The sequence below is a fragment of the Python bivittatus genome, unplaced genomic scaffold, assembly GCF_059951505.1.
Source record: "Python bivittatus isolate LINGU-HERP-01145 unplaced genomic scaffold, Pbiv_v1 ctg000330_np1212, whole genome shotgun sequence".
Classification (NCBI taxonomy): domain Eukaryota; kingdom Metazoa; phylum Chordata; class Lepidosauria; order Squamata; family Pythonidae; genus Python; species Python bivittatus.
Window position 1 is genome coordinate 12686236 of NW_028277058.1, and position 487587 is coordinate 13173822.

General features: G+C 37.2%; 8 protein-coding genes and 1 long non-coding RNA gene across 17 annotated transcripts; 4 read left to right on the forward strand and 5 right to left on the reverse strand.

The window, feature by feature from the left end:
• The first annotated feature begins 4117 nt into the window (after positions 1-4117).
• GPR85 (G protein-coupled receptor 85) lies at positions 4118-8966 on the forward strand. The gene is made up of 2 exons (XM_088141717.1): positions 4118-5920; positions 6081-8966. Exon 2 carries the CDS (start codon positions 6261-6263, stop codon positions 7371-7373), a length of 1113 nt encoding a protein of 370 aa, XP_087997843.1. The 5' UTR covers positions 4118-5920; positions 6081-6260; the 3' UTR covers positions 7374-8966.
• A 39622-nt stretch (positions 8967-48588) lies between these two features.
• Positions 48589-74864, reverse strand: LOC112540885 (uncharacterized). Of its 2 annotated transcripts, none has more exons than XR_003084927.2 (5): positions 74698-74864; positions 68845-68940; positions 65855-65977; positions 52028-52141; positions 48589-51768 (listed from the first exon to the last, which is right to left on the reverse strand). It is a non-coding gene; the product is annotated as an uncharacterized LOC112540885 (long non-coding RNA). The 2 variants fall into 2 exon arrangements; XR_015796380.1 differs by lacking the exon at positions 74698-74864 and adding an exon at positions 74484-74615.
• Positions 74572-90919, forward strand: SAMTOR (S-adenosylmethionine sensor upstream of mTORC1). Of its 3 annotated transcripts, none has more exons than XM_007430297.4 (5): positions 74572-74704; positions 83865-84006; positions 85382-85546; positions 86308-86422; positions 87273-90919. In XM_007430297.4, exons 1-5 carry the CDS (start codon positions 74572-74574, stop codon positions 87900-87902), a joined length of 1185 nt encoding a protein of 394 aa, XP_007430359.1. In that variant the 3' UTR covers positions 87903-90919. The 3 variants fall into 3 exon arrangements, with proteins under 3 accessions (XP_007430359.1, XP_025023745.1, XP_025023744.1); XM_025167977.2 differs by having other exon boundaries at positions 74579-74712; XM_025167976.2 differs by lacking the exon at positions 74572-74704 and adding an exon at positions 80802-83662.
• Positions 90920-92477: 1558 nt separating this feature from the next.
• On the forward strand, positions 92478-112218 carry TMEM168 (transmembrane protein 168). Of its 4 annotated transcripts, none has more exons than XM_025167972.2 (5): positions 92478-92641; positions 95725-96989; positions 98379-98521; positions 99520-99794; positions 109333-112218. In XM_025167972.2, the coding sequence occupies exons 2-5, from the start codon at positions 95853-95855 to the stop codon at positions 109878-109880; spliced, it is 2103 nt and encodes a 700-aa protein (XP_025023740.1). In that variant the 5' UTR covers positions 92478-92641; positions 95725-95852; the 3' UTR covers positions 109881-112218. The 4 variants fall into 4 exon arrangements, with proteins under 4 accessions (XP_025023740.1, XP_087997846.1, XP_007430360.1 ...); XM_088141720.1 differs by lacking the exon at positions 92478-92641 and adding an exon at positions 92687-92954; XM_007430298.4 differs by lacking the exon at positions 92478-92641 and adding an exon at positions 92687-92935.
• Positions 112219-117350: 5132 nt separating this feature from the next.
• On the reverse strand, positions 117351-142937 carry LOC112542615 (uncharacterized). The gene is made up of 12 exons (XM_088141502.1): positions 142619-142937; positions 141284-141417; positions 139941-140048; positions 134323-134407; positions 132780-132841; positions 127326-127505; positions 125136-125218; positions 123923-123999; positions 121402-121434; positions 119358-119402; positions 117991-118029; positions 117351-117588 (listed from the first exon to the last, which is right to left on the reverse strand). The coding sequence occupies exons 1-12, from the start codon at positions 142935-142937 to the stop codon at positions 117503-117505; spliced, it is 1251 nt and encodes a 416-aa protein (XP_087997628.1). The 3' UTR covers positions 117351-117502.
• Positions 142938-144629: 1692 nt separating this feature from the next.
• Positions 144630-162938, reverse strand: LSMEM1 (leucine rich single-pass membrane protein 1). Its single transcript, XM_025175938.2, has 4 exons — positions 160664-162938; positions 159365-159487; positions 153852-153992; positions 144630-149787 (listed from the first exon to the last, which is right to left on the reverse strand). The coding sequence occupies exons 1-4, from the start codon at positions 160821-160823 to the stop codon at positions 149600-149602; spliced, it is 612 nt and encodes a 203-aa protein (XP_025031706.1). The 5' UTR covers positions 160824-162938; the 3' UTR covers positions 144630-149599.
• Positions 162939-163056: 118 nt separating this feature from the next.
• Positions 163057-177818, reverse strand: IFRD1 (interferon related developmental regulator 1). Its single transcript, XM_007442632.4, has 12 exons — positions 177458-177818; positions 173164-173268; positions 171695-171776; positions 170935-171059; positions 170673-170830; positions 170027-170077; positions 169762-169940; positions 168588-168696; positions 166925-167059; positions 165425-165553; positions 165051-165146; positions 163057-163760 (listed from the first exon to the last, which is right to left on the reverse strand). The coding sequence occupies exons 1-12, from the start codon at positions 177504-177506 to the stop codon at positions 163671-163673; spliced, it is 1308 nt and encodes a 435-aa protein (XP_007442694.1). The 5' UTR covers positions 177507-177818; the 3' UTR covers positions 163057-163670.
• A 40540-nt stretch (positions 177819-218358) lies between these two features.
• ZNF277 (zinc finger protein 277) lies at positions 218359-256427 on the reverse strand. The gene is made up of 12 exons (XM_007426683.4): positions 256310-256427; positions 246658-246859; positions 241439-241527; positions 236734-236816; positions 233223-233314; positions 229777-229887; positions 228243-228375; positions 224195-224262; positions 221984-222080; positions 220806-220848; positions 220104-220278; positions 218359-218764 (listed from the first exon to the last, which is right to left on the reverse strand). Exons 1-12 carry the CDS (start codon positions 256347-256349, stop codon positions 218572-218574), a joined length of 1326 nt encoding a protein of 441 aa, XP_007426745.1. The 5' UTR covers positions 256350-256427; the 3' UTR covers positions 218359-218571.
• Positions 256428-256620: 193 nt separating this feature from the next.
• Positions 256621-477366, forward strand: DOCK4 (dedicator of cytokinesis 4). 3 transcript variants are annotated; one of them, XM_088141722.1, is made up of 53 exons: positions 256621-256932; positions 336195-336278; positions 337924-337964; positions 339261-339316; positions 339783-339879; positions 341815-341963; positions 344184-344268; positions 345680-345831; positions 362917-362998; positions 363952-364012; positions 365799-365931; positions 367949-368037; positions 372590-372715; positions 383291-383415; positions 386264-386426; positions 387909-388015; positions 389493-389649; positions 390697-390794; positions 390894-390977; positions 391061-391161; positions 392940-393021; positions 394442-394612; positions 395166-395358; positions 396259-396386; positions 398263-398397; positions 407321-407419; positions 411402-411496; positions 414733-414808; positions 416488-416588; positions 417365-417423; positions 422171-422319; positions 431723-431808; positions 437984-438079; positions 440594-440654; positions 443840-443933; positions 446251-446399; positions 448747-448833; positions 450594-450698; positions 455991-456132; positions 457110-457276; positions 458389-458475; positions 461574-461750; positions 463226-463309; positions 465059-465178; positions 465481-465602; positions 466064-466184; positions 467715-467796; positions 468004-468113; positions 469186-469353; positions 471106-471178; positions 471436-471543; positions 473515-473576; positions 474589-477366. In XM_088141722.1, exons 1-53 carry the CDS (start codon positions 256896-256898, stop codon positions 475012-475014), a joined length of 6042 nt encoding a protein of 2013 aa, XP_087997848.1. In that variant the 5' UTR covers positions 256621-256895; the 3' UTR covers positions 475015-477366. The 3 variants fall into 3 exon arrangements, with proteins under 3 accessions (XP_087997848.1, XP_087997847.1, XP_007426746.2); XM_088141721.1 differs by lacking the exon at positions 469186-469353 and having other exon boundaries at positions 256622-256932; positions 473560-473576; XM_007426684.4 differs by lacking the exon at positions 469186-469353 and having other exon boundaries at positions 256623-256932.
• Positions 477367-487587: the final 10221 nt, after the last annotated feature.

Here is a 487587-nt window from a genome sequence, read left to right on the forward strand (position 1 = left end):
GACAAGGCTGCATTGTAATACGCACTGTAAATTTGATACCATTTGCAACGTGCTTTTAACTAACTGAAGATGTTTAATCATTTTCAGCTTGAGTCGGCAATGCACCGAGTATCCTTCCTTCATGAAGAAGACAATTATTTACTAAATTTTGATGTGTTATTCCTGTTCATCTGCTTAAGTGCTTTGCTGGATTAGGCTGGAATATTGAGCACCTACATATGCACGCCAATCCATATACTTCCATGGGAATGAATTATATTACAACCAGACAGTGTGCCTTAACAGAATTGGACAGGGCTGCAAATAGAACACTTTGTGTTTAAATTATACAGGCTAAGTAGAAGTTGAAGCTGGACTCTAAAATGAATGTTAAACTGTGTTAAGTCTATAGGAACAAAGGAAGTTTATTTATTTATTTATTTGCTTGCTTATTTATTTGGTTTCTATCTTGCCTCAGTCTACCCAGGTCTTGGTAGCTTATAATATGGAACAAGACAAAAACCAAAATGGCAAAATCACAATGACCAAGCAAAACACCAAGCAAAAAATACACTACCAGTCCCTTGGGCATCACAACCCAAATGCCCTCCAGAAGAGCTGAGTCTTCAGTTTCTCCCAAAAAGTGGCCAGATGAGAACCTGATCTAACCTCAAGCATCAGCCCCCAGGCCTCCCACAAATGGGGAATGGTCGACTGCTTTACCCAGCACAAATGCAATCCTCAGAGTGATTTCAGTAAGCCTCTTTCAAAGCCACTGGCATTGTCCCCTCCCTCAGCAAGGCATTAACAACCTCTCAGATCCCAGGAACTACTCCACCTCTCCAGCTAACCCCCTCTGGCTTCAAACAGAGTCCAACTTCTGGTGCATCTAGTCCAATTTCACAAATAGCAGGTGCCTTGTTTCCTTCAGATTTGTTGAACCAACTTCCATCAGCCTTAGCCAACAGAGTCACTGACAGGAAATTGTGGTAGTCCAAAAGATCAGGAGGGTATTTGATTGCCAACTCCTGGTCAACACTCTCCAGTTGCTCTCCAGATTTTTGGGCTGACGTTTCTTCAGCCATCAGTGAGAGAACTTGGACCTTCTATAAACAAAATGTATGCCTGCTTACTGAACTATACTCTCTCCCAGTGATCTAGGAATTATAAATTAGGCCAGTATCACATTAATGGTTCACATGTTTATAAGCATCACTGGATGGTTGCAGTATTAATATTTGTCTTGCTCTTGTCAATAGAGTGCTTTAGTTGTAACACAGAAAGGAGTATTATATCTTTTCAAAACACCTATTGAGTACTATCTGTTCATATATTCAGTGACCAATCACTGGGGGCATATTTATTAACTTTTTACAATTACAGACCAAGCCACTGGCTTGCAGTATAATTTTAGCCCTTCATGTTGCAGTCTTATAGGACAATCTTTAAAAAAAAAAACTGAATTCTGGAATCTACCACAAAGGACTACTTGATTGTCCTATCATCCACTGAGAATGAATGTTTAAAAATAAAGAAAAATATATTATCTGCTGGGTCCTAGCTTTGAGAGACCTTTCCCTTAGGTTTCATCAAGGTTTTGGCCTGAGTATCTTCCAAAAACAATGGAAAACTTTCTAAACCATCATTTGGTGATACAGTTGAATTTGGGGTTGATTTTGATGCAGTGAGAGTGGGGATATAGCGAACATCTATTTTTTTTATATATCTTATTCTATTTTTTATTCTCCAAAGCTCAGGATTTAAGGTATAGGAGGACAGATATTAATTGCTCATGAGGAGAATTTCTTACTTGTAAGACACTGGAACCAATTAATAATAGCAGTGGAAGGTTGTTCTCGTTGAACATCTACAGTGGACATCTACTACATGGACTCTTTTCTATGTCAACAAGATTTGTCTGGCCATACTACATGAAATCTCTCTCAACAAACAACATTCCTTAGCATTAAAACTACTGTAAACCGAAAACAATGAGGAAGTAGCTTTTAACAGTTCTGAACTTTACCTGCTTAGCTTTGTGAAAAAGACAACAGTAATTATGGTTCATACAGGATTTTGAGAGGTCATGATTCATTTATAGAGCAGTAACATGGAGGGGTAGCCAGCATATAGAAAAATATAAAGCATTTCCATAGCTTCTCTTGCCACATCTATTAAAGAATCTTGCAGAGGTTAGGCTTAAACACACATCTTGGTATGTTCCATATCACCACCTCCCTTCACTGACAAACATGCACACCCACAAAGTAGTATTTATCTTGAGAGGAGTTCAATTCCAAATGACTACATGGATATATCCATGTAGGGGTTTTTGGCAACAATAGAGAAACAGTTTGCCATTATTCTCTTTCACAATGACTTTTTAATTTCCCAATCTACACTACCTTGGAATTTTATGGTGGCCTCCAATCTAGTACTAGCCAGGTCCAATTCTGCTTAACTTTTTCAAGTTGCCACCCACTGGGACACATACTCATATTCTTTTCAAAATGTACTTAGGAATCAGTAATTTAGACAAGATCATGAAGGACAAGGCCATTTCAATGACAACAAATATCAGAATTGTAAAAGCAATTATCTTTCCAGTGTCCTTTTGGGAAAGTTGGTCACTAAGAAAGAGAGAAAATAGATGTCTTTAACTTAGGGATTTGGAGGAGCGTACCCTAGGCTGCAAGAAGAATCAATTAATTTGTGACCGAATAAAGGCTGACTGCTCCCTTGAGGCAGGGATCAGCAAGCAGAAACTCATATACTTTGAATATGTGATACAAGTAGAAGATGAATTAGAAAAAGTGATTATGCTTGAGGGAAGTAAAAGAAGGATAAGGCAGCAGATAAGATAGATGAATGGGATCAAAAAGATTACTGAAATGTCCTTGAAATAGCTACAAGCTATTACCGAAGATTGGTGAAGAAGGTGGGAGTGTTTGTCCATGCAGCCGTCAGGAGGTGAATCTGACTCAGTGGCACCTCAGTAATTAACTGGTTATCAGTACAAAGTCTTTTGGCTTCCTAAATGATTCTCTTTAGTATTCCTACTTTTGGCAGCTGCCAGCAAGATGGAAACAACTGCTTTCAAAGCCGACCCCCTTGCTACCGCTGCTGGCCATATAGAATAGGTTGTAAAATGTTAGATAGTTAAGATAAATGTTGTAAAATGTTAAGTTGTAAAATGTTAGAATGTTGTACTACGTGAGCCACCCAGAGTCCCCCATTAGGGGAGGTGGGTAGAGATAAATCTAATAAAATAATAATAATAATAATAATAATGATGATGATGATGATGATGATGCACCCAAGAAGAAAAGGAAAAGAGGCAAGCAGCCAGCCACGCAAACCTACACTGCCAGTCAGCCAGGTCACTACAACCCGTGACATTGCTTGCACTTTTCGCTAACAAATTACAACTGAATCATGAACTATATTGATTATTTATTTTACGTGTGGCTGTGTTCCTGGACATGCTTCATTACTAACTTCTTCAAAATCAGAGGAAGAGGGTTGGAGAAAGTATGTTTGGGGGTACAAGCATGAACATAAACTCAATCATAATTCCATGGGCCAAAACTCCCCACTTCTGGAGAAATGGACTTAGCTTTTCTGCCTGTCCTCACCTCCCACAGATCCTCTCCCAGTCTACCACTGGAAACTAGAATCCTTCCAACTCCACAGCTCCATTTGTAGTTCTCACTTCAGCTGGAGCCACAACCGATGTCCAGATAAATAAATCCCCATCCCCCAAATGAGACAAATCATGACATCCTAGAAACTTAGGTATAACAGGTAATGGGCCCCAACTGGTCTCTTTTCTGAATCTCCCCTCCTAATTTCTGCAGTCCTCTGCCATTAAAAAAAAAAAAAAATCAAGTACCATGTTGTTGCAAATAATAGTATGGAAGATTCCTCACTTCCTTGCCAAAAGGGGAATCGGAGGAATTCAGTTCAGAAGCAGGAGGGAGCATCCCCGTCTTGTCCCTCCTCCCACCACGGTTCTGCCAAGTGCAATAACAATGCAGTCATCATCAGGAGAAAGAGATGGGGGCGGCGGGGGGGTGGGGGAGATGGCGGGCGGGGGGAGGGGGAGGGAGAGGGAGAGAGAGAGAGAGAGAGGGAGCTTCTCCTGGACTGAAAACGGGCGAGTTCAGAAGCAAGCCTTGGAGCGTTTCCTTCCAGACCTGCTCCCGGGCCAGCAGCACTCCGAGCCAAGCGTTGCGGCGGCGCTGGCAGAGGCAGCCTGCCGGCCGCCCGGCCGGCCTCCTGCCTGGCTACTCCCCGGCTCCTGGGGCCGCGCGCCCTCCTCGTGCCGACGGCGACGGCGACGGGGCACCGGCTGCTGCCGCGTTAGTGGGAGCGATTGTGCCGCTGCGACGGGGAAGACGAGGCTAGGCGCTCAAGGAGGCTCACTGAGCATGCGCCGGCTGAGCCCACTGACTCCTGAGCCTGAGCAGCCGAGGAGCCCAGGAAATAAAGAAATAAATCGAGGCATGAAAATACCAGCAAATAGAAAAAAGAAGACCTGGTGAGGGGGGGAGGGGGCTTCTCTCTATCTCCCCCTTTCTCCAGCACCTACAGGTATAGGGGGAGAGCCGCGCGCGTGTATGTGTGTGACCCGAGATCGCTAGAGAGAGATCGAAGTATCAATGCATCTGTCTGAGGAGGGGAGATGAGATGCGAGGCGGCAGTTGGAGCGGGGCTGGAGGGACACCCCACCTCCATCCTTTAGGCTGCTTGGGTGTTATGGTGATTCCGGGGGGGGGGGTCATTTTAGAATCAGCTGATGAAGGGAAGAGCAGTCGGCGCCGGAGAGCCGATGCCCCCAGCGCGTGAAGCCGCGGGCTCCGAAGCAGACCCCCTGCGTCTGCTTGCCTCTCGACGCCGTGTGGATGTACATGGAAGAGGGGGCTGGGGGGGAAGCACATTCCGCGGGGTCGGTCGGCCGGTCTGTGCAGTTGATGGTTGCTGTGTGTTGGTGTGTCTGTTTGGAACAAAGCTGTCGTGATCCGATCGGGCTCTTGTTTACCGAGCAGCAGCAGCAGCAGCAGCAGCAGCAGCAGCAGCCAGGCGATTCCTGGATGGTGGAATGGTGGAAGGGCTTTTCCTTGGATCCATTGTCAAGATGCGATGTTGTAAGCCCGAGAAGCGAGGGCGGAGGAAGAGCACTCCATGGGAAGAGGCGAGCGGGCAGCCGTGCTTGCTGGTGCCTTGAATGGCGCTCCTACCCCCAAATCCCAGGAAGCAGCTGGGGGTTTTATGTTCTGGGTCCAGGAACTGTTTCTGGCGAGAGAGCATCGAGATAAATCCCGAAGTTTAATAGTCTAAATACGAATCCTTGCATTTTGTGGTAGCCTTGGTGGGAAATGTCTGAATGAGATGATGTTATTCCTGGGGTGTATTTCCTAAACACACATGACTGTACGGGTATATTCAGTACTGCTCTGCTTTTCCCCACCCCCATATCGTTAGAAAAGGACACAAAAGCCCATAAAACACTGGGCTGTCAACTCTTTAGCATAGACCCTTATTTACAAGTCTGAGGAGAGGATGAACCCAGTTCCCTGGGAAAATTGTGTTTCTGTTATCTGCTTTCAGGGTGGATGAACTAGCAGGGCGTGATTATATGCTTTGGTAAGTTGGGTTAGAAAACATACATTCTGCAGGGTGCCTTTTGGAGGTATTCCATATCAGCCCAGCATCTGCCTCTGAAGCCCTTCATATAAACAGAAAAGGTGGACATGACAGAGCTATTCAACAGTCTTCCTTACCATTTTATTTTTAAAAGAGACCAGTGTCACCAGTGCTTGGAATTATCTCGTATGAATCCAGCTGTTTGGAAGCAGTGAAAATACAGGTCTCTCATCTTGTCTGGAGATTGGATTGTAAACAATCTGAGGAATTGTGAATAAACCTAAAGCATTGCATAGTAAGTGTGCAGTTCTCACTGAATTTCCCTCAAACAAATAATAGTACTCCAACTCGCAACTTCCTTTGGCTCTCCATAAATTAACATATTGGTTAGCACGTCCTGGCATTATTTGTATGTTAACTTAAGGCCTGATGGCTTGATTTTTTTTTTCTTTCAGATATTTTGATGGCATGACGAATCGGGAGGAAGAAAAGAGAATGTACTATGTAACTAAACCCCAGATCAGACCTGCTTTTGGAATACATTCACAGTAAGATGTATGGATCTATTTTTTCCTTATTCATATATATAGATCATGAGACTTGACTGAGGCAACCTTCTTATCATCCATCCATCTATGGCGAACTACAGCCATGCAGCTGACAACATTTTGCAAAATCTTTCCCCTTTAACAGCATTTTTGAAATTGACTTCTCTGGGATTCATCATAGGAGTCAGTGTGGTAGGGAACCTCCTGATCTCCATTTTGCTAGTTAAAGACAAGTCCTTGCATAGAGCTCCTTATTACTTCCTCTTGGATCTTTGCTGCTCAGATATCCTCAGATCTGCAATTTGTTTCCCATTTGTTTTTACTTCCGTGAAAAACGGTTCATCTTGGACGTATGGGACCCTCACTTGCAAAGTGATTGCCTTCTTGGGTGTCCTGTCCTGTTTCCACACTGCTTTCATGCTGTTCTGCATAAGCGTCACCAGATACTTAGCTATTGCCCACCACCGCTTTTATACAAAAAGACTGTCCTTTTGGACTTGTTTGGCAGTGATCTGTATGGTGTGGACCCTCTCCGTAGCTATGGCATTCCCTCCAGTACTGGATGTGGGCACCTATTCATTTATTAGGGAGGAAGACCAGTGCACCTTTCAGCATCGCTCCTTCAGAGCCAATGATTCTCTGGGATTTATGCTGCTTCTTGCTCTCATCCTTCTAGCCACACAGCTTGTCTACCTCAAGCTGATCTTTTTTGTTCATGATCGCAGGAAAATGAAGCCAGTTCAGTTTGTTGCTGCGGTGAGCCAGAACTGGACATTTCATGGCCCTGGTGCCAGTGGTCAAGCGGCTGCAAATTGGCTGGCTGGATTTGGAAGGGGTCCCACACCGCCTACCTTGTTGGGGATCAGGCAAAATGCCAACACCACAAGCAGGAGAAGGCTACTTGTCTTGGATGAGTTCAAAATGGAAAAACGAATCAGTAGAATGTTCTATATAATGACATTCCTCTTTCTCACCTTGTGGGGACCCTATCTGGTCGCCTGCTACTGGAGAGTTTTTGCAAGAGGCCCTGTGGTTCCTGGGGGATTTCTAACAGCTGCTGTTTGGATGAGTTTTGCCCAAGCTGGAATCAATCCTTTTGTCTGCATTTTCTCCAACAGAGAGCTGAGGCGCTGTTTCAGCACAACCCTTCTTTACTGCAGAAAATCCAGGTTACCAAGGGAACCTTACTGTGTTATATGAGGGAGCATCTGTAAAATCTTTAGTCTTGTGAAAACACTACCCTTCTCTGCTAAGCAATTGTGGGTTACTGTTGCCATGTCTTGAGGAGAAGAAGAAGAGGAGAAGGAAGAGGACAGCATTAAAAGGGGGATGTCAGCAATTGTAAGGATTTGGGCAACAATATTCTGCCATTTTTGCAATAGCTCATCACTAAATCCTATTTTGAAATCTAAACTTATTCCTGCTGACCATTCGGGAAGGTTTGTAATTAAGGATAAAGGACTGAGCCACTGCCCTGAAATGCTTTGATGGGGTTGAAATCTAGGTAATGATTCAGAGAGTAGCAGGTGCTAAATATATCAGCACTAAATGCTGTATATATACCATGACGTAAAGTAAGACCATCACAAAGGTTAGCATTGGACATCTGAATCAATTAAGTTTGACATGAGGTTAATGTGTTGATAAAACTAATTTTAGGCACTGGATGACCTTTCAGCCATTTCATACCGTTATTATTTTTTGAAGACTAAAATCTGGGGACTGACTTCAGTCCTATAGTTGATGGGAAACTGTGTGCCATGTACTGCTGAATTTTCATTCTTTGTTTGCCTTGAGTGTTTAGGAGAACATTCCAAAGCAGTTGTTTTCTGGGTTTTTCTTTTCTTTCCTCTTTTGTTTAAATTAGACTTTTAATGTTCTCTGAGTACCTTCTTTTTGTTTAAAATGCTTTAATTTTGGATGGAATATTACATGCATATAATTGTATTCTTTGTGAGTTTGTTTCCTTTTTTGAGTCTTTTTTAAAATTCTGATTTGATTTAGTATTGATTGGACCCATTTTATATTTTCAAAATCTAGATATCGGTCAGTTAGGCAACATTAATGAGATTATCCAACTGTAACGTCAAGGAGTAATCATACATGGAATATACCACATGTTGCCTTAAGGGATTATCTAGTATCTTCCATTTTGTTCAGCATTTTTTGCAGATAAGTAAAGAAAAATGAATTGGTCACTCTAGTCTGTCATTTGGGAATGCATGAAAGATCACTTAATCCCATTTTTATTCCCATGATTCCCCCAGATCAGTATGCCTATTGCTAGGATGATATAATTTTCCCCCCTCTAAGTGTGTTGCCCATTCTAGTTTGTTCTGAGAAACACAGGCAGTCTATGTGTGTTTATATTTTTAAGACAGCTGTCATGGGAAGACCGCAGCCTTAGTAAGATATCTTGCACAATGTGTAAAGCATTTATTCTACTGAAGGCACAGTCTTGTTGATACTTTCTGCACATTTTTGGTGTATTAGTTGTTTCAAATTATTTCAATTTTAACTTGTGAAAGCATATAATATGATTTCTAGTACCTTAGAAAGACATTTGAGTCTGTGAGTCTTTCCTTCTTTAAGATACAGATGTGTGGATTTCAATATAAAGTTGCATTTGCCAAAATTTATCTGTGTAGCCTGTTAATTTTCCTTGGAATAAATTTTTACATTTTTCCACTTATACAACCAACCTTTCATTATGATTATTAGTAATTTTATTTAATGAGCATGAATTATTAAGAATGTAGCCATTATGGATTATTATTCTTTGAAGTTACTGTATTCCCAACCTGTAAAATGCATGAATGATGGGGACCACAGGATTGATAAATGATATTCTCGACAATAGCACTCTTGTGTAGTTTATCATAATTATCCTGTTATCCATTTGAATATGTCAGTTCTACTTAGAGGCACTACATAGTATTTGAAATCTAATACAGAGGACAATTTTTAATGCAGTAACTTAGTAAAGCAAAAATGTGGACAAAAAGATTGAACTTCTATGAACAAGGACACGATCCAATGAATATTGCTGGGCTCTATATTTCACTGTAGTCCTAGAGCTGGCAATCAGTTATCTCAAAATATTTTGGACCATGCTAATATTTGAATTGCAATATATACATAACTACATAGCCCAGGCATAATGTTCTTTTTTTCACATATAACCAAATAATACAGTTACAGATTAGGGACTAAACAGTGAATGCATAAATGCTCATAGCTAGCTTCTTTACATGACCTCATTTGTACTTCATGCTCATGTTGATGGGTTCAAAGGCTAAATTTAGCATGTAGTGTTAAAACACTGCAATACTCAATCTTCATGAATGCAAAAAAATTTCAGGTCATAATCCCCAAACAATTATGTGCAGGAAGTTTCAGAGTACCGCCTTGTTGCCTGAACCTCATAATATATAGTTCAATTGGAGTACTGAGACACAAGTCTGATCAAGTCCAACTTCAATAGTATTATCATAATTCCTAAACATATTGTGCCTCTTTTCTGCATTTTTTGCTACACAGGTATAGGAAAATTTTGGCTTTATCCATTCAAATAACCACATGTAAAGATTATGGATGTGTCCATTGTACCTTGTATACTTATATAATTAAATACATGTGCAAATGTTTTGCGCATTTCCCCTCATAATAGTACAAGTGATGTTGTCTATGGTGGTTCTGCACATGCATGGGAAGAAAACTTTTATGAATGATTATCTGTAGTGGTTCATAGGACAGTTTTCAAAATGTCTGTCTCAAAATAAGGGTAATTCTCAAGCAGAAATGTCTTGAGGAGCTAGCAGTATGAGAATAAAGAGAGTTTCCCCTTCATGTAATAAGGATACATGAAGCTATTCTGTTTAAGGCTGGCTGCTATGATGGATTAGGTGCTAAGTTTTATCCAGTAATTACCTCCATAAGTTATATCGTTCTCACATTTTAATGATTTAATAAAAGTGCAGTTCTTATTGTAAATGCATACAGATGCAGACATCTTAAAGGCCAGAAATTTCTAAACTTTCTCTTATTCAGCAAGCATCACAGGCAATGGGAAACTTAAAATGTTGATTGTATCATTTGGAACTGTTAAGAGGGTGCTGGTTCCCATTTATTGGTTTATGTTTAGCAAGCAAATTTACAGTGCTGAAGAATTAACAGCTCTATCTTATACATGTCTATTCAAACATGTCAGCTGAGTTCCTTAGGACCAACTCTGAGTAACTGTGGAATTGGATTGCAACCTAAAACATTTTTTTTCCCCTGTTACTTGTTCCAATGTTTTGCTTTTGTTTTGGTCCCAAAAGATGCATAGAGGTGTGCCAAATAAAATTAAAAAGCAAAACACGGTATTTTAATACTTCATTATTACTTTATTAATAAAATGCACTGTAACACAAAGTTAGTCAAGCAAGCATTATAGTGCATCTTCTAAAAGGGTGATACGCTTACATGCATTTAAGTGCACATGTAGATAGCTATTATAATTCTTCAGTGCACAAACAGAAGCAAAGAAGAAAAAATTAAGCCTGCTTTGTTGTGAATGTGGCTTTTTGCACTGCAAGATCTTTATTTTTTTTCTGAATAGGATGTATGCCATTGAAGTTACCCCTTTTATTCCAGTCTGGCATTAATGTTAGATTTTGAATGTTAGCATCTTTGCCCTCTGCCCCCATGCCAGACACAGAGTGGGAATGTAAGATCATAATTGTATGAATGAAACTGCAGAAGAAGAAGATAAACATATCCGTTTAGACTCTGGGCCTAGTTATGCACAGAATGCAATGTTTGTCTCCAGAGGAGGCAATCTGAAGGAATCTTCCATTTAGTCACAAGTGTCACATGATGCAGCTCTCCCTGAAAAAGATCACTTTGGAATGATGTGGGGTTGTTAGGTGCTTGAAACATTTCCTTGTGTAGAAACGCCCTTGCTTGCAGGAATTAACTATCCTTGTTATGTAGAATTTCTGAATGAATAGTTCAGTTTAGGAACTCCAGTACTTGGCCAGAGTAGTACATTTCCATAAATAGCTAGTACACTTTATCTTCTGAGAGTGCAGGAAGGTAGAAGATCATCTACTTGATTGTCTTCACTACTCTCACATAAACAAACAAACAAATAAAAATCTCTTAGACAATGAAAATTTAAGGTAAGCCTGTTGAAATAAAATATGGTTTCTCATTCTGCTTTCCTGCTCTTTATGATTTTCCTTTCTAAGAAAGGTTCTTCAGCTCATCATGTTCAGCTAATAATTTCCCTTCATGTAATCTAACCCTCTTTTAACAGTTCAGACACTTGCTTCTAACACATTCCTCTAGGACAGACTTATACAGCCCTGTCTGCCACATGTACCAGACAGTAGCACCTCTAACTCCCTAGCTTACAGATCTAACTCATCTAACTCATCTAAAGGGCACTAGGTTGGAGAATGTTGCTCTGATAGCTCCTAAGAGATGGGTTTGCAGTTTTGAAAAACCTTAGAATGAATGATGCTTCTGCTTATTTTACTTATTTTATGACAGTAGACCTACAGAGCATGTCCCTGCCCATTTTCCAGTTAAATATAACCAGTCAACTCATACAGAGGGCTTGGTATATGTTTTTTTGTTGTTGTTTCAATTCAGTTAACTTGGCTTTTAACCAATTAAATAATCAATGAGCTTGGACAGATTTCTTGAGAGTCTGGACCTGGACATTCTCTCCCATGCTCACCTGTTATTTGGCTGAAATAACATAAATTGACAAAAGAGTACTGTTGATAGAGATTTTAAACTATATTTTCATAATATAAGAACACTCAAGACTTTTCCTTTTGCATTAACAAATCTGTAACTAGAATCCAAAAAACAGGCCCAACATTTATCTATCAAATAATGATGTGATTTGAGAACTATCAGTTTCATTGCTTGTGATTCATACTGATAGCAGAAAAAGCATTAAGATGTTTAATCTTGACAGGTATATTTTCTGCTACCTTTGAGTGGAATCAAAAACCATGGAGTCAAAAACCATCTTTGAGTTTCCTGTTCATTAAATTTGGAGCACGTGAGAACAACTCTTTGACTTACATAGTTGTGAACAAAGATGCTAAGACCTAGTGATTAATAGTGGAAAATTTTAATTGGTATTACAGTTGTGGTTGATTAATCAATTAAGCCTGTTTTCGTAGTTCATCTAGAATTTTACGACTTCTTCCTACAAATATTTATGGTTGGCTGATCACAGAGCACAGTTATGTTCAGAGTATGGCAATGCAGTCCCATGTGCAAACAGATATGAAGTTTGTCCAGTCTTATGTTATGCTACATTTATAAAGTTGGGGTCTAGGCTCTGGGAAACCCTAGTATAATACTAGGATGTTATGGTATGAGAGCACTCCACAAGGAGTGTTTTCAAAAGGGACCTGCAAAGAGATGGCTTTTCACTAGAATTCCAATGAGTTGTTTATTCATGAAGATAGAAACATGCAGCCTGTGTGCTTTCTAGTTGCACTGTAGAAACGTGCTTTTGGACCCAGAAATACAACGACATGGGAGATGGTTCACAAGCAAAGGAAGCAATCAAGTTGATCTTTAATTCCTGCTCCTGCCATTGTTTGTACTGAGCATTGGAGAAAAAGGGGGTTAGAAGGGGTTTCTGAATGTTTTTCCTTCAGTTAGATATGGCTACATTATTTGCAAGGCTTGGCATTGATTTTTCTGACTTGGGAGTAAATTGGGTACATGACATTTATTTTTCTAGTTTGACAGCAGCTTACTGGGCATTTGGCATGTCTATTCTTTTTTCTTTTCTTTTCTTGTTTTGGCTTAGGAATAAATTAGTGGGACTTTGGCAGGGGTGCATATTTTATTATAATAAATAATTTAAAACTTGATACATTAATTGTTCATAGGCATTTTGCTATTTTATAGCTCTTCCCGATTTGCCAAAGGTCAATCATAATCAACCCTCTCCTGGGCTTCATGGTTAGCAGCTGAGCAGGCAACTAAACATACATAGGGTTTGTTTGTTTGTTTGTTTAATAAAATAGAACAAGATAAAAAATACCAAAAGAAAAAAGGGAGACAGACAGAGGCTTCTCATATATACATGTATGTAAGAATTACAATGGAAATAAGTAGGGCTTTATTCTAGATTTTGATAACAGATTTCATTCTTCCATTTTCTATACTGTTGGCAGCAATGAAAGTATCTAAAAGATACCCAAAACAAACCCAAAACAAACCCACACATGCAAAGTCCTAGCAAAGGAACAAAGGTATTTGTTCCATTACTAGTAACACATGAAATTAAATGAGGATTCAGACCTTACCCCATTACCTCCCCTTAACCAGTGGTACTTCCTTCAGGCTGGCTTATGATTGTGCATGATTGTGCTAATTGCCCTGAATTCTTTTTTTTTTTTTTTAGAAGTGTAAATTAGTGAATCTCTCCTGGCCTCCCGTAGATTTGTGCTGCGGTGTGAACAAGTGAAGATCCTTTTTGGCACTTAGTAAATGAAAGCAAAATATCCCATAGAGCTACAAAATCTTTTAACAAAAGAGCTTTAGTCCTTAAGGGCATAGATATCAACCATGTGTTGATTTTATAAACCCTTTTATAAACAGCAGTGGCTGAATTGTACTTTCTCTCCTCTACTTTCCATGTGTGAAGACATTTAATTTTATTAATACTACAAAATAATTCCTAGAATAGCCTCCTATTATGATACATGAGTAAAAGCAGCCTGATTTTTTTTATAAAAAAAGAAGTTAATTTGAAGTTATACTATACAGTTCACTTAATTTTAGAAAATCTTATTTAATTGTATCAATGGGTTACCAGTTCATGCCTAGATATATAATATTTTGTGTGACTTCAAGGAACTAATTCATATTTGACTTATTCCCTCCCACACACACACAAAAGAACGGAGATTATATAAAGTAATGGTGCGTAATAATATCATTTAAAAGATACAAAAAAGTGAAGAACTATAATAATTCAGTACAGCTTTGCCATCAAGGGTACAGTCATTTTTATCTTAGATTTGCTTTTCTCCTTCTAACACATGATGTTTGAAAGAGGTATAGATAGGAAAGAGGCAGATAAAAGGCAATGGAGAAAGGGGTACACTGTTTGGGAAGTTTCTAGTTTAGGAAAAAGGTGAGTGAGAAGAGCCAGGTCGAACAGCATAAAATTAAGCATGTGGAGAATACTGATTTTAAAAGCCAGGAGTATCCAATGAAGCTAAAGGATGGGAAAGTCATGACAAATAGCAGGAACTCCCCCCCCCCCCCCGAGAGTGCATACTAAACTGTAATATTCGCTACCACAAATGTATTAGTGGTACATCATTTTTACACTTTTAAAGAAGATTTAATGCCTACATGGAGGATAAGACTATGAATGAATGCAAGGTATGATAACTATATATTATGTACAATATCAGAGGTAATTCTATCAATCTTTCAATTGAGAAACATAAGGTATACTACTGATATCCTGTTGTGGCCATTATAGGAACAGAAGGCTGGACTAGATAGGCCTTTGGTCTAATACATCTTGTCTCTTTTTAGTTGGCTGGTTTTTATTGACTTGTGATGTCTGTCTCTCTCTGGTGGTATCATTAACTAGAAATGTCTACGGGGGTGTGGGGGGGAGACAAAATGTTCTGACTAGTATGACTTCAGAAATAGTTGCTGTAACATGGATGGCCTTTCTCTCTTTGGCTTTTGCGTCTGCAGTCATGCACAACATGCTCAGCTATGATATAATGTTTTTTGATTGGATGTGAGGGCAATCTGTCTATGCCATCTGTCACCCCATTGATCACCACGGTTGGCTTGACTAATACGGCTGGCTAGGTGGATGTCCCTTGTGTCCCTTCCCTGTGCACTCAATGGGAAGAGGATGGCCATCCCAGATAGGACCGTACCATTGTTCAATTAAGGATTTTGATTTCTTCGTGTTTCCTCACTTGGTATCTCAAAGCATGATGTCAGGGCATTATTTAAACAATATTTCTTTTGTTGATCCAAATTTACTTTTGATATTCATTTTTACATTGTTTATTCTGAGGTTCCTTTTTCACAATCCACCCACAACACAAATAGCAACTTAATTCATAGAAAAAGCAACTGATGGAAGTTCAGGCGTTCCAGAAGAGCCTTTGAAAAATGTGATTATCTTTAGAGAGTATGAGGAATTGATGTTTTATCTGTTTTAACAATAATCTAATATATCTGTCTATCTGTCTATCTGTCTATCTGTCTATCTGTCTATCTATCTATCTATCTATCTATCTATCTATCTATCTATCTATCTATGTATATGTATATGTATATGTATATGTATATGTATATGTATATGTATATGTATATGTATATACACACACACACAGAGTATATATATATCCAATTATTATAAGCAAGTTTCCATTTCAGATACTTAAAAGAATTCACTTTTCCCCTTCTCTTTTCAATCTTCCATTTCAGAGAAAATGAGATGGCCAACAGGGACATTCTGCCAAATATTGACACCTCCTGATCCTCACCATCTAAAGATAGATACCAAGTACTAAATATTTTATTAGCTTAAAGCTCAAAGGAAGCTATTATTTGTAAGTCCACTTAACTACAATAGAAATAAAACTAATCCTCTATCATCTTCAGTACATTGAACTTTGATCTTGGTAGACTGGATGGTAGCTTTTATGGACTTTTTCCAAAAAAGAAATAACAGCAGATCTATGGAAAATGTGTACAGAAATATCCCAGATTACTTCTAAGCGGGTTTACTTTTTTAATAATGGATTTAAAAATCATGTTTTAAGCCCACTCACTCTTCCCCACACACCAGCCTGGTTTCCCTACACTATTCAGAACAAACCACTTGCTTTGACAGGGATTAAGAGTATATGTGTTGAGGTATATTGACTTCCAATTTGTTTTGGCAGAAACAGGGTCACTGGAAATACTGCAGTAGGAAGCTTTCAAGGGCAACCTAACTGAAAGGAAATAGGGAACCGTAACATACAGAGGAAATCTTCTGTATCGACTTTCAGATGTATCCCTGCCATACCACACAATGCTGGCAGCAAGCTTATAGTGGTGCCTTGTAAAGGGGGAAAGAGTGTACGGTTTTAGCCTCCCAAAGAAACAAGCATTTCTTTCTTCATTCATTCAGGGCCATATGGAACACAGTTTCTGAGATCAGTGTTGTTTTGTGTGACTTTGCCATCATTTTCTACTTAGCAAAATTATTTCTCATATTTTCAGCAGGCGAGCTGCTTAAAGGTAGAGTGCCTTAAATTTTTCTACGCATATGATCCTGCCCCCAAATTCCTCAATAGAAACTTTTTTATCATGTTAACACCAGCATTTCTGAACATGTGATTTAGTTCAGTGGCAGCTCTGAAGATGGAAGAAATACAGACCTAGCCTTGTTAAATCCTACATCCCATTCTTTTTGATGCTATAATATACACAGTTCATTTTCTTTAATTGCAATTCCATGCCCCATTTCTGATGCTTTTGCATATTACATCTTCAAATAGAAACTATATTTTAGGCAGACATTTATTTGGAAGGTACTATGAGAGGAACAGGAAAATTTTTCAAATAATTATTCTCTTTCCCACTTCATTCTCTTTCCATTCCTTTTGCATTCCCTCCCCACCAAGAGATTAAATGAGATAATTTAATCTCCTGGTCTTGCATTCATTTGTCATTTCATTGGTGGATACCAGCTTTTCTAGATATTAGCATCTGCTGAAAGTTAGATACAAATCTAAAGCTATATTAAGTATGACAACTGCCTCAGTTATTATCAAGAACAGCATCTGTGTGGGGGTTTTGTTCTTCATTGTTCCTTATGAAACCTTTCCCCCTACTTTGTCAGGTCTTATCACAGTTGCTGTCAGGGCTTTTAAGATTGCTTGCATGTTGGCAGCACTTTCCAGAGAATTTACTTGCCAGGGAATGAAGACTGGCTCTAAGTCTGCCTAAATCTCAGGAATGGAGATCTCCAATTTCAATGTCCCATCATGCCCAAAGTGACTCCATGTGGAGCACTCAAGGCATAGTAAGGATAGGTTCTTGTTTATGTTAGCTAGAAACAGGTTGGTGTACAGGTAAGGTAACTGTTTTCCTGGTCCTAGTAACTGGCCAAAGATACTGGGTGCTACTGCTGACCCCATATGAATTCCCAGGAAATCTGTCACAGAATCTAAATATAGTACATTGCAAAGGATTCTAGGGCATATACAATTATATGAGACCTCCTGAGTCTGCCTCTTATTGATCATATTCCTAGGGCTAAAGATTGCAAGAGGAGGCTGAACAAATGATTTCTCAAATAAGCTTGTCAGACATCATAGAATTTCACAGAGAGGAATCCTTAAGGAGTTTCCTTGGAAACCACTGGACTGTTTATTCTGAGATAGCTAGAGTTTTCTATTGACATTTAGGGATGTTGGTTAGGTCCTACCTTCTCCCATAACTCTTCACCTTCTCAATTTTCTGGCAGAAGATTGGGAAATGTGTGTTTTAAAAGTATGTAGTTGTGATGGATAAATTGTATTTTTTTAAAAAATGTCTTTGCCCTTTCTCTCATTGTTGATGCTGCCCAGAGTCCATTGGAACTGGGCGGCTAATAAATTCAAATAAATAAATAAATAAATATGTTCATCCAGCTATCAATATAGCTTCTCATACAATGAAAATAAGGAAATAATCTTCACAGTTCTCTTATGACCCAAGGAAACAGTAAATCCATGCCATCTGCAATAGCCCTAAGAGTTTGAGAGGGGATAGTTGTTTTTGTTCTTTCTTGTATGGCCATTGTGGTTCAGTTTCATCATCCCATCGAGTTTCATCCAACTGAAATACTGTAAAATTAAATAAACCAAATATACCATGGAATTATTGTCAGTATGGAACATCTACAGTCTTTAAACGCTACCCTGCAGAAAAAGGCAATTTTCAGGCACTTTGAATTGCCATTGGCAATGATATGAGTAATGTCATCTACCAGTGACAGTTCACTGGATCAATCATTCAGTCAGTCAATCAAATTTTATTGCTTTAACCACAGGTTAGGACAGAAGGAGGGGAAAAAAAGTCATAGTTGCAAAAGAGATTACATGATATAAAGCATTCATAATACTATAGTTCTGAGCAGTGGTGTCCATTGGTGAGGGAGGGGGTCAAAATCTGAAACCTGGAGGTGCAGCACCACAATCCAGGCACGGACATAAAAATGGGATGGGGCCCCAACCACCATCTTGCAGATTTTGACACACAGATTTTCCCCCCACTGCACCTCTGTGGATGCTGCTAGTTCTGGCTTGCTTATTTATTTATGTATTTATTTATTAAATTTATCTCCGCCCATCTCCCCCTAATGGGGGACTCTGGGTGGCTCACAAGACATATGTAATAAATACATATAAAATTACAAAAGACATAAAACTGCTGGTTTATTAAACTGCTGGTTAGAAATTTAGCTTAGGCTTTAAAAGTTAAGAGCTAAAACCTGCTATTGATGATAAGAATCACTCTGTAGTGAAAAGCTAAAAGAAAATAACTTCTCTGTGTATCCAATCAGTTAGCATTTCTTTGAAGAGCTAAATCCAAAAACTTGGATTGAGTGTCAGAAAAAAAAAGAAGAGTAATATATTATATCTCCCATGAAGCCACTACCATATCACAGAGAGAGAAGTCATACATTGTTTTCTTATAACAAACTTCCAAAACTTCTGTTGGCATCTGTTGAATCCTTAGCTGAATTAAGAAGGCTTGTGAATAGGTCAGGGCAAAATGTAAGATAGCATTCATATTCCAATGTGTGCTTGATCTTTGTGGATTGAGAGGCAAGCTGGTTATTTACAATAGCACTTCATTGACCCTGAATGGAGACACCATGGACCAAATCTCTACCGACTTTGTTTGGCAAAAAAAGAACTCCGGGAAGAAAAGAAATTCTGGGGAAAAGTCATAGAGCTGGATTTAATGCATTAGGTTTTGAAGTGATGTTTCACTTTTCCTCTGAAAGACAAAACTGAGTTAACTCCATGTCTGGCAGAGAAAGCAGCCTGAGCCACTAATTAATATAAGAATGATTGTTATAATGAATATAATATTAGCTTCTAGCATGTAACAATGGAGTAGGTGTCCAAAGAGATATTCAGGCTTCAGATAGGGAAAATTCTGCAAAAAAAGTTGGTTTCAAAAGATAAAAAATGGACTATTTTTGATCCTGTTCTGGAATGTCAAAAGCTTAGCATTCTGTTTCATTGTTAGTCAGCCTAGAAATTGTCAGACAGTCTAGAAATACAGTGACCAGTCCAGGTGCCTAACAAATAAAATAGAAACAGATTTTTTAAAAAAGAATCACAGTTGATTTTGCTGTAATATGTACATGTTAGATCAAATACAGTGTTTTTTTTGTAGGACATTTACCTGATAATACACCAATAACAAGTTTTGTTCTTGTTCCATTTCTTTTTTGTCAATGACACTGCTGAAGGTTAATAAACAAACACACACATTTAATTCAAGCATGTTCAGGATTAGAACATTAAAAGAGGCATTCTAGTAGTTTCCATTGGAATATCTGCTACTGCTTACAGTTCAAGCCTCATTTGAAACAGAAATTGAACTCCAAATCCCAGAATTAAGAAACTACCTTGTTCCTTAGATGAAGCATTTGCTATGCTTACTGTAAGAAAACCAATAGTGTACTCAACGATACTTATATTATAAATAAGTCATCTCTTACTTAACACTTGGAAAAACCTTCCCTTTCATTTTTCAGTCCTTTTTAGAACATCGCAAAGTTTTGCCAAATGTTGAGGACAGCTCCTCCCCCATAAGCGTCTGAAAGCCGGGCTTTTATCTGTTACCAGGGCCATCCTTGTAGTTCTAGCAATCTGGATGTGCGGAGATAACACTCAGGGCGAGACGCCAAGGGATTCAAGGAAAAGGCACACACAAAGCCAAGGCTACTCTCTCATTTTATCCATGTTCTAAACAGGGAATACCAGGAAAATCCCTTGATCTGAAGTGTTGAGTTGAACGGCAGAGCACGATGAGAAACACAAGACAAAAATAAAAAAGAAGCAAAATCTCCAGTGCAACTGCACACAAAATATAAAAGGATTCCTTTGAGCCACATATATCAACAACATTTCCTTTGAACGGAACAGCAGAGTGAAACTGCAAATGTTTAGCAGGGCAGAGGAAAAAATCAGCAGTTAAAATTTCTCCCCTTGGGGGAATGTTGACCGATGTGAAAAGAAATTAAAATCTAATCAGCAAAAGCATCTTAGTTAGCTCAATTATATTGACTTGGTTATCTGTTCTTTATAAGACATTTGCATCATTCCAAAGTTAATGAGTTTGATGCAGATTTATGTGTTATTAGAACAGAGCCCCTGAAATCAATGGGACTTAAGCACTCCTATAACTAAATCTTGATTCAGCCAAATAGCTAAAGCAGGATTTTTGAAAACATGATTGGTTGAACACAGTAGTCTTGATACTACTCTGCTACGGAGTAATGTAATGCTAGGGAATAATGGAAAGGTTCAATATCACACAAACAAAAAAGCAGCCCACCACATTATGAATTAGCATGAACAGATAACAACAACTCCTTTGAATAGAGCTCAACTTTTGGTGACTAAAAGGATTCATGCATGTAATTTTATTAATGACAATACAGAAGTGGTTTGCAAAAGCTGTCGTCCAATATGTTTGTTTGTTTTTTTCCAATTCTCAATCTAGCCTAATCGCCCTAACGATCACTCATCCAAATACTAATCAGATCTGACTTTGCTCTAGGGTTCTGTTGTTATTGTCATTTTAAGATCAGCCTAGGTCAGCTGGGCGCTGCTATCTAAGTTGGGCATTATGGGTTAACCAGATCAGTTTTTCTACAGTCTGAAGAGCTTTCTTAAGTAAAACTCTTATAACATGTCATGTTTTTTTGAAATGTAATACTTCAGTTTTGTTCTGGGACTGGACATTCCATCTGTTTCCAGAGTTGTCCTTCATTATTCTTACCTTGCTTGCTAGCTGCTGATTCACTTCAAGGAAAGCAAGTGCTATTGTCCTTAGAGGCAATACCACGATGAAGGTAGGCTGCAAGTTTCACATTTGAATACTCCCACAATATTAAAAGAAGCCTGCATGTATGAAATTGAAGACAGTACAATTTTTTTCTAGACTCAGGATTTTAGTTTCCAGCTATATGTACAGTATATGTGCAGTTTACTTACATGCTCGCAGTTTTATAGAGTTCCAAGGTAGAATTGGATTCAGTTTTTGTAAACCAAAGTGTTTGTTTCTTCTGATTCTGCTTAGATGTCTTTCAGTGCTGGTACATTAGTTTGATATCTGTTTGCTGTTTTATTGTACTAATAGAATATTTTATTTTTACAGATTTCTTATAGCCTTAAAGGATTTAAAAATCCAGTTAACTGCAGCACATACTCCAGAAATATAACCTTGTTCATTGGCAAGAAGCATTTTGCAATGAAATCCTATTCATTATTTACCATAGTAGTAGTAGTAGTAGTAGTAGTAGTAGTAGAAGAAGAAGAAGAAGAAGAAGAAGAAGAAGAAGAAGAAGAAGAAGAAGAAGAAGTCTCAAATCTTAGAAGACCCTAAACTATATAGTAATTATAGTAATTTCCTGACCCATTTGTCTATTAAGATTGTACATGCATAAATGTCAAAGGGTTCCATGACTTTTGATGAAACTCTGATCTGAATCAGTGTTGAAACTGAGTAACTGACAGTAAAATCTAAGGTTGATTGAAAGGCCATCGAAGCACTAATAGTAACTGTCTAAGCAAATGTGCAATTTATTTAAAGCAATGCAGCAGTGATTGTAGTTACAGAAAGTGATGGTTCACGTAAGTGGAAATTACTTTTCAGATCTGACAATTGTTTAAGTCTACCTGCAGCCCTATTATTAAGTATTTGTATGATGTGAGTGCTGCACTTGTACAGTAATCAATGTGTCCCTGCATCTCTGAGACAGGATGGTTGCCAGCTTCACCCTTCACCTACCCATTTGTTCTATATTTCTAAGTCAGATATACTGCTACAGTTGTGTGATTTACAACACAACTTCAGCTTGAACACATGGAAATCCAGGCCTAATAGTCGCATCTTTAGAAGAGAAGACCCTTCTCCAAAACTCTTCTTTCTTTTTCTTAAGAACCTGGTAAACATGAACACCCTGCAGTCTGTTCTATGAGTTAAAGTGCTCCCCAGTCTAGGCAAAAAGTCTACAGTAGATCATTTCTAATTTCTAATTCCCAACTCTGTAACTTATTACAGAAAGCAGCCAAAAAGAATCAGAAATTGACAGCTGCAATTTAAAAACCAAGCAAAGCATAGACTTTTCACAATTAGCTATCTTAATTTATCAGGAATCTTAATTTTTCACTATACTTATTCTCAGGGATAGCACAGCACAGTGTGACTTTCTGCCAGCCTTATGAAGAAAAGCAGCTCATCCAATAGGGAGGGTTGGAATAAATTCTAAGGAAGAAAATCCAAGCTGACCAATCAATGCCTTGGATGGCCTGGTCAGGTGTTTTTCAGCACCTGTTTATAGTACCTGGCTATTTAGCATAAGGCTCAATCATAGGAAGATTAACCTGGGATGTGAGTGCTTCTGGTTTGATTCTGAGCATACTTGAACAAGTTTGCTCTAATTTGGAGGAATGGTCTATTAAACAGAAAGAAATGACTATATCTGTCAGTCCTGTGTAAATAGTTCTCCATATTCCTAGCAGAGCCAGGGCATTCCTGGAAGGGTATCCCCCTCCCCCATTCCAAAGTAGGGCTAGAAAAGATTCTGACAATGCTTCTCATGAGAGGGGAGAACTCTCTTCTCCTGCCTTCTTCAGGACAGCATGCACATCCATGAACTTTAGCTGCCGTTCTTGTGGCCACAACTATCTCAGTCATTGATCTTGGCCTTCTTGAACTTCTCCAGGTTTTTCTTCACTTTTGTTTTGCCTTTTGGCTTACCTGCAGAAATGGTCAGCCAGTTAATGGACCACAGTGTGCTGGCCAGGGGATAATTTGGAGGACCTTTCTGATAGGGGTTTGGAATTGCACAGCAATAGACATCCTCATCTCTTTGCCATGTCCCCCCACAAGGATATGATAAATGCTACAGGTCTTTTTTTTAAAAGGGGGGATTTATTTAAACAGAACAGGAAAAGCAAAGAAAAATAAACATTATTATATGCACCAGAGCTTTACATATAGGTGTGTGTGTGTCTGTGTGTGTGTCTGTGTATGGGTGTAGGTGTATATGTGTGTATGTGTGTGTGTGTAGTTTTATTCAACAGTTTCAGGAACATATGACCATATGACATTGTAATCATACATTGTAGTTATTCATATAAAACACGCATCTTCTTACAGACTTCTCCATAAGTTGCAAGTAACACCAGGTTTGCACTGAGTAACTGGATCCATGAATTTACCTTTCTAACATCGATAGACAAATCTCTTAGCAATAAGAAGGGTACAGAGAATCCATTTCTATTGTCAACCCATCAATTTCCATATATGTAGCTTAAAAGAACATGGATGTCCAAAAATATTAATCCTTGTCAAAGTATAATTATGTAGTGACTTCTCCCCCAAATATAACAATTTTAGGACCCTGCAGAATATGTTTTAATGAAGCATTCTTCTCATTGTATCTCCAACAACAGGATGATTTATTAGTTCTTCTTCTATACAAACACAAAGACTGAATTTTTTTTCTTGAATATGTCATAGTTTAAGATCTATTGAAATGTTTGATATAGACATTAATACATTTTCCCGTTGTTTAGACAAAATGTGGATCCCCAATTCCTTGTTCTATTCAGCCTTTACAATTGGCATATCAAATTAATTTACTGATAACAAGTATTTCTAAAAACTAATTGTGGGCTTTTTTGTTTCTTAAGATTTAGTGATCCTTTCCAATAATTGAGGTGTCTGTAAACCTGAAAATACTGCTGATGGGGGAGAGATTTCATTCAATCATTCATTCATTCAAAGAGCTTAAATGAGATCTTGATCATGAAAGTTGCAGTTCCTTAGCTGCTGGCCACAAGCTGAATATCTGTCATACTCACTGGAGGCTCCTTGCCACTATCCTTCAGCAATGGAATGGCAGCATTCAAGCTATTAAACTGGCTCTGCCAGGAATATTCCCTTATGAAGGCCCAGTAACTTCATCCCCCCAAGACCCACAGCACAGTTCATGACATACTTAGTCAGGCCTGCACCTACCCCAGGGAGTACAAGAAGAATGAGTAGTCCCATTTATAAGCCACAATGGGAAAACAAAGAGGAGGAAGGAGAAAAGTAGCTCCTGTTCCCATCTCCCTTTGTTGTCCTTCTCTTCCTACCTGTCCTCTCCTGACTTCTGCTGCAGAAAGTGAGAATTAGGCTACCTTTGCAGAGAGAAAGGGCAAGTCACCTGGAAAGGAGAACTTATACATACTTATAGCATGCCTACTAGGATGTTTTTTTCCTTTTTGGTTATTGTGAGTCGCCCACAGTCACCCGTTGGGGGAGATGGGCGGCATACAAGTTTAACAATAAATAAATAAAAATAAATAAATGTCTCCCTTCAGACCTAATCAGGGAACAAGGACAGGGAGCTGCCTTTAGATGACTGAGATGAACATCAGCCCATTCTTGAGTCCATCAAATGTTCTAAAAAAGTAGACTTTCCACAACTATTCAGGAAAGTCTGCAAGACTCTAGGCCTAAAAAAAACCCCCACCCATTCCTTATGGGCCATCCACCAGATCTGCTGATAAGAGAGATATTTGCTGTGTCTAATAGCTCCCTCCAGTTCCCTCTTTCACAAATCATTGTACAAGCTCCTTAAGGTAGAGTGGAAGGGTGCCTGTGGACAATGAGGGGTAGCTTCTCCCTGGCTGCCAAACTCTGTATCTTTCCTCAGACAGTCCTGGACCTACTCCAACTTGTTAGCAGATGCCTTCATTGCAGCACTGGTTTCAGGGGTCCTAAGTAAATGAAGATGGGAAAGATACTTCCAAAGATCCAGAGGACAGTAAAATGTAAATTCTGCAGGACTGTAATGGTATGTGGGAGTGACCTTGGGAGACTGGGCTCAGAGACACTGCCTAGGGAATGGTCAGATAAGAGACAGCATAGCCTGCAGCTGGATAGTGGGTGGGGCAAGAAGCTCAGAAGGGGCCCTTCCTAATTTCCCATAGTGTGAAGGAGATGGGGAGAGAATTGTACTTTCAGAGTTGCAAGATTCTGTTAATGTAGCCTTACAGTAAAGTAGAAATAGCTCATCTGGTCGTGTTTCCTGTCTGATCTACCTGATAAGGCTAACAAGGACCGACCACATGAGCCACAGCCACAAGAGTAACCCTAGCTACCTCAATCTTTGCCAGGGCTTCCATCCTCTGGATCAAAGCTAGCTCATCTTATTCCTCCTCAGAATAAAGAGTTCACATAGGCTATGAGCAAACTAGTAAAGATAGCTCCTTTCATGGTAGAGGCTAGTCTGGATACAACTATGGCTGAAGAACAAGAACACAGAGGACACTGAATCCAATTCTCTCCTCATTTCTGGAGGCCTGTTCAAATGGAGCAAGATATTCAGAGAAGACTTAGATGATATCCTAATCAAGATAAAAGACAAGTAGAAAATCCTGCCCCTAATCAACAACAAATTAAAGGCAAGGGCAGCAGAATGTTAAGCTTCACCTCCAATTCCTTTCATCCTTATTGCACCCAAAATAGAACTACAAAACACACTACAAATCTCACAGACCAGACTGGGCTGGCAGTCAGAGTCCCCAAAACAGAATACATCAGTCTGAACCCCAGCCCTGGGAACAAAAGGGAGGGGACACACACACAAAAAAATGATCATCCCAGTCTTCCTGTGGGCAAGAGGTTACCAGAATTCATCTACTTATGGACCCACAGAATATCTGATGCATGGGTCCTGAAAAAGGCCTCCTGTTCTTGCACCACCACCATCATCATCATCATCATCATCATCATCATCATCATCATCATCATCAAATTCATCAGCTAACCCAACCTCAATTCACACCCTTCCTCAAGTCAAACAAGGTGACCAAACATCAGCTGGCCCTGAATTCCACAAATCTCTTCAGAGCAGGGCAAGGAATAGGACCTACAAGGTGAGAAATGTTCTGGCTCATACTTCATACACATCATCATTTCCAAGAATAACAAAGAATGGCATACCATCCTAGATCTCAACTGAGTGAACTGCCACATCCAATACCACAAGTTTTTTTTTTAGATTTTTTAAAATCCTGCCTTTATTATTTTTGAATAATAAATTTGAAGTAGAAATAATAAATTGTAAGTTCTCAAAAATGTCATAATTTCTGTGAAAGAGTATCAGAAATAGGTGCACTTTCACCCCAAACTGACAGATGACCTTCCCCAATGGTTTCATATAGATGTTAAATAACCTGAGGGAGAGGACCAAGGCCCAAGGAACACCACACTGAAGTTCCCAAAGGCTCGATCACCTACCTCATGACTACTGATTGAAACTACCTACTTAGGTAGGAGCAGAACCACCACAGAATGGTGTCCCCAATTCCTAGTAAGAAGGATACCTGGTCAATGGCATCAAATGCACCAAGAGTTCCAATATGACTAAGAGGGGCATATTCCCCTATCTACGTTCAAATGAAGGTCTACCAGAGTGACCAATGCTATTTCTGAACCATGCCTGGGCATGAAATGGAACCACATAATCTGTTTCCTCTAGGATCCTCTGTAGTGGATTCACCAAAACCTTCTCAACAACCTTCCCTAAAAACAGAAGGTAGGAGATTGGGCAAAAGTTATCAAACATGACCTGATTGAATGGAGGCTTCTTCAAGGTAAGTGGTAACACATCCTCTCCAAGAATTACTCTGTCAGATACAAAGAATTACAAATGAAAGTTGAATTTAGCATACTTTTGATTCTAATAAGTCTAGGATTTCATGACTATTAAAAATAACTTTGTATATGTGATTTGGGAATTGCAAGTAAATAAAATGGCCTTGATCTAAAGATGCCAATGTATTGGAGAAAGAAGATATCAACTGGAGAAGACCCACACTGGCATTATATTCCATCATTGCCTCTCTCATAGGATACATAACACATGGTCCAATTTGTCCTTCTGACACGATTTTTCTAGAAAAAAAATTGTTTTGTTTTTTGTTTTTTCTGAAAGTTCTGCCTTCTATATACTGCTTAGTACAAAATTACGTTACTCTCAATATTATTTAAGAGATGCTGATAAATAAAATCAGAAAATATACAAGCAGATAAAATCAAGCCAAGGAGTAATTTATAGGCTTTTAAAACTTATTAGAAGGGATAATGAAATGGGCTAGATCATGTTCTGTGGTCAGATTCTGAGAAATTAATTAGATAACAGGTAAAAGTGCCAAGGGAGTAATAGGAGAAGGTTTATCACCAGTCTTTACTTCTTAAGGGATTGGTTGCAGGAACTGACCATCAGTTACAAAAGAGCAAAGAACTTATAGGCTGAAATTATGCATTTTTGCAAACCGAAAACCAGATTTAAAAAAAAGAAAAGAAAAGACAACACTGTAGCAAATGTAGTCCGCAATGTTATTGGTCACCCATAAGAAGCAGTCCTCTTGCTTTTCCCACAGTTATGAGGTGTCCCTCATTCTTACAGTTTAAACACATCAAATATTGCACTTTTAATCTTGTACTTAATGAACAGCTATTTAATTTTGGAAGCTACCACCATCACCACAATGTCTCACACCCAGGAGGGATTCTTCCCTTGGGCATTTCCCCATTACCACCACTTCGCTATCTGAAGCCTCAGGCATGGTATAAAACAGGGTTCCTCAACCTTGGCAACTTTAAGATGGGTGGACTTCCTTGCTGGCTGGGGAATTCTGGGAGTTGAAGTCCACCCGTCTTAAAGTTGCCAAGGTTGAGGAACCCTGGTATAAAAGTTAGCCCTGATCACCTCCACTCCTGCCAAGTTGAAATGTTGAGATCCCAAGCTGGGGTGCACACTGCAAGAACAAAAATCTCTTTACCTCCTCTGCACACAAAAAAGAAACACTCAGTAGCTTGTCTGATGCAGAGAAGATGAAAACAGAAAACTCTTTGTTAGCTTCACCCTTCTCATTTGGTCTGGGCTGTTGACGGGTTGCTGCAGAGATGTACAACTAACATTTCCTCCTTAGCAGTGTTTCTCAACCTTGGCAACTTTAAGATATGTAGACTTCAGCTCCCAGAATTCTCCAGCCAGCATGCTGATTGGGGATTCTGAGAGTTGAGGTCTACACATCTTAAAGTTGCTGAGGTTGAGAAACATTGCTTTAGGGAAGGGTTCCTCAACCTCAGCAACTTTAAGATGGGTGGACTTCAACTCCCAGAATTCCCCAGCCAGCATGCTGGGAGTTGGTCCACGAATGCTGGCTGGGGAATTCTGGGGGTTGAAGTCCACCCATCTTAAAGTTGCTGAGGTTGAGGAACCCTGCTCTAGAGGACCTGGAACTCAGAAGCCAGGAGGAGGGGTAAGGCAAGAGTTCTCTCCAGCTGGAAAAAAGTGTTTAAACAAAAACCAAACCAAACCAGACGAAACAAAACGTACCTTTGCTGCTATTTTAACAACACCTCAGCCAAGTTAGAAACACATCAAATCAGCTCTCTGACATAGCTGATATTGTGAGTATACAGAGCCTGAAAACTGCTTTCCAGCTGGTACACAATTCTCATGTAGAAGCATCTTAGATACTTTCTAAAATTGTTTCTTGGGGGGGAGGTTAAAAAAATATGTTTGCGGAGGGCGGAGCTGGCGTCGCGGCGATACGGCGGGCGATCCTGGGCTCCCAGGATGGCAGCCGATATCTCCTCTCCCGGACGGTCCCGATGGACCTAAGCCGTCCCGTAGAGATGGCGAACGCAAAGGGCGCGTCCCGCGGATCTCAGGGACGCCGCAAGTCCCAGATCGATCCGGGGAGAAGCTCTTGAAGCCGGCGGAGGAGAGGCAGCCAAAAATGGCTGCGAAAGCCGGGACAGCTCCAAAGGAAGATGGAAGAGAAGGGTGTCAACTGGGTGAGATGGACTTTTACTATTCAACTATTCTTAGAGAACACCTTAAGTAACTTAAAGAGATTTTTAAAAGTGAAGAAAAGTGGATTAAGCGGCGAGATTGAACCCTATTAAAAAAAAAGAAGGGGGAGAAAATTTTTCTTTTCAACTTTCCCTTTTTAGTGGAATTGACAAGATGTTTTTCTTTTAAAAAAAATATATTTTTAACTGGATTGGCTTTCTCTTTTTAATACTCAATAACTCTTTATTTTAAGCCTTTTTTTTTTACTAAGATTTCTTTATTGTTATAAGAAATTTATATCTTTTAGACTTTGAAATGGGGAAAGTGGAGTTAAGAGAAAGTAAATGAAAGAAAGTTGCACTGCCATTTAGAGGCGCGACTTAGTGCTTTTTTTTTTTCATTGTGACGCACGCTCAAAGACCCTGTGCTTTCTAAAAAGATAGTGGGATGTGCATGTTTATACAGGTGCCATCCGTAACTATAAACAAGAAAGTGGAGTTGAAAGCGACTTTGAAAACATTAAGATGGAAAGTTTGAGCCAGTCACAAGAGCCTTGATTAGTGGCAGTAGCTCTTTTTCTGCTATAAGCTCTGCTTTGCTCTCTATTCCCCCCCCCAGATGGATTTTTTTTTTTAAAGAGGCTTAGCCTTTTCCTTCTTTTCCTTTTCTTTTTATTTTTACTTCTTTTTTTCTCTCCTTTTGCTTCTTTTTTCTCTTATTTTTGGCAAGAACAAAGATAAAGGATCCTTTGATTCAATGAAGGTTTATCAAGATAATAGACTATACGAGAAACACAATGCAGAAAAAGATCTTTAAACTATTGAGGATGACTATAAAAAATTGGAAGAAGAGCTGCAGAAATTCTCAAAAAAAAAAAAAGAAAAAAAGAAAAAGAAAAAAGATATTAAAGCTAAAATGGACTTAATTAAACATAAAACGGGATCATTGGAAAAGGAAGAAATAGTACAAGAAATTAGAAACATTAAACGGAATTATTGTGAGGCCTATAAACTGAGAATTAAAAGGGTTAATCAACTGATAAATGAAGAGAGACAGATTTGTTCTTGGCACTGAGGGTGAGAAAAAGATTATACAAGATTATAATGGAAAATCGTACTAAGAGAATGTACAAAAAGAAGAAGTAAAACAATATTGAAAGAAACTATTGCAGATGTTTAAAGAGAAAATCAGGGGAATACAACAATGATGGAACTGACAGAAGCTTCCAAAAGCAGAATGTTCAAAAGGACACTTATTATTGCTTTCTCTTATCCAATAATATAGAAAAAAGGAATGAACAGCCAGATATTTTGGGATATTGAATGAAAAGGGTGAACTCAAAATTATGCAAGCGCTGGAATAAAGTATAAATCTGAGATATATAGTTAAAAATTGTATAACATGTAGTGAAATCTGGTTAGAACTGTAACTTGGTTAGAATTGTAATTGATACTGTAACTGATATTGGTTAGAATTGTAACTCTTAAGAATTGGAAAAATTAAAAAGTACTTATGCAGGAGGAAGTTATTCAAAATTATGGAATGTGCAGAGATGAGTTAAATTGAGATTTGAAATTAGAGTAAGAAGATAAGCAATTTTATATGACACGGGATTTGTTTTTATTAATGATTAGATGAGAAAATATAGTAATGTAATAGATTAGGAAATTTTATAATAGAAATTTGATATTAATTATTATATATATACACATAAAATAGATAGATGGAGATGTATTACTAATCCTATTGAAAGTTAAAATTTTTTGTAATATATGATTTTATAGATTAGCTATGAATGATTAATAATTGTTAATTGATAAGTATACAAGTATACTTTTGAATAGATGATATGAGAATTTAAGATTATGAAAGGGGCACCAACGAGTTTAACTGGTGGACACACGGTATAAAATGGAAGATGCTTTTTTATGCCTTTTTATGTTTTTGTTTGTTCATGTTTGTTTTGTGTTTGTTGTGAAAATAAAAAAAACATTATAAAAAAAAAAAAAAAAAATATGTTTGCCAATGCAGTTGGTACCATGAGATACAGGCAGGAACAGCTGTGAAAAGCAGATTAAAAAGATCATAGAAAAATAATAGTTTCAAGAAATGGTTCAATTATTAAACTATAGTACCTGTTGCCATTTTGATGGAAAGCAGCACACCAGTACATGCCAATCATGGTACTTCTTCTAGACAAGAATGAATGAGTACAAAGATCTCAGTACTAATATTGTGGCTTTAGGTTGACTGGCCCTCTAGCAAATTAACTAGATTTGGATGCATCTGTATTGAAACTACCTTTATTTCCAAGACAATAATATGGCAGTATTTCTTTCACAGGCAATTGTTTCTCTCAGTGGTTTCACATTTCCACCATCTACCTTGCCATCTACTGTGTTTATAACACCAATGTGATTATTATAATGATGGAAGAATCAGGAGGAGTTTTATGACATGTGTCTTACTATATTCATAGCTTTATTTATATACCCATTTATATATCGTTATAACCTTCCTTTTATACAAGGTGTAAGGATGGCGCTACAACTGCAGGACACTTGGAAGGTCACAAAGGCCATTGCAGCAAAAGGATGTAGAGCTGCTTAGGGCTTATTTTTTTAAAGAATGCCTGATTTACACTTAAGGACCTCTGTAGCTAAGCCTGAAAATCAGACTTTAAAAACTTGCCTATTAATGACTTTCTTTTATACTGAGTCTAAGTGCCAGCTAGGTGAGGTGAGGGGAGTAAAATATAGACAAACCCTGTAGTACTAAAAAAACTTCATGCAGGCTGGTCTCTTGTAGTGCATAACATACATAGATACATATGTACATACATGGTATTAGATGCCATACTGCAGTGAAAGTCAAAGACTTTTACTGCTCTCACACTACAACATTGTTTACTCCTACTGTATTCCTATTTAGCAGAACTTAAGATGTGTATGTATTAAATATTTGTGCAAGTAACCTGCGATTGCCTATTGGGGAAATGGATTATTTAAATATTTAATGTGCAGCTGCAATGAAGACAAACACATCTTGCTTTAAGTACTTGCAGCTGGGAAATTAAAAACAAGGAACCTACCACCACCGCATGCTTCTGAAGAGAAACAGATTATGTCAGTAATAACTAGCCTGGGGAATCTGAGTTTTCAATGCACTGTTTGCATTTATCAATTTCACAAACAATCATTTTATATGAATCTTCTCATAATTTGTTATCCAGCAAATTAATGGCAAGCTTGAAAATGCTCTTGCTAAGACAGAGATCTAGAACGACACATGCTTAGTAGATAGAATAATACTAGTCTAGCAACAACAGTGCAGACAGAGAAACCAAAGCTTGATGGATGTAAATAATTGCATACTTGTCTAATCAAGTTATGACAAAAATTATCAAAGAGGCTAATCGGCTCTTATATGGCCTCAGAAAATAATTACAATAGAAATGAGTTATAAATTGAAAGCAAGCCATGAAACCAAAAATTAGATGGCAAAGTGGGAAATTAGACTGAAAAATAAAATAAATCAATTTCAAAAAAATCTTAGCAACTCACAACATTTAAGGCAACAAAAACTGAGAAATGAGAAAATAAAAACAAGTTTGAAAAAGCAGTGCAATCCAGATAGAAAACAACTGCAGTAGTCATGGAAGTATTAAAACAAAGGGTGGTGGCAACTTTGAAGAAAATTGAACCCCATGAAAGTAGGATCAAGCACTTCTAACATATTAGGCAATTCCAAACAAATCGACTTCAGGGTTTTTTTTCCTTCAAAGTAAATTGAAAACATAAAATCAACCAAATCCCCTAAAAATAAGGAAGAAATATTGTAGTTCTGAAAACCATCTGGGATAACTAAATAAAACACAAGGAACTGCCCACATTGATATTTGATATAAAAAAACAAACAAACCTGAACAAATGGAAATAGTGTAGTAACAACAAAAATGGTAAAAGAATGAACTAAGAAGGTAAAAAAATTGAGTGCATCAGGAAAAGATAAGCTTCATGGGTTTGGACTCAAGCAACTAGCCATTTTATATTTTCATCTTGCAATCAAATGTTGCAGGAAGAATTAATGGATGACTGGCTCACTACAGGCCAAACATTTCTGATCATGAAAGACAAACTAAAAGAAGCACCACTCAACAATTTATATTCACCACCCAACTTGTCTGTGTACAACATTCAAGTTGTTAACAAGAATCATTGCCAGTAACATCTACAAATACATGATCTAAATTCATGGTAACCTGTAGCACAAAAAGGAAATATCAAAAACTCTAGTAGTACAAAAGACCAACTTTTGATTGCTAAAACAATGTTAAAAATCCTAAAGAATACAAAACAAACCTTTATATGGTTTGGATTGATTACAAAAAAGGCATTTGACTCACTACCCTGTAATTGGATTAATGATGTTTGGAAATTTTTGGAAAAGTATAAAAATTATAGGGTTTTTCAGCAATACAATGAAAAGCCAGAAAGCGGCATTGATGGCAAATACAGGAGAACTTGGAGAAGTTAAAATCAGAAGAGGAATTTTTCAAGAAGACTCATTGACTTAATTCCTTTTTAATATGGTTCTGATTTCACCAACAATTTTGAATAATCCAAGGAAGGTGCATACGTTTTATATTTGCTCTACATGTATAATTTGAAACTACATGCAAAATTATCTAGAGATATACAGTCACTTGTACATACAGTTCAAATCTTTAGTGATGACATATAAATGGAATTTGGATTGGATACTATAAGTGTGCAACACTGGCAATTATTGAATAGTTGGATGGAACTAAACTATAGAATGGTACTAAAACTATGTCAAAAAGGAGGAAAGTTATAAATATTTGAATGTTTCAGAAGCAAATATTTGCATGTCCAAATGAAAAAAGAAAACCAGCACTGAATATGTAAAATAAGTTAGAAAAGTTTTGAAATCGAAGCTGAATCGTGTAATACAATCAAAGCTGTTAATACTTGGCTGTCCCTGTAATACAATACAGAGCAGGTGTTGTTGACTAGACACAAGCAGAACTAGATGCTTTAGACTGCAAGACTCCAAAACATACAACAATACTTCATGCACTATACCCCAGGATAGATTGTGTTCACAAAGAAAAATTGGTGGCTATGGTTTGTTGCAAGTGAAGCAGACAGTGGAAGGTTAAATCAGAGGTCTAAATGATTATGCAAAGGCAAGCAAAGAGAGGATGTTAATAAATGTCTGCAAGGAAAGCATTATGAATGTGACAGGATCAAACGTGGCATACAAAACTGAACAGTTACAGCAGTAAATAAAAAATTGGAAAGATAACCCCCTACATGGCCAGTACCTGAGAGAAATTGAAGGCAAGGTAAATAGTAACACAACTTGGCAATGGTGACATTACAAGGAGTCAAGGTCCATTCAAAGAAGACTTTGCTTTCTCTATATCGAAATATTTCCTTGAAGAAATACTACTTCAGTTGGCATATTATAGATGGGGAAGAATGGAATCTCAGTGGCAGAGAACATGCTCTGCCTTCTCTAATTTTCCCAGTCTTAGTTCTGGCCCTTGGAGAAAAGCATGTCAACAGGTTACTGCTGGTCTGTGTAAAACAGCTCTCCCCAACCTGGATCCCCACTAGTTGTGAGGGTTATTTCTCACATTGATAAGTAATCTAGCAGCAGTTACCAAAACCTTTAACAGACATATACTACCCTGTCTTTATAAAAACACAGGTTTCCAGTCCCTCTATTCATCAGAATGTGAGAAAACAGACAAAGATTTTAATGCCATAAGTTGCTATATATAAGAACCTCATTTGAAAATAAAGTACTTACTGGAATTCTTGTGTTATAAGCTTAACCTTCTTTGTTATAAATATTACTAATCAGAGCTCTTTAGGGACATGTTCCTTGCCAAGGTTGCTGGAAGGAAGTCTGATACTACTGTCTTAACAGCATCACCCAGCCAGTGTGGAGGACAATGTAAACTCCATCCTCGATGCTGTTATTTTGACAAAGTGATGGTTCAGTAAGATGCTATCAATCAATAATAAGGTTCCTTCCTTCGATCTTGTAATGTTTATGCAGCCTAGAAAATGTCTCATGGTAGTTAAGAGAACAACCATGAAAAATATCTGTATCCTTTCTAAAATTAAGGGCAGCTCCTCATTAATTGAGTTGGTATGTATTAATGATAGTGAGTGAGCAATGAAGGAAACTGAAGGAGAAGATGGCTGACAGTTCTCGAAATGCCAGTCAAAAATTCATCAGGTGTGCCTAGAATGGGTAGACAGACTGGATAAAGGTAGAAGGAGAGGGCATTACTTTGAAAAAAGATAATAGGACTGGGAGAAGGGGTTGACTGGGCAGGCATGAATGACATCCACCTGTGTAATACATCAGGACAGCAAACTATTTAATGATCATTTAATGGCTAGCACTTAAGAGACAGCCTCCTTTCCTGCCCCCACTCCCAGTTTTTAGTTAATATATTTTCTGTAGCTTGACAACATTATAAAATAAATCTACTGTTAAAATAGCCCAGCTGCTAGATCACATCAAGAATGGCATATAGAGAACATCTTTTGTTGAAGCCTCTCTGGCTAGGGAAATATGGGCAGAAACATGTGTCTGCATAAGCTTGGCCTCATTGAATTGGGTCATTTTTATACAATCTAATGTTATGAGAATTGTGCATTTCACTGCATTGCATAGTAGACAGTTGGGACTTGAAACATGCCAAATTGAGTGTGCTTAGTTAAGTTATGTACCACTAGAAGATATATGCTAAAACCTAGGAAAGCCAAATGTCATTGCTGAATTTCCTGACAATGTTATTGCATTTAAAGTTTAGAGCTTTCCTCCCTAGTTACCCTAAGAAGAACCAACCCATGTGGAGTAATAAAAAGAGTTGTCGACATCTGATGCCTTGTCTTGATTCAGTTTCCTACTCTATGAATTTTGTGGCTTTTCTGTGTGTGTGTTTCTCTGTGTATAGTGGTGGTGATGGTCTGAAAGCCAGATAGTTACAAAATCATACCATGTCAAAATAGAACATACAGAGATCCAAATTTAGAATCGATTCTGAGATTTGAGATCAAAAAGAACTGAACTTAGACAGAGGTGTCTGCAGAGAATGGTCAAAAAAGTCAAGATGGCAACAATGATAGTGCAGTTGAAGCTCCATCCATTTTTATGTGAGTTGTACACGTGAGGCACATAAAAAACAGGTGGCGCTTCAGTCACACTGTTGTGGCCACCATCCTGACTTTTTGTTAGCCATACCCTATGGAAACCCCTGAATTTAGAAGCCAGCACCCTATGTAGATGCTCCTGCAGATACTGATGCCTGTGAGCCCCACTCTTGTCACCCCACACCTCTCCTTGTATTAGCTGGAGGCAGAATTGTATTAATATTATGCTTATGTGAGTATGTTTTAAAAATCTTTCACACACAGCTTGAAGGTGTGAAAAATTCAGGAAGCATTTATGAAGGGAACAGTGCAAGTTTGAATTGTTTATAAAAATGACATAAGAATAATTATTTACTATGTTTTAGGTTAGACCAGTGTTGTCCAAACTTGGCCATTTGAAGATGAGTGGACTTTAACTCCCAGAATTTCCCAGCCAGTCATGCTGGCTGGGGAATTCTGGGAGTTGAAGTCCATTCATCTTAAAGTGGCCAAGTTTGGACAACACTGGGTTAGACTATTTACAGCAGTTTGGTGTTCAGCTCTAGAATGTAGAGATCATGGAAGCTGGCTTTTTCCCCTTCCCTTCCCTTCCCTTCCCTTCCCTTCCCTTCCCTTCCCTTCCCTTCCCTTCCCTTCCCTTCCCTTCCCTTCCCCCTGAAGCTAGACAACCGAAGATATGGCAGTTCCAATAAATGAAGACAGGTGCTCTGAAACTCTTTGGTTTCCCTGAAGTATCTGAGATGGTCATATTGCAAATCATAAAAGAACAGAAAAGAGACAGCACTTACCTTCAATAGGCAAACCTCAAAATATGCTTAAAAATAAGCTGCTTCTACTGGTAAATAGAACTCGTTCTTGTCAACAAATCATTTTTCCTAGCAACTCCTGTTTGACTACTTCTGTCTACTTGGTCTAAAGCATTTTATAAGCCTAGGGTCTTTCTGATTATGAATTGCATGCATTTTCCCTCATGATTACAGAATATTGTGAAATGATGCACCCATATGTACTTTGTATGCAGAAAATCTTAGGAATACTGTAGTCCCTGATGTCCTCCCTCAATAACAGCAGTTTATATTTTTATATTATTTTAGATAGATAAAGCATCACACTACAAACTTCACTTATGAAAATGAATAATAGTGCTTTGTTTTTCAGCTCTAAGCATTTTAGATTTGGCAACATATGAAAAGCTGTTGCAGATAGCATCCTTCTTCCATTTGTTTCTGCAAAATCATACTTCATACAAAGATACAAAAGATTATGAACCCTATTTAAACAAAACAAACTATTTCAGCTCCGTGTTAATGTAAAATCCATGAACTGTGACCACTGGTTATTCTGAATTTGGGCCTTCTTCTGGATCACTCTTTGCCTTAGGAGATTTTAGAATAGCATCTGTCATTGGTTCATCTGAATGCCTTAATTTATAGTCCCTGGCAGTCAATTCTATTCCTGGCACTCCAGTGTAAAAGGAGCATAAGGATAGTACTGTAATCTCAGATGGTAGGATCTGCTTTATCTCCTTTTCATCAACAGCCATGCAATGCAGTTCGTCTCTGTTCATCTCTGTTCATGAACAATTCAATCCCAATTTGTGAGATCAAGAATTCATGAAGTGTACCTGTTTTTAACTGTTCCCTTAATAATGTAAGAAATGACATACTAAGTATGCTGATTGCAACCACGGAGAGGCTGTTGACAAACAGAGACATATACTTTATGAGGAGGGGCCTTCTCTCAAAGTTGTCATTTACTAATAATATATTAGTATTATTTTACAGGAAAATCCTATATATAACTAAGCCAAACCCTTTCAGTTCCATGAACCTTATATCCAGAGGAAGATGTATGATTATGAACTTCCACAATTGCCATGTTCATTCTACAACAAGTTATTGATATCTTTCCAAATTTGTTCTGTTCTTTTGGCTGGGACTGCAACAGCAATAGTAAAAGTATAAATTGCTCGCCAAAGAGATGGATTCCTTTGATGAGGAGAATAAAGTAAAAGAAAGATAGTGCCTGGTCCCCACTGATATTTTGCTATATTAGAAAAGTAGTAATAGCACATCTTCTTGGAATGTATTGGTTTTCTGAGATCAATGTGTTAATTTTTAATTTTAACATGACCCCTCAATTTCACAGCACAATATCAATCTGTTCCTCTCTGTTGAAAAGAAAAGTAAAAGTAAAAATAACCATTATGGGTTATTGGCAGAATAAAGATGGTGCCCTCTCTCCTAGAGTTCCAGAAAGTGTTGAAAACCTGGCTTTGCTCTCAGGCCTGGGGTTGATGATGTTTATGATTTGTTTAAGGCCCCTATTTTGTTTTGTCGATTTTGTTGTTTATCAGTTAATTTAATCTGGGCTGTCTGATTTTATGTTTTTAGAAGTTTTTATGCTTTTTCTAGTTTTGTACACCTTTCAGAGTCCACTGGAGTTGGGCAGCCAATAAATTTAAATAAATAACTAAATAACTATATTGTGGCCCCCTTACTCAGCCCAGTTTTCTGCTCCAGGCCAAGATATCAGGGACTGAAAGGTGGGAGAAACTACTGTAATCTTCAGTGACCATCAGTATAAGCCTGTATATAGTAATGTGGTTAAGCACAACACTGGCACCTCTGCTGTCCCATATCACTGTCTCTAAGTTGAAGAACCTAATTTTGCAATAAAGCTCATGAATTAAATAAGAAAAATGATTCCCATCCAGTAATAGCATCATCCCAACAGCAGGGGACGTTACCTGCTTTTATGTTGCAACAACACCCTCATCTAGAAGGGCTCCTTAATATATAACCATCAAAACCCTGTGTAGCTGAATTGGCACAACTGCACTCCCACACATTTTTTTTAAAAAAAATCTTTGATCTGTTATCTATTATTCTGTAATTTTAATGATTTTACTCTCTCTCTCTCTCTCTCTCCACATACTACACACATATACATACCTACATACATGCACACAGACATACCAACAAAACATAACCATAACATTAAAATCAAATTAAAAAGTAAACTCAATTAAAATATCATTAAAATAACGTTGATCACTGTGGAATGGATACTGGTGTTAGCCCCACCAGAAAGTACAAAATTATATTATACCAACGCTGGTTGCAACGCTGAGTGCCAGCATTGGCTTCTCCCAGATATATTCTCTAATGCCACCATCAAAGCTCAGCATTCCATTTCCTGCAGAAACAAGTTGTCCCCAACACCAGGGATACACTTCAAGAATTGACCTGTATACTGTGGGCAAACAAACCAGTTCTGCCTCAATCTACGTGACGGCCTCCACAACTCCAAAGAGCTGTCAGATGTCATGCAATTGCATCCCTGTGGCAAACTAAGATTCTCAACTTATGTGCTCTTAGAAGGTCAGGTCTTTAAATCTGTTGCCTTTTAATTCCATCAGTTGGGAAAACCCTTCTTCATCCAGAGAGAGGGAGGGGGAGAGGGAGAGCAATTATTGTAGGGTGCATTTGATAAAAAAAAAACTGCAGGTTTTTTTTTTAGTACTCAACCTTCCTCCCCAAGGAACTGTTACTTGGCAGGCAGAAACTCTGCATACAAGTGTTATCTCCTCTTCAAAGGCTCCTTCCTTCCTTCCTTCCTTCCTTCCTTCCTTCCTTCCTTCCTTCCTTCCTTCCTTCCTTCCTTCCTTCCTTCCTTCCTTCCTTCCTTCCTTCCTTCCACTAGACTGGTGGGTAATTTTCCAAAAAGATTAGGAGGAAGCAGCTGTAACAATAAATGTTACTTAAAACAATAGGAGAAGAATTAAGCAAACAAACCTATCACAATATATCCAGGCACCCTATTTTTGTAGGATTTGGTTTTATTGAAAGGAATCTTTCTGTTTGTACAAGTAACAAATCATCAGCTTTTCAAATCATAAAAGCACAATAGCTTCATTCTTCTCCGTGTCTTCTGAGTGTGTGAGCTTCATTTTCCTACAAATGAGTTCCTTGTAAAACTGCCACATCACAGTGTTGTTGCTCCAAGGCTATTTAATATTTCTGTTTTTTTCCAACCTGAGAGATGGATTCCTTCCCTCACATCTAAAATTGCTTTAATCGCCCTCACCTAAGCACACAGCTTCTCAAATTATGCTGCTTACTCAGTGCTAAGAATGAGAAACCAAATCATAAAAATTATGACCTGGGTGAATGAAGAAACATATTTCATCCATAAAACATACAGGAACTGAGCCATTGTACTTCTCTACTTCCAGAAACCACCAATCCATTTTAGTGCAGATATCTACAAAGTGTCAAGTCCATTGGCTTTGGTGTTTTTTTTTTTTTACTGTTTTGATTTCAAAATGTTTTTGCTATTGTAAACTGCTTTGTTATAGGTGGTATATAAAATGGCATCATCATCATCATCATCACCATCACCATTTAGTAAATGTGACCTTTTTCATCTAGGACACTCAATCGCCACTGAATAGCTGCAAAGTGGTGGTGGGCAAGAGGGGGAGGTTCATCTGCAATAGACACATTATAGACAGGGAAACGGTATGGAGAATTTCCCCTTGCCTTCTGTTTTTGCTCTGCAGCACAACCATTACCCTCCATCAGTGCTTTCCCCCTCCTCCAGAAGAGTGCCAAATATATCAGATGGGATGCAGGAGGGCTTTACAGTTGTCATCAGAGAACAGTTGAGTATCACTTCAACTTTCCACTTCAGTGTTCCAAACCAGACTCTCTATAGTTGCCTAGCAGCTATTCAGGAGGGGCCTGAGCTTATCAACTATCATCTACCTAGCATGGCCCAGTTTGGAGGTGGGTGATCTAGTGTCCTTTGGATGCTTCAGAGTACAAGTCCAACAATTTTTTGCCATTGTGCATGCTGGCTGGAAGTGATGGGAATCATTATACAAAACAACTGGAGACTATCAATTTGCTCACCCTTGGCTCAAACACTAGAAGAATATTTTTGTGTGTGCGCAAAAGGTTCAATTCCAGCATCTTTAGGTAGGGCTAGAAAAAGTCCTGTCTGAAAACCTGGAGAGGTGTAACCAATCAGAGTTCACATTTAGAGTCTCAAGAAGATCAGTGGACTCACTTGTTGCGGCAACTTCCTATATTCACAGAAATTCTGGTTTATACATTCATTCTGGGAGCCAGCTAAAGGATGTAGGCCACATTGCCTAAATTATTTGTCTTGATACTATTGGGGATTTATGGAACCACAGTCTGAATGCATAATAAAATGTTTTCTTGTTAACATCGGAAATGATTATGAGGTGCCTACAATGAGGTCCCTAACCCTGAGGTTTGATTCCCCATGGTCATGTCAAGCAAAATGATCTAGATAGCCATGAAACTATTTCTGCATTTTTATGTTTCCTGCAATAGGTCAATGCAATCAGCCAGAAGGTCTCTTATCAGTAACGGTCCTTATTTAGAAGCTGTATGCTTCTAAATTTAAAAAAAAAACACATCATCTCATAATCATAATTATATACTAATTTTGGATAATAAAGGTTTCCTATGATTTATGTCCTATGTTCAGTTTTGCAAAATTAGTCTCAATCATAATAAAAATAGGAAAGAAACAATGTCAGTGATTCAGTGCAGACCTTTTCATTCTAAGACCATTGTATGCATAAGATTAATAACTGTGTCCCCAACATTTAGAAACAATATTCACTCAGAAAAAAGGTATATAGACTAAAATTTTCAGCTCTGCCACAATGATGCAGCCAGACCTGCAGATCTGTCCCTACCAGAAGTAATGCACTTGCATGAAAGACCTGCCTAGGTGAGTGGTTATATAGTCACTCACAAACAACTTGGGAATATTCCATCCACGTTTCCATACCAGGATGTTGGAAGAGAAGATTACCTTAATTTTTATAGAGGTGTACAACACTTTGATGGAGTGTTTCACTTTGAAGAAGGTTGAGTGGAGCACCCCCTTGAACTCTTTCAAGAAATGATGTGAGAGCAAAGCAAAACAACCACATCACTCTTAACCTTGACAATCACATTGCCCCCACAATACAGATAACTTCTTTGAAGCAAAAGAAAGCTATTTTGCACAGATCATTTTTTTTATATCATTGTCTCATGTTATAAGCCCAGTAACACCTATGAAGACAATAGCCACTTCCAGATCATTGCAAAACATAGTTTCTGATTGGTGTGTGTATGTGTTTGTGTGTGTATGTCACTAGAAGCTGAGTTTACTTGAAGGAGTTTTGCATTTACTTTTCATATTCTAAGCAATTTTAGAGTTTTTACTACAAAAGCACCTATCAAAGCAGATCCTAAAGTTATTAAACTACTAAAAAGCAGAGTCTTAGTTTTCCTACAATGCACCACAGATGGAAAATAATAAAATATGATAAAGATGCCACCTGTGCCCTCTGACTCCTGAATGCCTGCTGTGTTTGGTGCTCCTGGCACTAGAAAGTGTTGTTGGAAGAAAGAAACTCCAATCTTTTTGGGCTTGCACTAATACCATTGGGAATGGAGGAAAAGATGATGGATCTAGTATCACCCAGGGCTTCACTCTTCTCAGTGTGAAGCTGAGGGTAGAAAGGAAGTTGGTAGAGGAGGCTGCCAGCTTCTTCTTGCCTATGTGAATCTTAGAATGTTATGTTGAGATGCCAGATTGATCTGTTCTTATTGGAACTATTGAAAAGAAGGGCAAGGTGTTAGGTTGGAGGCCCCTGATTAATATTGGTATCCAGAGCCCTGGCTGTTGAAACCTGAAGCCGCTTTGGAATAGTTTTGAGGCTCCTAATGACATGGAAGTCCCTTCAGGAATTTTCATCAATGGCATTCCAGAGGATTGTAGGGTTGCCAGCAGGACCAGTAGTGAGACTGAACTGGAACAGTCCCACTACTGTATGAGAGACAAAACAGCCTGAGCTGGGCCCTCACTTTTAATGAGAGGATAGTGGGAGGGTGTGTCATACCAGTTGTACCCCCAGAATGGTTTTAAGAGGGTTACAATAAATTGCAGAAGGACAATAGGGCAAGTTGCCTTTTTGGATGTGTGCGTTGCCAGTGGGAGTAGCATGGCCCTAGTACAGGCAACCTGTTCCTTAGGGGTGTGGAAGCAGTAGTGTGGCTGAGTTTACTGGTGAGAGCTTGGAGTCTGTTGGTTGGGATGCAGCTGTGTGGGCTGAAGATGATGTATTGGGAGGTACTAGGCTTGCAGTTTAGGAAAAGAAAGACTGACAGCCTGGTGGCAGTCCCTACTTCTGGCCTGGAAACCTCACTCCTGAGTCCTGGTGAAAGGATCACAGGTAGCCTTAGGCTTTTGATGGTAAATGCCCAATCGGTTTGTAATAACTCCTCTTTCATCCAGTCAGCAGTGGATAGTTGCAGACCTGGCATGTATTATCAAAATGTAGTCAATCAAGAGTAGTTGTTGCCCTCTCAGGTTTGGGTCCTTCATTAGCCTCAATGCCACTTCCTTGACAGTACAGTACTAATGATGATGTGGTCAGGTGTTTGAATCTGCCCAGCTTCCATTTTAGCTTAGGCTGCAGGACGTATTGGGCCCCTAGCTTCTACAAAGATAGCTTCCAAACTGCTGTCATTATTCAGGTTGGCAGGAGAAGTAGTGCTAATTGTTAACACGGATCTTAGGGGCATTGCCTGCTTCATCAGACAGAGCTGTACACAGCTCAGGACCAGGTTTTGACAGATGTTCTAGTTGAAGAGCAATTGGTGGATGTTTTCTCACCTGCCACTGAAACCAGGGGAACCCAGCAATTGTTTTGCTTAAGTTACCACGCGTGAAATCTGTGAGGAGAGCACCAGTTGCTGTGGCAAAACTGATATCTTCAAAGAAGGTAGCACAAAATATGCTGGCATCTTTTTGCGCCACTCACAAACCGGAGCCCTATGTCTCTCTCTTTTTTTTTTTAGTCAAAAGTAAACGTGAGGGGACTTAAACCAGCTATAAGATCCCACAACTGAGTTTGGAATACTGCATAATCTTTATTATTTTTATTGGTTATGTTTATTAATGCAAATGTAAATGGTTAAATTTATTAATAAATGTCTTTATTACATTTATTTGTTATGTTTTCTTCAGGAGATTAAGGCAGCTCCCTACATTTCATACAGACCATGACAACCCTATGAAGTAGGCTAAAGTGACCTGCCCAATGTCTGATAATGAACTTGATTCTGGGTCTCTCCTAGTCCTATACCTTAACCTTAACATCACCCTGACATATATAACCCACATTGCCAAAAAATGTGATGCACTGAAATATAGTCTCCACTTAGCTTTGCTGTGACTCTGTTTTGTATTCATTGCTTTTTCAGCATTTAAACTAGACTTTCCCATTCTGGTCACCTCTTGATATATTAGGACTACAACTCCCAGTATTCCCAAATGTAGTTAGAAGGACCTCACATGGGGAAAACAGTTTAAATTTTCATAATCTTCTCTCTCACTTCTATTTAGATAACAAGAATAGCTGTTATAAAACCAAAATGAATTTTGTCATAATTCCCAGTATAAAATTGAGATAATTAGGGGGAAATTAGAAAACAAGCATTTGAGCAGATAAGAGTTCTGAAACATTTTGTAACGAATGAAGAGTCAGTCATGAAATTATTCTTCACTTGATCTTGCACTATATACATGAAGATGGTAATATATGCATAATGTAACATATTATGTACTACAATACAAAAATAAAATCATTATCATGTTTTTCTTTATGAGAAGGGTTGTGTTCCGATGTAAGTCAGTCTTGGTTTAAGCATGTAGCACAACCCTTTTTGGACCATGGATCTCACTTAACTGTATCAGTGGCATACCAGAAACCACTTCTAAAAGTTTGCAGAGTGAGTGTGAAGAGGTATGATGGGCCAGGACAAAAAAGAAAAAAAAATCTCATTTAATTTTTGGAATTATTACCCATTTATTTAATCATTTCCCTCTTCTGACATAATGATAAGGTCTAGGGTTTATATGAATGAAATAGTCTGGGTTGCGCAAAATTCTGCTCATCATTGTAAAACCATTATAGTAAAAAAACCCACCCACATTCCACTGATATCCCTTCAGAATAATTGCCATCTATATTCTGGTTTCCAGGCATGTTTATGCCATTTTCCTAATGGCATTTGAAACAACGGTGGGTGGGTGTGTATGCGTGCGCACAGCAAAAGACCGGGTGGATCACTACCTAAATCTTTCATTTATGTTATCTACCAAAAAGATCAAAATTTTTGCTTTGTCTCAGTAGGATTCTAGTTTATAAACACGCTTAAGGATATATTTTCGTTTCAGCACTGATGGATGATGAGACAAAAAAATAAAGCCACCACTCTGAACCCAGATTCAGCTGTCCTAAATGGTATAAATGTTTGTTTTTATGCTAGCATTGGAGCATTTATATTGCATTCATGGGACTCCCTCTGGTGGTTAACTGAACATTTTTAAAATACAAGAATCTGAGATGGTAGTGGTGGTGGGACAACGTTCATTTAGTTTCTTCAATCTATATAGTTCACCGATATCTTTTTGAAATGCATTTTAGCAAAGTCTTACACTATATAATATTGTATACAATAAATATCAGTGAAGTGAAAAGCAGCCTTAAATTATTAATCGTACATGGATGTGGAAAAATAAGGACAGTTTTCAAGGATAGAATGGTTTGGAGAGATGCAACAAAGGGCATGGGGCAAATGAGGTGGATTTCCTTGCCTTTTCTCTTACTTCTTGCCTTTAATTTCTTTTGTTTACTACATCTTATTCTTTTTCTACACTTTGCATAATGGTAGCTTATCCCAAAAGGGAATAGCATAATGGATGATGTATATACTGTATGTATGCATAGGTGTCTGTGGGAAGGGTAAGGAACAAAATATGCAACATGATGCAAACCCACAAATTACACACTTGCATCCAACATAGGAGCAAATGTCTGTAAAGATGAGGTTTGCATTATTCTGTCATTATATGTCAATATATGTATGTGTATATACAGTACATGTAAATCATCTACTCAGTTTTGCATAAAGGCTTTCTGTACTTTTTGATACTGTACTCTGTAAGGGATATGACTTTAAAAGTACAGAGAGAATAACTCCATTTTTTTTCTTCACTGAATTTGCTATTCAGGTGAATGTTGATCTTGTGCAGCATAACATGGGCAGTTCAAACAGGGCCCCAGTGAAATAGGATGAACGTTTTGATGGCTAGTAAATCATTTATAGTTTAATTCCATGCATATTTATGGAGAAATCGGCTTCATGTTGTTCAAATGGACTTTCTCCCAATTTAGCAAGTAGTCAATTTTGCAGCTCAAAAATGTCATATTGAAATGGATACTATTAGTTGTACAGTTATATATGGCAACAGTACCCCACTGAGATTCTGTATAAATTTAATTAGGAAATTGGCTTAAAAACAGCCAAGAAGATTTATATTTTCCCTTGAAAATACTTTTCCTGAATACTTTTCCAGAGTCAGAATAGGCCGTATAACTTCAACAGATAGCCTTTAAAAAAAAAAAAAAACACTTTATCTGACCAAGTCATACCATGCTATAGGTCTATATTTCTCTTTTTTATTCTCCCAAAGTGTTACTCCCCATACCTGCAAAGAATACTGTATGAGATATTATCTGAATGTATCTACACTAATATATTTCTGTCTCAGAATGCCTTTTTCCCAGTTTCTGTATGATTTAATGTAATTTCTTTGATGCACTGGCAAATCCTAGCTGGAAACATATTTCCTTTGAAGTATTGCTTTAGGTGGTGTTCGACAGATAATTATTTGTATATGCCAGTATAATGGTTGCTTTTGATAAGGGCATCTTACATTTTGTCATGGTAGACTGCAAACGACGTTAGTCACCTTTAGCATCATGCTGCTTAACACTTCAAAGCAGTGTTTGCCAGGTTTGCCAGCAAAAAAATAAATAAATAAATAAAAAGCAGACCTTACAGACACAAATGTTTGTATGTTAGCTTCTGCGTGTTTTCATATCCCAGTGTAATTTCTCTAAATATTTAGCTACATATTGGCTCTGTTCCCACAATAAGTTTAATGGGGAGAGGAGCGATTAATGTGCTTCAGGAAAACACATAAAAAAGAGGTCAGTTAACCCAATCAACTAATCCCCTAGACAAAAGGATCCCACCGAATATTTCAAATGCAATACACATAGAACTGTTTCCTAGAGCATAAAGCATTCACTTTTAGATAATAAGCAAATGGCTTGCATTAGCCATTGTTCGCTGCTGGGGCCAGGTCCTAAATAGTTATAATGGACCTCTTGCAACACAAAATACTTAGGAGATGCTTCCTAAGAAGGCAGTCCATTAATGTATCAAGCTCAATATTTTCTACTCTGATTGGCATCAGAACTTCATGTTCTCAGTCAAGGTCTATTGTGTCACCTACAACCTTTTCTTTTTACCTGGAGATACCTGGGACAGAAATGGCACTTTCTGATGACAAAACATATACCCTACTACCACATATGGTGGTCCAGGCCAAAGGCAAAAGCAAAGATTGAAAATCACTTAAATTGTATGCTCACAAATATGCACACAATAAACTGTGTATATATCTGTGCTCTTCCAGCAATAAATATATTTGGCTGGGTTTGCACAAGATACTAAGCCCTAAAGGTTCGTTTGTTTTTTAACCACACTGGTTGGACTGTAAACTCTGGTCCATAACTGAAGACCTTTAAACAATAAGTGTACAAAACTGAATAAATCCATTCTCCTGATATACTGAGACCATTTACAAAAGTCTTTCACCAGAAACCATATAAATATACACACCAATGCATTTTTATTTTTGACCTTTTTATACAAAGAATCACCACGACACTGGAAATGGAGTTGATATTTAAATATACTGAAGAGCTGCTCTTTTTTCTTCAGTGCTTTAAGAAGCCCTGAGGACAGAGGCGAATTAATCAGAAACAGAGGATGATGAAAATAGGTGACAAGGGACTGCCTCTTCCTGCTATGAGAAGAAGCAATTAATGTGCATGTAATGCCTATTAATTGGAGCAGATTTTTTATTGCTGGAAGAGTACAGATATACACACCAACCCAACCTCTGTACCAGAGCGGCTATTTATTATTATTGTAATGAAAATAGTACAGTTGATTATAGGAAATTGAACAGCAAGGCAGGGAGATTAATATAACATCTTCATAGCATTATCCATCCATTGCTGAAGTGATAACAACCTGTCCACATTACTGCTATCTTGACACAATGATAGTTGCGTGCCTCTAGAAGACAGTATAAATTGCTAGCACGGAAATGAGCTAAGAGTTTGTCATCAATTGGGCTAATAAATCATGGGGGGGGAGGAGGAGGAGGAGGAGGAGGAGGAGGAGGAGGAGAAGAAGAAGAAGAAGAAGAAGAAGAAGAAGAAGAAGAAGAAGAAGAAGAAGAAGAAGAAGAAGAAGAAGAAGAAGAAGAAGAAGAAGAAGAACCACCATTACTGTGATTCTTGCTTTTCATTTTCAAAGATTTCCTTGTTCTAAAAGTAAAAGATTATGATGTTAACACTTCTCACAATTCTTTAATGTTCCCACTGGTGGTATTTTCAACATGTCTAGATACAACCTCATTCAAGGAAGTTAGTGTTTTGTTTGTTTTTAAAAACAAAATGATAAATTTCTGTACCAGAAATTAGTGATGGATGTAATATAAACAACCCAGCTTGGAAGAAATGAAGGCAACAAGATCTTGGGAAAGTTTTACATCCTTGAATGAGAGTAGGAGACAACCCCACATTATTGCTCAAAAAGCCTTCCTTGAACCAAAATGTTTTTTAAGAAATCCATTCCAGTGCCTGTTTCTTCCTTTCTTAGCAAAATGTTTGAATGGTGGCTTGCTTGACCCCAGTTATTTGTGGTTGGAGCCAATGCTCAAAACCCAGTTGGAGTTCCAGACATATGATTGTACAATTAAGTTATAATCACTTCTTCAATTGTTAGGGTATGAATTTAGTAGCATATATTAGGTTTTTATATAAGATGAACACAGTGCTGATCATTAGAATATATATAGTTCAGGCAATGCTTCTCAGTGCAACCAGTCAGTTACTTCTGAGATTTTATGGAGCTAGCTCAGCTGACTGCTAGAATGGAAAAGACAGCCTGAGATAAGTGGGGTCAGTCTTTGTAAAAATACCTTGGGGCTAGACTATGCTCATAGCCACACATGTCAGGCATGGACCAAGACCAGAAAACAAACTATCAAGGGACAAATCCAGAGGAGAGGCAAGAGACAAGGGGAAGTAAATCCAGGGTCCAAGATATTGCAGAGCAATATACATACAGGTCAGAACTGTAGGTCTGCTATAAAGTCCAAGGAAACTGCATCCCAAGACCCTATGGGGCAAAGAGGGGAGGAGATGTAACATACCAGAAGGTTTCCTGATCTGAGGATAGCATCAGGCCAGATTCTTGACATCTGGCTTAATGCAAGGCCACCATAAGTCTTAATGCAAGGCCACCATAAGTCATAAAGAATTTGATGGATAGTTTTAAATAGTCCAAAATGCCCAGCTGGCCAGTTGTGACAGAGCTGCAATACTCGTTCCTCAAGAAAGGAGGAGCATAACCAATCATTATGGTGCATGTGTCCCCATCCCCAGGAAAAGGAGCAAAAAAGCAAAAAGATCACCTGAAGGTCATCTATCTGAATATATACCAACAAGAATCTTTGCCTTGTTGAGCATAAATTTATATGGTTAAGGAAGGAGTCTCCTTTCCAGCTCCCACAGTCTCACAGGACAGGCTAGGGGTAGGGGCAGGTTTTCAAGGCAGAGAGATTGCGGGAGGATTGTAAAGTAAGAAATATTGTGGCTTACATGATAAAGCACAGCCTGCTTGTTTGATCAGCTTGGAATGTAAGAGATTCAAAAGTTACACCAAGAAAAAAAAGAAAGAAAAAAATATGCCCATCTACCCTGGCACTGTGTAACTTTGTGAGTGTGTGTAAATACTTCAGATTGGGGGGTGGAGGCTGTCCAGTTTCCACAGAATATTGAGCATCTTTGAGGAGATGGTGCCAGTGCTGAAGGGCTTCCCTGATGGCCCAAACTTCCATTTTAGAAACATCATAGTTTCTCTAGGCTGGCAGCAATTGCTGAAAAAGAAATGCATAGACTCCAAGGTTTATCTTCTCAGCCTTTTGACTAAGATGAAGTGTAGTTATCATCTGTGTGATATCAACAAACAGATTCAGGTCATTGGTTTATTACTTTTCACAAGAGTGCCAACAAGTAGAAAGACTATATTTTAATAATATGTAAATTATACAACATCGTTGCAGAACGTAACTGATATATAGCAGCATACAATCCTATATAACAGCATAAAATCCTATATAAACCAAAGTGAATACTATGAATATTATGTCAATTTATCAGTCAATACAATCCCTGCTCATCACAGACAGAATGGTTGGAGAAGTTATAATTGTTAATTTATATTAAAATTGAAATAAACCGTCATGGTCTTTGATGTGATCACCACATGTGATCAAAGATCAGGGCAATAAACAACAATAAAAATGTCTAAATTCCACTAACTGCAATAATAATAATCATCTAACAACTTTAAAGGGTAATAAAAAGACAGTGGGGCAGACTTATCAATTTAAGATACCTGGAAAAATATGCCTGAAAAGTAATACATCTTTTAGAACAATAAAGTCTAGTGTCATTGGAAGCACTAACAAATTTATTATGGTATAAGCTTTCATAAAATAATTATCCTGAATTATAGTGGTATAGATACATAAACACTTATATATACTGCATTTGATAAGCTGAATATTTATGTTGTTAATAGTGGCCATTCCCAAATATATGATTAGTAACAACACATAGTCATACTAAGATGATACCATTACTTTAGTACTGGTAAGCTAATCAACCATGTGCATGTTCATGTGTTAAAAAACCCCAAGCCATCTGCAGAACAACTGAACTAAACAGTTGACTTAGTTTTGACTTCACTTTTTTCAACCCCTCTCTTCCCTCCTGTCATTATTTTTGTGTGTGTGTATAGCTCACAGTCAGTTTGGAATCAGGTGGCGCCAAAATTGAATCAAATAAAGAAATAACACACATACACATAGACAGACAGCAGTCCAAAATGTTTAAGCTATCTTCAAATGCTAACAATAAATTTGCTATTATCTCATTTTCTTCTGTCCTGGGCATATATCCTATTGCACTTCATGTTCAATACTTCCAAGTGGAGACCTGCATGGAGCATACACAGATAATTTTCTTGGTATATTTTTATGGATCTGCCAGATGATTGCTATGCAGCTTTATCCCATTGGGCTCAGAACAAAGGAAAATACAGGAATTATTACAAAACCCTCAAGGCTATATTTTAAAACTTCATCTTCTCTAAAATTACAAAGATATTAATATGTGAAAATTATACCTTCAAATAAGAGGCAAATATGTCATAGGAAAAACTATTAAACTATTAAACTATTAAAATAGTTTTTACCTGTAGCATCATGAACCTAATATTTTCACTCTAACCTCCATTCCTCTTCAGCTTCAACTTTTTGCATGCAAACAGAAGACTGCACCTTCTATTCCTTACACGTTGTATTAATACCTGGAACAAAAAACAAATCAAAAATAAATTCAACCCAAACTTATATTTCACAAAGATAAGGCTATTTCAACTTAGGGGGAAGATTCACTGCAAAAAATAAGATACATTCCAGAACTAATGATAGTGAAATGTTTTCAGCAAGAATACTCTCATGCTTACCTAAGCAATTAGGTAAACATTTGAGGGCAAAGGAAAATCGCATGATTTAGCTCCAAGGCCTAACAAAATAGGTTAAGTTGGCATCATAGTACAGGTAGGTCTTGACTTGGGACCGATATGTGAGATCTCACAGCTTAGACTACCCCCAAAATTAGTTGTTGAGAAAGTGGCAAGTAATGGAATGACAGCCCAACACCAACACCTTGGTTGGCAGGGCATGCCAGGGCCCATCATTTTACAATTTCCTTTCTTTCTTTTCTAAGAAGTTGGGAGCACCCAGGTAGGAACATAATTGTTAATTAGATGACATCCAACTGAGTGAGTCTCCTTTCTTCTCCATATGAACAAATGTTTATCATCTTGGCCTGACTTATATTTTAATGATTTTTATTTTTAAAATGTTATTATCCTCTATATTCTTACTGTCATTAAGAAAATAGTTTCTTCTAAAGCAAAGAATAGAAGAAAATGCCATTTTATTCTTGTACTCATGATAATGCTATGATTTAAGCAAGTCTGACCTTCTTACAGTCAAAATGTGTATGTGTGTATGTGTGTGTGTGTTCATAGCTAAAATAATGCACACAGCCACTTACAGTCCCCTACTCTTTATGATGATTACATTTAAACCACCTGGCTGCACCATAATTATAATAACTGTGCTCATCTTTAATGCGCCACAAGGTAATGTAGAAATATTTTAATTTTCTGTTTTAATCAGTAAGCTTAAAAGCACTGTGTTCTGTGTAAATTCAATTACATCCCTGAATCTCGCCTGCTGAAACCAAGAAAATGTACAAGGTTTCATCTCAGGCCTTCCCCACAGCTGAGTTAAAATGTTATCCATCCATCTACCCCTGAGTCACCAGAAAACTACACCAGCATGAATTCTGTTTTCACTACCCATCCCTATCCTACCTCAAGTGCTGTCTTGAGTTTTGTGTGCAGTGGGTGATAAGCAGACTGAGTCTTCAGACTCAGTAGTCTTCCCTGTTCTGCCCTTCAGAGCTGGCAAGAATCATGGTGGGGCAGATCTGGCTGTAGAAGTTCTGTCACCTCTAAATTCCTTCCTGTGCCCATTCTTCTATACCCAATTTGGTCATCATCTGAACTGAATAAATCTTTTCTTTTTAAAATACAATCACAAAGGGAGTTGAGTCACAAACAGCACTTTCATGTAAAATTTTGACCTTTCCTTTTTTAGATATATAGACAACAAATGCTGATTTTCAAATTTCCCCATGCTCTGTTCAGGAGGCAGTGGGGCAGTTGATCCCATCACTCCACCATTTCAACTGTGTGCCAGATGGGTAAGGGCCACAGAGTTAAAGCATTTACAGCACAGTAGAAGAACAAACCAGCACCATTGTTCAATTCTGATAGACCACTGCAACACAGCACTTTCAGGGGGCAATAGCAGAATGACCTGGGTTCAAAGTCATTCTAGGCTGGGGCCACTATCCCCTCCCTCACCTTGCTATGTTTCAGGCTAAAAGATAAAAGATAAAGATTCAAAATTCTTTTGAATCAAGCTTGAGTCCTGGAATCTACATGGATGGCTACATAGTTTTCTTGTAAGCAACACAGATGTGATTTGTCACCACATTCTTCTGGATTTTTTTTTTAATTTCCCAATCTATCCCACAGCTCTGAGACTTCCTGACAATCTCCCATCCAAGCAGGTCCAACCCTGCTTAGCTTTTGGGGGATCAGCTAAATGCTGCCAGCTACTATGACCATGTTTAGACTATATGTGATTATTCTTCCAAACCCCTCATTTATCAGTCCTGTTTATTTCGAGTGAGAGTAGCTATCAAATAATACCAGAATTATCAACCGAGATTATGACAGCAGGAGCCTTCATTGGGTGCAGTTCTGTCAAAATTGTCAGAGGCACAGTGGAAAAGCATAAATGCTGATATTACAGCATGTGTTATACAGAATTGCAGCCTAAGGCTTACTGAGCTCAGTGGGACTTACTATTGATTAGTGATGCGTGCGCTATTTGACATAAAGCTCTAATTAGTAATCAGAGTTACATCTCTTCATTTCTTTTTTTACCAGAATGCTCTACACACTGCATAGAATTACTTTACTTCGTTCACTGCACCATAATTTACTTTCTGCACCATTATTAGCTTATTTGGGAAGATTTTTATACTATACCTACATTGCATATGAGTCAAAGCAATTTTCAGTTTAATCTGCAAGTGCCATAGGATGACGGGCAAGCGTTCCCTTATATTTCCAACATAAATGATGAGCTAAAGTACACACTGAGGCTATACAATTATGTTGCTCGGCTGGTTTCATAAGGTTGTTCAGGAGTCATTTTTCACTATCTCCTGTGCAATATATAAAAACTGACTAGGATTATGTATTGTCTAACGCAGACAGAATAACAGTTCCACTCCAATGAGGTTTCAGATATCTTACCTCCAAAGTAATAAACAATGGAACAATTCTCAGGATAGGTATATAAAGCTGAGAGTGACAATGCATCCTTGAAATCCTGTTTAGCCACTCAGGCTTGTATATAGTGTCTTTCCTCATGTCCCTAAGCATGGCATCAACAAGCCTCAGCAACCTTTTTGTTCTGCCGTCCTTATGACTTTGTCTTCATCAAGTTCCTAGCCCATATAGGAAGCAGTCTTAAATCGTCTGTAGTTGTTTCCAGTATGAAAGTAGCATTTTCCCTTAACCGGACATCATTTTTCCATGGGTTCCCTCTTTGTCACCCATTCTGGTTCAGGCATGTCCCTTCCCCTCCAGGCTATGGGCACTGGCCTCCAGGAGAGGAATTAAGAGATGGCTTTTAGCTGGCTGGTGACTTTTTCCCTTAACATGACCTGTACAAACTAAATCAAGGGAACACAGCAATCCTATTTAAGCAGTGGGGTCATCAGAGTTTATGCTGATATATTTTTCTACCAAGGTAGATGAAGAACACTTGTCAGATTTCTTCATTTGTCAAATCAAAGTTTTCAAGGTTCCAGAAGCAAGAGTTCAGAAGCTTCTGAATCCAGAAGCAAGAGTTCTCAGGTTCGTTCCTGTTTCAATAGATCATGGTTTTACTAGGAACACAGTCTGGATTCACATATTGTTCCAAACCATTGTTGCTGGGCTGGTATATTGCACTAAGCTCCAGCTTATTGAATAACCCACAATGAACCACAATTGACTGAGTTTGCACAACTTGGTAAACTATAAATCATAGTTTATAAACCATAGTGGCTAGGTTTCTACAACATCCTAAATCAAAACTAAGCAAACCACATCATGACTTAGTATGTTGCATGAGCTTAGTCTGTATAATTTGTTTCCTTTTGGCTTAGCATATTGTATGACTCAGCCCATTGCAGTTTGTAAATCATGGATTACACTTTAGCATTCTATGCAAATTATAGTGATATCTACACAAACATAGGCCTGATAAAATCTTAGCATTTAAGGCCTAATATCTACATAGGCCTGATAAAATCTTAGTACTTAAGATTAAATATACATCAACAATATTCATTTATAATATTTTAAGGAAAATGTTGGCCTCTGATCTATCTTAGTCATACCTAAAATGTGCTTGGACTAGCTATGCAAGTATATGGGTGGAGCTGGGCATCCTGCTGAAAACAACAGAGTGTGAGTAGACAATATCCAGATTCAAAGTCATCTTTGCCTGCCTGCTTATGCACTGAGATCTTCTTCAAAAGATTTCAACAAATCAGAATGAAGATGTTATAATTTCTCCATTCAGCAGTTTTGCCATTATATACACAAGTAAAAATTTTATTCAGAGTTTTAAACAGTCATAATATCGAGACTTTCAGAGAAACTTCTGACTAGAATGATGTTCTTGTTTCAGACAGTACCTGTTTGGACAACTGATGTACCATTTAAACAATGTCAAAAAGATATATCTAAGTTTGTATGGCAAGAGATAAAGCCATGAGTTAAATAAAAGGTGCTACAAGATGCAAAGGAAAGAGGAGGATTGGGTTTACCTAATCTGAAATTGTATTTTGCAGCTTGCTGTTTGGTTTGGATGAAAGAATGAGTGTTATTGAAAAATAACAGACTTTTAGTGTTAGAAAAACATGACCTAAGATTTAGGTGGCATGGATACTTGTGATACAATAAACTCAAGGTTAATGTAGATTTTAAAAATCATTATCTTAGATGTGCCATATTGAGAATATGAAATAGATACAAACCCAGATTGTGCCCAAAAGCACCTTTATGGCTCTCAGCACAAGAAGCATTTTATAGACGAGAAATAATAGGCAAAGATAAATGGTTAACGTGTCATGAGATACTAGAATTTTATCAAGGGGAATATAAAATAAAATCAGGAGAACAACTGATGACAGAGGGACATAGTGGTCAATGGTTTTCTTAATTTACAGTTATCAGAAAGATTTAAAGTAGACAAAAGAATTCTTGAACAATATAAGACAAAATTTGAAACAGAATTGTGTACAAATGATGAACATGTAATTGCTAAAATGTATAAACGTTCACTGAAATTTGAAACAGGAGAAGAACAGGTCAAAGAATGCATAATAAAGTGGGCTACAGACTTTGGTTATAATATACAAATGGAACAATGGGAAAATATGTGTTTGAAAGGATTGAAATTTACATTATAATCTTAAGGAGAATTTTTATAAAATGATCTACCATTGGTATATGACACCAGAAAAATTATCCAGAATGTATAAAGGTACTTCAAATTTATGTTGGAAATGTGAACAACAGGAAGGGTCATTTTATCATGCTTGGTGGACGTGCAAAAAAGCTAGAAAATTTTGGGTTCAACTACATACAGTGATTCAGAGGATTTTAAAGATTAATATTCAACTGAAACTAGAACTTTTCCTCCTGGGACTGATGGATAAACAGTTAGAAAAGAGCCACAGAATACTGTTTTTATATATGATAAATGCAGCGAGATTATTGTATGCCCAAAATGGAAAGATTTTGCATTACCTACAATGGAGGAATGGTTGGTGAAGAAGACAGAACTTGCTGAGATGGCTAAACTGGCTCCTTTGATCAGAGAAAAGACAATATCTACATTTATTGGTGACTGGAAACCCCTTATGGACTTTTTGCATAAAAAAAAAAAGAAATTACGATTTATGATTTTGATGATTAGACTGGATAAATTATAGAAAGAAGAGAGCCATGATGTAACTTTAGAGTGAGAGGTTAAAATACAATTGTACCTATGCTGTGAAGAAGATTGGAAGCCACTTCTTTGTATCTTGCTTTATATCTTTCTCCTTCTTTCTACTTTTTTCTACTTTTCTTTCTGCACTTTTAGCTTTTTCTTTACTTTTCTCCCTTTCTCTTCTTTTTCATTCTATTTTAGCTTGTATTAGTTCTTCTTATTGTTGTTAAAACCTTCAATAAAAACTATATATAAAAAAGAGACTTTCAGAGAAACTGTTTTCCTAAACTTCCATTGATTTGAGGCAATGTTATATACTATTTTGCTTATAGAATTTTGGGAGATTTAAAGAAAAGCTGCAATTAACATGATCTTCAAGCACGGATAAAAAGCGTAAGAATAGTTTGAATAGCATTAGTTGGCACCCACCGTTCTTCAGTTAAACGATTCCTCTCTTTTCAAAAACACTTGTACTTAAGGCAATGACTATCAGGATTCAGTATGACATCAGCTATACAAGCAGCTGCAAGACAAACTGGATTCCCTTCCCCAGTGTAATGTAGCAGCAAGAGAGCCAGGTTTAGCTTTACTTATTTTTAATTTCCTCATAAGTAGTTGCAGTCTGCATTTCAAAATCGCTTGCTCTGAAAATTACTTTTATTTCTACAAACTGCAGCATTGCATGGGTTAGAAATATAGCTCAGGGATTGCAGAAGTATGATTATGTATGGTAGCATGGACTTTTTGATCCATGTTTGGGGATCCTATCTATGATACATATCTAATACAATGCAGATAATATTATCTGGTGGCATAAAGAAGAATGACAACGCTTTATAACTATTTTGGCCCCATAATTCAAGGGCATGGAATGAATTGGTCTCATTTTGACTGATAAAATGATAGCTCCTATCAGCTCTCCAAACACAGATCAGTTTTACACCATAGAGTTCTTCAAAGAAGCCATCAATGTCTAAAAGGTCAATCCTTCAAGGAGGCTAGCTGTCTGAGTGAAAGAGATTTTGATTTTGTCAAGGGTTTGGATGTCAAGGAAGCCTCAGAGGAGGGCAGAGTGATTTCTTATGGCCAGGTACACAAAGCTAACTGGATTTTCCTTGCATGGAAATTTCTAGGAAAGCATTGTTTATTCAGGGTTGTCCTTGTAGTAATTCTCAAGCAAGTTTTTTTTTCCTCCTCTTTGAAATCTTCAGAGTCTTCCCGTAATCAGAGAAGGTCATGCCGGCCCAACAGATTAAGTATAGATGCAGAGCTTGCAAAGCTTTTTAGCTAGCGAAGACATCTACAACTTTTCCCCTTAAACCTAATCAGTGCTACAGTGGAGACCCCACACTATGGCAGAAGTAGAAGGGAGGTGCCCTTAATGGACACCTAGATTTCATAAATAAATACAGCTAATTGGTTCAATTGTCCTAGTGGTTTCTATACTCACTAAAGTCTGCTTGACAGGCTGTAGTCTTGTGGAAAAAAATATTAATTATGTTTTCCCCTTTGGCAAATGTTTTGGCTACTACACAAGGTTTTTAAGGCTGCTAGCCGTGATCCTGTCTTTTTTCAAGTTCCATTTAATTTTTTTTAGATGCAGATTTTAAAAACATGGAACCTTTTATTATTAGCTTATTTGTCAATGCAATGTTGCCTATAGCATAACACTTAAAAACTATTTACTTTTCTTTCATCTGGTTACAGCTGTTTATACTATATTTACATCTATTTCCGCTGCCTTCTCATTTTGATATCAGAAATGTATCTTGCAGTACTATATGGATGGATTACACGTTATATCAAACTTTGGCTTGTTTAACCAAGGTTTGTTGAAGCCACTACTGGATCACATTAAACCATAAACCATTGTTAACAAACCACAATGGCTGGATTCACACATTACATTTAGCCAAAAGTAAATGTAGAATCACTTAGTGCAATGTGTGACCCCAGTCACTGTTAAACTTTAGTTAGGCTAAAGAAAATTAGAATACCACAATTTCTGCAGGAATTTTATCAAACTGGCAATCTACTGCAGTCCAAAAATGTCTGGTGAGAAGTATGCATTTGAAATAATGATCACATCTATTTTGAGTTTTACTTTTTTATGCAAAAATTAAATTGGTGATCTTCTCAGGGAGGACTTGGCTTGTAGAATTTAGCAGGTACAGTATAATTGCTAGTGGAGAAAAATATTGGAATATTTGCTCACTAGCAATAAAAGGAACTAACAATGAAAACAAAATGCCGAATTCACAAACCAGGAAAGGTTACTTTTTTTTACTTGTAGCCTAAAATAGAGGTAATGGCACCAGTTGACATCTGTCACATGTATCACTGGTGAAACAATTAGAAGTTGCAAAAACAAGAGTCAGCCATGGCCACCTAGGTATTTCCTCAATAGAAATGGTCAGTAATGGAACATTTTTGACATTCAGAAGAGCCATGATGACAAATTAGCATTAGCAGGAGGTATAAACCAAGCCGGTGATGTATAGTTTAATGGTTGTACATTATATTAACAAATTCCACAAGGAACCCGGTCTGAGTGAGCCAAATTGGTTGTCTGTGGATGATATACTGGTGTCCTTCCTTTGTTATTTACTGATAAAGCTTAGAACCTGATATAAACAAAATTGCAAAAAATACATTTCAAAAGCTGTAATTGCTATGCAATGAAATGGTGAGTACCGTATGAGAAAGAAATATGCATCTATGTTAGTATTAACAATAAAGCAGCAAGTCTGCAAATAATTACATGCTGGTATATCTTATCAATCCAGAAAATTAAACTATTTTATTTCCATTTACTGATGAATACAAAATTGCAACCCCAATATATTATGTTTTGTTCTGCTGCCTTGCCTTGTCACCATTCCAGGCCACTCCTCTGAAAACTTTCCATTTATATAAGAGAGAATTTAACATCTGAAGAAAGTATAACATCTAGATTAAAGGCTTCTGTGACAATTCAGGGAGAGGCAAAGGGTGCTATGGAGATAAATCCTTTTAAAATACAGGGACATTTATTTACAATAGAGTTTTGGAATCATTTCCTAACAGGGATGCTTAACTGCTGAATATATTTTATATGTTTTTGCTTACTTTAGAAGAAAAAATATTTATAATAATTATAACTATTATCTCTTCTGCAAAAGAATTTAAAATAGTAAAAAAAAGATAAAGAATGACTTAGAAGCAGTACTTTGGACCTTATACAAGAACAATACCTCTCTGCTATTCATTCAAGCAGAGTGACAGCTTCTTTGAAATCCATATTTAATGACTGAGTTCTTTCATTTTTTTTCAGACTTGCTAGGAAGCCTCACAAAAATCAGGCTGCTTTATTAGGTAGCAGAGAGGTTATTATTATTAATATTATTATTATTATTATTATTATTATTATTATTATTAATTTGATTTCTATAGCCACCCATCTCAACAAGTGACTCTGGGTGGCGTACAATCATAAAAACATAAAACAATTAAAACAATACAAATAAATATATTTGGCAGGCACATAACCAGGTCTTCATAGACTTATGAAAAGCCAATGGGGTCAGGGTCATACTAATCTCTGAAGGGAGAATGTTCCAGAGGGCAGGGGCTATGGCAGAGAAGGCATGTCTCCTAGTCCCTGCCAGCTGACAATCTTTGGCTGACAGGACCTGTAACATGCTCAGCCTGCCAGACCGAGTTGGATGGGGAGAAACAACTGGGAGAAGATGGTCCCTTAGGTAACACGGTCCCAAGCCATGAGGGCTTTAAAGGTGACAACCAGCACTTTGAATTGCACCTGGAAGCACACTGGCAACCAATGCAGCTCACATAGCAGTAGTGTTACATGTGTCGAATATCTGACACCATTTACTATCTGTGAAGCCACATTCTGTACCAGGTGAAGCTTCTGAATGCTCTTCAAGGGCAACTCCATGTGAAGTACATTGCAGTAATCCAGATGAGAGGTCACAAGGGCATGATTGACTGTGAGCAAAGCCTCCCAGTCCAGCAATTGGCGCACAACCCAAAGGTGTGCAAAGGCCCTCCTAGCCACTGCTGCCACCTGCTCTTCTAGCAGGAGCCGTAAGTCCAAGAGAACCCCCAGATTGCGCACTGGGTACATCTGGGGCAGTGCCACCCCATCAAGGACCAATGATGGAAAAACCTTGTCACCGGAAGGCCCAAATACCCAAAACCACTCAGTCTTGCTTGGGTTGAATTGAAGCCCATTGCACCCCATCCAAACCCTTACAGCCTCCAGGCACTGGGACAGGACACCCACAGCATCACTCAGGCAGCCTGGGGTGGAGATATAAAAATCATCAGCATATTGATGATACCTCACCCCAAACCATCGGGTCACCAATATGCCCAGTGGCCTCATGTAGATGTTAAATAGGAGAGGAAAGAGAACTGAGCCCTGGAGCACCACACAAAGTAGGAGATGCGGCCTGGATCTCTTCCCCCCCACCATCAAAACTGACTGGATCTGACCCCAGAGGAAGGAGGAGAACCAGCACAACACAGTGCTGCCCACCCCCAACTCCCAAAGCTAGTCCAGAAGGATACCATGATTGAGGGTATCGAAGGCTGCTGAGAGGTCAAGAAAAGCAAGGATGGCCACACTGCCCCCATCCTGCTCCTGCCAAAGGTCATCTAAGAGCATGATCAGTGTTGTCTCAGTCCTGTAACCCAGCCTGAATCCTGACTGAAAAGGGTCCAGATAATTCACTTCATCCAGGGTCCTCTGTGGCTGCCACGTGACCACTTTCTCTACAACCTTCCCTAAAAAGGGGAGGTTGGAGACTGGACAAAAACTGTCCAGACTGACTGAGTGAAGCAATGGCCCATTGAGAGGGCACGCCACCTCCTCCTTAAGAGCCAACCGAATCACCGCCTCTCTCAAGGAATTAACCACTGTCCAAACCAATCATGCCTCCCCTCCTAGGCAGCCTTAACCAGCCAGGAGGGACACAGATCTAACACAGAAGTGGCCAAGCTAACAGCTGCCAGAGCCCTGTCCACTTCCTCAGGTGCAATGGGATCGAACTCCCCCCAGATAATCATGCAAGACTTAACCCCCACAGCCTCCACTGGTGCTGCCCTAAAGCTGGAGTCCAATGTAGAGCAGATGCGAGTGACTTTATGTGCTAGATGTGCAGCATATTCCTCACATCAACCCTGTAGGTGAAACCCAATATTACTCCCTCCAAGGAGGGACTGGATCACCTGAAATAGGGCCACCAGGTGACTATCTGCAGATACAACGAGGGCAGAGAAATAATCACATTTCGCTGCTCTTACCACCACAAGGTAGGCTCTAAATAGTGGGTCTAGCTCATGTTCAATTATCTTTGTTCCCCATCTTCCACCAGTGGTGCTCTAGGTATCTCTTAGCCCTTTTAGTTCCTTCAGCTTTTCTGTATGCCATGGAGAGACAGGGAACCGTGGACAGAGTGGGCACTCAGGCACAATCTGGTCCAAAACCACAGCTGCTCTCTCATTCCATGCAGCCACCGAGGCTGCGGTCGGACCATGTAGCAGATTTCCTGGAACAACCCCAAGCTCCCTCTAAAAACCAATCAAGTCCATTAGGCCCCTGGGGGGGGCCAATCTAATAGGCCCAGCCTTCCTGTGAAGTGGGGTGGCGCCAGAGAATTGGAGGCTCACCAGGAAGTGGTCTGACCATGACAGGGGAGAAACCAATATCTCCCCCAATTTCAGAACGCCCTGCCACTGCTCTGACAGAAAAACCAGGTCGGGCGTATGACCACTATTATGTATCAGGCTATGGATGACTTGGGACAGGCCCATGGCTGTCATGGTGGCCATGAACTCCTGTGCTACAGTACCTCACACCCCATGCCCAGAAAAGACAAGTTGAAGTCCCCCAAGACCATGAGCCTGGGTAACTCCTCTGCCAACCTGGCCATGGAGTCAAGAAGCTCAGACAGGGAGGTTGCTACACAGCAGGGAAGCAATAGCAACAGTCCCAATTGATCCCTCTTAGTGCCCAACTTAATAAATAGTGCCTCACGCCCGACAGTCTAAGGAGCAGTGCCCCTGGATGCTTCCCAAGTATCTCGGATGACCATTGCCACCCCATTGCCCCTACCCTGGGATCTTGGCTGGTGCCACACCTAGAACCCAGCTGGGCATATGTCAGAGAGAGGAACATCTCACCCCCTCCTGTCCCAGCCAGGTCTCAGTAATGCATGCCTGGTCAGCCTTTTCACTAACAACCAGGTCATGAATAAGAGTAGCCTTGTTACAGACCGACCTGGCATTCAGCAGCAGCAGCCAACAACAGCAGGGACTTGAAAATCTACCACCCAGGGCCTGGGAGCAAGTTCAAGGTGTTGGAACATGCCACAGAAACAATATACAGTACCTGTGGCACATTCCCTGTGAGCAGCTCACCCCGCATCTCCCATCATAACTCCCCCTAACCCTCACTACTGAGATGAAACAACCTGCCCTCATCCCTTCAGAGCCGTCCCCACTCCCCTGTCCATAAAGGTCCATGCTCAGGTTCACACACCCCACCCCACTCACACAGTCTACAATCAAACCAGTAAGGGGCTCCCTAATACCTGAGGCACTTCTGTAGTATTCAGCACTCAGTGCCTCCAACTAATCAGGGATCACCTCACCTCATCCCCCATCTACCAACCGTACCATGCCGTCAGTTAGTCCCCTCTCACCAGACTGCTTAAGCCCCGATTGCACATTCCTGATGATTCAAAGAAACCCCCTCCCCTGGCTCTCACCAGTGGGAAGGTGGACAGAATCACAAACCACAACCTAAAACTTTCCAACTTGATGACTAGTCCCATTCCAATTTAATCCTTTCAATCAAGTCCTCTTGGGTCATGATGACTACTGATTAAAACAGACCACGCAGATGGCTGTTACCAATGCTTTCTGGCTCTCCATCACAAGGAAGGCAAAATGGCTACCCAATCATGTGGGGGAAGGAACTGCAGCCACAGGGCCCTGGAAGCTACAACCAGCCTGGTCCAGCCTTGCCTCTGCCACAGCAAAACCCCTCATCTCCTCGCAACCACAAGGGAAGAAAGAAAAGATAGCCCTCATCTACACTCCAGCACCACCGTCCTCCTCATCTTCCCTGCTTCCCAGCACAGTCCCTTCTGCAGGCCAATAGGCACTTCCTCCATCATCGGTGCTGTCCTCCTTCCCACCGCTGCATCACCAATCATTGCAAAACGTATGGAGCGATTCCCGTGAGAAACAGCCAATCCGAGCACCTGGTGGTCCAACAATCCAGCCACCACTGCCAGGCCAGTTCTCCAAGCCATGATCCAAGTAAGGGAAAGAGCCCCAGGCACCACACGTGATCCCATTCCAGGCCATCAAACAGCCCAGCAAGAATTATAAGCTGTATGGGCCAGATACAAATACCCAGAAAATAGTTTGTTTACATGCTGCTTCTTGCACTGTTCGTTGAAATTTGCCCTTAGTTTCAGGTAAATGTTTTACAGGTAGGCATCAATTTATAACCATTCATTTAGTGACCATTCAAAGTTACGACTTCACTGAAAAAAGTGACTTACAACTGGTCCTTGTATTTGCAACCGTCACAGTGTCCCCATGGTCACGTGATCAAAATTCAGGTGCTTGGCAACCATCACGTCTTTACGACTGTTGCAGCATCCCAGGGTCATGGGATCACCATTTGTGACTTTCCCAGCCAGCTTCCAACTAGCAAAATCAGTGGGGAACCACATGGTTCACTTAACAATCGCAGCAATTCATTTAATGACCGCTGCTAAAAATGTCATAAAACTAGGTGTGGTCACATGAGGCCTCACTTAACGATGAATTTTCCAGTCCCTCTTGTGGTTGTAAGTCGAGGACTACCTGTAAATGCAAAAGTGTCAACCTTATCATGTTGGCCTTCAAAAACACATCCCACCATTCTATCACTTCTTAACATCAGTGACCTCTCTCAGCATATTGTACTTAAACTGAACAGTAAGCAAAATTAAACACAGTAAATGCTGACAAAATCAGGAATTCATGCAAAAGAAACACAGATTTGAGCAGCATCACAACAGAAAAGCCAGCTAGACCAGCTCCATCTGGGCATTTTTTTATTTACAGTTATTTATATACCAGTCTATTCCATAAGACACCAGGTAATTAAAAACAAATAAAACAAGCAAAACCACATAATGATTAAACAATTAAAACCCCATTCCTTCCAAAACCAATAAAATAAAAAGAGAAGGATGCAACAGAAAATAACTAGCTTCCAGCACTTATCCATCAATGGTGACCACTTCTTATTCTCCAAAGGCTTTCAGTAATAAAACTGTTTTACTGCATTACTGAAAAAGACAGGGTAAGGGAGATCAAACCTCTGAGGGAAGGCTATTCCAAACAGTCAGGTCATGACTAAGGATTGCCACATTCTGCCTCAGCTGTAGTTTCTGGAAAGTCTTCAAAGGCATCTCAGGTGTAGTGGTTTGTAGTAGTTCAACCTGGCAGGGATGAAGGCATGAATTATTGTTGCCAGTGCCTTAGTTTCATTATCCTGGACTTGCAAAATGTTAAAACCCAATTCCCCATAATCCAAGAAGCCTATTTACCCAGTCATGGCAACCACCCCTTCATGTATTATTTCTCCCTTGCCACTCTTAGGGATTGAGGAAAAGTTTAGCGTGCATATGTTTGTACAACATGCTAACCCTGAGGGCCTGGTTAACAAGTCCAAGTGTACCATCATTTTTATTACTCACTCACTTCAGGCAGAGCCAGGGGCTCATTGTGTTTGCTGAATCTGGAGTGGTCACCACTTGGAGTTATGGAAATTGGAATTTAAACCTATGAAAAGCCTTGTTTGCAAATTCTAGTTTCTGTCAACTTAAAGTTGTGACCTAAGCCAAAAACTCAGATTAAGGAGTCATACAATGTGTGAAAGAAGTAAAATAGTGACTTTTGAATCTCACTGACATCTTGGCTGGCTTAACATTTCTTACAAGGACAGACTTCACATTTGCCTCCTTTGAATCTTTAGGGATTACCTTCATCTCTTGGAGATATTGCAGAATCCCTTATATCTGAACAGCTGTCCTGTATTGGCAGATTTAACCAGCAAGGATTATTACATGTGGCAGCTGTTCAGCTATCAAGCTATCAAGCAGGAATTATATCAATGAAGTCTTCTACTATGTTGGCTGGTGTGGGTCTTCCGGGCTGTGTGGCCGTGTTCTTGAAGTTCTGTTTCCTAACGTTTTGGCAGCACCTGTGACCGGCATCTTCAGAGCGCAGGAGCACAGACAGGAGCAGTTCTCTCTGTGCCCAGGGTGATGTGACCCTTTTGTGGGTATTTATAGAGATCTGAGGGGGGGGGAAGGGGGGATTGGGGGTGTGTGGGGGGGTTGGGTTACTGAGTGGCTGCTTGTTTTGGTGTCAGAATCGGTGTGTATCTTCCTGGGGGTTAGGCAGGGTTTTTTCTTCTATTGAATTGTTAACGAGGGGCTGCTGGGGGTGATTAGCAAGTTCATTGTGTGAACTGTTCACATGTCCTGGTGGTTGAGCTGAGTTCGTTGACCTTGTGCAGGCTGTATTTTTCAGGATTGGTAGCCAGGTTTTGTTGATTTTTAGACTCTCCTCTTTTTTATTGAAACTGTGCTGGTGTTTGTGAATCTCAATGGCTTCCCGGTATAGCCTGGTATAGTGGCTGTTGGTGTTGTCCAGTATCTCTGTGTTTTCAAATAGGATTTTGTGTCCAGTGTGCTTGAGAGCATGTTCAGCTACTGCCGATTTTTCTGGTTGCTGTAGTCTGCAGTGCCTTTCGTGTTCTTTTATCCTGGTATGGATGCTGGGTTTTGTGTTCCTGATGTATACTTGCCCGCAACTGCATGGTATGCGGTATACTCCTGCGGCAGTGAGGGGATCCCTTTTGTCTTTTGCTGATTTTAGCACTTCTTGTACTTTTCTGGTGGGTCTGAAGATTGTTTGGAAATTGTGTTTTTCCATCAGTTTTCCCATGCGGTCTGTGACCCCTTTGATATAGGGCAGAAATACTTTGTTGGTGGGTGGCTGTTTTTCTTCTTCAGTTGCATGTTGCTTTCTTGGTTTGATGGCTCTTTTTATTTCATTCTTGGAGTAGCCATTCGCTGTAGGACCCAATTAAGGTGGTTAAGCTCAGAGTTTAGGAATTGGGTTTCGCAGATCCGATTGGCACGATCCATGAGGGTTTTGATAATGCCTCTTTTCTGACGTGGGTGGTGGTTGGAGTTTTTGTGTAGGTACCGGTCTGTGTGGGTGGGTTTTCTGTAGACTTTGTGTCCTAATTTGAGGTCTGGTTTGCATATGACCAACATGTCTAGAAATGGAAGTTGGCCGTCCACTTCTTTTTCCATGGTGAATTGTATATTGGGGTGGACACTGTTTAGGTGGTTCAGGAACTTCTCTAGGTCTTCTTCATCCTGACTTCAAATTGCAAAGGTGTCATCCACAAATTGGAACCAGACTGTTGGGGTAACGGGTGCGGTTTCTAAAGCCCGTTTTTCAAAATGTTCCATGTAGAAATTTGCTACGTCTGGGCTCAGGGGGCTTCCCATGTTGACACCGTCCATCTGTTCGTAGTACTCATTATCCCATAGGAAGTAACTGGTTGTTAGGCAGTGCTGAAATAAGGCTGTGATGTCTTCTGGGAAGATCTGTTTGATGAGTGCCAGGGTGTCCCTCACTGGTACCTTGGTGAACAGGGAGACCACGTCAAAGCTGACCAGTTTGTCCGTGGGGTTGAGTTTCAGGGTGCTGATTTTGTCGATGAAATGTCCTGAGTCTCTGATGTGGGCTGGAGTCTGTCCAACGTGGGTCTGTAGAAGGGTGGCCAGATGTTTGGATAATTCATATGTCGGGAAGCCAATGGCGCTTACGATGGGTCTGAGTGGGATCGAGTCTTTGTGGATTTTGGGGAGTCCATATAGTTCACACAATGAACTTGCTAATCACCCCCAGCAGCCCCTCGTTAACAATTCAATAGAAGAAAAAACCCTGCCTAATCCCCAGGAAGATACACACAGATGCTGACACCAAAACAAGCAGCCACTCAGTAACCCAACCCCCCATACACCCCCAATCCCCCCTTCCCCCCCCCAGATCTCTATAAATACCCACAAAAGGGTCACATCACCCTGGGCACAGAGAGAACTGCTCCTGCCTGTGCTCCTGCGCTCTGAAGATGCCGGTCACAGGTGCTGGCGAAACGTTAGGAAACAGAACTTCAAGAACACGGCCACACAGCCCGGAAGACCCACACCAGCCATCGTATGCCAGCCGTGAAAGCCTTCGACAATACATCTTCTACTATGTCTTCAGCAAACTCTGAACTCACAATTTTTCAGGCCTATTTTTTTTCTGGGCATCTTCACATGACATTTCTCCCAAAGGATTACCACTTTGAGGTGATCGGAGGACCTGGCGGGGTCACCTGTCAAAGTAAGGACAAAAAGCAAAGGGACGAAGTGATCAATAATCCACAATTTTGGTGAGAGCACATGGGATTCTGCAGGGATGAAGGAAGACAAATGTCATCCCTTCAGGGTAGGCCAGACTAAGAAACCAAGATCATGAACGCTAATACTATTTGTATTATTAGGTTGCAGTACAGAATCTTACAAGTCTGAATGCGCTTCCCCCCTCCATTTAACTTCATGAGAACTAGTGAGGGTCTTGTCTGAGATCCTTAGTCAGATTACGCTTTTGCACCAGACTCAGATTTTTTAATCTGCTCACTGTCTTGGTAGTGGCTCTTCCTCCTGTTCCTCAAGGTTTTTCCTTCCGCCCATTACAACAACTCATCTAGGCAATGATACTCAAAAAGGGCCCTGCTAAGTATATGGTTGCCTATCTCAATAAATTACAGGATAATATCAAAAGTAGTGATTATCCAGTGAACACAAATATTAAACAAATGCATACCTGTACTATAGATGCAATAGTGGAAGATATGCCGAAAGTTTATAGCAAACTGAAAGAGTTGCTAAACACTCCTACGACTACTAAAACCACTAATGAGTGATTGGAATACAAAGGTTGAAGAACTGAAAATATAATTTCAACATAGTAAACACAGTAAAGCAGGAAATGGGTTATTGGCATAACCTGCTTCAAGCAATACAGATACAGATACAGATATAACACACAAGCAGCAACAGATGCACAATAAAAGAATAAAGATAACTGACCAGATCACAAGAAATAGAGGATGGAGAAGAGTGATCTAATTAGTCAGGACACTTCTAGCTGCAGACTGTGCAAAAAACCCATAAATTACTAGTTTCAAACTTACAAAATGAAAGAAAATTTTGATTTGGAGGACATGTAGTTGAAAAATAAGTGTAAAGAACAGCTTCAGTTCATTTAATTTATATGAAAGAGAATCTAGGGAACTACAGGAAGACATAAAGACGGTGCAAAAACCAAGGAGACTTTTTTCCCCAAAATTTCAAAGAGGAAAATGTCCAAATGGCTTTTAGAACAAGCTACATGATAGTTAGAAACAGATTGAGGACAAAAGCCTTAGGGAACAAGAATGATATATCATAACTGAAGATAGACTTTCAATATCAAGCAAGGAAAGATAAGGGAGTTTTGGTCAAAAATGTAAATTGCTGGTAAAAAAATAGAAAAGAAAAAAGAGATTTCTTTTTTAAGGAGATCAGAGAAATCAGAAGAAAATCCACAGTTAAGGAAGCAATAGTCAAGAGTAAGATCTAATAAAAGCAAATGAGGTTAAAGGAAGACAGAAAGACTTACTGAAACTCTTTACAAACAAGATTATGGCTTGACAGAAACAACCGCAGAGAAAAAATATGTTCAGGAACCAAGTTCAAACTGTATTGTATGAAAGGCAATGGATCTGATGTCAAACAGAAGAGCAAAAACACCAGGTGCTGATGAAATACTCCTCAAACTGTCTAAAGTTGCTGGAAAAGAGGCGGTTAAAGTGCTATCAGCAATATTGTCTACAAATATGGAACAAGACTGTGTGGCCTAAAATTGGAAAAGATCAAAATATATACCTATACCAAAGAAGGAAATGCAAGAAAACATGCAAGTTACCAGACCACTGTGCTAATTCCTCACACAAGCAAAGTTTTGGTTCAAGATCATAAAAATATTCAAGCCATAGATGGAGAAAGAAATGCCAAACAAACAGAAAACAGATTGCTAACCTGAGATGAATAATGGAAAGAGAGAAAAAGAATGTATGAAAAAAAAAACTTGTTTTAATGATCACAGCATGATCTTTGCTATAACATGGAACATACAGTATTAAACAGATGTACCAGACTATCTGATTATTCTTCTAAGGAATCTTTACAGTGAATAAGCAACTGCTGTAAAAACTTAAATCTGGAAAAACAGAATGATTCAGAATAGGGTGAAGAGTGAGGCAAGTATACACATCTGCACATCTGAAATGTATACAAGAAATATAAGCATAGCAGGATTTGAAGGGATGACAGCTGGAATCAAAATAGGAGGCTGAAACACTTGTGATTTGAGATATGATATCACTTCGTTGGTTAAAAGTAAAAAAGACACTGAAGAGCTCATTATGAAAGTAATCTCTTTGTGTGAGATGGGTGGCTATATAAATATAAATAAATAAATAAATAAATAGTTAATGAGTTAATGTTAAATATTAAAAAGACAAAGATAATGTTAACCAGCATGTTTAATGAACTCACAGTTGATGGCAAAGAACTGAAGATGAAGATAAATTGTTTATTTTCTTAGGCTTGCAAAAATAAATTCATAATAAATTATTATGTATCATGTATAGGTAAAAGTTGGCAATGGGGAAGTAAAGCTAAGCAGGAAAGCACTGGCAAACTGAGACAAAATTATGAAGGATACTCCCATGGCACTAAAAATCAGAACAGTTGAAGTAATGTTTATTCCACTGATAATGTACAGCTGTGAAAACTGAACATTGAGAGAAAAAAATGATACTTTCAAATTATAGAATTGTAAGAATAACATGGACTTTATGAAGTACCAGTCAATCACTACTAGATCATATCATGGCTGCCTGCTTCCTTAAGGCAACGATCTGCAAGCAGAAACTCACATATTTTAGGCATATTACACAAGCAGAGATTGATTAGAAAAAAAAAGTATGCTTAGGAAAGTATGGGGAAGAAAGAGGAAGACAAGAAATATGGTAGATAGAATAAACAAATTATAGGGCTATCCTTGGAAGAACTATGACTTGTTACAGGAGAAAAGTTGAAGTGACAAGCATATGTCTATGCAGTTAACAGGAGTTATACTTGATTTGCTGTTTGATTTTTCTGGGTTATATTTGCATGGCATGTGGAGTCTTATATGCTGCTACTTATTATGCTTAGCCATAGATTATTATATTTTTATTCTATATATATATATATATATATATATATATATATATATACACACACATACATACATACATACATACATAACACACACACACACACACACACACACATACTGTATATATACAGTATATAGTCAACTCAAGGTGGAGAACATACCTAATACTCCTGCCAAACTTAATATTGTATGCTGCCTAGAATCATTACAGAGTTGGCCAGACTTCTAAGTTTGAAAATAAACAAATAAACAAGAGCATAGTCTAGAATGCAGTGACTGATGGTCCCTCAAACCAGGGCCAGCTATGGTTTCCTAGACCACCACTTCCTTTATAGTGACTACCTGACCACACTTCCTTGTTTGAGTGAGTATGTATGAGTGAGACAAGAAAGAACTTGAAATGATACTGAATTAAAAAGAAGTATGTGACTGGCCACATTCACCCTGACAACTGTGTTGTGATAGCCCTCATGACACCTTCTCAACAAATCAAATTTGCCACTGGGTAGAGATAATTTATCTCCTCTTGAAAATGAGTCAATCTAAGTCTTGTCTTTCAGATATAAGTAAAAGTAACACAGATTAAGGGTAATAAAGGTATGAAACAGAAAAGGTTAAATGTAGCAATAAAATTACTTGTAGAAGGTTTTTTTTTTTAAGTAGAGTATTTGCATATCAGTTATCAGCTTTTCCCACCCACTTAAAAGACTAGTATATCATCTAAATAGTTGCTTTCAGGACCAGCCCACCAAATGGATAAATAGGTCATTTTGGCTCAGTGGTCATACTTAAGAGGGTTGTTGCATAACTAAGTGTACTTAGCATTAATTGGCTAGAAAGAAGGTATGCTGTGCTTTACCAGTTCAACAGAATGACAAGGCCAGACAATCGAGATAGCAGCAATAGTATGTATGAACATACTTCTTTTTACCTATTCTTTTTTGTTTTCATAGTGGTTTATGCTAACAAGAAAAAAAGCAATTCTTTGTGTAACTGTTGTCATGGAGAAAAGTCAACATTATAGAAACATAACAGAAAATATTTGGCTTGCTGGACAGAATTCCAATTTCTTTCTTACTCCTAGGGAGAATAATATCCTCACTTTGGCCACCAATGCTTTGTGCTGAATTGATTAGGAATGCAAGATATGCACATGCCTAACTTAGCCATGAGTTACTCTGTTAATTTAAATATCCTGTATTTGTGTGATACACTGAAGTATGAGCTAACCCAATGTACTGGGTTTGCAGAACTACTTAAAAGTAGTTGATGCTCAGCGTGTTCTGCAGTGGCTGCTGCTTGCCTGCTAGGAAAGCAAATCTGATCCGTACTATCCCACCTCCAGCTTAAGAAGCAGAGCTCAGGTAAGTTGGCGGTAACTGATTGCTCTTTCTGTAATCAACTTTCTGTATTGCACTGGCAGAGGAAAACGGGGAGGGAGCAAACAGGTATGGCTTGCATTTGTAGGCAAGCATGTGGACCTACTCTTAGTATCTGTAATACCCAGAATGTGCAAAAAAAAAAAGTCTCAAGGAAAGGGGCTTTAGAAGCCATCTATAATTTGCAGGCTTCCTGTCCATTTTCAGAAATAAAAGGGTCACATATGTGAATCCTTCCAGTCTGGAGAAACCCTTCCACTTTATTGAATAACTTCTACTGAAGGAGCAAAGAAGGAAGATCATTTTCAGGTAGTCTTTCTATCATCACATGAATGGGCTTCTTCGATTCAAATAAACACCTGATATTAAAGCTTCCTTCTTCATAAACGTCTTCCCATTAGAGCCGTATTAGTCTAGGGTAGCCAAAAATCAGTCTAACAGCACCTTTTAAGATCTGCAAATTGTATTAAAAGGCCTAAGCTTTTGTGAGTGGCTTCTATTTTAAGTACAGTGACCATATTTTCTTGGAAAAAGTAAAGAACAAACCTGAAAAAGGGGCAAATCTGAAAGAGACCCATAAGGGTAAAAACAAAGACGTTTATGGCTGGTGTGGGTCTTCCGGGCTGTGTGGCCGTGTTCTTGAAGTTTTGTTTCCTAATGTTTCGCCAGCACCTGTGACCAGCATCTTCAGAGTGCAGGAGCACAGACAGGAGCAGTTCTCTCTGTGCCCAGGGTGATGTGACCCTTCTGTGGGTGCTGGCGAAACGTTAGGAAACAAAACTTCAAGAACACGGCCACACAGCCCGGAAGACCCACACCAGCCATCGTATGCCAGCCGTGAAAGCCTTCGACAGTACAAAGAAGTTTATGTTTATAACTCTGCTTTACAAAGGAAAGTTCAAGAGCAAAACCATGAAAATAAATAATTAAATCCAAAGGACAGCTTTCCGAAATAAAGGACGTAAGGTCACTGTAATTATAAGGCACATGCTTCCATAATCTGATGAAGTGAGCTGCAGCTCACGAAGCTTATGCCTTACAGTGAAAGATGTTAATCTTAAAAGGTGCTATGAACCCTTTCTGACTCTTCCCATTGGGTACAGCTGGTCCGCTCTGAGACTTAGACTCAAAAGAACAGCAGCAGCAAGAGGCCTTCGGGCGTGAAGACTACATTTCCCAACAGGCTCCGGGGATGCAGTGGTCACATGACCCTTCCCATTCGCAAACCTACCCTGTCCGCCGTGCCATAGAGACCGCGGCCGCCGCCCCCTTCTGGGGAAACGGAAGGAGGGAGGTCGCGGAGCGCTCGTGCTACCACCATGGAGGTTGAGCCCGGGACCCCTACCCTGCCTCTGCCTCAGCCCCGAGAACAAGAGCGGAAACTGCAGCAGGAGAAGCTCTCCGGGGTGGTAAAGAGCGTCCACCGGCGCCTGCGCAAGAAATACCGGGAAGGTAATAAGGTTCGGGTCTTCTTCGCTCCTTTCTCCCCGCAGGGAAGGGGGTCTTCACCGCGGGACGAGGAGGAACGGAAAAGCAGCAGGCCCTAGCTCGCCTTCCCGTCTCTTTTTTCCCCGACGCTTTGGAAGGGATTTGGGCCTGGGCACCGCCCCCTTTCTTCTCTCAGTCCTGGGACTGGAGGCCAGGGAAAGGAGGAGGGCTGTGGGGCCCTCAGCCTGTGCGAGCGGAAAGGGCCCGCGCCCTCCTCTCGTGTAAAAGTGAGAAGCGGTAGAGGAAAAACAGAAAACTCCGTTTGTGTTGGAGGTGGGGAGGACGTTATAGTTGAGAATTTCCGGAAGATCGATCACTGGATTTGGGTCGGTCAGAATTTGTCAAGGAGGCTGGGCTTCACATTTCGAGGCCATGTCAAAACCACTGATTCTCCTCCCTGTAAAGTGCCTTATTCTAAAGCACGCATTTCTTTCTCTCTGTCTTTCTCTCTCTCTCTCTCTCTTAAGAGTGGCATTAACAGTTGGTGAATCTTTCAAAAAGAACTATCTGGCTAATTTTAGTAGGAGTTTCTTTTATAGGTTGCAAAATCAGAGTGCTGGTACTCCTTCTGAGAAGAGGTAATGAGTCAAAGATCTGGAAAGGGAACTGCAGGGAGTATAAAAACTTGATTCAAGAGCACGGACAAATATACATGTATGTAAAGTTATTGGGCTTGAATACAGGAGTTCAGATTTCATTCTGGCAATCCTGTTTGATTAATCCTAGCTGTCAGTAGAACTGAGAGTGTAACACTTATCCCATAAAAGTTTGACCAATATTTGTTTTAAAGATAGACATTTATCCCAGAATTTTGTGGAGTTGTGGAACAAACCCTTTTGTGTAGTTCAGTTTTATTCTCTATTTGAGGGTATTTCAGCCTGGCCACTTGAAAAAAATCTTAGTGATTTAACTGACAAATTAGGAAGATAGTCTTGAAAGCAGAACAAAAGAATAGTGTAATGTCTATTCTTCCCTTGAACAAATATGAAAATGAGGAAGTTTCTCTTAGTTTCTGAAGCAGTCTTTCACAAGACTGTTCACCATGGCAGTAAAATGGCCAGCCATCTCTTCAGCTTTGAAGCTTCAAAAATTAGCTAGAAATGTATGAGGGCAAAAGAGAAAAAAGGACTAGTGTATACAGTATAAGACCAACTCTGTTGATTCCAGATCCTTATTGTTTTGTTCCCATACTGGAAGTCATTCTTCTCAGCATTAATGTTAAAAGGCATTAATGAATGGCAAGGAGGGGGGCATATCTACTTTGGTAGATGTATTCGATTTTTGGAAAAAAGAGTATTGGTAACCTCAAGGTTAAACTACTGCATTTGCAATGCACTGTTCATGAGACAGCCCTTGAAAACATTCTGCAAACTGTCACTGCCTCAGAATGTGATGGGATGAGTGGGGAGTGGAATTTCAACAATTGCACTGGTTAGCAGTTGCTTTCTGGACCCAATTTAAGGAACAGCCTTTGGTTCCTACCACAGATTCTAACTTTTCCATGACAGGGTCTATATTATGGATTAATTTGTCATTGAAGTTGAGGCTGGCCTTTTTAAAGTTTAGGAGCCAACTTAAAACTGATACTTTAGTCAGGTTTTGAGGAATTTTTATATTGATGGTTTACACTGTTTTAATTAATTGAATAGTTTTAATTGTAAATGCTTAAGAGTTACTGGGATTGGCAGCATATACATGATATACATCAAATAAATGTCACTCAATTTTTTATGAAACCTCTAGCAACAACTTATTCATAAACAGTGTATTTGTAGTGATAGGACTCTGTCGGGATGAAGGTCAGCTAGATAATCTTTTATGCTACCTGATAAACTAATTATTAGGTAACATGTTTATTTTAACTGATTTCCTAGATGAGGTTTGTTCAGTTGTATCTGAAAAATAGTCCCACAATTTAAAATATATTGGCCTTCTGTCATTGTCTTATATTCTATTTGCTTCTTCGTGATATGTTTTGAAAGAGAAAAGATAACAAGCAGGATGGGGTGGGCAGGATTTGTACTTGTGAATAGTTTATAACAGTAGTTGTAAATCTTCTAGATTCATTACTAATGTACGGTCTTTTACATGGTTACTCAAAAATAAGTCTCATTTAATTCAGTAGGCATAATCCAGAGTGAGTTTAAAATTATATCCTTGATACATTTATAGCTACATATAATACATGTTTAAACTTAAATTATATGTAATCACTAATACCTGTAGAGGAGATACATGTATATAAACTCTTGATTAGTGTTTGCATGTAATTTAACATGTAATATAGTTTTTTACTTTGCTAACAAATGAGTAAATATTAAAAACACATGCAATAGCTTTGTTAACAAAGCAGACCTATAAGGGGAAATTATTATATGACGGCTTCAGAGCATTTTAACAATTCTGCTACTGTTACCCTTATTATATAGGGCAAGTATTAACCCTAATAGGAGCCCTAGTTCTGAAATTTCATATTGAAATAAGATGCTGTTTCTTTTTTTCCCATGTTAGGGGCAGAAATCTAAATTTTAAAGATGGCTTTTGATGACTTGTTGAACTAAAATATTCAGAACTTATTTCTATTTATGGATTAAATGAAGGCTCTAAAATATAATCAGAGTTGTTCCACAACTAAATAAATCTTTGGGTGGTATAAATATCACCTATTACTTTTTCCTTTCTGTATGTCTTTTTCTCCGTGGAAGTCCACCAAATGGAGTGCTATAGCCTTCTTGTGTCCACTGGCCAGAATCCTCCCACTGCCCCAAACTATCTCCCTTTCTTCACTGATAGTCAATGACAAGCTGACTGTCAGTGTATGTGGGGAGGCAGGGCTTAGGCAGTGAGTGGGTTCTGGTCACTTGACTTCTGCTACATGCAGAGAGGCAGGTCTGAAGTGGTGAGCAGACTCTGGCCAGCTGAGTGCTGGTACACTTGAGATTTCTGACAGCCTGCTTGGCACCTCAGCCCCTCCTACCTATATACATTAATGGTTAGCTTGCCAGAACAGAGGCTGGTTGCCACCTCAGCATCTGCCTTAAATGGTAATTATATATTTAATTTTGTATTATATGTTTTGGTGCAAAATTTGCATACACAATTATTATTTTACTCATTGAAAAACATGAACTCCTCTGCTCTTAAAGATGAAAACATAGAGAGAGGGTGTTTGTTTAATTGGATGTTCCCCATGCTTTCTGAACATTTTCAGAAAGTTTGACAAACATTGCTATAAATTATCATGTATACTGATAAATATAATACAGTCTAAATTAGCAATAACTACTACTTAAAGAAACTATAAAACATTTCCTTAGAAGTAATTAGTGCCCCATATACATTGCAAGATTCTTCTATGGACTCTGATAGGGTTTCCCAGCAACTGGTGTTCATGGTAAAAGCTCCTTGCCATTTCTATCCACTAATTTCTGCAACTATGTAAATTCAGGATAGGCTTATTTTAGTGCCATATCTTTGGAAGCTGAAATAAGTGATTATATGATTTCATAGAATTTTTTTTCTCACAGATATTTGCTATAAGTAGTAGGTACTTAAAATCAACCCAGTCATTGTCTTCTATAAGCTTCTCTGATATTTATTACTGATCCTGAGATTCTAATGCAGGGCTGCAGAAACAGTTTGTTTTCTGTATCTATTTGTTGTCATCTAGCAGTCGTCTGGAATTTTTGCAGCCCAGATCTGATAGCCCTATGCTAATGTGGAAAAACTTAAACCAAAAAGAGAAGTTCTCATCTTGTGTTTTGACAATACTTTTAGCTTTGCAAGCCTGAGGCAGAGCTGAGAATGGAAAATTTCTGTTTATTATATAGTTCCGTAACTCATTGGTGATCTGATCTTTTTAAGCAAGAGGAGGTGAGTATAGCTGCTTAACTGCAAACATATGAGTCTTCCATTGGGTGTATTAGGTCATTAAGTTAATCAACTGAAGTAACTTTTTCCAAATAATGTAACTATGAAGATGGCAAAGGAATGCAGTACATTTATTGCCTTTGAAAAGAAGTAGTAAAAATAAATAATGGCAGTCTTGAATCCTAACAAGCACATGCAACAGGTATTTTCTGAAGTTGTCATTATTACAGGGACACTGTAGCAGTGTTTTTGTAAGATTTTCTTGTCTGGTATTGCTTGCTTTGGGTTGGGTTGCTAGATTTATTTTTTTACACATAAATCAGTAGTATTTAGAATCTTACTGATTTGAGTTATTTGCTGGTAGAAATGTTGCAGATTCTTTCAGTGCTGAATCTGTATTTTTATTGAAACTATGTAATAGTTAAAGTGGAAGTAGTAGTTGCCACTTTATAATGTAAATTGTATATTAATGAGGGGTTTTTGTCACTCAACAAATTTGACTTCTGGCTTTTTATAAGTTTCATCTGGTGATAGTCTGTCTTTCCATTTTCTCTATATACTTCTACACTGTCTTTATGGAAACTTGTTGCTACAAATGAGTTTATTAAGTTGCCTAACAAATAGCATTACTCCTAAGATTATAGTGTATACAAAGATATAATTTGCATATAAACCATGTTTACACTTGATAGCTTCTTTCTGTTAAATACATTGAAGTGAATAGGTTCAGAGATTTGATATTAATGGTAACGTGAACTTTCTGAAAAGTTTTTGGTAATTTTCCACTTCCTGAAATGATGGAAAACTTGATGTTTGTTTCACTCCATGGAAATAAACAAAACTAAAATGTCATGCTAACTTTTGGTGTTACAGTTATTTGCCAAAAGCAGATGAAGAAAAATACTTCATTCATAGGAGAAAAACACGTTGTTTAAATGTTCCGTTCAAACCAGTTCAGTTCTTGGAATTTATCTGAATATATACAAATATCTTTACATATAAATCAATAGCATACACTTCTCTGAAAGTTGACATTTTAAGGTAGAAAATTAGCTACTGAAAAATCTTCTCATTTTAACTTATCAAAAGCTGCATAAACACTTAATTCGTTTTAACTAGTATTCTAACTTTATTTTTCTTGTGGTCATTCTTTCGATTACTAATCAGTTTTATAAAACAGGACATTTTAAAGTGGAAAATATTGCTCCACATAACTGAATATTCATACTGGCCTACTTACTTTTCTGGAAATTTAAATTTGATAATATTTTAAACTAGATATACAATTACACACAAATAATCAGAGCTGAAGATAGTAGTTTAGAGAACATGTAGTTCGCTTATCCTTCACAAGGGTCTTGTCCTGACACTGTCCTTTATGAAGTGGCTGTGCATGCCCTCTCAGGGCCAGGGACAATTTTTGAAGCAGTTGCCCAAGCCTTGCAAAAGATTCAGCTGCTTTAATGATTGGGGTTATTATTAAGAACTGGGGTTCTTTGGCCTTTGAGTAGTTGAGAGAACAACACCTCCCTGACATCAAAGACAAATTTGTAGAACACAAGGTTATCAATGGCTACTAGTTATGATAATTTAATGGTACCATTAGAATCAGAGGTGGAATGACTCTAAAACAGGGTTGTTCAAAGTGTTCAAAAGAGATACTTCACAAGGTACAACAGATAAATGAAACAACTCTCTTTGAACTACTCAAAGGCCAAAGAACCCCAGTTTCTGACAGAGAGTGGCTGTAGAAAAATTCACTTGAAGTGAGAGTCCAAATGGGAAAAAATGTGCCAACCCCCTTGGAACTTCTTAGTAAAAGGAAGTACCACTAGGGAAAAGGAGTATGAAAGTGACAGAGCAGGATTTTAAAAAGAGTGGGTTATTATTACAGAGTCTTTGTTAACATGTCTTTTCTGCATAAATGTTCTGGCTTTATATTTTATTGCCTGTACAGTAAATTTCTACAGGTCAAACCAAATGTGCCATTCTCTTTTACAGGTCTTTGGGGAAATGTATATATGTTAAATGAAAGGGGTTAAGTGGGATCTTGATAGAGTCCAAAATGCTGTCATCAGCAAGGTTTTAGGGAATAGGGTAGAGAAGGAATTAGTTTATCACTAGAGTAAAGCTATAAGGTAACTAATTTGACCAGCCTGGCTCCCTGCCAACAAATCTTGTATTGGCATGCTGACATCCCCTTTTTGTGGTCCTGTTAGCACAGAATGGATAAAAGAATTCATTCATGATATGATCATGGATGAAAGAGGTTACCTGGTTTACATAACTGAGAACAGGCTAGTAGACGCAGTCTTGACCCAGTTCTGCCAGGCCACGTACTTAATATAGGACCAGCGTATGCCAGAAGGAAGGGGAACAGGATTGCATTTATTTGTCAGAATCTCTCTCTCTCATCTGTCTGAGGTTTGGAACTTTGCTGCCCATCTTTCCTGTCAAAGGCAGTTGTCAAAATGGTCTTGGAGAAACTTAGTACAGTTTTTCTGGAAACTTCCATATCAACATTAAGGCTGACAACTAATTCAATTGTGCCATGACAACCATGGATTATTGGGGCAGGGGGAAAAGGAACAGATTAGAAGTGAATGGCTAATTCATAGTATGATCATTACTCCATTTGGATGAAAAGATCATTACTGGTGAAATTTTAACTATCAGGGGACCAGTTAAGATTTACCCTTGGAGACGTATGAAATCTGAGGACTTAATTAACATTCTCAGATAATACGTTGGTAGTTCACAGCACTGGACCTACAGTGGTACAGTGAGCAGACAATGGATGTTGATGCTATTGTTCCTGAGTACCTCTCCAATTACAGGTTGCCTAGAATGCTCTTTTGGTTTACTGAAGAACTGTGTGCAGTATAGCAAAAATCATTAGATTGCTAGAACAAAGCTTGTAATGAATATGACTAACCACAAGTCAGAACACTTCCGTCTATAATGTTGCAGTGATAGCAACCAAAAGTGTTTATTTCTCTGCCATCATTACATCTTCAGAAAGCAACCCAGCAAAACCTCCTTGGGTGGTAGATTACTGCTCAAAGTTAGTCCTGAGGCAGCATATCATTTAGCAGTCTACTGCAATATATTTGTGAAGCATTTTGAAGATTAAAATCATCCACATCTGCTCTAAATTGGCCCACAAAATTACTGCACATAAGTTCATGTGAGCATTAACTAATTAACTTGTTATTGTGGCCGGATTGTTATTGGGAAGGATAAGCAAACTACCTTTTCTCTAATAATTTGCTCAGTATGACTGTTAAGATCTAGTAGGGAGGGTCTAACATGGCTGTGTTTTTTTAAACTGTAGGGTCACCGCCAAGAGTGACAGTCATTGATTTCTGTTGGGCTTCATTGTGCTTAATTAGTGACAGTCCCATAGGTTTCTTTTTTCTTCTTCCAGTATCTACATGAAGCACTTGGGCGTGGTAGTTCAGATATTTGATATCACTATGCTTATGGTATCTCCTCTTTCCATCTCAGTTAGGAGAAGTTGTGCAGGTACTGTACTTAACAGTTGCCTGAAGACTGAGAAAGTGGGTGCAATCAGGAAACTGAAGCTGAATTCATATGGAAATACTATAAATAGGTAGTTCTGAGGCCTGGGAATTAAAAAGGTGGCCTGTTTTGGACAATATAGCATATTCCTTTTGAAGGAATTAATGCAGAGCGAGGGGTTCTCCTTACCTGCAGTCTCTGACTTGATGCATTAGGGACTTCAGAGACAAGGAGGGCCTGTACCTACACTTAGCTAGTTTGCCAGATAAGACCTTATTTGGATTGCGATAGCCTAGCCTCAGTTTTCCATGTCCCTAAAACTTCAGAACTGGATTACTGCAATATACTCTACACGGGATTATCCTTGAAGATTATCTGGAAGCGACAACTGATGTCATGCAGCATCTGAATTGTTAAGCTGGGCAACTAACATGGAACCACTGGAAAAACACTGCCCTTACTTGTTTATGGAATATCAGGCCCAGTTTAAGAAACTAACTTTCATCTATAACACTCTAAATGTTTGAAGAATCAAATATTTTTTTAAAAATTGTTCTCCCAATACCACCCAACTCCTGCATTGAAATCAGGTGGGGCCCAGTTTGTCTTTTTACTAAAGGGTTCAATTCACAGTGTGATGATAAGGAGTAGGGCCTTCAAGATGGCAGTCCCAATTATGAAACTTGTTCCTGTGTCTCCACACTCTGTTCTTTTAATCAACAGCTGAAGGCATTCAGTTGGCTATAGTGAACAATTGTTTCTGCTTCTTAGATTTGTTAATGAACTTTGTTTTATTTTTCATACTTACTTTGTAAAGAATATTTTATTTGTTTTGTTAAAATTTTTTCTATTTTTTTACTGCTATGTGGGCCTCACTGGGGGAAATAGATAAAAATCTAAATAATACTTTCTTTTAAGTGGGTGGCCCCATCTGTACACATACACAGACATGTGTGTGTGTGTGTAGGATGATTCTCTCACACACATGCAGAGAGAGACACGCTGTTCAATGAAACCTATTGCTTCATGGTGCTCCTACTTTGTTGAGTCCGCCAGTTTTGGTTGGTTGTAGGTGAAGGCCAAAATGAGCTGTGGCAGTCTGCCATGTCAAGTTACTTGTGAGTGCCCTGAAGTAACTGCTCCTGATCACAGGCCTGAGAAATAGTGCCTTAGCTGAATCTGAGATTCTGCTTCCTTACTATGCAGTCATCAGTGTCAATTGCACCAGTGCGATGAAAAGTTTTATGACATGGTGGTTAGAAAGTAATAGTTTGTTGTATTAATAATTTGGTATGTGCAGTTTGCCTGCTAAGTCAGCAAAACAAGTAGAAATTTTTGATTAGGGAATTACATATCTTTTACCAGGCATGGGAGAGAAGTGTGAAGGAATGACATCTATTTTTCAAATTTCTTCACTTCAGAAATCATGGCACAAGATGTTTCAGGCATGAACAATCGGAAAGGGAAGCACTATCACAGGGAAAGTCCTTTTTAGAGCTGATGTCCTGATGGATATATTCTTATCCTCAAGTAAGCCAGGGAAGGGGTAGAATTCTATGGATCAGTTGTTTTATAACATCACATTACATAGTGAGTTTTGTTAAGTAGGAAATGTATAGGGATATACTGTATCCTATCTCATTGTGGTTTCTTTCACAGTGAAGTTTTAATAGCTGCTCCCATATGATGTGTGTATGTGTTTTGTTTTTTTGTTTTTGTTTTGTTTTTTTAGTGGGTGACTTTGATAAAATATGGCGAGAACATTGTGAGGATGAAGAAACTCTCTATGAATATGCTGAGGCAATGAAAAACCTGGCGGATAATCACTGGGCTAAAACTTGTGAAGGAGAAGGTCGCATTGAATGGTGCTGCAGGTAAATCTTTACATAGTCTAATGAAAGGAGATGCTATATATTATTGAAAATGTTTCTCTCACAGGCTTTTTGGAAGATACTGGGAGTGCTATAAATTTCCAGTTTGGTGGGATGCATTTTGCAGCCTGAGAATATGGAAAAGATGCTTGAAGAGGTCCAACCATCCACCTATATTCTTAACCCATGCCTGTCTTAATTGTTTTTAATCAAGCTGAAAGGGATGGACTGAATGGGTCCAGAAGGTCATCAGTACCTGATAGACAAAAGTCTATCTGTAATGAAGTAGAAATTTGTGAGACACTCTTGAGGAAAGCCTCACTGGACCTAAACGTTAATAACAACTATCAATCAACTGTGAATTTTCTGTTTTTAGCCTTATATCAAGAGAATGATAATAATCCAGTTCTAAGCATTCTTGAATAAAATAGATTATTTTTACCAGACATAAATTGTAAAAAAAAATATGATACCCTCTGAACCTTTTTTTTACTATATTGTCCCACTTCTTGGCTTTTGGTTTTACTTGCTTGAGTGTTGAAATTCTAAATATATAGGGAGTATCAGATTGCCTACTCCTGATCAAAACTCAATACAGTATGTATTAGGCTTAGGTTCAGCACAAAACAAACTTAGTAGAGATATCTTTATTTGGAGAGAGATTGGGATACTGTGATAATGTTGATTTTCTGTAAACTTTTGGCAGCTTTCAGTACCAATGACTATTAATCCAGTTCTGTGGGCTAGGATTGAAAGCCATGAGGATTCAGTTTTACTTGCAAAGTTGGTTTCAAAAGTAATTTGGAACTTGTGCTTTATCTTGTGGCACTGGATATGTGATGTCCCACAGGATCCCATACAATATTGTCCTCCATGTTTTCTAATATGTATTCAAAGCCATTAGCAAAACTATGAACTCTTTGGCATAGGCATAGGAATTCTGTGGTCTTCACCTTGCAATCATATGAAAGAGTCTTCATTTCGGAACTGACAGTTTGATCATTGTTTTTAATTCCTAGATGAAATAGGAAACATAAGTGTTTTCTAGATAGAATAACTTGCCATAGAAAATAGTGCTGAAGATGCAGGATGCAGGAAAGAAAAATAATGAAGGATGAAGTGGAACAGAGGGGAAATGGTGAGGTACATGCAATTCTACAGGTCTGCATGGATCATTGGAAGAATTGCACACTCCTGAACAGTTTCTGCAGTTATTTTAACATTTAGCTTAAATCCATTTAATTTTATATGCTTTCCGATGAAGTGTAATTAGTTTAAATTATACTATCTTAATATGGAATAATTATTGTGTTTTAAATCCCATATACCATAGAAACATGTTTTTTTAAAAAAGCTGTCTTTGCCTTTCTGCCTTAAGTGTATCCAGGGAATATTTTCAAAATGGTGGAAAACGGAAGGCACTGGAAAAAGATGAGAAAAGAGCAGCTCTTGCTACTAAAAGCATTCAAACTGCAAGTGTTCATCCAAGTTCAAAAATGGAGGTTTCTACTGATAATTCAAGCCTTAGTTCTGTATTGGATGAGTAAGTGTCTAATGTGATTATGAGTAGGTAGTTAATTTTTGTATAATATTTTGAATTTATTAATTTGGATAAATAATAGGACTCTTAAGTATTACTGTGCTTGATACATTGGTTAATTGTGTGATGTAGCTTTCCTGTTTAAAACCAGTGTGATTTAAATGCAACTGACTTATACAACCAGTTACTCTTTCTTGTTAGGAGCAGGTTGTATAGCTCTCTAACAACAATAAAAATATTGCCACTATCAAACTAAATTTTTCAGAGTTCATTGGGGAAAACCATGACAGTTAAAACTGGTATAAATTAGGATAGATACATCTTTCATAAACTATGGCTACATAGTAATGTATTGTACAGAATTAAAATATCCCAAATTAAGCAGTCAAGTTAGATGAAAAATATAAAATAGGCTTTTTTGTTAGTACTCATTGTATAGGCATAATATGTATTTTAATTGCTGTATACATTAGAACTTGGAAAATACAGATTTTCTTGTTACATACACAGCAGCTAGATCTGGTGCCATATTGCCAAATGTGTATCTCGTGAGCCAGAAGTTCACTGAATGTTCCATATCTTTCAAAATTTGACATGTTGTATAATCTATTGTTTAAATAAAAACTCAGTTCAAACATTACCTCACTGAGTACCTACAAGATCAAAAAGGTTCAATTATTTCTATGCAGATCTTACTCATGAATTTCCATGATTAAGGTTGTGGGGTTTTGGAGATAGATTTCATTTTTTTTTCTTCCGTTTAGATTGCTACATCCTTCAGGAAAGATAAGATTACTTGATGTTGGCAGCTGTTTTAATCCATTTTTGAAGTTTGAAGAGTTTTTGACTGTTGGTATTGATATTGTCCCAGCTGTTGAGGTATGAAATAATAACAGTGCAACTTGTCCAAAAAGTAGATAATAAAATCATAAAATGTATTATTTATATAATGGTTGTTTCTTTTATTAGGAAAAAAACTAAAATAATAATGTATGTATCTCTTACAATTGCCTTTTGATTAATATCTTCCAGAGTGCTTTTTATGTAGAGAGAAAGTGCATATATTAATAAATAGTTAAGTGTAAAGTATGGACAACTTCAGCTTTACTATAGTATATCTAAGCTCATTGCTTGGGGTATAGTATGGTTAAAGCTCGAGTATTCACTTATGTGCCATATACTTTGGATTCAATTACTGGATTTAGCTATATATTCTGGATTATTATTTTCAGTTTCGTAGTTCATTGTTTCTCATATTTCATAAAGTATAGTATTTTGGAGGGAGGGCCAAGGTCCATAATTAACAAATTGGTCTGCTTACAGAACAAGACTTTCTGTTTTACTCTTCCCCTTCCAGGTCCCTCTCCTCCCCCCACAAATCTCTACTCTGTAGAATCTCAGAGGCTCCAGAGCAGATTTTGAAAGTATAGCAGGGTTGAGGAAGAAATTGCTCCCCTCTCAGTTCTGTTCACAAACAACAGTAACCAAAATCCATTCATAAAATATGTATTTTATTACATATCCCTTTTTCTTCATATAGACAAAAACACACATACGTTACCTAAAACCAATGCATGCTGCTTGCTTAACTTGAAAAATAGTATACCCAGATAAAAATGTAATCGATCAACTAAAAGTTCTATTATTGATTTTAAGAATTCTTTAACTGAGTCATCATCTTACTTACTCGTACACCCATATATCACTGCATTTGTATTTCTTCCCCCAGAGTGTCTACAAATGTGACTTTTTAAACCTTCAGATTCATCAGCCTCTTCAGCTTGCCCAAGATGCCATTGATGCTTTTTTGAAACAGTTGAAGAATCCTATTGATTCCCTGCCTGGAGAACTGTTTCATGTTGTGGTCTTTTCCCTCCTCCTTTCTTATTTCCCTTCACCCTATCAACGATGGATATGTTGCAAAAAGGCCCATGAACTACTTGTATTAAATGGATTGCTTCTTATTATCACTCCTGACTCTTCCCATCAGAATCGCCACGCTATGATGATGAAAAGTTGGAAAATTGCTATAGAATCTTTAGGTTTTAAACGTTTCAAATACTCAAAGTTTTCTCATATGCATTTGATGGCCTTTAGGAAAATCTCACTGAAAACAACAAGTGACTTGGTGAGCAGGAACTATCCAGGGATGCTATACATTCCCCAGGATTTCAACACTGTGGAAGAGGAAGAATTTTCTAATAATTCCTGCTATATCCGATCAGATGTTGAAGATGAACAACTGGCCTGTAGCTTCATGGAGCTTCCAGATGCTCCTTATGACTCAGATTCTGGGGAAAGCCAGGCTAGCTCTATACCCTTCTATGAACTAGAAGATCCTATATTGCTTTTAAGTTAATGTAACAATTAAAATCTGCTTCAGAGTCCAAATTCCTTTTCCTGTAAAACTAATTTTGCTAAATCGACATCTGCTCTGCACATGAAGCATTTACAAAAAAGGAAATGCTAAAGGTTTTGAAAACTATTACTATTTTTTTGTACTTACAAATTTTAAAATGTATTCTTGTATTGAAAAATTAACGTGTTTTATGCAGAATGGCTCATGCCATAGCATGAACAGGGTTTACTTAGTAATATTCTAGAAAGGTACCATCCCCTTCCAGTGCTGTGAACTGTGATTCTGCATTCTATGCTGATGTGCCCTGGTTTGATACTTTTAATCCTTTTGGTTGGGATTCGTGATAGCATTTCTCAAAGGTTTGCACAAAAAGAGATGATATGCACTGTTAAATGTCTAAGAAATATGTTTAGAAAGCTTTGTTAGCCTTGAACTTGAACAAAAAAAAGTTTTGCTTGAGTTAATGTTGATCTGGTGAATGGAAATAACTGCAAAATGACTTCACTTAAGTTGTATTTGCAACTGGAGCACTTTCACAAAATACAGATCCTATTACCCTTACGATTCCTGGAATGAAATATAATACACATGAGCATAAACAGGTTTTTTAAATTACCTCACAACTAGTGTTCTTGCCATTGTTTTGATTACACCGCTTTACCAAACTTTCTGAATCAAACTACTTAAGTAGGAAAACTAGATAACATTGCTGATGTTTTATAACTTGATAGTTAAAGCAATGAGAATATATGGAATTGGGTCTGATCCTAAGCATATATAAACATTTTTAGGGAATGGGAGAAAATAGAAGATTGTTGCCTACTTCTATGTCTAGATGCCAGACTAGATAGCTAATCTGCATTAGAATATGAAGTTCAAAAGTTAATATTAATTTCATTCATTCTAGTTAAAAATGAAGTATAATAGATTTTGTTTTAAGAACAACCCCAGCATTTCTGTTCTTAACTGCCCCAGAATAGTTACATTCAAATAGCTAAGGATCACTTCCTGACTTCATAACTGACTAAATGCATTTATGTTTGCTATCTGAATGAGGATGCAGCCAATATATTTTGGGATATATAAATCAACAGCTAAAAGAAAAAATAGTTTTACAGTTTCAGAAATGGTAGTATTAATATTGACCAGCCATTTCAGGAATGTCACTGCACAGTTTGAAAGAAAAGTGTTTATGGAGGGTTTTTTAAAAAAATTACAATGCTTTACCACTAATTTTTTGCACTGAAGTTTCACAACTGACTTTTTACCTTGTGATTTGCTTTTTACCTTGTGTGTTGAGTAATCCATGGTATAGTATTGCTTTGCATATAATGTATTTTTAAAAGTTCATAAATATTCAAATTGCAGTACTGATAGTAACCATACTAAATTTATCCTAGTGTGTATAAATTGTATAATGTGAAATAAATCAGTTTCGTGGGACAGAGATAGACACAGTAGTATCTTAGGCAAGACAGGTAAGGCTAGGTTACCAAATCTGCCCCTTCTAATGTCACCTATTTTAAAAAATAATATGTCTTTTGGCCTTAGCCTTAGGCAGTTAACTTGGAAATATTCTCTCCAATTCCCCCCAAAATCTTTTTATATACCATTCCCAGGCTCAAGTATTATTCTCACAGCAACACTGAAAGTAACTGCTATTAAATGGTAGAAATGCTAGCATTGCTAGAAACCAATCTTGGTGCAGAAAATTAGTGTACTTCCCCTTACACCAGTATTACAAATCCAGCTTTTCATCCTATCTTCTATAAGTTTGTGATAAAAAAATCACACTTTTGAATTTTGTTAATCCTTATCTAAATGCATTCACTAGTGAAACATGAACTAAATAAATAAAGGACAGTGATTTCCAGCTCCTAAGTCAGATTGGCAAACCACTTACCCCACAGATAAAGCAAAAGTGGGGTATGGATGAGCTACATTTGTGAAAATGGTGCTAGAAAGCTTGCAGCCGATATTCCACATCTAAGCAACTTTTCAAATGGCCTTTGAACAAAACTATTTACCGGTCAGGCAAAAGTTGCCTTCTAGTTAAAGATTCCTTTTAACTAGAATTAAAAAGCTTTCTCCTTTTAGTATTGTTGGAATAGTTTAAAAATATGTTAGCTTTATCCCTCTTCCCATAATAATATTGTTTCCTGTTTACGTATCCAGAATATGCATGATGTACTGTTTAATTAGCAAAAAGGTCTCAAAACTCCATAGTATGATGCATTTATGTTGTGTGTATGTATGTGGTAATGTCATTGTTTTCCAACTCATTCTGATGCCTAATCCAGGTCAAGATATACGTAGATGAAATAGCTTCATGTTTGAAGGGTAGATATTGGCCAGTAATACCTGGTGGCTTGGTGAAAAGTATGTTGTTTTTCCTGAATGTTTGTAGGTATGGTGATATTTTAAATTACTTACTATGTTTTACTGGATATATTTTGACTGGATATACAAATTTCAAGACAGCTGTGTAGATTTGTCAGACTTTCCAAAATCCTAGGGTTAACAAGGAAGATACCCTTTCCAAGTATACCACAAAATGTCGCTTTTTTTCTTTAAGTTCTCAGAGAGAGCACATCAGGAGAAATGTATCATATCAACAGTTTAACTGAGTAGTGTTGATATACACTATTTCATTCAGTTTGCCTTGAATGATCAAGAAAGCAAAACTGCCATTATTACATTAGTAATAGAGAATTAGAGAATATAAAATAATATTTTATAACAAAAGCCATAATAGTGCTTGGTTATATTTATACACAATCTTGAGAGCAACTGTTTATATAGATCAGTAATAACATAATGCCAAAAAAGGGATTTCTCCCATATCAACCAAATAATACCTTGCTCTGGAAGACACTGAGTTAACACATTCTGTGGCTTGCTTTGTTGGTTGTACCCTGGTTTTTGGTTTTTAAATCTGTTTACAGTTTAATGTAATGTTGGAATCGAGCCAATTGTAGCTTATTCAACAACTGAGATTAAACTGGCTTGTTACACTATGTGGTACCTCTTTGGAAACATGATTAACCTTTAATTGTTCTTTAGGATTTTCATATTTCTATGTTTGAGAAGTATTGATACCAAGCATCAATCACAATTCATTCAATCTTGTGTATTTGCTCTTCATTAAAACATTGAACTCTTATATACTTCCAGCATCTATGAACAAGCTTGCCTTTTGTCACTGGACTAGTTTCTACTGCTTTTGTTAAATTGTTATAAATTTTCAAGGAGAGAAATGACACTGAGTTGTCATGTTTAAACAATTTGCAAAGTGACACAATGAAAAAATTGATTTGTAAAAAGCGTTCAATGCAGCAATCTATTTCTCATTTTAAAAGTAGCTTTCAGTTCTTCTGTTACTGCCAGCGGATACTGTCGAAGGATGGGTTGCTAGCATCACAACAGCTGCTCCTTTTCTTTCAGTAGAGGTGCTGATTTAAAGTCATCCAGATTGACATACATTTGGTTGTCCAGCTCATTAAGATAATTCATCTTCTGAAGCTTCCATAACAGATTGTGCTGAACAGTGCTGTGCTCACTGCTGAGTAGATAGGTGTGAATATGAGAACTGGGCTGCAAGGAGCAACTAGCCGTGTTCATTTAAATATCTTCACATATTGGTATTAAAAGGAGCAAGGAAAAAACCCAGTTCTAGAGGTCATATATTGAAAAAGAATTGCAATATTGACCAGTGATTAAAAGGAAAGGGGTATGACCATGTTCTGGATACATCTATGCTTCTTGCAACATCCAGAAGCAGATGATCTAGCTGCCCCAAAGGCTACAAGGTAGTATATGTTTTTCGTTGTTGCTGTACTGAGAGTGTCAGTTTATGTAAAAAAACTGTTTTCAATCAGGTGCACCGAGACAACCAAAGTTTAGTTAAATACTAAGCTAGAAATTAAGGTCACAGTTTTTGGAGCATACTGTTGTGGATTTAAAGTGCAAGTAGATACGGCCCTCTGTGCAAGAGACAATGAAAAAAACACCTTTGGATCAGACTGAACCCTCAGTGACTATGTTGGAGTCATTTATTGCCTGCTTTTGAAATATGTGAGTTTGCAGCCTGACCTACAGCCCTGGTGATCTCCCATGTCCCATTAAGGTACCAAATAGATGTGATCCAATCTGGGTTTCAAACCAAGTTCCGATACATGAAGTAAGCCATTTTTAATCCACAGCAGCTCTGCCAGGCATAGACTCTGCATCACCACAATTAGGTTTGTAAGGCATCTCCATTCCTACCACAACAAACTCTGCAGTTGGGTGTTAAAGGCAGCCTACTCCATCCACTTGCATTGGGGAATAAAAAGAGCCTTCACCTTCACTAGCAGCGACTGAGCCCATTCTGCTGAATCAGTGTTTTTCATCCTTGGCAACCTTAAGATGTCTGGACTTCAACGCCCAGAATTCCCTGGCTGGGGGATTCTGGGAGTTGAAGTCCACACATCTTAAAGCTGCCAAGGTTGAAAAACACTGTTAAATCATAACGCGATTTGTTTGGTTTCGTTTAAGAGTCTTAGGAGAACTTTGCCTCCTCGCCGGGAATGATTTATCCTATAAACCCTGGATAAGTAAACAGGCTGAGCGCAACGAGATGCCATCCGACGCTCTTGCGACGGGACGCAGCATGATCGAAAAGGATTCAAGAACCCCGCTTTGGAGGAATAATTGTTCGCCTCCCAGAGTCACTTGTTTGAAATGGGCGGTTATAGTAAGTAAGTAAATAAATAAAGAAGGAAGGAAGGAAGGAAGGGATGGCGTCTCTTTGCGCGGCTACCAGCTCTTAACTCTCGAAGGAAAAAACGCCCGTTAAAGAGCCGCGCCTTCGAGTTGCCGCTTTCGCCCTCCCGTTCAGCCTTCCCGGTCTGGGTCAGGGGAGTTCTCACGCGCTCAGGGAGCAGCGCGTTGCGCGATTTGAACCTTCGCTCTCCCCGTACCCACCCGGAACACTCAGGAGGAAGCGCTAAAATGGCGGCAGGAGGGGAAGTTTTGGGAGGAAGTGGCGGACGGTGAGTTGCGAGGGAAGAGGTAACCCGGGATGCTAATCACGCGGGACGCCACGGCTTGATCTTCGGTTAGGACAGAGGCGGGAGGTGAAAGCCGAGGCTTCCGAGGGTCTTCGGCCGTTGCCTCTTCCGGCTACCATACCTTTACTGTGCCTCGGATATGATGGGGGGCGGTTGCCCCGCTTGACGTTGGAAAGAAGGCCGTCGGTCTGTCTCCCCAGCCTTCTTCCTCAGCTAGCGGTTGCGTGCCCGCTGCTCTGCCAGGCTCTTAGTTTGCCAGCAGCAAGCAGTCGCTCTGCTGAAGTGGTGTACCCGGTTGCCTGTGAGCCACTCAGATGGGCGTCCTGCCCACCCGCCACCCTATAGATGCCCACCTCGCCTTAACCCCGTTTTACACTCCCTCTCTTAATTGGTTAGGAAATCGAAGTTTTCCCCAAATAGCACTAAATAGGAAACACGTTTTCTAGTTTTCCTGAATACCTCGCTCTGCATGTTAAATGAAGGTGGGATAAAAGTCGATTTGAGATGTTTAAAATGCCCAGGATTTTGTTTATTTATTAAATCAATTTATATAGCCGCCCATCTCACCATAGGCGACTCTGGGCGGCATACAACCAAGCTAAAAACAGTTTAACGTGAAATGCTGGATCAGTTGTGTTCAGAAATAATTAGATTGAGTTCTTATGTAAGAAAACAGTTTTTAACCATCATTTAGGGTTGTTGGGACAAAGGAGCAGCAACAGCAGATTAGCGTGTTTTGAAAATAAAATACTGCTGGATTTGTTTTTCTTTTCCTAATGAACCAAAGTGTATGGCTATCTATTCTTTTGCATTGAAATGAGCATTTTGCATAATTCCTGTAAGTACTATTCTAGTTTAGTAGTTTGATCAGTACTGGTAGGTTCTTAAAGAAATTTTGAACTAGTCAAAAGGACATAACTGAACCTTTTTCCAGATTAGCTTAAATTTAAAATAAATTCAACATTTAGGTTAGTATATTTTAATGCTTTAAGGATGATTATATTTTAATGCTTTAAGGATGATAATTTTCTGTAATTTTGCATAAACATTTTGGCAGCTGACAATTAAACTGCATGATTTTTTTTCTTTCATTGTTTGCATAAAGACCCACTTGTTTCTATATGCTGGAAAAAGTTAAATGATATGACAGTGCATAATAACCTCTTAATCTGAAACAATAGGTAATAGTCTTACAATGCATTTGGATATTCTTCAATAATTCTATCAATTCCCCTTCTCCTAGCCTATACAAAATTAAAGCAAAGCTGAAAAATGGCAGAGAATTCAAAAGACAGATAATAGTCAACTATAAAATTGCATTTAAACAAAAAAGGGAGTTGACTTTCCCCTCAGGAAAAAATAATACATACACAAAATAAGTCCGATGCAATGTTCAGCTTTCTTATCCTGTCAATCTGTAGTTGCCAATTCCAGATAAAATGAATCCTCATGACCCCTCCCCCCACTTCTGGCATACTTATACTGTATATAACCACACTCTAAAAAGAACAAGAACAGAACAGAAAATTAAATAATTAATAATTACATAAATTAATTTGGCACAGCAGGTGTATGCAACTTCCATTGGTTTAAAAGCTGCAACAGGTCTTGGGTAACAAGGAAGGCTACCTTCCAGAAGTCAGGAAGGGTAGTTTCCAGACTTGACTTTAAGGGTTTTAAAGGTGTGAGGTGGATGGACAGGACTTAAAGGCCATTTTACTCTTGAAAACCTTCCTGCGACATTTTACAAGGCCTAAGGCACCCCCATGTTGCCCCATAAATTTCTTCCAAACACTGCAAAAATGGGGGGGAGAATATCACCCTACATTTTTGGCTGTATCCACATCAAGATGCTTGGGGGCCGTAAAAATGATGCTGGTGAGCTATAATTTGTCTCTATGATGCAGTTTTACACCCCTTTGTAAAATGAATTAATATGCTATCTGTATACATACAATCATTTTCTCATTCATATTGAGACACGAGTACAGAATTTTTCATTTTTCTATGCTGCCTGAAGTTACACTTTTACAAGGTGGATGGTCATATAAATTCTTTAAATAAATATTCCACACATTTTTCTAGAGTGGAAGCAAGGCTGTGTTCAGGAAATATATGGCATCTCTCCTACTAAATATATGGAAGACTTTTTAAAAGAATGGCAAAATCAACATAATGAGGGAAATGGCAAAATCAAGACATGAGGAAAAAGAGGTAGAAATAAGTGACATCCCCAGATAAATAGAGTAATTTCTTAAACATTCTTTTTCAATTATTGCCCTTCTTCAGTTGTTCCCAGCATTTGTCCTGCTTCATTGCAGGATTCACTTGTTTCCACTGCACTCACAGTTCTTATGATGAAGCTGTCAATACATGATGCAACAAAGCTTCATTTTCCAGCTGGCTTGTCATAAAATCTGACACTGATTTGGGCTGAGAGGGAGGGACTTGCTCAGTATCACCCAGCTGCCTTCCATGCCCAGGAAGGACTAGGACCTGGGTTTCCCCACTTCTAGTCCACCTCTTTAACCATTACACAATACTGTCTCTCTTCTTCAGTAAGAAATTAAAGCTGAATAATTTAGAGTATGTACTTTGCAGATTCAACATGTAAAATAAATGCCACTTCTGGATTCTTATTTACTATATTAAGAGTTTAATTGCCTACATTATCTCTTGTTGAAAAACAGTATGTAAGGATGCAGATTTATTGTATCTGTTTATTTGATGTAATATATTTTTAATGTGAAGTTGTTATGTTTGTCTTTCAGAGATTCAGTAGTGCCTGAGAATTATAAATGAAACAATACTGCAAGGCTGCTTTTGCATCATATTTCTTGGATGAAATTCAAACATTTATTTTCTTTGAAGTGGACATAATCCCTACTAGTCTGCTTACATGTGTAGATCATTGCGTTACTGCGTTAGCCATTGCCTGTATGCAGCAATGACAAGACTGGAAGAAGCAAATCGAGAAGTGAACATGCATTCCTCTGTCCGCTACCTGGGCTATTTAGCCAGAATGAATTTTTTGGCTGCAATATGTATGGGTCTTTATGTCAGGTGGGAAAAAACTGCAGATGCCCTAATACTCATAATTTTTATCCTTGGACTATTTGTTCTTGGAATTGCAAGTATACTTTATTACTATTTTTCAATGGAAGCAGCAAGTTTAAGTCTTTCTAATCTTTGGTTTGGATTTTTACTTGGCCTTCTTTGTTTCCTGGATAATAATTCTTTTAAAAATGATGTGAAGGAAGAAGCAACAAAATATTTACTTCTTTCCTCCATAATTATAAGAATATTGTATGCTTTGGTGCAGAGAATATGTGGCTGCATTCAGCATCGACCCACTTTACTAACAACAGTCGAAGTACTCGAGCTGGTTGGATTTGCAATTGCCAGTACAACTATGCTGGTAGAAAAATGCATGAGTATAATTCTGTTGATTGTGGCTTTAGCAATGCTGATTATTGATTTGAGGATGAAATCATTCTTGGCAATTCCAAATTTGGTAATTTTTGGAGTTCTTGCCTCTTTGTTATTTTTTCCATCCTTGCACATACCAACAAATCCATTTGCCTTGGGATGTTTTTTTAGTTGCCTAATAGCTGATCCCCTTCTTGATGTTTATTTCAGTGGACTTTCAGTTACAGAACGTTGGAAACCTTATTTGTATCGTGGTCGAGTTTGCCGAAGATTTTCAGTAATTTTTATTGGACTTATTGAACTGATTTCTTTCATCCTCTCAGCACTTAAGCTGGGTGATTTGGATCTCTGGTATTTTGTAATACCAGGCTTTTCCATTTTTGGCATTTTCTGGATGATCTGTCACATCATTTTTCTTATAACTCTCTGGGGATTTCATACAAAACTTAATGACTGTCACAAAATATATTACACACACAGGGCAGAGAACAACAGCCTTGACAGAGTAATGGCATCTAAAGGAATGCGCCATTTTTGTTTAATTTCAGAGCAACTTGTCTTTTTCAGCCTTCTTGCAACAACAATTTTGGGTGCAGTATGTTGGCAGGTATGTTTTAATGCTTTTACAGTCTTCTGTCAAATTTTCTTTGAAGTATGTGTAGCAAAAAAGGGAGATTATAAAACAATTATGGCTAATGCTTTCAACAAAAAAATAAAAGCAAGATAGAGTATTATGCTTTGAAATGGACCCATCATGCCCTCTCTGTATACCTAAGATTTTCATTGAGCTAAAAAAAAAGGACAATCCTTTTTGTTGTGTGGCTCACCGCTTGACTGATTGGTGAGAGAGAGAGAGAGAGAAAACATTTTATTTAACAATAGCACTGTATGAAGTGGTGGTATGGGGTTATTCTTCTCTGAAGACATATATCTACAAAATAATTCTCCATGCTTAATTACAGAATGACTCTTTGGATTGTCACAAGACATGACCAAAGTCTCTCTTGTTTAAAATAAGCTAGTTATTTTCAATACATTTCTCTTTGTTTTTATATATCAATATGAAGTGCCTCTCTTTTTCTCTTATCTCTTTTTTTCCCCCCCAACAAGACAGGAAATGTCTTTTAGTTCTATCAGCTGTTTGTCTAACTGGGATTGTTGAAGTTACACTAATTTTAGTTTCTTGCGGAAAGTTAAAAGATCTGTAAACCAAGTTGCCTTCAGAGCAAACTTAACTGCCTTCATAGTTTAAGGATATCATTGTTTCTCTAATTTTAGGAAGCAGCTCCTTGAATTTCTCTGTCTCCTTATCATCAGCTGGTCCCTTTCCATTTGCTTTTAGTCACTGAATCAACATAATTATTATTTTAACAATGGCTTCTATTAATTTCCTTATGCTTAGCATTGTTTCATTATGTTTATAAGAACTAAGACTGGTGAGGCAGGGACAAATAGTTTTCAGGCTAGGGAGAACTGTTATGTAAATGTATTGCAGTTGCCTCCCAAGGCCATCAGGAAACAGGACAAGTATCCGTTAACTCAGCTGGGCAATAGGGGAAAAAAAAAGTTTATACTTGTTTCCACTTCAGTGGCACTCAATTGTTTATCAGTGAACATAAATTATTATTCCATCATCATTTTCCTTGTTTTCCTGAAAAATGCACATTTATGTAAAAAATATTAATACTTTTTTTAATTGGAAATACAAGAACTAGGCCTTCTAATGTAAATATTTGGCTGAGTCTGTGCATATCATATTTAATAAGCATCTATAGCTATAATTTTGTTAAAGCCATAGTGTGTATTATTGAACTTTTTATTGGATGAGGTTAGGACCAAATTCAGAGTTAGCACTGGTTAAGATTATTGCATTTGGATCATGTTTAAAGAAATTGTGATTTTAAATATCCTGTATTTTCATTCACATTTGCAAACTGATAAACTGTAATTGTATGAATTCATCTCTTACAACAAATAACAAATTCATTTATTGTAGAAATCCAATGGAATCTTCATGAGTGTTTTTTTGATTGTCTTGCCCCTTGAATCTATGGCTCATGGGTTATTTCATGAACTGGGACAGTGTTTGGGAGGCACATGTGTTGGCTATGCGATTGTGATCCCTACCAATTTTTGCAGGTAAGAGTTAATGCTTACATGTTATTTAGTATATCATAGTCATCTAATGGATACTAATTTACCTACTAGATTTGCGTGGTCTTTTTTTCCTTTACTTATCCTAATCTTATTCTGAGAAGCTGCACGTGCCATATTAGAGGAATTCATGGGGATGTGATAATTTGTCATTAAAACTGACTTAGCACGCAGTTCTAACTAAACTTTAAGAAAGAAAAACAATTGTAACGTTAACTGCTCTTTGTTCGGGATGGAATCCTTCCTAAGAGCAAGTTCAGGTCAAATTTTTAAAAAGAGAAACTTTCCAACTGAAGTTCTATTACTATTATTTCTTTTCCCTGGAAAACTTCTTCTGTTCATTCCAGCTTGGCTGTTTACCTGCTTTCTGCAATAGTTTTGGATTTAAAAACTTGATATCAGTAACTGTTGGTGCTTCTTGTGGCATCTCATCTTTCTGGGAGGTGAACAGATTGCAGGGAAGTGATGAATGAGCCTCGAGGCAAAGGAAAAGGTTACAATAGCATCTTGAATTCCTGTCAAATAAAACTAATAGAAAAATGAGGGGGTGTTTTCTTCTAGGCCATAGAATAATTGGTGCCTGTGTATTTCTGCTGATTACAACTAGGTTTTGTTGAAGTGGCTAATAATGTCTGAGTAAAACCACTTCACTTGGTTGAATGCTCATCTAGACAAAAATCTACCTCCATATAAATATCAGAAAACAGATAGATATTCATACTTAGCACATCAGTGAGAACTAGGACTATGTTAAAAACTATGTCCATTGCATATATTGTCAATGAGACACAGAAATCTTCCAAGGTTTAGGCTGCTAATTTAAGCCATTTGTAACTGACCATTCCGGTTTTAAAATGTAAGCAGTCACAATGGTGAATTATTTCATAATATAACATTGGACAGTGAAGAAACTTATAAAATCACAAGAAGTTGTATTCATTACACAACTTTTTCCATTTTTTTTTCCCTTCTCTTTCCTTCAGTCCTGATGGCCAACCAACATTGCTTCCACCTGAGCATGTGCAAGAGCTAAATTTGAGGTCAACAGGCATGCTTAATGCGATCCAAAGGTTCTTTGCGTATCATATGATTGAGACTTATGGTTGTGATTATTCCACAAGTGGACTTTCATTTGACACATTACATTCTAAACTAAAGTCTTTTCTTGAACTTCGGACATCAGATGGACCTAGGCATGATACCTATATATTATACTACAGTGGTCATTCTCATGGCACTGGGGAATGGGCACTTGCAGGCAAGTACTGAATATTTTTTTTTCATTTATACATATTTAAAGCTCATTTATGTCATTATTTTCAAAAACAATTTTAGTAGCTTCTTTAATACAATAGAACTAAAGAGAATCTGATAAAGGAGGCATGCGTACATTATCAGACATGATAACACATCAATCAGTGCATGCTACTAATACATAAATGGTAGCTAGCTTTCTCTGAGCTTTTACTCAGTTTCTTTCACTACAGCAGATACCTTGGGGATTTGCATAGTACCTGATTATTACAAATTTACAAAATTTTGCAAGAGGGAGGTGGTAAGGGAACTTTGGTATGTATGCAGATTTTTTGAATTCAAGCTATTATCTCTAATTTGTTTTATCCTCTATCAAATCATTATGTTGGAAGGGCCATAAGACTGTGTGGCATAAAACCTGAAGGGTACAGCCATAATCGCTCTGACAGATGGCTGGCCACCTCTGCTTTGTATTTCCAGCAAAAGGGAACCTCATCATTGCCCAACTTTGTCTATTCCATTGTTTAAGTATCTCTTACAGTAGGGAGTTTCTCTTAATGTTGAGATAAAACCTGTCTTCTTGCAAAATCCTTTTCTCCTGAGCCATAGAAAGCAGTGCTCTGTTTTATCATAATTTTTCTGATACTCGGAGGCTTATATCATATATTCCCTTAATCTTCTCTCTAGGCGAAACATATCACATGATTTTCATAGTTTTTTGGTCATTTCATCCTAATCTCTATTCTTTAGAATATTCAGATTGTCAATATCTTTTGAGCCTGAATATAGTTTTCAAGCATAGGATATAATACAGTAGATTGCTTTGCTTGACTGTGAACCATTAAATTGCAGCACTGCTATCTCATATTTAGCTTGTAATTCATTAAAATTCCTAAATTCTTGTCACATGGTCTGGACCCAGCTAAATCTTTTCCATTCTATAGCAATATATTTTAATCTTCTATACTTCATTTTGTTACTTTTGGCTCATGTTCCAATCTGTTAAGAACTTTTAAAACTTGATTTTGCTCCCTATCTAAGGTTTACTAGGATTGCCCAAGTCATTTATTAAAACATTGGTCAACACAGAATCCTATAGACTTGGTTCAAGAACTTTTTCCAAACTCACATTGAGCCATTAGAGAGCACTTGTTGGATATGTCTCTCAATCAGCTGTAGATTCAATTAGTAGATTTTGTCAAAAACATTATTGTTTTCATGATCTATAAGATTAATAGTTACCAAAAAGAAAATAAAGTTGTTCTACCATGGCTTATTCTTGATAAATTTATGTTGGTTCCTAGCATTTAATAAACTTTTCTATAAAGTTGTCCATCATTGATCTCAGGCTGGTCTCATAGGTTTTTGCTATTCTGTTTTATATCTCTTTGGTTATATATCCCTAATTCTAACTCTAAGGCCTTGACTTGTTAGAAAATTTCCATGCAACCTAGGTTTCACTTTTTCCATTCTCATATGGAAAGTTTGTCAGTGAGTCTTCAGCATTTAATTTGTCATATTCTCACACTGCAGTTTTACACAGGGCATCTTTCTTATCAAAATGTTTAGTTTTGAGAATGTGCTCAACTTCTTTCTGAAAGCCATTCTGAAATTGGATTTCTTAAAATCCATGGTACACAATCTACTGTGTGTAGTTTCGGTGTCTTCAGTGTCATGAATGCTTAGATGATAACGTTAATTTCCCTTTAAAGTTCCCATCATTTTTATTTCACTGTTTCTTGCTCTTCTAGATAAAGTCCAAGATATCAGATCTGCTTGCTCCTTCTCCACTTAGTTGTCAGCATATATATTGCATGTTCCACTCTTAGCAAAGTTAACAGTTCCAGATATTATAATAGTCAAAATCCCTCATTAATATTATGTTTCGGCTTGAAGCTTCGTTATCTGGTTCAGGGAGATGTCATTATAATGGGAACATAAGCCTTCTGCAAGTGCAAGCAGTATCTCATGGGAGCCAGAATTTGGTTGGGGTACTTGACTCCCAAATGGGGGGAATCTGACACATGCAGCAGTTCCCCCTGCATTCTCCCAGCAGCTGGGAAGAGCCTTTTAATAGGCTGTTGCCACCACTTTCATTCAGGGACAAATTTCCCCCCGTGCTTTTACTTTGGAGGAGGAAAGTGGGAAGATCCTCCTGCTTCTATTCTTTTTTATAGTGTCAGAGCTGCAAGGGGTGTTGTACCACTTCCCCAAAAGAATGAATGTAACATATAATTAGAAAATATAAGCCTTTTATTATGTATGTTAAATTCAAGAACCAGTTTGCCTTAGAAGGGAATGGGAAAGAAACTAAGAAATCAGAATTCCTGCCAGCAGCAAGGAACCTGCGTGCTCACACACGCACACACGTTTCATAGCAAGGACACAAAGAAAAACTCAGATAAATCCATAAAACCAATTAACCAAAGAAGTCTAATTGTATATTGTTTGATGTTTACCCTAGATCACTCATTTCTTTTAATTCAGCAATTCTCATTCCAGGATTGGGGAGGTTGGTCCTTACCTGGCCAAAACTAGCTGGGGAGATTCCCCTCCCTCCAGTCTTCTTGAATTAGAAAGTAAAAGCAAACGCACAATTGAGTCTGCTCTCTCATCTTTTCAAAAGCTAACTTGAGAGACAAAGAAACCTCTATCCTGATTGATTGCTCAGTTTTTGTTTTTTTGCAGGCTTGGATGGTATCTTGATGGCAGCTTGAATTTCCCAATAACACTTTTATGTCTGGATTCCTTAGGGCAGCTCCCTCCCCATTTTTTATAACTAATTACAGTGGGGCAAAAAAGTATTTAGTCAGCCACCAATTGTGCAAGTTCTCCCACTTAAAAAGATGAGAGAGGCCTGTAATTTTCATCATAGGTATACCTCAATTGTGAGAGACAAAATGGGGGGAAAAATCCAGAAAATCACATTGTCTGATTTTTAAAGAATTTATTTGCAAATCATGGTGGAAAATTAAGTATTTGGTCAATATCAAAAGTTCATCTCAATACTTTGTTATATATCCTTTGTTGGCAATGACAGAGGTCAAACGTTTTCTGTAAGTCTTCACAAGGTTTTCACACACTGGTGTTGCTGGTATTTTGGGCCATTCCTCCATGCAGATCTCCTCTAGAGCAGTGATGTTTTGGGGCTGTCGCTGGGCAACACGGACTTTCAACTCCCTCCAAAGGTTTTTCATGGGGTTGAGATCTGGAGACTGGCTAGGCCACTCCAGGACCTTGAAATGCTTCTTACGAAGCCACTCCTTCGTTGCCCGGGCGGTGTGTTTGGGATCATTGTCATGCTGAAAGACCCAGCCACGTTTCATCTTCAATGCCCTTGCTGATGGAAGGAGGTGTTCACTCAAAATCTCACGATACATGGCCCCATTCATTCTTTCCTTTACACGGATCAGTCGTCCTGGTCCCTTTGCAGAAAAACAGCCCCAAAGCATGATATTTCCACCCCTATGCTTCACAGTAGGTATGGTGTTCTTTGGATGCAACTCAGCATTCTCTCTCCTCCAAACACGACGAGTTGAGTTTAGACCAAAACATTCTACTTTGGTTTCATCTGACCATATGACATTCTCCCAATCCTCTTCTGGATCATCCAAATGCTCTCTAGCAAACTTCAGACGGGCCCAGACATGTACTGGCTTAAGCAGGGGGACCCATCTGGCACTGCAGGATTTGAGTCCCTGGCAGCATAGTGTGTTACTGATGGTAGCCTTTGTTACTTTGGTCCCAGCTCTCTGCAGGTCATTCACTAGGTCCCCCCGTTTGGTTCTGGGATTTTTGCTCACCATTCTTGTGATCATTTTGACCCCACAGGGTGAGATCTTGCATGGAGCCCCAGATTGAGGGAGATTATCAGTGGTCTTATATGTCTTCCATTTTCTAATTATTGCTCCCACCATTGATTTCTTCATACCAAGCTGCTTGCCTATTGCAGATTCAGTCTTCCCAGCCTGGTGCAGGTCTACAATTTTGTTTCTGGTGTCCTTCAACAGCTCTTTGGTCTTCGCCATAGTGGAGTTTGGAGTGTGACTGTTTGAGGCTGTGGACAGGTGTCTTTTATACTGATAACAAGGTCAAACAGGTGCCATTACTACAGGTAGCGAGTGGAGGACAGAGGAGCCTCTTAAAGAAGTAGTTACAGGTCTGTGAGAGCCAGACATCTTGCTTGTTTGTAGGTGACCAAATACTTATTTTCCACCATGATTTGCAAATAAATTCTTTAAAAATCAGACAATGTGATTTTCTGGATTTCCCCCCCCATTTTGTCTCTCATAGTTGAGGTATACCTATGATGAAAATTACAGGCCTCTCTCATCTTTTTAAGTGGGAGAACTTGCACAATTGGTGGCTGACTAAATACTTTTTTGCCCCACTGTATATGAGTTAGCTGAATGGTCTGTGCAGACTGTCACAATAATACACTTTATTCTCATTCTTCTTGCACTTATCCAAATTCTTTGAACAGGGCTTTTTCAAGTCTCAGATTTATGCATTTGTGTATACTGTATACATTGTTTTTTGCATAACAACACTCTCCCTTTGTCAGCCCTTTGAGGTAGTCCAGACAAGAAGCACCAACCATGAGTGTTAACACTATCTTTATTGTAAAGTTACAGTAACAGAATCTTACAAGTCTGAAAGTACCTCTCTCCTCCCTTACTCTTACTGTCCCAAAAACTAAGGTAGGTCCCTTCTGAGATGTTTTCTCCACACACATTTGGACTCAGATTTCATTTATCAGACTGTTGTCTATGCTGTGGCTCTTCCTCCTATCTCCCAAGATCATTCCCACATACCGTTACATCCTTCCTATCCCTCAACCGCTATTTTCATATCATGAGTCTTATCCTACCTTATAGGAGTATCTATGGAATTGCATCTCCCCGCCCCGTGTTGGGATTCAAATTTCACTTAAATGTATACATATTATATAGACAGGTGTGACAATGAATGTTCTAACTTCCTAATTTCCCATTATATTTGCCCATATATTATTGAGCATTCTCACTGTCTTGCTTCCTCCTTTATCATTACCATTCTTATCCCTAATAACTGGCTTAGTAGTTAGCTGTGGAGTTTTGCAGTTCTCTCCTATGGAGAGAATATCAATGAGATATGATAACAATGAAAATCTAAATCTCTATTTAGTATTCAAAATAATTCTACCAAGGGATTGCTGTGTAGTACAATAATGTAGTCAGTGGCCTTAATTGCATTTTTAAGAGAAGTTTACTGTATTTGAGTAGTTTAATAATGTTGTTTCACTGTTGGAGGATTGGTAGGTGCACGGTGGTATGAAAAATTAGCAGCTAAGCAATCATGCATAAACCATGAGCTGCAAAATGGTTTGAAAAGTTGAGCTCATTGGCTGAATAAACTCAGGGTTTAGGTCATAAAGCTTTTCTGCATTATTAGAACTGTGTGCTTAACTGTTACCTTCATGAATTTGCATACATAAAAAGATCTTAGAATGGCTGCCCTTGGGTGGATAAAATGAAAAAAGCAAGTAGAAGGCAGGAGCATTATTTGTAATGCTCCTGCCTTCAAATAAACCACATTCACAATTTATCTGCAAAATTTTACAGTAAATTATTTTAGGGAAAGAAGCCTCCTTAAGCCGTATATAGTGAGTTAATAAAACATGTTTTCAGACCTGGGAAGAGATTTTTTTTTATTTTATTCAATAAACACATACACATACATACAAATATAACTGGTTTCCAACTTCTATTACTTTTACACATAAATTTAATAATCACAATTATAAAATGAAACATTAGACATGTACCCCACCCCCAGGACCAATATTTTACTTAATCATTCCTCTTTCCAAAAATATAATAATTCTTGTGTAGGTGTACATCCTTTCCTTTTCAATAAAACAAATTCTATAAATATATTCCATATCTCTGGAAAGTCATTTCGACTTTGCAACCCCCTTCTAACTTTAATATTACATGTTAACTTATCATTGATTGCAATATCCCACACATCTTTATATCATTTCTCTATTTGATAATCGCCTTGTGTTTTCCATTTTCTAGCTATCATTAGTCTTGCCGCCGTCATTAAATTTATAATTAAATCTTTAGTAGTTTGAGTGCATCTAACCTTATCATATACTGATAACAGTGCTATATCCAGACATACTTCCAAATGTATCCCAATTATCTCATTTATCTCTTTAAATACCTGTTGCCAAAACTTCTGTACCTGTTTACAACTCCACCACATAGGGAGATAAGTACCTGACTCCTGACATCCCCTCCAACATGTTGCTGAATATTTCCTATCTATTTGATTTAATCTTACAGGTGCCAAATACCATCTCCAGACCAATTTAAAGTAATTCTCCTTTATCCTTAATGACTTAATTTTTAAAATATGCATATCCCATATCCTATCCCAACTCTGATTACTTATTTGTTGTGTTAAGTCATAATCCCATACTGATTTGAGATAATTTGTTGATCTTCAATTTCTAATAATATCTTATAAATTTCACTTGTTTCACCTTTAATAACTATATTGTCTTCTTTGTATTTTCTCTCTAGAATCATCTTCTCGAATCTTGTGTAACCTCTACATTATTTTCATTTATCCACCCCCAGTCCACTTCTCTAATTGCATACAGTTAAGCCACAATATCTTTCTTCCCCTTAACACCTCTCTTATTCTATCTTTACTATTCATTTCTATCACCCAATCCTTATTCAAAATATTTTCTTCTCCCTTAATTCCTTTTCCAGTTCCTTCTTTAAATTTATAGGGAACTTTTCCATCATCACCACTGGGGTCAATGGGGAGACAGCTGGCATTAATTTCTTTATATTTTGCCCAAAACCTTAAAATAGTTTTTAAAAAGGGGTTTTCAACCCCTCCCAGCCGTTTCTTAGTTTATTAAAATATACATTTTCCAATTTCTGTTTTACTTCTTGCGTTTCCACCTCTAACCAGTTCAACTCTCCTTGTCCTACCATACCATCTATGATATATCTTATTTGATTAGCTATATAATAAAGTCTTAAATTTGGAAGCCCCAATCCTCCAGCTTTTTGAGACTTATACCATCTATTTTTATTCACCCTTGCTTTCTTGTCCCCATTACAAAAATTATTAAACATGGTTTGCCAACTCTTCATCTCTATCTCTGATACCTTAATTGGTAACATCCTAAATTAAAAAATTTATTCTAGGTAAAATCTTCATTTTAATAATTGCTATTCTGCTATTCTAAAGTCAAAATAATTTATAGAGCTCTAGTCTAAAGATTCTCAGCTTCCAACTCACTCACCAACATACATACACTCATTCATTCATTCATTCATTATATATATATATTGTTTGAACGTAGGAGTCCAGCTTTTAAGTTCCCTCTGACTGGGAGTTCTCCGTTCCGCATTGCTACTCCATGTCGCTGATGCTCCGCCCCAGACCAGGGAAGAGATTATATTTTGATTCTGTTAGCCCCATTTGCCACAGTGAAAATATTACTCTACTAATCCTCTACTAATATCATTTGATTGATTGCAAGTTAAAAAATGACTGAACTCTTTAACCTTGTAGGTGTAACTTTTGGAAATGTGTAACTTGAATACAAGTAGTCCCCAGGATAAGAACGCCTGGGTTACAGATGACTCATAATTAAGAATGGAGCCTATTGTAGCAAAAATCGAGTTACATACACAATGATTTGAGTTAACTACACAATACTACTTATTCAGGTAGTCCTCAATTATCACAATTGGGACTGAAATTTAGGTTGCTAAGCAATGCAGTGGTTAAGCAAATTATCACATGACCGGAACTGATTTTACAACCTTTTTTGCAGCAGTTGTTAAGCGAATCACCATGGCTGTTGAGTGAATCACATGGTCATTAAGCAAATCACACAGTCATTAAATGAATCACATGGTTCCCCATTGATTTTGCTTGCTGGAAGCCGTCCGGGAAGGTTACAAATAGTGGTCACATGACCCCAGGATGCTGTAACTTGTAATGTTGTAAGCATGAGCTGGTTGCCAAGCGCCCAGATCACGATCATGTGACCAGGTGGGTGCTGCGATGGTCGTAACATCGGGCACCAGTCATAAGTCACTTTTAGTGCCGTTGTAACTTTGAACAGTTGTTAAATGAGTGGTCTTTAAGTGAGGACTACCTGTACAGTATTATACAATAATACTGTTCTAGTTTTCATACAAATTTGGGCTAGCCCCCAGAGGCCTGGTGTTGCTACCATCGGCCTCCTGGATTTCTTTTCCTTTTATTTTTCTAAACGTGTCTTAAAATACAAATTTTAATTGTATATTTATTTATTGTTTTAATATGTTGTGAGCTGCCCAGAGTCCCCCATTGGGGGGAGATGGGTGGGGACAATTTTAATAAATAAATAAATAAATTTGACTTAAGGACAGACCTTGGGAATGGAACTTGTTCTTAAACTGGGGACTACCTGTATTTTATTCAATAACCAAAATTTTTTAAAACAATTCAACATTTTTATCATTGTAAAAGAATTGATGGAGGTTTTAAAATAAATCTCTCATCTAATTAAAAGTAAACTGCTTACTTGAGTGGTTCTTCCTGGATAGCATAACTGCTCTAGTTAATTCTGATTACATAACATGTTGTTTCTTTTAGGATTTAAATGGGAATTGGTAACAAGAATAGGAAAGCCCCATAGGGCTGCCATTACTTTGCCTTCTTTAGGTGCACTGACTCTTGATGGAGGAAATTTTTTTTTTTAATTTTTGGAAATGGTGATGGTTCCAAAGCATGTTTACTCTGACCTCTGATTCATAAACAGAATGTGTAACTTTGATCTATAATCAAGGTTTGTTTTTCTTAAAGTATCTTTGCTTTGGTCCAGTGTGTCATCTGAATCTGAACAAATGACTTATGTTTAAGAAACCATTATTACAGAGTTGCTTTTACACTATTCTGGTTTTATTTTACTCTACAGGCTCAGAATTGGAGATACAAAAGAGATAAGAAGATTTGGCCTTGTATTAGTCTGAACACATACTATATACTAGATAGGCCAAAGGGAAATAAGACAGGTTGGCTGTGATTTGCCTTTTCATCTGCTGTGTATTTGTTGGGTAATATTAACTCATGGCTAACATTAAGACATACTTTCTTTTTTCATTTTAAGAGCATTTTGTATGACAGACGATAGCATATTTTAATTGTTCAAGTATGGCCAGTGCTTTAAGAAAAAGATGAGAGAAGACAGACTTCTAGATTCTACATTCCAAAGAGGTGGACAATGTATTTTTATTTTATTGCCAGACATATTTTTTGTCCTCCATGAACTGACTGCATGGAGCTTCATTACTATAACTTTTCATGTATAGGATTCCTATCATGAAGTTGACCTGAGCAAAACAACATTGAGGACATTCTTGCAGGTCATACACATTTTCTAGTATATTTAAAAAATGATATGACTAAATATAATCAGACTGGTCTGAAATAAGAATGGTTTCTTTTTTGTAATTATTGCATTTCTGGCTCCCCCACAGGTGGTGATTCATTACAGCTCGATACGCTTTTAGAGTGGTGGAGAGAGAAGAATGGCTCCTTTTGTTCGCGGCTTATTATAGTATTGGACTGTGAGAATGCGCAGCCTTGGGTTAAAGAAGTAAGAAAAATCAGTGATATGTATATTGCAGTGCAAGGAGCAGAACTGGCTAAAGTAGTAGACATAGAAGAAGCAGATCCTCCACACCTTGGTGATTTCACTAGAGAATGGGTTGAATACAACTGTAACTCTGATCACAATATCAGCTGGTTTGAAAAGGGGCGTACTGTGAAAGCTGTGTATGGAGTGTCAAAAGGGTGGAGTGACTATACTTTACATTTGCCAACTGAAAGTGATGTTGCCAAACACTGGATGATGTATTTTCCCCGCATCACATACCCATTGGTTCATCTTGCAAACTGGTTCTGTGGGCTTAATCTCTTCTGGATTTGCAAAACTTGTTTTAGGTGCTTAAAACGATTAAAAATGAGTTGGTTTCTTCCCACAGTATTGGATACAGGACAAGGCTTCAAACTCGTCAGATCTTAATTAAGAACCAGAAGTGAGAGCTCTTACAACTTGAAACAGGACTGACGTGTAACTCTTTTATTTGTCACATTTTACTTTTTGAAGAAATGTTGCTACTTTTGTAGCTATATTCCTTTTTGTATTTTCTTGAGCAAATACAAGATTTTGGAAGAATAAGAAACTCCATTAGAAAACAAAGACAGTGTAGATGTTAAGTGAAATTTGTTCCCAAATTGGATTTCAATTCCATAAAAGCCATTAAATATGACCATAGACTTGAGAGACAGCTTTGTGTGCTTCTTTGCATTGCAGGCTGTCTGATATAAATTGGCAAATTTCACACTTATTACCGTTGGATTCCTGTAATGTTCTGAATACTCCAAAGGGCAAATGTATCCACTTCAGCCCTAGGTCATTGGAAGAGAGACTACTGAATCATGGTCACATTTTGTTTTGAAGGGTTTCAAAATGTAAAGTGGCAAAGAACTAAAATAAATTAAGAAGTTATGCCAGGTAGATAGCTATAAGGCTATTGGCACTTTAATTCATGTTGAAGTGAACTAAAGTGAATGTTACATTTTTCCATGAAACATTTATGTGCAGATAGTAGAATAGGAGCCTCACATCCTAATCCTAGATAAACATACATGGGAGTAACTGTTACTGATGTCAGTGGAGCTTATTCCCCAGTATTCTTAGGATTGCAGCCATAATGTTTCATCTTGGAAATGATGCTGATATGAATTTTTGAATATTTCAAGCCTTAATTAACACAACAACATAAACAAGTTCTTGGGTTCAGTTTTGCTGAATTCAGCAAGGTTAAACTGATATTTTTCTCTGATTTTCATTGGAGGAAGCAAAGCAATTTTTTGGATTATATGTTTTTCCTCACACTGAAACACACTGATTTTAATTAAAAAATACATTCTTAAGCTGCAGAATCTTTTTCCCTGTGGAGCTATAAAATAATTGAGTAACAGCTAAGATCCAGACATTAAAATTTGAGATATTTTCAGTTCATTTTTTCTTGGTGTTCAATTTTTAGTTCTAATTATTCACAGAATACTAATTACTCATACAACAGTTTTATAACTATAAAATGAATATAAAGTATCCCCACAAATCCATTTAATGTTTCTAATTATGGGAATTAAGTGGCATGTTTTCACTTCTCTTTTACTGTATAAAAAGTACAGCACAATGAAAGCATATAGACAAAGTTTGTCATCTCTGGAGATAATAGGATATAATCTGCATTCTTACCTTAAGTTTTTAAATGGAAATCTGTTTTGTAATTATTGATTACAGTATTTTACTTTAAAGTTTTGTCAAGTACTATAAAAATAGAGTCACAATGCATTAAGCCACTCCTATATCTAGCCAAATTACTATTAGTTACAGAATTTTAATTTAAAATGTGCACTAACAGTAATGGTACAGCCAAAACCTCACTAATTGTACTTTTTCTACTTAAGACACCTTTCTGTCTAACATAGACACAAACTATCTGTCATAGTTTGACAGATTCAGGAATTGGGGAAAATTCTTTCTCTTGCATTGCATATTCCATTCAACAGTAATGGTCTGCAGAGACCTATGCCCCTAAGTAACCATTTGCCAAAAGAGAACATTCAAAGTACAGGTAACATCAGCTACATGTTCTTCAACCAATAACAACAAATAAGGCATTCTGTGATGATTACATCAAGATGAGACTATAGCTAAAAATCAGGAGTTTTTCTAAAACAAGTTCTGTGCAGATGCCAGAATATGAGACTAACCCAGTTATTGAGTAAATCAATCATGATTTTAAATAATATTAGAGAGGTAAATAGGCCTAAATGAGATCACAGTATTTTTGTCCTAAAGTGCAGTTTCAGCCAAAAAATCAGTTTTATTTCAAATTATTAGGACTTGCTTAACACTATGCTGAGCAGTGAGAAAAAAATACCTTGAAAGTGATTTCTGACACTAGTTATTATTTAAAATATTGTTTTAGAATATAGTATTCCCATGCAGTAATTGTCTTAGCTCATTACATTTCATTTGTTCTTTTTATACACATTTCCTATAACATGCAGGTTCTGATGTCTCCAAATAATTTGCATCTAAGTGGAGAGTATATTAATTATATCTGTAAAAGGAATAAGCCATTTTGTTGATCTTATAGCTACATTCTTTTCTCAGCATTGTGAATATTTTTGTTCAATTGTTTTATTTGGATTTTTTGAGGTTTTGGTATGCTAAAAGTGATTAAGCCTGAATTTACTGTCAGCAATGAATAACATTCTTCTTGGAAAAAAATCCTTATTACCATTTTTTATTGAACTTATACTATAAAAATATTATTTATATACACATGGCTCTTTTGTATGATGCTTTTACATTTTTATCTAAGTCTATATTCAAGCATTTAATTTTATTTATTTTTTATTAAACTTAATTGGATTGGGTAGAATTGACATAAATTGATCTTCTTCCCCGCGTTTGGGGAGCATGTAGCTAGGCAAAGAGAGATGTAATAACTTCTTGGTTATTTTATTTTAATAGGATCTTGCCTTTTCCTTTGGCAATCTTTTCTTCAGCAGAACAGCACCTATGGTTAAGAATTGTTCTAACATCTGGTCAATTCTGCCTCCCTGCCAGTGGGATGTATTTTAACTTTTGGAATGAGGAAACATGTATAAAATTAATACTGGTTTTGCCATAAATTAAGCTGGTTTTGTAGCAGCCTTTAATTTCTCTGTATTTCCTAATACAATGCCTAACCATATGGAAAATATTTCTAAATCAGCCACTTAATAACCAACTTTTTTGAAAAACTTAGCTGGGTTTTGAATACAAACTTGATTTAGTCATGTTCATTAAATTCAGAATGAAAAATCTTGCACTTGAGTATCTTAATATATACAACATTTATACAATTTCAACAAATAACATTTAGTGCACGATTCAGCATATTCAGAACACCCCAGAATGAGAATAAAACACTAGAAAGTTACAGTGTTCAGATCATTAATATTAATGTTTTGGAAAAATATAATTTTCTCACCATGAAATCTGAGGAAAAAATCTAGTTGAAAATGTAGTAAATTAATTGTAGTGTCTGAATTTCAGAAGCAGATTCTTAGACAAGAGAAATTCATATCTCTTTCTTGTATTTAATACATATCTTCTGTTGGGAATCAGGAAAATGTTCTTTCCTTTGTTGGAAAACATCAGAAATAGGGAATTGCAATATGTTGCAACAAAGTTTTAATTGGTGGTTTTTTCTGAGCTATACTGTACAAGATAGCAAGCAGCTACGCGAATAGTAATACTGGTGCCAGGGAAATATTGTTCCTATTTTGATTATAAACAGAGAAACCTAGGTCCTTTGTTAAAGAAAATCATACACATAGGAGATTTTTAAAAATAAATTCAATAGTTATTGGAAGTCCTATGCTTCGAAAAGTTGCTACCAAACCATTTTTTGTCACCATAGACTTAACACAACTCTCCTCCTACTGCATGAACTGGGTTTCTAGTAAAAGGGGGGAGTGTTTTGCACTCATACAGAATGCTTGGACACACTCTTTTTTGCTAATGGGAAGTTACCATAGGAGAAATTTGAGACTCTGGAAACTCTGGTGAGTGTAAACGACACTCAGTACTGTGGTGCTGAGAATCTTCACACTGCATCAATCCAGCAGGAGCTTCAAAGCCAGAAAGGTAGGCTGAGAATGTGTAAAGCAGTAGTAGCAAAGTCTGACACAAAGGATTAAGTTGATGTCCCCTAAGGTAGTGCTTTTAAAACGGGTAGGCCAAAACCAAACCAATTACATGCTGGCTTAATGCATGCAATATGTGACTATTTCAATGTGGACATGCAGCTGGAAGCACAAAGGTATGTTTTGCTTTAAAAAAGGATATAATGAAGTGATTATCCCTTTATTCAAGATTATACTGTGTGATCAATGTAATGTATTTAGAATGACTTTCTCTTTTTTGTTATTAAGTTGGGCAAAATACAGCAAACTTTATAAGGAATTAAAATGTATCCAGTAGATGATTCACAGAGTGTATTAAACCATAATGTGATTTCTTTCATTTTAGCTTAGTGTGTTGTATAAACCCTGCCTTTGCAGCTTCTTCAACCAATCATGGATTTTAAAAAGGTAGTTTAAGTCAGTACAGTGTGTGAGCATGGCAAATCTGTATTTCCAAATACTGGTGTTAATTTAATCACTCATCAGATTCAAAACAAATTCAATGTCATGTTTAGGCTTTTCCTAAAAGAGGGAATGATTTAAATAAGAGTAACACTAACTGTTGCTATATTTCTTTTGGAAAATGTTCTTACTCTAAAATTGCAACATGAGTAACAAGTGGTTGTTCACCAGAGAACAGCAGCCTTTATGTCTGCTTTTGTTTATACCCCCTAAATTTAATGTTGGTAATTTAAAGCAGCAGGTTCTCATCTCTGCACCATATCTTGTCTATGCATTTAAACTGCAATATTACTGTTTGTGCCTACGAACTTTGTTGAGCATCTTACATGTTCATTCAAAAGAGGGGGGAAATCCTAAACATTCTGAGTATAATACAATATTGTGGCCAATAGGTAGATGGCTTGTATAAAATGAGTTGGATACCAGTGTCTTCAGTAAATTGAAATCTATTGATTTTACTCTGCCATGTGCGATTTAGTTTTTTTGCATTTGGTTATAATGAAAAATATTACAACATTCATAAAAGCTAAAGCTAGTAAATTTAGTAAAATTATGTCAATGAATATTTCATTTTACTTCCAACTTCATTTTGGGAGAGAAACTGTCTTGGTCATTATGTTAGACTGTCTTACTGGGAGTTACGAACAGGTTTGGATCTTGTGGACTGCCCTGCATTTCCTGGGAACCTGTAGTACTGCTGCCCATGCTGTCATTGTGGGCCAGCTTTCTGAGATGCGAATCAGTAACACTGAGCACTGGTGATTTCCAAATAAAACAGATTACTGCTCTGCCCTGTATCATGTGTTCTGTAGGTTTCTCTTATGCTATTTATCATCTACACCAAACAACTGTTAAAATTCATTCAAAACTTGTGTGTGCTATATACTGTAGGTAATCCCCAAGTTAAGAAGGCTCAGGTTACAGACAACCCATAGTTAAGAACGGAGCCTATTGTAGCAAAATTTGAGTTAAATACACAATGTTTTGAGTTAAATACACAATGGTTCAAGTTCATTACACAATGCTACTTATACAGTATTATACAATAATACTGTTCCAGCTTACATACAAATTCGACTTAAGGACAGACCTTGGGAACGGAACTCATTCTTGAACTGGAGACTACCTGTATTTGTTTCATATATATTATAAACCCCCTCGAACTATTCATTAGAGTTCAAATAGCTGAAAGCAGCATGCATATGCTTATAATCCTTTATATATATTTGGTATATATTTTAAATACTAGCTATTTGTTATCATGCAAATAGCCAATGATATTGGATCCCCAGGCTCCAGCTGAATTTATCACTGCTATTTTGTGGTGTCATAGAAATAGATAAATAGGAAATAAAGGTGATGCTTGACACTTCCCTGTGTAACATTTCCCAAGATACATAAAACTAAAGGTATCTAATTATTAGCAGTTGGATAAATATAGGGAAATCTTTGGATTACCATAACTATAAACTTTAAGCTATCTCATGGATCTCTATTTCAGTAATTCGGTTTGATTCATGTGATCTGTCTCTTGAAACAAAAAGAGGTCCCTTTGATTTTCAGGAATGCCTATCCTGAAAGGCAACATACATTTTTCATTCATCATACTGTTTATTAAATGAGCTGTGTTTTTTTAAAAAAGTTATACATACAACAATAATTTACAATATTTGGAGAGAACTGCCATCACCTGTTCCATTATATAGCTTCTCTGCTAAACAGATATGAAAAAGTAATTTTCCCCAGAGCTCTGTCTTATATTAGAGGTCTAAAGCACTGGTACTAATATGCACTAACTACAAGATTATATGAAAAAAATGGTATCAATTCAAGAAATGAGTTACACCGCTAAGTATAATTGCCATTATCACTTCAAGAAAGAAAGCAAGTCTCCAAATATCAGAAGCATCTCAGATCTATTTTTCCATGCAGTGGTTTATTTCAATTCATGATTATACAGCTGCTTCTTGTGTCTCATTGCATTGTGAGAAGCAATAAGATGCACATGATGTAAATATGTCTTAAAAGAGTTTGCTGTCAACACAGATTGCATTCTGTTTCTGTGCTAATGTAATTGACAAAAAACTTGATAGTGCTCATTATTCCTTTTCTTGTAAACAAGTTTCTTTGTGCCCACAAACAGCTGTGTTTATGAATGTATGCTTTCTTTATTATGTTGTCATCACATTGTGAAAGAACACTGCACAAATCCTAAGAATTCTTCTTAACAGCTGGCAAAAGGAAAACATATTTTTAGGAATAAAAGTATAATCCTAATATATTCTTAAACTTTCAAAAGAGTTTTATTACAATTGCTCTTTTAGGATTTCACATATTCATTTGAACTTTAACTAGAAATACAAAAGGAACAAAAAACATAGTTGTACAATTTTAATGGCATGTGTCTGTTACCTAGGTAAAAGTAAAGCAAGCAATTGTTGTATCTGCAAAATTAGAGGGATATTTAGAGTTATAAATGTATCACTATTCTTAACAAGACTGAGAAACAAGGATAGAAGGATGTCTAGGATAGGCCATGCCATCATAAACAAATTGAAACTTCATTGTGCTTGCTCTTATAGAACTGCTCAGTTTTAATTATTAAAAAGGGGGGGGAATGAATTTAAAAAGGGGAATGAACTCTCAAAGTTTATACTCCTAATTTCAATTACAAAATGTACTGGTGAAATACACAGTATTCTGCCCATGCCTTGAATTATTAGCAATTCTCGCTGTTATCTGCTGTTCTGTTTAAGCATACTTGCTTAAATTGTACTGATCGCCCCTTTTCAGAACTTCTACAAATGTCATATTTCAGTTGGAAAACAGGATGTTTTGAGTATTTCAGGATTTTTTTGAACTCAGAATACTTCCAAAATGCTCAAATCAGCACAATTCATGCTTGAAAACAGGTTTGCAATTCAGAACAGTTCATATTAAAAATATTTTGGACATTCTTAGCTGCAGCTATGAACCAGATTAGGAATCAGTTAATAACTAATATTCATGCTAGTTAAAATTGACCCAATTTTATTTTGAAAAAAGAATTACAGGATCTTTCCAATACTATTTTTAGTTTTATAAATAATAGTCTTCATATCTGGGTGAAAAAAAGTCCCAATTCCATCTTCCTCCTCCCAAATTATATATAACACAATGGAATTTGAAACCTTTGTTAAGTATTGTCATGAAATATGTAAACACAGATCTCAGGAATCCAGGCATTGCACTAGGGGAGTGAACTAGTGATATGTACATTGATAAAGCCTATTTCCAAGCAATGATAGCCAGTATCAATTTAAAAGATTGCCTGTACCATCCATGTACTGGACTTTCTTCACATTTTGTTGCCAAAATTGTGTGGTCATATTATATATTATACCTTCCTTTACCCCAAGTGATTATTTACCATTAAACTTGATTTCTTCTTCACAAAACCCAGTCTATTGAATTTGATGCTTTCTTTAAAATTTTCTTGGCTTCATTTTCTTCGCAACTTATTAGTTCTTCATCTTCTATGGGAGAGGAACATTTGCTCTAGTCAGCACATTTTTATACTTAAGCATTCTTTGAACAACCTCAAAATTAATTGACTTCTATATTTCAAAATAAGTATTTTTATACACTGTGTCAACTGCACTAAGTTGCTAAAATGAGATTTCTGAAAATTTCTGACTTGAAGAAATCACTATGTCATGTGCTGATCTGGCTTGCCTATAATGTAGAAAGTGGAGCCACTTCTCATGTTTCCTTTCTGCAACATTTCACTGGTTAATATTATAAGACAAATTCTGCAGATTATTTTAAAGTTGATGAACATGACAATAGGAGGAGAATAAGAAGAGACAAAGAAACAATATAATAGGGTACATTTTGAAATATTTTTTTTAAAAGCCATAACAAAAAATAGTAATTACCAAATCCCCATGTTAATGATGAACTCAAGTCTTTCTTCACTAAGGACATCAGAACAGATTCAGATATAAAAAGAGAGTAAATATTAGGATGTATTAGCAAAGCAATCACAAATAAAATGACAAATATATACTTATTTATGGAATGTATAAATTGCACCCCTCCATTTAGCATGTGCCCAGGGAAATACAATTTAAAAATATACTTAAAGCTTATTATGAAAAAAAAGGGAAAAACTCATATAGTGAAATTTGGAAGTGGCATTCAAACTGAGGAACAATGAAGTATTATATAAAATAGTGCAGGTTTTTTTCCCCATCTAAAACAATATAGGGAGCCAATCTCCCTTTCCTGAAGTTCTACAAATAGATGCTAGTACCCAAAATGGCAAAATATATAAGAAGGTTTCCAATTATAATCCTATACTGGGCATTGGTTCATAACACATTAATTTAAACTGTAGATTTAAGTAAAGCTATGCTGTTTAATCAGATAAAACAGATCTAAATATCTTAACTAAAATGTTTCTAACCAGTTACATATTATCTAGGATTTCCTTTCCTATTTTAAAAAAACCCTCTAATAGGATTCATTTTATACTTACATATATTTAATACAAATAAGTACAAAAACTGCAGATTTACCATTTTAGATTAATTTCCCCTGCCCTACTCTTTTGCATAACCTCCATCTAAGATAATGCTTACTATAAACCATAAGTGCATTATTTCAAAAATAATGTCTTGTTACAGGTAGTCCCCAGTTTAAGAACAAGTTCCGTTCCCAAGGTCTGTCCTTAAGTTGAATTTGTATGTAAGCCGGAACAGCATTATTGTATAATACTGTATGGTTAGTATTGTGTAATGAACTCAAACCATGGTGTATTTAACTCAAATTTTGCTGCAATAGACTCAGTTCCTAACTATGGGTCATCCGTAACCCGGGCGTTCTTAACCTGGGTATTCCAAATAATTGCTTTTATGGAGATTTAATTGGTGACTTCCTTAAAATGTAAATGATACATTCAGTATAGACTTCAAGATACAATAAATTCAGTAGTGCTTCATTTCAAGCCAATTGTATTAGAAATCTATCAGTAGAATTGACAGTTCAGACCATGCAATAATCCAGCCAAATTTATGAGAAACTGCAAAACTTTGTACTCTGTAGTAGGATTGATTATGCTATGTATCATATATGAGCATGTTCTCAGGTTTCTTTTCTAAACTTCTGTTAAATCTTTTAGGTATGTTGAATATTTTAAGGCTTTTATATATTAAATTTTGAAAGCTTAAATTTAAGGATTATAATAGCTGACATCACTAACAAAAACAGTACTGCTACTATTAATAATAATGGTAATAATTACCAGATCCCCGCATTACTGATGGACCTGAACATGAGTCTTGCTTCACTAGAATACCAGCCCAGCATTCAAGCACATTTTAAAAAGTCAAAGCAATAGATAGAGAAAAAATAGTGAATAATGTAGCCTGTGTAATCTTTCTTCTGTACTAAATAAGCATGCATACATTTGGATAGCTGAATAACAATTTAAAGATATAAGGCTGCTTCATTCAATCTGAACAAAGATGTGACCTAATATAAGCTGAAAGAACATAGAATCAAATGGAATTCTACTGTACATTCCATCTTCCTGGACACATTGGAACTTTTGGGACAATCTGTGGCCCTGGAGAACTTGCCCTTCCAGAAAATACAGTGGTACCTCGGGATACGAACTTAATGTGTTCCGTGACTCTGGGCGTATCCCGAGTTGGTCGTAACCCAACGCAAATTTCCCCATAGGGTTCAATGTAAATCTGGTTAATCCGTTCTGCCCTCCGAATTTGGTCGCACCCCAAAGCAAATTTTCCCATAAGGTTCAATGTAATTACCGTTATTCCGTTCTGGCATCCGCAGACCACGCGTCAAGGGCGGGAGAACAGCCGGGCGCGGCGGGAAAAAGGCCGGGCGCGGCGCGGCGGGAGAACGGCCGGGCGCCGCGCAGCGCCGCGTGGCGGGAGAACAGCCACGGACCACGTGTCGGGCGGAAAAATGGCCGCGGACCACGTGTCAGGGCAGAAAAAATGACCGTACTCCGAGGCGGAGTTCGCACATCAAGGTAAATTTTTGCGGCCGGAGCTGGTCGTAACCCGAAAAGTTCGTTAGTAGAGACGTTCATATCCCGAGGTACCACTGTAGCTACCATGGGAGTTATAACCAGTTAAAATGCACAAACTGACCAAACTGCTAGCTATTGCCCCTCTAATCACACCTACTGCAAAATGTTCCACTACTCCCACTCCATCATTGTAATTTTCTAAAATGAGGTTATGGGACAAATTTGGAGACAAGAGGCACACTTGGAACTAGATGACACTGGGTGTTAGCATTTCTTTTATTGTTTATTAAAAGAATGTACAAAAGTATAAAAAGTCCAGTGGGGCAAGGGGCCTGGTGGGTGCCAAAGGAATGGCCACGAGAACACTGGTCATCAGGCTGGGAATCAGCATAATACAGTGGCTCAGGTCATACTTCACATTAACAAGGGAGCATAATGCTTTACACGTTGAAATTTCAAAATGTAGACAAGGCCCAGGCAAAGAAGAGGATGAAGACTAACAGAAGCTACATCTGAGTTCATTTAAATTTCAGGGAACTAAGTGCAGTTACCATATTATTCTCCATAACAATCTCCCCCTTCTATTACATTAAAGAGTACAACTTGGTAGCAACTTTTAAAGGGTCTCTGAGCATCACATTAAAGGTGTTCAGGCCTCGTGTGACTTGGGTATTATCTGTGCCAAGCCATGAATGTGTTAAAAATTTGATTTAGTATGTTGTACAAGTCCAAACATTGTTGTGTATAAGCCATGGTTTATGTGAATCCACTAACTGATTATGGTTTTCACAGTAAACTGCAGTTAAGTAAACCATGGCTTTGTATAATATGAACCCAGCCTATACCTTTTTAGGATTTATCCAATACAGAGCCCATTTTTTTTTCTTTTTATGCATGATGCATCACGATTCATTTAGTAGGTTTACTGTCTGAACAACATCTAGGCCAGTATTCTAGAATGCCAGATTCAAGAACAATTCCACTAATTACTGATATAATTGTTTTGGCCTAGAAAATCCTGGGCTACTGAATGACCACCCATAAGCTGCCAAAGGTCACCAGGAATGGCTGGGCATATGGCGGTGAATCTGATTAGACTTACAGTGGTAGCCGGGAAGGTCTGGTCTCGGCTCACCAGCATATGGACTCCTGCCCTGTACTTATATGAATTACTATACTGACAGCAAAGTTGAAATGGCTTGTTAAATGCTTTAAAATTTCTAGGTGATTCGTGCTGAGGCAGTTTAAATAGTAAAAACTTTAACAATTAACAAGAGAAAAAAAATACCAGATGTTACTGATGAACTTGAATCTTTCTTCACTGTGAAAACCAGTTGAGATCAGTCACATCAAAAAACATAAATATTACATAGCATTAGGAACTCTTCAGCAAATGTCAATAATGCATTAAATACATCTGCAGTATAGGATTAGGTATATTTTGTAACAGGTTTATGATATTAATAAAGGTAATTTTCTTGTAACATTTATTATTGTTTTGTTCCTATTCATTAATTGTTTGAGGCAACCTTGTGTAAGGGAAAGGAATAATATTGGTGGGGGGAACAAAGTCAAATGAAATATGGATGTCTGTTGCAATTTCTTCCCTCTGACTGTCCATGCAACAGAATTTTTTTAACTACAGATATCCCTGTGCATACATACAATATTTATTTATGTTCAGAGTAGACTCATTGAAGGCAGGAGTTCTTTGATTTCCATGGATCTATGTCTATATCTGACAGAAAAATATTACTTTTCCATCTCATGAAGTCTCCCAAATGTTTCTCCTAGGTGCAGAAAACCCTGGTGAATGGGTGGGCTATGGCTAATGGAAAAGGTAGAAAACTGAGTAGAATTCTCAGTCATAAAATATAACCCAACTACGGTATTCCTAAGTGTGAATTATAAAAATCCCAACTAATAACACTAATTGTCTTAGCAATATACATTATTTCAAGTGAGGCATAATAACAATCTCACTGCTGTACCATGTTCAAACACGCTGTAATGTGTTGTGCAGATATGATATCAATGTTTAACACTGGGGAGTCAAATTTTAACCCAAAATAGCAGCCTACTCCTCCTTTTTGCTTTTCTCATTAGGGACAAATTAGGCTGCTCCTCATCTGGTATTTCTACTGCTGACTACAAGTCACTACTGTAGATACTATAACTTGGGCAAATAGCCATTCATTTTTTCCTTGGACCTAAAGTTCCCAGTGCAAATATGATGCACTGTTTCTTCCTAAAGGAGAAGAAAAAGGATAACAATTCTCTTCTATACCTGCCTTTTTGTTTGTAGAGGAGAGTTAGTGAGGTGAGTTTCCACTAAAATGGTACAGTTTAGACCAGAAGTGGACAATCCTCAGCATAAAGTTGCACATGGCCTTTCAGTCCTTTACTGTAGCCTCAGAGCTACCCTCTGCCAAATTCCATGCCAAATCACTGACTTTTTGGTGCCATAATTTTTCTCTTTGGCTCTTCAAAACTAATATTAAAATTGGATTCTTAAGCTTTCCTAAGACTTAACACATAATGTTGTGCTTCAAAAACCTCTTAAAACTAAAAGGGCCAATGATTTTAATGTGTTATCATCACATCTTCTCCAGCCCTTAGGAGGCTGAATTTTAGAGTTTTCCCATTCCCAAAACCCAGCTTTGCAGTTATTAAAAGCTTGAGCACTGAAATATTTGTATCTAAACACGACATAAAAGAAATTGTCATTTTGACATTCCAGGGAGCTCCAGACTTTCTATTTGCATTAATTTCTGTGAAAAAACAGAATGTTTTCTCTTATAAATTTTAACTGTATATTTATTTATTGTTTTAATATGTTGTAAGCCACCCAGAGTCCCCCATTGGGGGGGGAGATGGGCGGGGATAAGATAAATAAATAAATAAATAAATAAAAGTCAACTTATAATGTACATTGATTCTTCCATTATTCTGTTACCTTCTGCAATTGGCACAGTCACAAATATACCCACAGTTCTGTAAGCAACAGAAAATTCACTAGTAAAATAGGGCAAGATTGTGAGAAACTAAGTATCCCTGCAGCAGTGGTGCTTGTCATGAAATCATCATCATCATCAAACTGCCGTTTGACAAGCCTTGGAAGTCTAGAAATATGTACAATCCCAACTACATTGTTACATATGACAGGAAAAAGGTATCTTGAAAAAAGATTATGTTCTCTTATTCTATTCAAAAACCTTTGCAATATTTACCATTAATTCCTATAGCCGATTGCCTGACTATTTCTGTATACGCTTTTCTTCTTTCTAAGGATTTATTGTCAGAATATATTGCAAGAGATCCACATCTAAATGGTCCCCTTGCTTTTGATTCTCCCATGTCTCTGGTTATGTTTGTTGCTAATTCAGGAATACAAGAAACAAATGTATTAAAGAACTAAATAAATTAAGAATTAAAGAACCAAAAATGAGTTATCTTAAGTATTTAGCTAATTTCTAGTAAAAAAAAATAGAAATGAACATTATATGAACAGCTTCCACTATTAAAATAATACCCTGGAGAATAGAGGGAATAATTTTCAATTGCTATGTCCCATGAAGTAACTGCAAAGTACAACACTCATAAGATATGCAGTGAAGCAATGAAAGTAAGACCTAGAAAAACAGTCTGTGCAAAGGAAAAATAGTATCTCTGTGTATTAAATTAGTTTCTTTCTAAGGCTAAATCTACCAATTAGGGGTTTATAATCAATGATAGCTGTATAATCCAACTAAATAAAAGACACAAAAAGAAGTAACAAAGTAGTGTTAAGTACATTCACTCATTCTTACAATTGGCTGCAAATGTAGCTCCATCAAAGAGGTTGATTTCTGTTATGGTGTGGAAAGCATTTAGAGACCACAAGAATCTGTAAAACAATTACTGTATCTTTAATACTATTTTGCACAGTTCTAATATATTTATATGCTGTATTAATTCACTACAACCCCTGACATTCCTCATTTTTCCCTTTGTGGACATTTAAAGTGTCACACAATCTGTGAACCAGAACATAGAGTTTTGCTAAAGAAAACAGCTTGCATTTACAAATAAGTGATACAAATGGATGATGTTATTCTACACATATAAAGGGTGCTTGCAAACACATCCACACCCAAGAGATGATGGGTTGGTCCCTCCAGGTCCGGGGGGGGGGGTGTCTCTAAGCCCATCCTCCACAATCTCTACTACACTCTCCATATTTCCAGGACAGCTATTCAGTGAATGTTGCCTCCAGCAAGTTTTTCTCTGTCATGCTGAATTATTCAGAAGCAGGTAAAGTGGCAACCTCCTCCCATGCATTTTGTCTTCTTATAGCTTCCATGTGCTAGGATTAAAATCTTTTCAGAATGAGACTCACAGATTCAATATGAATTAAAGTCTTTCTTATGTATGTACAGTATATTAAGTAAAGAGGAGTTGAGAGAACAAGAGGAGACAGGGGAAAAAAGTAACAATTGCTTCTAAAGAGATAATTCCAGGAGTAGCTCTTTCAGCCAGGCATGCACATACTTACACAGACACACAAAAACAAAAACAAAAAAACCAAAGCTCCACAGGTAAATTCTTCCGCATAAAAAACCAAAATTCTAATCTGTATCTGGTTTAACTAGTCCCTGGATTGCTGCATTTTTCCTGAGTTTCTATCCCACTTCCAGGTCAGGGCTCTGCTTACCTGCCCTGTGATCCAGCTGGAAAGAGAGTCAACCGCTCTTCCCATAAAGGAAAAACATCAAAGACAAAATGGAGTTGCACATTCTCTTTATAGAAGCCACTTGAGAAAGGAATATCCCCGCTCCTTGCTGACATTTGAGCATTTGATTTTCCTGGGCTTTGACTTTCTCCACCAGCTATCTGGATCAACAGGGTTAGTTTTGATTGGCAGGTCAGATTAAGATTTTTCTTTAACTCTTTCATGTCTGAACCTCTTCAAATGGGATGGCTCCCTATTCACTACAGTATATAACAACAAATTCTCCACGCAAAGCTTATATTTATACTTACTTATCATAGAAACTGGATATTTTAGGATTATAAAAGTCTTCCACATCAGAGAAATTCTTACTGTCCCAAGAGAGAGCAAAGGCCTAATAGAAAACAGACACAATTACATATTTCATACTGGATAATTACAGTGATATTTGGAAAATATAATTAGACATCTGAAATGTAAGAAATTTGAGAATTTGAGAAATTCTCCTTGAAACTGAGCTTGATTTCTGGGCTCTTCATCCACGCAGTCGTCTTGGCAACAGTTCAGAACTTGTCTGTTGCTGACTTCTTTCAGGATGTGTTTTTGACTTCCTAATCTAGCTTATGGTCCTGATAACTCCTGGTGACTTCCTGTTAAGTGCTAACCAGGTCTGATCCTGTTTAGCTGTGCAAGATCAGCTAAGGTTGGCTATGTGCAGCCACCAGGCTGGATGTAAAAATCTATACCAGATTAGAAATGTAAACTGTTGTATCTTTATTCAGAATCTCATTTTGATAACAGGGCAAAGGATCTTGGTCAACTTTCCTCAATCTGGTGTCCTCCAGGTTGTTGGATTTCAACACTAAAAAACATTAGCCAATAGGGCTGAACTATGTTATATGAAGATCTAGCTCTCTGGAAAAGATTTTAATCCTGAGGAAGGTGGAAGGAATGACCAGCAGCAAGGTGGCTGGACTCAGTTACAGCGGTGATGAGTGCACCACTGGAAGACTTGAAAGAACAGGTTAGGGATAGGTTGTCATGGAGAAAATCTATCCATGTGGTCACTAGGAGCTGAAAAAAATTTGATGGCACATAATCTTTTTTTTTTCATTATAGGGGAAAAATTAAGAATAAAACCATATAGATATTATTTTGATGAAATGAGAGGCTGCATATATTCCATCATGTTATTGTGTTGCTAATTATTCTGCAGATATATAATTGTACAAACATATGGAGGAAAGAAGGGACTTTAAAAATGGTTTACACTCATTTTAGTGCTAGACATTAGAAAGAAAGTTTAAAAGAATTAAAACATGTAACAGAAATTACTTTCCTGTGCAAAAGTAGTATGAGATAAAAATCTCCATGTGACTTTTTCATATCAGAAAATAACATCCCAAATTAATTACACAATAGGCTGCTAGCTGCCAGTACCAGATTTCAGAGCTAATGCTTTCTTCATATATTGTCAGATCAGGAATACTGTCACATGTAGAGAATGCAAGGAGCTACATTTCTGAACTACTGAACCTTGAAGAATCATGAATGACTTCCAATAATCACACATACATTTTACAAGTGCATAATTAATATTTCTCCAAATTCTGTCACCATTCACTATGGCAGTAGAGCTCAACTATATCACATTTTGGTAAATTAACTGATCAGATGAAAACATGAATGTGAAAATTGCTAGTGTTGGCTATAACCTTATTAATATCTCAGGGCAGGGAACCTCTGGCTCTTCAGAAGTTGCTGTATTTAGCTACCACTCAGCACCCATTGTCATTGACCATGCTGGTTAGAGCTGATGGAAGTTCAATTTCAGCAATAGCTAAAGTTCTACAGTTCTCCACCTCTGCCAGAGAAGTGGCAACAGAATGATTAGCATGATTTGCAGTGGCCACCATCGTCATATACTGTCTTTGGTTTCCATATGTGAAAGTAATACATTCTGTAATAAATAGGCATGGAATCCAAGCATGGAAATTATTCCTGATAGCTCTATTAGTATAATACAACACCAATTTTTAGAAGTGTTCAGTGCATGGATCTCATTGCTGTCTCAGGTTACAAATACATTACTGAAAAGCCAAATAATTATGGAGAAAAATCTGACACTTTGATGATCTCTGCTATCATTACTGCATCATTGCTCTAAAACTAAACTTGGTTGGTACTATAGGCTCAAAATGCTTTAATATTCCATAGATGGTCCAAGCTTTACAATACACCATATTTTATAAGGTATCATCAAGTTTGTTCTCCTAGGTAAACTTAGAAAACTCTTTTTTTCCTCACCAGATTTAAGAGCAACTGGAATGTAAACAATTGTTTGTAGCATTGTCAGTAGTTGAGAGTAAATCATTGCTCATGCTAACAAAATCAGTGAATGTTTCTATCAAGATTATATTCTTACTGATTTGCAGTTTTTAAAAAATACACATACCTTTATGAGACATACTAAGCTATAAGCTCAAGGAAAACAGGATTACCTTTTCATGATCTTTATTATGCTGTGAAGACAGGCTACCAAGAGAGCTTAAAATAGTTCCCCTTAAGATCAAGGTACAAACATGAGATGAATTCAATTTGAAACTAACATTCAAATCAATAAGGGCTCTCCTTTTTTCTTTTGCTGAGCTCCATACAAGAGCTCTGATACAGTATACATCCTAGAAAATGGAAAACATAATTATCATCTCAAACTAAAAATATCTTATGACCTCAGTATTTTAAAACAAATTCTAGTTAAACTAGGGCAGCAGAGATCGGGAGTTAAATCCTCAGCCAGCCCTGAAACTTAATTTGCACCAGCTGATAGCTCTCAGGCTACCATATTTCACTGATTGTTGGATAATGCACAATTGGCAGGCTAAAAACATAGGAAGTATTGCTTTATTTCCTGAGCAGTATTGTTCAAAGCTGGTGTGTGTATACACACACACACACACACACACACATACACACACATATATACAAACAAACAAACAAACAAACCAGTGGCTGGATAGCATAGTGGTTAGAACACCGCCTTTGATGCAGGAGACTGGGGTTCAAATCCCGGCTGGTACCTAACTTACCAGTAGGGGTCCTTGGGCAAAGACCCCCTAACGTTTCACCTGCCTACCTCAAATATGAGAGTGACACGAACTAACAGAGTCATGCTGGCTCGGACGTCGCCCGGATTAACACGGTCCGCATCAGATGTTGGGGAACCAGGACAATCTGATGTTAAGTGGGCTACTGGAACAAACCATACGTGGACGAGACAAGAGAACTTGGAATTGATGGAATGCTACTACAACAGCAGACCTAATGAGAGGGGATATATGAAACATATGAGGGAACTATGGATAGACAGAAGGCCTACTGAGAAACAACTATTTACCCAGAGCTTCAACATAGTGAAGAGGAAGTTGCTCTCACAACTTGAGATAGACCAACTCCACATAACAACCCGGACTCAAGCAGACCTGGAAGAACAACTGGATGTGCAGCCAACACCTGAAGCTGGAATGTCACTGCATAAGACCATGGATAAACTAGCTGCAGTCAACCCTCGAGTCTGATTACCAAGGCTCAGTGGAGAAGCACCATCAGATAGTATGCTAGAAGATGCCAATAGAGCCCTCCAGACAATCCCTACTACCACCATAACCAAAACCAATTAATTGGTATACACTACAGCCCCTGTAATCCTGGAAATGCTTGGCTACACAATCAAGAAGAAGTACATACCCACCCTGGAAAATGAGATTGGAGAGAAGTCAGTCAGCTGGTGGAACTACAAAAGGATAAGACTTGGCTATTGAAAAAATATATGGACCTGACTCCATCTGAAGCCCTAGAGACTGCCACAGCACTGGCTGCCAGGTTAAGGAGATAAACTAGAGAAGCAGAGGGCAAGAAGATAAATGGCCTGTTCTCCAAAGAACCATCCAAAGTGTACTCCCAGCTGCAGTGCAACCACACAGTAACAGCTGAGCCACCAGCAGCAGAAACTGAACAGTACTGGAGGAACATATGGGAAAAAAAGAAGACACATGACACCAGTGCAAAGTGGCTGCAGGACCTGAAAGCAGACCACAACAATCTCCCAGAACAGGAACCAGTCACCATCACAGTAGCAGACATCCAACAGTGGGTCAAGGACATGAAAAGCTGGACAGCACCTGGCCTGGACATGATCCACACCTACTGGTTAAAGAAACTAACAGCAGTGCATGAACACCTAGCAGCACAGATGAACCAACTGCTAGCAGCAGGCTCCCACCCAGACTGGCTAACACAAGGAAGGACAGTGCTGATCATGAAAAACCCTCACAAGGGAACAGCACCATCCAACTACTGGCCAATAACCTGCCTCCCTGCAACATGGAAAGTTGTATCAAGCATCCTAGCTGCCAAGCTACAAGACCATATGGGCCAGTACATGAGTACAGCTCAGAAGGGCATTGGGAACAACACCAGAAGCTCAAAATACCAGTTACTCATAAATAGAGCAGTTGCCTGAGACTCAAGGTCTAGGCAGACCGTTCTGAGCACAGCCTGGATTGACTACAGGAAAGCCTATGACTCAATGCCACACACATGGATCTGTGAATGCCTGGCGCTATACAAAGTCAACAAGACCCTAAGGACCTTCCTCAAGAACTCAGTGGGACTGTGGAAGACAACACTGGAAGTCAACTCAAGACAGCTCGCAGAAGTGGCCATCAAGTGTGGCATATACCAAGTTGATGCACTGTTCCCACTGCTGTTCTGCATAGGCTTAAACCCCCTCAGCCAGATAATCATAAGGACTGGATACGGGTACAAGTTCAAGAGTGGAATCACCATCAGCCACCTCCTCTACATGGATGACATCAAGCTGTATGCTAAGAGTGAACGAGACATTGACTCACTGATCCACCTGACACAGATCTACAGCGAGGACATTGGGATGTCATTCAGACTGGAGAAGTGTGGCAGGATGATAGTAAAAAGAAGGAAGGTAGTTAAGACCAATGGAGTGGAACTACCAGTGGGCCACATAGCAGACATAGAGACCAACTATAAATACTTTGGTGTCCCACAGTCACATGGGAACCATGATGAGGAGGCAAGGAAGACAGCAACATCCAAGTACCACCAAAGGATAAGACAGGTCCTGAAGAACAAGATCCATGCCATCAACATGTATGCCCTGCCAGTCATCAGATACCCTGCCAGAATAGTGAGCTGGCCAAAGGAAGACATTGGTTGCCAATGTGAAGACCTGGAAGCTCCTCACAATGTACGGAGGTTTCCACCCCAAGTCCAACACCCAGAGATTGTACACCAGCCGCAAAGAGGGTGGGCGGGGTTTGATGAGTGTTAAAGCCACTGTCCTGGATGAAACCCAGAGCATCCAGAAGTACATCACTAAGATGGCACCCAAAGATGAGCTGCTGAGAGAATGCCTCAGGCAGCAGCAGACATGGGAGGAAGTTCAAGTGGAGGAAATACCCTGGCAAGACAAGCCCCTGCATGGGATGTACCATCGACAGATAGCTGAGGTGGCTGACATTGGGAGATCCTATGAGTGGCTAGAAAGGGCTGGACTAAAAGACAGCACTGAGGCATTGATCATAGCAGCACAAGAACAGGCACTAAGCACCAGATCCATAGAAGCAGGGGTCTACCACACTAGACAGGACCCAAAGAGGCCTCAGAGACAGTCCAACACACAGTGGCAGGGTGTAAGATGCAGGTAGGAACAGCATATACTGAACAGCACAACCAAGTAGCTGGCATTGTGTACAGAAACATCTGCACAGTGTATGGGCTAGACCCCCCCAAGTCCAGATGGGAGATTCCACAGAAGGTTGTGGAGAATAACAGGGCTAAGATCCTGTGGGACTTCCAGATCCAGACAGACAGGCAGGTAGTGGCCAATCAACCAGACATCGTGGTAGTAGACAAAGACCAGAAGACAGCGGTAGTGATAGATGTAGCAGTGCCAAGTGACAGCAACATCAGGAAGAAGGAGTATGAGAAGCTGGAGAAGTACCAAGGCCTGAAGGAGGAAATAGAGAGGGTGTGGAAAGTAAAGGCCAAAATTGTCCCAGTGGTGGTAGGAGCACTCGGGGCCATGAGTCCTAAGCTGGGAGAATGGCTCCAACAGATCCCAGGAACAACATCAGAGCTCTCTGTCCAGAAGAGTACAGTGCTAGGAACAGCTAAGATACTGCACAGAACCCTCAAACTCCCAGGCCTCTGGTAGAGGACCCGAGATTGAGGAAGACACGTTCCACCCATAGGGGTGAGAGGGGAATTCTTTTAACTGTGTGTGTATATGTGTGTATATACAGTAGATATAGATATATTAGCAATAATGAAAACAGAAAACAGCAAAAATATGGCCTAACTTTAATCTCAGAAGCAGATGGACTTAATAAACCAACTTTTTAAAAGCATTTAAAAGTGAAAAGAATAGCAGCCTTATTTAAAACATATTATGGTAGGGGATTGCAGACATATCCAAGGAAGAAATTTACAAATAGCCTCCTTGTAGTCCCTTGAGGGACAATGTCCACATATCACAACTTGCATGTTTAATTTGATGTCAGGTGCCAGGATGCAGCCAGAAAAATTAAGTCTGTGGCATCTCAGCTAATTAGAGTGAGAACAACACCACTGATATTGTGATCTTTTTGATTCCCCCCAGCCTCACCACCAAAGAAAGGTTATGATACTAATCAAAACTAGTGGGTAAGATTAAGGAAAAGGACCTTTTATATACCCTGGGTCTAGGCTATTTAATCCAGCACTTTAAATTGGACCAGGAAACCAACTTGAAGCTGATAGATCTCCTTCAACACAAGCATAATATGCAAATTGTTGTGAGTTCTTGTCTATTGCATTTTGAACTGCCTAGAATTAAAGCGCTTTTCAAAATGTAGTAACAAATAAAATGCAATTATTTCCATTATCATGAAGTCACAATGGCTTATATGACAAATGTTGAATAAAACAAAGTATAATATCCTGCAATGTCTCAACCTAGCTATCTTTTACTCTAAGATCTGAATGAAACAAGAAAAAAGAAACCTAGCTGGCATCTTATAATCAGCTTTAAGAGGGATAGTGCTCCTAATTCTAACTGCTGGATAGACAATGAGTGACAGAACTCTGTATGTGTGGGAGATATCAATCTTTAATAATTGAACAAATGATTTTTTTTCTTTCCTGCAAAATTATAAAGGAAATGGTTTGATGAAGGAAGCCCTACTCCTTTGAACATGCATACAATGCATGTTCCAAAAAGATATGGCTTCAAATGTTATGCCATGATCCCCATCTTGCCTTTTTTGACCTCACCCCTGCTGCAGACATCTCTGAATATGGGCATTGAATGGCTTGAGGGACACATTCCATATATTATAACCTGCATTTTTAATCGGATCATATCAGCTGCCCAGATGCAGGTAGAGCAATTAAGACTGTGACACCTCAGCTAATTTGACTGAGAACCAATTTTTCCTGAGATGCATATCACTTAGGCAAATTCCTAAGTGAAACAAATTGTTCTGTCAATTCTAGTGCTTCAGTAAATATTTTTAAAAGTGCATAGCTCCAAGGACAGATTACTATTTCTTTTGTTTCTTAGTGGGAGGATATATAAGAAGTTTTTAATTCTTTAGTTTACTCAGTAAATACTTCAACCTTCCTTATTTCTATGAGAACAGAGGATCTAAGGGTCTCCACAGAAATCAAATTCTGTAATTCTTCATTTCCTTACTGAACAATTCATCATTTTGTATAAAACCTGTCTATCAGGGTTTATGCAAAATGATGAAGTATTCAGTAAGGATCTGTCTATCAGAGCAAGTGAGAGGAACAACCCATATGAGAAGACCTTCAACCATTGTAGGAAAACAATAAACATACAATTAGAATATACAAATCACTTCATTACTACTCACAGGATTTGAAGGATCTAAATGCACAGCTCTTGTAGAATCACGTATGGCGTCTTTAATCCTGTCTGGAAATATCACAAAGAAACACCAGAGAGAGAGAGAGGGACAGTAGCTCACTCATCATAACATCAAACAAGCTTTAGTGCTAGAAAAAGGTGGCTCAGAATTTTCACTTTACATACTTTTTGTCAAATCAGCAAAATGATCTAAAATGTTGGGCCTCAAAAAAAAAAAACAAAAAAAAAACCCCCAGCTACTAGTCCTGGTTCATATGCAACAAGTCAAAAATCATATAAACTAAATCTGAATCCTGATTAAGTCCCTGCCTCTACAATCTGAGAGAGAGAAATGGAGCACACGAATCAGAGGCATCACAGGAGCTTATCCACACAGCATTCAACTATTATTTTAAGTTAGCTGTGAACAATTAGAGTTTCTTCTATAACTGGCTATGCTCAGCAATGGAATATAAAAACCATGTGTAGAAAGCATAAAAACAAAATAAACCACAAGCATGTTGCTGATCTATAGTATTTCATTAATAGAGGCACAGACTTAGTAATAAGGAAAGTAGGTAGTTAATAATTTTAACACATGACCAAGCTCTAAAACTGCAGGATTTATTTTCCTGTAACCACAACCAATTAGGCAAGTCACAGCTATTTGTGAGAACCAAAAAGCATTTTTGGATGCCATTATATCTGAAAACAAGTTGTCATAATTCAAAATAACAAATAAAGAAACAGACTAGACCAAAACAAAAAATGGTTACCTTATACTTTATGTCCAAATTCTATGTGCACTAATCTGATTGCAAATCAGTCCAAAAACATCATATGCCCCACTCAGGTTGTATGTAATTTTGAGTCCTCAACATGTGTGCACACAGGATATACCCCACCCACCACTGACATCACTCTAATGGCATCTTCAGTTATACATAGGTGGGCTTTTGTCTTATAGTTGTGTTGAATGAAAAATAGGGTTTCTTCCTACGGTTGTTGGAACATTCAATAGTTTTATAACCTTTGACCCATCAGACCTGTAGTGACTGTTCTGGCTGGCAGTAACGCTCAAGCAAGGCTTTTTCAGCTTGGGATTTTCCACCTGCAAAGCATGTGTTCTCTTGCCACTCCTTACAGACTGACTCTTTCTGATATCAAATGTCAATATTCCCAGTACATAGAAAGGAAATTTAATTATGTTTATTGCCCACCACACTCCATATTCATCCAATGGTCTGGACAGAGCCTAAATGCATACATACTGTACAGATAGAGGATATATTCAGACCTTCAGTTAAATGCACAGAAACTGGGGGCAGGGTCTGTGAGGGTGGATGTCAGTCTACATTCTTTGTGTTGATTGTCACTGAATTTCAAATAACATCTTTGTGGGATTTAAAATCATAATACAGTTGTTACTTTTTTCTTGTTCCTGTTCTTCTATATTGCCAATGCCAAAAAAAATATAAATAAATCTTAATTGTATTGTCTTGCTACAAAAACAAGAGTTAAGTTTAACTACAAAAATTTATATCGCATACCACATTTCACATATGAATAAGCTCTCCTTCCAAGAACAGGTATCTGGTAGAAAGATCCAGAAGCACAGCCAACTTGACAGACATTCTGGAGAAAAGAAGATATAATGAGAACTGAAATACTGTGATAGGTAATGAAGTTTCCAGTACACAGTACCCTGTTACGCCATTATATACATCGTCATTGTGAATCTAATGGAATTCTCAAGTTATTTGCATTAGTTCCACTGTTCTTTTATTTATTTCACGTTACTGATCTTATTTGCCCCAGCAGGGTTCTATAAGATTACTCCCTAAACTGTTCAGACTCCTATGGGGATGATTTATATCATCACTCAAGAGTAATGTTTCCCATAATTATATCAAGCTCGAAAAACATTAGAACCCAAGAGGTTAGACAAGCAACAATAACATTAGCTGCATTCTCATATATTTGCTGACATGCCCAGAAAAAGAGAATGTAGAAAGGATTTAATTACATTACACTAGAACTGTAAAAGGCAATACAACACTTATGGCAATTTCTGTTTAATCTGCAATATAAACAGTAAACACAAGAATACACACACACACATGCACACACACATATCCATCATGCTATTCCCTATTGGGGAAAGTGTTATTATGAAAAAAGCAGGACAGGAATCAGAAATAGCATGGAGCATAAAGGCATGAGATAAGAGAAAATAAAAGGAAATATAGGTAAATCCAGTTTACATGAACTCCATTCACTACAATACCTTTCTAGCTTTGCAAACCAGCCTTGCTTCTGGTATCTCCATACACTGCTTTAAATACTGACATTTATTTATTTATTTATTTATTTATTTATTTATTTATTTATTTATTAAACTTGTATGCCGCCCATCTCCCCCAACGGGTGAATCTGGGCGGCTCACAATAACAAAAAAGGAAAAAATACCAATCCCTCCAACAATGGCTAAAATCCATAAATAATTGCAATAGAAACATGCATTAAAAATGTCCTAAATCCCCCCTATAAATTTTAGCACTAAAACCTTCAAGATGCTCGGAGGGGCCAACTCATCACCCCACCAGCCATCTCCACATATGCGAGCCCCCATCCAGCCCCCAGGCCTTCTGGCAGAGCCAGGATTTAACCCCTTTTCTGAAGGCCATGAGGGAGGGGGCACACCTGATCTCAGGAGGCAAGATGTTCCATAGGGTGGGAGCCACAGCAGAAAAGGCTCTCTGCCTAGACCCCACCAATCGAAATTCCTTGACCGGTGGGGTCTGCAACCTGCCCCTTCTGCTGGACCGAGTGGGGTGGGCTGAAATAACCTGGGCGAGGTGGTTCCTCAGATAACCTGGTCCTGTGCCATGAAGGACTTTAAAGGTGATGACCAACACCAGAAACAAACTGGCAACCAATGCAGCTCACGCAACAGCGGTGTTATATGTGCCCTCCTAGGGGCATTGAGAACTGTCCGCACCGCTGCATTCTGCACCAGCTGCAGCTTCTGGATACTCTTCAAGGGTAGCCCCATGTAGAGCACATTACAGTAGTCCAACCCAGAAGTGACCAGGGCATGAGTGACCGTGCGGAGGGCCTCCTGATCCAGAAAGGGGCATAACTGCCACACAACAAGTTCTTCTCACTTGCCTTTTGAGGATTTCATCAACTCTATCCAACCACAATTTTCTAGGATTTCCCCTTCCACTCAACCAAGTCACTCTTTCTACATGTACTTGTTTTACAGTTTGACACTATTCATTCTCTCCACTCACCCATTCTTAACTCTATCTCTTTTTTTTAAATAACACATACAACTTAAGTAAGCCATTCTCACTTTATTCAATTTATTTCAAGTTTCTCCCACCATACCCAACTCTCATTTCTACATAGCAAAATGGATGGAAGCACATTTCTATACACAGCCACTTTCACTTTTTTTGAAAAATATTCATTCCTTACAACAGACTATAAAGTACTACTTTTTTTCTATCAGCATTTGTACACCTTCAAGTTTCTCCATGCATTTCCCTACTTTTAGTAAACATTCTATTCGGGTACAGAAATTCATCTATTTGCTCTGATTTTTCTTTTACTATGTTTGTATAACTTGCAATCATTCATTTTTCCTTTCAAATACCTTGGTTTTTGATAGACTAATTTTCAGATCCATACAGATCCATGCTGCATTATACTATCTAACATTTGCTGCAAATCATTTGAATTGTAAGGCAGCAACACAGCATTGTCTGCATACAAAAGAAAATGCACATCCAAATGCCCAGTTCATATCCTTCCATTCTCACCAAAGCATTCCTTATACATTTATCTATGAATACATTAATCAACCAAGGGAACATTAAACATCCTTGTCTTACACCGTATTTGGTTGTACTTGTGGTATACTGGGCAAAATGTGCCAAAATTCAGTGGTACTGTCCTTACCATTAAAACAATATGCTGTTTGTAGCATGGATGCAACTGAGGCTGGCAATCTAGTCTACTTTTTTATAACGAAAAGCATTATGTGAAAGTGTTATATAAAATATCACAGGAATAAATACCCATAGGGAAAGAAATGTATTTTTCACATCTCAGTTTTGTATAAAGAAGGAATAACTTACAGCTTCAGGATCTACAGTACCTGAACATATTTTTTAGTCTCCTAATGCATTTTATTAATTTATGCATTGATTTTCCTTAATACAAGTTATCTGCAAATACTATTTAAAAGCATTAACCATATACTTATGATAGCTAGTTTGGTGCAGTGGTCAAAGGTACCAGACTAAAAACTGGGAGACTTGAGTTCTAGTCCCGCCTTAGGCACAAAGCCAGCTAGGTGACTTTGGGTCAGTCACTATCTCTAGCCCTAGGAAGAAAGCAATGACAAAACACTTCTGAAAATGTTGCCAAGAAAATTGCAGGGACTAGTTCAGGCAGTTGCCAGGAATCAGAGAGGTACATGGAGATATATGTATGTGTGCGTGTATATATATTCATTCCTAACTAGATTTCAAAACATTGTTTCCCATTTTTGTATTTATAATTTGGGTCATTTTCAGGTTTTTATAAAATGAAGCTAGAAATATCAGTAATTTTTAATATTGGATCCAATCCATAGAACCTCAGGTCAAACAGAAATCACATGTACATTAAATAGATGAAACTCTCTATGATACAACTGCTAAAATGGAACATACTGACAAGATCCAACCATCATTAAGCACTTTGAAGGCTAACTGATTTACAGGATCACCTTTTTCCAATTATCTCTGATTGTCAGGCAGGGTGGGCATGATCTCTCTCCACTTTTATTTAACATCTACATGAAGCTGCTGGCTGAAGTCATCCATCTGCATGGGACTAATTATCACTATCATAATATGCCAATTATATTCATTTACAGATCTCTACCTTTGGCTAGCCATGAGATGCTATTAAGGGATGCTGATACTTTCTCAGTATCTGGAGGTTGTGAAGGTCTGAATGGTGAAGAACAGATTTTGTCTTAGCAAAACTAAGTAGCTGTGGGTTTTAGGCTACCCCAGATCTAGGGACTTTCCACTTTCAGATCTGGATGAGGTACTACTCCATCAGACAGCACTGCTGCACAGCTGGGGGGTTGTGTTGGATTTTCAGCTCTTGTTTGAAAAACAGGCAGCAGCGACAGCAAGGAAGGCCTTTGCACAAATCCATCTTGTATGCCAGCTGTAGCCATTCCTGGATTAAGAAGCCCTGCTCATAGTCCCTCATGCCTTGAGCGCCTCCTGCCTGGACTACTGCAATGCCTCTATGTGGGGCTGCCTTTGAGGACCATCCAGAACTTACAACTGAGAATGCAGGGTGTGAGTGTGAGGTGTGCACCATAACAGTATGCCGATTAACATTACTACTTCATGAACTCCAGTAGGCTTATTAGTGCAATTCAAGGTCCTGATTACCACTTATAAAACCCTTTGTGACACAGGGCCAGGTTATTTGCAGGACTGCCTATCGCCAATTGTTTCTGTCTAACCCACAAGATCCAACAGTGTGGGCATGCTCTGGGTCCCTTCTATTAAACAGTGCCATCTAGTGGAACCCAGGAGGTATGCCTTCTCTGTTGCAGTGCTTGCCCTTTGGAACAACATAGCCCCTGAGATTCAGGTGGCCCCAACCCTGTTGGCCTTCCATAAGGTCTTCTCAACCTAGTTCTTTCCATGAGCATTGGGCCAGGACACTGCATGAGACTTCCTGCAGTGGTTGGAATGTGAATATGACTGCAGTTTGGCCTCAACTGTGCAATGTTTTTTTGGTGGTGGGGTGTGTGTGTGTGTGTGTGTGTGTGTGTATTGGTTGACTTTGGTTTTGGTTTTAATCTTATCTTAGCTTCCCAGAGTCACAATTCATTAGTTAGGCAGCCATAAAAATAATCTAAATAAAAATAAAGTACGCTCATCTTTATTTTTAAACAGCACATCTCATGGGATCCCAGAGCTGTGCCTTCTCTGTTGCTCTCTGTGCCCTCACCCTAGCCAGTCCCTGCCATCCTGTACAAAAGTTCTATATACCTAGCTTTTCAATTTGTGATCTCAACCTATAGAGGATAAGTAACTGGCATTTAAGGATATTTTTCATCAATGTGCTATATTTCTCTATGTACAAGTATGTACATTGTTTATGCTTTATATTGTTTGTGATGATGTTTTTATTCAGCATACTGCCTTTGAATCTTCAGATGTGGCAACCTATACATCGAAATAAATAAATAAATAAATTTCAACTGGAAAGTGCTTTTCACTGTGTAAGCGCTGAATTCCTTCAAGATTCATAGGGAAATCTGCAAGAATGAGAGGTTCATCTCATCACAGAAGAATATACCATAGATGGTTTCTGAATATCCACTAATGGGAATAGGATACTTCATTAATTAGAGTAGTCTTTCCCACTGTTTTTTAAATGTATGTTAATGTATACTGTACTTATAAATATATAGTAGGATATTGTCTTAACCAGTATGAGCAAAAAGGTATTAGTGTGGCTGTTAAGTAAGACTGCATCTGGATTTTAATTGTGCATTCACCATACCTCATTCAGAAAAATTTACAGGGGCATAGGTATTGTTCTATATTTATAACTGACTAGTGGTTTCTCAATGCTTCTATTTTAATCTGGCTAACAAAATAAAAATGGAATAATTCCACAATGGTTTTTGACTGATAATGCTAGAGGCCATTAATTTAAAAGGTCTCTAAGAGGTAATCATTCCCTAAATATATATTTAGATCAGCATTTTCCAACAGGAAGCCCTCTAAACATATCAAACTAGAATCCCTTACACAGCCCACATCTAGCCCACATCTAGAAGGCATCAGTTAAAAAAAATTCACTTTGATAGATATTGTATTGTATTGTATGATAGATACAATAACTGTTGCACTAACATTACCCCTTTATGCCAAACATTTGAGGATCAATGTAAAATAATAAATTCAAATTTATGAAAAGCAGCATTTCTAATCACATGGTCCTTTGATTCAACGATTCCCCAAAATATAGAAATTCAATTACCATGACAGATCATGAATGCAAGATGACTATTTTTCCATTTGACAAAATTGTAGTTTAATGCACTGTGCACATGGCATAAATTATAATTCCATACCTTGGGAATATATGCAGTTTCTAATGCAAGAGTAAACTCTTCCAAAGCTTCATGATGGTTACCTAAATTTTGCAAAGCTACACCTAAATGATAATATGTTTCAAACACCTGAAATGAAAGAATTGGGATATCAGATTACTTAACTACTCTATTTTTATTTTAAACAGTTTGCAAATTTCAGACATTAAAACTGATTACTACCCATTATTGAGATTTCCATAAATTTTATATAAATACAGTGAATATTAGAATCATTATTCTAATATTGAATAATATTGATTCTAATTCCCTTTTTTTAAAAAATGAACCAAATACAATATTTTCAAGGAATGGGGAACTGAACAGCCTGTATCTATGATTTGATCCAATAACCTTGGATGCTGCAATTTTGCAGTTTATGAGGGAAATCCAATTTCACCTGTTTAACCTCCTTACTCTCATAAGAGTGTTGTTAGTGCATAATTTATGCTAACATTTCTCTTTCACCACCTGATTTTCTTTAGCATCCATTGTAGCAAACAATTTAGAAAGCTCCAAAGCTTGCTTATATTTTCATTCCATTCAGTTAGCATTAATAATTTCCCATGCTACCTTCTGATCTTCTTGTGGAAAGCAAGACCACTTGAATGAACAGATGTTCCAGATATATATGAACTTCCTGATACCATATGCTCAGCAGTTGTGCAAGGAGGCTTTTTTCTCCCCAAACAACTATGCTAATTTACAAGTGTCTAGAGGCTGGACTAGGTAATGTTCCAGGGATGAGACCAAGAGCACAATCCGTCTCTTGAATAATATATGAACAGAGCTGAGGTAGAATCCCTTTCAATGACAATTTAAAGTAACAGCAAAAGATAGCATTGTATCCAGGGATTTTAAAAGGCATTTAAAAAGAGGGGTTTAAAAATTAACAAGTGTGTTATAGTGTAAATTTTGTGAAATAAATCCAATTTCAAATTATGGAAAATTAAATTTGTCTGTTGGAATAAAACTGACAGAATTTTGTTGCACCTTAAAGACCACCACTTCTTCCACTCTGAAAAGTATATTTAATCCTTGTCACATGGATAAATGAAAGTTTGTTAGAAGCAGGCACACAGAATGGAATAGATGTGGTGTTAGAATGCAAATTCCTGTATGTCTAATCCAGTTTTAAGAGAACAAAATGTTTGCAAGAGGAAGCCGAATAGAAAGAGTTAAAACAAAGGAACAGTTAGTTTCCCTTGAATCTAAATTTAGTGTCTAAAGTTAGACTGCTTCTACCCACATTTTATAACCAAAGCAGCAAGTATGTATGGTTTCAAGTTAATATTCTATATAGAAATTTTTCAGACTGAAATTACCAGCAATTTACAGGCAGGACCAGGAATATATTGTAGAGGAAAATTCCTTTTACTCAAGCAGTTTAGCAGTCTTCTATAATACTCTATTGCCTGAAAACAATTTTTTTTAAAAAAGCATGAGGATTGAGAGCAAACTTATTTAAGAATCTGTATGTGTGAAGGAATGTAGACCTGGCCTTGGGACTGGGGAAGGAATGAGGGAGCCATTAAAGGGGGGCTTTCAGAAAAGATTACTCAATCCTGAGAAAAAGGAAATTGTGAGAAAGAAACTCAAAACCACACCTTGATTTTGTTCAGAATAAGAAGGGGCAGAGAGAAACTCTGACAGATTTTCAAGATTCTGTTATTCTATCCAGCAACAATAAAGAGCATTCCTGGAATTGCTGCCATGCCGCCCTCAAAGGGCTGACAACAATCTTAAAAATCTGTCAGAGTTTCTCTCTGCCCCAACCTAGATCAAACAGGGCTATTTTGACTTTCTCGCACTTTCCTCTTTCTTGGGACTACATAACTGTTTCTGAAAGTCCCCTCTTAACAGTTCGCATATTCCCTCTCCATTCCCAAGGCCAGGTCCTTCACAATATGGCAAGTAGATTTTCTATTTCAGCCCAGAAAAACAAGTCAGCAGACAAACCAGTCCCTCCCCCCCACCCCCACCCCCACCCCCGCAATCTACATTGGCTGTGATCTCATAACACTTGTGGTTTGCTAACCATAGCAACTAAGCCAACCACCCCTTAGCATGCTGTGTGCATCAGACCATCATGTGAGGTCATAATATGCTTTGTTTGGGGAGAGCATATTATATGAATCCAGCAGGGACTTTGGTTTAGCATGTCAGGAAAATACAGCCAGTATTTGCTACAAAAACAACACTTTATTTAAAAAAAACAACAGCAAAGTCGAGAGGCAGAAATAAAAAGAAATGCCAATTCTTTTAAGCTCTGCCACGTCACTGTGCCAAAGAAAGACACAAAGGAAAGAATTCTGAAAAGTGGAAGTGACTCAGAATTCCAGGCACCTTCAACCTTCAAGCAAGTTCAGGTTATTTATCTGGCAAAGGGGGGGGGAGCCCCACTCCAAAGCACAGAGTGAGAGATTGCAAGGAACAGGCTTCCTGTTTCTGCTCTCCCTCAGGCCTTGATGTCTGCAGCGCACAGGTTCTCAATCAGGAGATACGCTGGTGAGATTTCCCTGAATCTAAAGAAAACAAAACTTCACCCGTTGAACTCTAGAAGTCACAAAACCACTGACAGCACAGAAACTCCCGCTCTGGGTAGAAAAAAAGCCTGAAGTGAAAGCCAGGGCCTCCCTCATTCGGTCAACTGGCTCTACTCTCCTCGGAAGCAGACTTCCTAACTTGTTTTGAACCACAACTCCCCAAAATTCCCAGCCAAAGGCCATGCTGGTTTTCAGTTTGGGAATATGCAGTGAAAGCTGCTCGACGGCCGTCCAGCACCAGGATCATCCATCGCCTAACACGGCGCAACTGCGCCCGGAGCGCGAATCCATCCAGAATTGCTCGCCGCGCGGGCCGCTCCGCGAGCCCAGCTGGCGCGCCTGTTACCTCAGGCCAGCGCTTAGCTCGCTCGGTGGCTATAGCCGAGCGCAGGAACGCCTGCGCTTGCGCTTGAGCGCGCGCAATGGTAGTCATGAAGATCGGGGAAATGGCGGACTGAGCGTCTGCGGCTAGCGATGCAGGCTTAGAGATCTTTCGGCGGAGGGTGCCGGCCGGGGAACGGGACGCAAGTGCGTCCTGCCGATCCGACCCAGTCGGGGGGCGCGAGAGGGCTCTCGGCGGCACCGCCATCCGTGCCACTCATCCTGCCGCTGCCGAGGGACGAAAGCCATTGCCATGGCAGCGGGAGAACCGCGGCACGCGCCCCCGCGCTTCTAAGCCTGGAGTTACGGCCACCCAAGACGCAATTGGGCAGAGTCCTGGGCGCGCTTCTCCTCCGAGTCTCCTGCTTTGATTTCGGAGCTCCGTCCACACCCGTCTAAGCACACGCGACGTTGTGCGAGCCACTGGAGCAGCTGTCAGTTAAGCTCTGGCTCGCTGAAAGGTAGGCGACGGTGGAAGCGGCCACTTAAGTACCTTGGACTTCTGTGGTCCTTTGATCGAGATCTTTGCTCTACTCCATGTTTGCAGAGCCCAACCCGTGATCCGCAGCCGGATTCCTCGCGTGGTGAGCGGAGGAACAAAGTGGTAGACCGGGCTGGTCCTCTCCCGCCCCGGGTTTTGGGACGGCAGCTTCAAGATTCTCTCAGTAGCGCTAATGGGAGACCGGGAAGCTGAGCTCACCAGGTTTTGAGGGCATCAAGTGTGTAGAGGGGGGTGTTCTAGGCTTGTTTTAGATGGATATTCAGGAGATTATGTTGTTTTGCATATTAATAAATTCTAGCATATTGTAGTGTTCCACTCATTTAGGTGGGCCCCACCCGCTATCATGGTCTGGTTTCAAAAGCCTTCCTCAGGCAAGGAAGAGGAGGAGGAAATAGCCTGGAAAGCAGACCCTGTGTTGCTGGCCATGATTCTGAGTCAGCAACTGGCCCTACCATTTCTTCCCTGGGCTCCCACAACTCTGACCCCACTCAGGAGCTCAAGAATGGCTGGGTTTGCAGAAAGGCATAGAGGTCCTGGCCTGAAGAGCAGCTGGGCCCAATAGGGCTACTCAGGAGAAACCTGATTAAAGAAGCTGGACAGGTGCTCAGGAGGAGTGAAGGCAATTTGAATGTGGAAGATACCTGGGCTCAGTATGGAAGAGTAGCACTGATCTGTAACTGTCAGGGTTCCACCGACTCATTTTTACCATTTTAGGAAATTGCAGGATTGCAAAAGTTTTGAGAACTGGTTTAGACAGACAGTGACCTTTATCCAAAAAAAAAAAAAAGTCTGAAAAAGAAAACAGAACTGAAATGGGTACCTTTGGAAGTAATCAGAACTGACATTCAGAGTCAGGAAGGAAGAAAGAACATCTGATAAATTGTTCTGGTGAATAGGAAAGGGGTGGGACTGGAAAATTAGTAAAACAAAAGACAGATAAGAAAAATCTGGTCATGGAATTTTAAGATGCAGCCCTTTATTGTTCTAATTGGGTCTTTAAAGAAAACCAGTGAACTACACAGATTAATTTGGGTTAATTTTATGGTGTGCAAAATAAAATTTTCCTGTGAAGAATCAATAGCTATAGTACTGGAATAAAGGGTTGCATCCTGGTTTACTTATACTAAGAAGAGACTAACTGAAATCAGTGGGCCTAAAGGAAACATGACTAGCTTAAATACTATTGATTTCAGGGAGACTATCCTAGTAAATTAATTATGGGTCTATTTTATTTACTCAAAAGGAAGTCCCGTTGCTCTCAGTGAGGCTTATTGTCTGAATTAATATGCTTAAGATTAGGATGGTTACATTGTTATGTATTGTCTGTCTTTTGTGGACAATAAACTTTTATCATTTCATTATCACCACTGGAATCTTGTAAAATACTTCTGTGCAGGGAAATTTCGAACATATTTTTTTTTAATTGTGTTGGTCTCTGCCCCCCCCCCCCCATGTATTAGTGACATGGCTGCAATTCTGTGCATACTTAGTTGGAAGCTATTCTCGTTCAGCCCAGTGCATGAGATCATTGTCCCTTGAATATCATGATCACAGCAGTACAAATGAATCGCTGCATAGAGATTGTAGTTCAAGTCCCCTCATTTCTTCTAAAACACAGATCACAGGTAAATAATTTGCATTTATTTTGCAAAGTCAGAATTAAGAATAATTCTGATGGCCTCTTCAGGTAACTTATTTTTATTGGTATATACTAAGTGTATATTAAAGCTCTCGTAGAAAATCTCTATATGTTTCTTGAGAAAAATGTGGTCTCTATGTGGTCACTAAGACTTGACACTGACTTGATGGCACTTAATATATTAAAGTAATGTTGTCTTTATTTACCCTATCCTTCATAATAAAATAACCTTCATATACAACCCATTTCTCTGATGACAGATTTCTACCACCTAGTGGATAAACACTGAACTTTCTGAAATGTAAATCCTCTCTTGGAGATGCTTAGTACATGATTAGACCACATAATCCAATAGTCATCAAAGGTCTTCCTGTAAATTCCATAGATAAGGACATGGAATTACAGCAAATAAACTTATTCAGGGCAAAACTATTAGAGCAAAAGTAACAGAAAAAAGATGGTTTACTGACCACATTATTAAATTAATATCAACCTGAGAGACAGTTCAAAAAGCATGTTTCATATAACATATTTATTTGTTTAATAAATAGAGAGTCACTCTCTCCCAAAAAAGATTCAGGGAGCATAGAATTAAAAGAAATAAAAGTAAACATAATGTATTAAATATGCAGGAATAGCTACTGTCGTATCAAATGCAAAATGTATCATTTGGTAAAGGTTATATACAGATGTTTGTAAACTGCTATTTCTTGAAAATATATGGATCTGAGTAATCTCTTTCATTCTTAAGTACTTCTTGTTTTATAGACACGTATCCTGGTCTTCAGTATATTTTATTCCTAGTATGGCTTAATATTTTGGTGAATCTAAATAAGCCCTTTGGTTCTTATCCAATGTTAACACTCATAAATTACATATCCCATATTAAAAATAGTTTGTGATTGTGGTGAAAATGTCTTGTATCAGAGATGAGTGATTCAAAATCAGTGAGCAAATGTTTATAATTTAAGCAAAGGTTTCCCAAGCAGTGAGGTGTACTTCCTTGGGGAGGTGCAGACAGAGTCCAGGAGAGGTGTGAAGAAGATTTTAGTTACAATAACTGCTTTTCTCAAAATGTCATTATATTGTTTTCATTGTTCATTTCTGCTCATATTGGTACAGTATTTGGATTTTTAAGGGAGTTGTGTACATTAAGATTACACTAAAGGGAGATGACGTAATGGTATGTGGGAAAGACCTTGGGAGATGGGGCGAAGGGATGCTGCCTAGGGAATGATCAGATAAGAGACAGCATAGCCCGCAGCTAGATAGTGAGTAGGGCAAGAGGCTCAGAAGGGGCCCTCCCTACTTTCTTGGGCTGTAAAGGAGAATTGTACTTTCAGACTTGCAAGATTCTGTTAATGTAGCTTTACAATAAAGTAGAATTAGTTCATCTGGTCATGTTTCCTGTCTAGTCTACCTGGTAAGGCTGACAGGTGTGATGGCAAAACATTTAGGAACCTCTGGTTTAAAGGCTTTTAATTGATTTTGAATCACTCTGTATTTATCACTGGGTGTCCTTCCTCTGTTAGTAGTGCACATTACAATATAGTTTGCTAGTGCCATGGAAAGGAAACTTTCCTTTCTGTAAAAAGACCTTTCTGTTCTCATTTTTTCAAGAGTCAACAGGAGTGTAAAAACGGGGGTTCACAACCTTCGAACATAATCTGGAATATTATGCAAGATTTTTAAAAGTATGTGTTCAGCTACCGAGAGCAGTAATAATTTTCATTCAGTCAAATACAACATTTGAAGAATCCTGGAAACAAAGCCTTAGATCCAAAGATATACTGTAGAATATCCTCCAATTTGAGAATAAGCATAATCCATTCTGAGTAGGTATGTAGGGAACTGCGCTGCTTGTTACATCCAAATTTCATTTAAAATAATTTAAGCTACAGTCCTGTAATCCCTGGGATTGTGTACATGGCCCAGAGGATTCTTTTGGCCTACTTTTCTGAGGTTGACAATTGATGCTGCTAATTTGTGCATGAGCACTTCATTTAGGATTTGCAGGATGGATACCAAAGACCGAGAACAGCAAGGGAGATCCCAGGAAGAAAATGTATTAAGAAATCCTCCCCAAATATACTCACAGTGCCAGGGGTCCATCCTTAATCTGCCGGATGAGTCCAAACAGCAAGGATGGTCTCCTGATTAGACTCACAAACGGGTTGCCTTTGTTGAGCAAGTTTTATAGCCCTGTAACCTCTCTTTCCCCCTCCACCCCCAGAGTTGCTTAGTTTGGGCATCAGCAAAGGGAGGTTAGATATTAATGAGGATTAAGTGTCTAGCAAGCACTGGGCACCTGCTACAACAAAAGAGGGAAATAATTATCTGATTGGGGTTAGAGCTGGAAGTGGGTTATCTCACAACTTGCAAGAGTAAATAGGAAGAGCTACCTTGTCTAAGCAGCCTCTCTTCCTGGTGTTAATTGAAAAATGCAGGTCAGTCACAAGACAGAGGTAAAGCTCCAAACTGAAAGTGGGAAATCCAGTACAATAATTTGGAGGTTGCTATTCACCTAACAGCAGAAAGCTTTGGACCCAAAGGATCCATCCTCCAACCCCCAAATAGTAGAGACATGTTAACCAGTATTCAAACTAGTGTAAATTTATTCCCTCTCATTATTCACAATGGGAGGAAAAGAAGAACAAACAAAAAATTAGGGAACTGCTAATCTCTCTTTTCAAACTTTCAGCTTGTTGATGCTGAAACCAGCAGGTTATTTGTCTTGCTATAGTGCTGTCATACTTTGTGTTTTGATTTTTATAAAGGATTTTCAGCCTGTTGCAATGAATACCCTAGTGATTTCATTGAGACTGAAACATGACTCTTTCTGGATTTGTGCAATAATATTCAATTTGGTATGGTTTTCCATGTATTTTTTTCAAATGGCTTTTTCAAACAATGCAGGCATTTTTCTTTCACTCTTCAAAAGGATGGTCATAGCATGAACTATAGCATGTTTTTTGCTTTCTTAAATAATTAATCAGTGCTGTCAGAATTGACAATCTGATGAGCAGTACGTATCCTTGCTACATCTATTAATAAATATGAGAACTTTTTGACTAGGGAACTTGATGTAGATGGTAATAATAATAATTATTCCTACTGTGGTTGGTTGATCCCTTTTTGTAGAGCTGATTGCTGTCTACCACAAATGTTTCCTTAATGGGAGCTAATTATCAGAAATAGTCTTCTTATGCTGGGAATACTCATCATATGCTGGGAAGAGGCCCAGGGCAGGAAATGAGAAAAAGAAATATAATTTGTCATTTAAACTGGCAGAGAAGCAGTACAAAGAGACTGAGTTTCTAGGTGGGATTCATACTGCTAGGCAACTGTACCTTATCTGATGCAGTATCAGTGATATGATACTGATAGCATGTCTTTGTTTCCAATGTTCTGTTTTTAAAAATCCAGCTTTGCATATCAGCAATATCTTTAGTATTCTTTAATGCAAAGAAAGCTAAACATAACACTCTTTAGTTTTCTAACAATTTTCTATTGCTAGAGCTTTTGTTCTGTTTTTTTTTTTAAACAAACTAGCAAGTTCCAGAGCCTGATAAAGTGTTAAAGTACCTGGTTTAGCCAATTCAGAAATTATCATAAATCTTGAGGAAAAGTGTTTCTTTAAGTTCAAGCTGACATAGCTTGAAAATAAGCTGCATCCTGCAGTGTATAAAGAATAACAGCAGGTTAATAAGGAAATCACACAAGTGGAAAACCAGAGAAACCATAATTACATTCCATCAATTTGCAAGATTGGATTTTCTTCAGAATTAGAAGTGAGACTGCTCTTTCAAGAATGAGCTCATTGCTGTTCAAGACCTCAAACGAGCATAATGTGAAATGCATGGCCAAGTAGCTGAGACACTAGTGAAGACTTTCTATAAATCCGTTATAAAATATAAATTCTTGAGTTGATTCTGTAGTTGTTTACAGTTCATTTCTTTACGTGAATCTTTTGTGGTAACGTCAGGCTCTGGAAGTCAGATAATTCATGTAAACTGCAGATTGAAAAACTGCTGCTTTTTCTTGTCTTTTGGCTGGAGCACAAACTGCAGTCATGCCGCAACTGGAATCTAAGTAAAGTAGCTGATCTTTCTGATTACTGAGTGGCATGTTTCCAAAGTGTTTGTTTCCAAATTAAGGGACAGTGCATTCTCCTTTCTTCACATATGCTATCTCATATGCGATCTCCATATAGCATATCTCATATGCTATCTCATGATGCAGGTTTGTTTAAGGTATATCCTAGTCTAAAAATGTAAACAAAATACAAACATTTCTCATTTGGTAGTCCAGATGCAGCCACGGCTGCAGTACTTATCCACAGGCTTATCCATCTAAGTGGTAATAACCACAGGAATTACCATGGACCTAGAAATTGCAACGCTACAGAGAAATCCATCATTATAAAAGCTTGTAACAGGTTTCCTGAATATTACAGGACGATTAATAGAAATCTCTATTAAATAGAATACATCCAATATTTGATGAGCAACTTGAGAATGGATTTCCTAGCAGAGTGAACTCCTGCTTGTACTTTCAGGTTAGCTTTCTTTGGTCAATAGCCTGAAAAATCAGACCTCAATTGTCTTGCTCGCACTGTGCTGAAATTTCCTGTAATCTTCATAGCTTCTGTCTGGTTGAAGTATTGTAATATCATGTCGTTTAATTTTTTCAAATCTTCAATGCTCTTCCTTTCTAGTACTATTTTTCTTGAAACTTCATCTATCTTGTCTCCGGTGTGAACTGTTAAAAAAAGATAAAAGGATGATTAAGTTTAAACAAGTATTTCACTGTCATATTACATGGATATTGTAACCAACATATTAAATAGCTCATTTCAGGCACCAGTCTAAATGTGATCAAAATGCAATATATGAAGTTTTAAGACAGGTTGCTCTCTGTCAGTATAGTCTCTGTACAGTGGCAATCATGCTAGCTTAGCATAATGAAACAGGACAAACCCTGCCACTTTATTTTTCGCTATAAAAAGTGAATGATACCATGAGTGAATGACACTGGGAATGACACTCCCTCCATGCATAGTATGTCCAGAGACATAGTGCATTCAGATTTGCAAAGGTATCCCCTGAAACATGTTTGAAATCCATCCATCCAGTGGTTCTGCTTTTCAGTAACAAATTGTCAACTACAATTGTTCTAATCCCCACTAAATCCATACTGTACAGACCTGGACTCGCTATCAAATGGGACAGTTGACTTAGGCAGCAGATGCTAGTGTTTGAGATGCCATATTATCTAAACGAGGCATCAGTTGGTTCTGACAGTTCATCATGTTAATCTCTCAAAATGATAAATAATAATAAAGATGCACCCACATTTCAACAAAAACTAAAAAACAGTGTGTCATAGCAATGCTAATAAATCAGTGGTTCTCAAATGTTGTATGATGAAGCATTGCCATTTAAAATAGGATTGAATAGGAAAAACTAGATGAACGGGTACAAGTTAAGTTATAGCTGGCTCAGCAGTTGTAAGAAAGATCTGGATGCGGATTAAATATGACCCAAGATGCTTAGGTATGTTGTGGTTTTGGATTGTGTTTTTAATTTTTTATTCTATTATGTAGCCTGTCTTGATTATTACTGTTATTGATAAGGTATGCTGCCCTGAGTTGTGTGCCAAGTAGGCAGCTCCATAATAAATAAATAAATAAGCAAGCAGGCCATGCGATCTTGGATTGCATCGGCAGACCTATAATGTCGAGATCACAAGAACTGCACATCTGTGCTGCAGTGATCAGACTGCATCTGGAATACTGTGTCAGGTTTGGTTGCCACAGTAAGGAAGGATCCTGAGGAAGTGGACAGAGTGCAGAGAAGAGCAACAAAGATGGTGAGAGGCTTGGAGGCTAAATCCTATGAAGAACAATTAAAAGAACTCAGTATGTTTAGTCTAAAGAAAAGGTACAGGGGGGACATGATTGCAGTCTTCCAATACTTTGAACCCTTGAATAATACAGTGGGTTTGGAATGTAAGACTGTCCAAAAAAACTCTTCCGTATAACAGTTTCTGTTGTGCTAGATGGAATTGCTTGATGATTTTTAAAGATGGCATTTCTTGGTAAGTTTTAAGGAGTTGTCTAGTTAGAGGCATCAGCTACAATCCTAAACTTACTAGCAACACTTCTGCTTAGAATTAGGTTGATATAATTACAATTTTAGTTCTCACTGAACTAAATATACATAAATATGTTTGAGAAAAATTTTCATTCATAAACCACAATTATGAACATCAAGTTTGATTAAAAGGAATCACTATAAGTTAAATTCTTATTAAATTCTTTATGTCCCATTAATTTCAAAACAACTAGAGCTAAGCCAAAACCTCACATTTTCCGCACTCTGGAAAGTCTGTCAGGGGTCTGGCTTTACCTGTTGTATGCAGAGCTCCAACCCTGTCAGATAGCTTCAGGCTGTCTTTCCCATTCTGCCTGGATTAGCCACCTTGTATGGAAAAATTTAACAAACAGTTCTAACAAACCAAACTGAAATGGATACATAATACCCTTGGTTTCGATCAGCAGTGGGATGTTGTGAAATTTGAGAAGCATGTGCTCCATGGATGCTTTGTGTCCCTTAAGTAACCTAGTATCCTCAGATGCAGAATCAAGAACAGTGACCTTTTCAGTGCTGAAGTAAGATTTCTTAGTTCACAATCTACACAATTCACACAAGTTCTATATAGAACAAGTTCTGTATTTGAAATGAAGTGAATTCTTTGTTGCTTTCTGCTTCAGGCCACAAATACCTTATTAAAGGCCCTGAAACTCTTTATTTTTCTGTCTCATCCAGGATTTCATAATTTTTCTTTGTTTAAAAGTAAATGTAATGGTAAACCTTTGCATTTGTAATAAGAAACCTGTCAGATTCAATCCCATCTAGCTCCACTGGCTTTCAGAAAGTTATGCATAGAAGGTTCCCCCCCCCCCCCCCCGGAAAGAAAACAACTGGCAAGCAGGAACAGAAAAATAAAGCACTTTGCAGAGTTCAGTGTATCCTCTTTCTAGATTTTACGTAGACATTGCGTGCTTCCAGTTAAATGTGGATAACTTGTACCTTAGCTCTGGCTAACAAACATGGCCTGGAAAAATAACTCTGCAGATTTCTTCACTTCATTTGGCTTAAATCAAGTCTTCCCACTATGATCGCTATTACTTGACAAACAGTAGCATTCATTATTTTCTAATGTGTGTCTCAAAGCAAAGATAACTCTGCAAAGGAATAGGAAGGCAACAGCAAGTATGTATTTGATCATATAACCAAGACTGGTTCATCCTGTAGCATCCAGATCAACTTCATTGGCAGTAAATGTTTTAAATAAATGAAAGCTAGAATTGTATTCTAAGGGGATACTTATCCCTATCTTCCTCAACTAATATTTAGGCATAAGAGATTAACCTTTTTTATTTGTATTTATATCTGTATTGGAGATAGTCAGAAGTCACTTTCCATTTCATTTTTCTATCTGTTCTCACTATTTTAGTTTTTGTCTTTTTCTTTTAGTTCTATCCTCTTTTCTATCTTCTCTGATTTGTATTTTAACTGTGCCTTTTATATATCTTAATAAAAGTTTTTCAAAACTAATATTTAGGCATAGTTTATCATATTTAATCATTTGTTACACATTTTATGAATGCAATGGTTATTTCAAGGCATTATCCATAGATAAGATTTTAATATATCATAATCAAATTTATCATATAAATCATACCTAAATCAAAATCCTAACTAAAGTCTCATATGCATTGCACATAGTCCAACATTCACCCCTTTTCATCAGCTCATAGAAAAGAATGAAGGATAGATTGAGACAGCTTGGCTTTTCAACCCAACATCTGAAGATCAGGTAACTACTATGGCATAGATTTATTCAGCTAACATTGGTTTATTGACACAAGACATATACAGATATAGTCAAGAAGCCATTATAATCGCTCAGCTATTTTACCGTAATACCCTGTGCTGAAGGCTGCCATTGAAAACCCTTCAGAAGCTAGAATTAGTCCAAAATGCAACTGCTAGAGCTCTAAGCTAGAATTAGGAAAAACGGGGAGCATCACATTGGTTTTATTTCAATTATATATCAATCTTTTTCCAGGTGCAATTCAAGATAATTCATATGACTGAAAGCTCTAAGCAGCTTGGGATCGAAGGACCAAATTGACTACCTACTCCACCATAAATGTTCCCATTCCTTATGATGTGCTAGAGAGATTTCCTGCTGAGTGCTTCTCTCCCTGAAACCAAGCCAGTATCTACATGGGCCTGAGCTTCTTCCATGTTATAGAATTCTTCCATTCAATACTTACAGTTTTCAAACATAAGGTTAAGCAAGTTTAACAAGTTCCTATTCTTTCATTTTTTTTAATTCTTGTTTTAAATTATTGCAAATACTTTAATTTTGTGGTTAGATACTTTAAATGCCTTGTAGTAGAAAAGCAGGATATATATTTTAAATAAATAAAATTTAATAAATATACAAATCAAACAATACTACCAGAAGGAAAGTTGATCAAATTATACTACCAAAATTCCATCACTCCAACTGTAAAACAAGCCAACGTTGAGTCAGTAAAAGGCTTTTTGGATTTCTCTTGATCTAAAGCTCCTGAATATAGAGACTACTGCTAAAAGGCTTTCATACAATCATCGTGCAATATCCATTCATTTGTTCATCTTTTGTTTATGAAAGAAGAGAATATGCCATAAACATAAAGCATCCCATTAAATTCTAGCTTAGTCATACATTACAATCAATATCCTAAAAATTAAGGTGTATTTACTTACCTATTAAGATTATTACAAAAGAAACAAGTGCCAGGCTGGCAATTAAAATGATGATCAATGTGACAAAGTACCAGCTTTGCCCTCTTATGCCACTTTGAATTATTGGACAACCATTACTACCTATGTTGTCTTCGCAGACCACTGTAAAAAAGAATAAAATTCTAAGAGAAAGTCTTGTAATGGCCATTAACAATAAATATGACAAGTTGTTCCAGTTCTATGGAATAAATAAACCATATTTGTTGAACTTAATCCAGCTATTCCCCTTACAAGTAATGCAATAATGTCAGCCAACTAAACTAAATCACATCTCATAACATTTTATAAACATCCTACGCCAGAAAAGCAAGTTGTTTATTCCATAATTAATTATATAAAGTACATGGAGATAGAAATCATGGCTTTAGAAAGATGGCCATGGATTAAAAATAATAGCCTTGTACACACAAAAGACTATTAGAAAAAAAAATCTGCCCTGTAACAAATTTACAGCTAATATGAGATAATTTTCTCATTAGCCAGGAACAACTTATGTAACAGATTCTGGAAAAAGATGTGGCTGCCTTAATGAATCACAGAAATGCTTCATATGTGTTCCCACTCATTCTGAAGCCCATCTTTCCCAGCCCTGGTGTTTATTCACAGAAAGACCATAACATTTTTTTAAAAAATTCTGTGTAACTTCTAACAGTATTCCCCTTAAAGAATAATTAGAAACCTAGGAAATTGTCTTATACTGGTTAATCTGTCCAGTCTAGTATTGCCAATATTGATGGATATCACCTTTCTAAGATTTCAGAGAGGGGTTTCTCCAGACCTACGTGGGGATGCCAGGGATTAAAGCTGGGATTTTTTTTATGTGTCATACATGTACACTGTATCACATGTAAAATACTCTGTGCTACAGCCTATTCACTGAAGCAGTTTATCATGAAGTTTGAAAGGCATTAGCGACAATCTGCACTGAGCAGAACCCAGGCTATTTATCAGGCAGGGTTTATGCAAACCAGTCTTAACCACTGCTGCATGTCGCATCCTGGAATAGCAGCATACCTGATGATCAAAATAGGATAGTGAATCTCATCAATAATATGAATTCCAATGTGCTAGTCCTTATTTCAGTCTTGAGTTTAGCTTTGCTCTGCTCAATATCACCCTCCTACAACAGAAAGTTGTACTCATATCGTTAGATAATTGGATTCATGCATCTTGCTGTTCATACTCCCTGAGCCTTCCCTCAGTGCCCAAGCAGACCTGGATTTAGTCTTCAGGGTGTTTGGCCAATAGGTCTAGCTTAGCTATACAGTATTAGACTCTTTATTGCAGATGAAACAAAACAAAATCCAAACTAAACACAATTATTGTTTGTGGGACTGTATACACTCATGGGATTAAACTCAGGGCCTCTTCCTCATCTGAATAATCTCTCTTTGCACAGAGTTGGTGTCTGAGGTTAAGTGGTTGTTACATGTTTACATAATAGCCCCTCTAGCCTGGACACCCTTTGCTTCCTGCCTCAGACCTTACGCTCCCTACCTGCTGGAATATTTTTCACAAATGCCAAAAGTTTTTATTTTTTCCAAGTAGGTGGTGATGTTCACCTGTCACAAGGCAACTGTTTGCAGTGTGGTGACACTGCAGGTCAAATGACCAGAGCTTTGCTGAACTTTTTGAAATTTGGGCAGGGTGGGTTGGAGTTATCAATAATTTTGGAGTTATTTTGAATTATAACAATTCAAAACACACCTAGGTTAGGTGAGTAAAAATGTGTGTTGAATTGTTATAATTCAGGTAGCTCTGGACTTCTCAGATAGCTTTCCTTTAATTTCCCTCAGTGCTCAAGACCAACACTAAATAAGGTGCATTCTAGGAAATGCCAGGCCTTCTCACAGCTTCAGACAGACTTAGACCACTTCTATCTTTTTTTTTTTTTGCTAATAATTTTATTAAAAATTATATTATACAGATAAAACTAATACAAACCATAAAGGATAAAAAAAGAAAAGAAAAAGAAAAAATAAAATAATAAAATAATAATTTTTAAAAAAGGAAGTACCGTATTTTTCCCACTATAAGACGATACTTTTTTCTAAAATCCTTACACTAAAAATTGAAGGGCGTCTTATTCAAGGAAGTCAGCAGAGGAGAGAACTGTGCGGTTGCAAAACTGCCCATACTTTGCAGACAGGCTTCCTCCTATTACTAGCCTCCAATCATGAGTGAAATAGCTTGTCTCCCAAACAGACTTCTTCCAATCACGAGCCTTATGTAACTGACGTCAGCTGATGCTGAACAAACCAATTAGAGGAAGTCTCTTTGCAGAGACAAGCTATTGGCAGTTTCACTCGTGATTGAATGTAATCAGTTATGCAAAAGAGCATGGAAATAGAGCTGCAGAGAGATGGTTTGGACCTCCTCCCACCGAGTGTATCAGGTAAATGTTAACTAATTACTAAATAAAAATGCGTTCTGCACTATCTTTAAAATATTGATTTCTTAATTTTGGGTTGGAAAAGTGGGGGTCGTCTTGTACATGGGGGCATCTTATTGATGGAAAAATACGGTAGCTTCCCTCTCCATCCCAGCAAGTATAAACAATTTTAACAACTTATCACCATCTCTTGAAATACAGTTTCTTCACCCCATATCTCACCTCATTCTCTATAAAGAAATCTTTAAAGCTTCATCCTCAATCCTAATCCTAATTAGCAAACATCCATTAAGGGTTGCCAGAAATAACCACATTATCTATTACAAACTTAATCTAATAAACCCACTTGAATTCCTTCCTTTTAGATTTATATCTCATTTTCTATTTTTAAAGAAATCCCTCAAACCTCATCTTTCAAATACAATCAGCAAAAACCTAATAAAAGTTATAGAGATAACAATATAAGTATTTGAACCTTAATCAGGTAAGTTTAAAACAAGGAATAAGCTCTTCCCCATATAACTCTTGTCTATAAAACAAAACCTTAAAACATGATCTTCCAGTCCTAGTCAGAAAAAAATCCATGAAAAGTTGCCAGAAATAGCAACCTATCTATTTTAACCTTGGTCAAATAAACCCACTTATATTTTCCCCCCCTACTCCCAACAATCTTGGTCTTAGGTCCCTTCAAATAATATCCCAACACATGGTTTCTTTTCATTTTCTCTTGGTCTCTTCTCACAAGGTCACTGACATTAACCACAGCCTTTTGTAGTTCCAATATAAAAAGGCTATCCAAGTCACTCTTCAGGTGCATTATTTGTATGTCTTTTTTAGTAATTAAAACAACCAGTTTTGTTTGTAAATTCAGTGTTTCATCTTGTTCCATATTCTTTTTGTAGTCTGTCATTTCTAAGTCCAGATTTGAATCATTTTCCTTCTTGTCCAGTACAACTTGTTCTTCTTCCACAGCAACATCTAGTCTATCAATAATGGCAGAAATCCTTAAAAGTAGCTTCTGAGTCATTTGTTCATGCATATCTCTAATACATCCATTGTTTTATTTATTTGTGGTGCTCTCTAGTGTCCAGCCTTCAAAGTCCCATCTTATCATTTTGTTTTTCTTCTGAATGTAAAAACATGGCTAGTTTCCCATAGGAAGGATTCTTTGATTTAAATCCATTTATATAAATCCTTCTGGACCCTTAGTCCATTTATAACTTTCTAAAAACAACACTCTAATCACTCTTTTGCTGTTAATTCCAAAAAAAAAAAAATGTTATAAATCCTTAAATTCATACTTAAAACTTCTTTCATAAAGGACTGAAGAAAACTCACCCAGTGAATACCATAATACTTGAATTCTGAGATTCTCAATATTTAAAAAGCAATAAAAAATTAATTCCAAAGTGATTAAGAAAAGAGGATCAGCCAAACTCTGAGTCCAAAAAAGCTACATTACAACTATGAGCTTAGATGGAATCCCTCGACTCCCAGCCCCTCCATTTACCAGCTGAGTGCAAAAACATCAATTCCTGTGGTTTACTCATGAGGTGTAGCGGTCTGGAGCGCATATGGGTGATCTCAAGTTCTCTTCTTTCTCTGGAGAGATTTTACTGGCCCAGATCCTGCATCTAGCTGCGAATTTCAGCCATTATATCCCCATTTTTCAGGGACATCTTCAGTTCGCCATGACCTCATCAGAAGTCTTAGGCTACTTCTACCTTTTGAGGCCCATAATAAAAATTAAACATGAAACACACACCAACCCCCCCCCCCAAAAAAAACTAAACAAGGCACTAGAAAAGATCTGAAACATTTTTCCAAAAATAAAATTATAAATAAAATAAAATAAGAGTCATCTTTTAAGCTTGAATCTTGGGCCAAACTGCCTTCCTGGCACCTGCTTTGATACCCCTGCTCAATGACTATCAGTGAAAGACACACTTTTGGAAAAGTCCATGAGAGAGTTTTTAATGGCAAAAGAAAAAAGTAATGAGAGAACATTATGTTGGATGGCACATCAAACTTGAAACTGCCCCTTTCCCCATCCATTTATTCAGAATATACTGGTTTATACTTTGCATTTATTGGTAATATTCAGCCTCATGTTATTTATTTATTTATGTATTTATTTGTTTGTTTATATTCCAATTGAAAGACAAACCACAGAAGGCAGTTATCTGTTCGAAAAACAAAATGTGACTGTTATCAAGAAACTAATTTCCAAAGTGCCTTTGGAAATATACACCAAGGAAGTTTTGGCTGATAAAAATAGCCATATTGTTTTGTGTATATTAGAGACAAATATGCAAATTAAAGATTATTTGACTTAGAATTAAAAAAAAAAATTTAATAGTTTCCAAATAGGATCTGAAACACATGTAAGGCATAAATACTGAGTAATCTTTTAAAATAAGTTTATGTAACATTACTTTTATTCTGTTAGGTAACAATAATTGTTAAAAAATTATAATCTTCATTTCTATAGCCTAAAAGATTCAGCCATAGAAGAGCGTGAACTTTGAATTAAATCTTTTTAAAATATGCAAAATTCATATTGATTTAACCCATAATGCAAACATGACACATACCCTCTACGTCTATGAAGTATAACACTGCTAGTTCATTTTGCCTCAGTAAATCCAAATGTACTCTTCACAGGAAGGGAAACATTGCTTCTCAGAAATTATTGACCCACAATTTCCAGCAGCCCTGACCAGCATGGTCAATGGTATTACTGGAAATTCTAATTCAGCATCATCCAGAGGGTCAGGGGTTTCTTGTGCCTGTTTAATTCATTATTCTATTTATTCTTTTGAGGAAACATTCATTGGAACGACTTCATTGGTGGATCAAATAATAGTTTACTGCTTTACTAGAAAAAACCTTGAAGGGATAAGCACGCAACAGCAACATTGTTTTGAGATCAGTGAGAACTTGTTCAGATGCACCACTTAACTAGCTATTGTGTGTTGTCTAAGCCACTCAGAGAATGTATTTGTCTTGTTAAATGCCATCAAGTGAAGCAGCATGCACAAACCTGAAAAGCTGTTAATAAAATATCTTGTAGCATACATACTTGGGGGCTGAGTTCGAGCTGCACAAACGTGTTCATTTAAGTTGTTCAGTGAATCAACAGCATAAAGTTTCCCTTCTTCATGTGAATTTTTAAAGACACTTTCAGAAGAACTTTCCATCATACCTATGAGATGACAATAGACTTTATTTAAAATGAAAAAAGGATGTTGGACTTTGTAGGAGTTTAGCTCAAGTATGCTGATGTATACAAGGTAAGAGAAAGTTACGTGTCCCATTCATGCAGCATAGGCTATATTTAAATATGCACATTTGAATGGTCATATATAAACTCACTGAATGGCCTGAATCCCTTAAAGCTATGCTTTTCCCTCAGCTGCATTGCACGGCTGCAAAATTGCATTGGGCTATACTGCTTCATTCAGCCTGTGCTACACAAATACTATACATGAATTTTACAGTACTTACTGCTGCTTCTTGATTCCTTTTGATTGCTTATTTGCTGTCAGTCTTAGAACTAAACCATAGACTGCTTTTAAATTCAATTAAACCTTCAATTCTTTAGAGAAAGCTGGAGGAACAGGACTCTTTCAAACATCACTAAATCATGAAACCCACAAAAACATTCATTCTGTTCCAACTATTGAGGACTACAATGAGAGATTCCAACTGCAAAGGACAGGTCATGTTGATTAGAAAAATATGAATGCAACACTGATTGAATTCAGAACAGATGGGTTATTGTTCCTTTGGGAAAATATCATGTGTTGGAAAGGAATAACATTCAACAGCCACGTCATTATTGCTATTTTGGGATTGTCCCTTTGGAAGCCATTCATGATAAGCTCAACATCTAGAAGGTCAGACAGCATTTGAAAATATGTTCTGCAGCACTCTAAATATTTACCACCAGTGTTTATGTCCTTTGATATTTTAATGAAGGTGGGTACTCTCTTTTTCCAAGAGGCAAGAAGCAAAAATTAGGAAATAGGATTCTACTTAATCTAGCTCTAATATACAGTATCTAATTTATCTAATATAAATATATGGTGATTGATTTTAAATATCATCTGAAATACCTAAAGCTCACTTCTTAAACACTTATAATTTATGAACAATTAAAAACATAATGCAATATCCATTTATTTCTTTCAGATTGACTAGAGGTAGAAAATGGCAGCTTTCTTTACAGAGGACTCAGTACTTATTAAGTTACTACTATCATCTGTCGCATGAATGACTTTAACATGCAAAAGCTACCAATTAACAAATTGATACTTCAGTTCATCAAAGAATAATTTCTTAACAGATTTAAAGGCTTAGAGAACTGAATTTTACTCACATCTAAACCATCCCCAATTAAACTTTTTTTTTCTTTCACAATAAAATGCTGGAAAACTGCATAAAACAGCAACGTTGTTCCTTTGTCTTCTTCCCCAGATCCACTTGAATGTCTTAACTGGAGCTACAAGCTCAGCTCTGAAGCAGAATGCTGTTACCATCTATATTTAGTATTCATTTCAGCAAAGTTGTCAGGTTTCAAATACTTGGACAGGATAAATTAAAAGCCAACACGTAGACCGCAGTGTTAATTATACCACATTTACAAATGTGTTGGTGATCTTTACTTTATACACTCTTCTTCATTATAGCCAGGTTTCTAAAAACCTGCAGAACATTATCCCGGGGGGGGGGGGGGACTAAATGGATCTCTAGGAGGAAATCTTTCCAGAGAGCAGGTAGTGCAACAGCTAAGGCAAGCCTGCTGGGTCCCAGTAGGTGGCATTGTTTGATCAAAGGGACTTGAGATGACCCAACTCTGCCTGAGCTTACTGGATGGTCAGAGGCCATGGGAGATAGGGGGTCCCTCCAGTAACTGGGCCCTATGCCATAACAGGCTTCCAAAAATAGTTTCCCTCAAAACAGCTCTGTATATATATATTTGCCTTTTTAAACATTCCTTGCTTATCCAGCCTCTGTTTATCTTTCCACCACATACTTTTTCCATACCTCCCATTAGGGTAACTCTACGCACTTTTCTGGCACTTTGTAAGGTAATTTTCTCTCACTTCCATGCAGTTTCAACACTATCTTTATGTCCACTCTTTCTGTTGAGAAATTAATCTGCTTTCTAAAACTTCTCCAAACTGTTCTAGTACTTTTTCTTGCTGTAGTTATTCTACTTTTGCACTAGATTTTCACTTTTTCTTCATTGTCTGTTTAAGATCCACTCTTGACATTACCAAATAAGGGCCTGGCTCACTTTCACCACCTTGCATCCTTCACTAATTCTCTCAATCTTTCATCATAAAAATCAAATCAATTATGCTTTTAGAATTATTCCTTTGCAGTGAGGATACACAAATAGACATACAGAAGTCATGTGTTCAAAACAGAACTTTTTCTAAGGAGATATTCACTAATCACATTCACATTCACATTAATTCTTATGTCTCCAAATGGCCTAATCACTTTTCTTGTCCTCTTTTGTCTTATTCCCACCTATCCATTCCTGTTCCCTAACATACTGCATTCCTTCATCCTCACTGGAACATAAAATGCAATTATCTCCAGTATATGAATTCCTACTTTCATGCACACCAAGAACAATCTAGATGACACCAATTCATACATTGACATTTTAGCTCTTTCATTTGTAATTAAGCCTACATCTTTACTTCAAAGCATGCATTCAAATCTATTCCACTGTATCAGATCACATTCATTCAGATCTTTCCTTTGGTTTCACAAACACAATTGCTATTTTTCTTCCATTTTGTTTAAGTCATATCCTTTACTATGTAGTCCTGTAAAATTCCAAGGTGCAAATTTCTATACCTCATAGGTATGCCACAGGAAAGTCAAAGTTCAGGCTAGTATTGGCCTTCTTTTGCTGGAGGCAAAGTTTTTGGGAAATGCAAAAGTTATATGTGTACATTATACAAATTTTCAGGCTGTAAATTGTAAACGCCAAGATTCTGCTGGTAATCTGTTGAGCTGTAGTTTGGTTACAACAGCCACTGCTTATCCTGTTGTGTCGAGTTTCTAAACATGCTACCATGGTGCTTTTGTTAGCTAGCAACCAAAATGGTGTTAATGTGATATGCCTTTTTTTGCTGATGCTATTAATGTAATACTTTTTTGTAGCCAACTATAGTACAAATAAGCACAAAAGTCCAGAAAAGGAGTAACTGATCGATTGTTAGGCAAATCCGTGTCTGTTAGGCAAGCTTTCCTAAAACATTTAATGGTTTTGGGTTTTTTTAAAAAAATCTTCCCCAGGCCAATTTTTCTATAGGTTAAGTGGCAGATAGCACTGCTCTATTTTTGCAGCCCTGGGATAAAATCAAGCAACAAGGGATTTTTTCTGAGTTCTCACTGTTCCTATACCCAGAAACATTTAGACCTATATTCCATATGGAACTTGTAAGGCATTGCAGATGTTGTCCCTCAGGGAAACCATCAATTCAGAATGTTCCAACAAAAGATTTCAGGTGGCACTATTTTGTTACGAAAAAAACACTTTTCCATTTCATGCATGCTATTACCAATCAGCATGGATGAACCATTTATTCAGTAACTATGTATACAGAATAAAATAGTTAACTAGTCACAATCCATAGGACCTACCCTTCCAGCAGATACTGATATGAACCATACTACCAATGGCTAGCTAAGTAGAATTTTGTGGAGTGTATTTGACTATGACTGAAGTACTGAATGAAGACAATGACAAAAGCCAGAACAATATTTTTATATTTGAATATGTTTTGATAAAGTCATTATTCATACACATTTCATGCAAAAATTCAGATAAATATTTTATTACCTAAGTTTCAGCATATAAGTAACATTTAAATATTTGTGTGCTACTTCATCATTAGTGCTGTCAACTGAATTTGACAGTCCTGCCTAGTATGCTAATGTCACTGTAATAAATTGGATATTTACTTTTAAAATGTTTGATTGTAAAATAGCTGTTTTTACAGAAGGACATTCACCCTCAAAGAATATTCTTAAGACCCGTAACTTATTTCATTAGATTACTAAAAATAAAAAGCTGAATCAGGAGTGTCCTCAGCACTGTGTGACTTTGAATATTGTTAAGAATTATTCCAAATCAAAAGTTGATTTTTACCCATCATAGTTATCAGGAAATTCTCTACCATTCTACAGTCTCACCTACACTATATATTCATCTAGCCAGTTAACACATATCAAGTACTGTATTGCAATGTGCAATTGATACAATTAAAAAGGATTATTTAACTCTGAACACTGCAATTAATTATATTTAAACAAGAACTAGATTTAACAAAAAAAATGTTCAAGGGCTTTGAAGACTTGTTCTAGAACACTTCACCCACATCTGCTCTTTTATCACGGCATTTGCTTCGAGCCTTTGTCCGAGCTTTGAACGCTGCAGAGTTGTACAGATGCTATGAAAACAGAAGAGAAAGTACAATTATATATCGCAACAATCTTAGTCAGGATTAAATACTCTTCTGATAACTTTGGGGTTTCTTCAACAGACTAATCTTAGCATATCAGGCATTAATTAATACGAATTAGAATTTTTTATTCTAAGGTAGAATTATACCCCCCTCCCAACTTCACTTTAAGTTTGCCTTATTTTCTGTACTAAATTCTAACACATGTCATTCAGTAGTCCTAAACTAAAGCAAAAACATTAGAATATTTGTTACCGAGACATCCCAGCTGACAAATGTTCTATATGCAAGAGGGGCACTTGGAAAACATGTGGAGACATTGTTGACAACATAAATCTGTCATGCCAACAACTACATGGTAAAAATAAGGCGGCTTTCAAGTCAATCTGCAGTCTCCTCGGCAGCAATGCCATTCCCTTATTTCTAGAATGTTTTTATTTTTTGAATTCCCACATAGCCTACCACTCCAAAATTTCCTAATTATTTCAAATCCAAGTACTAACCAAATCCAACTGCATTCCAAATGAACTGTGTGACCACAGTACCAGACTTTGAATCATCCAAAATGTACACTGGAAATATAGCTCAACCTTTCCACTGACATCTGAGATTTTACCAAATGTTACCCACTGTACCATTTAAACTGTGTTATTGTTGATCTATTAAGTTGGTGTTACTGCCAAGAATCATGAGATGGGCAGCCATATTAAGTCTTTTAAATAAACAAACAGTATTGAAACATTAATACAACACACTTCTTTCTTCATACAGTATTACTGAAGTTAAAATCTGGCTGTTAATGATGGCAGCTTTGATCTAGTCTTTAAGCTCATATTCTGACACCTTTCACATTTTCCCAAATGTCAGTAAATTAAGGGATGCAAGAGAGTACCACTTCAGTCATAACACAGGCAATGGAATATCTTACAAAAGGAACATAGTACTATACTAGATCATTCCAAGGCGTACCTTAGCGTTCCTTTAACTTGAACCCAACTCTTTAGCCAAAAGCAAGTGTGTGTGTGTGGGGGGGGGGGATGTTGTAGAAGTGATCAGTACAAGCAGAAGCACAAATCTGCAATTTATCAGGTCACACAAACCTATGTCATTTCTTCCTTCCATTCCCACTGCTTCCTCTCCCTCTTCCCACAACATAAATATACCCATTATGCCGAGGAACGTAGCATTGATCAATTCTGAGCAAACTGTACAGATAACTCAAATAGCATCTAACAGATAAACCAGATAATTCAAACCAACAGAGTATGAGTCACTTACCCTTTCAAAACGGGTTATCTTCATGGTCTTAAGAGTTGCCTCATCAAGCATGAGTGGCGGACCAAGTTCAAAGATATTCCGGAGGAGCTCATTGGACTGCATAAAACATGTAGTCATTACAATTGTGCAAATGTTTGATCAAGTTTTTAAATGACTGCCATTTAATATGCAGAATTCCCAAAGTAATCATAGAGCTGCCTCTATTGTTAAAAAATTATTATCTATTTCCTACAAAAATGGAATCGAAGTGATTTCTTTCTTCCCTTATTATGCAGATGTGTATAGTCTAGAATTAATTTAAAAAGTGGTTTTTGCATTGTGCTAGTTAGAGTAGACTCAAGAGGGCACCAAAATATTTTCATTTCAACATATACCTGTAAATGATACTGCATTCCTGATCCTAAAATTTCTTTGAAAGTATCATATGTTTGTTTTTTAACCCAGCAGTCAATGTACATGCGCTCTGGTCCAAACTTCACGGTCTCTGTGGGAAAATCATGTTCCTGTTAAAGAACAAACACCATTATCAACTTCACTGTTTTTAAATTCTATGCCATCCTTCCTTGAATGCCCTTCTAATATTTTGGGCTACAACAGGTGTTATCCCTAGACTCTTTGCCAACTACAGAGATGCACAAAACTTCCTAAATACTGCTGAAAATTGCACTCTTCTTGTTCATCCTAAACATCTGTACTGTCACATTTTAAAAAAATTAAGCTAAAACTTACTTCAAAAAGGTTAATACTAAGAATATTCTGAAATTCAGTGCTTAAAACAAGAATTTAAGACTTGAAAAGTCAATTCAGTTGTTATTGATAGCTTGTCTAATGAAAACAGTCTGCTGTTTAGGTAAGTATCATCTCTCACAAAAGACACGTCATAGTACAAGTTTTTGTTTCCTATATAATGCAACTGCTCAGCATTAAAAAATACAGATGGATGCTACTAGTAATACAAAATGTGAATAAGACATGTTTACCAAATGCATATCTTGGCACTGTAAAGCATCATATAATAGCATGCTAGAAGTTAGGCACCCATATCAAATTGTATGTTCCAATGAATTCTAAAAGAACAGAAGCTTCATTCTTACTGAGCAGAGTAAAACCATTATAAAAAAACCTTTCTAAATGCTTCCAGCTAGCAATTACAACTATTAAGAAACACTGTTAAGAACTGGAAGTTCCATAGAACCATTGATGTCAAGCTAAGTCCAAGAAAACTCACTCCTAAAACTTATATCTACAAAACAGTGCTCATAAATTCAGCTAAGTATCAACATGCTTTAGAAACTAATGTCCCAGTCAGTGCAGAAAATGAAGCTGAAAAGAGGATGGATATTTCACACCTCCAAATGAATTGTGAAGTACTTACAGGAAAGAAAGGTAAATGTTTTGGAATGGTTTTCACAATAACCAGACTTGAATATTATGCAAATCTATGAGGAAATTTCAAATATGTAACACATGAAAGGAAAACTAAAAATATTTCTGAGCTAGAAAAGTTTTGCAAGTGTGGCAAAACATCCCAAAAGCAAGATTAAAAATGCTCTTAGCTGGCTGCAGGAAATGTCAGGAAAACAAAGGAGGTATTACAGAGTACTAAATGAAATAAATCCAAACTTACGTACCTGCTATATTTACCATTTTTTAATGTTCAATATGTGAACAAGTACAAATTTGCATTCAGATTTACAGAAATATGTTGTATTTAGTTTTGTACCTCTCTGCTTGTTTGTTTAGGTATTCACTGAAACAGAATTTGAGCAGGGAGTCTAAAATCTCTGCATGCAACTGTATAAAGTAATCTGCTCTTAAAATTACTTGATTATTTTCAAGTGGTAAAGTGAGTAAAATGTATTGTTTTGGTTTACCTCTATAGCTCGTAAGACATCCCTGAAGACAGATCGCTGTTTCCTTTTGTCTACTTTAGCACGATGCTTATTTCCATCTGTAGCTAGAGCCTTCAATTTCTGTGTTAGAAGCTCCATATCCTCATAAAAAAAATCCTAGATAAAGAAATGTAAAAGTAATTTGTTGTATCTTAATAGAAGCATGATCAAGTTTCAAAAACCCAGCACTGAACTTCCATATTATGTCATAATTATATGCTTTATTGTTTAATAATTAAGCTACAACACAACAGGTTATCACTTACATTTAACTAGTAAGATCACCTTATCACAATATTGAAAGGACTGCTAGCAATGCACATACTCTCCTTTGAGCCCTCTTTCCAAGTAGAATGTGATTTCTGAAAGTTAAGTATTTTAATTCCACCCATTTCCAAAACCTGAAGTTTAGGAGAAGCAGTCTAAAGTTATAATATGTATTCGTATAAGCTAACTGTGGTTTACATTCCATTGATCTAATATAAATGGTTTCAAATAAATGGCATTTGCATTAGAAAACTGATTCAAGAACTCTGGTTAAACAGATACTAAATTAATAATAAATAAATAAATAATTGCTGCTGAAACAGATGTCTGTCCCATGCCTTTTCTTCCCCTACCATGGATATAAATGATTCAGTGCCAAATATTTGCTCCCTTCTGTTGTATCACATCTCATTCACCTTCACTTGTCATTTATCACATATTATGTGTAAATTTCCTCTATCACTGTGTCTATGATTAATAGGGGAAACTTACAGCTGTACGCTGTCTAGTATTTAATCTATAAGTATGCAAAGGAAGACCTGTTATTTAAGCAAGAACAATGACAACCATGTATAAAAAAATGTTAAGATCATTTTCCACTAAGTCAGATACTACTGTAAAGGATTAAAGGTTTGCATGTTCATTATTCTTTTCAAAATTAAATTGCCACAGCTCAGCCTGAAACTGCAGGTTTCAATTGCATAAATCAGAGTAATATTTAAAAATCATGCAACAGAATGGCTGTCTTGGCTCCTTTATTCTTTTTCTCTTATCCTATGTTGCCAAGAGTTTTTCTAGCTACCTTCCCAAGACAGGCACATGAATAAGCTGAGACTAAAGAAAACAGTAAAGGTATTAATATAAAAATACTTAAATCTAATAAAATTATTGACATCTAAAACTCTATAATTTAAGGGATTTAAAACTTTCAGATGTTTATGACTCGGTTTACTGTTAGCACTAAACAGAACACAAATGTGCATTTAACGTATTTAAGAGATTGTAACTAAGAAGGATTGCAAGTCATTGTAATAGGATTCTAATCATTTTGTGTATCACTGATTGCTACTAAATGAGCTATTCATATGCTGAATTTGAGCTCGGTGATCTACATGGGTGGAATTTAACATGCTTTCATTAAGAGTGAACATATACATAGATGGAGAAACCTGTAGCTCTCCAAATGTTGCTGAAGATTTCTCAGAATCCTTCGCTATCAGTATTACTGTTATAATTCAACGCCACCTGTTAAGTCATAGGTTTACCACCCCTATCATTTTCCCATCTGAACAAATCAAGTGCTACGGTAATACTATAAAAGCACCATTCTAAATATTAACTATCTCTCCTATCTTTCTGACTGTTTCTTTGGCTATACCTCATCAGATTCTCTTGCAAGTTCAAATAAAAGAGCCAATGTTTCCCCAGCAGCGATCCTCATGTTTACATCATCACAGGATAGCAGGATAGGAAATTTATGCAAATGCCTAGGAAAATCAAGAATAGCTATGATAAATACATTGAATACAATAAAGCAGATCTAAGATACAGTGTTATGGTCCATAGGATTACATTCCAAGGGCCCTCACATACAGTGGTACCTCGGGATACGAACGCCTCTACTAACCAACTTTTCGGGTTACGACCAGCTCCGGCCGCAAAAATTTACCTCGATGTGCGAACTCCGCCTCGGGGTACGGGCATTTTTCCGCCCTGACACGTGGTCCGCGGCCATTTTCCTGTCCGACACGTGGTCCGCGGCCATTTTCCCGCCCCTGACACGTGGCCCGCGGCCATTTTCCTGCTGCGCCGCGCCCGGCCGTTTTCCCGCCGCGCCTGGACGTTTTTCCGCCGCACCGCGCCCGGCCGTTTTCCCGCCACACCACGCCTGGACGTTTTCCCGCCGCACCGCGCCCAGCCGTTTTCCCGCCATGCCCAGCCGTTTTCCCGCCCGACGCGTGGTCCGCGGACGCCAGAACGGATTAACGATATTTACATTGAACCTTATGGGAAAATTTGCTTTGGGGTGCAACCAAATTCGGAGAGCAGAACGGATTAACCGGATTTACATTGAACCCTATGGGGAAATTTGCGTCGGGTTACGACCAACTCGGAATACGCCCAGAGTCATGGAACGGATTAAGTTCGTATCCCGAGGTACCACTGTATTTTGATTTGCTTGTAAGAGTAAAGAGAAAGGTTAGACCTTCCAAACTAGAATTTCTGCAGTCTCTCTTTCTCTTACATATCAGAATCCCTGCACTGGTGGAAACCAAAAGGGGGCATTCTATTCATATATCACAATCTTTGTAATACTAAACCTTCCCATTTCCCCCAAACATCCCTACTTGGCATAACAATTGCAACCCAAAGCAGGGAAAACATTAAAATAAGGAAAAGGAAGAAAAATGGCACTCCTCCTTCCTTTTTTGCCCTGCTGATGTGAACCAAACAGGGGTTTAGATAAGGCTGCTCCTACCCTTAACCCATAATTAGGATTATTCATCACATGTATCATTCCAAAGATGATTGCCAGGAAACACTATACGTACATTTCAAGCTTTTTCTTCACTTCATTCATTGGGCAGATGGTCAACAGAAGGGCCCATGCCAAGAAAGCACTTATATAAAGACCAGTGTTCTGAGTGTTGGAAATACCATTTGGATTTCTATCTTTCTGATAGGATTTTATGAAGATATTTTCCAAGCATTCCATAGTCAAATATAATTCCTAATTCAAAAATTAATAAAAAGCTGTTAAGCTGAACATTTAACTGAGCATTAAATAGTAATACTTAACATAAAAAAAAATCTTACTGTGATATCATCAGTAGCAATAAAGCAACAGACTCCTAAGCAGGTGGCAGACTGGAAAAAAAATTAAAAATCATGTTGATTTTTCTAGTACTTTTGTAAGTGATGAACATCTATGAGTCTACCATAGCTGATCTAGTTTTATTTGGCTTAAAATTGGTTTATGTAATCTAAAAAACCTGAAGCAATCCCTCAGACAAGCCAGTATACTTATTCTAGAACAGCAACATTATCTGTATACTTACTTCCAATCAAGCAATGCTGAATTACAGTGTAAACAAGTGTTTTTAGAAGAAACTAGCAACACTAAATGCAACAGACTAAGAATGCTACTAGGTCAGCCCAACATCTTGGCTATTATTTTGACCAGATTTCAAAGTTCAAGGAAGTATACTACAGATCATTACTACTTTCCACTTTCAAGGGTTGTTTGCTTGCTGAACTCACGCTAATCTTCCCATGGATAATTTGTTTGTCTGTCTGACAGGAAGTCTTTTGAATTTTTTCAACCATAATTATAGTCAACAGACTTGCAACAAAGATGACAGGCCCTTGTTCTTTGAATATTTTAGACTAGGTAACAAGTATGTTGACTCCTTAGAATCCTACTGAAATATCAACAAGCAATAACAAGCTTCTATATACTTACAGCTTGCCTAGCTTGCGTACTTGCTGAGACATCACAGAGTATTTTCTTCAGAAGAGGTGCAAGGGTTTTAAAAACTTCCTCACTTTCAATTCCTGAGCCCAACTGTACACAGAGCAAACAAGCCAGTCCTGCAGCTGCACGCTGTTCATCACCCTTGCCTACAAAGAAAATCAGTAAGAAATCATGATAGAATATATTTGAAAGCAACTGACCTGGATAACAGAATACTACTATTTCTCAGAAAGATATAGAATGGTGTTACCTTTCTTGATACAACGTTCAATACTGTCTGTGAGCGTCATTCTCCTTTCCAGGATGAACTCATATAGCATTTTTGATGTCAAAGCACTTTTAAGACCATCAAGAGCGGACTGTCTCGTCTTTGTACTTTTGAAATAAAATGCAGGAATTCATGGTAAAGTATCAGTGATAAAATTTACACAATCCTGTTTTAGATTCCTTTCCTGCATATTTATAAAAAGCATATTACCATAAATGACACAGATACTAAGTTAAAACTGAAGTTTGCAATATTAAGATTTGAAAAATTCTTATCAAAACTCCCAGTTAGTTCCAGTTGTGATAGCTGCCTCAACTACTTAATCTCTGTTCTACGGTGACTGAAAAGTATCAAATGCATCCCCAAGAGACAAACTTTTCGTAAAGCTTATGTATTTTGCCCCCACAGCACTTTTCCTTTCTTATAAGCCCAAGGAAAATTCCAGATTCCTATCCCAAAACTTCAAAGAGAAATAACAACAACAACAAGGGGAAAGCAGTAAATCTTTTGGGAAGTAACTGTGAAGTATAAATTTAAACTAAGCACACTTACAACAATACTAAAAGCTAAAATTGCTGGCAAAAATGGTAGCATGGAAGTTATTTGTCAACAGCTGCAAAGACATAGTCTTATACATGATTTGAGCAGTAGGGACCTTGGGGATACGTCATAACAAAACTACCATGACCTCAAACTCATACACTAAAAAGTTACTCAAGCCTACTTCTCAGGCCTCCCCTACCTCTTGTCCAAAGTCAAGTCAATTAATCCCTTTAGTTTGTACTCCAGGTCTTCTTGGGTCGCTTCCTCATCAACTTCAGGTCCTATAAATTACATGACAAAAAACCATTAACATCTAAACGTCTCAAAACTATAGTACCAAATTGATCATAAAGTTTGACTGAGTGTAATTTATCTCTGTCCTTTCTCCAATTCTATCTGGCCAGTCGTTCATCACAGATTTTGTCTATGTTCCATTAATGACAGATTAATCATTACACAAGACATGCACCCAGTTTTTGCAAAAGGCTGACTTCATTACTGATGTCATTCAAACAACTTATAAAAATTATTTTATCCTAAAGGATACAGATCTAAATTCAGCCTTTGTTCATGTTTTACAAAACATGAGCATTTTACCCTCAGACAATACTGAACATGATGAAATAATGGGCAATTCAGTATAAACTTGCTAGGTTCCTAAATCTTACTTAAAATATCCTTCCAGAATAGTTGTGCACAAGAATATAGCCAAAATATGCACGAATATAAACTGCATTCAATTTATGCTAAGTCTATAATTAATATTAGTGGATGTTGTACCATTGTTAAAAAAAACAGGATATCTATACACTATCTCAGCATGACTGTATTATAAAATAGAACTGGTTTAATTGCTGCATCTTCCCCCCCAAAAAATGACAGTTGTACTTTAAGAAATTTTGATCTTTAGTCTGGCCAAGGAAAATATTTTGATTCAGTACTATTCTTCAGTGCCCCATTTGTATTCAGGCAGCAGTTACGGATGATTCTCTTTCAGCTACCTTCCAATTATCTCTCCCAAAGACAAAAAAAAAAGGCCTTCAAAATCCTAACACAGAGCACATATGTATGACAGCACTTCATCATTTCAAAAGAAAGTTTAAAAACTTTCAATAATCTTTCTCAATCTGATTGTTGAAATAACTTTGAAAAAGCTTATTAAGGACTTTCTGCGAGTCTCTCTGCTAACCTGTTATTTAACTCTTTGTTCTCTGAATCCAGCAGCACTTTCTGCAATACCATCAGTTTTCACCCTTTGTTTCTTAAATGTCTATTTTTGCTCCACCATGTGGCTCTGCCCATATTTTAATATTGCCAGTAGCAAAACTGCAAAAAGCTTTCAACAATGCATCTTGCAACAATGAAATGAGGAGAGAGGTACACTCCCATTCTCAAATCCACATCTGATGGGTCTGGGATGAATGGATATTCAAACAGAAATGCAAAAGAACCATGAACAACAGACATCTGGAATTCTCTTAAAAGGCTGCAAACACACAATCAGGGAATCTGCAAACAGCCCTTAAACTCTGCAAATCATTCCTAGATTCCTTTGCTTATGAGCTGACTTATAATACTGTATTATATTTCCCACCCAAACTATCTCCAAAGGTAGGCTGTGTTCAATATTAGAACCATTTTTTCATATAGGCCCAAATGCTGACATACCATCTTCAGTAAAGCTGGCAGGATCACTGAAGCCACTGCAGTGGCTCATAGTTTCAACTGATGCATCTTCATCACTAAAAGGTTGCATGTTTCTGTGCTGGGCACCTACAAAAATATACACAATTCACATTAATAATGGGAAATTTATTTTCAACAGCCTACTTGACTAAGATATTGTTACTTTTAATTTTTAAATTAGGAGCCTCTACTGAGAGTAAAATTAATGCTGGGAACCTTGTTGGAAACCAGGTACTGCTTGCATTTTGAACATTTTGAGCTACCTACCACAGTGCCTCTACAACTATACTTGTATATATTTGTTCAGACTTTAGGCATTATCAAACTACTTCCATGTTTAAAAGAAGCTCAATGTGTATTACTACAGGAACATTCTATTTTGCTCCAGACTAACAACTACTCCTGCCTGTAACTATTTAAAATATGCCAGCCAAAACAAATATGACTAGAGAATAAACCTGAAAGGCTAAAATAAACAGGTAGTCCTTGCTTAACCACCACTCACTGAGTGACTGTTCAACTTGTGATAGCACTGAACGAGTGGTACGACCAGTCCTTGGAGTTCCAGCTGTTGCAGTGTCCCTCGGTCATATGATTGTGATCTGGATGCTTGGTGCACAGCTCATGATTATATCACAGCATCCAATGGTCATGTGGTCACCATTTGCAAACTTCACCAGCTTCTGACAAACAAAGTCAATGGGAAAGCCAGCAGGAGGTCACAAATGGCAACATGATGTCCTTGCTGCACGACCCACAGTAATTCGCTTAATGACGGCAACTGGGACTGCCAGAATTGCTATTGCTAAGCAGCACAGTCATGTGGCATCATGCTTTATAACCACGTCACTTAGCACAGCAATTCCAGTCCCAATTGCCATTGTTAATGGAGGACTACCTGTACACTGGATTTACAGAGCGTCTATTTTCTACATAGCAAATAGGATATTTCCCTCCTAATATCTTTGAAGGTAAGGTTTTAAATTTTTTTCCAATCCTACATTCTCTGGGAGGTGATAGCCCCTTTCTTTAGTTCCAGAATGACAATCCAGAAAAAGAACTCAAAACAAAATACTTGAGAAAAGTAAAAGGGGTAAACTATGTACATAGATTGAAGATACTGTATTTTTTTATGATTGCTCTATTTCTGTTGTAGAAAACAGTCTTTCAAGGCAAGTACATTTCCCTACAGTGGAGTCAGGGCATTCTCAGGTGAAGCATATGAATTACATAGAGGAGAAGACAAAGAAATGGAAAACAATTCCCTGTAGGACAAAATTATTCTGTCCCTAATGCATGCTTTAATCCATTAGGATACCATGGCTGGTGAAATTTGGTGGCCCAGGTTAGCTTATAAGAAAGAGAGCAGGAAACAGGCTGATGCTGGGAATTCTGTTCTACTCATGATAGCTCAAAAGACACCCAATTTGTGCCATTCTATTTCAAGTTGGGTTTGTGGTTGAAGGAAGGGAAGATCACTTCTTGGCCATGGTGGAAAACTACAGTATACCTTTGGAATAAAGATGGAGTCTGCTTTTATTCTGTCTGGATCAATGATACAGAACTCCTTTTTGGTACAGGACTTTCCTATTTCTAGAATCTGTTGAGCTGCATTGTAGCTATTAGAAATGCCACTTTCCGTGTTAGGTATTCTACAGATAATGTAAGGACTCTAATGAGACATGAAAACCTATGATGAATAATATCTAACAGTGGTTTAACTAAGCTGATTCTATTATGAGTCCTTTATTGTGAATATGGGTCAATCAATCTCCAGGTATATAGCTGTAATCAGATAGGACACAGGTGACTGAAACTTCCTTTAGCCACTGAGGAGAATTCTGGGAGTTCAAGTCCACACACCTGGAAATTGCCAAGATTAGGAAATGCTGCATGAAGCAGAATGCTGAGAGGCTGATTAATTCAGAATACCAGAGACTTCTGGGCCAGCTGGGGACACTATTATTACTACTCTCTGGTTTCACACCAATCACAGAAGTCTGTGAATTAGTAGGAACAGAGAGAACACAGAGTAAATCATCAGAAGAGTGGCCATTTTTAAAGTATTTGTGGCCCCTGCTCTCTGGGTTGGGAAATGTGAGATGAAGTGCTTCATGCTGCAACTGACAGGTGCTGCCAAGAAATCCCTCACTGGTCTCTCAAAGTTTAAAGTTGCTTGTTTGAATATATTGGACTTGAGATTCCAACTGCCTGGATCTTTGTCTTTACTCTCTATTAGGGGTTCTCTTAAAGAGTTTTCCACTCTTGAACTGACACTAATATTGACTTCAAGTCCACATGCCAATTTTTCAGGCAGAGCTGTCTCTTAGTGTCCATGTTGGCTACCATGCCTCTAGCTAAGAACTACTGTATGATGTCTAAGCTAGCTTTTGGATTGAAGGCAGCCTTTGCTAGCTTATTCATGCCCTAAGTTTTCTATATTCAACAGGGATGAGTTAGTCCACATTACAAAAGCCCAGGTTATATGCTGCAGTATCTGTTCTTTTATTCTGGGTGCTTCCAGATCTCACCCCACCTCCATTCACTATGACCTCTGAAAGCAGCACTGCCACATGTCCACTAAGGGAGTCTTAAGTGCAGTAGGTGTAAAAGTAACTACAGGAAGATGTAGAGCTAAGGAAGTAACCCCCCCCCCCAAATAAATAACGAAAAATAACTAGCTACTGGAATATGAATAGAAGGTGAAACTCTCATACACGTCTGTCCCCAGAACAAGACAGAGGGAACTCAGGATGGGTCCCCTCCCACAGGAAATAGGATTAGGAAAGCTCAAAGTCCTCTTCCAACATGTGTTGAAGGAGATATCTCACTAAGAGATGCCTTTGCTCTACTAGAAAAAAATAGATTTTACCAAAAATAGATGGCATACAAACACAACTCATTTAAATGATTGTTACTCCTCTGAATGCCACAAGCACTATTAGTAAAATAACAGAGCTGCATATTACACAGGGACAATGCAAAATTATTACTCCTGACAAGATAAATAAATTATTAGTTCTGTCTAAAAACTAAGTTTTTTGTTTCTGTGGCCTGGATGTTGGCTTTGAAATTTATAATTCTGGCTTTAAATTTAAAGCCAACATCCAGGCCACAGAAACAAACTTAAAAAACCTGAAAAATAAAATATGTAGCTAATGTTATTGGGCCTGAATGGCAGTGTAGAAGTTACATTATCCTTACATATATTTACTATGTTCTATCAGTAGTATGCACTACTTGTTAAAGTATCTTGTTACTAATATCTTTTGAGAACATACTATAGATTGGACTGCATTTTTTTAAGATTTCTAATTTTCAATTTTCTTCAGCTACAGGGGAAACTACGTTGCTTCTTCAAGCATTTAGGTAGAATCTGTCATAACCAACCTGATCTTCAAGCTACTAGTTCAACCAATGAAGTGTCTTCTCAGGGCAGTTTCAGAACATGACAATAAGCTGCATTTACAAACTTTTAACTGGAATTCTAATTTTTTTCCACAAAGCATATAAAACAGAGTTCATTTTAATTACCTGTTGATATTTAGGGTAAAAATCTAAATAAGCATAAACAATTTACTGTTGGCATACATATAATACATTCATATTAATTTTGGAAAGTTCAGCCTCATTCTGAGCATTTGCAGAAGTAGAAATTTTTCTCTAATTATTTTCAGGCTTCGAGGAACTTAATTTGCGCTCAAATTAATCTTAGTCCCTTTTAAAAAATGCTGTTTATCTAAGTCTTTTACATCAGGTGGAAACATCCATTAATTGAATATCAATACTGAGAAAGTGCCATAGACCATCATTCGAAGCAGAAGCGAATTAAAAGTAACAGCTCAGTCTTAAATAAAAACAAAAGCTCCTCTGAACTAATACTCTGCGAAAATATCTTGAATTCCTAAATGAATTACAGCGGACGGCAGTTCAGGGGCCGCTTTGTTTTAGCATTTGTAGCCTTCCAGGACACCAGGCTGCGCTGTATAATGTAGAAACGCCATGGACAGGAAGGGCAGGGCCGGGTCTGAGGAGTCGCCCGGCCATCTCAAGGCCTCGCCCACATTTGCAGCCTAACACCAGCCTCGATCTAAGAAAGAATCGCATCGCCGCGGCCTGCAGGCCGGTTTCCCCCTCCCCCACCCACACTGTCGCAGCAGCTTATGGGAATCACAGTTCACACCCAGACGCCCGTCATTGAGAACGAAACAGCGTAGAACTACACTACCCAGCATAGCTCGCGGCGGCGGCAACGTGTACGCGCTCATCCATTTACCTGATGTTCCGCGCGGGGTACCCCCTCCTCGCCGCTTCGATTTGGGCATGGCAGCGGCCTGCAACGGTAGTATCTCCGCGCGGCTCCTCCTGGCGCTCCGGCACCGAGGTCTCGGTCTCTGGCTTTACTTCCTTCCCCTCGTCGGGCGGCAGTGACAATCAGCCGATGGAAGACCAGGAGCGCTTTTTACTATAGAAACGTCTTTGGGAGGCTGGCTTCCCGGACCGAGGCAGCGGATGTGATTGAGGAAGGTAGGTGATCGGCAAAGCTGTAGCAGCGGTAGAAATCCCCGTGGATGCCCGTGAACGGAATCGATACATCTTTCTCCTCTCAGACGCCAGGAACTAAAGGCGGAGGGCGGCTGCTGACGCGACTTTTATACATAGCCTAGAAGCGGCAGAGGCGGGCTCAGTGATATTTAGGGCGTGGCTTCAAAATAGCCAATGGCGCCCATCGCTCTAGTGACGTTTAAGCGGAAAATCGCGCGTGGATGTCCGGCCTTTGTAGTTTTCCATTTCGTTCGCCGATGACCGCTTTTGTTTACAGGGCGTCGATTTGCGTCGGTTTTTCCCCTGACAGACGGAAGGAAAGTTTCCAGGCAGCTTTGCATGCTGGGAAATGTAGTTTGTGGCCTTTGGAGCCATTACGGTGGACGAATTTTTCACGTCGGCGGTGTTTTTTCCTACCCGTGTCCTGCTATGACCTTCTGAAAACGGGAAGGGGGAGCCTTGCAGGCGTGGCGGAGACGGTTCCTAGTTTTTTCGGGTCCAGCGACTCCCGGAAGGTTTCTTGGGATAATTACAAGGATGGGTGCGGATGTCTGTACTGTAGTAATAGCACCTTCTCAGAAGTGGCAATGTGAGAAGTTAAATAGCTGCGAGATTCATAAAGTGATTTATTTTGCAGAATACAGTTAAAATGTTGCTACATATACATGGGGGGGGGGTGGAAATAAGGATTTTGACCATCGAATCATGAACATACATTTATTATCAGTATTTCTCCTCACTATAAAAGATCCCAAACTAGTTAACAATGAACATAAAAACATTTCAGATTTCTTTAAAAATGATCTAGTAAAAGTGTTATGGTGCGGGTTAGGAATCCAAATAAAACATCTGGTACTTTAAAAAAAAAAGGTTGGGGCTTCCTAGCAGTAAATGGTGTCGTAATAGCCCAGTTTTTCTGGAGAATTCAGGGTCAGACAAACTTTCCTATTTGTTCATACAGTGTCGCAAAACATTGGGTAATACTTTGTAAAGTCGAAGAGGAGTTAATAATCACTCAAGCTGCCAGTGTACAGTATGTGATAGTAGAGTATAGGGGTGTGTTAATAAGCAGTAAGGAGTTACATTTTGTTTAACAGTTAAAGTGGTTGGCTTTTAGCTATAATGAAGATTAAATTGCCATCTATATTAATATCAAACAATAAAATATTTCCTTCAATATCTGAAAGTCAGTGTCCCATTTGCGAACAGGATTCGTAGTGCCCAAAGAAAATACTATCTCAGGAAAAATGTATTGAAAATATTAAGACTTCGCACATTTTGTCACAGCTCTATTTTTATTTACTATTTATTTATTTATTTATTTATTTAGCTTGTCCCCGCCCATCTCCCCACAGTGGGGGACTCTGGGCAGCTTACAACACACTAAAAACATAAATACAATTAAAAGTTATAAAAACCAAGCATTAAAAAATTAAAAAGCTAAAAAATCCAAGAGGCCGATGGGGGCCACACCAGGCCGCTAAGGGGCCAGCCAACCCCATTTCTGATATCCTCCCTCCCCGCCCCAGGCCAGATGGCAGAGCCAGGTCTTCAAATCCCTCTGAAAGGCCTGGAGTGAGGGGGCCTGTCTCACCTCCAGGGGCAAGATGTTTCAGAGGGCGGGGGCCACAGCAGAGAAGGCCCACCTTCTGGATCCTGCTAAACGAAGTTCTTTTACCGCGGGGATCCGAAGCATGCCCTCTCTGTGAGATCGGGTGGGACGGGTTGAGATCGTGGGGCAAGGTGGTCCTTCAGGTAACCTGGCCCCATGCCATGTAGGGCTTTAAAGGTGATAACCAACTCCTTGAATTGGACCCGGAAGCAAACCGGTACCCAATGCAGCTCACGGAGCAAAGGTGTTATATGGGTCCTTCTTCAGGTCCCAAAAATTGCTCACGCGGCCGCATTCTGGACCAGCTGGAGCTTCCAGATATTCTTCAAGGGTAGCCCCATGTAGAGCGCATTGCAGTAGTCTATCTGGGAGATAACAAGGGCATGAGTGACTGTTCGCAGGGCATCCCGATCCAGGAAAGGGCATAACTGGTGGACAACCCGAAGCTGTGCAAAAGCCCTCCTGGCCACGGCTGCCACCTGCTCTTCGAGCAGGAGTCGTGAGTCCAGGAGGACCCCCAAATTACGCACTGGGTCTGTCTGGGGCAGTGCTACCCCATCAAGAACCAACGATGACAACGTCCCGGATACAGGGGAGCCATTAACCCACAGCCACTCCGTTTTGCCAGGGTTCAGCTGGAGCCTGTTGTTCCCCATCCAGACCCTCACAGCCTCCAGGCACCGCGAGAGGGCGGACACTATAGAAATCAAACAAAACTAATTACTATATATGAGAGAACATGATGTAAGAAATGTTCATAATAGACTTTAAAGGCAATGATACATCGAGTTTATGTACTGATTTTATTAATACATTTGTCGTCATGTTGAAAAATCTGTGAGCTAAGTAATTATACATAATAGATTTATCCAACTTACCTCACTCTCTAACAGCATTTATCCATTTGTCTGTCTCATCTGTGGTAACCAGAGAGATTGTTTAAGTGACAGAAAAAAATAGAAATACATTCCATTTCTAGCAGACTTCAATGAGAGTCAGCAACTAAAAATGGCTAATGAGCATCATTGCAAGCCAGCTTTTTACAGATCATTAGCAAATACCTTGGGTACTATCTGGGAAAATGCAGCACAATATTATAGTATCATCTAATGTTTCAATTGCATTTAATCACTTTAAGGGAATGTGAAGGCATGTTGGAGACACATCAATTCACAATGGCATAAGCTTTCTTAAGTTACCAACTGCATTGAGTTATAAGTACTGGAATAAGTTTTATATAACAAAGCTAAAACATTTGAGACTTCTTAGTTTGAAACAAGACAGTCATTGATTGGTGTATGCTATACTTATCACAGCATAATTTTATCATCTAAATATTTTATTCTTTATAAAATCTAAATGACCTATGCGAATCTCTGATTTTTTTCTACACATTTTCAGCACCATAATTTAGTTTCAAAATGACTGAAATATATCAAACATATTCTTCTGAGACAGATTTTTCTTTGGAAAATGACAATATTGGGTGAAGAACAATGTACATGTTCTCTAGTATATCTGGACTAAAATTTAAACTCCATCTATTATAACAGGAATATATTTTCCTCAAAAGTGCAGTTGACAAAACTGGCTTAGGCTGAAGCAGTTGAACTGTGTCAAGGGATGTCTTTCTGTGGTCTGTAATTCACATTATTGTTTCAGTTCAAATTTTCACATTTGCACAAAATATGGGGAACAATATAAATAACTATTTGGTGAGAACTACAGCCACAGCTGCTCCTTCTGTCATGTTACATTTCTCAGTGTAGTGACTAGTGAAATTGAATTTGCTCACTTAAAGCAGGGTCAGTTATAAGGGGAGTGAAGATGGTATGATGCCAGGGAGAAAATCAATTTTTCTACCTTTTGAACCATCCAGCTATGGTGTGAGACTGAGAAAATCCTGAGATCTTGCATTCTATTGAACGTCCAAGGCAAACATTGCCTTTGTTTCACTCTTCAAATAAATAATACTGTACTGTTTTGCACATCACAGCTATTGCTCTTGACTTTTGGGGTGTGACATTAGAATACCATTCCAGTGACGACAGATTAGCTGAAACCTGTCATTATTCTTTGTAGGCAGTAAGCTGGACAAGAAAGGAATTTTATAAATGCTTGAAGTGTGTGCAATATCCTTCCTGGGAGGATGCCACAGATTTCAGAGCATTCTCTTTTTCTTACATTTTTTTAGTCACTTGTGAAGCTGACTATTTCACATTAGCTGACTGCATATTAAGAAATAATAATTTGAAGTATGTTATACATTGGCATTATTTAAAGCTGCCCTATATTGTAACAAAAAGGTGTCTGGGAAGGTAAAAGTAACAACTTGAAAAAACAAGGACATAAATGTATGAAGATTCAGCATAGAATTAAATCAGCACCAAATAAGATTAAAGCCTTATTGGAAAAAACAGCTTTTTAAAATTTACAGATGGGCTAAAATAGCATTAGAATACAGTAAGTTTGAAAAGGCCTAGGAGAATAAAAAGATCTTTACATAGTGCTGAAATAATTGTAAACTGGTAAAATTAAAATATTCTTCATTATCTATCTCTTTGCCATTCTTGAATGAGACTATACTTCTGGGATACCTGTCTTTATATTTTGTATTATTAGTACATAGCATTTATAACTAATTTCTGGTATTCTTAATCCATGTAGTCAAATTTGAACAAGTAGCGTATTTGTGGTTTGACATGGTAGGGCGGCTATATAATGAAGTACAATTTCATTATTCCAATGAATGTTGGAGACTTGAGAAGATTATCTTATGTGTGTATCTGTAGAGAGGAGTAAGGGAGATGACCTTAACAGAAATATGCAAGAACTGTTACTTGGCCAGGGGGCTGAAACATTAGTTAAGTCCTGGGAAAAAAGTTAATATTTGGAAGCAGCTTCCCCAAGCAGTCCTGATTCACTGGTTATAGAGAGTAAATAAGATGACCTTGGCAGAAATATGAAAGAAGAATTACCTAGGAAAAGGAGGATGAAACATTTTGGAAGCCTAGAGAAACAAGTTCAGAAGAGATTCAGAAGTGGCTCAGGAAGACACCTCCCTGATTCACAGGAGCAGTGGGAAGGGGGGTTCAGCACAATCAGACTTGTAAGATTCTGTTATTATAACCAATCTCAATAAAGTCTAGTTCTGATCTTCCTGTGGTATTTATTTTCTGGTCTGGTCTACCTAGCAGGGCTGATAGTATACTGCATTTACCCCTAACTCAAAGGTTGTGGTGGTGTTATAGGCAACTGTATGTTGGCTTGCAAAGTACTATAATCTAGATCAGAGTTTTTCAAACGTTCTACAGGAGTGGACCATTGAATAAATGTTCAGGAAATGTGGGGATCAGCCAATTAACCAAATATCCCCTCCCTTTGTTTTCATTTATAACAGCATGTGAGTTCACATTTTTGGTGAATGAAATAATGTGTATAGTTGTTAAGAGAGGACCTCAAATGACTGGAGTCCTAGGCAAACAGGACTGGTGGGTGAGAGCTGCAGGTGGGTGCCACGGGCAGGCGCTACAGAATGTGGGTGGGCTGGCAGGGGCCACTATGGGGCACAGGCAGGTGGGGGGATGCTACAGAGTATGAGGTCCCTTGGATCTCATACTCTGTAGCAGGGCTCTTTGGAAGAAAAAGCAGCAGGAGTGACTTGCAACCTTCCCTCTGGGCTTCCCCATTGACTTTGCTTGTGGGAAGTGGGCAGAGGAGGTCACAAATGGCTGCGATGTAATTGCAAGCTGAATACCTGAGCATCTGGATCATGATTGTAAGTCCCCCTCGTTCAGTGCCGTTGTAACTTTGAACGGTCACTGAGCAAGTGGTTGTAACCCGAGGACTACCTGTATTGTGAGCCACCCAGAATTGTTTTTTTACAAGATGGGCTGCCATATAAATCTTCTAAATCAATAAATATGAAAGGGAAAAGCATGATTGTTGTGTATCCTAAGCATTTCACAATCTTTGCTGCACATTAATATGCAAATATGAACTCACATATTAATCAACAAGAAAATCTGGATGTTGTCTCTGACATTGGCATTCCAAAATGATGAGATAAATATTAACTTTTACTGGACACCTCCCTAAAGCAAACTTGCAGTGAGATCAACATATGGTGTGTAAAGGGCTGAGGGACCTAGAATACATGTTAATGAGTAACATCGGACTACACACCTGGTATTACTTTAAATCCCAGCTTTCTACACAGGCAGGCTATGAATTACATAGAAGAATGAAGCCTTATACACAAAGATTTACATACCACAGAGCTCAAAGAGCAAGGCCTACTTATAGATCTGTGCTTCAGGGTTTAAACTCTAGGCTTTTCCTCCTGACTTGCTGAGTCAATATTCATTTTGCTCTTCTTGTGATGTTCTATTAAGGCACCTGATTTAGTCTCTGTTGACATAATGGTACTCTCTAGCTTGGGAACTGCTGGTTTCTGTCTTGTCAGCTCAATTCCTTACATGAATTTGAATTACTAAAAAAGACAAGTTATATTCAACAGGTTTTAAAGATCTCATGCAATGCCATACCACAGTTTCTTCCCCACTTTTGGGTTACAACTTGAAGTGCAAATATCATGATGGTCAGTATATGTTACTGACCTGCATGGAGTAATGATCCAGGACTAAAGATGGAAAATGTCTGGGTTTGGGGGGCCAGCCACTTGGTCTTGATAGGGTTGAGTCTGAGTTTGTTCCTCCCCATCCAGACCCTCACAGTTTCCAGATGCTGGGACAAGACATCAACATCATCATTTGGGCAGCTCAAGTTTGAGATATACAGTTGGGTATAATCAGCATACTGATAATATTGAACCCTGAACTGATGGGTCCCCCCACCCAGAGGCCTCACATAGATGTTAAACAGAAGGGGGTGAGAGCATTGATCCCTGAGGCACCCCACAAGTGAGAAGCCGTGAGTACTATTCCCCCACTGCTAACACCAATTGGAACCACTCACAGAAAACCATAGCAACATGGTGCCCTCCTTTCCCAATCCCTGTAGGTGGTCTAGAAGGATCGATTAGGTTGAAAGCCACTCAGAGATCAAGGAAAAATAAGATGGTTGCGCCACCCCAGTTACAACTCTGCCACACATTGAACAAGTGTGATCAATGTGTCTCAGTACCATGTTGGCCTGAAACCCAACTGAAACAGAAAATCAGTTTCCTCCAGGGCTCTCAGGAGCTGTAGCCCAACAACCTTCCATTAAAAGGAAGGTTAGAGACTGGACCAAAAATCCTAAAGTTCTCCCAAGATGACCAGCAGTTTAAATTAGGTATGGAAGCCCTATTTCAACCAGTTCAGTGACCACAATCAGGCATCTGCAGGAAGGGTGAAAAATGTCAAAATGGCCATCAAAGCCCTGACCCTTTTTACGTGCATACAATGCATATGATGCATATTAAAAGGGGGCATGGCTACTATCATTCTGCTGGGCCTGCCATTTAAAACCAATTGCCTCTCCTGTGGATACCCCTGAATGCAATATTGATGTTAACCTACAGCAATGTGTCTCCCCAACAAATAGCCTGGCCACCACACTCTGTACTTGGATGCTGCTGCATCCTGTTCATTAAGTATGGCTAACTTCACCTCAAAATACTACCATAAGAAATCAGCACATATACTTCCATTTGCCAAATCCATCAAAGACAAGTTGACACATTGGCCTAGTTGATACATCATGTTAAGCCATGGTATTTAACACAATATTATTAAATAAAACACAATTGATTTGGTTTGCACAGCCACATTAAATTTACTGGTTAAATCATTAACTATGGTTTGAAAACCACAAGGTTGGGTTTGTAAACTCACACAGTGCACATGCATATATATGCAATTATGTATATATATGCAATTTTAATATACTCTCCTGAGTGATGTGTGAACATGACTGACAAATTCAGACCTGGTTCTTCCTCCCACTCTCACCTCTAAGATATTTGTACCTTTCTTTGCCACACCATACAGTTTGCCTGACCCTTAAATGAATCATTCCAATAAACTAGAGTTGGACTTTATTGCTGCTATCTATTGGATGAGTGAGCAAATGTCACTTATTTATCACAGCACATAATTTAATCCATCCGCTATGATTGGACAGACCTCCAGAAAATAAGTTGCTTGTTCCTTCCGGACAATTATCAAGTCTTTTTTTCTTACATGGACTTTCCATTTAAATTGGATCATTAGATGAGTCAGTGTTAAGTCATCATAAGACATGAATTCATGTCTTATTTTATCACATGTTTATCCTTCTCTTTGGTCAAATACTGAGGTATTGAGACCTTAACTGATCTTGAAAATCTAAACAGGCTCAGACTTAATCAGTACTTGGATGGGAAACTTTCAGGAAATATCAGACTATAGTTGAGACCAGGAAGTCCAAAAACACCCTGGAAGAAAGCAACGGCAAGCCTCTTAAGACAGTTACTGCCAAAACATCTACATTGGTGTGTCTATAAAATCACCCAGCACCTGAAGGAGACTTACCTTACCTTTGCCTACTCTTGGTAAAATTTAAAACAAGACTACACTAGCCTGTATAAAAAGTAAAACAAAGACAAATTGGCTCAAACACCTTCATTAATGTGGGTTTAAGCTCATGTCTTTGTATCTAAAAGGTAGGGCTAACCTACATTCAAAGTCACAATGACACATGGAACTTAGAACAAATTATTAAATGAGTAACTTTGAATACCAAGGTGATTAAGGTACTCTGCTTTAGTCACATTTCGTTTCAGCTCCTGATTTCACATGATGTACTTACAGTATTTGTTTAAATGACCTGGTTTAGCTCATCAAGTGAATGGCTTGTTTTTGCCTTGAACCAGAGAAATTTCCTAGCATGGAATTTTCTTTCAGAAGAGAAGATTTCACTGATCCTCTTTTGATGCTCATAAGCCAAGAAATGGATCCAAGTGGATTTTCAGGTAAGAAATGCCTGCCAGAGTATTGTTCTGAAATTTTAGACATCTCCTGGTAGATTGTGAGACATACTGACTTTTGGATAATTCCAAGTAATCCTTTAGAGAGTAATGAAGTAAGACAATGAGTTAGATGCTGCTTTGTGACCAGCCCTAGTTTTGTTAACTGGTTACTGACAAGAGAGCAACTGCAGGGCAGATCTAATTACAATTGCTTTAGTTTCTTCATTCTCTTTGATTCCTTAGAGCTCACACTAAAAAGTGATCATCTTTTAAACAAATGACAATAGAAATGTAAGAGAGAAAGGAAGTTTCTAACAGCTCCATTCCCAGCCATTTCTCTCTCTGCAGGAGCAGAATCTGCTCATCTTGTCTGGGCTTGTAACCTAAGCAGGTTGCTCCTGGTTAGTACTTGGATGGGGAACCATTGGGGAATTTAAAGGCTATTGGCAAGAGTGGGGAATAAAAAATAATTGCAGAAGGTGACAATGACAAATCACTTCCATAAGGCTGCTATGAACACGTGGATGCAGTCCAAAAGTACAGTAAGATCAGACTGTGTGCATGGGTGACCCAAAGGTCACCTGAGGCCCCAGGCTGGGTGCAGCCCTCTCTAAAATGTCTCTAAAAGTTGCCACTGAACTGTAATTTTTAAAGTGGCATAAGAAAAGGGTTCCTAAATATGAAGGGAATATGCTTTTGTCAAATCAAATTTATCAAATTTTTTGATCAAGAGCATGATCAAAAAAAGAGCTACCATTCTATATCTATCTTTTTCCTCAGCGAATATATTCTCTAGGTCTAATGAGTCATGAAACTTTATGGATAGGTGTAGCATATATATTGTTGATAATACTGAATAGACTGATAGGGTGGTTAAATTAATGGTAAAAGAATATGCTTTACAGTCACAAGGTAGTAAGAAATTCTGAGTGGAAATAATCCAATGATACAGAAAATCACAGTAGTATTAGAATAAGAAAGCATACAAGCCCATACAAGCCACAGGACTTCTGCTCCTGGAAGCTAGTAGTCAGCAGTATATCTCCATAAACTTGTTGGATGAGTTCTCCAGGAAAGTTTATTTTCAGATGTTATTAAACAGTGGTGATAGAAACTGAACAGTATGAAATAATAAAAATATGACTAAAACATGATGAAATATCATGTTACATTTTGCTTGCTACTTGCATTCAAAGTTTAGTTTCAGAATACAAACACTGAAACTATGATTAGCAAAGGCCTTATAAGAAAAATATTGAATCATATCTTACAGTCAAATCTTACATAAGAACGAGCAGTGAACTTGCCAATTTGTAGTGTCTGGATGACTACAAAGTTTGGTTTTAAATTATGACCATTGAGGGAAGCTGTCATGTTCCATTCATATCTAGGACTACAAATGATGGTGAGAAGACTGTCTTCTCAAATGTAATGTTCCAGGTGATAAGAAGCAAACTGGGTTGGAGCATGGAGTCACTATAAAAAGCAAGTATTTGAGTAACGTGAGTTCTATTTGAAGTAGAAAATATTGAAAAACAACAAGTGATCATACGAACTGAGTATATCAAGTTTAGTTCCTGATAGAAAACCCTGGCACAAATGATGTGCCAGAACACCTTTCACGGCTAAGTTCGTTATAGTACTGTAATAAGGGGGTAACAGACCAATGGAGTATATAGTAAGCATGCATACAAAGAAAGAAATCTTGCCAAAAAAGAGGATGGTTGCTGTGAAGAACAATAATAAAAAGGCACAGTCATAAAACAGATGTTCTTGATAGATTAATGGAGAAAAACAAAACAGTGGGCTAGTGAAGAAAGAGAAGCAATTGCCATAAATTGTTACTTAACACAGCTAAACCGTAATCTGTCTCCTTGATTCTCAGTATATTGTTTCAGCTTTCTCACAGACAAGAAAGCCATGGAGATTATAAATATTTATTAGAAGGAGACAACAGACAGAGGCCATAAATCCTACTCGAAGGAAACACATTTCAGGTTCAACAGATCTCCATAAATAATTGAATCTGTTCAATAGCATCAACTTGTTATAATGATTGCTGCTGACAAAATGTATTTATCTACACATTTTTCCTTATTCACATCCAAAACTCCAGAGACAGTAGGTTCAGCAGTTCCATAGATGCAGCAAACAAATGAAGCCACAATGACATTGATGTTATCCTCATATACTTCTGATTGGCACTTTTTAAAAAGTGCCTAAATTCCCTAATCCACCAATTTTTGATTCAGATTTTTCCACTCTTTCCTTCAAATTACTTGCAGTACATTTTGTCCTGGAATACTTTTTTCCTATTCATTTTCCCACAACTATATGTTTGCTTGCTAATAAATTCATATAAATATTCCAACTTTCTATTCTTTTCAATTTTTGCACAAATTTCTATATTCCCAATGGCACTTAAAACATCAAAACCCTTTTCAACCATTCTGTGGAATGCTGTAGTTCTAAACTGCTTCAATATAAACTAGGACAGCATATCCTAATTTAATATTGGATTTCAATTCCTGTAATCACCCGCTCGTATGGCCAAAAATCAAAGATCATGCTGGCAAACCAATTATGAAGACATCAACTATATTGGGGGGTAAATGCTCTTATGTATTGTTGAAATGAAATTAGGAATTAATTGGATACTGTGAAAAGCAGTTTCCACCTGACGAAGTAGGTTTAGCTGCATATATGAAGCATTCTCCTGTGGAGACCAAGACACTAAGATTGGAGTTAATTTACATTCATTTTTAATATATGGGAGGGGGCCTTTTTTCCTCCCAGAAACTTCACCCAAGCATTCAAACTAGATATAGGGACAGGAAATCATGCATATTAGATTTATTCCTAATATTTCTTTCCCCACAAGAGAAAGCTACAAGCTGAAAGAAGAATCAAACTTTTAGTCATGTTCAGCTGAATGCACTTAGAAGTCTTCTGCAGTTGGGAATCCTCTCTCACTGCTCATGTTTCTGATCAAAGCACAGGGCTGAGTGTGTTCAGATAAGCAAACTTATGAGCCCTCTGCAGACCTTCCCACTGTGTTCAGAAGTGTACATGGCATGCTTGTGCCCAGTCCCAATGCTCTCTAACTTAAGCCTGTATTACACGCATTACAGAGAAACCTGAATAGGTTTCTCAAGTGAGGAATCAGAAACTAAATTCCAAACTTGATGAAGCCACAGTCTCTCCACGTTTAAACAACACTAAAACTATTTAACTTTTTTTTTAAGGGAGGCTTATACAGCATTACTTTTCTTAATTACTATTTCCTGTGATTCTCACTTTAAACTTTCAGAGTGAGGCATCTTGATTTCAGCACCAAGTCACAAAATTTATCTATCTCACAATCTTTATTTGTTCCCAATCCATATCAAATATTTACTTTAGGTTAAAGAGGGTTTTTTATCTCTGGCGGTTAAAAGGGTTATCGTTTTTTTTCCTCCCCCTGTGTTGCAAAATGACTTATCAGACTAGGGGAAACTGTATAGTGTGCAGTACACGGTGCATGGCCTATAATACAATAGGCCAACAGGGTGCAGTACCAACCTGCTCTCTGCTTCTGAAGAATGTACAACCTCAAGAGTTTGCTTCTTGTGAGCAAAGCATTAACTTTTTTAATGAAAGGGAGAAAACGTTATTTCCACACGTGTCACCGGAAATGAAAAACATAAAATAGAGGGCATCTTTCACTAGAATAATTTTAGCCAAACTGGTTTGTGTGTGTGTGTGTGCACAGCCTTTGCCTTCAATTAGCTCTTCGACAATATTTGCTTTGCTGGTTAACAGATTGCTTTCAGGTGAAGCTGCTTCTCCAAGCTGCCTTGAGTTTCCATTGGAAACAGAGGTGTGTATGGAGGCACAGGTTTAACACCATGCTAAGCTAGGATTTTGCTTGGCACGATTTGTTGAATAAACCACAAGGGGCTGCTTACCATATCTAGCTGAGCCATACATTCTGGTTTATAAACCCCGGAGGCTCAGTTTAACAACATACTTGTGGGGAAATTACTATGGGTAATTTCCAGCTTAGTTTGCAACCAGCACATTCCCAGTCATTTCCTATATCCAGATCAAAGCAACATTACCTGCCATTAAGTTCAGCCACAAAAATATAACTTGATCTTTATTTATTAAGCATCAGCAAACAACAAAATAGTTAACTGGCAAAATGGGATAAAAGGCAGACAGAAACTGGAAGGGAGAGAAAAATAAACAACAGACATCCATTTACATTAGATAGCTATATATTAAAAGAACACAGAATTTTCCAGAGCAATTGGAAATAATACCAGGGGTAATTAGTACATAAAGTCCTAAAGGGAGCAGCCTTTGGTTAGTCCAGCTTTAACCGCTGTACTTAGCATAAACCATAATTATGCATTTTTCTTCTTTCTACAGGTCCAATAACTGGTGAGGATCCAGAAGCACTCCTAAATTGTAAGGGGATTGCAGCCCTACTCCAAATATCTCATAATACAAGGACTTTCTGTAGAGAGAAATACTGGCAACTAAATGGCTTTGGAGAATCTCTGCCATGAAAGTATTACCAACCACCCACTTTGTTCTGCCAGTAAAGATCGTTTGAAGTTAACCAAAGGAGCCAAGGCTAGAAAAAAAAAATCTAGTTCCAGCTTTCTTTTGTGAGCAGGCGCTAGGTGGGTAGCTGATGGCCAGGAAGCCTTAGATCAGGGTTCCTCAACCTTGGCAACTTTAAGACGGGTGGACTTCAACTCCCAGAATTCCCCAGCCAGCAAGGCTGGCTGGGGAATTCTGGGAGTTGAAGTCCACCCGTCTTAAAGTTGCCAAGGTTGAGGAACCCTGCCTTAGACAACTGGGGGGTGGAGGAGACAATGACGTTGTGGTAGGTGGCACTGTGGGCAGTGGTAATAGTGGTAATGGCCACATTCTCCATCCGTTACCTGAGCCAGAAGGTTCACTTTGGCTCATAGAAGACCTGACACTAAATGGAATTATATTCACTCATTCGTCTTAAGCAGTACTGCAGCTAAACGCTATAGTCTAAAAGATGCCAGCAATGCTACATTTCTCCTTGAAATGTAGCCAAGGAAATTGTAGAGCTATCACTCTAAAATTTCACCCCTGAGGATCCACCTCTGTGGGTAACTATATAATAGATTGTTTTTCTAACACTTTCTCATTCTACATTCTTAGATGTTATATTTGGTGCTTTGGCCAAATCCATCTGGGTTTCCTGGTCCATAAAATATCTAGTAGACATATGCTGAAGTAATAAACAGCATAATACTTTTTTTTTTCTTGGAAAGAGGTTTTAAAAAATGTTGGAGGAGAATAAATTAGGATTGATTCACTGACTGTGTACTTACATTGAGGGAGGAGAGAAGCTAATGTGAAACTATGAATACTTTTACAAATATCTGGGGGCATCTCAGGGCTAGGAAAATCCATGGAATACAACTGGCTTTATTACTTGCTACCTTGAGGGAATTCAGGTAGTTGGCAGTGATAGGGATTGGCAAGGAGACAGCAGTTTTTATGCCAGTGTAGTACATGATCACTCTTGATATTGTGATTAATTTGAAAAACCATGGTTAAAATAAACAATGGCTTACAGCATGTGTCAGTCACCAGTGATCCATCTTGATAAGGTATGCCATTTCACCTCAACACATCATCAAGGTTGGATTGATTAGCCTTGCTCATCTGTTTCACTTTGTTTGAAAAGAGCCCACTGTCACTAGCCAATCAGCATAGCTATGGCACTCAGTGGTTAGAAGCAGGGCGCCACTTTTCAGCACTGCTTCGAAGAGGCACTCTGTGCAAACAGAGTCGGTCACTATTTTCATTGCTGGGGGGGGGGGTTGCACTGTATTGTTGTTTTAATTCTGTGGCATCCTTGGGGTTCTCTGAACTTGGTTGTTTTCTTGCAGACGTTTCATTACCTGTCTAGGTAACATCTTCAGTGCTAGAAGGGAGTGGGGTTTGCTCTCTGTTTATATACAGTAGCTTGCTGTGTCAGTGTTGGTGGGACAGTTGTTTTTTCCTTGGTAGTTCCTAGATCAGGCTGTTGTCTACTGCTTGATTGTCTGAATCAACAGTCAAACAATCAAGCAGTAACACCAGGATTAACTCCAGGATTGACACCAGGATTAACACCTGTTAACACCAGGATTAACACCAAACAAACAATCAAGCAGTAAACAAGTTCCTTGATTAGGGTATTGTTTACTGCTTGATTGTTTGTCTGGTGTTAATCCTGGTGTTAATCCCTGCTTATCTGGGTGTTGATTGCTGGCGGGGAGGTATTCTGATCTTTTTGTTTCCTTTTTATTGTCTCTTTTGAACAGTGTGTAAATGTTGTTTATCTCTATGTGTCTGTTGATGGCTGACTTGTCATACTAAGCTTCCAGGAATTCCCTTGCATTTTTGGATTTAGCTTGGCCTAGGATGCTGACAGCTTTACAGAATTTTGTTTTAATTCTGTAAAGGTGCCCAGAATTGTCTGGAATGGGGCGGCCGGCCTACATATTCAATAAATAAATGAATACATAAATATTTAAAATAACCAACAAAGAACAGCAGCCCTTCAAAAATCTGCAGAGTTCTATTATAGTTTAGCAAGACTGGTGAACTCAGACATTATTTGCTACTACTGTATTCTTGCTCTTAGATTTAACACTTGTGCTTATGCCATCCATACTGTTCCTATAGAATAACACACATTGGAATGAAAGCCAAGGGAATGTTTCTGCTAACTGAAATATTTCTAGCAGCAAAAGGAGAGACAGGATTACTCTTCTGTCTCTTGCAGTTTCTCAAAATTTGTTACCTTCCAGGGTAGAGTTGGAAAGTGAGTAGGAGGCTGTTGATGGAAAAAGAAATTGATCATGTGACACAGGATTTCATTTTGTATCATTTCTCAGAAAACTTGCTTGTGAGTGCAGTCTGAGTAAATATGCAAACTATAACATCAAAATAAGAAGAATGCTACCTTTCAAGATCAAGATTTTGTTGTTGTTAGAACTCATAAAGTAAATGTAATATTTCTGCTCTTAAGATTTGCCAGTTTCTTAGATCTTGGATATGCTGTTTTGTGGTAATTCTAGTATAAGAAATAAATGCTCTAGATGATCCCTTGCTTTCTGACAAAAAATATGAAAATTCCTTCCTGATATGAAGAACTGAGACTACATGGAGTAGAAATAATTAAAGTATAGCAAATTCTATAAATAATTTAGGATATTATTAAAGATGCATGGAAAGTTTAGATACTTGCTCTAAAAACAGATGACTTGATAAAAAATTAAATGTGCGAGTCATGGTTTAATGCTACAATTTAATAGGTAATACATCTCATTGAATACACAGTTCATACATTGTCACTAAGCCATAGTTTGCTTAATAATGGTTGTAAGCATAAGCACAATTGGCTGGGTTCACACATCCCATTAAGCTACAATGATTTACAAAAACATAATAGCTAGATTCACCCAAGGTGCCAAGTCAAAATGAAACAGATTATGACTCAAGATGTGTGAACCCAATTGTAGAAGCATGAAATTGGTGGGGGCCATTTAGGCTGATGAATCCAAATTAAAACAAAAACAACTTTTGAATTATCCCATGAAGGAGAACTCAGCTCTTCTGCTGGTTCCATGACAAACTTCTGCTACCTTACGGATGTTTTCATAGCTACAGTTGGAATCTGTCTTCTGATAACTCCATTATTCTCTGGGACAAATGGAAACAGGTCTTGATCTTTTCTGTGTGACACACCTTAGGAACTTGAAAACTTCCTCTCCATGTCCTCTCCATGGTCTCTTCTGAAAGGTAAAAACATATCCTGTTGAGTCTCTCCTTGTAAAATTTAATTCCCAGTTCTTTGATCATCCTTGGTATAGGGCTGACCTTACTATGACATGAATTGAGGTGGCCACCTCAGGTGCCAGAGGGTATGGGAGGGTGTGGCACTAGGACCAACAGCATAGGATATTGTGTCTGCTTTTGTGTATAAGTATTCTCTCTGCTCCAGATTCCCCATAGATGGTGAAGTAGTACTGGAGGAAGAAGGGTACAAGTAACATAACAGGCAGGCAGGAGAGTTGAGAAAGAATTACACAAAGCAGCAGGAGCAGTAGTTAGACAGAGGAAGAGAAGCATCCTTTTATGTACCTCTCTAGCAGCCTCAGGAGACTGAACAAATTAACAACAGCTTTTCATAGACTTTCGTGTTTCCTGCTGCTTCTCTCCTCCCTTGAGGAGAACAGGCAGACACAGATAGGAGCCTGTTAGGACCTTAGAATGCTGGACTTTGCCTCATTTAGGCTGTGTTATCAGCTTGTTTAGTTGTCCCCTTTCTTTGAATCTTGTGAATCACTATGCAGGGTACAGAGCAGCAACCATGAGAAAAAGAAGAAAACACCCCTCTGGGACAGTATTTTTAAAAAAAGTAGAAGAAGCGTTTCTATCTTAGCAGAACTCTCCTGAGATGAATATGCAGAGATACTCACAGTGAGCTTCTGGCCCAAAGGAGAACGTGAGTGGCATGGAAATGCCTGATCATCTAGTCAGAGTGCAAGTGACTGTAGCATCCATATCTCCTTCCTAATGGATGCAGCCGTGCATGTGCATGAAGAAAACTGTGGAGAAAAGCATAGTGGAGGCACAAGAAACAGCTACTACTGGTGTCGCCGCTGCTGCTGAGTTCAGTTCCTTAAGTCTAGATGTTCCAAGATTTCAGACCCAGCTGAACTACAGGAGCTTGAGGACTTTCTTGTACTTGCCACAGCAAGTAAAAAACGTCTTGCTCCCCCAAAACAATGCAAATAGAAGTTTCTATGGAGTACTTCACTGCATAGAAACTGCATGAAATCCCAGTTATGTCAAAGTAGAGAGACCATATTGAAAGAGCTCAACCCCGCAAAATGCTGCATATTTTTTCTTCCATATTCATTCACTCTAATATTTCAGCAACACTGTGTTCTATGGGAACAAAGAACTGCAGTAATCTGGTTAGAAATGTAGCATGCCATGAAAAGACAGCAGATCACCAGAGAGTATTCCATACGTAGAAAGAGGTTGAGATGAGACAAAAGTTAAAGATGATTAGCATCAAGAGAAAATTGCATCAGAACCTCTTTACCAGCAAAATGCTCTGAAAAGGCTTGATGCCATTGTGAGTATGCTTATCATCCAAAACCTAGCAATGTATGACATTTCAGATCAGCTTGATGTGCCAGGTAATGAAAATTTCCTCAAACTGTAGGGCTGATGGCTCAATCTGATGCTGTATTCCAGGAGTACCTAAGAAGAGTTACCAACCCACCACCCAAGAAATCTATGCATACCACAACCACAGAAAAACAATTCAAACTTATATCATACATTTGCTGAGAACAAAAGTCAAACTGAATGTTGTGGCAGATCAGAAGTCAGCAAGATATTACTCTGTTATTCTACACTGCACACCTGGTGTCAGCCATACAGAACAAATTGCTTTAATAGTATGTTTCGTAACAAAAATAGAATCCACTGAAAATACCCTTTCAATAATGACTGTCAGAGAACATTCTCTAGACTGTATTGACATTGATGATATTGCTGGAAGTGGGATGACAAATGTACTTCTTAAAATGCTGGAAGATACCAGAACTGCGATACTGACACGAGGGGTCAAGGCTATGATAACATTACCAACGAAAAAGGAAACAGAGGAATGCAGACATGTATTTGAGATTTAAACACTCAAGCTTTTTTTATCCCATGGAATTCTCATTCACTAAACTCTGTAGTCAGTGATCTCTATCAGCTTCTAGTGAGGCTCTAGTTAATCGTGTAGCCTTCTCAGAAATCATGAGCTGATTCAGAATATGGATTTTCAGGAAGCAATTCAAATCTTTGCAACCCTGAAGGCACAGAAAGCACCACTTTGATCAGCCAAACAAGAAAAAAAAAATGCCAGTGTTACTATCTGATGAAGTGAACTGAAGTTCACAAAAGCTTGTGCCTTTTAATAAAAATTGTTAATCAGAAAAGGTGCTACCAGACTTCTGACTTTTTGCCTAGACTAACCCAGCTCTCCTACAAGATAACAAATGCTACGTGTGTTCTTCAGGCATTTGAAAGTTATTTGAAGAAGGCATTTTAGGCTGTTGGCTCTCCTTTATTAAGGTAGATAGCAGAGCAGTCACATAAGTAGAACACAAAAAAGGCAAATTAAAACTTCAAAGTTTTGGCCTAAATGGCGGTATCATTGGAGATCTCCACCTCCGTTTTTATTTTATTGTATTTTATTTACAGTCTATGACCAGCAAAGGAGTTACAACACTAAATAAAAACAACTAAAAGCAGGCTCAAATACAATAGCAGCAATAAAACCCTAAGGAGCTGCCCATTAAAATGTACTTGTACAGAAAGTAAACAGAGCAAGACCAAGTAAATAACAATATATTTAAAACAAAAGAATGAAAGAACTTCATTATATTGTTCCAAGATTAGGACATCTTAAGCCTTCTTATACAATAGCTACCTCAGTTGCCAAAATGTTGTGGGTTGGTCTTTGTGGACTGCCAGAAACTGGACTTGGGACTGGTCTGACCAGCACAAAATGGAGTGGAACTACTACTCCCATTATTTGGAAAGTATACTTCTATTGCATTTGCCTTTTAAGCAGTGTTTCACTTATTTCATATTCAATTTCTGATCAACCACAGTTCTAAGCTACAGGTAGTCCTCACTTAATGACTGCCCTATTTAGCAATTGTTTGAAATTACAGTGGGGCTGACAAAGTCCGCTTTATGACCGCTTCTCACACTTACGACTATCACAGCGTCCCGTGGTCACGTGATCACTATTTGTGTGCTTTGCAGCCAGCTTCTGACAAGCAGAGGCAATAGAGAAGCCAGCAGTAAAATCACAAGTCACAGTTACATGATGTATCCCTTAACGACCATGGGTGGTTCACTTAACGACCACAGTGGAAGTGAGGTCATAAGTCCATTGTGATCACATGATGTCTCACTTAATGACCATGTCACTTAGTGATAGAGTTGCAGGTCCCTATTGTGGTCATTAAGCGAGGACTGTTGTACTTTTTACATGTACTGTTAGCAAGCTAGGTAGTTCACCTCCCATACTCATACACTTGAGTAGGACAAACAATTTAAACTAGAACTCTTGATCAGAACGTTATGTTTTATTTTGATGTGTGTCTGCTAGTTGCATCCTTTAATGCCACTAAGATTTCTGCATCTGTGATTATTGTCCTTAGATTTTATATTCTTTGCACATGCTCTGTTTTTTTATGCAACTTGTTACATTAGATTCCAAAGAAGAGTACAGCAACAAAAGATAGCAGGGTCTCCTCAGCAGACTTACTTTTCTTTTAGCCATTCCTCGGGAATTTTTTTTTTTTTTAAGATGCTATCTGTGATTCTAGCAGTGCTATAGGATGATTTTTGTCAATGGCGATTGTTTTCACAGGAGGCTACTTAAAGTGAAGGGAAACATTTTAGCAGGGGCGCCACAAGCAGGTGTGCAAATTGTACAGTGCACAAAGACGCCATAACACGGAAGGCACCAAATTAAGTTTAATAGTTAACTCTCCATTCCAAACACCAATGACATGTCCCTGCTCACATCAGATTTCACTTTTTCTAAAACAAGTGCTGTCCATCAGTTCAGGGAAACCATACATACTGCACAATCTGAAACTATTAGCATCGCTAACATCTTCCGGAGTGCATATTCTTGCAGTTTTGGGAAGCTCAGCCTAAAGAATACAAGCTGCGCAAAAAATTTTTTGCAAAACGGCACCTTAAAGGTCAACAGCAGTCCTGCATCTCTCTCTCTCTCTCTCTCTCTCTCTCTCTCTCTTTTTGATTAAATTACAATTAATGCCTGTTATATTCTTCTTGTAGAGGTGGGGGACTTTTCCCCTAGCAGATGCCTGAAACTCACACTGCAGTTATAGGAGGTGACACTCTCAAATGTGTTTCATTCTTATCCTTATTTTTCTTTGAATTGCCAGTACAGGCTGTGGGGCCCCTCTCTGTCCACAAACTTGGGTTAAGGCTAATGGGGAAGCAGCAGGTAAAGGAATCCTTTAAGCAGAGAGGGGGGTGTCAGCCCCCAAAACTACCAGGCAGCTGCACCAGGCCAGAAAGGCAGGCCAGGGGGTCTGAAATCCAGAGGATTTTGAGAAAGGAGCCGTTGAAGACCTTTCACTTTCACCCAACAAGCTCAGTCCTTGCTGCTCCTGCTGCACGGTTATGACATTTCACTTTAAACCATATTTTTATCCAAGTTATAAGCCTGCACAAAGCACTAGAATCTGGCTTAGTGTGAAACTGAGTGTGATCTTGCATTAGTGCACGACACTAAAAAATGTTTAGTGGCTAGGTTCACTTGGTGGCCTAGGAGGTTATAGAATCCAACAATTCTACAATCGCAAACTATAATTTATAATTTAGGAACCACAGCAATCTTTGGTATTTGCCCCACATGATCTTTTACATCAATAAAATTATTTCTGTTATGTTTACAATAAAATTAATTTTAAAAAAAGGTTTCTGGCATGCTGCAAAGCAAAGCACCCCCGTGTAACATTAGCTTTATTTGTATGAACGAGGGGCACCCTAAATAGCCCCCTTGAGTTTGATGGCTGAGCATCTGCCCTGACAAAGAACAAAAATAACTAATGGTAGTGAAGAAGGGATGGCAGGTTACACCTTAGTAAATTGGGGGTTTGTATTTAGTTATATCCCACACAGCAGTAATTTGGTAAATGAGCAAGAACTCCCAGGCAGCTGTTTCCCATGTTCTCAAATGTGCCACTAAGCAAGACCTTGGGGACCAAGGCTCAGTGTATGGTATGAAAACTGAGTCAGATGTGCTTTATTTAAGAAACCATGGTTTATCACAATGTAAGTCTACTAGTACCGCTGATGGCTATGACACTTTTACACGTGGAAAAACAAGAATGAATGAGAAATCAACTTTTGTTGCAAATTATTCAGGTCAAATGCGAAAACCCTCATTTTTGTATTTAATCAAACTCCCCCACAATTCACTGCTTTCAAATAGATAAATATTCTCACACTATGCTTCTATTATGGCCTGCAGAGAATTTAATTTACTCTCATGTGTATTAGTCAGCTGATAAGGGATTTCAGGGGTTTCTTCCCAGCTCTCCAGCTGTGATCCTATTGTACTGAAAAAAGAGAAAAGGCTGTTTTCATCTTTATATGGAAATTAACTTTTAATAGCAGCATGCATTCCCATTATAATATCTAATTTTCCTTTGAGAGCATATCATGGCATGAGTTATTTCTGATGCTTAGTAATTGAACAACTTTGATATTCCTACTTAGATTCTCTAATCCAAAGGGGAAGATTATGCTTCTCTGATTACGCAGGTACAAATGCTTTTGGATTACCCCCATACGTTGTACATTGAGAGGCATTTTAAAACAATCAGCTGTCATAAATGTATTGACTCTTAGGGTATCATAGGTCAAGCATTATGAACATTATGCCTTTGGGGGCCACAATTCAAAATGCTAGAGTTTTTTAACCTTTGTTCATATAATATACCAAACCTCATAGAACCTAATCCCATTTTAGTCTAGAGTACTGTGCTAAGCTAGCACATGTAGTCAATTTATGGTTCAGTATGTTGTGTGCATTAGTGGCATCCACAAGATCTTGTTGCTTTTATCAGAATGATAAAAACAACATTGCAGCATAGCTCTGCATAGCTGCTTTTGGGCAGTCCATGATGTCATGAAGCTACCTTCATCAGTCTGCCCCCAATCCCTACCCAGCTGTGGATGCTGCTGACGTGGATCCAGAAAATTGAGCCAACTGAATAACCACGGTTCACTTAGCCACTGGTAAGCAGGTCATATGAACACACCTTTAAGTCCTTTATGAGCTATGGGTGACTTTGCTATCAGAAATGTTTCTTCTTCCCATAGCTATCAGTCTGAATTTGAAATATTTCCCATCAGACTTTTCTCCAGAGCTGGTCCTCCCATGTGAAGATCTCCATCCCTCATGGAAGAGAACACTACTAGTCACAGTAAGCAAGAGAGAAAGCAAGGGAAGTCATTGCCTAAGGATGGAGCGATCTAGGATTAACTTAAAAGTACATACTGATTTCAGATCTGTTGGGTATATAGAAGAATCCACAACATGCATGCATGATAAATAAAATCTGTACTTTTTAGAATTTTGTAATATATGTACACGCATGCACTAACATCTCAGTACTCACTCAATGCCTTCAGTTGGCTGTTTCTGTTTGCTGCAAATGAAATCCCATCCCACTTGGGATGGTGTATGTCTAAAGCAGGAAAAGGGCTACAACCTTTATTGAATACAGGTGGATAGGTATGAAGCAAAGCTTTAGTAAGCCTGGATTTCAGCTATGGAATTCATAAGGCTCATTAGCTCTGAGATTACCTAAAGCAGCAGTGGAATATAAGCATGGGAGATATGTAATAGCTTCTGGTTGTGTTAGCCATTATTTACTTAATTTTATGGGTTCAAGCAAAGCACTAAGCTAAAATGTGGTTGGCTAGTTTGCAGTTTAATATGTTGTGTAAACACTGCTTCTATGTGGTATAGTTATTAGGATTTGGGAAGAATCAGGTTCAAATCCATACTTACATTTGGTAACCTTGAGCCAGCCATGATTTTGTGATTTAATCTGGGCAGGATCGTTCAAAGGACAAGGGTGCACCTTATTGAGCACCTTGGACAGTGTAATACAATTAAATGTGCAAGCTCTTATGTGTAAAAAAAAAAAAAAAAGCAAAAGAGAAGGCAAAGAAGTTATCACAATCAAATGCGAAACGAAGGAGCAGGAACAGAGTGATGATGATGATGATGATGATGTATACAAGAGTTAAGTGGGTGCAAGACTGCAACCATTGTTGATCAATAAATCTGGCTGGGAAATCCTAACTGGCTAAGAAGTTTGACCCACTGCTGTCCTGCCTTCCTTTTCACATCTTTCCTCTCCCCAGGGTAAAGAGCCAGAGAGAACACAATGTTCAAAGAGAAAAAAAAAACTCCTTAAAAGAAATAAATGGTCAAACTAGACTTGAAAGGAAAATGCTAAAGGAAACAAGAAGCTGGCAGAGAGAGTCCTTTCAACAGAATAGCATAATAAATAGCACTCCAGTTTGATCTTTTTTTTCAGTCATTCTCCTAAGTAACATTTGGGCTCTGCAAGCCTCCTTTGTAAAATAAGCCAGGTTTCAAGGGAAAAATGGTGTACATGGCATTCTACATTTGTAATCAGTACAGAAACGGCAGAAATGGTGCAGTAAACAAATGGCAGCTTTACTGGAAGTTTATCTTTTTAGGTGTGTGTTGGGTACAAGTCATTTGCTCTCTAAATGTCTAAGCTTCTGTTTCTAGATAAGTCTGATGTTCCCAAACTTGAGTCACATGCTTTTTATGGAAAATATTGCCAATCCATCGCATTGTATCTTCTACCCCTTTGTATTGCCCTGTATTTCTTCAGACTAATTTATGGTGATTTTACTCCCGTTAAAAATACAACTGCTACGTCAGTCTGTCCAATGCAACTTGACAAAGGCACTGTATTTTTAATTTGTAGCTTCCTCCTGTCTTTTATCCCCATAGCTGCTTTAATTTTCCATTCGGCTGGCAGCAGCTTTAATTATTGGCTGTCCCTCCTCCCCTCTTGTATTTACCAAAGAAAATAAACAATGAAGGGATTATTGTGGTGTATTTAAATTATTTAAAAGGGGATTAATTGATGCTAGCAGTAGAAGCTGCAAGAAGGTAGCTTCTAATTAAAATTACACTGAAACCTTTTAAAAGTAAGAACTATGTCTGAGTAAATAAACATTATAAAAGGATCCTGGCCATATGGAAGGACATGGCCAGATAACAAATCACTATACTAATTGCTTAAAACCACTGCTTTAGTCTGCTTTCATCTGTTTTTGGAAAAGTAGCATTTCAAGCAATGCTAAAGGGGCAGAGTGCAGAAACGATCTCTGACTTCTATTTTCTTGGAAATGAACTTTGCTGGAAACACCATATAGTGACTGGGTTCAGTTAATACACTAGCTGAGAGTGTACAACCTTCTTATGGTTAAAGGCTGCACAGTTTTGGCAATCTCTTAAGTCTACAAGGGCCATATAGTGCAACTATAGTGATATAAATGCCATTGAAGTAAGTAGAACCAAACTTTTAATCTTTGGGGGATTTGGGCTCCTTCGTAACCACTCTTAACCACCTCTCCCAAAGGGGAGCAAAGGTATTTTGCTCTACCCCCTCCCAAAGTGGTCTATGAGGTTGGGAGATTGCATGTATCCCACAGTCTGCATCCTATCTATTTGTGTAGTGAGTCATGAACTCAATTCAAGTTCAGTGCATACAACCATAATGGCTCAGTTCATAAAACACATTAAGTCAAAATCAAACAAACCACCATTTGGCTTCATATATGTAAACCTAGGTGAAGGATCTGAAATAGCAAAATGTGTACACATATGTGTGGTATGACAGTTCTAACTGATGAAGCACCAGAGTGGGAATAATGTAAGCTTATTCAGAATTTCTGCAGACAGCACTCAACTAAGTCTTGCTGAAGAGTTCACTCAATATTTACTTTTCAAGTTGTCTGGTCATTGTTTAGCATCCTTCCAAAATTAGAGACTGTGAGATTATGAGTAGAGTAAGTTGATCTGCATTTACTCTTTCTTTCCTAGTAAACCTCAAAACTGCATGAAAACTTTAGCGTATGGTTATTCCTTAGAACCTCACAACTTGCATTAGGAATTTAAAATTATGCTCACTGCCCAAGATTCATTTTAATAAATACTATTTGTGTTTATTCTCTGTGCTAGCAAAACAAACAAGAGACTGGAATAATTAATGTACTTAGGTGTGTTTTCAGTAACAATCCCTTATTTCCCCCATTGCACAAATGTTCATTCTGGAACCATCTGGCTAGAGATGCACCTGTGAGATTAATAACATGCCAGCTCATCAATGTGTATAATCACTGTTAGTTTAGGAAGAAAAATCAAATATGGTGCCAACTGACCCTGGGCGCGGTATAAGATGTCAAGACAGTCATTTGATGGAATAGAGAAGTGGTTTTTATTATTATCTCTTCAGTTTTGACAACTGGGAGAATGTCAAATGGCACGAATTGTGCCCAGCTGTGTGTCTTACTTCATTTTGCGCAAAAACGTAACATACATGCTGAAAAAAACCTAATAGGCATCTATGTATATTTGATCAAGAAGTAGGCAATCTGGTGCCCTCCAAATATTTTGTACTACATTGAACAGCCTTGGCTTAACATCATGGGTCAACCCAGGCATAGTGGTTTGTAAGCCCTGCTTTTTGGCTTTATGTGCTGAGGGAACCAGCCGAGTGTGTGGCTTAGTCAATAAACCATGCTGACTTCATTTGTATAAGCATTTCTACACATACACACACACACACAAATAAATAAATAAATAAAAGATTGGCACATACTGTACTGCTAGCTGCTCTGCTGTATGAACATTTTAACACAAGAGTCAGTGGGGAATATAGCTCTGCCAAAGACATGTTTCAAACTGCAGTTACACAAGGGAGGGAGATGACTTGCCAGAAATGATCATCTGTTCAGCCACAAGCATATGTTTATGAAAGAAACCATTGTCACCATGTTAGGAGGAATTGTCTCTGCTTTGCAGCCACAGGAGGAACTTCAAAGGGGAAGCTTCAGGCAGAAGCTGTTTTGGCACACAAATTATCCTAAATACAGCTTTGTAAGTATGGGTTAAATATTTATGCAAAATATTTTGCAAATGTGTGTTAAATATTTTTAGCCAGTCAATGCTTGGTCAAGGTAGAAATAAAAACTATCTTAAAAGAAACCAATGCTGAATATTTTGTACAATAAAAGAGAATTAACAATAAATCAAAGATGATTAACTGTTCAGTAGAACAGTGGTAACTTCATTGTCTAAAGCAGTGCTTCTCAAGCTCAGCAACTTTAAGATGTGTGGACTTCAACTCCCAGAATTCCCCCAGCCAGTGTTGGCTGGAAGAATTCTGGGAGTTGAAGTTCATACATCTTAAAGTTGCTGAGCTTGAGAAACACTGGTTTAAAGGATAGTATTTGTAGAAAGACTGTTCCACAAAACCTTTGTGCTGCTACTCAAAGGACCCTGTCTCAAATATTCACCAACCATACTTCTTCCAAGTGTAAAGACATATCATGGATGATACAGACAAACTTCAGGTGGGCTGACATGAGAGAAGGCAGTCTTTCTGACAACCTATTTAACACTTTATAGGTAAGCACCAGCAACTTAAAGTGAAACTTGAAAACTAGGGCATTTGTTTCAAGTCTCATATTATACAGTAGTGCATATACTATATAACAATATGGTCATTCCCATTTGTGGGAGCAGAACTTTTAAGTGCTGGTCAATGAAGAGCAAGAATGGGCAATTCTCAGAGTATGCTTTGGGTTGAGGGGTTTTATTAGACAAGCTTCTGAAAGGCTTAAAGTACTCATTTTACCCATTAAACTTCCAATTCTAAGAAAATGGGCCACAAATTTGGTCCTGTATCTACCAAGTCCCCTAAAGCACAGGAAAGATACAGTGATCTAAACAAGAGCTGACTAAATCATGAATCACTGCCAGAACTGCATTCCCCCAGAAAGGATGGAATTGATGAAGCAACTGAAAGTCTGTTAAGGTGTTCCTGCAACCACCTTACTATCCAGGAGCAGTTCTTCCTGACATCCAAAAGGTCTCCTAGGCTAGATACCCACTCCTTTAGATACACTGTCCAGAACATTATGTACTCTTAAATCCAGGGTAGCTGGTACTAATCAGTTGCTGCCCAAACTTGTCTTCAGTTAGTTCAACTAGCTGCAATCACTCGCTGGATCAGAACCACTTCAGTTCTCCACACTGAAAAGAAAATGTAAAGTTGATATTAGGTTTCATAGCTATTCTGATGATTGTGAAATGACTAACAATATCTCCTGTTGCTTCTTGTAAACGTTAATCTTGAATTGTGATATTTCTATGCAGAGATTTTTTTAAAGGGGTGGGAGGAGATTAGAAATTGCTGTTGAAAATGCGTGAAGGTTTCTTCAAATAAAAGTGGTGTTAGCCATTTCAAGAAGGCATTAGCAATTAGTATCATCTGATCAACTGGCCCTCTTTGGAAGCTCTCCTAGCTCAAATTGAACTATAGAGCATATAGCTGATGTCATCCTTTCAAATAACTTGGTCATTTTTTAAGCAGACTAAAGATCAACTGCATGGGTCATACGGATTGTGGAGTTTGAGTAAATGTGAATGACTTCATCAGTAAACACTTTGCCAGCTTTTCACAGTAGAGTTCACTCACATCTGTTAGGGTACAATTCTGTTGTCATTATCAGCAACAACTTCTCCATCTTCTAAGTTGGGAACTATTTGCTTCTTCCCTCACCCTCTTTCCATAAGTAGCCAAAGTATTCAGTGATGGGGAATGGTGGTGATGAAAAAGGTAGGCTTTCTAAGATAGCACAAGATACCTTGGTGTCAGATATGGTCTGTGACTCAATAGTGTCTTGCTCTATTCTATGTATGGAAATTAAACAGATTGCTCGTTGAATTTTACTGAAGCACTGGCTATGGGGCAGCATTCTCCATGGTACTCAAAGGCAACAAGCTAATGTGTGGAGGCCAAGTGCTGTTCAGATGTTTTCTGATACTTCACTGACAACCTTTAGTTGCATTTATGTATTGTGCTAAGCCACCATTTGTTTACCCATGGTTTATATTTCAGGAGACATTATACATAATTTACATAACAATTCCTGAGCTTGTTTGTGTAGAAATCAGTGGAATTAATTTCATTTTTTCAAGTGTAAATCCCAGATGATGAATAAATATAGAGCTGATTAAAGCATATAACTAAGCCAGAGTTGGACTGTCTCAATAACACTATTTCAATAACAGCCAAATTGCTGCAGCTATTCTGTACATCTTTCTTTTCCCTTGTTTCATGCAGGCCAAGAAATCTAGATTATAAATAACTATATACATTTCGTTTTGGCTGCAACTGACTTTTAAACACAATTTTAAAAACAAAACAGAACATTGAACATATAGCTTTATATCTTCTTAGATATGATTGTGTAACTATAACTATGCTGGATGTTATTTATTGATTTTGATTTGATTGTGCACATATTTTTAGATTATCTTTCTGTTAAAGCACTCATTTAAAGTATAACTTATGAACAATTAGGTATGTGACAGAAATGAAGAAGGAAGGAGAGAGATAATGTAATCAAGGCACTATGAGCCCTGCAGAGGATAGTTATGAAAAAAGAGGAGACTAAAAGCAATAAGGAAGATCTAGGCTAGTCCTGCAGTACCTTAAGCAGAGTGAAGTGGTTGCCCTGGCACAAGATGCAGTGGCTGAATTCCCCTATTCTTTTAAGTCATAATGTACATCGCAGAATGCAAAGGAATAGAAATAAATTAAATAAATGATGTATTTGGGCCTACCATGTAAATAAACCATGATTTATGGATCAATGCAATGGCTGAACTTAGTGAATTGTGTCTTATTCAGGAAATCATGAGTAATAGAACTCTGGTGTCAGCCATTTCATCAGAGAAAAACTAAGTAAATTATTCCCCCACCTCTACTCTAGATGGTCACTTTAAAATGGAATGGTAAAATATGTCTGTGATAAAGCAAGTAATGTCTGCATTGAATTGCCTGTCTCTGTAAGTATCTATGTGCAGCTTGCCTATTAAAGTTGCTGCATTTAAAATAGTTCCATTTGACGTTCTTGATAGCTGAATAACATTTCTGTCCCCTGTAGTTTTTTATTCTCACCTACAAAGTCTTGGTTAAAAGAAGCATTTCTTCTTCTCTGGTGTACTTGACAGGAACTGGTGCCAAAAAGCTGCAGCTCTCTGTCTGGATTCAAGTAAGATACTTTCCTAGAATGTGCCAGAAATCTTTCCAAAAAGGAGACAAACGATCCCCCAAAGCCTTTCTGAAGTTCATTAATAGAGAAATAACAGCCAGCTGATAGGTGACTGTTCAACAATTGCTTTCTAATTATTCAGTAATTACTTACCAGGTTTGGGGAAGTCCCCATCAGTTTGTCAGGAACCAGCTGCCTCAAGAGCTGTTGGACCCACACTTCCATGTCACATTTAGTCCAAAGTCAAGAAATTTTTCAACAAGTGCCATGAAGAAGCTACAGGGATTTTCTTGACAGGGTTAGAGCTTAACCAAGGAGTTCAATGTTTATGGAGTAAGCAGAATCTCAACGAGGGACAAGAAATAATTGATTCTGAGATAAATATAAATGTTCAATTCAAGTTAGTCTTTATAGTTTGCTTATTTTATGACATCTTAAGACCAGAACAACCACCACCAAAAACCAAACCCCACAGAGCTTTAGTCTAGGCTGGAATTTGAAGAAAAAAGAATATCCTCAAAGAAAATAGTGGCAAATGACTTTTGTATTGCTGCTAAATGAATGTGTCTATGAAGTCATCAGGTATAAAATGAAATCTATTTTTAGAATTGTCAACATTGATTTTGTAATTGCTGATTTTATTTACTTATTATAAGCTGACAAATAGTTTGAGAGTGTATGAAGCTTCTGTTTCCATATATGGTACTGGCTGATTCATACAGCATGGCAAACCATAAAGTGGTCTGCTGGCTTTGGCTAGTGTGTTATGTCAACCTAGTCTCTGTGGTTTGTAAATCATGTTTTATGGCTTACTGTGATATGTGAACTAGCCTCTACAAAGACAGTTAATATAGCAAATAAAGGAGAGTTAAAAGATAAAATAAAATTCCATCTTACACATATATATCTTAAGTTCTATCCAAGAATAAAGCTACCATTAATATTTAATGATTTGTTATGAATCATGTGGACCAATAAAACCATCTTTTTTTAATCAAAACTTTTATTAAGGTATATAAAAAGTACAATTAAAATACAAATCAGAAAATATAGAAAAGAGAGAAGATAGAACTAAAAGAAAAAGACAAAAGCTAAAAAAGTGGGATCGAATAGAAAGATGAAACAAGAAGTGACTTCCGACTATCTCCAATACAGATATAAGTACAAATTTAAAAAAAAGTTAATCTCTTACCACTATTTAATTGGACCAATAAAACCATCAAGTGCTAGTGTAGCATTTGTATTTTGCTTAAGAGTAGCCTGTATTAGCAGATTTGCTAACATTTGTTTCTATTTTTAATTATGATCAAGGATGACTAATAATTACCTTTGTTTAACACCTCTCTGCTCTTATTTTAATCTCCATTTTGGGATTGACACTTCAAAGGGTTGTATCATCTTCATTTCCTGCCACATATTTGTATTTAAAAGTCAGTTATCCCACCCAAATTAGGTTCCTTTGTTCAATTGTGTATTAACATGCCTATTAATTCTTCCCCCTGCAAATAAAACCAAAGTAATAATATTCATTTTATCAAAAGCTCTGTCTTTCCAATTGACATTGCTCTAATTTAAGTGATGTCATACTAAAGAGACTTGGGAGCTCGCTGATCATTTTCTGTACTTTGACAATTACTTTTATAAATTCCAGGATAAAAAGCATTTAATGAAAAATGTAAATATGAAAAGTTTAGAAAATTGTTAATAGTTATAGAAGTGCATGTTTTTGAGAGAGATAATCAGATCCACACTGGTTCTCCTTCTGATATTAATAGAATATTAGTTTCAGTTGTCAAAACAGAATGATGTGTTCGATACAAATAAGGGTGGAAGTCAGTGTCAGCTAGGAAAGAATATATTAAAGATTGCCTGGCCTTTCTTAAATATATAAACTATATCCCCATCCTATATAAGCTTATACAGTACCCCCTTCCACTGAAGAGTGGGGGGGGGGAACTAATTTAAGCAAACTACATTGCAACTCTTTATCTTTTCAAAACCCAAATTGCTCTATTACTACCATACATCTGATCCAATCAACCATCTACCCAATTTTCTTCACCACTCATTCTAGAAACTCCTAATCATGCTAATTGAATCAATATAAATGGTGCTGGAAAAAAAACTCCATCAGCTTTTGCACCAGAGGACTTCTAGAAAGTCTTTATTACATCAATTGCCCTTTCTCACTAGCCCCCAGTCAACAGTGGGCAGGAAAATATGGGCAGGGGGGGAAGGAACAGAGGAGAAAAGGGGAAGGGAAAGCCTCAGAGGTACCAGTACTCCAAGCCCTGATCAAACCAGAGCTTACAACTCCCTCTTACTTTTTCTTCCTCTTCAGTTGCCTTTCTTCAAGGAGTAACAATTGAACACCAACAGCAACCAATAGTGTTTCCAATCCTGCCACCATCATTCCCCTCCCCCAACATCCTGACCATGAGACCAGCATTCTGGAAATAGCCCTTGAGAAATCACTTATAGCCCACTTCTGTCAATGAAAACAAAGCATGTAATGAGGAAGAACAGTGGCAGCAAAGGAAGCAATCCCAGGAGAGGAAAGGAGGTGAGATGAACAAGAGTTCTTACTGGTCTTTGACTGCAATAATGATCTTCTTCCTTCTTCTTTCTTCTATCTCCTCCTCCTCTTTTCCACAAAAGTAAGTAATACGGTATCCTCTGGGGCCAGAATAAGATGTGTAATTTTGGCAGGAATAAAAAAGGAGACATATTATCAGGACACAAGGAGAGACAAGCTTCTTTGACAAGGTGATGCATTCCAAGGAACTGAAGCACTTGGATAGGAATCTTGGGGCTGCAGAAGTTATGGCAAACATGGCTGAGGAAATTCTGGTTTCTCAGTTGTGGTGTTCCAGTTTCCATATCAGGCATCTGTATGGTGATGTGTTCTGTGCACAGAAAACTTTCCCATGCTCTTATTGATCCCCAGACATCTTAACATCCCAAGGTGAATATGTAACTGCACATAACATCCTCCCTCACCTCTGTTTTTTCCTCCTCCCTTTCAGAATCAGATTCCTTAATGGCAGTCAGATGGGTATAGCTTATGGGCAGGATATAGATAAGGGAGCTTCTCCTGGGTCTGGAGAACCACTAGGGGGGAATGGCACAGGAATTTAAGGCTTCTATGGAAAATGTGGGATACCCCAATCCTCACTCCTTACAATGCATAGCAGGGCCTCTGCCTACTTGTCTAGTATCTCAGTCTGCTTCTGCATGTGCTTATCATGTGCAGCATCACTTGGCTGCTATCAGTCATGGAAAATATTACCAAGAATAGCAGGTCAGGCACTCTGGTCGTGATGCTTGGAAAGAGTTGCTTGGAGCTACGTGCTGTCTGTGTGGGCTTTCTTCTGGCAGAATGAGACCAGGCAGCTTCTGCTCTGTACCAGGTAGACAAGGGGGGAGCAGGTGCTTGGGGATTTTTTTTTTTTTGATGCTGTGCTGTGGGAATGGATAATCATTCCACTTGGAGACTACAGGCTACAATACCATGGAGTGATCTCCTAAGCAAGGGTGGCAGTTGCTGGCACATTTTCTGTAAATATATCTGGGATACGTTGGTTTTTTGCAGCCATGGCTATGCATCTCTTCAAATATTTATGTTTTGTGAGTGTTTCTGTTAATTAGAGACAAGTTCCTGTCTTCCAGTTAGAAGCTATTAACACTATTGTTAATGCTTGCAGGAAGTATGTTGAGCAAGCCCTCTCATGGGGGAGGGGTGTCTAGGTTTCCTGAAACCAAGAGGCATTGAGGAAGTGGGGTTAGTTGCTGCCAGGATGATGTCATTTTATTTCAAAATGGCAACTGGAACTTTCTAGGTGTTGTGTTGCTCCAGCTGCCTTTCCTGGAGGATCACATATTCAAAATAGGTCAGGTGGCCTAGAAATGTGATGAACAAGTAAAGGTATTCCCAGGAGATCTCTCACTGCATGGAATTAGTTTAACCCTTGGCATAATATCTGTTCTGAGTTACATTTATCCTGTTGGACTTAGTTGATAAGGTATTCCCACTACACAGCTTTTGGTGTTACCACTACACCTGAAGCTCCCCCACCCTGATTCAGTTAATCTGCCTTCCAACAATCTACAAGCTTGATGAAGAATCAGTTGGGAGCAGACTAATTATAGCTAATATGCCAAGATGGGCATAAGGAAGGCTCTGATTATAATATATAAGGGTGCAAGGACATGAACAAATGTAATTCTTCATATTTCCTTATTGCATTGGGCTTACCAGAAAAGAACCACAGAATCGGTTTATAATACTAAGGGCTAACCCTAAATAGATGGGGGGAAATGCATCTGAGCATCTGCCAAATAGTGAAACACAAACTAAAGAGGTAGTGAGCAAGCACATTATATAAGAGAATGTCTTTACTGAGGAAGTGGCATGGAAATTATGAGATGCTGATTTCTGAGCGTTTTAACTCCATCAGCAGGCTGGCAGGACTATGATATTGAATATGAGATGAGACAGGAAGTAAGCTCAAGGGACATTTTGTTCATCCGCTAATTTTTTAAAAAGGAACTTTGAGTGTTAAAAATATCTAGACAAAACAGAATAGAGTGGAAAAGTGGGGTCAGAAGAGCAGTAGGAAAAAAAAGAGCAGTAGAAAAAAAAATCAACGGTAGCACACAGTGCATGGCAACAGGCTGTATCATGCACAGTATTGCTGGGACATTCAGTTATTTTCCAGTTTACATAACAGAATTATGTTCCATTCATTTCCCCCTCTGTACATTTTTCTATATTCTTAATTCTTAATTTAGACATTCTTTTTTTTCTGATGCTTCTTCAGACTGGCTTCTAAGAAGCAAGCAAATAGTGTTTCCAAAATGTAGGCCTGATTGTTCAGCTCTGTGCCCAAGCTTGAGATCTCATGTCTAAGGGCAACCAGTGTGTGAGCAGGCTGGAAATTCCAGCTGAAAAAAAAAATCAAACATACCTTAGATTTACTGTTGTACTAATTTCTATTTAAAAAAATTAAAAACAACTTTCCTGCAATCCACCTCCTTTCCCCTCTAGCCTATGATAGTACTAACATAGTGGTTGTTATTATCATCTCTAGCAGTTTTGAAGGAATAAATACACATACCTCTGTATGGCATTAAGAAGTCATAGTACTGTAGTTCACAAAATATAAATCAAAATCTTTAGTTCTAGGACTTTAGTTCTAGGAATACAAATAATATGAAACTTTCATACATTTATTTAGCTAACATTGCTCACTTGCATCCTTGATCTTGTCTCAGTCACTGTGTTCACACAGTATCCTTACCCATAGTTAATTATAATTTACACAATTCACCAACTGAATTCATACAACATATTGAACAATAAACCAAATGAACAGATTAAATTTGTGCTATATCTAGATTAAAATGTGCTGGACTAGTTTGTGGTTTACAGTCACTGTTTGCCACTGTCAATGGCAGACTGTAATGGTAAGGCTGACACAGCCTTCTCTATTTAAGCCCTTTCAACCAAGGATCAGATAAGTTGGAAATTGCTCAACCTGGGGTAAAAGCAAGCTTCCCCTTTTAGGTGGTCAATGTGGATTTAAAGATGTGAGTCAGATTTGTAAAGGCTTTTTTAAAATTGGGAATAAAGGTTGCTATCTAGCTTGTTCTGCTTCAAAGGATGGATCTGACCATCCCAGATTTCTTATTACAACTATTAGAGCCACTAAATAACAATGAAAATTTCTAAATGTATTCAGTTCCTTGTCTACCACAAACAATAGGTTTTAGTTCATTGGGTTGAACTCCTTTCTCAAATGATCAAAAAGCAGCTGCCACATTCCGTGTTAAATTTGAAAACACTAAACTTGTAATTCACATGAAGAGGCTGCACAACGAACACATAGCAAAAAAAGTAGATGGAATACCACTGAGGGAATGGAACTGGAGCTTTGCAACTTCCATACTGGGTTGCACTTGTGCAATGTTAAGTTTGCTTAACTCTCTGGATGGTGGAAGGCTTGCTACCAGCGTAGCATCAACTAAAATAATTCCAGGGTCTGGAATTATGTCTGAGTATGTGTGGTAGATCAAGGGTGGCTGGTGAGCCAACGCCAGAGAACATGATGGGAAAGATAAACCTGGAGAGAGGAAAGTTGAATGCCCAGCAGTAAAGGTCAAGAAGATTAAGAGGAGAGTTGCTTCCCAATAAATTGGTGGAAGGCAAAGAGTCAAAAGCAGTTGGTCTGGGACTTACTGGTATTCTGACTGAAATAAAAGATAGGTGTGAAGACACTGAATCAGTACAGCCATTCAACCACAGACTGCTGTTTGCTGCTTCACTCAGATACAGAAATCTGCCTTATGCCCTTTCAGACATTTGAACCCTATAGCTTAGTATTGTTTACTTGAGCAGCTGCTCTTCAGAATCTCAAACAGGAATATTTCTTATCACTTGCTACTTGGTCACCTCTTCCTACAAGCTGTGGATGAACTTGGGACCTTCTTTACACTGCTGCCATTGAGCTATAGCTCTTTTCTGAAGTACACCAGTGAATCTGCTGGATTCTAAGAGTTGCCTTTTGTCCTGAAACTTTCACTTTCTTCTTTTCTTGCAGTATGTAAAATCAGATCCTGCTTGCACCATTAATTCTGAAGCATTCTAATTTTCCATGTTCCTTAACAACAACAATAGGGCTTAGACTTCTAAAATAGGTTTTTAAACAGCGTTCAATTTTTACCCACTCAAAATATTCAAATGCAGCACTGGTTTCTCAGGGAAGCAGAATTGGCCATACAACACTCCCACTGCAGATAACTCCAAAATCTGGGGACCATCACTAAGAAGACCATAGCCTATGCATTCATGTGGTGCAGTAAAAAATGGCAGTTAAAGCAGGATTGATCCAGAAGATTTAACTATGTTGTTACAACCCCTTTGAAAAAGCCTACTGGCAATTTTTCCATTATAGAAAACACCTTTGATTTTTCAACAGTTATATAAACAGCCCAATCTCTCATTATACACCAAGAATAAAAGAGGCAGTAACGGCAGAACTATCCTTACTACGAATGTCAATCCATTTAGCTTGAGTTGAATATCACAGGATGAAGGTTTTCACTTCTGCTATTTATTGGTGTAATTATGTGTGGGACAATGAATACGTGCTGACATTTTGTTAGCCATGCTGTTAGTTTCTTCAGAGCAGATCTGAAACTGAACGTAGCAACAGATGTCACATCATTATACACTGCTTTGGTTCATGGAGATGACAGTTGCCTTTTGTCCCTCAGTAAATTATTTGGAGGTTTATACATTGTTATTGCCTGTCTAATAATTCCGGGAAAGTATCTGTTACATCATGCCAAAGTTGGGTGTGTATTAGAGATTGTGGGGAGGCTGGAGAGTAATGGAAAAAATGTTAAACCACCAAAATTGTAAAACATTTTTGTGGCCATATAAATGTTTAAATAAACAAACAAAAAAAACCCCAGGTGAATCCATAGGTAGTTTCTTTCATAAATGGCAACTCAGTCCAGGTTACAAGAAACCTAAGAGGAAACTGTTCAGAATGTTCTGAGAGATTCCATCTTAGTGAACTCAGTAATAAATGAGGGTTGAAAATTCTTGCAGTTTCCAAGATTCTGTATTTACTCCTAATATGAAAACATCAAATACATCATACTGAAGTCTATATAATTCTTGCTATCTTCATTTTGCCCAACTGTGTTTCACCTCAAAATAAAATTTGCTGCAAAGAACGAGATCATCTTGGCTCTTACTTAAGATTGCATGGGCAAACAAAATGGTGTTCTTTGCTAAGATAACCAATTCATCCGCTCAAAACAAGCGACAATACCTCTATAATACCAACTGAATTCTGCTTCAATTGTTCAGCAGGAGAGTTCTGCAATGAAACTTATTTTCTTGTTTTCTCCCACTCAGCGTATATCCAGGATTAATTTATGTTCTAATGTTAAATGACTGCAGGTGAACAATTTTGAGAAGTTATGGTGTTAATGGCAAGAATCTATCTGGCACAACATTGGAAAAGAGAAACCTTGCCTTAATACAGAATTGGGAGACTAAAAGTGAAGAATGTGCAGCAATGGAAAAACTGATGGTATACATTCACAGTACAAGTCTAACCAAATTCAAACAGGAATGATCCCCTTATATACAACATATCATACAGCAAGGCAAGCTAAGAGACTTAGAATATGGTTTTTGAAGAAAAAGTGAATATGTTTTAATAGTAATACTACTACTACTAATCCAAATAGAAATGAGTAATAATGTCCAAAGTAAAGTATAAAAAATATCCATAGTAATTAGTGGCTGGGGGGGGGATGGCAGGAAAGGTGGGGGGTAGAAAGAGGGGGGGCTACTAAAATGCTGTTTTTATATTTTTGTTTTGCTTTTTTTTTCTAGAATTTAAGTGTGTGTATTTTTTGCTTGTTTGTATTTTTATTTAACCAGTAAAAAAGAGGGGTTAACCCCCCCAAAATATCAATAGATTTTTAGAACACATCCTTTTCAACAAGAAACAGTATTTTAGAAATGATTGTATTTATATTGTTGGAGGTGCAGTGAAACTAATGCTTAAAGTATTGTTCCATTTGTGTAAGAAGCAATTACATGTATTAGGCCAACCTTGAGATTTAATATTTTTAGATATTCTCTCTCAATGACATAGGAGTTGACTTCTGGACAAAGAAAATAAACTCATAGTCAAAAAACCTGATTGTTCAGCATTGGAAACACAAATATATGGCTCCAACTATTCAACACTTTGCAGAATTAATATAGATCAACCATGGATATGTGCAAATGTGTGTTTTGTAAGTTTCTGTTTTTCACTTTTTTTCTTTTATAATTTGTGCATTCTTTTTCATACTTAGTTAATAAAAAAGTTTTAAAAATTGAGAGACAATTTAGTGCATTTCACTGTAGTAGTGACAGTCAGTGCTCTTGAATATTCAGTAATGGAAATGATGATAAAAAACTGAGTTTAAATCAAGATGAGATGAGAGTCAACAGAAAGTCAGTGTGACAGAATGGAGAAAGTAAATACAGTCTGCTGTCCTGTCACATGACCATCCAGACATACAAACTGTACATTGGCTGATAACATGAGTCAGGAAATAGCTGAGAGAAGAACAGATAAAGGAAAGGTTTCACTCACAAAGATTAGGCTGCTGAAGGGATGCAGATTCCAGGGGGATTCAAGGACAAATTGGCATAGGAATTACTATCCAAGGACAACGTTGCAGCAGGAGATCTGTCTCCCAGAGGGAGAAGGGGATCTGAAGACACCAGAAAGAAAACCCAAGTTTTGCTAGCCAAAGTTTGCCAGCTAAGATTTAATTTAAGGCCTTGATTAACTCTTTGGGGAATTTAGTAGCATCTACATTTTAGGATAGGTACACTGTCATTTTAGCAAAAGCACTACCATTGCTGGCAAACAGAGATAGTTAATCTCTGAATTCTAGAGCTATTAGATCATAAATTATTACATTCCAACCTCCTCTGGAAGCAGATCCAGGAGGGAGGCAACTACACATCTGTTTGTATGCATTTCTATCCTTGCTATGCTAAGAATAAAGGGACAACAAAACAACAGACTGGTTCACAAGAAAGACACTGCATACTGTACTTTGTGAGATCTATTCTGAGGATTGACAACAATCTCACAGTCAAATTATAATACAGTTTACTCTGGAAGAGGTTATGTATAAACTGACACTGAAATATTAATATTTTTCTAGACTCAGTGCAAGGCTTTAGTTTGAAGTTTTAAAGCTATACAGAGCTTAAGGACTAGTTAAAGAACCACCTGTCTCATCATTACTCTATTTAAAACCTATAGATATAAACCTATAGACTTTCTCTGTAAACCGCCCAGAGTAATTTTTTAATGAGCTGGTTGGTGACAAATTTGATATACAAATAAATAAAAAATAACCATTTGCAAAGGTCCAGGTGTCAGGAATGTGGAAAAAAACCCCTGGTCTATAACTCTGGAATGTACCCACCCCAGAAGTGATTCCTAACTCCACCTATTCTTTCAGCAAGATATTAAGATACAATTATCTCAATTATTTTAAAATTAGTCATTTTCAGTTGTTTTGTTCTAAGAATGGTTTTCCTATTGAACTTGTTTTATTATTTTGTACCACATCACTGGCATTGCCTCTATAATTTTTGCATCCACATGGAACAAACTACAAGGAACCAGTATCCACACCATTCTTTTAAATGCTTGAATTGACTTCAGGAGCAATAGTCTCAGAATGCTGATCAGAATTGATGCCGAAGACAAGTTTGCTTAATCCAGCTCCCAAACAACAAGATACATACAAGTAAGATAATCTCTGACTGCAGATGCTTATGCTGTTAGCCACAGTTGTTGTTTTATGGAAAACCTTAACACAAAAGGACCTGTACCTGTAATACATGACAGGATATTTCTGATACTTTTATTATGTAACGAGAACTATGGCTGTAACACTAAATGTATTTTCCTATCAGTGTGCCTAACTGAATACATTTGGCATAAGCTAAAACCTTAAACCTGTTAGCTGGTCTCTGCTGGGGTATAGGACGTTATAGAGGTGATGCTCTTTTGTCTGCCAGCGCTTCATTACCAAATGGCACCTACAGTCCCAGTATGTTGGCAGAGAAGTGCTGCTGGCTGTGTTTTGTTGGCAGGTGATCAGAGGGGGGAGATGGAGCATTTGGAGCAGGGCCAATCTTGGGCTAACAGGTCCTAAAGCCTCTTTGTTCCTCTAACAATAGATAAAAATAAAGACTGTTCCAGGCTTGGATCTGGCATTGCATGTTTCTTCTCACTTCTGTCAATGAGAAAACAAAAAGAAAACCAATAGGGGGAGAAGGGAAAAAGGAAAATCCACACCTCCCACCTATTATCTTAGCCAACATAAGTCAGCATGACTTAGGAAGTGACAATACAGTCACCATGAATTGTCGTCCTCCCACAAATCCACAAATTCGATTGACCTCTCGGTAAATATACAGAAGACTGTACTCTAAGCAATCATAAATGAAGTAGTAAAGTAAGAACACAGTAAGTTTTGTTTAAAACTTATTGTACTTTAGTTTCTCACTCAGGAAGTTGGCTTTTTTTAGCCATGGAGTCAAACTGATGGCTACATTGTCAAATCAAATTTTATTTTGCAAGAGAAACAGTCTGCGTATTAAGAAAAAAAATCTTTATATTCATTAAGAATTTTTTCATACAATAAAAGACGAAAGAAAGAACCAGTTAGTAAGAATTTTTTTTCATTGTAATCATGTTTCAATGTTATTTAACTCCTCACGAAGAAGCTGATTTAACACACTGCTCTGTTTCAAAGCCTCTATGTTGGAAACATCTTCACTAATGACAGGTATGTTTTCTCTTAGTTTTTCAGCTGTCAATTCATCCTCATTGTCAGAAAGTGTACAGAGAAGAGTATCATTTTCATAGGTAGGAAAATAGTACCTAAACAGAACAGAAAAGAGCAACATAATACCTAATAAATATCCATTTATTTACCCACATATCTTACAACATCACGACAGAACCTAACGCTGCTGAAATGGGCACAGGGCTATTGCAACCACATGCACAGCAATAACCTGTCATTTAGATAGAAATTGGAAATACAGTGGTACCTCGGGTCACAAATGCTTCTGTTCACAAACAATTCGGTTCACGAACAGCACCATTCGCAAAATTTTGCTTCCGTCCGCGAACTCCGCATCGGGTGACGAACAGGATCCGCGGCCATTTTCCCTGCTGTGACACGTGGTCATGGCTTCCTGTAGAGAGGGGGACTCTCCCTCCAAACAATAACCGCCTCTCCACCCCCCTTCCTGTCCTCCACGCCAGAAGTCGCGTCGAGCAAGGTTAGTGTTCTCTCTCTTCGTACTGTACTGTACTTTGTTTCATATTTTTGTGGTTTTAAAAAAAAACATATGGTTCAGAACAGATTAACCATATTTACATTGAACCTTATGGGAAAATTTGATTCGGGTCGCAACCAGAGTCGCGGAACGAATTAAGTTTGTGACCCGAGGTACCACTGTAGTTGCAACTATCACTAAGTACTGCTGTGGTCCGTGTGACACTGGTTGGGGTAGATTGAAAGCATGTGCAGTGCACTATGCATCTATAACTTCTTTATTATGCATAAATGGTGCCATGGAAGAATGCCATGCAAAACACTGGCAGGGCAACAATAACTGTTACTGTATGTAGGTGATGCCAATTGCAAAAGGACCTGTGTAATTGGATCCTCTTCCCTGATTCCAGTTCTTAACACACTTCCCAAAGAAATGGGAAGATTATTGGGAAATTGCTTTAACATCTGTGTTATGTGCACATAGTGAATATATATCTATCTCTTTTGTTGCACATAATATATTCAGTCATTACAGATTCTCGAAGGTACAAACCAACAGTGCTGGTACCTTTTTCTGAATTTTGAGTTTGCAGTTGATTAATTCCGTTTCCCCAGATCACTCTCTGTAAACTTTCAATTACTTAGCATTGTCAAACACATTGAAATGTAGAAATGAAAATCTACTGTCTTCTATTTGTCACTTGTTAAGTGACATACCCTGTCTAATGAGCATATTTCATCCTTTCCATTACAAATCAAGCAAAACAGACCTAACAAACTGTAACAGCACTTTTAGTTTGAAGGTATGGTGAATAAGTAGTTGGTTTGCAGAGCAAAGGAAGCCTGAACAGGGTAAGAGAATACAAAGCTTGGCTGTCAATTAGTCTTATAAATACACTGTCTACCATATTGATGGAGCATGCATACACAACTTACTGTGGTTGATCCCAAACAGATCTATCGGGCAGTACTGCTATATGTGTGCTATCTTCCAAATGATGTATTAACTCTTTTTTCAACTGGAATTTCTTCTCACACTTATAACACTGACATTGGTGGATCTGTCTCCTGATGAAGTTCACTAGTTTTACTTGCTGATAGAAATTGAGATCTAGCGAGCAAAAAACAGGTTTTAGGGGAAGAAGTAGCTGATATATCCAAACAAGATTATTACACCAAATAATCTTGTGTTTATAGTGTTTAACTTATTTAAGAACAGAACAAGGAACAGAGTTTAAAGTTCTGCATGTCTTTTGGTTATCTGAATTAGAAGGCTTCTAATTCAGTACGTTGCTTAAGGAGGAAGAAAGCAAATAGTGCCATGCCATTACTTGATATTTGTTATTATTTCACTGCTGGAACCCCAGTAGCCATCAAAAAAATACAGCTCATTTAGTATAGTTGCTACTTATAAATCCAAGATACAGAAAAAAGAAAAAAAAAAAGAACTTCCAAATCTATTATGACAGCGGTTTCTTGAGAATCACTGAAAACAGTTGATATTAACATTCAAGAGAGGAAAACTGCAATAAATGTCCCAGTAATTCAACAACTTTGAATTGCATAGATTGTTTTATGTTCTAAAAAGCCAGAATTCTGAGTAGCAACTGCCTTTAATATAATGTGTGCATTACTTACCATGCTCAGACTTAATTTTTAGCAAGTTAAATCCATGAGCCTCCTGGGTTTGGGAAGAAAAGAGTTTTTGAATTATTTTAAATGATTTGTATCTGATTAACCTCAATTTTGTGAAAACCAGAAATAATCTAATTAGCTAGGTACCAGACTATATTAAATGTACGGCTATATTATTGTTTACCCGACTAGTTGCTGCAATTATAAATGTTATAAAATACTCAGCACAGTATGAAATGGTAATTCTTCAACATGTTTGCTGCCTTCTCAAAGCCTTAGAACTTCAGAGACTGCTATCACTTTTATTCTGCAAACAATATTTATACAAATCAAGACTTAGCACAAAGTGTTAAGCCAGCCACAGCCTCTCAAGTGAGTATTTTAACTTTCTTCCAAGCTCTTTCTATTGTGCATTGGATGCAGACTTCAGCCTCTCTCAGATGTCCAGCTTAACACATAAACCATTTTAAATGGAGTAGACAATGGGACCAGAGATACAGCCCTATTCCTACTCTCTCTCAGCCTTCATGTTTTGATACTGGAGGTTTCTTGGAGAGGTGTACTTGTGTTGTCTGTACCCTGCACCCTGTCGACACATTAGGAATCCCAGACTGCACAAAGCGCTACACTACATTCACGGAATCATAGCTGCCCTTCATGAAAAGAGAGTCACATGAGTGTCCATACACCATTCTCTACTAAATGTGAAGCCCTCCATGCGTTCAGCTAAATCCCCAAAGGATTTAAAACAGATCTCCTGAAATTTCTGAGTCAAGTTGCTCACTTGTCTCTAGTGTGAGTAGCTGTGGATCTAATCTGTAAATCCAAGGCTGGAATTCTGCTAAAATTGATGAATAAATGATAAATACTAATGAAGGGATAACAAAGAACCAATGCAGTATAATGGTTAAGGTGCTGGACTAGGACTGAGATGTAGGTTTAAGTCTACCCTTAGCCAGGGAAATTCACTGGGCCAGCCCCTCTCAGCCCAACTTTCTTCATAGGGTTATTGTGGATAAAATGAAGGGAACCCCATGAAAGTTGCCTTAAGCTTCTGAAGAAAAGTTGTATATAAATTGAATAAAGAAATTCATAATAAAGAACCTCCTAAAACAGATATCTCCATAACAAACTTACAGTACATATTTTTTAAAGCATGATCTAATATACATTCTTCTTACCTCCATGTGAACATAGAGTTTTTCTGTGGTGTCAGTCTGCTTTTCACAGAAGAGACAGACTGCACAAACAGGATGTTCTTCCCAATCAGACCAGTCCCTATAAAGAAACATTGCAAAAAGGCAGCTGTAACTGGCTTTTTGGAACTGTCTAGAAAAGCTGTAGGCATGGAAACCAAACCTGTTTTAACTCGTCTATTCCCACAAAAAGCTGAAAGGTGGAATTCTGCTCCAATCAGTCAGCTGCAGTCTTAAGCTGTCCCCTCTTCCGTTCCTGTCCCCATTGGCTTTCAGTTCCTCCCTCCTGCCCCCTGGAGATACTCAGTATTCTATGATCACTGAGCATGTTTAATCCACACTGAGTTGTTTTGCCATGTAGATTCCCCCCCTCCCCCCCACACACACACTATTTTTGCAGTATTGCAAGCTTTGCAATTCTCAAGTGTGCCAATATTTCTTGTTTCTTGGTGCTCAGAATTTTGGTGAGAAAACCATCCATCTATTAACTGTTATAAGCTGTGACATCATGTATCACCCAAACTGGGCAAGGCTACTCTGACTTATGGCTGGGTGTTGCTTATTTCAAAGAAAGAAATAAGTAACATACCCCAGAATCTGTTATTTTGCAGTTACCAAAATTTAAGCTGTGAATTTTTAGCAGCAAAGCATCTAGAAAGAAGGTGTCATGTATATAAGCTTAAATGTAGCCTTATTCCATTTAAAAACCTAACCTCTCCCCCATCTGTCCTCCATCTACTGCAATGATGTCACCATAATACTCTCATTCCTTTGTGGCCTTTAGCCAACCCAAAATAGCAGTTATAAAAAATGTAGCCATTGCCCACCTAATGGTCATCACCCTTGGCTTATGTAAAACTATTGTATCTTCCTGTTTTGCAGACTTGATAAGTATTTATTATTTCATACAAAAACAACTGTTGAAGGCTATATCTCTGAGGATAAGAATGCTTGTATTTGAAGAACATTTGTAAGCTCATATGCCCAGTTCTATTCTAATATGACAATATTTCACTGACTATTTTTCTCTCAATGTCTTCAGACAAGGCTGCCTCTATAATAATTAAAGCCACTCGTTATGGGCCACATTCTAAAGAAAGACCTAGAGAAAGAATTACAGTCTCATCATGGTGGCTCAGTTTCACCTCCTTCTAACCTTGCTTGCTTTCCAGCCCCATCCACTGTTCGTAACTTTAAAATATAGTTTGAAGAAATGTGTATGGCTGGAGGCAAAATGTTAAGGTTCAGGTTATCGAACACTGGTGAAAAAAAATTACTGCTTTTGTTGTGTAACCTCTCCTGGGGAATATAGGAAATGTGGCTCTTTTGTCATTCCTTTCAGTCTTAAAGAAGCTACATCCAATAAACCTGAAGGGCATCAAGTTAGGAAGGCTGACAAGACAAAGGAAATACATTATGACCAGCATTCTGGTGGTAAGATGTGAAATACTGAAACTGTTCTGGAACTTGATTCTAGGGTTGTGCAGGACTTTGGACTGAAGAGAAAACAGCACTTCAGTGAACATGGGCATGCTCATCACAATCGTTTGCAATTACTTAAACCAAGCTAATCTCTCAGGACTGTGGTCCAGCTGTAGAAGGCAACTACAGGAAAAAGCAGCAGCTGCTTTAAGGAGTTAAAGATAGGTTCTACATGAGTGCCCCCATGCTCTTCAAAGAACCAGCTTCCACTGCACTGCACAGCCCTACCTGATTCTTTCTGCATTTTTCTGTAATTGTTTCTGGGACTAGGTAAGGTAACTAAGTAACATACTGTATGTGTGAAAATAATTCAAACATGTCCATTAACAGGATGTGTCTGTAACATTGTCTTATCACTACTGAAGGCAATTCTGGCAGGGGAGTGAGCACGTTAGATCTCCCATCTTCCCAAATTATAAATTGTCCTACCAGGTAAAAGAACATCAACGTTTTCCCTTGTGGTGCAAAAGTAAGTTTGAGGTGGGATATTATAAAATAGAATGGAAGATATTAGATTGTCCCTTGGTTAATCTGACTATCCCAATTCAATTTACCATTCCCCATAATTACTATTTATACTTGAAAAATGTTGGAAATCTCATTTTTAAATCTGTTCAGTGGCAGCTATTTTGTCTATCATTATCATGTAGCAAGCCTAAAGAATAGATATCCCAGATTGCTAGCCCTTAAATCTGAAACAAAAATTCCTAATACTCTTCTTGATTGTGGAACAATTCTCGATCATCTTCTGACTGAACCTGTTCCCAGGACTTCCCAAATTCCTAAAAAAAAAAAAAAAAATAAAATTAAAGAATGCTTTAAGCAAACTTAGATTTATTTTATTCAGAAAGAACAGAACTTCTCTTAGTTAGAAATGGAAATTCTCAGCAACCCTTCCTTGCCAATATCCACTGAAGAGGCAGAATGTTGCAGCTTAGCAACATCTGGAGAGCCACAGGTTCACTTTTATTTGGTCTAAGTTTTGGCTGTGCCTTATCTGATGGGGTATTTTGTGGTTTTGTGTATAAAATATTTATTCACTGCACGAAGCAGCTGAAAATGTGTTATCCTTTGTAAAAAGAAGAAATGTGCTATTAACAGAAATGCAAGGAAATGCATGATTTCACCAAGGGTGTATAGTAAAGATGACAATGCTCCAGAACTGTGACACATATCACAGTTTTATTATGGAACCCCCATCAAGTTCATTTCTTAGGTTTACTGAATTTTGTAATGATTGTATTCCCTGCTCATGTGATGCATTAGTGTGATCCAAAAAAGGTCCCAACAATAAAGTCTATTAAGAAGCCCTGGCAATTTAGGAAGTATGAGAGATGGTGCAAGAACTGAGCAGTTTCCTATATTTGCCAATGCAATTTATTTCTAAACAAAGTGTTATTTTCTTTCTTTTTCTTTTTTTAAAAGCATATACATTCATTTTGGAATCACTGACTCCCTTTATGAGATAAATGCTCAATAAAGGATGTAGGAAGATTTAACTATTTCTATGCACATTTCTGCATTGCTGTAGAAAAAAATCTTATGTGCTAGAAGAAAGATCTATCAAACAAACCCTCTCTGGATAACTGAAGGGTGGATTAAAAATAAGTGTTTCATTTTCAGGAAGATGTTTGAGTTCCTGTATTAGTATACTGACAGAATGTAAAGAGTATTAGCTATTTGAGAATTTACTTTTAAATGTCCTTCTGGAAAAAATGTTATTTACCAAGTAAACAGAATATATTAAAAAAAAAAAGGATGCACCAACACACTGGACTGAAATAGGATTGAGCATTGCTCAAAGATAGCAAAACACGAGGCACTATATTGGTCTCTCTTTGCCTTGGCATGAAATCTAGCATTAGGATAGGTTGCTTTAATGTACTTTAATGCACTGTCCAGTTAAGATGGGACCATTTTAGCTGTGAATATGTCTCCCTTAGAGGAACTGATCTATGATTTGCAGGTCTTCCTGGGCTTAGACTGCCACAGATAAGGATCACTTTTATGTTAATCTTCCAGCACTGTAAATTTTTGGGAAAAAAAACGTTCTTTATGTTTTAAAGAGCCTGAATGATGTAAAATAATAGCTTTGCTTAAAACAACACTTGGCTACTTCAGTGGTGGGTAATATCTTAATTAAAGAACTTTGTCTCAGTGCTACTTATTACACTTGCATTCACATTTACCTGCTTTTTCCAACATTATAAAGAAAAACACAAGGGGGAAGAGATTAAAATGGGAAGGCATCACAATCAAACTGTTATATTTTGCTTCTGGGGGTAATTATGTCAAATGAGGCAGGCACAGAGTACAGTGTACTGTAATCAGAAGTTTCAGAGCTGTTACAACATGTCAGGTAAATGGTGAACCCATTAAAATAGCTCATAACAAGATTTCATTATAGATTGGGGAATTAAAATTCTGTAATTAAGTCAGAGATGCATTGCTCTCTAGGATAAACTGTTCAAGTGCAGTAAGATTCATTAATATTGCCAGGGTAGAGAGATGTGAGATAGTTAACATATCTAGCTGCAGGTTCCTCTCAAGAGTGCTACACATTCTCCCATGGAAACAGCTATTTCTAAGAAATTAGCTGCTACTTTTAAATGAAAAGATAACAGCTGTGAAAAAGCTGGGGTGGGGGGGGGAGAAGAGTTCTTTTCTTCTAAAGTGCTTGTGGCATAATGACATCAAATGTTTCAGAAGCTTAAACAATCACTTGCTTTTTTCAGCTCTATCAAATGCTACTGATTTCCAGGACAATTTTGCAATTAGTTCTATTGCAGGTGATCCAAAATCTAGGTTGTTTAATGGCTTATCCTTATCTTCCATCAGAAGGATGCAAAGATCAACTGTATTAGTCAGATAGCCTAGGCAGATGGCAAAATACAGAAAACGAAAAAGGGCAATAGATTTTCCCTCCTCACTGCAGTCATAATCATGATAAGAGTCAGGGCAACAACAGGATGATGCTATCTCGCTCTCTCTGTACATGCTCACATATTATTATTTTTTCTTATTACATACAGGTAGTCCCCGGGTTAAGAATGCCTGGTTTACAGACAATGCATAGTTAAGAACGGAGCCTTTTGTAACAAAATTTGAGTTAAATACACAATGATTTGAGTTAAATACATAACGGTTCGAGTTAATTACACAATACTACTTATACAGTATTATACAATGATACTGTTCCAGCTTACGTAGAAATTCGACTTAAGGATAGACCTTGGGAACAGAACTCGTTCTTAAACTGGGGACTACCTGTACTTGCTTCTGTATCCTGGCATGCTGACCACACCCAGGCTATTTGTGAACTGCCCTGCAGGGAATTTTAAATACAAGGTGGTTCAACCAAATCAACACACACATGTATCAATACTTCAGAATGAAGAAGGTACAAATAACCTGATGGTGTAGCTTTCCTGACTTTCAATTTTATCACTGGGAATTCTTACTCTGATTTCTCTATGGAATGCAAGTGATCCAGTCACATGCAGCTATTTTGTGGACATCGTAACAGGAGCTTGGCTTCATTTTAGCCATAGCTTTATTAAATGTCCTGGGTTAAAGGCTGCAAGGCACATTTGGAAGATGTTCAAGTAGAAGTATAATTTCAGCTCTTACACACATGGTAAAGTTATACTCTGGGAAGACCCCAGTTTGAAAATTGTCATGGGCAAGCAGGGGTATTAATAATTTAGGCCTCCTTATTGCCAATCACATTTTAAAACATGTGACTTACTGCAAGAGGAATCTGGATTGCCCAAAATTGTGAAATAGCAGAATATTTATATTCAATCAAACTATCTCTTGATTTCATGATTTGGTCCAGAAATGCTAACAGCATCTAAAATTCCCAGATTACTATGAGGATTGGAACATGCTTTGTATGACTACTATATTTTTTTCTAAATAATTAAAAATATTGCTAGGTGAATATTAGTTATTTGCAAGAGTTCTGAAATAAAGAATTGCAATATCCCATATTAACTGTAATGAGGGTTCCCAACCGGAGAGTATAAATATATCTCAACCACCTCGCAAGGCTGCTAAGCAATTGGCCAAGTATCCATTCATTCAGAAAGGTGGGAGGATTTGATTCTGAGGTAAATACTAAGGTAAAGGTTAACAACAAGAACCTGCCTACTCCAAGAAAGACAAAAATGCTTTAATTCTGAATAAGCAAAACAAACACAACTGCCTACAAAACCCTCAATCCCCAACAGTTACAGTGTGCTACATATAGTACAGAATACCATCTTCTACCTGATTTTTACTATACTGTATAGTTATTATTTTAAATTTGATACTCTTAGTTTTAATTAACTTAAAAATCAGTCTTATATGACTTTGTAACATTATAATTGAGTTTTGAGTTCCATAGTAGTTTCACAGTAGTTTTTAATGTTCTATGTTATTACAGTTTTATAGCTACTGCCTTTACAGTTTAAAGGCACAGACTGTTCTTAAATTATAGCTGTTAATCCTATAGTTGATTTTGTAGCCCTACTATTGATTCTGTAGCCCAAAATTAACAGCAAATAATAGCCAGGTCTAAAACTGGTCTAAAACTGAAACAAATTTATTTGATTGAGTGAACTTAATCTGGAGTTAAATGACTGCTGGTCTGTAACTGAAGCACATTAATAGTTGCTATTTTATTGTTGACCTGAAATGTAATTGTGTTAATTCAACATATTATAATGAAAAGGAAATACAGATATATGTTAAATAAATATGGATACATACAACTTACCAAGTAATTAATAATATAAAATCTGTCATATTCTTGATTTTTGGCATTGATTCTACGATGCTGCTTCTTCCTCATGTGATCCTTGAGTTTGTTCTTATCCCGAAATGTTTTTTCACAATATAAACACTGGAAACTAAGATTTAGCAAAAGAAAAATGAAATTGCTATAATGCTGTCAATTAACAAAATTACTTATAATGCTAACAAAAGCAGTTCATTTTAATAGAGCTCATGATGAGGTATCTAATATTACAGAACTCAGTTTAAAAAGAAAGAAACTGATGTATTCCTGAACATACATAGGCAAGAAGAAAATTAATGGTTCAAGTATAAACGTATAAAATAATAGTTTATTTATGTAAAGGTTTGGTTAACTTTAAATGGCTGCTGTTTTTTTGGAACTAATTAAGAAATGGATTTAGTTGTTTGAAATTACATTAAAAACTGCAGTTATATGTGATTGATATGTTGGGATACATTTGTTTGGTTTTTCTAACCAACATACTCAAATTGCTTATGGATGATATTTAGATACTATTTCCAACTTTTCAAGATGGCATTTATTGTTCATTTTCCTATATAATTAACCTAACACAAAATATATTCTATCTTATTTATTCAAGTTCTAAGTTCTCTTTTAAATATTTCAAAACTGCCATTTTTTAACAACTGAATCATTGGATACTTTTAAATACAGATTTATACATTCTTCAGAGACCTGAACTAGTTGTTGCAAACAGAGATTGAAAGCTGGGGTCTTCCCAATCCTCTATCTTCAATTTTCTGGAAAATGCTCTGATACATAGAAATAGGTGGTGCATATAGATAATTATGATTCGTATACATTTACCAATTTGGAAAATTAAGAAGGGGGAAGCTGCTACCCTTCATTTATAATAGTCCCAACAACTACCACCTGATACAGATGTAATGCTATCTAGATGGCAACACAAGTGGTTTTATATGAACAATTATAGACATTTGGTGTACAGAATTGTAAAATATGGGAAACCAATGAATCTTAAACTACCTTTCACATGAGTCAATGAAAAACTGGGCAAGTTTTTAAGATACATAAGACACTCTCTACAGGTGTCAAGCTTTTTTTTTAAGTATTTAAGAAAATTTTCATTAATAAACCATGCAAACAAACCTCTGTAGTCTCTAAAATAAACCCTGCTAGAGTGCTAGAATCTGGACTCAAATACGACTTATTTTATGACCAAACTGTAGTAATGTTAAAGACCTCCCAAATAATAGGCATTTCTGCTCTTTCCATATTATTGAATAGTGTTGGGCAAATTAGTAATATACTATTTCAGAAGAGATACAGCATTCAGAGTAGTGGTCATTCAACTTGTTTAATTATCAAGGAAATAAAAAGTGAAGAAAAAAGAGAAAGTACTGTAAATATATAAATTTAAAACAGAATGTAAAGGTAACATTATAAAACAAAACCAATATCAACTACCAGCCCCTCGCCCCTGGCTTATCCAGCAGATATTTTAATTGCTTGGCTAGATATATACAGGTACCTGTCAAGTTTTTTCTGAAGAACATTCAAAAACTCCTTACAGTGCACAATGTTATCTGGCAATCCAATATTGAATGCATGATCATTTGCCATGTGATTGAGAAGGACTGACCTATAAAATAAGTGAAGTAGAATCAGGCGTTTCTTTTTTTTTTTTCTATATATATTTTAGGGCACCATGAAATATATTCCAATGAAAACCATGATGCTTGGAATTAACCAGCACTGCTAGAGATGAATGTAGTTTATCCTCTTGCTAACGTTTCCAATTTCACTGTAAACAGCCATGCAGAGATGAATAATATTCAAAGCAGCTCCTAATATCCAGAAATTCACAAATGGTACTTGAATTACTATAAAAGAATGGTTAAGTAACTGCACTGATCCTTTTACTGGTAGAATTTGTGCTTAAGCAAAGAAAATGTGAATTTCAGCCCAATAAAACTACTACATGGAAATCTTTTTCTTTTTCTAGCAGCAAAGAATCAGGGCACATATATTTCAGAGTTATTTCTTTCACACAGCAGCATATCACAACATCATCTGCATCTTTAAAACTAAAACCAATTACTGATTTTGATCAATACTGTAATTACGCATCAGAGATACCATTTCAGACTTCAGCAGAGAAGACAAATGATTTCAGCAGAGGAGGGTGAGCGATATTTCATACTTCATTAGAATGGAAACATTGGAGGCAAGCAAACACAAGCATATACATTTTTTAAAGCAAAGACCTTTGGCATACCAAGATAATACAGAAAACGATTCTATTACTTAGAGAAGTGTTTCTCAACCTTGGCAACCTGAAGATGTGTGGAGTTCAACTCCCAGTATTCCCCAGCCAGCAAACTCCACACATCTTCAAGTTGCCAAGGTTGAGAAACACTGACTTAGAGCAATAATCACGCACTATATAGATTCTTCTAAGTAGCACTACTGTAATTCATCGCATTATTCAGATATAGCAAACCCAAGTGTTTTGCACCAGCTCCCCTCTCAAGCCTCAATTCATAATTCCTGTTTTGGTAAAATGCTATTTGAGGTTGAGAGAGTGGAACCCACATGTTCTGGCTCATTCCCGTGTTCACAACATACATTTTGCTGGGCTGAATGGTGGCATCTAAAATAGAGTAATACGTAGAACCAGAATGGTATTGAAGGTGGGCGGGGCAGAGTCTACTTAACTATCATCTTGAAGTTCCAGGATTCAAAACCTTTAGCTTTGTTAAGGTTTCAGTAGGAAACCTTGAACTTTTGTTAGGTTAACTAAAAATAATAGAAATAATTTGAAATGTAATGCAGTTATTTATTTATTAAACACATTTTTACGCCACTGCCATAAAAAACAACTCTTCGCGGCTCACATACATAGGAAAAAAAAACAGTATCGAACAGTCCCATGCAAAAATAAAAACACAGCAACACTACAAGAAAATAAAATAAAAGACGGCAATATTAAATCAAATCAGAGGAAGGCTCTCTGATAAAGCTTGGTTTTTAGGAGCTTGCAGAAAACAGCATAGAAGGAGCCAGCCTGATCTCCACATGGGGGCTATTCCATAATGCTGGCATTGCAGCAGAAAAGCAGTGCCTCTTTACTTCAGCTCCCCAAATCTCCCCAGTGTGGGTTTATGTAATATTCTGAATATTTCAAAGTTTAATCTTAATCACAGAGATGCAGCACATAATATTAAATAAATTACAGCAGTCTTCAAAATGTCTATGATTGTTTTCTCATATGTTCAGGTCCCTTCTCTGCCTGGACACTAGGGCCTCACAGTATCCATGGAAGTCCACCTTTTTGAGTTGGAATTTTACTGTGATATTCCAGATTTCAGACTACAATAATAAATATGTTATTCAAACAGGAAACGTCTGGATAAAACTTTTATACTCCTACCAAACATCCTTTAATACAGTAATACATAAGGGGGTTTGCTCTTCTGTGGTGGGGTGGTTAATTAAATCTAAAGAAACCCTACTTTCTCAGGTTAGTTTTGCTAAAACCAATACAGTTCAGTCAAAAACATTTTAAATTCAGACAAGCTGAAATTCCTACTTACCAGAATGCTTTCTTTCATTTGTTACAATAAAATAGAATAGAATAGAATAAAATAAAATATTTTATTTGTTAAAGTAAAAGCACTGTAAGGGATCATCTATTCTTGTAAGCTCAGAGAAATGATACGACAAACCACAGCGAATGCTAAATTTCATGCAGAACAGCCCAGTTTAAATGATGTGACAAACCTATATTTCAAGTAAAACAAACAACTGCTGCAACAGTGACTTCACATTAAGCACAGGATATGAAGGCCAGTGAAGCTTCCTGTCCTTTTGTAGTATTTTCTCTTATCTGAGGTCTCCAAACAACCCTGTAAAGTCTTCCAAGCTAAAAATAAAAGGTAAGAACGCTTACAGCCTGATTCAATAAACTTTTATGCAGGCTATAAAGCAAAAGCAGAACAAACTTATGCTAGCAATCCTAACTAGCTTTTAAACTTTACTAACAATAAAGAATCTTTTGTTATCATAATAGCTGGTCATAGTAGTTATTGTCATGTGTTGTATATACTAATGCTATGCAACAGGGCTATGAAATCAAAAACATAATGAAAAGTGATGAAGACAGAGACAGAATCTACAGATCTGTGCTGGTCTCACCTAAAATTAAAGAAAACTATTTTCAACAATGCTTCTCTGTATGGCTGGGGTGCATACAGATCTAAAATAAATCACAGGTTTGGAGCAACGTTTCTATTAGAAAGAACAAAATTATTTATCAGTTTATAAAACAGTGAAACACAGGAGAGAATTACAACATAACATACTGCATTATGCTGTACAATGTACAACATACTCTTGTAATATATTGTACAATATGTAGTGTGAAAAGAGAAAAAGTTTCTATTAGAGTATTAAAACTTGGAAGCTTCCACTTAAATTCATTTGGGGCAGACAAAAAAAAGTGTTCCTCTACACCACAGGCAATTAAATATACGTAAGGCATCACCGCAAGATTTGGTGATGCTAATTGAATGACATAGCTTTTTTTGCTAATTCCTTTTTGGCAGCTATCAAGAGTCATTAGAGACATGATCCACCTCTGTGCTGATGAGCTTCTTGGGGACACTGGGCTGAGTACTGCATGAAACAGACCATTAGACCATGTGGTTCTGTTATCCTCCAGATATGGGGAATTCTAACTCCCATGGGACCCATAAAGTACAGCCAATGGTTAAGGATCAACAAAAGCAACAGCTGTTGAGTCATATGTTTCACACCTTTGCTGCAGGCTACTATACTAAATTTACCAAGTGTAAGGAGCTATAACAACAATGTCTGAAAACTGGTCTATGATAGCCTTATCCTCACTTTCCCCATTTATATAGCATCAGGATGTTCATGAACATAAAAACACATGGTAAAATGTTCAATACTAACCTGTTACCCAAAAAAGGTCTGTCACAAAACATGCATATGCCATGAAAGTCTGCATCATATCTTTCTTGCTGCTGTTGCTCCAGAATTTCTTTCTATTGATTGAAAAACAAAATATGCCATCACATCTTTATTCATTAAAAGCCTGTTGTAAATTATTCCTAGAACAATTATGCTGTTTCTCCCATTATTACTATGAAAACAAATCATTTGATCACTGGAAAAATATTATTTTTGTTCTTATTAATTTCATGTATTCCCATAGCATAAAGTTGTAATAACAGGCCAAACAGAAACAAATGAAGACTGATCAAACTGGGTATTTTGAATGCAAACTGAAGAAATTATAATTCTCCCCATTCCTCCACCCATGAAATCCTAAAAATAGTTGGAAGATCTGTCAGACAAATATTGCTTGATGGACTTAGTCTACAATACAATGAGTTAGTCAACATGACTGCCAATGGCAGCTTGAGAAACAGATGGATTCCTGTGAATAAAAGTGGGATGTCTTTGAGCCTCTCTTTCTCCCTCAGCCCTATTTACCACAGAAGCGTTGTTGGGAAAAAAAGTATGTCTTGTATTGTGCTCATGTATCAGTGCATGTCAAGTCAAAGTAAAAAAAACCCAAACCCAAACCTCCCTCCCCCCTCCCTCCCTCTCTCTCTCCCTCCCTTTCCTTTCTTTCTCTCTCTCTCTCATTTATATAGCTGCCCATCTCACAAAGCCAGTGACTCTGGATGGTGTACAACAGAATTAAAACAATTAATGAATACCTAAAAACATTATTATTAATTATTAAAAGCTTTAAAAACTATAAAAACAGAGCTAATACAAAAAAAGAAAAAGAAAAAAAACCACAGTGAGATGTTAATAATAATGGAACCACCTCACAAGTTCACCCTGAGGTCCCCAGGCCTCCTGACATGACCAGGTTTTGAGGGACCTTCGGAACCTCAGAAGTGGCAAGGTCAACCTCACCTCAGGGGGGACAAGATTTCACAATGTGGGCACCACAGCAGAAAAGGCATGTGGCCTAGGGCCTGCCAAATGTAGCTCCCTAGACAATGGAATCTGTAACATGCTCTCTCTGCTAGATCTGATGGGACAGGCAGATGAAATCAGAGAGAGGAGGTCCTTCAAATAGCCTGGTCCTATGCCATGAATGGCTTTAAAGGTCAACACCAGCACCTTGAATTGGACACAGAAAAAAAATGAGCTTGTGAAGCAGAGGTATAACATGTGTTCTACCAGAAACATACATAACTGCTTGCGCTGCTGCATTTTGCACCAGCTAAAGTTTCTGGATACTCTTCAATGGCATCCCCATGTAAAGCTCACTGCAGTAGTCCAACCGGTAAGTGACCAGGGCATGAGTGACTGTGAGTAGGGCCCCTCAATCTAGGAATGGGCACAACTGGCACACAATACAAAGTTGTACAAAGGCCCTCCTAGCCACAACTGCCACCTGCTCATCAAGCAGGAATTTTGTGTTCAGAAGGACCCACCAAATTTTCTGGTACAGCATCAGAAAACACATAAAATCAGCATTTATTTTAAAGCAAACAACATTTTGGGAGGATGGCCTCTTATTCTATATCACTTTAGCTAATATATGTTTAAATCTGAAAGCAAAAAACCATTTTATAAATTATTCCTAATGGACCTCCCTTTTAGTACTTCTATTTCTGTTCCTGGGATTTTACTGTTCAGCACTCTGAATGCTTAGCTACATGTTGCTTTGGACAACAAACTGAGCAAGAGAGAATCAAGATATATCTTTGCCATGTAAAATCAGAGAAGAAATCATTTATATTCAAACTGAGAAAATAGGAGATGACCAAGAGAGAGGGAACTAGAGTGTTGAGTTAGGTCCCATATCATCACTAAAGTGGTGAGTGGGATAAAGACTGTAGAGCACTTGAGATTAAAATGCTGTAGAAATAAACCTCCACCCCAAAAGAAAAACTCAAAGTCATCAAACTGACTATAACTTCTTGTAAGACTCCTACTTATTCACCTCCACATTACCTTTGTCTATCTTGACAATGGGAATAAGAGTAATTCAAGCTTATTAATGTTGTTGCAAAGTTCTGATCTGCTTCTATGTACCAAAGCTTCTATCCTCTAATGTCCTACTAGCCTTGACCTTTCATTCTTGCAGCTTCTGTTTATTTACAAAGGAAGAGGAGGATTGGCTAGAACAGCATTGAATACTAGTTTTACATATGCATGCCCAGTTCTCAATGGCTGCAAAAACGGAGGTCCACTAATGTGAAAATTCTACACTGTTTGTTCTTTCATACAAACAACTCCACTGCTATTTCATCAGGAACGGATCATGCAATGAGCTGAAAAGTACTATTCTGAGAGTGGTTTTTGTGCAAGATTCACAAAGTTGAGCTCTGTTCTTTTACTCTGCCTGAATGGCATCCTTTCCATTCAACGAGTCATTAAATGGTAAGACACAAACATATGCGTGAATCAGTTCAAAGAGGACAAAGGGAGCAGAAATCTTTCTTAAGCTTCATCTAGTCCTGGATCTCCCTCTTCAAGAGTTTACATTTGTCCTGCTTCTTACAGTATTTGATGGTTTGGCAATTAAGTAGCTAGTACTAATAAGCAGCTTCAACTGTTTCGATGAATGCTTAGCTGGTAAATTGCTGCAATTGGTATTTTGCAAAAAGACACTGGAGATTGGAAGGTAACAATGGGACAGGTGACCAATTCCTGGCCTCTCCTTTCTTAGGATTCCTAGAATTCCCCCCATGTCCTGCAGCCCATGCTCCTATACCATCAGAACCTCACCCATGGCAAAGCAATACATCTTCCTCTAGGAATGCAAACACCTCCCCATGAATTTATCAACAAGAACAGGGCTCAGATAAGTTACTTTATTGCAGATACAAAAGGTGTTCTTATAATAACAATGATCAGCTACTGCAGAATCTAGGAATCTAACCTTATTTATATGTAAATGCTGAAGTTTAAACCTTGTGTCTCATAACTACCCTCATTTGGTAATGGAATTTTTGCTGCTCATTTCTCACTTTTAATTGTTGAGGGCACTTCACAGTGTTTTGACATTCATCTTGTCTGATCTCAGCTTCTTCTTGTCCTGCTGGATTCAGCATCTGTCTCTCTTTTTCATACAAATACGCCAACAGACATAAAAAAAAGCCAAAAACCAAAACATGGCTCAAGCCACCAAAAAGCCTCTCCAACCCTATCCTTAAGCCACTGAGTAAGCCAGTTGTTAAGATGAGGGTTTCCTTTTTTTTTTTTTTAAATTGAGGAATACCCTAACATATATCTTGTATAAGATATCTCTTCCCTGAATTTCTCAAGTAATTTTCAACATACTTATAAAGCAGCAGCCTCTATTGGACTAAAGTTTCCCTTACGGAATTGTTTATGGTCTGGCTATAACATGCTTTTGAAAGAGAAGATCTAGGATTTTACCTGTGTAATTCATTTCACAATCTCAGTATGTTTAAACAAAATAGTATCTTACCAGTCTCTGTTGTTGAAGCTTCTCCCTTACTTCTCTGTCTTCAGGTAAGGCATCACATAAAAGAAAATAATTGTCCTGATCCTCTGTTACAAAAGTAAATACCCGTGTCAAGGCAATATGTGTAACTTTTGTTAGAACACTAAGATACCTCTTAGCACTAGAGTATTTATAGTTTGTGTGTATATTGGAAATATTGAGGGCATATCTGTATAGATATTCCTCAGGGTCCCAATATGAGAAAATCTGTTCAAAACATAAAGAAATGGCATATTGCACTGAGGTCTCAAAATATGCAGATATAAAAGGATGAAGTGGTAATTCATTCTAATCTCTCATATAGGTAGAGCAGGAGAAGCAAGTTGTAACAGAAAATATATTTAAGTCCTGGGAAATTAGAAACCACAACAAAGAAACTCAAAACAACTCTGCCTTGATGGGTTAGGTATAAGTTGAAAAAGGGAAGAGCTTTGTTAGGCTTTCGAGACTGAGTTGTAATACACTAACTACATTAAAGTACATTCCAAGGCTCCTAGCTATTCTACTGTTTGCTGAACTTACCTACTTTGAAGGGCTGGCATCAGTCTTGAAAGGCTCACTACTCTCTTATCAGAGAGACATCAGACCTTGCCTCCTAGACCTAGATTGGGGCAACAGACTCTCGAGGCTCCTAAATGTCTGCAGGACTGTCCATAAAGGGAGACAGTTTCATAGCCTTTTGTCCCCTCCACTGCCTCCTTGGACTCCAACAATGGAGAGACCACACAAATATGAACAATGAAGAGATCCTTCTCTATAGCAGAGAAATAACAAAGGTGAGACCTCAGATTGTGTTTTTCTGTGGTGCACCAGGGGCTACCCTGTAAAGCTTACTTGCTCAGAGTCAGCTGGAAAGCATCATGCCTGTGGAAATGTGGCTTACCTCATGAGTAAATGTTCAGATTGGTGCAAAATGTTGTCTTTGCAAAAGTTTGCAGGTGCCCCTTCCAAAACTTCCTCTGAGGACCGTCAGATAATTAAAGGAAGCTCTAACATCTGACACCAGGAAATTGCATTTTACAATCCCCCTTAGCCTTTGTATCTCCATGGGCTCTGAATTCTAGCCTCAGCTGCCCACACTACTGTTGGAAAAGCCTATTCAGGAAGAGATGAGTGATGGCAGACCATCAAGTCAGATCCTGTATTGCAATGTATGGCTCCTCTGCAGCTAATAAATGGCCACAAAGTATTCTTGCAAGTGTAACTGCAAGGATTTTATACACATTTAAACAAAAAAGATAACTGATCTGCTCTATGGAAGAATGGCTAATCAAATTGTGGAAATATGCTTCATTGTCTAGAATAACTTCATATTCAAAAAGTAAATGTAATATACTATTCATTATACTATTTGGAAACCATTTCTAGATTACAACTCTGCAAGTGCAACTGTGCCATGTGTAGAGTTGTAAATTTAGGTTTTAGGGTTATATTCTAATTTGACATAAAATCTGTATGTTACAGTATTCTTCCAATATATTCTTTATCTAGCGACTCTGTATCCTATGTTCTTTATAGTCTTTTAAATGTATATTTTAAATCTCTCTCTCTCTCTCTCTATATATATATATATTGCAACTATGTTTGACTGCTCTCCTGCATGTCCCAATTATCTTGGGAATACACTGGTTTCAGACCCTTAATCCTAATATTTACTGGGAGCAAAAAGCTAATTCTTTTACCTCTCAGAAATGTTAATAGCACCATTTGCAGGCATTTGGCTCTTTTCCTTCTCTCCCTCCCACATCCTTGCCTGAACTTCCTTCCTTGCCAGAAAAGTAGGCAGATTTTGCTGATGTCCTGGGGGAAGAGGGAACAGCTACTTGCCTCCTCATCAGGCATCTGACCGTACCACCAATTTACTATAGTACTTGGCCTCAGATCTCAGGTAAAATGCAATATCCCATGTCTATTCAAGTTAGCCATTTTAAAAGTGTTTCTGAACCACAACCTGAAGAAGTTTACCCTTCTTCATCTTCTGGATTTGGACTCTTTTTTTTTTTTTTAATAAAAAAGAAAGATAATTCATGTTTGAGTCTTCTCCAGCTGTAGGCTTCAGATTAATGAATGAGATATTCTGAGATACTTTGGATAAGAATGCAGTCATTCATCTGGATGACATTTTGATTTTTTCCCCCCAAAAGACAGTTCTCTACATTCTTACTCATGTCAGGAATGTGTTCAATGCATATGCCAAAACCAACTCTATGCTAATTTGGAAAAATGTGCCTTTGATCTTCCTTAATTAAACTATTTGGTCGATTAACTCTCTTCAGAAAGCGTGCAGATAGATCATCCAAAAGTTCAGGTTTCCAATGTTTTTTGGGATTTGCCAAATTTTACAAAAGATTCATCCCTGATTTTACAGAGAACACTAGGCCACTAACTCAACTTTTGAAAAAAGAATGCCAATTTAAATGGTCCATTAAAGAAGAAGGCACAATTCAGTCTTGAAGACTCTCTTTTCATTTCAGCTGCTACTCAGACATCTGGATGTTCTGCAACTTTGTTCTGGTGGCCAAGGGTAAGAAGAGATGCTAAAGATGCCATATCTGTCACTGGGTCAAGGCTGTTAATACTAAGTTGGCCAATTTGTTCTAGACCATGTTTTTTGTGCAGAGGTTTAGTCAAACATGTAATCCTGAATTAGGGCTCTCACTTTACATCCAGGTTCTGGAAAGCCTTCTGCTTACCGGATATTTATATTCATTTGTCATTGTCTCATTTGCCACAATAAAATAGGTAATTAGAGAAGACTAAGTGCTAGAACAATTTCTGCCATATTTAGTTTCTGTAAAGGAATGTGTGGAGATAACCTTGAAGAAGGAATGTATTAGCCACTAAGGGAAGAAAAATGACAACTCAGTCCTGGGAAAACAGAAACCCTAAGAACCTCAAAACAACCCCACTGGCAGGCTTTCAAGGTTCTATTAATATACCCTACAACAATAAAGTAGCATTACTATAATCCAGGCAGAGTCTGTTTCTAGGCCTGGCCTACCTTGAAAGGCTGACAGTTTCCTATCAACAGGACAATTAGCTCGATTTATTGTCATTTGCAGAACTTGCATATAAGAACTCTCTCTACTCAATTTCTCCCTTTCAAGCAGTTTATGGATGGCCAAGCAGTTTATGAATATAGTCCTCACTGCTTGCGCTAAAACTACTGTCTCTATGGTTCCGTAAGCCCCTGATTTTCTCCAAGAGACAGATGGCACAGTTCCTTTTAAAAGGACGTCAGATTGGCCAAGGCTGTGTACAAACATGTAGTAGGTGCACATAGGCAAGAAGACACAAAGACTGCTATGGGGCAGTTAGTTTAGCTACCCACAAAGTTTTAGTTTCCTACCACCTATCCAAGAAACAAGACTCAAGGTTTATTGGCCCACTCCCTATCATAGATCAATCCAACCCAGTGGTTATCCATTTGCAATTGCCTACCTCAATGAAAGTACACTTGGTGTTTCACAATTCTCTCTTGTGTTTCTCACATTCAGCGCCTTTTCCTCTCCTACCAATTTTCATAGAGGAATATGAGGTGCAGTATATTTTGGATTCTAGATGGAGGAAGGGGAGGCTTGAATATTTGATACACTGGAAGGACTATCCTGACATGAAATTATCCTGGGAAGTGGCAAAGGAAATATCCATGCAAACTCTATTCCCTGAACTGCCTTCGGACTCACTAGACAATGATCATCAAGAAGAAACCTCCTTGCTCACACCATCTTGGTCTCTCCAGTTGCTGCTGGCAACAAGAAGGGGAAGCACATTCCAGTTTCATCTAAATCTTCTATCTCAAACTCGTCTGTTGACCTTACAGATACTGAGCCTGTCTTCATGTGCAGGAGAATAGAGTGATTGTGTTGGGGGAAGTGGTGTGAAGGGAAATGGGTTTGACTCAGAGAAGGGGGAGGGCAATGCAGTATCTGAGTCCTGGGAAGGTAGAAAGCATGAGAAAGAAACTCATAATGACTCTGCCTTGACTGGATTTAGAATAAGTTGAAGTAGAGAAAGGCTTTGTGGGTGCTTTCAAGATTATGTTACGATACCCTAACCATATTAAATTACAGTCCCAGATTCCTGATGACTCCTGTTTCCTGACCTCAGTTACCTTGAGAGGAGAGTAACATTAAAACTGTACAAAAACTATAAATGTCATTTATGTTCATTGAGTTAGATTCTACAACATAGGCAAATATATTTTTGTAGTTTGGAATTAGACATTTTAATTTTATTATTACTTTTGATAATGAAGGGCCATGGGAGGAGAAGCCAAAGCTTTATTTAAATTTCCCCCCCACTCCTGGGTCCTTCTTTTCAACTTAAAATGTGCAACATTTGATCAAAGAATTAACTCACCTTAATTATTTGATTTCCAACGAGAAATAGGTAAGATGTTTAATTTGCCCCCAAATTCGGCAATTTCCTGCCGCCACATAAAAAAAAATGTGACTTAGGGTTGCCCATTCCTATCCTTATACCCTTAACCTCAGGCCACAAAGTATTTAACGTAAATCAAAGCATACATGGAACACGGAACCCTCAAACTGATGTTTTTGCATGTAACTTAATTAAGTACAAAGTGAAAATGTGTCATTTGGTGATTAATAATAACAGAGAACTTTCGTGCCAGGCCTATAGAGCTTTTATTACAAAACTCACTTACCTAAAGCTGCTTCAGAATTTGTTCTTATTATACAACAGAAGTCAACAATAGGTTGTTCTGTAAATCTTTTCTTCCAGTACAATAAATATCTTAAGGAGAGAAAAATAAGAAAAATTGTAAGCAACTTTAGTACAAACCTATATCTCACTATACAATTAATTAATTCTTTTAACATTTTAAATAAATAATTCTCCTCGCAGTATTTGGAAACTTCAGCTATTAATTATTGCCGCTAGCCTTTTATGAAGGCAGTTCTTCAAACTAGACACTTTTGTTCGGCCAGAACAATATACCCAACAAATAGATAAGATACAAACTGAGAATCCATTGCTAAACATTTTTTCAGATGATCAACTTACACACAGATCCTAGACATTATGACTAGAATTTGTTTTTAAACATGGGAAGCTTATCGTGTTGAATAAGCCAACTTTTAAGCATTTGATTTGCCCTACATTCTTTCATTTTATTATTTTACTTTAAGACTTGATATTGCCTAAGAAATAAATGGATCCTTTGTGCATGCTTGGCTTCAAGCCTTTGAAAAATGTATGCTGTTATAAATGTTGAGACTTACTTAGCACTTTAATTATCCAACAAAATAAATATCAAAAAGTTCTGTAGGAGCCAGCTGTACGCCACACTACCATGTGCTACCATATGGCTTTCCTATCTAAGAGGTTAACTTCTGGATCTATGCATATTAGAATTGCAATATGGCAAGAAAGGGAAAAAATGAATTAAACATTCCTAGTAGGATGTTATACAACACGGACATAGAAAAATGTTTGTTAGAAAACTTGAAAACTATAGATGCAATAATTGGGTTCTATACATATTTTAATATGCACAAGAGAAGAAGTGTGCATATTTCATCTTCTGCCTAAAATGAAAGCAGGCAATTCTATTTGCTCATGCTAATTTACAAGACACAAGACATATTGTATCTGTTGAATGAACATTGTATAGTTTTCAACAGTTTAAAAGCACATAATAGATTTTTTATTACAACCTGTTAAGGATGAAAATAGCTAAATCTACAAACTGGTTAATATAACTCTACATGGGCTACATACAGAAATTATGTTTTGTTTTTAAAGAAACCAGTTGGAAAAATTTGATAACAATGTTATTTCATTTATCTCCTATTTTCATTTCTGTTCATTCTGTAGGCTCTTTGAGCTCCCCTCTATCTCAAGGTCAGCATCCTCTGTGCTTCCTGATCTGTAAACATGTTTTGAGTCGTGACATATGAAAATGGGAAAATACAATTTCTTTTAAATTATTTGATTTGAGCTATAGTGTTTGTAACTAAAAGAATCTCACACATCTTTTATTCAGATGAAAATCATGTGATTCAAATTCTAACATCAATGAATGGTAAGCAAGTAGTACAGGAAAGACCTTCAACTTTGCCACCAGAGGTAATATACATGTTAAAAAATTAGATAAACTTTACATAGAGTTGTAAAATAGCAATAAAGAGAATATAGGGGCAGATTGGGACATACTCACTAAGTGACAAAATTTTTCCTGTCTTTAAAGTCACTAATGCGTATACACTCATACTTTCCATACAGAAGGTACACATTTTTATACTACCTTATTTTTCATTTTTGCAAGAGCTTCTGAAATGGTTAAAGCAGCAGATATTTGTGTTTGGGTTCTAATCCAAATTTAATCAATATCTTTTCCATAAAATCAGGATCCAAACTCTGTTGTGCCAGAGCTTTAATGAAACCCTTTTCACATACTTCTACTGTTGACTAACAATTTGCCTTGGAGCTATTACTAAAAAATGAGTAAATGTTTTGGTTCTTAAATTTTATTTTCAACACTAGTTTTGGTGTTTAATAAGATGTTCTGTTATCAGTTCCATCACTATAATGATGGAATAAAATAATGAAATATGACCAAAATATCTGTACTATGTTACATGAAATATGTTTCTTTATCTATACATCCTCTCCAAAAAAGGCAGAATAAATATATATTATATAAGAAAGTATAATTTAAGGTAAGATATTATCTAAAGAATATTTTAAGGTGCATTTCTTGTATTTTTGCTGATAATAAAAATGTAGCTTTCCTCTCCCATAGAAAAAAACTGTGCTTTTCCCCCCTTAGTATTATTCCCTAAATCCATTTCCCATGGCTTTCTTTTACTGTCTGCTTCAAAATTTAAAGGCAGCTGGTAGAACTTTGCTGTAATATCCTGGAGTACTATTATATTAAAATGTATTATTTCATTACAAAGTATTAAAAGTGGGTGTAGGGTTTTAACTTCAGGGTTCTGTTAAAAAAAAAAAAGTTTAATTGTGCCCATTGCATCCAATCTAAATTCTACCCTATGTGGGTTTTTATTGCTATTTTAGATTTTGTGATAGATTCTACACATGTAGTCCTCGCTTAGCAACCAACAATTGGAACTGGCAACTCAGTTGTTAAGTAAAGCAGTTGCTAAGTTAAACCATGACTGTGCTTATGATCTTACTTCAGCTTTCCTTTCCTTTCCAGACCTGCAAAGGTCGTAAATCTGAGGACTGGTCATACAGTTATTTTTTCATTACTTGTGAATGGTTGCTAAATGAGGCGGTTGCTAAAAGAGGACTACCTGTACAAAGATATTTTAAATTCTTTTATTAACCATTCTACATTAATTTAATCCTACCTTATTATAAAATTAAGAATTTATCACATTATCTGGAATTTTCAGTCCAGCTATTTTACCCTATGTATTAAATGAACCTTTCTCCCATCAAGACGATTCCTTGTGTAATCTTTCCACATTACAATATAGTTTTCTTTTAAAAAAAAAATTAAATTTTTGTATATTCCTATATATCTAATCTTTTAAATTAGGAGGATATTCATTAGTTTACATAAAACCATTCGTAAATTTATGAACATATGGTAATTCTTATTTCTCATAATTAACAGATAATGCTGATACCAATGCAAAACTGAGAAGTTTTATTTATTGACTGAGCTTATAGGCCACTCTAACTGCAAATGATATGGTTATACAAAAATTGTACAGCTTGTACAGCATTTACTATTTTCAAGATCGTATCAACAGAAACATCTAGGAGGCATTCTTCATTAATTTTAATGGTATGATTTACGCATCTATCAATGCATAGAACTGAAGCCAAATTTAATCCTTTTAAAGAAATGATCATGAAAATGAATCAAATGTGTTTATGTTACATGTTCATATACATGGTCTCTCTCTCTGTTCCTCCTCCCCCTGCTACCTTAATAATATATTGTCAGAGGAAGTGTTTTGGTCTTATAAAATAATATTTAATAATCTGAAAACTGGACTAAAATCTCTTTCAGAGTAGGCCTAGATTGTTTTAAATATATTATTTTAACTGGCTAACTATCAATTTGTATATATTTTGAAATCTGTGTTTAGTAACTAAATTAGTTTATAAGGCTGAATAGATTGTGCATATTTTCTTTAAGAAGCGTAAGAATTTTCTATTTTCTCCACTCTCTGGAAACTGACAGTCCCTCTCTAAATTGCTTGCACGTGGGCAAAAATTCTGGAATGAGAAACTCTTTAAATGCCTGGTACAATTTCCCCCCAGAACCACTTATTTCTGTTTTCCTATTATTCCAGTAAAAGATACATCCAACAATCCTTTCCCTTCTTTGGAAAGAAACTGTAAATTTCACTTGTCTCATTCCTTTTCTAGGTTTTTGAGCTGTACATAACTTTAAAATGGACACATATTATAAGCAAATCTGATAAGGAACATTTATATTATCTGATACGTGAATAAACCTAATGTGCCACTGTTCTTTTGTTGTTTTTAGCTTATATAAAGGTAAGTGCTAAGTCTAATAAAATTTCAGAGAAGTTTTGTAAACAACCAGATGCAAGCTTCTGTGTTATCAGTGAAGAGACCTACCACGTTGCCGGTTCACCCAAAGGAAGTTAGTAATATGATAAAGAAGATCCTACCCTAATATATTTGGGAATATGCTGATTATTAGATGGGGAGTAATTCAGTTGTTGGAATTCTTGTAAGACCATCTTTTGCCTTTCAATAAATCTTGCTAAAGAGATTCTGTGAGAATGGTGCTTGGAAAAGAGCTTTTGATACAGGCAGATGCCTGACAACTTATTTGCTAAGGGTATTTTTTAGTTTTTCTTATTAAATTATTCCTATTTTTGTTTAAGATAATCTCCAAAATACTTATGTTTGAATATCTGCTTTTTAACAGGAAGAAATTTAAATATAAAATGGCAGAACTTCAAAAAGAAATCAGGAACTAACATGTTTCATGCCACTATATACAGCTGGTGCTAACTCATACAATAATTTTAAAGATCTGTTTCTCTTCTGGGACTTCAGTTCTCAATTCCAGCCCCCAAAGGAAGAAGCTTTCCGATTAAAATTCCAGGATCAGGTCTACATTTGATCTGATTTTCTACTTTTTCATAATTGGAACTATTTGACACACATATTCACCACCATGGATAATTTTAGTCCTGTGTCTATAGCTTCCAGGACTGACTTCATATCTACAATCCTGGAACTATGGAAAACTCTAAATTTGTTGTTTGCACATATATTATTTCTTAGGAATTATCTGCTATTGTTCGAAACCAATCTTTAAGGCTATGCTATCTCAGCTGATCTTCATCAACCCTCTTCTTGTATTTGTAGAATATACCAGCAGAAACAATGGCTCAGGCATTAAACCATGGCATCTTCTGTGCTAAGTTGCATTTTTTTTTTTTTGTCTGCGCTCAGTCATTGCTGACCCTGCAGCGACTGCTTGGCCGAGTCCTTGCAGTTTTCAAGGCAATTGTTTTTCGGAAGTGGTTTGCCAGAGCCTCCTTCCTAGAGCAGAGCCCAGCTGGCGAGCACAGGAGGCGGGGTTTCCGTTGCTTTTTGGGCGTGCACGGTTTTTCGCGCTTACCGGCAACTGCTCCCGACTCCTTTTTGTAAGGCGCCACCAGCATTTTTCCTCCCAACGGAGTGAGAGTACCCATTTATCTACTCACGTGAGTTTTCGACCTGTTGGGTTGACAGGAACTGGGGAGGAAACAGGAGCTCACCCTGTTTAACGCGAAGGCTGGACTCGAACCACTGAAGCGTCGACCATTTCTGGCCGGCAACTTTCAGCGCCATTAAGCCGCTGTGCCACTGCGTCCCCCGATAAGTTGCCAAGTTGCATTACCTAATTTTAAGTAAACATACCTTCTAAAATCTGCAATCAGCTTGACATCTGCTATGACAAGTTTGTGTTCTATGATCATGTGTTTCAGAATTTGGTTTTGTTCTGATACTGGAAAATATTCTTCACAGAATAGACAAGGCACAGATGGAGATTCGTCTTCAGCAGAAATGCCACCTGGACTTTCTGGCAGGGAAAGTGGTTCCAAAATATAGTCTCTGTGGTCTGAAGAGAACAATATCAGGATCAATATCAATATATACATACATACATACATACACACACACCAAAAGCAACCACCACATCATTTTTCTCTGTGTTTAAAGTAATCTTTAGTTGTTTTTAAAAGTTAGCAAGTAGATGCTATTAAATGAAATGCAGAACAGAGGGATTTTTGGTTCCAACGTATCTGCACTGATGACTTGCTAAGCTTAGGTATGCATGTGCACTCTAAACATGCCCCTCTATCTTGCCCCTCTGTCTTGCCGTTCCCAGAATGCTTTTGAAAAGGAAGATTCATTGCATTTATAAAGGCATCCTGAATGTCAAAATCTCAAAACAGGACACAGAAGCATGCACAGAATTCACCCACATACACCTAAGCTCCTACACACAAATTTGGCAGACCAATTACACCAATACTATACTAGTCTTCTTTTTTGCACTTACATTCGATCAGCTTTTTTCCTGAAGAATACCACTAACCCACTCATAAACTCATACATGCAGGAATCTTTATTTTAAAGAAAGAAACAAACCATCAGTGGTTTTCCTTCTAGGTGGTCAAGGACTGGCATAATGAATGGGAAGATAGATTCAGAATGGGTCTCTCACAGTACCATTTGTTCCTTAAAATGTCAGCTGTTCTGTTCCAAAATTCAAACCCCCAAACCCCCCAAAAATGTCTTTTGCATCTCCAAGAACCCCCTTAAGTCAACAGAACAAATAATTTTGGGGGGGTGATTTAAGATATTAAGAAATATAACCCCTTAATAATTCAACTTCCCCTATCCCTTAGGTCCACTTTGGATCATGGCCCTCTCCATCCCTGATATCCTGTACAAAGTCTGGTTTAGCCCTCAGAAAGATGGAAGTTGCACATCCCTGCCACTGAAGAATGCCTGACATTCTCACAAGTACCTCATCAGACAAGAGTAGGCATGACACATTATTTGTGATCTTCTCATTAATTCCTATTAATTTGGAAGCACCTAAATGACTTTAGCAGATACTACATTTGACTAAGTTCACCAAGACCAATTACTTAGTTCAAGACAGGACCACCCTGAATATTATCTTTAGTCTTCGCAGAAACCTGAAACCAAAAACAAAAACAAAAAAAAAAACCAAACTGAAAACTAGATTTGATTATTCACAGACACTAAGATACAGATGAAGGTTTATAGTGGTTGTCTCACAGACTTTGTTATAAGATATATGAACTGACCTTTAAGAATATGACATATAAATATGGGTATTGATGTGTTTGTCAGCTCATTGTGTGGAAGTACAATTGTACCAAAACAAAATAAGTACATCTGCTGCATTATTAAGTGTTTTTCTAATTAAATTCAGCAGTTGAATGAATCAATTCATTAGCAACAAGCCTGATTTATTATCTCATTAATACAGCTAGCTAATACAAGAGATTAGTTGAAGAACTTGACAACAATCCCAAAACAAGGGACAAAAGGAATGCAGCAAGAACAGAAATAAACAACCAAGAAAACAAATCAATATAATGAGAAGGATTTTTCCAATAATTCTGAAACTCATAGATTAAATAGATGTGTACAACAAAAAAGGGGTGAAAAAGATTTCGCTAATATTTTCCTTGCAAAAAAACCCTTTTATTATACTGTACATATTAGAAATGAAGAAATAATGGCAGTCAGGAAAATTTACTAGCAAAAGAGTTGAGGGGATAGAATCAAGATCAGATGATTTCTATGATCATTTTTAATGAGAGATTGGCTTTTGAAGTGGCTTTATTATATTTCCACTACCTTGAAAAGGCTGCCATTATGAAATCTGCATCTGTTTTCCAAGTCTATAAAACACAGAACACATATTCTATAACATGTATTTTATAAACCAAATATGTTTTAATAACATCTGGTTATTTACGTTTTATGTTATAGTGATAGCACATAATGGTTATAATTTAATTTATGTTAACAGAGAACTAGATAGGCAACATATAAATATGGCTAAGCAACTATTTGCAGTTTTTATACATTTGGAGAAATATGGTAACATAATGCATGGTGGGAGTATACTTGCCTATCCTTCCTCTGGAAACATGTAAATTTTCAGCATCAGGACTTTTTTGTGGCCTCTAGAACCTCTCCCCAACCACAAATGTCAAAAATTGATGGCAGTTTCCCTATTCTTTTGAGAAGAAAAACAGAAACATCTCCCCTCTGTGTATAACCTAAAAGAGCCTTAACAGAATTAACAGAGGAAGAATTCCATGTTCCCAAGAAATCCAAAAAGATCCTTTCTCTACCTAATGTGTGCTAAGACCCACAGACTCTGTACCCATCATCCTATCCACTGCTATCCAGGCCACCTAAATCCATGTTAGATTTGATTTTGGGACAACAAAATATGGCCTATCCTGTTTTATTGGTATTTATATAAAGACAACCCAATTCACATTAAATCCAATTAGGCTGATTCCTTGTAAGGACTGCCTGTTTCCTATGTTTATTTGTAATAAGATAATGGAGAGGCACCTGACATTATGGTTGAAGTGCAGAGATGGAGACATGGCAATTGTGCTCCCCATTGTGTATCAATTCTAGAGGTTTTGCCTAAATATTTGAAGAGTTTTACGAACAGAACAGGCACGATCCTATTAACCTTTCAGAAATCTGGGCAGTAGACGTATGGCCTAACCAGAGTTCTGACTACTAATCAGCTTACAATAACTTTTTCTGCATTACCATTAACTTGTTTGTGTCATAGGTGTGTGCGTGTGTATCTAGAAACATATATCTCAAAACTAATTGCAGGGTTATCTCACATAGTACTACGCAGTATACGAACAATTGGTTTACTAACTTACGGCAAAAAATGATTTTTCAGTAAGTGAATTTGAGTTGTTACAGTTTGTAAAATGTTTTAGAGCCTTCTAACAAACTGAATCACCATTTTGTTCAGCTTATGGGAGTTATTTATCTATTACTTCGCTCATTAATATGCTATTACAGGTACACAAAAATTAGCCAAAAGCACCCACGTGTTCCAAGATGGCATGTTATGTGGTACCCTGCAGTGATCTACTGAATGCAAATTTTACTATTTTTTTTACTAAAATTTTTACATTTTTACTAAAAAATGTTACTTCATTCTACAACTAAACTGGATCAAACTGGACAATATATTGATTTTTCCAAGCATCTGCTGCCATTCATAGATGAGGTTTCATAGCATGAATTTATAACTGTGTAGGTTAAAGAGAGCAGCAAGATCCAAATCGTAGCACATACTGCAGAACCAAAGACTGACAGAAATGCAGCTATATTTAAACAGACACATTTAACAGCCGTGTTCAGTAAGGAAGCTTTACATGCTGCAATTTCATTAGCATTACCAAGTGTTGCTATGGGTACCAGAGTGGAGGCGTTGAAATATACGTGAATGGAAGAAAAAAGAAAGAGATGAACAAAGATCTCAACAGTTCGGAGAAAAAAGCTGCCCAAATTAGATCAAACTTAAAAGATATTTTTCCTTAGCCTAGAGTAACAGTTCATGTTACTGCAAAGGTATTTGAAAAGAGTCATGCAGTAGTTTAGCATGTATGATGCAGGTCACAACCTGGAGAAGGATCTCCTGTGCATACATTCTTGAGATACCATTCCAGTTGTATTTGAAAGAAACAAGAATGTATTTTAATGCTCTGCCCATCACAGAAAACAAAACACAGTATGTTAGGGTTACTTTATCTGTGTTGCACAAATCTGAACAACATTTTTACCCAGAGCTGTCCTCATCCAGCAAAAAGCTAAGAGTTTTCAGTATCTCTTTGTTACCACCAATTGATCATCCAGAGTTTTGTTACCTAGATATGAAAGCCTTACATCATATAACAAAATTATGGGGGATGGAACATTCAGATTTTATTACCCTGCTTAAGATATTTTAAAGCACACGTTTAATATGATTGATCCTACTTTCTGTTTAAGAACTTCTGTTGTTTAGATTGCTTAGTGCATGGTTTCATTCAGGGGATTGCAAATGAAATTTTAGTTATGTGTTTTTCCCCCAAAATCTGACTCTTGAAAGTAGATCCGTTACATATTTAGAAATGCAATATAGAGATACAAAGGTCTACCTAATAGAACCAATCTCAAAATCCACTCTTATTATGACTTATTTATCCTGACACAAAGTACCTTGCAACTTAGTTGCATATATTAAATGAAAACATTTTGTAAAACTAAGGCTGGAATATTCTTCCAAATGTAACACCAAATACAGTCCAGTTTTCAATCATGAAATGCAGCCCTTAATTTTTTTTCTTTCTCTCACAATGCAAGCTCTATTCAAGGAATTAAAATTTTAATTATTCTTTTTTTAAAAAAAACCTCAAGCTTTAATCAAGGAATTAAAATTTCCTCTAAAATAAAATATGTGGGTTAGTAGTTCCGATATAATGACTCAAAACATTCTGTAACAAGATAACAACTTTTAGGTTATATTCAGCATCAAATGTACCATTTCTGTCTGTACCTTAGAAATTGTATTTAACTTTGATATAAATTTTATATTTTGAAAGGTTTAATTTAATCATTACAGTGTTAACAATTTCCAGTTTCTACTGTATAAATACCACTACACATAGCTATTATTTGTATTCTATAATGTAATAATTTTAAAAAACAATACCAATGTTTAGGTAATAGAGACACTTGTTCAACAAAATTGTTTTTTTTTTGTCTGAACACTGATAGTAATAAAAATCACTAGTTTAAAAGAGTCTCCTTTTATGTAGAATTATCATAGTTTATCAGTAATCTATTCTGGTGTTTCTCAACTTTAAGATATTTCGACTTCAACTCCCAGAATCCCCCAGCCAGTATTCATTACTTTCATAAATGGATATCTTTCAAATGTTACTTTCTCATTTAGATTTTCCAAAATGTCCTCAATTATAGAAAAGAGAATCATTCCCTTAAAACACACACACACACACACACACACACACACACACTGAAGTTAGAATAAGAATGTATTGCCTTTCAGCATGACAGATTCTGCTCTCATTTGAGGCAACACAGATCCCTTTTAATTCTGGGTCAGTGAAGCTTTGAATACAGCCAACTATTTTATTGGCATTCCAATCTGGAGCATCTTTCTTTCCTAGTGGCAATTCTGGAGCTTAGCCTTTTAGTTTCAGTACTCACAAGAGTAGCTTCTACTTCATTAGGAAATAAGACTGGTAGAGGCATTAAATCTGGCATTTATTTCTTATATTTAGCTCTTCAGGGAACCTTTAGCATGATTTAGGAGGCACAAAAGAGTCTCTATGACACAATAGCTGTTTTAGAAGCAGCAAGATACCATTGCTTTGCTAAAAGAAGAGAAAGGTAGTACATGACTACGACCAAACAATGAAAATATGATTAATAATCTTTCTAAAAGAAAGCATTGGAACACAGCAATATTTTAAAATTCATATACCTGCTACTATATTTATAGTTGCAGCCCAAAAATCTTTACCTGGCAACAAGTCCCACTATTCTAAAAGATTCTATAAAATATTCTGTAAATTCAGTATGACTTACTTCTCAGTATGCATGCATATTAGAATGTGTTTTCTGATGCTTGAGAATACAAGTATTTTTAACAGCTTGTTAACAATTAAGTTCTTAAGTAGACCAATTGGTTTTTTGTTATCCGAAAAGTGGACAAAATTCAAGCTTCATAGAATTTCTCCAAAGGAGTGGCAATATTAAATGCGAGGAAGTGGAGCTGTCATTCTTAGGAAGTAAGCTATTATCAGCATTATTTTTGGTATGCACACTCCTTAGTTGTCAAGATAAATACACCTGGGACAATGGATCATGAGGCTATGGTAAGGATGCATACATGTACTATCCCTAATCAAGTAGAACAACAGACTGACGTTGCAGTATTATTGACAACCACTTGTTAATTCTAGCTAAAGATTTGTTGGAAAAATGGTGAAACAGTAGAAAAAGAGAGTCAGCATGCATATTGTACTGAACAGAGATAATGGATGGTATCAAATTATGGATATCTGAATATATTCATGAAATTTATAAGAAAGCATTACATATGTGAACTGGGGTTTCCTCCGAACCAATTTTTGATATGTACTACATGTTCTTTCAACTGTCTACAACAGTAGAGTTGTCACATAATAACTTTAAATGCTTTCAGATTTATTCATATAATTTTAATTCAATATAATTAACATCAACTATTTTAAGAAGCTCAATTTTCGTACTGATAAGAGAAGCTTAGAATTTAATTAGTAAAGCTATTTCAAGCATAATCACTATGCTATGAAATCATTATCCCTCTAAAAGAGTATTCTGAAAACACCTGCTAAGATTTTTAGGAGGAAAATTGTTTTTACTCTCAAATCAGTTTTGAAAGCACAAGGATGGAAACATCTTAAACTGAGTTATCTAGATAGATCAAAACGAAGATCAGATGTTCATAGGAATTCCTAGTAGAAGAGATGGGACAGTCCTGGAGTATGAGATCTTTCAATTAGTTTATACAGGATCTTAGAAAGGAAATAACAGCACTGTTAAAGCTTTGAAAATAAATTTTTTGGACAACACTTCTTCCAATTTAAAGAGCACTTTCATATGCACACTTTAAAGTTCTTCATACATACCACTTTGTAGACCTCACAACAACTCTGCAAGGTGATAGTGATTACAATGTTTATATGTGTTTATGTTGCTTTCCTACTTCATGAGTCTCTAGCTGAGGCAACACTTGAACTAGAAATTTTCTGGTCCACAATTCACACTTCTAGCTGTATAATAGCTTTCAAATAATTTAACCAGGGATTGGCAAAATGTCGCCCTCCAGATATTGCTGGAATGCAGTTATTATCATCATTCATCACTGGGTCTGTTGGTAAAGACTGACAGGAGATGAAGTTTAACCATATATGGAGGTCCACATGTTGTCCCTCCTTGGGTTGTCTCTTAGAAAAAATGACTTGCTCAATGTCAGGCAGCATATAAATTTAATAAATTATTAATCTTCACAGTTGGACAGAAGTTCAGAGAAGTTCACAGTTGGACAGAATTCAGGTTTTCCTGGTTTTTGCCCAATATTATCCATTAAGCGTCTCACAAGTTTTTTTTTTTCCTTTAAGGAAATGCCAAATGAAATTCCTTTAGTCTAATCTCTACTTGTTTTTAATACATGAAGAAGGTTGCTGAATCACACCAAAATTCTATCTTGCTCTCCACAGAAATCAATCAGATATTTGCAGGAAGCCCTAAGTCAAGATAGGAATAAAACACCTCTCTTCCATTATTCTTTCCCTGTAATTGAACTGTCAGAAATACACAGTTTTGCTGTGTATTTATTTCTGCATAATATTAATAAGCCATTTATTTTCCTCTATTTCTCTACCATTATCTTTTAAGAAGATAAGGAATATATATAAAGGATAACACATTGGGAAAAGGTTGTAAAATATGGAAGTTGCCATTTTTGTGGATGCAGACAGCAGAAAAGAAAGAGTTACAATACTAAGAACAAGAAATATGGGGATGAGCATCAATATGTGAAATCTACTTTAATGATACAGTTTAGGCATTCAGGTTTGTTCCAAGTGCACTTTGTGCAGAATGGGACCTTATTTACTTATGTTCTTGTAACATCTTCAAAGAAGAGGACAGACTATGTCTTCAGGTACTCCACAGACTCAATTTCCCAAGGGGGAATTTGTATTGGAATGTATACATTACCTCAATGTGTACCATACAACTTTTTAACAATAATTTGCAGGATAGCATGATATGAGTTAACTGGTCATGCAACAATATAATACCATATCACCAATACTGAACAGATGAATGTTCCCCAACTGGCATTCACCAAGGCTGAGAAATTCATGTTGCATAATCCCAAAGGTCATACATGCCCAGGAATGTTAATACTTGATGTCTGGGGGGGGACTGGATTGAAGAAGGATTGGAAAAAACTAAAAACTGTTTTATTAACAAGCTTTATGTAGGACGCATGTTCAAGGTCTATTCCAGATTTTGTCTTTTAAACCATCCTTTAAATAATACAAAATATAACTTAAATAATCACAACATGCCTTCAAAAGGTATATCACTGAAAAATAAACAGATATACATCGTAAGTAGCTTGGACTTGTACAAAAAATAAAGGTGGTATATAAATCTAATAAATAAACACATGACAATTTCTATTGTACAACTAGCTTTTCTAATGAGGATTCTTCAGTTACCTGATATTCCAAAATCCTTACAAGCTACATTTCCAATATACATGCTATTTTGTAAATAACTTGCAAATAAATGTGTATTTCAAAGCTTAGTTTTTACTTTTTTTTTCTTTTTAACTTATATATTACCATTAGCCAAATGAGGCATCATCTATTCTAAAGAGTTGGCACAAATATAACAAATTAATGAGAAGGAGGAAAGTAACTAAACATACCAGACTTAATGTAAAATTAATAATTTCACTATATTTGGTACAGGACCATACATTGCAGGTTCACCATCATCGGATTACAGTAGTTAAATGTCATCTTTGCTAAACATAGCCAATTATTGTTTAGTAAACAAATCAGAGTTGAACAAGTCAAGATTTTTACCTCACTGTGAACCAAACTGCACTTGAGGGCAAAATCCAAAAGTACAATATTTACAAATCTGCCTCCAATAGCATTTACATCTAATACGTAAAGGCCAGTAGCCTCATAAACAATCACATATATACTTATTTAGATGCAAATCACACCGCATGCAATGGCACTAACTTCCAATTAACAAGGCACAGCATTTCAGTTTGAATTTTTGAAACACTGTGGCTATATTCACACCATAAACCACAGTCCGTTTTACTAATAAAGACCATCGGTAAAGCTGTAAATCCTTTATAAACTTCCTTGCTGGGTTCACACCACGCACTAACTCAACAGCCACAGCAGTTTTGCTTAGCGGGTTGTCCCCCGCCCCCAGCCTCTGTAAGACTTCTTACCACCTACTTATAACATGCTGAACGTTCAGCAGACGAAGATCTGAACAGAAATATTCCACCTTTATTATTCATGGTCAACAGGAGCAGCGAAGGGCTGAAAGAAGTTTCTATCTACAGGGACTCGTTTCAGCCCACTTTTTAATGGCTGTTCCCCCCCCAATGCAACGTTATCCTTTAGCAACACCCAACAAATTAAAACCCTATTCCCTAATACTTCTGTTGGGGGGGGGAACCTTTACGGGGTTATATTTACGTTGAAGGACTCCTCGCTGCGACGCGGAAAAGAAAACCAGATCTTTCCCTTCTAAGCCTTTAACTCTCCCCCCCAACTTTGCCCAGCGTTTTACTTTTGAGGTTCTAAAGAGGAACCTCGGGGATCTTGAAACTCGGGGCGCGCACCACAACTTCTTCCTAGGGGGAAGAGGAGATCCGACTCACCTTTCCTCTCCTCCGCCTCCCAGTCCTGCGAAGCCGCCATGCCGGCAAGCCATAACACAGCAACGGCTATTTTGCCCCAAAGCCCCTCCCCCCAGCCTTGGACTGGCGCCTGCACCAATAGGAAACGGCGAGGCGTCTCCCTTCCCCCCAGCTCCCCCTCTTCCCTGGCCCAAAGCATGTCGGGAGCGGGGCGTCTTTTGGTTCACCAGCGGGCTCCGCAAAGAAGAGCTGCATGGAAGATGGGCGTGTCTTCCCGGGGCGGCTGGTCAGCAAAAGACTCCGTTTCCCAGCATGCAGTGGGCCCCCTGAAGGTTCGGTGGGGCGGAGACGGAGCTCGCCGTGACTGTCCCAGAGCGCGAGCTGGTTTAGTCAATCAGAACAATGACTTCGCCGCTGGAGGCTGCGGAGCGAAGCTGAGCCGCGCGCAACGAGCAGTCGCGGCTGTAGTAGTAGCGCTGGCCGCTGGGCAAGGGGGAGGGAGTTGCTGGCAACGGAGGCAGCTGCTGCTGTTTTCTGAGCTGGAGAGGAGCTGCAGCTGTTTCTGGTATTGTTTGCAAAAAGGGGACCAAAAGGCGCACTCTTGAGCATGTGGATTCCTACAGAGCACGAGAAATACGGAGTCGGTGAGTGACATCTCCCTTTGGCACTTGCTGCCTCTCTGTCCTCTCTCTGCAGTCCCCGGGGCGCTTCCGTGGAGCTTGGGAAATAAACCAGAGAGGAATCTCGGCTCGTACACGCTTTACCCTTTGCTCCCGCACCGTTTCCTACCTTTGATCTGGGCAATTCTGCATTTCTCTCATGCCCTGTCCGGGGGGATGTTTGTTTAGGGTTTCGAGAGAAAGAGATTGTACTGGTTTCGCCGTCGCTGCCTCGCAGCTTCTGCTCCTCCTCGCTTTTTGCCTCCCTCGTCCCCGAAGTGTCGTTTGGACAGCTTTGGGATTTAAAAATGTGGAATGAAGAAAAAGGATGAGGGATTATTTATTTATTCATTTGCAAGAGTGGTTGCCATTTGTCGTGGGAAGAGAGCGGTGGCTTCTTTGAATACTGTGTTGGACGCGCTTTTAGCCGCGTATCCGATTAAGCAGCATCTTTCAAAGGCGGGTGGCAGGTCCACTCAGTCCGCGTCCGGAAAAAGCAGTCTAAGCACTGTCGCGATGCTTTCAAAAATGTGTAGTTCGGGCTGTCGAGTGTCAATACAACTTAAAACTGCCACCTCCTTTGTAAATCGTGAGCAGCACCGAGGTACGCGTGAATATGATGTGTGTTTAGTTTGAAATTGGATAGTAGCCTACTTCTAGTGCCGGTGATGTTTTTGTTCTCCTGCTTGTTCGGATACAAAAGTGCTTGCATTACACAAGAAAATAGACTGAGTATTATCAAGGAAGTTATAGCGTGGGGCAGAGGAAAAGCTGTTTCCATCTCCTCCACTCTACAAAAGGTGAACAACAAAGGACATTAGATGTTGACTGATGAATGTGGAATTTCGCATCCTTCTCTCCTCCCCCATCCGCTGAATATTAAAAAAAAACCAAAACACTTACTCTGTTTATTCTTTTCCTAGTCTGATACTTAAGAAACTGTCAAAAATTAATAATAATACCAAATATATAACTAAGCCTCTCTTTTTAAGCTGGGCTTTGAGGCAGTGATAGAAACATTTCCTACCATGTACTTTTTTTTATTCAGATAAAAAATAATCAAAAGATCAAGAACATCTGCATTGATTTTCCTTCATAAACTGGTTTTTGCTAGGTTCTTTTACCATTTCTGACTTGGGATTGGGGTAGAGCTACTTTTCAGCTGGTAAGCAAGTGGTGAACCCCAAGATTATTTGCATGGAAGGAAGCCCTACCACCTGAATTAGCTTCTTGGTAAATATATATAGGATTGAATTAGAAGAATGCTTCTTGGTTTTTAAGTCTTCTGAAGAAAAAGAAAGCATTAATACTTGCACAAAATAGCTAGTGAAGGGCATGACAAAAATGTTATGAATTTGAGATATGCCACATTGCTGAACAGTGTATAAAATAAAACAGTTCTAACAAAAAAGGAAATACTTCCCTGTATGAGATCACGTTATGCGTAATAGTTAGTTGGAGGTAAGACAGGTCTCATACAACTAGCATACTTAAAATTGATCCCAGATGCTGTTTCTGACCCAAATATTAACTTACAAAGATCATTGATGGGATTTAATTTCTTGATTTCTGGCTAGATATTGATTAGGCCTACTGCAACTATGCACATGGATTTCAAAACCACTCTAATATTTAATGGAATGGCATGTGCGATATTACTGGTCAAATATTTCAAGGTATAATACTTTCTTGCTTTTTTAAGACTCTTGTTTAAGAAAGGGAAAATGAAGACATAAAGCGTGTCAGTAAATAACATTTTTATTTATTCCACAGTTGTTTTAGCTGCATGGAAAGGAAAAGAAATACTATTCAAAAGTAACATGCTGAACTATAACAATTCACTTACAACATTCATCTGGCTGACTATGTTTAATGCTTTGGATGTTGTTCCCTCTCTAAATATAATTGTTTTTTCTATAGAAGAGTATCAGTTTTGCTAAACTATTACCAATTTAATGTAGGAGTGTAACATGCCCTTTTGTGATATATGAATAAAGTATTTTTGAACTTGCCTTTAAGTATGGGTCTCTTTCTTGTTTTGTTCTAATCATGAGCCATTGTGTTGCACTGAGAATTAGAAGCCTATTGTCACTGACTGATGGGTGTAAATGTGCTGTCTTATGAATAGCTTTAGTGTTGAGTCAGTGTTCTTTTGGGGAGATTGCTTGTATGCTTGCTAGGGGACCCCTAAGGAAATAATTCATTAGCACAGTCAATCACCAGAGTGGGTTTCATCTTAAAATTAGTTGTGGAACCTAAGTAAAATCCCTGGGATGCCAATGGCTTACCAGTCTGGATAACAACAAGATATCTGCAGGGGAATGTTGTTCAGCCTTTCTGCATTTAAACTCATGATTGTTGGATAAGGCTTTATTGCTTTAGATGTAATTGTTTCAGTACACCATAGGCTTGCCACTAGCCTTCTGCTTGCTGCTTGGGATGCAGTCTGATTTTATGTGTATTTGTTGAGAACTAATTCCTGCTAAGGTTGAGAGGGTTTACTTCCAAATAATTGTATGTTAGAGAGCAGCACTACCACACAGTCTTAGCAGATTTGCTGAAAAGTTCAATGGCACTTGGATTTAAAAAAAAACAAAAAACACTATGCAGGACTGTAGTTATGCAGCCTGTCTTTATGCAAAGTTGGGCAAAGCCTTTTAAGTATTGATTTCACCTCACTCTGCATAGAAAGACAGACTTACGACTAATTTTATACACATTGATTTAGAAGTACTGTAAGTTCTTTCAGCTAAAGTTGAGTAGTTACTTCAAAGCTCAGGGACTGCCAACACTGCCCCCTCCTTCTGAATCATTCTAAAAATACAGATCTTCACATTGGTGGAGGTGGCGCCATCAGTCAATGTGGCCTAGGGGTGTCATATACCCTTGAGCTATCATTGAGTCCCAGTATATTCAATTGTAGCCTTATTCTGTTATCCTAAACTTACTTTACTAGGGCATAAATCCGTTAGATACATAGGCACCTATGTCTGATGAGATTACAGACCCTAAATGTCTTTACATATAAACAGTAATCTAATTATATTTCTGAGTAAATAAACTTGATTAAATTAATTGAACTATTAATTTGTTAACCACAGTGTTGCAAAAGGACGGTTTCTTTAATCTTTGAAATTAGGTTAGCATGAAATACTGGGCTTTGCACAGAGTGAACCAATTTTAAGGTTTATATTAGCCACTGGCACTTGGATTGAACAGCAAAATGGATTAAAATTATGCTATTGTAGTATTTACTATACATGGTGCTTTATTCCTCCCTGCCTTGGTAATGTGTTTAACAAGAAGCTCAACCCATTAGAGGGATAAGGTGTTTCTAGAACCTACCAGTACTCTCAGGAGATTTAACATCAACCTGTATTAATTTCTTTAATATGTAAACAAAATGGAAGCTAACGTCAGCTCAGGTATTATTATAAACCTGCTTCATTTAGTAATGAACACGACTGCTAGGGATGCTCACAATGTTTGCATTAAAGTGCTTTGAATTCAAAATACCCTGCTACAAGCAGAAAATGGGCTTATTTGAGCCTTTTAGAAATATCTTGAACTCAAAACTGAACAATTCACACACTTTTTCAAGTTTGGAGCAGTTCCAAATGCACAAACAGCCTGTTTTGCACTTGTAGCAGCTGTTTAATGGGCAGAATGGAGTTTTTTGAATTCAAGATGGTTCAATTCAAAACAATTTACACACTACTAATGAGCACTGCATGTACTCTATTGTTATGTATTAAGGTCTATGGTTTAGCTGAAAGTCAGCAAATGAGTTAATTGAGAAATGTATTTCTCCTGAAATGAACAATTGAGTGGTCTAGTTGAATTTGGAGTTAACCAATCTGATATCACTGCTGTTTAAACTTCTGCATATTTTGGTTAGTGGAATGGCTCAAACTTTTAATCAAAGGTTAAAGTGGGCATAGAACAACTATACTCAATATGAGGCCCTTAATGGTTTATGTCACTCTGGAGGAGATATCCAGTGGGGCACCAGAGTTTTGTTCTGGGCACGGTATGCCAACATTTACATAAATAATGGCAAATAGCCATTCCCTCTAAATGACTTAGAGAAGAGAAAGGTTGCTTAACAGATTGACGTATGCCACAAAGATGGTGGGAGATTGTTAATACTTCAGAAGAGAGGCTCAAGGTTGATTTGAACACTGGACCCTATCCAACCCTCTCTAGAAAAGAACAGCTCCCAAAGCAAAGTCTGAGACATCAGTTTGCACAACAAAGAGGTGGCTGAGATCCAGATGTCTGAGTAGCAGCTGGGATGAAAAGAGACTTTTCAAGCCCAAAGGCAGTTTCCTCTTGGGGTGACCATTTAAATTGGCATCCTATTTTCACAAGTTAAATTAGTCTTGTGCTATGTGCAAAATCAGGGGTGAATTTTCTATAAAAGTTGGCAAAACCCAGAATGTTGGAGATCTTTAAAATTTCTAGGTGTTGGCCATGTAAGTAGAGACTGCATTTTTTGAAGGATCCATCTGCACGCTTTCTGTAGAGATCTTTTAAACCAGTGGTCTAATTGAAGAAGGCACATTTTTCCAACTTACTGTAGAGTTTGTTTTTGCATAGGCACTGTAATACATTCCTGTTATGAGTAGAATATAGTGAAAGATCTTCTGAAAAAATCAAAATGTCATCCAGATGAATGACTAAGTACTTGTCCAAAATATATGAGAATATCTCATTCATAAATCTGGAGAATTTGGCAAGCATGTAATTAAACCAAAGTGCATTACTATGTATTCAAATTTACCATACTAAGTATCAGTCTGTTAAGTATTCATGTCCCTCTTCACCTGAATCAAATTATAAACTCCTCTCAAGTCCAGTTCAGTGAAATACATATCTCCTGAAGGCAAGTCTGAAAGAAGAAGCAGTGATAGTGGTCCCTAATGGTCACAGAGTGCAGAATCCTAGCAACATGGATAGGTTTTGAAGAATTGTCTTTCCTTTTACCAGGAGGGGAAAAAAAAAAGACTGCAAATGAGGAAAAGGAAAAATCAGATTATTGTCCAGAAACTCTTTTGATGTGGTTAACTCTTTAGTAGACATGGGATATTGCTTTTTAACTGGGATCTGGCTCCCAGGTATTAAGATGATGGTCTAGTCACATACCTGATGAAAAGGCAAATAGCCATTCCCTCTTCCCCCAAGACATCAGCAAAATCTGCCTACTTTCCTGGAAAGAAGGAGGTTTAGACAGTGGTTTGGGAGGGAGAGAAGGAAGAGTTGGATGCCTGCAAATGGTGCTGGTAACATCTTTTGAGAGGAAACAGTTTCTTCCTTCCAGTGAAATCAAGATTATGGGTCTGAAACCAGTCTATCCTCAAGACAGTTGGGACATGCATGGAAGCAGTAAATATAGTTGGAAGAATTCTTCATTGTCTTTATTTCCAGCTACACGTTGCAGTACAGGACTTGATTAGAGGGGCCTGCCATTGATCATCTCCGTCTGAATAGGCTTTACCAGCTATTGTGTGGGCAAGTCAAACTGTCACGCAATAGCTTTGTCTATGTAATTGGTAGTTGCCCCAGAATCCAGAAGAGGTGAGAGCTGGAATTCTGAGCCCATGGAAGTGTAAAGACTAAAGGGAATTAGGTGAAAGGATGCTGATTATCCAGCCAGGTTTCAGGCTGGAGTTCAGTACAGAGATGGCATTGGTTGTGCTTGTTGATGACCTATGGTGGAGCTGGGATGGGGGTGGTGTGTCTATCCTTGTGCTCCTTGGTCTTTTAGCTGCTTTTGATACTGCCAGTCATGGTATCTTGGGCTGACTGCAAGGTTTGGGAGTTGGAGGCACCATGTTATGGTGGTTCTCTTAACTTCTTTGGGGCTGGTTCCAGTCAGTGTTGGTAGGGAGGGAGAGACTGAACCTGAGGCCCCTGCTTTGCAGGGAGCCTCTGAGCTTGACACATTTTCCCCTTCTGTTTAACATCTACATGAAACCATTGAGGAAGGTCATCCTTCAGCTTAGGATCCGATATCATCTATATACCTTTGTAAGGTTTAAGCAGCCTATGTTGCTTCTTACTCCCACCAAACTCCAAAAATGCAACCCTGACCACTCTTCGAAGCTCTAAGAGCTGCAGAAGAAATGTTAGCAGGTTGCACCTGACGCATTGGCTAAACTTTTTGCACATGTAACTTAGTGCTGTCATGATCATTTACAGGATCATGTTATCCTGCAAATGATTTTAAAAATGAAGTGTTTTCACCTTTCATGAATAAATACTTTACAAACTCCCTAAGAAAGATAGGTCTCAATCTACTAGCAACCAGTTTAATCAAGAAAGCATGCCAGAACTAGTTGATATGTCGGTGTAACTTACCACATCAGAGGCATCTTAGTTATCTGTCAGGTATTTGTCACTCTCTCCTCAGTGTTTGCAAACATATCCAGGTGGAAAAACAGAAGGTTTGGGTTAGCATTTGGCAGGACACATGTTCTGCAGACCTTCTATAATACCTGGACGCTTCACTTTATGTTGATGAAATCTGTGGTTAAAGGATATAAATTACTTTATTTGGAGAAGAAGGAAAGGTGGAAACACAATGAAAACAGCATCTAATTTCTGTTAGGTAAAATACTGTAATGAAAAAAAACCCCTGACAATATGATTGCATAGCACATATGGTTTGTAGTCCTCAATTTTATTGTACACATTTGTATAATCTGAATATGCAGTATATATAATCTTTTCAAAGGCAAAAGGTTGGAAGGACTTAGCTCCAGAGTAAGGAGAATAATTCTGCTCCGTGATTTCTGATTTTTAAAACTAAAGACACAGTAAACAAATTTAACAACAAAAAGGTTGGTTTGTAGGCATGCAGCAGTTTGTGTTACAGACAATCATTATGTATTAAGACATTCCTTATTTACACTGAACAGTTCAGAAAGTAGTCATAACCAACTGCTACTCCTCATTTCTCAGCAATGAAGGCAGTACCAGGGACTCGTGCCATCATCTACTTTAGCAGTTTGAAAAGTGGATCAAAATTTGCAGATCTGAATCTGCAGTGGAAGTAGTATGTGTTTGCATCCTATGGATGAAAATGTATGAAGCTATAAATACAAATCTTTCATTGGAGGAAGTCTTCAAATAATCTTTTAACTTGATGCCTTCAGATATTTTGAGGGCTACAACTCCTAGAATACCCCGTCAGCATATCCACATTGCATGAATGAGCAAATGGATTTTGTCAAAAATAATCTTATTCTAGGTTGTGTTAATTTGACATTTTACTGTAGAATGGAAGGAAATGACAACTTCCCATAGAAAAGCAGATTCATACTCTTGCAGATACTAATACTGCAGATGTATACTGAGGTGTGACTTGCAGAAGAAATCTTGAATCTCTTTATTAGAAACTGTTGTGGAGTAGTTGCTAGATAGGTGGGTGGGTAGTCAGAGTGAATATTTTTATTTAAAATAAGTATATATTTTGACTATAACTTAATTTTATTCAGTTCAACACAACAATAACAAAACATATGAAGGAATAAAAGATTAAATTATGCTAAAACATGGTTATGATAGTGAAGCAGTACTGTTATGAACTGTCATCTGTCAAGATGAATAAAAAGTGTCTTGAACAGATGCCTAAACTGAAATAAAATTGGCGGATGCTTCATCTATAGGGGAAGGTGCCACAGTTAAAAAAAAAAAAAATCCATGGTGGTTGGGCAGTGGGTTATCCATAACTGTTGGTGATCACAGTGGCCATGGATGTGTATCGGAGAAAGAGTTCTCTGAGTTATTTAGGGTCTTGCAAGTTAATACCACAACCTTAAGTGTAAAGGATTTGATAGCTAGTTCTCTCATCCGTTACATTATTTGACTATGACTAGGCATAAGAATCGCATTTTATATTAGCTATAGCTGATTTTTAAGGGCCACAATGGACAAACAATCTGTCCGGACACAATGAATGCTGGCTTGTCAACTGGAGATAGTTAAAAAACAAAACATACCCATCCCCTTTCTTCTTACTTTGGAAACTTGCACTTTTAATTACAATAATGAGCTTTATGCTGGCTCAGAGTTGCTAACCCCACATTTAAGCAAATTTCTGGCCATTCTGATCAATTTTACTTACAATTTCTAATATCCATGATGCTACATCATATGCAAAAATGTGCCGCTGACCGATTAATAAGCCCAGTAAATTTTATGATTTGTTCTTTTTTATATGTAACCTGCTTTTCACTATTGAGTTTTATTTTGTACTGGTCTTTGAGCACAACAAAGATATTTGCAACAATGATGAGTAACCCCTGACTAGGTACCTGATTCTTCATGGGAGGATATCTCTGTTCAGTACAGATCAAGAATTACTTGAATCTGAGAATTACTTACCCATAAGATTTCTCTCTTAGCAAGATTCAGGTTCAGTTGGTATACAGTTCTGGAATAAGTTTTTGGGCCTTCCAGCTAAAGGAGTTTAGGGAAACTGAGCTGAAGAAGCTAGGCTGACTTCCAAAACTGGTATCCTCCAGATGTGTTAAGACTTCATGCTGATTCTGGGAATTGTTATCCAAAGCACATCTGGCAGTCTTGGGAATGATTGATCTGATATAAAACTTCAAATGGCAACTAAGGAAGGGTACCCAATTGAATGCTTTGTCACATAAAAATACCTTGCATTGTTAAAGTAGGTGTTAGAGAAAAGATTTCTAGCGAAACTTAGTGATGTGCAAATTTTTTTCAACTCCTCCCCAGTGTTACTCAGATATTGTTCCCTGTAGCCTTCTTACAACAGTAACTCCCAAAGGTAGTGGATGAGTTGTTTTCTATCATTTTATGATATTCTAGTGGGCCATACAGAAATCAGGACCCATAGTTAAATTGGAGCCCAAGGCTAGATGAATTGGATTACTCCCTAAGTCTTTTTCTTACACTTTCAAGACAAATCCTAAGACTCCTTGCTGAATGGTCAGTTTATTTAGAATGCTAATTGTCTCTTGTCTTCTGTAAGTGGTGGAAATTTATATATAAAATGAGAACTAAATATTTGCAGTAGAGTCCAGTATAAGGGATTCTTTTATAGAGCTGCACCTGTGACGTTAGTTAGCAAGAAGTGGCAATAGAAGGTTAGTATAAATAAGGTAAGATAAGGATCACAGAAGAGAGATGATGCAGATTCTAACTTTGTACAAAGGTGCAAAGTAAATATTTAATTTTACTGAAAGAGTTGATATTTTCTTCAGCATAAATTGAAACAGAGCTATTACTTATACAGTGATATACATCTTATAGATGTATCTAAATCTTAAAACCAGAGCTGTGGCAAGGAGTTCAGTTATATATTTAGCTTTGATCACAAGGCTGGGCCACTATAACTGTCTGATTTAAAGTTGCATCAATACACCTTTAGAGTTTGCATATGTGCGAAAAATCCAGAGACCCTTTAATCAACAAAGATGTGCAGAACTTTTATTCAATGTGTTATGTGAAATAGCCACCTCTACTCCCTGCATCTTTTTTTAGTACTTTGTGGTTTTATTAAAACAGAGCTTTCCTGCAATATACCTTTCTGTGGTAAGGAAATAAGCTCCAGGAAACAAAATACCTCAAGCTAGTATGCCAGTGGTCCTTTTTAACTGTCTTGGTATTACTCAATCATGAGTAATCAGAGTTGTCACTTTAAAATAACATATATATGTCTGCTGCCCGCAGCTTCTGCTTTTTGAATACCTGGCCTATCATTTCTACTTACCAAATCATAAAGGAAGAATACGTGGAGCTATTGCATGGAAGAGATTTTGGAATAAAGATGAATAGCCTACCTTTAATCTAGCTGGCCTTTCCAAAATTCCTGCATAATAGAGTATTTTATGTAGAGTTTTATTTAGAGTTTATTTAGAGCTGTAGAGTTGGGAAGTTGTCATGTGAGGGGGTAGACAAGAAATCCCTCATCTTGTTGGGACTTCTGTTGGCATGCTTAGCTATTACATAAGGAAATACATTTCATTAGCTGGGTTCACACATTGCATGAGGTTCTAATGTAGTCTTGTTCAGAATTAGTGCAGTGTTGAACTCATCTACTGTAGGTTGTAAACCATGATTTATAGTTTAGTGTTTTGTGTGAATAAGGTCATTATACCTGGATAGCGGACTGTAGCTTAACATGCTTCAGACATTGTTTCTGACAAGATCTTTTGGTTTATAAAGCCAGAGAGGTTACCGCAGATATTGACAGTTCTTTTAAAATCAAACACATGGAACTTAAACTGTGCCACCATAGTTAAATAAATACATCCTGTGATTTTACATTTTTGCTATATACTGTATTTCAAAGTCCTGCTGAGCACCCATAATGAAAAAGGAACAAATTCAATACAGTCATGTTATAAGTGTGTGTGGAGAAGGAATATAACATTTCCTTCCAAAGCATACTGCATACAGCACCAGTATATGAAACCAGGGATTGACCATGTTCTGTATTTTTCATGGCTTTTCCCCATGTGCTTCATCATGGTGGTAGAGCGTGCTCCGGCCCCACAGGGCATTGTGGGATATTTGAGTTGGTGGAAAATCTCCTTAATTGTTGTTGTTCTGTGTATGACTTACAATGAAAAGTTGGATACAGAAAAATTGAGATGTAAGGTATCATTGAGGGTTGCAACTGTGACACATCCTATAATTTGCCCTGTGTTTTTAAACAAACAGATGCAAGAGTCCATCTTTAGTCTTCCACTGTCTCCAAGTAATCAAAAGATTTATTTTACTCTTTTGTTTTTGCAGATGTGTTGGTAAAGATCAGTTCCATGACTCATGATGGCAATGTTTTTTTTGTTGTTTTATAACACAAAACCAAAATTTGCATCAGTCTGAGGGCAGTTGAGAGCGCATGTTTTTTAAATGGCTAATTGCTGTTTCGAAGAAGGACAGCTTTGTTTTTTAATTTATTAGATATATAGACTGTTATTAGTATCCCAATACAATACATGAAAAATACATTTTGCAGTTATATACACACAAATGTAGGATAGCATCAGTAGTTCAGAATTCTGTGTTTAGATTTAGCGATTGCTGTTGTTGCAATTTAGTTTCTTAAACAAATGGGTTGAATACTATAACAATAATTATACCTTCCATGGTCAATAACAGCAAAAGAAGTGTCAAACAAATTGACAAAACTGTGGCTGTCCAGATTCTCAAACAGGGAATGGAGTGTTTCAGATAAGGAAAATATACTTTAATCATAAGGTCAACCCGCCTAAGGAAAATCCTTGAAGTTTTTCACTTAATCCTCCAGGACTTTTGTAGCCAAAGTTTTATATAGTCATACTTAAGAGTTGGGTTACATCTCCAATTGGGATTGTGGTTAGTCAGGCTGACTTAGAGAACTATAAGCATAGAGGGGAGGAGTAGGCAAATTGTCACTAAAGCTGCCTTTAAATCTGCTTTTGTTGCCCTCAAATCTATTTTGTGTTGTTGTTTCTGGAACTCCTTCCAAATGGATAGCCAAATTTCAGTGGTAATATTGCTGAAAATTGTGTCCCATTTTGAGCAGAAAACATTCAAACTGTAACCTCAGCTCTAAAATAAGACGAACACAGTTTTTAAAAGAAAGAACCCTCCCCCCCATGCTCCATTGAAGAAATGAAAAATCTAGCTGACCCCATATGGTTTATATTAGGGTTCCTCAACCTTGGCAACTTTAAGACGGGTGGACTTCAATTCCCAGAATTCCCCAGCCCCAAGGTTGAGGAACCCTGGTTCATATGATTGTACTCTGCAGCCCTCCAAAAAACATTCTGCAGTTCCAAGTATCAAAATCTGCCCATCTCTGATGTAGAGCAGTGTTTCAACAATCTCTGAGTTATGGAATACTTCCAAAATTGAATGTTATGCTCAGCATTGGTTGCATATAAAATAACAATGACTCTGAGTGGCTCATGTAGGAAAAAAATGCAATATAACATAGTCCCATACAAAAATTAAAAAACAGTACTACAAGAATAGAAAGAAAATAAAAGATGGCAACAACATCTCAGATCAGAGGAAGACTCTCTGAAAAAGTTCAGTCTTAGGAAGTCTATGGAAAACCAGCAATTTAAATTGTCTCTGGAAATCAATTGGCAACCAACCCAGGTTCCGCAAAACCAGTGTTACATGCTACCATCAGAAACCCAACATTCTGATTATCTCCTGCTTTTTCTCATCAAAGTGGGAGATACTTCTCATTTTCGAAAGTTGTCATGATGGAAACTTAAATCCGAAATTCAGTTGCATATACATTGCTTTTTGTGGGATTATTTTGTTTATTCATATGCTTTTTTTTAATGCAGTATTATTGAGATTATAGACATTATGAAATGGGCCATCTGAAAAAAGAGGATATGTGCAAAGCTTACTACATTTGTCACATAGAAGTATTGGGAAGAAAACTGCAGTAAATGAAGGCCATTCCATATAAAATTCTGTTGACAGTGGAGTGTGTTTCTGATATTCTCCCAATATTGTGAATCAGGTAAAATATGCAATGCCTCCCAAATGTTGCTTTCTGAACATAGGCTTCTGACCTAAATGCATTTACCCGGAAATAATTCCCTTTGTTTTCAGTGGTTCTGCATAAGGTTGTACCAGCTTCATAAATAAATTTACCAATTGATCTAAACCTTGGAGAGTTGAATATATACTGTGGGCTTTAGTCTAATTACTGTAAAAGGAAATTTCCACTCCATGTTAATATGACCCAAGGGATCCTGCTTTTTCTTTATTAGCAAGCAAGTTTTAAACAGAAATGGGAAAATATCAGGTCAATATTTTAAATGATTTGAAAATGTAGTCAAATTGAAGAGAGTATTGGGGCATTGGCTGTTTGCAGTTGAAAGAAGTGCATGAAAAAAATATTATTTTACGTGAATATGTCCTGAATCTGCCTGCTACACAGACCAATACAGGTAGTCCTCGGGTTAAGGACGGCTGGGTTACAGACGACCCATAGTTCAGAACAGAGCCTATTGTAGCAGAATTCAAGTTAAATACACAAAGATTCAAGTTAAATACACAGGGGTTCAAGTTCATTACACAATACTACTTATACAGTATTATGCAATAATACTGTTCTGGCTTACATACAAATTCGACTTAAGGACAGATCTTGGGAACAGAACTCCTTAATCTGGGGACTACCTGTACTGTATTAGATGATGGAGGGATTCTGCCAGTAAGGCTTTGATCTGTAATGATACATTCATATACTCAAGCCAATGCTCTGTTTCGGTACCTGGCAGACTTTGTGTACAAATGGCACTGAATGGTGATAAAAGTAAGAACCTCCCTTTAGGTATACAAGTTGGAAGATTTCTATGTCTCTTTAGTGCCAGGGTAGTATTCAAGACTTAAAAACACAGGGTGACACTTTTTCATATACGCATGAATCTGTTATAAAACAGTGATAACCGGGTGGTTCTTTTTAGTTAAAGCAAGTCCCCCCCCGCCCATGTGTTGTTGTGCTATTGTCCTAGAAGTATTTGAACTTGCATCAACCTTTAGAGGTACAGTTTAGTGAGCATTCCAGAAATTTAGAGAATTTGCAGACTATTTTGAAAAGAGAGGAGTGGAAATATGTGAATGTGCCCCAGTCTCAGTAACTTAACAAAAAGGCTTTTAGAAGCAATGGGATAGGAAATTAGAATTTGTATTATTATGGATTGTGTCACAGCTAAGCAGAATTGAGATTGGTGAGGACCTGGAAGTGGGGTTACCAAGGAATACTAGGACAAAATATCCTAGAAGAAGACAATGGTTAATTACTTCTGTACTGCTACTAAGAAGATTGTTCGGACATATGCATAAAGTCACCAGGAGTTGAGCTTGACTTCAAGGAAGGCTTACCTTTCATGGCAGTATTAAGGTAAGTTTAAAAGTACAGTGTTCTCTGGCTATCTGCTCATGTATTTCTTCCTATTTGATATCTGATTCAAGTTGTTTGCTGATAGTACAACTATATATTTAGAGCAGTGTTTCTCAATCTTGGCAGCTTGAAGATGTGTGGACTTCAACTCCCAGAATTCTGGGAGTTGAATATGGCTGGCTGGAGGAATTCTGGGAGCTGAAGTCCATACATCTTCAAGGTGCCAGGGTTGAGAAACACTGATTTAGAGGATAACCTCACCAGAGATTGAATTCAGGCAGTTCAATAATTTTTATTAGCTTAGTTTATGACTTGATTATTACTTATGTTTTTCTTTTCCATTTGCTTTTGTAGGCACAGCAGGACTTTCCTGAACTGCTTCCTACTGCTGTCCTATTTCCTTCCCCTAGGAAATAACATTAAAAGAGTTTTGAGGGTTCCTCCCTTGCAAAGGAGACACTCTGGCTACAAATTAAAGTGGTCATTTCAATCATTTGTTGGATTACAGATTTCATTTCACTTATTAAGGTGGCCTGACTTCCAGTTTCTGTGAAGCTTGAAAAAAATGGTACGATATTAAGGAATCCACTCAGTTAAGTTAATGCAATTCTTTAAAGCAGCCACACCTTTTCAGGGTTGTTCAAGAGCTTGAAAAGAAATGTTGTAATGGATGCACAGAGGAGTGCTAGTGTATTCACACAAAGGCCAAAGCACTTCTTCCTAATAGTTTGCAAAGCATGCGCATATTTACTGCTTAAAATCTTATATAAAACTAGTACCATTCGGCAATAATGCGTGTGGATTTATGAAACATATATACTTAGATATAGTATATCTAGGTAAGTTTAAAGTATGCCAAACTAGGAAAAATAAATATAGAATCATTTTGTTGAATATGGGTAGACACACACATTAAATTCTTGTGTGAACAAAGGCTTAATCATCCTAATTTTATTTTGCCAGGTCTTTGAGTTATTGGATAAAATTGTCTTACAGAATGTATCCTTGTCCATATTACATTAGTAATACCTCTCTACTCACATCCATGAAGAGTAGATAGCAATCAGTTCAAGACTAGAGGTCTTGGAGACTCCTGTGTGGTATTGTGGTTTTCCTAGAACTGCACTTACTAGAGATTCTTCTATGATCATAGGTGGGTAGGAGTTAGACTTTGGTTACTATTTATTAAAGGCAGTACATTACTTGGAATGCGGAACTGGCTGATTGATCAAGAAAGGTCATCAGTCAGTGGGGAAGGTAATGAATGGGCTTTAAAGGACAGTATTTTATCTCTCAACAAAAGTTACTTTTCAAAATCACAATCACTGCAAATTAGATATCTGAAATATGAAATTTGTATTTTTTTCCTATTGAATATTTTTTCATCTATCAGTTAAATACATCTTCCCAACACTGGGAAATATATACTGCTAGAAAAATGCTAAGCATTTCCACTGCAAGCAGTAGGCATTTTGACAATCGCAGCTGCAAGCTGACTCTATTTTATCAATTGATCAGGCTCATGGAAATTAATGTTTACAGCTGGCTTCCAGTACATCCTAAGGAAGTATACAAAAAAAGGCAGCCAGAAATATTTCCTATTATAATATTTTGTTTATTGAAGGATAGATGAAAATAGAATGTCATTTGATAAATAAGAACTCTACTATTGTTAATTGTTAAAGACTGCTTGTGTTGCCAAATTTAGTGGGGGGTCATTCCTAACCTTCCCTGCATAGATAATCTGCCAAATGTATTAATTAGCAACAGGATTTCCTAAACTAAAAGTTCCATAAGGGGTATCTGCTTTTTGAGTTTGCCAAGAAATATATATGTAATGCCAATGCATGTTGTAGTAAAAAAAAAAAAAGGCTGCTTTGGACATATGTTTCCTCTCCTGTGTACAGTATGGTAAGTGGCTGGAGATTACAGTGAAATTCTGTTTCTTATCCCACTTGATGAAAATAATATTATTTTATTCCTTATACCATCTTGTTTCTTTATTTTTTCTTATGTCCTTGTTGTGTCACACTTTCAGTAGTCAGGTTTCAGTAGTCAGTAATCTCACTTGTATTTCCAAGGAGAAACACAACTGGTAATTACTAAATGTGGTAGTGCTAATAATATTGGTGGCCTGTTTCAATCATGTTAAGAGACTATATCCATTCAGGGTGCAATTTTTAAAAATAATTATATATTATAAGGATTATTGAGATAATGTATGTGAATAACTTGGCACATTCAAAATGTATATAACAATGTGCTAAACTGTATGTACAAACAGATTCTAACTTTCTATATTCCGAGAAATATTTTCATGTTGAATAATCTAATTAGGGCATCTCTATTCATCTTATGTATTGGGAAAGACTATACATGCCAGGTTGTACACCTAATGTGTGAACTGAGTATGTACTGTAGGATACAATCAATATGCCCAGTGAGGGTTTTTTTGGTTGTTGTTCTGGCACAACATTAGTATTGTTGTTTGAAATTTCTGTGTTCTTCTGAGGAGTTCCTGATGACTTTCCAAGGAAGCCCAGAGTTCTTAGAATATAGAGGGAAAATCACAAATTCACAAGTTTATAGTCATCTACCTTGTTCTGTGGTCTTTAAAATACTGGATAATCTGACCATGATTACTATACCAGCTACTTGTGTAAAAATTCAATAACTTAAACTGCAGTGAGGTTGACATAAACTCAGCTTCAGAGAAAATCAGAACTGGGCTTTCAGTGTGACACTTGGAATATCCATCAGATACTTGAGAACCCAATTTCAAGACTTTTATAAAGGTGACATGTCTAGTTATATATGAAAGCTTAAAATGGATAAAGATGATTTTAAGCTTTTGGGATTCCCATTAGAGAAATCTGTAAAGTTTATCCCCATCTATGCTTTTTGGAGACTGTCAGTATTGCATAAATCCCATTCAATCATTTGAAACCCCTGATTGTGACAGGCCATACCTCCAGATAGGAATGCAAACTGACCCTTTTAAACGATATACTATGTATCTGGTGCTATATTTTCCAACTTCGGTAGCTAGCTTTCTTTTACACAAGGTTTTTTTTTTTTTTCAGATGATGAAAATAAATATTTTAACTTGGAAAGTTTGTTCAAAGGGTTTATAATAAAGATCTGCTTCATTTACACTCTCTTACAAAGATAAAGGATTATATTTGATTTTACTTTCTCCTACCAGTTTGTCATATATTTCAAATATTTGAAATGAAATGAATTCTACTTTATTTTTTATGGCACTAGGTCTGAGTGAAATCATTCTTGGAGAAGGAACAGTTTGGGCTTAAGGCTGTGGCTTTTTATTTTGTTTTGCCAATTTAACTAAAATATGGAAACGTCATAAATGAACTATTGGTATTCTTTAAATATTCCTGATGGATAGATTTGTTTGCAAGCTGTTATGCCTAGTGAGTCTAACCTACATTTACTCTATGAATAAATCATTGCAAGTTGTTGCTTTTTATTTTGTGTAAAAAAATAGCCACTTCTCTTAAGGATTCCTTTTGAATGGTACCATATTTTTTCAAACTTTTCTTAGGTTTCTTTCCATGACTCAGCTAAAAATACATTGTTTTAAAAGTAATTTTGTCATTAATTTATTGATCCCAAATATTTATACTGGACTTTGATAATTATCCTTCCACTCCAGCAAATATGCTGATTGTTGCATAAAAATGTTCCTTCTTGAGCTCTAGGATTTTTTTCTTTTTAAGCCTGCAAAGTGGTTGAATGAGGCTAAATGGTAGTGTCCTCCCACTACTTTGGGGTTCTTTTATGTTTTTATTCCTTTATGTTTCTATGCTTTACATTTGTTGTTATTTATTTCTGATGTTTTTTATATTGTGATATGGTTTTAATTGTTGTTCTGCTTGTAAGCCACTCAGAGTCACTTTTTGTGAGATGGGTGGCTATATAAATTTGCTAAATACAGGTAGTCCTCGCTTACTGACCACTTGTTCAGCGACTGTTCAAAGTTGTGAGGATGCTGCACGAGGGGTATTGTAAGTACCCCTTGTGCAGCATTGTCACAGCTTTGAATGGTCGCTGAAGTTACAACCGGTCCTTGAAGTTCCATTCATTGCAGCATCCGATGGTCATGTGATCACCATTTATGACCTTCCATGCCATCTTCCCACAAGCAAAATCAATGGGGAAGCCAGTAGGGAAGGTCGGAAGTCATGTTGGTAAGTGCCCCCTTGCCTTCCTTCACACCGCACACACTTTTCTTTCCTGGTCCTCCTTGTGCTCATACATACACACCTATGCTTCCAGTTGCTGAAAGATGCTTCATTGCTAGGATAGGAAATACAGCATAATGGAAACAAAAAATTTCTCAGTTGCTGTGCAGCACATATCATATCAGAAGATCCTTAGTTGGAAGCTTGTGGAAGTGCTTACAGCAGCCAATTGAGACACTTTTGTCAACTGCTTTGGTAGAAGGAAATGCATTTTGCCAACAAGTAAATGCTTAGCAAGTAGGTCTGAACTGGGGTTTAATACAGGTAAAAATAATATTTGATAGAAGAAGAGTCTGTGTGGTTGATATTTTAATTTGATTGCACAACATTGTGTCACTAAGAATAGGCAATTAAGATTTCCTTTGAATTGAGCCTGACTCTTGGTGTTTTTATGAATTCTTCCATGTAATTTTCTTGGTAATATTTTTCTTGTTTTGCCATTACTTTCTTCCAGGCAGCAATGCTTTCTCCTGCCCCTCCTGACACTTTTGGGTGACTAAGATGGGAGTGAGGGAGTGGGTTACATAGATAATCAATATCTTTCTGAGAGAGGGAGTAATGTTTTCTGCATCTCAACCCCACAGTAATAAACTTCTACCACCCAGTCTCTAGCCTTATCTTTTTAGGGAACATCTTGGAGAAGATAGTGGGACTTCAGCTGCAAAAGATGAAACTTAGTAGTATCTGGGTGCCTTTTAGTCAAGATTTACTCAGGTATGGGATGAAAACAGCATTGGTTGCCCTTGTAAATGATTTCTGTTGGGACCTGTATGATGGGACTGCAGTTTTTCTGTTGGTATTAAAACAGCTAAGAGATCTATCAACCATAGTGCCATCCTTGACTGCCTGCAAGTGCTGAGAGTTAAGAACACTTTTATTTCAGATATTCCATTCCTTCCTGAGTGAGCAGTACTAGTGGGTAATGATAAAAAAATGAATGGTTGAGTCTATGGTCTCTATTATGTGGGGTGACACAAATCTTGGTGCTCTTCTCCACACTATGTACATGAATCCATTGGGGGAGGTCATGCTTCAGTTTGGGGTAAGGCATAATCAGTATGCTAATGTTAACCAGCTATATTTTATCAACTGGTACTGGATAGAAGATGTGATGGAGATCATAAGGATCTGGATGGAATTAGATTAAACAGGTTAGCAAGACAGAGTGGCTGTTTGTCCAGGAGCCACATGGTAGTTGGGCTTTGGCAAGAGTGGCAATATTCCTAAACAAACAGCTCTTCATCTTGGGGATGCTCCTGAATTTACAGCTCCACCTAGATAACAAGTAGAAGCTATATCCAAGGTGTTGGTGCCTCCTTACAGCTGAGGTGCCATTGTTGGCCTTTTAAGAGTGTAAGGCTCTAACGACAGCCATCAGTTTGTTTATTTTCCAATTTTTATAGCCTGCTTGAATCTAAAGACTGGCAGGATACAACACATCATCATCATCATCATTCAAATGAAAATTCATGTTTTCTTTATTTATGAATTGGATTACCGCAATGGGTTCTACCTGGAGTTGGCTTTGAGGACTATCTGGCAACTCCAATTGATGCAGAATGCAGTAGTCTACAAGCTAACTGGTGTGAGTTGGTTTGTTAGTATAACATCTATATTGTGGGTATTGCATTGGCTACCAAGCTCAATTCAAGGTGCTGATTTTGACCTTTAAAGCCTTACAGGATGTGGGCCCAAGATATCTATGGGACTGTCTCTTCCAAGCCTACAGTATTCTGCTCTGCTCAGGTGATGCTCTGGTGCCTTCAGTACCTTCTTGCTGCTCCAGCCTTCTAGAAGTTCCCCCTCAAATCAGTTGTTCTTCAATCTAGTGATCTTCCAGAAAGCTATTAAAATATGGTTCTTCTGACAAGCCTTTGAGATTAATATCTATCATTTTGGCCATACGATTGGCAGTATATTAGTTTATTTTTGTTGGTTTTTTTAATTGAGTGTTATGATGAGGTTTTATAGTTTCTACTATTTTATGACTTGGTTTTTTGAAGCACCTATATATGTGAAATTGGGGCAGAATACAGATAATTGAAATAAATTATTATTATTGACGTTCATAATATCTAGTTGAGAGTGGCTGGATTAAAGTCCCTAGTTTATACCGGAAGAAACTATTTCTGAGGTCTATATAGCAGTTTTTATTTAAGAAAGTGCCATGTCTTTTTGAAGCTAGAAACCTTGTACATTCAAAATAAAAGCATCAACTTTCTTCCATTTGAAATATTTTTTTTCACTTAGAGATTTTGGTAACTTAGAAAATTTTATAATGTTAGGCATTTGGCAAAATTCTCTCCCTTTATTTTATATCTCATAGCTCAGTACAGTTAATATTATCAAGTGGAGCTACAAGAGTTGCTCTTCATCTGTTTTCTCAAGCTCTTATTTGTGCAATCTGGCTTGTAGCAGAAAATCTCAGTCTTTCTGTTTAAAATGGGCCAGAGAAAAAATTACCTATAGCTTGGAGACATTTGTCACAGTTTTTAAAGCAAATCTGGTGTTCGTTGTAAGAAAGTAGGCCCTCATACATCCTTTGACATATGTTACAGTGTGGAGTATACATACTTGATTTGAGTGTACATATCCCACTAGATGAAAAGTAGAAGAATTGTGCTGTGTATGCTCTGTGCCAAATGTTACACAGTGAAGCTGATGGTTGTAAAGATGTGCATAAGCTGAGCCTTTTATTATGTGAGGTATTTTGTATGGACGGTTGGTTGGTTGGTTATATGAAGCGTTCTTTGCAAGCTGAGACATAGATTTTCTAGTTGGGAATTCAAAGGGCAAAGTAGTAATACATGAGTCATCATATTTGGGCATTATGATGCCATAAAACATAATGCATTTTAATACATCATGTAGACAAAAGTAAGATATTTGTACCATCTTGGATAGATGTCTTCATTATTATTGGTTGATGACCTTCTGCATGTTAACATTTAGACCACTTTCATATATATATTATCACGAATTGTTTACACATGATTTCCTTCACCATAGTTTATGGTGGCTTAATAGATACAGTACTCTAAACCATGAACCATGCTTTACAACTCCTGATGCCTATTAATCAAGAGCCAAACAAACTACATTATGGCTTACTATAAAGTGTAAAATTAGCCTCAATTCATAATGGGTAGTGTAGATCCTTTGTTTTGTCATAAACCTAAGAGAAACATTTCTGTTAAACAGATTTTTGTGAAGTAAGACCTCTTCACAAATGGATGACTGTCCCATGAGATGATAATTAATACTATGTAGATTAAAAAAAAAAATCTGTGGGTGGAGTGGCACATTTACTCCTGTCAGTGAATATGCCCATAGCAGTGTGTCCTTTGTGATGTTATGTAGCTTATAAGGAGTGAAGTGTCTGGCAAGATGAAGCACGTTCTTTGTCTCAAAATACCAGTTCCGATACAGATCTAGTGTGTTGGGCCAGTATTCATGTTAGTTACTTTATCTTATGGGTGTGGAGAATAAATGCCATTTTTTGGCTCTGCTCATGCTTTGCCAACAAGTCTTTTGTGTTAGGTTTTAAATAGAAATGTTTTTCTGATATCTTTAATGACATAATTGAATGTTGAGTAACCCAAATCATTAAAAAAGAGAAAAAAATCCCAAAACTTTACTACATAAACATCAGGTGATTTTGGAAAGGGTTTACCATAATGGACACCATCCTTTTTGATTTTTCAACCTGTATTTGTGCAGATGTCAAACTTTACAATTAAAAATGTAACACTTTAAAAAATGCGAATAAAAACACTAAACTCCAACATGCATTTTGTACATTAGGAGTTCAAATTTGTTGAAATCATCTGTGCATATACTTAACAGGATATTTATTTTAGCTTTTTATATCTGTCTGGCCCATTTCAGGAAATGCGGGGTGAGGTGGGATAACTGTTAAACACTCAATGGAAGAAGTACCATTTGCCAATTACTGCCTTTTCAAATGTAACCCTTTCTCTACAAATTAAGTCTGAGTTATACACATCTTCTATAAGCAGTTATAGCTTTTTGGTATTTCTAAGTACCCAAATAAATATTTCTAAAAAGGAAAGGAGATCCAGTATTGGAGGTGAAAGTATCAAGAAATGCCGTTCTTAGGAATGTGAAGATTTTGTGATGAGGTTTTCACAACTTGCTATTTTTTAATATTTATATAGCATCCACAGAGTAAGATCTTTTGGTTAAAGTAAACATGTATAGAGTTGGAATTTTTTAGCTATTACTGAAGTATGTGATAGAGAGGAGACCAATGCCATTCATATTCAGGATGGCCCACTTTAGCCTGCCCATTTTTATTTCATCAAAAATTAATTTCATTATGTCTAAAGACACCTATTGCAGAGGAGCAATATCTTTCGCAACTTATCATATGTTCATATCATGATCTTTATGAAACAGAACAAACAAAATTATATATCAGACATTCCACACGATAGAGTATAATGAATACAGTCTAATATCTAGAAAAGCATTCCTTTGACTATAGTGGTTCTTTGTGAAGTACAACTATAGAGTGGTTTTTCTTCCAAAACATTTAATAAAAAAGTAACAATCCAGTCCTCTGGAATAATTAGATTCAGCACATTTTAAGTGCAATGTAAAATACAAAGCAATATAATTATCTAGTTCATCAGTAATAGAACAGCTTGTAATTAACAGAATGAACAGCTCTGAATTTGTGACCTGATCAATTTTCAACCAATTTAAACATGGTTGATTATGTTACAGAAAATTGCAAGTAAATGACTAGATTTTAAGTCAGAAATAGCTATTACTTTAGAATGTAATGATTTCTAAGAGTTATAAGTTGCACCAATTAATATTGTATGGAGTCTTGCTGACAGGTAAATAAGAATCTAAAGATCAAAGGAATAATACAACAGAGGGCCAGTGCAGTACAATTGTTGTTAAGATGTGGGACAAGGAATTGGAAGACCAAGATTCTAGGCCACCCTTAGACATGAAAACTCATTAGGTGACTTTAGGCCAGTCACTCTCCATAGTCCAACCTTCCTCATGGAATGGTGGTTGTGGGTAAAAATACATATAAACACATATAAACGCTTTGTAACATTTCCTGGGGACCTTTAATTCCAAGAGCAAAGAGAGACATAATGGGCCCAAAGCCTGCTAGATAGGTCTGGCCCTGGTTTAAATAACTTAGAGTTATTTGTTGTTATGGGAACTGAATAAAAGTTTGGTGGTTCTGAATCAGTTTTCTTCAGATGGACAAGATGGTGCTACCCTTCCAAATGCCATGTAGGAAATGGATTATCACCACTAACAATAGAAAAGTCTAATCAATTGCAATTTATGAAATAGGTAAAGAAGAGGTCACAGGGCAGATTTCATAGTACACATAGCAAGCTCAAGAAGCAAGAAGTGTATGGATTTCAGAAAATCTTCCTTTATGCTAGTCAGGGTAAAAATATCTTGAAAACCACAATACTAAGGAAGACTTACAGCAAGCCAATTTGGAACTTTTTTCCCCATGATACTCACTTCTGAACAGTGCTGCCTTTTCTTGCACCCACTGAATTCTTCCTCCCCACCTGTTTCCCATAGCTTCTCAAACCAGTTATAAATGGCTACTTCAGTCTGCCTAATGGTAGCACAACTCATTGATCAACAATAGCAAAGATGTAAATAGAACACTTATTTCAACCCATCACCCAGCTGGATATGATGTAAGTAGGGAACCTGTGTCTTGCTAAACAAGGCTGTGCCATAAATGGTTCGTTTGACTTTTAGTATAATATGTTGTGTTAACTTAGTCTTTGTGGATCATGAACAATGGCTTAATGTATTGTGCAAAACCAGCCAATCATACTTCATCCAGTGAATAGATTTCATATGATAGCCATGCATAGTCTTAGGACTTCTTGATGGAACTTGGTATATTCCATAACAGCTACATTCTTGGCACTGTAGATCATTTAAAGAAAAATCTTGAGGTTTTAATATTGATTTGACATGCAGGCTAGCTATTGCTGTAATCCTGTTTTTACACATTTTATAATGCATCAAGATAAATCTTCACACGTGTTATATAAATGCATGAATTTTAGTTGTTTCACCTAACAGAGGTAACAGTTGCAAACTCTAGCTTTCTACATTTCTACATCTGTAGAAATAAAGAGTATGAATATATTTTTCCCTCTCTGGTATGTACATTCAGGAGCCAAGTACACAGCATCATTTCCCTACCTTTATGACCATTTATATAGTAGCAATAGAGAAAAAGCTTTTTTCCCCTTTTCTTTTAAAACCAGAACTTGGATCTTCCAACAAAACTATACTGTTTGATTAATACAAGTCACTGTTACAGAGTATGATGTTGGTGTTATGTTAGATGTCTTCAAAAAGTGATTAGATGTGATTCTGGAATGCGTTCACAGAAGTCCCATCTTTATGTGGGGTTACCTTCTGATCAATGATTTCAGCTTCCAGAATTCTGTAGCAAACATGGGATTGCTGAGAATTCTGGGAACTGAAATTCACAGATATGGGAGTGCCCAGGCTGCTCTAGATGTTATCTTGAATTCAGTATTCAATATGGAATAATTATTTCATCAGATACTAAAAACCCTCACAATGGTAATGAAATGACTAATAAAAGAGTTGTTCTTACATGCAGGGACTCCCATCGCTCAGTGCTCATTACAGAAGTAAGCAGACACGGACAATTATGTAATTATCTTTTAGATATTAAAATTAGGGTCAAATCATCTTTGCCAATTATATTGTAAATCAAAACTATGCATTTAAAACAAACACATTGGAACGTATGTTGGCATGAATGGAGCACTTTACTCAAAACATTAAAGCAGTTGTGTTCTCTGGAAAGCTCAGCACAGGTGCTGTGAAGGCTGTTTCCAATAGTCTATTCATGGTGTACTTGGTAATCCCACTGAAAGTGAATTGGAGGGGAGCTTCACACCAGTATGCTTTGCAAAACTTACCTTTAAAGTCCTTTACACTACCTATTGACTATCCATGCCAGAAAACCAAATGTGCTTTTCTGGTACAAAATTATTATTTGTTTTTTTTAAAAAGCAGTGAGGATTCCCATCTGAGTTCTGTTGCCTTTCAGTTAATTTATCTGCACAAAATCAACAAAGCTGTTGATAAATAATAACTTGTGATGGAACACTTGAGTGAGGAGGACCAAGGTCATTGGGAGTCGGGGAGGAATCTCAAGCATCTCCTCAGCCCGCAGCCTGAGTGTGTGAAAACTAAGAGGATGAGACTGGTACCACCCTAAGGAATTCAGGGTGTTCAGTTGCGGTCGTTGGGGGTTAGAGTTAGTCTGGCAAGATTCTGTCTAGTAGGTGTAAGCTAATAAAGTAACTGAACTGTTCCTGAATTGTCCCACTAAGTTTCTTGGGCTGAACCTGACACAAATAGTGATACTGGATTCATATAATTGAGCTAACCTATAGCTTAGTTAATTATGAATAAAATAAATTGGTCCAGATTTCCACAACACTCTAAGCCACAAGCTGATCTACGAATTACATTTTGGTCCAGCACAAAGCATGAATGAGTTCTGAGAATGACTGACCACATGGTTTCCATACAAAAAATGTGAGGTTCCATGTGTAGCATTTCCAGTTAACTCTGATATATCACTTGGCTGAAAGTTTGCAAAACAGTGCCAAAAAAAAAAAAGCCCTAATGGACCAGTGGCCTGACTCCATGTTCCTGTACCTTGCTTCCTGTGGCAGCATGGATGGCCAGGGGATTCTACTGAATCAGATGGCTGTAGTGTAATTGAAAGGGATCTTTGAAAATCAGGTGAAGGCACTTCCTGAATATGGAGCATTTTGAAGTTGCCCAGCACCCATTTTTCCTTGATTCTTCCCATTCTCTGATTCTTCCCAATTTTTTTTTCTGATTAGGGCCATGCCAGTGACAAGATCAAGAACCTCTGGAACTGTTTACTTACAGTAGGAATGCAAACTTGTTAGGTTAGGACAGTGGTGCTATACAGAAGATTCCCCTTTATTAAATCAATGAAATGATAAGTAGACATGCAAGCCTAGCAAATCCATTACTGGGAAGTTTGGAAAAAATGGGTTTTAGGTGAATGTGTCACAATAGAAGTTTGTTCAGTTGTTAAAGGTATTTCTTGTAAAAATTATTTTAAATTCTATGTAGACTTTGAAGGACAATCTCAAATACGATGTAGAATTTAAAATGATTTATACAGTTGGATCTCAATAGATATATTTTGCTTTTTCTTTATAACTGTGATTACTTTAAAGTTTCTATCTCTAATAGAAGGAGCCATTCATAAAAAGTAAATCTTCAGAATAGGAAAGCATGTTTTAGTCCCAGTTTTTCACATAATATTGTTTTATTTCAGCATGAAATAGAACTTGAATCTATTAATGTGTAGTCAGAAGTGGTCCCAGTGTAGTTGGTGGAACATATGGGAAGTAGTCTCCCATTTCTCCTCTAACAACCTACTCCTTGCTTGTTGTTTATTACTGTGCCACATAAACAATACTAAAGGGAACAAAATCAGTTTGCCTAAAGGTAAAAACTTCCTTGAATCAAAATCAACTCATGGAAGCTACATGTTCAATTTTCTGCCTACATTTAATAATTGTAGTTCTCTGCAATTCTGTATGAAGAAGAAAACGTGAATTGGACATCCTTTAGAATTTTGTTGGCTGAATAGCATATTTAGCTTTTTTTCTGTGGTTCATAAGCATAAGTATTTCCATAAGCCTCAGCAGAAAATTGTATATTTTATTTTGGGATTGCAACAAAGCAATACAAAGGTATGTGTCTGATAACAAGTAAATGAAGTGTTACTTTTAGATCTTTAATTCTTACTAGAATGTCTCAAAAGAGAACTGGCAATTTCTTTTAACAACATTTCGTAGTACATTCACACAGTTCATGTCTGTTCAAGCCTAATTAACCAATGTTTTATGCAACCTTGAAAAGATGCAGGGTGAAAAAATGCTTTAAATATAAGTAATTGCGAACAGCCTAAGTGTGACTTCTGCAGAAACTTATAGTACATGACTATGGTGCACATGTGTTCAAAATATTTTTATCATGCCCTGTGAAGAACTGTTTCCATTTCATTCCATGATAAATCTTGGTACATTGTTGAAGCAGATTTTGAGGTAGTTCTGAGTTGAGTCAGTATCTTGACACTGAGCCAAGCAGTTTTTTGACAGAATGAATTACATGAAGGCTGATTTGACTGACCAAGTTACTGTAAAGAAAAAGAAACTTTTCCAAACTACAAATAGTGGATGTTGAGTAATCAGAGGAAGCTTTTGTAAGTTCTGATTTCAATTAGTAGTTATTTTTTGCCTTAAAATTGTGTAAGAGTTTAAACTACAGAATTTGACAGTGTTTTCAGTTCTTCCTTTTTTTTTTTTTAAAGAAAAATATGGCTTTAAGAACAACAGTTAACTATTTGTTTTGTCTGGAACACACAGACATAGCTGGCTAATAACAGTTTGAAACGTGCATTAGTTTTCTGACAAGGAGTCCATTGGCACAGTTGAAGTTATTGTGGGGTTTTGTGGTTCTTTGAAGGAATTCTGTTCCAGCAACTGAAGTAAATTAAGTAGGATTACCATGCCTTGATATTTTGCATAATACTCTGTAACAGAATTCTGACATACCTGTTTATCTGAACCTATACTTATATAATATTTACCTTCTTCCAAGTAATCCTTATAGCCTCTCTTAAATATCCCCTCTCATATAGGTAAGTGGGCTGAATGTGAGAGTGAGTAATCAACACACAGTGGGCCATTAAGATCACAACAGATGAGGGCTTATAATATGTGTATGGGGAGGTTAATTTAACCCTTCTTTACCCCCATGTATCACTTGAGGAAGTGAATTCCTCCCGTCTTTGAAACTGCTCTTTAAAACAAAAACAAACAAAAACAACACATATCTAGTGGAGCACTAAGCTATGATTTGAGTCCCCCTCATCAGGAGGATAGCTTGGTCACACCCTGTGTTAAATTAGCTAATATGAAGTGGTATGACCACAGCAGGAACTGAGTCATATTTGCTTATTTCAGGGTATCATATGATAAGTTGGGTAAAAGAAACTGTTGGACTGTCCATGGAGAAGAAAAGGAAAAGGTAACAAGGAATGGAAAATGTTGGATGTAAAGGTGATTAATAACTTTGAATTCTGGTCTTAGGTATCACATACTTAGTTATTGCCAACATCAAGCACACATCAGGGACAGAGTGATATTTTGATGTCTTTCCATAGACCATAGGTATGCCACACAATAGCCAGCTTCGGAAGAATGCACATGTATTCTTCCAAAATATTGATGAACTAACCTCCTAATATTTTCTCTTTTTCGGCCACAACACGGGGGCTGCTGAAACTTGTGGTTCAACATCTGGATGGCTACATGTTGTTCATCCTTCTGAAGCCTGGTAATCATATCTTACTGGTGGTGGAACAGTATCTACCACTACAAGTGTACGCTGGTATCTGTATTTTCCATTATCAGTAACTACCATATGCCATCCGTGGGGACAGCCCTAGCTGCCATCTTCCCAAGGATGGCTCAAAAGGATTTCTCTGAAGCAGCAGCGTGGCCTCCAAAGCCCACGTCTTTCCTCTGTCTCTGATGGAGCGGCTCACCCTTCACCGTATCTGCTCTTCAGAATGAGGAATTGCGTGGTCAAAGTAATTAGTATATAAGCAGCTGCCACAGCCACCTCATGCAGAGTGTTTCAATCTGAGGACAACAGGACAAGCAAGGTGCATTGGTCTTGTGCTTGCTCCAGAAGACAGCAGTAGTTATTTCCCTTTGGGATGTTGATTTTGGTGCTTTGCTGATGGGCTTATCAGAGTGTGATTAGGCGTGACTGTCCAGAAGGTCTGGCTGCCTTGGTGCCTTGCATTAGGATATTGATGCAAGGAAAGTAAATGAATTTAGAAATTTGTAAGCTGATACAGAGTAAGGCCCTGAGATCAGCATATCATCTGGAGAGCTGTTTGTCTGCTTTCCATTATGTGCAATGAAGTAGCTGCTCTGAATCGCTGTTCAGAACACTGCGTGGGGTTTTGTTCTAATCAGCCATTTTTCTGAATCAACCTCACAAAGCAATTCCTTTGTTGCACCTAATGGTATGGATGTCCTTGCACTAGTGTATCATCAATAGCATGATGTCTGCTGAAAAGCACGTGCCCGTGGAAGTGTTATTCTTTGCAAGTAATGTCTAATTCAACTCAGTCCAGATTCAGGAAGAAGAGAAAATAGAAACGGTTTGAGGAACGTAACTTGTTTTCTTCCAACTAGTTCTGGATTTTTAATTCTCTTCAGCATGAGCTACAGGCATCAGTTCTATGCTTTATTTTCCAAGTGATGCAAAAAGTCAGCCTGCATAATTTCTATTCGTGTGATAATATTACCTAATGTAAAATAAGTTTAATTTTCTAATTATAACTTGGCTTTTGAATATGCTAGTGAGCTTGAATTTACTTTCATCTTCCCGTCTTTATGTGTTATTTCTTGGAAGAGTGCTCCCAGGGCTTAATATTTGGCATCTCCAATTCAAAATACCAGGATAGCAAATGATATGAAAAGGCTTTGTTTGACAGCTTCCTATTTCAGTATTATCTACAAGAGAAAATATATGTACATGTCACCCAGTGAAAGTCTGAAATATGACTGGTATTCACATGTGAACTTTGACAGCCCCACATAAATCTTGTGAATGGCCAGGTCCTGCGTGAGGGAGTACCACTGGAAGATAACAGTTATTAGTGTAAGAGAGCAGATTGTCAACATTCAGTTATATAGATATGCAAATTGGATCCCCATACTTGTTTTTTAACATTCACCAAACTAAGGCATAGTTGTATACATGTCTTCTGAAACACAACCTATTTCTTTGAAATCAGAGGAAAATAAGTTGGTAGCAACTGTTCCTTTCTAACCTGGATCTGTGAATGTTTCAGAGGTAAGGGAAAAGATAAGAAGATAGAATATAGTTGACATTTTTCAACAAATGCATTTGACTTTAAAGTTGTGCTCTTAGAATTATGACTGTTTTACTTGTATCCTTTGCTTTCAGGGCAAGGCCAGTAGCCTGGAAAGCACAGGAGGTAATGCTCCTAAAACAGTAGTAGCTCAGGGATTCTCAAACTTGATGGTCTTATTGTGGTTAAGGTTGGGTGAGAAATAAATCCCTTTTAATAATTGAATTTTAATCTCTGTATCACAGGGGTTCTTAAACTTTGTGACACTATAGCTGCCTAGGCAAAGTTCAGAGCAAGTTTTAACAGAATTCCTGCTTTGCTTATGTAGCCAAAACAGGGGTGCTGTCAAAACTTGCTCCCACCTCCCTTGGACCAGTGTACCACCTGCTTGCCCAGGCAAAGTGGAAAGCAAATTCCAGAGCAAGTTTGGATCGTACACACACACACGTGCATATACACAAAAGTGACTTCCCCCTCCCCAAGTTGATCATGATCCATTGGGGGTCGCAACCCACTGTTTAGGGCCCCTGGATTAGCTGCTTTCTTGATACCACCTTAGGGAAAATATTTTTTCAGTGTCTCTTTTCTCTGTATTTTTCCTCTTTTGGCCAGCAGATAGAATATGGAAATTTTGATCTTGTTCCACATAAGTAGCAACAAGATTGCCTGGTACAAAAGTCTCATGCCATCTTCCGAGAAATGGTTTTAGAGAACTAGGAGCATTTTACAGATTTATGTTCCTCTATTGCCCCACCACTTCTATCCCCTGCTGCATCATGAATTGGGCAGACATATTTATATATTGCAGCTAGAAGTGCTGATCGGCCAAAATGCAATTGTAGTAATATTTTGACTGCTTAGGCTAGGTAATAGAATGTATACAGAAAAACTCAAGAAGAGAACAAAGATGGAACTAGACCTGTTCTTTACAACATTTACTACTTTATTTTACAATCTTACTATGTTACTGTTACTTTATTGTATTTTGTGATGTATTATACGTCATGACCTAACATATGCAACTGACTGACTTACTGAGATAAATATAACAAAAATAAACAGTAGCAGTTAGTATAATGGCCTTCTCAGAGAGAGGGGGGAGTGAGATTGAGATTCAGAGAAGATGGTGAAAAAGTAGAAGTAAAAAAAAAAAAAGATTTATTACCAGTCTGTCTTTGCTGTTCTGTCTGGAAAGTAGAGGAGGAAGTGATGATTCACTATGGGAACCCAGCTGGAAAGCTAATCAACATACAGGAGGTGAAGTGGGGGACTGAGAATTCAAGAAGGGACAAAAGAAGCAGCCTTGCAGACAAGGGATGGACTACTTAATTGTTATAGCAGGCCAAGACAGTTGTAGACTTGGATCTGGGAGTCAGAAGTGGTCTTGAAATATTGATGTTGACGCACCCCAAAGAAAGTTTATTATCTTATGCTTTTAACCCTATCAGAAGATAGACAGTGAGTTTAAAGTGGGATTAGCATATTTATCTCCTTGTTTTCAGTGCTTTTCTAATCTTTGATAGGTGATTCAGGGAGCTTCGTTTTATATTAGAACTGCAAGATTGGGTATTTGCAATGTCAGGAGGTCCCCATACTAGTGGCGTGTACAGCTATTCTGTTATCCTGTCCAACAGACAATTTCAGTAGGGGGTTTTCAGGTTGTTTAATTCTGTATAGTTGTATCCAGATGCACTTCCAGCTACATTCAAACCAAGTTGCAGTGTGAGAGAATGCACAAAATTTTGCTCTGTGGCAACAGTCTACTTCTTAGACAGCCATGTTCAAGGATTTTTGTACTTCCCCACTTAATTGCACTATGTGATGAGGAGAGTATTGGTTTTCTGACCGCTCACTTGCCACATCCTTTTTGTGAGCAACAACATGTACCAGGGATTTAATGTATGTATCAAGGAAATTTTTTACTTGTACAAGTTCCCCAATAATTTTTGGTAGAAAACATTGTTGGGGATATGTAGCCCTCCATATATCTCCATATATGGAGGGCTACAGAAATGTATGGCAGGAATGAAATACAAAGAGATGGTCCATGTTGTGTATCTGTGTCTCAAATAAGTACCATTATGTGAGATGGGAACATCTGAATAGAGTACTACTTACTAAACCTTGTATTGTTTCAGGTGGACTTTGCAGTAAAACACTACCTGAATCTGCCTGCTACATACAGAAATTATAACTACTACCATAAAGCAGAAATCAGACCTTAAATGAGTACCATTTTAATTTTCAGGAACTGGGTACACTTGCTGCAGTCACAGCTGCTGTTAGTCTTTTAGTGTGTGAAACTGCAGATGAAGACTAATGACATGTCAAGATGTTATAGAAAATGCATTCTGCAGGCAGCATGTTCTATTACAAATTTACTGCCTAAAATCTGTGTCATAAAATGAAGAGATGAGCACAATAAAAGGGAAAGTAAGTGGAATCCAGGCAAGTATTTGGTGCATTCTGTCATATAGTGTGTCTTGATTATCAGGCTCCCTTAATGCATTAAAAAGGTAAACTCTTCTTTGAGTGTAGCTTAGTTATCCACCCTCTAACTATCTTCACACTTAGACAAATAAATCTCCTATCCATAGCTATGTTGAAAGATGGTTAAAGAATGTCTTAAATATATGAATAATAAAAATGCAATAATCATATTTAAGCTTCAGTTACAAAGGATAAGGAACCCAGTCATTCTCTTACTTCAAATATTATCTCATAAAGGCTGCTTGTGAGCACTTATAGGGTTAGTGTATAGATTGCTAGGTCAGATCTGTCTTCAACTCATATTTGTTCTACTACCAAATAAACTAAGAAATTAGGAGTGTTAGATTTTCACTGACCTTGGAATTCAGTGACATAGATTTCAACATACTTGAGGTTTGGGGAGTAGAGGAACATTCATTCCACATTGGGGTTCTCCGTATCTTAGTCTGTATATATAAATGCTTTTCTTAATGAAGATTAAAAAGGCTTTGGGAGAGTTTGTTGTTATAGACTTACACTGTGCCTCTGGCCATTTTGTATGCTTATTCAATGCAGGGAGAGATTATGTGCACTCCTCTTAAGAGATCCACATTAGATTATTGTAAAAATTAAGAAAGGGTCTGGAAGCACCTTTTAAGGCTAACACATTTTATTATAAAGCATAAACTTTAGTGTGCTGTAGCTCACTTCATCAGATGCAGAGTGGCTTAATTGATGTAAATTATAAATATATAGGGATGAAGCCAGTGGAGGGGGGAAGGGAGGGGAAGACAGCGTGGTTATATAGAGAAAGGTTCCATGGGGACAGATGACAAATACCTTATCAATTGCTCTGATGCCAAAGACCAAGAAACAGAAGAAAGCAAATTGGATGTCAAAACAGATGGTGGAAATTGCCAAGAAGAGAAGAGAGGCCAAAGCCAAGAAAGAAAAAGAATTTAGGAAGGAATGTATTGAATTTCAGAGATCTGTTAGAAAAGATTAGAAGCAATATTACAACATCTGTAAAGATATTGAAGATGAAACAAGGAAAGTTTTTCAAAAACTTCCAAACTCAGAAGAAGGTTCTAACTGCTGTGTCCAGCTCAGCTTCAGAAGAGTGTGAGCAAGAAGGCATCATTCCACACAATCCGGACGAATACCAGGAAGAGCTGGAGAGGGCTACTGCAGAGGCCCTGGATGAATGAAGTGATGAAGTGAACTGATGAAAAATCTTATGCCTTATAATACATTTTCTAAGTCTTAAATGGTGCTACCAGACTTTTTCAGATTTTGGCTACCATAGATTCTCCTCTTACAGTGTCATTAGATGATTGTGGATCTCTCATGATTATACTAGAAGGTTCTGACAGAGATGTACATAATACTGATAATACATTTAGAATTTGGAGGAAAAAACATAGTGAATATTTATGGTACAGTGTTTCCCTTTTTCTCTTTGTAACTAAATTCAGAGAAGTGGGCAAAATTATTGCAACACATCCAAGCAATAAATGTAATATTGAAGGAATACAAACTTATAATAAGGACAAGCTCTAAGTAGGAAGATCAAAAACATTAAATCATATTTAGTAGTTTAATTTTGGTGGAATAAGACCAGTTTTAGTAGATCCAGCCTACTTCTTTAAATACTTTGTACTATAATGTTTTTATTCCTGTACAGTTTACTTTATAGAGTGAAGAGAATTTGTTAACAGATCAAAACATTTTTGTGCAGTATCTGCAGTGAACAGAAAAAAAATACAGCTATGGGAGACCAAGTTCTCATTTCTACTAGTACGTAATTGCAAACAGCTTCTAATAGCACAAGATTTTACACTGTAGAATTGTGATAGAAACTAGCCTTTTCTTCTCTGGTTGTGCTTCTGTGTATTTGTGGTTTGAAAGTATGGGTGTGACAAAACAAGGATCTGTGTTTTCATCTCTGAGGAGAGACAGGCTGCCAGACATTTTGTCATATAAACAAAGAGGAGTTAAACGGTCATCTGCTGTTTAAAATACAACAAACTTTGCTAACTAAAACTTATCAGTTTTAGTTAAAAAATCTATCAGATTCTTTAACTTTTGAGGATATTAATATATATCTTCTATCTATAATATGTATAATATCTATAAGATATCTGGGATACCTTGGGAGATCCATTGCTCTTTACCAGCTATTTGAAGACAAGGCAAGTATTCTGAACAGGGAATTTTCTAAGGTAGTGGGAGTAGTTTCAAAGGAAAGACATTCAGACTGATCAGTCAATATTTGGAAAACCTGATCAGGTTTGTTATAGTTTTCTACAGTATCTATAGATCATAGGTAGGAAAAAAGCTGAGTCATAGGAAAATCAGCCTAGGATGTGGATCCAGGAAGGTTTTGGTAGAATGGTTTGACAAGAAGAAGAAAAAAACCTGGATATCTCAGAGTGTGATCTACACCATTCTATATAAGTTACCCTTGAATTTCTAATGAAAGAGGAACAAAATGTTATATATTGGTTTGAGTGTGTTAGATGCAGAACACCACATACCACTTCTAGAAATACACAAATCACTCCAGGACGCTCTGATCAGGACTTTATATGAGAATAATCGGAAGCTCTGGAGTTCAACAGCTCCAGCAATGAATAGTTTTCTACACCCCTATTTTAATTACCCAGTCTGATTATTTTATTGAATTTTATAGTTAATGTGCTTATTGTATTGAGTAATCAAAAATTTAACTGTGATTTTAATTTATTTTAAGTTTCCCTTGCAGCATAGAAAATCTAAAAACAAATAAATAAAAAGATGGCGTTGCTGAGGAGATTCTAGAGCAGTGTTTGTCAACCTTGACAACTTTAAGATGTGTGGACTTTAACTCCCAGAATTCCCCAGCCAGCATGTTGAAGTCCACACATCTTAAAGTTGCCAAGGATGAGAAACACTGTTCTAGAGTCTGAACCATCTGTGTTCTTATTCTCTGTATGATCTCACTGGGCTGGGAGGATCCTATAGTGACAGCATGGTTGCTAGAACATGTTGTGCTCATCTGTTCACACATAACATTAAGCCACAGTTGGGGTTTCATCATACCAAGCCAAAACCAAGCAAATCACACCCAGTGCTGTGTTATATTAGTGACTGCAATCAGACTATGTGGACGCTGCAGTCTAGTTCCAGAGTGCAAAAAACTATCCCCTAGGAGCACATTGCTAGCCTTTCTTCTGGGGCCATACAGCTCTCCCAAAAAAGGGTGGGAGTGGTTTTTTTTTTTTCTGTATTTTTGGAGTGGAAGTTAAGAGGCAGTTAAAAGCCCTTGAAAAACCTACCAAAATTGCTCAAATGCTTTTAATTGGCATGGAAACTGGTATGATTTAACTGGAGCCAAGAACCCGTGTTTGCTGACTCTTGCGGGCTTAAACTCCTCTTCTCCAATGGCTCACTGCACCTTTTAGTTTTCCTAGATAGCTTTTATCAAGGCAGAAAGGAAAAAGCCTCAGCTGACTTGTTTTATTGCAGTCTTTCTATTCTCTGCTGCCCCTAGGTATAATGAGAGAGAAAGCTGAAATCTTTGACAGTGCATGAGAGTTGGGTTTGGGTGCTATAGCCAGTTTTCAGTGGTGAGTTCTAAATGGGAAACTCACCACTGTGTTTTATATCTGCAAACTACATTCAACTTTGTTTGACCAGCACACTCTAGAGACTTTTCTTTGGCTTGTTTCAATGCCTTACTCTCAGCAGTACTAAATGGGAGGTACAGTAGGACTCTGTTTGCTGAGAGATGCAGTCCTTCTGGTCAGAATGAACCTGAGATCCTATCACATGTATTTTTCCATTGCCAATTTATATGCAGACAGATCTTTACTGCCTATTTTGTCTTATGTTTTATACTATTTGTATTTTATTTCAATTTTCCCCTTTCTCTGGTTTTTAAGACTTAAATTTTAGGTTGTATATGATCATTACACAGTCTTTGTTGTATTTGGCCGCTGCCCCTGAGAGTTCTTTGTTGGTCATTGACCATAATTAAATACATCTGACTTGATTTGGTCCTTTTTTACAGTGCACCTGCAAAGAGCCACACAAAGTCTGCTGCAGCCCTTTGGCCAACAGAACTTCTGTTCCCATTCCCTAGCTATTTCTTATTCAGCATCAAACTTCTTTTTTCTCTGAAGCTCAGACAGATGGTTGAGTAGGGCTAACATGGGACTCTCCAGTCAAGAAAACAGAGACACAGCTAGATAGTTTGGATTTTTGAGTGCATGGTCGTACTTTCAATACCCATATATTGCTTAGAAATAAGTAACCTTTGTTTGTGAGCAAACTATCTATATCTATCTATCTATCTATCTATCTATCTATCTATCTATCTATCTATCTATCTATCACTGCCACCTGACTGTAAAATGATTTTTAAAATATGAAGAAACAGAATGACTGCTGCAAGCAGGACCAGTTCTGTTGAGACCCAGCGAGCTTACATCAACCCAAGTACTGATATTGGCTCTATTTGACCCCATCAGCAGGGATTCTCTGTGTAATAATTTGTCCCCGAAGGACAAACCTAGGCAGTGGATCCTTGGATCAGCTCTGACAGCTAGTCCTAGGAGCATGCTGGAGGAAAAAAAGCAGAAAAGAATAACCTTGGGTGCCTATTTTACTCAGGTATTCAATCTCATTATTGCATCACCTTTCATTACTGTTAAACGTTTTTCATTGATCCTTTTGATTGCAAATGTTTGCATCTTACAGAAGTAGAATCAGTATCTCTGGGGAAAAAGCATATTTTCTTTGTTTTTTTAGATTGTGAATATGTGTGCTGTAGCGTTAATCCTAGAAAAAGGCTTTCCCATTTATGTGTAAGGAAAAAGAGTGATTTTTTTTCAAGTTTCAAACCAATGCTTTCTGCTTCTTCTATTTTTAATATTGTTGTTGATAATTTAAAAATGACAGTTGGATTAATTCAGACACTTTTTCAATTGATTAACAAGTTCTAAAACCAATTGATTAAAAGCTGCAGCTTTTGTTCCCTAACTATCTTTATCTCTGTAGCTCTCCTAGTCCTTTGCAATTTGTCATTATAGTTCTAGAAATGATTACAGCCATGCTATCAATTCTCACTTTATGCATTAAGATGTGTCACTTCAGTGCTATGTGCTCATGTTTCTTTAGTGTCCATGGTGGCTGGAATACTGATGTCTGCATTGCAGTGCTCAGACCATGAATTTTAAAATTTATTTTCCTGAAAAGAACTGAAAACATCCTGTGAATTTCTGAGAATTAATGAACAAACAATTGTAGCCTCTCAGATGTAACAGTTTTTGTAAAAAACACACTGTTTTTAATCATGTAATCTGAAAATAGGCAAGAGGAGAATAGGGTCATGGACAACATGTTGCAACATCCATTCCCTGTTTTTTCACCTCAGCTGACACCTTGGGCATCCCTTCTCCTAATGTTTTGTCCAAACAAGTCTTGACCTTCCTTTTTTTTTAATAAATGAGAGAGTTAACTGTTTTCTTCCTCACAATTTGTTTTGAAGTGATCGCACAGTGTCTTGGAATTAAAAATGGAAGTTTTGCTCTTCTGCATTCCAAATCAGTTAAAGATCCCATTAGCAGGAGACAGTTTGTCAGTATTTTGAAGCGCAGCCCAGCAAATTATAATCAAGTTAATGCTATTTTTATATTGTTTCAAATGTCCCTGTTAGCTCTTGCAAGTCTGATGCATCCCTAGTAATATACAACATGCTTGGCAACAAGTTCTGGAGAAGGATACATTTGATCTATATAAGCCATCCGTATTGAATACATAATGCTATCTGTATATTTGTGATATATTGATTTTATTTTAGTTTTTTTTCCTTAAAATTATCAATTGCATGCAGATTTCATCTCCATTTTTGGCAGGGAGGAAAGAAATAAGGCCTCCTGTATTTTAGAGGCTTATTCCCTCAGAAATATTCTGACATCCCTGTATATTAAGCATGAGTTTTCAGTTGTTCCAGATGCATTTCTCATGAGAGGAGGCTGTAATAAATAATTTCAGAAATATATTATGTATATTATTCAAACATTACATCTGAAATATGTTTAATTATTGCTGAACTGCAAAGTCTAATTAGTCTCCAAAATCAACTGCTAAATCCTAGACACAGTAATTTATGAATTAATGCTACTGTGTTCCAGAGTGCTTACTTTCAAGAAAGTACAGTACAGTATATCAGATTGTAGCCTTTGTCAGGTAATCAGAAAGATTAATCTGAGTAAAATCCTAAAATCCTGTATTTGATAGGACATACTCTTAAGAAAGTATATTGGATGGCAGCCATTGTCAAGTAATCAGACGGATTAATTTGATTAAAATAATTGAGATTGTTAGGTTAAGAATTAGCCTAAGAGAAACTGCCTGTGTGAAATATCCCTTGCTTTACAAGAGAGAGGTAGACAGTGTAGATATAATCTAGAGTTAAAAATTCAATACTATACAATTTTGGGACCATATCAGGTAATATTTTTTCCTACGAAAACCTACATGTCTTTGCTAGCAAGGCATTTGGAGGTATGCATTTACTAGTAAGATACAGTTTTCCTAGAGCTAACTCTGTGTACTTAAAGCTATTGATATCTGGCCATCCTGCAATAATGTTTTTGTCTGCTAATATTTATCTTTGTCATGAAAAGTTTAAACCTAAGGTTGGTGCCTTTAGAATGTAATTTTCATGTCCATCTCAGATGAATACTCTTCAAAGGGGAGCATGAACTGGATGAGGATTAACCAAACCCTAATACTTTGTGTAGCCATTGTTCCTGGTCTTTAGGTAGGAATATCTTTCCTTCTATTTTTTCTTTTTCCATAAAGGGAGAATGTCTTGGTAGGACTGAGAACTCTTCAGCTGGGCAAATTAGTCAGGTCTGACTGGTGGCTGCTTATCATGTATAGGTAATCCTTGTTGAATGACCACTCATTCAGCAACCATTCGAAGTTACAATGGTGCTGAACAAGAAGGACTTACGACAGGTCCTTGTAGTTGTTGCCGTTGCAGCGTCACTGAGTCTTGTGATTCCGATTCAGGCACTTGGCAGCAGGCTCACAATTATGATGTCACAGTGTCCCATGGTCGTGTGATTGCCAGTTGCAAAGTCAATGGGGAAGCCAGCAGGAGGTTGCAAATGGCGATCATATGGCTGCGGGACACCTTGACTATGCAGCATTCACCTAACGATGGCAACTGGGACTGCCGCAACTGCTGTTGTAAGTTGACATGGTCATGTGACATCACACTTTATGACCTCATTGCTTAGAGATGAAGTTGCTGGTCCCAATTACCATTCTTAAGTAAGGACTACAGGTATTTGTTATTGGTAAATCCTTTGAAGAAGTAGATAGTAGAAACTATCTCTAGATTTGGTTATGTGGATGAACTGATTTTACTAGAATTTTGACAATAGTTTCTTCTTAAGCCTCTGAACATCGCTATATAAACTGAAGCTCTTTTCTTTGAAACTGTGGCTTCAATTAATCATAATTTTGCATTAAATACTGAGTTGAAGAAACCATGGCTAGTCTGTGTTTTGCTTAAATTTACCAACTTCAAAGCTTGATTTTATGAAGCTAGCTTTTATGATTAACTGTAGTTAATATTAATTACCACTTAAGATTCATACATAGAGTTTAAAAGCTTCACTTGCCTTATGGTGATACTGAAAGAGGGAGCAGAAGCTAAAGGCTTATTTATGTATAAAAATTATAGCTTACTGTTATATATAGATGCAGTCATTGTGGTAGAACTTATATCATTTTCAGCCTAATTTTGTGTTCAGAAAACCTAGAAGTCCTATGCTTACCTGGATTCCAAAACACATGAAAATGCTGGGTAGCACAATGGTAAATGTAAAAGCATTTTTACTTAGTGCAAAATTGCATGCTATAAACAACTAGAAAATACAATTTGCTGTGTAAAGTACTGTGGAGATTACAGTGCTGAGGACCAATGATCCTAGATTATCTGCCCCTTTGAACATGAGTATAAAGTCCTTTTAGCCTATATGTAAAGAACTCATATTTAGAGTTGCTCTTAGAGATAAAATTTCTTAAACTGTCATTGTAGATATGTCAGTTTAATAGGGATGGGGGAATCAAAGTCTATATTTAATATAATTAAGTAAATTTTTGCCATTTATGCTCATGAACAAAGCTGCTGTTTCTTTTAGATTTAGTGTCTCATGATTTCAGCTGCCAATGACACTATTAGAGATCCATAGGAGCCAGGACTGCTTGGCACCAGGCAGGATTGGACCTTTAGAACCGAAGAAAACTTCTGTGCCATGATGATCATTGTACTGTTGTATCAGAGGATCACAGTTCTGTCCCAGTTGCAAAAAGACTTCTAATGAACACATAGTCTTTTTTAACGCAAACTGCAGCAGAGCTGAAGTTTTTCATTTTAGCATTCTGGTTAGCATTCACTGGTTGACTTATCTTGAATTTTATATGCAGAGGTGGTGTGCACTGAGCAAACTAAAATGAAGGCAGCAGTAATGGCAGCACTTAAAATCTGAGTTGACAGTGTAGCAAATAGTCTTCCCATCCAATGTTCTGTAATAAGAATAGATAAAATATGCTGAGCAATTGCTGCTGTTTTTGTCCTGTCTCTCCCCACACTCCATCCCTGCTAGAAAACTGATCCACTTTATATGTGTTGTTGGTACACAAGATCTTCTGCTAAAAGAAGAGAAGTTGAGAGAAATGTATGGAGTGCTTCAATTTATGCATGAAGCTAAAAAATGTGCAAATTTAAGGAACCAATTTGTTAAAGATAATGCAACTCTCAAAATAGTGACAGCTTTTGTCTTTCAGATTCTCATTGAAGCCTGAAAAAATAGGGTTGTTTCCTAGTTTGTAAGAAAAAATAGATAAATAAAATGGATAAATGGGGTATGTGAGTGGTGGTGGTGGTGGTGGTGGTGGTGGTAGTAGGGCTACTTTAATGAAGAGCATATCCAAAACAATTTTTCTAAATCATTTTTGACATTTTATAAACAATTTTGTCTACTTGGTCAGAAAAAAGTTTCTGAATATAATGTATATCAATCTTATAGTAAACAAAGAAACCTAGATTAATTTCCAACCTTTTATGTGTGCATGTGATTTATGCCCTAGATTTGGTACAGCACAATGAGAAAAGGCACAATTGCTTTAAGGAATTACACACAGGTGCTCTGTTTGTACCCTTGCATGCTCCTGTTTTACCTTTAAATCCCAAGCATTGTACAGCCCTCAATGTATTGATTTTATCTGGAATTTTGTTTTGCTTTGTCTTGTTTTCTCTGTATTTCCCTTATCCCAATTAAGTCCTTTTCATATCTAGAAATTTGGTTTTGTTGGTTTCTCATTACAATTTTCCCAATGCTTGGTTGTATAACTATATCTTGCATTTCAGGATTGGAAAAAGGTTTTCAAATTTTTGTATTCCTGGGCTTTGCGATGAATGATCTGACACCTTCCTTTCTCTTTCTCTAAAGTTGGACTGGGACAGAAGTACTAAGAATTCTTCGGCTAAAAAGTATAGAGGTTCAGCCTAGTTGGTAGTGGTGTATCATAAATGTCTTCTACTTGGGAACCCTTGGAAAAAAAGATCTGTCAGGGAGGTTTCAAATTATCCTTTCTCTCAGGTTTAATAAAGAGTCTGTGGCCCAAGAGAATAAGAGAACAAGAACCAAGGATTATATAGGAATTGTTGAGATGATGCCCTATAAATTATGAATTTAGACTGGTTCATTTCTGAAATTTCTTACTTTACTAAGGTTTTGTTCTGTGCCCACAAAGAATATGAAAATGTGAAAAAGCACACATTTTAATGGAAAATCATGTCCCTAATTCCATAGCAGTTAGCATAATCCATAATAAATGAAGTTAGTTGTATATTATTTATGTGCGATTATCACTGTGATATCTTGGTATAAAATTGTGAGCATTTATCATTTGTAAAGCATCCATATAACTTTTATATACAGAAATACTAAAATGCCACTGTATACTAACTGTCAGTAAAAATATATTGAAGATATAATTTTAATAATCTTACTGGATTGGTTCTTTTCTTCGGTTTACACAAAACTAAGATAGGAAACTTCTGAATCTGCTTGTTACTTAGTAACCAAAATGGCAAATATTTCAGAATAATTTTTGGAATATCCCCTTTTCCTCTCTGTCATTTTGACCCCTTTTCTTCTTTCTTGATATGGATGCCCAAGCCTAACTTTAAACATTTTCCAGATCACCTCCCTTATGTGAATGGTAGCAAAAATGTAGGCAGGTGTTTAGTCTTCATTTCTTCAAAGAATAATATATAGATAATTTTATTACATAAATTACTCATTTGGTCCTGTAGAGTTACAACTTTCCTGTTTTTGTTCTTACTTGAGATATCTATTCTCCCCTGCCCCCAAACTTGGCCATTTATGTTTGTATTTGTCTGGGTTTGATTGATGACTAGGTCATCTAAGAGGACTTCTACAAATCATCCTAAATAGCATATAAATGAATATCAATAAAGATACTTGATCTAGACTTGGAGAATATTTCTGATATCACTGGTGCATCACAATTGGAAGAGAAAGGCAGCAGTCTGGAAAAAGATTCCCCTTTTAATATTGTGATCTTTCACTTTTGTTTGTGTGCAGAATTGATGGAATTTATCCAAAGCCAGGTATGTCTCCACTCCTCCCCCTCTGTATTTAGACATTAGTTTTATGCCTAGAAATGATTGCTGTGTTTGCAATAAATGAAACTGAAACGGAAAATTAAGTATTATGTGGTCTCCTGTTCCTTTAAACTAGCAGAAAGCAGCCCAGGACTTCCTTGCTATCATAGTCTCCAGAAATTTAATTTGTGGTTTTAAGACTAATGGAAGATTTTTATGAGCATTTTCCTTGTGAAACAGATGTTGGCATCAATAAAGACACTAAATATTGGCATCCCTTGGAATGTGAAGACATATCAACTTATCCTTCATTAGCATAGCTTCCAAAGTAACTACATGGACAAGAACCTGTTTCTATCCTGCCAATGATAATCTGAATTTCTGTGTACAGATGTCACCATATGTAGTGCTGTAGAACGGAACATTAAGAGACATTGCTGAAAAGCAGTCAATAGCTATTTCATATAAAAAAAAAATAGAAAATGTAATCTAATATTTTTTTGCTAGGATTACCATAATTTGGAAATGCTGTTAGAATGATAATGGGTAGTATACAGTGTATTGCTAGCCATGAATGTTTGTTGAAAGAAGTAAAAGCGGCTTTTGTGCTTTTGCCTACTTTGGAAGAAAGAGTTGGGCATGTCAGATAAAACAGAAAAGTAAGTTGAATGGGTTGCTTAAGGAGTGTTGAAAAAGATGGGGTTGAGAATGAATGAGTGCTTCTAGAAGGTGGATTGAATACAAAAGTGAGTGACCAACATGAATGAAATCTGTGGTGGTGGTGGTTTGGTCATATAGAAAGAATAGGGTCAAATTGCAAAACACAGATCTGAAGGACGAGAGAATGGGTTGAGAAGAAAATGTCTGAGAAAAGCATGTTTTGATGGAATTGATGAGATCCTCAGAAAGAGGGAGACGAGAACAAAAGATGTACGGAGCAATGCAAAGATGGTTTAAAAGGATAGAAAGCTTTAGAGAGGTGCCGGGAATGGTGTTGCTGTGTTGCTGAAGCCTAAGATAGACTTCCTTTCCATGTCCCGTATTTCCTGCCTTTTGCTCATTTCTTCTCATTTTTTGTCTATGCCAGGCCTGCATGACTTGTCAAGGGGAAAGGGCCAGACTGATGAATTTAAAATCCTCGTGGGCCACAAATCCCAAAAGTGCCAAATCAGCTATGTTGCAACTAGCAGAGAGGGGGAAGTGCTGGAGCTGGTGGCAGCAGTGCAACAGTGGCTGTAAATGTACTACTACTTAAAAAACACAAGGCTGCTTGGCGGGCTGCATGTTGTGTAGGCCTGCGCTATGCTTTGCATAACATCTGGCATAGCCAAGATTTCATACTCTTCCTGAAGGCCATGAGAATGGGGGCATACTGCACCTTGGATGGTAAGTTGTTCCACAGAGTGGGGACCACGGCAGAAAAGGCCCTTTTCCTAGACCCCTCCAGTTGAAATTTCTTGACTGGTGGGGACTGCAACATGCCCCTTCTGCCGGACCGAGTGGGGCAGACTGATATAATGGGGGTGAGACGGTTCCTCAGATAACCTGGTCCTTTGCCATGAAGGGCTTTAAAGGTAATAACTAACACCTTGAATTGAACCCAGAAGCAAACTGGCAACCAATGCAGCTTGAGTAACAGAGGTGTTACATGGCCCCCCCCCGGGGCATTCAAAACTCTCCACACTGCTGCATTTTGCACCAGCTGTAGCTTCCAGATATTCTTCAAGGGTAACCCCATGTAGTGTGCATTGCAGTAATCCAGCCAGGAGGTGACGAGGGCATGAGTGACCATGCGGAGAGCCTCCCAATCCAGGAAGGGGTGTAATTAACTCACAACATGAAGTTGCGCAAAGGCCCTCCTAGCCATGACTGTCACCCCTTGGAACAGGAGTTATGAGTCTAGGAGGACCCCCAGATTATGCACCAGGTCTGTCTGAGGTAGTGCAACCCCATCAAGATAAACTCCTAGATTTAGAGATTCCTTGTACCCACAGCCACTCTGTCTTACTAGGGTTCAGTTGAAGCTTGTTGTCCCCCATCCAGGCCCCTACAGCCTTCAGGCACCACGAAAGGGTAGCCACAGCATATCTTAGGTCACCTGGGATGGAGATATATAGTTGAGTATCAGCACACTGATGATACCTCATCCCATGGTGCTGGATGAACTCACCCAATGGTTTCATGTAGATGTTAAATAGGAGTGGCAAGAGCACTGAACCCTGAGGCACCCCACAAAGTAGGGGCCGCGGGTTGGACCTCTCGCTCCCTATCAACACCGATTGGGATTGGGATTGGCCTTGGAGAAAGGAGCTGAACCAGCACAGAACTGTGTCATCCAGCCCCAACTCCTGCAGCTGACCCAAAAGGATACTATGGTCGATGGTATTGAAAGCTGCCGAGAGGTCAAGAAGAGCAAGGATGGATGCACTACCCCATCCCACTCTCACCAGAGATCATGTAAAAGTGTGACTGTTTCTGTTCCATAACTGGGCCTGAAACCTGACTGATAGAGGCCCAGATAATCCGTTTCCTCTATGATCCTCTGAAGCTGTTGCATGACCACCTTTTCCACCACCTTTCCTAAAAAGGGGAGGTGGGAAACTGGATGAAAATTGTCCAGAAGTGTGGGATCTACTGATGGTTACTTGAGGAGGGAGCGGACCAGGGCTTCCTTAAAAGGCTTCAGGAACATGCCCTCCTCCAAGGATGAATTAACCACCGCCAGTACCCACCCTAAGGTCACCTCCCTGGTGGCTTTAACCAACTAGAAAGGACAAGGATCTAAAATACAGGTAGCTGCACTAACAGCCCCAAGGACCCTGTCCACTTCCTTAGGTCCAACAGGATCAAACAGTTACCAGATAACTGAGTAAGTCTGCTCCCCGGGCTTCTCCACTGGACCTGCGTCACGCTTGGCCTCCAACTGGGAATGGATCCGAGCGATTTTATCCGTTAGGTGTTCAGCAAATTCCTCTGCACGGCCCTGTAGGTGGTACTCCAAGCCTTCCCTACCCAGGAGGGACTGGGTGACCTTAAACAGGGCCACCAAGCGACACTCTGCAGATGCAATAAGACCAAAAAAATGATGTTTCACCACCCTTAACACCACGAGGTAGGCCTTAATAGTGGCTCTAACCCATGTTCGGTCAGACTCATCCTTGGTTTTCTGCCGGCAGTGCTCTAGATGGCTCTTGGCCCTTTTCAGCACCCTTAACTCCTCCGTAAACCATGGGGAGTGCCGGGGGCGATGGGCCAAGAGAGGACACACAGGCACAATCCTGTTCAAGGCCCCAAGAGCCTCCTTATTACAGGTTGCGGCCAGGGCCCCCACTGGACCATGCAGCAAGGCCTCAGGAACGACCTCCAGCTCCTTTTGGAACCTTGAGGTTCTATGAGTCGCCATGGGTGGACCATTCGAATAGGTCCCACCTCCCTGCAGAAGGGGGCAGCATAGGAGAATCTTAAGGCCACCAGGGAGTGGTCTGATCATGACAAAGGGGACAATGCCAAATCCCCCACCAGATCACGCTGCCACTGCTCCAATAAGAAAACCATGTCTGGAGTGTGTCCACTGTCCCGAGTTGGGCCATGGATGACCTGGGATAGGCCCATGGCTGCCATGGTAGCCATGAACTCCCGAGTTGCTTCCAAGGCCAATCCCAGAGATGGCAGATTAAAGTCTCCCAAGACTATAAGCCTGGGGAACTCCACTGCCAACCCCGAGATGGCTTCCAGGTTGCTATGCAGCAGGGAGGTTGGTACAGAAGCAAAACCCCCAACTGATCCCACGAGGCCAACCTCAGGAACAGGGTGTCACATCTAGCAACTTGTGGAGCAGAGCCCCTGAAGGCCAGCAGAGATTAACCACTGCCATACTCCCTCCCCTACCCTGGGGTCTCGGCTGGTGCCAAATCCTAAACCCAGCTGAACACATTTCTGAAAGGGCAGCACCCCCTTCTGGTGTCAGCCAGATCTTGGTAATGCATGCCAGGTTGGCCTGCTCCTCCCAATAAGGTCATGAATAAGGGGTCCTTATTATTGATCAACCTAGCATTCTTCATCAGCAGCAGCTGAAAGCCTGGGCCTCTGTAGGTCTGCTGACCAGGGTCTGGGCTTGAGCGCAGAGGGCTGGAACATGCCACTGGTATAACACATCAAGGGCGTCTTCCCCTGAAACGGCCTGCCCTCTGGCTCCCGTCATATGAGTCAAGTATTACGTTCATTTCTACAAGTGGGTATGTGGGCGAGAGAGATTTCCCAGATCACAGAAGCTGAATTGTGTCATTATGCTACTTCCTTCCTTAAAAAGAAAGAAGAGCAGGAACACCTCTCTTCAAATCATTAAAGCAACCACATGTTTTCCCAGGCTCTCATTGCTGCTTGCGTTGCACACAGGACTGCTTTGCTAGGAAGAAAGTAAAGTGAAGTGCCACATGCGTGGAGACAGGCAGGTACAGTTTATGAAACAGCTGCCTGAGCCAGGAAAAATGTAGCTGCCTTAATGTTTCAAGGAGAGAGGCTTCATATGCACTCCTATGTACTGTGAAACATTTCTTTTAAAAAGTTTGCATAATTCTTCTTCCTTGTACCATATCCTTCTCACTTAAGCAGTTCTTTGGGATTTTCCCACAGATAGACACCTTTGTGATTACAGGTAGTCCTCACTTACTGACCGCAATTGAGACTGGCAACTCTGTTGCTAAGTGACGTAGTTGTAAGGTGAAACATCACTTGACCACACCTGACTTATGATAGCAATTCTGGCTGCAGTTGTGAAGCAAAACACCTGTGGTCATTAAGTGCAACATCATGTGACTGTGACTTGCGACTTCCTGCTGGCTGCCCCGTTGACTTTCCTGATCAAAAGCTGGCTGTGAAGGTTGCAGATGGTGACCACACGACTTATGCAACTGTCATAAATGCGCACTGGTTCCCAAGTGGCTGAATCACGATCACATGACCATAGGGATGCTGCGACAGCTGCCAAGTTCGAGGACTGGTTATAAATATCCTTTTTCAATGCTGTCATAACTGTAAAAGGTCGCAAAACAAGCAGTCGGTAAGTGAGGACTACCCGTATTATAAAATAAGTTGCTAAAAAAACTATTCTATTTAGTAGCTGGCTAGTGTTCTACTTGGAGAGAAAATACTGGATTATTCTTATGTATTATTTGTTCAAGTAAGTGCTGGGTTAAGGATAAAGACTCCTGTAAACTGGATGATTTGATCTTCAATAATGACTGGTCCTCCTCATTAAATACACCCAATTTCAAAGTTAAAATTTGATGATTGAATGGCTTCTTATTTAGAAAATTATATGCAATGGCTGGATTTACAGAGCTTCCAATTTCTATATTAACATAAATTTCAATCTGATCAGATTATTTGAGAAGTATGTTTTACAAATTAATTCTTCTATCCAGATGGTAACAAGAATACATATTTCATACATATGTGCAGAATTCTGCCTGCTTTTTCTGAAGCAGTGAATACTGGCCATTGCTAAAAATAAATTTGTGAGTTGCTTAAATTATAAGGAGCTATTACAAGTTTCTAGCTCTGAGGCAACCTGTTACCACCATCCATGCTAGAAAGTAAAAATATTCCAGGGAATCTAACATGTATTCTGATCATTTATAATGTAACCTGCAAGACTATACCACAAAAATTGTTTATTGTTGGGCATTGGAGCCACATATTGAGCAAACTTCCCTATGCACCATACTATTTCCAATATCTAGAAGATGAAATAGAATCCATATGATTTTTAATAGGGTTCTAAATAGAAGTATCTATTAATAGATTTATCTCTAATTTGTGAAACCATGCCTCTTGTTGATACTTTCCTAGATGGATATAAATGCTGAAAGATATATGGCATTAAGCCAGTGGTGGAATATCTTCCTGGGGTTGGGAGTCCACAATTCTGCATCATGATCTACTAGTGATGTAACAAGGAGCTGGGCAGATTTTTTTTGGCTTTTTATTCTTTCCAACCCAACATTCAGTGGATCTGAATGTGCTGTCTCTTCCATTCTAACATAAACCAGGGTGAATCATGTGCAGCCCAACCTGTCTTTCCCTATGTATACATACACAAACACATTAAGAGATGACATGGGAGAAGAGAAGCAACACATTACTTTGTTATACAGAAGAAAAGATAGATGCCTTTATGACTACTGATGGGAAAGAGGTTAGGGAGAATTCAGTAAGTCATGCTCTGTATCTTGTCTTATCTATGCTTTCTGCAATATTATAAGAATAGAACTGGGAGCCATCAAAATTTGGTGCTGAAATTCCCAAATGTTGGCAGTGCAACTTTTCCTTGTTTGGGATGGGTTTTATGATAGGGAATAAATATGGTTTGCTTCCAACCCAATCTAATTTTGTTTGGGGAGGGGGGACCTACTACCAAAAATTAGTCATTTGGCCACCAAATTTGGAAGACCAATCTTTGGGCATTTGGGAGTGCATGGAGTTCGGGGGGCTGTAAGAGACCCACAGGCATCAGGTTGCCACTTCAGTCTAGATGGTTCTCCCTTGTATTTTCAGCGTTTGGTCAAATTTCTTGTAACTCCATCTAATATAGATTGAATTACCATTACTTGGTCTGTCTTTTGATTGAGTAATAAATTGTCTGGATTAAATTGCTTGTCCTTGTTACTGCTGTGCTTCTGGTATCAGTTCAGTTTAATTGTTTATGGTTCAAGAGCATTCATAAAAAATACATCAAATACTGTTAATGTAATATACATATATTAAAGGAATAAAAAAGAAAAGTTATAAGACAGTCCTGAAACAATTAATAGTATGATGGCACTGAATTACTTTTATAAGCCATAGCTATTAATAAAAAGTTTGCAGCCTTTTTGGAAATACTGAATCTGGAAATTGATCACAAAGGAGAATGGAGCAAAGACATCCAATCTAATAGAGCCAATATTTCTGATCTCAGCTGTAGTGCAGTTTCCCCCTCCTTCTGAACTATTCATAGATATTTCTTCAACATTTTATACCCTCCCCCACAAGAGACTTTTCTCTGTGGCCCAGATTGATGCATTACCCATTAGTGACAATGGGAAGACATAGCGGTCTCCCTTAAGAAATGCACCCTTGTATATGTTCTGATACCAGAGTGTATCACATACATCACTAAAATGTCCACTCTACACTCAATGGTGTCTGGATCTCATATTAACAAATGTCAGAAAACATAATTGTTCTTATGATCATGAGATGGGAGCTCTCCTTCTGGCATTAAATATTGGCTTAGAATGGAGAGATTTGTTGAATGTGGATGTTATAAAGAGACAGAATGGTATATTATAAGTTTATGCTTTGTGGAATATTTGGTGACAGTTCTATCATTTATTAAACTTACACATACTATTACTCAATGCCATGGAATATTTATTTCTAAAATAGCCACCCCATGTATTTGAGCTGTTTGGCTTTTATTTGGAAGAAAAGAATACTGTGAAATAAGTGCCAAAATTTCTCCCTGAAATATATGTGAAATCTTCAGTGTCCTTTTCTTGTTCTACTTTTTCAATACTGTTATTCAAATTTTTGGCTCTTTTCATTCAGTCAGATTTTTAGTCTTCATTTCTAAGCTATTGCTTCTATTTAAAATGGTTTTGGGAGCTGCTTTTAGAGGTTCTTGGCTAAAGCCCAGATATATGTCCGAGGAGTTGGCCAAGTTTGGAAGAATGTCTGATAATGTCACATATGTATACAGTAATTCAAAAAGGATAGAGAGTGGTTCACAAAGACCTTCCAATTGTGATTAAGTGGTGAATTAAAGATTTTTGTTAGAAAATAATGAGAGATTTTATTGCAAATATCCTGATAATGAAAAAAGGGGTGGTTACCACCAATTGCATGAGATGCTCAATTTTGAATTTTTGAGGGAATTAGAGTACAGCAAGAAAGAAATTAGACAGTCCTTAGTCCTTATGTGGGCTGTCTAACATAAAGCGGGTTTTGCCCATCTTGTGCCTTCCACACGTGCTGAAACAACTGTGAAACTAGGCTGAAGCTGCCATAACTAAAGGAGTAGCAGGCATGTAAGCAGAAAGGACAGAAAGCCAGGAACCTTGTCTATGAGATCCCTTCGGGGAGGTAGATGAGAAGGAAACATGTTGTTAAGAAAACAAAGGAAAAATGTCACCTGAACCAGGGAAAGAAAGTTGGGCCTGAGCACATGGAAACCTCCGCCCCATCCCATCAACAGTTACCAGACTTGTAAAATAACAAGGCAAAAGTATCTGCCAGTCCTGTCAATCAACAAAGCAAGGACATTTGGGATAAAAAGGGTCCTGAAGCCCACCCACTCTTTGAGTCATATTTGGATCCAGACTTAGCAGCTTCCGCCCCTCTAGCTACTGCCTGGCACCCTAATTGGGAAGGACATGGGTAAGTGTGGATGGGTGTCCATGTGAGAAAGAGCAAATGTACATTGTCACCAGTAAAGTTTTGCTGTTACTTTAAATTCACTGGGTCTTTGTGTATTCCAAAGAACCTGTTGTGCCTCAGTATTCGGTTGAAAGTGATTTGTGTGTGTCCCTAATCGTTTCCTGGCTGTTGGGCAGGGCTGTGTGTCTTGTCTGCTCTAGCCGCCCCTATCTGGAAAACTAAGGTAGAAAGCAAGGGGGGCTTACAAGATCTGCGTGCCTCAACAAGTTGTGAGTGTGTGAGTGAGGGACCATAAGCCGAACCTGGGAGTGCACATAACACTGCAAATGACAATTCCCAGGGAGTTGTATTCTGGGAGTTACAACTCTAATCTTTCTGGAAGGTACCAAGTTGTGAAGATGTACATAGGAATGTTAGAGTAGGGTCTCCAAATGATTCTAGTAGAGTGCTCTATTTCTTTTCTTATTTTGCTTTGGTAATAATAACTCACTAGAGAGTGTCTTTAATACATATTCAAGAATGAATTTTCAGGATTTTGATGCCTGTGTTAGAAAAGCAAATTAAACAATGTGGGTTGACAACAAAATACTAATGGCTATATGATAAATGTTCTAGCAGCTGTGTATGAAGAGTTAGATCAGTGTTTCCAGAATTCTGGAAGTTGAAGTCCAAACACTTTAAAGTTGCTGAGGTTGCAAAACCCTGATTTAGGTCATTCAACTTATTTAACTTTGTAAAGAGAGGCTGTCTCAATCCAGTTCCTCATGGCAGGGGAAACTACGCAAACATGCAGAACAGCTTCTGGCACAGATTGCTACAGTCACAGTAATATGTTTGATGTTATTCCAGGACAGGTACCTTGTCTTAACTCTGGGCACAGCAGACACTTAGGCTATTTCATTTTTCTCCTTTGGGTTTTGAGCGTTAAGATAATCAAGCATTTCCAGACATAAAGTACTAAAGGACAAATATTGACTTGCAGTTTACAAATCTAAGCGGTGGCTTTTCTCTTTGCTTTCTACAACTTATTTCAGTCACTTAAAGTCTATTCCCAACAGAACTACTCTCCATGCCTATATTGTTATCCAGCTGGTTGTAGTAATATGATTGATTAAGTGGCCATAGATTCTAGCAGTAGTTAACCATGAAGGTAGCTCCTCCGGTGTATTCGGTGAAAATTTATATTGTTTATACCCGCAGTAACAGATAAGGTCTAATAGATATGTTGTTTTACCTTATGCTTAATATTGCTAGGCTTTTCAAAGGCAATCTTGATATCCATTTTCTAGTCATTTGTCATGTTTTTTTCTTTGGTTTTAAAAGTTAATTAAAATAGAGAATTTCAGAGCTCAGTAATAAGAATATCTCAACTAGCTTTGCTAGTTAATGGATTCCTCCTACACGTCTCACACCACTGTATGTCATACCCATAAAATATAGTGATTGACACTGAAGAACTACAATAGAAGAGGAAAATTGTGGGAGAACTTTTTAGGATGATTAACTGAATGTTGAGGCCATTACTAGGGATACAGTTCTTCTAATTTCCTGAATAAAGCTAATAGAAGCAGTTAAGATATTATGGACATTACAACTGAAATTCAAAATAATGCTGCTTTGTTAGTTCAAATGTTTTCCTGCACACTACATTTTGTCAAAGAGGACTTTTATTATAAATGTTGATGAAATTCGTATATTACAACCTAGCTCAGGGTTAGTCTGAATTGTTAATGTCTTGAATAGTATTGCTTCCCTCCCCTTTCCCATAATCCATATGTCATAATATCCAGGCCCTGCATTTTCTTTGCAGTAATTGGCTCTGGGACATTATATGGCAGCGTGAAATAGAAATGCTTCTGGCTCTTTGCTGCCAGCCAACAACCATCTATATTTTTGCATCTCAGATCTGGTAGCCCTACCTGTTTGAGATTCATTAAAGGCTACAGATGGGCATCTTCTGGAAATATAAAGTAGGGGTTATCCTAGAGCTACCACGTAGAACCGGATTTAAATTGTTCCATTAGACGTTGATCACTTAATGATAAACATTCTTTGCAACCTACTCTTTGAGCTGGCTACTGTGAAAAGGGGTTGGGTGGGAAGCTTGATTTGCCTTGTGAGCTGCTGAACGTAAAACAGATTGCCATGTGATGGGAGTTGGAATGAAGACTGATTCATCCTTCTGCACTTATTTACAAAACCCTACACATACATAATAAAATAATTATCTGACTGTGGAACATTCTGTAGTGAAAATGGAATTATCCATTGACAAGCGAGGATGTGTCAGCAGGTTTGCAAAAATATGGGAGGGGAAAAACCAGAAGATGTACCCCAGATTTACCCAGCAGAGTCTGATTAAGAATGAATGTGCCCACTGGTCATGGAATGAGTGTCCATTTGAAACAAAAAAACTGAGGGAGTATAACACCAGTATTGGACACTGCAACATTAATTTGCAGTTTTCACTTGTGATGATTATTTGCTGAAAAGTTAATTTTTTCAGCAGCAGTACAAATGGAGGGACTGAAGTAAGAGGCATTTGGGATACATAGTGGACTCATTAATTGAATCCAAGATACTTAATGCATTGTACATAAGCTTATCTACTATACTAAAATAGAACTTTCAAATCTATATACTTAGTCTCCAATACCAAATGAAATATATATGTATACTCCATTTCCTCAGCCCACCTCTATTCAGCAAGAAGTTGCAAAGTAGAATAAGCAGGTTTTCCCATCTTTTGTTCCTCCCGTCGTCATCTTCCTTTGCAGTTTGAGGATGTTCTTCATCATTTCTGACAGCTAGAGGAAGCAAGTTATGTACACACTTCTGCTTGCTGTAGTTTTGTATCTCATAGTAGATAAGAAGTTTCCTGGTGAATGGGGGAAAGAACAGTAATTGGTCTCTAGCACAGTCTCACAAAGTGCCTGCTGTCCAGCAGGTTCTGTTGTTTTGACATGTTGGGTTATCCTGGTGGTATGTTTTATTTGTTTATTTATGAACATCACTGGGAGAAGGGGAGAAATTTGGTTCTTATTTTGATAAAAAAAAACCCCTAAACTAAAATGATTTGGGAGACTCCAGTTATTATAGCCATTTCTGTTAAAAAAAAACCAACTCATTTTGATATCTGCACCAAGGGTCACCAACAGTATTTTCATGGGCTTATGGTGGTGTCTGAACCTCTGGTTAGGAACGATAATATAAAGCCAATAATAAAACTGCTTGCTGTAACGCAAGTCTAATTGAGGGTGAGGCAAATCCCTTTCTGCTGACTTTGAATTTTTTTAAAAAAACTAAAATATGAATCATGCTGGAGTATGATAAATTATGTGGTTTAAAACGGAAGATGTTGAGGCTATAGCAGGAAAAGATTTGCATTTTTGTGCCATCTGATATTGTGTCTCCCCTTGCCCATCTCCCATAAATTCTGGCAGGAAAGGTCTATTCCAATCTACTAGTAACCAGTGTATTTCTCTTTTGCATCTGGGAAATCAGGCTTTCTTTAATCCTTTAACTGGGAAAGCCACTCTTGACTTACTACAGCTTTCTCCAACCTAGTATCTTCCAAATGTCCATCGTTCTCCAGCCAGACTAAATGTCCACCGTTTTCCAGCCAGCATGGCCAAGTTGAAGATGTCTGTTTGAAAGACTGTTCCTTGCTGAATTTAAAATTGTTTCCTTTTTAAAAATGGGGGATCAGGAGTCCTGAAGTCTCTTATCCAAGGTTAGCAACTGACCACTTACACTGTTCCTCATGTATCTTGATCTTGGGGAACAATAAGGCTAGAAGGCTTTCTTCTTGGTTGACCTATTAGGATGTTCTGACTCTAGGAGTCAGTATGCTATAGACTAAATCAATATTTGGACTAATCCAGCAGAGCTCCGTTGTACTGCATTTGTATTAAAAGTATAATTATTTCTAAATGCTGATAATATGCAAGGTGAGTCCTGTTTTGCCCTTTTTTTCTCTTGTTACTCTTTGCCATAATACATAAGTGACTTGAAAAACCTTTGTTTAATAGTTCTGTATTTCTACTTTTTATAAGTCTTGCTTTGGAACTGGCCAATTGTGAGAACTCTGTAGATTACCCCTAAGTGGAATAGATGGCTATTAATAAAAGCAGGTTCTTTTACTGTGGAAAGTGGGAGAAAGTAGCTTTCAACATTAAAATACCTCTGTAAATTAAGATTAATTGTTGATGCCCTAAGTATTTTAGAATGTGAATTCATTTTCTAATGAGCAGTAACTATGATGGTGGCTTTTGTGGGAGTATTGGCAGAACTAAAAAAAAAGTGATTTATTCTCAACTGCAAACCTTTCGCTTGAATATTCAAGTAGAAAGTGACTAGTATTTCCTTTTATCCTGGATGTCAGAAATCAAATATCACTGTATAAAAAGATAGAGAAAGCATTCAAATAGGAATTAAAACTTCTAAAAATTAAGGCATCTGATTGCTTTTCTTGGCAGAGTATCTTATTTATGTTCTTAATTTTACTTTCTGAACTTCTCTTTCTTTTAGGTTAATTGCCCAGATATTAAGCATCTTCCTTATTGTGAGAACAGACTAATAATTCTTCCCAAAATATAGTCAGAGGTTGAGTTAGATTTCCTCACATTAAATGAAAAAAAGTCAGTGTCAACTTGAATATTTACCCAGTGATGAACAATTTTTTGAATTATTTCTTAAATTGAGATATTGTATGCTGATTTTTATAAGGCACTCTAGATTTTTTTTAAATCTGCAGAATTAGAAAAAAATAATTTTTAATTATTTCATTTAAACTTCAGGAGATTTGGCTGTTGCATTTTTGTTTCACCATTACTTTATTTTATAGCTTTCAGGGAGATTGCATTTGAAACATTTAAACTCTGTTCACCAGTCTTTAAAACGCAAACATTAAAGCTGTTGCCCAATTTAATGAGATATTCTCTTAATTCTATGACTTAGTTCTATGATTTATGAGTTAACTAAATCTGCATACATAAGTCTTTTAAAATGTATATTTTAGAAAGGCACATTTTTGGTGGACTTCTTGCGATCTACTCGTTTTTGTAAATTTCCTGCCTGATTTAATCAGAGGCACCATCTTAATTGATTTTAATTTGTTAGCCTAACAAATTAATCTACTAAAGACTACAAATGCCAGCAAACAGAATTCTGCAAAATGAAAATGCTTGTAAGTACTTTACAAATTGTCTTTGTACTGACTGGATCATATTGCATTGAAAGTATCTTGCATTGTAGTAAGCCACCCAAAGCCGTTCTGGAGTCAGATGGCCTCTAAATCTTGATGATGGTGATGATTTGAGCAACTTTATAGTTTTCATGATGGGAGCAAGCTTTTTTTTCTCCCTAGTTCTCCTGTTCAGTTGCAAGAAGATCAGCAACATCAATTTTCATTTTTTAAAATGAGAAATTGTGTCTAATAAAAAACGGAAACAAGAAGTTTTAAAACATCTCTTCATAACTGTGCCAGAAGGGACAAGAGAAGCATGTAGCTTGAATCTTGCTAGGTCTTGTTCCCATTGCCATAAAGCAGCATTTCCCAGCCTTGGTGACCTCCAAGTGTGTGGACTTAAACTCCCAGAATACTCATCCGTGGCCATGCTGGCTGTGGAATTCTGCAGTTTAAAGTCCACATACATGGAAATGGCCAAGGTTGGGAAACACTGCCATAAAGTATAACATTGAAAAGCAGCTGTATACTTTTCAGTTAGGAGTTTGCCTATATATAACCTGATTTGGCTGTGGAATGGATTTGACTATTTGTAAGCATGCTGGCTGGTGTATTCTGGGCATTGAAGTCCACACATCTTAAAGTTGCCAAGGTTGAGAAACACCGTAATACATCATGCTCACATCTGTTGAATAAAGGATCATAATGCTTCCCATTTCTCTATACTTATGTTCCAGCGTCTTAGTCATCCTGCTAATAATGAAATGAATCCCAAAAATTCAACTGTACCTTTCTCTCCCAACCCTGCATCTTTTGATCTTTTTCACTTTAGAACTTCCTGCTTACAACTGTCTGTCAGAAAACCTGGATCTTGTGTGTGACAGACAGGTTAGAAGATACAGAGCATGCTGCTAGAAAAAGCATCTGGGAATGAAAATTAAGACTTTCTCACCTTCAATGACCCTTAAAGGTCTCTGCCTTGACAGCAGGACACCCATCAGCACTGCCTCATATAAATTCCAGTCCTTGAAAGGAACAGGCAGAGAAGATGGAGAGAATAGAAAATAAGAGGTTTGGAAGCCATATGCCACATTTACATTTGTGCACTTACTGGAAAGTTCTCAGTTGTGAGCGTTGGGGGAGGAATTTGACAGCTAAAACGGTGCAAAAAATAAAAACATATGCATTCCGATAGAAGGCTAAGCAGAACAAATTCTTCCACATGGTAGATATGCAGATCTAGGAACTGAATCAGTTTTTATTGTTCAGAAGACATTTCTCCTTCTTCCCTCCTCCCCGACATATGCAAATTGAAATGTAAGATTAAAGCCTGAAGTGACTATTAATGAAGCTGCTACTGTTATAGGAAAAGAAAAAGGAACAGGTTTAAAAACGTGAAATGTTGGTGTGAAAGAGAGTTTTTTGTTTCGGTCAGTGACAGAATCTGATAGCTCCCTGGCTGTTACCAATGCAACCCACATGGATAGATTGCATTGTTCTGTCACTGCACTATCCACTTGTTGAAAGGCCGGCTTTCCTATCTTATTCTTTAATGAGCTCTGTAACCATAGCAACACCCACTGGCAAACAGTGATATTACAGTACCCCTGTTGTCTAGCCTATAACTTTCTTCTCTCCTCTTGGCACACTGACCTAGAATGCTGCCCTACATCTTAGCAGAATGTTTCGTTTTAATATTCCTTATTTGGGAAGATTCAGTTGTTGCACTTGAGTGTTTGCTATGTTGTGATACAAGAGGTTGCTTTTGACTGTTTTTTTTAAGCAAGCATTACTGATTCATTTAAATAAAGGCACTATTTTCATGGGATTAACTCTTTGAGTCCACAGCTAGATCTGTACAGGCTATGATCGCTTTCCCATTGTATTGATTAGGACTCAGCTGCCCCTTACTGAATAGTATAACCTTACGTGGTTTGTGTTTCTGTCATTTTTCACTTACTTGATGTTACTTAAGTTGATTGTCACCAGACTTCAGAGAGTAACTTGCATACATTCATTGCTTAAATAAGTGGTGATGTCTTATGAACATACAAGGGTTGAATGAAAAGTCATGCCACCAGTGTTATACATTGGTCAACAGATAGCAGTAGTGGCATGTTAGAAGCTCTGACATGTTCTTTTCATTAGTATGTGTTCTTTCACTTCAGTTGGTAGGAAGTTGCTGTGAGAAAAGCCTGTGTTGTTACTGTTTGTGAAATGGAGACTGCAGTGAGTATTTATCAGTGAGCTGTAAACCAAGTGCCATGATTACATTCTTTTTTATTGCTGAAGAAATCCCTCCAACTGAAACTCACCACCAAATGGAGGTTGTTTATGGTCATGACTGTGTTGAGGTGAGAACTGTGCATCAGTGGGCCAAAAGATGTAAAAATGGTGAATCAGGAAGAGCTGATTTGTGTGAGCAAGAACGAAGTGGGTAACCTGTGACAGCAACTGACAAATTTCACACGAGAAAGGATAATGAACTGATTGAGGACAATCAGCAGATCACTCAAAGGGAAACTGCTTTCTAGCCTGGCATTGCACAGGAACATGTGAACATTATTGATGTTATTTAGTATTGAAAGGTTTGTGCAAGATGGTTCCTTACATGCTGATGGCTGAGAAGGCTTCGAGAGTTGAAATTTGCCAACAATTGTTGTCATGCAATAAGAATGAAGGTGATGAATTTTTTCATAGCATTATGGCAGTCAACAAAACATGGGCTCATGATTATGACCGGAAATGAAGCATCAGTCCATGGAATATTATCACAAAACCTAACCTATGAAAAGAAATTCAAAAAGAGGTTTTTGAATTTTCAGCAGGAAAATTAATGGTTACAGATTTTTGAGATGCAGATGGTTTTATTCACATGAGTTTTCTTGAACCTGGGACCACTATCAACTCAGAGTGCTACACTGCAATATTCAAAACTTTGAAACAACAATTAAGCAGAGTTTGGAAGTACAAGAAGGAAATTTTGCGGTAACATAACAACACTAGGCCTCACACCTTACAAGCTCCAAAGGAGCAATTGTGAAGTAGGATTTCACAATCTTACACCATACAGTCTAGACTTGGTGCCATGTGACTTCCCACCCTTTTCCAAAATTGAAGGAATACCTTCATGGGCATCTGTTTGACTCAGATGAAGAGGTGGAAAGGATTGTCAAGACCAGAGGCAAAGAGTGGAGTTCTTCCATGATGGCTTTAAAACACTTGTTCATCCTTTATGGAAGTGTGTAATGAATGGTGGTTATTATGCAAAGAACTTTTTTTTTTTTTTGGTGCCTTCAAGTCAGTTTTGACTCCTGATGACTGCTTGGACATGTCCCTGCAGTTGTCTTGGCAAGGTTTTTTGGAAGTGGATTACCCTTGCCTGCTTCCTAGGTCTGAGAGAGAGTGACTGGCCGAAGGTCACCCAGCTAGCTTTGTGCCTAAGGTGGGACTAGAAGTCACAGTCTCCCAGTTTCTAGCATGATGCCTTAACCACTACACCAAACCGGCCCCTGCTGTGAACCTATATCTTTTGGTTATTGTCTTGCTGCCTTTGCAAATACATTTTGATTGTCTGAAATCAAACTGTGGTGTGCAGTCTTGGTTTAGTTGGCTCACAGGAAACATAGACTGCCATAGATATAACCAGACATTATTTGCACAAAAGCAAAAGTAGGTCACTTTTTGTGAGATGGGCGGCCATATAAATTTGATTAGATAGATAGATAGATAGATAGATAGATAGATAGATAGATAGATAGATAGATAAAATGTAGACAACAAAAAGAATGTGTGGACATGGGAATTAGGGATTAAGATAGGTCTACTCTATTTAACCATTTGCCTGTGGAGTTTTCCAATCTGATATAGTATATCTGTGGTTTTTTTTAGTTATATATCTTAGTTTGGATCTGTTTGGTCAGAGATAAGTTACTTTCCTTTCATTGTGGCTGAAAGGTCTCTCTCTCATCTTTTTTAAAAGGAACTTTTTCATACAGCGTTTTGAGTTTTTTAAAGAATGGAGGCTTTTTCGCTAGCTATTCTGGAATGGCCACATGACCATACTGCTCCTCTTCATCCTGTGTATCCAGTGGGACTGCAAGCAAGAACAACTCTATCATCCAAGGTCAGGAATACAAACAACAGTCACAAAAGATGGTTAACATCAAGTCTATGGTCAGAGATAGTCATAGCAATACTGTACAATGGGGTAGTCAAGCAGTAGGCTGAAAGTCTAAAAATCCAGAGGAGCAAGTTGAGTTGGAGTCTGACTCCGATATTTGTCTTTTTCACAAAGCTTTAATGCAGAACCAGCAAAGCCCTCTGCCCAGACTTAGCTACCATTCATAAGACTTTGCTGCTAAGGATTCCAGTCTTGAATTCTTGCATTTTTACACTGTTCCACTAGTTGCTCCACGGCCTAGTGACAATGCCATTCTTACAGGCTTGAGAAGTGTGGAATAACTTCAGGGACAAATGCTGGACAAAGTGGTTATGAAGTTGTAGAAGAAATTGAGTTCTTGACTAGTTTTGAGACTTCTGGAGAATGACTCTCCCATAAGTCCACAAGTTCCTCTTCCAGTACTTCTTCCCCATCTTCTGAGATATTGTGTAATAGGTTTGGGACAGTCCTCAGTGCAGTAGGTCTAATTTCAGCCAAGGTTGGCTAGGTGCTGCTACCTCGCATGACTAATTCATGACTTAGTATTAAATGTTAGGGCTATGCAGATAGTATTTGAAGGGCATAATATGATTTGGAACACACATGGATGCACATGTAGCATTTTCCAGGGGCACCTTAAAGCATTTGGATCTTTTTCTGGCCTTTGGCAGCTGCCCTCCATAGCTGGCATGCAATCCTAGGGAAAGGCATCCTTGGATTAAGGTGTTCCCAATAAGTGCTGTGCCTGCATCTACACATGCTCTGAATCACATTTTGTCCTTTAAATCTAGATTGCTTCAGTGTCCTATTAAATATGACCTATAACATCATTTTTCCCTTCCTTTATAAGATTTTGTTCATATACAGTCCTGACCATGATGAAATGTGTGCGCACTGTTGCAACACAACTATTCTTTTTCTCTTACACTGCTTATCAGATTTCATTATTTTGTTCAAAGAAAGTAAATGCATAAATTAACTGCAGACAATAGAAAAGAGCCTGACTTCATTTGGAATTTAAAACTAAGCACGGACAAGAATATTTGAGAGCACTATATAAATACTAAGTACTACTTTTCTGGACTGTTTTACACAGCATGGGGAACAGGACAGCTATTGGAACTAGAAAGATGCAGGAATTTGATGGCTAGGTGTTAACAGGTGTTAAGTTTAAATATGCCTGGTTTACTAAATTCTGACCCCATTCCTGAAAAAAGGAAATTTCAAGGCCTAGGAGTCAGACATATGAATGGCCTAATAGTAATATGTGATAGGATACATAAGAATGATTTTCAGGAATCATGTGAAATTACTTCAGTGAGCACCACAGTTCCTTTACACAGGGACATATTATGAAGAATAGTTTTTTGTTAGGTTGTGAAAGCTCTTTGTAGTAAGCAGTGTTGAAATATTAAATTGTAGTCTTAAACTCAAATGCCCAATGATCTTCAGCCAAGCAAAAAAACATTCTATTTTATGAAGGCAAACTTTGGGGAAGGAGCTCCACATGACAATAGACGCTTTCTTAAGTATAATTTTTATTGAAAGTGTTAATAATAAGAATTAATACAAATTAAAATAGAACAAAAAGAAGAAAGAAAAATGGAGGAAAAGAAAAAGCTAAAAGTGCAGAAAGAAAAAAAAGCAGAAGATAAATAGAAAGAAGAAACAAATACAAAGCAAGGGATAAAGAAGTGGCTTCCAGTCTTCTTTACATTATATTTTAACCTCTCTCTCTATAGTTAAATCATGACTCTCTTCTTTCTATAATCTATCCTGTCTAATCCTCAAAACCATAAATCATAAATTCATTTTTTTTCTTTTTTACACAAAAGGTCCATAAGGGGTTTCCAAGTCACCAATAAATGTGGATATTTGATATCTAATCAAAGAAGTCGATTCAGCAAGTTCTGTCTTCTTCACCAACCATTCCTCCATTGTAGGTATTGGCAGATCTTTCCATCTTTGTACATACAATAATCTCGCTGCGTTTATCATATATAAAAACAGTGTTCCGTGGCTCTTTTCTAACTGTTTATCCATCAGTCCCAGGAGGAAAAGTTCTAGTTTCAATTGAATGTTAATCTTTAAAGTCCTCTGAATCACTGTATGTATTTGGACCCAAAATTTTCTAGCTTTTTTGCATGTCCACCAAGCATGATAAAATGACCCTTCTTGTTGTTCACATCTCCAACATAAATTTGAAGTACCTTTATACATTCTGGATAATTTTTCTGGTGTCATATACCAATGGTAGATCATTTTATAAAAATTCTCTTTAAGGTTATAACAATGTAAATTTCAATCCTTTCAAACACATATTTTCCCATTGTTCCATTTGTATAGTATAACCAAAGTTTTTAGCCTACTTTATCATACATTCTTTGACCTGTTCTTCTTCTGTTTCAAATTTCAATAAAAGTTTATACATTTTAGTAATTTCATGTTCATTATTTGTACACAATTCCATTTCAAATTCTCTCTTACATTGTTCAATACCATGAATTCTTTTGTCTGCTTTAAATCTTTCTGATAACTGTAAATAAGAAAACCATTGACAACTATGTCCCTCTGTTATCAGTTGTTCTCTTGATTTGATTTTATATTCCCTTTGATAAAATTCTAATATCTCATGATACATTAATCATTTAACTTGGCCTATTCTTTCTTATCTATAGAATGCTTCTTGTGCTGAGAGCCATAAAGTGTTTTTGGGCACAATCTGGGTTTGTATCTATTCCATATTCTCAATATGGCACATCTAACATAATGATTTTTAAAATCTACATTAATCTTGACTTTATCATATCATAAATATCTATGCCACCCAGATCTCAGGTCATGTTCTAACTCGAGAAGTCTTTTATTTCTCAGCAGCACCCATTCTTTCATCCAAATGAAACAACAAGCTGCAAAATACAATTTCCGATCAGGGAAACCAAATCTTCCTCGTTCCTTTGCATCTTGTAACACCTTACATTTAACTTGTGGCTTTTTCATGCCCTTAACCTATAAGTTTCTCTTTTGATCTTTACTCCTGCAATTCTCTCATCTTGCTTACAAGTAGTCCTCACTTAATGACCATTTGTTAGTGACTGTTCTAAGTTATGACAGTGCTGAACAAAGGGACTTACAACCGTTCCTCACCCTTACAACTGTCTCAGCACGCCCACGGTCCTGTGACTGTGATCTGGGAGCTTGGGAACCAGCTCGCACTTATGGCAGTTGCAGCCATTGCTCGCACTTACAACGGTTGCATCACATGATCACAAGATCATGTGATGCAACATTTGAGACCTTCCCAGCCAGCTTCTGGGAACCGTGTGATTTGCATAACAACCATGTGATTCACTTAATGTTAGTGAGGGATGCTAAGAAGATAAATGTATAGTGCTGTATAATTGAAGTGATTGGTAGAATCAACTATCTAAAATTCCACATTTTCTTTTCTCAATTCTTTCAATTAGATTGCTTTCTATTCACTTTAGGACAATGGATGGGTTTGTGGAGGTGTAAAAGCAGTTTCCTAAATATTTAATGAATGCATTTTATTTCATTCTCTAGGTAGTATAAGAAGGAAAAGGTTATGGTTACTTAACTGGCAAGAAAGCAGGTGATTGTACAGTATGCTTTCCATGTATTTGCTCATTCTTGTGGCTACTGAAGAATTGAGGACCCAGCTGATCCTTTTCATTTACAGTCAGATATCAACAAAATTTAAAATGTTCCAAGTTAAATACGTTATTTAAAAATACATTAATTTGAATTACATAATTTTTCTCCATTTTATGTATGTTATTTGTATATTTATAAGGGATGCTGCAACAAATGTTTTTTTTAAGTGTGAAGTGTAAATGTAAAGTGCATTCCTTCATTTGTTTTCTGGTCCTCATGAACCCAGATCTTGAGATTAAGTGTCCCAAATTGATTGATTGACACTGCATTCCACCATTGTGATTTGTAAACTTGGTGCCTTTGTTTATTCAATTTATAAGCCACCGAATCACAAGCAACACTAAAGATTAAAAACAAGTCTAAAAAAACAAACAAACAGAAAAAGTATGGTTTAGCATGATATGTGGATCCAGTCATTATAGCTTATTCTTCTAATCACTGGTAAAACAAACCATGATTTAGCATGAAGTGTCAGTTCAGCCTCAAATGTTGTGTGGTCACTAAGCAAGTTCATTTAGCAGTCAGCTTTCTATCCATTTTTTAAAAACTGGTATACATTTTGCTGTCTCTCAAACCTGGATAAACTTCCTTCTAAAGTTGGGGTGATGAATTTTGGACTGCAGAAATAGCAATGGCTTGGAAATGGGTTTGCTGTTTGAATATGCAGTAAATCTGCAATAAGTAATAATTAAATAAGTCACATTCTCTGCTGTAGTGCCTGCCCTCTGGAATGAGGTTCCCCCTGAGATCCTGATGGCCCCACCTTGCTAGTGTGACCCCCATCTTGAGAACCTGGCTCTTCGCCCAGGCCTTTGGCAAGGGTGATTGAAAGCTCTTCTGGGTATGTGGGTTTGCTTTCTTTATTCTCTGGTTTGTTCCATCCATTGTCATCTTTTGCTCTTTGTTTTTATCTTATTGTTTTATTGTTCTGCATGTTTTTATCTGTGAACTGTCCAGAGTCACTAGGAGTTGGGCAGAGTGAAATAAATAAATAAATGAACAAAAAGTGTTACAGGGTGGAAAATTACACTTTATTGTTTCAATTGCTCCATTTCATTGTCCGCTCACGGTTTTTCACTATCCAATAGCCAGGCGGTATTCTATGTACATAGAACACGATCAGTGGTCATTGGACTTCGGAGAAAGATTTTCCCCAATGATTTTTTTTTTTGTGCTAGGGAAACAAAACAAAAAACACTAATCTTAAACTATTCTGTTTTAAATTGTCACTAGTTTGGTCCTGTTAAAAATTCCCCCCTCCCCTGCTTCTGGAGCATTGACTTTTTCCTGGGATTGAAGTTTGTCCCAAAGAAAGAGAAAACATCAACTTCCTTGGCAAGGTGATTTGCATGGCATTAACCTTTCTTTGCTGCCTGTCAAAAAATTTTAAGCTCTTATTGACCTACTTAAGGATCTTATGACAAGATTAAACATTCCAGTGAGTTCTGTGTACTACTTTTCTAAGCATTGCTATATATTTTCCATTTTTGTTTCTATGGAGATAATGATCAGAATTTTGTAAGCTTGTGAGTAACTCTTCTTAGCAATTTGAACTGGAGCTGTTCAGAAGAGGAGCATTTCTTTCTTGTGGACTTACGTTTTTCGGTGAACTTGCTTGCATGAAAATTTTTCAGGAGCAAGCTCACCAAAGCTATAATTCCAGCTGTCAGCATTTGTTATAATGCATAATTTTAGTGACTAATTCAACAGTACTTATTTGCTTAGAGCTGAAGTTAAGCAAATTTTCTCCTCTGTATTATTGATCCTGTTAGGTGAAAATGGACTAAGTCAGGTCAACATACCTTTAATAATATGGAATTACTTAATTAAAAAAAACATTTAGTTTAAGCATGCATGTTCACTCATCTATTTGTGCACAATTTTGTTTATTGGTTTATAAAATATGAAAATATTGTTATAATTGCAAAGAAGCAGTTGGAATGTGGTATAAAAATTTGATGGGCCCCTCAACTGCTCATATAAAAAATAAAATATATTTTGCAAAATTTACTCAAAGCATTTCTGAATTCTACAATTACATTTATGTACTTAAACCCCTAGAAGTTTTAGAACAAAACTATAAAGCAAAGTATCTGAAATGGTTTGCTGAAATCATGAAAAGAATGATGCTTAAGGGTGGCACTTGGCTATAAGTTGTGGTTTCAACTTTTTCTTGTGTTAGAAAATGGAACAGTTTATCTCAAAAGTATAAGGTTGTGTTTGTATACTCATTTTCTGGAGCACAGTGACAGTGGGAAGACAGTGTGGTTTTTAGTACATGTAAAAGCAGAACCAGTGCTGTGTGCAATGATCTTACACTGACTTCACTGTCCTCATGCAGATTGTAGCACAGCATGGTTAGAAGAACTATGTCTAGTACATGTCTAACTTAATACATTAAGCAATGCAACTTGACAATCAAGATTATTTACATTTAATTTTATTAACATTTATGCCAGAGGTTGCATTCTTCCCTTGCATAGCAGTTAATCCTGCCAAGCTTTAACACTAACAAATCCAATTTCTATGAAATCTTGAGATCTCCATAAAAGCTCCATGAAATTTGGATTATATTGATGCCTGAAAGAATAATGTTTTTTATTTGCAAAGATTAAGAACTGAAAAATAAGATTTTTTTTTTCAAATCTACCCTTCACATTTAGATTTGATATAATATGCTGTTTGTTCCAACATGCTGAGCTGCCATCTCCCCCCCCCCTTCTTTTCAGAGAGCCAGGACTAGAAAATACAAGGTAATTCAGTAGACCACTTACAAGTAATAAAAACGACACTACAAGTATTGCAGGGTTCCCCAAACATTTTGGCTAATGGATATCTTTGAAATTTTGATACCATGTAGTAAATGGTCTCACAAAATGGATACCATGGGAGTTTGTCCATTCACATAATGGCTGTTGTGGAACAAATGCCCAGCTACAGAAGTCTGGAGATTGCTAATGGAGATATCAGTGGGAATATAGGTGTCTGTAGGCATGTCAGAGGTACATGGAATGTCTGTATGTGTGTGTATGTGTGTGTGTATGTGTGTGTGTGTGTGTGTATGTATGTGTATATATATATATATATATATATATATATGGAAGGCTTTGGACAGAGTCCATTCTCTAAAGATCAGGGTGACTTGGAAATGATGTTGTTTAATATAATGTGTTCCAGAACAGGCAGCAGTAGATTATTTAGATGTGTCACTAGTGGTCCCAATGTGGGCTTTCTTTGAGAGCAGAATTCTACTTAATCTAACCTTCTGAACTTTATTGCCAGCAGAAATGAAACTGAAGTATCCATGAAGTTGCTTGTATTCTCTTTTTCTCGCTTTTTAAAATCTCAGCACACCAATGAGATTTAGATTGCAAGTTCTTTAGATACCTTTCTACCCTAATAAAATGTTGGGGAAAATATGCAAAAGGATTTGGGATTCTGTCTGTCAGTCAGCAGGATAATGCTTTGAAAATTGAAGAAGAGAGCTAAATTTAGTGAGAGGGAAGAATACAGCAAAAGAAAACGAGTTTGAAAATGGCCAGATCTGGCTAGTTGCTTCAGAGAAAAAACTTGCTCCCAAATGCATCCCTATGGATGAAGGAAAGTTCAGAATGAGTACAACTACTCTCTTCTAAATCCCCTTCCCTTCTTCTCCTGCATAGTCATAAGACCCAAAATGGAGGGTAGGTAACCTGTTCATATATACACATAAACACATAAGACTTTCTGGTAAAGAGGTGGGGAAAAATCCAGAAGCTACGTTCTGTATGTTTTCTCTACCTTGTTTCTTACTTAGATTATTTTGTAAAGCATTCTGATAATTAATATATAATGTATATATAATAATATAAAATACTATACCAGTGCCCTAAAATAAAGAATAAAAATCTATGGGTTTATGATCAGATGGTCAAAGTGCATCCTGTTTGGGGAGGGTCCTTTTTAAAAAAACTATATAAAGCAAAATGAAATGATGAGAGAAGGAAGGTTTCTGCACCTATTCAAAGCAACACTGGAGTTTCAATTTTCAGCCTCACATTTTTTATTGCTGCCAAATCTACACTTCTTCAAAGAGTTCTTGTTCTACACATTGCCAAGGACTTGCCTCAAACTGAAAGTAATCTTTACCCAAGGCATGAATCTCACAGTCTTCTTAAGAATTATTGAAAGAAAGAGGACAAGTATAGAAGAATTCAAGCAAATCAGCTGCTTCCCGTTTGAAAACCCATTTATCTCCTAAGACTCCTTTTGTAATTTCTCTGTAAAGGTTGGTGAGGAGAGGTAGGTCTTTTTACTGAGCTTGCAGATGTCTGTTTACAAAATTGTCTCCTGTCTCCTCATCAGCCTGAGTGTAAATCCTTATGAGTAGGAAAGGTACAGGACCTTTATCCCCTGGTGTAATTCACTGCCCTGTATTTTACCATGGCTGATGACTGCTTTCAGCAAATCCTGGTGATACACTGAAGCTTCTGCTCTAACTGGACACAGCCTATGAATTGCTCTTAACCATGAAGAGTAATTTTAAAGAAAATCGTCAACTGTCTTGGAAGCTTGGAGAAAAAATACAAGTTAAGTTGGCAACATTTTGTTGGTAGAATTGGATCACTTGGGTTGGTAGCTGGGCCCTACTTTTTCTTTCATTAAGTTTTGCATCGGGACACAATAATTGTATTCGCTTCACATTAGTATAAGGTAAAATAATTTGAACCTTGTTCTCTTTATCTCACTGCTATTGTGAATTTAGAATTACTATTTTTATTCACCTCTTTTAATTGTAAATTTTGGAATTGGGGTTCTTTATCAATGTTGGCGGTCTTTTAAATTAGCCTACGGCAGTTGCCTAGTGAGTAGACTGCATATAAACAACAAAACATTTAATGTGGTAGATAAATAAAATAGAAATATCCACAGTCACATTTCCTAGCAAATAAGTGTATCATGACAGTTTTCTGTCTTAATACTCTTGGAACATACGGTTGTAGAGTTTGCATAACATATTTGCATAAAACCAGTTTAAATTGTCATAGTTGGAAATAATCATTCTTATTTGGAGGTCTAAGCCTCTGTCAGAGTCTATACACATTTTTAAAATCCAAGGTTTATTAGCATTATGCAGGAAGTTAAAAAAGTATGTCTAATTTCCTTGTATTTGCTTGTATATGCAGGTACACACACACACAAATACATGCACTTTTAGATATCAGATAAGATTAGGTTGATTCTTCCTCATTCCAGGAAAGCTCAGGCATGACTTTGAGGACAATTATTAGTTGTATTTGCTTGGACTAATGAATTGCAGTGCTGACCTTTTCGCTAATCCCATTGAATTAGAACAGTGTTGTTTTTTTTAATTGGAACAGCAGTTTCATAGCTTACTATAGTGTAGATATTATATATTGGAATATGATTTAATGTATAGAGACATGATTTCAGTAGGTAATAGTATTTCCCTATTCTTCTCCACTATTTATTTCAGAAAGTAGATAACTTGCATTTGTTCTTGCTGTTTTTCTATTGGATTGTTTAACTGAGAAAGTAATCAAGAAATAGTTTACAAATGCTACTGCTTAAGTTGATTGTATTACTTAATGGCTCTGAGAGAGTTTATATGCTCTCCTGTTCTCACCTCTTTGAGTCAGAAACCTACAAACTTACTGATTTTGGGGGGGGAGGAAGAGTAAAATATTTGATGGTATTATTAATGAATATTTCCAAAGGAAATAGGGGAGGGGAGGAAATTGTCTTCAACAGTCCTGTCTTATCCAATCACTTGTTGTGGCTTTTTTTTAAAGTTTAGAAAAACACTCTCTTATGGAGGGAAAGATGGAATCACCACATGTGCCTTTTGATTGGTAGAACCAAGAATCTTCCATCTGCAATTTCCTTAAAAAGGTTTTCTTAAGACAAAAGTTTGAATAAAGATGGATGTAATTAATTACATCAATTCCTTATGATAATGCAAGAGACCAGGTTCCAGGACCACAAGACAATTTGACTGATTTCACAGTGGGAAAGAGAACCAGTAGATTTATCACACAATACTGATGAATTGTAAGTTCTTTAATATCTTCCTCTTTAAAAAAACCAAAGATATTGTGCTTATAGCACAATAATCAAAGGGTATTCTAATTAAAGGTGTAGGGTATTGAATGTTAATAACCTCTACCTTCCTTAGCAGATCAACATCCGGCATTATGTCCTGTCTTTTAACTCTCTGAAAATCACATTTGGATAAGCTATGGAATGAAACCTGCTGTGTTTGATGGAACTGATCCTGGGAAAACTTTCTCACTGATGAGCTTCATCAACATGCCTACAGGCTCCAGAGGGTCTTTGATTGTTGAGAGATGCAAAGAAAGTTGGTTATCCCCGTGGCTAGAACAAATAAAAAACACAACATTTGCCTTTCACAGTCGCAGCAGGACAAAATGCTGAGATAATCAGCAGCCTTTTCAAGTAAAACTGAAAACATCTTTTTTCTTTTTATTAAAGTAATATACCAGCCAGAGTGAGAACTATGAATAGCAAAATTTCACATTTTAGAAAGTTGTAATGTTAGTGAAGCTTGCTTAATGATGCCAAACTTGCATCTATTCCATCGGCCTTATGATGGAAACAGAAAGCTGTTGCTGAACTGAGTTCAAAAGAATATGCTCTGTTTACAGCTGTTGACACATTATGGGAGTTTTTCCCAATATGGACCTTCCAAAGAAGTTGGTCTGCTTTACAGATTCTCAGTCAACGTGAGAAATTCTGGCTGGAAATTTTGGAGTTAGTCCGTACCCATAAAGGGGAAACGTTAGGGAAAGTTCTGTTATTACATACTGTGATTGCATAGTCTTTTGTATAGATTGCATAAAACAAAGTCTCCTTGTGTTAATAAGTCTACATATGGATGTAGAATAATTTTTTCTGTACAGATAAGACTGGGAACCATTTTTTTCATTTCAGTCTATCTGAAAAATCCATAGAATTGTGAAATTAATGTCACAAACTATCAATGCTAATCTGACTTTCCCTTTAATCATTCTTTATATTCTTGCCTCTTTTTCCTTGCTAAGAGGTTCTGTGTTCTCCCATTGGAAAAAGTTTTCTTTCAAAATGTGCAGATGTACTGCTTTTGCCTAAGTCATAGCAGCATGGAGAAATGTTGAGAGGCAGAAATAATTCAGTTGATGTATGAATCTGGGCAAGTTAAATACTATCACTTTTGTGGGTATGAGGGATCTCAAACATGAAACACAAAGAATAACACTGGAGTAAATCCTCCTGAATTTTCACACTTGGCAACCTCCTGTTTATTGCTTTCCGTTCATTACTTTTAGCTGATCTAAGCTTAATATTTTCTGTGTGTTTTTTAATGTCTCTTAGAAAAGTAGGAAAGAAGACAATAGCATTATTAAACTAAAAGTCATGAAGAGGAATAGGCAGAAAGAATAAGCTAATCTCAGCTGCAGCTGCAGCTCTAAGTGGGGCAAAGCAGAATTCACCTGTATGTGTATACCTGACATGTTTTTGTGGATACCCAACTTGATAAAGAATGGTGGGTAGCGAAACAATCCTTCTATTTTTATGGTTTGACAGAATTCAAAGGAACATTTAATTATATAATTTTCATATTTCTGACAATATTGTCTGGCTATATTTCATGTATTAAAAAGTTCAGAGAAATTTTGATGCATTAATAAAAAATGAAATAACCATGAAAACCAGTTTCAAAAATTTAGGATGAAGACCACTGCTTTATGGTAAAGTATGGTCATATAGAGTTTTTTATGTCATATATGTTAAATCTTATGCTTTGGAGAAACAGTTAACCTTATGCTGATGTATCTTAGACAGAGATGCAAGTTTATAGAGGAATCTGCAAAAATATTTACATTTCTAACCAACAGCAGTGGTTTTCAGAATCCGGATAGCATGTACTGTCTTCCACTGGAAATAAAATATACCAAAGTTGTATAGTTATTTATAAGCAACATTCATAGATGGGTTGTATGATTTTAAACAAACCTTTGTAGTCCTAAACCCAGGGATCAACAGTGGGATGTCCGTGACTGCCAGGACACCTGCAGAACACCTGGAGAACATCACTGAAATTGCATCATTGTTCAATGGAGCCTGGTGCCTGAAAAGATCATTGATTCACTGATCAAATATTTACATACAGGAATCACCATGCTATATAGGTTCTGTTCAGTAATGGAAAATGGTTTGCGTTAGAACAGATTGCTACACAAAATGTGAAAATACTCTTTTCAGATGTTATTGAAATTGTTAAATAGTAGTACTACTTAAAAACAATCTTTCTGTAAGTATTCTATAAAGTCTTTCCAGTTGAATAAGGCAAGTGTTGTTTTTCCTGGTCTGGCTCAGAGTTGGCAAAAATGCACCTATTTGTATGCAAGCACTTTTGGATGAATAACATGTATTTCAGTTACAAAATAGAAGCTTCAACATATCAGCTTGATCTGTGTAAAAAGTCTTTGTGCGTAAGAGTCATTACAGGTGGTGGATTGGTGCTTCTCTTACTCATGAATGAACTCCTCAGGATAGCCTTAGGCAATTGTATTTTATTTTTGTCTTATTTCCCAGTGACCTGGCACAGAGTTGTTAGGGAAAATGAGTTATATTAGTGTACTCTGTACACTAAACATTGAGTAAATAATGTAAGATTGCTTTTCCTTAAGTCATACTTTTTGTTACATATCTAGAAAAAGAGAATTGGAATGAAATCAGGCAGAACTAACTTGTTGATGCTCAAGTAGATTTTTATTTTTATAGTTTAGAGCTGGAATAAACACTATAGCTGCAATGGTATGATGCTTTTTTTTTAATTTTAATTTTTGTTTTTAAGAATTAGGCTCTACAAGTGTATTTAAAATATAAAATTTGGATAAAGAATATTGTTTTAACCTTCCAAACTTTTGAATTTCCATCACTTTGGGTGTTGAATTTTTGCAGGTGATTAATACTATTGTTTTTTATTATTATTTAAACTGTTCATACTAAATTGCAGGGCATGACTTACTTCAAGTGTAACTGTACATCAAAGTATAATATAAAATATTAGCTGAAGATTAGGTGATCAGTTGGTTATAGTTTTGCCAAAAAAGTACAAAAGAGAAATATTTGGAAATGAAGGATTTTTTCATCTCAGAAATAAATGAGAATTGGATCTTAAATGAGTTGAGTCTGTGCTATCGTCCAAAAGATACTTGGGAAGCAGAGTAAATTATGTTGATTTGGCTTGCAGTATAGAAACACATACCCAGTGTGATAGCTTTTTCCCTGCTGAGGGGAAAGCAAGTTAGTTTTCTAAAAGTCTAGCCAGGCTTCATTAATTTTTGGTACATCCAGAGTCTTGCAGATATTTGAAGCTTTAACTGTGCTCTGTTCAGGAGTGGAGAAACTCTACATTTTAACTTGGACTAATAGTGATAGCAGATATCCCTACAGATGCATATTAGATACCTATGTCATTTTAGCTCAAGTTCTTTCATGACAATAGATTTCTACCACTATCCTGTTCATTGATAGAACAATAGACTCTTCTGCTAATAAGCTATCAGTTATTATGTTTATACTGTTTCTTAAAGTTTTATGTGTTGTATACATATAATTAGTTTCTGCTTGTTCAAGTTTATATTGCTACATACATGTATGCATGTATGTAAATGTAAAGATAAAGGAACTAGGCGAAATAGCTTTTAAAATACATCTTAAGGTTCCAAATGCTGATTGATCCAACTGTCTGTTGTGCTATATATCAAAAAAGGACCATTCACTTTATATTGCTCAAATATAAATTCCGTAATTAGTTCATTGCTCAAGTCAAGTTTAAAAGTCCTATTTCTCCTTGGGGAACAATAAAATAAATGCAAACACTATTTATCAATCCCTCTATCCAATATAATAAATAATAATAATAAATAATAATATATTATTATATATAATATATAATATAATAATAAATAAATAATAAAGCCCTTTGGAACATCTTGCCCCCCGGAGGTGAGACACGCCCCCTCACTCCAGACCTTTCCGAGGGATTTGAAGACCTGGCTCTACCATCTGGCCTGGGGCGGGGAGGGAGGATGTCAGAAATGGGGTTGGCTGGACCCTTAGCGGCCTGGTGTGGCCTCTACCAGCCTCTTGGACTTTTTAGCCTTTTTATCTTTGTAAGTTTGGTTTTTATGACTTTTAATTATGTATGTTTGATTTTAGTTTGTTGTTAGCCGCCCAGAGTCCCCCATTGTTGGGAGATGGGCGGGGACAAGCCTATTAAATAAATAAATAAATAAATAAATAAATAAAATATATAGTACAGATAAATTAAATGATCAAGCAATATTAAATCAATTATTTTTACAATTCTTCACTGATATTCCATTTTCCCTTTCTTAATTGTAAATTTGGACTAAACCAAAGATTCTGGTTCTAATCTCAGAACATCTGACAACCAGCAGTTACTATCTGCAATTAGGAGGTTGTGCCCTGGGCATTTCAGTTCGTTTCAGTGAGATATTAGATAATGTTGTGAAAAATAGAAGTGATTGCTTTCACCCACAATAAGCAGGATATCAGTGAAGCAAAGGGAATTATGGTACTAGTTAAGATGGCATGAAATAATCCAGAGACTAGTTTTGTGTGATCCAGGAAGATTCCAAGGGAAAGGTGGATGGCTTGAAAAGACGTAAGTATCCTAGTGAATCTTTCCAAAAACTGTAGATTAATGCTTTATTTTAAAAAATGAAATAGCAATGCCTGTACTGCATATGTATGAAAGTATCTAGGCTTTCAAGAAGATGATAGGGAGAAGTCTTTTAAATATTATGCAGTATTTGAATGGAAGGAAAGTCTCTTTGTAAGTGCAAGTATATATTGAAAGGATCAGCTAACCTGCATTCCTTATGTATATTACTGTTTGGGACAAAAGATACCCTTGATGAGCTATATTGCAAATGAGACAGTTTTGATTCGCTTACTGACTTTTTCAGCATGGAATTTTGCAAAAACAGCACATAGATTTGCATATAGGTGAATGTATGCAGCATCAGCTATTTTCTCAGGGTGAAAATGCTTCAGTGGACAGACAGCGATGCATATTTTGGAGGCTCAGTTATTTCCCAATTTAGCAGATTCTTCACTGCTGTCAATAAATACAATTTTTTCAGGTAATAACAGTAACTTTGGAAGTATTTTTGAAAGGAATCTTTGGCATTCTGTTTTGTCATGAGTAGCAGCAGACTACAAAATGTTGGTTTGGCTTAATAGCCAACTATTATTTTCAGCCATCACCAATCTTTTTTCCCAAATCTGGCATGGATGAAAGGCAAGGCCTAATTTTAGTTTGTGTAGCTTTAAGGAAAAGTGAAATAATGCAGGGAGAACCTCCTGCTGCTTGAAAGTTAATTTAGCAGTGGAAATGAAGTTTCTACAATAGGAACTGTGACACAGAGGTTGTCCTGTTTGCTAGATGATTAACAGGATACTGTGGTGTGTCAGGAGCTTCATTTAAGGGCAAGAGAGGCTTTCCCTCAGTGCTTCAACCATGCATACCAGAAGCTCTCTTAACCTAGGTACTTTCAAATATGTTGGGACTTCTATTCCAATTATTCCCAGTTGGAATAATCAAACAGAAAGTGTGCCTTACTTTCCCTGAACAACTGGAAGCTTATGATTACAGTATGAATAGTTACAAACAGGCCGCATGCTTGTTCATTTTGAAGCCATAATTTCCCTTTACGTTTTTAACTTTTTAAAACTTTTTTTTAGTTTTTTTTTTAATCCCACCTTTATTATTTTTAGAAATAACTCAAGGCAAACATACTCCTTCCTTCTCCTATTTTCCCCACAACAACCACCCTGTGAAGTGAGTTGAGCTGAGAGAGAGGGACTGGCCCAAAGTCACCCAGCTGGTTTTCATGCCTAAGGCGGGACTAGAACTCAGTCTCCTGCTTTCTAGCCTGGGGCCTTAACAACCACAGCTTAACAAAGTTGTGCTGCCCCTGCCACTCTTGTTGAGGTGAAGATAATTGGAACACTGAAAACTTGCCTTCTATAAATTTCCTTTCTTCATGTATCCTAAAATGTCACCCACTATTGTCTTTGTGTATTTTTGCAGTTTCATACTTACCGGCAGGTTCTTTGAATAAATAGCCCTTCAGAGTTATTCTCCTGAAGTCTGAAGTGGTGGTACTACGTTGTGAGTTTTTATCAATAGAGGTTTCTTGATATTGTCTGTGAATCTGCCTATTCATTGGAATATAGGACCCACAAATTTAATAGCAGCAACAGTCTTGAAATACTTTTTTTTTTTTGCATTCGCTTGTTTCAGTGCACAGAAATGTTTGATTGAAAAACAAAATTAAAAAAAAAAATCTTGTTTGTATTAGAAGTAAGTGATGTTAAGTTTTTCTCTTTGGAAAGGGTTTTATAAATATACTTGTTTTCTTCAGATCATAACTGAGAGGAAGCACCTTCAGGATTACTGTTTAAGGCTGTCACTGACCTTGCATGCTGTCCTCTGCCTCCGCTTTCCATTGTGAAACTTACAAGCAGTATCTGTGAGAGAGCAGCTGGTACTCTAAAGGCAATTTATCATGTAGCTGAGACTAGAAATATCATTGCTGTTCCTTGATTGAGATGATAAGTAATTCTCCATGTACATCTGCAATTCCACAGCTGCTTCCTTCTTATTGGAATCTTGCTTTCTCAGTCAGTTTAATGGATTTCCTTTCTTTCTGCACCCGTGGTCTTGTTTGGTTGAACATTTTACAGTTGCTGGTCTCACTTTCTGCTCTTTTCTCTTCCTTGGGTTTATGGAATATAAGTTTGTCCAAATGTTAATGAATTTACTGTCTTGTGTACCAGTTAAACTTATTTCCAGGTTTTTATCATTTCCTTTCCCAAGTCATTAAACCATGCATGTTCATTCAGTCTGAAATATTCATTTGTATAAAGAAAGAGAGAACCAGGATCTTCTCTTCTCTTCTCTTCTCTTCTCTTCTCTTCTCTTCTCTTCTCTTCTCTTCTCTTCTCTTCTCTTCTCTTCTCTTCTCTTCTCTTCTCATTGCTTTGATGGCAATCAGTTGCCTTAGCAGTCTCTCTCAAGATTTGGAGTTGTACCCAGGAGTGCCCTACCATGATCCAGAATGAGAAAGCTCCTGGAATAATTGATACCGGAAGGCATTAGGTGCAGCACACTAGTTTTTCTCATGCTGGAGGGTAGAATTGTTATGACACACAGACGGTCTAACTTCCTCAAACTGACCTGTTGCCTTCAGGTATGCTGGAAAATGCCAGCTTATTATATAATCTGCTTAGCGTACTTACAGAGCCCATCAGCTATGTAGCTGTGACCTCACCATGAACATAATATCTGAATGTGCATTAACTTTTGTTAGTTTCCCTTTCACAAGCGCACTGACATTTGTATGCTGCTGAAGTTACAGTTGAAGTCACATGCTACTTAACTCAAAATAATTTTAAAATAAATCATGTTGAAATTGATTTAATTTAAAAGAGAGCACAACAAAGATAGCCATGAGGCTTCCAAGACTGACTATCCTCTCTGTGGATACTACACTACCTTGTCTGTAGTTTTATAATTGGCTTCACCCAAAATGGCGATATATTCTAGGTGCAGAATACAATCCTATCCATCTGCTCCTTTTGCTGTCTATATGTTGATTATTGATAGGTAGCCTTCAGCTCTATGTCTAAAGGCCTGGCTATCAGAAACTACACTTGTCTGAAGAGCTATCCAATCTAAGTTCAGATTAATGACAGTTTAAGACAAGAGTGCAGATGGCTTCAAGTTGCCCATCACTAGACAGCATACTGGGCAGGCTTAATGACTTAAACAGGTGGGATGATTTGGAAGTAAGTAGTCCCTAAACCATCTTGGGCCTAAAACCATGTAGGACTTTATAGTTAATTGTCACTTTGAATAGTTCTGGAAGTAAACAAAAATCTTCCATATTTAATATTAAATATTAAAACTATACCATAAATATTTAAGTAGTGTTGGGAAGAAGAATGGAAGGGGAGAAAAGTGTCATCAGAATTCCCCTTCACAATGTTTTGCTTATGTTCTATTTTTCATTTTGTCTTTTTTATCTTTATTCTTTATCCTTTTTGTGCTCTTTAAGCTCATGCAATATAATTTTAAAAATCTACTTTGTGGACTATAAATTGTTTTCTTGGTAAATTCTTTTTTCCCCTGTTAAACAAACCGTCCTTTTTAATAAAAATAAATAAATAAAAGGAGGCTGTTACTTGTATCCACAAATCCAGGGATGTGATATTTCTGCTTGTAACATTGCAAATTTAAGGGGAAAAAAAGAAGTTAATTAACTGATTGCTTTTGCTTATAGTGTATAAATAGCACACTGTTGAATATCAAACATGTGGCTTTTTTCCTTACTTAAAAAATATGATTGATTAGAATTTAATATCTTTCCAGTAATTGCAAGTTTTCGAGGAACAGTCCCTCATGGCTTATCGCTGGAGATTGGAGACACTGTTCAAATACTAGAAAAATGTGATGGTAAGTGTTGAAAAAAAGCAAGCAATTGTCACTTGATAAGAGACTTCACCTAATTATGCTAAAGGGAAATACAAATGTTTGCTAAACATTAAAGCCTATTTAATAATAATAATAATAATAATAATAATAATAGCCAAATTTAATTTTCTATAAGCAAAAGGCTATTGAAATCAGAGATGCTTGTATCACAGTAAAATGTATCTAGTCCAAAATAACTCTAATTAATCTAGCCAGTTGGTTGCTGTAAAAAGGCATCTCTGATTACAAGGAAATTATTTTTGTGTATATGGTAACATATTTTTAGTTTTAGCAGTAACTATACAGTACATTAAGGCTTGATTGGTGTATACATGACTGCTTACTTCTTCACAATGAGCTGTTAATCTCTTTCCTCCAGAAGATTAGATTATGTGTATTGAATGAAGTATCAGTATAGTTCATAAGATTGTGTTAGATTGGGAGTTACTACATGGGGGTACATGCATTTGTATGTTGTAATGAGATATGGGGCAGAAAATAGAGGGCTGTAGAAATACCATAGTACTCTGGAGTTCTTTTATAGGCTTTTGCTAAATCTTTGTCACATGTATGCAGTGACAGCTAGGAGCAGCTTTTGAAGCAGAGATGCAGCTTTTACAAGCAACACAGTTGCTTTAATAGTTTGAAAAGTCTTCTGCAGCCTCTTTGATTCAGTGTTTAACAGTTATGGAAGGAAAATAGACATGCATACTTATATTTAGTGGCTAGGACTAAGGAAATCCAGATTAAAAAACTGTCCTAGTTAACCTTCAGGGAATCATTTACACTCAGTTTAATATGCCTCTCAGTTGAGGATTAAATAATCAGGGTAATATCAATGTAAATGTAGCTTGGGAAAAAAGCAAGATATAAATTCTATATATTAAAATATATTTTCAAATGCTTACTTTTATATCATTTTACACTGGTCAGGGTCATATAGACATGACAACTATAATGCAGTTGGTAAACCACAGCTGTATGTAGTTTGATGTGTTGGCTTCTGTATTTCATTTTTGTTGATTGTTTGTTTAATGTGCTATATTGTTTGGGGGATTATTTGATGTATGCTGCTTGGAGTTGTGGTTATGCAGGATGGGCAACTATATACATCTACTAAATAAATTGATAAATAATTAAATACCAGCGCTGAAAGTGCATTTTGGGGGGTTATTGTTGTCTAAGTGCCAACATGTGGTGGTTGAAAATATACAGTAGGAAGGAAACATTATTCTTTATGCAGAAATGCTATTGAAGATATCTTGTCTGTAACTGATGGTACAGTAGTTTTTGTTATTTGTATGGAAGATACATACAATTTTTTAAATTTATTTTTTACTGCTTTTAAAGTAATAACAGAATAAGAAAAGAAACAAAACACAAAGATAATTATAATGCAAATGCATACATTTTCAGAGAAAGAGTGGAAGATCCATACAGGTAAATTTTCATATTAAATCTGTATAGAAGTTGAAGTATAGATTCTTATTGTTGTATTTCTGTTGTATTTTTCTTTTAATAAATTGGTTTTTAGTTGGAAACTGCCCAGAGTCATTTGGAAGTCAGGCAGCTACAAATAAGTAAAATAACATAAAATGAAATAAAATAATACAATATTTTTTTATAGGCTGGTACAGAGGATTTGCCTTAAAAAACCCAAATCTCAAGGTAAAGTAACTTTTGTTTCTAAATTAAAATACATGTAAAACCTTGTTGAGGTATTCATATAAAAATGAAAAGTACATAGTTAATTGAAGAGTCATACAAAATGTATGTCAGCTGGGATAATTATTTGATAAGACTCCTTAAACATAAAGGGAAGCTGTAGATCACTATGGGCTATGCCTGATGCAGTAAGAAAACTCTGCATGTGCCTCCCAACTCCATTATTGCAGTACCTAGAACCCCCCAGGACTCTTGTTGGATTTTAGCCATGAATGTTCAGTTCTTGTAGTGCAATTTTTCACATTGTTCACATGTTTTACAAAATAAGACTCGAATAAGGCTATGTGAGGTATAATGTACCTGTTCTGAATAAGCCACACTCCTCCTCAAAGTGGAAAATTTCAGCCTTTTTACCATACGGTTGCTTTGAAGTCTGATTTTATAAAGGTGTGGGCTCCAGTCTCATCTGATATCTAAAAGTCCAGAATCTTTCTGGAATCTTGTTTTGCTCTGAAAGCCTTAAGTTAAAGTGGGGCTGGCGATATATTCCAGAATGGATGCCATAGCACTTGAGACATCATTAAATGGTGCCTGCTCACTTTTAAAATTAAAAATGGGTGAAATAAAATGATAATCAAATCTTACAAGATTTCACATATGGAGAGACAAATCCACTAAATAAATGATAGGGAGAATGTGGAAATGAAGCAACCTTTTTCTCTAGCTGTAACTCCAACCATACGGTAACAGTATAATACAGTTCAGTATTGAGTGAGGGGATGTGGCATTAGCCGTTGCAGATGCTGTCTCTAGGGAGCTAGGGAAAAAGGGATGAAATATGCAAAGCGTCGGGAGTAAGAAAAAAGTAGCTTATTGTAGGAAATAGTTGCAAGGTATTTGGGAAAGGAGATTATACATGGCTGCGAGAAGGCTTTCAGAGCAAAACAAGATTCCAGAAAGATTCTGGACTTTTTTCAGCTTCATGAGCAGTGCTTAAGCTGCAAATGAGAACTTCTGTTCTGGGGTACTTAAGCGTTGGTGTTGCTTCAAAGCTAAACTTGAAAATTTGATCACACTCTCAGACATCATTTGTTCCTCCCCTACAATTACTTTGTAAAACAAATGTATAATTGCTTTCAAAATGTTGTTTATCCAGGCATTTTTCATATCTCTTGAATTGTCTGAATACATGAAGATACACAGTGTTTGCTGTGTAGAAATTATTGATTTTTTAAAAAAATATACGTGCTTAAATTACTGTTGATGGTTTATTGTATTTATTGAACTTCTTTCTTTCAGGGTATCTTCCCATCCAGCTTTATTCACTTGAAAAATGCATGTGTTAAGAACAAAGGGTAGGTAGAAATTCTGAAGCCCTAGATTATAGCCCAAGATAAGGGAAAAGGTTTGGGTTCTTCTATTATTCCTGATGGAGAGGAATTATATTTAATGTGAGATAAATAATTAAGTTTATGGGGAATAATTTATCTGTATTTAATTAAATTACTTCATTATACTTAAGTCAATCTTTTTTTTTAACCTGACCCCATTACTTTTTTGAGCATCCCATTTGTAGGGTTCTGGGCCCTAAGTGGTTGCATACCATTGATGTACTGAGTGCAGTGAGTACTTTTTCCTTAGTTGTTATGTAAGAGCCTCTTCAAGACATTCTTAAATATTTGTTGATGACTCCATTAATTGGCAACTTGAAGGAAATTCCATATTAAATTATTCAAGTCAATTTGAATGCTTTGTTTTAATTGAATAGAAATGATGTTCCCTTGGATTTTTGTTTGACACCTTGTTCTTCTATTTTAACAGGCAGTTTGAAATTATTGTTCCAACAGAAGATTCTGTTATCACAGAGATGACATCCACCTTAAGAGACTGGGGGACAATGTGGAAACAGCTTTATGTGGTAAATAGATTATATTATTTTTCTATAGACAGTATGCTGTATTGGTGAATACTGCTTTTCGACAATATGTTCACAGTACTTCATAACAGAATATGGCACAGAAGAAAACAATGTAATCTTATCTGGGTTGAAGAAGAAACATATGCAATATATAATATCCACAGAATGCATAACAATGGCAAAGGGCAAGCATTATAAGATCTTTTAAAGAGCTTCAAAATGTAGCAAAATAAGTTTCAGATTCAAGGGCTGGAAGAAAAGGCTGAAATGACCTTGGCATAGATGGTGATCAATAACTATCATTCAATATCAGAGCTTTCTCCATGATTCTTAGGGGACTCAACTTAAAAAAAATCAATTTTTTAAAAAATAAATTTGTTTCAGAAAAGATTATGTCTTGTCTAGGAATTTTTAGGGTGAGGTATATTCAAGATAAATTTCTTTGAGATATAACTAAAACATTTAATCAAGTGTTAAATACTTGTGATGTGGAGTTAGTTTACTGCTTTTCTTACTTCAGTGGTAACATTGGGGAGGATACACAGCTCCATTCTATTTCACCCATTCTTTTAAAATGTGGCAGGAGCCAATAAATGAATAAATTGTAACCTTCTATTAGAATGTTGTTTTCATCAACAAGGGTGTTTTGATCACCCTCCTTCCTTGGAGTTTCTAAATCTAGCCCTTAATCCAAAGATAGACAGAAATTTAAGTACATACAAGCTTACAGGCACACATACATTACTTAAAGTAGATTTTTGCATTTATCTCCTGACCAAACAAATTTCCAGATTGTTCATTAAAAGTACTCTATCTTTAGAAAGCAGTTCACAAGGTGAGTTATGAATGTTCCTGTAGGTAGTTGCTGGTAGTAACCTGGTGTTGGGAGATTGTCAGTGACCTGATGGTGGGATGAGAGAGGTAAGGAGGACTCCTGGATTGACCTCTGATTTCTATAACAATTAGTGGTTGCAGTGAAAGCAGACTACAGTTTTTGGGGGAATATCATGTATATTCCTAGTCCAGAAAGCAGAACTGAGAATGCCACCATAATGATCACCATCCATATGTGAATAATACACATGAATTTTGATCAATATTTTATGTGATAGTGTGATAACCATTTCTTCCACTGATTTGGATTATTAGAGACATTTTGATGTTGCCAGTGCCTGAAAAAGATTATATGCAGCAGAAGACGAGGTCATGACTTTAGATCAAACCTTTAATATGCCACCATTTGTGTGACATTACGGATGACACTTCTTTCTGTGCAAAATGGTACAATAGTTATCTCAAAGATACAGGCTGCATGTGGGCTGTGCCCGGGAGACTGTATTTTGGTATCTGTCTTAAGACTGAGATTGAATTGCTACAATCACAATAATCTGCCTACATCTCTTGACTGCTATTAAACTAGAAATAATACTAGATTTTTATCAAAGTGTTCTCAGTCAAGAGGTTATAATTTAGAACTGTCTCACCTTTGAGCAGATGCTAGACATCTGAACACAGTAATGAACCTGAGGTACTAATACATTTATCCACTTTTTGAAAGTTGTAATGCTTAAAATACTTGCCATCCCCTATAGTAATTTGATCTGTCCAGAAGTAAATGAATGAGAGGGTTAGTCTTTAAGGTAGTGAGGAAGAAAGGGGGGGGGGGAGGGCCTTACTTGTGGAATAGCCTGCCTTTTGTTTGCATAAGAATAAGAATAAACTAATTATGAAAGCAAACTAAACTTCCATAAATTTATATTTCATATATCAAAGAAGGAATTTAAAAAAACCCTTTAACTTAGTTTGAATATTTCCATCTTAACAAGCATGTTTTCCCTTTTTCCTGGCTTACGCTTCTTATGTTCTGGAACAGCAACAGATTTGAATAAGCTACATGATTTTGATAATCTGAGAACCAGCTTTTGTATCTGACAGAGAAATGAAGGTGATCTGTTTCACCGACTGTGGCACATAATGAATGAAATTCTAGATTTGCGACGGCAGGTGCTCGTGGGCCATCTGACCCATGATCGGATGAAGGATGTCAAAAGACACATTACTGCTCGCTTGGACTGGGGCAATGAGTGAGTAAGAGTCAATTGATAAAACTGTTTACATTGGTTGTCATTCATTGCTATTCTAGTGCTTATGGCAAGATAACAAAAAGGTAGCTGATTTTGCTGAGTGGTGGTACCTTGCTCTAAGTGGGCTATGACATCGTGAATATGCAGCTTTTCTGTAAGAAGGTTTAAAAAACCTTTATTGATGTCCTTAGACTGTTTAAACTCAATAAACAGACTATTTCTTGTTTAAGTGGAAGACAATTCTTTACTTGCCAAAGGGGCAGTTCCAGTACTCTGTCCTCTATTTCAGACAATTTTATAGGAGCTCAGAAGAGGTTTGTCTTGAATTGTGAAGGCTGCAGGGAAAAGCAAATGATAAGGAAAGCCCTGTGGTTCTTCGAATACTGCTAATTGCCTGCATTGATAGCCTTCTTTGTCCAGGAACATAGGATGGCACTGTGCTATGGCTTGAATGTTCCAGTCAGGTAGTAGGAACTGAACGTGTAGATCTTTCCCACCATATTGATACCATACCAGGAAATGCCAAAAGATTATCATGTCTGCTCTATAAAACAGTAGAGAGGTTTGCATACATTCCCAGTAGTATGGATTGTGCCAAGGGCAAAATGCTCCTTAGATGACAATGGACAAAGGTATGGAGAAATACTCTGTCAGAGCTGCCTCAAAGACTTGCTATTTAATTTTCAGAAATAAATAGCATTAGTGCTTCACTTTGACTTTGTTGCCTTTGGCTGACATGGCATCAAGATTTGATTTGTTCTACTAAAACTGAGTCAGATCAGTTTCTATTTGGACAGAGTCAAGAATATGGACAAAGTAGGAAAAATACCCACTGGCTTAAAGCATTCAAGAAATCTGTGTCTTTGCTGTTATCTGAACATTTGCTTGAAAGCCCTGAGTAAATAAAAACAACTGTTGGAATTTTTATGACGGACAGGTATTTCTTCATGAGTTTGTGCCATATCAAAGTCTTTTACTTTGCTTATTGCTAAATACCATAATGCTGTTAAATGTTTTGGAAAGTGAAGAATCCATAGAACAGTGTTCTGTTGAATATATTTTGAATGCTGCCAGGCATAGCTCCTGCTGATCTTCATACTACTTTGCTGAGCTTGAAAGACTAACAAGCACATCTCTAGAATAGAATAGAATAGAGATGTAGCTTGTCGGAAAGAATAGTGGGTTTCTCATAGTTGGTAGTGTTTGGAAAAACAGCTGACTATAAAACATTTTGCTACTTTCATTCCCTTTTAAGAGCTACATTCCAGCAGTAAGTTGATGGGATATACAGCTGTTCTGGCTCATTCTTCAAAAATGCCAAGTATATTAGGACCTTGTTTTATGTTTCCTTGACATGTTTCCTGGCAGATAAATAGGCAGACTTTAGAAAATGAACCAGGTCATATGGATAAATCTCTACTTCAGAAGCATGCATTCCAGAAGTATGTTTACCACTGACTCTTCCAAGAATTTTTTTTTTTTAATTTCACAGTCTAGCCCACAGTCCTGTGATTTTCTGATGGTCTTGCATCTAAGGTTCAATCCTCTTTAGCTATTTGAGGTCATCCAAGGTCAGCTAGCTAGAAAAAAAGGGAAACAAAACAGCTATGCACACACACACAAATGAAAACAGCTAGGATGTGCCTGACTTTTGAGATGTGACACTAATGTGGAAGAAGATGCAGTTGCTCCCATATGTTGCAAATCAGTGTTTTTTGAAGCTTTTGCACAGCCCTTCTGAATATTAGAAACTGACGAGGGTGAGGACTTTAGTTGACAGCAGCTCTTTCTCTATTTAATTCTGGACTTTTATATTGATTTCAGGATAAAAACATAGCCTTTCTATTTTGCTTTCCTAAGCTCCTCTTTTCCTGGACTGTGTTGTCAACAATGTGAGTTATTTGCTATTAATCCCTTACTGCTGTCTTAGCACATACTTTTTTTTAAGTTAGATAGTAGGTAGAGAGTGAATAAAGAATAGAATCATGCAATAGAAATGGCAGAAATATGAGTTCTATTAATACTGTTTTTCTGATGATCTGTAATTTGCAGTAATCATGGAGCAAAAGGTACATTGCACACTTTTCCTGTTAAGTACGCAGGGATAATGGTAACAATAATGACAGATTGCTTCAGATTTGAACTCTATGTGTTTTCTGTAGATTTTAACTAAGGATTTTAAATTGTTCTTCTAACTAGAATTTCTGTATTTGTTTGCAGACAGCTAGGGTTAGATTTGGTTCCAAGAAAGGAATATGCAATGGTGGATCCAGAGGAAATCAGTATTACAGAGTTGTACAGATTGGTAAGCGAATAGCTCACTTAACCCCAATTCTGTTAAGTTGGTTGAAATTTTCACCTTTGCTTAGAGCACAAGGGTAGTCATTGCAGTTGCGCCTCAGTCAGCAAATTGGGATGGGGCATTTGGCACATGTTCTGTCCTCTCCCTCTTTGTGTCTCTTATTATAGATACGTTCTAGAGGGCTTTTTAAATTTATCCAATTTATTTCCTGCCCAATCCAATGACTTTGGAGTTACTCTGACCACAGCTTGGAAATACAAGCAAAGGAAATAGACCAAGAATGTGCACGAATTCTGAGTGCATGTGACAAATTCTCCTGCCCATGGGATGGATGATTCTGTGTTGCAAGGGCACCTAGTAAGGATTTTGAAGCCTTGGATTATAGCAGTAACATATAGCCACTTTTAATCCCTGTATTTCTGCTGTTCATGTTGAAAATGTTTGATTTTTTCAGATTTCTAAGATTATTGTGAAATTTGTGCAGAGAAATGTTCTCTCATGATTTGATCTTTGCAGGCTATTGTATGGTCTAATTGGATAGACTTGCTATACAGCAGAAAAGCACATACACGGTCCAGCCATTGTTAGAAAATCTTGAATCACTTAAAAAAATAATAGGTATCCAATATTTCAATATTCTAGCACCGAGCAGAAGAACAAGCCTTCAGTGTTCTACTGGTGTAATAAAATATCTGTAAAGAGGAAGAAAATCATTAGTAAACATGCATTGCACTTAATAAAAATAGGAGAAGAAACGATATGGCACTGAACTGCTATCCAGAATGGAGTGAGGTCACTGACGTTTTAAAATAAGTTTTTAAAAAGATCCTCCTTAATAAATCCCTAATTTCTTTGTTCTTGACTACAACCCTATCATTTCCAAACAGTTTCTGACCCCTTTAGGGAAAGACCTGCAATAAAGTTACTGTTGTTGTTTTTATTTACATGAAACAATGTTGAAATTTAAATTTTAGTGTAATGTTTAGAATATCTAGTAAAGATCAAAAAGTTCCAGGTGCAAATGTCCATTCAGTTGTGAAGCTCATCTGTTTGCTATGGGTTTTTTTCTCTATTAACTAATTTACAAGATTGCCATGCAGAAAGAAAAGCATTTAAGCTACCGTGAGGTCTCTGAGAAAAGGTGGTATAAAAATGTAATTAATATAAGATATGAAAAAAGTGACCTTTGTGTTTATCTGAAATAATGATTGGCTACTGAATCTAGGAACAAGATCTTTTCCAGTATTGCCTCACAAGAAAACAGATGAACCCCTTCAAATGTTTGATTTAAGCAATCACAAGTGGTTGACAAAAATAAAGTGATGAGCAAGTAAATGCCTCTCTATATGTTTACATGTCATGAACTAAAACAAATGTAAGCTGGTCTCATCTTTGTGTGGTGCTCTATATTTAGATGGAGCATCGTCATCGCAAGAAAGACACACCAGTCCCAGCAAGTAGTCACCACCTCTTTGTGCAGATGAAGAGTTTGATGTGTTCCAATCTGGGAGAAGAACTGGAAGTTATCTTCTCACTTTTTGATAGTAAAGAGAATCGACCAATCAGGTAGTGCTGCCTTTTTCATGAAGAATGCAGAAATGTACAGCCTCATCAGTTCTTACTTTTACTTGAATGACAAAGTCATTCTGACCTTTTTAGCATTGAATCTTAGGAAGTCCTTATATTAGTCCCACATATATTTTGTTGTTATTGTTGAATGCTTTGATTCTGGCTCTGGGCCATTGGACATGTGGGTTCAACTGATATGTGGATATAGAAAATACATATTCACCAAACTGGAAAGCACTAAAGTGTTAACTAATGGAGGCATTTGGTAAAGAGAGGGATGTTCACATAGTGTGTTAAACCATAATGTATTTTGCTTGGTTTTGATTTAGAATGAGCACAACCATTGTGGTTTATAATAGACTATGGTTATGGTTATGGTCTAGGATCCTAATAATGATGGATTGTTCAATAAACAGTGGTTAAAACTAACAATGGCTTAGCATGATGTGTGAACTTATCTGTATTGTGGCTAGAGAAACCTGTTACAATGGTACATTTCCCTTTAGCTTACTTAGTTTCTGCAGAATAAGCTGTAAATAAAATGGTTGCGGAGCTTATGATCTGATTAAATATTGCCAATGATGTCACTGACAATAATACACCATTTTTTCCTCCTACATTCACATGACTTTTTTCCATTTTGACTCATATGTTTTTGATTATTTTCTAGGAAGAGTATCATGTTCCTTTAAAAAATTAATGGATGGTAAGGAAATAAAGTAGAGGAGCAATTTTGAATGGTGTCATACTTTTTCCATTTTTTAATGATCTATTTTTTAGTATGTGATCAGTTCTCCTCAGCAATTGAACACATCTCCCCATGTTGAGATTCTTTCTTTTCATGCCAAGCAAAATTAGCTATCCTGTGGTGGCCTCCTCTCTTCCTCAAAACAAATTAACCTTGTTGAAGTGAACCAGAGTTCCTTGAAATGCTACACAGCTAGATATGGCTGCATAATGTGGTTTGGGAAAAATGAGTTGCAGTTTTTGAACTTAAACCCTGGAATAATAGCAACCATGAGGATGACTGTGGCTAATCAGAAGCCATACATGGAATGCTATTGCTGTGTTATATACATTTGGCTATATGCCATCACCAAAGGCAGGTTAAGTTAATTTATGGTAAGAACAAATCAAACCAATAAACATGGATCCTAGAAAACATATTGTAAGATGCAGTCACACAAAGTACTAGGCCGGGTTAATGCTGCACCTTGACAGTCTTCCTTCTTTTTAGCTGCTGTATCTGCCCTTTTATAGTGTCTAGATGGACAGTAGCAACACTTATAAGGCTCACATGGCTACTTAGAAAGCTATCTCTGTATGTGTGTGCATGGACAGCCACTTTGCTCCTTTCCCTGGAAAAAGGCACACCTGCTTTATTGATTAAAGCAAAGGTACTAGATAGATCAAGGAAGCCATGGTTCCCCTTTATTCTGCATTGGCCAAATGACAGGAAAAATATTGCGTCCAGTTCTGGGTGTTGCAGTTTGAGAGGGATGTTGACAAACGAGCATACCCAGAGAAGAGCAACCAAGATGATAAAGGTCTTGGAAAGAAAAATTTAAGAGGAACGGTAAGAACTCTTCAACAGTGGCACAGAGGTGATAGATTCTCCTTCCCTGGAGATGTTTAAACAGAGGCAGGATGTTCATCTGTAGAGATGCTGTAGTAGTAGATTCCTGTACTGGACAGGGAGTTGGAATAGGTGATCTCCTAAATTCCCTTCCAACCTTTACATTCTATGATTGATTTGAATGCTTTGCATGGTCTTATTTGATACTGCAAAACTCCTTTTAAATGTCTGTTTTATTTACTGCCACATTACAATTTTTCACAGAGGTATAAAACAGTTATTAACTTTGCATCACATGTAATGAAAATAAGAGAAAAGATGCAGATTATTTGCTGCGTGATGCACGGGTTATCTCTTAATGGAGGGGCTCCACAATGCATTCCTGTCTTTCCTTCCCAGGCATTAAAAGCCATTGGTAGGAGTTTAAGCAGCATTACAACCACTACCTACTGAACATCTTGTTTACCAGATCTGTTTATGATTGATATATATTTATGTGATTTGGGGAAAAGGAGAATAAATCCACATCTTGTTCCCTGTGATAGCCCTTCAGATACAGGGAGACTGCTGTCATCTCTCCCCTCAGCCTTCTCTTCTTTAGGCTAAACATATGCAGCTCTTTTAACTTTTCTATATAGGATTTAGCCTCCAAGCCCCTCACCATCTTTGTTGCTCTTTTCTGCAGTCTTTCCAGTTCCTCAGTATCCCTTTTGTATTGTGGTAACCAAAACTGGACACAATATACAGGTGTGGTCTGACTAGTGTCATGTAGGATGGAATGATCACTTCTCACGATCTCAATATTATACATCTGTTGATGCAGCCCAAGATTGCATTCCCTCTTTTAGCAGTACAGCACTCTGCTGGCTCATGCTTAATTTTGGTGCTTATATCTTTCACACTAGTACCACTGCTGAGCCAGGTACTGCCTGTCTTCTATGATTTTTCCTACCTAAATGCAGAACCCTACATTTCTTGCCACTGAACTGCATTTTGTTGGAAAAGCTCCAATGTTCAAGCCTATCAAGAGTTTTTTGAACCTTTGTCCAGTCTTCTGAAGTGTTATCAATCCCCCCAGCTTGTGTTATCTGTAAATTTGCTATTCAAGCAAAAGCTCCTCCAGATATCAGTACACCTATCACCTAACAAGGATAATGCAAAAATAGTTCTCTGAGGGCCATACCTAGTCATTTATAAACATATTGAAAAGCACTGGATCTGGGAGAGAACCCTGAATACCCCACCACATCTCTCTCCATGTAGACATAGATCATTAAGGACCTTGCACTGGGTTTTTTGTTCCATCCCACACTGTTCCATTTTATCAAGAAGGTGGCTATGGTCAACTTTATCAAATGGTAGATGATGAAGGAAAAGAGGCTGTTAGTGAAGGAAAATGTGTATAAGAGAAGGATTATTGCAACAAATAAAGATGAGAAAAAAGATGGGAAAACAGATGGAGACATGCAAATTTTGGTAGGAACATAGTGGGTATCATGTAGTCTCTTGCAAGGAGTGACAGTTTATTAAAAGAAACAAAAGTGGTTGTGCATAAGAGCATATTTAAGCCCACTTTATTAAATGAGATTGGGAATGTTTGGAAAAAACATAAAAACAAATCGAATGTAGTGGGAATGACCACTTAAGAAACAGTTGTCATAAAACAAGACTGAATGAATATGAATATGTAATAAATGAATGTGGATTTAATACAAAAATGAACAACCAATACAAAATAGATACATTGACATAGTTTGCTCATATAGAGGCAGTGAATAAGTACTGAATTGCTGAAGAAATATATAAAGGAAGAATGAATTGGGAGGGGAAAGGCAGAGAAATTCATGGTTGGGTAGGATTGGTGAGATCCTCAAAGAGAAATGAAAAGTTTAAAGAATAAAAGGTGATGTATGAAGCATTTTACAGACAGAGAGGAAGTAAATATCATTTGCAAGAATAGAATGGTATGGAAAGACATAATGGTTAATGTAGGTGTAAACTAGATTTAGTTACATTCTCCTTTCTCTTATTTACCACTTTGCCCACTACTTCTCACTGTTTTTCCATGCTTTGTTTATCCTTGAAAGGATTAGCAAGATTGGTACATATGTATGTTCATGTTGTAAGACAAAGTATCCCGAGTTTATCTTTTCAAATTACAATGAGGACATAATTATATGAAAAATAGTGAAAGGATTTATGTGCTCTTACATTTCATGATTATAGAATCTTCAAATCGATTCAGTAAAGTACAGCAATCTTTGTTCTTTTCTACAAAAGAACTGAAGGATCCATGGTCATAAAAACATCTTGTCTGTTAACCTTCTGGTGTGACAAATAAAGTTCTTTTGAACTGAATATTTTTTGTTCTCAATTGGCTTGTGGGCAGATGACATTATCTATGATTTTGTATTTCATAATGACTAACATTATGAAATACAAATCTATGGATGTTACCTTTAATAAAGTACCATATATAAAAATAAACTGCTCTTTGAACCTGAAGATTTTCACTTTGCTTTATTAACTATCAGTAAAACTATACTGAGGCAGTTTAACCTCAGATTGCCAGAAGGCTCAATTGTAGTTTTTTTCAGATAAGGAAGATGCTTTAATCAAAGCACTATTGATCTTTTTAAATCCAATCTTGAACACATTCCTCTTATCTGTGAATTTTCAGAATTCCCATAGGAATCAAAGTCAAAATGACATCACCATGGGCAAGAACTAAAGTCATTGATTGTGGCATGGTTCGGTGTTAGAATTATCATATCCATGGCACTTCTTAACATTCAGCATAGTGTAATCATTTTAGTGTGTTCGCACTCATAGCACTTCCAAGTAATATATTCTCTCTCTCTCCTCCTCACCAAAAAAAAAAAAAAAAAAGACTGAGTCAGGGTTAGTTTCTGTGTTGATCATTGAAATAGAAAACATAATTCCAGATCTTTAGGGCACAAAAACTGGTCTTCAGTGGGTTTCTGATTTGAGCACAAAAAGGTGTTTTGGACAGTATGGGGATGCTCACATAATAATTCTCCATAAACATACACAGCTTCTTTGGAGAGTTGCAGACAGGCGCTATGTTCCATCCTGATGCTCCAACGCTTTTGGAATCAAATCCAAAGTGTTACATGGTCCTACTATAAATGACTTGTTAATGAGGAAAAATATTGATCAGTAGAATGTAAAGCTAAGATCCAGAGGTTGAAGCTTTCTGTTCAATACATTTTCTTTGATGAGAATTTAGGGCAGGAGAAGGCATGTAGTCTATGGTACATGGAATGAATGCAACTGTCAGAAACTGTGCTGTTGTGGTGCTGGAGCCATCTGCTACTGAAATTTAGTGGCATCTCAAAGCGTGCTACAAATGGAGGGAAACACAACATGGAACTTCCTTTCTTCTCAGTTGGCATACTGATAAGCTTATTAGAAAATAGCCCATATAACTAATTTTTTAAAAAATGGGATTAAGACGAGCTGGACAAACATATAGCTTAAAGTCAGTTTCAGGTAAAATGATAGAAATTGTGATTAAAAGAAAATAATAAAATATTATTTTATATAGCAAGCAGGCTTACTATAAAGGAATCAACTTGCCTTCAGCAAGGGTAAAGCTTGCCTCGCTAACCTTCTAGATATTTTTGTGTCAACGTATATAAGGTCGAATGACTCAGTATTATATACCAGTGTTTCTCAACCTTGGGAACTTTAAGATATGTGTACGTTGAAGTCCACTCATCTTAAAATTCCCAAGGTTGAGAAACACTGCTGTATACCGTTGTATATTTGGGCTTAAAAATGTCTTTGGCAAAGCAATTCCACCATGAGAAAAGGCTACATTTTTTGGCTTGGAATAAAAGTAGCTAGGAAGAGACATGATAGAAGTAAAACCATGCATGTTACGGAAAAGAAATTTGTGTCATTCTCGCATAAGGTTAAAAATAGTATTCAAGAGTTAGGATACAATCTGTGACAGACATTTCAACAGATTGAGGGAAAAGAGACAGGGTTATTGAGTCATCTTTGAAGGTATGCCAGCTGGTTTGTGATCTCCTCAGTTGTCACTCTGCCAGCAGATGTTCCATCATGCTCTTTGAACTAGAGTGTGAACTTGGTTTTTCTTTCATTCCTCCTCATTCCTATCCTTTGTATATTATTTCTTTCATGTTATAAAGATGAGGATAGAATCTATCCTATTATTGATACTTTAAGTCACACCATTATCCTCCTAAACTTAAAAAGTAGACTGAAGATACTTCAAGTAGTACTAAGTTTTTTAGAAGCTCTCGTCTGGGTAGACCAGTATTCTTTTTTGGTAAAGGGCTTTGAGTTCTACCATGAAAACCTAATATCGTTGTGTTTTGTGTCAAAGATATCATAGCAGAGAAGCCTCTTGTAGGACCAAGAGGTTGAGATATTCATCACCTTAACTGCTGCTTCCCAGGTCCAATGTAGAAAGCAGAAACAAAGGCAGGTGCAACTTAGTTCTGGATAGAACTAAGTTGGCTTGCTTGAAAATGTACAGCTGTGTAACACTGAAATCTTGGAAAAGGCATTCCTGGTAGATGATGGTATTTCCTGTAATGGTAGCTGGTTGATATAATTTAGGCTCCCCCTCCCCCATTATAACCTCTCTTCAGTCATTAAAAGGCAATTGTTTAATGGGTCTAATGCATCAGCAACATATGTTTCAAGCATATGTTACATTTAATTGGAAAGAAAACCCTAATTTTGGAGATCATTAACATGAAACTATTACATTTCATGTTTTAGTCCAAGCTACAGAGTGTGTTACGATACTGCTTCCACATGGATTGAGATACTTCTGCATTCTAAGATCTTGTTTGTCGCAAGTGCAGGACAACCAATACTGATTATGCTTGCTAGTAGCTGCCATATTAAATCAATATTATTTTAGAAAATCTATAAAATGATGGAGACTTGAAATCATTATAGTTAAAATAAAAGAGTTATAGCTTTTTAAAATTTTTCCTTATAACGCATTTTTGTGGGGGCAATATCATCATATGGTAGGAATATCATATACTTCCCTGATCTGTTTTTGTATTGGATTCTTTTAAGAGCATTCAATAGTGGATTGCAGAATCCTAAACATGCTAACCACCCAGAAACAGTTCAGTAAAACTTCTCTATAAAACTACTGGCACACTATGGAACTGCAAATACCTAACTGAAAACTCAGAACTTAGATATTATCCACAGAGCTTTGTGTTAAGTTATACTTGTGATATACAAAGTGACTTTTGTTTGCATTTTGTAGGGAAAAAATATTCATAAGTGATTTAAAAAATACATTTTTCCCTAGTTTAGACAGATAAAGGCTTGGAAATTCTCATGCACTGCATGTAAAATACGTTGCTAAGTTAAGATGTTATGCTCTTATGTGTATGTTCCAGATTTCTAGCAATATAATAAGAGTTTTATTATAGCTGACTGACAGTTCTTGGCTCCTTTGGTGGCATTTCTTTAAATGAACACCCACACATCATCCATGTAAGATTGTTCATGGCTACATAAAGCTAGTTTTCTTCCATCTCAAAGAGCTAACTGTTGGCTTGGGGTCTTCTATTTAAAACCTTGTTTTTTGTTTATTTGGAGTTCTGAAGAAATTAGGTCATTCCCATTCAAATATTTTAGCACATGATTATAGCCCATTTTAGAAAGAAATTTTTTTAGGGCCACATTGATTTACATGATTGCTTTAGTTTTGGCTGGAAGTCAGGGTATGACTTCTCAAGAGCCCTGGTCATTTGCTTCCAGAGGAAGAAAATGGAGCAAGAAACTGAAATGAGAGGATGAATCATGGCTAACATTCACTGTTAGACATTTCTCAGTGGTATTACCTTTGCCAGCAGGCAATTAATCTGTTCTCCAAGTGTGGGATTTCTTATATGCTCCAGCATGAGTCCACTTCCATGAACCTAGGATCTAGATTCAGTGTGCCAATGGAGAAAAAGGTATGGCCCTCAGAGAACTATTTTTACATTATCCTTGTTAGGTGATAGGTGTACTGATATCTGGAGGAGCTTTTGCTTGAAAAGCAAAGCCTTACTTTGGAGGTAGTGTTTCATGAAGATCTGACCACGATGAAGTCACATAACAGTTTTAAAAAAAAAAAATTGACAGTGTCTCCAGCTAACAGTTAAAAAGAAAAAAAACTTTCCTCAGAAAAAGTAAAAGTGTCTTAAGTCACATATGGCCCAAATACTTTGAAGGTGGTGTTTTGCTCTTTTTGTCATTGTGATTCCCAATAGTCCTAGAAAAATCTCAAGAAGGGAGAAGGAGGGTACTAGAACACACCTTCAATGTCACCACAGATTTTTGAAACTGGATACGACTTGAACTGTATACACTGTGGAACTCCTCCATCCAGCCCTGGTGGAATGGAATTGCCTGGATGAAAACAGTTTGAATGTTTTAATGACTTTTTAATGATTCTTTCCATTGGCTGGTGCCTGTTCTCTCTTTTTGCTGTCTTAGTAATCTGAAATTTTAACCACAGTTATGAAAATTGTAACCAGTATGTTAGAGTAGGAGTTGAATATGCCTATTCTCTGAGCTGTATGCAATAATTGGGGAGATCCAACAGTAGCAATAGCAGTATACTAGAAATGTTTTGGAGGTAAAGAAAAGGCAAAATATTTTTTGCAGAGTCCACCTAAGCCCTGTTTGGGCATCTCTCCCACCCCCCAAATGTGGTGATAAGTATGACAGGGAAAGAAGAGAGGGCTACATTTTTTGTCCCCTATTCCTAAGCTGTATACCTGTTACTTAGTCTTGTTACTTTCCAGGGGTTGGAAAAGGAGCTTCAGTATAGTAACCAAATTGCTCTACCACGTAGGTCTCCTCTTTAGAACTCTGGTTGCACAGGTGTCAAACTCACAGTCAACTTGCCATTTCAGAAGGTTCCTTTCTACCCCATGGAAACTTGGGCTGAGCAATGGGAATGTCATACGTGGCACATTTATTTCCCTCAGCTAATCACATCAGGTGAAATGCCAAAACAGAATGTCTGAGCTACAGGAATGTACAGTTACAGAAATAGATCTCTATAACATGGAGACAAAGGGGAGACAGTAAATTGTGGTAGGACATTTAGCTGTTGTCTCTTAAAATGCTATCCAATATATGAAAAAGGAGCGGGTTTCTATGCATATGTGCTCAAACAGAGCCAAAGGGATCAGATTGAGGAGAAAACAAAATATTATTCTGTCCTTCTAGGATGTATCAATAAATAGCACATACACACACAGACACAGACACACATGGGCACTCCTCTGGTTATGATGGCAGTTGGGGCTGTGATGTGGCTGTAAAGTGTGATATCACGTGACCGCGTTGCTTAGCAACAGCAATCCCAGCAGTCCTGGTTGCCGTCATAACCCCAGGACCACATGGTTCCTTAAGCAGGAAGAGGCGGGAGTCCCAGGCAAGGAGCCTGGGGGTGCTGGGAGAGTGAGGGAGATTTTATTTGGGGAATTTCTTTACATATGCGTGTGATTGTTGCTTTCCGTTGCTTTCTGTATCTTTCCCAATAAATTCCTTTTTTATAGCGAGAGATTTGGCTTCTTTGGCTCAGCATTTTTCATTACTCACTACAGTACTACCAAACCAAGTACTGAAACAAAGTGATTTGTTCAGAATTTCTTTGAGTATAAGACTTTCTTTCATAAAGCTCATTTCTCATTGAAGAAATATGCTGTCGTATGCAGGCTCATCCATTCCATCTACAGTTATACATTAAACGTAAGGAAAGTAAAATTGTGATATTAACAATTTAATTGTATTAAATTTTAATCGTGGCATGTTTTATTTCAGCACTGATTATCATTTTTAAAAAGATGTAGTCATAGGTTGTAGAGGAGCATATCTTGGAGAAGGTATGTGAAGACTGTTGGCAAAACATGAGCTTGGTCTGGGAAAACAAGAAAGCATGAAAAAGAAACTTTAATCGGTGCCACCCTGCCTTGACTGTCTTTGATATAAGAGGGAGGGAAGGGGAAGGAGAAAGTCTGATCAATGTCAGCCCTTCAAGGTAGGCCGGGTCAGGAAATAGACATAAGAAATATTAGAACTCTGTTATTATAGCCTGGATGTATAAAGTGTATTTCTTGTAGTGTCTGTTTCCTGACCTGGCCTACCTCAAAGGGCTGACATAGGTGTTCTGTATGTGCTTGTCTGTGTGTATAGATATATATTTGATATTCCATGATCTTGAAAAGTTTAAGAATCTACAGGTAGTCCTTGCTTAACAACGACAATTGGGACCAGCAACTCTGTTGCTAGGTGATGTGGTGGTTAGGCGTAACATCACGTGACCATGACAGGCTTATGACCTTACTTCTGCCACAGTTGTTAAGTGAATCATCTGTGGTCCTTAAGCGAGACATGATCGCAACTTGTGATTTTACTGCTGGCTTCTCCATTGACTCTGCTTGTCAGAAGCCACTGTGAAGCACGCAAATGGCAATAATGTGACCATGGGATGCTGCAACGGTCATAAGTGTGAGGGCTGGTCATAAAGTTACTTTTTCATTGCCATCATTTCAAATGGTTGCTAAACAGGGCAGTTGTTAAGTGAGGACTACCTGTATTCCCCTCTTCCAATAGTTAATTTGTATTCTGTAGCCACTGAAATGGTTGCAGGGAGTTTCTGTACATAAAATCTCTGTTAGTTTTTTCCTGAATATTCTTTATTCTTTTTGCAAACTTTGGGATTTTCCCAAGGTGACTTTACAGTACAAGCAGCAGCAGCCTGCACTGAACTGTATTAAGTCCATCCTCTATAATATCTGTTTTTGTGTTATAATAAGGTAGGCAGTTTACAATCAAACTGTGAACCAAAGTATTGCACCTGCACTCCTTAAATTTTGGTGACAGAGAGAAGACAAGTGTGCATCTTATATATTGTCAGAGGTTCATGCAGGGCTTAGCAGTGCACCTTTATCAAATTCAAATTCTCACTCGGGAGCTAGTAGTGAAAAGTCAAGGACAAGGCTCAAATAAGTTGCTTTTATTGCAGATAAAAGAAGTCCTAATAATAAAGACCAGCAGTTGTAGAATCATGCAGTCACACTGTCTATTTCTTTATAAAGCCCCAGGCTTTGAATCTTGGATTTCTTTTGCTTTTTGTTTCTCAGTTTTGGATGTGGGTGATACCTTGTCAGCCCTTCACCTACACATCTTTATAATATTTGAGGCTCAAACAAACATATAGGGCAGGGTCTGTGGCCTGGTTTATACGGATAGATATTTTCCTATGGAAGGATCAAATTATGCTCCATTTAGTTCACTGTAACTTTAAAACCTGGAGCAAGGTCAAGTGGAGAATGTTAAATCTTGATGTGCAAAGGAATAGAACTAATACCTCACATGGCTGCTACAATGAGTTTATGCATCCAGCCTTAACTACCTCCAAATACTACTAGTACATTCTTGTGTCCTCACTCACAAGGCGTTTACACTGGTGCACCAGAGCATCAGTGGTGGTAAAGGCGATTTAATAATATTCCTTACCAAGATTGTTTATGCGTATGTTCAGATACTGACTTGAATCAGTTGCACATGTACTCTTGAATCGCCCAATATATATTTTTCTAGGAGGTCAGAACTATTGTTTCCTCTAACTATACACCTCTTGGGTTGGTCCCAGCAGGCAACTGCATTTCTTACTAAATAATCAGTATTTTGAATTTTCTGGAAAAGTGGCCTAATTTTGCGCTATAGCAATTGCCTTTAGAAATCAATGGACCTGAATAAAATCTAGTTATGCTTAGTTTCTGTTATGAATGGAGGTTTTAGTTGAATGCTTTGCATTTTAACTGGGTTGTTTGGTCTTCGACCAGAAATAAATAAAATAAATAAAATAATGTTCTTTTATGGTATCAGGTTCTTTGTTTCTGACCTTGCCAGTTTCACCGTCACATACAGTATGTAGAATGCAAAAGTGTTTTCAGGAATCCTTGACCCTGACAGGTGATTTACAACATGCAGCTTCGTTATAGGCATGCTAGAAAATATAAGTGACCTTTAAACAATACAGATGTGTTCTATATAATGCATCTGGACCCTAAATTAGGTCAATATTCTTGCAAGCTGACTTGTTTCCTTTTAATTTTTGCCATTGGTATATAGAACAATGGTATTTATTGTTGTTGAACCAAAAATAGAAAATGCTTGCTATCTCTTTGACTTTTCAGACTATGATCTTTAATCATAGGCAATCTTCATTCAACTGTATTTTATTCAAAAATCCTCTCTGTGCCTATGCTTTATGTAAGCCATTAGTTTTAACAGTTACCAGACACAGAGCTTTTAAAGTATAGCTCAAACTTCCCTGAGGACATACATTTCTCTCTCTCCTCCCGCCCTTGAATTTCTATTACAGGTTAAAGCAGGGGAAAACATATATAAATATTATACAGTTAGTTTCACATGGTGAAGCATTCACACAATTACATCACTGCACCTGGTCTTGTAAAGTATTTGGTTAACATATATATGAACAGGAAGGAAGGAGCTGTCCATTTTGGATAGCTGATGTGGCTTCAGTGTGAGTTCATGTTTATAAACCTCTGCAGGTTGGCAGCACTCAGCTGACCTTAGGTGATTTCAGAAAAGCTGTAGGCTGATCAGGGAGTTCACAAAACTTTCTGGAAGTAGGCAATAGCAAACCAGTTCCCTATGTGCAAAACAACGTTTCGAAGTTGAAGCTTCACACTTGCAATGCTTCATGTGAGTACAAGCACAACTCTCTTACTGAAATCAGGGTCCCAGTGATCCACACACAACCCCCTGAGGGATGGTTATGCTTTTATGTATGTTGCTCATATTTCACACATTTACTGTGAGAAGCTTGCATCAATGCAACACGTTTGTACGCTGTAATCCATCAGGCTACTTCTTGACTGGTAACTCTGAATGTCATGACTCAGCTGAAATTGTTTGGTGAGGGGGTAGGGATGGTGTGAAACGTGTGTTTTGTTCACTAACTGGCAGGTAATCTGTTTCTGGCAGCTGTTTCAGTAGTTGTCAGGAACTGTAGTGTAAGCAGGCGTGATTTATAGAGCGTGAAAGAGGAGACAGGTAGATAGATAGACTAGAATCCATTTGGGTCAGAATATTTGAATACAGGGCATTCTTAATGGACAATATTGTGAGCATTTTGATGTTTTTGTGATACGTTTTGCGTAGCAGATGTCTTTAAGAGAAGCCTGATCTATCCTGTTGTTTTGGCAGTTAGAAGCAGTCTTTTGTATAAACAAAGAGTGATTGAAAAGAGAAGCTGGAGAATTGATATGAAGGAGCATTAGGAATATTCCATACCAGAAGAGCATCGTTGTTTTAGGAATAGAAGCAACATTTCAATATTCAAATCCATTACTGACCTCTTACTAATCTCCTCTGGGGGATCTTTCCCTATCCAAGGCATTCAAACCAGACTGGCAGAGCATATTTCAGCTGCCATGTGTTCAGGCATCCTAAAGAAAACCAAATGGCATTACTGCAAAGGAAACAACTTGTTCTTTCAGTTAATATCATCTTGGGAAGTGGAAAAGGTGATTCAGTGTAGAGAATTACAGAACAAACAGCGTTTGGATTTTGTTTTGCTCTTGGGAATTTTATTCAGAGCTTCAACAGCACATATGTTAAGGATGCAATCCTGGACCGACTTATTGGAGGGCAGTCAGTTCAGCAGTAGCTACTTCTGATCAGAGAGATAAGGACTCTGCTTTGATTTCCCCCGTCTCTTAGAAATGTAGTATTGTGGAAGAAACAGTGATCTGCTGTAATATGTACCAAAGCAATGGAGATGTGAAACAAAGTTTTTTTTTTTATTAATATACCCAGTATTCTGGGTGTCTTGGGTTCATTTTTGGATGGTTTACGCATAGGCAGGACAAACACATAAGTATAGGTTTCATTCTCAAAGGATTTCTTTATCGTCTTACAGATACATTGGTAGTGCTTATGTTTTAATAGCACAGACTTTTACCTAGTTCTATACTTAACTTATATATACCCCAGATTTTCCTCTATAAGCTTTTTTTATTACCTTGTTTACAGAGTTTTCTGTGTTTTGTCTTAGCTTCTGGCTTGAGTTCAAATAGTGCAGGGTCTGTGCTTATATTTCTGACTCTGCTCCTTTAAGAGCTGTAAAGATTTTTCTTTAAAAAAATCCCTTCTCTTTAAACTGGTTTCCTCTTCACAGTCTCTTTGCTTAGAATTTTTACATTCTGTAGTAACTTCTTAATCTACTGGCTAAGAACTCCTCATGTCCTAGGAGCTCTGTTTATTTCTCTCTCTCTCATTGAGACTGCAGATGGATGAGTCACCTTTGAGATGAAAAACGGACTGTATAATATTTCTTCTTCCTTGCACATAACTCTCAGGTCTCAGCTGATGCTGCTTTTTTCTGTCAATACCACTATTTATTTATAGAATTTATGTGGCTATCCAATTTGGATATTGTGACTTTGGGCGGCTTACAACAATCAAAGAAAACCTAATAAAAGCATCTTGAATTAAAAGCCCAATAATCATTAATAGATGACCTGGCTCACATTCATAGCCCTCTCCAGAGGGGATCTCTACTCATTAAGTTACTATGGTCTGGATATTGAAAGGTGACAGCCTAAAAACATGACAGCTGAAGCATTTTTATCCTGGTTCACTGTAAGATTAAGATGCTCAACTAGCAGGATAGTATCCATGTGTACATACAGATGTGTGACTTTGGGTCTGTGTTCCAGAAGGATAGTCAAGAAGAGTATACAAGATTAAATACATGAAATTAGTTGCAAATTGCTTTTTTCCCTAAATATCAGCTAAGCTTGACATTTTTAATTACCTGACATTCCCAAAATTTGTACTGTACATCTGTCAGAACTGTTGCTGAGGAACCTGAAACTCTCTAGAAGTTGGATTCCATTACACTGCATATTGTCCATTTTATACCCCTGATCCCATGGCTGCAAAATATTAGGAGTAAAGTGCTTTATTTCACAAATTACATTGCACCACATAGACTTGGTTTCTATGTGATTAGAACCTGTATAGAAAATAGAATATTTCAGGTATCTATGAATTTCTAATATGGAATGTGAACTAATTAAAGCATTTCATCAAAATGTCAATGACAAGAAAGCAATCTATATACTACTAAAACTCTCCTGTCTGTAACCTTTAACTGGGCGAAATGGTGCATCATAAGGCAACAGTTTTTGAACCAAGGTACCTCAAATGGGTTAACTTACAGAATGCATCCAAAATCCAGGACCCATTACTCCCATGGGATTGAAATTTGGGAAATTTGTGATTGCTTCGTACTGCAAGGCTGCTGTGCTGCCATGGTCAGCCCAGGTCATGTGATTGTCATGGGCATATCCCTAACCTCTTTCCTGCCATTGTCTGTCCCCTGCACCTAATCAGCTGGCAGCAAGTCCCAACAAGTTAGTGGCGATTGGCTGCTTTGGAAATGAGGTAGAAATTTGAAATCTCTTATTGGCGGTGGGGATTGAAGAAAGGATGAATGAGCGAATTGGATGCTGGTGAGGTAGGGCTGGATAGGGGGCACTTGTGGTTGACAGGTGAGCCCTCTTCCTCCCTTGAGGTAGAGGACCCTTGAGGACATGCCGGAATGGGAAGTGAGGGTGCAGTTTTCCTCATGGTCCATGGATCCCTTTGTTCCACCTCCCCCCAAGTGGCAGGCTGTTCTGCGGTTCAGCTGGGGAGAAGGAGGAGGAGGAGGTGGTGGTTTCGCTGGGGCTGTCCTGAGGGTCGTGAGGAGAGGGCAAATGGTGCAAGCCTATATTGTATGTGGAAGGGAAGAAAGGAAGGAGGGAGAGAGAGAGAGAGGAAAGGAGGGAGGGAAGGTAGGAAGGGGGAGGAAGGAAGGAAGGAGGAGGGAGGGAGGAAGAAGGAAGGAAGGAAGGAAGGAAGGAAGGAAGGAAGGAAGGAAGGAAGGAAGGAAGGAAGGAAGGAAGGAAGGAAGGAAGGAAGGAAGGAAGGAAGGATTCTGATGCTTCCTGCCAGATACCCACAAGCAAAGTCAATGGAAAGCCAGCAGCAAGTCGCTCCCACTCCCACTGCTTTTTTGCCCTTGGTCATTCTGCTTCTCTGTTTAGGTAAGGAAATATCTGGGAAACAGTGCCCCAACGGGTCATGGGTTGTCTAGTCTTCATTAAAGGTCGTTCAACCTTACAGAATGTTGGGAAAAATATACAAGATACAGCTGTTAATATTAGCCCTTTTGTTCTGCCTTTTAAAAGACTTGAATAGATGTTCCGGCTGCTATTTTTACTGTTGCATATGGAAAAGAACATATGGGTGACAAATCACTTGCCCTTGAGAAAAGCCGAAGAAACAGCTGAGACAGCTTTATTTAAAAAAGAATGCACATAGTGATCTCTTATTTATGGCAAAATTTTGGAATAAGTTGATTATAAGGCACAGAAAGGGAAGCCTTGCTCATTCCCCAATTTATGGATTTAACCTTGTCAGTATTGCTTGTGCTGATTAGTATTTCTTGTAATAACAGCTTAAAGCTGCATGTTAAGTTTCTAACTGATGCTGTTGACTGAAAAGTTGATGATTATCAGTCACTTATAGTTTGCCCTTTTTTTCATAAAATATAAGAAAAGAAACTGCGGAAGTAGAATGTACTATTTTAAACTTTTTCCTTTTCATGATTTTTTTGTTTTTATCCTGCAAGAGTAGATGCCACATTACACATTGTATCCTGTATAGAACATAAATCAGCTAGAATGGGAATAGGAATTCTTAGTCAAAAACCAGAGCAAATAATAAACAATCCCTTTTTTAACTTTCACTTTTTTGTTTGCTAAAACAAAATTGAACATCTGGTCAAGTATCACAAATAATTTTTATCCAAGATAATTTTGTTAATTATGTCCCTTTTCCTCCTCCTCACCATACAACTGTGATTTGTTACTGATTTGGGCTAAAAAAAGCAAGTATTATTTTTCTACCAGTAACTTTGTAATATAATGATGGCTGAACCTTTGCTAAGGTCCTATGCTACATTAACTCATAGGTTCCGTAACATTTTAGTTGTGAAATAAATTTAAAATAATTCATTGACTGAAGCAGCAACTCCTTAATCATGAGAAATATGATTAAGGAGTTGCTGCTTCATTCAGTGAGTTATTTTAAAGACCTATCTGGCTTTGATTCCATATTGGTGGCTCTTCTAGCAATTATCTCAACCTCATGGAATTCTGCATTTTTACCTAGAATGAGCTGGCTTTTGTAGCAAAAGGATTAAAGTTACTCTCTTAAATAGATGAACAATGGGACGTTTTGCATCCTTGTCCTGGAATGTTAGAAAAGATTGCTTTGGAAACAGTGACAAAAGTGTGTTGTTTACCCAAATGTACTGAATAGATTTATTTTTTTTCATGTGACTGTGACAGATAAGTTTACCTTACTGTTCCAATTATACCATAATATTTGTCTTACAGTGAGAGATTCTTTTTAAAACTGAATCGGAATGGTTTGCCAAAATGCCCAGAGAAACCAGAAAGATATTGCTCTCTTTTTGTGGTGAGTTCTTTATGTTTTTGTCCCCATTTGGTGTATTTTGAATGACTTTTTAAAAAGGTTTGATTCCTTACTCAGTAATCCAAATGCATGACCAGAGCGCAGGCAATGATACAGATGTATCAGACTATCATCTAAGAGGTTTATAAGAACAAAACAACATAATAATGCACTTAACTGTCCATTTGGCCTATTATCTCTGTACTTGTTTTAGCAATTTTATATTCAGATATGATAGACACAAAGATAGCTTTCGTGTTTGCTTCTGAGGTGTATTTTAGCTCCAGAATTAAATAAGTCTTGCGCTTTCCAGTATGAAACATGGTGTTTACTATTTCACTGGGACTTTGTTAGAACATTTTCTAAATTATGTTTTAAGAATGGTCAGAATGGGATTTATTTTCATGGATAGGATCAGATTGTATGGTTTAATATGACTCACCTTGTGATTATTCACATCTGATCAACTAGGACCCCATCTAGTTTCAAAAACCTGGATGACATCATGGCAGCCCTATAGTATAGTAAAACTGAAAGTGGGTAATAAGCTTTTGATGCTCAAGGCTGCAACCCTAACTACACAATGGGTCTTATATTTGCTGGAAGCATAGAACTGAAGTAGCCATTCCAAGACATCTAATCCAGCTCTCTGACTTGAAATCTTGACTTAATGCAGCTTTGGTGGCTTGAAGACCTCTAAAAAGGAGATGGTTACACTATTTATATTTTTGAAACACTGTTAAATTTTTACTAATATTTCTCAGGACCATGGACAGATATGTGTACAAATGTGGTGTTGATCCAATATATTTGACTACTCCATATTTCATTGTTTCTTGATCGCTATACAGTCTCCTAGGCAGAAGCACACTTAGACGTCTGAAATTGTTTATATCAATGCTATTCCTTAAAATAAGTTTCACATGATAATTTTGGATTGTTCTGATTCTTCACAGGATTTGGGGAGCAGTGAGCTTAGGAAGGACATCTACATTACTGTGCACATTATACGCATTGGTATGTATGTACTAATTTCTCCTGGTTGTTCATAGACAATGCTATGTAAGAAAAGAAGGAAAAGATTTTAGTTGTATAGCAATTGTTGTTGTTAAGGATTCACATGAATTATACTAAACTTATTACTTATCAGTCTCAACCACTTTTTAGGGCAGATGTAAACAAAGAATTTGTTATCCTATCAAACTACAGGGAGGAGTCATGTGAATTATTATTATTATTACTCTTGGTGTATTACTACTGCTACTACTGTTTTAAAACTCTGAACTGTTTGTACGGGTAGAAAAAATGATTGAATTCTCAGCTAGGGCAGCTACTCTGGAGGATTTTATTTCCTTGTATTGTCCCCAAATAAGAACCCCATGAGAAACATGATAAGATAGTTGCAAGAAGATATAATATATATGCATGTATGTTTGTATGTCTTTGTGTATGTATATATGTGTATGTGGAGTATGTAGTATAAATGTATGCTTTGTTTGCAGTTTATGTTTCTAGAAATGTAGCCACAAATGTTAAATGGAATAGTTAGTATTCTGTTGACTACATTTCCTGTTTGAGTTGCATTTGCTCAGTTGCCGATGGTTTCTGTCTTGCAAAGCCAAGAATAGAGCCCAGGGATGTTGTTTTTTTCCATTTTATCTCAGACAGATTCCAATGCAGTTTTTAGGGCAGGGAGCACAGGTTATTTTAAAACAAAGAAGATTTGACAGCAGCAATCAAGCATGTAGATTGTTAGTACGAACGTGCCTTTCATTGCTCCATAAATTAAATATATAGCTGATGTGGATTCAAGGCAGAGATTGAAAGGAAAGAGCACACAAGCCATTGACAATTTGTCAAAATAGTAGAAATAAAATGGAATTGTAACTTTTAACAAGTAGGTGAAAATAATCACACGTCTCCCTATATTCTTACACCAGAGATAGCTCATAAAATTGTTCCATTTTATTTAAATCCTGGTTGGTTAATCTAAGAATCTTTTGTTTGCAGTATTTTTCCTTCTTTGTTCTTCACCTCTTGTTTTTATTATCTTGTATATCTCATCTTTTTGGCAAGGGCAAAAAGCAACAGGTACTAAATCAGGTTGGGCTTTTGAAGCCCCACCAGAGAAACAATAGATTGTAAGTGGAGGTACAGTACTAGGTAGCCAGATTAAAGCTGTAAGATCTGCAGCATAGTAAGGAATGGATACGGCACGATGGATAACTCCATGGATTACAAAACAATTTACTCTGATAATGACAAAATCTCACAGCTGCCTAACCAGACAAATACCTATTAGGGCCCACATACATAAGGTAACATTGGAAGGAATATGTAAGGTAAATACTTTGTATCATGTTTTTTAAAAATCTTTTTAGATTTTGCTCATAGAAATATGAGAGATCTGAATTACTAGATTCCTATATGAAAATTGCCAACCTCTTCTCCTGAGAGATGTTGTAGCAAATATATGCAGCTGGAGCTTAAGAGATTTTACTACGGGTTCCTCCTGATGTCAGTATTAGAGGGCTTATAGGGAATTGTGGATGCTGTTAAGAAAAGTCAAAAATAGAGTGCTGGCTCCACAAGGGTTTAATGTGGGCATTTTCTGTATTTTTCACACTTTTAGAGCAATCCAGAAGGAGACAGACTGAAGGTGTTCTTAAATATGTTTACACAGTTACAGTACATTAAGATTATCAAATTAACTGCAGGTGGTAGATTTTTTTTTCCATTCTGCATAAATATGCTATTTAATGTCTATTTTTTCCCCCTTTTATAATGTATTTTGTTTCTACAGGCCGAATGGGAGCAGGTGAAAAGAAAAATGCTTGCAATATACAGTATCGACGACCTTTTGGTTGTGCAGTCCTCAGTATAGCAGATCTACTGGCTGGCGATACAAAAGATGACCTTATTTTAAAAGTATATATGTAAGAATATAGATATTTGTAATATATTACAACATTATTTGGGAAGAAAAGTTAGATCACATTTTATCAGTGGAATATAATTCATGGATTCCCCCCCCCCAAGTGTCTATATATAAATGAATTTGTAGATTTTTTGCTTAATCTATATATAGAAATTCATACTCTATTGTATAGAAAATTGTGGTCTGTTCTGGATGGTTCATATAATTCATATATAAATGAATTTGTAGATTTTTGTCTTAAACTATATATGGAACTATATAGAACTATATATAGAAATTCATACTCCATTGTATAGAAAATTGTGGTCTGTTCTGGACAGTTACCCTGAAAGATACATATGAGCAACTCAGCAAGCATATGTGGTCTTACAAGATTCTTGCTCCAGTACATTAGAATCCTAGGAACCCATCCACCCTTCTGATCAGCTATCAGCTGGGGGTCATGGATCAATTGTAGTTTTAACAGGGAACAGCAGTCTTGGTAACAACTGAGAAGAGACTTAACCCTTTCCATGCTTCCCCACCATCTGCAGCAAGGATTTACCAAGGATTATTGAATGTAAGAGATGAGGCTAGTAAGATGATAACCAGCACAGCTCAGCCAGACAGAACAACTGTGGAAACATAGAATATATGCATTCCAGTCTGGAGGTTGAGAAAAGAATGGGAAGTTTCTACTTTTATCTAGTTCCTGAATGTGGGTTGAATTTCTGGAAGAATATAGATTCAAAGCAGTCTGAAATCTGACACTAGAAGAAGAAAATGGCTTTAATCTTGTTTTCCCTCCAGGCCATCCTTAGCAAATTTGCTATAATACAATATATTTCATTGATTGACTAATGACCATCTGACCATATCAGACAGTTATACACAGTACAGAAAAAACAGTAGGACATCTTCATCCCTGCAGTCAACCCCATTCTCTTCTAGGTAGTCTATCCTTTCCAAAATGGTCTTTGATATAAAAATTGCAGTCTTGCTAGCGATATGCAAGTTTGAATATTGGGAAAGCCAAAATGAGGGAAAAATTGAGAGGTTATTCTGTGGCTTTTGTCAGTTAAGTTCGGTGAATGCTTATTATTTTTAAAGTTAGTATTTGGATTAGGACTCAGTTACGTGTCTCAAGGACAACTTTTCTCTAGCTGTGGTCCCCAGGATCCTGAATTAGAGCTGTTGGAAGCAATGGATTTGAGAAGAAATTACAGCAATGTGATGGGGTAGCAGTGTAGTAGATTTTTCTTTACTTTTGTTAGAATTCAGTTGGAAGTGTTCCCTTCTGAATGTATCAGCTGTGGACAAATTTACTTTCCAACTGTGTTCTCTATTGAAAACATATTTTTTAGTTGTAGTCTTTTCTTTAAAGCAGAGGATAGGACCTAGAATCATGAAGTTGGAAGGGTCACATCAAGCCATAACATCCAACCCCCTTCTCATTGCAGAAATCCAAATTAAAACATCCCAAACTTATCAAGATTAGATGCGCTCAACCTAAGCTCAACACCAGACATATCTCACTGGTGGCACTAAGAGCTGATATGGGACTGAGTCCTCACGTGCAAGCTTGCCTAATAGCAACAAGTCATTTGCCAGTTAGAATTGTGCATAATGTCGTGAAACAATACTGTGTCAATGTATTTTTGGTCATTAACATGTAAACAGACAATGGAACTTGTGCTGCTGCTGTCTGAGCAGATAAGTCTGGTAAAATGATGGTGAGTAAGTGAATTATATCAAAGTTACTGCTTAAATTTGAATAGCTACAACAGAGGACAATTTTGCTGAGGGTTTCCTTAAACCTGGAGCTGACTCTGGATGCATTCTTACTTTTCCTGTTGAGTCAGCATTACTTCTGAGCAGAGTGTCTTAAATTCATTTTCATGAGACATTTCAGGTGCCAGTGGATGTTCACATATTACAGGTGGAGACAATGCTCACCATTTCTTATTTGGTGAGAAATCCTCTGAACTGGCAACTTGCTCTCTTGTTTAGTTTTTACAATGTTACTTCTTTTACAGGTGTAACACAGAGAGTGACTGGTATCAGATTCATGAAAACATCATCAAAAAACTAAATGCACGCTATAACCTGACAGGATCCAATGCTGGTAAATTTATTTTTTAGTTTTGTTTGGCAAAATTTACTATTACAGACAGCACTTCTTCGCTTTGCATCTGTTACAACACTTGGTTTCAACCCTGTTCAGCTTGTTCAACATTTACAGTAGGGTAGGGAATCTCTGTTCCTGGTAAATAATTTGAGAAATTTGTAACTTTATCCTGTAAACTTTATCCTTTTTAAAATATGTAGTTTTCTTCAAAGATTTTCTGTGCCCTTTGAGTTTATAAAATTCTCTCACAGTCTTTTCTCCATGTCGTAGTTTAGAAAAAATAGTACAGTTTGGGGTGTTTGGTTGACTTTTGTTAGACTAAGGGAGATTATATTTTAGTAAACTTTTATGGACCTTTCTGCAATACTAAGAATGATGCTTATTGGGATGAGGTTGTTAAAAGATTACTGTGTGGTAGAACGGGTTATATTAACTGGCACTTCTTCAACTTGAAGATAATAATAATAATTACGAGGATGGCGTGTGTTTCACGTTATTAAAAAAAAATCCCAGAGCATCTATGTGCCTAGAATCTATATGCCAGGGAATACGAATGTGGCAAATTGTATATTATAATGTTGATTTGCCTGTTTGTGCTTTGGTAAATATTAGCAGACAGCATGAGAACTGATTGTCAGTGCACAGTACTATCTAAAAGAAAGCAGAAATGAAGCTGGGCTCTTGTGAATCAGCATAAATATAGCATAAAACATTTCAGTAAATCAAAGGCCAAGACAATAGAACCTTGACAGGGTTTTTTGCTCAGCAAGTATTGCTCAGTTAATTTTAATCTGTGGAAAAAAAGTATTTTGAAGTTCAAATGTTCTGTCTAAGTAAATGTCTGTAGACCTACTTGGAAAATATTAAGTAGTATTTTAAAAGGTTGAAAAAAAGAGGGTTCTAACCTACTAACAAAAAGCAATCACTTGTGTGGATACAGTTATGTGATCTGGTATACTAAATCACAAGGAAAGAAGCCACCAAAAGCCTTATTACTCTCAACCAGCGGCTAGATTTAGACATAAACTATAGTTTATGCAAATCACCACTTTTTCTTAACAGGTAGACTGAAAGAATTCATAACGTTCTGCTGTTTTGAATAAATCTCTTTTTGTCATGTAGTGTAAACAATTTGCCCAAAACCTACATTTGAAATTAGCCTCTATTTGTCTGGTTTTGGGTATAGTAACTCAGCATAATTAACTGAAAACATAAAACTATTAAGAGGTCTTTTGTGCTCATGGTGAAAAAAATGGAAGAAAAGGTGAGTTCATGAGCCAAATGGTCACCATATTGCATATAATTATGCCTAAATGCAACTAGTACATGCCAGGAGATAAGCTCCTGTTAATATTAAGGAGGAAGGTGTCACTGTATAGGAAACCCAGTTTATTCTTTCTGATATCTTGAATTCTGATTTATAATTGAATGTAGTAAAATATTGATTAATGTTAAAAGTTTAAATTTGTGAATTATGCAGTAGATGCACACATGATTCATTGTTTAATATAAATAAAAAATATTTATTTATATATTTATTTGATTTCTATAGCTGCCCATCTCAGCATTACAATTTTTAAATGATTAATGAATGTTAAAACAATTTGATTAATAAAGTCAGCACTGATTCAGGATTTTGAGTTAGTAGTTATTACTCCAGATACTCACAACAGAGGTCATAACATTGCCATCTAATGAAATCTGGCCTCCAGTGATTGACAAGTGCTGTTTTATCTTCCATGAGTGTCTCTAGGGGCTTTGAATAACTATAAGACATGCATCTGATGCATGGATGGGGATAAAAAGTTTGCAACATTTTGTAAACATTTATGAGCTATTCTAGAACATAAGGGGTTCAGGAAACATAGATTCAGGCTTTGATCCTCATAAGGAGAAGGTTTCTTGCGGAGTTCAGAAGAAATAGAGGCATTTATAGGTTCTGGCCCCAAACTCTAATATGTATCTCAAGAATTTGGGAATAAGAGCTAAATTCTAACGGCCACCAATCCTAGCCAACATGGCAACAGGGAAAGATGGTGAGAACAATGATCCCAGATTTGAAAGATCACATGTTGCCTCCTTCTATAAAACATAATAATAATGTTACATAATACTAAGTAATAAAAATAATTAACAAAGGAAAGTATTGCACCTGGGAGCAATGTTGGGACAGAGTTTAAATGTATTTTTATTGTACTGTCATTGTGTGACTATGCTAACAGAAAACTCCTTTCATTGTGTCTTAAGATACTGCACACAAGCTATACCAGTATTTTTCAGTCCGAACACTGGATTTGTTTGTCAGAAATTTTCCAAATTTCCACTCATTTCCACTAACTGCAATATACTGTATTGTTTTCTGCCTCATTATATACATCATCTACAATAATCTAACACAGCTGCTTATTCAAACTGTTACCTTTGCCACTAGGTACTCAACTAATTATCTTCCTATGCTAGTTTATATTGTTTATATTCTAATACAATTAAATCCTGCTGAATTAGAAAAGTGTTTAATATTATTGTTACAGGGTTTTGATAGCTCCTAAAGAAGCAGAGAATTACAGGTTGGCTAAGCATACTGTAAAAACTTGCAGCTATAACTTAAGAATGAAGCTTTAAAAAATAACATTAAGAGTTGTTTCTATATATTTTATATATGTGTGATATGGAACCTGCCTTATACCTAAAGTTCTATTACTGGAGCTGCTATTTGGTCCTGTTACAATGATTACTCTTGTTGTATGCAAAAACGTCTTGTTTGCTAAAATTACTTAATTACTTACTATTGAATTATGTGATGAACCTTACAGCTGTGGTTAGTGCTGCTTGAAGAAACAGTAAAGTCTAGAGAGCTCCAAAAGTGTAATTTTAATTACTGTTATTACTCAAATGTTGCTATAATATCTTTGTTCATTTTTCTGCTTATCTTTTGTACTTTTGATTAGTTAATTTAAGTGACAGTGGGCTGAATGTAACAGTTATGGTATGGTAGAAAAAATGTCTTACTCAACCATTTTTATTATTTATTTTGTAGCATAAACTTCACTCCTTTTTTATTATAGGACTTTAAGATATATTAAGTCCATTTTTAAAATTAGTAATAATCCTAAATTGTTGATCATCTTTTAACTCTTCATTTTTATTTTCATGCTGTTGCACCAATTCTTTTTATTTTCACTTCTGTCTGATCTTTTCCATATTTCTATTAGATGTCTTTCTCTCCCCACATTATTTCTGCTATGAAAGTATTATACCATATACTGGCCAATCAAGATAGTTTTGTGACATTTTCTGTGCTGGAAATGCTCTCAAAACTGCCATCTTCATTTTTATATACTGAAGGTTTTTCCATTATTTGAGACTGGAAGCCTGCAGTTAATATTTTTGGATTGTTGGTTCAGGTTAATATGTAGACATTGGTGTGTGTGTGTTTGGTCTCCTGAGTGGCTTTATTATTATTTTTTCCTTTATCCTTTGCTAACTGTATCCTTCCATACAGACAGCCTTGAACATTTCTACCACATTCTAAACCTTCTTACAAAGTTGGTCCTGCCTGTCTGTAAGATAGATTTAAAATCCAGACAAATGGATAATTTTCTTTCCCTGCACAGTTCAGCTGCAGCCAATCTGATCATTTTGTTCCTTGTGAGATGTGATTGTTCATGAATGCTCTTTGTAAAACAAAACTTGTTCTAAATTTAACATTTTTTCCAATAGAAGAGAATATCTGTAGCTCAGGGTTGAACTGTGGGGTCCTTGATGCTCTCTGAGATTCTGTCCATCTCTAGAAATATGAAACTGCCCTCTCTCCACCCATTGAAGGCATATTTACTGAACAAGTAAAAATAGCTTTAGCTTAATATGATAAAGAAACAATTATTTCAGATTTTGTTAAAAAGTGCTTTAATAGATGGTATTCTCCTGCTTTCTTGACAAACTAACATTTTCCCCCCAAAATCTGAAGCATGAAAAAAAGAAGTTCAAGAAATCATTTAAGTCCTAACTAAATGTAAAGTTTTCAACCTTAAACATTTTCAGAACAAAAACAATGCAAGGGGCTGGGAAGTGCATAATAGTTTATTTCAGATATTTTGAAATAATTAAAGACCATAATGATTGTAATATTGCATCTAAGAATTTTTTTTCCTAATAAAATGCATATCTAAAATGAATACATCTATTAGCAGTAAGAAAGGATTTTTTTCTTTATTTTACACTACATCTCTTTGTTTTTCATAGTTCATCAGCTGTCCATGAGTAACAATTGGAAATTCTTATTTCTGAATAGTCTCAACTTTATGTACCAATACTAAACACCTCTGAGGTCTGTTTGGGTAGCAAAGTAACTTTCTACTGTATGGACTGTTTACTTGAGAATGGGAGGACTCTTAACAGCATGAATGCTGGTCATATTCATTATGCTGAATGTATCTTTTATAAAGTGAATGCTACTTGTTTGAGTTTCTTCTGTTCCCATGTTAGTCAATAAACATGTTTAGTGTTTGGATCCTACTGTTGTCATCTAGTTTTCCCTTCCTATTTGTAGGTTTAGCTGTCTCTCTTCAGCTGCTCCATGGAGACATTGAACAAATCAGGAGAGACTACACATCCATGTTTACCCATGGAGTATCGATAACAAGGAAGCTGGGCTTTTCCAATATTATTATGCCAGGTATGTTGTAAGAAAAATCTCAGATATTTAAGTGTGAGCAAGTTTGTTTGTTTGGTTATTTATGAAGGCTTTTATGTCATTTCAGTTGCAATTTCAAGTGGCTTGCAAGCAGGAAAATATAATGCAGTGATAAAGCACAAAAATGCAATAATCCTAAATAGGTATAAAATGATAACCAGATAATCATAATAAATATCAGTAATACATTACCACTGCCTGCAATTGTCCCAGGCACAGCCAGCTAACAACCATTTCAGTAACCAAATTCTCTTTGTAGCCGGGTTTTAAAAATCATCTTAAATACCATCAGCAAAGGGCATAGTGAAAGGGCATTCCATAAGAGAGGAGCTCCTGCAGAAAATACTCATTTCCAAGTTTCCTCTCATTGCACCTTGTGGGGATGGGGAATCTCAAAGGCATTATCTGCAGGCATGCTTTAAGTGGGTAAATTCTATTTTGATTATGTGGTCTCAAAAATAACTATTTGAGAAAAAGTTGTTAATTTTTCCATTAAATAGTCCAATATACATATGATCTTATCAACTCTTCTTCAAAAAGAGATGGCTCATAAACTTGTCTGTTGGCTAAATCTTTTGAATTGTTTTCAGTTCACTGAAGTTCACTGAAGTGAAAAATACTGATACTAAGAAGTATCCCAAATTGCTGAACAAGTGTTCCCCATCCCTCCCATTTTTTAAATATCTGTTAGTGTGCCTCTTTTTGAATATTGATAAATATATTTTAAACAAATGTTTGTATTAAAGATCAGTATGTCAGGAAGTAGAAAGACTGGTCATCAAAGCACTTTGATTTAAGAGGTTGACAGCAGTTGGCATGTGTGAATTCTGGAATTGTGAACTCTTTACCTATGGGAATTAAATTGAGGATAGTTAATAGTCAGCCAGTTATTTCCAGGAGATTAGCATTTGGATATTTAGAGCTATTGCACATATTGTTAAAGCTAATATCAATATTTGCAAATAGATTGTTTTTTAAGTGGCAACAACCAAAAAGGAGTCCTTTCATAAATTGCATAGGTTTTTCCCTATTCTTTCTTATTTGGTGTTACACCTATTGCAGATAGCAGCAGAGGATCAATAGCAATCTTCTGTCATGTCCTGATTCCACCTGGAATACCATGCGGATGACACAAAAATACTATACCAATCACAAATAGAAACTTAAATTTCATTTCATACCAGTAGTCCTTAATCACTATATTAATAAAAGCTTATGTTCACTTGCCTACTATCATAATTATGCTCACCCTGAAAGGCCAAGCATCTACTCTCTATACCAAAATCTGTTTTTTTTTTTTTTAAGCATTAGGAATTACACCAAATATAACACATGGAGGCTGTCATCTTTTTATACCTACTTACTGAGGAATAAGACCAACTGAACTTCATGGGGATTTATTTCTGAATAGATTTGCATAGAATGACATTATGAATTTCAGTTCATACCCTCTTCTTAATCTTGCTAGTATACCAGTTTTAAAGCTGTATATATAGCTGGTAATATTATCAAGTATACTGCAAACTGATACTAGTAATTCTGCTAAGAGCTTTTATTAAATGTCAGACATTCCCATTTGCTCCATCCCATTCTTTGTTATGATGCATGATATAGCAACTCTTTCCTATGCACTGTCACATTTTTCTCTCATTCCTATACATGTATTTTCTTCTTTTGGTTCCCATTAGGAGATAGAGTGATGTGCAGTGATGTTGGGAAAATGCACATTATGGTTGAGAAATATTGAGTCACTAAGAGACTTGAGTTGTAAGTGTTCTGTTTGTTTAGCTGTCAGCAATTTTTCCTGAATATTAGTTTCAGCATGGTATTTCATTAGCTCAGTAACTGGCTTTATGCTTTTGTTTGGATACTGTACAACTTTTGTCCTATCATCAGTGGTATAAATGAAATTTTTACTGATTTGGGGCAGTCTTATCTTAATAATTATGAAGCTAATCAGCCATTATAGAAAATAAAAAAGCAAAAAGATGTCTTTTTGTTTGATTTACCTTATTCTCGCATACCTACCAGGTACTAATTTTGGGGAGGGCCCTGTAGTTTAAGACTGACATTGTTCCAGAAATAACCTGTAGTTTCAATGAGAAAAAAAAAAGTTGTTTATATCTTTGAATACATATAGTTTGATACTACAACTGGTTTAATACAGTTGCTGATGTCCAATCATTCTCCAGTTACCCAGGGAAAATCATTTATTTACAGATTGTTTTATGCAAGTTGTTTCACTTAGAAAAAAGAAAGAAAAGTGTTAGAAGCATATGGTTGACATAATTACTGTGGAATGGTCAATTCCTCATATAAATTTGGCATATGAAACTGTATATAATCAGCTGAGAAATTATGTTTTGTTTCTTTTTCGTAGCATTTGGTTTTAATCCCATGCCTATAAGGCAGCAGTATAGTGATAAATTATTTGCATTCAGTGACTTCAGACTTGGGCAATTACACTTGCAGGGATCTAATTGTTCACATTTGTGTCTGTAATTTCAATAGGAATTTGGTGGACTGTACTTTATGCTGGAAAAACTCCAAAGATATCAGAACTGAAATATCACATAATCATGTGGATTTTAGTAACATATTTATTTACTTTTTTAAAACACATTTAGAAGAATGCAGCTGATGACTTTCCCTTATCAGTGCATTTGAAATATCTCAAATAGTTTTCTCCAGATAAGCCCCACTGTTCTAAAATGTTATGTGTCTCCTTGACAAAATCTATGGTGCTGCTGTTGTACTGTTTTCCCAACTGCACAGCAGCATATCTTCCTGAGTTATGTGACCATGCTTGAGAATGGTGGCTGATACACATATTTTTAGTGCTGAGTGATTTGCCAGTCCTGGAGGTAAGGCCAGGAGTGGCTCAGGATTTCATGGTAGCCATGAAAACCATGGGCTTGTCTCAGGTCATCACAGGCCTGAAACACAAGGGAGGCCACTTATTAGATGTTCATAGCAGTGGAGACATGATCTGGTGGTGAGGAATAAAGATTAGTTCCTTGATGTGGACAGATCACTTTCTGATGACTATATGGTTGATTAGCCATGACTCTCCACAGAGAGGCTGAGCCATTCAAATTGTCTGTTCCAGGTATCTCATAGTTCCAATTGTGCTTCAGGGAGCACTTGTGGAATTTCATAGCAACTTAGATGGCAATTTTGTTGAGAGGCTTCCTCAACATCTGGAACAAGGGGTTTATGAGGGGTCTCTACTAGATTGCCCCTGAGTGGCCTTTCCCTGTGGGCTGATCGTGTGTGTGTGTGGGGGGATGTCCACTGGCTTACTGAGGAACTCTGGGAGATGAAGTCAGGAGTTGTGCTGTTAAAAGATAAAGAGGAAATCCACTTGGGGATTATGCCAAGGTAGAGCCTACATCATGGGGTAAAGGTGGTGAAGTGGCCTTAATGTTACTTAGTGCAGTCATAGAATACTTATCCAGTGACTCTTTTTAATTAAACCCTTTTAAGGACCCTTTAAGAGAAAAAATGGGTCAGAAGATTTATTAGAGGGCCACGATAACATGTTAGTAGAGCACTTCATGGATAAAATGACTTGCATTTGCTTGTAATTAGAAGTTGCTATGAAGAGATGAACAGGACAATGGCTTGTGAGGATATCTGGGAAAAGTGTGAATCTTTTACTCCTGAGGAAGTAGACAGAGACCTGGTGGAATGAAATCGATCATCTGTGGATCCATGCCCAACCTAGCTTCTACAAATGGCCAGACAGGAGACAGGAGATCCATCTAAGCAATGTTAAAGTCTCATTGTGGGAAGGACAGTTTCAGAAACCTTGAAAAGGGCTCTAGATTGATATAAGCCCCACTAGGTAGACCAGACCAGAAAATCCACTCCACAGGAAGACTAGAATTATACTTTATTGAGATTGGCTATACTGTAATAACAGAATCTTACATGTCAGATTATACTGTATCCCCTTCTTATACCGTAATGAATCAGGGAGATGTTTGCCTGAACCACTTCCAAATATTATCTTGTTTCCTAGGAGTTAAATAATGTTTCAGCCCTTTTTGCCTAGGTAACAATTCTTGCTTATTTCTGTCAAGGTCACCTCCCTTACTCTCCCTACAGAGATACAGTAGAAGTCTTGACCAGGTGTTTGGAAGCTCTGAGGATCTGGATTGGAAGTAACAGGTTGAGACTCTGCCTAAACAAGACGGGGTGGCTGTTAAACCAGAAACCAGCTGATTCTCGGATAGTTCCAACAGTAGCTTTCCATAAGGTGTATTCCAACAGAAACAACTGGTTCATAAACTGGGGACTCCTCTGGACTCACAGCACTTGCTAGAATAAGAGGTGGAAGCTGTCACCAGGAGAATCTTTGCCCAGCTTTGGAATATCACTTAAGTCTGTTCCTTAAATGGGAAGCATTACCCACAATCAGACATGGCCTTATCACATCTTGGATTATTGTGATGCACTGTACATTGGACTGCCCTTGAAAACCACCCAGAAAATTTCATCTGGTACAGAATGTAGCTGCATTTTATGTACTAACAGGAAATTAAAGGTATTTACATGTAACACCTGCACTTTGGGAGTTGCACTTACAAAGTCCTGTATGGCTTGTGACCTGGATAATTATTTGATTTCCTACTTAAAGTAGAATCTGTCCATCTGAGGTGTGTCTGTAGCACAACTATGCTAAGAACCCCCACCCCCACCCCGCGCCGAGACTGCAGGAAGAGACTTTGAAGCAAACATTTTTCTGCTGGAGTTCTCATTCAGGACCTCCCAGAAATAACATCAAGATCCTTGGTAATGTTGAGATCAGGGAAAACTTGGTATTTAAGCAGGCATTTAGGGTCTAGTATGGAGAATATATGTATCTAGGATGTATTTCAACACTGCTAATGATGCTGTTATGATTTTATAGTGATGTCATTTATTATAATGTGATATATCATTTAATTTGCTATATACTGCTTTTGTAAGCCACTTAGAGTTGTTGTTGTTTGATTGAAACAGCATAAAAGGACCTATAATTAATAAATAATAAATACTTTTTCCTCAGTAGATTTAAATTTTCATACTACATCAATTTCCTGTGATACCATCATGTTTTTAAAAGGTGAAATCATTAAAAGAAATATAGATATATATCCCTCAAGCACTGAGACAGCGTGGCTCCTAACAAGGCTTCTAGAGCCTTTAGCCTTACTGAGAGAAGAATTTATATGCATATTTTTGAGGAAACTAGAAAAAGGGAAAAGTGGCAAAAAAGGAGTCTTTCTTGCTCTTACATAAAATGTATGTACAATCTATCAGGAATAAGAAGTGTCAAGTCTCAGCAATTTCAGCCTGCATTAGAGTGGGGTGTGTGTGTGTGTGTGTGTGTGCGCGCATGTCTGTCTATCTGGAGACATAGAGACAATATGCTGAAAACATTTGAAACCCACACCAGAGATTCAAGTGTCAATGTGCACAATCAATTACCAAACAATTAACATTGAATTAATTCTTTAAGATATCAGGAGTTTCAAATCAGTTTCCAGCTCATTTCACATCTCTGTGTCATAGTGCTTAGGAATTTGTGTTACTAATCAACACAACAATTTTAGAGGCTGGATGTGAGCACCATCTACAGGGAAACATTTTCATGAGGAAAAAGAAACTTCTCAGCAAATGAAATCTTGTGACATTCGAATAGTCCTATAATAAATGGTTCTACACAATTGAAAAGACAAAATAGAAGTGCTTTATTAGGCAGGTTTAACATGATTGCTGCTGTTTGTTTTAACAACTTTATGATTTTGAGACTGAGCAAAGCTTGTGCAAGTGAGATTAATACATTTTCAGGTAATTGTCTACTATCTTATTGTACGCAGTGTAATATCTTTTTCATCCCTGTGTCTGTTGCTATGATCCTGTGCACATATTCAAAGCAATAATGCATAACATAGGATTGAATTGTAATAAAGTTGCTCTGGTAAATGGGAACAAGGGGGAATTATATTCTTTGTCACATTTTATAATCCTTTATTTCTATCGCTTACTTTATGCCTTGGTACAAACCCCTGATCTTAAACAAACGCAAAGCCTATGTGTTTAATGTGAAAAAAAATCTTATAAACCCAAATAGAACAAACATTGTCAAATACATTTAATAAATAAGGTTTCATATTTTTCCACTAGGAGGCCAAGTAAATTATAATTTAACTTCTTGAAAGAGAATAAAGTCTCCTACAACCCCTCCTAAAATTCTGCTCTCAGTAGCAGTTAATTGCAACTCCAGAAAGGGAAATCCCTGGAACAGATTTGTCCTGATTAAGTTTAAAAGTGAGATTTCTAAACCCCTTGCAGATGCTGAAAGAACATGGAAGGGTGGCCACAGATCTATGTGTGTTAAGACATTTTCCCCACCTGCTGCACCTAGAAGACCAATTCTATGTGTATTTGGAACATATTATGTGCCTGTTCATAAATATATAGTACTCCAAGCACTGATAGATTTTTGACCCAGTGGGGGTTCTGTTTCCTGTGCTTGTGTTGGTGCACACTTCAGTGGATGACACACTTAATGCTGACTCACTTACCCCTCACCCTTAACTGTCCCCCCACTCATAGTTTACCAACATTTGCTCTCTGCCTGTCAAACTGAGCTATTGTTTTACAATCCTTCCTAAGTATTCCAAAGCTGGGCAATTATATAGCTTTTAGTTTCTAACAACCAATCCACGTTTGTGATTCCCTCGGCCTGAAGCTTCTGTTCTAAATTGCCGTAACCAAGGCAACCCCCACTGGCTTTGGTCCAATTCAGAGTAGCACAACTAGGTCTCTGGCCTAAATATATCAATTATATTACAACCACCTCGTTCAGAGATCATGCACAGCTATACATGCGTCTTTATTTACGCATGGGTAGCCCCAATTAAAAAAGGAATCATTAGATGTTTCAGAATTAATGCACAATTAAATCTGACTTTTTTTTCCTCCACAAGGATCGTGTAATCCCACATCATAACAACAAAACCCTCTTTCAAAAATCCATAAATATACATTACATAATTATGTTGGGTTTTTTTTATAAAACTAATAAATGGTAATATAAATTATACACTTACAATTATTCTTAGATAGACAATACAAACTTTAAACAAATAGATTTCAATAAGGTATCCAATTAAATGTTTGTTCTTCCTATCACAAAACATTTTCCAATTTATCTCAGAATTCATTTGCTTTGTCTCCTCCCTACCCCTTTCAAATTATGAAAATACCACTTTTCTGATATTTTCACAGTATCTCCCTGAAACCAAAACAGTTAATGCAGAAGCTTAAATCAGATACTTTCTGGAGTCTCCTGAAATAAGCCTTTATTCTCTGGACCTTCTGAATTAAGGGAGAAACACAGATTCTAATCCTCAGATTAAATAAAGAGGGGAATATGTAGGTTGTCCTTAAACATTTCAAATGCCAGTCATATCAGCAGTAGGGAATAAAACCACTGCTTGTAGGTCATGCTTTTGCGTTTCTGTGCATGTGGAGATAATACTGGAAAGTAATGGGATGTTTCTAATATCTGGTTACAAACATAAAGGTTGAGTTTTGGAGTGTAGCACCCATATACAGATAAAATAGCCAATAAGGAATTGTAATACCCAGAAGCAGTGGAATGCATTTGCAACTTCTTTCAGGCCATCTTCTCACTTGTGAGTTGCAAAATGTGAGGATTCTTTTTCATTTGCTGGCTGGGTTGAAAGCTAAAAGATATTCTTTCCTCTCACATAAATGCAGAAGCAGCATTTTCTCTTCCTAGTAAATTGTCACAAATTCCGATATCAAGTACTTACCAGCTTCAAAATAATTATACAGCAATCAATTGAACACAGGCCCTGAGGAAATAATCTCTTGATATAATCCAGAAGTATTCCCACAATAGTAATCTCTTTCCATCTTTATCTTTAAGAGTCAGTACATTTTTTGCTGATTGCAAAGTCTTTAAAATTGGAGTCCTCTACTCCATCTTACCAGAGGCCTTTTTGATTGTGTTAGCTTTTGAGAAATAAGTTTAAAGAGAAATACATTTAAGTAAATCAGGCCTGTAACTGTCTGTGCAATGGTTGCGGTCTAGTCTGTCAAGAATGTTTCCTATACTTCAGATAGTGTTCTCCTCCTCCTCCTCCTCCTAAAAAGACCTTGCTTGTACAAAAGCTGTAGCTTACCTAAAGGCCTAATATATTATTATTCATACATGATTCAGAAAGTTCAGTGAATCCTTCCTTCCTTCCTTCCTTCCTTCCTTCCTTCCTTCCTTCCTTCCTTCCTTCCTTCCTTCCTTCCTTCCTTCCTTCCTTCCTTCCTTCCTTCCTTCCTTCCTTCCTTATTATTTGGGACACTGGATGTATTATATCACAGTTTGATTAATATAGGAAAATGTTGTAAATTACTGTGCTGCTGCTTGTTACTATTCTGAGAAACATGACTTGAACCTAAACTAAATAATATTGGCATTTGACCACATGCATTACCTCCACATTTCTTCAGATTCTGAATACACTTTGCTGAAACACAGCATAAATACAACTGGAGATTCACATATGATGTCAGATTTGGAATTGTTACACTTGAATATTCCTTTGAAGACAATTTAAAGAAGTTAGTTAACCAATACTTAAATTGCACATTGCTTTAAATGTATAGATATCAATGATTTTTCTTTTTCTTTTTGCATTCTGAAAGAAAATTTGGGGGTTTAATATGAACCCTAGAATAAAGCATAAGAGTTAGGGTTCAATTAATTTAACAGTGCTAAGGTCGTTTTTGTGCAAATACTTGCCAAGGTTTTGTGAATCAGTGATTCCGATGAAACCTGATACATATGCTAATCTAATATTTATAGAATAGCATTTAGCTATATAGAATTCAGTGGAAGAGGAGACCGAGTCTTGACCCTTTACCCAAGGAACAGGATCCACTTCCTGCCATTAGAACACCAGGACAAGTATAAACCTATCCAATTTAAAAAAGAAAATATGTGCATGTATGCATTTGCTCACACAGGTACACAGACGTTTACACATTTCCATTTGAATTACATTTATTTGTTAATTTATTTTATTAAATTTATATAGCTGCCCATCTCACACTTGTGACTCTGGGCAGTGCACACGGTAAAAAGAAAAGAAAAAACCCTGTGGTTGGGACGGTTCATTACTGAGATAGAATTCCTCCTGATAGATAGAAACAGAAGATTCAGTTGTAAGGACCAGTTGAGGTGGTCTAAACAGTAACTGATGAGGGATGATCTGACTTATCAGGGAATATTGCATGCTCTTGATGTATTCTGGGAACTGATCAGACATAATTGTTCTCTGTGATGCCCAAATGACACCAGAGTCAAGCACCTGGATAAATCCTTGTTGTCATTGTTGATTTCTGGATGGAAATAAAGGTTCCACATTTGCTCATTTGCTCACACATAACCACTAGTGGGTTACAGAACAAACTTTTTAATGAGTTTTACAATTTGTACATATTCCATACATTGCTAAAAAGGTTAGTTATGTATCACTGATTGCCTGAAATATGCTTTTTGTCTTGTTAGTTGCTGTTTACTACATGAGCCATCTGGGGCTGTAATAAGAATAAAAACTTCATGTGCTCCTAGGTACAATAAAGGTCTCCCACAATCTTTTCCCAAAGTTTCAAACTCTGGTGCATTTGGTTTGTTAACAATGATAAAGGAATAAGTTAATTTTTGCTTTCTCATTAAAAGTTTGACAAAGATGGACTTGAAGAATCAGTTTTTATTTCAAGTTTTTCAAACACATACAAACCATATATGAATACAAAGTAATCATGGGGTGTGAATATGTAGATTCTTGTTTTATTCTGCACTGTTATTCAGTCTTAAATCTGCCTGGTAGACTGGAGGGAGAAACCAGGAACACCAGATTAGAAGACTATTTTAGGAGAATGTGTTCAGTTATGAGGATATCTATCTACCTACCTACCTACTTACCTACCTACCTATTATCTGAACAGCTCAGTTAACAGAACTCATTGATAATTGATTAAAAAAGTCAGATTTTCTTTAAAAAACAATTGGATAGAGGACTAAAAGTGTTTTTCTTCTTTCCATTCCCTCTTATTAAGAGATCAATTCTACATAGAGTTGAAGTATAATTTGCTCAATGACTTTTATATTCAGATCCCAGTTTCACACCACCATATTCATACAACTAGAAATGTCTTTTGCCTTGTTTTCCCTACAATTTCAGAACTATCAGTAAGTCTATCAGCGTGATTTTGTTCTGTTGTGCCTGCAATTAGGATACATTGCTGATCCTGTTCAATTTGTACAAGTTTGTTATATAATTTTTATTGTTTCTGCATAGTAATACTTAATTCCATTTTAACATTGTTGAATCAAGGTCACCTTCCTAATGAGTTTATTATATTGCTGCTGCTGCTGCTGCTGCTGCTGCTGCTGCTGTTGTTATTCTTATTATAGTTTTTAAAGATATGTTGAGATATTTTTCTTTTGGCTAACCTGCTATGTTTTTTCTCCTCTAGGTGAAATGAGAAATGATTTATATATCACAATAGAAAGAGGAGAATTTGAAAAAGGAGGAAAAAGCGTGGCCAGAAATGTGGAAGTCACATTGTACATTGTGGACTGTGGTGGACAAATTTTGAATGTAACTTCTGTTTAACTTCTTTTCTTATTATAAATACTATTTCAAATGGCAACTTTTTATAATGAGGAAGAACCCAGAGATTATGTTCCTGGCTGACTAACATTAGGATATTTTAATGTCTGAATTAAGCTCTGCACTCTAATATGCACTAAAGAGAAATCTATGTTCTAGGCACTGATGATATCATAATATTAATTTCAAACAATCTGTTGTTAGGCCTGTATAATTAATGTAATGAAGCTGAAAAGAGATCATGAATTATGTTGATATTGGACTGGACCTATTAAGCTGCTGCTGGATCTGTCTGAAGTCTTCTCAATAGCTCTAGATGCAATTATCAACTTCTTATTCCAATATGCCCTAAGCAGGCCCATGAAGAACAAGTAGACATTCTTTGTACACCAAGGAACTGTCTGTTGCACCCTATATAAGCTGTATCCAAGGCCTAAACCATTGATGGATATCCTAATAGTCTCCCTGGTTTCCAAGTGTAATCTTAAAAGATGGGGATGATATACCTAAACTTCCTGGTGACAAATGTAATGATGTTCTATTTAAAATGGCAAAAGAATGACAGCAGCAAGCAAATCCCTGATGACTAAGGAATGATACTGTGATCCAAACAGACTGAACGATTCTCTAAAGCCAGTGTTCCAAAGCATTAACAAACTGGCAAATATCAGGCCTTCATGGCTGACTCTGACCTAAATTAATTACAATTCTTGGTCAGGGCTGTAGAGGCAGCCATACATTTTTGGATCGTGACCTGGAACATAGATACCAAGTCTGGTTCAATACTAGCCTCTAGTGCCTTCACAAGTGACAGATCTTTTTGCCCCACCCAAGGCTCTGGTCAAAACAAAGAACAAAATAATGCTCTTCTGGCCACCTCTACCAAAAGGTAAGACAAGTGGCCTGTCTAGATCCAGGCTCAGGTTTTTTTTTTTTTTTGCTATTTGTATCCTCAATCTAGGTCAGAGACACAAAAGGAGATCTTGAAAAGCCATTGTTCATTTACTGGGAATTAGTGCCCCTGGCTCACAATGTTTCAGAATGCTATTAAATTTTCTTCATAGTGCCCCAAAAGAGCCGGGATTGGAGAACCATCCTGAATTTTAAATGGGCCAATTGGCATGGCAGTATTACATGTTTTTCATGGAGAAATTAAAGTTCATCTTAGGCTAATGAATCCTGGGCAGAAAGTAAACTATCTGGATGATGAACGTCATGGCTTCAGATAGTCTGAACATCAAATAGCCCAATGTTTTCTACATTTTATTTTCATTTCCTTTTTTTTGATTTGACTAATGCAAGAGGCAGAGATAAAGAGGCAGAAGTTATTTGCCGTTGATTTGCCATAAGCCATGCAATCAGAGTGGACTGTCTCCCCCAGGGAATCTAATTTCACCCCTAATCTAAGCTGGTTACAATTACATATCTGGAAATTTAAAACCAAGCCTTGTGCAATATAGACTACAGTGTTGCTTCTGTTCAGACCATCTTAGCTTCCCATGGAATATCCACAGACAAATTTAATAGAACACCTGATATGCTTTTTGCTGCTTGAGAAGGAGGAAGGGGATCAGGTTGGTGATCCCTTTTCCTGAGATAGTGGCTTTGTTCCAGTCAGGTCTTCACCAGAACCTAAAATCCAACACACAACTGAGGGATCATCTGTCTCTTGAGTGCCCACACATAAAGACATACATGCCACTGGAGTCTCCTCCCATTTAATGTCCCCTTCTGAGGTTTTCAGCTGATTCTGAAAATGTTAGCCAATCACCCCTTCAAGTCTATCAGTCCAGTGAATGTAAATATGTTACCTGGAAAGTGACCTTCCTCATAGCCATATTATCCAGGTATGTCTTTGGAGCTGGCAGTCTTATCAGCCAGTGAAGAAAGCTGTGATGACATCCACTCTGTGGTCTTATACACAAATCCCATATGCATGCCCAGTGTGAACTCCACTGTCCACAGGGCACAACCTACCAGTCTTCTGCCTGCATCCACCTGCTGCCTTAGAGCAACATTGGCACAAGCTTGATCTCTGAAGAATGCTAAATATGTACTCCAAAAGGATCAAAGTCTGACAGTGTTCAGATGATCACTTCATTTCCTTCTGGCATGTCTTTATCACAAGATGTTCTCCCCAGCTCTTTCAAAGGGAAGGATGGTATTTAAATGAAACCTGAAATGAAATGTTAAGTAACTGTTTCACACAGTTGAGAAGCACATTATATTATACAAATTGGTCTCTCTCACACGCTTAAAAAAGGATTTGCTGTTTTCTTGTGTTTGCCTTATCAGTATTTTGAATAAATGAAAAAAATTGGACTATTGTAGTGAATTTCATTGAAATATCCAGAATCATTATACAGTCAGCACTGTGAGGTGGGTGGCTATGTATATTGATTGACTGATTGACTGATTGACTGAATGAATGAATGAATGAATGAACGAATGGATGAATGAATATGCTCCCCATGACAATTGGAAAATTTGATATAATTCTTTTACAGAATCTCTTTGCATTAACAACTGCATACAAAATAAAACCATGTAACTGCAAACTGATACTGAAGTTGCAGACTAACGTTAAGGCAAAATTCATGTAAAAGGAGAAAAATGAGAAACAGTGAAACTGATATGCTTTCTTACTGGGTCAGCAATAAACATTTTCCCTGCCCCATGTCATAAGTTAAACGTACCTCAGTGTCTGTTTTACCCACCACTGGCTTATGCCTTCCAACAGTACATGGAACACAAGATTATTTTGTTTAGATCTTTCAAGATACTGACCATTCATTGTATAACTCAAGTAATTTTTTTTTAATGCTTTCTTTTTAAGGATTTTATCTCCTTCGGCTCTGGAGAGCCACCAGCCTCTGAATTCCATTCCTTTGTGTTGTATCATAACAACAGTCCCAGGTGGGCTGAGCTGCTGAAACTTCCTATTCCAGTGGATAAATTCAGGGGAGCACATCTTCGGTTTGAATTCCGCCACTGTTCCAGTAAGACCTATTCAGAAGCGGTAGTGCTTTGGTATTACAGTTAATATTCTCTTTTCAAATGCCTGCTGGGTGCTACCTTATAAATGAATTTCTGGTATATGGAAGAGGAAAGGATCTCATACAGGCATCACAATGAAAAAAAAAGTATCCACTGACAATAGCAGCTTTGCATTAGCAATATCCTGCAAAAATAAATGCTTGGTCATCTGTAACTGAAGATTAATTATGCTTTTAAACACAAATGATCCAAGAGACAAATGTAGCTGTAAAGTTTTTCCATAGCTTTTGCACTATGAATTGGTATTCATTTTCTTAAAAGTTTGCACTTAGTCCAGGTGCAAATGATAACCTTATCAGACCAAATCTGAAGTTCTATAACTTAAAATGTTGCTGCTTTCAAAAAAAATGAGGAGAAAAGATGTAAGTTAAGGGCTACTGAGTCGTAGGATGAATTGTGGAGTGAGAAAGAAGTGGAAGAATAGCTGATACTGGATTAGAATCTCTTGCCATTTTTATTCAGAGTAGAGAAAAATGTTGCTTAAAGGAAGATACAAGGAGTTGTTAGAAGATTGTGACTTTTTTCTTCAAAAATTTCCTGCTGGTTTTTAGTGGGGGGGGAAATGGTTGGTGGAGTTGCCTTCCTTTCTTTTCCTTCCTTTTTAATCTCTCTTATTTACCACAGTTGTGGGAAAGGTTTGTTTAGAATCCCCTAAGCAGCTAGGATCATTAAACTATTTTAGTGAACCCAGTAACTAAATTTGAAGTAATTTCTAGTTCATGATAGGTTTAATGTACCTTTTTTAATGAAAAAAGGTCATGAATATAAATATTGATATTTAATTTAATTTAATTATTTAATTAATAATTAGGCTGCTAGCAATGTGCTTTTCCTATGCATTCTAACTTTAAAATAAGTTATCCTAAAGTAAATTTGGTGGTGTTCCACTGCATATGCATGTAGAAACAAAAATGCATGTAAGTATTGATTAAATTATAGGTATAATTGTGTGATCTGGATGTATAGCCTTCCAGTCTTGACTCCTAGCAACTCCTAGCCTGGACAAATCCATGCAATTTTCTTAGAAAGATTTTCAGAAGTGGTTTGTCCTTGCCTTCTTCTTCCTAGGGCTGAGAGAGAGTGACTGGCCCAAGGTCCCCCAGCTGGCTGCACCAAACTGGTTCTCATGCTGATGGTAGCAATCTTGAATTTAATTAATTTTAATTTAGTGGGAATAAAATTGATCACGTCTAAATTGTATCACGTACGTTTCATTTGTAACTCTTGAGTGCTGGCCTGCATGCTGTAATTAGTTGTAGATTATGGTTAAGGTATGCCATTGCTCACTACAGGGAAATCTGTTGACTATCTAGCACTCTGGCTTTTAGTTGCAAATATACATGTAATTTTACATTCTTTTAATTTATGCATTCTTATTTCTAGCCTAGAACATGATGTATTTTTAATGTGTATGTGTGTTTCAGCAAAAGAGAAGGGGGAGAAGAAGTTGTTTGGTTTTTCTTTCGTCCCTCTGATGCAGGAAAATGGAAGGACCCTGCCAGATGGCACTCATGAGCTCATTGTGCACAAGGTATTTTCAAAAAGAAGCGAGAAAAAGCATAGCTTATTCAGTAAAAAAATCCTAGAGCTGCCCTTATATTCAGACAGATTGATTCAACTGTCAGAAGAATGCTAGATTTGTCATTGTGTAACATGTCCTTTCATTATATGGTTTCCAACTTATGCTGCTGGTTCTTCATATCACACACATGCACATGTGCATAAATCAGACTGGCTCTCTCACACACACACACACATATACAGATAGGTTATTCATACTTGCATATATATTTGCATTTAGTTCTCTGTCAAGGTTAAATCATATAACTATCTTGGAAGAAATTCCTCCATTACAATACAGAACATAATCTTAAATTATGACTTTGTAGGACACAGTTCATTTATTTAAATACCTTACCCTATCCTATATACGCTAAATAACTTCATCTTTAAAAAGACTTAACAAAGATGGAAAATATTCTACCTTTTTTGTAGTTACAGAATTTGTTATGAAACATGCCAGCAAAACCAGTATAATTTTTTTTCTGAATACATTAGTGGCTTGCAGTTATGTGGTTTATGTTGTAGTTTTTCACTGAATAGAAACATTTCTTTATAAAATTAATGTGCTTATTTTGATTTAAGTAAACATTTAAAGCATTATGAAACATCTTTTTAAAATTCTATTTTTTCCAGTAATGTGTTAGCATTATCTGGCTGTTAAAGAACTGCTAGAGTTTTTAATTTTAGGGATTCTTATGAAAAATATGTGTTACTGAACTGTAACACTGTTTTGTTAGTTCTTCCTATAGTTACAGTACTTTAAAAAGAATTGAGGGCTAGTCCCCACCCTTGATAAATTTTAACTATTACGTTAAAGATGTAGAACTTAGTAGCCACATTTAGAGTAAATTGTGGGATCCAGTTAGGATTGGGACTTGAGAATGAGGACTGAAAGTAAGTGGCAGGTACAATGTGGGTCAGCAGTATTAGAACCACAAGTGGGCAAAATATTAAAGTTGTTCTAAGTGCCACACTAGAGTCTGAAAACTAGAATACTGGGTTATTGGGTTTACTGTAGAATAGAAAGTTTTATCTATTAGCTATATCCATTAGGTGTCCAGATACTGATGTAAAAGAGAACAGTAGAAGCAAACACAAGGACACTGAATTAGAAATAAAGAGAAATACGTTTTTGCAGTTACAGTACACAAAATTGCCTTGAGACCGAAGTGTAGGTACCCATTCAATAAAATGAGGTAGGGTGGCGTCATGTATAACAGTCTTTGCTTGGTTATTCCACTGCATGGGAACTATGATGGTGTCAGAGCTTAATAGAAAAGCTACATTTTGAGAAAGGATTTATTTATTTGTTTATAAGATTGGTAAGGCCACCCAACTCAAGCATTGTGACTCTGGGTGGTGTATGGCATAAGATGACAGTTCTATGCTGCATTTTATTTCATTTGGTGTAGTGAGTTAAAATGCAAATTTAATTGTTCTCTCAGTGTGAAGAAAATATAAGCCTTCAGGATTCTAGTCGCTACCTCAAATTTCCCTTTTCAAAAGGGCATCTCCTTGCAAACAACCACCAAGCAGTAAAGTCTACTAAGGAATCATTCTGGATTACATCTTTCCTGTGTTCAACTAAACTCACACAAAACGGTAAAGTGTAATGCTTAATACAATATAATAGATGGGTTTATTAATACTAGGGTGTACTATATAAACTTGTGAATAAGCTGATAATGTTAGGTGCCAAAATACACCCAAAAAATCGAGTTCAGCCTATTTGTGGATGGGCTTATCCATGAGTATATACAGTATATCAGTACCTCTATTTTCCACATACACTCGCATATAAGCCCATCCGTGGATAAACAGACCCTCATATTTTTAACCAAAATACCATGAAAAATGCAGGTCGGCTTATCCACAGGTTGTGCATTTTTCATGGTATTTTGGTTAAAAATTCAAGGGTTGGTTTATCCATGGATGGGCTTATCCATGAGTATATACAGTATTACAAACACGTTTTATAATTTAATATTAGCAATATTGATGCTGAATGGTTTATTGATAATAAACTATTGATTGGATCAACATATGAATAAATGATTTGTTGATCTGTTTGTAAGCAGACTAAGAAATTGGCAGTTTTAATGTGACAGTATTTTTTTTAAGTAGCACAGCTATGCAGTATTTTTTTTTAAATTACCAATTAAAGCTTTCTGATTTTTAAAAAATCCCAGTGATGTGCTTTTCAGTTTATTGTATCAAAATATTCTGATATATAGGAGGACTTCTGAGGAGTGTTATTAGGATTAGTAATTCTTTTTGGCATTGAATATAATGCATGACACACATTTAAATAAATGGAGCAAAAAGGCATAGTTAAATGTTTAACAGTGCAATTCTATTTCTCTACTCAGAAGTAAAATTCATTACATTCTTAGGGAATTACTTATGAATGAATATAATGAATGTTACTTTTCAGGTGTCATAATTTATTCAATAGCATGTACAGATTTGCAGCCTAAAACTCAGGCTTGACTTAAGGGAACTTAGGTATACAATTTTTTTCTTTTGCCTATTTCTAAAATTATGTATATATAGTAAATTTTTTATTTACAATTGTAGTATTTCTGCTAAACTTTATATATGTGTGTGTGTGTGTGTGTGTGTGTATAATAATATAAATATATATTGTAGGAGATATGCTTGACCTTCTTAAATGGCGTGCCCATCCAGAAAAAATTGCAGGTTGCCTCTCAAAACTGAAAGAAATTGATGGTTCTGAAATAGTGAAGGTGAGTATGATTGGCACTGTTTATTTTTCTCACCAGGACAAAATATAACAGTAACTTTTCCAAAGGCTATAGTTCTTAAATATGTCTTTCTTCACCTAGTTTCTCCAAGATACTCTAGACACTTTATTTGGGATTTTAGATGAAAATTCTCAAAAGTATGGCTCTCAAGTATTTGACTGTTTGGTAAGACATATTTCATTATTCACTGTGTTTATTTTGATTTTTGAAATTGGCTAAAATGCACTAATATACATTTTTTTCCTTAGGTTCACATAATTAATTTGCTGCAGGACAGCAAGTTTCATCATTTTAGGCCAGTTATGGATACCTACATTCAAAGTCATTTTGCAGGAGCTCTTGCATACAGGTAGAATGGTTTCAATGCTTTGAATACAGATGTAATCAGATGATTGACAATTGATAGCAACTTCAAATATATTGCAGCCTGCATGATCAAAATCAAAGTGCGATTAACTGATATTTTAAATTAATTCTATTTTGTTAGTAAAAATTGATCTGAACTATTACATTCAGTTAGCAATACTAAATCAATTATCTGTCACATTTTGCTTTCTTATAAGCATGCGTTCATATTTGTCTCTGTTTTCTGATTTTGGAAATGCTTCATATTAAACCAAATTCAAGAAGGTTTCCCCCAATTCCAAACGGATTTATTGGTAGTCCTTAAAGGACATGGTTTGAATATGGATAAATAAATCAGAGCACAATCAAATCTGAGAGTACAAAAGCAATAGTGAAGGGTCAAGGAAAGAATTTAGGTACTAGACAAGTGCAACACTTTGAATTTGAAGGCTTGGAGTTTGGGTAGTGCTCACACAGTGTCTGTTTTAAACAATGCTTTTCTTGGAATCATATAGCCACTGTGGAAAGTACCTCTTTGAATCTAGAAAACGTTAGGCTGCTTTAAGGAGTTGCAGAAAGGTACTGCATTTATATTCCATGTGTAGTGAAGGACTTTTTTGCCTTTTAATCTGAAATGCTGCACTGCCCTAATAGATACATGACCAGTTATGGCCTTATAGTATGCTTTAATGGGCCATGGTTGTTACACCTAAGCTGGAATAGTGAAATACATCTTTATTTCTTCTCCATATAGGAAGCATTCATGAAGTGGTTATTCTCACAAAATAATACATCTTTCAAGTCCTCATTTGGTCTGCCTTTGTTCAGTCTAATCTGACTCCTTCAAAGTTAGTGATGTGGTAGAATTATCAAGGATTTTGAGAATCTCTCCATTGATTTCCATTTGAGATCTTTCACTGAACCCAGCACTGAATTGGCTGAAATGTTCTCTTTAGGAATTTTCATAGCTAATGGACCATATTCATTAAAGAAATATCTGTTTTATACCAAATCAGACCATTGGCCTACCTTGCTTGAGGATAGAGTATTATTTATATAAATGGCACATTTAGCTATGATAACTTCTGTCCCAGTTCAAAGCTAAATTACATAATCTCAGATATATGATGAGATCATGGGAATGGAGACAGAAAGACAATGTGCAGACATTGATTGGCAGTATGGATTGACTGAAAATATTGAGTGAGGAGAATCATGTCCTATTCAGACTGTGAGAGCAAGGATTATTGAGAATGTTTGAGTTTTTAAGGTCTGGAGATGAAAGCCAAAAATGTGGTACAAGATGTTTATGAGTCATGCCAGACTCAGCCAAAATTCCATGCAGTGGAGGAGTCTCAGTGTTTGAAGAGTGATATTTTAGAGGAGTTCAGTGACCTTGCACGTGCTGGAATGAGGTTGACTAATGAGCTTTCCTTCTATTGTTAGAAAGTGAGGTATATTTGTATCTTAAAAGCAACCCAAACTTTATTATATTTGTGAATATATATGCCAACAATAATGCTCTATTCTCTATATTCATAATTAGGTAATCTAAATATAATTAGGGGGGGGAAAGAAGATTATTCTCTCTCTTTTCAGTGACATTTCATTTGAATTGCTCTGCAATTCTCTGCTCATTTCCCTGGGAATAGCTTATTTAGGCTTAATTTTCAGTAGATACATGTACTAATTAAATTATGAATTGTTCTTCATGTCAGTCATTGGGCTACTTAACATGAATTAAGATTTCAGTGCAGAACTAAGTTTTGTTTTATATTTTAGAGATCTCATAAAGGTATTGAAGTGGCACGTTGATCGAATTACTGAAGTAGAAAGGCAAGCACACAATCAGGAGGTATTAAAGGTAATAAAACTGACAGAGACAATATAATCTCACCTAGCTTTTTCCAACCTGCTTCAGTTCAGAAGCTTTTACTGGATTACAGTTCCTAGAATTTCCAGTTAGCATGGCTCCATTAGTCTGACACATCTGACAAGAAGCAGATTGAGGAAGCTGATTTAATATTATTGTTAATATTGCACATAAATATACAAATATTAATTTATGGTAAATGAAGTTACCATGACATGCATCCTGAGTAGAGTAAAGTTACATCTTCCTGGGCAACAGTATTTTTATTAGCTTTTCTCAAACCTCCTGTCCCATCAATTCACCCTGAAGCTTGGGTGAGTGAGAGGTTGCACCTGTGGAAAGAACTATATGGACACATGATATATATTCAGTATGTGCACAAAATGGATAAATCCTGTTTAGAAGGTGACAGTATAAAGAACAGTAACAACAAGATGATATTTACATAGATAATAGTTTGTATTCATATTGGAATCTGATAGAGAAAGCAATACAAATAGAAGATTAGAGATAACTGATGTGATATGTAGAGTTTATTGCTTAAGTTATGGTGATGGCAAGATAAAAAGCCCACCTTTTCACTTTTGGGAACTAGTAAATATTAATAATTTTTCTTGGCCTTGCTAAAGAGTCTGTTGAATAGCTATGAAGATATCAAAGAACTAGAAACAAAACCTCTGATTAATATCTCTCTGATAATAGCATATGGATATTATTGTGAATGCAGTTTGGGAAATAGCATTTGTGGTAACAGATATTATCTGTTGACTAAACCATGAGTAAGATACAATGCATTTAAAGCACCTTACTTCTAAATAGTGACGGATAACATTACACTTTACTATGATAAAGCCTGGGATTTAAAATATGGGTTCAAATTTGTATTTAAAAATATTCATATTCTGACAATAGGCCTACATTTTTCCTTTGAGAATTTATTAGATTGTCATCACTTCAGGAAATTGACATCCATTATCCTAATGAAGGTTATCTGGTTAGTTGTGAAGGTGCAGACTATTTGCATGAAGGGTCTCCAACTGCAAGATTTTTTTCTGTATCAAAGCAACGTACCTTGGATGATGTTGCAAATGGTTTCATATTGGAACCAATGTAAATTGATTATATGGTTATGTGGCCCAGTGTAATAAAATAACTGCAATAAAAAGTCACCTAGCTAGTGATAAAAGCTGGCTTCTAATTCCCCTTAGTTTGCAAAGCATGCACATTAAAAAAAATGAGTGAATTTAACAAAGAATAAACATGAAGAGTTGCCATTTTGTGGTGTAAGCTATTCATTTTCTGTCTTCTTTTAGGATATATGCTATCCAACTAGTGCTGTCAAAAATATGTTTTTTATTTATTTTAAAGAGGGAATGATATAATATCACAAATTTTGATTTAACATTTATAGGCACAAGAATATATATTTAAATATATAGTTCAGTCTCGGAAGCTATTCTCTCTTGCTACTGGTGGACAAAATGAGGAGGAATTCTGCTGCTGTATTCAAGAGCTTTTGATGTCAGTACGATTCTTCCTTTCCCAAGAAACTAAAGGAACTAGTGCTTTATCTCAGGCCCAAGTAAGTTGTGCAAAAATACTGCCTTACACTATTATTTCTGTTTTTCACATTGCTTCTGTGTATGGTAACTGAAACTTAAGAATATAGTCTTGTTTAAATGTGATATGTTAACGCTTCTGGTCTACTTTCATCTGCAATGACATTTTACTTCATTGACGTCTTGGTAACAAAAGTTGAATCAGACATCTGACAGTACTGTTTTTCTATATCAAGCCTTTGGCTAAATTAACAAGCTATAGGTTTGTTTTGTTTCCAGTTGTCTTCCATGAATATTGATTCAGATGCAGTGATGCTAGTCCTTCTTGTCCATCTTCACCATAGTCCTAGGATTTCTCATATTCATTTTAAAACAGCAATTCATAATAATGTTATTTATATTCTTTTTTCCTTTGAAAAGATTAAAAACTAGTAAGAGAAAATTCCAAATATTTGTTGTTCTTGGAAAAGAGAAAAAATTTAACCTTTAAAATTTAATTCAAATAAAGTTTAAATTCCTTTTTGTGTCTGTCTGAAGATTTGTAATATAATTCAATTTCTCCGGGTTTATTCTTAGGCAGTCTTTCTCAGTTCCTTCCCAGCTGTATATTCAGAATTGCTAAAGCTCTTTGATGTGAGAGAAGTAGCAAATTTGGTTCGTGATACTCTAGGGAGCTTGCCAATCGTTTCAAATGCAGATGACTCTCTTCAAGCAGTGAAACTTCAGTGCATTGGAAAAACAGTGGAAAGTCAACTGTACACTAATCCAGGTACAAGAGCAGTACCATAGCTAATTAACTGATATTAAAATAGTTCTTGACACACACTGATTATGTGTAAATTTGGTCAAATTTAGTTACATTTGGACTTTACACTAAAGTAGGGATAGATAACCTGCATGCAGTCCTTGAATCACTTTTTGCAGAAGTCCAGTTAAAAAGGAGCTTGGGGCTCTGTCTTGCCTGGCTGTTTGGCTGTCTATCGGCAGGATAACTCTCCAAACAGAAAGGAACCAAATTTGGTGTGGTGGGAGAAGCCAGGACAAAAAAGAGCAGATTTGAAAATGGGCCAAGTTTGGCCAGGGATGATGGATAAAAAGAAGTCCATTAAAAAAAAAAATCCTCCATGCAACCCAGAATGCTGCCAACTTCTCAGCCACTTCATTCCTCTTTTCTGTTCATAAGGCCCAAAGTGGAGCATATGCAGCCTTCCCTGTGCTTCCCAATACGCACATTTACCCAAAAGATATAGACTCATACAGAATACAGAAACGCGCATGTAGAGGCAATATGTATGCACACATGTGGATGAGTACATTTGTAGACTGATCAAACAGAGTGTTCAAACATTCAAGAAAAAAGAGATTCTGCACTAGTGAAATTAGAAAAGGAAGGGGGAAGGGGCTGAACTGATTTTTTGAATACCGAACCTACTCATTCTATTACTTCTGACTTGGTAGATCTTGGCTCAAGTATGTGATTTTTTTCTGTGTGAGAACATTTTGTGAACTAAATAATTATATCAAAGCTGAATTAATATAGTTCTTTGAGAGATCTGTGTGCATCCAGTAAAAGGACTGGATCATTGAATTGTTCCACAATTACTTTGAAGGATACAAGAAATAATAGCCATAGAAAGAGAGCATTCATGATATTTATTTGCCCTTCCAGAGTCCCGGTATATTTTACTACCAGTAGTTCTGCATCACCTCTATGTGCATCTGCAAGAGCAAAAGGATCTGATCATGTGTGCACGTATCCTTAGCAACATATTTTGCTTCGTTAAGAAAAATAGTTCTGTAAGTAGAAGGAACATCACAGAGAATAGGCTTTTAATTGTTAAGAAGTCTATCTCAAAGGAAAGTAAGATTAAACTATATTATTAAGATGCTTCTTAGATATGCTTCACTGTTTGTTATTTATGATTTCAGACTGTATCTGTGCATAAAGAGAGAACTAGCAAAAATGTTATTGTATCAGAAAGTGGTACTTTTTGGAGGTTGCTATCTGGCTTAGATATCTCATCAACTGTTTGAGAAAATGAAATGGTATTGATTTTCAAAAAGTTATGGTTCAGAAATATTAAAATGCATAATATCTTTAGAAGAGAAGGATAAATTATTAATTTAAAATAGCATTTATTTTATCAGCTTGCTTCAGCTTCATTTCAGCTGACTTCAGCTCACTTCATCAGACTCAGCGTACTATCAGAGGCGTCTGATGAAATGAGCTGAAGTTCATAAAAGCTTAAATGCCTTTTAATAAAATGTGTTAGTCTGAAAAGGTACTACCAGACTCCTGATTTTTTGCTACCATAGACTAACATGGTTCTCCTATAGTGCTTAAAGTGAATGACCAATATCAAGTATAATGAAGCTATTACTTCTGATCATTTGCAAATATATTTCCCTTGTGTGTAACCTAATATAGCTTTCACTTTTTTAAACTGCTATGCCTTATTACATTTATTTTCTGATCAACAAACATATTGTTACCAAACCATTTACCTCCCATCCATTCTTGTCTATCTCATTTCTTTTTCATAAAGACAGACATGGTTCTCCATTCAGTTTCAATCTGCTTGTATTACTATAATATGGTTTATGTGGAGCTCCTTTTGTGTTGGGCTCAGAAGCTAAAGCTGATACCGAATGCAGCATCCAGTATGATATATTGGGTATCTGCCTAGGCACATACCCCTCTGTTGAAGCAGCTGCACTGAATGCCAGTTAGCTACCAAGCAATGTTCCATGTTTGTCTTAAGATGTATAAGTCTCTAAATAATTTGGGACTAGTATACCTCCTTTCCTGCCTCCCATGTGCATATGCATAAACACACATATTGTATATATGAGTTTGAATGTCTGGAGTTGGTTGTGGGGCATGCCAAGGGGATGATTGAAGGGCTGGTTTTGGTTTTATGGTTTTGGTTTTATGGTTTTGTTTTTTTCAGTTCTGGTTGGGAGCCACCCAGAGTTGTGTTTTTACATAGGCAGCCATACAAATATTTTAAATAAATAAATATAAATAAATAAATGTGCCTCCCCTGCTGTAGACGTGACTAGTCACTGAGATAATTAGAGGAGGTTGTGCCTCATATGCCAAGAACCTCACTGTTATCTCAGATATGCGCTGACAAGCTTTCTTCATGGTGACACCTACTGTCTTGAATACTCACCCTGCTGAAAATTTTGAGACACACTATCTTTTATATGCTTGATGAAAGCTAGGTCTTCCTTGTATGGATATTGAACAAATGGTTCTTTTGGTTTTATATCTTTTTTCCTTATCTTCTTCATGACTATAGTTTTATACTGTTTGAATCTATTTTTATTGCTGTTCTTTAAATTTATAAACCACTTTGATAAGTATTTGCATTGATTGATTGATTGATTGATTGATTGATTGATTAATTGATTGATTATGTGCCATGAAGTCATTTTTGACTCCTAGTGACCACATAGATAGATTTTCTCCATGAAAGTATTTGCATAGGAAATGATATCAAAAGATTAAGTAAACAAATATCTCATAAATTGGTACATCCAGCATTCAGTAACTAATTCTCCCTGTGAATAGTATGATTTGGTTTACAACAAAATAAGATCATGGTATTTATTTTTCAGTACACCAACATGTTTGATCTTTTGTTTTTCTTTTTTAAACAAATTGAAGGATAAGTCAGTACTGGAAGAAATAGATGTAATTGTGAACAGTCTGCTAGATGTGTTACTCAGAACCATCTTGGAAATCACAAGCTGCCCACAAGCAGCAGGTTCTACCATGCGGCTTCCGTTTCAGGATGTTACAGTAAGTATTACAGTAGAAATACCTCGTCATGAATGTTGAACCATTGATTTATCTGCTTCCTACGGTGTATTATTTTTTAAAAAGGAAATAAAGTTTCAGTGTAAAATGTGTGCATGTATACACAAATTGCTCCAGTTTGCAATTGAAGCATTGAACCAGGCTTTCTCTTAGATTAGAATGTTGGGAAAATCCATATTTGAATTTGGGGATTGATCAGAGATTAAATTCAGTTGATGTGTGTGTCAGTATTCCACACTGAAACGTTAGGGTATTTGTAGTACCCAGTTTGTAGTAATTTCACTGACTAAAGCACTGATAATAAGTTCTCTAAAAAGTGTACAGTGTATTGCTAATTTGTCATGATGGATCTAATATGAGATGGAAATAAGCCTAAATTTGCTTCTTCAAGTTAAGGATCTATTAGCTATCTGTCAAGAGTGTGCAGAATTTGGTTTTAGGTTAGTGTTATGACTGCTAGGTTATCTAGGCTTCCAGAAAGTTTGGAAGGCCTTTATGAAAAAAGATTTGCAGGAAGATATTGCTTGATCAGTACTATCTCCAGAAATGTTTTCCTTCTTTCAACACTCCATAGAGGTAATGCTTTTATCAGGGCAACTGTAAGTACAGGTATTGTAAGCTTTTGAGCTCTTAGTATGCTGAAATGGTTCGAATGATTAAAGTTGGGGAAAAAAGAAGGGGTTATGTGACCTTACATTTCATGTCATATCTCAGTTATAGCTTATTTTCAAGCTGTTTGTCATACTTATTTTCTAGAATGAAAAGATTTTGGTGAGTTTAAATGAAAATCCAGTATGTATGTATGTGTATACACACACTCACACACAAACGCATACATACGTACATACATAATTTATTTGAAGGCCGCCAAGCTTCTGTGGAGCTTCACAAAGTTAGAAGAATAAGACTTTCATAAAAAACAATATCTATAGAACAACACTATCCAAGGGAACAAACCAAACAAACAAACCTGTCCCCAATCCCTTACCTCTGGTGATCCTAGAAAAAGAAGTGTGAGGTCTGTTTCAAAAGCAAAAGATTGGAAAAGCTCCAGGTCCAGATGGTGTGACCACCTTGTGTCTGAAAGCTTGTGCGAAACAACTGGCCCCTGTTTTCACATATATTTTTAATAAATCGCTGGAGACGGGTTATGTCCCTTCTTGTTTTAAGAGCTCTACAATCATCCCAGTTCCTAAGAAATCCTCTGTTAGTGAGTTGAATGAGTACAGAACTGTTGCACTGACATCTGTGGTCATGAAGACCTTTGAGAGGTTAGTGTTGGCTCACTTGAAAGCCATCACGGATCCCCCGTTAGACCCACTGCAGTTTGCTTATCGTGGGAACAGGTCAGTGGATGATGCTGTTAATATGGCCTCGCACTATATTCTGCAACACCTTGAATTTCCGGAGTCTTACGCACGAGTTCTTTTTGTGGACTTCAGCTCAGCATTTAATACTATTATACCAAAATTCTTTACAACAAACTGATCCAGCTTACTGTGTCTGACCATACCTGTAGGTGGATAATCAGTTTTCTAACAGGTAGGAAACAACACATGTGGTTAGGCAAAACTACATCCAATACCGGTTAATCAGTACAGGTGCCCCTCAGGGATGTGTGCTTTCCCCGCTGCTTTTCTCCCTTTATACCAATGACTGCATTTCAAAAGACTCTTCTGTTAAAATCTTGAAATATGCGGATGATACAACTGTCATTGGTCTAATTTGAAATGGAAATGAGTCAGCATACAGACGGGAGGTTCAACAACTGGTCTTGTGGTGCGGTCATAACAACTTGGAATTGAATACACTTAAAACCGTGGAGATGATTGTGGACTTTAGGAAGAATCCTTCTAATACTCCTCCCCTTACCATACTCGACAGCCCAGTATCAGTGGTAGAGTCCTTCAAGTTCCTGGGTTCTATACTTTCCCAAGACCTGAAATGGATGCTTAACATTACAGCCATCATTAAAAAGGCACAGCAAAGGATGTTCTTCCTGCGGCAACTTAGGAAGTTTAAATTATCCCAGGAGCTCTTGGTACAGTTTTACAGGGGAATCATTGAGTCTGTTATCTGTTCCTCTATAACTGTCTGGTTTGATTCTGCAACCAAACAGGACAGACTCAGACTCCAATGAATAGTTAAGTCTGCAGAAAGGATAATTGCAACCCGCCTGCCTTCTATAGAAGAACTATATACTGTGAGGGTCAAAAGGAGGGCAGAGAGGATATCTGCAGACTCTTCCCATCCTGGATATAAACTGTTCCAACTTCTTCCTTCAGGACAGCGCTACAGAGCACCATATGTTAAAACATTTAGATATCGGAATAGTTTTTTCCCTTGTGCCATTGCTCTGTTAAATACTACATGGCTTGATATGTGCTGGACAGTGGCTTCTCCCTTTGAAAAAGTTATTTTACTGTGTAGTGTTATTGTTACTTTTCTGTTGCTATCCAAACGCACTGTTGATCTTGCTGTTCGTCACTGAAGACAAACTCCTTGTATATATTTTATACTTGGTCATTAAAGTATTCTGTATTCTATCTTTCCATATCCCCCTCCAACTTGGAGGGGCCCCTACAAGCATCTTAACCCAAGGTTAAAAAAATGCTTGAATGCCAGCACGGTGGGGGTTATACGTATCTCTTGGGGGATGCTGTTCAAAAGGGCAAGTGTAGAGAAGGTTGCTTCCTGCATCTTGCTAGATGACATTGCTTAATCAAGAGGTCCTAAAGCAAGCCAACTCTTTCAGAGTGCACAGGATAAGCAGGCACTGTGGAAGACAGGGAGTTCCTAAAATAGCTAGGCCTTATGCCATATAGAGTTTTATAAGTGATAAGCACCATCTTGAATTTCACCTGGAAACCAACTGGTAATCAGTGCTCAGCCCAGGTAACAGGGTGTTATAGGAGCATAGAGAGGGTTGCCTATCTTTGCTCACAGACCCCCTGTGAAGTGGGTGACCAAGGCGTGAGTGACCATGAACCTGATTCAGGAACAGGTGCAATTAGCAATTAGCTGTATTTGTGCAAAGCTGCCATTTTCTCCTTGAGCAGGAACTGAATGTCCAGGAAGACCACCAGTCCCAGGCATGGCAGTGCAACTCTGCTTAGGACTAAAGATGGAAGGTTTCCAGCACTGGAAGGACCGAGCACCCATAACCACTCAGTATTGCTAAGGTTGAGCCTGAGCTTGTTCTTCTCCTTCCAGTACCCGGTAACCTCTGGGGACTGGCAAAAACCTTCACAGCATTGCTTATCCAGGGATCAAGATGTATAATTGGGTTTGATTAGTATACTGAAGATACCTATCCCTGAACCAACCTTTCTCAATGACCTCATGTAAATGTTAAACAGGAGGGAGAGAATGCTAAGCCCTATGCATCTGCAAATCAGGGGCTTTGGGTTTAATATCTCCTCTCCAATCAACACTGACTGGAACTGGTTGTGGAGAACGGAAGAGAGCCACAATAACAATGTGCTCAACATCCCCATTTCCAGTATCTGGTCCTGGAAGGATTAAACTGTTGATGGTATCAAAAGCCACTGGGAGCTCAAGGAGGGCTAGGAAGCCATAGGTCATCAACAAATGTTTGTTGTATGATTAAGAGATGAGGATCAGGCTACTGATACAGATCTTATTGCTTTTTCTTGTATAATTAGGATTTTCTCTCGCTCTTTTTTGGCTGACTTTAATAATCCTTACAAATGTATCAATAATTTTCCCATTTCACTCATTATTGTACTGAAGAGAGAGGCATTGAAAATGATAATTGGGAATGCTTAGACTTTTCCCTCTATTGTCCTTTTTATTGCTTTTCAGTCCATGAAAGAAGATAGGGGGTTTCTGTGTATATTTTTCCTTGGAAGAAGGAAGAAGAGGAAATGATTATGTACCATTTCCTGCTGCTTTAGCAACATCCCACAAAATAACATCTCACAATATGCATCATGTTGCATATGAACTACTGTTTATCACTAGTATAAATATCACAGTGTTGTAGTGATATATAACAGTTAATATGAAGCATCAGATCCTACTTCCTGGAGAGACTCCTGAAGTTCATGTAGATGAAATAATACCAGTGTGTGTTTTTGCTTTGGTTAAAATGGCATGAATCACACACAGTGGGAAGTATATAAAGACTTTGACTTCCAGGGAAGAAATGGCAAACTGAAGACGCCTCCACTAAAAGTGGAGCCAATGATTGTGGCAGAATGAAGATCTGGCAAATAGATCTGCTGTTCATAATTCCTCTCCAGACAAGAAGAGGACTTGAGATTGCCCACAAGTGCTCCAGACAGTTGTTTTGGTATAAACAGCAAAAGAATGATTAAAATTTTGATTCTGGCAAATTACAAATGAACTAAGGGTCCAGATGGATTTGAAATAAGGTTTTGGAATTAATTATAAGAATCCTTCCCGTGGGAAAATGTTGTTGTGTTGAATTCTCTTTTTAAAAAAACTTGTTAGGATGACTTTGATGGTTGGACACTCGAGGGAACCAGAAGGAACTAAAGATTACAATTAAAAGAGAAGAACCCTTAAATTTGACTTATTAATACAGAACAAAGCAAAATATTTTAACATTGGACATATTGAAGGATATTTTTGAACAATGAACCCAGAAGTTAATTTTAAGAGTGTCTGTCTATAGATAGACTGAGTTTCAAAGTGTTATGAAAGAGGGACAAGTTTTACTAGACAAGATTGAGACTGATCTGAAACTGGATTTAAAATGACAGGATACAAGAATGATACAGAAAAAGTTGCTACATTGGACATACATAAGAAACCAGTTGATGTCTTAATAATTAAAAGGGATATACAAAAAAACCAAGAGTGACCTGGATAATTTTCCTATATTGGATTTACAAAAGTGACTTGTTAAAGCTTTGAAGAATTTTGTGAGAAGAGACAAAGAAAAAATGAAAAGAAATCAAGTTCTAGGACATTATTTGAAGGGACTAAATATCAAGAATGTTAAAGCCAAAAAGAAGGGACATAAAGTTGGTTTATTTGATCATGGTTAAAATAGATACGTTGCTATCTCTGGTAACCCTTAATGGACTGATCAGAACTGAATGATGAGGCTTTAAGGATTTGTTTATAGATAAGACATGAGATGTGGGAAGAAGAGATCATTTGTTGTTCTTTTAAAGAGAAGGTGATAAGTTACTAAAATTGTTTATACTTGTTGTGATGAGGGGGAAGTCATTTCTTTATTTCTTTTTTTTCCTTTTTACCTATATTCCTATTTTTCTTTCTTTTTCTTTCTATTTTTTTCATTTCTGCATTTCCTATTTTTCCTTTTGTTTCGTTTGTATTAATTTTTTATTGTTATAAAATTACTATTAAAAATTTTAAAAGGAAGTAATATAAAGACTTCATAACAGCAGTTGTCCCATTTTTGTTCATTCAGCAAAGTAATACTTTGTACACTCATTCTCTGATGTGCAATCTTATTAGACTGACTCTTCCCATGTTTTTTATATATAATTTACAACGGAAAATGGATTCCTTCAGTGCATTCTAAAAGTTAGTATGACAGCAAATATTTTACAGACATAGGTCCAGATTATATTTTTTTTCTACCAGCAACAAGTAATATAGGTTATATATAAATTATTATGCTCTGACTCAAAGATGCAGTTGTAAGATTCCTAAATCTTTGAACTTTTTTGAAAGAAAAGTTGTAATGCTGATATGTGTGGAATACATTTTAAAGACTTCATCAAGAAAGACTGTTGATATTGGTTTAACAATTCATATCCTAAAGTGTTTCTAAATAAGACTTGTGGAATTAAATATAGCTTCAAATTGAACATGTTTCATTTTAATGGAATTCTCCTTTTGAGAAACCCATTTTGCACTTGAATTCACTTTCTGCAAAGTTGCATAAAGATCTTATTTGCAGTATAGAAGAATAGGCTCTTGCGGTCCTTGCACAATATTGTGTAAGCCATTGTATGGCAAAGTTTCAATTACCACATTGAATGCTTAATTTTTAAGTGACTCATTGCACAGCATAAGGCAATTATATACTGTTATGTAGCAAGTTCATGCAGTACTATAGTTGCTTATGGCAACATACTGAGCCAAATGCTTTTGAATTATTTGTGAAAAAAAGATGCCACTCAGTTTGAGTGTAGGTGGCAGGTTCTGTCTCCATGTGTTTTCAGGAAACCTTTCTATGTTTGTTAAAATGAGAAATAAATCTCTTACAGGACATGTAGGTGGACATATACAGAAATAATAACTTAACTCTCCATCCAAAGTTCAGAAACCAGTGATATAGGATGAAGCCTAAGGAACAAAAAGTTTCTATAATCTTCAGCTGCATATCGTTTTTCTCTTAAACATACTTTATCACATATTCAGTGAAAACAGCACAGAACTAAGTTGTATACTTAGAAACAAACCAGTGTGGTTTATTTGCAGTTCAAGTATTTAGCTAGCTACTGCCAAAATCATTCAATAAACAGTGTATATAATTAATGTGCTATTATAATTTATAGTAATATCAGCATGACAGTTAAAGCATGTAATGAAATGAACATTCTTCCCACACAAGCTCTCATTTATATGGGGGCATCTCAGATAGGAGAAATACCCATTTTAATCATGTAAATATTTTATCATTGAATTACAGGCTAAAAGAAATAAATTATGGCACATATACAGATATAATGGAAAGAGCCTAAAACCAGTAGATGTCAGGCTTCACATAGGCAGCTGTCCAGATACAAAACCCCTTTTCAGGAGTCGGCTTACTTGGCGAAAGGCTCATGAACACAAGTCAGCAATGTTAGCCTCTTTATTGCAGACAAGAATCCAGCCATCTGTACACTGAAGACAAATGTGAATAATAAACAGAAATTAAAACTCTTATGTAAGTCTGTGCTCCTGCATTTCAGTTCTGGGTTTTTTTCCTCCTACCTTTCCAAGCCAAGTTATCTAAGTGTTTTTTTGAGATCCTTGGAAGGCACTTTTCTGTGTTAACAATTTTCTCTAACCTGGAAATCACCAGTTTCATTCCTTATTCCACCTCTTTCCCTATTTCTCTTCCCTGTCTCTCAAGATGTTCCTGCACACACACACACACACACACACACAGCTTTCTGGTTGTGGTTGTCTGAAAGGCAATGTGTTCCTCATTCCATTTTCCATTGGCTGGAGCTGACAAGATCCTCTGAGCTCCTTTGTGGTCTCTACTCCTAACTGAAGATAGTGTGTGTGTGAGAGAGAAGGGGAGTTCCTTTTTTTATTCAGCTGAAATTGATAACATCTTTCCCCTTTCAGGCTTTTATCACCCTCCATCTTCCTGACACCAGCCATCCTTTGATTTTTTCATCAAGAACCCTCCCATTCCAGAATTCCGAATGGGATAGACTTCTTCCCTTTTATGTTGATACGAAAGTTTCCCCTGCTGAAATGATTTTTTATGTATGGCAGCTTCTGGTTGTTCTCTGGTGAAGGTTTGCCTACATTCGAATTTTCCCATGTTTGTGCCATTTGAAGTGTTGGAGATCCATGTGTGATAGTAATAATGGAGAATATGCATAGCTCAGGACTGAAATGTTGAGATCTTGGTGCTCACTGAACTTCTTTTTTTTTTCTGAAATGAAATCAGACATTCCATTATCTGATAGATGAAACTCAGCAGCTTTCTCCCATACCGAATGCTTACCCTGTTGGAGGCAATGGATTTCGTCGTTGGCAGTCACTTATTTGCCTGGATTCTCAAAGTTAGCCTTTAGTCATCCTACAGAATTAATGCAGTTTCTGTGTCTGGGCTATTTTGAATCAGAGAAAGGGTTGCCCAGTTTTACACTCCCAATTAGTGATTAGACAAATTACAAATCTTCAATTATTGGTTTACATTGCATGTATAGTTCATGTTGAGTGAGGAATGGCATAAATTTGCATGGACTCTTATCAGAATTGTCAGGCAAGGAAATGGATACTTAGCATCAGGGAGCTGTGGCTGCTTCAGCAGTGGCTGCAGGTCGTGGGCCAGGATTAGTATGAAGACCACTGGTTATGATAGATTCCGGTCCATCTGTTGGGCTAGCTGGTTCATCATCTGGGTCTCCATTTGGTTCTGATACTGGAGTAAGTGTTGAAAAAGGGTGTTTAGTCATGGTCTAATCCTTGGTTTGTAGGTAAATGTTTTCCTCCCACATAGATGGGAATAGGAGTGGATAAATCTTGCTGTCAGGTTTCACATAGGCATATCTATAAGCTCTCAAGACACTTAACCCATTATTTAGGAATTGGCTCACGGACATTTTACAAGATTATTATTTTTATTGCAGACAGAAACGAAGCTATATATTTGTCCTCACCGTAGTACACAGAAGCTAAAGCACTTATGAAGATTTGTGCTCCTTGGTTAAAATTCTAGACTTTTTCTTGCTGTCTTTCAGTGTCAAAAGATATCTGGCCATTCTCTTCATGGCCTTGGAAGCACGTGATATATGTTAATACAATGATTCCTTCTAGGTTGTGAACTACTGTTTCCTTCTTCGGCAGATTAATTCCTATAGTTGCCAGGCTATTTTAAGTTGCTTTTTCTTCAGCTACCTCACTCAGTATTAGTATATGTGACAGACTAATCTCATTTTAAAATGTTGAATATAAGAACACATAAATATTTCTTCAACAAGAAATTATACCTAGGAAATCAAAGTATTTCTTTAACATGCCTAGTGATAAATATGTTGGTTTAGAAGTATAGTCTAAGAACACCAAAATAAGAGAAGTATTTTGGATTAAATAGAATCTTTCAAAAGAGGTTTTCTTCCACTTATCCATTAAAAAAAATCCAGTAATCATTAGAAAAATATATTCTCTTTTCATCTCTTCAGACGGTAAAGCTTTTCTTTTATATTTCTTCTAGGGGGAGTTTGTTTCATGTCTTTTATCATTATTGCGACAAATGACTGATAGACATTACCAGCAACTCCTTGACAGATTCAAGACAAGGGACATGCTGAGAGTAAGTCTTTTTTCAGCTTTCTTTCTTTCTTTCTTTCTTTCTTTCTTTCTTTCTTTCTTTCTTTCTTTCTTTCTTTCTTTCTTTCTTTCTTAATGTGTGTGTTCTCATGACATTGGGTCATTGTGATACAGTGGATCAACCAGCACAGCTTTGATATAATGGTCAAAATAATTAATAGAAACAGATAACAGGTTGTTTTGAAAGTTACCATGAGGATGATAAATAATAATATGATAGTTTTTGTAAATGTATATTTTAAAACATTTAAGACACATTTAAAGGAACAAAAATAATTTTTCCAGAATAAGGGAGCAGACATTGGAATAATGCAGCATTGTTTTCTTTAATCTATTTCCCATCTCAAGGAAGAACCCAAACACATTTCTAATAGCACAGAAACAGATCTTTCCTGTCAAACATAGAGCATTGTTGGATATGCCATATTAATCAAAGATGAATTAATATGACAAGCTTCAGTGGCAAATTGATAGTTACATACCCACATCTGCAGTCTTTATTTGTAGTTCAAGCAACCATATAAATCATAGTTATCAATCACTGAAAGCCTGTGTGCAGAGTGGGTATATATTATCAATTTCCAGCATAACTGGTACTGCATAACTCAAACCAGAAACTGATTTTATTAAGGCCATTATGATGTCATGATTTTGTTAGGCTAAAATAATATTGGCTTGCTGCTCAAAATTGCATTATTTCAATATTATTTCATGATCATACACTAAATGTCCATTTCTTTGTCCTTATCAGCTTAATGGTTCATATGATCCAAAGCTAGGGATCCTTTGGGTATGAATTAATATGGAAACTTTAGAATGCATTTCAATTTCTCTACAATGTAAATGAAACTTCCTGGACTCCAGAATCTTAGGGAGCATGTATGTTTGCCTGTCCCCCTTCACTAAATCTATTTTAGTGAATTAATTTGCACAAGTCTGCTCCATGCAAAGAGATCGTTTGTAAGAAAATTCAGATGAAATAAACAGAAAAGAAAGTAGAAGACAGAAACAAAAGTTATAAAAACTGTTCACCATTTTATTCTGGATTCTTTATTGCTAATTATTTCATACAGTTGTCTTGTTTTCCCTTTAATATGTATCAATGTGACATCACAAAATACGTGTGTTTAATGCAACTTTATGTTCCTTCTACAGCCATTCAGTAAAGTAACAGCTATGCTAGACATGCTAAGGCAGTGCTAAGCCTGGAAAGTAACTAATAATTACTTTCCAGGCTTAGCAAAGTAATTGGAAAATGAATCACGTTATTTTCCGGCATACCTCTCAAACTGAACTAACTTTTTCTAGTGCTTCTCTCTTTAAATGGAAGGAAAAATTAATAACTTCATTTTGAATTTAGGAAAAAAAGTTGACTGCTGCATTCATCTGACAGGAAAATACTTTTCTTCCAAATAATTTGTGAATTGGGAGTGGGGTCCTTTTTTTTTTTAATGAAAATATGGAAAGTCAAGCTATAGTGAAGCTGCTAGAAGAGTGAATCCTATTGAAGATGAATTGTCACGGGAAGGATTACTTGTCTGCTGAATTAACTCTTTTTTTAATGTCTAAAGGAGGTCTTCTTTTTCTTTTCTGTCTTGTCCTACTCTCTTAACTCTTTCCCATGCGTCACATCCATCTAGTATTGTTCCTTCCTGTTCCTTCATCCCCATCTCCAGCCTGTTCTTTTTCCCCTTCTCCTCTGCTGTTTCTGCTGGAAAAAGGGAGGGAGAGTTTTTAGTGTACTTGGGGGAGTGGTTTGTTGTATATATAAGGGACAGATGGCTGATATATGCCAATCCAACTTCAGTTAATATTGTAACTGGGTTGCCTTATTTTACAGGCAGTTAATTTAATAAATAGTTATTGCTTTTTACTTTTATTTTTGTCCTGGTTCTGCCCTTTTTTGACATGTGCTTTTTGGCAGGTATGTCTTTATGTATGTATGTATGTGTATATGTACACACACACACACACACACACACACACAAGTGTAACATGCATTTGGAGAAAGGGAAGTATTCAGGACTGATTTCAGCTTGGTTTGGGAACTCTAGGCCTTGCACTGGAACTTTGTCTATATAGACAATTTCTTTTTGTCTGTTTTGTTCAGGATTAACTTTCAGTTGATTTCAGGTAAATGTAATATATGGCCACAAGGTATGCTTAATGGAAACCAAGTAAAGATAACCTGAATAAAGAGCAAATAGCACTCAATATTGTGGTACAATTTATTTTCTTTACTTCAAGAAGCCTTTAAAGTAAAACATTCTTGCTTCCATTTTACGAACTGGAATTAATGTTGCTAGATGATTGATTACCAAAGTTTAGTGGGATTTAGAATCCAATATCATTTTTTACATTCATTACCTTATCTGTTCCAAAAAAGGCAATTATAGTATCAAGTATAATATTGTCAATTTCTTTCCAGTAATATTTTTAAAAGCCCACATTTTAAAAAATAGGATAGATGTTATAGGAAAAGGATTGATAATCATGTAGATTACAGAAAGAAACAAAGGGAATGGCTGGTGTGGGTCTTCCGGGCTGTGTGGCCGTGTTCTGGAAGTTTTGTTTCCTAACGTTTCACCAGCATCTGTGACCGGCATCTTCAGAGAGCAGGAGCACAGCAGTTCTCTCTGTGCCCAGGATGATGTGACCCTTTTGTGGGTATTTATAGAGATCTGAAGGGGGGGGGGGGGATTGGGGGGATGTGGTGGTGGGGTTAGGGGGTGTGTGGGGGGGTGGGGGGTTTGGGTTAACGAGTGGCTGCTTGTTTTGGGGAATCCTTGCCTGCCTTCTCTGAATGCTGAAACCTGTCTCATATGAATCCTGAAGCGTTCATATGAGCCCCTATTCAACTGTGTAGATTCTTACCATTACATCTCAAGAATTTTCAGTTTTCTTTATGCTGTTCTGCATTTCAAGGGAAAATTGCTGGATCAGCTATGCCTCCAATAGTGGTCTGAAAACTACATGCAACATAGGTCTGTTTTCACAAATAACAAATAAGATAGTAATCCACTTCATTTACTAGAACCCCGAAATTACTACCAAGCAAAAATGTAGCGTGTTGTGTGGGAGTCTAAACTACAGTCCTACTGCTGACATCAAATGGTCTAATGATATTGTTTTTTCTGTTACATTGATCTGCTGTTATGCCATTTGTAAAAAAAAGGAATAATATATAACATCTGGGGGACAGGGGCATGTGAAGAAATATTCAAGCATGAAAGCTGCCCTCCTATCTGCAGTCAGATGTGATATAATCTAGATATAGGTTTACCCTTGATTTTGCTTCACAGTGCTAGTCATTAAAGTATTTAGTGGTATGAAGAATTATAAGCAGTGTGACAGTAAAATCTGATTGGCCCATGGCTTAATATTTTCAATACTGTACATAGGGAAAAAGCAGATGCAGGGCATTCTTGCTTTGAATGGGCATGCTTCTTAAAATGCAAATAGCAACTGCTGAAGTGGAAGTGGTAATTACTCGAATGACGCCAGATAGAGCTTGTTCTCATTTGAATCTATTATACAGAATTTCCCAATGGTGCAATTTGATGAGGGCCAGAGTAGGCAATGAAATCCAATAGAAATTATCCTCACTGACTTTTAAAACCATTTGTACTTACATAATTCAATTAGTGGGGGAAAAAAAGTACCCTGGTATTAGTGATTGAGACCAATCTGTCTGTTATTGTGGATTTAAAGATTGTTTAAATAGATCTTTGAATCAAAATTTGTTTTTTTCTCCCTTCTCTATCTCATTATAAGCAGTTAAATCACTGCTTTTAATAGTGATATTATTACTTTGAATTTTTTCAGAGTGACAAAAATAGTTGTCTTTTTTACTTTAGAATATTCTTTTCTCTTGATCTGAAGGTTTTCTAATGTTTTTGCTAAAGGAATTTGTTGCACATTTTTCTTACCATAAAAAATAATTTAGGCTTTTTTTTCTCTCTCAGGATTTCTTGTTACAGATATTTACTGTTTTTCGAATACTGATACGACCAGAAATGTTTCCAAAAGATTGGACAGTGATGCGTTTAGTTGCTAACAAGTAAGATTTCTTAAATGCAATTATAATCATAATATGGGTCTATTTTTATTGAGACTCTATGCTTATCACTTTAAGCTAATAAAATTCCAACAAATTACATTTCTTTGGATTACAGCCAAGGAAGATTACAGCCTTTTATACCTTATGATCTCATTTGAGAATTATATTTTATAATTATCTGTCTATCTTGTTTGTTTACGATTGGTAGTCAATGAGAAAGTAGATATTCTAAGTCATTCCTATCTCCTCTCTTTTATTCTCAGTTAGACCTTAAATATTTCCCATCCTCATTAAATTAAAAATACATATTTTTGAAATCAGCACAAAACAATCCCATCAATAAGTTCCAAGTTGTCAGCATTCTGATGTGATAAAACATGAAACGGTTCGAATATTGAGTATTCTGACAGAATAAAATGCCTATCTGTCTCCCCTTTGTTTTTTTTTAAACACAGTTGCCTAACTCTTGTATGAAAATATAGCACAACAGACAAACTAATAGTATGGTTACAAACAAGTACTCAAGATGACAGAGGCGCAATCTGGTTGACATCCAGAGTCAAACTAAATCTTGTTATAATTTGAAATGGATCTTGAAGCTCAGCATCAAAAGAACAGAGGATTCAAAAACTGTAGTCAAGCCAAACAGACCAACACAGAGGCATTTCTAAGTGCAGTCTTAAACTCAAAATCACAAGGTGCTTGAGCATGCACGGGGTACATATGCACTTAAAGTTTAGCAAACCATCCAAGCCAACGTTTACTAGAATTCTCCATTTCAGGACTGTGGATTTTGGATTCAAAGGAAAATGATGGTTTGGAGTGTGCAGGGATGCTGATGTTAACATAGTTATATTTTTTCCCCAGGATCACATGGCTGTTTTCCACAGCTGCAGTGCAGTCCTGTGTTTGGCTTAAGGAGTATAGCAGACAAGTTCTTGGTGCACACTGTCACCAGCCCCAAAATATCTTTTTTGCCTTTGAAAATGAAATGCTGCACAGTCTTATTGCACTGAAAATGTTAACATTATCACCACTTGCATGTGCATTACATTAGTGCCTGCACATACACCTCCCTACCTTTACTTCCCTTTCTACCTGCATTTCTTTTACAGGTTACCCCACATACAATCAATTCACATGAACTCTAACTTTCCCACAGAAAAGACTTTAGACATAGCTTTAGCATTATATTTTAGTAATAGCTTACTTGGTAGATAGGCAGCCAAGAAATTGTATGAACCTGCGAGCTGTCTTTTTCTTATGGCCTGGGGTGTACTGTCCAAAGAATTGCATCCATGTGACATGTTCTCAGAGCGAGCACATTCTTTCTGAACAGCTGGTTTGGTGACTGAGACAACAACATCATCGTTGGCCCAGGCTAATGTGCATCAAGGGGTCATTAATTGGGTCTCTACTGGTGTGATTACATCACTCAGGTGCAGGTGATCCAGTGTGTCAAACACCAGAGTAACCAGCCCAAGGTTATGAGTGGATGAGACTGGGCTGACAAGGTGAAGAGTCAGTACTGTCCTCTCTTCTTTGTCCTACATAAGAACCCTTTATCATATGCTAGGATACTGCTAATGACAATACTGTTACTGCAGGAAGAGCAGCTATTGTAGAAAGATCAGGGCTCATGCCCTGCTTTAGACAGCCATTCTAACTACCTCTCAACCTTTCCCGGTCATCTTCCTAGCTTTTGAGAGAAGAATTTTCATGGGGTGGGGTTGGTAGGATAGGATGGATATAGCCAGTTAGTCCTAATGTGGGGCAGGAGGCAGGGAGGAAGCCATTAAAGAGCTCTGTCGAATATGTGAATAGTGCTAGTGCTGTTGCACACTAGTGTACATACATCTAATTAGAGAAGCATCTATTTACATTTTAAAGGGGTGAATTGAAAAGGGAGGGGAGGGAAGGGAAGGGAAGGGAAGGGAAGGGAAGGGAAGGGAAGGGAAGGGAGGAGTAATCTCTCCACTCACACATTAGACTGCATTAAATTAGAACTAAAGCAAAACCAGACTTGACTACTACTAAACTGAGATGGGGGTGGGGAGATGCCTAGGGAGCCAAGTAAATATTTGCCAGCTTCAGCACAGTAGCAGTCTGGCTCATTCATTTCTTCAGCAGAGTCATACCCAGCTTTACTTTTTTTTCACTGAGTCACACTATTTTAAATGTGTTTTGCTTTTCCCCATCAGTAGCAGGTTATGACCAATCCCTGCAGCTATCCTGTTAAGGCCTGGGGTGGGCAGCGGGGCACTATTCTAAACAACAGCAATAACAAAGTAGTATTACAATACAAGGAACAGAACAATGCTTTTTGAATGAAATGATCAAGCTCATTTGAGATTGTAGCAAAAATTGCTCTTTTAATTCTGACTGGAAACAAAACTGGTACTGTAGAAATGTACAGGTACTGCATATTTGTTTGGGTTCACAATACTATATGGTAAGTGGACATCAAAAAGTTTTGCATGCTACCATTGAATAATATTCATCATGCTTTCAAGCTGATTAGATATTAGTTCAATTTTGTTATATTGCTGCAAACAGATTTAATTGTCTTTTCAGTGTGTTAGCAAAGCATATTTATTAGGACTTCCTGGTCTACTTCACCCCCACCCCCACCCCCAAAACCCCCCTGGTATTTTGAGCACGTACCTGCAGCATAGTCCAGTGCAGGAGGTGGGACAGAGATAATACACCAATATTTGAATAATGAGGGAAAGATTCTTTGCAAAAAATGGATTTGCCTGTGAATGCCTATGTACTTAAGCCTTTAAGTCAATTATGCAAAAGCCTGGATGACATTAATAGCATTCAATAATTTTGAGCAGAAGGGATGGTTCTGCATTAGAGAGAGCACAAGTCTTTAATTAAATTAACTTACTAAATTTTATGCAAAAAAAATGTTGGGGCAAACAAAGCAAGCAATACACTAACGTGTTAACTAGCTTTATTTCATTCTTTTCTATATTACATTCTGTGAGTTTAAGAAATATATTCAAGAGAATATTTCATAACTTACACAAACAGAGCTAGGTTCAAAGTATGTATTATAAAACTTGTAGGCTCCTATTTCAGACTGTTTTAAAGATTTTATTATGTATCTTTAATCTTGTACTCTGCAAATGGTTTCTTGCGTTAATGAACAAAATCAGAAAAAGATATAAAATTATGTATATGGCTATGTGAACAACTAAATATGTAATCATTTTTTTGTTTTTTACTAGTGTTATTATTACAACGGTATTATATCTTTCTGATGCCCTTCGCAAAAACTTCTTAAATGATAATTTTGACTACAAGGTAAGCTAGCAGTTGGTTTGCATTTTTTTTTTTGTATGTATTTATTTAAACATTTGTATAGTTGTCCATCTTGAACCAACCTCTGGGTGGCTTACAACCAATTACCAAGCTCTTTCTCTCAGATGCCTTTCTGTTTGGAACTTCCGTTCCCCTGTATGGCCACATTCCATATGCTTTGATTGATTCTCCAGTTTAATCATCTTCCTCCAATGTATGTGTCAGCAGTGGCTTTGATGTAGCATATACTTCACCACAGATGATAAAATATGTCGATATATGTAACATTTAGTTCAAATGGGCCTTGCATTTAATGTTTCATATCTGAGTGGCAATGCATTGCAATCAATTTTGACCTGGACTTGTACTTTAAAACAGTTTGCCAGACTTGCAGGATATAATAGGCGATATACACATCTGGAAAATTTAGGTTGGGAAAATTGTATTGATTTTAATGAATGTTAGTCTTCACAGCATCTAATTCCTTTTAACTGGGAATAACATTGGTCCTAGGCTATGGTTTTTATAATAATCAACAGTAATTTTTAAAACGTCCATACACACACACACACACACACACACACACACGCACACAAATAAATAAATAAATAAATAAATAAAATAACATTTATAAATATAATAAGAGAAAGAAATTCAGACCAAAAATTGAAAAAGCAGGTTGTAAATAGATTTACAAATGCTGTAACATTTATTAGAAAAAAATCAAAATGACTGATATAAATTTACATATTAATATATTTTATGATAGTTTGAAAATTGGAATCAATATTTAAAAAATTAGTCAGATTATTTATAATCATTGTCAGCTATTTCCAGTATAATTTGATTTATTAATTGATTGATGGCTCCACTATTGAGGTGGATGTACTTATTCTCTCTCTGTCTGAGATTTGTATATATATTTTAGTGTTAATTAATCTCTATTTTTTAATGTTGACTTTTATATTTTTAATTGTTTTTTATATCTGTATTGTTTTTATCTGATTATTGTATGCCGCCCAGAGTAACTTCTCATGAGATGGGCAGCTATATAAATTTGATTAATAGATAAATGAAATTTATAAATTATAAACTTAGATTAGAAATGAGTTTACAGTAAATTCTATCTAGCCTGAAATATTTAACAAATTTAGTAAATCAGAAAAAAAAAGGTAGGGGAGTTAAAAGTTAAATGCTATAATCTTAGGAAAAACTCAAATTTGGATATGGTACGAACCTGTTGTTATATATCATTTTCCAGAATTCTTGGAACATCTTCCAATGTTCTTGGAACATTGACACCAAATGTGAAAGAATGATCCAACCTAGTTATTGCACTTCTAACAGTTTTTTAGAAAATGAATTGTCTATTTTCTATGATAGTTTTTCTATCATTGATATTCTCATTACTGCATTTCAATTGTTCTGCTCGAATTCTACATCCATTTAATCATGCTGCCCTTACCTTGTTCACTTGATGAATCATACTTCACCAGCTTACAGATAAGTCAAAATAAATTCTTTGAATTTTGTGTGATAGGTTTTTTTAATTGTCAGATTCCATATTGTTATTACTTTTAACTTTTAAATGATCTTAGGCATGTAAGATAAGTATCTGTGTTGTCTGGTTACTAATAGTAGCTTAAAAAGAAATGCAATTATCAAACTATGTTTACTTGCAGATCTGGGATTCCTATTTTTATCTTGCTGTCATATTTATAAACCAGTTATGTCTACAGTTAGAAATGTTCACACCTTCTAAGAAGAAAAAAGTACTAGAAAAGTAAGTATAATTGTTGGCTATACTAAAAATAGAGAGCATCAATATTTGTGGCATTTATTTTTCTGTGTAAAATGTTATTGAGATTGAAAGTTGATATAATCATGTGAGGTTTGCTGTTGATTGTTACTGGGAGACAGAATTTTGTTTTTCAAGGCATAATTGTTTGAAGAACATTTGATTTCTTACATGTGCTTCAATGAGATGCACCTGATGACATGCATGGTGCTCTTGAATGAAACTTATCTGGTTTACAGTACTTTAATTCAATTATTATAGTTCACTGAAATTAATGGCGATAATGTGCAGAGAAATATCAATTCAAATCCTAAGAAGAATGTGCTTGTTAGAAATGATGATGTATGTAGTTAAAACTTTGCTTTATGTTTGCATCAGTAATTTCCACAGTTAAAGACAATTTTTTTTTTTAACCAATTCCACTTTGATTCTTTAGCAGCAGGAACAATTATAAGGAACAACATCAAATACATCTGCAATAATATCTGCAGTTGTCTCCCACAAATGCTCATCCTTTATTGGTTGTAGGCACAGTGTTTGAATAGTTCACAAGTGTTCTTTCTGTGACGCGCTGTGGTTGTCTAGGTGCTTTTCATTTCCTGTCTTAATAGTTATTTTATAGAAACATTCTGTTGGATTTTTTTTCTCTATAGTAGCAAACTGTCTAGAGCTGATACTTGCTGCAAACATACAAAAATATGTTTCATGATAAAGTGAAATTATTAATTATCCAATCTTTGGTTTTTTAAAAACTATAACAGATATGGTGATATGCGGGTGACAATGGGATGTGAAATCTTCAGCATGTGGCAAAATTTAGGTAAGATTGGCTTAAGTTTTAAATTTACTTAAATGTTTGACTTTCAATATGTGTTTCTAGAAAATATGTTTTATGCAAAAATGTAACATTCAGTATCCAGAGAGTGTCAGTATGCTGCATGTGCCACCTAGTTCATGCAATGTGGGCAAGGCAGTCTTTGAATTAAAGATACTAGCTTGCATACAATAGTGAGAGAATGTTTGGGATAAAACTGGGCTTTGGTTATACTTAAGGCATGCAGGTAGTCCTCGACTTATGACCATTAGTTCAGCGACCATTCGAAGTTACAGTGGTGCTGAATGAAGGGACTTACGTTCCATGCCCAAAGTTACAGCTGTTGCAGCAACCCTGTGGTCACGTGATCAAAATTTGGGTACTTGGCAGCCTGCCCACACTTATGATAGCAAGGAGGCTTCAACTCCCCCCACCCACCTATTTCCCCCTCCATCTATGCCCTTTTGGCCTCCTGCCACCCTATGTTTCATCGCCCCAGCTGATCTTCACTGTCTTTCTGCTCCCACTGCTGACAAGGCATGCCAGGCCTGGCTGCTGGGCCGGATTGGGGCTGGGCTTTGCACTGCAGAAAAAGAAAAAAAGAAACAAACAGCCCCAGAGCTCCAGCACAAGGCGAAGCCCAGCCCCAACCTGGCCCAGGAGCATGGTGCAAAGGGCCTTTTTGGTGTGCTGTAGCTCTGGGGCTGCTTCCTGCCTTTTTTTTCCTCAGCGTGAAGCCCAGCCCAGCTGCAAGGCTGGGCACGCCTTGTCAGCAGCAGGAGCAAGAAGACAGCGAAGGTCAGCTGAGGCAGCGGAGTGCAGGGCAGCAGGGGCCTCTGAGTGCAAGGTGGTGAGGGCAGCTGGAACTGCTGGGGCAACTGCAGCTTCCCAGGACATGGCAAGCAACCACAGAGCTGTGCAGTTCTGGGGCTGCTTGCTGCCATGCAAGGCAAGGTGCAAGAGAGCCAAAAGGGCAGAGATGGGTGGGTGGGGGGAGTTGGAGGCAGTCCCTTACCTTACTGAGGCTCGGGGCTGGGAGGGACCAAGCCTGGGATGGCTTGGTTTGGGGTGGGTACTCACTTAAAGACCCATGATTCTCAGTTAACGATGGCAACTGGGACTGCCAGGATTTCCATCACTAAATGATGTGGTCACGTGACATTTCGCTTCACGACTGCATCATTTGGCGACAGAAATTTTAGTCCCAGTTGTGATTGTAAGTCGAGGACTACCTGTAGTGACTAAAATGTGCCAAAACCAATTGGTATTGTGTACTTACTATTAGATGGGAATGTTGCATGTGGCATGACTATAATAAAGATTGGTAACCAAACATGTTCTTTCTTTACTAACTTATACTTCTTACACTTGTTGCTAACAAGTGTTACATGAAAACCTTGTTAATGAGAGGTGGAGGTCAATATTAATGGGATCACATATTGACAACCATGGCATGTGGAAGACTCAGAATGTAGAGGAATATATACTCTGCATGAATGAAATGAAATGAAATGAAATGAAATGAAGAAAGAAAGAAAGAAAGAAAGAAAGAAAGAAAGAAAGAAAGAAAGAAAGAAAGAAAGAAAGAAAGAAAGAAAGAAAGAAAGAAAGATATTTTTTCTATTCGTAAAACTAAGAGAAAGTAGTTGGCTGTATTAGATATGAATGAAGGTGGACTGATCTTGTATGAATGTATACATACCAGGATGTGAAGGTTCAGGTCTACTATGAATGAAAAAGCTGAAATATATTTCAGGAAATATGGATTGGTGTCATCTAGACAGTTTTGGGTCTGTATGAAAGTAGGAATTAATTGATAGGTGATACTTGCATGTTATATTTCAATCAATTGGAGATACAAACCAGGAAAGAGTTTGGGGGAAAACTATACAACATTCTCAATTAATGGCATCCAGGGGAAAAGATTATTTTGTTAGGTGGCATGAATAGGATCAGGATGAGAGAGTATAGAAAAAGTGATTGGCCCATTTAGAGACCCAAAAGTCCAAATGATAATTGGTGAGTATCTGTTTAGAAAAAGATGTTTCAGAGATACAGTTTAAGGATATTCATGGCTACATAATGAAAAGGATTGAACATACAAACATGAATGATTTGATGATGTATGGTGAATAATTGATAGGATTAATAAAGAATACAAGGGTGATGAGAGACTGAGTGTGAGACAGACCATTGTTTTGATAGTGTCAGAAATGTACATGGAAGAAAATGGTCATGGAAAAGAGTGAAAGTAAAATAGAAGAGAAGAGAAAGTATAAATTCTGTATGAAAAAGTATTAGTTTAATCTCCCAACTTAATGAATGGAAAGTAAAATACGGAAGGTGATCTGGAAGTTCAGTGGAACAAAATAACTCATTTTGTAATCCAGTCTTACCTAGCTTGATTGAGTTCAAAGTCATGGCTAAATAACATAGGAGTTGTATGTCAATATGTTTGCAAGACTATAGTTTTGGATTGGAAAACATTTTATTATTCAATGATTGCTCTCTTTTTGCAATATTGCAAAACTGTAAAGAACTATTGATCACATGGAACAAAATAGCTTTATAAAGTAAGCAAGATTTTGATAAATCATGCACCACCACCGTATCTTATAACTAAGAACTGGTAGATATTGAAAAGTGTAGTAGAACATGAGTTCTACTTGCTTTTAAGTCTTTATTTTAGTTATTGTGATAGTCTCTTTTATACATTGTAGATTAAATGATTTTTTATGTAGGATGCCATGTTCCTCCCCCCCTCCAAATTAGGACATTTGCTGGTCACAGAGGAAAAATAATTTTTCTAGATAGTTTGTATGATCATAGCAACCACATATAAAGTTTGTGGAGACATTGTTTCATGCAGAAAACACTTCTTAGTTCAAATAACAATGGCTAATGTGCGTGTGACATTTCCATTGGTAAACTACTCTTACAAATTGCATTGTAAGATTTATTATGCAAAACATTAAGGTATCATACAGTACTTTATAATAACATTAGATTAAAATTAAGTTGACTAAAGTTACTTCAAAGTCAATTGCTTCTTTGTGTACTAATGTGTAAATTGAAGCAGATTTTTTAAAAATTTTGCAGTGCCAGCAAAATTAATTTGATGGCCATGCTGATTCTTCTTCTTCTTTTAAGTTTCAGCTTCCATTTTTACAGGTGAAATTTGCATTCCCTTTGTTGTCCATTTGAGCATTTTTTCTTCTACCTGATGTGCATATGCAGTCAGGTAGGTAATGACACTCATGGAGTTTCTCAAAATTCAAAGTACAAAATGCCAGAGCAGCTTGTACACATCATATTTAACAAATCATTGTTACAATCTACAATCATTCAAAATTAAACATTACAATCACATAAGCCTAACGTAAAATGTAAACTAATCACATGATAGCACAATTAGCATTCTTTGATCATCCATTGACATACTGATAGGGTGATAATACTACATTGTACTGATCGAATAATAAAAATAAGCTAACATTAAACTCTGTGACCTACCCAGACTTTGTGCTAAGGAGGTCATTAAACTGAGCAGAACTCCAGGTACAGTTGATAGCACAATACATGGACCATTGTTTGTTTCTCAGCTGTTCCACATGGACAGATATACTCAGAACTGGCAGTACTGCAGTATTTTCTCTCCAGTAGCAGTGATAAAAGAATTGAAATAAGCTAAAGAACGGGCTGTCTCCGTGCAATTTTCTTGGTGACAGTGCAAAAGTGGTTTGCCATTGCCTTTTTCTGATTTGATTTTGGAATTTCTTCTAGTCGATGGGTTGGGATTCTTGTCTCCAGAGCCCTGCATACCCATTCCTGCTGTGGATTACTTCTTATGCCTCTCTTTTTGATTTTAGCAGCAGTAGAGTTCCTGCTCCTATTGTCATTGCTAAACCTCATACCACATCCAGATGGAAAAGACAAGTATGGTTATATGGCTATGACTGCTGGAAATAAAGAGTGAGAAAAAGAAGATAGATGTCTTCAAAGTATAGATGTAGAGACAGTTACTCTCTAAATGTACAGGAAGAAACTATCAATCAGTCCTTGATCAAATAAGGCTGATTGTGGTTTTGAAGCTCATATGCTTTGGACATGTGATGAAAGTAGAAGATGGACTAGAAAAATAACGCTTGGTGGCTGTGGGAAGTAGAACAACAGATAAGGAGATTGCTGGAACGTTTTTGGAAGAGCTACAACATATTATTAAAATCAGATCTATGGGGAGCATATGCCCATAGAATCAGCAAGAGTCTAATTTGACTTGATGGCACTAAACTAAATAAAATATATTTAATAGTTTCAGTGATATTAACCAAATACTGAGCAGGACCTCTCCCAGCTTCCAAACTTCTGTCTTCCAACTTCCTAGCCTCTCCAGAGTGAACAGAAATGCACTTCATGAGAGGGAGGGGGAGAGGTACGTAGGTAGATTTCACAGTAATGCAACTTGTGTTCAGTTGAAATCTCAAAAATACTAGAAACTATATGACAGACTAATCTTTACTTTTCATTTTCTATTGTAAATATGTAAATTGAACTCATCTGCATCTTTCCTATTTATTTGTTTATTTCTATTTATTTATAAAATAAACTGTATTGGAAAAGCTGCTGAGCAAAACAGGCTGTATATTCTTAGCCCAACTTCTAATATAATTCTTCATAAACCTACAGGTGTTTTTCCTCCAGTATTTTGTTCTTGAGAATAGTTGCACTCAGTTTAGCCTCTTTTACCTTTTAGGGGAACACAAAGTCCACTTCATCCCAGCACTGATTGGCCCTTTCTTAGAAGTGACATTGATACCTCAACCTGACCTGCGGAATGTTATGATTCCTATTTTTCATGATATGATGGACTGGGAGCAAAGACGCAGTGGTAACTTTAAGCAGGTACTTTTGTCAATTCCTTAGGGGAAGACAAATTAATTTTTCAAGCTAATAGTTCTCAGTCAACATGATGTCATTATATTATGCTTACTTACTTGTTTCAACTATGATTATAATAAATTATTTTCCTGAGTTAGTATATGTTAGTTTTAGAAATGGTAAAAGGGAAAAAAGTGTGTGAAACTGACAAATGGATAAGGTAATTTATGATAATCAAACAAACAATTTATCATCACTGGATTTATGTGAGCTTATGGAATTGCCTAGTTGTTAGTGGATTTTATAGACATTTGGCTTGGCCTGGATTCACTTTACTATCCTGTCCCCAAGAATAGCTTATATTAGAAGTATCAATATGGTTCTTAAAGGTAGTTTGAAGTTACCTACTTTTTATTAGTTATGCAATATGTCTACTGCTGAGATATTAATAATTTAAGCATGAGGATGCAGGCCATTGCTACTTCAATTCAAAAGGCTCTGTATATTTTTATTTTTCTTCTTAAAACATAGAATAAAATGTCAGTAACATTTTAAAAGCAAATGGCAGGTCCAACTACATTCTTTCCCAGGGTGACCATGCTGGCTAAAGGATGATGAAAGTTGGTTCATCATATATGGAGAATATCAGGTTTAGGAAGGCTGCAGTATTGTGAAATCTGACATGTACAAAAAAGATACTTCATTTATACAGAACCTTACAATAATTTAAGTAACATGAAATAGGCAAACAAATGGATGGATTGTGTGTGTGTGTTTGTGTGTGTAAGGAATAAACTTTAATAGGAATGGCTGTTGCAGAAGAAATGTTTGCTTTACAAATGGAAGGGATGCTACATGAAGTAAAATGATAGGTGGCATGAGAAAAGATAACAGAAGTATGGAGAGCACGGACCATTTATCAGAGTATCAATAACCATGAAGTCAATGAGATTTATGGTGGGGTTGCAGGAAAGAATCATAGAATTACTGTCTAGAATCTGGGATTTCAGTATAGAAAACTATATCAGGCCATTGATCCATTGGTCCAGAGTAGTCTACTCTGCTTTAGTAGCATTTCGGCAAGAAGATTTTTCCAGTCTACTGTTAGAAATTATCGAACAGGCGCTGAACCAGCAACTTTCTAAATGGAAGACATGTATCCTGTCCCTGAGCTTTGATCCCTTTTACTTAAAGATAAAATGTCCCTGGAATGACAAAATTATTTGAAAAATCTGTCTGACAGTCTGCCTGCCAGAGCTTTACCCTAGATGCAGCAATAAATCTCTGTCTAGAAACTAATACGTGCATTCATGAACTTAACAGTAGAATATTCAAGGACAATACTTAGATAAACTGCTTTTATCATAAATGCAAAAGTTGCTGTTATAATGATGAAGATTACTACTGCTGAATCTAGGAATCTAGCCATATTTATGTGGCAGCTCCAGTGTTTAAGGCTGCATTTTACACAGTAACAGACTTTTGCCACGCATTGGTCAGGATGGATAGATAGATAGATAGATAGATAGATAGATAGATAGATAGATAGATAGATAGATAGATAGATAGATAGAATCCCCTCTCACCCCTGTGGGTGGTATGTGTCTTCCTCAATCTCACGTCCTTTACCAGAGGCCTGGTAGTTTGAGGGTTCTGTACAGTATCTTAGCTGTTCTTAGCACTGTCCAGTCTTCTGGACAGAGAGCTCTGATGTTGTTCCTGGGATCTGTTGGAGCCACTCTCTCAGCTTAGGAGTCACAGCCCTGAGTGCTCCTACCACCACTGGGACTACTTTAGCCTTTACTTTCCACATCCTCTCTAGTTCCTCATTCATGTCCTGGTGCTTCTCCAGCTTATACTCCTTCCTGATGTTGCTGTCACTTGGCACCGCTACATCTATCACCATCACTGTCCTCTGGTGCTTGTCTACTACCACAATGTCAGGTTGATTGCCTGTCCTTCTGGAACTGGAAGTTCCACAGGAGCTTAGTCCTGTTATTCTCCATGATGGAATCTCCCATCTGGACTTGGGAGGGTCTAGACCATACACTGTGCAGATGTCCCTGTACACAATGCCAGCTACTTGGTTGTGTCATTCAGTGTATGCTATTCCTGCCTGCATCTTACACCCTGCTACTATGTGTTGGACAGTCTCTGAGGCCTCTCTGCACAGTCTGCACCTTGGGTCTTGTCTAGTGTGGTAGATCCCTGCTTCTATGGATCTGGTGTTTAGTGCCTGTTCTTGTTCTGCTCTGATCAGTGCCTCAGTGCTGTCTTTTAGTCCATCCCTTACCAGCCACTGGTAGGATTTCCCAGTGTCAGCCACTTCAGCTATCTATCAATGGCACACCCCATACAAAGTCTTGTCTTGCCATGCTACTTCCTCTGCTTGAACTTCCTCCCATGCCTGCTGTTACCTCAGCATTCTCTCAGCAGCTCATCTTTGGGTGCCATCTTACTGATGTACTCCTGAAAGCTCTGGGTTTCACCCAGGACAGTGGCTTTGACACTCACCAAACCCTGTCCACCCTCTTTCTGGCTTGTGTACAGTCTCTGGGTGTTGGATTTGGGGTGGAAACCTCCATACATTGTGAGGAGCTTCTGGGTCTTCACATCGGCAGCCTTGATGTACTCATTAGGTCAGTTCATTATACCCAGTGAGATTTCAGAGGAAACTTGGAGTTTTTCTTGTGGATCAGATGGGCAGCTCAACCAAGGCCTTAGTTGCCACCTGGAAAGGTCAGGTGGCTGAGGCCTTGCACCATTTTGCTCCTATGCAGCCTCTCCCTGTACATTGATCCTGGGGTGCACCTTGGTTTACTGAGGAGCTCTGGAAGATGAAGCACGAGAAGAAGTGCCTGGAGTGCCATTGGAGGACAAGTTGAAGCCAGTTGGACCAAACACAGGTAAAAGCCCATATTTGGGACTACCTTGTGATAAGAGTGGTCAAGCATCAATATTTCTCCACCCTTATTGCATCCACTGATAGCCATCCAGTGGTGCTTTTTAGGGTGCCCTAGTTCCTCCTGGGGAGGGACAGGCCACTGGATCATCTGAAGGTCTACTGTAAAGAATATTTGGGCTATTTGGCAGATGAAATTGCTCATATCTGCTTTGAGCTGGACTTTGACTGGAGAGGTCCAGCTAAGGTGACTGGGTCTTAGTCTTGTGGTATGATTTGGGGTGAATTTGAGTCGACGATGACTGAGGAAGTGGACAATATTCTCTGGTGTTAGATTGGCCAACTTTTTATTGTACCCAGGTCCCTCAGCCTTGAAGGAGGCAGTGGTGTGCCCTTTCCTCAAGAGGTCAGCCTCGGACCCAGTGATTTTGGGAAACTACCAACCTGTCTCTAAACTTCCCTTTTGTGGGAAGGTTGTTGAGAAGATGGTTGATCTGCAGTTGCAGAGAAGCCTGGAGGAAACCAGACATCTAGACTTGTTTCAGTCAGGTTTCAGACCAGGATTCTGTACTAAGACGCACTTGTAGATGACCTGTGGAAGAGCCAGGATGGAGGTGGTCCATCTGTCCTAGTGCTCTTTGATTACTCAGTGCTCTTTGATTACTTAGTGGATCTGGGAATGCCGGGCGCTATACAAAGTCAACAGGACATTAAGGACCTCCTTCAAAAACTCAATAGACCGTGGAAGACAATACTGGAAGTCAAGACAGTTCACACAAGTGGCCATCAAGTGCGGCATATACCAAAGAGATGCACTGTTCCCACTGCTGTTCTGATAGGCTTGAACCCCATCAGCCAGATAATCACAAGGACTGGATACGGATACAAGTTCAAGAGTGGAACTACCATCAGCCACCTTCTCTACATGGATGACATCAAGCTGTATGCTAAGAGCAAATGAGACATTGACTCGCTGATCCACCGGACACAGATCTACAGTAAGGACACTGGGATGACATTTGGACTGGAGAAATGTGGCCAGATGGTAATAAAGAGAGGAAAGGTAGTTAAGATAGATGGGGTGGAACTACCAGTGGGTCACATAGCGGACATACAGACCAGCTACAAGTACCTTGATATCCCACAGTCACTTGGGAACCACAATGAGGAGGAAAGGAAGACAGCAACATCCAAGTATCACCAAAAGATAAAACAGATCATGAAGAACCAGCTCAATGGGAAGAACAAGATCTACACCATCAACACATACACCCTGCCAGTCATCAGATACCCTGCTGGTATAGTGCCTGGGGTGGGCCACTTGAATAGGCCATTTCTGGGATGACTCCAGTGAGCTGAAAAGCAATCAGTGAGTGCTCTGTCCATGGCAATGGACTGATTTTAATGTTCCCTGCTACTAGATCATATCTTAACTGTCCCAAACCAAGAGGGGGGGAACAGTTCTAATATGTGGCTACCTGCATGCATTGGACCATTGAGAACTTGGGACAGGTCCATGGTTGCCATGGAGGCCATGAACATCTGAGCTGGACTTGATGCCACTAGGCAGCAAATTAAAATTCCCAAGCACTTACGATCATGGGGATCCTATTGCCATCTCAGCAATGGAATCCAGCAGCTCAGGCAGGGAGGGTGCTGGGCATCAGGGAGGATGTTATACCAGCAGCAATCCCATCTGTTCCCTTAAGCCCAGCTTCAACCAGAGCATCCAAATCTGGTTATCTGCTGAGTAGAGCTTCTGAAAGCCTATAACAACTCAGATATGACAAGAGCCACTTGCCTGGGCTCTCAGATGGTGCAGGACCTGGGTGGGCACAACTCTGAGAGGGATATACAGCCTCTGAGCTCAATCAGGTCTCAGTTGAATGCCCCAGGGTGACACTCTCATCCATGATAAGATCATGAATCAGGGCAACTTTGTTCCATACTAACTTGGCATAGTAGTAGCCAGAACCCAGAGCCACTGAGAATCCAAGCACCAGGTGCTGAGGGTGAGGGTACCTGCACAGTATTTTGATAATGTCAGACTCTTTACTTTCAAACTTGTCAGACTCTTTACTTTCAAACTTGCCAGCTTCAGCCCTCACTTTTTCCCCTCTTCCAAGGAACCTGAAAGTGCTAGGAGCGTGCTCAACCTTTGGTCATGGAAAACCTGAAGGGCTAGTATTCTTCCTCACTTATTGTGTGAGCTAGGAATATAGGAAATAGGAAGGTTAAAATGGAAGAATAGTATCCACCTCATTAGTCATTATGCAAGAAAAGTCTGTGTTTTTAATTCTTGTGCCAATTTGGAGTTTGATAGACTGCTTGGTTCTTCATAGAAAAAATATATATTGAAAAGCTCTTTTGATGGCTAAAAGCTGCTGATTAAAGACATCATGACTCAATTTGACCAGTAAAAATCCTGAAGTTTGGGAACAAAATGCACAGGAGAGCAAGGTGTCTCCAGACTCTTCAATGGATTGCAGAAGCATAACCTCCGGGTTGAAATTAGAGTTCTCAGTCTGAATAACAAAGGAGTAGGTGGGATCCGAATGGCAGAAGATGGACAGAGAAGCAAAGGTATATTTGAGATAGTTTCCACATAAAGAGAACTCCTTGTTTGCTGAAATGGGTGCCTGGATAGTATAACAAAATTAGGAACAAACACTTACAGTACTAAAAATTAGCAAAGTCCAGAAATCAAGATATGTCCCTCAGAATTGGGGGGAAGGGGAATAATATACAGCATTACCTTATTCAGACCACCCATAATGGGTTTTAGAGGCTTTTAAGTATTCATGATCCAATTAGCTGAAAACACACATCTTTATTATGGTCACTGACCAGAATACAACAAGTTAATAGCTGTGATGGAATGGACTTATGAAGGTCAGGCTCAGGGAGATAAGCGTGTTCTTAGCCCCCAACAGGAGCGTGGGAAGTTCAAGAAGATGAGGCTGGCACTTCCCTAAGGAATTCACGGTGTTGTGGATGGCTGGCTTGGGAACTAGGGTACAGTTTGGTGAGATTTCTGTCTTGAGGTTGAAGCTAATAACACAACAGAACTGTATTTGCATTGCCTCTTGGAGTTCTTTGGGCTGAACCTGACAATAGCAGATGTAAAAATGTATGGCTTCTGTAGGTGTTCTAAGAATTTGGAATGAGGAATTGAGGGTATAATCTACTAACAGTTCAGAAGCCTGTAATCATGAGCTATCCTTTTGGACAAAAAATGTGGGAGCAGATAGTCCTTTCCAGGTTGTCATCAATAAACTCCTTTAGGCAGACAAATTCTGCCTCAGGTATGGAATAAAGGCATTTTGTGAGAATATGAGCATCAGGACCATGGTTATAGTATAATCACAGAATCATGTGCTTCCTCCCCTCTCAAATGCATGAGCGTAATCAGCATATTTGCTCCATAAGATGTCAGTAGTTGCTGCAATGCTATGATGTGGGAGCGAGAGAGGGAAATGTCAAGTCTTGCAGGCAGTAAGTCTTGCATGGTGGGAAGTTTTATGCACACTGAGTAGATTATGAGTTTGAAGCCAGTCCATTCCCCATACTAGTTGCAGTGACTCTTGATGCTTGCAGATGGTAAGTAGGAGTAAATCTATGTTCTGAAATAAGCTCAAAGCTTAAGTGCCTGCCATTGAAATTAAATGCCTCGCAGAGGATTTGACAGGCTGAGCGGGCAAGTCATATTTGTGTGTGATGAAGTTGCCAGTATCACCAGAGTCTACTGAGGCTGGCAGTTGAACTGCAGGGCTTGTCTGGGATGAAGTATAACAGAAATGAATACATGTTGATATGTAGTGTTGCATGTCTGGCTCCACTTGATGCCAGCTCTACAAGGTAGACAGACCAGGAAACTGACCCAGTAGGATGGTTAGAACTACAGTATATTTTATTGTGATAGGATGTAATAACAGAACTCTGTAAGTCTGCCCATGTTTTCTCTTCCTTCCCTCTTATACCCCAGCGAGTTGGAGAGAGTCAGCCTGAATTTCTAATAGTTTCCTGCCCCCCTCGCTTAGCACATGCTTTTCCTGCACCTGTTGTTGTCCTAATGGCTTCTGGATACCTTCTTCATTGTCATTTCCATGGCTCCTTACAATTAATTTATTGGATTTCATTTTCATGTGCCCTTTGAGATTGCAACTGACTTATCTCCTGAAATACTTGGAGCATTCAGGGCTGTTGTTGGTCGTTAAGTCATGTCCAACTTTTCGTGACCCCATGAACCATATCGCACCAGGCCTTCTTATCCTTCACTGCCTCCCTGAGTTTGCTCAGTTTCATGCTCATTGCTTCAGTGATGCTATGTAACCATCTCATCCTCTGCCGTCCCCTTCTCCTTTTGCCTTCAATCTTTCCCAGCATCAGGGTCTTTTCCAAAGAGTCTTCTCTTCACATTAGGTGACCAAAGTATCTGAGCTTGAGCTTCATTATCAATCCTTCCAATGAGCAATCAGGGTTGATTTCCTTTAAGACTGACTGGTTTGACCTCCTAGCAGTCCAGGGGACTCTTAAGAGTCTTCTCCAGCACCACAGTTCAAAGGCATCAATTCTTCAGTGTTCAGCCTTCTTTATGGTCCAGCTCTCACAGCCATACATTACTACTGGAAAAACCATAGCTTTGATTATGCGGATCTTTGTTGACAAGGTGATGTCTCTGCTTTTTAATATGCTGTCTAGGTTTGCCATAGCTTTCCTCCCAAGAAGCAAGCGTCTTTTAATTTCATGGCTGCAGTCTCCATCTCCGGTGATCTTGGAGCCCAAATAAATGAAGTCTGTTACTGCTTTGTTACATTACATGCATGTAACATGTTACATGCAGGGCATCTGGTTGCAAAATACCCCTCTTTTCCACAAGTACAGCCATTTTTGCTTCTTCTGAAAGAGGGCAAGGTCTTTTCAGGATAGATTTGTGCAAAATGGTTGGATTTTCCACTGTAGCCTTTCTGCTACCTGCTTTTTAGCCCTGAATGTTGATGCTACCTGCATAAAGCCTTGATAATGATCTTGTCTAGCTCAACCTCTTTTCTTCCAGCATTACTGGGTTCAGCTACCTTCTTCCCTTCCTTCCTGAAGAGATGCTTACACATATAGTGACTCTCAAATAGTAGTAAATACCAAGGAAGTATCTCTGCAACTAAAGAGTTCACCTGAGATAAATATTTGGCTCTTATTCAACCAATACTATTTTTTGATTGGAACAATAATTGTACAGAAATGCCCTAGTTCAAGATCACTTGGAATATAAGAAATACTCCTTGAGAAACATATTGTTAGAAATAGAGTGCTTTAGGTAAGAATCTATCATGATATGCTGCAATATTCATGTTTCCAAAGCTGACCCTTATAGTTTGCCAAGTTGTACCATAATCCAATTCATTTTTTCCTACTTAAGCTCTCTTTGAGATGCCAAGCAAGGAAGTACTAAATGTGCCATCTGCTATTGCAATTTGTATTCTACTTCTTGGTGTAGCGTCAAGACATTCTGCATGTTCCCTTTCCTGCTGTTTCAAATGAAGCAAAGCAAAAGCACTGAATTAGCGAGGTGAAATAGCAGAATAAAAGGAGTGGAATTTGCAAGAATATCTAGGGGAAAAAGAAAGGGTTCAGAGTACAGCAGTTTATACAATATAAGGAGATTCTGTAGATTCACAATTATTTTATGAAGTCTAAGCGTATACGGTATAAGTAGATTCTCCGTTGTTTTATATGGACTACTTTCCATAGTAGTAGTATTCATACATTCTGATTTCTCTCTGCATAATTTATTATTAAAGATAGCAGCTATCATATATTTTCCAATAATACTACAGCAAACTTCTCCCAAGTTTCTCATTTACCAATTGTGTTTTTTATCACATGAAAAACAATTTTCTGGTGCAATATTAGTCATGCAGGAACAATTTGCTACATTTTTAACAAGTATATTTAAGCGTTTATCATTAGCTACTAAACTCACATTCCTTAACCGCTCTTATTTGCTAGATGCAAATTAAATGCATCTTTCACCAAACTTTGCGGAGGATAGGGTTAGATTTTAGTATCAGACTGTCGAACGGCATGAAAAGAAATACAGGTTATAATAATACAATGTACTAATTCAAAGAATAAAGGGAGCGAGGGAAAAGGTGACTTTTTCTGCTGAGCGTGTACAGTGTGTCTTTTTCTTTGTAGATGTAGGATGGATTTCAAGCAGGGGCCTTAGATAGTCTGTTGTTTTGTTTGCATGAATAGCTTTTCAAGAATTGGAAATGCCAGCATTTTACAGCCATCTTGTATCATTTATATTATTGCATATGCACCACATATGTGATTATTACTATGAGATTATTTCAGTTCTACAAAGAAACAAAATAATGGAGCAATCTCCCTTAGATTTTATATTCTTAATATAACTATTTTTAAAGCAACATCCTCCTGGAAAATACTTTTTCCCTGTAGATTTGATCTTGAATTTGGTTTAAAGCCTCTAAACATCTTCATGTGTATACATATTACTTGCAGGTGGAAGCAAAACTGATTGACAAATTGGATAGTTTGATGTCAGAAGGAAAAGGTGATGAAACTTACAGAGAGCTCTTCAACAGTATGTGAGTAATAAATGTGTTTTAAAAATTCTTTGACTCAGTCTCTTTTATCAAAGAATATTTGTCTAAATGAGTAAAGAAGTATAGTCCATGTGTACATAATTCTTAAGCTGAAGGGGAGAAAGGAATTTCTGTTTATTTTGAGCAGTAATTCTTGTATTCCTTTAATTGTTAAAACTAGATTGTACAGGACTTATTAAGATCTCAATTAATGACTAGTATTTTAAAGTGAAATACATTTATTTTCAAGAAGGCACTTTTCAGAATATTTCTCAGTAGAATCAAGTTACAAACCCTATAAGCTTTTATGAATTTTTTTACTTGCATTAAAAAAATGAAAAGAAAGCAAGCCTGCCACAGCAAAACAAATGCTATACATAATTAATTTACCCATTGAGATCAAATTAAATTCATTTATTTCTGTTGAACATGCATATGTATGTTATATGTTAATATGTATATTCAATCTGTCTATAAACTAAACAGTGAGGTAAAAATTCAAATCAACATTGATTTCAGTGGAGGAGTTAGGCATGTTCTTTTATCTGTTCTGTTGAAATGATTTAGACTAACAGGACTCATCTTTGACAGGAAAATAATAGGTGTAGAATTTACAGAAATATTAATAAATATATTAATAATAAATCATTTTAATTTTTCAGTTGAAAGAGTGTCATATTTGCTAGGATTACCACCTCTGGGCTGCAGTAATCCCCACAACCATTGTCATGTAGCAGTCATCTGGATTTTCTCAACCTGGATAGTGTAGCTCTAATATTTGGAACAAAAAGCAAACATATAATAATGCGTTATTAAAATTTTAAGACAGATAGCAAATAGAATTAGAGGAAAACTTGAAAAGCCTCAGCAAGCAAAACAAATTTAACATGTTTATTGGTGTGTATATGATATACTATGTTTAATCAAACAAAAACAAGGAGCACATATAGTATGGAGTTCTTGGTGGTCTCTGAACTTTGTTGTTTGCCATCAGGCATTTCATTACCCACCTAGGTAACATTATCAATGTGAGTGATGATGTTATCTAGTTGGATAATGAAACTGATGGTGTTACCTAGCTGGATAATGAAATGCCTGCAAGGAAACAAAAGAGCACCAAGAACTCCACAGTTCATCTCTGTGATATTCTCTTCTATGCGAACATATAATAACTGCTGTTATAAATAGCCAGTTTGGAATTTATTTAAGTAAACATCTGTAATATTGTGTTGTCAATTAAGGTAATGCTGGAATTTTGTGCTTTGAAATTATCTTCTCATAAAGTGCTGGATAACTGTCAACGTTTTATATTTTTTAGTTGAACTTGCCCAGATCTCTTAATCATGCAATTCAGAGCAATTCAATTTAAGGACATTCATGCACATTAAAATTATCAGTTGATTTCAGAAACATATATAGGTGGTTTAAAAAAGAGAAAGGATTGAAGATTAATGGTGCTTAAATTACATTTCAGTCTTATAAAATTGCAGCTATTGGTTATTTGGCAGGTTTTATTTAGGGAGCCTGAGAAGTCACCAGATACCCTTGATGAAGTACCCCCCCCCCAAAAAATGCCCTTCAATTGGTACTAAATACAGACATTGATAAGTAATATTTTCCAAATAAAAATGCTAAATATATATTGGTGTTTTGTAAGAGAAGTTCAGATGAAGCCCTTTTCTGTTTGACCAGCAGCATGGGAAGGCTCAGAAAATGATATGCTCACACAAAGGCCTCACCAAGTACCCCAGAGTTGAACCCCAAATTCTAGACCATCTATGTACATTAGAGCTGCCACTTTGGGGCAGGCATGGTTTAAGAAGGAAAAGACAAAAAGCAGCATCAGAAACTTGCATCCAAGCAAATAGAGGTAGACTTGTTTTATTGTTTTAATAAAAATACATTAGTCAATATTTTATCCATATTGCATTACTGTAGCTGTAACATAGATTTAAGATAACTAGTTTTTATATAAATATTTGGATTTTCAATTGTATGATGTGATAACGGACCTATTTTTATTGAAACAGTTCCCTATGAGGGAAAGAGGCACATATTATATTTGAAAAGATAGCATTTTTGTTAACATCTTTTTCCAGCTATAAAAGGTTTCTCAGTGTCTTTCTGAGACTTAACATGGCCATAGTGGCTCCCACTAGGCACTGTTTCCTGCATAAGCTGTTTCTCTGAGTATGATGAGAGTGTTCTATGTGGAGACATTTAGGAACATTTCATCTGGCATGGCTCTTCTGGAAAACATCCCTCTTGAAGAATTACTTGTATTAGTCTATAAGATCAGGGATTCTAATGCTCTGTAACTGGACAACAGAGCTGTACAAAATCTTTGTGAAAGTCTAACAAGTGATACTCATACAAGCATGGAACATCCAGACTAAAATTAAAAGTTTAGTGTTCAAGTTAGAGCAATTAATATACCAATAAATCTCAATCTGTCTTCCGCCTATCTCAGGGCTAGGTGCAGCAAGGCAATTCTTACATTTCAATGTCCAATTAAAAAAAAAAAATGTTGATAGTTCCTCCTTGTAATCAGATGTACATAAATTAACTGTCAATATCTCATTCTAAGGAAAAAAAAGGCAATATAAAAGAATTTGTTTGATTTTTCCTTTTTGATAACCAGGAATGTAAGCAGTTACCATGCCCCTCATAAAGAACACACACACACACACGTATAATCAATCAAGATCAGCAACAGTGAAGGCTTAGCTTTATACTTCAAATACAAGTTTCTGAATTCAAAGTACATGAGTCCTGACGTTGTGAAGAATGCAGTGGATGTCAATTTCTTGCTAAAATACAAAGGAATTAAATGTTCATCCTTTTTACTATTCATACATATTTAAAAGCAGAAAAATCAAAATTCATGCACTCAAGCATCCTTTGGTTTCCGTACCAAAATGAGAATCAACACCTAATTGTTCAAACTGTAATTTTTTGTATGACATGCTATATGTGTGCTCAGTGAGTGCTAGGAGGATTAGTGCTAAAGGCAGGGAATGATATTTAGAAAGCAAACAATCTTCAGGAAGAGGTTTAAAGGAATATAGAATAAACCATATTATAATGAAACATGCCATAGAGGTTTTCCCTCATGATATGCTTGGCAGAATGCTAACAAAGCTGGAATATGCCATTCCCTGATTTCTGTCTAGATATTGCCTGAGGAAGCTGAGGCTTGTGTGTGGGAAGCTCTTTTGTTATGAATATTTGCTTTAAGCATTATCATTGAAAGGTTGGTGGATGAATGCCAAGGGTTTGAATGAATTCTTGAAAATTCACTCACTCACTCACCCACCATGTGTACGCACACATAGTTTGTCCTCCCTCCCTCCCTTCCTTCTACCTGATGTAAGGCTATAATTAAATTAGCTAATCTGTATCTGGTTTGGAACATTGCAACATAAGCTCTTATTTCACAATACTGTCTTGAGCAGTTTTTAATATTTGGTAGTAGAGAAATCTTCAGACCTGAGAAACTTTCTCTTTATGGCAGTTTCCTAATTCCTGATCATTTTCACAAAAATGTATTGTCTTATGTCCAAGTTTCATGAACCATATGTATTTCCTGAAGTTATCCAGACAGACTTCATAATGTCTAGAAGGGGAAACATACTCTAAATTTCCAGGGTTGTATTCCCAGGATTTGTACTTACATTATGTTTCCTAATCTATAGGCCTTTCTCCTTCAACTATTTTAGACTAGACCAGGTGTAAACAAACAGTGAGCAATAGTTTTCTCATGGATATCTCTCTTGGCTTTCCTTTCTCTGGTTTAAAAAAAAAAAATCTTTAAAGAAAAGCAGTCATAATGCAAAACAAAATATAAGATCAAGGATGATCTCAGGCATTTTTAGAAAATAAAGATAATGGGTGATTACAGTTCCAACTGCCAAGAAAAAGAAGAAAAAGATAATCAGGGCTGGTAAAGAGGATCAGGGCCAGAGGGTGGGGTAGATAGTCTGAAGGAATGGAACAAACTTACAGCTTTCTTTCATGTTTGTCTATGCAATCCCATTATTATGATCTTAATATTCTGAATGTGCTCACTGGCCTGAAAAATTACTCAGCGGCTCAAACCTCAAATAAATAAGGACCTGGAAAATATCTGTGATATAAAATATTAAGCAACTCCCAATAGTCCTACTCCTGGAACTCAATCGACTGTGCAGTCTTTAATTCCTCTCTTCCATGAAACAGACCTACTGGTTTAGCTGCAGGAAGGGAAACAGTAAGTCTACTGCTCAGCACCTAAATGTTTTCACTCTTTTATTTAGCATATAACTGTGAAACGCATTCACAGAAGCAGACTTTTGGTAATGACTAGATTAAAATTGTACTAGGCTGCTGGATGCTGACAAACCCAAGATGGCTTTGGATTACCTGAAGTCTGTTTAGTAGCTTCTGAATATCTGGTATCTATGCAAAGTGATTACTAACCTTCGATAAGCTTGTCATATACATCCCTTGCCTCCTGGATTTAGTTTTAGCAGTGCTAAAGAACTACAGTGTACTAGGATATGGTGATGGAAGTTATGTTGTACCATAATAATTGTTATGTACAGCTGGCTTCTCATGCACTGGTGAACTTAATATGCATCCACTTGCAATCATATGTTTCTACGGGTAGCACTTGGCTACTCATACGTTATTGGCTCCATATGTCTCCTGTTATCTATTACTAGTTTGGTCTGAAAAAGAAGAACACTTTATTTCTGTTAGAGTGCCATGCCGTGCTAATTTGCTCTAGACTCTTATCCATTGCTAACTATGCTTTCTCATTTTCCTTTTTTTCTTACTATGCTCTGCAACTTTGAGTCTGGAATTTTTGCCTGCTTTTGAAAGGATCTACTGGATAAATATAAGCCTTATAATAGTTGGACTGAAAGTTGGATGCTTTGTCTATTTGTGTTTCTGTATATTTTAAGATGAGCATGACAATGGACCTTTCTCCCTGATCCAGTATACTAGGATTTCTCTTGTACAAAACACATACCTATTACTACAATATTTTAAAGCTTCTCCATGCAACTTCTTCAAAAAGTGTAGCTGGGTTCAGCCAATGACCCTCTTTCTTGCTTTTTGCAAGAAAGAGGGTCACTTTTTGTCTGATAACTTAAAAAATGCAGGGTTCTGCCTTGTAATATGGAAAACAGTAATCAAGAAGAAGGCATATGCAGAATGTACTTCTCTCATGCTGTATAGCAGCTAGACAGGCATACATATGGATTTGGGGAAGAACTTTCAGGGGAAAGGGTATTCTGTTATCTCTTATTTTGGAAATTGAATAAATGTGTGTCTGTTGGTTATGGTTCTACTGACTTCTGTATTTATTCTGTGCTCTGGAAAGTAAACTAGGGAAATTGGGATAACATGTACTACCAAGAACCTGTCAATTATTTAATGGTTAAATAAATGAAATTGATATGCATAAATAACACCAAGGAAGTATATTTTTTAAAAATCCCAGGAAAAGGCTTTTCCTGTGGCAGTTACAATGCAGTAAATTGTGTGGGTGCAGAACTACTGTCGGTTGAAGTATGGGGGGGGGGAATCTTACATTGAGAAGATTTGAAATCTCATCGAACAGGAGCAGTGAGATGGGAAATGCTGTCTTCTAGGTAACAAAATTTTCAGTTTCTTTTTTTTCTTGATCTCAAAATGCAGGTTTAATGAAGTGCGGTAGATTGGTATATAATAAAATCCTGGATATTTTGGGTGTAATGACTGTGATCTCTCTCTCTCTCTCTCTCTCTCTTTCTCTCTCTCACTCTCTCTCTCTCTCTCTCTGTAGATAGATAGATAGAGATAGATATGTATTTGTGTCTTTCTCTGTATGTGTGTGTATATGCACACTTGCATGCAGATGCACACATAGACACATACATATGTTTATATATTATTTCTGTGTATGTTGACTTGGAGTTGGCTAACCTTAAAAAATCAATTTGCCTTGTCAATGCTTCCTGGAGTAGAATTCCACTTTTTGGTCCTTATCCCAGGTAAGACAATATTTGCAATTGTGCTTTGTATAAAATAACAGATATTAGAATGAATAGATATTGCTAAGGCATTTTAGGTACCTTTGAGTATAAATTGGTTGTTATGGAGACTGGTAAAAATAAATGCTGATATTTTGCCCTGGGTTCATTCCTTCTAGCCTGCTGAAGAAAATTGAACGTGAAACATGGAGAGAAAGTGGTGTTTCATTAATCGCCACTGTAACCCGTCTTATGGAGAGGCTGCTGGACTACAGGTGAGCAATGAATGCATGCTTTACAGCAAGAAATATTATGTTGTCTGCATTTTTCTGAAATGAATCATTTCGGAAAGAATATAAACACATATCAGTCATCAAGTTGTCAGGAATTCTGCTATGAACACCAGTTTTTGTACATTATGAAATGTATTTATATAGATCACCCTACACGTAATATGCAATTGGCGAACTTATGTTTGAACAGTTCCCCACACCATAGACTCCTTATCTATTGAAAGCTTGCATGTGACAGAGAAGACTTATAGTAGAATTGGAATGACATGCAATCTTTCTGTGTTCAGGAAATTCTTCCCTTCCCCCAAATTTTGAGGTGGGATAGTCACAGAAGATTATGGATTTTAATTGTCCATAATGCATAATAAGTTCTAATCAGAACTCTTAGAGTAATGAAAAATCCATATATGAGATTTATACTGGTTGCATTTCATCAAAGCTAGCCCTACTTTTAGGAGTAAACCTACACCTGATGTAGGTGTCATGAAAGGGCAGAAAATTAGTGATTTAATTTATTATTATCATATTTTACTGTTAGGAAGGAAAGAGTGCCTGTGCAATTTTATGCCTATGATAACAACATAAGTTGACTGGCCTTGGGTACAGTATACATGGACTTGAAACTGGCAGGGATGAGGTGATATTTGCTTTTCTACCTTAGACGAGAAAATGTTTTCCCCCATCCCTGATAGTATTGCCATACTATGTAAAGAATGAATTTAGTATCAGATGGCTCCTTTATCACACAAAGAAAACATTCAGTGTTGTCTTAATTTTCTCTGTATGAGGTTCTATAACTGACAGAACTATAAATAGAGGATGAATCATGTTAGACTCTTTACCTGTCTGATCTCTCTAGTTGCATTCAACTATGCTTTCTAAAATGACTAGCTGGACAGGCCATTGTAGCACATATATAAAGGATGCCATGTAGGGGAAGATTGCTCTAAATTTTGGGCATAGCAGAGGATCTTCTCTGGCCTCTGAAAGCTGTTGGCTTCCATTTGTTCCTGCAAGGACACTGAATTTCGTCTCTTCATGCAGCAAATGAGAAAGAATTTGAATCCTAAGAACAGGAATAGCTTTCACGTTCTTATATCTTTCAAGCTGTATTTCATTGCTACCAATTATCTTTTAATTCAATAGAGATTCCAAATATTGGGTTGAAAATTGTTATTGGACAGCACGGAAAGGCCTACATTTAACAGAAAAAGGATTTAATTTGCATTGCCTTCAGGGCAGTGATAATGTTACTGTACTTAATATGATAACTAGTTATACTTTTAAAAACCATGTAATTTGTCATAAAAAATATTCCTATGTGCCACTGTGAGTGGTGAGGCTGAATTGATGGCTTCCTGATGATCAACTTCATGGCAGAGGCAAGATTCAAAACTGGGACTTTCTAGTTCAATCTCTTTATTGCTAGGCTATACCATTTGGCAACAGTGTACATGCCATACTCCAAGTCTATTAGTGGTCTAAGCACAGAGAGTCTGACCGCAATCTTCTTCTAAACATTTACTTTGGACTCTTATCCTTGAACTCAGTTGAATATCTAAGCCCAGCTGCCTAGCATTGCTGTATACCTTTTATTTGAGGTTACTCATGTCTATAGATTGAAACAGAATTCTGATAACCTGAGTTCCAGCCCCTTCACTGTATCTGTATAAGATAAAGATTACAAGTTGCTGTACTATTTTATGTTTAGAATGTAATTAAATTATTAAAGTTCTATGTCTGAAGATGTGTTTCAAGCACATTCAAGGAATTAGGAGTGCCTGACAGGTTTAATAGACAATTTTCTCCCTTAAGCAGAAGCTCTCTCTGAGATATCACAACCAGATTTTGAAAGTCATCTCTACTACAAAAGCAGTCTTTTAGGTAGAACAGAAATTTTTGATAAAGAAACATTAGTCCTAATATACATAAAACCTCATGTAATGTTATTTGAATCCTGGTTTATATTGTCATACAGGGGCCAAATCTATGATGAGAGATATGTGTATAGGCAATTTTTACCAAGAATATTAAAAACATTATTTTAGTGTGAAATTATTTGATTGTCATTATATTTAAGTCTTTTTAATATGTTAATTACTTTGTGGCCAAATGGAAATAATCCTCTAATTTTAGATGATGATGAGTGCTTTCCTTGTACATATTGCTTTATATAAAATGGGATTAAAGGTTACTGCTTTGAGGGATGTACAATGTTCAAATTGACACAAGAAAATAGAAGAAAGGGAGAGAATGAAAGTTGGAATATATGAGGAAAGAATGCATGATGATTGCAGCTGCATATTCCTTTATTTGACTTTAATTTAATTCATGTTTAAACTCATTTTGCATTTTATCTTACTGTTTGAACACATTCTTGAATATGTAGTGTATATGAGTCTCTTAATAAAAATTATCTTGATATATGATTTAATCAGATGCGCATAATTAATTTTTCTGTATAGTATTTCATTCAAATGTTTTCCTTATGCCCAGGGACTGCATGAAAATGGGAGAAGTGGATGGCAAAAAGATTGGCTGTACTGTCAGCTTGTTGGTGTGTATCTCTTTGATTCAGGATATCTTGCTGTTTCATATTAAAAATTTCAAAGCTTAGTTCAGAAGCATATTCTTAAATAGCCTACTTTCCAGACAGATTAAAAGTGCAAATTCTATTGCATGAGTGATGTACACCAATGAATTCAAATCCTTTTTTAAAAGTATAAAATATTCATGTTACATTTGAATATATATTGATAGTCACCTAGTCAATGTCTTTGGAAGTATGAGGGGGGAAAAAGTGCAAATCCAGGAATAAAGGGATATATTATTGGTTATTAGTTTCTACTAGACTTTACTAGAGGAGGGAAAAGAGAACACAGATGGTTCTACTAGCCAGCCCAAAGTTTTTCAGAGCTTCATGGTCCTGGTGGGATCTGAACCTGCTCTCCCCAATCCAATCCTAGTCCTACTTCAGTACTAACTGCTGTATCACACTGACCCTTAAATAAATCAGTGATACTTTATCTACTCTTATCAGAGACTTTTCTTATTTACTAAGTTCAATTTAGTTAGGTAATTTAATTTAATCAATTGATGTACTATATTTAATTCCACGTAGGTTATTTTAAGTCACTGCTGAAGCTGATAAAGTTTGACAAAATGTTTGTGGTCTGCTACAATAAAAAAAGTACACAAAAACAATCCTAAAAATAAATAATATCAACTTCAAGAAGTTAAAGTATCATGATTTAGTATACCTGCCTAACAGAGCGGTGAGAGAATCATAGTTTTCAGGTTATTCTATTACATGGAATTATCGGTTGTCATATTGGTATCATAATTAAAGGTATTAGGCCAGGGTGTACGGCATTTAGTTGTTGGTTTTTTTGGTCAAATCAGCCAACTATAGATTCATATGGAAACTAACATATATTTTTAAATTTATAAATGTGTAATATGATACACATTTACATGGGAGTAAGCCCAATTGAAATCAGTTGTCCTTATTTTTGACTAGATATGAGAAAGATTTTTCTAAAAATGTGACAAATCTCATCAAAACATATAAAAATGCACTTTGTTCTACCAATGCCCCTGTGAGCAACCTATGTAAGAGCTGTTTGTCCTTTGGAGGCCCATAAATGCTGTGGCTGAACAGGAATGTTGGTGTGAGTTTTCAGATACAGAGCCCACAATGCTATTTCAGAATCATTTGTGTTAATTTGTGGTGGTCCCTATCCGTTTCCAAATATTTATTCTAATATCCATATACATGAAAGGAAAAGCCTTTTTCTGCAAAAAAAAAAAAAAAAAAAAAACAAGAGGAGGCTAGAAACATCCAAACTTGTGCCATTTGTTTGAAGACCCAAACAGGTTGTTAACAGCAAGAGGTTGTCAGAGTAAAAAGTCTGAAGCCTTGGTGACATTTTAATTGCAGGGTATTTTTTCATCTAAGCCGTAGGCTCCAACCGCTCTTTTCTTTCATTACTCTTTCAGTATGAACTTAGCATTTGGTAAATACTTTACCTTCAATCTCATATACCTTTGATAAGATTTTCCTGAAGTATATGAACGTAGGCATGACTTAGAATCCTGCCTCTCCCCTTGGAAGACAATTCCAGTATTTCAGTTCATGAAATTAAAAGGTAACAATGCTAGTTCTGCAGTTCTATTTCACTCACACTATGTAATCTAGTTTTTTCTGGCTATCAGCAAGAGTATTTTTGATGCATTGCAGTGATGCTTGTGGCTCACAGGAATCCTGAGTGAAAGTGGATTTTCTGTAAATATTACGAGTTGAAGTGATGGGAAAGGGAATAATGTTTTTGGAATGATCATAGGGACAAATAGCATTTCAATGCACAATTCTGTTTGATTTAAAATCTTATGGCCCACATTTATGATCACATTTCTACATTTTCTTCTTCATGCAGCTTAGTTCATAAAGATTTGCGTCAAGAGATTTTTTTTAAAAGTAATTTTTGGACAATTCCATGTATAAAAATAACATTGTTATTTAAAATACTATTTGTAATAGATGGAAATTGAGTCGAGGGTATAATGCTCATGATCTTAATCTAGTTGTGAGTAGCATTTTGTTTAGAAATATATTTTTCTATGATGTCTCATTTAAGTGATGATAGAACAATAATTTATTTCAGTCATTAGTTGGTAAGCATGTATGTGTAAAGTAGTTTTAAATGTACTTCTAAGTCAGAGTGCAGAACACAAGGGAAATGGTACTAGAAAAATCCACAAGCAGGAGATTTCATTCCTAGTTATGGCTCTTATCTGAAAAATCCATATCCTTATTAGAACAAATTTCTATATGATAAAGGCTACACCTAGTAGGGAGATGGGAATAGTTCCATCATCACCACACAAGGTATACCTAACTCTGAGTTCAATAAATGTTGTTTTGTTAGGCATATTCATACATAGAGCTGTCTTATGTCATGCTCATTTAACATATGCTTCATTATCAGAGTAATTAATCAACATAAATTCCAAGAAAAAACTAAATAGGTTGATTAGTAAAGAGCATCTAGTATGTCTAAAGCTGGAAGCTGGACAAAGTATTCACCCCCTGTATTCTCAATCATGAATATCACATTTGGCAGGTTTTTTGAAACAAAAATATTCTTTTTGTTTTTAAAAAGGTGGATATGGGAGTGGGAGGCCTCTGGCAGCCTACCCCTAACTCTTCATTCAAATAGCCATTTTGCTCCTGAATTTTGGTGGCATGATTTTGGGAGAGAGGGTTTTTTTTTTTTTGCTTCCTTAGACCATTGTGCTCCCATTTCTACACTTTTAAAATGCTGAAAAATAAAGAAGCAAAACAAGCAAACAACTGATTATATCACTAGCATGTCTCTATTTTGTGGGAGTATGATGTAATGTCTGAGCTTAGGAAAGTAGCCAAGGATTTAAATAAAACTTCTGAAATTTTTAAACATCTATTTTTTTTATCCGCATAATGAGTTCAATATGTTATGTATATATAGTCAGTCATGCAACATGTTTCTTTCTTTCTTGTTTAATTTTTAAAATATAAAATAATTGCTTAATATTTGTGAGAGCACTCCACACAGTCAGTTTTTCTGATTTTACCTCCACCATTTAAGGCAAAACCTTCACATGATTTTCAGGATAGAGAACACCAGAGTCAAGTTGGATGGTTTGCAGAATATAGTTATATTATCTGTTATAATGGTATTTCACAATTTGCTTCTGTTCCAGAATTTTTATAAAACAGAGCTGAACAAGGAAGAGATGTATATTAGGTACATACATAAACTATATGATCTGCACTTAAAAGCACAAAACTTTACAGGTAAATATTTCTTCAAATAATGTGGACAAAATGTTTTTGGAAATATTATTAATTTTAATTTAATTTTAATTTAAAATTTAATTAAATTTTAACTTTAAAAACTAGATCATCTCTGTTATTAGAAAAGTGGGATGATAATTTATAATTCTATTATTAATGTCAGGAAGTGGGAGAAACACATTCTATTCTTCAGATGCCAAAATAACTTGGTTGGGTGTGGATGATATATGCCATTACAATAGGGTAGAGACATACGTTTTGTGTTCAGACAACAAAACTGTTTTATGCCAGTATATCAGCATATTGGGGGACGCAGTGGCGCAGCAGCTTAATGACGCTGAAAGTTGCCGGCCAGAAATGGCTGACGCTTCGGCGGTTCGAGTCCAGCCTTCGCGCTAAACAGGGTGAGCTCCTGTTTCCTCCCCAGTTCCTGTCAACCCAACAGGTCGAAAACTCACGTGAGTAGATAAATGGGTACTCTCACTCCAGTGGGAGGAAAAATGCTGGCGGCGCTTGCACGGGAGTCGGGAGCAGTTGCCAGTAAGCGTGAAACCGCGCTCGCCCGAAAAGGGTGTGAAGCAACGGAAACCCCGCCTCCTACGCTCGCCAGCTGGGCTCTGCCCTAGGAAGGAGGCTCTGGCAAACCACTTCCGAAAAACAATTGCCTTGAAAACTGCAAAGGACTCTTCCAAGCAGTCACTGCAGGGTCAGTAATGACTGAGCACAGACAATATATATATATATATATATATATATATATATATATATATATATATATATATCAGCATATTAAGGTGAAGACAGCAGCCCTTCTGTATTTCATGTAACTTTTGTATTTTCTAAGAAAAGTTTACTTCGACAAGGTAGAGTGGACAAAATCAGGATGGAAAATAATTGTCCATTGTTTGGTTTCAGATTCTGGGCTGAAAGCAAACTATGATTTGTGACTACCATAGTTTGTCCTTTTCAGAATAATAACAAAATATAAAGAAGGGAGGAAATATTTTCCGTCTGAAGGGATAGATTTCAGGATGAAGCTCTTTCTTGTCTCAAGGAAAAAGTCAGCTAAGAATAATCAAATGTAATTGGGAAGGAGATTCTTATAAACATGTTAGAAGTTGAGAATTCTGTTTTGTAAACAAACTGTAATACCTCCAAACCTAGATATCTCCAGCATAATGTAAAACCTTTGAACAAGTGAAGTATTTGCCTTATTAGAGATCTTTCATGAATAGAAGTGGCAAGGTTAGAATCCCTAAATACTAGTAGATTTTGCCATACATTAGCTGATTTGTGCCTTTTAATGTCAACTTTAAATCTTTCCTCAAACTTCTGACAGTGGGTACAGCTTCAAATGACATTTCCATTACTCGGGAATTTTCTATGTCATTTAAGGGTCTTTGCATAGAACTGAAATTAATCATATTTAAAATGTGGAAGTGTTTATACATTTGATTAGAATCTGCTGATGGACTCCCTTTTGAGACTTGAACTTTATCTGAATAGTTGGCAGTAATTTAAGAAATTGGGAGGAGAGGTGTCCAATTTTTTCACTCCTTTTAGGCTTCTGTTGACTTTAGGAAGATGTAATCAGATTTATATAGCCACCAGTTATCTTAGTGTAATTGCAGTTTCCCCCTTTTTCCTATACAAGGTGTGTGTGTGTGTGTGTGTGTGTATGTTCCATATTCTTTGTATTTTACATTATAAAAAACGAAAGTCTATTTTTTATTCTAACATCATTCTGAGTATGTCAATCTGTATAAAAGATGCATTCAACTATCTCCAAAAAAAAAAAATTATTGTGAGAAAAATGAGTCTATCCTCCATATGCATTTTGCATGTTTCTCTCTCTCCCTGATATCCCTTTTGAGTAGTAGTTCAGAAATGTTTGTATCTACTTTCGATTGACACTTTTGTTGCATTATTCAAACTCTGCAAAGTATGGTTAAGCTTAACTATAGTTTGTCTGAAGCAAGCTATCTTGAAACAGTAATTCACGAAACTGTTTTGCTTCTATAATCCAGTGTGAAGATTAATAATAGTTTAGTGTTTGTATGTAGTACTAAATTACAGTTAAATAAAATCAGAAGCAAAAGCATCTGGTCTGCTGCAGGAAAGAGGGAAAGGAGGAGAAACATGAGTAGACAAAGCTTGACTCATTCTCCTTAATTCATCCTGACATCTGAATGCAGTTGCAATCTTAACACTAAGAAGCAAATGAATTAGTAACATATTAATTATTTCTGGAATACATATTTTTCTGTTACTGTGTATACACTAAATTTGTTTTGTGTTTATTTGTAAAACATGGCAGAGGCTGCATATACACTATTGCTATATGATGAACTGTTGGAATGGTCAGAGAGGCCATTGCGGGAATTCCTGAACTATCCTATGCAGACAGAATGGCAGCGCAAAGAATATCTTCATCTCACTATCATCCAGAATTTTGACAGGGGAAAAGTAAGAGAGTTTTGGCTGCTATTTTTTTTTCTACTATTCTTTCTTTTAAGCATTCAATTATTAATAATGCTTGCAACTACTCTTTTAGGTTGCTTTATACAGCATATTTGATATGCAAATTAAATTGCACATATTCATATAAAGTCTGAAGTTGGCTGCTGTGGAAAATTTCAGCCTGTACCCAGCACACATATTTCATTGAATGTATATCTTTCACATAGGCTCACATAAATTGCAATAATGGTTTCTAAAACAAGGGTGATTTATCTTTGACCCAACATTTGTACCTACTGTACCCTCTTATGTTGATTTATGAGCTGTATTACATATTTTTAAATTCTATGAATTTAAAATGACAGGGTCTATAAAAACTTATTACATTTCAGATTTTGCTATCTTACCTAAAAAGCTTGTGCACTCCAATTGTCATGATAAAATATGAATGCGGTTTGGATTATGGATTTAATATATTTTGATTGGCCCTTTAATTTCTGCTGTGTCCTAAAACCCTGTTAAACTGGGATAGAAAGAATCACATAGCTGTTTCTACAAGGGGTTTGGGCTTTTTGTTTCTTGATGGCAGAACCCCGGCACTTGACAAATTACTTTGGAAACTAAATAGTCTTATAGAAGCAATTCATAGTAAGATTGTTGTTTGAAAATCCCTGTGAGTATTCCTACCTTTTTTGTGTCGAAAAACCTCTTCTTGAGATCTAGTTTGTTTTATAAAATTTATGCAGATACAAATAGTCCTTGCTTAATGACCATTTGTTTAACGATGGTTCAAAGCTATGACAGCCTCATAAGAAGTGCTTTACAACCTATACTCGCCTTTACGGCCATCGCAAAGTGTCGCACCATCCCCTGTGGACATGTGTTCATGATTTGTGACCTTTTTTATTATGGTTGTTAAGTGAATCACCATGGTCATTAAGCAAATCACATGGTCATAAGTGAATCACATGGTTAAGCAAATTCTGGCAAAAAACATCCATTGGGGAAGCTGGATTCGCTTACGACCATGTGATTCATTCAACAACCATGTGATTCGCTTAACGACCATTGTAAAAATGGTTGTAAAATTGGGTCCATCATGTGATGACTCACTTAACAACCACCCCACTTAACGACCACTTTCCAGTCCCTATTGTGGTTGTTACACAAGGACTACCTGTACATCCCAGGCTATAGCCTCTTTCAGTGTGAAGGATAGGAAAGAGATTGTGTGGCCATATCTTTGACTTTGTTCTCCCTCCCTCACTCTCCCACTACAAGACACAAGTACAGAAGTAGAGACTTTATCACAAATATCTGGATCAATGAATACCAGCCTTCACATATAAACTTCCATGCATAGGCATGGTAGAAGCCACAATGACATCAAAATGACGTCATCATTTTGCAAATAAGAGAGTTACATACTTGCATCACATGACTCAAGTATATATTTGCACAATGATGTCATGATGCATACAGTGTCACTTGCCCTGCCCATTTCCTGCTGACACTCAGGCTTCTGTGTACAGCAGTTCCCAGTTCTTAGATCATTGTGCAGTTTTATGTAAATGCTTCCATAGCAGCCACACTGATGCCTAGAGAGTGGGATGGATCTCGAGGAGCTTTGTACTATAGAAGTGCTTCCTCTTTAATGGTGGTATGCCCTTTAGAAAAATAATGTTAAAGTAAGTTTTACATAAAACTTTGTTTTAAATGTTTTAAAGTAAAATAAATGAGTAAATAATTTTTTTTAAAAAAAAATCCTATATGTAGAGGAGAACTGAACTTCTCTGTGCCCTTGCAATGAATTTGGTCTCATGGGAAATAATGATCATATGAACTTAGCCTATATTCCCAAGCCTGAACATGTGTATTTTAATTGGCCCAATGTAGGGAGAACTGTTGATACAGCATGTTGCAAGCATTAATCATGCAAAGTGTATTAAAATTTTGGTCCTAGTGGAGGGGAAAGCCAATATTTGAACTCTGCTTGAAGGAGCAAAGTGATTTAAACCAGCATCAACAGTACCTTCTGACTCTCCTCTATGCATACATTTACCAAATATTTGAATAACACTGTGTGCACAGTTCTGCCAATGGTATTCAGTTGTACATGAATGGGACAATCCATGTATCTGACAAGTCAGTTGTTCTGAGCACCTATGAGTGCAATTTAATAAGATTTAATATATTGCCAATTTTCATAAGCAGCTGTTCTCTTCCTGTCGGATAATGTTAGTGATTATTAGGTTAGATTACTGCTAACAGGAGACACTTGAAAATCTGTTTGGAACAGCTAAAAAACCTTAAGAATCTTCTCTCTGATGAAAACTCCTTTCTTTGTCTACAGTGCTGGGAAAATGGCATTATCTTATGCAGGAAGATTGCTGATCAATATGAAAACTATTATGACTACAGAAATCTCAGCAAGATGCGGGTAATGAAGCTGGATGTTTTTTGGTATAAATGTTATTTGCACAGTATTGTCTTTCACAATTAGACTATCATTTTTACCCACAGTGAAGACAGCTCTGAATTTAAGATGACCCCTCAAAGGAAGAGTAGATAAAAACAACAACCCTAAAAGAGACAAAATTATTGTGTGATGCTCAGTGTGCCTACGTTATTAATTTGGGTTGTCAGTTCTAGCTGAAACAAATACTTGATAATTAAACAGAGAGAGAGGATTTATTTATCTTCTGTGGGTAAAACTAAGAGTGTAAATGTAGTAGTGACTTTTGTTTTATGGCATAGTATCTATGAGTATGTATTATACAAACTTCAGCTATTGGGTGGTTTTAAGAATGTAATAAACAAACTATGTCTGTGCAAGTCAATCTAGAGTTATACTGTAGGCTTTTACAGTTGGTATCTGTTGGGCAGTGTTGGGCTTCAGGGTTTAGTGACCATGGTCTAGACAAGAGATTTCCTGACATTTCTTCAGCAACTGTGGCTGGCATCTTCAAAGGCAAGGTGGTCTGCTACACAGGCCACAGGCAACTGAACAGGGACTAAGTGGGCTCCTGTCTTTATAGACAAGTGACCTGATAGCTAGTGACTTTATAGCCAGGCTATAAAGACAGTAGCCCAGTCAGTCTTTGCTTGGTTGCCTGTGGCCTGTCTAGCAGACTACCTTGCCTCTGAAGATGCCAGCCACAGTTGCTGGAGAAACATCAGGAAATCTCTTGTCTAGACCACAGTCATTAAACCAATCAAAGTTACTTTGGTTACAAATTTGTACAATAGAGGCAATGTGATTCTCTCATAGAAACAAAGAGGCAACATGATTTGCTTTGTTGAAGCACTATGTGTTCTTCAAAGTTGCTCACCATGTCCTACCTGTCATTTGCCAAAACCAGAGTTCAGTGCAGGCATTGCACATGCACACAAACTAAGTTCATGCCAGAGAAGGCAGACCAATTTTTTTTCTGACGCAGCTTCCTAAAGATTGACATAAACTATGTTGGAGGAGGTGTGTGCTGTCCCTTCCACAATGCTCGCCAAAATATTTCAATGAATGGTCTGGAGGAGGTGAATGGCACATCCTCTGTAGTACATGCTGAAAGTTTCTGCATAAGCATCCTGGAGGCGGTGACTAGCATGTGCTGTGAAGCAGTTGCCAAAGATTTCAGTGATGGCACTTTTTTGCCTCCTCCTTTGGCAAGTATACCAGAGGATGCAACACTCAGTGCTTCTAGACAGCTCACCAGAGCTTTTGGCAGACGGTCTGGAATAGGTCAGCAGCATCTCCTCTGCTTTTCCAGCAGCTTTGCAAAACAGAACAAAGTGAAGCAACATGATTGTTACACTTTGCTATTATGCCATAGTGCATTGTGAAATAGCTTTGGAGGAGTGCTTCATCTGAACCTTTGAATCTGCATAGCAGTATAATATACCTTGTACAGTGAGATGGGCAGCATATATAAATTTGTAAATAAATAAATAAAATAAAAGTGTATAATTGAAAAAGAATACAAATCAAAAGAGAAAAGGATAAAGGAGGAGCCAAACGAGTGCTGTTTCTTTTGACAAATCCAAAACTTTCTCTAGTACATTTTTATGTAACCATATGATTTAAATCATTTTTTGATATCTACGTGAGATCATAATTGTATTATATTTCTTGTTTTTGCTGTTTTGATTAGTAAGACAAAATGTCCTTCTTTCTCAATTATTTATTCATTTAAATCCATATAGGTGATGGAAGCTTCTTTATATGATAAAATTATGGATCAGCAACGTTTGGAGCCTGAGTTTTTCAGAGTTGGATTTTATGGGAAGAAGTTTCCATTTTTCTTGCGAGTGAGTATGGATGGGTTTTTTCCCCACAAAAGTTATCATGCATGACAATGTTAGGCCAATACTGCTAGAACATAGCATCCCTTTACGGGTAAAAACTAGGTCCAACATTTTAAGAAGTTGTGTGTACCATTTAAACATACAGTACTTCGAAGTTTTCATCTGTCTCCTTGTATTCAGTTGCTTATAGTATTTTGATTTATGTCGCTCCTCATCAGGATTGATCCTATTTCACGTTGTCTTTTCATGAATAACAAAAAGATGGCTAGGAACTATTTTTCATTGCCACAGAAACTAGCCCAAAAACATAGGAATATGTCACAGGTGAGATTTCATTTCAATATAATGAAAAACATGCTGGTGGTAACATCTATAAAACTGTGAAAAAGTCTACCTAGGTAGGTTGTGGTTTTCCATTTCCAGAGGTTTTTAAGAAGAGGGTAATTTAATTGGTTTTCCTGCACATTGAGTATTGACACCTTGAACTTTGGTGTTGGAGAAGGCTCCTGAGAATACTGTGGACAGCCAAGAGAACAAATGGATGGATCATCAAAGAAATCAACCCAGAGTTCTCACTTGAGGCACAAATGACCAGACTCAAATTATCCTATTTTGGACACATTACGCGAAGACCATCTCTCTGGAAAAGGCTCTAATGCTGGGAAAGGTGGAAGAAGAGAGAAGAAGAGGACGATCAGCAACGAAGTGGATGGACTCTGTCACAGTGGCGATAAATACATTGTTGGGAGACTTGAAAGAACAGGTTAGGGACAGATCATCATGGAGAAAATCTATCTATGTGGTGTCTAGGAGTCGAAAATGATTTGATGGTATATAATCAGTTTAACTGATTTTCCTATACATTGAAGAGGGGTGGACTAGACAATCCTTGTGGTCTCAACAATTTTATGATTCAAAGCGGTTTGGCAGTAAAGAACAACCACAAGGTGAGGAGGCTTCCTGGTAGAGCATAGGGTGAGGCAGTTATCCCCAATAGGAGAGGTTTCCAGGGTACAATTCATACTAGGCCCTTAAGGTCCAGCCAGCCTCAGCAAGCAAATCCTAATGCAGGAACTACAGGAATCTCCATAGTTAACCAGATTAGGAGGTGAAGGCAGCATAGGCCTGAAATGTTTTAGTCTCAGGACCCCTTTACATCCTTAAAAATTATTGAGAACATCAAAAAGATTTTGTTTATGTGGTTTATATCTATTGATAAATAGCATATTAGCAATTAAAACTCAGGAATTAAAATAAATATATATATATATTCATTCATTCATTCATTCATTCATTCATTCATTTTAAAATAACAATAAGCCCATTACATGTTAACATAAATAACATATTTTTAAAATGAAAAATAACTATAATTTCTAAAACAAAATGAGAAGAGTTTTATATTTTTACAAATCTCTTCAATGTCTGGCTTAATAGAAGACACCCAGATTCTCATATCTGCTTCTGCATTCAGTCTGTTGCAATATATTGTTTTGGTTGAAGTTTATGAAGTATATGAAGAAGATCTGGCTTCACATAGTTATGCAGTTGGAAAAGGAAGAAGTATTTTAACAGCCTTTTCAGTTAATTATGGATACTCTTTGAAAAGTGAACAACTAGTAGTTTCTTAAAGGTTAGTTGCAATGTGGAATCTAAAATCAATGAACTTATTCTCTGTCAGATTAAAATCCATTGGTCTATCGTGCACTTTGAATGGATTTTTTTACCCATGCATGATTTTGTAACATCATGTACTGGTCATTTGGAAAACATTGGCTATGAAGATATTCCAAAGATTGACTCATTTCACTATACAGTATCAAAAAATCACATTTTTTAACATCACCACTGATCTCATCAGAAAGTCTTTCAGTATTGGAAAGCTGTCCAGCTTATGGTGGTAGGTACAATTTTTCCAAAATTCTAATTTTCACTTGAAAGCTCAAACTTTATCATTGGCAATAAATTCTGTCAGTTGTTTTCCCTGAAGTGACACGCTCAGTTGGTTATTTTAAAGAAAATGTCTGCCAAATACCCAACTCGGAATAACCATAGTATGTCATTTATTCTTTCAAGTAAAATGGTTTTCTATAAAGAAAGTTTCACAATTCAAACAATAACACAAGTGCTGTTTCTCAGAACAATCATTGTACTTTGAAATGCAGCAGAAGTGCTTTATGGGTACTTCCCATTCCATCACACAAAATAATAAAAGTATTGTGGGGTCCTTGGGGTTCTCTGAGCTTAGTTGTTTTCTTGCAGATGTTTCATTATCCGGCTAGCACTGAAGATGTTACCTAACCAGGTAAGGAAAAGTCTGCAAGAAAACAACCAAGCTCAGAGAACCCCAAGGACCCCACAGTTCAACCCTGAACTACATATATTCTCTTCTGTTGGTGATACAAATATGTGTAATCAAGAGTTTAATAAGATTTAATAAAATTCATAATTTTTACTGCTTCATCAAGGACATTCTTAAGTGAAACTGGCATTTTTTTAACTGCAAGTGCATGGCAATGAAGCATACAATGACTACTAGTACTGTTGGGTGCCACTGCCTTGATTTGTGCTATGGTGCCAGCAGTTTTACCCATAGTTGGTTTTGCACTATTAGTGCGAATGTCAACACAGTTGTTCCAGATGAACCATGCAATTCAAAAAAGCTATTCAACACTTTGAATATTTCAGAACCACTTGTTTTTGTTGCCATGCAATAAAACATTTTCTGTGATTAGTTGATGTTGATACTGGATATTTTCTGTGATTAGTTGATGCTGATACTGGATGAATACAAGCAAAACAGCAAATCCAGTAACGTCTGTAGATTCATCCATTTGTAAGCCAAAAGTACAATTCTGCACACAAGATATTCACTCTGTCTTTATGTTTGCATTAAATCTTTAATTTGATGACTTACTGTATCATTGCAAGATGGCACTACCATGGTTTCTTTTACTGACTTTTCATCCAGCAGACATTCAGTCATGTCAGTTGTGCAGCTATTGTGTGTGTTTCTCCAACCAATGAAATACAATAACTTAATGGCATTAATAATGTTTAACATTATTAAATTCTAAAATAATGTTTTAAATAAAATTGAAAACTTTAGAAAAGATTTCATTAAAAATTATCATAAAATAAGACAGTAATGTGTACTTGTGTTTCCATGTAGGCACAAGGATTTCAGAATAACAATTTATTGGACAATAATGAGGTTACAGAGATTATAGCAGGTATAGCTGAATAGCAGGTATAGCTAGTAAGAGCACAGTAGAAGTAGTTAATCTAACACAAACCTACTACCTTAGAAAATTCTAGAAAACCCAAGAATATACATGCACATATTCCACTAACTGTCAAAGCAGTAATCTCATCGCACGTCATGTAGCCTCTGGAAAACTTCACTGTACATTCATGACAGAATGAGAATGAAAAAGGCAAATAATGACTTACTATTTTGAAAATAGTTTTGACCTTGTAGATCACCCAAAGGTCTGCAGGCCACACTGAGAACTGCTGGGCTAGACCATTTAGAGAGCAACATGGGGAAGGAATTCTCCTGTAATCAAACTGCTAATAAATTGTTTGATTCACAGAACATGTCAGCCCACCTACCTATACTTATTACATTCCTACTATGACAGGTTTGAAAATCATAATAGCTACAGTGGCACCTATACAGATAGTCCTCATTTAGTGACCACAATTGGCACTGGCAACTCGGTTGTTAAGTGAAGCAGTACCTAAGTGAAACTGCGACTGTGCTTATGATCTTACTTCAGCTTTCCTTTGCTTTACAGACCAAGTTCGTAAATATGAGGTTTGGTTGCAAAGTTACTTTTTCATCGCCATCATAACTGTGAACAGTCACTCTCTGAGGCAGTCACTAAACAAGGACTACCTGTATATGCTAAGAAACTTATTTTCATTCTATGTTCAGTAATGCTTTGATCTGCACAGTCATTTAATAATTTCTATATATGATATATTCTATTTTACATTCAATGTATCTAAATAAAATGTGCTATTGATGTTTCCTTGCACACTTTCTTCCATCAAAACTACAGTCCTCATTAGAGTTTACAGTGCTTTTCTCTGTGATTTCATGATGGTTTCCCTTGAAAGTAACCACACAGTACCAACTTAAGAAGTACAAAAGCATCAAAAGTGTGGAAATCTTATTTGCAACTGCGCAGCTTTATGTTTCTATGGTAGCAGAAAAGATAAACAGGAAAACCACGTCTCAAGTGAAGCTTATATTTCTGGATTGTTTTTTTAAAAAAGGATTCATAAATGGGTTTGGAATAAAAGTTGGGTTAGCAAGATCAGAATACTCTTGTAAACTGCTATAAGTAAAATCACTTGGGAATATTTTCTTTGTGTGATTATTTAATTAAGTTTGTGTTACTAATTGACTGCCTTCTCAATTTTGTTGTAAGTAAAACATATTTCACATTTTTATCATAGCTTTGTTTGTTCATATGAGCTGGGGTGAGAGACCTGAAAATACAGACTACATGTTCAATTTTTCCACTGACGTTATCAGTCAAACTCACAAAAACAGTGCAGAGCTTTTAAAATATTAACCCTGAGATTCCTCATTATACATTATAAAAAATATTCATTTTATTATTACAATTTGTGTTGTGTGAGATTTACGCCTACTTCTCTAACAGGGTGAGAATCATGGTGGCGACCACCCAGATTTTGAATATGGAGGCAATTATAAATATTTAGTTCTTTTCCATCTAAGCTGGTACTCTTCAATTTTTAATTCTTTCAGTAAGAATTTTGAATATGGAGGCAATTGTAAATATTTAGTTCTTTTCCATCTAAGCTGGTACTCTTCAATTTTTAATTCTTTCAGTAAGAACCTGATTAAGCAATAATTTGGGTATGTGTCTAACAAAAAGGATATCTGACTGGTCCTGGTTATGCATACAACAAACAAAGAGAAAACTATACTTGATAGAAACAAAATTCAAATATCTACAAATACTCTATTATTTTTATTTTTGGAATTAATTCTGATGCATTTTTAGTTTATTCAGTTCTGTCTCAACAGTACCTTCCTCTTACAACAGTACCTTCCTCTATTTCTTGCAAAATAGAGATGTAGGGATTTTTGTACCCTACATTTCTAATAGCTAGGGATAGAAAGCAACTGAAAATAGCAGACACAATTCTCTTCTGAAAGAGATACAAAAGAGGGACATTGCTAAAGAAGCTTAGAACAAGAGGAAAATCTCCACTTTTATTCATAGAAAGATCTTTCTTTTCTTTCTTACTATCCAGAACAAAGAATTTGTTTGCCGAGGACATGATTATGAGCGTCTGGAGGCGTTTCAACAGCGGATGTTAAATGAGTTCCCACACGCCATTGCTATGCAACATGCCAATCAACCAGATGAAACCATATTTCAAGCAGAAGCACAGTGTATCCCTATTATTTGTTTTAAAGACACACACATGAATATCTACTAGTTTAATAATAACATGATTAAAATGGATGCAGTGCTTGTAATATCCACTTTTAAAGTCCACAGTGCAAATCGGGATTTACTTTAATAATGAAAAAAGAAAGTTGAATATACTGGTAGCAGACTCAAATGCTTTGTCATGATGTTACAAAGAAAATGGAAATATGGACATAATGAAATAATATCAGCATGGAAAAGGCTCTAATGCAGGGAAAGGTAGAAGGAAAGAGAAGAAGAGAATGACCAGCAGCAAGGTGGATAGACTCAGTTACAATTGCATTGTGTGCAATGTTGGAAGACCTGAAAGACCAGGTTAGGGACAGATCGTCATGGAGAATATCTATGTAGTCTCTAGGAGGTGAAAATTACTTGATGGCGCATAATCATCAATCAACATGGCCGTGCTAACAGAAAATGGTTTAAAAGAAAAGGGGGAAAATAATAATAACAAATTATTTTGTTGAGTTACAGGTTGCCTTTTGATTAAAATGAAAACTCAAGATGATTTACACCTAAAAATAAGAAATGCAGTATATACAAAATAAGTAATATCATTAAACTTTAAATGACTGGCTAATGGCTAAATATTGTCCTCATAGATATTCTAAAGGCAGAAAGGTTACATAGAACTCTAAGATGAGGGAGTGACACAGGACAATGCCTTTTCCTTCTTGTCTGACAGGTTCTCTTTTACAAATTTTAGTTTCTGGTCAGGTGCATAATGGTAGCAGTTCTTTCATACCAGGAGTCAAGTTGACCTATCCTGTGAATAGAGGGCCTCAAATATTAGACAATTCCAAATAAGATGAGAAATATTGCTTGTTTATCACTTATACACTAAGAATTTACCTTGCTTTCTCTCATCTAGCAAATGCATCCTCTATTTCTGTTTGCTTGTGCTGTGGTAGCTTAGTCCTTAACATTTTATACATAGATCTGCAAATCTATGCTGTGACACCAATTCCAGAAAGCCAGGATGTACTGCAAAGAGAAGGCATTCCAGATAACATCAAAAGTTTTTATAAAGTAAATCATATCTGGCGATTCCGGTATGACAGGCCATTTCACAAAGGGACCAAAGACAAAGACAATGAATTCAAGGTAAATTATTGTCCCAATTCTCATCAATAAGTATTTGATTCATTTCATTTTTTCCCAGAAGAATTCATAGGAATGAAAAGTAATATGACTAGATGATTCACTGGGGTTTGGTATATGTTTAATACATATTTTTATTTTCCTGTTATTTCAGAAAAATGAAGATTGGTTTTCTGTACTCCATATAGAGGGAATTAATATATGCCAGCCTCACATGGCATAGATTAGAAACAGTTTGGGTGTGATACTGGGGATGTTGTGGATCCAAACCATTCCTGATAATGCCATATGCCATATTTAAAGAAGCTTATATAGGAACAAGAGGTAGTGATGAAGAACTGATAGTACTGATTGAGAAAGAAGAGGAACCTATGTACCCAGCAGAGACGAAAGGCTTGAAGCTAAGCTACCAAACAGAGATCAAAGACACAGAGTTGTATTAAACAGACCAGCAAGAGGGTCATCTGGAGACTTGAGACTTGAGTGTATATATTGTCTCAAATTTAAGACAAGCAAATGAACGTTGTCATGTTTAGAAGAAAGTGGATCATGAGTTTTCTGAGGCCAAGAGTTTCCATCACTCCCTGGGTCTTTACTATGCTAAGCACTTCCAGTTCCTTCAAACTTTCTTCAAAGAATGAGTCCCTAATCATCTTTGCCATTCTTTGAATTCTGTTATTTTTGGCCTATTTTTTTTAACTTATCAAGATTATTTTAAATTTTATTTCTGTCTTCTGAGTTTTATATTTCAGCGGGTGGAAGCACTTGGAGAACTTTGATTGGACTTGGAAGTTAAGCAGGTTAGGCCTGGTTAGTACTTGGATGGGAGTCCATCAAGTATACTTAACTATAGGTTACACTGAGATGTTAAAAAAAAAGTCCCAGAAAAAAGCAGTGCCAAACCACTTTGGGATTGCTACCAAGAAAACTGTTACCCCACCCAATTTTGTAACATCCACTAATCTGATAAACATTCCCTCTACCTCTTTATCCATTTAAAATTAAATACTTAAACTGTTGTAGATACACGACCCTGGACTCAACTTTATGGTACGCCACTTGATGCCCCACCCCAAAAATCTAATACATAACTGACGTTTTATTTTTTGTCTCAGAGTTTATGGGTAGAGAGAACAACACTGATGTTGGTACAGAGTTTGCCAGGAATTTCCCGATGGTTTGAAGTGGAGAAACGTGAAATTGTGAGTACAAAGCTGGGGAAAATAGGTGACCCTCCATTATTTTGATAGAATATTGAATGCCAACTATAATATTTTGAATGTTGCTTTACATTGCTTATATTAGAATAGCAAACAGCAAATAACAATAAAGGTCATCTTTGATGTTGAACTTACTAGACAGAAGACAGAGAGAAAAGAAAAGAAATAAATTTGTTTATAGAATTATTAGTGCTTCAAAACTCATGCAAAAATTAATAATTACAGTTTTACCACTTGAATATGAAGAGTTATGACTAAGACAGTTAGAAATAAATTTAAATATGTGATGCTATATAGTATGATATGATAGTCCTTTATCTTTGACCAGCACTACAATATGTGATAGAATATTCAATATGTTGCTGCAGTATCTGAATGTCAAATATTCTCATGCTAATTCCAGTGCTGAAGTTGTCCAGTAACTTTTTTCAGAATCCTCCTTAACCATAGAATGAGTTTATCACCCTTACACAATTTTCTGGTCTTTGGAATTCTTATTTAAGGTATTTATTTAATAATAATCACTAATTACAAGCACTGATGAATTGGCACTTGAGTTGTAATTATATAATTAGGATGACATAATTATATTTCTTAGTTGGTTTTGACTCATTGAATGCTTATGAGTAGCTATTGAAACAAATAATGAGAATAAATAACATAAAATATATTCATAACATCTGGGGGTTCTAAGTAATTAAAATATCAGAGTTATTTTTATAAATCTTGTTTACAGGTAAATGTTCAACATTACATACCTCTGTACTTCAACATGACCATATGGTTGTAATGATGGGAGTTGTGGATAAGTTATTTGGGGAAAGGTTTCTCTAACCATCCTTCAATTTGTGGTTAGGGTTTGGGTTTTTTTAAAACATTTTTGATTACAAAAAGAAGAAAAAAATACTTGAAAGTGGTTTAAAAAAAGTAAAAAAATACAACAAAGAGAAAAAGTGTTAATATATAATTATAACAATAAACAATTTCAATTCAATAAGTATTTAAAACATATTTTACATTTATCTAATACATACAATAAACAATTTCAATTCTATATTTATCTAAATATTCAGGTACATATATATTTCTAATGTATTTATATGACTCTCATTTTTTTTAACCTACTGTATTTTGTATAAATGAGTCCCATATTTCATTATACCTGTCCATACAAAGTCTACATCTATAGGCAATCCGCTCATAAGTGGCAAGTGCAATCAGGTCTTCAGTCCATTGAATAAATGGGGCCATACATTTATCTTTCCAATGCTGCAATATCAGACTTTTGGCCATAATAAGGGCACAGAGAATCCATTTACGTTGTTCAGATGTCAAATTCCATGTACTAGGTATATAGTTCAAAAGAATATTATCCTCTGAAATTTTTAGCTTTTGTCGTACACTCATATTTATATAGTCCACTACTTTATCCCCAAACTTGGTAGATATAGGACATTGTGGAAACATGCTTTAAAGAGGCATTGTCCTTATTACATCTCCAACAAAATGCTGTTTTTGGCAATCCTTTTCTATACAGACGTAGTAGAGTCCCATAAATTCTAAATATTATTTTTTGTTGAATAAGTCGTAGTTTGAGGTCCATTCACACTTGCTCTAGAAGTTAAGACACTCTCCCACTGTCTAGGCAAAATAGAAACCTCTAATTCTTTATTCCACTCATCCCTTAACATCTGCATATTAAATTGATTTATTGATAACAGCTATACAAACTAATAGGTTTTTTAGTTTTAAAAGATTTAACAAGCTGTTCTAATATCTCAGGTGTCTGAGAAGCTGAAAATGCTGCTGGTCCAAACAATGTTGTTAACAAATGTTGTACCTATAAATATTGCCATTGAGTTACATCTGATAGATGATATTTATCTCTTAACACGGAATATGTTAAACATTCATCTTCATCATCAGTTGGTCCAAAGTCAATATCCCCACTTCCATCCATTTTTTCCATATCACCATCTTTTTCCCAATTTTTAAAGTTGGGTTTCCCATAAAGTCAATTTGGCATGGGAAAAAGGGTCAAATCTTTTTTCATTAGACATTATGTTCCAGAATTTTCTAACTGACAAAATTGTTTCCAGAGATTTTAGATTTTTAGTATATTTCAACCTAATACTGTCCATCTGACCAAAGGTGTTATATATGTATATTCCAAAGTTGCCCAAATTGGAAAATTAACACACTTGTTGGCTTTCAGTATTTAATACTTGACGGTATTAAGCGTCAAGTAATAATAAGCGGTAAGCATGATGATATATGAGATGATATATAAACAGAGAGCAAACCCCATTCCATTCTAGCACTGAGGATGTTACCTAGCCAGGTAATGAAACATTTGCAAGAAAACAACCAAGCTCAGAGAACCCCAAGGACTCCACATGTAGCATTCACCTGCTCACACAGAAAGTGAACAACAGATAGGACTATAAACATATTCACCAAATGCAGTTGAGGTTCCTTTCAAAGCTGCAATGCTATACATGTTAAAAAATGTTTTTCTAACCAAAGTGAGGTTGTTGTTGTTGGGCCAGGCTTATCTGAATGCCTAAATCTTGACGCACACCTTAGCCCTTTGTGTGAAGAAGCAAAAGTTTCTAAAAGGCTTTCCAAAATCATATTTCTGTGCTGTCACATGATTTGCTCTTAAAACTTATTGATATCATTGGAATTGACTTGTGAACAGTTTGTTCCGAAGAGGGAAAAAAACAACAGTGTTTGAATGTAAAGTACTTCCTTTGATTAGGAAAAGAGTACTCACTGTAACATTTATGCATAATCAGATGTCCTAAAATAATAATTTGGTCTTTTCCTCCTAAATGTTGGTTTTAAGAACTTATATCAATTTGTAATCATACGTTTCATCCATGATTCTACAAGCCATCAAGGATGTCAGAATTTGGAGCAATCACTTTAATAATACTGGTCCTTTCAACAGGAAATTCTCAGAGTGCTGGGCAGTTACAAATGAGCTATGAAATAGCGAGAAAATCAGCATTTTTTGTGACTTTCAGGTGCAAATCAGCCTACCTTGTTTTTAATGTGATTTTTGTTATGATGTACAGGTAGAAATGAGCCCATTGGAGAATGCTATTGAAGTACTGGAAAATAAAAACCAGCAGCTGAGGACATTGATCAGTCAGTGTCAGACTCGACAGATGCAGAATATCAACCCACTTACAATGTGTTTGAATGGTGTCATTGATGCAGCAGTTAATGGGGGAGTTGCCAGGTACCAAGAAGTAAGTGTCCTTCCATACCTCTTTGGGTTAGGTTGCATTCTTGTTTTGGTACCTCAAATATTAGTTGTTAAGGAGCAATAGTAGAAGAGGGTTGTGGCTTTATAGCTTGAGCTTTCAGGGTACTTCAAGTTGGCCATTGGGTTTTACCAAATTAGTAAATTAGATGGGTCTTTATCCTTGTCCAAGACTCTTCTTATTCTCTTAATCTCCCAGTTCCATAAACCTAATTTAGATAAATGCTAATATTATATTTAGATCTATTCGTCACATTAACTACAAATACTTAGAAACTGAATGGCTAACATTTCAATTGATTTTCAAATCTGTGCTTGCAATACTTATTATATCACTTTTTAATTCTTTCCCTAAGAAGCTCAGAGCAAGTACAGTATATAATTATTTTGTTTCCCCATCATTATTATCACAACAACTCTGTTGTAATAATATTCTGATATTGAGAATACAAATTTTGCCATCTCTAGTATAGTGTTCTCATTATTGTACTATACTTCTCTTACTGTTGGTTTTTTCTCTGTGTGAAATAACTTAAACATTTTTATTTTTGTTATGTATCAGTCTTCCCAGTTAGACCAGTCAGGAAACATGATCAGATATGCTAATACTACCTTATTCGAGGCTACATTAATAGAATCTTGCAAGTCTGAAAGTACAAATCTCCCATCATCTCCTTTATAGGCTGAGAAGTTAGGGATGGTCCCTTCTGAATCTCTTTCTCTGCCCATTATATAGCTATGCATATGCCCTCTGTTATCTGACATTTCCCTTGGCGGCATTTCTTCCCCCTATCTCCCAAGGTCATTCCCACATACCATTACGTAGATCACCATGTGATGCAGTATATTGCATACATTGGCAACATTATAGGAAGGTATAAATAATAATGTTAATCATGTGGCTTAGGACAAAATCAAATGTCAGGGTGGCGAGAATACACTGAAAGACAATGTGGAGCCCTTATCTTCTGGCAAATAGATATTAAATTCTGCTACAGATGTGGATCCAGGAATTTGCAGATCCCATACTATTCATGAAGCCAATGAATCTTTTCAAAAGTGCATTAATTTTGAGAATTCTAAAATGTGAAGTTCCTCCACTTTCATGTAGGTTTTATTAACATATTAACTGTTCACTGTTTTATCAATATATACATTTTATCAATCCATGGTATATAATATAACTCTGATTTAAGTGACCTATAGCTAGATTACCTAGATTTCAAACTGAATAATCATAGAACATGATTCCATGTAAGGTAATAAGAATGTTTGCAAGTTTTAGTATAATTCAAGTAATTTAAAGATGTATTGATAGCACTCAGTGTATCCATAGATGGTATAAATAGTAGTCAATATGAAGTTAGAGAGCTTAGATTTTTCTGTAATGCATGTACTATGTGTACAACATAGTTTAAGTAACATGGATGACTTTGTGTGATGATTATATTCTGCATTCAGGCATTCTTTGTGAAGGAATATGTCCTGAACCACCCAGAAGATGGAGAAAAGATCACATGCTTAAGAGAACTGATGCTTGAGCAGGTAAAAGGAAATTCAAGCAAGTTGCTTTCAGTCTATTAGAATCTGACATATACTGAGGAAAAAGCATTATACTGTAGTAAGTTCCTATTCAGATTCTACTGAGGATTTTTAAAATTTCAGAAGGACACAAAAAGGAAGAACAAGTAAACTAAGTATTGCTGATATCAGGGTTTTAAATGGCTATTTCTTTGATGTTAAGAAGAGCTGGCTAAATGGAAATAAGGCAGACAGATAGGATTTGGCTCTCTACATCTGAATATATTGCATTGCAATAATAATCTTAAGTGTATTGTAAGGAAGTATGGATAAACAACAAATAAATTCCATCTGATTTAAGGCAGATAGGAAAGGAGAAATAAGGCTGTGATTTTAAGTAATTCCCAATATTATTCTGTAATTTTAATTCTGTATTCCTCTAAAATTGGTGATGAAATATTTAAACTAGAAAATTGTTAGATTTTATCATTATATGTGCTAGTTTGTGCTGGATTTCACATCTGGTTATTGTCCTTGTCTGTAGCTCAGAATAGCCAGTAGCACTCCTTTAACACTGCTGTCAAAAGAGAGGAAACTAAATCTATACAACTCTGATTAGATCTTATAATACAGGTAGTCCTTGCTTAACTACCCTAATTGGGACTGGAACTTCCACTGCTAAGCGAAGCAGTTGTTAGGCAAAAAATCACGTGATTGCACTGCTTAGCGACAGCAGATCCGGTAGTCCCGATTGCAGTCATTAGGTCAGGACCGCGTCGTTGTTAGGAGAGGACCTCACATTTCTCCTGCCTTGCTGCACTCGCTTCTGCTTCAACTCCCTCCATTCACCTATCTCCCCCCACCGCCCTTTTGGCTGCCCTGCACTCCACCACCCCTTATCCCTGCTGCCTCCCACTGCCTCCAGCTGACCTTTGCCATCTTCTTCCTCCTACTACTGAGGAGGTGTACCTGGATCTTCCTGAGGCCTTGCACAGCCTCCACAATGACGTGCAAGGCCTTCCAGAAGCCTCACAAAGAGCCAGCAGCTGCCTCGGCCAGGTGCGCCTCATCAGCAGTGGGAGGAAAAAAATGGTGAAGGTTAAGTGGGAGTAACAGGGACAGTGGAGTCCAGGGTGGCCAAAAGAACAGAGATGGGAGGGAGATAGGTGAATGGGGGAGTTTAATTGTATGCTGCAGTTGTAAATGTGAACAGGCTGAGCACCCAAATTTTGATGACATGACTGTGGGGCACGGCAACAGCCATAACTTCAAGGACTGGTTCTAACTATTGTTCATTCAGTGCCATCGTAACTTTGAACTGTTGCTGAACAAATGGTTGTTAAGCAAGGACTACCTATAATACTTTTAATGCATTATCTTGTCCAAATCAAACAAACTTTATGCTTAATTTTAGCTGTCATATATTTGAAGTAAGCCTTGGTTAGAAATTGGCTTTGGAAGCTGACTTATTTAATCAAAACTTTCTATTCCCTTATTGACGGGAAAATATAGTTAGGGTTCAGATGAAGTATTAAACTTTGATTAATGAGTGTCTGACATTAATTGCTCTTTAGTTCCATCACAGTAAATCATGAGTCATCCATACTGTCTCAGTATAAACTTAGTACTTTCTGAGTATATAGCATTAATAGTACAAATTCCTGAGTTGTATTACTACAGTGTACTGTATGTGTGTATACACAAATGCACATATTTGACTCTGTGTTGGTGAGTGGGTATATATTCAAATAATACTTTCATTTTTGTTCTAAGGCCCAGATTCTTGAATTTGGCTTAGCTGTGCATGAGAAATTTGTCCCACAAGATATGAGACCTTTACATAAAAAACTAGTGGATCAGTTTTTTGTGATGAAATCAAGTTTAGGAATACAGGTATGTGAGATTTATGCTGAAAGGTTTTCTAAATGCATTATACAGAAATGGCTGCATGTGCAAGCACAGTTAATAAAAATGTTATTAAGCAATCAATGGTGACATCTTCTGGCTGCATGACTGTATTGCTTTTTTTGAATCTGTGTGACTGAGAAATAGATTTAAAAAAAAAATTAAGAAAGACCATCTATTTTTTATTAGTTTACTATATTTTACTTGTTCCCATAAGTTATTTACTTCAGATGTAAAAAAAATCTTTAAAACAATAGTTCCTAATGTGTGAAATTTGAATGCAAACTTAGGAATTCGCTACATGCATCCAGGCCAGTCCAGGTCACTTTCCAAACGGAAGCCCACGTGTCTCTAGAAATTCGGTACCTATTTCTATGAGCCCAGAGGGTGGCAGAGGAATTCCTAGACGTAGGTAAGTTAAAGCAAAAAAACAAACAAATTGAAAAAAAAAACTTTTCATGTTTCTAATTAGGGGACATCTTTTATAGGGAGTATAAAGGGTGTGGAGTAGTCCTCACAAAACTTAAGACAGTTCTGATCTACTAAAATGATTGTTGTTAGCTGCCAAGAGAGGTTGTGAAGTATTCACAAAAAGATTGGATAAGTCACTGTGATGGAAGGGATGATGTAGGGGAGAAATAGCTTTATGGCAGAATTTGGAAACAGATCATTCTCTTCTTTTTATATGTCAGAAAACTTTCTGAAATGAACTAATATCCATTCATAGTCTTTTCACAATCAGTTTTAAAATATGAATATGTGGGTGTATATTTATATATGGATCATTTGGAATTAAACTATTAAATATAGGACACGATAAATTGAAATTAGAGTCAGAATTTATGAAATTTATTCTGTTCTTTGTTGTAATAGTCCATTAAGTTACCCAGCTGTCAACAGATACTCTTCCTCATCATTGTCCTCTCAAGCATCTGCAGAGGTCAGCAATATAACTGGACAATCTGAGAGCTCGGATGAAGTTTTCAACATGCAGGTACAAAATGATACCTCATTTAAAACGGATAGATGTACATCTTCTAAGGATTTTTATAGGATGGGAAGTTGTGAGAGAAAGCAAAAAATACCAAGGGACTGCAAGTATTTGGATTTTGGACCCTGATTTAGTTCTGATAGTTGAAACAATGTAAAGTGCTGATTAACTTATAAGTCATTATATATAGAATTATGTTTGAAACAATGTATTTTAAAAATATAGTTATAGCAATCAAAAGCTAATTAACTAAAAATCAGGAAAAAAAAGTTGAATTCTCTTTCATTCATCTTCAGAGGAAAGCAGTTTCTTCTTTATGGTGAGGTCCCAAAAATACAGTATGTGATCTTTATCAAACATGTCTAGAGTATGGTTGGTTTATTAAATAACCTGCCTTTTAAGATGTAGGCATGTAGGCACTTGCTGTACTGTTTTTTCTGATACGTTCACAAAGGAAATAGTGATAACTTACACTGATATGTGACCCTCAAATCCTGCCCAGCCATACAACTGAATATAATTCAAGATAATATTATTGTACCAGCTTAAAGACAGTTTTCTTTTAATTGTATGAAACCTGATACCTAATCAGAGTCTTGACTTGAATGAGCAATACGTTTCTGTACTAATTATTAGATGATTACTTCTTGATATGGGTGAATGGCCCATGAAGGTGGAAGAAAATGGCTAAGCCTTACTCATTTTTATAGTGCTGAGAGTTGTAACGATGGACCAGTTTTCATGTGAGACTTAGATTTTGTTGATATGTAAGGCAACAGACTTTTGGAATGTGACTGCTTCTCTTTGGAGACCCGATGTGGAATTTTGCCATGAATTGGCATGCTTAAATTCCTATCTATGCACAAACATGCATCTTTTGAAATAATTAAAAATGTGTAAGATGCCAGGATTCTTCAGTGATGTGTCAACAAAGAAAACGCAAATACAGGTAAGGACCACACTCCTGAAATGACTCTCTGCCAGACAAACTGGGGTGAACCTGACAAGATGAGATGATGACAATTGAGTCGTCATAAAAACATTTTATGAATAAAGAAATGGAAATGCAGGATAAAATATTTATAACCAAATACATTAAATCTTCCAAAATATTGAGTTCGTTTGTTTCAGTGTTTGTGATTATTACCGAATGTTTGTATCCCTTCCTATCATATATGTACACATATATACAGTCAGCACAGGCAATAAATGGTCACTAAAGGCAATAAATCAGACAAAAACTGACCTGGTCATTATGGAATAATCTGAAATGAATTTAGGTTGCAGTTATATATACAAGTTCCTCTCTGTCAGTTTTCTTATAGGCAATAGACAAGCATCAGGTTGCATCCTCAGTCATTTATGTATCATCCAATCATGTTTTTGCTTCAGATATTACGTTTTCAATGAGCCTAAAAGCTTTTGTATTGAGCTGCTGTCATAATGTACCATATCATTAGTCAGTACACATTGCTGCTGTTTTATCATCAAGTTGCATGATACTGAGAGTTTGTGGCTTTTGTGTATTTCCAGCCAAGCCCATCTACCTCAAGTCTGAGTTCTACTCATTCTGCTTCACCTAATGTGACCAGCTCTGCTCCATCCAGTGCCAGAGGTTAGTGTTTTATTACACAAAGATCCTTATGGAATCTTTCTGGGACCAAAACTATACTATTAGGTCTGGATCACATTATATGAAATTCTATAGTGGGATAAAAGCCACTTTAAATTCTCTATCCATTATGTGTTCCCCACCTAAATAATCCATCATACTGCAGATTGAAGAATTGCACTGATTCTGTAGGTTTGTCTTGTATTCCAGGCTCACCTCTGTTATCAGACAAGCTTAAACATTCCAGAGAAAACTCTTGCCTATCTCCAAGGGAGAGGCCCTGTAGTGCCATTTACCCTAATCCTGCTGAGCCTTCACAGGTAGGCATTTCCCAGGATGCACTAAAAGAGCTACATTGCTGAAAATGAGCTGTTGTGGTACAGAAATGTTGTTGATCATCTTATCAATACTTACTATTTTAAAGTTCTATAATCCCAATTTATAAGGAAGGTCTGGCCTGGTTAGTACTTGGATGGGAGACTTCCAGGGCTGTACCAGGTTAGAGTGGGAAATTAAATAGAAACAGAAGAATGAAGTGGCAAACCACTTCCATACTATTGCCAAAAACCTACATGGATATATTCATGAACTTCTGAGGAGTCCTGGAGCTTGACTAGAAAGAAAGTAAATCTTTTTGAATTTTCTGATAGAGTAAGTGACAATGCTGGAAGACTCAGTTTTGGTGCCCTGATTGATGATTGGTATTCAGATCCAGAAAAAATGAAAAACTCCAGGTTGTCTACTTCTGGCTTACCTACATCAACTTTTGAGCCATTTCTTTAAGGATATCACATTAAGATGTTGTTCCTTTTGTTAATAAAATTGCCTTATATTTTAAAGTAGGGAAAGTCTGCATAAAGTAAAGTCATGGATGGCCATTTTTCATTTACACATCTCATCTCTAAGTAAAGACATTATTTTTATCTAATACATTTCTTAAGACTTCTTCAGTCCTTTCCATCTTTTGATCATATCATTGGCAATGTATTTCTGATGCTTAGACTTGGATCAGATTTGATCCAGTTCCCCTTGATCTCCAGAATCGTAGGTCAGTTTATATAAAACTATGCTCTTTCATAGAATCTTAACTTTAAAAAAATGTGCACTATTCTTATACCTACTTAAATATCAGCAATTTATTTTGCAAGATAGGAAATACTGGTTTATAGTTGGCTTTGTGGCTTTATTCCACGGTTCCTTACAGTCTTGGCACATTACAGTAATGATGTTTACTCACTAATAGCAATGGCTTGGCAAATACTAATTCCAAATTCATCCTGAAATTTTCTCCCATCCTCTGGAGCAGCTAGAACAGGAAAGGGCGCAGAAAAATCTCTATGTGGTGGCTTTTAAGACATGCCACAGAAAGTATTGTGCCCTTTTTGCTCCCAGCCTGCAAATTCTTGCTTTGCCAAGTGGAATGAGGCCTCCATTCCGCGATGCATCAGAGATTCACCAAGAGAGCCTGAGGAGCAGGTAGGCCCAGTAGCTGCTCTTCCAGAGGCTTACACAACAGGAAAATCTCCCAATGTGTCAACATCCTCAGTAGCCCCTGACAGGGTAAGTAGTAACAAATGTTTCTCATGCAAGCATTATAAATTAGGCCTTGAATAGTTCGTTTTTCCCTTACCAAGAGATGAGGAAGATCTGTGGAATTTCCTTTGTTGGAAAACGGCACTCGAATGGGGTCTTCTGGGTTATACAGTAGGGACGCTGTTCAAATAGCATATGTCTTTGTCAGAGGCGACAGAGATATTGCTTAAGAATATAGTTTTCTTAGAGTCCTGGCACTAGATCAATGTGGTTATTTCACCACAGAAAAAAATAGATAAGTCATTCCTGCCAGAATACTGTACACTTTACGAAGGGTGATGAAAAGTGGTGAGCAAGACTTGGCCACAGATCTGTCCTGTCAGCATTTTTGTGTCAACTTTTTTTGGGGGGGCGAATATATCCATCAAACTCTATCATTCTTTTCCATGCTAACCTTTTATTGTTGTACTTTACCATGTCACAAAACAAGGATCAAATCATATCACAGCTTTTGTTAAGGGTAAATCTGTAAGCATGGGCTATCATGGCATGGGCTTTAGTTACCCAGATGCCATATTATCTTGTATGATTTAATTATGCTCTGAATTCATATGCTGGGCTGTTGGACCAAGTTGCTATTGAGTTTGGCTAATCAGAAAAAAAAATCATTAATTATTATTATTATTATTATTATTATTATTATTATTATTTTAAATGGTAAGATGGCTGAACTATCAAGACCTGTCTTGAAATCCTGCATGTCTTCTGCTTGTGATGAAATTATGCCTACATTTACTGACTACATTTTGATGTAGTTGTCACATCTTTTCCTTTTCTTTTCTCCTTAGTACAGCATGAGTTCCTCTGCTCATAAATATATTGTTTGTTTCAAATATCTGACAATTTTACATGTCGGTTTGCTTCTACCATTTTATCAGTGACTTCAGTTCCTTGGTTGAGTCCTATATCTTTTCTCACTGAAAAGCTGTTAGATTATGTTCTTGTGACTGTTGAATATGATACATCAACTTTGAATAACTGTATTGATAGTTAGGCTCCTTGGTGGCAGTTTTGCAATATGCAACCAATGAATTTACTGAGTTCCCTCAGAATTGCTCTTTCCGTCCTTCCTTCCATTAAATTTGATTTTTTAACATATGCTCTGTTTTTTGTTTTCTTAATAAACTTGGCCTAAATTGGTACCTTGTTTTTCAGATGTGTCTATGAAACAATTTATTTTAAAAAGGCGGTAAAAATTTAATTAATTGCACCACAGATCTTGCTATAAGCTGTCAGATAAAGTATCAGGTGTTGTTGAATGGTTAAGAAAATTTCATTTTACTTTGAGTCATGTATGGCTGCATGACTTGTAAATCAGGATATATCCAGATTCAATTCTCTTGAGGAAAGGGAAAAAGGAGAGATTTTTCAGCAGTACCCATTTTATTCTTGCAGTTGAATTTGAATGAATATCAGTCCTCTTAAAACATTTCATTTCCTATGTCTTATGGGACCCTCTCTCTTGTATTTTCGCTATTAAAGAGACACCTCTGCTGAAATAGCTAATCTTTCCTTCTTTCTATACATGCAACTGAAATTAAGTTCTGTTTATAGTTCAAACTATATCACTTAAGTTCTGTTTATAGTTCAAACTATATCACTTAAAATATTAGTTTAACTATCATGTATTCAAAGTTTAATTTTACTTCATTGAAAACATGCTGAGAATTCATTAAAGTTTAAAAACTATCATAAAAATACGCTGTTCTGAATTTTTAGAGAATTGTGTTCAATCATATTGGAGATGGTGCATTGCCTCGAAGTGATCCTAATTTGTCTGCTCCTGAGAAAGGTAAGCATGTCATTTATTTTGATATTCTATCCTATATTTCTAAAAAGTACAAAAGACAGTTAACACCCAAATGTAAAGCAATATTTATTTGTTTAATAATTCCTATGCTCCCCATTATGCCAATGCCACAACTGATATTGTATCTCAAATACCAAAAATATCTAGGTGATCTCAAATACACTAGATATATATCTGATATTTTATGTTAATTCTTGAAAGTTTTAACAATTAATACCTATGTTGTCATGGCTTAACAGCTGTAAATAGCACTCCTAGCAGTTGGAGCCTGGACAGTGGGAAAGAAGCCAAAAACATGTCAGAGAGTGGAAAACTTATGTCTCCTCCTGTGCCACCACGTCCCACTGGTATGTCTGTACTTCATCTGTCTTCTTCTTTAATGCAACTAGCTCTATTCACATTGTTCCTAAAGCTGGACCCTGCCCAGATGTGACTTTGGCTTGCTATTAGATACCAGAAGAATACCAGATGATTTTAGAAGAGGAACAGGAAACCAGGCAGGAGGATTGAGGGAGCCTAGAAAGGAAAAACTAATTTTGGAGAAAATGCTGCAAGTAGAAGGGAGATTGAGGAGGACAACCAATGCTGTATGCTGAAACAACAAAGCAAGAAAAGACATGTTCCTGAATTCTGGAGTAAAAGAGAGGGCACAGCTTTTGGTGTGGAGCTTTATCTGTAGGGGTCCTTAGTTCATGATTTTGCATGCCCATGAGCAACCTGAGAAACAGTTTGGTGTGGTGATTAAGGTGCCAGGCTAGAAACTGGGAGACTGTGAGTTCTGGTCCTGCACAAAGCCAGCTTGGGGGCCTTGGGCTAGTCACTCTCTCTCAGCTCTAGGAAGGAGGCAATGGCAAACCACTTCTGAAAAACCTTCCCAAGAAAACTGCAGGGACTTGTCCAGGCAGTTGCCAGGAGTCAACACTGATTTGAAGGCACGAAAAAAGAAAAGAAAAAGAGGAACCTAGTGTTAATAAGGGCTTTTCAGACTTGCCTCAGTTGTTTGAACTGTGCTAAGATCTGCAGTCAAACAATGAGTTAAATCAGGATAGAAACAATCACAACAAAATTCAACTAGTGATTAAATACAATGAATATAATTATTTCCCAGGTTTTTAGTATCTTTCCTTTCTGTCACATTTAAAAATTATAGTTTGGTGATAATTCTGAGAGGGGGCTTTGTAAGGGTTTGGGGACTCCAGGTTGTACAACTTTGTATGGAAATAGTTCCTTTGGCCTTCATAATAAGTATTTGATTGCTTTTACTATACTTTTGGCTCTGGCTGTCATGGAGAGTAATATATGAACTGGGGGAGAAACGTGAGACGTGCTTCAGCATGTTATCATTTTGCTGTGACTTTCAGCAAGTGGGTGTGTAAGTTACTACAGTTTAATTTGTAATTGGCCTGATGGTCCAAGCTTCTTTAGAGAAATGAGAAGAAATAGGTGTGTGTGTGTGTGTGTGTGTGTGTCTTGTAATGATTAGTTTTCCAAAGTCCCTTTTAATTTTAGGGCTGTTACTAGCCTCTGATCTGCAGGAAAGACATTTTGGTTGTTACTAAATATGTTAGTAAGCATTTTGAGTTTTAAGATAAGATGGAAAAAAAACCCTAACGACTATTTTTTCAAATTTCTGAAATATTACAGTACTGAAACACCACAGGTATTTAAAAAGGTATTTTTTAAAAAAGGTATTTAAAAAAAAACTATGGGATTAATTTAAACAAGTAATAATTATAGTTATTAAAGTCTTAGATTCTGGGAGTGGCCTAATAATTCATTTTATTACTTATGCTATTTCTGCTCTTGATTTATGATTCATATGAGGGAGGGAGTGTACTAATATGGTTGCCAAGATCCCCCTAAACTTGGGTTATTAACTCTACTGCATACTCTCAGCTCATGCTTATCCTTTTATAAAATTTCCTTTATTACAAAGTATTATTAGGTTCAGCACATCATGCCTATTTTGTCCAGTATATTTTGTTTTGGTTATCTATCACCAGTTTAATGGGAAGCTCCATGTTTTCTATCTGAGGTCCGCAATGTCTGACTCTGCTAATTACTGTTTCTAACCCTGTTGTAATTTTACAGTATGCATCTTTATCAACATATTATTAGATATTTTGTGTCTTATGAATTTCTATGAATGCAAAATGCACATGTGCCCGTTTTTTTCCTTCCCTGTCCTATACATGCATGCCCAGTATTTTTGTTCATCTTTGCTAGGTTGTTCATTTGTATCAAGCCATCATAGTCCTCACTCGCTCTAAACATAAAAATTTTATGTTAAATTCATGTGAAAATGATTTTCTTCACAGCATCACCAGCTCGACACATAACCTCAGTTTCTCCTTCTTCTGCAGGAAGATCTCCAATGAAGGTATGCCTTCAATACATTTAGAAGCAGAATTGCATGTTTACTTCTCATAATTTACATTAATTATGGCTATCCTTTCACCTTCAAAACGTAATGTGTATTCTTGCCTCCCCAATTTGTGCTATGTGATGGGAATAAATAAGCCTTTTAGTCATTTCTGTGGTGATAAATAAACAGATTGTGTAAGAGTCCATAGAAGACAATAGGCTAAATGCATTCAGGAGACAGTGGCCATAAGCTGGAATGAATATAGAGATTAATTTCTTTATTGCTTTATTCTCCCACTCCATCCTATAATATAACAGCATATCCATGCAATTCCCAGAGCATTCAAGATGGATGGTTGCTATTCAAGACACATTAAGCCCAAATCCCTGTTGAGCAACGGGACCTCTTTCAAGTTTTCATTCTCTGCCAACATTGATAGGTTGCTGGGTTTTGCTTTCCTTAGTTTTTTAGTTCTAAGGCAGACTTTCTCAACCTTGGCAATTTGAAGATGCGTGGACTTCAACTCCCAGAATTCCCTAGCCAGGCTGGCTGGGGAATTCTGGGAGTTGAAGTCCACACATCTTCAAGTTGCCAAGGTTGAGGAACCCTGCTCTAAGGCACCACCAATTCTGCATAGTTCACTTGTCTACGATGTAAACCTTTTGTGGTCAGATGTAAGAAATAACACAAAATATACATTGGAAGATTGTAATTTAAAAGTAGATACAGACCACAAATTTAAAAGTAGATTTTGCATGTGATTACTCATTTCTGACATTAGAGAGCGCTCTAGCACCACTTTAACAGAGTCTGGAGTAATTCTAGGTTTTATGTCAGTGAATTAACACCATTCAGTTTTTGATGCTGAAGCCACAAAACCTTAATCTAAAATTTTAATTCCTGTAGAAATAGGTGGTTTACATCACAGAGACCCAGAACTAATGCAAAGGCACGTTCCTCCACAATCTTTTCCTTCCTCGGCCCTTCTTTCTATTTCCAGACTAATTTTTTTCTTTTCTAAACTCAGGGTTCTGTGCAATCTTTTACACCATCTCCTGTGGACTACCATTCATCAGGGCTCATTTCCAACTCTCCAGTCTTGTCCGGAAGTTACAGCAGTGGCATTTCCTCACTTAGTCGATGTAGCACATCTGAAACATCTGGCTTTGAAACTCACATCAACGAACATCCAGTTCCTCTTTCTAACTGCAACATTTCTGAAGAGCCAGTAAGAAAAGAGAGCAAGACTCCTCCACCTTACAGCGTTTATGAGCGGACTCTGAGGCGTCCTGTCCCACTACCTCACAGCCTTTCAATTCCCATTCCTACGGATCCACCAGCATTACCCCCAAAACCTTTGTTGGTCAGACCAAGCAATTTAGAGAACATCAGCAAGAGAACGGAACAGGTCCCTCGACCCAGGCCTCTTCCACGAAAAGTCTCTCAGTTATAAATAAAAGTCAAAAAGTCATTTTTTTTTTGAACGACTTAAATGAAAAACATATCTAATATAGGCACTTTAATATTTTTCACAAATCTTTCCAGTGATTTTTAAAAACTGCTTAATATTATGTTGCACATTTTGGTCAAATTTAAGTAATAGCTTAAAAAGCCAGGTCCTAGAGGCAATGAGACTGAAAATACTACATTTAGCATAGCATACAGCAAATGTGATTCTACATACGAATTTGAACCTGGAGCCTAATTGTTCAAACATCATCAAAGTATACTTCCCTTGACAGCTTCATATTAGTGCAACAGTGTACTTCCGGAAAGAATGCAGAATAAAGTCTGGTTTAAAGTTAATGAATACAATAAAGCTGTTGTGATTTGTGATCATGTTGCACTGGAAAGGGATCCTATTACAAGGATGTTGTAGCTGAGTTCCTGAAAAAAATGTTTGGGTTGCTTTCTTTCTACTGACACATTACTGCGTTTTATTCAATATTTGTATGTATGTTGTCAGATACTTGTTTTTTAGAAATCTTTTTTCTAGTACTCTGATAGTGGTTAGTCTACATGCTTATACAATTTGTACCCCTCCCATTTTTTTTATTTTATTTTATTTTATTTTATTTTATTTTAGTGAGGTGCAATTTACAGTTCCCTACAGCTGATAAAAATTAATAATCATGATATTATAGAATCTGTAGCCAATATGTAAAGTTCATTTTTTAAAAAAATATCATTGATTTCAGAGACAGAAACTAACCCCTCAGATTATTTTAATGGTCAAAACGAGTAAGTCCTTTTAACTGTGAGTCAAGAAATAACCACTGTCAGACTCTAAGAAGAAAATATTGGAAGCAACTGGGTACAAACAAATGCTCATGAAAAAGAGGCTATTACATGTAGAGTTAATTCAAACAACAAATTTTAATATTCAAGATTCAGACTTGTTTTTATTATATACACAAGAAGTTCAAATTGGCATACTGTAATAATTGAAGGGACTCTGCATGTCCAAGGGTGAGGCATGTTGACATCTTCCAGAATAAAGAGCTGTATAGGGCTTTGGAGATTTCCTTTCTGAATGAAAGTTCTTCCATTCTGTTGCTATGTATTCCACTGCAAAAATGTGGAGAAATTAAGCAATTTAAGGGATAGTGGTTTAGAGGGTGGGAAGAGAGGACTTTTCAGGGACAAACTGAAAACTTGTTGGCAAAAAAAGTAATCAAGATTTCAGCCCCAATCCTACAAAATATTTTCTCTGAAAGTGCTCTTACTCATCCCAGATGGAGCTCTAACTGGCATTTCACTAGAAAGCTCCTGTAGAGGTATTTTGAAAGCTCGCACTTAGTTCTATGACTGTATAAACTAAACTAAAAACAAGTGTATAGGCAATTTTTCTATCTCTTATTTCCCCTCCCACAAAACCTACTTACTGTTTGTAGTATTTGTTTGATATCCTGTGGTCTGTACTTTTCAATCATACCATGAAAAGTTATCTCCCTGTTTTGTTGGGAAACTTGTGTTGATTTTAACAGTTCACCTTGTTGATAGCTTAACTGGAACATTAGTGACCACTTTTTATATTCCCTCAATGAGAAATCTTCAGCAGGTATATGCTGTTAATGGTAGCTATAGACGTTTTATATAATAAATGTTCAAGTATTTTTGTACATAACTGGTTAATTTTAATAAGTACAATTATGTGGGGAGGGAAACAAACAGTTGTGTATGCAGTAAGATTGTTATAATTATGCCAAATACTTTATGTAATTGGGGGGAATAGGGCACAGGGAATAATATTTGTACATATGTGCTTTTAACAATAATTCTGCCATATTGATTCTACAACTTTGAATGTCAAAAATATATTAATATATGTTGAAATACCTATGTTTAGCAAAAGTGTTTATAACTGGAAAGAGGGCATAAAATTTAGCTTTGTAGGTTGCTGATTTTGAGGTCCTGAGATTTCTTGAACTAGCACTTGCTTTTGATCATAACATTTTTGTGTCTGCATAACCACATTTTTGGAGTTGTTAGCTACATATTTATGCTTCTAAAAATATATTGTAATTTAAATAAACTGTCACAAACTGGATAACAGATCCACTTTGACCCCTTCCTATCTTATCTTTAGAATTAAATCAGTGTTTGCCTGGTGCTTCAGCTTAGACTGAATCAGTATTATTTGCTCCTTGTCCATTTTTAAACTATACTTGACAGTAAGCAAAATTTTTACTCATGTGCACGTATTACTGACGTCTGCTTAGCAGCAAAACATTTTAATGTAGTTTGTTTACAAATGGTTATATTGGTTGTTGAAAAACCGTAAATACAAAATAAAATTGATTGAAGTTCATTGTCCAGTTTTGTTTTCTGCTGAGTGGTGCATTAAAAATCCTTTTGCTAGGAAATTACAGTGTCAAAGATTTGTATTTGATTAAATTTCATTTCTGATTTTAAGAAACAGAGATGAAGCCCAAAATCTTATTTTTTTTTTTATTCCTTCCCTCCAACATAGTTCAGTTCTATAATTTAGCTTATTTATTTATTAACATTTTCATGATGCCCTAGTCAAATGACTCTGGGTGATAAATATAAACTCTACCCAAAGCTGCAATAAATAACAACAAAAAACCCACATAAAATCAAATGGCCTGCCTCTATTCTCACTAAGCATGAAATCATTGAAAACCCACCTATATATATGTATATATCATCCTAAGGACCAGGAATACCAAGTGGATTGCCAGGGACCCAACTGAGAAGCCTTTCTAACCTGTGCTTTATGTCAGGGTGGGATCTTAAGCAGGCCTTCTGTGGGTGATCTGGCTGGACAGGCTGAATCATTTTGTATGGTAGGTCACCATGGTATTCTGTCAGTATGACATTTAGGACTTTATACGTAATGTTTGACACTTTGAATTGAGACCAGAAGCCTACTGGCAACCAGTACAATACCTATAAAAATGATTCTATCTCTTAAAAGATTCTGCCTCTTGCTGTAGTTCTATGAAAGAGGAAGTACCACCTGCATAATTAAATTGGATGACAATATCTCAAATACAGAAAAGCATTTGGTTATACGGACAATGAAATAACAATAGTTCTAGGAAGAAGAAGCTAACAGGTAACTTGACAAAAAGCATTGTACAGTATGTTCTTTCATGGCAACACTGTACCAATGGAACTTGAAACAAGGAAACACCATAAAATGAAGAATGTTAAAACCATACAGACACACACAAACACACTCTTCTTAAATAAGTAGACCTATAGTAAATAAGTTGTTTTTTTGAAGTATTTTAGGTTATGGAAGAGAAGATAATGTTATGTCAGGTTATCTATTCATAAATATTTGTTAAGCATAAGAGGAAACATAATATCTAAGTAAATATTAGAATAGGAATAGTATAAAATGAGAAGTGGCTTTCAAACTACTTCAGTTATCCAAAATAAAAATAAAAAATCTCAAAATACAGCTTTTCAACACTTTCCCAGTGGCTGCATCTCAGGGGCACAAGTATGGATGACCACTAATGGCAGCCAAGTTATAAACAAAACGTCTAATTCTTTGCTGCCACTTCTTGAATGATAGGACAAACAGTTCACCGGTTGACTTATTGAGCCAAAAACACAGTTGAAAGGAGTTTTGTGTGGCCATCAGTGCAGAAGCTATAAGCGGTTATGTGCCAGTTGTTTTTGACTCTTAGCTACCACATAGATAGTCCTTCTTCAGGATGATTTGTCCCCAACCTTGTCCTTCAGGTCTTCCAACAGCTCACCCATCATCACTATAATTGAGTCACCTTGCTACAGGTGGTCCTCTCTTTCCTTCCACTTTTCTCAGCATCATGGACTTCTCAAGGGAGCTGGGTCTTCACATAATGTGTCCAGATTAGGATAAATTGAGTTTGGTTATTTGTGTCTCAAGGGAAAACTCTGAATTGATTTATTCTATGATGTATTTGTTTTCTTGGCCTCCCTGGTGTAGAATATCACAGGAAAATTATTGCCTACACCATTCTGACCTTTGTAGGTACAGACACATCCTCTGAATATCTTTTCCTCCAATTTTAAAACCATGTTCATCTTCCAATCCAGCCTCTCTTAATGTATATTTAGCATATAGATTGAATAAGTAAGGAGAGACTGGAATAGGTAAGGAGAGATTGAATAAGTAATGTAGAGACCGGTCTCACTCTTTTGCTGACCTGGAGTCAAGCTGTTTTGCCATTTCCGTCCAGACTGTGGCTTCATGTCCTATGTATCAGTTTCACTTGAGGACAATAAGATATTCCAGGCTTCTCATTTTCCAAAAGACATTCCACAGCTTAAAAGCATCATGTCAGGTGAGAAATACTGGAGCCAGGGCTTTCCTGGGAGCAGCAGCCACTGGGAAGGAATTCTCTCCCATACAGGCTGCAAAAGTGCAAAAATCAACTCCTTTCAATTACATTTTCCATGACCTTTATTAAACCAGGGCAATTTTAAGATTTCAAACTCTCTAGAACTGACTGCTTGATCAACCCATTCAATAAAGAAAAAAAGTGGCTCCAGAAGCTGGAATTCCTGTTTCCTTTATAGCCAAACTAGGATTACACAACAGATGCTGCACCTAGAGACCAGACAGAAGAGTGTTCCTATAGCAGACCACTAGGTCAATTGGGGTTGACTAGATCACTGCCCTGATCATGTCATTTCAAGCCTCTTCCTCCATACACCTTGTATGGATTATGTAGAGTAGAAGCATATTGCTAAGAAATAATATAAAGGAAATTTGTGAAATATTCCACTAATAAATTCTACGATATATTGGTGGAGAAGTCATTCAGCTGTCTTCTTTTAAGAATGTGCTGAACTGAAGCAAACTTAAATGGGAAGACAGAAGTTTAATGCAGCACGCTTATTATTGGAATTTCCAATATAATCTTATTGCTGACAACTATAACTCCATTTACATTGTAGCTATAGAAATTTGAATAATGTTACACAGAAGTCCAGCTAAGATGAAGCCTGAGAATCAGATCAGTCAGGGCCATTTGTACATCCTTTGGGAAAACCAAATACTGTACAATCAACTTCGTATTTTGGGACCTACAGCTGGTGCCATAACTATCAGAGCATTTAAGTAATCACCAACCATTATTAAAAACTTTTTTGTTAGGCAGTATGTTCTAATGGAAATTAAATAGTTAACCATTCAGACAGAATTTCCCCAGCATTGAGCACAGGAGGCAGACCATCTCCTCTCCCAATGAAGGATGAGGTAATACGGGGGGATATTTATAAAAGAACAGCACACTGCAGTTTGAAGCAGATGGAAACTGTGACACACAAGGTGGGCTTACATATCAAGTATGTATGTATAGTTTATTTAAAAAGTCACTATTGGCTGAATTCACACATTCCACTCAACCAGAAGCCATGGTTCCAGCTTCAATATTCAGGTTCATGTACTGTGCTAAACCAAAATGTAGCAAATTACATTATGTCTTAGTGCAGTGTGTGGACCAAAAGCTGAGGGTCTGGCTCAATCACTTTTAACACCAATTAAGTGAAGAACACCCACACTAGAAGTAGTGAACCCAGGGATTTCTGGACTATGAATTAAGTGACCATTATTTAAACCACCCTCGCTGCTGAACCACCACCCTGACCCCAAACACATGAGAAAAGACCAGCTTTCTCACTGCTACCCTGGAAAGCTGTAAGGACAAGTGGTGCCTGCCCCACCATATGAAGATATATTTTGGTTCTAAAGGGAAAATAGTTCATCTGCTGGAATTCTTGTAACAGTCCTACTTTCATCTCAATAAAGATTGCTAATAAGAACTCTGAGATTCCTGGGGAAAAGGTATACTTTATATTTAGTACCTGCTAACAACCTGCCACCAGAACATCAGAAAGTCTAGAAGGAGGAAGTGACTGCAGAGTATGGTTCAGCTCACTGCCATGATCTAAACGTCACAAATGTACATATTTTCTTTGAATCCGGGCCTAGAAATCCCAGCCACACCCCAGAAAGGAATAAATTATCTCAAGGCTTTCAAATGGTGCCTTGTCCCTGAATGGCAATCACTGAATGGGCCCTGTCAAATATATCATACAAAGCATCGTGATTAAACAAAACCTCTGCAATTTCAGATGAAACAATGGAGCCCAATAGGATACAATAAGCCAAGCAAAACAACCCCTCAGCCTGTTTTGGTGATGCCAGCAGCTGTGCCCAGCTTCTCATTGTGGACTATGAATTAATTATATTTGTCCCCTCAGTGCTGTTTGCTGTGCAAAAGTTCTGATTAATCAGCACTGTCTTATTGTCCTGAAGAGTGAAAGGCAATCGTTTTATGAGGGCGGACAACAATGAGGCCACATATGCCCTTGCTGCCTTGAGAGACTGCAGGGAAGATGGAGGAGAACAAAAGTGCCTCCTGCTCGGCCACAAGAGGCTGGTTTTTTGGGACAAACGTCCATCCAATAATTCCACAGGAGCCTAATTACAGTGTTCTATAATGATACAGCATAATTGTTTCTGGGTAGGTTGGGACTGCATTGGTTGCCACTTGTCCTTTCAGAATTTCACCCACATGCTTATTATGGTACATATACATCCCACCATACCTCTTATTAATTTTTCCCTGCTTGCCACTTTCCAGACAATAGAACATTTTATATTTCCATTTATAAGACCTTCATACCTTCCTTCCTTTGTTTCTCCTGCTTGTAATTCTAGCTCAGTTTCCCGGTCCCCATTTCCCTTTAAAACTTTTGGAAGTGGACTCATGCTGGTTTGACATAATGCAGTGGACATAATGGTGCAGATTTATTTTTTTTCCCTCAAGAATACATACATACATTCATATATTCATATTCCTGAAGGAAGAAAATAAATATAATATTTATAATATTAATGTCCAGGTCTCCAATTTACTTTATTAATTAATTATTAATAATCCACGTTCATTTGAATGTCCAGAATAAATAGCAAAAAGCCACAAAGAGCCTTCTGCCATCTTAGTCAATAATAAGTTTATCTCAGCACAAAATGTCATGAATTTCAATCAACTGCATCAGATGCTAAGACTGCCTTATTTTTATAACAAAACAAACATGGCTACCCCTTCTGGAAGAATAATAAGTAGGTGGTGATTGAAAAATGAAAATATGAATATAACTTGGAAGAAAATCCTGAAAGTATTATTAGTCCTATCTTGTAGAAGAAACTTCAGCCCATATTGGAGAAAGCTCCAAAAAGAAAGCTTTCTCTAGCAATTAAGAGTCCTCCTGAATAAAATAGCATTCTCAGTCAGAGGAGAAGATGACATAAAGGCTTTATTAGGAAACATGGTTCCAAGATACGTAAAGAACACCTAGTTGAGATAGGCTGTGGTAAAGGCAGTGGAAAAATGGGAAAAGGGTTAGCCATGGAGCGGAGAAGTTTAGTGGAAGTCATAAGTCAACACTTTAAAGGAAAGGATGTTGGAAAGAACAGCAACAGATGTATTATTGGAATTGTTGGAATATATGAAGGAACAAATGGCTGTTTGCAATGCTTATATCTCCCAGGCAGCTTGGGAAATGAGAGGCTTGGTGTGACGATTCTCTAAGCATAAACGGCAACAGAAGTCCAGAATATGTTAATCTAGTAAAAAAAAAAAAAAGTGGAAATGGAAAACTATTATTTTCTTGATGAGCAAAATATTTAAAATCTGGCTGGTGACAGTCTCTTCTTATATTGAACAAATTGGAATCAACATTGTCAGCAATTATAATAGATCCCCTACTATAATTACATTTTACAATAATTTTATTTGTTATGATAACTCTCCATACAAACAAAAGCATAACAGTATTAAAGGATCAACAATGTCAACATTGATAAGCATAGAAATAAAAAAGGGGAAAAAAGAAAAATGGGAGAGGGGAGGTCCTGGAAATGATCATATAAACAAAAACAACTCCAAGTATTTTAATCAGATTGCTGAAGTTCCTTGCCTTTTTGTTGATAAGATATGACTTTAATGTTGACAAATCTATTCTGACTTCAGATTGTCTTCAAGTGCTTATATATATGTTGTTTATGATCTGTTCTACAGTCTTCTTAAGATATCAGCATTACATAGCCTAGTCTGCAATTCCAAAGACCCACACTTCCTGTTTTTTTTTTTTAAAATGTGGATAACAGTTGCGTTCTCCCATTTTCTGTCTCACTCCTCAAAGGAGAAATGTTAATCAGAACAACAGCGAGTTCCTCCAGTACCATGGGATGAAGCTAATCAGCCTCTAGAGATATAAAGGCATTCACAATATGTAGTGTTCCCAGACCAGTTTGCTATGAATCTCAGGCTGCAACTTCTTCTTCATCCTAGCATTTTCCCACAGGTGCAAGGTCTGTTTTTTGGATTAACAAATGCCATTTCATGCAATTGACTCAGCAACCAGGTCCAACTGGATGATTTTCATGTCTGTGTTAATTGTGTCCTGCCACCTCTTCCACGTGGGGTTTGCCATTGGTGTTAAAGTAGTACGCAGTGCAGGTGATGGTGTGGGGTGCTGCTTGTAGAATGTGGCATACCATTGTAGGCATTTTCCTGCATTTTCTCAGTTATTGGTGCAATGCCCATCTGCTGCTGTACTGTATCACTGCTGATGAGGTCAAGAAGGGAGACGCCTAATGATCAACAGAGATTACGCATCTCCATGGCATGTAAAGGATGTTCAGCACCTTTGGTGGTTGGCCAGCACTCAGTGCCATACAGTGCTACTGGTGGACCATCATTCTATACACTTTCCAATTTTAGGTGAATTGGATGTGCCTATCGCAGAACACTCCAGTGATCTCCTTCCACTGCAACCATGTTGCATTCACCCTCATGTGCACTTCCTCATTAATGGTGCCATCACTTTGCAGATGGGATCCTAAATAATGGAAGGAATCTGTTTACACTAGATTTTTGCTGCTGACATGGATGGTAGAGGTGCTCAGGCTAGTCTCTAGACACTTAGTCTTATTGATATTGAGGTGCAAACCACATTGGCTAAGACGATCGTTTCATGTCTGAACATAGCGCTGCAGTTCTTCCTTGGTGGTAGCTGCAAGCAGGACATTGTTGGTGTAGAGCAAGGCCTGGGGGGCACTCTGATGCAGGTCTTGTGTGATGCTATGCATGATGAGAATGACCGGCAATGGTGATAATGTCAAGCCTTGGCGCACACCAACTTTCACAGGAAGCAGCGGATCTCACTCAGCTGCTGGTATTAACATAAAGCATCTGGACCTAAAGAATCTTAGGCTACAACTCTACTTCTAAATTCTATTCTTCCCAATTTCCTGGTGGAGCACATATGTTTTTATTAGCGAAGATTGAATCAAAGAGATGTTAAGTAATTCTGCCTGTTTCCTATTATCACTTTGCCATCATCTATGAGTGCTGCTACACGGGTTTTTCCCTTCTTTTATTTTGAACATACACGCATTAAATTTTTAAATTGTTCCTAACATTCTTCTCCAACTTCATATCATTCTGAGCATAAACTTGTTGATATCATCTCTATAGTGGTGGATTATCTGTATGTTCTTTTCCTTGCTGACCTATTTCTATTGCCATCTCCTGTTGATGTCTGTATTTGTTTTCAGATCTTCACTAAATTACTTGTGGAGCCACATTGGCTTATTCTGCTGTCCACCATTTTTTTCCTTGGAATAGTTTGCAACTGTAATTACAGTGTCTATTTTTTTAAGAAGCTCTCACAAATCTTTTGCTATCCTACTTGTTGCTCTGAGTTCATTAAAATCCACTGAATCCTCAATCACCATGATTATTCTCTTTGCCATTTTGCAAGATTCATCTGATCTGTCCTCCTTAGAAAATAACTAGGAGTTGTAGGGAAAGTCCTGGAGAGATAGACAAAGTGGTAGGGAATCTTATTAGCTCCTCAGGTAAATGAGTGTTTTTCAGTGGGCCACAATAATAATAATAATAATAATAATAATAATAATAATAATAATAATAATAATAAAAAATACCCCCCCACACACTAAGGCATTACCTTGACGTAGTTGTGGGGCTTGCATGATCTGAGGAGGATGAGAGCTATGCCAGAGGTTCAACTATACTGGACAGATCTCATCAGAGGAATCAGAGTGGCCATGGCTATTATTTGATGCTTTATTATTTCCAGTGCTTCCTTGGTCTTCCTTGTTTCTTGTTTCTAGGTTATATTTCTTAATCAGGTATTCTTTGGTCTTTTTTGTTTTTCAGCTTCTTTTATTTCATCTGTTCTAGCTTGCTTGCATCTAAATTCTGTAAATTACGTCTCCCATAAACAATATGGTGAGACGTAATTTACAGAAACTGATACTGGATCAGTTATTATCCAGGTCAACAAGGACCGCGCTAGGTGTTCTAGTTCCTGGACACCTGGTAACAAGTGGGCTACAGGATTCAGGACTGTTGGCTGAGCAACCAGGGCCAGCAGCTGCAGAACTACTGGAAGAAAAGTTGCTTACCCTTCTCAGATATACAAAGACTGAAAACAAAGAAATAATGATTTGCTATTACAAATCAAGTCTAACGAGAAGAGGATATCTGAACAGAATGCACCAGTTCTGGAAAGTACAACATCCAGAATCAGAAATAACAGAACAGAGGCTAGCAGATCAACATCAATTTATAACATGATATATAACATAAAGCATTCACAGAAGTAGAATTGGAAGAACTGCAAAGGTCTACCCAGGACAAAGAAATCGAAGCCTTGACAGAAGTAGCTCAGACAGTAGAGCCTTCTCCTCAGAATGAACAAAGCCCTCTAACTAAAAAACAAGAGGAACTGAAACAAAGTCATTGAAACAAAGAATAACTGGGCATCTAGAACAGCACAAAAACAACAGAATAGGGTTCCCTGCATTGAAGCTTGTTACAAAGAAAAAGCTACCAGAAGTATTAAATGATGCCAATACTGTAATATCAAATATAAGCACCAGCTCATTGCAAGAAACAAACCAAGTGATGTGCAGCACAGCTGCAGTTATAACTGAATACCCTGGATGCAAAATCAACAAACAAGAAAAAAAGCCAAACAGTGTACCACCAAAATAGAAGATCAGGTTGGAAAATAAGATCAGCACATTAGATGCAAGCAAGCTAGAACAGATGACATAAAAGAAGCTGAAAAACAAAAAAGACCAAAGAATACCTGATTAAGAAATATCACCTAGAAACAAGGAAGACCAAGGAAGACTGGAAATAATAAAGCAGGAAATAATAGCCATGACCAAAAAGATCAGCAGATACAAAGCTTGAATTGCACACTACATGCAGAATCTCCAATTTCAGTTGAATCAGAAACATTTCTACCGCTCCATCAATGGAGAGACTACAATGAACCAACCAACACCTGACAAAGAAGAAACAGTACTGTTCTGGTACAGCTATGGGACAACCCAAAGAAATATAACAAGAATACAGCTTGGATAGAAGAGGTAGATAAGAATAAAAAAGAAGCTGAAATGAAAGAACTTGTAATAATAGCAAAAATGGTGGAGAAAAGGGCAAGGAAGATCAAGAATTGGTCAGCAGTAGGTGAATTGCATGGTTTTTGGTTGAAACATCTGACTGCTCTGCACCCACTCATTCCCAAGCAGTTTAACAACATACTGCAAGGAGGTGAAATTGAAGATTAGTTAACATCCGGCAAAACCTACCTAATAATGAAAGATCCAGCAAAAAGGGCCAGCACCAGGCAATTATAGGCCAGTAGTACTCTTACTACTTAGGCCAATTACCTGCCTGCCCACAACTTTCAAACTGCTAACTGATGTGGTAGCTGATGCAGTCCAACAGCACCTACTTGAAAAGCTCTTTCCATCTAAGCAGAAAAGAAACCACCCAAACAGCAGAGGGACAAAAAAATCAGCTCCTAACTGATAAGATGATTTTGGAAAACTGTAAGAGAAGGGAGACCAACTTGAATGTAGCTTGGATTGATTACAAGAAGGCATTTGACTCCCTGCCACATGACTGGATAATCAAGTGCCTAGAAATAACAAGAATCAGTAGAAACATCAGAAACTTTGTGCAAAGATCAATGGCACAATGGAAGACACAGTTGCTGGTCAATCGTGATAGACTTGGAAAAGTTAACATCAAGAGAGGAATCTTTCAAGGAGACTCACTGTTCCCACTATTGTTTGTCATTGCATTGATTCCTCTGTCAACAATACTGAACAAATCAGGTCATGGCCATCAAACATCAAAAACATCTGCCAGGCTCTCCTACCTCCTTTACATGGACAATTTGAAGCTGTATGAAAAAACACCATCTGAAATAGAATCGCTGTTCAACACTGTCCAAATATACAGCCAAGAAATTGCAATGGAGTTTGGACTGGACAAATATGCTACCCTTACCATCAACAGGGGAAAAATAGTGAAAATTGAAGGAATCAAGATGCCCAATAGAAATAACATCAACAGTCTGGATGAAGGAGATCACTACAAATACCTGGGCATCCTTCAGGCTGACAACATCAAGCACACTGAAGCTAAGAAGAAGGTTAGTAATGAAT

What these genes read in the sequence shown, in the direction of transcription:
- GPR85 (XM_088141717.1), top strand. Translation starts at nt 6,261, where the DNA reads ATGGCGAACTACAGCCATGCAGCTGACAACATTTTGCAAAATCTTTCC.
- SAMTOR (XM_007430297.4), top strand. Translation starts at nt 74,572, where the DNA reads ATGGAGGTTGAGCCCGGGACCCCTACCCTGCCTCTGCCTCAGCCCCGA. An exon ending in CGCATTGAATGGTGCTGCAG is followed by an intron (nt 84,007 to 85,381) that starts GTAAATCTTTAC and finishes TTCTGCCTTAAG; the next exon opens with TGTATCCAGGGAATATTTTC. An exon ending in ATATTGTCCCAGCTGTTGAG is followed by an intron (nt 86,423 to 87,272) that starts GTATGAAATAAT and finishes TTCTTCCCCCAG; the next exon opens with AGTGTCTACAAATGTGACTT.
- TMEM168 (XM_025167972.2), top strand. Translation starts at nt 95,853, where the DNA reads ATGTGTAGATCATTGCGTTACTGCGTTAGCCATTGCCTGTATGCAGCA. An exon ending in ATCCCTACCAATTTTTGCAG is followed by an intron (nt 98,522 to 99,519) that starts GTAAGAGTTAAT and finishes TCTTTCCTTCAG; the next exon opens with TCCTGATGGCCAACCAACAT. An exon ending in TGGGGAATGGGCACTTGCAG is followed by an intron (nt 99,795 to 109,332) that starts GCAAGTACTGAA and finishes GCTCCCCCACAG; the next exon opens with GTGGTGATTCATTACAGCTC.
- LOC112542615 (XM_088141502.1), bottom strand. Translation starts at nt 142,937, where the DNA reads ATGACTACCATTGCGCGCGCTCAAGCGCAAGCGCAGGCGTTCCTGCGC. An exon ending in GTCCTGCCTGTAAATTGCTG is followed by an intron (nt 140,049 to 141,283) that starts GTAATTTCAGTC and finishes CTTTCATTTCAG; the next exon opens with GTGTTTGAAACATATTATCA. An exon ending in ATCAGTAATGCGGGGATCTG is followed by an intron (nt 118,030 to 119,357) that starts GTAATTATTACC and finishes TGATGTCCTTAG; the next exon opens with TGAAGAAAGACTTGAGTTCA.
- LSMEM1 (XM_025175938.2), bottom strand. Translation starts at nt 160,823, where the DNA reads ATGGTAACAGCATTCTGCTTCAGAGCTGAGCTTGTAGCTCCAGTTAAG. An exon ending in TAATTGGGGATGGTTTAGAT is followed by an intron (nt 159,488 to 160,663) that starts GTGAGTAAAATT and finishes GTCATCTCATAG; the next exon opens with GTATGATGGAAAGTTCTTCT. An exon ending in AGCTCGAACTCAGCCCCCAA is followed by an intron (nt 153,993 to 159,364) that starts GTATGTATGCTA and finishes TCTTTTTTACAG; the next exon opens with TGGTCTGCGAAGACAACATA.
- IFRD1 (XM_007442632.4), bottom strand. Translation starts at nt 177,506, where the DNA reads ATGCCCAAATCGAAGCGGCGAGGAGGGGGTACCCCGCGCGGAACATCA. An exon ending in GACTTGACTTTGGACAAGAG is followed by an intron (nt 171,060 to 171,694) that starts GTAGGGGAGGCC and finishes TTATTTCAAAAG; the next exon opens with TACAAAGACGAGACAGTCCG. An exon ending in GTGAAGAAAAAGCTTGAAAT is followed by an intron (nt 168,697 to 169,761) that starts GTACGTATAGTG and finishes TGATTTTCCTAG; the next exon opens with GCATTTGCATAAATTTCCTA.
- ZNF277 (XM_007426683.4), bottom strand. Translation starts at nt 256,349, where the DNA reads ATGGCGGCTTCGCAGGACTGGGAGGCGGAGGAGAGGAAAG. An exon ending in CTTCAGAAAAAACTTGACAG is followed by an intron (nt 228,376 to 229,776) that starts GTACCTGTATAT and finishes GCTAAATCTTAG; the next exon opens with TTTCCAGTGTTTATATTGTG. An exon ending in TTTATATTATTAATTACTTG is followed by an intron (nt 224,263 to 228,242) that starts GTAAGTTGTATG and finishes TTTTTTTTTTAG; the next exon opens with GAATTTGGGAAGTCCTGGGA.
- DOCK4 (XM_088141722.1), top strand. Translation starts at nt 256,896, where the DNA reads ATGTGGATTCCTACAGAGCACGAGAAATACGGAGTCG. An exon ending in ATTTCAAGCAGAAGCACAGT is followed by an intron (nt 456,133 to 457,109) that starts GTATCCCTATTA and finishes TTTTATACATAG; the next exon opens with ATCTGCAAATCTATGCTGTG. An exon ending in AATCAAGTTTAGGAATACAG is followed by an intron (nt 465,179 to 465,480) that starts GTATGTGAGATT and finishes ATGCAAACTTAG; the next exon opens with GAATTCGCTACATGCATCCA.